This window comes from Ctenopharyngodon idella, chromosome 5, assembly GCF_019924925.1.
Source record: "Ctenopharyngodon idella isolate HZGC_01 chromosome 5, HZGC01, whole genome shotgun sequence".
In the NCBI taxonomy this organism is placed as follows: domain Eukaryota; kingdom Metazoa; phylum Chordata; class Actinopteri; order Cypriniformes; family Xenocyprididae; genus Ctenopharyngodon; species Ctenopharyngodon idella.
Genome location: NC_067224.1, coordinates 19,459,002 through 20,002,458, shown reverse-complemented (window position 1 = coordinate 20,002,458; position 543,457 = coordinate 19,459,002). Strand labels below are relative to the sequence as shown.

Genomic DNA, 543,457 nt, shown 5'->3' with positions numbered 1-543,457 from the left:
TGCAAAAAATGTTGGAGATCATTTTGATAGTTCTTTCAAATAATGTTAATGCTGAAAACAAACTACAGCTAGTCAGATGCTTTAGGGGATGTGGTTTCATGTTAAGATGTTTCAACCTCAAGAATGGGGAAGGGCAACTTCGATAGTGACGAGGGCCAACATTTTTTCTCCTTCATACCAAGGGGGCCAGATTACTAATCTACACTCACACCTTTTTTTTTTTTTTTTTTACACTGTTTTACTCAATTTACTTTTTATTAAGGGAAATCAATGTACAATTAATGTAATTTTTTTTAAACATTTTATGAACTGTTAAACTTGTGCAATTTTGCAAACACAAATGGGAAACTTTGTTTTCAGTTGACAAGCAATATTACCCCAACAAGCAAATGTAAACATCTCAATTGCATTATCTGTAAATTTGCAACAAACAAATGTACAGATTGAAGTCCTATTTTTGATTACAAGCCTAGATAACATTTTCAACTCAGCCTCGTTAAAAAGTGCTTATTTAAAAAAATAGTTGTTCCATATGGCATTACCATAATCCACATCCAGGTTACCATGAAAAATACTATTTTTTTTAACGTATAAGAACATAATAAGTGCAAATTTCTGTCATTCATTTGGCAAAAAAATGGTTTTGTTGACCATGCATTTTACCTTAAATCTAAGCAGGGGCGCAGGAGACATTTTCAAAGTGGGGGGGGGGCAAACAGCGTTCCGGGGGGAGGGGGGGTTGTTCTCCCGCGGTAGAAATCGGGGGGAGAAATGGGAACGCAGGGGCACTGCGATGCGACCGCAAAGGGCACTTTCACTTTCGCGATCAAAGTGCACGCCACTGATAAGCATTGTAAATGCAGTATTACAGTATACAAATACCAATTAAACGCGCAGGTCTCCTCTCGTGCTTCCTCCCCACTGCGTCACTGGGCAAGGCAATAATCACTTTCGTTTCGCTCTCAGATATCTCTTTTATAGATACCATCAATACTTTTACCTTTCTAGATGTAATTACCGAAATCAAAACAGTCCATAAACTATATCCTCACGAAAACGCCAGTCAAGTCAGCTCGCGCGTCAACCTGAGAGATCAGCCTCCTTACTTTAAAGTGTAAAATTTCTCAGTTTCTGAAAGGACGGTTTGGCTTGATTGACAAACGCTAACGTTCAGGCATGATTTATATACCATCGACCTGTCCTAAAACGTTGGCACGCTTTGATCGATTGTTTGGAGATTGCGTGTTTCTCCGTTCCAGAGCGCATTTCCTGTTCACATCCGCGACAAAACAGGTGATTATTTACAAACGAAAGCTCACAGAAACGTGAAAATGGTCTGATTTGAAAGAAAATATCCTAATCTAAAAGATGATATAGTGTGACTGATTGAAGCAGCCCTTATCAAAAGTGCGGGGTCGATTTCTGTCTTTTCAAAACTGTAGGGGTCCTGACCCCCCTGTCCCCCGTGTCAATGGCACGCCTGAATCTAAGACAAGTGCAACTCTGGCGTCACATGTGCAGCCTATCTTTCATAGCTACTTCTCGTTAGCCACTTGTCCACCGTCGGGCCAAACCGTTCTCTTTGCTTTACTGTTCCATTCCGTGCCGATCTGATCCGAGCCGGCCGGTACGGATATGGTTTCGTTTTCCACTGTGGGGCTGATAACGGAGCTCTTCAGTTGTTGCCTTAGTAACGCAAGAGTTTACACACGATATGCGGTGTAAATAGTGGCCACGTTATGTAGGATGATCAGTTATTTCTTTTAATTGTATGATTAATTTGTGTTCATGTTGCTCAAATATTGGCTAATTCCGGGCGGAGAACGGTTTGTAATTGTGCCGTGCTGTACCGGGCTCAGTTGGAAATACAACTGGAATGTGCACATCCTAATGTGCACATCCTACGCTGTTATTAATACGGGGATCGGCTGGAAATAGCGACCTCTCCTGGATTGATTTAGTATTAACATTATGAACGCAATCTTTACACTTGCTTTTCAAATGTCCAAGACATTAAACGTTAGACGTTAAAGACATTGCGGGCCCTATGCACCAGTTGCCCATCCCTGCTCTAGAAGGTCCAAGAGATTCATACAGCTAAATAATAGTTTCTCACTTTTATAGTTTTAGTATGGTTATTTAAGTATTTCACCTCACCATGAAACTTTAGGTTACTTACGTAACCCCGGTTCTCTTTCAAACATTCGCTCAGTATCTCACAATGGGAAATGCCTCTGGGCGTGACAGATCCTGGAATCACCAATTACACCACGTCTGTCAGTTGACAGACCAATCACGACAGTGATGTGGGAGTCCCGCCTCCTTAATATATACCGCTGCCGGTGGTCCCTACTTCATTCTTAGCATATCTCTTCTCCGTGCACTGCAAGGAAGGAAGTGCAGTGAGATACTTCACTCATGTTATCAGAGAACCGGGGTTACGTAAGTAACCTAAAGTTCTCTTTCAAACATTCGCTCAGTATCTCACAATGGGATATAGACAACTCCCGTATTGCAGATATGCTGTCCGAAGCAGGCATGTCAACCAACTCAGTGATGTAGGCTATAACATAACACAACACCCGTAACTATTCACAAATAGAACAGGAATATATGTGAACAAAAATCAAAAAACACCTCAAACGAGTGTTTTTTTGTTTTTTTTATACACTTAGGACGGAATGAGCCAGCGATGGCTCAGTGACATACAGTCTGTAAAATCAGACAAATGTGTGAGGCGATGCCCAACTCGCTGCTGCACAAATGTCCTGAACTGAAATGCCCTTAAACAGTGCCCATGAGGTGGCCATACCTCTGGTAGAATGAGCCTTCAGCCCTTCCAGAGGACAGAGACCCATGCTATTATAACTTACTATAATAGCTTCCACTACCCAGTGGGACAGGCGCTGACGTGAAATAGGTTTACCCTTATGAGAATCAGTCCAAGAAACAAATAACTGATTACTGTTCCTTAGTGCTTTTGTTCTGTCCACATAGTGACGCAATGCACGGACAGGGCACAGGCAATGAAGCCACTCATCCTCTGACGAGGAAAAAGGCTGCGGATGGAAAGCCAGTAAATCCACCTGTTTACAACCAAGAGCTGACTTGCTCACCTTAGGCACAAACGCTGGATTAGTTTTCAGAGTTACTCTCGAGTAATCCATAGCGAACTGCATACAGGAGTTATGAACCGATAAAGCATGAAGTTCACTAACCCGCTTTGCGGTCGAAAGAGCCAATAATAAAGCAGCCTTTAGTGAAAGGAGCTTTAATTCAATACTCTCTATAGGCTCAAAAGGGGGCTGAGATAGTGCATTAAGGACCACAGACAGATCCTACGGCGGAATCAGTGGCTTTGAAACCCTGTGCTAATGCCGCGCAACTCTCATAAACCTGCATACAAGCGGGTGTTCACCTATAGTATTTCTGTCAATGCCCCACATGACACGCAGAAATTGCGGCAAGATAAACCTTAACGGTTGAAAAGGCTCTGTCCTTATCCAAAAGTTCCTGCAGAAAACATAACATATCCGCGACAGAACAGAGAAAAGGGACGATGTGTCTGCTAGCGCACCATTGCTCAAACACTCTCCACTTCCGATCATACACAGAGCACGTTGAAGCTGCTCGTGCATTCTGAATAGTCTCAATCACCCTCACAGGCAAACCCGTAACACTTAAGTTTAACCTCTCATGGGCCAGGGCCAAAGTGCCACTTTGTTTGGGGCTGGGTGAAAAATCTCTCCGAGCGCTTGAGAGAGGAGGTCCCTGCGCAACGGGAGCGGCCAGGGCTGGTCGCACAGGAGTTGAATTATCTCTGTCAGCCACAACTTCCCTGGCCAATTCGGGGCGATTAGTATAACTGAGTGACCGCATTCCCTTACTCTTTTTAATGTTGGTACAATCAGACTCAGTGGAGGAAACGCGTATAGTAGTGCGTTTGGCCATGGGTGTGCCAGAGCATCCACACCCATATGCGCACCGTCTCTCGCCGGAGAGAAGAATAGAGGGCAATGAGTGTTTTTGTGCGAGGCGAAGAGATCTATGGCAGCTTGGCCGAACCTCTCCCACTACTGGCTCACTACCTGAGGGTGGAGAGTCCATTCTCCATACAGCAGATTTCCTCTGGACAGGAGATCTGCTCCCACATTCATTATTCCCAGAACATGCATTGCCTGTAGTGAATAAAAATGCTTCACGCCCCACACGATCAGTTTCTGTGTCAGACTGTGAAGCTGAGGGGAGCGTGTGCCTCCCTGGTGATTTATGTATGCCACCGCTGTTGTGTTGTCTGATCTGATTAAAACGTGGTGGTTCTTTAGAAACTGCACAAAATGTTTCAATGCTAGAAATTCTCGGTGCGAGAGACAGACCAAACGGTACTGTCAAAAATTCGTATGCTGTGTCCCGATAGGCAAACCTGAGGAATTTTCTTTGTGCCGTATAGATGCTTATGTGAAAATATGCGTCCTTCAAATCGACTGATGTCAGCCAGTCTTTGGGACGAATAATTTTTGATAACACCTTTAAGGTAAACATTTTGAAATTGTATTTCCTGAGGTGTTTGTTGAGGTTCCGTAAATCCAGAATGGGACGGAGACCCCCTGCTTTTTTGGGAATGACGAAGTACCGTGAGTAAAAGCCGTGGTGGCTGTCCTCTGGTGGCACAACTCGAATTGCTCTTTTGTTCAATAAAGAGGTTATTTCCTCCTCTAAAATCTGAGCTGACTCCCCTTGTGCTGTTGACATTAACACATTGTTGAAAAGTGGAGGTTTTACAGCAAATTGCAGATGATAACCCCGGCTTATTGTGGAGAAAACCCAGGGGTGTACTGCGCATGCGCGCCAGCTCTCTGCGTGAACAGAGAGCAGGCCGAGCCCACTCTCGTTCACTAGTGATGCGGCGGCGCCATCTAGCGGCAGAGCTGGGGACTGCAGCTCTGATCTGAACAATTTTGTTTTTGTGTGTGTTTTTCTTTTCAAACGTTGCTGTGCCCTCGGCCCACTGCCTGGATGCACAGGGAATGTGTTTATTATTTTCACACCAAACATGTCTTTGTGAGAACAGCCCTCTGCCCTCTGTTGAAACCCCTGTGGGTGGAGGGAGGGGAAATTCTGTGTGGGGCACTGGGGGAACTGGTGGCAACTTCACAACTGAACTGGTCATTAGATAACTTTTTTCTGTGAACAATTCCCATGTCCGACGCCTTCTCTTGGCGGGAGGGGGAGAAATTGACCGCTTTCTTTGAGGGAGGACAACAACAGATACTCCGCGAGTGCTGTTGTTCATCCTTTTGTTCTGAATGTAATGAATGGTTAGGTCGCTCGCCGTTTCTTCCCTCCCTGAGGGTTTGCTGGCCGGTGTCTAGCTGCAGCTGCCGCAAAGGAAGGTTTTCCCCTCGGCTGAGCCGGTTTAGATTGTGGCGCACGTTCAGGTAATCAACCAATCAGTGCAAGAGGAAGCCGGTATATAAAGCCGTCTCTCACCTCTATCCCGCGACAGGTTTCACAGCATTTAGCCCCGCCCACTTGCTGTCATGTCTGAGTTAGAGCTCTTCCCTTCGGATGATGATTCATTCGTCACCGCTGAGTCTCCATCTCAACCCTGCCGTTCCAAGGAATGATCCTTCTCCAAACGTTAACATCATGGAGCCCCCGTCCTCAAATAGGGGACGCCAGGCTCACACGATCTACTCCACGCACGCCAAGACGCCGAGGACTCCCCTCGCCCCCGCCGGTGAGACAACCACCATCTTCCTCTGCGTCTACCTCCACGCCGGTCCATCCAAACATCCCTGCCATAGGGAAATGGACTGTTAAAGGGTTGAGACAAGCCCTGATGAATTCAGATGTAAACTTCTCACGAAGATTAAATAAAGCAGAACTATACAATCTGTATGTCTCTCTGCAATCTACTCACCCTTCTCCTACATCTGCTCAAGCGAGCAAGGCCTGCCGGGCCCCGACCTCGCGTCCAGCAGCTTCTCCACTTTCCTCCCACGCAGTGCCGGGTCCTCCCCCTGCTTCAGCGAGCCTGGGCCGTGCCCCAGAGCCCGTCGCGGACGGGCTCCAAACACTCCCTGCTCAACTCTTCCCCGCAGTTCCTCCTACCACCGCACCGCACGCTTCAACCACCTGCAATGCAAGCTACACAACTTCTCAAACCCATCTTTTTCCTCCTACCTCTTACCCTTTTCCCTATCAGTATTTTCCAGCACCAAGCGCTCACCCTGGCATGAGGATGCCTCCGCTAGCGGCACAAGCGCCGACGTCATTTCTTCCCCTTCCTGTCCCCACCTCTTCACCTTTTTCTTGCTCCTCCACCTGTCCTGGGAGCCGATTTTTGCGTGAGGATGCCTCCACAAACGGCCGCAGCCCCGGCCCCCCCTCCCCAATACTTCTCTGCATACTCGATCTCCCTTCTCTCTCTTCTCAGCAACTCCACAACCAGCTCCTCCAAACGCTGTCGCCTCAGAACCTGTGGCGAACAATATCAGAGCACAAATCCTTGCAGGTGCGGACGTGGATTTGGGCTCTTTATTATTATTTCCTCCAGCAGAGTCCAATCGCCAGGTGGACTGCGGCGTTATTTCTGTAACTTTAAAAAACAATACACAGACCTCATGCATACTGTCTTTGGCGGAATTTTGTATTGCTTTCAGTCGCTATACCGAAATAATATGCTCTGCTTTTCCCCATAGATGGCGCGAGCTGAATGATTATCTCTCCATCATAGCGGAGCTCGTGCTGTCCTATGGGGGTAGCCATTTCTATACATACCATAAACTCTTATTGGGGAGCGTTGGACACCGATCTCCATAACAGAGTTTTCCTCGGATGCCGAAACATCTCATGTGCAATTTGCAGATCCGTTAACCATGCCACCACGACATGCCCTCAAATTAATCCCTCAATTCCACCCTGCCCGGAACAGAACCAGATCAAATCTACTAGCTATGTTCCGCGACCCACTAGGGAGGATCACGCTTTCAATAACAGAGTCACAAACGTAGCAGCAAACAGGCAAGTATGTAATAACTTCAACGAAGGGAAATGCCCAAGACAACGCTGCCGCTATCTTCATATCTGCAACTACTGTGGCGGCGTTCACGCCCGCGTTGTATGTCCAGTACTGAAATCTGTAAATAAAAGTGCAAAAAACTATTTTCGACTCCTGTGAATATTTCTCGCCTAGCTGATGAATTATCTCATCACCCTGATGTTAATTTTACAAATTATCTGTTGTCTGGTCTCAAACATGGTTTTAAACCTGGGGTAGAATGTCAGCCTACTCAGAAAATCATCTGCGATAATCTTCAATCTGCTCTAGCAGAGCCTGAAGTAGTAGACGAACTAATCAAAAAGGAAATCGAATCAGGTTTCATGATCGATCCATTCGAAACGCCCCCGTTCGAGCACTTTGGTATCAGCCCCATTGGTGTGGCTACTAGGAAATTTTCAGGGAAAAAACGCATGATAATTGATCTCTCAGCGCCTCACAACTCCCCGTTTCCAAGCATCAATAGTCTTATCCCACTCGAGGAATTTTCTCTTCATTACCACGATATCGAACAAGCAATAACAATGATTAAAATCGTTGGCCGCGGCGCATGGTTGGCAAAAGTAGACATCACATCAGCTTTCAAAGTAATGCCAATTCACCCGGATTCATGGCATTTATTCTGCGTTTGCTGGCGCAATAAATTTTACTTTGCCGTGCGTTTAACCTTCGGTTGCAAAAGCAGCCCCAAAATTTTCGACACACTATCTAAAGCCATATGTTGGATTCTATCCAATAATTATGCAATTCCTTATCTCCTTCATTTGCTTGATGATTTCTTAATCATTTCACCTCATGACGCCATCCCTGCAGCGCATCTCCTCACGGTGCAAAATGTTTTCGCAGAGCTAGGGATTCCGATAGCTCAGGAGAAAACAATGGGTCCAACCACATCCATCGACTTTCTGGGCATCAATTTAGACTCCGTAAAATTCCAGGCTTCACTGTCTAAGGAAAAAAATCGATAGAATCATTTTGGTCACGTCCAATCTTCTAGACTGCACGAACTGTTCCAAACGCGAACTTCTCTCGCTGCTTGGCCACCTAAACTTCCGCAAGGTTGCCCCTTCATCGCGCATCTCCTCGCCCTCGCGTCTTCAGTTCACGCGCTGGAAGACCAAATTCTTTTATCCTGCGCGTGCAAAAACGAGTTAAGCTTATGGATAACTTTCCTTAACCAGTGGAATGGCTTAACTTTTTTCTATGACAACTGCATCTCTCTGCCCCTTGACATTAACCTGTTCACTGACGCAGCCCCCTCAATCGGTTTTGGGGGATTTTACCAAGGACGCTGGTTCGCGTCTCCCTGGCCCCCCCAGCTTCTAGACACACCTCAGACCTCAGCCTCCTCGGCCCTTTTCGAGCTGTATCCGATCATCGTCGCAGCTTCCCTATGGGGGAAAGAGTAGTCATCTAAAAGCATCCTGGTTCATTGGGACAGCGAAGCCACTGTACATTGCATTAACACAGGCCGTTCTCGCTCCCCCGCGTTAATGCCATTCATCAGACGCCTCATCTGGATTTCTGCCTGTGATCAGTTTATTATAATTGCCAAACACATTCCAGGCTCCAAAAATCAAATCGCTGACTCTCTTTCCCGTTTCTCTTTTCAGAAATTCAGGACGCTGGCGCCAGAAGCGGATCCACTTCCAACCCCAGTCCCTCATTATTCTCAGCTGATCTTCCCATAAATCACCCGTTAAAATCCCTTCTGGACACTTCTATTAATACCATCCTCCAAGCAGTTTCACATAGAACCCTCCAAACGTATTACACAGCATGGAAATCTTTCAAAACTTTTCACCTCTCGCACAACCTGCCGTTTCCCGATTTTTCTCTTCTATCCATTACGTCATTCATATCTCACCTTAACAGTGTAAAAGGCCTCCAAGCCGGGTCCATAAAAGGCTATCTAAGCGGCATTCAGTTTTTCCATAAAGCTTACGGTAAGCCCGCCTCCGCCATAAATAACTCTCAAACTTCCCTTCTCATCAAAGGAATTCAAAGAACCCATCCCACCCGCCCGGATACCAGACAGCCTATTACTATCGACATACTCACCAAATGCATTTCCACACTTCGCTCGGCTACCATTCCATCAACACTGCCCGCACGTTAGAAGCAGTGTTCGTCCTGGCTTTCTTCGGTTTTCTTCGCTGCTCCGAATTAACAGTCACGTCTAACTTCGACACTAATATCCACCCTTCAATTTCAGATTTACAGGTTGTAGATAACGAAACCATATCTTTTTTCATTAAACAAAGTAAAACTGATCGAGCAAAAAAGGGTCACTTCATTTACATTTTCAATCTGCCAACTCCCATTCAGCCGTACCATTCTCTCATAAATTACCTGGAGTACAGACGTTCCTTAATCAAATCCTCATTCGATCCACTCTTCGCCGACGACTCTAATCATCCAGCCACAAGATTTTGGTTCCAAAAGCATCTTAAAGCAGTTCTCATCCAGTCCGGTATCGCAGCAAATCATTTCTCAAGTCATTCTTTCCGTATCGGCGCAGCAACCACAGCCGCCCAAAAAGGTCTTTCACAACAACAAATTCAAACCCTGGGTCGTTGGTCATCAGAAGCTTTCAAAACCTACATCAGAACCAGCTGCTTCCACATCAGAAACGCGCAACAAGCCCTAACCAATTAAATTAATTCCCATCACCTGTACACCAGCCCGCATTTTCAAATCAATTATATTATCTTGCCGTATTCACGCCAGCTAAAACCAATCATCGTATTTCGTTTTAGACTTCGTTTATATATTTTACAACATTGCAGGCTCCCCCGTTCGCATGCAGTGTGGGCTCCCCGTTCGTGAGCCGGGCTCAGTCCCCTTCCAGAAGCACCGGTCGAGCCCTCCCGTTCGAATAGCAGTGAGAGCCTGCCTGATTCAGACGTCGTCGGACGCTCACGTTCGTGTTGCAGTGTGGGTTCCCCGTTCATGGGCGGCAAAGGGTCTATTCCCGTGTCCCAGCCCCTTCGAAGCGCTGGTCGAACTCTCCCAACCGAATGCAGTGGGCGCCCTCCGTTCGACTGCAGGCGGGGCCTACCCGTCCAATGCCGCGAGCATTTTCATCCAAAGCTCCCGTTGGACGCTGTGAGGGCCCTCCCAGTCGAACGGCCTAAACTCGATCCCGAATCATGCTCGTACAATCTCGTGCCGTAAGCAAGAGCTTACTGTTCAACTGCTGCCGGGGCTTACCCGTCCGATGTCGTTGAGCATTAGGGCTCGATTTTTGCAAATACCTTCTCGTGCCCTTCACTTTTTTGGGGGGTTAATTTCACTTCGTTTTAATCATTGCTGTCCTGCCCTTACTTGGCTTTTTTGGGGGAGTACTCTGGGTTCGGGCCAAATTCTGAGCTCGGAGCCCTCCCCCGGACAGCACGCCTAAATATGCATAAATTACTATACGAATTACTTTATTTTGATTTCATGTACGTGTAAACTCGTGAAATGAAGTTTTATTTAACAAAATTCGGGAGGCGCACGTTCCGGCAATCAACCAATCAGTGCAAGAGGAAGCCGGTATATATAAAGCCGTCTCTCACCTCTATCCCGCGACAAGTTTCACAGCATCCCTCCACCACCCCATCACCTCATTCTTGGCTGGTTTCTATCCCAGTTAAGGAGGGGGAGTACTCTGGGTTCGGGCCAAATTCCGAGCTTGGAGCCCTCCCCCGGACAGCACGCCAAATATGCATAAATTACTATACGAAGTACTTTATTTTGATTTCATGTACGTGTAAACTCGTGAATATCTAAGATAATTCGCCGTAACCTGTTAATTTTCTTAGTATACCCTGAAGCAAATAATCACCGCTATAGTGAAAAGACCCGCTAGCAAAAACAGCTGCGTTCGGTGACGTACCTTGACGGCTAGTCTCAGAACAGTTAAGCAACTATTTTAAAGACAGGTCCTGCTGAAGGATAGCTTCCAATTTGATCTTCACGGGGAAGAGATCGAGAATGAAGTAGGGACCAATGGCAGCGGTATATATTAGGGAGGAGGGACTCCCACATCACTGTCGTGATTGGTCTGTCAACTGACAGACGTGGTGTAATTGGTGCTTCCAGGATCTGTCACGCCCAGAGGCGTTCCCCCATTGTGAGATACTGAGCGAATGTTTGAAAGAGAACCACGAGCTGAGAATATAAAATATTTCAGAGGTCGCGAGAAGCGAATGACAACTGGAGAATAGCAGCATAATGTTACTGCAAATGAAGTATTTTCAAGAAATAGAATTGTAGCTGAAGATGACGTCCAATTAATTGGATAGGTGATGAATAAGAATTTCCTCCCTGTAAAGAATTGTTCAGCTCTTAGGTGCTAATTAATACCCGGTGGCAACCACCAAATATTGTCCGATCAGAACAATAACTTAAGTGTTGTCCGTTTAGGAGGAGCTAGATGCACACACCACTCATAGACCACTCTATGCAAACTTGAACAGTCTTTAATTAAGTGTGGTTCTAGAAAAGGAAACAACAATAAAGTATAAATATACACACTGATAAAACATCAATATGCAAATGAATAATATCTGCATTTGTTATAACATTAACACTGAAAATACGTCTGTACAGCGATCGTATAATAAGATTGGCTAGAGATTAGCTTACAGACACTTGCGCTCGGCAGACGCGATAAGCACGCCTTTAAAACAAATTGACAATCAAATGTAAACAGTATAATAAAGGAAACAAACTTACTCTTTGATGCACGCACACATACGATTACTCAATATCACGGCAGAACTGGCATTATCACCGTTAGGTTCGTCTCGCGCTAGTAATAATAATGATGACGATCATAACTGAATACTAAACTGCGTCAGCATCCGGGTCCTTTTACCTTCTGGGTCCTAACTATAGGCGAGTGACTGATGCCTGACTAAATAACAACAGCAAATTAACCATTATACAAACAAAGAATGAATGAACATATTAATCACTGGCCCTCAGTTTAGTACAGCCGCCCCCAAATGTGCTTGCAGATTTGTATCTTGGGCCAGAACTCACAGTCATTTAGGGAGTGAAGGGAGTTTAATCAGTCTAACAACAGGTCTGATGTAGGTTCTGTCTTTGACCTGGATTTCTGCAGCTCTTACTTTATTATCAGCTCCGGTCTGGACAGCTTTCACTGTCCTAATGGGCCAGAGTGCTCTGGGGAATTGTGGATCAGCAATCATAACCACTCTCCCTACTGTCAGGTTGTCTTTCTCTTGTTGCCACTTATGGTGAGACTGGAGTCCAGGCAGGTAGTTGCGCAGATAACAGCTCCAGAACTGATCTGCCAGTATCTGGCTGTGTCTCCAGCGCTTGCGGCTGAGCAGGTCAGATGCAGGGTAAATTACCTGAGGCAGCGCAGAGTCTGGTCGACCCATTAAGAGTGAATTAGGGGTTATTGGGTCCGGATCAGCTACATCCGAGGATACATATCCCAATGGCTTTGAATTTGAAATTCCCTCAATTTCAATAAGGACAGTCCTGAGCACTTCCTCTGTGACAGTTTGCACACCAATGATGGTGTATAATGCAGCTTTAACAGATTTGATTTCTCTTTCCCAGGATCCTCCGAAATGTGGGGAGTTTGGTGGACTGTACTGAAAGTCAATCTGTTGCTTTGCAAGTTCTCTTTGCAATTGAGGGTGAATGTTGTTGAAGGCTTCCTTAAGCTCACAATCTCCACCTTTGAAATTGGTACCCTGATCAGAGCACAACTCATGAGGCTTTCCCCTACGGGTGATGAATCGGCGTAGAGACATAAGGAAAGAGTCTGTGTCGGCTTGAGAGAGAAGGTCGATGTACACTGCCTTCGTGGTCAAACATTTATAAATGATACCCCAGCGTTTTTCATTCCGGCGCCCAATTTTGAAGGTAAATGGCCCGAAGCAGTCCATGCCTGTGGAGTAAAAGGCTGGCTGGAAGAGTATCAGACTAGAAGGGGACAAGTCTGCCATTCTAGGTATGTTGGGCTTGCCACACCACCTTTGACACTCAGTACAATGATGTTGAATTGATCGAATAGCTTGACGACCTCTCAAGATCCAGAAGCGTCTTCTGATTTCAGCAAAGACCCTTTCAGTACAAGGGTGATGGAGTTGTGCGTCGTACTGCCGAATTAGTAGCTTGGTCACTGGGTGGATTGGGTCTAGGACAATTGGGTGAAGAATGTCAGGGCTCAGGAAGTGACATCTTCGGAGTCGTCCACCCACTCTAATCAGGTGCGTGTCAGAATCAAATTACGGGAGCTAATGTCTTTAGACGACTGTTTGAGGAGATGGGTTTCCCTGCTTGAAGCTGAGCATATTAGTCAGGAAAACTATCCATCTGAGACTGTTGGATGATTCTGAGCTCGGCTTTCTTATATGTGTCAGCAGTGACAGTTTCTGTGGGAATGGCCGCCCCGTGAAGGGTTCTGGCTGTTGAGTCTACAAGCTGTTGAAAGTTGTCATATTGAGATGCATTGACTGAATGCTGGTCATCCTTGGTTATTAGAAGATGGAAAGATACTGGTTTACGCAGTTCCTTTGAAGTGTCGGCTGGCTCTAGGTTGGGCAGTTTGGGCCAAGACGATGGAGGTTTCTGCAGAAATTCTGGGCCATTCTTCCAGCGGGTAGGTTCGGCTAGCTGAGCCAGTGACATGCCACGAGTAATATCGTCATCAGGGTTGTCTTGTGAGTGCACGTAGGACCATGATCGTGCATCAGTTAGCTCTCGAATCTCTGCAACTCTAGTTCCTACAAACACTTTAAAGTGGCATGAGTCTGATTGAAGCCAGTTGAGAACGGTTGTAGAATCAGTCCAGTATCTGAAACTGCTGATGTCCAGTGAGAGCTCTCTTTGCAGAACTGCTGCCAATTGTGCTCCAGTTAGAGCAGTGCATAGCTCAAGTCGGAGAATTGTTTGCTGCTTCTTTGGAGCTACTCGTGATCTAGCTGCCAAGAATGACACCTCTATTTGTCCTTTGCTATCTTCAGTGCGGAGATAGGCTACAGCACCGTACGCTCGCTCTGAGGTATCACAGAATGTGTGCACACTTCTTGAGCTGATCAAGGGATCTACCTTTGTAGTGTAGCATCTGGGCAGTGTGACACAGGAAAGTTGTGGAAGCTCATCTTCCCATGTGAGCCATGCATTCTTGAGGTCTGTGGGCAGTTCAGGGTCATCCCATTCTCTTTTTTTGTCCCAGAGCCTCTGGACTATGATCTTAGCTCTAGTGGTAAATGGGGTGATGAATCCCAATGGATCGTACTGACTGGAAAGGATGCTATATATGTGTGTCGCATAGTGGGCTCAGTTTTTACGACATGGCCATGTTTATAACCAAGGGTGTCAGATCTACACTGCCACCTAAGTCCTAGTGTGCGCTCCTGGGGGTCGGCTCTGTCTGAACTAAACCAAAGCTCATGGTTCTCTGACCTGATTTGCTGCGGCAGGTGTTGTAGCAGTTGGGGTGTGTTACTAGCCCATTGGCGCAGTTCAAAACCACCCTCGGCCAGCAGATGTCGCATGTCATCCACTAATTGTCTGGCAGTCTCAAGAGAGGGAACACTTTGCAACCAGTTGTCCACATAGAAACAACGATCTATTGATGCTCGTACCTCACTGTCTGGTTGGCTGTGATCAGCAACATGTTTCCGAAGAGCAAAGGTTGCACAGCACGGGCTGCACGTGGTGCCAAATGGTAACACTGACCACTGGTAGACATCAGGTGCACTGGTTGGTTTCAGATCTCGCCACAGGAATCGCAAGAATCCTTGGTCTTCTGGCAGGATACGCACCTGATGAAACATCCCCTTTATGTCGCCGCTAATGGCTACTGCATACTCTCGGAAACGGAGAAGTACTCTTAGCAAGGTCGCACCCAGAGTTGGCCCAGGAAGTAGATATTCATTCAAGCTCAGCCCTTGGAAGTTGAAAGAACAATTGAATACAATCCTGTGCTTTCCGTTGTGGTGGACCATGTGGTGGCAATGTAAAGGATGATGCGCTACTGTCCACTGCAGAGGCTGATGTGCAGCTCTGCAATCAAAACCCGTACATATTCAAGAAATGGCTTTTCAAATAGCTGTCCACTGTAGTGACCTCTGTGTGTGAAAGGGTTAAATGTTGGTGCTTTCAGTTGAACAGTTGAAGCCGTCTGATGGCATTGGGCAGCCTGCATATATTTTGTGCAATTGTACACTTATCTGAATTGTTTTTAAAAATATTTCCTTTTCCATATGTGGCCATCATGGTTCCAAATGCCATTCCATCATCCCATGGTCCAGAGATGTTCACATCTAAAATCTAACATGGATGATACTGTGCCTCTATCAATAGGCCTAGTAGAGGCCAAACATGTAATGATATCTGCTGCTTACTGCCCCCTTTTTCAACAGCACTAACACTTAAGTCCATCAACCTATTGTTGTGTTCATGGGTGTTGTGACATTCACAAAATGAATTAAGTGTCACACTGATGTTTTCATGGAAACCACCACCAGAGGTCATAATCACCACAATTTTGAGCAACTAATTCTGGTCTACAGCACAATGAACATAAATGTTGCAATGAAAGATGTCTTGTCAAATTCATTTAAAGCATTCTACAGAAAATAAATTTATACATTTATTTTTTTTGAGCAAAAAAATGTATATAATACATATTTTAAATATAATAAGTATTTAAAGTAATTCAAAATTGACAACCTCAAATCTGACAAAGGAAGATTTATGCAGACTATCAAGATACCTTTTAAATATTAATTTGAAATATTTAAACATTAAATCTTCTTGGAGAAACGTTGCCATATGGCAACGCTGTACCACAATGGAAAATACTCAAAATAGTAAGTTTTTCTATAAAATTATGATTTTCTTTTCTATTTAAATGAAAATTTATTTTAGAAATTGATAGATTTATATACTTGGAACTCATGCAAACCAAAAATAAGTAGATCCCTATCATTTAATCCCTATCATTGGCTAACTTATCCTCACTCTCATCATATGGAAGAGCTAACTGCACTCTTCCTATTGTCCTTTCCGTAAAATATTGCTGTATTAATTTTCTGAAAAGAAAAAATAATTTTGTTATTTATACATAAATACAACTATACTACAAAAAACTCTTCAAAATAAATAAATAACTGCAATCATATTGTTGATGCTACCATCTATAAAAAATCCCAAAGGGAAATACATTACTGCAATTCCACTGTGGTACAACGTTGTCATATGGCAACATACCTATTTTTCCATATGGTACAGCGTTGCCATATGGCAACATTGATATTTTCAATTTACAGTAAAACTATGTTAGACAAAGTTGATTTGTGAATAAAACTTTCTAATTTACTTATCAAAGATGCTGCAAAAAAATCCCCCTTGAGAAGAGATGTTTAGAAATTAGGTAAACAGAGCAATTTCTGGAGCACTTCAACATGTGTCTTCCATGTAAGGGTGACAGTGGGAAAGAGAGTTTTGAGGGACATTCAAATGGCATGTGACTTAAAAACAGCACATCATTGGCAACCTTAAGGCCTACCCTTTTAATTCCCATAGTGCAATATATTATATTTTTCTGAACAACAAGGAAATGAGTAGAAATTAATTGTTGCCATATGGCAACTCTGTGCCATAGAGCGATATACAAGAAAATACACAGATCAGGCATAACATTATGACCACCTTCCTAATACTGTGTTGGTCCCCCTTTTGCTGCCAAATCAGCCCTGACCTGTCGAGGAATGGACTCCACTTGATCCCTGAAGGTGTGCTGTGGTATCTGGCACCAAGATGTTAGCAGCAGATCCTTTAAGTCCTGTAAGTTGCGAGATGGGGCCTCTATGGATCGGACTTGTTTGTTCAGCATATCACACACATGCTCGATTGGATTGAGATCTGGGGAATTTGGAGGCCAAGTCAACACCTCAAACTCATTGTTGTGCTCCTCAAACCATTCCTGAACCATTTTTGTTTTGTGGCATGGCGCATTATCCTGCTGAAAGAGGATCTTTCTATCAGAAAGATCTTTCTATCAGCATTAACTTCTTGAGCAATTTGAGCTACAGTAGCTCGTCTGTTGGATCGGACCACATGGGCCAGCCTTCGCTCCCCACGTGCATCAATGAGCCTTGGCCAGCCATGACCCTGTCGCCGGTTCACCACTATTCCTTCCTTGGACCACTTGATAGATACTGACCACTGCAGACCGGGAAACACTCCACGCTTACGCTTGTCCATTTTTCCTGCTTCTAACACATCAACTTTGAAGACAAAATGTTCATTTGTTGCCTAATATATCCCACCCACTAACAGGTGCTGTGATGAAGAGATAATCAGTGTTATTCACTTCACCTGTCAGTGTTCATAATGTTATGCCTGATCGGTGCATGCTGTAATGTATAAGGTTTGAAATGAGAGGAGACAGGATCCAAATGCAGATGAATTTTTTTTATAAAGATATCCAAAACAAGCATAAAAGACAACATCAACAAAACTGCATATAAAACCAAGAACCAAGAAGTACAAGGGCTACTGTATATACTGTATATCTAGTAATGTGAAAAAGTTAGGACACCCTATTGAAGTCCATGGTTTTCTGTATCAGGGCATAATAAAAAAATCATCTGGTCCTTGGCAGGTCTTAAAATGTGTAAAATAAAACCTCAGATGAACAACAACACATGACATATCACACTGAGTCATTATTTGTTTAGCAAAAATAAAGCCAAAATGGAAAAGACATGGGTGACAAAGTTAGGACACCCTTACTGTTAACATAGGAATTTTAGAGGGTAAGTAACAGTCAGACACTGCTAATCAAATGTCTTTGATTAACTGATCACCAGCGAGTGTGATCACCTCTATAAAAGCTGAAGTTCTGGCAGTTTTAGTATCAGGAGCCTTCAGATGTTTGTTAACAGAATACCAAGGAGGAAAGACATCAGCAATGATCTTAGAGGAGTAATTGTTGCTGCCATCAATCGAGGAACAGGCCATTTCAATACAATTTGAAGTCCATCATTTACAGTGAGGAAGATTATTCACAAGTGGAAAACATTCAAAACAGACACCAATCTTCCCATGAGTGGATGTCCCAGCAAATTCACCCCAAGATCAGACCGTGAAATTGCAGATAGCCCTAGAGCTACGCCTCAGACTGTTTGGCCATAATGCACAGCGCCAAGTTTGGTGGAAACCAAAAGAGCATATCAGCACAAACACCTCATACCAAAAGTCAAGCATGCTGGTGTAGGGCTGATGATTTTAGGCTTGTTTTGTAGCCATGGGCTCTGGGCACCTCACAGTCACTGCGTCGACCATGAACTCCTCTGTATACCAACGTATTCTAGAGTCAAATGTGAGACCATTCGTCCAACAGCTAAAGCTTGGACAAAACTGGGATATGCAACTGGACAATGATCCGAAGATTACCAGTAAATCTAAAGAAGAATGGCTGAAAAACAAAAGAATCAATGTGTTGCAATGGCCCAGAGAAGTCCAGACCTCAACCCGACTGAAAAGCTGTGGCGAGAGATGTGCATAAACAAATGTCCACAAACCTCAATAAACTGGAGCAACATTGTAAAGAAGAATGGGCCAAAATTCCTCCAGAATGATGTGAGAGACTGATAAAGTCATACAGAAAATGATTACTTCAAGTTATTGCTGCTAAAAGTGGATCTACAGGCAACTGAATCATAGGGTGTCCTAACTTTGTCACCCATGTCTTTTCCATCTTGGCTTTATTTTTGCTAAATAAATAATGACATGGTATGATATGTCATGTGTTGTTGTTCATCTGAGGTTTTATTTTCCAAATTTTAAGACCTGCCAAGCACTAGATTATTTTTTATTATGTCCTGATATGGAAAACCATGGAATTCAATAGGGTGTCCTAACTTTTTCACATGACTGTATATACTGTATAAAGGGGGTAACAAACTAACAAGACACAGGTGCAAACAATTCTGGGAATGATGATGGGAAACAGGAAATGAGCAAAATACAAACTAAAAGTCGATACAGGTACAGAATGACACTTGCTTCTACTGCATCTGTGGTTGTGTCTATTTGTGATTTAGGTCAAGTAACTCAGTTGCATCTCAAACGCTACATCCTACAGCCACAGCAAAGAGCCTCTGCTCAATGCAGCTGAGCCAACAATAATACATTCAAAAAGAGATCTCAGACAATAGAGATAAACAAGAGAGATAAACATGATTCAAACTTTATCTTCATCTACTACCTGTTAGAAGTGATGAAAATGAACTCTCAGCCTTTCTGAGCACTTGCACAGTCAAATTTTTCCATATGCTTTTACAATCTGTATATAAAAATGTAATTTGATGCAATGGCTTTGCATGAGCTAACTTTAATTGTGCTTTCCCAGTGCAACCTGACTCCATTTGTTTCACCCCTTTAGATCAAGTTGTTGCAATATTAAACAGAAATGAAGTGAAAAAGCTGGAAGACAGAAAAAAAATTGCTTCGACTTTCTCTCAAAGCTTTCATTTTGATAATTCTGAATTCTAATTCTTTTAATGTCTTCTCTTGACCGTGGAGTATAAGACAGTATCTGAAATGACATGAACCGAGTCTTCAGTGGAGCCATCAATGTTGTTATGCACAAGAACTAAAGAGACAGAAAGTATGTAAGATGGTATGTCACATTAAGTAAAGGGTCACACATATATTGCCATCATTTTACAAAACTACCATTGCTGTAATGGGAGTTGTGACCTATAAATAATTGATGCATAGGTTACTTCTTCAACAGCTTGACCTGAAAGAGAAGAAGAATACTTTTGAATAATAACAGCAATATTTAAAATCATTCACGTAATTACTCAGTTTAAAAATGTATACAATTATTTTAAATTGCTTATTTAATCATGCACTCTGAACTGCACAATCATTTTCCAAAAGAAAACGTGAAGCATGTTCTGTGCCTCAACACCAATTCAAGGTTCTTATGTAGTTAATGTGGTAATATATTGCTTCTTTTTTATAAACACAGAACAGAAGTTCATCAGATGTTGAATGTCTTACTGTGCACATTCTTTGTAACTTAAACTTTCCACTCACTCTGTAGTATTAGTTTAATTATTACTATATTAATTTAATAAATAAAACATAAATAACATCTGCTCTTTTCTTGACCTGCAACATCAAACCACTAGTTTAATACTTGAAAATACAGAGTAGGCTGACTCTGATATACTCCAGTAAGCTAAAAAAAGAAAAGAAAAAAACATCATTAAGCATAAAGAAATAAGTGAGCTTGAAATTGACCCATTGATCCTGTGCTATGACATAAATCAGTTATTTCCCTATAAAACTCCCAATAAAGCTGACTTTACAATTAAATCCTTATACTGTGTATTAAATGAACAAGAAACTTTAACTTTGAAGCTGATCACTTGAAGAAGCATTTAATAAGACATTTAATAAGACTGCTGAATGCTAATACTTACGTTTAAAAAGATTAATTGCGATTATGATGAGCACAAGTAGCACTGCTCCTCCGCCTGCTGCTCCAGCTGTGATCATCCAAGGCCACCGAGAACTCACTGAGACAACTGTTAATTGCATTACATGTATTATATTGGTTTAAGGCATAAGCCTAGTCCCAGGCTAAAATGTATTTTTGAGCTATTTTTACTGAAAGCAACTTGCACTGACATATCTTAAAATATGTCACTGCCATTGTTTTGTCTCAAGATGCACACCAGTAATGTTTTTTTATTTTCTAAGACACATTTCTAATAGCTATACTTAAATCTCTCATTGAACTAAGGCCTAATCCATGGCTTAATCTAAGCCCTGTCTATGAATCCAGGCCTACAGGTGCTGGTAATATAATTAGAATATCATCAAAAAGTTGATTTATTTCACTAATTCCATTCAAAAAGTGAAACTTGTATATTATATTCATTCATTACATACAGACTGATATATTTCAAATGTTTATTTCTTTTAATTTTGATGATTATAACTGACAACTAAGGAAAATCCCAAATTCAGTATCTCAGAAAATTAGAATATTACTTAAGACCAATACAAAGAAAGGATTTTTAGAAATCTTGGCCAACTGAAAAGTATGAACATGAAAAGTATGAGCATGTACAGCACTCAATACTTAGTTAGGGCTGCTTTTGCCTGAATTACTGCAGCAATGCGGCGTGGCATGGAGTCGATCAGTCTGTGGCACTGCTCAGGTGTTACAAGAGCCCAGGTTGCTCTGATAGTGGCCTTCAGCTCTTCTGCATTGTTGGGTCTGGCATATCGCATCTTCCTCTTCACAATACCCCATAGATTTTCTATGGGGTTAAGGTCAGGCGAGTTTGCTGGCCAATTAAGAACAGGGGATACCATGGTCCTTAAACCAGGTACTGGTAGCTTTGGCACTGTGTGCAGGTGCCAAGTCCTGTTGGAAAATGAAATCTGCATCTCCATAAAGTTGGTCAGCAGCAGGAAGCATGAAGTGCTCTAAAACTTCCTGGTATACGGCTGCCGTTGACCTTGGACCTCAGAAAACACAGTGGACCAACACCAGCAGATGACATGGCACCCCAAACCATCACTGACTGTGGAAACTTTACACTGGACCTCAAGCAACGTGGATTGTGTGCCTCTCCTCTCTTCCTCCAGACTCTGGGACCCTGATTTCCAAAGGAAATGCAAAATTTACTTTCATCAGAGAACATAACTTTGGACCACTCAGCAGCAGTCCAGTCCTTTTTGTCTTTAGCCCCGGCGAGACGCTTCTGACGCTGTCTGTTGTTCAAGAGTGGCTTGACACAAGGAATGCGACAGCTGAAACCCATGTCTTGCATACGTCTGTGCGTAGTGGTTCTTGAAGCACTGACTCCAGCTGTAGTCCACTCTTTGTGAATCTCCTCCACATTTTTGAATGGGTTTTGTTTCACAATCCTCTCCAGGGTGCGGTTATCCCGATTGCTTGTACACTTTTTTCTACCACATTTTTTCCTTCCCTTTGCCTCTCTATTAATGTGTTTGGACACAGAGCTCTGTGAACAGCCAGCCTCTTTTGCAATGACCTTTTGTGTCTTGCCCTCCTTGTGCAAGGTATCAATGGTCGTCTTTTGGACAACTCTCAAGTCAGCAGTCTTCGCCATGATTGTGTAGCCTACAGAACTAGACTGAGATACCATTTAAAGGCCTTTGCAGGTGTTTTGAGTTAATTAGCTGATTAGAGTGTGGCACCAGGTGTCTTCAATATTGAACCTTTTCACAATATTCTAATTTTCTGAGATACTGAATTTGGGATTTTCCTTAGTTGTCAGTTATAATCATCAAAATAAAAAGAAATAAACATTTGAAATATATCAGTCTGTGTGTAATGAATGAATATAATATACAAGTTTCACTTTTTGAATGGAATTAGTGAAATAAATCAACTTTTTGATGATATTCTAATTATATGACCAGCACCTGTATACATACCCTTACGAAAAAGAAGTATATTCAAGTGTGCTATTAGTATACTTCTTTTAAACTAAAAATAAGAAAGTATACTTTCAGTCTGCTTTTTATGTACTTCTCAGAAATACACACACAAAAAAATTGCATTTAAGAATACTTGACTTATACTGACAGAAAAGTCTATATTTAGCCTATATACTTGTTCTCAATCTTTTGATCAAGATGAACATGTACATGTTTTGATCACTGTCCTAAATCCGATCCAGATGTAGTCTTTGACAAAAATGCAATTTTCTCAGCTTTTTTGTTTAAAATGTTGCTTTTTAAAATGAAAATTACTCGCATTCAAGTGTTAATAAAAAAGGATGCATGAAGCTAGAATAAGATGTTTTTTTTAAAAAAAAGGATAGAGTTAAAGTACAGTTAAAGGTATATTTCAAAAAAAATCCTAAATAGGAACATAGTAGTTTAAGTAGCACTTAAAGTGCAAAAATAATATATAAATATTAAAATATAATGATATGTTTACTTAAAGAAAACTTACAAGTATATTTGCTGTATAAAACTACTAAAGAAGTAGTTTACTTCAAATTGTACTTTGATGAACTAAAAAATGTGCTACAAGTATTTGACTAGTAAACTATCAGTATACCTATAAGTTCACTTGTAGTATAGTTGCAGTACAAATGAAAAACTTGTAAACTAGCTGTGTACTCAAATTTACTACTGTTAAAGTACTGTTAAAGCCCATAAATTTATACACTAAAATATGGGCCAATTTAGTCCCAAGTCTATATAGTACCATATTGCCACAAAGTGGTCTTGCATCAAGAAATAAACCTTGAGAAAGAAAGAATACATACACTGTCTCTTGTACACAAGGGCTATTTATACTGACATTAGCTGTAATGATTTGTCTTATTTGACAATTACGATAAACTTTTTAAAGGCAGTGTTTCAAGTAGTAGCAGCACATTAAGATTTAACCAGCAATACTGACATTTACCTTTGTGTAGTTTTTGTAGTTCAATTATCTTATAGGCGAGGAAACAGTTGGTCTCTCTGAACAGTTTGCAGTGGTAGACACCTAAATCAGACTGCTGCACATTACGGATACGGATGGAGAAGTCCAACAATTCAGATTCTGGTAATTTTGGGAATGTCTCAATTCGTCCACGTTGGTTATTCCAGAATTTTGCCTCACCATCCAGACTGATCTCTACAAAATCTGCTGTATTGAGGTGAGTCCACACCACACAAGATTCATGCGTCCGGTTTGATTTCAAGAGGTCTGATTCAAAGGAACAGGGAAGCAGGACTTCAGATTGAAGCTCAGTGGATAAACTGACTTTTGTGATTAGATCTCCCCGACATACATTCAAACCTGTGAAAACCACAACATACCTCAGTACCATCAATGTAAAAAAAAGTTCAAAAAGTTAATCTTTTTGAAAAATCAAGAAGTTACAATACATTGCAGTGCTCAAAAATGTGTACATTTAATTATTTTATTATCGTTTGGATCAATATTAAGGAACTAATCAAATGTATTGAGAAATCCAATGATACCGGACATAAACGTATCATTCGTCTTACCATATGTACATGTAACATCAAGAATAAGCATCCTTATTATCCAGAACATAAGGTCACTTGTCACGCATGCCATTTTTCAGAAGCGCAGCAGCAGTATGAGCTGTGGTTTTTGCAACAGCACTCTAAGAAATAAATATTTTTGGGAGGTACATTTTACTTCCGTTTAAGCTCAGACTGTAATTGCTACAACTTGCAAGATGTGAAAAGGTAGCCTACTAAAAATATTTTTTTATTCACTCATGATCTGTCACATTGATCATAATTCTTATGATGTAATGTAGTAATGTGTCCCAAGGGTCAAATGTATAGATTTCTGAAATTTCAGAAACAGACTTATTGAAAAGGGCAGTTTTACACTGACATTGGATAGTTAAGGTTAAGCCACGTGTTTGAAAGTGCTAGACCTTCGTTACACACAATTATTTACAATCAGAATAATGTAAAAATCAAAGGAAAGTACTATAAATTTATATAAAGGGGCAAAGCAAATAAGATCATGTTGATGCACAGAACTGCAAAAAATGTTGGAGATCATTTTGATAGTTCTTTCAAACAATGTTAATGCTGAAAACAAACTACAGCTAGTCAGATGCTTTAGGGGATGTGGTTTCGTGATAAGATGTTTCAACTTCTAGAATGGGGATGGGCAACTTCGATAGTGACGAGGGCCAACATTTTTTCTCCTTCATACCAGGGGGCCAGATTACTAATCTACACTCACACCTTTTACACAGTCTTACTCAATTTACTTTTTATTAAGGGAAATCAATGAACAATTAATGTAATTTTTTAAAAACATTTTATGAACTGTTAAACTTGTGCAATTTTGCTAATACAAATGGGAAACTTTGTTTTCAGTTGACAAGCAATATTACCCCAACAAGCAAATGTAAACATCTCAATAGTTGTTCCATATGGCATTACCATAATCCACATCCACATGTTACCATGAAAAATACTTTTTTTTTTTTTTAAACGTATCAGAATAAGTGCACATTTCTGTCATTCAGTTGGCAAAAAATGGTTTTGTTGACTATGCATTTTACCTTAAATCTAAGACAAGTGCAACTCTGGCGTCACATGTGCAGCCTATCTTTCATAGCTACTTCTCGTTAGCCGCTTTTCCACCGTCGGGCCAAACCGTTCTCTTTGCTTTACTGTTCCATTCCGTGCCGATCTGATCCGAGCCGGCCGGTACGGATATGGTTTCGTTTTCCACTGTGGGGCTGATAACGGAGCTCTTCAGTCATTGCCTTAGTAACGCAAGAGTTTACACACGATATGCGGTGTAAATAGTGGCCGCGTTATGTAGGATGATCAGTTATTTCTTTTAATTGTATGATTAATTTGTGTTAATGTTGCTCAAATATCATGTTTAGCAAGCTACGGAGAAACCGGCAGCCAGGCCGATCCTGAGTGACGACGTCACTACTCGCATTCTAGCAGAACGGGTCGGCACGGTTGGCTAATTCCGGGCGGAGAACGGTTTGTAATCGTGCCTTGCCGTACCGGGCTCAGCTGGAAATACAACTGGAACCGTTCCTTACCATTCATCCGTTCGGCCCGACGGTGGAAAGCGGATTTTGTGAGCAGTGCAGTGGTGTAATGGCAATTTACAATAAAATCTTTCATTACAGATTTCGTTTCCAAACCAACCAAACACATGGGTGACCCCTTGAACTTGGTAAAAAGATAATCCGTTAACCATCCTGATTGGATGGTGAAAACACGATTTTTATTGTCAATTTTTCGTTTATTTTTGCTAATTTTAGTAAACTTTCACATTAATGTGCTCATCCTACGCTGTCATTAATACGGAGATCGGCTGGAAATAGCGACCTCTCTTGGATTGATTTAGTAGGCTATTAACATTATAATCTGAACGCAATCTTTACACTTGCTTTTCTTTTCAAATGTCCAGCGGGCCGTATGCACCAGTTGCCCATCCCTGCTCTAGAAGGTCAAAGAGATTCATACAGCTAAATAACAGATTCTCACTTTTATAGTTTTAGTATGGTTATTTAAGTATTTCACCTCACCATGAAACTGGATTTCTAGTCGACCCTACTGTGCTATTCAACCTGCATTTGTGTATGACAAATGATGAGGCTGGTTGAATATAACATCAGAAGTCACAACTGCCAGTTGAGAGGTTGGTTAGAGCCCTATCTTTCCATCAACAGAAAACAATGATTGCATGCAGACAGAAATCGTGCAGATCTTGCTAAGATTACATTCTCACACAAAGGCAAGCATCATTCTTACAAACATTTTTGGTTACTGAAAACATTATAATGTATATATTTAAAACAGGGTTCGTACAAGGTGCTTAAATTGTTAGAAGTACTTGAATTTGACATTGAAATTTAAGGCCTGGAAAACCTTGAAGGGGTCTGTAGTGAGTATACTGTGATTTTTTCCTTTTTTCCCTCCCAGCCTCATACTCCCGTCCCATAGCGACACCCCATAAGCACACCACACTAATGCATAGTATTGTGCTGTGTCGTCATTAGACGGTCACGTGACTGTTTTGATGGGATACACCTGTGGAGGAGCGCACAAAGGGACACTTTAAAAGTGGCGTGGAGGAGAAGGAACGGTGGCTTAGGCGGTGACTAGTGGGGTACGTTTGGTTGTCTCTCTGGGGCAATAGGCCCTCCGGAGATGAAGATAGGTAGTCAGTTAGCTGTTTTTAATATTAGAGAGTGGAGTTAGAAGGGGGATTGACTTAGTGTCACCTGCCTCAGCACACTGATTGCTGGCGCCACGTGTTGCCCAACTCAGATACGACTGATGAGAAGGATTTTTGCCCGGTTCTTGTAAACGCAGCATAAGGACGAGACTGCTGCGGAAAATGGATTGACTGTTTTATGAATGGACTTCTGACTCAAGCGCCGCCTCTTTTTTGTGAGGGGACGTTCCCTGGCGGACGACGCGAGTTGCCTGTGCTCTGCTTTACCCCCTATGGATGGGTCTCCTCGGCCTTGGGAGAGGGAAGTGTTTTTAACGTATTCGTTCATTTATGTATTTATGAATTGTTTGCTGTATGACGGGCAACGGGCAAGGGAGAGAAGTTGGGGGGTTAAATGAATGGAGAAACACGCCTTCTGTGTGTTCACGGTGTGCTGTGTAAGCGTGCTGTTGGAGTGCTAAATATCTGATGAATTGAGCGTGAAATTCACTGTGTGTAGCTTAAGTGAGGTGGTGAATTGCGGGTTGTTCCATGTTTATTTTCCCCCTTCGCCGTATCTACCCGTGCCTATGCCATAAGTTATATTTTTGTACATGTGAAATAAAGTGATTTCCCTGTGATTAAAATCAGTAGCCGTTGTATGAGAATTATTTTGACAGACGTGTTTGGGCTCTCAACGAGGTTTATTACAGTATGCATCTGATCTAAGCTACATGTAATTGAGAGCATTCTGAAACAATGCTTGTGTGTGTTATCAACATGTCAATTTATTATAAGCAACACAAGACTTTAACAGCCAATGACATTTACTGCTGGAGAGACTGGACTGATTTTCTACTATTTAGTGTCAATCACCATCTAACTCAGCCAGTTAAGATGTACATTTAGCCTTAGATATTATATGAATATGGTCCCTGGATCATAGGTTTTATCAGCTGGCAATTTTCAATGCACATTTAAGAGTGCAAGTTGCAACTATTATTAACAATAATGGAAAGATGAGGCTTATCAGTATGTCACAATATCACCCTTGGACTCTGTTTTGCACCATTTCCTGCCAGTCTCTCATCATTGTTATGCATTTCGATTCACAAGCTTGCAATTCGAGTCAATATCAGTTATTTTGGATATACTGTATATCAGGTAGGCTACAGTACATGGCAAATTTTCTCAAGAAAAAAAATCTCAACTAATGCTGTATAATGGGAATCAGTTGGTACTACATTAATATTGAAGGTTAAATTAACCAATTTGTTTACAAACTTAAATTACACTAAAGGAAATTTTTATAATAATAAAGTTATAATAGGCCTACTAACTTTAAAATTATTACTCTAATTCATTTTTTTTTTTTAAATATAAACATTTAAATGGTGGCTGTCAACTTTATGGATTTATTCAAACATAGGCTATTGAAGAACATTAAAAATTATAATTAATATGTTATATGGTGCATATATATTTAGCTAAATGCTCCTCTCTAGAGTTAATTTCTCTAGCTGACTAACGAGTTTATGTTCACTGAATATGTTTGTTTTGAGGTAAATGTGACGTTACGTTTGTTTGTTTACTAGCTTTTTTATTACAGTCTTTCCGCGGCTGAACACTGAGTAAGCGATTACACGAGACATGATATGGATTTTGGTAAGTTGTTCTGTATCTTTCAACATACCTTTAGGTGTTCATTTATGTTTATGTTGCGTTGTAACTGGTATTAAAGCGGAGGAGAGGATCAGTTCATGTGCGCGTCAGGCTGCCGCTTCTCTTGAACTGAGGCTACAGCGAGCTGTCACGACACATCAAAGAGCGCCAAATCCGTATCCTCGCGCTTTTTTAAGTGGATACACGCAAATCCTTGACCTTTCCTAGTGGGTATAAGGCATATACCTGCGTATCACGTAGACTACACCACTGATGGGATACCCCTACCCACACAGCAGGAGACTCCTAGGCGGATCCGCATTCAAGTCGCCAAACCCGCGTGACTGTCACATTCGTTTTGGCGCCGCCCAGAGGATCAGCTCCTCCTCCGGCGGCGCCGTAAATTTTACTGTCAATCAGCGGATCCTGAGCGGACCCATGTCGGATCCGCGGACGCGCACGCGCCTTTGCTGTAACGGTTGATCCACAGTACACCAAGAGCCGAGACGAGAGTCGTATCATTGGAGGCTTTCTTTGCTGGGACACGGTTGCGCTGAACCCTCTTGAGTAAGTTTATTGATATCATCATTTATATTAATCCCAGATAGCACACATACGTGTGGCCGACGTCGGCCCCAGAACGGAACGTCGGCCTCACATCTGTAACATCTAATAAGGATCGGCCAGGCATAGGCGCGTGTCTTCAGTCAGTGCTCTATTTCCAGCTCGTCGGCTTTGGGTCGGCTCACGACTGCAGGCCGATGCCGCACTTATCTGTTTGCGCGTGACCATTCATCTCTGCAACCCACGAGAGAAATGGCGACTCCGGCGACATCTGTGGTTTTCAGGTAAGTTTTCACTTTAAGTAAATTAGAAAAATCTTTTGTTAATTCTGTGACACTTAAAACTTACTAAGGCACTCGCTTTACTACAGGCAGTTTGTAATCACAATTTATCTGAATTTGTATCCAAATTATCTGAATATATCTCGTCCTCTGCAAAATAAACGGATCAGGTCATAAACTGGTAATGGTAGATGTTTATTTATGTAAATGCTGCGTAACTTTGACATGTTTTAGTGGGCGCGCGCTTTGAAAATTCAAACACTGGAGAAGTTACCATGGTAACGCGGCACGGCAGTAACGGACAAGCTGCAAAATCTCCGTCTCTCCCTGTTGTTTTTCTCTGCTTTCGGGTAAGTTTAGTCCCTAAAATCACATAAATAATATAAAACTGTTGTGAACAAATAATTCTACAACACCGGAGGGGGAAGAGCTGCTGACAGAGGAGTAACTTTAGGAAACTCGGGTGAACTGAGAAAGCTCATTAAATAACTTCATACGCATTTTCCCACAAAAGGGTAACACTTTAGTATGGGGGAACAATTCTCACTTTAAACTAGTTGCTTATTAGCTTGCATATTGGCTGTTTATTATTACTTATAAAGCAGATATTAATGCCTGACCTGCATGACCTTATTCTACAACATCCCTAAATCCTACCTGATACCTAAACTTAAACGCTACAACTACCTTACTGTCTGTTAATAAGCAATATATTAAGAGTTTGAGGCAAAAGTTAATAGTAAATATGTTTCCCATACCAAAGTGTTACCCCACAAAATATTTTACCTATATCACCATGCATGTTATTTTCTTTTGCGAAATTATTTTTTAATATTACAGTTTGTAAGGTTCTGACATCCAAACGTAAGTAACACAGAGCAATATAAAATGAAGTAAGCCTAAAACAAATTCTGTTAATAAATTTTTGTATATTCTACTTTATCTTACCTGCATTTCACCTCTGCTGTAGCTGGTTTGATTCTAATGAACCTGACAATATATAGGCTCTGTGATAAACTGTTTGTTATGTTCCTAGATTCTTCCATGCTGATGGCCTGCACTCCTGTCGAAGAAAATCTCAGGCTAAAAACCATATAACCACTACTGTTCAAAAGTTTGGGGTCTGTAAGATTTTTTTTATGTTTTTGAAAAAAAAAAAAAAACAGAAAAAAAAAAAAAACACATTTTAAAATCATTAAAGGGTTAGTAGTTCACCCAAAAATGAAAATTTATTCATTCAGTCATTTATTACTAACCCTCATGCCGTTCTACACCCATAAGACCTTCGTTAATCTTCAGAACGCAAATGGAGATATTTTTGTTGAAATCCGATGGCTCAGTGAGGCCTGCATAGCCAGCAATGACATTTCCTCTCTCAAGATCCATTAATGTACTAAAAACATATTTAAATCAGTTCATGTGAGTACAGTGGTTCAATATTAATATTATAAAGCAACGAGAATATTTTTGGTGCTCCAAAAAAACAAAATAACGACTTATATAGTGATGGCCGATTTCAAAACACTGCTTCAGTTATGAATCAGTGTATCGCCAAACTGCTGAAATCACGTGACTTTGGCACTCCGAACAGCTGATTCGACATGCTGATTCATTATGCTCCAAAGCATCCTGAAGCAGTGTTTTGAAATTGGCCGTCACTAAATTAGTGGTTATTTTGTTTTTGTTTTTTTGGCGCACCAAAATATTCTTGACGCTTTATAATAATATTGAACCACTGTACTCACATGAACTGATTTAAATATGTTTTTAGTACATTAATGGATCTTGACAGAGGAAATGTCATTGCTCCCTATGCAGGCCTCACTGAGCCATCGGATATAAACAAAAATATCTCAATTTGTGTTCCGAAGGTTAACGAAGGTCTTACAGGTGTGGAACGGCATGAGAGTGAGTAATAAATGACAGAATTTTCATTTTTGGGTGAACTAACCCTTTAACCCCTGGTTGTTTCAGTGAGAGTCTCTGTGAAAAGCCTTTACGGTAAAATAATCAGCGAAATGAGATGAGGTGACAAATAATGTTATATATTGTTTGTATTTATGATAAACTATTATGATAACAGGATGTTATGGTCATTAATATATTTTCTCTAGGTCTTTTTTGAGTTATTTATGTGTATGTATTTTTTACTGATACATTATTAAATACGTTTTACTAAATATTTGGTAACACTTTACAAGAAGTTTCATTAGTTAAACATTAGTTAATGTATTAACTAACATGAACTAACCATGAGCAATACATTTGTTGCTGTATTTACTAATCTTCGTTAACGTTAGTTAATGAAAATACAGTTGTTCATTATTTGTTCATGTTAGTTCACAGTGCATTAACTAGTGTTAACTAGATTTTAATAATGTATTAGTATCTAATGTTAACTAATGAACCTTATTGTAAAGTGTTACCAAATACTTAAATACTTTAAATGCTGACTGGTTCAGGGGGTCGACAACTTTAGGCATTTAAGTTATTTTTCACATAAATCTGGTCAGCTTACACACTGCTCATACTCTTAGCCTCTAAAATGTATGAATTGAATCACCAATACAATATCAGGGGGTAAAGATGTCATTAGAGATCTTACAATTATGGCTGTGCTCTTGTTACCAGATGAGATGTGATCCCCAGCGTTTGGCGCTGAGATTCTTCAGGACAAGGCCTTGATGCCATGAAGATGGTGAGTTTCCCCAATAGCTGCCACTACCCAGATCAAGAGATTGAACACAACTTCAATCTGTATTAGTCTAATTTGATAGGTATATATGTAGTGCTGGGCGGTATACCGGTATGTGTCGCTTAACCAACGTTCGGAACGCGGCGCAGCCTGTCACTAATAAATACATTAATAAATACACTGACAATTCAGAGAAGAATGGGCAAAAATTTAACTGCTTTATTCTTTCTGTGTTAAACTTACATGTGTCATTTGTTCATGTTGTCATTTGTTGTTATATAGGGTTAAGGGTTATAAATGCTTAAGGTGCCCTCAACTCTTTTTTTTCTATCTCCATGGTCATATTTTAATATTCATGTGTCTGTAATGAGTGTGTTGCAGGTCTGTGTTTTATTGGTTGTTGTCTCCCCACAGCATCATTTTGTGGGGCTTTGTAAACCTGTATTAACTCTAGTGTGGAATTTTTCTACAATATTCACTCATCATGACAGTAAAACAGGGCATTCTAGTCAATCTACTGCAGTTTTTCCTCTCTCAATCAGTAGAAAATGTGGTTAACGCCCGGTCATGCATAGGGGAAAAAAAATACCGTTATATACCGTGAAACTGATATAATTTTGAAAAATACCGGATCAGATCAGCACGGAATGGAACAGTAAAGCAAAGAGAACAGTTTGGCCCGACGGTGGAAAAGCGGCTAACGAGAAGTAGCTATGAAAGATAGGCTACACATGTGACGCCAGAGTTGCACTTGTCTTAGATTTAAGGTAAAATGCATAGTCAACAAAACCATTTTTTTGCCGTTTTGATTTTGCTTGTTGTCATTTGCACACCCGACACAAATTACAATATTACTGGTGCTGGAGCATCTACATCGTAAAAAAGACATCGTAGTTTGACAGTAAACCTTTAGAACTTTCAAATGATATAGCTTGTTATCTTTATTAATATTTTAGATAGTGTCTAAGATAGATAGATAGCTTTTTAGCCTGCTAACATGATCAATTCACGCTAGGTGGGCATGGTTTCAGCAACCAGGCACCTCAGTTCCAACCACATCCCGCCTCTTTGCCCATTTTCAGACGGCAATGGCCATTTTTTGGCTTCAAAAATGTTCTTCAGAAATCTACGGGTGACTTCACGGACACTACGTCTATATTTTTTTACAGTCTATGGTATATCCACAGTATTTATGAATGAACCGCTCATTTTAAAATCTTCTTAGTCGGTCTACTGAGATTTGTTGAGACATCTGTTTTAAACATTACAATGCTCATGATAACTGCATGAATAAAATAGCACATGCTTGGAATAATGAAAATAAATTCATATGTAATGTAATAAAAATATCCTATTCATTAACTTAATTATTAATCCTCCTGTTTAAAAATAGGAAGATAAATGTGCTATAGCTAAAATTTATAATCATTTTAAAAATGGGAAAATTAGCGGTATTATATGTTAATGCAGCATCTTTTTTACATGATGTAAGCATAAAACTGCTTGGTTTATATTTTTAATGCGTTTTTTCCGCTTGCAAATTCCACCACGTAAATAGCGAATCCGCGATAGCGCGAGTGTAACTGGCTTTTAAAGGGAATGTGAGATGAGTTTATTGCACGTTACGCCCAAAACAAACCCATTACTCATTAAGAGAATAGGGACAACACTTTTAGACCATGTGCCGGGCACGCCAACCATTTTTCCCATTGTTAAACTAGCAAAAGTGGACTAAGTGCATTTGCGCCGTGTGCTTTAGACCATGCGCTTAGATTGGTAAAATAGTTTCTCAAAACCAAGTACACCAACATTATAATATAAAATATTATTTATTGAAAAATAGCCATTCTAAGCTTTGTATTTAATATAAATAAGTTGTATTTTTAATTTGAGTTTTACAAATTCTTAAAAATAAATTTATTGCAAACAACTTTTTTAGAATTTGAAAGATAATGAAGATATTATTTGACAAGTGAGATCTCTAATGGTAATCCTTGAAAACCAAAAAAGTAGTGCTTGAAAAGTCCTTGAATTTCATTTTACAGTATCTGTACGGACCCTGTTAAAATGAATAATTTGGGATCTGTTGATTTCTATAATGATTCTGTAGAAAGTGCTGACCCTTGTGATATGTTTGTTTTGCAGCATTATTTAGAATAGTATTAACACCCAACGGAACCTGTCTAGCCTCATTTAGATTTCTGCTTCTCTTTCACTAAACAGTCAAGTTTAAACTTTGTGGTGATAAGCACGTATTATGGCTTTGCTTAATGTCCTCACTGGGAAAGTAATCAACACAAATAGACTGCAGCTGAAACTGCTATTTCAGTGACCATGATAGTTGTTTTTAAAGTCTATGTGGCTAGACTGAATGTGTTTAAAGACAAAAGTTTGTTCTATGCTGTCCCAGTTATCTACAGAAAGCCAAAGTTTGCTCATATCGTTTGCTTGGTTTATGATAAGTAAATATTGATTGAGCAGACTGCGTGTAATACAAAAAGTACAGCACACACACACCCCAGACATGCAAAAATAACAAACATTTGTTTTGACGCAAGACGGTTTGCTGTGAGGAACATTATAATTCTTTGTTCATTATGACATAGTAAGACAGTAGGATTACATGCTTGCTTAAAAATTTTGTATTGTATAACTTCCAGCACTTATCTTTTGATGCAAGTTTTGATTATTAATTTTGCTAATACTAATATTTATTACATTTTTACACAAGCATTATATTTTTTACTTTTTCTTAAAATTTTGTTTCTGACCATAGTTTTTATTGAAGGACTGTAAATAACTATAGTTATGTCAGTATCAGTAGGTTTAGTACAAAGTTCTGTTGCATGTCAGTGAACATTTACATGCAAAAGATTCTGCACATACTCAAACACAAATTCCTTTCACATGCCTAGAATTATTGACATTGTTGGACTCCACCTTTTAATAAATTTCTGTCTTTGTATTCGTAAGTTATTTTCTGAGAAACCCTTAATCGTTACATAAACACACTGTGTCTCATGTTTAGGTGACGTGACGTAAATCAATCAAAATTTCAAATCAATCAAAGTTTTATTTATATAGCACAATAAGAACAACAGTAGTTGGCCATTGTGCTGTACATGATGATTAATATCTAATTTAAATGTTAATGTAAATACAGATACATAGAGAGATATACATATAGTGCAATGAATCAATTTACAAATGACCTTTACTTCACTGTACACACATTAGTCATATCAAGGTTTTAAACTCAATGTAATGTATGTCCAAATGATGCATTAGTAGTCATCTATAAATGTATTCTCAACCAGACTGTGATCATGTGATCATTTTTAATAAAAAGATTTAAAAAATTCATGCAATACCTGCTTGATAAAAATTATTCCTGAAAATGCTGAGATTAATGACCTCTTGACCACTGTAAAGTGTTACTTAATCAAAGTTTAAGTCAAACTTTATTTCATTGTCCTGTGGCTATATTGCTGCTAACTCATAAAAACACCAATGAGGCTGAATAGCCGTCAGTGTCACAACTGAGAGATAACAGAAGACCGGACAGACACTGAAGGACGAACAGCATGAGTTCCACGGACCCCTTTAAAGAACCTGTGGATGGTCTTAGGCGTGTACTCACCACCAATCCACCTGCATCCACACCAGCCCTTACTTCCGTCACCGCCGCAGTCACTCCTTCACCACCGGTGTACGCCAGTCCCATGGCCAAACCAGCGCCCTTCTGGCTCGGCGGAGGTTTGCTACGGCTTCCTCCTGCAGTGTTCGCTGGTCCTGGAGATGCAGCCGCACCTGTACCCTGACAATCGCTCCAAGGTAGCTTTCATAATCTCTCAGTTGAACGGACGAGCACTCCAATGGGCAGAAACAATTTGGTCACAAGATGGACCCGTTATTCAGTCTCTGACCAGCTTCATTACCCACTTCAAGGAGGTTTTCGGCAGACCAGCGAGTGATTCATCTGCGGGTGAGCAACTCTATCATTTGAAACAAGGTTCAAAGTCTGTTAATGATTATGCCCTCAAGTTCAGGACTCTCGCGGCTGCTTGCAGATGGAATGAGCAATCGTTAATCACCACCTATCGTCAGGGTTTGGATCCCAGGGTACGGCTGCATCTTGCTGCATACGAGGATACCATCGGCCTCGAACGATTCATCCAGCTCTCCATCAGAGTCGCCACTCGTATGCAGTCGTGTCTAGAAGAACACCAGGGTCAGCCGCTATACTTACCATCCCTCCGCCAGCCAGAATCCATCAGCCCTCCAGAACCAGGCCACGAACCTATGCAACTGGAGAATAATAGATTGACACTCGCTGAGCGGCAGAGGCTGCTGTCCCGGGGCTTGTGTTTGTACTGTGGTGCTACTGGGCATGTCATCTCAACATGCCCCATTCGTCCTCCTCGTCCCATGGTGAGTGCCATTCTTCCCTCCATTAAGAGAATGAAGCCACTCTCAACCATTGTAATGCTTACTGCTGTCGATGTTTCCATTCCAGTCAATGCTCTCCTCGGCTCCGGGTCAGCCGGCAACTTCATCTCTGGTGCCCTCTGCCACCAGCTCAAACTCAAGACCACAACTAGCCGTCCATCTACTAGATCCATTCCGTGACTGGCAAACCACTCAGCCGTGTCCAGTTGTGTGCTGGTCCAGTCAAGCTCCAAGTAGGATTACTGCATGTAGAACATCAACATCTCCTGGTTCTGGAGGACTCCACCGCTGATGTGATACTAGGGCGCCCTTGGTTGGAGCAGCACAATCCCATCATCTCTTGGACCACCAGCGAAATCCTGAAGTGGGGCGACACCTGTTTCCCAGACTGTTTCCCTCACATCCCTCAGCCTCCTGCTCCTCGTTCTGTGACGCTTTCCGTCTGCTCTATCTCCATAGAGAGCCCAGTGGATAAACAGTCTATGGATATCCCTCCTTGTTACGCCCCCTTCAGTGATGTTTTCTGCCCGAAGAGAGCTTCCAAGCTGCCTCCGCACCGGCCATGGACTGTGCCATCGATCTGCTTCCGGGTGAGTCAGTGCCCCGTGGGAAGATTTACCCGCTATCCATCCCTGAGCAGAAGGCCATGGAGGAGTACATCGAGGAAGCATTACATCAGGGCTACATCCGTCCTTCCACTTCCCCTGCTGCTTCGAGCTTCTTCTTCGTGGCCAAAAAGGACGGAGGCTTGCGGCCTTGTATCGATTACTGGGCTCTTAACAGAATCACTGTGAAGTTCCGCTATCCTCTTCCTCTCGTCCCAGCGGCTCTGGAACATCTACGCGGTGCCACTGTCTTCACCAAGTTGGACCTCCGCAGCGCGTACAACAATACGTGAGGGGGACGAGTGGAAGACAGATTTTGTGACCCCTACTAGACACTATGAATATTGCGTCATGCCGTATGGCCTGGTCAACGCCCCCTCCGTATTCCAGGATTTCATCCATGAGGTGCTCCGGGAGTTCCTCCACAAGTTTGTCCTGGTCTACATCGATGATATACTGATATACTCCCGGAGCATGGCCGAACATCACCACCACGCTGCGGAGGTCCTGAAACGCCTGAGAGAGTTCCAATTATTCCTCAAAGCCGAGAAGTGCTCCTTCCATCAACCCTCAGTGCAATTCCTTGGATACAACATCAGCAGCAGTGGCATCCAAATGGACGAGGGGAAGGTAGGAGCCATAAAGAACTGGCCCACTCCATCCACCATCAAAGAGCTCCAAAGATTCCTCGGGTTTGCAAACTTCTACAGAAGATTCATCCAGAATTACAGCTTCATCGCATACCCTCTAAAAAAGCTCCGTTACAAGCCCAAGTCTCTGTCCTGGTCACCAGCGTCTAACGAAGCCTTCAACACCCTGAAAGAAGCATTCACCAGCGCACCGCTCCTCGTTCACCCTGACCCAGAGAAGCCCTTCGTCATTGAGGTACACGCCTCTACCACAGGGGTAGGAGCAGTGCTCTCGCAGCAGCAGGGGAATCCAGCCAGACTCCATCCATGTGCCTTCTTCTCCCGCAAACTCAGCCCGTCGGAGAGGAACTACGACATCGGCAACAGGGAACTCCTAGCCATCAAACTGGCTCTGGAAGAGTGGAGGCATTGGTTGGAGGGTGCCAAGCACCCATTTACGGTACTCATTGACCATAAAAACTTGGAGTACTTAAGAGATGCTAAGAGATTAAACCCTTGCCAAGCTCGTTGGGCGTTGTTCTTCACACGTTTCCACTTCAGTATCTCCTATCGTCCTGGTCCCAAGAATGTGATATACACCTCATATACACCTCATATACACCTCAGAGAAAACCAATGGTGAACCGGAGCCTATTCTCCCTGAGAACATTATCGTGAGTCCCATTCACTGGTCTGAAACTTCCGTGCCCTCCTCCAATGCCTCTACCAACGTAGCCCCAGGTTTGCAATATGTCAGCAGGACTCAGCGCACTCCACTCATCCATTCATTCCACATATCTCTGGGCACTGGCCACCCAGGGGCCAATGAACCTCTCTCGCTGCTAAAGGAGTGCTTCTGGTGGCCAAACATGGCTAGGGATGTAAGAAGGTACGTACAGGGATGTCAGGAATGCACCATCTCCAAGAGCCCTCGCCATCTTCCATCTGGCAAGCTACATCCTCTGCCCGTTCCCAACAGACCCTGGTCACACCTAGGGGTGGATTTCATCACCGACCTGCCTGCCTCCGACAACAATACCTGTATCCTGGTGGTTATTGACAGGTTCTCCAAGTCCTGTCGGCTGATTCCCCTCAAGGGACTACCTTCTGCCATGGCCACCAGAACTCTTGGAACCAGCTACAACGAGCTCTTAGCAGATGCAGAATGACAGCCGACCTGAGACGCTCCACTGCTCCAGTCTATCAACCAGGTAAGAAGGTCTGGCTGTCGACCCGGGACATCAGAATGCGTCTGCCCTGCAAGAAGCTCAGTCCCAGGTTCATTGGTCCCTTCACCATCAGCAAGCAGATCAACCCGGTCACTTATCAGCTCCAGCTACCACCACAGTACAGAATTCACCCGACTTTCCATATTTCACTCCTCAAACCTCACCACCCTTCTGTTTCTGTTCCCACAGAGCCACAGAGCTGAACCCCCCCCTTCTCTCATCCTGGAGGATGGAGCGGCGTATCAAGTTAACGAGATCTTGGACTCCCGGCGACGTAGTGGTCTACTGCAATAACTGGTGGACTGGGAGGGCTACGGTCCCAAGGAGCGCTCATGGGTACCTAGAAACGACATCCTTGACCACTCTCTGCTCGACACCTTCCACGCTACTCATCCAGATCGACCTGCACCCCGTGGAAGAGGACGAGCACCACAACGTCGGGGTCCTCGGCCCTCTAGAGCGGGCCGTGGAGGGGGGGGTGCTGTCACAGACACGCCAGGCTCCACCATCAGCCAATCACAGCGCACTCCCTCACCAGAGTACTAAATACACACACCTGTTCCCCATCGGCACCTCATCACAGCAGACGTAAAAGCACACCACTGACCTCAGTCAGTTGTCCGGTCTCGTTCTAACGAAGGACTCTTCATGTTGATCTCCAAGACTTCTGAAGTACTTACCTGTTCTACTCCAGCGTGTTTTCCCAGTCTCCATGCTTCATTGTCTGTGTGAGAGTGTACCCACCTTTATCTTGTGTTCATCCTGTCACCAGCCATCCACCCAGCCACGATCTTCAAACCTGTAAGACAAAGGACTGTATCAGTGTTCCGTTATCACTCCATTAAGAATCCATCTTCTACCTACTTACCTGCATTACTGTGTTTACCGTGCTGTTCTCCAATAAAACTACCATCTGCTTCCATATCTGTGTCTCCTGCCCTTGTGTCCGTAACAGTCAGTGGGCAAACATGCATTTTGCCATCATAATGTGTACAGCACAGGAGAAAAAAAAGAGTGAAAATAAATAACTTTTAAAAAACACTAAATGTGTTTAATTAAGCACTTTCCACTTAGTCATTATGGTCGATGTAAATTTCTACAAAACAATCTGTCATGTTTGATTTCACTTGAAACATGTGGTTATGCTAGCAAAACACTGCTTGTATTAATTGTACGAACAGACTGTATGACACACAAACTGTATAATTACAGTTAAATAAAGAATAAATAGTCATAAACTAAACACAGAGGCTTCTGTAATAAAATATGAAGCAGCTGTGGCATTTGAAAATCAGTCCAGTGGCCAGTTGCATAAACTGCTTAGACTATTCATAAAAGTTAGTCATCTAAGTTTTTTCTTCAAGACTGGTCCTTTTGTAAAAAGGTAGAATGCTCTAATCTGAATCTGAAAACACCGGATGAGAAGCTCAGTGCCGGGCCGCGCCACCACGCCTTTAAAATTCGAACGCATTGTGGCGCCCAGCTACGACTCACAAAGTTATTCAAAATCCTGCCGCACCACAGAGCGCCATTTACATAGTTTTATATTAGGCTACATTTATATTATATTTCTCTCAAATCGTCGTTAAAGGTGCAATATGTAAGATTTTTGCAGTAAAATATCCAAAAACCAGGCCAGTGTTATATATTTTGTTCACTTGAGTACTTACAATATCCCAAATGTTTCCAACTATTTGTAAATCGTGAGAAAATTGTAATTTTAACCAAGGCTCCGGGACGTGTGAGGAGTCGCCTGTCAATTGCATCATACCCGCGTTATCCTTGGTCTGCCTCGGTTTCCGGTTTTATTTTGTAGAAACCATGGAAACACCAAAGACGCTTTAGTATATTACACGTTTTAAATCTGTTTTTAAAAATGTTTAAATCTAATTTTCTTGATTTTTTGTGAGTACCATGCCTCAGAGAAAAACACTATTTTGTCAAGTAGCTAACATAGCATAATCAGATGCAGCTTTATTTTTAGTAACAATAATACAGAATTTTCTCCATCATACAGTACGTTTTAAAATGAATTGCATGCCATTTATCAACACAAACCATCCAGCATTTAATATGATATTCTAAAATTGATCTATCTTACTGCAGTGTGTCTCAAACAAGTGTCTCACAGTAGCCACAGAGCGAACGCACAGAGTAATGTTATAACATCATTTTCAACACTCTCAAATGTATCTAATATGATAAACAGAGCTGTGTTACCTCATACTCATGACCGGAGAAGCGGAAGCGGCGACTGTGGCATAATAAAAGTTCCGCTGCTCGTGAGGCGTGTGTTGCGCAATCGCTCCAGCGGCCTCGTTCAGCTCCCACAACACTCGGTCCTGCTCTGCTTCATACTACAATAACGTTAATAATCGCATCCATGAACATGATCTCTTCCTGAGACCTATCCCTATTCTTTTCCACCGGCCGTTGAGGTGAAGACCACATGTCCCAAGATTCCGCACTCAAACTTGGCGTCATCAAGCTACGCCTTTGTTTTGAATAGGCCTCTAGCGACCTCTAGCGGACAGAAATCCTACATGCTGCACCTTTAATGTACATACTGACTTCACCCTGTGCTGCATGATAAACTAAGAATGTAAAACTAATGTAACAGCTCTAAACAAAGTCTAAACATATGGAAATCTATATTAAAACTATATTAAAGTTACCCTTTCTAATCTTTCATTTTGCCCTGTTGTGCCATTTTTCCATTATCACTAATCTGAGAGCAAAAGCCACGGCGGGTCAGGAGTGTCGGCCAGCCACGGCGGGTCAGGAGTGTCTGGCAGCCACGGCGGGTCAGGAGTGTCTGGCAGCCACGGCGGGTCAGGAGTGTCTGGCAGCCACGGCGGGTCAGGTGGCTCGGGCAGCCACGGCAGGTCAGGTGGCTCGGGCAGCCACGACGGGACAGAGTCCGTAGATGACCACGAGGTGTCGCATTTCTCCGCGACACCCACAGTAAATAAAGAGCCAACAGACAACAAAGCATAATCCATAAAGCTACTAAGTGATGAACGCGGTCCTTCAGTGCACAGTCAGGCCAGTCTGAATAATATGCAATGTCCAAATATTCCGCAACATATTCCTCCAGTGATCGTGAGCCCTGCTTGAGCCCTAATAACAATAATGCAATGTTCCTACCAGACCAGTGTTCACCAGAAAAGCTGCTGGATCGTTGTTGTGGCGAAGTCGGGACTCAGGCAGAGATCCATTTGCAAGCTTTATTAAATATGAGCGTGGTCGTACAGGCAGGGTCAAAGCAGGGGCAAACAGGAACAGCAAGGGGTAGGCAGAATCGAGGTCAGGATACAGGCAATGATCAGGACAGGCAGATATCACTCACAGGTCACGATACAATAAACAGTCCAAAGGCAGGCGGCAGAGAATCATAAACGGGTAACAGACAGGCAGACAGGATATAAACGCTCAGAATTGCAACACAGGTTAAACAATACTTCGCAATGAGGTAGTGTGTGAGTGAGTCTTAAATAGTCCAGATAATAGGCTACAGGTGTATGTGGCAAATGATGATTGGTGTGGAGTGTGCATGTGACAGGCAGGGAGGATTATGGGAAGTGTAGTCCAGGAACTGACAGGAATCGTGACGATAACATACAGTATGACTTAGTTATCTTAATTTCATAATGTCCTTACAATATTGCTGACCATAGTGAATGTGCGCGTCCGGTGTGTGATACCTGTGAGTTGTCCGAGACACGGCGTGGCACAAGCTTCTCACCTGGTGTGCGATCCCAAGACCTCGTCTAACTGCTAGTTTTTCAAACTAGATCTTAAAGGTCATAAAATTCTGTCATTAATTACTCTCATGTTGTTCCAAACATGTAAGACTTTCATTAATTTTCGAACACAAATGAAGATATTGTTAATGAAACCTGAAAGCTTTCTGTCCGTCCGTTGACAGCATCGAGACCGGTGGTAAAATTTTTGTTTATTGCACTTTTTGTCGTAACTTAAATTCACTAATGGCTTGTTTCCACTGAGCGGTACGGTTCAGTACGGTACGCAATTTTTTGCCGTTTCCATTGTTAAAAGTTGTGAATGGTACCCTAATTCCGAACCGTACCGTACCACTTTTTTGGGACCCTTCCGTTGGGGTACCAAGCACAATAGTACCAATAGTACCAGTACCAAAAGGATGGAGCTACACTCACTTAAGAACGTTGATTGGTTGACAGAGAATCATCACTTGCACGTGCTACAAGGGGAATGACAACGCAAGAGGTATTTAAAAAAAAAAAAAAGACAACACAAGAGGCGCCACACAAATGTGTTCCAGGCAATGCGTACACTGATTATCTTTACTTCATGTAGGCTATATAACAAAACGAAATATAAAACACAACCCTGCCTCTTTTCGTTTTCATTTAAAAAAAAATATGAAACCTATTAATGTGTGGTTCAGGCAATATGTGAATATGTACTCTGATTATCTTCACTGTATATGTAGCCTATAATAAAATGATATAAGACAAAACAACCCTGTCTCTTTTTGTTAAAAGTCAGTTTTAATTATCAATAATAGCCATTATAAAAGTAAAAGTATAAAAAGCTATACATTAAGAAATAAAGACAAGCAAACAATTCAGTCAAACGTACAAAGTCAGCGCTCTAGTACAACAGTAAAGTTAAATAAATATATAAAGTTATGAAACTTCACGTTGCCCTCAGCCAAAACGATTTGCCCAGGAAGATTGCCCGTTAGATACACAAGACGAATGACATCTCATATTTAACCACTACAGAGACATCAGAGCCAGTGGCAAATGTCAGAAGGACTACTCTCGAGGTACAGCTGTTCTCGACTGAGTACATTAGCACTGAGTGCCCGGTGATCACCTGGGCCCAGTTTTTCAAAAAATGTACTCTGGATCAAATTTATCCGGATTTGGAAATCCCATGTTTTGCTATCCAGGATCACCTGATCCATCTTACGTTTATGCCAGTTTTTTAAAGGAACGCTGGATTGAATCACTGTGATCCAAATACCAAATTTCAGGATTACCAAATCCTGTTTACCAGAGCCTTAAATGGAACCAACAGTGTAGCCTACTGGCTTAGCAAAGAACAACAGGTAGGCAAAATACCGGTGGCCACAAATAGCCATTGTTTGTTTTAACTGTAAGAAACAGAAACAATGTAATAAACAGAAACATTTTACATTCCTTATTTTGTTATAATGTTAAATAACAAAACAAAAACAATACTATCCAATAGTCAAAAATCATTTACAGGACAGATACAAGCTCTTTCCATCTCTGCCTTTAGGAGAGGTATCTCCATCTGCACTTTTTACTGCTGCAGTTGGGTAAGCAAGATTTGTTCTTTACCCAGTTCAATTTGTACTTCTGCTCTTTCGGTTTCAGAAGCAACTCATAGCTGTCACCATCCTGGTTTGTAGCTGAGGAACATTTGTGTTTTCTCGTAGGAACGTCTTGGACTGTCTTCATTACATCCACTAGGGATCTATCTTCCTCCTCAATCACTGTAGTTAAGTCCAGGACACACATTTCCTCTGCAGGAGAATTTTGCTCGCATTCTTCTGAAGTCCTAGTCTCTGTAATTGTGGCCTCTCCATCTGCTTCTATGCCTTCAATGCCATGCAGAGCCTCTGATTTTTCTCCTGCTATGATATCAAGGACCATATCAGTGAAATCACCCCTCTTATATGGCTTGTTACCTGTTTGGGGGTTCTTGGCTTCAATTAGGTCTTTCGTTGCCTTGGCCCTAAGGTTCTTCCATCGCAACATAACTTGTTTTACAGTCCTCTTTTGGCAGGACCCCATGGCATTGACATGATTGGTTATGTCCTCCCAAATGTTGTGTTTTCCTTTTTTGGTCACTTCTCCACCCTTTGCTGAGCTGAAACCTCCTACTATCGAGGCAAAATTGGCCCGAACACCCTCCAGCAGTGCACAGGTTTCTGCCACAGTGAAATCAGGCCCTTTTGAGTCCATGGTTTGGTGTAGCCAACACTGATCTTAAAAGCCTTGAGCATCATTGCGTTCGCTTGTGCTCAATTAGGCTTACACAAATCAGCTCATTGCTGGTTAATGGGTCACACCATTTCAACACATCATGTCTTTGCACCCATTTCTCTTAGCCTACAGAGGCATCCACATGGCGGGTATTGTTCATTGTTACCGTAGGAGAAGGTACCGTCAAAGGGTGCATGCTGAGCGTGCCAAACCACTCAAGCAATACACATCAGAAGAACTGTATGCACGTTTTCGCTTTGGGAGAGATGACATTAAGTACATTGCAGATCTTGTCAGGCTAACACTCCAACACCAAACCCAAAGGAGTCATGCTTTATCTGTGGAGGAACAGTGCTTAATCGCTCTGCGCTTTTACGCATGTGGGACTTTCTACCAAGTAATTGGTGACAATATGGGAGTGAGAAAAGCAACCGTGAGTAATGTGGTGAAGGCTAAGTCAGTAGCACTGGGCAGTCTGATCAATCAATTTGTTTCCTTTCCCAAGGATGACTAGACAGCTCAGACTAAGCACAAGTTTTTTCAAATGGGGAACATGCCTAGCACTATTGGTGCTACTGATTGTACTCATGTGCATATCTAAGCACCTTGTGAAAGGGAGTGGGAGTATGTCAATCGAAAGGGGAGGCACAGCATCAACATCCAACTTGTGGGCAACGCCGACCTCATAATAACCAACTGTGTTGTGAAATGGCCAGGGTCTGTTCATGATGCACGTATTCTAAGAGAAAGTGCACTATACAGAGAGCTTCAATCCCACCGACCAAATAGTATTGGGAGACAGCGCGTATCCACTCCTACCATGGCTAATGACCCCTTTTTCAGTTGCAAACACACCTGAGCAGGCACGCTTCAACTCCTCACATTGCAAAACAAGATGTGTCATTGAACACTTAAATGGAGTCCTGAAGAGACGGTTTGCGTGTCTTAATTACTTGTGAGTACAACCCAAGGTGGCATGCAACATAATCCTTGCCTGTATTGTTTTGCATAACATCGCCACCAGGCATCATGTCCCTCTTGATGACAATTTTGATGGACCTGAGCCTGATGTAGAACCAGAACAGCCGCCAATGTTCTTACCTAATGAAGGACACACTGGACATGCAGTTAGAGATGCAATTGTGAGAAATTACTTTTAACTAGGCTACTGAATATATTTGTTGTTGTCATTGCCATTAATATACTGTGGAATTATAGAGCTGTGAGCAACAGTGACATTTATTTGACAGCTGATAGCTTTGAGATTTTTTTTTTGTTTGTTTGTTTTTGTTGTTTACCATATCTCATTAGATGTGACATGGTTCATATATGCTTCAAATATGAAGAATTTTTTTATTTTTTATTTATATAGCACAATTTAATACAACGTTGGTTGTCCAAAGTTGGTTTCACAATCCCAAAAAAACAAACTAAAGAAAAGAAATAATAAAACGATATAAACAAACATATAACCTTAAAGAAAATATACACACATCCATCATACAACTATATACAACTCCATCATTAAAACTTACAGTCAGAGTTGAGCAAATGTGATTTTAACATGGCTTTGAACACAGGTAAAGATTTGGCAGATCTAATAGCGACAGAGAGATCGTTCCACAGTTTAGGACCGGCTCGAGAAAAGGCTTGATCACCTTTATGTTTGTATTTTGTCTTAGTAATGCAAAGAATTTATTTTCGGATCTCAAGGATCTGGGGGGAGTGTAAATTGTCACCATCCTAGACAGGTAAACAGGGGCTAAATTGTGAATGGCCTTAAAAACATGTACGAGAATCTTATAAATGATTCTATAACGTACTGGCAGCCACTTTAGTGAAATTAATAACGGAGTAACAGAGTCATGTTTTTTTGCAGACTTGATCATTCGCGCTGCTGCATTTTGGATTTTCTGTAGACGCATTAGCGCTCTACCATCAACTCCATAATAAAGGGAGTTGCAATAATCCATTCGAGAAAAAAACATAGCTGAAATTGCCTTCTCAAAATCTGATAAAGATAGAAATCGTTTAGTCTTTGGTAACAGACTTAGATTGAAAAAAACATTATCTAACAACTGTGTTTATTTGACTATCCATCTTTAACTCACTATCCAAAACAAACCCCAGGTTTTTCACCTTGGTTTTAGTAGAGTCAGATAAGGTAGTAGAATTTAAGTACTAAACCACTTTGTGCTTTCTAGGGCCAAACACAATAGCCTCGGTTTTATTTTCATTAAGCTTCAAAAAATTTACAGCCATCCAGTCCTTGACCTCCTGTAAGCATGCCAATAGAACATCAAATGAGCTTGAATGTAACTCTCTCACGGACAAATAGATCTGTGCATCATCAGCATAGCAATGAAATGATACTTTATGTTTTCTAAAAATAGCCCCCAAGGGTAACATATAAAGGGAGAAAAGTATTGGAGCGAGAATCGACCCTTGTGGAATTCCCCAGGGAAGATGTACTCTTAATGAATGGCAGTTCCAACTGAGAAAGATCTGTCCGTGAGATAAGATTCAAACCATTTCAGCACATTGCCTTTTAGGCCGACCCAGTGTTCCAGACGTTTATTTAAAATCTCGTGATCCACCATATCGAACGCCGCACTAAGATCAAGCAAAATTAGAATAACATTTTCGCCATTGTCCAGTGACAGCAAAATGTCATCTAACACTTTAACAAGCACTGTCTCAGTACTATGGTGAGACTTAAAGCCAGATTGAAAAGGCTCATCTATTGCATTCAGAGTAATGTGGGCTTGTAACTGTTTAAAAACTACTTTTTCTAAAAACCTTTGCTAAAAAAGGTAAGTTTGAATCGGGTCTAAAATTATTATTATCACCTCCCATGGGCACCGAGCTCTCTGCCACCCCTGGCCTGTTTCAGTTTTACAATGATACCTCCATGCTTTCCTCGCTTCCTACAGCGTTTTCTTCGATGAACGCCGAGCGAGGAGCAGCACAGGTACATAGGAACATTTTCCAGCGGGTGTGGAGGAATAAAACCAGATGCTTTAAAACATTTTTAAAAGCAGCCTCCACTGTCGCTTGAATCTTTAGGAGTTGAGTCCGATCGTAAATGAACATCGAGGACACGTTGTGTGAGACAGGTTATCAACAGCAGTGACAAAACAAAGACAAACAGAGCAGGTAGACCGCATGCCATGTACACCGGCGCCATCACAATCTGTAAAGAAATGTATATATCATCAGTAAACATTGATTTTGTGATCATTCACCTAAAAAAAACTCTCTGGTTTTATTTGGTTCGAAAAATCACAACTGAGTCCACCCTTCTGATGGAATCAGGATAATCCTGTTTTTTTTTTTTGATCAAATAGATTCCAAACCGAGTTCACGGTTTTGAAAAACCCAAAGGGCAGGTTTGATCCAGATCAAATGTAAAATCGGATTACATGCTCTGATCTTAGTTCGGAATCCCTCTTTTTCTTTTGAAAAACCCATTTCCAAGATTTGATCCAATCCGTGATCCGAAATCCCACTGGATTACTTTTGAAAAACTGGGCCCAGGATCTCACAACAGGATCTGTTTCAAATAGGCGCTAACTTCATAAATAAACCACATATTTGAGCTTTAAACAACTGCATTCTTGCCTGAAAAAGTTTTAAAACTACATTTCATGACAGAAAGTAGTTTTTAAATTACGCAGGTTTTCTCCACCGCTTGCTGGTAGGTGCGAACTACCAAGGACGCAAGTCTGAACTTTGCATAGCCTACTTGGTATTGTGAAACTACGGAGCCCCGGACATGACATGCAGGAAAAAAATAGTAGGCTAAATCGTGCGCACGATTTACTAATTCGTTCCCTCGATTTACTAAAACATGCGCACGATTTATGATTTATAAATCGAGGGAAAGAAATAGTAAATCGTGTGCATGATTTAGTAAATCGAGGGAACGAATTAGTAGGCTAAATCGTGCACACGATTTAATTTTTTTTCTTGCATGTCATGTGCAGGGCTCCGTATGAAACGCCTAATGTCGGCGCACAGCAAACAAAGCTTGTCTTCTTCTTGTAACAGACAGCCACATGCCGAGAAGCAAGAACAAGATCTGCGGTATTCATTGTTGTTTACTGTGTTGCTTTCTTCTTCGCGCAAGAATGACTTCGATCGCTACTTTCCGGCTTCCACCTACAAGGGTACTGTTGGTGGTGGAAACGCAAGCCTGGTCAGGGTGTACCGTTCCGAATCATACCGAACTGTACTGAACTGAACCGAACTGTACCACTCAGTGGAAACGAGCCATAAGTAGGCTATCAATTTAAAGTTGTAGCAAATAGTAAAATAGCAATTTACTTAATCTGTTTGCACTGGGATTACAATATCAGGGTTTTTCCTAGCTCAAAATGAGGCGGCGGTGGTAAAATCCTGATCACGGCAGAAAAAAACACTTTTACATGCTCCCCCGGAAGAAAATATCGTTTGTCTATTTGCATGTGTTTTGGACTTTTGCAGCGCGTTTGTCTATTTGCATGTGTTGTGGACTTTTGCAGCACATGTGTTGTCAAACTGACGATGTTTTCTTTATTTGCTGGTGTTTTTTCTATTTGCATGTGTTTTCTTCATTTGCAACGCGTTGAGCTCTCTCGGCCACTGTATTTATCTCTCATCCACCCGCGACCCACCCGCAATTGGAATGTTATTTTTGTATTACTCGGTCGGCCCAACCCGCGGATTATCTGATGCGGATATAACCGCGATCCCGCATCACTTTCATGCGCTCTCGCAGAATGTCCTGAGCGGCTCCGTTCGTGGCAAGCAAGTTGTAGGGCGGGAGTGAAAGCGATCTTTTTGGCACGGAACCCCATTTTCTGCAGTGGGGATGGGCGGAACGGTTCGAGAATGGACACAGGCTGGGAAGGAACCGTGGTAAAGGGGTATCTGAGCATGTGACTGCCTGTCTGAGTTTTGTCAACACTCGACAGCCGGAGCAGGCACGAAATTTGACGGAGGCGGCCGCCTCGTAATTCTCTATGCAGGAAAAACTCTGAATATATATATATTTTTAGTTCATTGGATAGTAATGTTGATATTAGGTGTTATTTTACATTTTTGCAAGTTGAGACTTTTCTCTCCGATTCTGGGGGTATTCCAAAAAGCAGTATGCGACTAAGTTTACTCAGCAAGTAAGTAGATAACCTCAATTTTTGGTTTCAAAACTAGAGGTAACTTTCAGGGTAAGTGGCCACTGAAACGTTCTCCCTGGACATAATTTGCTCCAAAGTAGGTTGTGTTCCAGGGTTATTTTACTTCAGGCTAAGTCTTCTATCTGCTTCAGAAGTATTTGGCATATGCATACCCTTTCGAGGAGGATCCAGTGGGCAGCAGAATTGGTGACGCTTTAAAATGGGTGACACTAAAATGTCAAGAGTGCAAAATAGACACAGGACAGATTTCTGAGGACCTCAGAAAAAAGGTTGTTGTTGCTCATCAGACTGGAAAAGGTTATTAAACCATCACTAAATGGTTTAGACTCCACAAATCCACAGTCAGACAGATTGTGTACAAATGGAGGAAATTCAAGACAATTGCTAACCTCCCCAGGAGTGGTCGACCAACAAAGTTCACTCCAAAGGTAGACATGTAATAGTCTGTGAGGTCACAAAGGATTCCAAGGGTAACTTCTCTCACTCTCACTTCTCTCAAAGGCCTCTCTCACATTGGCTGATGTTAATGTTCATGAGTCCACCATCAGGAGATCACTGAACAACCATGGTGTGCATGGCAGAGTTGCAAGGAGAAAGCCACTGCTTTCCAAAAAGAACAGCCTATCTGCATTTTGCTAAATGATATGGACATTCCAGCATAAGAACCTCATCCCCTCTGTGAAACATGGCTGTGGTAGTATTGTGGTTTGGGCCTGTTTTGCTGCATTTGGGCAGGATGAATTGCCATCATTGATGGAACAATGAATTGTGAATTATATCAGCAAATTCTAAAGGAAAATGTCAGGACAACTGAAGCTCAAGAGAAAGTTGGTCATGCACCAAGACAACGACCCAAGCACACCACTCGTTCTAACAAAAAATGGTTTAAGAAGAACAAAGTTAATGTTTTAGAATGGCCAATACAAAGTCCAGACTTTAATCCAATTGAAATGTTGTGGAAAGACTTGAAGCAAGCAGTTCATGTGAGGAAATCCACCAACATCCCAGTTGAAGTTGAAGCTGTTCTGTACTGAGGAATGGACTAAAATTCCTTCAAGCCTTTGTGCAGGACTGATAAGCAGTTACTGGAAATGTTTAGTTGCCATTATTGCTGCAAAAGGGGGTCACACCAGAGACTGAACGCAAGAGTTTATATTCTTTTGCCACTCACAGATATGTAATACTGGATTTTTCTCAATAAATAATTGACAAAGTATATTCTTTTTTGTCTCATTTGTTTGATTGGGTTCTCTTTGTCTACTTTTAGGACTTTTGTCATCTGATGATGTTTTGGGTCATATTTTTGCACAAATATAGACAATTCTAAAGGGTTCACGAACATTCAAGCAGCACTGTATATGGTTTTCTTTTTAGGCTGCAGAATATTATGGCATAGACTGCACAAAGTTGTAAGGTTGAGGTTGTAATGAAAATTCATTGGTTAGTGTGAGAGTTGAGCAGCATCTGAAATATTGACTGTTGAAAAATGGTGGACGCTTTGACATGTCTGGAGCAGTTGAATGGAGTATATACATATAGATATCTCTATAAAATATTAATATGCCAATTTTAGAAGCTGACATACGGTTGGCTTAACCTATATTTCTGTTAATGATTTTTGGCACTTACAATAACAGACAAAGGAAATGACACAGCTAAATGAAATCAACATAATGCACATGCAAGGATTTAATAGGAATGTTAATTATTGAGGCATTTGAAGGAATACATCAATTTCAAACAGAGCAATTTAACCCAAGATTAATTACAGACTGATTTGTGGACAGGACAAGTTGACATCTATGAATATGTAGTCATTTAAGAAAAGAAGCTCACTTAAACATCCATTTTAAACACCAAGTCTCATTTTACGTAATGTGATATTAAGTAATGACAAAAACTGTTATATGTTATATGTCAATATATTAACTGTGACATCCACAACAGAAATGTATTTATTTGGTAATTTTCGTTTTCACTGGGATGCAATCAATTTGAGAAAAAATCTTCATCCTGTTGGGAATAAAAGACAGGAAAGGTGTTAGCATTAATGTTACATCCATTAAACAAATATTTTGAGTCATAGCCATGACTTACAGCAGTTAGCGAGTTTCTTCCACTCGGGAGACACATCAGCCTTTACCAGTGCACAGGAGGACACATAATTATTGAAGGCTCTGCAGAAAGCATTTTGACTTCCATCATTGAGACACATTTGGAAAAGGCAGTCAGCAGCGAATCGCCTCTTTGATATTATGTCATGGCACTGGGCAAATGGACCCGTCACATTCTCTAACAAGCCACAGTAGCTTTGTCCGCTATATAGTAACTTCTTATCATCTGAGCAAGGGGGAAAGTGCCAGCAGTTGCTATTGCTTTCAGGGACACTCCAAGACCTTGCCCATTCTGTGATGTCTGTCATGCTGTTACCACTCGGTGTAACATAATCATCCTGTAGGTCATTACTGTAGGTTCCACACATTCCCACTATGTTATTATAGTAGCTACTGGACAGTGTCACCATGAGGGTATTTGCCCAATTAAACATGACCTCCAAGCCAAAATCTGTCTGCAGAACCCCTGTAGTGCCTGACTTCGTTATGTTGATCCCCTCAGAGTTCAAATTCACAGGAAGGTTTGAAACTGTGCCATCAATCTGGATAGGATAAAATGAGAGCAAGCAACAGACACATCAAATAGAGAATTTCCAAAGGGTAGTCAACCCTGCTCCTGAAGATTTCAACTCCAACCCTAATTAAACACATCTGAACCAGCTAATTAAGGTATTCAGGATTGCTTGAAAATAGCAGGAGAAAGGTTGGAACTGAAGTCTAGGAAGGTAGCCCTCTGGGTGCAAGGGTGGCTTCCCCTGATATACAATATTACCTTAGAGGGACACTGAGAGGTTTTAACATTGACTTGATGGTACTGACTTACTGTCACATGATTGCGGTTGCCTTGGATGAAAGTGATGTCATGTCCTCTGACTGTAACGGTGGCTGACTTGACGTAAGAACCACGCCCACCTTTCTGCATCTCGTTCTTGTTGACGATGCTGAAAGGTGTTAGTGTTTGGTCTTTGCCTGTAGTTTTAACTAAAGTATAGGAGCAAGTACCCTGGAAGGAGAAGTGGTTTCCATCAAAGGTTTTGTAATGAGGATCTCCTTTGGCAATGCAAGAGGCCTTTGACTTCGCGACGCACAGTGCATTATTGTCCTTCACAGTGCAGTACTCTTGTTCACGGCACTTATAGTTACTGCAAAGATCTGGAACAGAGTATTATGGTTTCATTAAAACCAACTTGGGAAATGCTTTACAATGTTCATTATAGATATACTTACCTTTCTTGTAGCACCCAGTGACACCTTCTTTTATGTCACAGATCTGATCTGCATCACAATTCAAGGGTTCACAGGAGAACACTCCTGCTTTGCAGAGGCATTTCTCTTTACACTCTCCTTGGATGACCGTCTCACCTGACTGCAGAAAAATTAGACACAACAAGTTGCAGTTTTTTCCTGTGACCAGTGTGATGTTTGACTACTGCAAGAAAGAAACTGGAATGGGTTCTTACCTTGTAAAACTTTCCATCTACATTACAACCACAGTCCTGCAAAGTCTTACATTCTCCTCCATCAAACAAGAAGCCATCATCACACTGACATCCTTCCTGACATGGTGGACAATTCTGCGAGTTAGTCAGGCTGGCGCAGGTTGAAGAACAGGTGTCAGCACAAAGCTCATAGTGACTGTTGGCTGAACACTCGAGTGCTGGAAGAATACAAGATTGTTTTTAGAGACTTTCTCAGGAATCAGTTTTTAGAGAGAATATTTAATTTACACAGTATCTTCCTCGACCTAAGGCCAGGTAAAAAGAAGGCCAACAAGAGGATAAGCAAAAAGAAGGTTATTTTGGAACATGCAGCCACTTACGACAGAAGGTGTTACTCCTCCAGATGTTGACTGACATCCCAATCTCTTGACAGCTGGCAACATACCTCTGTATGTGGCGACAGTGAACTGTTTTGTCATTTGGTTGAGCTGCCACATCTTTGACACATTCATCAAAGAATTTCTGAGGTGGAATTTTTTCGTAACAACCTAGAAAATGGTCCCTTCTCTGCGATTAGCATACTGCAAGATGTTTCTGCCTCTGTCTGTTTGTCTTTGTCTGGATTTAAGCATTTGGAGCCACAAATTGTTTGGCACATCATTTTATCTGATGGTGAAACCCAGGCCTCAGCAAAATATTCCACGGAAGATGTCTGAATACCATCTGGCAAGACAAAATCATCTGCACTGTTTCCATTGTAGTTACCACAGAGACCTTTGACTGCATTTTTAAAAGTGGATGGGATCTCGATTTTGGCCATGGAGACTGTATCATACGTCAGTTTCAGTCCAAAGTCTGTTTCCACAACAATGTTAACACCGCTCTGATAGACTTGTGCCAGTCCTTCATCCACAGTCACAGGGAGATTGGTTTTAACATTGTCCACCTGTAAAGAAAACACCACCATAAAATGTAAACATTTTAGGCAACAGTATTTGAACTCTTAAAACTATTGTTAGTGTTTCAGTAACCAGTACATTACCTGAACCTCCCAGATGTGGCCAGGCAGCAGAGTAATCGTGGATTGCTTTATTTTTATCTCCACTCTTCGAGTAAGGACTATCTCAGAGGAGGACTGCTGTTTCACTAACACACTGAAGGAGCTCATGTCCTTATCCTTGTCCTGAGCTGTCTCTGCCAATCTATACTCACAGTCTCCTTTAACAGTGAAGGACTTCCCATCAAATGACTGATAAAGCCCAAAGCCTGACACTGAACAAACTGCTTTGCTCTCCGGGAAACAGCCCTGAACTCCATTCAGGACCTGGCACTTCTCGTTTGGCTTGCAGGTGAATCCATCATTACACTGAACTCTTCCATTCTCTTTGCACTCACATCTCTGCTGGCACTTGTCTTGAGGGAAGAACTCCTGACCCAGTTGATAGTAACGGCCCTCGTAAGAACAGCCACACTGCTGTGCAGCCACACACTCACCATCGCTCAGGACAAAGCCTTTGTCACATGTGCAGCCTTCAACACAGGGAGTGCCCTCACAGGCTTTGGGCTCAGTGAGGCCACGGCAGGTCTGCGGGCATCCTGTTGCACAAACCTCATAGTGGCTGTGTGCCTTACAGGTTGTAGCTGTGGACAGATCATATTAAGTACTAATGTCAAACTAGAGTAATGAGTAATTAATTATATTTGAAATAATGCAATACTAACGGCAGAAACTGTTGGTTCTCCAGGATTCCACTTTGCCAAGCGCATCTTGGCAAGCAGCTGTGTATGCAGTAAGAGCACTGCAGAGGGCTGACGAATGGCCACCGTACATACACATATCATACACGCAGTCCTCATAAAACTGATTTGGATTCACTTTAGTATGGCAGCCTTTAAATGGCCCCAGTTTGTCGGTGATTGTGCTACAAGGCTTTGTAAAAGCGTCTTTGTTTCTCTCCATGACATCACATTTAGGACACACTTTTCCTTGACATCCATCTGAGCATCCAGGGTCATCCCTGACTTTCCAGCTGGTTCCAAAAATTGTTGAGGTTGAAGCAAGGGTGTTGTTAGGAGTAAGAAAATCATCATTGACATTGTTGTTCCAGTTGCCACAAAGCCCCCCCACTACACTGTAGTAAGTGCTGGGGAGAGTCAGTGATACGTGGCTTTCCCAGTTGAATTTCAAAGTCAGGCCAAAGTCAGTTTTTATCACGCCAAAGTACCCACTGTAAAATATTGAAAGTCGACCATCTTCTAGTTCAAATGGCAAATTCACATAGAGATTGTTGACCTTTAAGACAAATTCATCCGGGTCAATTAATATCCAAAACCATGTGTTATTTTGTAGGTGAGTGTACAGTAACATTCAACTTGTTTATGCATGCAGTTATTCATATTAATGGTATAAGAGTCTTTTTGATGAACTGACCTTCACTTTGCGTGGGCTTTCCTTACTCAAGACAATCGTGTATCCATAGACTGTTAATGATACACTCTTGGTATAAGCAACCGCCATGTTTCTTCCTCGGTTCTCATTCTTGACCAGTACCTCAAAAGGTACCAATGATGGGTCAGCTGTATTGAGTACCTTGGATAAATAATAGGTACAAGTTCCTTGGAAATCAAAGGTTTTACCATCAAATGTGCGGTAGTGTGGATCCCCTGCACCCTGGCAGGTACTATAGGACAATGGGTAACAATCTTTCACTCCATTACGTGTGTCACACACTTGGGACTTCTTACACTTTGTTGGTGTGCATTCCACATTTCCAGTTTGAGAGTTGCACACGCATTTCTCTGTGCATTGATTCTCGCTCCAAAATGTCTGCTCTGCTAGATAATATCTGCCTTTGTAAGTGCAGCCACACTTTTTCACAGGTATGCATTCATCTCCACTGCGGACAAAACCATCATTGCACTGGCAGCCTTCCACACATGGCAGTGTGCACTTGTCTGGGGCATCCCGATCAGCACAAGAGGCAGCACAGGCTGTGCCGCAGGCATCATAATGCATGTTGACTGGACAGTAAGTTTCTTGAAGAATTAAACAGAGAAAAGAGAGAAAAATGAATAACGTGGCAGATAAACAAATATTTTGCTTTTATGGTACACTGATTATAAATATAAATACCTTTGTTGTAGCACCCAAGGGCACCATCTTTTTTGCCACAGATCTGATCTTTATTACATTCCAAGGGTTCACAGGAGAACACTCCAGCTTTGCAGAGGCACTTTCCTTCACACTTTCCCAAAATGACTGTCTCACCCGACTGCAGAATATATTAATGAAATTATTATTTTGGTGGGAAAGATAAAATCTCACTGTTTTTTTTTCTGTGGTTGGTGTCACTGGTGTCATGTTTGAGTGCTATTAGCAATAAATAAATAAAAATAAAATCTAAGGAACAGACCGGATAGATTCTCACCTTGTAAAACTTTCCATCTGCGTAACAACCACAACTATCCAAAGTCTTACATTCACCTCCATCAAACAAGAAGCCATCATCACACTGACATCCTTCCTGACACATTGGGCATTTCTGTGATTTTGTCAGGCTTGCACAGGTTGAAGAACAGGTGTCAGCACAGAGTTCATAGTGACTGTTTTTGAAACATGTGAGTGCTGGAAGAAAACAGCAATTTTAAAGAAATACTTAGGGTTCAGTATATTAAGGAACATTTAAGTAGATAGGCTAGAGGAGAGTTATTTTTCAACCTAAAGTATGCAGCCACTTACGACAGAAGGTGTTATTCCTCCAGATGTTGACTGATGTCCCAATTTCTTGACAGCTGGCAACATACCTCTGTATGTGGCGACAGTGAACTGTTTTGTCGTTTGGTTGTGCTGCCACATCTTTGACACATTCATCAAAGAATTTCTGAGGTGGAATTTTTTCATAACAACTAGAAAATGGTCCCTTCTCTGCAATTAGCATACTGCAAGATGTTTCTGCCTCTGTCTGTTTCTCTTTGTCTGGATTTAAGCATTTGGAGCCACAAACTGTTTGGCACATCATTTTATCTGATGGCGAAACCCAGGCCTCAGCAAAATCTACCACGGAAGATGTCTGAATACCGCCTGGTAGGAGAAAATCATCTGCACTGTTTCCATTGTAGTTACCACAGAGACCTTTGACTGCATTTTTAAAAGTGGATGGGATCTCGATTTTGGCCATTGAGACTGTATCATACGTCAGTTTCAGTCCAAAGTCTGTTTCCACAACAATGTTAACACCGCTCTGATAGACTTGTGCCAGTCCTTCATCCACAGTCACAGGGAGATTGGTTTTAACATTGTCCACCTGTAAAGAAAACACCACCATAAAATGTAAACATTTTAGGCAACAGTATTTGATCTCTTAAAATATTGTTAGTGTTTCAGTAACCGGTACATTACCTGAACCTCCCAGATGTGGCCAGGCAGCAAAGTAATCGTGGATTGCTTTATTTTTATCTCCACTCTTCGAGTAAGGACTATCTCAGAGGAGGACTGCTGTTTCACTAACACACTGAAGGAGCTCATGTCCTTATCCTTGTCCTGAGCTGACTCTGCCAGTCTATACTCACAGTCTCCTTCAACAGTGAAGGACTTCCCATCAAATGACTGATAAAGCCCAAAGCCTGACACTGAACAAACTGCTTTGCTCTCCGGGAAACAGCCCTGAACTCCATTCAGGACCTGGCACTTCTCGTTTGGTTTGCAGGTGAATCCATCATTACACTGAACTCTTCCATTCTCTTTGCACTCACATCTCTGCTGGCACTTGTCTTGAGGGAAGAACTCCTGACCCAGTTGATAGTAACGGCCCTCGTAAGAACAGCCACACTGCTGTGCAGCCACACACTCACCATCGCTCAGGACAAAGCCTTTGTCACATGTGCAGCCTTCAACACAGGGAGTGCCCTCACAGGCTTTGGGCTCAGTGAGGCCACGGCAGGTCTGCGGGCATCCTGTTGCACAAACCTCATAGTGGCTGTGTGCCTTACAGGTTGTAGCTGTGGACAGATCATATTAAGAACTAATGTCAAACTAGAGTAATGAGTAATTAATTATATTTGAAATAATGCAATACTAACGGCAGAAACTGTTGGTTCTCCAGGATTCCACTTTGCCAAGTGCATCTTGGCAAGCAGCTGTGTATGCAGTAAGAGCACTGCAGAGGGCTGACGAATGGCCACCGTACATACACATATCATACACGCAGTCCTCATAAAACTGATTTGGATTCACTTTAGTATGGCAGCCTTTAAATGGCCCCTGTTTGTCAGTGATCATGCTGCAAGGCTTTGTAAAAGTGACTTGGTTTCTCTCTGCGGCGTCACATTTAGGACACGCTTTGCCTTGACATCCATCTGAGCATCCAGGGTCATCCTTGACTTTCCAGCTGGTTCCAAAAATTGTTGAGGTTGAAGCAAGGGTGTTGTTAGGAGTAAGAAAATCATCATTGACATTGTTGTTCCAGTTGCCACAAAGCCCCCCCACTTCACTGTAGTAAGTGCTGGGGAGAGTCAGTGATACGTGGCTTTCCCAGTTGAATTTCAAAGTCAGACCAAAGTCAGTTTTTATCACGCCAAAGTACCCACTGTAGAATATTGAAAGTCGACCATCTTCTAGTTCAAATGGCAAATTCACATAGAGATTGTTGACCTTTAAGACAAATTCATCCAGGTCAATTAATATCCAAAACCATGTGTTATTTTGTAGGTGAGTGTACAGTAACATTCAACTTGTTTATGCATGCAGTTATTCATATTAATGGTATAAGAGTCTTTTTGATGAACTGACCTTCACTTTGCGTGGGCTTTCCTTACTCAAGACAATCGTGTATCCATAGACTGTTAATGATACACTCTTGGTATAAGCAACCGCCATGTTTCTTCCACGGTTCTCATTCTTGACCAGTACCTCAAAAGGTACCAATGATGGGTCAGCTGTATTAAGTACCTTAGATAAATAATAGGTACAGGTACCTTGGAAATCAAAGGTTTTACCATCAAATGTGCGGTAGTGTGGATCCCCTGCACCCTGGCAGGTACTATAGGACAATGGGTAACAATCTTTCACTCCATTCCGTGTGCCACACACTAGGGGATTCTTACACTTTGTTGGTGTGCATTCCACATTTCCAGTTTGAGAGTTGCACACGCATTTCTCTGTGCATTGTTTCTCACCCCAAAATGTCTGATCTGCTAGATAATATCTGCCTTTGTAAGTGCAGCCACACTTTTTCACAGGTATGCATTCATCTCCACTGCGGACAAAACCTGCATTGCACAGGCAGCCTTCCACACATGGCAGTGTGCACTCATCTGGACCATTTCGATCTGCACAAGAGGGAGCACAGGCTGTGCCGCAGGCATCATAATGCATGTTGACTGGACAGTAAGTTTCTTGAAGGATTAAACAGAGAAAAGATAGAAAATGTAAAAACCTTGCAGACAAACAAATATTTTGCTTTTATGGTACACGGATTATAAATATAAATACCTTTGTTGTAGCACCCAAGGGCACCATCTTTTTTGCCACAGATCTGATTTTCATTACATTCCAAGGGTTCACAGGAGAACACTCCAGCTTTGCAGAGGCACTTTTCTTCACACTCTCCCAGAATGACTGTCTCACCAGACTGCAGAATATATTAATGAAATTATTAATTTTTTTGCTGGGAAAGATAAAATCTCACTGTTTTTTTTTTTCTTCTGTGGTTGGTGTCATTGGTGTCATGTTTGAGTGCTATTAACAATAAATAAATAAAAATAAAATCAAAGGAACAGACCGGATAGATTCTCACCTTGTAAAACTTTCCATCTGCGTGACAACCACAACTATCCAAAGTCTTACATTCACCTCCATCAAACAAGAAGCCATCATCACACTGACATCCTTCCTGACACATTGGGCATTTCTGTGATTTTGTCAGGCTTGCACAGGTTGAAGAACAGGTGTCAGCACAGAGTTCATAGTGACTGTTTTTGAAACATGTGAGTGCTGGAAGAAAACAGCAATTTTAAAGAAATACTTAGGGTTCAGTGCATTAAGAAGCATTTAAGTAGATAGGCTAGAGGAGAGTTATTTTTCAACCTAAACTATGCAGCCACTTACGACAGAACGTTTTATTCCTCCAGCTGTTGATTGATGTCCCAATCTCTTGACAGCTGGCAACATACCTCTGTATGTGGCGACAGTGAACTGTCTTGTCATTTGGTTGTGCTGCCACATCTTTGACACATTCATCAAAGAATTTCTGAGGTGGAATTTTTTCATAACAACTAGAAAATGGTCCCTTCTCTGCGATTAGCATACTGCAAGATGTTTCTGCCTCTGTCTGTTTGTCTTTGTCTGGATTTAAACATTTGGAGCCACAAATTGTTTGGCACATCATTTTGTCTGATGGCGAAACCCAGGCCTCAGCAAAATCTACCACGGAAGATGTCTGAATACCGCCTGGTAGGAGAAAATCATCTGCACTGTTTCCATTGTAGTTACCACAGAGACCTTTGACTGCATTTTTAAAAGTGGATGGGATCTCGATTTTGGCCATTGAGACTGTATCATACGTCAGTTTCAGTCCAAAGTCTGTTTCCACAACAATGTTAACACCGCTCTGATAGACTTGTGCCAGTCCTTCATCCACAGTCACAGGGAGATTGGTTTTAACATTGTCCACCTGTAAAGAAAACACCACCATAAAATGTAAACATTTTAGGCAACAGTATTTGATCTCTTAAAAATATTGTTAGTATTTCAGTAACCGGTACATTACCTGAACCTCCCAGATGTGGCCAGGCAGCAAAGTAATCGTGGATTGTTCTATTTGTATTTCCACTCTTCGAGTAAGGACTATCTCAGAGGAGGACTGCTGTTTCACTAACACACTGAAGTAGCTCATGTCCTTATCCTTGTCCTGAGCTGACTCTGCCAGTCTATACTCACAGTCTCCTTCAACAGTGAAGGACTTCCCATCAAATGACTGATAAAGCCCAAAGCCTGACACTGAACAAACTGCTTTGCTCTCCGGGAAACAGCCCTGAACTCCATTCAGGACCTGGCACTTCTCGTTTGGTTTGCAGGTGAATGCATCATTACACTGAACTCTTCCATTCTCTTTGCACTCACATCTCTGCTGGCACTTGTCTTGAAGGAAGAACTCCTGACCCAGTTGATAGTAGCGGCCCTCGTAAGAACAGCCACACTGTTCCATAGCCACACACTCACCATCGCTCAGGACAAAGCCCTCATCACATATACAGCTTTCAATGCAGGGAGTGCCCTCACAGGCTTTGGGCTCAGTTAGGCCATGGCATGTCTGGGAACATCCTGTTGCACAAACCTCATAGTGGCTGTTGTCCATACAGGATGCAGCTGTGGACAAACGATATTGAGGACTATTTACACAATATTTTTGCATCATCTTTGAGTTACACGTATTTAAAAATCTTAAAGAGAATAAATAATGTTGGAATGAATACTAACGGCAGAAACTGTTGGTTCTCCAGGATTCCACTTTGCCAAGCGCATCTTGGCAAGCAGCTGTGTATGCAGTAAGAGCACTGCAGAGGGCTGACGAATGGCCACCGTACATACACATATCATACACGCAGTCCTCATAAAACTGATTTGGATTCACTTTAGTATGGCAGCCTTTAAATGGCCCCAGTTTGTCGGTGATTGTGCTACAAGGCTTTGTAAAAGCGTCTTTGTTTCTCTCCTATGACATCACATTTAGGACACACTTTTCCTTGACATCCATCTGAGCATCCAGGGTCATCCCTGACTTTCCAACTGGTTCCAAAAATTGATGAGGTTGAAGCAAGGGTGTTGTTAGGAGTAAGAAAATCATCGTTGACATTGTTGTTCCAGTTGCCACAAAGCCCCCCCACTTCACTGTAGTAAGTGCTGGGGAGAGTCAGTGATACGTGGCTTTCCCAGTTGAATTTCAAAGTCAGATCAAAGTCAGTTTTTATCACGCCAAAGTACCCACTACGGAATATGGAGAATCGACCATCTTGTTCAAATGGCAAATTCACATACAGATTGTTGACCTATAGGACACAAGTTACCAACTAATTAACAAACATTTTGGTTAAAAGTATTGTGGGGTTTTGTAGGTTAGCATATAATGACATTTGTTCATGCAGTTATTCATATTAATGTGTATAAGAGTTTTAAATGTACTGACCTTCACTTTGCCTGGGTCATCCTTACTCAAGACAATCGTGTATCCATAAACTAATAACGACACAGTCTTGGTATAAGCAACTGCCATGTTTCTTCCTCTGTTCTCATTCTTGACCAGTACCTCAAAAGGTATCAATGAGGGGTCAGCTGATTTGAGTAGTTTGGACAAATAATAGGTACAGGTTCCTTGGAAGTCGAAGGCTTTACCATCAAATGTGCGGTAGTGTGGATCCCCTGCACCCTGGCAGGTACTATAGGACAATGGGTAACAATCTTTCACTCCATTCCGTGTGTCACACACTTGGGACTTCTTACATTTTGTCATTGTACAATCAACTTTTCCAGTTTGAGAGTTGCACACGCATTTCTCCGTGCATTTTTTGTCACTCCAAAATGTCTGATCTGCTAGATAATATCGGCCGTTGTAAGTGCAGCCACACTTTTTCACAGGTATGCATTCATCTCCACTGCGGACAAAACCTGCATTGCACTGGCAGCCTTCCACACATGGAAGTGTGCACTTGTCTGGGGCATCCCGATCAGCACAAGAGGCAGCACAGGCTGTGCCACAGGCATCATAATGCATGTTGACTGGACAATCCAGAGCTTGGAGGAGAAGAGGAAAACAAAAATATAAATATTCTGATATATGTCACATTAATTGTCTGTCAGAATCCTAACATAACTGTACAAACAGCACCAGTGTTCCATTCACATTCATAAATCTAAATATTGAATGAATTTAAACCTCTTAGGCCTAAATATACACTTACGGCAGTTGGAAAGTGTCCTCCACTTTCCAGTGATTTTGATTCCAGCTGACATGCAAGCATCAACGTAGCTTTGAATGTTGTTGCAGAGGAAGTTTCTGATACCATTGTTAATACAGACATCATAGACACAGTTATCTACATACATGTGGGGATCCACAGTGTTGTGGCAATTAGCAAATGGCCCATCAGTTTTAGCCATGACACCACAGTTTGTGTCTTTTTTGTACTCCTCTTGAAGACTTAAAGAGCAACTTGGGCATTGTCCATTACAGTCATCATTGCAAAACAAATCATTATCTGGAACCTTCCAGGTCTTGGCAAACTCAATGACACTGGAGAGCACCTTGCCTTTGGGATCAATATATTCATCTCTTCGGTCGCCATTATAGTTTCCACAAAGACCACCTACAGTCTGGAAATAGCTGCTTGGAGCTGTGATATACAACATCATATTCCAGTCATATTTCACCTCTAAGCCAAAATCTGTTGATATAATAACATTCCATCCCCTCTGATCCACTTTTATTTTGCCACCATCTATAGTCAAAGGCAGGTAAGTGTTTTCACCATCAAACTAGAATGAAAAACAAGAACACAAAGACCAAAGAAAGCGATTTACTTATTGTTCAATGTGGTTTAAATACACCAAAAAGCATTATAAAGTGCTTTTCACTTCTACCTCTACTACTCCTCTTTGACTGCCAGCAACCACTGTGTGATTGTACACAAGGACAGAAACCGTCCTTACATATGCCACCCTTTTGCTTCCCCTGTGATTATTCTTTGCCAAGATGGTAAAGGGTACGAGGCCTTTTTGAGGCTTTGTAGTGTTTGCCATGACGTAGGTACAAGTTCCCTGAAAGTCAAATAATTTCCCATCAAATGTTTTGTAATGGGGATCGCCAACTGCCTGACACGTGGCAATGGAAGTGGGGACGCAGACACCCTTTCTGCACTCCTCCTGCTGACGGCACTTAACGGTCTCACAAGGGTCTGGTGGAGGCGTTGTTGACGTAAAAACTTAGGGAACACAAGAAAGATGTTTTTGTAATTTCAATCAGTTACAATTCATCTGCAATTTCTGACTGATTGCACAAAACAAGGAAAACATTCTTCAGTCATGATTTCTTACCTGTGTTACACACTCCTGTTGTGGCATATCCGTGCCTTAGTTTCCCACCAAAAACATAAGCAGCCATCAGCGAATCACCTGATATGGTGATGGGACCTTTCTGCGAACCAATTGACTTAGTAGCCCATACATATTTCTCATTAGCAGGGAATGTTTTCCACTTCAGTGAACCGCTGATAGTGGAGGCTGATGCTGCTTCAGCAACAACAACAACAGTGTTATCATAGCCATCTTGAGAGTGAATGGTCCATGATTTTGACATCTCAGTGGTTGGTATGACATTGGTTAGAAACTCATCATTGGGAAAATTGCTACTGAAATACATCACCATGATGTTTTTGCTACTTTGGATGAGCTTAGCATTTATGCTCAAATCAACAGCTAAAACTTCTCCAGAATTAAGCTTTCTTTTTTTGGGATACCTTTGGCTACTGAAAACGGACACAACAGTGTTGTCCTCTGGGGCAACCACATAGGCTGTGTCCTTGCTGAAGGACTGATGCATCGCAGGGACCAGGTATTCGTTGGAAAGAGACTCAATTGGCACCAGCTGCTCAAAGACATGCTCACAGGTGCCTATGATCATGGAGCACTCGTGTCCGGCCAGGACAGCTACTGGAGACGTGGATGAGATTTTTGTTCCAGACAAATTTTCTTGACTGCGAAGTTGATAAACTTCGAAAGGAGATAAAGTGATAGTTTTGGTCTTTGTGGTTTTCCAAATAAGAAATCCTGAAAGGGAGACAATATCAACTGTGTTCACATAATTGCCATTGATTATGGCTACCAGCTTTTTATATGGACTTGGACCCGTGTTTGGAGTAAAAACTACATAACTCCTGCCAAGTTGATTTATCGGGAAGATCACACTGCTGTCTCCGGTGTATTCCTTTAAGTTGGATGACACGACTGAGATATCGGCAGTAGAAGAGATGTAAACGGTTTTGCGGAAGACTCCATCGCCTTCAATCTCAGTGTTTGCTGGGAGGACAATCCGTTTGGTCTCACCTCGTTCTATGTTCACTTTTTCATTGTAACTCAGTGCCTTTATCTCAATTTTCACAATGGCTGGGGAATTCTGTGCTGTTATGGAGAGAGTGAGACTAGCTTTTCCATATTGGTAATTTGTCATAAAAGCGGTTATGAATTCACGCCCTATTGGACATCCGCTGACTGCTGTAGTAAAACAGAAACACAATAGATTTTTTTAATTTAGTTTTTACATATTTATAGTTAGTGATATATAGTTTATTTAAAGCAAACATCATTAGCAGTAATAATACTTAAATATAATAGTATAGCATTGCCAAAGTACTTGGAGAAAATGTTAGTTGCCATCAAATCTTGATTAAGGGTTAGAAACCACATTACAATACAATATAATTTGTCTTACCAGTAACTGTTAAAACTGCCACGCAGAAAAGAAAAGACTGTGTCTCCATGACTGTAAAACAGGAAAAATGCATTCACCACTCCTAATGATTTTAGTTTTAAATCTAGTTTTACAAGGATGAACATAAGTAATTCCAAAGAGTGAGCAATACTTACCTGGAGGCTAGGTCTCTTGTGAACAAAATATTTTTGAAAAAAGGAGGGTTAATATAGTATTTCTGAACAAAAAAAAAAAAAAATCCGGAAACAGGAACTCATTTTTAAGGTACATAAAAATGTGTGTAAATCAAATAATAAACATAATACTGTAAACAATGTTCTGCATCACAGCTATAGCAAACATGAAACTGCCAACAGAGAGACAGAAATCATGTTATTAAAAGCAATATTTGTGAGTTTATAAACCAAGTATACTTAAAGGAGGGAAGGATTCAGACAGTTTAAAGTGTGTGCGTTTGGATTTAAATGAACACACCACTGTGTACATTTCCTCCCTGTACAAACCAAACAAACCAAACTATATGTCACTAAATACATTGAACATTCATGAAGCATATGCACATGCTTTAGCAGAGGTTGCTTCAGCCAAACATTTCCCGCAAGTTGCGCTTATCTGAGTGTTCACAGTTTATCAATCAATTTTGGGTGATTATGCTGTAAACATCTGTAATGTTTACTCGTGTATAAATGCATCTGGTATGCAATGTGGGTTTAGCATTTAATTTCTACAATCTTTTTCAGTGACTGTGTGTGCAATGACACACTGTTCACACAGAAATAATGCAGATGACTTAGGGTAGAAGATGTTTGCCTAGCTTTCCTGTTGAAATCGATTGTTTGACCATTTTGACAAGACAAACAGAAACTGATGTGTTTTAATTTTTTGTTTGCCTGACATGTTTGCCTAGATAGTGTGTAATGAAACCAGCTAATCCTCCACTTGAAGAACTACTTCTGTTATTTCCCTAATTCATACCTTAGCCAACAGAAAAGTTAATGAGTTTATGTCACTTGTCATCAGAAGATATTCTCTTGCACTTTAATTTACTTCTAGGCAAAAAAATTTAAGTTTTTTTTTTTTTTTTTTTTTTTTTTTGGCGAATCAACTTGGCAGTGTTGTTGCCTCTAGCACAGGGTGCCTTTAATCTGTCCATGGCATGATGAAATCACCAAGACATTTTGGAGGGCAGCATCAAAAAGCTGTCTCTCTGTCAAAGGTCATGGGTCTTCCAGCAGGACAATGACCCTAAACACTTCTGGTGTTTACTAACTGGTAAGTGGTAAGTTACAGTCTACTATCTGGTAAGTTAACTGAGTGCTCTAACACTTCTTGCTTTAAAGTGTCTCTAAACTTTAATGTGATGTTTTCGCATTTATCTGAAAATATTAGTTTACTAGTTTATTAGATTACTACTTAACCAAATGGTTTAAATCAATGTCAAGTACAAAGTTTGCTGTTTTTACAACATAACCCAGTATAGGCTAAACTTAGAAAGCACATAAACTAAAAAGCATATAAATTTTGTACATTCATTTATATACATTATTTATTTCATACATTCATTTGTTTACTTATTATCCAATATATGTATTCATCAGAGACCCCCTTTTATTTGAAACATTTAAAAAACATTTATATAACAATAAGCTAAATGAAATGGGAAAGAAATTAGAGACTAGAAATACTTCAAACACATATTAAAAACTATATAAACAAGAGAATCTGCCGATTCAGTTCTGTAGCAACTCATTCATTTAACCTCCATTAACATGATATCAAATCAAATAAAAAATCAGACCCAAATTTACGTTTTATTTGACCTGATTATTATTATTTTGTGTTCTGTAAATCCTTTATATTTATACATACAGACAGACTTCTACTCTTGCCTCTGGAGGGTGGTGCCCATGCATGTATAGTGATTTCACCCTTGTAGTTCATTTCTAATTGGTGAAACTGGTGGTGTTACAACACTACCTAGTTTCTCCTACATAAAAAGCACTGAAAATCACTTAAATGTACTGTACTCCAACAGGACATAGTCAAACTAGTCATCTGTCTCTAACATCAAACTTTGTGTGATAGAATTGAACTAGCTTATATGCTCTGGGTGATACCAGCTGCCTTGAGAAGATGAAACTACAGGCAGAACATATCCTTTCCACTGCTGCCAACTAATTTTCATGGGAATTTGCTATGAAGTCGATTTGTTGCTAAATGACGTTTGATGTCATTACGTGATGATGTAATTGTGTATAAAAAATATGATTTGAAATATGTTAATTTAGATTTGTTGTTTAAAAATAATATAAACATAAATTTTATATTTGTAAAAGTAATATAAACAACACATCTTTATGATCAGATATTTTTATTTTTTTAAACCAACACTGAATTATTGAACAGTTACACATTTTTGAACTATCACATTTTATATATTTTCTTATTATTAACTTGCAAAACTACACATTCTGAACAATTCTAGTTTTAAGCAGTGTATTGGCAGTTAGTTAGTGTGCTACACTGCAAGTCTGTAAAAATATGGCACAATGTACTGTGTCAATATGAAGGTATTATCCGTATTGGTTTTTCGCAAGTGTTTTACCTGTGTTTTAAATTATGCATTGCATTTTGTGTTTTAGGGTTACAGGAATACAGCTTAAAGGATAATGTCCTGGCACACAATGACCAGTAGCTTTTCCGATTTTCTACATACTTTTTTTTTTTTTACAGTAACTGAACAACAATTATAGACAAGAGCTAATAACATGCTGTATAGTAAATGAACAATTATTATTGAGCAATTGCAACTAGCAACTTAAATTCACATTTAATGTGTGTACTGTTAGGCATCTTTCTCTAGCTGATTAAATGGGCAGTAACACATCTGATGGATAATTTTGGTAATTGGTTGTACTATGGGGATTTTTGTGATAAATTTAACTTTCAGTGCCCATTTAGAGAATATAATAGAGTGATAAAGGCCATCCCAGCACCCAGCTGAAAACAGCATGAAAACAATGATTCAGCAATCTGTAATGCACTCTAACATATCAGAAAATGACATTTAAATAGCAAACAGTTCACAAAGAAGTTTATCAGAAATGTGTTATCTAAACAGAGTATTATTCTAGTGAATTTAAAAGAAAATATGTCTTCAAGATTTCACTGATAAAGAGGCTAATTTAATAAGGAAGCGATACTTATCTTTCTTTCCTAAGGCCAAAGAAATGACGTTTAGAATTCTGAATGACGTTTACCCATTTAATTACTTTTTACATCAGCGATTTAATTGGAAGAACAACTCATGTGGTTTTTGTGAAAAAGAAATTGATTATTTTCTTTCAATGTGAATTTGAACATTCATTTTGGCTTTCATTTCAAAGTTGGATACAATCTAAAGATATAACATTAAACCCTTTAAATGTGATCTGAATTAAAGTTGGAGTGTTTTTGAATGATAAAAAGATAAACCACCTGATTGTTGTAAACACTTTATTCACAGATGTAAATATTTAAAGGTGAAACCCTATTTAAGCGAATGGAAGAATGATTTAAAGCTATTTGTAAAATCTCTTCTATACATGACGGATAGAAATGCCCTGAAACTTCTTTCTGTTTTGGACTTCTTTCATTACTAGAATGAGACCCTCACCTTTCCCTCTTTTTATTGATTGATTGATTTATCTATTTTTTTTAATGGCTGTCTAGCTGTTCAATGGTTTCAGAAGGTCGTGACGTGACTATAGATATGCCATGATGTTATGCGTGATCAGAAAGACATTATCGCCCTCTAGGGGGAAGGGAAAATTAGTAGGAAACCAAGTTTAGTGGGATGTACAGGCAGGGTTGGGAAGGTTAAAATGTATTTCAGTACAGATTACAAAATACATGCTTTAAAAAGTCATTTGTAACGTATTTCTTTATATTACACAAGTTTTGTAACTTAATCTAAATACTTTAGAATACTTTGGAATGCTAATAAGGTAACACAAAGGGTCCACCAAACATAGGACTTGGTTTACCTCTGTATATTATTTTTTAACAACATCAGTTTTCAATAGTATTTCTTGAGGGAAAAAATGCAGAAAACCTTTAAAAAACAAAAACAAAAAAAAAAACGGATGCAACACAATGCATTAAGTGCTGGGGTGTGTAAACTTTTTGAATTGCATGAACAGGGTAAATTGAAATTATTTTTTCTTCTGGGAAACATGGAAGTATTAGCTTCTGAAGGGCAGTACTAAATGAAAAAATAAGATCTTTAAACAAAATATTAAACAAAATGTACACATCATCCTGTTCAAAGTTTACACCCCCTGCTCTGAATGCATTGTTTCCTTCTTGAGCATCAGTCAATGTTTCACACACTCAATTGTCCTCAGTGTGAAAAGATGGATCTCAAAATTATGCAGTCACTGCTGTAAAGGGTTCCAATATGCAGAAGATGCTGGAAAACCTGAGAATGTGCAGGACGTGGAGGATTTTTCTGAAGAACAGAGCTCAGTTTAATTGCTCAGTAGGTCAAACACCAGCAAACAGTAACAAGAAGGCAAGGCAAAAGAGTAATCCAAAACACAGGCACAGATCAAGGCAGGCAGCAAACGATCAACAAACAAGGAAACAGTCCACGGTCAAAACACAGGCTAGGCAAGACAAGGCAGGACAAGGAACAAATGGAATGCAAACTGTTGATATCAGCCACACCCTGCTTCATTAGGGAATGCAACTTTTCTATGCTACTTGTACCTCTTCTGTTTATAAAAAATAAGAATGACAACACAACTGAGATTTAAGAAGAAAAAACATTTATTGAGAAGTGATTTATAAGAGTAACAATAATGACAACACAACTGTGATTTGAAGATAAAGAAAAAACAGATGTTTGATTTATAGTGAAAAAGAGTTATGCGAGATAACTGTTTATTAAAAACAACTGTAAAAGAGACATCTTGGAGGAAAAGACATGTTTGATAACTTGTTTGTGTGTAAACAGTGAAGAAATTTATAATTTGTATATGATAACTGTTTGAGGAAAAGGAGACAAATGGGTTTTTATAAAGTGTTTAATAAGATAAATTGCTTAAGAAAAACAAGACAACTGTTTTTGTAAAAGTACTTTAATAAGAATATATAAAGAAAAGAGACAAAACACTTTATTGTTGTAAAGCTTTATTAAGAATATGTTTATAAAGGAAGACACTACAACTGTTGTTTTAAGATTTTAACAAAGCATGCTAGTAGAATAGTAAGGACATAACACGTATTAGTAAGAAAGGCAGTTATTACCGTTGACGGATGTCTTGAAGACAAAGCGCAGGACACAGCAGAGGAGAAGAGTCCGAGAACAAAGAGACAAGCCTTTATATATAGACTCAGATGAGGGGAATTCCAAAGATGACCTCAAGAGGTCAGATAGTCTATAAAAGGCTGGAACGAGAAGAGAACAGGAGGGGCTGCTTCGCACCTGAGGCTGCTTCTCCGACACCAGAACCAACGCTGATGATGCCTACATCGCTGATATTGCCTTGACTGAAGAACTTTTTGATATTTATACTTTATTTAATTACTTGTATAGAATGTTTGTAGAATATATGTAATGCTAGAAATACTAATGTAATAAATAAATGAACTTATAACTTTATAACTAAACTCGACCTCGTGTGGCATTAATTTAAGTCATTGAGCCTGAACAGACCACGGAGAAGTCTTCTGTCTGATTGTAAGTATTTTAAAATGCTTATAAATTAGATCAGATTTGACTTACTTACCTAACCTGAGAATAATAAAAAATAAGGTAACGGTGCTTAGAGACACACCATAAAACAAAACCAATAGTTAAACAATACTCAGCAATGGGTGTGTGTGTCTGAGTGCAGTTTATAAAGAGTCATTGATGGGAAACAGGTGTGAGTGTGTGATTGGTTCATAGATGGGCAATAGTGGGAAATGGAGTCCATAAAATAAAGTTGATGAACACAGACCAGACAGGGCACATGTAACAATATCACAAAACATGAAAACAGTTGTGGATCATTCAGGTATAATGACAGACAGTTAAGATTCAATGTAAATTTTTGAACTGGGCAATTTTTATAAATTCAGTTATTTTGTCTTATGGAGTGTGTGTAAACATCTGTTATGTGAAATAGCTCATTCAGGACAGTACTAAATAAAAATAACATGCATTTTTTATGATCCCTCTTATTTTGTTAACATTATTAAAATGTTGCATATTCTGCAAGGGGTATGAATATGAAAAGAACTGTAGCTTAGGATGCTTTTGCAGTGTCAGAGTCAGAGAATCACCAATTGCTGCTTACATTAATTGCCTGTTACAGTTTACATTAATGTTTAAATGAAATAAATATTTAAGTTACATGTATTCTGTTACTCCCCAACCCTGTGTACAGGTACCATATAATGTATCTAGTCTTATAGACAGACCCTAGGCCCATATTTTATATGTTTCTAATTTAAATGCTGGGTCTGTGCATATCAAAACATGATTTAGCTTCAGAAATTAACAAGTACCATAGATAGAGTATCAAAATCTCCAAAACTAATGTGTAAAACAAACATATAATATTGCAGGAGACTACAAAACAAAACAAAACAAATCCAAATCTTGGATTAGTTGAAAAGCTCTGTAAAAATCAAGAGAACCAATATGAGTGTCAGAGACTACATAATATTCCATAGCATGCTGTGCTGGTGCGAATCTTAATAGCAGTATCTGGGACTTTATCCACCAACAACAGTTAGATTATTAAGTTAAGTTTTGGTTGGTAAGGTTTAAACTTAAAAAAAAAATAAAATAAAAAATTGAGCCTGATATGAACTAAAGTATTAATATTTATAGTGCCATTGTTGTCCAATTTTTATGAGCAATTTGATAATTCCAATGTTGGCTTTCAAGTTAAATGACTTGCTTTTAAAAGATTTTGTAGGTGGAGATTCATCATTTGAAATAGCAGGGCATCCAGGTTTTACTAGTGATATCAAGATGGAGATAAAACAGAGAATCCTGTGTGGCTTATTAAAGTCAAGCTAAATACTGTTAAAAATAAAAATAAAAAATAAGAGAGTGACCTGCTAATTTTTCTAGGGCACCTGTTTGAACTGGACCTTTGATGTTTTGAACAAGCAGGTGAGGCTAAATTTCTGGCTATGTCTTACAGATTTGTAAAGTGTAAGCCACAGCAGTCACAACAAACTTGCATAACCACATTTCTGTCAGCAATGCACAACTCAACCTCAGAACCAACCCACAGAGGATACTTGATTCTATCTCCAGTGTTGACTTATAGACTTGGGTCTCGGCAGTCTTATTAAGCAAACATTATACTTTCTCTACATTTATCTTTCCCCCAGACAAGGTTTCCTACTATACTTGTTTATCTCCCTTTCTAATTATAAGAGTTTAGCTGTTGGACCAATTTCCTTATGAAAAATTGTCATTTTCAGACTGGCACCATTCTGTTAGAGATGAAAAAGAGAACAAAACTGTATAAAATCTGCTTTAGTAAAAATTTGTTTGAATAATCTTTGATCTGGCTAATTCACCAAACTGAATCATTTTTAGTATGATTATTTTACAGTGCTCTGTTGTTACATTTGCACTTTTGTCTCTGCACATACATAGCAGAATATCTCAGGGCTTTATCATCTTTATTCTATAACAATAACAGTAGCAAACACATTCGATTTCCAGGTTTATTTCCATGTGCCTACTGACATTAATGTTTTACCAACCATGTTATTTTCATTCCTTCTCTCTTGATATGTTTGTGAGTGTTGTGACATTCACATAACAATTCAGTCACACCATGTTTAGCAGTTCACAAGATAGCCAACAGAGGTCGTAATCACCACAATTCTGCACAAAGGGTTTCCCAAATAGGAGTTCATGAGTCGATGAAAAGACATAAAAAAAGAGACAGTATGTTTACAGTTTGTGAATAGACAACTGTCAAAACAGTGATGGAACACTTGTGGACCGTTTTAATAGACAGTTTTGCTGTAGATAAAAGTTGCACATTAAACACATTGCAGAATTCTAGTTCATTTTCATGTTTTTCTGACTTTTTTCTTGACAGGAGTAAAAGAAAGAACCAACATGATGAGAAACATTTTCATACTAGACCAGTGCCGGTGTTGTGCCGAATTCTGTGTAGGCATTATATTGAGCTAATCCGGCCTACTCCTAATCCCACTCATATCATAACCCTATACCATCACTACAGAGCCTATAAGGTCACAGAAATCGGCACTACACTGGTCCTCCCTACGCGCAAACTACGCAAGGTGTTGTGGGCCCCCCAAACCACCAGGGCCGCCTTTGCTATCAAAGATTCAAAGATTATTTAAGTAGCAAATCATTATATAATATAGGGTCATTCCATGAATTCGGTGCCTTTTCAACTTAAAAAAAAAAAAAAAATCTATCTATGAAATGAAGACAACTTAAAATCACAAGAAACTGTATTGTGCCACCTCAGGCTATGTAATTGTTTATTTTATAACTATTTTTCTTCCTCATGTTTTGATATTTTTGTCATCCCGGTTACAGACAAAATCATTACTATATACTACAGTTTTAATTAGAACTATATAATAGTTTTCACATATATGAGCAGTATTTTTGTCCCTTTTTTTACTGGGGTTGTTTCAAATTTGGTATTTTTAAAAAATATCTTATATTTGTAATTCAGATGACCAAGAACATCCTAATTTTGAAGGCTGATCACCTGTTAATTAAGAAAAATATATATATTTACAAGAGAGATATTAAAAGAAGGGCTTTGTCTAAAACAAAATATAATTAATGTTACAACTGAAAAACTTTCAAATGTTATTTTTAAATTTTTTATGAAATTAATGACAGTAACAGGATTGACATAATGGTTACAGGACTGACCAGAGTAACAGGGATGACAGGACACACATTCTTCAGCATACACTCTACATATTTGTTTACATAAAACTGTAAAGTTTCTAACTTTTTAATTTACATTATATTGTTTTGCATTCACTTTGCATAGCTGTATTAGTGAAACATTCAATTTCTAAGAGATCAAGGGCCTCATTCATAAAATGTTGCGTAGAAACCGTCCTAAATTTGATCTTACGATCATTTCTCAGATGTGCGTATGTGTGATTCATCGAATGAACGTACACACAGAAAACGAGAGTACGACTCTCTTTTAGATGTGAAATCTATAAATCGCAAATGATCTTGAACTTGCACGCAGCTGAATGGTTTCAGCTCTCCGTGTTATAAACAACACCTAATTAATATCATTTACATATAAAAGATCGCCAGTCATTGTCCAAATCCTTTAACTCAGAATGGTGAGCTGCAAGAATAGCTTAGATTTCCAAAAACCTGCAGTAATCTGACAAGGAAAACTGTGTACGTCTGCTCAGACCCTGACATGGCACTAAGCACTTTTTCACGTCAAAGAATGTTTTTATAAATATGATTTCAAACTAATTTGCTATTTGCTAGCTAACAGACCAGACCACAAAAGCACGTTGTACAATTTGAAGGGATGTTACTTGTAGATAATGATTATATTACATTAAATAAATAAGTGTTTAAATGTATACTTTAAAAATGGTAACAGGTTTGACATTGCATTGAGTCAAACCTCATAAATCATCAAAAATAGAACATTATAGAAGAGACAGAGAAACTTTCTTGTGTTTTAACTGTTGGCATCCTGGTTGAGAGATGATGTAACTTCCTGGAAGTGACGTCACTGGAATGTACCATTATTTTACAAGAGTTTTTTGGTGAGGGTAACAGGGCTGACATGAAATCGGGGACACCAATAAAATGATTCATATTTTATAAAAAAAATAAAAAAAATAATGTATACTTATGCTAAATCATTGCTTGACATTAAGACTAAACTTAGAACAATATGCAAATGTGATTTTTGTATCATTTGCATTCAATTTGCAAATTAAAAGTCCTGCTGAAAAAGAACAATCATAGCAAGGGACAGGCCAAAAACCTTACCCTTATCAGAAAAAAAAAAGCAATTTTAATTATTTAAAATAATATTTAATTGTCTTTACTTTGGTGTAATATTGATAAACCAATACACAGTATTGATATGTTTTTAAATCACAAATTTATTTGTTGTTATAGTACTTCTATGTCTGATTATTTCTTAGGGACGCAAAAGGCACCAATTTCATGGAATGACCCTGTAAACAATTTTTTATATAACATGCAAATATGAATGCAGATTTGAGAGGAGTCATGTGGAAATTTCATTTTTCTAATACTTAAAGATTTATATTTATTTAATAAATGTTTTGGACTCGGACATCATGCAGTGCGACAGATACTGACATGCGTCTTGACATATGGCAATGACTTCCAAATGAAGCTATCTGTTTGGAGTAGAAAGAGAAAATGCACCAAGAACGAAGTAGGTATGTATTTTAAAATTTTATTTAGTCTTGACAAACAAAAAAAAACAAAAACAAAAAAAACTATTAAAATCTGAACAGATTTTAATAAACTAGGCATCATACACTTGCTAATTTGTAAATGGTTACAGAGAAAAACTGGGCATCATACACTAAGCAACTGAGGATCATACACTACCAGACTTTCAAATTGTTCCGAACACAACAAACTCGCACAGAAACGCGCCTTAGTGCTAAGAGACGCACTACAGATTTGCAGAGGATGACTGTAACATTAGTAGTTGAAAAACGATGAGCTAAGTGCATTTGGATTCGGTCTTGGGTGGGTAGACACGGTCAGTATGGACTCCACAGATTACAACAGGAGAGTCAGAGGTGAATGGCATAGCCAGTTGTTTTATCTACCTTGTTAATGTCAATATATTATTCCATTATCAGTCACCGTTTACATTTAATGTAATCAATCATTCACAGCTATTGACATTTAGGCTATTTATCTACTTATCCCATACAAGCCTTGTCGAGTCCTGGATAATGATCAATATTAGCATTAAAGTGAATGAATCAAGATTTACCTCAGAAAGTGGTTTGCTAACTATCTCAAGACGAAGCTAACAGTACAGTAACTTTACTTGGTTGGTTTTAGCTCTGATGCGATTGCCACCATTCTCCATTTCTTCTCGAGCTTTGTGACTTCGCGCCCTTGAATTTCATTGGCTTGTCAGCGTATAGACCTTATGTAGCTCCGCCCCTTTTCAGCGCTGCGCTCGTTGTCTTTTGACTTCCGGCTTGTATTTCCACAGCGAACTTATGTATTTATGAAAGAACTGCTCATTTTAAAATCTTTCCGGTCTACAGACATTTGTTAAGACATCTGCTTTAAACATAACAATGCTCATGATAACTTTCATTAACTCTACAACAGGTAAATCCACTTCACCAGCTAATTATTCTTTGACGCCATAGAAATATACAGAGCTACCGCAAAAACGGAAGTTCAAAGACAATATTTTAAAGATGGCGGCGCGCTTGTTTCTCTGGTAAATAAGGTCTATATGAATACTGTAATGTAGCCTACTGTATTTAGTAGCAACACTTCATACACAATATGTGTTCTAAACGGCTTAAAATTCCTAATAGGCTTAAAATATCAAACATGTTTTGATATCCTCTGACTGGATAGAATCATCAGTCAGAAGTGATTCAGAAGCTCGCTGAATCTGCAGACTTTTGGCAACTATTGTCGACTCGTCCAGACTGCAAATTGGGGCAAAAATCTGAGCAAAAGTCGTGTAGTGCATTCCAGCCTACTTAACATGACACACAACAAAAACTGTGGCTTTTTTTTTTTGAAGAAGAAGAAGTTCATGGAAATTAAAATTTCCACTCTGGTTTCTTGTAAGCATCGTGACCTTCAGTATTTTTGTACATCCCACATTGTGTAATCTGTAAAACAATTCATTACCAGGATGACAGTTATGGCTCCTGCACTGTCTTGTTTATCCTGCTCTGCTGTTGCATCTGTGGTCCTGTCTGTTTGTATGCAAAGAATTTCAGTGGTTTAGGCAATGAAGTAGCTCAGTTCAGTTTCACACCCTTCCTCCTCAGACCTCAGCACAGTCACAATTCACAGCCTCACGCAGCCAAGAGTATGACTTTCAAATTGATAGAAAATATAAAAACAAAGCAGATTTACCCGATGGACAAACATTAGACTAGTTCCACAGATGGAGGTAGTTATTGACATGCTTGTATTTCCCATAAATTAATATTTGTTTGATCTTGATTTTTTTTTTTTTAAATGGATAATATTATTTACTTTTGTTTCCCTGGTGCTGTAGAAAAGGTCCAAATGATGTTACTTCTAGGGTCTTCTACATATTACATTTTGGTTATTTAAATTAGTTAAATATAGTTAAAAATATGATTTGCATCTCTAGTACTTTTAAAACCATCACAATACAAATGTATTTGTGTTAACATTAACATGACAATACATAAATTCCCACTTAAGAACAGATCAGAAGTTAGACTGTACAAGCTCTGGTGGATTGGTGCCATCACTGGTCAGCTTCTCACAGTACTCAGGATGCAAAGAAAAACCTACAGATTTGAATAAAAATAGGGGTTATCTAAAAAAAAATTCTCTTTCATTTGGATGTTTTGCTGCTCACTTGTCTCTTTTCTTGACAGAAGCGTAAAGGACGGTCTCTGAGCTGACATGTTCTGATGCAGAGTCATTTATGGGCTTGTTATTCACAAGAACTGATGAGGAAGTAGATAAACAAAGAACCTTGAGAAAATGTCTTATGAAACCGAGATATCTCACGTTTTGATAAGAAAAACATTTCAATTTCAGTAATACAACATTATTGACATATTATAATTACCTTTACTCTCATGGCAGTTGTGTGGCTTATGAGAAACTGATGCATAGGTTATTTCATTAACTGTTTCTCCTAAAAGAACAGGGAAAACAGTTATTAATATTGTAAGTTACAATTATTCTATTCAATGTAGTAATTATATTCAAGTATCGGCCATGGTCTCGAGATTACTTCATCATATCATAAAATATCCAGAGTCATTCTAGACCACAGCAGGCATTAGATTATATAACAATACACAGTATATACTGAGAAGCAAAATGTACCTTTACTGTCAAGGCAGTTGTGTGGCTTATGCGTAACTGATGCATAGGTTATTTCATCACCTGTTTCTCCTAAAAGAATAGGGGGAAAAAAACAGTTATTAATAATGTAAGTTATAATTATATTATGTTATGTAATAATATTCAAGTATCAGCCATGGTCTTGAGATTACTCCATTACTTCATAAAATATTCAGAGCCATTCTATATATAATTATCATTATCTATATCATTCTATATATAATATACTGAATAGCATGATTTACCATAGCTATCATGGCAATTGTGTGATCCGTGCTCAATTGTTGAATCGACTGTTTGTCCTGATAACAGAGAAAATATTTTTATATGACGTAAACTTGAATATACGATCACCAAAACTGTAACAATTAAGCCACACTAAAATGTCATCACATCAAATACAAAACTTCAAACCATGTGACATCTGCAAACAAATGATGCAAAATCTTTTTAACTGTAAAAAAAACAATATGATCAATAAGTCACGACAATGTTTTTTTACATTAACTCATCAAAATAATTAAGCAATATAAACTTTTTTATACAAGTTATATGAGATTCAACTCAAGTTTTTAAAGTTAGTTTAATGTAATTTAAGTTGAAATGACTTTAAATGCCAAATTGATTATACTTAAAAAATTGAGGCAGCAACTGAACCTAAGTTAAGTTAAAATGGTTGGAATTTTTTTTTACAGTATTCTCAGAACTAACTTTTCAGTTTTGTAATTAACAAACTGGTGTAAAGGTGATTTTTGGTGGATGTTTGAAGTCAGTTTTCTTCAAGTTTACACAGGTGTCCAGAATAACCAAAGATAGTTCATCACATTAACTAAGGATATGTACTGAATCCCTGACTATACCAAGATGCCTTCATCTGCTCAGTACGGTTCAACAGTTAGTTGAGTGAATAAAAACGGTATCTGAAAGAATTCATTTATAAATTCTTCATTTTTTTATGTGCTGTCTTTTTAAATGCCACTTGTTTTAAAAGGCTTCTCAAATGACCATTTCAGAAAGACTTGATATTGATCATAGCCTACTTATAATTATTTTATCCAGCATTTATAACTAGTTTATTTATTTACATTTATACTGTTTGCTTTTCTAACACTTATTTTCGCTTTGCATGTATAAAGCATATGAAGCATTGAATAAAAAGTTTCACCAGGTCTCATAGCACAGTGATCAGACTCACGTTTCGTCCATGTGTAGTAAACACACACAGTGATCAGACAGAGAAGCAGAAATCCTCCTCCTCCTGCTGCAACTATGAGCTGCCAGTTATTGAGCAGTGAAATCTCAACAAGAGTGAGATCTGATCAAGATCAAAAAGATGTAAACTATCAGAAATTCATACACTTCATGACACTTTTAATATCATGTTTATATACACTGATAGTCTTTGTAAAGAGTTATAAATCAGATACTCACTGATCTCTCTATAGCCCAGAGAACAGTTACTCTCTCTGAACAGTTCACAGCGGTAGAGGCCAAGATCAGAGCGCTGCACATTACTGATCAGGATGGAGAAGGTTCCAGAGCCAGAGCGATCACGAAATGTTTGAATTCTACCATTTCTGTGATTCCAGAATCTTTCCTGTTGATTTACTGGGATCTCTACAATGCCATTAACTGTTGTACTAATCTGATCCCAGACAGCACTCATGGTCAGGTCTGATCCAAAGAGAGCTGCTTCAAACAGGCAAGGCAGCAGGATTTCAGACTGTAGTTCTGTGAATAAATTGACTCTTGAAATTAACTTCCGTTGACACACATTATGACCTGTGTGAAAAGATTGGACATGGAGAAGAGTTGGATATAGTATAAAAAAAATAATAAAAAAAGCTAACAAGAAGTGCAATAAAGGCAAATGTATAAAGTAATAGTACAGATAATAAAAATAAAAACAAGTGTATAAATGACGTCATTCTTACTGCAGCATTCAGAGAATTTACTGACCTTTAACATACACTAGAAAGCAGCACAACATCCACACAGCAGAGAAACACAGTTCAAACAGCTTCATGTCTCATCTGATCACTGAAGATGCAGCTGAATAACACCGGGTTCATGTACAGCGAGGTGAGAATTTGTTAAGCATGTCACTTCCTGAAAATGCTGAAAAAAATGCTGCATGAACAAAACGTAAGTAGCTACTCTATAATGATGATTCTAAATGAAAAACTGGTTTATGGAAAAAAATTTTCAAGGCATTTTTAATCTGCTTTTAATTAATTGGAAAACAAAACAAACAACAACAAGACTGAAGTGCTGTACAAGAAGTTTATGTAAAAATGTTTTAACATAGTATGTAGTCAGATTTAACAGTGCATTGTTGTAGCATATAGAATCCAGATTAGATGCCTATTTCTTTCCTTTTCAGTTTTAACTTTCATTTTATAAAAACACTTATTATCAGCAGTTAAACGCTGATGCTTTTCTGCTTCAGGATCTGGATGCCTTGCTATCATTAAAGGAACTATAAATCTGATCTGTATGAGTTCTCCAGGAGAATGTAAAGCTATCGGTCGTTGGACTGAAGTTGAAGCACAGATGGGTCATGCAGCAAGACAAGGATCTGAAACAAATAGATCTGCCTTAGAATAGATTGAGACAGTTTTGGAAACCCCACTGAAATATTGTGGCTAGCCTGAAACATACAATTCATGCTCAAAAGCCTACATCTGCCACTGAGCTGGAGTGAGCCACAGCAGAGTGAAACATAAATAACTACAGGAAGTGTTCGTTTGAAGCTATGTGCCTAATCTAAAGGAAGAAACCACACTGGAACACTAGGTGTTATATAACTTTGTTTAATAAACACATGAAAGATGCATCAGTTTTATTTGTTCACACGGCAATTTTATGCATCCATTGGTTTTGGTTGGAAAATATATATTTTTCTTTTTTTTTTAGATCAAACGTTCTACACAATATGATTCTGTTTTCTAATATCTGGGTTAGGCTGTGGGTAACATAAGTGTGGACCAAGTCTGTTTAATAATAATGATAAAAAAAAAAAAGTATAAAAATTCTTTTGGTTCAAATTTTATTTGGTTCATAAATGTAATATAAAAATAAATGAAAATGGTTTTTAAAAATGTTTCGTATTAGTACAAACACAAGAAGGTAGAGAAAGGGTTGAATTGATTGTAAAAAATATATTGTGGATCCAGATCAGAGGCATTTGGAAGTTTTGATCATTTTAAAGGGTCCAGTTCACCCAAAAATGAAAATTCTGTCATTAATTACTCACCCTCATGTCGTTCTACATCTGTAAGACCTTCATTCGTCTTCGGAACACAAATTAAGATATTTTTGATGAAATCCGATGGCTCAGTGAGGCCTGCATTGCCAGCAAGATAATTTACACTTTCAGATGCCCAGAAGGCTACTAAAGACATATTTAAAACAGTTCATGTGACTACAGTGGTTCAACCTTAATGTTATGAAGCGACGAGAATACTTTTTGTGCGGCAAAAAAACAACAAAATAATGACTTTTCAACAATATCTAGTGATGGGTGATTTCAAAACACTGCTTCATGAAGCTTCGAAGCTTACGAATCTTTTGTTTCAAATAAGTGGTTCGGAGCATGTATCAAACTATTGAACTATTGAAATTTCTAAACACTTATGACATAACGAAGCCTCATTTACTGAAATCACGTGACTTTTATGCTCCGAACCACTGATTCAAAACAAAAGATTCATAAAGCTTCGAAGCTTCATGAAGCAGTGTTTTGAAATTGGCCATCACTAGATTTTGTTGAAAAGTCGTTATTTTGTTTTTTTGGTGCACAAAAAGTATTCTTGTCACTTCATAATATTAAGGTTGAACCACTGTAGTCACATGAACTGTTTTAAATATGTTTTTAGTAGCTTTTTGGACATCTGAAAGTGTTCAGTATCTTGCTGGCAATGCAGGCCTCACTGAGCCATCGGATTTTATCAAAAATATCTTAATTTGTGTTCTGAAGATGAACGAAGGTCTTACAGGTGTAAACCGATATGAGGGTGAGGAATTAATGACAGAATTTTCATTTTTGGGTGAACTAACCCTTTAAGCACCACTTTTCTTTAGTTAATGTAATAAATTAATAACTTTAGGTTGATGCCAAATTAAATTTTATTACTCCAATCCTTCACAATGTTATTTTCATTTACGAAAATTTAAATACGGTGTCTGCTCTGACAAGGGTTGTTTTTGCGTGTGGTGACATACACTAACACAATTTTCTTTCCAATGTGTTTAGAAAAAGGAGCTTGACCAGGTGCAGAAGGCAACATTCACCATCATTGCTATTGAGGAGGAAGAGGGAACTTTTTACCTTTTAACTCACTGGATATTTTGAGGTCTTTGAAGATGAGGTGATGTCTGCCAAGTCTTGGGTCAGTGCACTGCCTTTGGAGTACACTTAGTTCATACAGAAAGTGCTGTTGAATCTTAACTTTTTATACTTATCCACTCTGTTTCTGGTGGTGTTAGTACATAGTTATTTTATATTATTATTTTAATTTTACAAACTTTTACAATTTTAAAATTGAAATTTTTAAACGAACATATTTTATTGTTTGTGCGGTCTTACTTGGGGAAAACAGTCTAAGACTGTTTTAAAGTTATATTTTTGACTTAACCCACTGATATTGTTTTATGCTTGAACATTTTGTGAAGTAAATGTTGTTTTTCAATAAACACTTAAGAATACCCTCTTGTTCTGTCATCATTTTGTGCCAATGTTAGGTTTTGCTTAGTCTTATGTAACTTTATTACTTTGAGTTTGATTAACTTAAACCATTTACCGCAATTGGTTTCCTAAAACCATTTAAGTAACGATACAGTTGTTAAGACTTAGTTAGATTTGTTACCCGAATTCAAACTGAATGAATAAAATAAACTCTTTAAGTTTATTCTTATGATTGACTAAACCAGCTCTAAAATATAAGTGAATTTAACTCAATGTATATGAGTTTAGAGTACTTATACATATTAGTTTTAAAACTTAAATGGATTGCGGAAATCGGTTTCCTCAAATGGTTCGAGTTAGCGCAACTTATCAACTTATAGGGTGAGTAATTAATGGAAAAATTTAATTTTTGGGTGAACTAACCCTTTAACCACTATTGTTGCATTTGAATAGCTGGTGAAAACTGAGCACATCACACTAAGATATATAACACTTCAGGTGTCATATCACCACAGACAGCATTCTGTCTGTCTCTTCTGCCACAAAACCATTTTACTGACAACCATCAAAAGCATAAAAATGACACTTAAGACATAGTTCACATTGCTGTACAGAACACATGAAGTAATCAGAAGTTAGCAAACTTTATTTGTCTTTGTCTGATACATTTCTGTATTTCAAAGTTACTGATTATGATGAGCCACACCACACAACAATTTACCCATTTATTAAAAAATAAAACATTTTATAGCCTATCTATGGACAAAATCTGTATTCATTGCTGTTCACTCAAATTATGAAATAAAGAAAAAAATAATCTGAGAACAGTAAAATTAAAACCATATAAATTTCTTTTAGACTATGTTGTATATTCCAAACTCGTATCCTAAGTATTAAACACACACACGCACACAAAGATTTCAAAAGATAATTAGAGATGATATGTGAAGAAATGGACACTTGATTTCATCTACTCCTGTTATTCTAGAATCTCCACCAGGTTTCTACTGGTTGAGTCTGTCAGCTGCATCACCTCAGGTTGCATATTGCAACTTGATGGTTGAGGTGATGCTACTGACTCACACCTACACCTTGCAAGACAAACATCTGTGAGCCGTGTGCCAACACTGTGAACTCAATAGTATTAAAAATGATTTCTATCTTTCTGAGCTCATACAAACTGGGTTACAAAGATGGTATTGACTCACTAAAGTTTGATGCCGTTTCCTTGAGTTCAAGGTAGAAAGGACCCTGATATTCTGATCTTTAAAGAATCTTTAAAAAGAAAATTGTTTTTGCCATATTGAGAAGATCATACCTGTGATGGAATGTTTAACTTTTTTAGTTTGATAAATTTACTTTATCAGTAATCTAAATTACTTGACTATTCAAATATATGATCTTACACACGTTTTTTTTCTCGTCTAGAGTAGAAAGAAAAGTAAAAAAATATTTTGAAACCTCATGTATTTAACTACTACATGACAAAAACTGACTTTCTGAAGCGGCTGATATTTTAATTTCCACCCTGGTTTTGCTGTTATCATCTCAGCTTTAATTAATTATTTAGACAAATAAGGGTGGAAATTAAAAAATGTATTGTCAAATGTAACCCACACATCCATTTCTATTATAAAAGTATTAAAATAGTCACTGAGGGTATATGTAATCCCAACAATCCCTTATACAAACAGTATACTGTATAGATGACAGGCTACTTTATATATGTCTTTGATTATGAAATAACAGTTCCATTGCTTGCATGGCAGTGCTTTATAGACAACTGTTGTATATGTCATCTCAACAACTGTTGGACCTGAAAGAAAATGTTAAGAGAAAATGTTAATGATATGAAGCTTTGTTCAATATGTTCTCCAGATTCAAAAGCATCTCTGAGACCCATTCTAGAGCAGCGGAGTTAGAATTGTATTGCAAACTATTTCAAAGGGTCTTGAATTATATCAGCCTGGCTCAGAATTAGTTTTAGTCATCACACATTGCTGGTCTTTGTTCCAGTTAGTCTCTAACTTTTACCTCTTAAACTGTACTGCAGTAGCATAGGTGTTGTATTAATTGTCTTTCAGGTTTGTCATATAATATTAATAAAATTAGCTCACCAGGTCTCATAGCACAGTGATCAGACTCACGTATCGTCCATGTGTAGTAAACACACACAGTGATCAGACAGAGAAGCAGAAATCCTCCTCCTCCTGCTGCAACTATGAGCTGCCAGTTATTGAGCAGTGAAATCTCAACAAGAGTGAGATCTGATCAAGATCAAAAAGATGTAAACTATCAGAAATTCATCCACTTCATGACACTTTTAATATCATGTTTATACACACTGGTAGTCTTTGTAAGGAGTTATAAATCAGATACTCACTGATCTCTCTATAGGCCAGAGAACAGTTACTCTCTCTGAACAGTTCACAGCGGTAGAGGCCAAGATCAGAGCGCTGCACATTACTGATCAGGATGGAGAAGTTTCCAGAGCCAGAGCGATCACGAAATGTTTGAATTCTACCATCTCTGTGATTCCAGAATCTTTCCTGTTGATTTACTGGGATCTCTACAATGCCATTAATTGTTGTACTAATCTGATCCCAGACAGCACTCATGGTCAGGTCTGATCCAAAGAGAGCTGCTTCAAACAGGCAAGGCAGCAGGATTTCAGACTGTAGTTCTGTGAATAAATTGACTCTTGAAATTAACTTCCGTTGACACACATTATGACCTGTGTGAAAAGATTGGACATGGAGAAGAGTTGGATATAGTATAAAAAAAAAATAAAAAAAGCTAACAAGAAGTGCAATAAAGGCAAATGTATAAAGTAATAGTACAGATAATAAAAATAAAAACAAGTGTATAAATGACGTCATTCTTACTGCAGCATTCAGAGAATTTACTGACCTTTAACATACACTAGAAAGCAGCACAACATCCACACAGCAGAGAAACACAGTTCAAACAGCTTCATGTCTCATCTGATCACTGAAGATGCAGCTGAATAACACCGGGTTCATGTGCAGCGAGGTGAGAATTTGTCAAGTGTGTCACTGCCCGAAAACGCACTTCCTGAATTGCACTAATCTGAGCCCAGACAACACTTAAACTTGGTCAGGTTTGATCCAAAGAGAGTTGGGGCCTATACCATGAAGCCAGTTTAAGTGGATAGCAGGTATGTTTCAGTTTAGTTTGTGCCAACCCTGGGTTTTAGGCACCATGAAAGTGGCTCAGCTTTTAGCAGTGTTTATCACCATAGTAACTTAGAAGCAACTGAGGCTTTTGTGTTCAACCAATCAGATTTTACTATTGGCATATACACCCATATAAGCAACAGCTCTATATCTACAACATTATTACTCATTTACCTCAGAAGAGTCAATAATTACCCTTACAACAGCTAATAATCATACACATATTTTATCTGACATTTTTCTAAACAGGATTAAAAATCAAATCCTGAATAAATACATCTTGTGTAAGTTTCTGTTATTAGCAACATGGCATGAATGTCAAATTCAATTGTAATTATTCTAAAACTTTGTTATTTTGTTCCCTTTTTATTTTTTGGATGTAAAGCACTTTGTGACGTTTGCTCTAGAAAGGGGCTATATAAATAAAACATACTAAAATAAAATTACTTTGCATGTAAGCCACTAAAAAGTGGCTTACAGTACATTTCATTCAAAGTATGTTTTCATTCAGTTTTTGCATTCCCTGAGAATGAACCCTATAACACTGGCATTGCCAACACTGTGATCTACTGTTTGAACTACAAGAACGCTCACCTGAATGACTCAATCTAAGGGACCCTGAAAGAAAATTGTATATTAATGAGAGAGGCTGAGATTTAAGACAGTGTATAGAGCGACAAATTAGATATAAATGAAGATGTTTCCACACAATCAGTGAAGACAGAAGCATGTGCAAGTGCACACGTAGGAGAAAAAACCCAGGCCACTAAACAGCACCATCAGCTAGTCTCTCTCTCTCTCTATATATATCACGCATTTATACAAATTAAGGAAGCCAATTGTCTTGTTTTAGTTGTCACAACTTTTTCACTTCTGCTGTAAGATGAATGTAGCTGATGCAGGAGAACTAATAGTTCAACCAAAATTGAAATAATGTCATCATTTATTCACCCTCATTTCATTTCAAACCAGTATGACTTTCCTCCTGCTGTGGAATCCCCTTTCAAAAATATCTTTGACTTCCAATATTTTTTTGGCAGTTAATTGGAAAAGAAAAGCAGCAGAGACAGAAGATACAGCGCTGTATGTTTCAGAGAAGTGGAGCTCTGTTCTACTTTATTGATTGGTCTGCACATTTCTCATCCACTACTGAGGAGACAGAGTGATACAAACATTGGATTTCAAAATCAGGGGACAAGTTATTTTTTTTCAAGTCTTGATTCTGAACGGACCAGAAAAAAAAGAAAGTCACCCTTGCAAAGCTAAACTGGAAAATAGACTGACGTGATGAGCAATTTTAATTGTCTTTAAGATTCAAGTTTCACCATTTTTGTCAACGCCATTGTAAACACTTGACATCCCGTTAAATCAGGATGAATATAACATTGATGCTGAAAATCATAGAAAAAGAAAGAATGTGGAAAAAATCCTAACATGAGCTCAACATTGTTTTTTAAACTTCTGAAGAAAACGAAACCATTATATTAAAATAACGATCAGACTGGTGGTGTTATTTGAACAAAGCAGAAGCACATAAAGTGGAAAAAAGCAGGATCAAGAGATGCCTTCAGATATCAGGGACCTCCATTAGCTTTCATCACATTCAACTATTTCTGCACTAAAATTGAGCTTATTCACTTTCAGACACAGAGATACTTAGATCTCTGAACGAGTGCAGCAGCTGAGATAAATGGTACCGATTTTATATGCTTAATCCAAAAAAAAAAAAAAAAATCAAATTTCCAAGAGTTGAAGATGCAGATGGAGTAAGTGACTAAAACATGAACATATCTGAAAGCGTTGCAGACGTCTGCATGACACTGAATAACTTAGATTAAAGGTAGTATGATTTTAACCTTCTCAAAATTACTAAAGAAAAAAAGTGCAACAATGGTGCAAAGATGTACCAAGTTTGGTACTTCATCTTTTTGTATTTGTTTTGTGGTCTAGGGGAAGAAAAAAAAAATTTCACACATTTTGACAGAATACACACGTTATATGTGCTCCTTTATGACTAGTAATAGAGGATTTTCCTCCAGAAACATATTTTTCTTCAAAAACGAAAAGGACCTTGTACAACCTTTATGAAAAGCCCCGCAAGAACGGTTAGCAAATTAAAGATGACGAGTCATGTCAAACTGTCAGACATTCAACTGTAGGGCCAAACACTCTGAACAGATCTGCAACAGGCCACTGCTGAAGATTAGAACCAAGCCGAAAAGAAAAGCGAGAGAAAAACAGAAGAAACATTCATCTCATGTCTGAAGTTTCACGGTGAACAAGACTCCTACAACAGAAAAGGCTGATGGCGTCTTTCATTTAGTCCTGTCCTCCTTTAACAGTTAATGAATGATTGTGACTTCCTCCCTGAAGTAACAGGGCAGAACACATCTCAACAGTGCTGCATAGACAGGGTCCACATCTGATGGAGCAAATGTAACAAAGTCCTATTTGCGTTTCGTTGTGAGTCGTTTTGATTAGACCATTAACTTTCAGATGTGGGAAGCTCAATGCTGTTCACCCGACTGACCACAAAAATTTCCACGGTGTCTTGTTCCATCCATTCATCCAACTGGGATAAATTTAAAAAGCAATGTTAAAATGCAGAAAAAAATAGTTAAATGAAAAACACTGCAAAAGGTTACTATTTACATACATTGAGTTTTTTTCTTTTTTTTAAAGACAAAAAAAATCTTTACAGAAACAAATTTTCAGCAAACAGTCTCTTTACAAGTTCTTCATCCATTTGACTTTCCACATTCTCTTCGATTTTTTTCCACGACTTTGTCTAGTTCTTATCCCCAAACAAGCCAAAAATCAAAGCATCAGTTCAATCCTGAAAATGAGTGGCTCTCTGCAATGCTCTCTCTGACCACCAGTGGGCACAAAAGTAGCACCAGACGTACGACCTCCTCCCCAGCAGAATCTCACTCTTGAGTGGCAGTGAGTGGGATTCATAAAGACAGCGAAAGAAGGGCGAAGGTGAACAGGAGTGGGGCGTGGACGCTTGAATAGGAGAGGGAGGCGGGTCACCTGCCTCAGTCGTCGCTGTCCGAGAGGGTCTCGTACTGCTCTGACAACAGCGGCGGCTCTCTCTCCCATGCGCGCGTCGGTGCCACAGGGCCGGAGGCACCACCCTGTGGCTGCTGCTGGGACTGCATGGAGGGAGATGGGCAGGCCATGGAGGTGGGAGGGGTACTACTGAGCATGCGCATGGTCAGGGGGTTATAGGGGAACTGCATGGAACCTGGGCAGGAGGAAAGAGAGAAACAAACAATCATTTAATTCAACTACTGTTGCTCTACCAAAACAATTTCATCTAACAATCAAGAATCAAGTAGGTCACCTGTGGACGACGGTCTGTCTTCCCAAGCCCAGGTGGGAGCCTGTCTGTGGTAATCACCCTCCGAATGAACGGAGGACACAGAAGAGGGCCTCTCTCCGGCAGAGTATGCCTGGCCTGGGTTCGGAGACTTTGATTTCCTGCTGCTAGCTTTGCTCTGAAGCTTCTGCTTTCCTGCTGTGGAGGCAGAAATATTGACAAGGACGTCACAAGTTTGGTTTTGAATGATATGTTCAAGATTCAGACTAGGGGTCTTGCAATATACTGGTATTGATGATAACTGTGATGCTTAAAAAATGAAATATCGGTATCATGTTGATACTACAAATATGATAATATAAATAATCCAAAGCCAGTAACTTATGTGGTTCACGTGTTAAGTAGGCATTGGAACTACAACTTTAACATTGGTTGCCACCCATCATAACAAAGAAAAGACGACAATGCAGTGTGTAGCTACTACTGCCACACAAGATCACGACGGAGGAAATAACAGACAAAAGCGAGACACTCCACCTGCGCTCGAAAAACATCTGGCTTGCCAGCGTGGGAGTTTTTTGAAATGTAAAAAAAAAAAAAAAAAGGTGTTAGACAGTCTGGAGGAAGTGCCAAAATGATGGTTTTATAGTTTGTACTGCCTCCCTTCATGGGTATTTTGAGAAAACACAAAATACATTTAAATATGAATTTGACTGATAGCATTTTTTTTTATTGTTAATTTCTAAAGATAGTGTGATAATTTCAGTGTCATGAATTCATTTGGCCATGATAATTATGTGGTGAAAAACTGATCATGACGGCCCTAATTCAGAGTGATTCTTCCATGACAACCAGTATTAGCTTTGTATTTTTATCATACAATGATCACATACAAATAGACCAATACATGGTTTTTCGTGGTAATAAGCTAGGCCACAAAGCACTGCACAATCTTCTGTTTAAGATAAAGTTTGTGTTCATTGAAGTGTATTTACAGTATGAACCTGTGTTAGGGGACGGGCTGGCCTCCTGACGGCTCTCTGAAATACTGCTCATGCTTCCTGAGGTGTTTCCTGTCCCCAGCTGCTGCTGCTGGTCCTCCTGCTTCTCCTCCATGTTCCCCATCAGAGCCTTCCTGATGATGTCCTCCAGACCCAGATTACTGGCTGGATCGCTAAACGAGTGGTTTCTAGGGTTTACACTGCCTGTTCAGGATAACACACACACACATATTGGACAAATTGAGAATAATTTAAGAAGCATTTAAAACTCGGAAAACTATGAAAAACATTAAATGCAAGTGGCATGTCAGTTACGTTCTTTATGGTGAAATTAATCATACTGATAGTTGTGAAACTCACTTGATGACGTTACTGCTGGGAGATTGAAGATCTCTGTGCCTGGCTGAGCGTTACCTGTTCAGATAAAGAGCAAATGGGAGGTAGAATTAGGTGCTAATTAGGTGGCAACTGTCTGAATAAAAGACGTCAGTGTATCAGTGCAGTGAAGTAAATATCCTGAGCTTGAATGTCATTAGGTCTCTGACAAAATGGGTTTGCATTGTCACTCACCGACTTCTGCTTTGCGGAAGATCTCCTGCTTTTTGGACATAACCATAGGAGACGTGCTCTCCAGTTTGGTGAAGAAAGAGGGCAGGTAACTGCCACTGCCTGGGGAGCGCGAGTCATTCCTGACAAAAGAAAGGTCAAAGATCACATAGTGAAGAATAGGTTTGGAAATTATTCATTTTTGATTGTTTTTTTTCTCCCTAAACAGAAGTCTGAAAAAATACATGTAATTTAAAAAAAGAATAAATAAATGCTCATACACATAGCAGTACAGAGAGACAATGAGTTACTACCTCTGTTCGGGGAGCTCCTGCTCTCGTCTCTGACTCTGCAGCATGCTGGCCTCCTGTTTATCCATCCCAGAATAACCCTGAGGAGGAGAGATGGGCTCATAGCTGCCCTCGACCAGCCCTCGACCTCGATCGGGAGACCTGCCTGGCCTGAGAAAGACAGACCATATCTGAATTTCAGCTCTGGAGGTATCCTCAGCAATTGATACACAGTGATTTGTATGATGGCGTCAGTTTTTCTGTTTCAATTCCAGCATGAGTCCTCATCCTTTTGAAGTGCATGCAAAGTGGCTTTGCAGTGCTGAGAAGTGTCTTTTCGACATGTCAACAACACAAACCAAACTCTTCCAGGCCTCAGCTACAACTAGAGGGCAGGTTAAATTAGACGTCGTTCGCAGGCAGCCAATAAAGACATAGGCTGGCATTATGCAAATTTGTTACATTGTCACTTTACACAGCCTATAGCTATCACAGAGACAGATGTATAATAACACCCAGTTCAGTAAAATATGTCAGGACAGAAGAATATTTTGCCATTCCATTAAACAACGTTACAGCAGCTTTAAGTACTTTGTGTTCTCAGTGTTGGTTGGGTGTGGACATACACAAATATGCACATACACTATTGTTTTAAGTTAAGTTTTTTTGTAATTTTTTGAAAGAGTCTCTTATGCTCACCAAGGCTGCATTCATTTTATTGAAAAAAAAAAAAAACAATAAAATTGTGACATATTATTACTATTTAAAATGTTATGTGTTAATATATTTTAAGATGTAATTTACTCCTGTGATGGCAAAGCTGAATTTTCAGTGTCACATGATCCTTCAGAAATCATTCGAATATGCTGATTTGCTGCACAAGGAACATTTCTTATTATTATCATCAATATCAAAAACAGTTGTGCTGCTAATATTTTTGTGGAAACTGTGCTACATTTTTTCAGGATTCAGAACATTAAAAGAACATTAAAAAGAACAGCATTTATTTGAAATAGTAATCTTGTATAATATTATAAATGTCTTTATTATCACTTTTGATCAAGTCCTTACTGATTAAAAGTATTATTTTCTTTAAAAAAAAAAATCCAAACTGTACAACCAATCCCAAACGTTTGAACAGCAGTGTATGTGCATGCATTCTGGTGCAACTTCTGTGTGTTTCTGTACAAATGACTCGCTTAAGGAAAATTTTGGCTTTCAAATACAGTGTGTTTTTGTGTCCATAAGTACCTGGCTCTTGGTTTATCAGAAGAGTTCTCGGGAGATACTCTGCTTGGTGGTCTCTGGTGATGTGTTGTTGGAGCTGGGTTTTCTGGGCTATAGCGGTTAGGGGGTTTAACTCGACCTACAACACCTCCCACGCCAGAGCTCTGGAATGTGGAGGATGAAGAGGAAGGCAGCGAACTGGATGATGGGGGAGGATCCTGGCTCTTGGCAAAGTCTTGTGTAATGATATGCTGCGAGAGAGAGAGAGTGTGTGTGAGGGCAATGAAGGAGGGGTGATTTGTGACATAAGCATCAGGAGTATGAATGTGACATACCGAAATGTGGTCAGCTAGGGTCATGATGCGGTGTGTTTTCGGGACTGGCCCATAACTGTCTGCTTGTGAGGAGGGGGGCTGCTGGGGTGCAGAAGGTCCTGAATCTCCTGATGGCCTGTACCGGCTAATGTCAAACCTCATTCCTACACAACACAAGATCAGGTCAAAGAACGGACAGAAATGACACTAGGGTAAACCTCACAAAAATAATTTTTCAAATATTATTCTTTTTATTTTTTTATTTTTAATTCCAATTATTATTAATTGTGATAGTCATTACTGTAAGAGCATTTGTTGATTGGCCATTGTGTTGATGCGCTAATCAGATATGTCTGTGATTGGCTTCAATGATCAACGCTTCAAAAAAGTTGTAAATAGTCATCAATGACGCTCTTAACAGATACACATGGAAGCGTTTGACAGAAGGTGTGTTTCGCGGACCAGTCTGCTGATAGAAGCCTGATTTTAAATGCTCCCGCTCACACTTTCAAATTCAAACACTTCCGTGTGCTTTCAAACGCCCCTGCGCATTGATCATTGTAGCTATAGGCATATTTGATGAGTGCGTCAGAGTGCGCTAATGTTTACGAATCTGCTCAACAGCATTCAAAGCATCACATTTTTACAATTTCAGTACCGACTGGTACCGAAGTCGGTACTTTTGACTATATAACAGAGTAAAAAAAGTCATGATTTTAAATTAAAAGCAGTATACAAGAAATAAAACCACAATGAATGAAAGTTCCTCAATATCCTTAATAATATTTTTTACACATTACAGTAATATGAATGAGATTTTCTTTGCATTAATGAGAAGTTGGGTGTAAGATGTATTTATTTGTCATGAAAATAAAGTTAAACGCAAAAAAAATCTTTAAAAAAAAAAAAATTATATATGTATATATTCATATTCATTTTTTGGTGGTGTAATATAACCTGGGTATGTTTCTAAAAGATTTCATGAGATTCACCCCATCTTGATAAAAAAGATGCTCAGTTTCCTGGCTTGTGGAGGCATCAGGGGTTTGAGGTCTCACCTGAGGGTGGCTGAGAGCTCTTTTCTGATGGGAAAGGTCCTTCGTTCTTTTCTTCTCTCAGGGCTGGAGAGTTAGCTGGGCTGATCACCTCTATTCCACCCTGAGCCTCATAACGACTGGATGACACTGAAGGACATGCAGAAATGCTGTTATAGCCTTGTAAGTAAATAAAGCTGGTTTGTTTTGAGAGAGGGTGTGCCATATACACCTACTATTTCAACCTACTTCCTAATACCCCCCGCGATAGCTAATACTGCGGCGATAGCTTCCTGTTTACTCTGCAGTATGTACATTACTTTTAAACATTCAAAAGTTTGCGGTCAGTAAAAATGTTTTTGAAAGAAATCAATACTTTTATTATTCAGCAAGGATACATTAAATTGATTAAAAAAAAGACTGTAAATGCATGTATAATGTTACAAAATATGTTTATGTTCTTTTGAACTTTCTATTAATCAAAGAATCCTGAAAAATGATCTGAAGGATCATGTGACACTGAAGACCGGAGTAATAATGCTGAAATTTCAGCTTTGTCACCACAGTAATAAATTATATTTAAAAAAAAAAAAAGAAAAAGAAAAGGTTAATCTTATCGATCCCAAACTTCTGAACGTTAGTGTAAATGTGAGTTATGAACTGTATAGTGTTACGTGAATACTGGTCATTATTACACAAAATTAATATCTGATGACACTCACTGCTACTGGAGGAGTCAGAGCTCTGTGAGCCTCTCTCACGGGAGTCCTTATCTGGGGCAATCTGGCGCGTGATGATGACATCAATGAAGTTTGCAGCAGTTATGGTGGTCTTCCCATGCGTGCGCAGCTCCTCCTCCATGCGTGACTTTGTGGGTGGGGCTTTCTCTTTGCTCCCTGAAGCTCCTCCACCCTCTGCATACACAGGATGGGAAGGTTTCCCACCAGGAAGTGACACGTCCCCATATGGTGATTGCATGGAACGGCGCTCCACCTCCTGTGACTCCTGTGCTGCTCGCCGTGATGACATCATGTCATCATCCCGGGAGCTACCGTTATTATGCTTGCTCTCCTTGACTTTCACAACATCCATCTGCGGGGCAGAGGCCGCAGCGTCCACCAGGGCGGCGAGGGCGTCAGCTGCATTGCTGTATCGGGAGTTGGCTTGAGCTGCAGCTGCTTGTGAGGGCATTTGCCTGGACAAGCAAAACAGAGTTGGACATTTATTAGAAGAAGAAAAAAAAAAAAAACAATTTCAAAATCTACAAATCAACCACAAAAATTATTAAAAATGTAATAATAAAAACAAAACATTTTTTTTTTCCCCCCACAGAACCCTGTGGTACCTCAATGGGGAATGGGTGCTGATGATGAAAATGCACCAAGCTTTACTGAAAATTATCTGTTCTCTAGATTAGAAATAAACTCCTTTAAAACAGACCCATGCATCCCAACCAAATGTGATAAGTGTTTTATAAGAATCACATGGTCTACTGCACTCAAGTCCAGTAAAATAAGGGCTGCAGAGTTACTTGGATCTCCGATTATGCGAAGTTCATTTACGACTTTTAAAGGTGCAGTGTTTAAATTTTAGCAGCATCTAGCAGTGAGGTTGCGAATTGCTCAGTCCACTGCTCACCCCTCCCTTTCGACGCACATAGAGAAGCTACGGTGGCCATCGTCATCTGAGACAGCAGAGAGTAGCTAGTCAAGCAATGAAGTTTCTTCTTACTTCTAACAAAGAACGGTCTCTGCTTCTAATAAACCAAACAACTACTAGGCCTGTCACGATAACTACTTTTTGTTGTGCGATATATTGCCCCAGAAATAATTGCGGTATGCGATATTATTGTCATTTTAAGACCATTTTACGCCACTGAATAAATAATCATACTATAACAGCATAATAATGCAAGTAGGAGTACACACTTTTAAATGACAATGAACCTAACTCTTAAGAACATTTAGATACTGGAATTGAAGCGTCAAAAAAATAATAATGTTGAATAAATAATAAATAAACCTTTGCTAACAAAAACTGCAAAATAACAAGTAGAAAAAAAACACTTGAAAATGCACAAAAGGCACTTGGAGATTTTCCATCTACAGGTTTTTCCCTGACCATATTTTCTTAGTTAAGTAAGGGTGCACACTATTGTCAGATGTCCATATGAACAAAGAAAGACACAGATTTAGCAGTCAGATATGGCCTGTTGAGGTATCTGTTTTTCTAGAGGCGTGTTTGAAAAACGTATTTTATCTTGAGCGCCGTGTCACGCACGAGATGCAGCGAAAGATGCGAGTGCAACAGTCAAACAAACACGTTTCCATGGAAAAATGGCGCAGTGGAATGCAAAAACACGTTCTCTATGAAAATGAACTAGACATTTGTGACTGCCGTGTCCTGTGTGAAACTAGCTGTGAGTGTGCACCATTTCGCGCTATCATGTTTATATTTGCACCAGTAGATTGCGGAAACTGAGTGCATTTGCACTTATTCTTCCAAACTGTCTGTAGTTGTCAGGAAAACACTATAACGACTTGAATGGCGCATTTTTCCGCCTGTCGATGTCAGCTCTGTGTATGAAGGAGCTGCCTGAGCCCCGCTTTCGCCTTGGAGAGCAGACGAGATGACAGAGGCAGCACGATCGGCAAAATGTTGGTGACATTTATTTTTGTGTAAACATAATGGGCAATATATCGCGTCATCAAAAATTATCGAGGTTATGTCCATAAATTGTGTGATAAGTCGATATATCGACTATCGCGACAGGCCTAACAACTACTACTACTACTACTACTACTACTTCTTCGTGCGTATTCAATGTAGTGACGATGCAAGCTGCCTCTAAAAACAATGAAGAACAACAACAACATAGTGACGAAACACGCTCTGTAGAGCAGTTTAACTGTTTAGGGTTACTGTAGAAACATGCCGGTGCAAAATGGCGACTTAATATGTAAGGGGACCCGCGGTGTATGTAGATAGAAATGGCTCATTCTAAGGTAATAAAAACATAACGGTTCATTATGTAAGGTCTTTATACACCACTGAAAACATAGTTATGTATATTATATTGCATTTCTGTCAATAGATCCTCCTAAAATTTACATATTGCACCTTTAAAAACCCCCCACAGATTTCTGTGCTGTAACCCGCCCTAAAACCTGATCAAAATTCATCTTTAACCTCATTCTTCCCTAAAAACGACATTAACTGCGCAAGAATCTATCTTTTCTAAAAATTTTTAAATGCAAGGTAGCTTTGAAATAAGTCGATAGTTCTTGAATTCTACAATAAAAGTTAATATAATACAAAAAGTTAATGTGTGCATACTAAATTTTAGTAATGAACTAATTTATTAGGCTGATGTCATGAATAGCGTATTGCTTACATGAGTGGGGTAATGACGCTCTTAGAGTTGGTGCCCTGGAAGATGCTCGGCCGCTGCTGGAGGACACCCTCCTGTGATCGCACAGAGGGTGAGGTGGAACGCAGGAAACTACGGCTGCCTGGTCGGCCAGGCTGCTCAGGACCTGCAACATAAAAAGTGATAAGTCCTGGAAACACAGGCAGAATAGCTTAGTTTGTTATAGATGGAGAAGAATGGATCATTATTGGTGCTATAATTTCCTTTTGTGTGTCGATTAGTTTTACCTCCACGTATATATTCTACAGCAGCACGTTCCCGTTCTCTCTGATCTCTCTCTCTTTCTCGATCCCGCTCCCTCTCACGTTCCTTCTCTCTCTGATTCTCTCTCTCCCTCTCTCTCTCCACAATGGCTGCAGTGGCACTATGATGGGCAGGATGTCCTGTAGGGAGTGAAGAACAGGCAACACACAAAAACAAACAGTGGGGTTACAATAAAAAGTGCCTTTTACATTTGCTGTAGTTGGATGGGGCCAGCTGGGTTACTGTTAGGAATAGCAGAAAGATTTCAATGATGCGAAATGATTGTGAGGATAAATAAATGTATATGAATGACTCTGGCATTATCTATTCCAGTGGTTCCCAAACTTTTTAGAGTGAACTAAAGTACCCTTTGAGGCATTTAACATCCTTCTGCGTACCCCCTCTCTTCCACTTACACTGCAGTCACACCTTTTCCATTAAGGGACAATATTTGCCCCCTTAAAGTGATTTTCAAGTGCGTTTTTTCCCTTCATAAAGGCAAAGTTTTTCTAACCCTATTAAATGTGTTTGTCGAATTATGAAATTCCCTTAATTTAGTTATTAATATAATAAAGCAATAAAGTATCAATCAAAACAATTTCAATAAAAATGAATTCAGTATCAACAAAAGCCATCTTTGCACTGCATCTAGATGTATTTACACACTGTTTAATCCTGTTCAGAGGTGGCCTGACTACAATTACAATGGCATAAATAATGTTATGAGATAATGTTAATAAAAAAAAAAAAGTTCAATAGAAAAAAAACAAAAAACGAAGCGATACTTTTAAATATTAAACTAAAACCGCCAGTAGGTGGCGGCAAGTTACCGTCTTAATGAGTGATTCATTCATTCATTCATTCACGAAGCAAGTGACTGTATTTATGAATGGGTCATTGAATAATTGACTCTCGATTTGTTCAAAGTCATAGCTTTGTTCACTAACGAAACACCGCTGTGTTGGGGAGACACAACAATTCTGCAGTGGATTTCATTAGAACTATTTTGTTGCAAAATAGAGTAAACAATACTGAAAATACTGTGTTTACAACGTATGTCTCTTAATATTATCTTTTTGTTTGTAACTGTGTTATATTCAGGAAAAAAATGCATTCTTGCTTGTATAATATATGATCAACATTAAAAACAAGAGAACTCACGCAGGGTGTTTCTTTATTGAAGAGAGTTTGCTTAAAATCAATCTCTATGCACAGTCTGTGTCTATATTTCTTCCTTCTGCTAGTAAGTGCTAAATCCCCACTTTTACAAAAGGTACATTGTAAAGATTGGCAATAATGTAGCGCTAAGGCTAAGACAGCATTTTCTGCATGTAATATATCATATGCACTCTGCTTGTGTAGATGCAGTCAGTATTGACCGCAAAAGATGAGGTAATTTGATTGGATGTCATGTATTTGACCTTTTATGGCACTTCCATTTTCCTGTTTTTACACTAGATGAGGCATTTTGCCTGTTAGAAATACATGCTCAGTTTTAATGTTATTTTAAGGTGGAGTAATATTGAATGAATGGCAAAACTCAGTATTTTGTTTGAGTACCCTTCTGTCACCTCATGTACCCCAGTTTGGGAACCACTGATCTATTCAATACACTTCTTTGACCCATTTAAAACACATAAGCAAGTATTTTATTCCTTTTCCACTGAAATGGTGCTGGTTCCTGTGGGTGGGGGGAACGGCAACAAGAAAAACAATGACATAACTAACAATATAACTACAAAACCTGCTCACAAACAAACATGCTTCATCATTATCTTTGTTTAAAAGTCTTACAAGAATAAAGCTGCCTTTTTCTGTGTTGGAAGTGCCAGCAAAAGCAGTATGGGTACCAGCACCTTGACTGTTAAAAAAAGGGGTATTCGTGGAGAAGAAAAAAAAAAAAAAAAAAAAAAAAAAACACTCAAGCTTCATTTATTTTTAAAAGAAAAACAGGTATTTGTATGTACTGTATGCACTCCTGTACAAGATTCAAACTGTATGTAAAGACAGTACACAGAATGATGCTAAAAGATCAGCAGTTAATGGTGTTGTAGCACAACACTGAGACAGACAGGAGCCATGAAACAGTTCTAAAAGCATATTCACAAAGAGAGCAAATATGTCTAGCAATTACTTTTTGTTATTATGTTCTCTGTGTAAATAGACATTTAGATTGTTAAGGTCTACTCACCTCAAGACCACCTGCATTCCCAAGACAAGCTTTAAACATGACACTACTGAGCCGAGGCCGACATTTGCCTACACTGCATGCACAGGCGGATCTCAGGGGAGATGGACGTAGGGAAGTACTTGCAACAATTGGGAGTTTGGTACTTTCATTGCCTTATTAATTCCAACTAACATCCTGCATATTTCTTCATGCATCTTTAGATACAATCTATTCTAGAACATTTCATGCAGACAGACAATGATACCAGCAGTTCTCTTCGTTCTTTGTTAAATAAGCTCAACCTAATCCCTCAAAATGGTACAGAATGTGTGTCAGCACCTACAGAATTCAGCAGGAAGCCTGCTAAATTCATTAAACTGATCTGAAACCCAAGGTCCAACCCAAGCGGGTATGGGTCCAAAACAAGTGCCTCAGACATGGGTCGGGTATGATATTAATAGCCTCTGATCCTGTGTGATTTTGAATAAATGTGCTCATAGTGAATGGACCTGAGAAGACCTAAATGTTTTTAAAGTATGCCAGCTTCTCATTATTCAAAAGAAAGGACCTTTTCATTTGACATGCAACATAAAGCTGAGCAGGTTTTTTTTTACTTAGAATTGATCGCCTAAGTGAAAAAAACTGTACTGTTGCCAGTTATCGATTACAGAAAATCATCTAAATGCAGCTGATGCCAACAACAAAAATTAAATAAACTATAACTGTATATCCATTAAAAACATTCTCCCACATTTTTGACAAAGTATAAGCTACATTATCTGGCAACATGGGTTAAAACCTTAGCTAATGTAAACATTACAAAGGAGGATGAATTTCAGGAAGGAGGGCAAACCTTTACATCTACACCTGCCGTGGCATTTCTTACTTACATTTTGGTCTGTTATACCCAGCTGAAAAATTAACCACTCGCCACTGGCATGCAGGGCTGCAGGCTGTACAGATGTCACTACTTTTAACATTCAGGTCCAGATGGGTTAAAAAAAAATTGGAATTGGGTCAGCTGGACTCTGGACTAATTTTATCGGGTCTGTCTGGGGCTGAGTTTTTCTTTTTTTTTTAATTATGCACTTCAGGTTCAGGTAAGAAGTGATTCGGGATCAGGTACAGATTTTAAGACTTGTTCTGTTTTTGGTATTATTACATAGTCATCACAATCAATTCAGGCTAACTCACAAATCAGGCGAAATGTACTTCCTTTTGCCATGACTGTAGATTTAGTAGTAGCGCACTGCCACCATAGCAGCGTAGAAAATGGCTTTAGTTAGTTGTAATTGGAAGAAAGCTCTTGATTAAAACAGCAAAACTGATCTCAGAGCAGCAGCGAAGGGCGAGTTTCTAAAGCACCACCACCACCAGGACTGGAAGGGGAAGTTCAGGTGTTGGATAGGAGAGGAGGGGTGGGATCCTCACCTGGAGATATGGAGGCAGGGTTGAATGCCCTAGGAGGGAAAGGGGTCTGAGGTCCAGGGATGTAGGTGATGCGGTCCAGGGAGGGGGAACCTGTCCCCCCAGGGTGAGGTAACAGGATGGTAGGTGGCATCTGGGCTAGATCAATTATTCCTTTTACAGACAGAAGCAAAGGGCCAGAGGGTGAGCATCCACAACCAATCAGCTTCAACTTTACTTAAAGAGCCAACACCCTCTACTGATCTTCTAGGGACATCTAATGACTAAAACACTAGAAGAATTTAAAAATTTGAATGAGCTCATTAACGATGTATCAAAGGATTTCAATTACAAAAAAAATAACAGGATAGGTCAGGGCTGAAAGCTGGTTTCCACAAGCTTTTCAATCTAAGCAAATCAAAATCAGAACTAGCAACATGAAGCAATGTATTTTGGAAATTTAGACAGCTGTACGTGCTAGGGGTCTGAGGGTTAAACTCCTTCAGCTTGAATCCGCTCTATTATTATGAAACTTCCCATCATTTTATGCAAAATAATGTCACATCGGACCCAGGTCAACTTTTAACAGGTAACCTTGTTCCTGGAGATGTTACAATAGAATGCAGAGTGAACATATGTAACTAGAAAAAAAGTGGGCCTCCTAATAGGAGGGTCATCTAAGGAACAGCCCCAGCCCTGGATTTAACAATCGAATTGAACTCAATGAATTGACAGCGTGCAAATAGAATTTGTTTAAGGGTCATTTGCTTCTGACGGTCTGGAAAAGGTTGCCACTAGTTCACACAAACACAAAATCTACAGACTACATTCTTCCTTTGATCCCTTCATTCACTGTCACAAACACACACAAACACACTTAGACAATCATGCCCCTTACCTCTAGCTGGTGGGTATGGGATGGCAATGGACGGTTCACGTGGTGACAGTCCCCTCGCAACATCAGGGCGCGGTATGACCTGCATCTGCTGCGAGGTGATGTAATCATTCAGAATGGTTTGCCGAGTATTCTCCATGGTGTACAGCTGGTAAGTGTTGGGGTAACCGGTCGGTGATGGTTGCCGTGGGAACATGTACGCTGCTGAGATATACAGAGGAAAACAAGGCCGAGAGGTGAAAAGACAGCTGTTCTTGTCTTGACGTCAATGGTGCGGATTTGCAACAGTAGAGTCGAGCAGGAAATGCTATTACCTAATGCATAAGAGCAGGTTGAAAAACCAAAACACGATGTTTACCAATGAGATGGGAGTAGTGCTTTTAAGAGAGAGCCATTACTTAGAACAATCAATTAATTTTGTGTGTGACGCATGAACTGTTTTTCCTGCAGACCTGTTTGTAAGAAGCATGGTTTCAGAACAGAACTAATTCATAATTCATTAATTTTCCAGACTTAGGCAAAGCATAGCCACTTCTTATGCGTTCTGAGTCTGATTAAGTAATGCATTTCAGAATGGGTTACATCTTAGTCCAGGGATCAGATTTACAAAACAACTATGGTTGTACAATGTTTTGTATTATGTAAAATACATTTTAAAAGTGGCATTACATTAATTTTTTTGACATCCTAAATGAAATATATATGATATATATATTCATTTTTTTTTTTTTTGACATCGCAATTTTTAATTAAAATATCATAACTGGATCATCTAATGAAGACGACAGACTTCTCTCTGGTGACCTATGCCGGACTTCTTGAATCTAATTTGTTTTCATGACTCTGGCCCCTGGAAAGATCCCATTTTGCCTTAAATTACCTGGGTCCAGGACTCTGTGGTGAAAGGCGAGGCTGTGGTCCAGGTGTGGTGGCAGGTGAGTCCGGTACATCTCTCCAGGTCTGTGGTGGGGGTCAAAGGGGCTGTGAGAGCCAAGAGGGTCAGCCCCGGACACAGGCGACTTGGCGGGAATACTGTCCCTCTGGGTTGGGGTCAGTGCGCTCTTCCTCTCGTGAGAAGCCGGTTTACCTGTTGTTATACTTCCTATTTGAGAAAAATGACCAGTACAATGACCTGTGAAACTGACTGCTGGACATAAGTTATAGGAGCAATAAAACATTTTGGGACAAAATGAGAGATGAGGCATTCATACCCTCTTGCCCTCGCAGTAGGGGTGATCCTCTGGATATGGAGGTGCTGGTGTATGTAGGGGTTCTGCGTGCATTGCTGTCATCATACATGCCTGGACTGAGCTGAGCTTTTCCCGCCTCTGTGTGTGTGGAGCGCAGAACAGACGTAGAGTTTACAACAGAAGTGTGCCGGACACGCTCGGACGCCTTTACATCTTCGTACTTGGCCCTCTCGCGCTCGGGTGCCTCGATGGCAGAGTGTGAGATCTTCACTGGACTTGTGATCAGAGATTTAACATTGTGCTTGATGGCCGACGGGTTCACAGTACTGCTCTCATACTTCAGAGGAATACCCTACATAGACGGGGGGAAAAAACGATGCATGGTGAAAAAATTAGAGGGAGATGAAGAGAAATTGTTCTTATAAGACATTCAAAGCCATCTTCCTTTTGACTGCTCTGGATGTGATTTGAATGTTCTTCATAAATACATTTAAGTATGTGAAACAATAACAACTTCAAATCTTGTACCTGAGTAATGGATCCTTCCAGAACAGGAGTTTTGCGACTATCTTGGGTCTCCTTACGTGGGATCTCATGAATTGAGCGGCCCATCTCCTTTATGGTGTTCACTCCCTCGTATGGTTTACCTTTCGTGATGCCTCCCTCGAAAGAGCGTATGGGTGGGCTTTCCCTCTTGATCTGTTTACCGTATTTGGAGGCCTCATCATAGACTTCAGCAGAGGCTCTTGGAGTTCCTGAAACACAGGGAGAGAACATGTAGAAATTTCCTTAAATCTTGTATATATATAAAAAAAAAGGAAAAGAATTTGAAAATGAAATGAAAAGTTTTCTCCTGTATGTGGTTCTTTTAGCTGTCCAAAATATTTAGCATTTAAAGCAAAAGCCTAAGTAGAACCTGCATTATTATTTGAAATGATTTGCAATCCTTTATATTAAAACAACTAGTCTTTAACTATAAATATTTTTTATAAAATAATTAGATATTTTCAGGATTGACGGAAGTGTGGTGGGTCCGCATTACCTTGCATGATGGATCCCGCGAGTATGGATCGATCCTTAGACTCGTGCGGACTTTCTCTGGGCAATGCTCTGCTGATCAAACCTGGCAGAGAAAAACATCTTTAAAAACCTTCTCCACTGGCAAGCATGCTCACTTCTTCAACTCTTTTGTGCTTCACCCTTCTCAGAGAAAGCACATTAAAAAAACATGACTAACCTTCATAAGGTGCTGTCTCACGTGCTGGGTGTCCACGGGACCCCTCCATGATGTCATATGTGCGCTTGAGATCGTGCCCCATCCGTGGGCTTCTAGTGCCCTCTCTAGGGTTCTTAATAGCTATGGAAACAAAGAGAGATGGATATATTAATTATAATAAAATTAACTAAAAATATCAATAAGACCATGTCAAAAAAGAGTCCTGAAAAGCTCTGGCTGTGGCACACCATAAAAATAGAAACTCTTGTTGCACAGTTAGCAAACATGTCATTTAGCCCTTGAAATGAAGCACTTCACCATCTGACTCGACTTGTGCTGCGGTATGACTAAGGGCCAGGAATAATAACATAAAAACGATCACTTTATAACTATAACTTTAGCTTTTGACAATATTCGAAATAACAGAAAACAAAAAAAAGAATATAAAAATCATTCGTCATCACAAATATAATGCGAATATTAAATATCACACAGTCCTACTGGGAAGCAGATTTGGCTCTGACCGTCAAAAGAGAGGATGTGTCCTTTTGGGCCTTCGTAGATGACGTGAGCTTTAGAATAAGCTTCAGCTCGGCTCTTCTCTGGGCCGCTCAGGTCCTCTGTGGCCAGTTTAGCAATAGTGCCTTTCAAGAGATCCGCTGCTACATTGGACTGAGTCAGGGCAGGAGTGCCCTGGAAAGAGCAACAGTGAGAAATACTACACAACTATAAATGAACATTAAACAAATACTCCACAAAGGCCTATAATAAAAGGTACCTGCGTAATTGAGCCACCTCTAAACGTCACGCCCTCTGGGCCTTTTCCGGGTGGCCCTCTCATGTCCTGAATCTGTATGGGTCCTCCTGAGAGCAGAGGAGAGAAAGAAGAACACTGGTTAGCGTTTGGGTCTGTAGTCAAATGTTCTGGAGCTGCTTCTCTTTCACATTCATGACGGGGTGGGGGAAAAACACTCTCAAATGGTAAGATTATTTACTTTTGAGGAGTAACTCTCGATTTTAGTAATTTTATTGTAGATTTTAAGTGAACTCACCTCTGACCACTCCCTCATACTGAGCTCTGGATAAGAGACCCTCTGCCTGAGCGCTCTGTCCACGTGGAGAACACTCCTCCTGCTTAATATATGACACTGAACACACACACAAACACAATCAGGTGTTTAGGGTACATATTTCATAGGCCGCATGAGGTTTTCATAACGAAACTCGACCACAGAAAGTACGACTTGAAAGACTAGTTAAGCTGAGCTTGACTGCAGTATAAAAGTGTATTTATACTCTCTGAATCTCTCATTTGCCTCTCACCAGGTTTGGCAGGGTCTTGCTGTCTTGGCAAGCCGAGTGAGATTGATCCTCCTGTGGTCTTGACTACCTCCGGTACGTACACAGCGTGCGTTTGAGAAGGAAGGTATGTTCCTGGCGTTCCCTGAAGGGCATGGGCAGAAGAAGACACAAGTCAGAGTGGAATACCAAGAATCCATCCTGATCCTCTGCCTTGATCCCATTATAAGTTGGAAGCATTTAAACTTAGCAGAAGCACCACAAGTCCTAAATAACAACCAACAGCCTGTAGGAGCTGAATAAACATAAGGAAGCACTATCATATATTTGTTACCGAGAAAAAAACAACAACAAAAGCTCTTACCTGTGAAATGGAGCCCCCCTGAATGAAGGAGGGCTTGTCTGTAGGTTTGGAGGTGGGAATGAGGGGCGGAGGAGACGGAATGTTGGGCGGCCTGTGGCGGGGGAACGTCATGCGGACATCTGAAAGATTCTGAACTGCCTGGTTTGGTGCCGGCTGAAGAACTGTGGGAATAAAAGGGTAATAGAATGGTATGAAAAGAGGCGTGCAAAAGAGGATCGCTCTTTATCTTCACATAGTTGACAAAAATCGTTCACTCTAAAGCCAAAAGTTTACTTCAGTTTTTACATGTGCGCTACGGTGTGTGTACAGTGTGTGTGATCAATTTAATCACTATCACAGTATGCACATACCGTAACTGCACATTTTTCATAACCACGTATACTCTGTAGGCTTAGCTTGCACAAGCACCTTGAATTTCTTTTTACTAACTAGTCTGTCCACAAGATGGCAAAACTGCCCCGGCCCGTTGATTCACAGTCGAAAAAGAAATAGACGAGACAACAACAAACTACTGGAGATCCCAATAAAGACACGATAGCACTGAGCGAATCATATGTGCGAGTCGGCGCAGACCACAGAGCGTATTCGGAATTCAGAATTTTAGAGCGATATGGAGATCAAATATCATGAATGGTTAGACATCCTCTGCGTTATAAACAGCAATGGCGAGTCGAAAAGATAAGCCATGCATGCACCAACATAAATGACATGCTTTTCAAATGACACATTATCAGCTTTACTAAAAATTATGAAAAAAAAAAATGTTTTGCTGTAGTAACATTAAATCTAAAGGGGAATTAATACAAATTTTTAATACAACTACGGCTGTAACAAGCGTTCAAATGCGGCTTTTCCAAGCTGTGACGTAAACTAAATGTCCTGCTCGATATGTCCCCCCCGACTACCTGTTTCAGTGGAAATTACGTAAAAACATTGAACAACGCTGTTTCAAGGCACTTAAGTGGGACTTTAGGGCTTATTATACTAATAAATAGTTCCGTTCCTGGTTTTTGATTGGTTAATACAGTGTTAAAGTCAAGCTAAAGTCACAGTAACAGCTATGACATCAAACACCTGTTCATCGTATCACTGCAGAGCTCTCATAGCATATTGTTATTTCTGTTGCATAGCAACATTCTGTTAGGTCAGTGATCTGGAAGGACGCCACTTAATGAATTTGCTTAATAGATATATATTACATAATATACATAATACATAGTATAAAATCAATAAGTCACTTAAGGTTGTGCAGTGTTTTGAACTGCGCTGAGCGTCGTGCCTAACAACGACCTTTAGTCGTGACTATTGACAATAAGCACGGCCCCTCTTACTTTATTGCTTAAATGCAGACTCAAGATCTAGCAGGTCAGATTTACTGCTCAAAATTTCTGAGCTACTACACACAACGTACCAAACTTCTGCAGGACCTGCACAAGACCTTTTCACAAAACTGTCCAGCTTAATATGTGTCTAAAAAAAAAAAAAAAAAACACTCAAAAATTTGCCATAAGTGCAAAATAAAGAGCTGCTTAAAAGAAAGCTGACCCAAATGCAGAGAGCCTCAAACTAAACCCTGAATAAAGCCTGACAAAGAAACACAGCCCAGAGTCAAATCTGAAGCTCTTAGCACAGGAGGAATGAAGTCTCCCTTTACCGCTGCTCATTCGTGACTCACAGTGCTACTAAAAGCACTTCTTTCCTTTTCACTTCCCAGACAACCCAGCCTCTCACTCATCTCTTTTGAAATATTGAGTCGTGAACCCTCCCGTCTCCTGCGGTGTAAAAAGCATGAGTCTGTTAACCAGAGCTGAGATGGTCTTTGCGGTTCTTTAGTGCAGGGTGTGATGTTCTCATGCTGTAATAGCTTATCTGTTGCAATTGTATGTTTCAGGATGATTCTTATGCACAAATAAGAACACTTCAGGTCTAACATTACAGAAGCTTAGATCTTTACATGGTTCATCCTCTCATCCAGAGCTGTTTTAATCCATGTATCAGGCAGAAAAGTGAAAGATAGATCAAAAGTGACAGACTCTTACATTGTCAAAATTTTTTGTTTTAAATAAACGCTGTTCTTTTGAACTTGCATCAAAAGAATCCTGAAAAAAATCTTTCACACAAAAATATTAAAGCAGCACAACTGTTTTCAACATTGATAATAACAAGAAATGTTGACCACCAAATCAGCTGATTTCAGAAGGATCACGGCACCGAATACATTTTAAAAATGTATTGAAATAGAATACGATTATTTTACATTGTAATAATATTTCGCAATTTTACTGTATTTTTGATTAAATAAGTGAGCATAAGAGAATTCTTTCATATTTTTTAATTCTTTATATTTATTTGTTAAATAAAATAATACTTTTAATATAATATATTTTTAAGTTGTTTGCTATTCTTGGAGACTAAAGTAAGCACCAGTATGTGTGATATGCCTAGTTTGTTCAGTCAATCGCAGTTGCATCACCAGTAGTGGTCATGTTATTGATGTAGCATGCATGTAGGACACCGAGAGAAAGTTTTGTTTACCAGGTCAATAATGCAAACATCAATCATTCCGCTCAATCTAGGTCCTCAAAGCAGAGGTCACTGAAGACAGAAGTCTCGTGCCAAAGTTCATCATGAAACCTTATCATTGTTTCCACACATCATCACCAATCATATAAACCTGCAGGAGTGACAGTCCTACCAGAACATTCTGTTTGCTTGACGTACACTGTATTTTTTCTCTCCCCAATAGAAATATCCAGTGTGTTCTATAAGTGTTTGTCTCTATGAGAACGGTTTCCAGGTTGTAAGGGTAGGGCTGATAAGGGAATCAGTCACATGGGCTGAGCCTCGTGAGAGCTTCAAGGTTTCCTTCAGGAAGAAACTCGCTGACCTGACTAATAAAAGCCATGTATCTTACAAACAAATGTGAGTTCCTCTAAGGAAAAGCAGAGTCTGGTTCTTTATCAGTCTGCTAGCGACACACTGTCAGATTACAAGCTCCAGACAAGGGTGCTAATGACTGAAATTCCAACTTGTGTACCTGTCTATATGCATGTCTAAAACACTGAAGCAAAAATACTTCACATAGCATGAACATGTATGACTTAATGAAAGTGACAGATGCTTTTAACTGCAAAGCCAAAATCTTTAGGTCCAAACAAGACCTAAGGATTCAAAAGAGCTCTCAACAATTAGCCCAAAGGCCATCAATCAAGTCCACATCTACAATGACCCCCCCCACATTTTTAATACTATTACATTGATTTATTTAGAAGGCTTTTTAACCCAAGCGACATCCAAATGAGGAACACTGCAAGCAAGTTCAACAATATTTCAAATACACATTACAATGCCAAGTTTCAATATGATGGCAATATGCCTGTGTAATGTAACGTTCAAAAGTTTGGGGTCAGTAAGATTTTTTTTTTTTTTTTTTTGAAGGAAATGAATACTTTCATTCAGTAAACTGATAAAACACAGTAAACTGATAAAATGTGACCGTAAAGATTTATAATTGTTAAAAAAGATTTCTATTTCAAATAAATGCTGTTCTTTTAAACTTTCTATTCATCAAAGAATCTTGGAAAAAAAATGTAATGGGTGCTAAAAAATTCAGTTTTGCCATCACATGAATAAATTTCATTTTAAAATATATTGAAATAGAACACCGTAATTTAAAATTGTAATAATATTTCACAATATGACCATTTTTATTTACTGTATTTTTGATCAGCCTTGGTGAGAATAAGAGACAAAGACTGAGATAAACACTCGTAGATGACGTTTTCTTAATAGACCATTTGTATGCCTTCGATTTATATCGCTCTTGATGCTTACATCAATGAGGGTCAGACTATCGTTCTTACACTCCATTTATACTATCAATTGGTGAGTGTTAATTTTGGTGACCATATCTGCCTTAAAAACAAGATGCAGGTTTCTAAAAAATTGTGCCTGGATAGAGGGTGCAAGGACCGCTTACCTGGAGGTACACTGTACCGGGTGGCGTTACTGCCGTCGGGCTGGGGTGAGGCTTTGCTAGGCTCCCGAGGAGAGAGTCTGTATGGAGAGCCCGGTCTGCCCACTCCACCATGAGATTCCTGCTCCATCAGCTTCAGATCATATGGCATGTAAGCGAACGTCTTACCTGGGGACAGGACATAGAGGAAAGGCTATCAGATACTCACAGACATCAAGCAGACAGGCAAAGACACAAAACAGAATGACAAGTGCACATTCTAATAGCAGTCCTCTCTATTAGTGATCATGAAAACATCTTATTCAAACCATACTCAAAGTCCACCATACATTAGTCACAGGTATAGATATAGAAAGGCTAATTTAGTGCTATCACTGTAAATGCTCTGGCAAGTGAAATGTCAATGCAGGTTTTTAGAGCTACAGTCTGCCAGTCTGTGAGAAAGAGGTTGAGGAAAACTTGGTGTTTCTAATGGATATCACTACAAGAGAGTGACCTAATGTTCCTTTTGGTTGGCTGCTTCTGTCTGGCTCTATCAAAAACAGCACTGTTTCTTAGCTGAGAAGAGCAAAGTCCACTGTCTCTCTCCCGCGCATTCGACACCCTTCAAAAATCTGTTTTGGAGACCTATTATAAAGCAGGAGATGAGGAGGAGGAGGAAAAACAGGAAAAAAAACGTCTGTCTTTGCTGTTACTGTCTTTGCTCAAACTTCTTGGCATGTAAAAACCGAGCGAGAGTGCATGGGAGGATAAAACAGAGGCACTATAGGCACATCACAATCTTTTTGTTATGCAGCGGTCCATCTGCTTGTCTTTCTGTCTGTTTGTCTCAGGGGTGTTTCTGTAACCTCAATTTTGTATTGTTCATTGCTCTCTTCCCCTCAGAGACAGCTTTTTTGGTCAGGAGTTTTCCTAAACAAAAAGTGACAAATGTTCTTGGATGGGATTAGTTCTATATTTGGTAGGATGGGCAATGTCAAAATTACCAAAGCCATGCCAGTAAGTTTTCTGAACATTAAGATTATACTGTCTTTTACCTTCTATAAAACGAAGAAATAATCAGAGGCAAAAGCAATCATGAGCAAATTTACGTTTGTTAGAGTTCCAAAAAATGAAGAAAAAAAGAAAAGAAAAAAAAGCACGTTTTAATTTTAACGTTTTGACCGTGTAACTAACCAAAATGTCACAACTGGATTTTAATGAAAATAAATAAAAATGACAGACTTTACTCTAGTGATTTTGTTTGCTTAAACCCTGCCCACACTCACAATAACAACAACATTTTGTGCTTTTGTAAAATAAAGAGAAAAACTGGGTGTGCTTTCTGTTGTCTCGGTCTCCGTGAACTTCTTTCTGGAGTGCGTCACAAAAATGAACCAAAACTCCGCATATACTTGCCACACAGACATGAGAAACATTTATATAAAAAGCTTGAAATGTCTACTTTTAAATGAGCTCATTATCTGTGATGTGGTCACACACACGCACAAGCTATTCATACGTTAACTGTCCATGTGAGCCACGCGAACCTGCAAACGCCCCCCATTGCACCTCGATACAACAAAGCATCAAGCTTCATCAGGTACTTATATTTTTCATTGTTTTGAAGAACTAAGTCTTGAATTTACCTCAGAAGAATGTGATGTGATGCATGGCTTGATCCAGAGGATATCATTTCTGACAAGTCGTTCATTTTTTTCTTACTTACATTAATGATGTTATTTTTACATTAAACGTGTACACATTTACTAGTTGGGCTTTTCCCAAACTATATTGCCAGACTAAAAAGTGTGAAATCAAGTGAAACATGTCGATATATGAAATATATAAGCAGATAAGCAACGTTTCATTGCATCTAGACTTGGTATGACGCGAGGATGTTTTTATGCTCTATAATATAAAAAAAAAAAAAAATAGTGATATAAAAGTAATAGTGTTTACACGTGTTTAACATGATGAACGTTACAGTCTAAGAATGTTTAGACCAGTGTTTACTGTGAAATACTGTGTTTGCGAATACCTGCTCAAACTTGGATGTTTATAACGTGCAAAACAATAAAAATATAAAATGTTTTGTGCATCACTAACTATAAAAAGCATGCTTTTGTTATGATTGGGCAATATTATACTACTAGTGATTGATTGCTAATGTAAAATTTGTATTTTTTACAGTGACCAGATACCAAAAGTCTCTTCAAATTGTTTTTGGACGTAAAACTTTCTGCTTCAAATGCAATCAATAATTTACTTTTAATCTGATTTCTTTTGTTAATGTTGTTCCGAGTCAGTAATTAATGGGGGATTGTCCAAAATGTCTCCAAAATTAATACAAATGGCCACAAAATTCATGATCACAAAAAAGTACTTGTATGAGATTGTGTGTTTTTTTATTATAACATATTTAAGCAATATAACGATTTCAAACTTGATATTGATTTTATACATACGTTTAATAAACATGTTTTTTTTTTTTTTTTTTAGTTTATTTGTTAGTTTATTTAAACATTTATCTCAACATTATTAAGGCAGTTGTAATTGTACCAATTCAGATGTACCTTTTGTGCCACCTCTGCAGTGAAAAGATAAATTTTGTTGTTAAGGATGTTATATGGTAACAGCTCTATATAGCATCTTATTATTCTAATTGTATGTATTGATTAAATATCAGACACAGGCAGTAAATGTGGATCTTTTAGATTTTTAAGGAAAGCTGGTCTGGTTTTCTTGACTCAGTCTCGCCCTGCCTTGGTCTCAACCCCTCAAAGTCTTGGTCTTGTCTTGGTCTCAACACAATCTGGTCTTGGTCTTGACTTGGTCTCGGTTAAGGTGGCCTTGACTACAACACTACAAGCTGTTGGCCTATGAATCTACTCTGTCCAAATATCTCAAGTGGATACTGATCAAAGAGCAAAGGCAAAATGAAAAGACTTTTCAGAGGGAACGATTGCTGTTGGATTTATGGGGTTTTCTCAATTTACCACATTTGAGCGATTTTTGTGTATTCTCTCTCTCACTCCTCCTGTGTCTGACTCACCTTCTCGGTCCAGTACAGTGGGGCTGTGGGTGGTGACTCGTGGTCTGCGATCAGACTCGTTCTGGTCCAGTCTCTGCTTGTCCTCCTGCACGGACTCATGCACAGCTTTAATTTGGTGCTGGAACATTGCAAAGCCGCTCAATGCACCTCCGGGAACACCACTGTGACCAAATGGAGCTGAAACCTAAACAAACCATTCCGTAAGAGAGAGGATTCAAATGTGGCCAAAATGCTGGATTGATGTACACCAAAAATGCTCCATTAAATTAAATATTTAAATTTGTCATTTAAAGGTGAATGACTTAATGACTTAATTCCATTAATAAGTAATAGCTGCTATTTGCTTTGCAACAAGATGCTACAAGTTTATCATGTAAATGTTGTGAATGGCCAATCAGGGCCTCAGTTAGATTAAATTCATTTCACAGCCACACCAAATCGCCACAACAGACAGCCTTCAATCTGATTGATCAGCCTAGAGCAACCAAACATATTCTCACTCATCATGATTTCACAGTGTGGAAAATCAATTGGCATTTGCTGATTTGTTTGCTGATTGCCGCAGAAGCGAATCACAGTGCTTGATCTGCGGAAGTGGAGATGGAGGCAGGACTCACGTGGCGGGGTGGCTGGGCCCTGTCTCTGTCCAGAGGGGCATATCTGAATGCTAAGTGGGGGTAGAGGCTATGGGGACTGACCATAGGGGGGATGGTGGCGGCCCGCTCCTGTAGCTGATGCATGTTGAGGGGTTTGGCTGAGGACACAACCACTGAGCCTGAAGTGCCCAGCAATGATGGCTTCTCCAAAGAGAAAAGTCTGCCACAGTAAGGAAGGAACAAGAGAATAAAATGTATTAACTACTGATACTCTACTGTAAGTGACGACAAAATGGCAAAGCAGCCGGAAGTAATTTTTCATTCATTCACAGTCTATCCCCCTACTTTTGTACAATATAAATTTTTACAACCTTTGCACAACTAAATAATCACTTGGGTAAGTAAATTAAAATAAAAATATTCAAATAAAACTTGTAAAACTATGTATAACTAAGTAAAAAATGTATTACACATCATGGCTCAACATATATTGGCAGGCAGAATTAGTTTTCGTCGCGCCAGTAGTTCAGATTTGGTCGGCGAACATTTTTTTTTTACTGAATTCAACTCAAAATGTATTGTATTTTTACTGTATTCAACACAATGCATTCTCAGGGAATCGAACCGATGATCTCACAGGCAACAGAAACGGAGCTACGGAAATTTTAATTTATTTTATATTTGAATTTATAATTGAAATGTACAATTTTATAAATAAATTCACACAAATGAATTATTTTTTAAATGAAAGCACCACCTTATCCATGATACTAGAAACCAATAGCACTTTCTGTACAAACGCCCCATAATAAAACAGGACCAGCATTTTCTCACCTTTGTCGGTCAGGTTCAGCCTCCACATCCTCATCCGCACTGCAGGTGGCGCTAGAGTCATTATCGGAGTGGTGCTGCTCCCCTTGTTTCTCCTCTTTGTCCTTGACCTCTGGCTCAATCTTCACTTGCACCTGTGCTCTTTCACTGCTGGGTATGGTCATCTCCATATCCTGTGGCTCGCTCTTAGGATGGATCTGCATTTCATATGCAGAGTGTGTCCGTTCATCTTGAGGAAGCCCGTCTCCAACTCCTCCCTCTGGACTCTTCTCTACTTTCACCCGCAGCTCGCTGTACAGAGGATCCGGGCCCTTGGCATCTGCCACCGGGCCCTTGGCTGCAGTGACATCCAGGTCTGATGTGCCGTCCAGAGCTGAGCTGGGATGAGTTAGAGAGTCTGAGGTTTTGGTGGGGTCGGTTTGAGATGGAGAGGGTGCACTCTCTGTGTCCGAACTGTTATCGGGACCTGAGGAAAGGAGATGAAAGAGCGTATGATTGAGCCATCACATCCTCTTTAAATTCTTCATTCATCTGTGCAAAGAGGGCACAGAATATCAAATCCAATCTATTTCAATCTCTGCTACAGAAACACAAAGGGAGAGAAGCAGAAAACCCAAACAACCCTGCCGTGACAGAGCAGAGTTGGCATTTGAGGTCACCATCGCTGCACGCGGCATCATGCAATCAAGCTAATGCACTTCTGGACCGCAAACATCCTTTGGCTAATCACTACCTTGACACTCCTACCACGTGAAACATCCACCAGGGCCACAGGAAGTGCTACATATAAAATACATGTAACTTTGCATACACACTACCATTTGATTGCTCCTGTGATTAATGCATATTGAAAGTCTTTTATGCTTACCAAATTGTTTGATTGAAAATACAGTAAAAACAGTAATATTGTAATATAAACAGTAATAATAAAATTTCAAATAACTTTCTATTATATTTTAAAATGTAATTTATTCCTGTGATGGCAAAGCTGAATTTTCAGCATCATTACTCCTGTCTTCAGTGTCACATGATCCTTTAGAAATCATTCTAATATGCTGATTTACTGCTCAAGAAACATTTCTTATTATTATCAATGTTGTAAACAGTTGTGCTGCTTAATATTTTTGTTGAAACAGTGGTGCGTTTTTTTTTTTTTTTTTTTTATTATTTTTAACAGGACTCTTATGTGTAGAAAAGTTCAAAAGATCACTGACATTATAAATGTCTTCACTGTCACTTTTGATCAATTTATTGAATCTTGTTATATATAACCACCAGGCAAAAGTTCACTAACTTACATCTCCACAGGAACAGGCATAACACATATAAACACACAGATGTATTCCACCTGCCTGCAGGTTGCAAAGAGCCAAGTTGTCCTCAAGAAAGCCAAAGAAGCAGCACACAACCAACAACTAGAAAGCAACTATCCTTCTCTCCCTCCTCCATTCCCTGTCTGAAAATGACTCCTCTCCATCATCTATAATTCCTTCCTCCTCTTGCTGTGCGGAGGCTCTCTGCCACTCTCACAGTCTATCTGGTTCTCTGTGTCTCTCTCAGAAAGCGATGGAGAGTGATGAAGGCTAACCTGCTTGGCTCCAGGAGTATGTCAGCAGAAAGAAAAAAAGCAGAAAGAGCGAGGTTTGAGGGAAGGAGAGGAGGGAGAACAGAAGACAGCAGAATCTAGCACATGTAGCTTTCCAAGTAACCAAGGAAAGCAGACCAGGGAAGCAGCCTTGCAGCTTTCGGTTTTTGCAAAGAGAATCTATGGAATCTGGAATTACGCAAATCAAAAAGGAAAGGGAATACCATTAAAAAGTTTAGGGTCAGTAAGTTAAAAAAAATTAATATGGCAGGGATTTATTTAAATTAATCATAACTGACAGTAAATATTTTTACATTATTTAAGAAAAAAAGCCATTTCAAATAAAAGCTCTTCTCTTGAACTTTCTAACTATCAAGAATCCTGAAAAAAAATGTATCACATTTTTCACAAAATTATTAAGCAGCACAACTGTTTTCAACATTAATAATAATAAATGTTTTTTGAGCATGAAATCAACATATTAGAATGATTTTTGAAGGATCATGTGACACTGAAGACTGGAGCAATGATGCTGAAAGTTCAGCTTTCAGCTTTTCCATCACAGGAATAAATTACCCTACACAGTAGTCTAAGATGGGGTAGAGAAAAAACAGACAATCACTAGGAGAAAGAGGGAAATGAGACAGAGCTAATAATTGTTATTGTTCTTTAATTTGATTGTACAAGTGTAATTTCAAAAGTGCTGATATGAAATGTTGCACTGTTTTTGCAGTGTTTCAGACAGACATTGCTAGGCCTGAACTGGCTGATTTTCTATTTGTTTAAAATTCATGTTACTCAATATGAATTTCTTGTTTATAGAATATCCCAAGGAATATCTCAGCTTAGTTTCTCCCAAGGTTTTTTTTTTATGTCACCAGACTTTGGGTTCTTTGCTACTGTCACCTTTTGGTTTGCTTAGATGGGGACACTAAATATTCTGCAATATTATTACCATTAACCAGATAATAACATTATTTTATCGTTCTGCTTAAGATTTTAATTTGCAAACAAGCAGAGATGGTCTCCAAAACGTGTGCAGCACTTCATTCACGATTGAGGCAGGTGGAGCTACTGTATGAGGTTTTGCCGACAGTTTGAGGATCCACTCGAGTTACGAGGTTTATTCACAAGCTCGTAGTATAAAGATTAATTCAAGCTCTGGTATGAAGTATAGGCTAAAAAAATAAAAAATAAATTAAAAAACGTTATTAACAAGTATTTTTTTCCAATCAAACCATTTTCGGAACAATAATGTTCCAGAAGGAAAGCAGAACAGAAATATTAAAATACTGATACTGCTCAGAGTGAACGGTTTGAATTTTTTTCATTTTTAAGCCCTGTTAATGACTTGAATGCACTGTCACTATTGGATGAGAACCAAACTAAGCTGGATGATAACATCACTGTTTTCTCCAGAGTTGCTTTATAGATGAATTGAAACCATTCCATAACTGACAAACTTTACATAGTTATTGAACTGAACTGAATCAACGCAAATGATTTCAACTGAATAATGACTGTTTACTAACTTTTTAGAGCTGCTCTACAGCAGAATTGAATTCTGTTTGCATCACTGAACTATTTTCCTGTTTATCACGGTAAAGCTGCTTTAAAAACAATCTGTATTGAATAAAGCGCTATATAAATAAGACTTGACTATCACTCACAACAGTACCTGAATAACAGCACACTCAGCAGAAGCACTCTGATTCCTTTAAGCACACTTTTTTGAGGCTTTAACCAGGGAACGCTTTCACAAGAGTGAGAATGGCAGGCAGAATTAGTACAGATCTTTTATCCCTTCTGCACATTCCCTCTATTTTAACTCTCTTTTCTTTGTGTTTCTGTCTAATTCACTCATTTTCTTTCCCTTTCATCCTTCTCCCCCACCCGACTGGTTCTCTTTTTTTCCCCTGATTCTCACTCATTAAGCGTACAGACACAAGTAGAGGGAGGATGTTGACCTCTGTGGCAGTGCAGCGCGGTCTGGGGTTTTGCTGTCAAATCTAATCAAACGCACTGCAGTCAGACAGGTCAGCACACTGCACTACTGCTCTCTCACTCTCATCCCTCTCTTTCTGTGTCAGTCTGTTTCTGCTCTCTTTACATTACAGCCCCACTGCTTCTCTTCCTCTCTGCTTGATCGGACTCTGGGCTCATGGGTCACAGAGAAACAGACTGACAGTGATGGGTTTTAAGGGTGTTTGTTTAAGCATTAGAGCTTATGTTGGAAGCAGCGGCTGTAAAAGAGTTCAAACCACAAAGAGAGATCCTACCGTCACTCTCCTCGTCCTCATCAGGCGCAGGATCGCTCTGTGATGAGTCTCGATTTCCACGGAGCCGGGAACCCTGCACACAACAACATGAGGAATAGTTTACAACAGTTTATACCACAATCATGTGTATTCATAAAGACATTTCACAGTTTTTTTGTTTTCCTAAGACACACTTTCTGTGTAACTACTTTCTTACACTTTTTCAGCATTATGCATAAAAACAGCCAAAGCAACTGTGACTAGTAAGAAAAAGTTACTTTTGAACTAGTTTTTCAGTAACTAGGAGAGATATTAGATAAACACTATCATTCAAAAGTTTGGGGTCAGGAAGGTTTTTTTTTTTTTTTTTTTTTTTTTGAAAAATTAATTTTATTTAGCAAGGATGAGTTAAATTCAAAAGTAAAGTAAACAGTAAAGACATTTATTATGTTACAAAAGTTGTTTATAATGCTTTTCTTCTGAACATTTCTATTCATCAAATAATCCTGAAAAAAAATTATTACTGTTTCCACAAATATCTTAGGCAGCACAACTGTGCTCAACATTGATAATAATAAGAAATGTTTCTTGAAAACCAAATTAGCATATTAGAATGATTTCTGAAGGATCATGTGACACTGAAGACTGGAGTAAAGATGCTGAAAATTCAGCTTTGCCATCACAAGAATAAATTACATTTTAAAACATTAAAACAGAAAACGGTTATTTTAAATTGCAATAATATTTTATAATATTACTGTTTTTACTGTATTGTTAAATAAATGCACAACTTCTTTCAAAAAGACCCCAACCTTTTGAAAGGTAGTGTAAATATTTAGATGTAGAGTCGTGATTGTGATCATTTTTAGTATTTTAAAATATATAAGATATCAACAAATTACTAAAATATAAATAAGTATTATCTATAGTAAAATATCAGTTATCCAATGTGAACATTTCAATGAAGCAGAAACTGATCCACAGAAGTGTCTTCAGAAACACTTAAATACATATAAATATGTTGGCCAATAAAGGAGATAAATCACTGTTCAGATATTTCAACCATTAATGGGAGTGTTTGGATGTAGCAGATTTATTCAATGAATGCTAAATCTGTACTTGTACCTTGTGTTGCCGTAGAAGATTGTCTAGGTTGTATCGTCTCTTGTTGTTGAAGTAAAAGTTCTTACATTGAGCTTCACTCTTAGTGCCTACCATCTTAGCAATGGCTGACCAGTTCCTACCATGTTCAACTAGCCCTGTGCACAAGAGAAAGAGAGAAAGATTATGAATGAAGAGAGAAAAGTCACCTTCCACCAACTGCAACAAAACCCTTAGTGTTTAAAATGTTTAAAAGCATTACTGATAGTTATCTGACTGGCTGGATGGTGCCTGTTATTAACCACAAGAACATTCAATAAAGGTCCCATGATAACATGAAGACCATCTTTCCTCCAGAGGCACTAAACACATCTAAACATGAAATATGGCTGGGTTTCAGTAAAAATGACTGTGCCACTCTAGCTGAACACCTGATGAGCAGAATCAGCCTGATTTTTGAGCATCCAACAGGAAGAAACAGTGATGATTACTTCAGGTTGCACTAATAACAAATTAATTATCAATATTAGGTCAAGAAATCAGAAAGGATTGTTATCCATGGGTACCTTAACAACAGTTGCATTTACTCTCTGTTGGTCAGTGTGGCTAATTCATGTGACCAGATCCACTTGAATCTGATGTGAAATCTGCATGTGGAAAGCTGTCACTTTCAAGCTAAATTCCTAATTTTGAAATTTGAAATGACTCAATTTCAAACTCTTAACTCTAAACTGCTTGACAACAGTATATAGACGACATATCTACTGGAACAGTAAAAGAGGTTTCTTCTGCCATTTTTCAGGTTCTTAAAATGTCCCAATTTGCTGGCAAATTAAAATGAAAAAATTGTGTTGTGTAAACTGACTTTACCCTGTAAATGTGTGTAATTTGTATTTGTCCATTCAAGGTGTGTCATAGTATGCATTCATGTGTGCCAGCAGCAGTTGTCAGTTTTAGTGAAAAAAAAAAAGAAAAAAAAAAAAAAAGATTCACATTGAATAAACACATTGTGCTATAAACACTGTGTTCATATTTTATGTGTCATACTTTAAATGATCCCCAGAAAGTAATCGAGCTACACAATCAGCACAGAAACCAAATTAAGTCTGTGATACTGTGTGCCTTTGCACTTACAAGGAAAGTTTGGACCAGATCAGAGCAGTTCACATGTCACTGATCACTGCCATGATCACGAAAGCCCACACCACCAACTGCCAACCGAGATATTCCAACTAGCTAGATGTTCTCAGACACCATGAGGACGGTAAACAGTGCCAAATACTCAAGAGGCTGTGACGCTCACATGCACTAATTCCCAATGATATTTATCATCAGTACATTACAGCAATTGTTCAAAGAAAACAAATACCCTAAAGACTTGTTATGCAACTAAGCAATTCTAACAGAAATCCAAGCCCGAAATGAAGTTATCAACATTGTATTTGAACTAATGCTCAACAAGCCAGGATGGAAGAACTAGATGTCTTGAAATGACACAGGTTTAAATAGTTTGTCATTTGTCAAGTCCCTGCATAAAAGTGACACTGCACTTGAGTGAATCTGTAATCACTTGTCCAAGAAGTTAGCCACAGTGTGCTGGAAAGGAGACCACAACTAGCACCTAGACTCATAATGAAACTGTGTGTGGTGTACTGAATGAGTACTGAATGAATCACTGCAAACATCAACCATCTTGAGCCGCAGTGGTTTATGGCACAAGCTGACCTTGATTCGGCTCTACATAAAGCTTCTCTCTGTTATCTCGCTCCACTGACATTGTGCGACAGAGTAAAACCTGTTTAATACAAACAAGCAAGAATGTGCATGATTTAATAAATCATCAAACTAAAGAACTTCCGAACTTTAATGCCGCCTGTTTCAGAAAACAGTACAGAGCCTCTCATGTCTGCACAGCAGCTACAGTGATTCATGTCAGAATATAAAACACCACTCAGTTCCTCCAAACAAATATTGAAACTCAGTGTGCAGTTCTCCTAGTCCTGAGCCAATCATGTTAGACTGTCCTCCAATTAAACTGAACTGTGCAGTGACACTGAAGGCTCACCAGAGGTCTGTGCGAAAGATACAGGGAGAAACACACACACACCTTCATGTTTGTTCCTCAGTGGACTGAACTTCCCCTCTACTAAAGAGAAGATGAAAAAGAGCACAAAGAAAGAGGAAGCAAAAGGAATGCACTCAGATGACCGCAGTCTGACCTGAAAACACTTCTCCAAGCTCTGATGCTTTAAAAAGCTCCGGCGGTAGTTTGTTTGTTAATGTGTCTGAGAGTGAATTTAATTTTTTAGTAATGCAAACACTCACTGCACTTAAATTTGTTTATCTGTTAATATACTGTATGTGTGTGTGTAAATTTGCTTAATGCAAAAAACATAAGTGTGCCTTCAATATCTTATAGTATATGATTAGTATATGTTAGAGGTCTCAGAAGGGCTGATCAACAAATTTACAAACAATGCTTCACAAAAGTTTTTGTGATAAGGTAAATAAAAAGAATTTTAAAAAGAAGTTTTTTTAGACAACCTCTATTTTTCACTGTCCTCCTTTCCAGGACATTAATGCAATCAGTCAAAAACAAATACCAACCAGAAAATAAATTCCACTGTTTGATTCAGTGCAAAAAGAGGAAGCCTCTTTTTCTTGGTCCATTTCTGCTGTCACACTGACAACAACTTTGGAAACTGAAGTGTGCAGCTGAACCTAGGCCTGTTCAAGAGAATCTTGTGAAAGCTCAAGATCAAGATCAAGTCCAAGCAATATTTCACCAATAATTAAAAAAAAGTTATATTTTTCTTGAAGAAAATGAAGCACATTTTAGGACCATTTAGATTTAGCACATTTCTCTTCCGCATTCTCATTCCTAATAAAACTAATAACAATAATAAATCTCATTACTGCAATGTAAGGAAATTATGCTATATATCTGATCTGCAAACTATTTACACACCATGATAATACAGTCAAACCAAAATTTATTCAGACACCTTGACCATTTCATTAATTAATACAGTTTATTCACTATAGTAAAAAAAAGAAAAAAAGAAAAAAAAAAGGTAATAAAATATGACAAGATCTCAGAGTTAAACTGTGTGAGAAAAAAAAAATATCTTAATTATGTCAGATAACACTTAAGCAAAACATGGTCAGGTCAAAGTGTCTGAATAATTTTTGGTTCCAAATTTATCAATTTTACTGGTAGTCCACTGTATGAAGAATTGTTGGGTATAATATGTACAGTTTACTTTATTTTGCTATCCTCACTTATATAAATGAACTATAGTGTCCTGCACCCACTAGTAGAAATATATCAAAAATATAAAAAAATGTCTGAATAATTTGGTTTGACTGTATCTGTTGTACTGCCTGTAACTATACTGATAAAAAGAAGATATTGTAATAGAAATGTTTTATGTTTAATATCTTAATATAAAAGAGATTCCTTGTTGAGAATAATGGTCATACTGGTAATTTAGTTGCATTTCATGTTTTGACGACAAATATCAAATATACAAATATCTGTAATGCTGGAAATGCACGTGTAAGACATGCAGATGAACATGGCTGACCAAGGAAGCGCACAACTCGTCTGTGCTGGATAAACAATGCAATGCCTTTAAAAATTGGAAATTGAAAATTTGAATGAGTAACATACAGACATAAATGGGTAACTTAAAATAGTAAATTTATTATTTATTAATTAATTAACTCTATTTAAATATACACTGCCATTCAAATATTTGGGGTCTGTAAGTCTCTTATGCTCACCAAGAATGTATTTATTTGATCAGAAATAAAGTAAAAACAGTAATATTGTGAATTACTACTACAATTAAAAATAACCATTTCAATATATTTTAAAATGCATTTTATGGCAAAGCTGAATTTTTTTAGCAGCCATTAATCCAGTCTTCAGACACATTTCTTATGATTATAAATCTTGAAAAAAGTTAACAGCTGCTTAATATGTTTTTTTTAAACCGATATCCAGGATTCTTTGATGAATAGAAAGTTCAAAAGTACAGCATTTATTTGAAATAAAAATCTTTTGTAACATTATTAATTTCTTTACTGTCACTTTATCAATTTAATGTATCCTTACTTTTAAATATGTAGTGTATATTTATATACGATATAAATTTGCATTGCATTAATGAGAACAATAATTTTTTTGCCTTACAGTAATAAGAATTTTGTGGAAAATGTGATAAACTGTCATGAAATAATACCATAATCGTCCAAAAACAAGGCTTCAGTTTCTTCCCGTTTAATTACGAGGTGACATGTGACCTGGACATGTTTTCTGTGAGATCCAAAAAGCTTTCATTAAACTTTAAACTCAGAGCAAAACATTTGCCCTCTGGACTACTCCTGTCATTCTTTCACTGTGTTTAGAGGTGAATGGTCGTCTTGTAAAGTTTCTAGTGTGTCAAACAGTCACAGTTACTTCAGTTTCTGATCTGAATAATCACTACAAAGAGGATGCTCACAAATGCAACCCCAACCAACTTCCCCAACACAGGAAAATATGCAAAACCACAAAGACATAAAATAAGTAGAGCACAAGCGAGATGAAATGTTTGTGCATGTGTGAAGATTGAGCCAACTGAGAACCAGAGAAGGAGTGGGGGAGGGAGATGAAGTAAAAGTCAAGCAGTACCTTTTTTGGCGATCTCCATCTCATCCTCTGTCCAGCGAGACGTCTCTCCAGCTTCAACCGCGCCTGTAGCGACACACACCGTCAGCGTCAGTGAGGGAAAACTCGGGCAGCGCTACACGACACGGCTCATCTCGCACCCTCCCTCTCTATCTGTTTATACTTGGGGGCTGCAGAGACCTCCACCCTCCTCAAGAACTTCCCTCCCTCCCTCGGTCTCTCTCTCTCTCTCTCTCTCTGTCCTCAACCGTTTTCTGTCCTTTGCCCCGTTTATTGCTTTCCCTTCTTGGCGCTCACTAGATTCAACTAGGCAGTCTCACCTCTCTCTTACTCCTGTCTCTCTCTTTCTCGGTGTCTGTCGGAGAGTCCAGTCAGCTGATCTCAAGCAGACAGTGGAGGAGTGCAGAAGCACCACCCTTCTGGGTCTAAGACCAACACACACACTCACTCACTCACCCATATCATTAGGCAGTCTGTCTCATAACAGTAGCCAAGCTGAAGCGAACAGTGCAACAACCCCTCCCTGCGTAATTTCCACTCAAACTACAGTGAGAGAGAGAGAGAGAGAGAGAGAGAGAGAGAGAGAGAGAGAGAGAGAGAGAGAGAGAGAGAGAGAGAGAGAGAGAGAGAGAGAGAGAGAGAGAGAGAGAGAGAGAGAGAGAGAGAGAGAGAGAGAGAGAGAGAGAGAGAGAGAGAGAGAGACTGTGCTCTCCTCTCCCGCCCGCTCTGAGGGTCTCCTTGAAATTGACTAAACACTAAGACAGATTTAGCACAGTGTGAACCTCTGACATTTATGCGAGAGCGTGTCCCCACAGTGTTTGGATGACTAGTGTGGCGAGTATCCGCTAAAACTCTTCAAATAAACGTCTCTTTGGTGACCCACTAGACGCTGTTTACGTTACCCGTTGACCCCTGACAGTGTGTGCTTTACGTTCATAAGCTTGAACTCTGCTGCTTTGTCATGTTGATGGCGGTTTAGACGTGGAATTGGTGCATTATGGCTCTTGAGTGCCTGTTTAAAACTTTAAACCCACTTTAAAGACGGAGAATGACAGAAAACTTCATCAGGCAAGATGGGTAAACCCCTTTAAGCCCATGAGGGCTTGAGGTTTAATAGCTCTACTGAGCAGAGGCCAAACTGGAGACTCAATCACGAAACAGCGGGAATGACAAAACACAATTGGTGACCCTTCTTTAAGGTACGGAACACTAATTAGCCACATATTCTGACGTGGGCGCCGACCGCATTCAGCAGCAAATGTAATGAACACTAATTACTGAGAACTGAGGTCTCTTAATTCATTTTAAAGTGGCACCAAAAGCCAAATGAAACAATCAGGTCGGTCTTTCATTCCCCTTTTCACTCTAATCAAACTCCTCCTGAGACTCGCCGCGTTTACCTGCCTCTCATTATTGTCTCCATGGCGATCCCTCCACCCGCTGTCACCACGGCAACACAAACTCAGAGACCTTGAGTCTGGCATTGGGTGGCAGGAAGAAGAGAGCGATTCGGAGATAGGAAAGAATGGACAAACAGTCTCACTGAGAGAGCGAGAGAGAGACAGCAAAAGAGCTACAGAAAAAAAAAAAAAAAAAAACACGAAAGAAGGGAACAAAACAGCGCAAAGGGAATAAACAGTAAAATGAAGAAAAACTCTCTAGATGTCAGTGAAAGAACAGAAGTGAAATAATGCTACTGATTTGTGAGCCTCAAGGATCAAACCCACAGTGTTTCTGTCTGATAGGCCTTCTATCACAACAGCATTTGAAGCAAACCCCCACAAGCACGCACATACACCTTGCTGCGGTCAGAGAAAGCAGCAAACTAGGTGACTTTCAGGCTTTGTAATGAGGTCGCCGAGGAACAGATCACACTCACACTTTTACAGACTGACCACACGATCAGCAGACAGACATCATAGCACCACACAGATGCACCTTTCTGAGAGGTGAGAGAGTAAAGAGAGTGAGTGTGTGGATGTGAAAATGAACAAAAAAAAAAAAAAAGGGCAAGTATGTGAGAAACATTGCGCTTACCTCTTGTGTCTGCGCTGACTGCGGGAGAGGGTTTCGCAGCCTCTCGAGCTGGTTTTGGCACCGGCTCAGGTTTAGAAGGGGGTGCTGGCTCTGGCAAAACTAAGCAACACACAGAATAAACCATCAGGACTTGGGCTCATTCGTGCTTATGTGTGTATGTGCCCTAGTATTGGGAAGTCCGATTCATTATAAGCAAATTAGTTTGTTTGGACAGTTCACTAGTCCTCAGGTGTTCCCACAATATTTCAGTTTTGTGTAATTCAGTTTTTAGTTAAGTGATTTATTTATTTATTTATTTTTTGCCTAACTTTTTGTAGTTTATTACAATATTGTCAACCTAGTTGACTAGCTGTCAACATGACAGTCACCTCCCAACTTCCAGACAATTTTACATTATTTAAAAAAACAGAAACTGACAGTTTGACCGAATCTAAAAGAGTTAAATCTCAACAATAATGTAAGATTTTAAAAATATTTTTACTACAATTTTTTTTTTTTTTGCTGGCCCAGTTAGGTCATTAGTTCAGATTTTTACTTTTCACAACATTTTGCTAGTCCCATGAAGAGGAAAAAAAAAAAAAAAAAAAAATATTTTTAGTGACTTATTTTATAGGCATACTAAAAATGCATGTATATTTTTCATTTAACAATTTTCTTTTATTAAAAAAAAGATTACTACATGAATTTAAGTTTGAGTTGAAAAATAGCTTGAATGAATTACACTACCTTTCAAAAAATAAAGAATTTAATAATTGAGGCATTATTTTGATCAAAAGTACATGTATATGATTACAAAAGATTTCTAATTGAAATAAACGCTTTTCTTTTGAAATTTCTAATCATTAAAGAATCCAGAAAAAAAATGTATCATGATTTTCTACAAAAATATTAAGCAGCATGACTTTTAAATTAAATACAATAATATTCAATGCATCACATCAAATCAAATGTTTATGTTTTTGCAAGGCATAAAAACATGCTTGAAAAATAAGATGTAGTGACAATGCAGCTCAAGTAAGTTCAAGTAACAGTTGTGCATGTTACCTTGTTCAGGTGGTGGTGGAGGTGGTTCTTCAGCCACCACAGACGCAGCCTCGTTATTGGCCATGGAGCGGGTGGTGATGCGGCCTTTGCGTCTGCCCTGGCTGTTGGCAGTCTTTCGGCCGCGTGGCGTGCTCTGCTCCTTACCCTCTTCCTCCTCTCCCTCACACTTCTCTTTATCTTTACTGATGTCCCTGCAGAGGCGAAGACGAGGAATAAAGGCTCTCCTCTGCACTGAACTCAACTCAATTACATCTATTCAGACAGTCAGAGCGAGCAGAGCTCAGAGTTGCAAATGCAGACACTGTGCAAGTTTCTCACCTGCTATGATATATTAGTCTTACAAAGTTCACTATAGAGTTTCCATAACAGAAGCATACCCAGACCACAAAACCACTGGGATTTTTTTAATATAGAATAGTCAAAAATCCCAGTTTTTCATGATGAATTCAACTTTTTGTTGAATTCTTGGTAGTGACATAACAGGTCCCGAGTAAATCACAGTCTCCTCCAAACCAATTGAGTTAATGAGGTTAATCTTAAGCTTATCTGTTACAATAAGGCTCACCGCACAGAAAACAGATCATCTCACCTACTTTACAGTACAGCACACTCATTGTGACAGCAAATGAAACAGAAACGTGTATCATTTTTATCATTAGGGTGGTTTGAGGGTAAAGGTTCTTTCTGATATAAAGAGCAAAATTTTCTCCAAACATTGCCATTTTAAGAACGTATCCTGCATTAACAGAACAATAACTGTGCTGTTGTCACTCCCAAACTTTCAGTGTGTATGTGGCCTTTCAGATTTCACAGTGGAGTTGGGGCAAAAGGGTGAATTGAGGCAAGTTCATCACAACTTAGAAAAAATGGGAACAAACCATGGTACTTACTTGGAGTCCTCTTTTTCATCTTTCTCCTCCTCTTCCTTCTTCTCCTCGTCCTCTTTCTTCTCTGATTTCTCCGATTTGTCCTCTTCGTTCTTGTCGTCTGTCTTGTCTTCCTGTGAAGGTCGCGTTATCTGCTTTAAAGGAAAAGAACCACAATAACAGAAGCATTTAGACAGCTGACCTTTGCAAGAGCACAGACCTGTGACCAGGTTCCCATCACAAGAAAAACTAGCAGTTTACCTTAAATTGTGTCAGCCAAGCTATGAAGTAAAGGAATGATTATGTATCAAACACCAAATGGGTAATATCATTACTTCCGCTACATGTAGGACTTCAATGAAATATGATTTAAGGCTAACAAATATTTCAAAGTGAATATTTTAGTTACATTTATTAAGTTCTCTGTTGCACATGCTTGCACTATCACTCAATAAAGTTTCTTAAAACTAATAGCAACTTGCTGTTAGAATAAATCTTTATGCAAAATAAACTGGAAATAAAGCAAGAATTAAAAAAAACTTTGCCAGGATTTTGGGAAGACCCAGGAGTTTTCTACATTTCTCTGTTTGCCATTGTAACAGAGACCACAAAACGGATGTCACATCAGTTTAAAGCCAGAAAGCAAACCAAAACGCATGCTCCAAATAATCCCTGTTCTGGACTGAATCAGACAAAATTCCTGTCTGGTTACTTCTGATCCATCTCTGTCTCTAATTTTTTCCCCTTAAAAAAAGCAACCAAAAAAAGCTTATCTTGAGCTTAGAATGTTTTTAGAAACATAACTTTGTGCTCAATGGTGCTCAATTTTTTGCCTTTTGAAAACTTCTAATGCATATGACACAAACACAGAATGTAGGTCAAAGGGTAAATATGCAGGATTTCTGGAAATGAATTTCAAAGGAGGCCACACATATAAATGTGCTAAGCATACAATGATGTTAACATATGAGATGAATAACAGGACATAGATGTCACAAAGAAAAAGAAAGGAGCAAGGAGAAGGGGGAAAATATGAACAGAGAAGAGGCAGATGATCAAGAGGGATAAAAGCTAAACAGAGCAAAGGCTGACCAATCAGATCCAAGAACTGTAGGTGGTGCTCAGATGAGAGACTGAGGAAACACCATCCACACATACAAAACACAATGACCCCAATGTTTTATTTTGTAAGTGTAAAGGGAGAGAGTTTAAAGAGCGTCTTTCTCACGAGTAAAATATTATTCCTCCCCCTCTTTTTCCATGAAAGCACATGGCCCAATGTTCATGAAAATCCATAAACATTCCACAGATCTGATTTTTCAGAACTGGATCCTTTGCATCTATAGTCATACATATGATACAATAAATGCGGGTTATTGACATACTACCACTGAAAAGTTTAGGATCGGTAAGATTGTTTTTTTTTTTTTTTTTTTAAAGAAGTCTGTTATGCTCACGATGTTAGGCCCGATTTTCACTCGCTGACAGATTTTGAGAAATCACCTGACAAATGCCTGAAATCGGAGGCAAATTGGTGATCGTTCATGCGAGTGACAATCACGCAGTGTGAATTATCAAAGACGCTATCTGAGAGAATCGACGATGCGTTGCCGACGTCCGTGACATATTTGTCACGCTAAATATCTGGACCTGTCTGCGACTCAAAATCCTGCTGTGTGAAATGTGTTCTGACTGAAAATTACATCGGCAATGACCTACAGCCAATGAGAGAGCAAGATACAGGACAGCGGGAAGTTCGGGGAGGAGTTATAGACCCGCGTCTCCCCAACCATTTCCTCCTCCATAATCCTTTTTTCTTTTTCTCCTTTTTTCACTGCAAATTAGCACAAAGACAATTTGGATTGCAAGCTTCTTGCGGGCTAACATTTTTAATAAAAATTCTAGTCTTGCACGAGAACTCCAGTCTCATGCGTGACCTTGCATTATTTCCTTATCACTTCTCGCGTGTGTTTGATTGTGAAACATAGTTTGCGGACCAGACAGACGTGTCGGCGATTCTTCCTATTGTAAAGTCATGCAATGTGAAACGCTGTCACCGATCCATCGTGCAGAGTTCACACAGCAGCAACTGAATGCTACAGATAGTCCTGCAGTATGAAAAGAACAGTGATCTGACAACTTTGAAAATCATGCAGTGTGAACTCGACATCAGAATGCATTTATTGATCAATACAACAGTAAAACAATAATATTGCGGAAATAACTTTTTTGTATTTTAATTAGGGATGCACCGATACAAAAATTTTGGCTGATACTGATAATTCTTTATATTTGAAAGCAGATAACCGATATATTGTCCAAAAAATCTAAATCTGAATCAAAATTGATACAATTATTTGAGAGCCTGATTACAAAAACAAAAAACTCACCATCAAAAGTCATGTCCCAAGACTTTAAACTTAAATCAAGCATATACTGTACAATACACTAGGCTAGTTTAAACCAGTGTAAGATTCCTTCACTATTAAAATTAATTTCACACTCCTATGGCAAACTTTCCTTATCCAAAAAAAACAAACAAAAAACTACTGCCTTGCAAAGAAACAAAATAATTCCTAAATAATGCAAACAAGTCATTGCACAACATTACTAACGTATCAACAACCAAAATGCATGTGCCATAAATAAAATAAAATATAGCCTCCACAGATAACAATAACATTAAAAATTAACATGTGTCGGCTGATACCGATATGGCGGCCGATATATTGTGCATCTTTCATTTTAATATAAATTAAAATGTCATTTATTCCTGTGATGGCAAAGCTGAATTGTCATTACTCCAGTCTTCAGTGTCACATGATCCTCCAGAAATCATTCTAATATGATGATTCGGTGCTCAAGAAACATCTTATTATTATCATCAATGTTGAAAACAGTTATGCTGCTTAATCTTTTTGTGGAAACCATGATATATTTCTTACAGGATTCTTTGATCAATAGAAAGTTCAAAAGAACAGCATTTAAAAGCACTGATTCTTTTAAAGATTTGTTGGGGAGTCACATCACATAACATTTAACTGTCCAGGTGTAAAGGTGCGGACCACATTACATAAATAAAAAAATAAAGTAATGTTTTTTGTTTTTTTTTTTCAATAGAGTATAAACCATCAATAAAGTTATAAAAAAATTAATACATGATTGTATAACATTTGTATGGCAGTGTTAGTACAGAAACAGATTTTAGGCTTATTTCATATTTCAGAGAAAGCAAACCTAATTTGAGATGTTTCACTTCTGTTTAAACTCTTAAAACAATCCAAGCTTTACAAGAAATCAAAATTAAGCAGTATTAGTAAATTAGGTTTGGAATTTGAGTTTACTTTGCAGCCTTCCAAACATGAGATCTTGTTATTAAGGTTATCGACATGTGCAAAGCAGGTGACGTTATGGTATTTGTAAACAGGCAGGGAGCCGGGTCAGTTTACACTGATTACAAAAGGTAACATATACATAAACACAAATGTAAACAAAGCCAAACTATCAAACCAACTAAATATTTAAGTCTCTAATGTGAACATAGCCATTGTCTAGTGCAGTGTTACATGTGTAGGCCAACAGTCTGGCGATATTAAATAAAAATGTAAGTGCGAGTAGACAAGGTCTCCTTTAGACTAACACTAGACTAAGTGCAGGGCTGCCGTCAGTAGAAAAGGTCTTTTTCCTTTGGTTTGGAGAGGGAGCCAGTGTGCTAATGGCCCAAGGTTCTTTATCATGGTTGCTGGCATGGACAGAGGGACCGGAGCCCCTCCTCCTCCTCCTCGGTCTGTTCCACGAAAGAGAAGCAAAGCACTGGAACAAGCAAAGCTCAGCCAACACAAACAAGCTGTGCAGCTGCCAGATGGGACCAAAAAAAATGTCAGAACCTCTGCCACAGAGACATGGAGAACAAATGGGGGGGGGGGGATTTTTGTTCCATTTTTCCAAATAAATAGATTGAGATTCACACAAGCAAATAAAATTCACAAATAAATAAAGTAAGATTTGATTTCGAAACAAGACAAATGTGTTTCGTCACAAACACAGCTCTGCCTGGCATTGATTTAAGAATCGCTTCCTGTGCATTTGTGGATCACCGCACACATCTATGGATTTTGAAACACTAGCATCAAGACATGCAGACAAATCCACAAATAGGCTGACTCCACCTACCGTTTACTCAAGCTAATCAGATATCTGCCACATTGCTCTGACCTATCGTAGCAGGTTCTCGCTACAACCACCACATTTTGCTTTACACTCTGATTTTGCACCCCGAATGGAACGGTGTTTTGTGGGCGTTCAAACTGTGCTGAAGTGCTGTGATTAAAACACCTTTTCTAAAAGATTACTGGAGTTTAAGGCTTCTTTATATTTCCATCAGGATCAGTGAATCAGGATAAACTCAGGATTATACACCAATTATAATCGTTCACAGATCCTGAGCATCATGATCAGTAACACCCTCTCTTCACCGGATGCAAGTGGTGCGACAGCGCGTCAAAAGCAAATAATACCCATTATATAATCAGTGATACAGTTTACGCTGGATGCAACGCGTTCTGCTTCTGAAGTACTACACATACTTGCGCAATTTACACGACGGACAAATGATTAGTGCATTCGCTTTGATGCATCCAGTGTAGACAGCCTCGCACTGGCTAGACACGATGTAACATGTACGAGCCTTAGCATCACTGCAGCATGTAGTTGGGGTTTTGTGAGTGGATAATGCAAATAAATATCTTGCAATGTTGAAAAATACGTCTTTGCATTTATTTTGGATGCTGTAAGTAACTTTTACAATCAAAAACTATGAAGTCTAATTCAAAATCCAATTTTTAAACATTTTACTATACCAATTTTATTGGCCTTATACTTCCTATTTGAGACAATGCAGAAGAACAAGATAAGTTTTTTCAAGGCAAACGTGCCCTGCAAAACAAGCAAAACGTGACTGGTTGGAGAGAGAGCGTGATACGATTGGCTAGTGCAATATGGCTGTTATCTGATTGGCTTAAGTAGATGGTGGGTTGAGTCCACTTATTTGTGGATTTGTGTGTGTCGTGACACTAGAAATGTTTCAAAATCCACAAATGCGTGCTGTGATCCAGAAAAAAACAGAGGAAGGCATCCACAAATGTACAAAAAGCGATTCACAAATGAATGCCAGTGACAGTGAAAACATATTTGTGGACATTTTTTTATTCGCAAATTTCATTTTTATTTATTTGTGAATCTAATTCATTTTTGTCAAACTCCTGCATATATTTGTGGATCTAATTCTATTTATTTGTGAATTTAATTTTTGTGATTCTCTATATTTATTTGTGCATCAAAATCTATTTATCTGGAAATATGCAACAATTCTAACCCCATAGAGAAAGGGTCCAATACATGAAAAACATATAGCAAGCACAAAGCGGACAGGATCGATCATTCATGTTGTGGGATGAAAAGGTCTAAAGACAATTTACATGGAAATCTCTCCTTTTTTTAGAGAGAGAGAGAGAGATAAGTCTGTTTTTTTAACTTATATGGTTTACTTCATTATAAACCATGCCCCTTTCACCAACCTCTATGCACATGACATTTCAAATGCTTTAACAGATATGCTGGTGTCTATAAAGCAGTGCTATTAACATTAACAAATAAACTAAAAAAAATATTAAAATAATAAAATAAATATTGGATGAAAATTAGAAATGTTTTGGCAACTAAATGCTTTTTTTGAAGTACTAAAATTACTACAACTCCTAAAATAAAAAATTTAATAAAATAGAAATATTAAAAACAATAAAAACAACAAAATACACAACAAAAACACTCAGCCTCAAACTAAAATTAAAACCTGAAAATAGGGCTGCACAACAATTAATCGTGTCCAAAATAAAAGTCTGTTTATGTAATGTGTGTTCTGTGTATATATATGTAAAATTTATATTATCTCTAAATATAATATAAATATAAATATAATATAATCACGATTAATCATTGTGCAGCCCTACCTTAAAATAGAAAAATAAAAAATAATTCAAAATATAAATGCATACTATAACAGTATATGAATAATACTAAAATAACACTGCTACAAAGAAGCTTCTGTTCATGTCCTACTTCAAGATTCAAACCCTGATGTAAAGACAAGATTTTACTCATTCCTGTGCTGACTGTATAATCATGGGTATTAACAGGTTTGCACAAAGCAGATGAAGAGGTTTTTCTCTTTGAATAATTTTACTTTAACCTTCAGAGTTACTTTGACCCTGAAGCAAAAACTCAAAAGCTCTTTAAAGCTATCAAATAATACCCGTGTTTTAATGAATGTTGGTAAAAACTACACAACAGCAACTCACAATCAAAAATTGTGGCTGGAACATTTACAACTACAATCCCCAAGCGTGCCACAAGAAGTCACACAACATGGTCAGTGTATTCGGTAATCATTGATAACTGTTTGAGATCAAATATTGAAAATATATTCTAAATGATTGCTGATATAGCCTAATGAAACTTTCGAATGTGTAAGAGCTCTGAAATAAACAAATTGGTGTTTCAGCCTTCTAGTGTAGTGGAAAAGATTCTTTAAACTTAAAAATACCTCTATGCATTTTCAGGTAATATACAGGTTGTCAGTGAAGTGTAGTAATAACCTGTAATATCCTGCGAAAAAAAAAAAAAACCAGCAACAACAAAACACCCTTTTAGACTGTCTGGGGGCTGATGAAGGTTGGGGGCAGGGACGTGTTAACAGTATTTTCATTTTCAAACATCAACTTCTTGTGGGCTGACTAGCTGACTGATCAGTCTTAAAAATCGTCATGAAACCGAAGCTGTGAAAGCCTTTTCTTCCCTATTGTGTGTGACACATCTAAGTGAAACGGTTTTTCGAACAAAAAAAAAAAAAAAAAAAAAAAAAAAAAAAATGTAGTGCAGGAATTGATTTGTCCAACGGGAAATGATTGAACTGTTGTGGTTTGCTATTGCTGTGATCTCATGTTGACACTTTGCTCCGCCCCCTTGCCGAAAAACACATCAGAAAGATGTCATTGCAAGAGACCTTTTTTTTTTTTCTTTTTTTTTTTTATAAATTATGTGCACGGATAAATCATTTAGAATAAACATCAAAATATTTCATTAAAAAAAAAAAAAGATTTTCACAAGACACAGTGTTCAAAAACAGCTGGAGCACAATGGAAAAGAACAGAATGCAGGATGTCCTGGATGTGTAGGAACATGCACCATGGTTTTTATAATCGGTTACTAAGAACACTAAGTGCAAGTCTTGCACACTTACCACATAGAATGGCCAAATAAAGGTTGTAAGTTCGAAACATTTTAATAAATATTCATTGTTTTTACAAACTATGTTAATAGGCAGTATTTTTCTTTTCAGGAAGATATAGAAAATATATCAATGACATCAATATTTGGGTCTCAGAGGGTTAAGTGCATAGAGGGAGAGGAAGCAAGAATTAAATATTAATCTACTGTCAATATTCTAATATGTTACCTTATCTTTTAGTGGAAACCTCAGCTTTACAGTCAACCTTTGGACACACTTCATTCTGTATCTGTGACATTCTGTGACAGAGGTGAAGCAGCGATTAACATAACCCCCACTACAAATAAGTACTGAAGAGTTCTCCATTTGTTTCATATCACAAAACATCAAAACTATTAACTATTTGAAAGTTTTTCAATTCCCAACAAAACAAAATTGACTTGATATATAATGACAAACGCAATAGGAATAGTAACTCAGTGGCTGATTATCACTCTGAAAAAACATGTTATGAAAGATGCAACTTTAGCACATGGAAAGCTCAGTAAAAATAGTATCATTGTTTTCAAAGCCAAGTGAACAAACAGGAAAGACAATAAGCTACCACAAAAACTCAAATAATCCAATCAAGAAAATGAGGGAGAGAAGACTAGGCCAAGAAAAAACAGCATAACATGGAAACAAAATTGAGCGTCAACAATGTAAAAAAAATTATTATTATTTTTTTTTTAATCTATGCCTTTGTTTTGTCTTCAGGAGATATATGAACAATTTCGCTAAAATTTGTTAGCAGCACACCTCCCGTCCTGTAGGTGTCACCAAGGCAATAGCACATCCAAGCTAACCACAGCCGCACACAACTATTATACGTGCAATCTGTAGATCTTGGTATAATGACAGTAAGTGATAATAATTTAAAATAATACATTTAAAAAAATAATATAAATGATATAAAATACTAAATATAAAACATTATTATTATTATTATAACAACACAAAATATACATAAATGTCCTTTTACATATTATGAATAAATGAATAACTTCAACCATAGCTTACACCACTAAGCAAAAGCAATCTCCACAAACAATCACAACAGCCTCCAAAACCACACAAAAACTACTCCACAAACAGCCATTTCCTTCACTCATTCATAAGGTACCTTCATCTACGTTTATCTACTCCTCATGAATGTCCTTTTCATCCCATTATATATCCCAGAATGCTGTGCAGCCAAGGCCAGAGTTAGTGACAGGAACAGGCTGAGCAGGAGAGCGCGCCTCGGGCAGCCTGACAGCGCCGTTGCGCTGGATCAGATCCTCAGCTGCGGGACCCAGCTCGACAGATCAATGGCGCATATTCCGAGAAAGCGTGCCACGGGGTTGTTTGAGCCTGCTAAAGCAGCAGTGGCATCTCCAACTCACGCACACACAAAAATGTGTGCGAGCGCTAGCTAATCTGGGTGCTAGGGTCAGCCCAGGTAATCCCTGCGGGGTGGAGGGGAGAGGAGCATGACCGATCTTAACCCAGCCCCGTCAGATTTTGATTGGCACAGCAAGCTGCTCCACAACTTTCTCACTGGTGTCAGAGCAAACGGCACATACCACTGCGCAGCTCAGGAGGGGTGTCTCGCGTACACACACACATTCTCCAACCCTCCCTCTTTCTCCGAAAAAACTCTGGAGGGACGGAAGAGCGCACGGGCTGCCAGTTTAATGAAGAGAAAAAGAAATAAAAGTTGGTTCTTCCCGCTTGTGCATATTCTTCTGGCTTTTTCTCGCCCTTTCTTTCTCTAAAACATTCTCAGGGGACTCTGGGAACAGAAATCTTGAGAAGAAGTTTGTTTGGAACAGCGTTCAGAACTCCACGTAAGCCGAACTCAACTGACACAAACACTTTTATGGGTCTCTAAGGGTCATACACTCCACCCACACACAGACGAGCTCGGTTAACAGACCCTACTCCACACACAAGCACACAGAGCCCGCTTTAAAGATAAGATAAAAAATGAACCTGCTTGCCCTCTCTTTTTAATCAATATGTAAACGTAAGAATCACAACAGGTGGTAGAGGAAACTATGACTGCGCTGTATATATCCAGGTAGCCAAAGAGACACCAGGAAACACTTACGGCAGCATATGCCAACGAAAACAGCTGCGCATACGCCTTCTCACTGAAAGCACCTGGGGCTACTGGTGGCTGAAGGGTCAGGCAGTGTGAGTGGAAAAGATCAGATCATCTCCTCATTACTGCAGCTCAACTCCTGACTCAAAAACACATGCTCAGCTTGTGATCAGCACGGCAGCAGTGTTCACAGAAGTCCTCTGTTACACATGCTCTTGTCCAGCGCTGTCTGTGCTGTTTAGATGGGCTGAAATATAGCTGTAATTAATGCCGATTCCATACAGCAGCTGCTCACACACACAGGCGACAGAGGGCTAATCGAGTTAGACAGGACGTGTAGAGGCTCATCTCCTATCTATGATAATATTCAAGATATATCACTTGTACTTCAACAGAGATTGGGTTAACTTAGCATTCACCAAATGTTTAAAACATTTACGGATAATTCAAAACGCTTTGTTATAAAAAGATATGGCATTTGGTGTATTGAGTATCTTTAAAATATTATCACAGTTAAGGATGTTATCAGGTATTACAAGTAAAGAAAAAGAGAAAAAGTTTTACAGCACCCCCAGGAAAACAGACCAGGAGAGAGACGTGAGTAAGTATTCGGGGGAAGAATGATTTTTGAAATATTGTTCATTAAATTGGATGACCAGATTGCAATACCACAATACCAATGTCTCTACTCTATAGTATTTCACACACTCTGAAAGCAGAATAGTTCCCAGCATGCTTTGCAAGGGACTGCATTAGGAGAGGAAATTTAGGGATTAAAGTGTTATTTTATGTTTTTCAGTAAAGTGAAAGATGTTAGTTTATGTTAGTGTTTAATGTTCAGTTATGTTGGACATTTAGAGTAGTTTCTGTAATGTTTTTGAATTTTGTGGTTACCATTATGCAGAAGAGTGGCGCCTGTGTTTAGGATGTGAGCACTCATATACGCACGTATGTAGGATGGAATTCCTGCTCTCAATTCAATTGAGTTTGTACAATTAATTATTTTTTTTGAGTGCATTTTGTAGAGCAAATAGTTAATTTAATAAAGGTAAATTAATAAATGTGTTACGTAATTACCTTACGTAATAAACATAACATTAAGTAAACTGCACATATAAATATTATGTAACAGTGACAAATTCAAATGATTTGTATTTACTCAAAGAAATTTTGTCAGCTTTACTTGAATTTCTTTTGCTCATTCAACTAAATTGTTATTTGTAGAAATTACTCAATATAGTTGCGTGGAACCACTTGACACTGCTTTTTTAAGTAAATCCAACAATTCATTTTTTTGAGTGTGTATGGACAAAAAAAAAAAAAACACTAAGATATTCTCAAAATATCTCCTTTTATATTCCACAAAAGAAAGAAAGTCATAGGTTGAGAACAGCAAGGGCCAGTAAATCATGACAGAATTTTCATTTTTAGATGAACTGTCCCTTTAACTTTCACTGTAGTATGTATTTTGTCAAATCTAGGTAGTTATTTACCTAAATTCAAGTTCAAAGTAATTGTTCATTTTAATGATTGAAAATGTCAATACTGAATTGATCCAGATGAAATCTCATTAATGGAATGGCATACATTATTAACCATGCCCTAAAATTCATTATCCATGTTTTGCAGTTATCAAATCATCTTGCATCTTTCACAAATCACAGTTGAATGTGATGAAACAGGCTAAATATGCAGAACCAAATGTAAAACACAGGTAAAATGTCCAATTAAAGCTGCAAGCAGCAATGAAAGGGCCCTCTCACCCAGGCTTACCGCCACCCGGTGGCCTTAGGAAAACTGAACAGTGGGCGATATTCATTTAAGCGGATAAATACAGGAGAAATATGGCAAAGTCATTTTGACTGTAACTGAATATTGCATTGTAGATGTCTTCAGGTCAGGACTCTAATGAATCATGTGAAGTTTGGGGCAGATCGGACATTGTATGCCCAAGTTACAACAAGTTCCTGTTTCATGGCGAAACATTGAACTTTATCAGGCCGCCACGGACACACCCTTCACTGAAAAGTCAAGATCTTCGCAAATTAATGTCACAAAGGCCTTTAGATTAGACTGACCAAATATGACGTTGATCTGATTAAAGCTCTAAGAGGAGTTTGTTAAAGTACAATGTCTGGAAATGGCAAAAAATGCATAAAATTTGCAGAGAAAATTCAAAATATCTCACTTCCTGTTGGGTTTTCAGATTTTGCACCCAGGGACTTTTTCGTAGGTATTGGGCTGTTACATGTGTCTACCGAATTTCATACCTGTACGTGAAACATAGTGCGTATGGCGCTTAATTGAAATTTTGTAGGTGGCGCTATCGAGCCATTTTGCCACACCTAATTCTGAAACCCATATCAGACACAAAATTTTTGACTGGGACATGGAAGCTGAAGGTCAAGGTCTTCCTCAAAAGCATTGTGACACTGTTTCTCTTATTAAATTAGACTTAATCGTATTTAAATGACAACATTAACTACTGGCAAGATTTTGAGATTGGTTACTTTTACTTACAACAGTAGCTTAAAACAACGCCAAAATAGCTTGGGTAAATGTGATTAACCAATATCCTGTGCTGCTTGACATCAGGAGAAGGAAGGTTCTTTCACAGGAAGCACAATTGATTTTGATGAAAGATTGATTTCTTTAAAACCTGTACTGATGAATCAAATCAAATAAGACCTTGAACACAGATTAAGAAACTAAATGACGCAAGTTTCAATTTGATGTTTACTTGAAATATTTTGTCCATGTCCCAATGAGATAACCTGGTCTGGATGCCACGGTCAGATTTCACCCTCAATGAAACACGGTGTTTGGGTATATGCATGTGAAAGTGAGAGCTGCAGCTACTGCACTCAAACAGCTTTAAAGTTAGAGTCTGAAACTCTCATGTTCTTATCCTTTCCCTCTGTAGTCCCTGACAGCAGCATGGAGCCTCTTGGCTGTGCCAAACAGATAAAACAGATTCCTGGAAAGCTGTGCAGCCCTCCATAAATCAGAGAGAGCAAGAGAGAGACTCTAAAAGCACAGATGCATTTTTGCCTGATAACCTGCGCGCGCACACAGTCCAAGTTCTTATGAGAGACAGCATCAACAGCGTACAAAAACAACCACAAAACACACCCTCTCATAAAAAAGAAAACGCACAACCTCACATTAAGCATGATTCAAACACACCCCCTTCTTATATAATAATTAAAAAAAAACAAACAAAAAAAAACATTCAAAACAGAGCCATTTGAAAACACACACAGGCTTCCTCAGACTGAGACGAAGATGTTGTAACAGTGCATACTGAACACTAGGGGTCTTCTTGTGTACTAAAACGGCGTCTCAAAACAGACCTTGTTTGCGAGAATGAATGGATGAACAAAAATGAGTGCAAAGTCAACGAATCCCTACATAATAGCTTGCAATTTTGCATTATTTCTGGCATTTTCTCACAAGAAAAAAAAAAAAAAAAAAAAAAAAAAACTTGAGGGTGCGAAGAACAATATTACCTACTCAAAATGCTGTATTTCAGTGAATGCCATTGTGAAGTGAGCATCAAAATCAAAGCCTACTTACTCTTAACGACAAAACACTTGTCAGCTATAGATTCATGTATATAACTTAATATTGACAACATTTGCATTTAGTAATGTCACTTAGTAATGCATACTTGGTTAATACACAACCGTTCAAAGTTTGGGCTGGTAAGATTTTAAATGTTTCTCTTTTATTCTCATCAAGGCTGTGTTTATTTATTTATCAAGAATACAGTAAAAACAGTTAAATATTATTACAATTTAAAACAATTTTTCTATTTAATATATTTTAAAGTTTTATTTGTTCCTGTGATGGCAAAGCTGGATTTTCAGTGTCATGTGATCCTTCAGGAATAATTCTAATATGCTGATTTGCTGCTTAATGAACATTTCTTATTATTATCAATGTTGTGTTACTTAATATTATTGCTGATACTGTGATTCATTTTTTCCAGGAATTTTACTGACCCTAAACTTTTGAACAGCAGTGTATGTATTTAAAAAATTTTATTCACTGCACAACACCACAAAACACTACGCAAGCACTATGAAAAGTTGATGCAAATGCAGTTATTTTGAACCACAATAATCAAAAATCCACAATAATCCTGGTGGGCTGCTAAAAAAAACAAAACAAAGGCTATATTCAGAAAAGCATACTACCACACTAATCTTACTATTGCTGCAGTTTACAGAATGCATTCTGTGCGCTTTATGATAATTTTCTATATTCAGAGAATACCTGCATTGCAAAATGTGCAACAGAGCTTCTTGTGTGAAAATACTGCATCTAGGGCTGGAACAAACAATTATTTTTCAATCAATTAATCACAACCGCACTCTAACCATAGCGGTCACCATAGCGACAGTGTCAACCATGGCGGTGTCCATAAAACGTGAAGTTTTACCATGATTGACAGCGCGTAATTAAATTTAGATTCCAATCGAGGTGCAAGTTCATCCGTTAGATATTTTAAATAACCAACAACAGTGTTAAATGCTCATAAAAAGCAGAATGCTGTGTGAACACAGCCATAAGAAGCACAAAATATCAGACTGAAAACCGTATTCTAGTGCTGTGTAAAATTTCACTGTAATAGTCCAAATACTTATGCTGTCATCTTGTCGTTTTGAGGTAAGAGAGCCCCAGGATGTTATCTTTCTTTTCAGATGCTCCTGCATAGAAGTTGTGCTGCTGTGGTTTGCCATTTCGCTTTTACAGAGCGCGCAGAGCACCATTTTATTAGGTCTCCATTTTAAAAATTTCTACACTTAAGCTTTCGGGCTCGAAATTTTTGTAATAACGGCTAATTTCCACCATCATTAGGGAACATAAATAGCATGACGAATCAACGTAATCCACACAAATCGACTAATTTACGTAATCGATTACACCAACGCTTCGTTCCAGCCCTAACTGCATCCCAATGCAAAGAGCTCAACTTCTGTTACCAGTGTGATGATGACCGGAAGTAACATCAGATGTGATTTTTAATGTAACATGTCCATACATATCCATGCTTAGAATGAGAGAAAAGTGCACAAATGAAAGAAGTTTTTTTTTTGTTTTTTTTTTTTTAAATACCTGATTCCTTCGTCGACGATTTCCAAAATTTCTTCTGACAAGAGTTTTATAGTTTTGACTCTTCTTAGTCAAATAATAGTACAGCACACAATCAGACACACACTGCGCACAGGGAAAGAGAAAATATAAATACAGCTGCATCACTTGGGCTTGAATTTGAAAAGAAGACTATTAATGTGACAAAAAAAACGCTGTCTGTAGGTGGGGAGGTGTGATCGGAGTCAGTAAAGCTGTTATACAGTGCTTCAGTTCCAACATCCACTGGTGAACATCCAGTTCTGGGTGTGACAGCACAGCAGTCCACCATACTAAACTGAATCACAAAAAAAGAAAACCCACCTTTCTTTCCAAAAATGAAGCGATCAGCCCGAAGTTCTTTGGATGCTGCACAAACCTGCACCACAGAAGAGACAAAGTTGAGAAAATGAAGCACACTCTCACTCAACACATCAAAACAAGCCACATTTACTCACTTTTCCTTGAAGATCTCCTTCTCGTGTTCGGTCCAGACATTCATGAACTGGCGGGATTTGTAGACCTTCATTGGGTCATCCATCAGACCGTTCATGTTGATAAACTTCACTCTCCTCTGTTCAGAATCGTACATCATGGGAGGAATGACGGACAACTGCCTCATCTGCTTCTCATTGTTCTGAGAGAGACAAAAAGGTGTTGAGATCCAGAACGGGTCTGCAGCACTTGTTTACATTACTCTAGACTCAGCCTCCATCGGCACACCCACGGGTCACCCTCAGTTCATTCACTAATGATCTGATGCATGCTGCACACAAAACTTGTTACTTGCGAATAATCACAAGCTCCAATCAGTTTATCCGATTGCAACACAACTTCCGGAAGTAGGAATTTTCATCAAGTGTACACTCCACTATGTTTTCTTAAATTTGTCAGTGAAATAACCAGTAGGCTTACTTTTTTTTTGACCAATAGAAATTATGATCACTCAAGTCTACACACATTACTGCTAATTTCTTTGCCGCTTTTTGTACATTGGACCAACACCAACTGTTTGAATGAGTCTCTTTTAGTGTCTCTTTTAAATAAACCCGCCCTTAAAGCTAGGATCTACAGTTTTGTAGAGGGTAGCAATAGCAAACTAGCTTTGAAAGCATAAAAGGGGAAAAGATTCCACCCTCTTTCAGAGCTCTCTCCAAAGTCATGCACATAACATTACAATAATAATGAATGTAAACAACTTATTTACAGTTATTGTTAGAAATTAAAGTGGTTTTGTAAAAGTGCGTTCAACAGCATGTCGAAATGACCATAATTACGAGAATTGTCTGACAGCTCTGACTTATACCACCTGACTGCTGCAGATTCATTGTGGCATTAATAGTGTTGACATTGAAACGCATAATTCCTAGTCCGAGGACGTGAACAGCTCCGAGTAGAACGTCACGGTTTGTCATCTCGTAATTATGACATGGTGTGAATGCAGCATAAACTCATTGTTTTGGTTCAGGAGGAACTGTAAAAGGTGGCTGCTGTTTGTTTGCAGCGCTCGATGACTCAATGATTGGACAAACGTCTTTTGGTCCTAAGACTTCCACAGAAGAAATATACAATTTTTTTAATATTTAGACTTTACTTATTGATTGCTATCAGGACGTGAAGAGACTTTCAACCAGTGTAACAAAAAATGCATGAAAAATATTGCCTACCCTAGCTTTAAACAGTACATAAAACAAAATAAATTGTGGTTGGTCAAGCGGGAAGATCTTATCCAAAATAAGGTGCAAAGTGAGCCAAATTTTATGCTGCATAGATTGGCTATGTGGTAATTCAGTGGCTCACAGGAAATAATTAAGTCTGATGTATGGGAAAAGGCTGGGGAGTACGTTTACCTGCTACTCATCTGGGTGAAGCTCTAAAACTCTGGCTAACACACTTTCTGTACTTGGGGTAAAGCCCCGGTCATCTTTTTTTCTGTTATGGATCAGAGTTTATTTCAGGTTACACATCAGGTAGTAAAACGAGTAGTTTACCTCCTGCTCCGAGAGGCCGTCAATGATCTCGGATATCTCGTGTTCACTTCTTGCGATGGTGGCAGACAGGCCTGTCCCCCTCTGGCCTACCCTTAAGACGGGAAGGATGAAGCATGGTTAGAGAAAGCGTTTCGCTGTCCCTGGCTTTGTTGTCTCTGTAACAGCGCTTTCCCATGCAAGCTACCAGACCAGAGTCCCACCCTGTTTCTTCTCCCACAAAAAGCCTTTGAAGCAGCGGTTACAGCTATTGGCAAGATTCCTCTGGGTCTATTCATGAGCTCTGGAGTTCTGAAGTTCTTCGGTTTAGAGACTGTTCCAGCAACAATAGCTACATACTCTGGCTTGTCTAAACAATCAAGACAGGCAAACAGCATTCAGTAAAGTTGGATGGCTTGATCTGAATGAACGGAACTAAAGACATAAGTCCTGCAACCTTTATGAGGGGTGATAAAAATAATTTAGGGGAAAGCACAAATTGCCAGAACTATATTGCCTCTAACTTGCAGAGGGTTGAGAAGCAAGATTCATATTCAGTGAATCTATTTTTTAATGGCTATAGCCAAATGATTTATGACATTCACTTCCACTAATGATTCTCAAATGTGCACTTTTTTTTTGAAGAATAGGAGTGCTTAAAGTAGGTCTGCATGATATTGGAAAAAACTGATATTGCGATATTTTGGTTTTCTGCTATATATATTGCGATATGAAATAAATTCACCAGATTACTTGAATAGCTCTATTTGAAAAGAATTAATAATTATAAAATGATTGGGGTGATTTAAATGAAATAAAGAGTGCTTTATATTTTTTCAGGTAAGTATTCAGGTACACATAATACATATTCAAATGTAAAATAACACTGTATAGTCTTCATTGTATAAATTGAAAATAATTCTGTCTTAAAGCTGCAAAAGTGATTTTCTCTTTGTATTTTTTTTGTTTGATAACATTCATGACACAGAAAGCAGCTAGAATAGCCTGCTGTCACTTCAAGACCTGTGCTGACCTTTAAGAAATGAGTTGATTCAATATAATGATACACATCAGTTTTCTTTGCTTGTGTTATTTAAGCCATAAGCAACTGTGTTTACAAGGATACTCTCAGAGATGGACATTTTGACATAATTTGCACCTTCCGTATTCTACTTACGAAGAAAGTCTAAAACTCTCGCAGTTCAAAAAGCTTACGCTACGTCCTACGCCTTTCCTATTCAACTTACGGAAAAAGCTTAACTGACGCAATGCCAGTTCCGTTTTTCTCGTAATTTGAATACGGAAGGCGGTATGGCGGAAGCTAGATATTTTACTTCATAACTTGTTAAATATGGATTTTTTTTTTTTTTTTTTGACACAAATGCATCGCTTCAGAAGGCCTTTATTAACCCCCCGGAGCCATATGTGTATGATGGATGGAAGCACTTTCTTCAGCTCATACTCGTTGATTCCGGTCACTGCCATTTTAAAGCGCGGATGCGTCAGGATATTTATTAATATATCTCTGATTGTCTTTATCAGAAAGAAGAAAGTCATATACACCTAGTATGGCTTGAGGGTGAGTAAAGCCTGGGGTAATTTTCATTTGAAAGTGAACTAATCCTTTAAATAGTACGATTTTAAGCTTTAGCTGAAATAAAAAGTGTACATAAATCAAACTAATTATACAAAAAGACCCAAAAATTCTTAAACTTGTGAGTTATTAGTTTGAATTAGTCTAATGACTCACTCACTGACTGAATCAGTCAGAGCAGTTGTGGGCATACTTACTAAACCACATGACATTACCCTCATTATTGACTTTTTAGCCATATATATCAATGTGTAGTAAAGAATTGTTAACTGCAAAATCAGTCCAATCTCATCTCTAGTCTTGTTTTAGTAAACAGGTCTAAGTAAGTAATCAATACTGCCAAAGAGTCTTATGCAATATTAAACTGGAATATCTATACTCTGGCTACTTTACTCTATAAGTTTTCGTTCTATCAGCAAAAACAACAGAGCCTGTGTTTTTGGTCAGTCAAGGTCAATGGTATACAAATAATCTTCAGTTCTGCTTTAGTGGTGTTCCAGAAAGAGTACCCTCTAATTCAGGGAAGCCCTGCAACCTCTGTACGAGGAACTATCACAGCCTGACCTCTGACCCTAGCACCCATAGGATCCTCAATGCTGATTGGCCAACTGCTGAGTCAGGACAGAGCACAAGTGTGTCAGGGAAAAGCAATACCGGTGAATGTGTGTGAATGACAGAGCGTTCATTGGGTCATCACGGAAGCTGGGGGGCCTGGCTGACCTCTGGAAACGTTCCTGTTGCTCGCGCTGTTTGCGGATCTCAGGAAACTGCCTCTCGTAGTATTCACGTGTACGGCTCTCTTTGGCTTTACGCCGTGGGTTATTCTCCATCCGCTCAACTTTTTTCTCCCACTCAGTCATCAGCTCATCATACCGCTGGCAAATTTTCTGCTCCTAAGAAAAAAAAAAAAAAAAAACATTTTAGAAAAATAAAACAAAATCCTATATTTTAATAATTTGATGTTAAATTGGTCAATCTATCTGATCAACTTATCATTAAAAACAGAAAAGAGGGAACTTTTTAAATATGTAAGTGCAATAACTGAAATAACTGAATTAAGTCACTCAGAATAACTGATCAAACTGATTCCTACTTCTACAACATAAGGCTGACACCTATTACTTATCAATTATATAGCTAATAAGCTAATTATTATGGTAATCAAGCAATTATTGATTCATTACAATATAAAATAACATTAAATAATATTTTTCAAGATAAAATAAAATTTTTCCGAATTTAATTCTTATAGTGTGTACAACCTTCCCAATGCTCTCCTTCAAATAATGCGCATGCATCCTGTGTGCACATACTATTAAAATGTAAATGCATGATATACAAAAGTCTCTTTCCATTTCTGCTTCTTGACTAACTGATGCAGCCCTAAAGCTTTTCTTTTATAAAACAACAACACACAACACACAACCAAACACCCTGCTCTTTGATATAAATCAAATTCTTCTGTTCTTCTAAAGAACAGAACTGTATGCACTGGCTCTAGATCAGCACGTTGACTGAGAATACTGTGGTAAGCAGAAAATAAACTGCACTGTTAATTCCATCCTATTAACTTTGTATTCTCTGTAATGTTCTTGGCCTGCAGTGTCACAGATAAACCTGAAAGGAAGGACAGAAAGAGACAAAGGAAGATACAGTGAGCCAAAGACAAGGAAAGGAGTGAGCAAGAACAAAGATGTTCAACAAGAGGAGTCGCGATCAAGACCTGTGGAGAGAGACAAGTGCACTTGTGTCTATACTACAGTACATAGAACAAAAAATGTTTTTTTTTTTTTCTCCATCTGAACAGTTAAACCTTCCTCTTGGCTTTGGGCCATGTCACAATTCTGACTGTTCTTGGTCCAGCAGGCCTGACCGACCCAGTCTACTAACAAGCGATTACACTGAACTACTGTACCTTCCTGAGAACAAACCTACTTTTTATATAATATATATATATATATATATATATATATATATATTATATATATATATATATATATATATATAAAAAAAAATAAAAACAGCAATCAAAATGCTTCCTTGCAGCTAGAGCAGCTTTTTTGGAACAGGATTTAATGAAAACATCACCATTCAACAGTCCTGGACTACAAAAGACAAAGAAAGAGAGGCAGAACAATACAATACAACAATTTCCCAGTGACAAGACATTTTTTTCTGTCCACAGAAAAAAAAAACATGAAATTGTGATTGGACACAATCAAAGCCAGTCAGAAGATATGCAGTTATGTAGAGCAGAATTTAAAACAAATAAGATTTGAGCTGGGCTACCCAGCACAAAGCCACACAAAAAGAAACTATGTTAAAATGTCATGTTCCCCTAAGAGTTTTTAAATCTTGTTGCCGTATTGTGTCACATGTGGTAAAGGACACAGAGTTAGAGGCATCACAAAAGCTTTGAAGAGACATGTAATAACCTCTAACCTAAATTCAGACACACAAGACAAACTATAAATCATAAGTAAAAGTTGACTGATATGCACATGTGGGCATGTCCAATAAGGTATAGAGATCAACATGCAATTACTTTATGCAAATAAAACAACTCTGATCATTATTCCCACAACACATCATTATTATCTGTTATTTATTTGTCATTTTAATTCGGTCAACTAAACTATCATCTCTGTTTAGCTCTATAAACATTTGCCCCACACATCCAAGCAAAAACTAAACGCATGATTGCTAAGCACAGTGCAATTTCTACCACACATGAAAGCAGATTGTGTTTGTATGTGCAAACAAATGCCATATATAAAGCATAGTCTGTAAAGACATAAAATTGTGTGAAAATGGACATGCAGGATTGTGTGGTTAATCCATTCTTGATTTACCACAAAATATTCTAGTTTCTCTGTAACTTCGGTCACCTCTCCTGACGGAGGAGCACTTACACTCTCTCAAACACATTCATTCTCTGCTACTGCACAAAAGAGAGACACTTACCCTCTGTTTGCGTGCATGGTTTCTCCTCTTGAAAAACAGAATCAGCTTCTTCCTCATCATCTGATTCCTGCAGCAAAAAAAAAAAAAATAGTGTTTACATTCCCTTTCATGAAAGGAGCGAACACTGCACGCTGAACAAGATCTCTCTGCTGATACACAACCTGCCTACAGACAAACATCACGGCCTTTCTTATGAGTCCTCCAACTTCATCAGAACAGCTGAATCCCTCTCTAATTTCAAAAAAAGCCTCAAGACACAATTTTTCCATGAGCACTTGACTTACAACTGTTAGTGCGCTTACTTTCTTACTCTTTAAAAAACCATCTCTAATCTCTTCCTTTTGTCTCATCTCCATCTCTGTACAGGCTCATACTATGGCACCTTTCTGTGGCACTTTTCCTGTTACTGTCTCTCTAGGATGACTTGCTTTTGTTGTTTTAAATAAAAGCACCTGAAAAATAAATAAATGTTAATGACTTTTACTCCTAGTTTAATAATATATAATAACATCCAAATTAATTTAACAGCATAAACATGTGTATTTGTTCACATTTATCTGCATTACTGTGCAGTCAGTAAGCTCTCGGTAAGATCTCACCAAAGCAGCATTTATTTGAATAAAAATAAAGAAATGTCAAAAATGTCAATTTAATATATCTGTTTTCTATGTTTATATATTTTAAAAATGTAATTTATTTCTGTGAGGGCAAAGCTGAATTTTCAGCATCATTAACTCCAGTCTTCAGAGTCACATGATCCTTCAGAAATTCTTATGTGCTGATTTGGTGCACTGCATTTCTTATTATTATCATAGCTGAAATCAGTTGTGCTGCTTTTGGAAACTTTTTCCAGTATTTTTCTGTCCCTTTTGATCAATGTAATGCACACTTGCCAAATAAAAAGTATTACATATTTGTTAAAAAAAAATACCTTACTGACCCCAAACTTTTGAATGGTATGAAACTATTGTTTTCTGCTGATTCATACTAATAGAGAACTTCACTCCTCACATACCCACCCTCCCCCATTACTTGTCTGTGTGGAGGACTGTCTGAGTCAACTGTACACAACACACAGACAGACCAACCGACTGACCGACCTTGACCTGTCTACATACACGCAGCAGTTTCAATTTAACTTCAACACAGACAGACTTTTCATCAGTGATAACCACACAAGCAGATACACACACCGACACACACAGGCAAGCATCAGACTGATTCTTCTGTGTGTATGTGTGTGTGTGCTGTAGTGAAATCAGGAGAGACCATTATTGTGTCCATATTAAGGTTTGCATGACTATTCATGTTTACTAATCAACAAGTCAATTAGTTGGCGAGACATTGTTTACCTCATGTAAGTTGCTAGGGCTGTCAAAATGGCTGAAAAACTAAATTAGAATCTTTTACTTAAAAGCAATGAAAAAGCAATGAAATAACATGTCTGTAAAAAAAAAAAAAAAAAAAATTGCATAACGTTTAAACTAATGTTTATAAATCAAATATAATTTTGTAAATTGCATAAACAATTATGAACAAAACAGCATCATGTATTTATACAGATTAATACAAAGAGCCGGAGCACCGATCACCCAGAATACTTTTGCTTTTAAAAACATAGGAGTGGGATACAGTGGAATGGGAGGAAAAAAACAAAACAAAAAAAACAGCAAGTGCAACGGTCAAAGATGTTCGTCTAGCGCACAACGGATAAGCAGTACAGAAAATGCATTCTGTGTGAACGACTTGGTTACGGAGAATACAAATTTTTATTTGACAGCCCTACAAGTGACTGAGCACACTATGCTGCATCAACTGTCTGTTGGCTGCTTGAAAGTGTTTCTCAGCTGAGATGATGTGGGTAAGAAACGAAAAAGCTGACATATACATACTGCAAGATTCAAGCTGCTTGCTGAAAAAAATACTTGTCTCAACCACATAATTTGTTTTAGCCTCTAATGACACTTAAAATAATTCTGGCTTGTGTTCAAAAATTCAAGGGAAACTACAAAGATAGCGACGTGCATATATACTGGGACTAGGGGTGCTGCAATATACCGGTATTGACGATAGCCATCATATTTTAAAAATTAAATACTGATAATATCGTGTTAATATTACACACATATAATATCAAATTATCCAGCAAGAAACAGGTGTATAACCAGTAGCAAGTAATCAGTAATTCACCAGTAACTATCTCGTATTTTGAGTGTAATTTATTGGCCAAAAAAAAGAGAAAACACTAAAAGACAGTAAATAGGGCTACACCTATCTCCCGATTTGATACCATCACGATACTTGGGTGCCGATACAATATGTATTGCAATTTTTAAGAATTGTGATTCTACAAGTACTGCGATTCGATATGGCGACGTATGTTTGCTTTTTTCTAGACCATGGGGAAAAGTTGAATGATACACTTATACATAACGGTGCAGGTCATATATCCGTAGATGTCTCTCTGTCTGCCATTTTTCACTTTCTCGTGTCAAAGTAAGAGATATGATATCATGTAATACTCACTGATACAACACATATCGCTCTCTCAGTGCTCAATGCTAGAGATTTTTCCCAAAAGGTTTGATTAAAAGATTAAAGATTTGGCCCAGATGGGCCAGTGGTTCAAATTTTTACTTGCCCTTTCAAAATTTTCAAAGGTTGTGACAACAAAAACTACTAGCCTAACTCATATAAATTTCAAATACTGTTAAAGACAAGTAAACTGTCAGTAATAAAATAAGAACAAATATTGAAATTACGAGCAATAGCATAAATACAATAGAACAAACAAATATAATAAACACTGCTTTTCATGTTTTTCAGGTAAGAAAATGAATGATCAAATGTAAAACAGGACTGCCAAGTCTTCACTGTATAAATTAAATATAGATTAATCCTTATTAAAGATACAAAAGTCATTCACTCAAGAGCAGTAAGTGATTTTCTTTCTTTGTCCTTTGTTGTTTGATTAACATTAAAACAAAGACAGCAGCAGGTTTATTAGGCTGCTGTCACTTTAAGAGCTGCACGGATCCAATATACTGTTACACATGCGTTTTATTTCTCAACTGTTTATGTTCATTTAAAATAAAACAAATTATGTTAACTAGGATACTCGCTGAGACCGGCCTTTTTTGACATCATTTTGTGTGAATACGTCCGTTCAATCACAAGACAACGTGATAGAGAGTTTAATTCAGCATTCACACACTGTCTGAGAAGCGCCATTCTGGGCGCATGCTTTGGATATGCGCACACAAAACTTCTCATACTATTGAATTGAGGTTTCTTTCGCGTGTTCTTGCACTTGAATATTTAAATAGGCAAGGCTTAAAAAAACATGTGCAAATCATAAACTTTCATGATGCAGCACTGGCCTGATTGGGCAAGTGACAGTTGCATCAACCCAGATAGCAAGCACATCTGGGCCAATTCAAGCTGAAATGCGGCTCAATGTCGGCATCGGTGAAAAGATAACGGGCCAGGGCCATGCCGACTGTACACAACACTTCTATAAGATTATAATTTTTTGACCATGATATTTGCATAGCGAACCTCTAATATTGTGAGAGCCCTAAATGGGACCCGGAACAAGTAGATATACACAATACTACATTTCTGAGCGATAATGATGAACCAATAAATAGTTTTTGGCCTATAACCAATTTAAAAATTACTATTTTGTCTAAATTAATTAAAAATAAAGATTACATTTAATCAAATTATCAAATTATTAAATTATTACATTTAATCAAATTATTGTGTTTTTAGGCATTAACTTAAATAATGCAGGGAAAAAAACACTTCTAATACTGGCTAATAATCAAACATGGTACCAATATATTATGCATCCCTAGAGGAGAAAAAAAAAAAAAAAAAAAAAAATCAAGGACAACTGATGACGAACTAATCATCTAGTATGTGCAATCCCTTTCCCACACATCGGACTGGTCATGTCAAAGTAACCATCAGCATTATTTACTGTGAGCTTAAAGAGAGCGGATACTCACGTTTTAATGTTGTCATGGTAGACTTTAGTATCAGAGGGCTGGTTGTACAGAGGCTGTAAAGAAACAGGAAATGGATGCAAATGAGTTAGATGAACACACACACACAGTCTATTGCATCAGAAAAACTGCATTAATTTCACCAGCTCACCAGCTCCACTTTTGGCCCGAGCCCTTCCAGTATCTTATGGGCTTCTTCAGCCTTTTTCTGTGACACAACAGAGAGAGAATGTTGGTAAAAGAGACAGATGTATGTCTCTGTGGTTAGATAGTCTGCCTGCTGACACACCACACTAAACGAACAAACTGTGCTCTCATTTGTTGACTGCCAGTTTTGATAGACACAGAATTGTGTGAAACTGTGTCTTTCAACAGCAGAAACAAGCACACAAACAATTTAAGCACACAAACAATTTATCACTCGTTTCTCCTCCAGGGTGCAAGGGAGTAAAAATAAACATGCCAAAAAAAAAAAAAAAATCATTTCCTGAGCTGCAATGTTCTGTCTGGGAAACGCCTCCATTACACAATCCCACAATTCTTTACAACCAAATCTACAATCTGTTTTTGTAACAGTTGCAAGCATTTACTAAGCATATGTGTTGTCTGTGTGTGTAACTGCCTCTTGATGGAAGCAGGAAGTTCAGAGATGTTCCCAAACCAGATGGAGTACTGTAGTTTTGCCTCACTTCCTTTATCTGTATTTCTTTCTCTCTCACCCTCTACACCTCCAAGTTTCAACTCATCTGTTCTCTCTCAGTTACAGTGCTCAGCTACCTTTCCTTCCAAAACAAGCAAACAAAAACCACCATATGCACATAACCGCTAAATTTAGGCGTTCAGAGTGCAAATGCAGACACATAGATACAATTTAAAATTTAGAGGGAGCAAAGTGAAATTACAAATCACAAGACATCACTGTGGCCAGTTGCATAAACATAGCGACTAAGTTTTTCTTACTTTTCGGATTCAAATTAGATCAATCTACCTTTTTGTGTAACTGACTGTCTTGAAGAAAAAAATTAGATGACTAACTTGTAAGACTAGTCTAAGCAGTTTATGGCATCGGCCACAGGTCTTGGCCGATCAGATGTCAATAAACAGGCAGAAACACAAAAAGCTTTTAGCATATCAGAAGTGACATCTTACAAGACCATATACAAGTTTAATGAAGATTATGCAAGACCTTCATAGTTCATGCTTTGTGTTTTATTATTTAGAGCCATATGTTCTTAGTCACATCACACTGTCAACAACAAAATGTAAAGAAAAAAAAAAAAGAAAAAAACTCTCAGGAAAGTAATTGCTCACTGTTTAAGCACACTCTAACAACACTTAAACATATGATCTATAAAGAGCACAATCCTCTAGGCTTCTTTGTGTGTGAGAGAGAGAGAGCGGGAGAGAGAGAGAGAGAGAGAGAGAGAGAGAGAGAGAGAGAGAGAGAGAGAGTGGGCAAAAGACACCATGTATAAATGTTCATACCCGGTTCTCATCATAAATGATCTGGACGATGCTGCGATGTTTGTGTTCCACAGGGGGCGGAGTCACTGGCTTTTCTGGCTCTACTGGCTTTGCTGCCTCCTCCTCCAGTTGTTGCTAAGAGACAACAAACATGACAATATATCTTAAACCCGAAGCCTAAAACAAGCATATAAACATACACACACACAATATAACTCACTCCAAAGTGTTAATGTCTCCATTCCCTGGCTTGACTTCTTTAAAGCAAGACTTATAGAGTACCTCAGGGATGATATGTTTTTGTAGGCCAACCCAGAAGTTAGCGGTGCACGGGTTCCCTCGATCGAAAGCCAATACATTTTTCCCATAGACTTTTAGAAAATCGCAAAAAATAAGCTCTGTGTTATGACACTTACATGTTTTGTCTATCAAGATAATCTTTACAAGTTAACACAACATATATACATCATTTAAGCCTAAATAAAGTCGTCAGATATAAAAAGCTAACAGTAGGCTATAAACAGACTACAGCACACCATGGTCGCGGATCAACGTCACCACCACCAAGCTTCCTCAAACTTTATTTAGAAAGCAACTTTATTTAAAAACATGCTCGCTAATTATGATCTGCGCTGCGTATGAATACTTATCCACTTTTTCATGAGCAATGCTGTCCCAATACTTCCCGCCAAAGGAAGTAGTCCCTTTTAGCAATTTGTTAGCAACCGCCGTTTTTAAGACACAATAAAGGTTTAAAAAATAATCACAAGTGGGTTATAACTGGTGTGTTTTATGTCATAGATCAAAACGTGAAAATATTTAGAGGCTTTGTTAACCTCAGACCTTATTTCAGGCGATTTAGCAAAAACCCATTCAAAAATGGGGCGATGGAACCGGAAGTCCTAAAATGCTAACTCGCTTCCAGGTTTTGCCTACAAAAACACGTCATCCCTGAGGTACTCTATTGCTTAGAAAAACACATCTCTATGTTTAAGTAGAAAAATTGAAGCGTCATTCATGTCCATAGCACAAATAGTGTGGGACAAGTTTACACTGCAAAGTTAAATACTTGGGTATGCGCAACAATAATAGTGATACTTGCCTCAGCAAGCACCACTAACCAGAGAGATGCATGACTACACCAGACACAATAAATCTTTCTCAAAGATGTGCAGAGGTGTAATATTGCATTCATACACATCCTCAACATATTTCCCCTGTGACATTCCTTCTGAAACTGCATTGCATAATTGAACTGCTGCTGAAGTGAGACTTATTTCATCTCCTAAACATGAGCGATCAAACAAAAACTGAAGATCAAGTGGTTGATAAGCAAGAAAAAGAAAAATTTGGTGGAAGAAAAAAAAAAAAAAAAAAAAAAAATATTTTAGTCGGACTGAGACTTTGACTTCCAGTCTTAATAAGGAAATGAGTAACAGTTTATTGGTTTTTCTGTTTTTCGTCATCATGCCAGAACAGAAGGGAAAGTACCTTTAAACAACCAGCATCCTAGTATCTCTACAATCAGATATTTTAGAAAACAGAGTGAGGAATGAATGTGTACACTTGCTGCTTCTGGGATTATCATGATGCAATCCTGAAGGATTTGGCATTGCCATCAAATAGAAAGAATAGTTGGCACAGACAAAGGAGTTGTGACAAGCCTCTCTCAGAAGGGCAACATTTCCCACAAGGCTTATGGATGAAGACTTAACAAAAAAAAAAAAAAAAAAAACAATCTGCAGTTAGTAGTGAGCACCAGTGTAAGGAAACTTTCCAATAACATGAAGCTCAACTCTGGGACGTGCAGGGAGAGAGTGAAAAGGTCAGCAGTTTTGGTTGGGATTTAAAAAAACAAATCTTGTCATCACATAAATAATGCCTGAAATAGTCATAAGCTCTTTATTTACAAAATGAACAATAGCATAGAGCTGAAAGCAAATAGTTCTTGAGCTGTAGCTGCATTAAAGTCTCTCTCTCATCTGTGTTTAGTGAGGCTACACACCTGTTTCTTTTTCAGTTTGAAAATCTGCTGCTCGACCTTGGCAATCTCACGGTCAACACGGTCCATGCTCTGAATCAACTCCTCTTTAGAGAGTTTGGAGGGCGACGTGTCCGCATCTTCGCCCACCTGTGGAACTCCACCTGGGGACGAGGCCTCCACCTTCACATTAAACGGTGTTTCCTGTCCCAGAAAACAAAAGGGAAAAGGAGAGGGAGCACAAGCATAAATAAAAGCCTTCAAACAACCATAACAGCCAATCTGGCCACAATAGTGCAGCTACAAATGAAATAAAAACTGAAACCTGTTTGTTTTATGGAATAGGGAAATGTTTAAATCTCTCACACTGGTATTCTTCTGGTATGTATGTACATTAATCACCTTCTTGACCTCTCCAGAGGCCCTGATGGTGTCCTGTATGGCATGTGGAGGGGCCAGTACGATGCCGGTGGGCTGAGCTCTTGTAAAGTGTGTTTCAGATACATTTTCGATGCGGGGACGCTTGGCCTCGAGAGTTTCCTGATCCTGCTGAGCTTGTACGGCATGAAACTGCTGCTCATAACCATGTCTGCGCTCCGGCGGCCTGCAGGAGACAAGATAGATGCTTCTAATTACAATTATTATGCTTCAAAAACCTCAGCACCAAACAGTATTACTGGAAACAACACAAAACAGTTAAATATCCACAATATTAGCTTTATCACAATTATTTGATATAAAAACAATTATTTGTGCACTTTATATTCCAAACACATATAGACAAAAAAAAAAAAAAAAAAAAAAAACTCCATTTCTCTGACATTTGGAATTAGGAGCATATTAAACAAAAGTTTCAGCTATACACAGAAACTCAAAAGGCTTAAGGGTTTAACAGAAGAAATTAGGACAGTAATACACTGTTATTGTACAGTAATATTCTTGTTACTAATGCTCAATTTTATACAAAATGCAAAACATTTGAAATATTACATATGTCATTCTACCTTGTGCAATATTTATTAATATGAATATTTTATATATGCAATATTTAGGCTAGGAAAGGAAATAATACATTTGTCAATGAAAATAAATGAGTGATGTCTCCAACTAAATAGCTAAATGCAATTATTTAATTAATTATCAACTGAAACGTGATAATGCTGCCAGCTCTGCATAATATTTCAAAGTTGTTTCCAAAAAAAAAAAAATATATATATATATATATATATATTAAGAAGGAGATCATGTATGGTGGGACAGATTTTATCCATATTTATTGGAGTGGGAGATTGTAAAATCTGTTGATATGATTGATTAATATCTTTACTCTGCTCACACATTCATCATGCTATCTTTAAATAAGGTAGAAATAAAATGAGGAACATAGCATTATAACTCAAGATGGGAAAAGGGGGTAGGGGCGGTTTTATCACCTCTCTGTCCCAGGGTGGAATTCAGACAGTAGTGAAAGTCTGCGGCGCTGCTGGTCCTGCAGGGGGGTACGGTAGTCGGGAACCGTGAACTCCTAAACAAATACAGACACACACATCAGATAGGAAACACAGGGCAAAACAAAAATCCATGGATGAGGGCTCAGAATCCTTCAAGACATGTGGGCAGAAAGACAAAGAGTGTGTACGAATGTGAGAGAAAGAAAGGGATAAAGAGATCAAGAACACACCAGAACACACTCATCTCCACTGAAACACACACACACACACACACACACACACACACACACACACACACAGATGCACATCTCTGTTCCTTCACAAATGTTCATTCAGTGTATGTTCTAGTAAAACATGCCATTATAAAACACACACATAAATCTGTCTTTAACACATTCAGTGCTATAGATGAGATGATCATATTCACTCTCAATTCATCATTAGGGCTGGGGTCTATTTTAGAACCGTTTCCAATTTTCCAAGAACCAAGGATTCAATAAGACATGCACATTTCGATTCTGCTTATCGATTCCTGTGTGCTCATTTTAATGTGTTTATACACCATTCAAACGCAAGATGATGCAAAAGAGAACTTAATTTGGGACTTGCACGCCATTTTCTCTGCTGCACACACATCTAAAGCGTGCACACAAAAAGCCACCTCATATAGTTCGCGAATACTGAACTGAGTTCTCTTTGGCGCCTTCTTGCGCTTGAATGGACAAATACACAATTATATCAAAATATCCTCGTAAATCAAGTTGGTTTTTTTCTTAAGTTGGTTTTCAATAAAAGCTGAGAAAACAAATGCATGTGTAATAGAACATTAGATCCATGCATTCGGTCTTAAAGTGACAGCAGCCTTAAATACCTGCGGTCATCTGTGAGTTTAAGGATTAATCTATATTTTATTTATAAAAAGAAAACAATGCAGTGTTATTTTAAAATTGATTCATTAGATTTAATTTCAACTTCTGTACATGAACTTTGTTCAGCTGTATTTATGATATTGCTAATTTCTTTATTTGTTCTTATTTTTTTAATGACTGATTACTTGTTGAAATAGGTTCAAATTTACATGTGTCTAGTTGTTTTTGCTGTGGTATTTTTGTTAAAATCACAGGCAAAAGTTCCTTGTAAGTGTTCCTTGGGCTGCTGATTTTTGTACATGGTATTCAGCTGCAACAGAATATTTTGCAAACCCCCCCTCCCCCCCAAAAAAAACAGAATAAATAAATGTTTGATATCTAAAAGTTTAATTATTATTTTTATTTGTTTTTTACCTTATTGGAATCGAAACTGGGAATTAATAAGAATCAGAATCAATAAGCAGAATCAGAATTGCTAAAATTTAAACAATACCCAACCTTATTCATCATACCACTAGAAAACCACAGACACTAGCAGAGCAGGACTGAGAGGAACTCAGCAACCGAAGCTGCCATGTGTGAGTCATTTCTTGAAGCTAGTTTAATGACTAAAGTTCAGTTAAAAAGAACCGGGCAAAATCAGGGCAAAAGACATTCTTTAACAACATCAAGTTAAAGAATTAATTCTATTAAAGTGGCAGTAAGTGTAATAGCGCTCCTGCATCACAATTATTCAGTGCAATACTACATACAAAACTAACCAGTCATGGGTTCTCTGAAAGACTAGTTGGTCTTATGGAATCCGTGACTGGCTATGTTCTTGTCAGACTCATTTCTTAGCATTTGTATTTTTGAAACTCTCAGTTTCAGAGAGCTCCCATTAGGATGTTGTCAGAATAAATGAAAAACATGCCCACAGTTCAATGTTAAAAATGAATACTGATATAATCAGACACAGTTTTTTATGGCTAAATGGTGACAATGCAATCACAGTTGTCTGTATTGGCTGTGGTACAACAGGATTACTGCAAGATCTGCTGGTATGAGGTCACCTCACTGAAATAGACAGACATCAGATTTCCTCAAGAAGACACTCACACTTTGTGACCATCTGTCCAAGAGATGCATCTAAACTGCTAACAACCTCAGAACAAACATGGTCATGTCCATGTCTGCAAACAGGAAATGTGTAAATAATTGAGTAATGTGAATAAAAAAAATAAATAAAAAAAAAAGAGAAAAAGTGCCAAAAACGAGAGAGAGAACAGCTGGGGTCTGTTTATTTCTGCTTCTCTAGCTCTGAGGAATGTACTACAGTGATACCCAAATTGATTTGTAACGTTGAGGCCCAGCCATTTCTGGCCTCCTTTCATCTGAGACAGAGGGGGATTGTTGGGGAAATAGAGAAACTAAGCTTACAAGCAATTTGCAGAGTAAAAACTAGAAGTCATTCAATTTCAATGAGAGTTGGTGATTTCCAGAGACATGAGCAGTAGAAACAATTGGCAATGAATTTACTTTTTATGCAAATTAGCAGACTTGCTTTACTTTTATGCCAATTTGACACGATGCGTCTACTACCAATAGGAGTGAAGATATTGAAGCAAAATTGATCAGTATCTCCTGAGAGATACTGTTGTTGAGTATAAGAAAGATGAAGGAGAAGTTAATGTAAAATCAATGTTCCACTGTTTACTGGTCCATCCATTAAAGGTAGGGTAGGCAATTTGTTTTATAAACACTTTTTGTCATACTGGTTTAAACTCTCTTCACATCCTGATAGCAATCAATAACAGAAGTGGTCTTAATATTAAAATATGTACACATATCTTCTGTGAAAAATCTCAGGACCAAAAAATTTTCATTTGGAGCGAATGCAATGACAGGATGTCCTACCTGCTTGTCAACATGTATTTCCATACCTCTGTGCACCCTGCTCACACAGACGTCACACGTCACCAGCGGATTCCGTAAGGCTAGGAGTGGGCAAGATTAGCCAAGACAAGATTAACCAGTAGAAATTTGTCAACCGGTAGAGATTTTGGACTATCGTCTCTATCGTGGTTACGCTCACGTGACATTGCTGTGCTGCGCGGTCACGAAAGCTTATCGTTTGCATGCATTTTTAAGCATTGCAGTTTAAAAACAAGTGGTTGTAAATCATTGAAACGCAATTGGCAGCGAAAGACAACTAATTTTAGCATACGTGCGCGCTCTCTGAGAGACTGTTTCTCAGCACTGTCACAACATGAAGTCACTGCGCATACAGTGCGTGAGGACTGAACTGAGTGTTTTTTGCCATCTAATTAGGCTTGAACAGTTAAATACACAAAACTATGTGTCAAAGTGACCTTGCATTTGCAAGTAAACAGAGCTATTTATGTCTTAAGTGAAGGTACAGTTGAGATAGAGAAGACATGAGTATAATGGATCGGTGCAGTTAGTCTTAAAGGGACAGCATCCAAATTTACCTTCATTATTAATGCTAATCAAACAACAAAAAAGAGAGAAAATCTCTCGCTGCTTGCTTTCGTAACTTTAATAAGAATAAATGTATAGTTATTTTACACAGTAAAGACTATGCATTGTTTTTTTATACATTTGATTACTTTATACATTTTATATAGTATTTCTAGTGCTTGAAGATTTTCAGGTCTATTTCATTTGTGTCTTTGTTCTATTGTAGTTTGTTTTCTTTGCTCTTTTTTTATCACCGTTAACTTGTCTTCAGTAAGCTTGAGACAGTTTTTCTAGTATTCATTTTTTAAATATTGAAAATGGTGATAAGAATTACGAAATTTCAAATGGTATGAAAAATTGATATCAAAAAACAACTATATTGTTATACATATCATTATCTTGATATAAAATTACTCATATCGTGATATAAGATTTTGGTCATATCGCCCACCCCTACGTAAGGCTATGCAGAGTTGTAGACAGTCAACGAGTGCCAAAAACAAACTGCAGCCGCCTTTTACATTTCCTCCTGAGAAAAAACAACAAGCATATGCTGCGTTCACGCCATGTCACAACCGTAATTATGAGATGGCAACCCGTGACGTTCTACACGGAGCTGTTTACATCATCAGACTCAGATTTATGTGTTTCTATGTCAACAAGATCAATGCCGAAATGAATCTGCAGCAGTCAGGTGGTACAAGTAAGAGCTTTGTAAATTGTTTACGTTCATTATTATTGTAATGTTATGTGCTTTGAGACATGAGGTAATTTAACGCTGTCTCTCGTCTCGTGACGTTTTGCAAACTCTGTTGTGTGTGTTCATGTGTTCTGGAGAAGGCGTGGCTTTGGAGAGTGCTCTGAAGGGAGGGTGGGATCTCATGCTTTCAAAGCTAGCTTGCTATTGCTAACCTCTCCGGAATTGCCTACCCTACCTTTAAATCAAGTCTCCCCAAACAATTTCAGTGGCTGAAAGAACTCTTAATAGGTACTCTATTCAGTGCCTGATTAAAAATAAAACTCCACTGCATAAAATATGCAGACTGGCTCTGACTTTTGGCAACTAGTGTTGACTCCTCCAGATTGCAAGTCAGGGTATAGTGTATTCGAGCCTTTAGTTTTTACAAGCTAACCGCTAGCTTAGCAAATGTTTAATTACGTTACAATTTATACATAAAAACATTTTATAATATATTAAGCCATATGTGTTTATGTCTGATCAGACATTACAAACAGTTTCCAAAACAATTTCCAAGGCAGACTCTGCTTATCAGGTGGACTGAATTGTCCATGAACACCAGAAATGCAGATTTTCAAAAATTATGGGCAGTTATGCAGCCAATCAATAACGTGAGATCATCCAGCAGTAGAAACTCCCACTACAGCCAATAATACATCCACTCTTTAGCAATAAAACCGCTGTACGTGTGAACAACCCAAGACACAGCACTTGTTATACAGAGGTGAACAATTAGGTGGGTTAGGTCTGGCTGTTAGAAGAAAGGAGGTAAACAGTGGAAATTTAAATTGAAAAAGTAAAAATTTGAACAACTGTCCCGACCAGACCCGACCCAACTGGGCCAGTAGAAAAAAATCCTTAGCATTGAGCCCTGCAAATACATGTCTAACTAATGTGGGTTTAAAACACATGGGTTGCTGGTATTAACATCCTACTGGTATTGACATTAAGGGATAAACAGAGGACGTATAAACCCCATCACGCCTGCTTCCTGTTTATACATTTTACAAAACACCTTTCTCGTTAAACTAAGGACATGTAATAGCTGTTTGCAGCAGTATATTAGGCATGCTCTGAGAGAACTGGTGGTGCTATTAGTCTTGTGGTTAAGGATCTGCACTGTACACACAAAATTAAACAAGTTAAGTCCAAAGCAGAAGCGATTCAGGAATAGGAAAATTACTGTTACATTTCTACTTCAGCACCATTCTTGTTATGTAGTTTGTTGGCAGTGTAACGCGCAGTGTAGGCAAAGGTGTTTGTGGTACTGACCGTCGGGTGGCGTGTGGAGCTGAAGGGGTACTGCACTGAGTGTGGTGGGTAACGGCTCTGCTCGCTGCTGAAGGACCCCTGGCTGGGGGGAAAGCCCGAACTGGACATGCTGCGGCTGCCTGGTGGGGTGCCGGAGGCTCAGACGGGGCCTAGAGCGCTGCTACTCAATCACGGCCTCAGCGATGGCATGATTGTGCTGTCAAACCACCTGAGGAAGAGAGAGAAGGGGGAACATTGAATGAGCAAGTTTTTAAAGGTCTCAGATCACAATGTGCGACCTATTGACTAAACATACTTTGTTTTACAGGAAGGATTGCCATGCAAATGTTCTACTTGGTTTTCCAGAAAAAGCGCTGGCATCCTAAAACCAACAAAAAAATGTTTCAAATCTTATCAAGCCCATGAGATTTCTAATGATGTCAATGATGCCAAAACTGGTTACCAAAGTTCTTCACAATTTGAATATTTAAATTTAATTCACAGATATATTAGTTACTATTGAATATTGCTGTGCTATAGAGAATAATGAAATTTCACCGCTATTGGTCTTGACTACTGAAATTTTGGGATGGTGACAAACCGTCAAGATGGTGTACATAAATGGAGAGTGATCTTAGATTTACTCCACTGCAGGCTCCTTGAGTTGTGAAGAATGTGAAGGGTTGTTTAGCCTCAATGTTAAAAACAACTGCAGATAGGTAGAGCCATGGAGCATTGAGTCATTCTTGAAAGACAGATGCCACATGGTGCAGTCATTTTCGCTGATGTGCTTTGTGTCATCTTTGTGTCAACCTGTCTTATATTTGATGACGTTTGCATCATTAATTTTGTTACTTTCATGTTTGTTATTGTAGAGCTGCCTGGAAAAAAAATTCTATTGTTTAAAGCAGTGTAAAAATAAAGACTTGACTTGTTGCCTAAGCACTGGTATGCCAGATGTCATATGCATTAATGCATGTAAAAATGCACAGAAACTAAAGGATGGCTCATTTTTATGTTTTTCTTCTTCTGTTAAACAGAAAGGTAGAATAATACACAATGTAATCTAATGGTAACATGGACGTGTGCACAGCATTCGCTGACTCAGTGCTGTCTCTTGATGTAATGTCTTGTGAAAGCACACCTGTTGACCTTAGGCTCAATGCCGGTGCTATCTGTGCCTGGAAAGCATCCATCTCTCCTGACACCCGACACGTACCAGCAAAATGCAACAACAGAAGATGCAACCAAAGGCTTCAGTGGTTTCAGTCCACAATCTTTCCATTATCATAGACAAACTTTAAACCCAATAATAGTTGAGCTATTCCGGTGACCCCACAAACACTTCTATTTCTCCATTCAAATCAATGCATTACCATCAGAGCAAATGCTGGACTGTTCAATACAGGTGCAAGTATTACCATTTTACTTAAATATTAGTAAAGCAAGAACACATTTTTTGTATAACCCTGAAATAAATGTGTTCAGTTAAGATTTTTTTCATATCAGGTCAAAAGGTCAAGGGCATTTATTTGGCTTTCAGAGATCACAGGTCACACTTCTGTACACACTAATAAGCTCTGTCCCATGTACCAACACGAGAGTCTGTTTGCATACCCAAATCAGTCAGCATGAATCTCCATGACTGGAGCTGGCTGAGTGCTCCTCCGTTCAGAACGTTAGCAGATGGGATTTTCCATACACACTTCATAATGCTTATCTGTCAGAGCCTGAACAAGAGCACAGCCTAATCAGGAGGAGATACAGCAGACCTATTATTTGATATGTCGACACTTCACTTTTATACCTTTTGTCTCTCTTTCATCAGGTTTAACCTGCTCCACCATTTAATTGCATCCATTCATGCCATAAATTCGACCTAGGCCTGTCACGATTATGAAATTTGGCTGACGATTAATTTTCTGTTTTAGGGCTTTGACGATTATGACTATTAATGAGATATATGCGTTCATTTTGCCCCAATCCAGCACAAAGCCATTCTGTTTGATTTGTAATAAGACAGTTGGAGTTGTGAAGAGTGGAAATGTCAAACGCCACTATGAAACAAAACAGACATTTTAGTCGCTTTTCCACCGTCGGGCTGAACGGTTCTTAGAATAGTAAGGAATGGCTCCAGTTGTGTTACCACTTTAGCCTGGATGATTACAAAAACTCTTCTCGGCACGGTTGTCTAACCGTGCTGGTAGAATTCGTGAAGTGACGTCGCCACTCAGGATTGGTCACTTATATGTTGCCTGGCTACCAGTTTTTCTGTAGCTGACTGTGCTCTATTTGAGCGATGTAAACACAGTAAATTAATTGTTTTGCCACTTTTGCACTTGTTAATGTATTTTGAATGCAAAAGGCACTTTATTTTTTCAAAAAATTAGTTGATTTGTTATGCATGTTTATTAAAAACAAGTTTTGTAATAACTAGAGAGGCAGCGATGTATCGGCCAACAATAGGTATCGGCCGATAAAAGCTATTATTATCACCATCTTCCTTAGTTATCTATATATAAAAAAAAAACACTATAGAGGAGCTTAGGGTTAGTTCAGGGTTAGTTCATCCAAAAATGTCATTTATTACTTACCATCATGTCGTTCCACACCCGTAAGACCTTCGTTCATCTTTGGAACACAAATTAAGATATTTTTGATGAAATCCGAGAGGTATATGACTCCTCTATAGACAGCAATATAATAAACACTTTCAAGGTCCAGAAAGGTACTAAAGACATTGTTAAAACAGTCGACGTGACTGCAGTGGTTCAACCTTAATTTCATGAAGCAATGAGAATCCGTTTTGTATACCTTACAGGTGTGGAACGGCATGAGAGCGAGTAATTAATGACAGAGTTTTCATTTTTGGGTGAACTAACCCTTTAAAGCAACTGAGTCACAGTGCGCAGTGAGCATTGAAAAGTCACAAAACGAAGAATTGTCGAGCGCACAAATCCTAGTGTATATCTGTCCAACAGTTTATTGATAATTTGTTTCTTCACAGTTTTAAATTCCTTTATTGTGTGTTTGATGCTAATTCATAGTCCTTGTACTGTGTGACCCAACAAACACCCGGTTGCGAGTACGAAATAGTTTAGAATGTCAAAATCAGTGTTTAGAATGTCAAAATCGTCAAAAAAAGTCATTTTATGCAAATCCACATCCCATTATCATGGGAATATATCATATTGGACAGAGTTTTACCGTGCTGACTGTCATAACCGGACGAGGCGCGCTGTTTGAATGCTGAACGGAGAATGATTGACAGCTGCAGCTGAGCTGAGGGAAGGCGAGTTTCCTTGAACTTTAATTTAACGATGTAAATATTCTTCTGTCCCTCACATTAAGCTTCATTTGACTTTGAATATATTGCACGAAGACTTAATGCTTGTCTATTTCTTTTGGTCCACCCTTCCCCCCCTTGTGCCATAGGCCTATAAAAGAGTGCAATAATCAAATAACTACGATCAGACGGTTATTTTATTATCGCGACAGGCCTAATTCGACCTTGTGTCATCACTTACCCCCTATATCGTCTCAGGCTATATCAAAAGAAATCCACAAACAGAATAATACTAAACAGGCACAGAGGCAGCATTCACAAAACATATTAAACACTGATACCTCATTTACAAATTAAACCTGACACTGAAACACTGTAAAAGCTAAATATTCAGCACAAGAGAGCAGACAGAGAGCATGACACTCCCACATCCTGCAAAATCCAGGATTTGTCAGAAACATCTGCCACACTGATGTCATTTGGCCCCATCAACACCACTATAGAGATAAATTAATATATAAAGAATAACTAAATCACCACTCTGGACATGGTTTGATTTGTCAAGGTCATGGAAATATTCAAAAATCTTTAAAAATAATACTGAAAGCTATACATCCATTTGTGCTGGGGAAGATTATTAAATCTTAACATTAACAATGATCTGAGAACAGTTCTGATGGTCAAGATTACTTTTGGGAAGAGGAGGATCAACCTAGATCAGCATGAAATGGCAACCTCTCCCAGAGGGAGTTTCTCTGCTGGCCAATCTTAAAGGGACAGTTCACCCAAAAAATTAAATTGAAATCATCTCACCCTCATGTTGTTACTAACATGACTTTCAGTTGGATCTATGTTGTTTGGACTCCAAAGATCTTATAAATATCTTTTGTGTTCCACAAAAGAAAGTCATAGAGATTTAGAACAAATATCCCTTTAACCCTATTAAAGCGGCTGTGTCGTCGCCGACACATCAAACCAAGCTGTATTCGTGTTATCATAACTCTTCAACCAATTGCACTATCAAAATAATTCAAATTGTTCCTGACAGCAGACAACATGCGCTTTTCGGCAATATATGGCTTATTACGGTAATTTCTTGTTTTCCGTCCGCAAATGATGGCAGCTTTTCAGGAGAGCAGGAAGAAAGAATTTGAACGGAGAGATACGGTGCACGGCAGGTTAGAGAGTTTTGGATTGCATAAAATAATAAAGAAAATGAACAAAAACATAGTGAAGAAGTAGTAAACAACACAAGAGGCGATTGGGATGATTTTTTATGAGACTTGGGAGGACTGATTAACTGTAAAGAAACAGTAAGAATTTTGAATCAATTAAACCAGTGGTTCTTAAAGTGTGGACATCTGCATAAAAAAAAAGAAAACAGCGTTCGCAACAGCGTTCAAGTGTGTGAATAGCGGTTGGCGCTAGTTGCCTTTATAAAGCGGCACCGAACGCCAATTCCACTTAACTGTTCTTCTACAGACCATTGACTTGTCACCATCTGAACAAGCCCGACAAAGAAGTTCCTTGCCATAGAAAAGCATCTCTACAGCGGACGGCATCACAAGCTGCTATTGCATCAAAAAGGCATACAAGAAGCTGAGCTCGTCACGCGCTGTTGAAAGAGCTCACTGAAGCCACTGATTATATGTTGTTCATCCAAAGCTTCACTAAAATATTTACATTTTTTGTTTATTTAAATTAAAAGCTATGTTTTGATTAGGGCTGCAACAAACGATTATTTTGATAATCGATTAATCTAACGATTACTGGACTGATTAATCGACTAATCATCGATTATTACACTGATTAAATCAGTATGCTTTGTTTGATTATTCAACTAGCAATTAGGTAAAATATTGAGTTATACTTTAACTAATAAATAAAACAATGAAATCTCTCCAGCTTTTGAAAGTGTATTTTTTATGAATTTGTTAAAAAAAAAAACTCTGTTAAAATGACTGGTAATGTTTTATTAAGTCTGGGAACTTTTTTAATAAGTACAAATATGCAATATGTAATATTGTGCATATTCTTTTGAAAATGCTCGTCTCTAGATTTTTTTTTCTTCTTTTTTTATAACTATCGAGGTTATGGTCATTGAATGGCTTTCCTGAGGTAAATGTAACATTTTGTGACATATTTGTTTTCAATGTTTGTTTTAATTTGTTTTAATGACATCTTTGTGCGGTAGAAACTCTGATTAAGTGATTACATTAGAGATGGATTCATTTCAGTAAGTTGTACTGTATCTTTCAACATACTTTTTGAAGTTCATTCATGTTTATTTCGTGCTGTAATAGCAGAAAAGAGGAGATAATAGGTTTACGTGCCGCTTGACCCGAGGCGCTACAGCGATCTGTCACTACACATTAAAGAGCGTCAAAACCACATGTATTGTTTGAATCCCGTAAAATTGTCTGTGTCCTCTTTGCTCTGCTATGTACCTTTCACTGCGTGAGAAAATGGACGTGCGGCGTGAGAACAGTGTGTTTGAATGAGAGTTGGTAGCCCTGCATGACAACATTTTTTGTAGTTATGCTAAACTTTATGTTTGTTATGTTTAATGCTATGTTAAACTTCCACATTTTATGAGTTCGACTTCGTTTGCACTATGCACTCCAAAGCACCGTGTCTTCTTCTATTGGATTCGATCCGGGAGAGCTGCATTACAGTATTGCGCTACAGCGCCCCACTGGTCAAACTATTAAATAGGTCATTCGAGATGAAAAGACTATTCGACAACAAAAATATTTGTCGACAATTTTTTAATCGTTTCAGCCCTAGTTCTGATCTATTATTGATCTATTATCTATTATTGACAAAGTCACGTATAAGCCGCATTTTATTATTACATACAGAAATAATGTAAAATATAATTAAATAAAACTAAATATATGCTATATACTATTTTAGTTGCCCAAACTCCACAACAAATCCTTTCAATTTAACGGTATTCAAAATAGAACAAGAATGAAAAATAAAATCAGCCTAGCTATATAAACCTCAAGCCAAAATGAAGTTAAAGCAAAACTGAAACAAACTGCCGTTGAGCTCACGTAGCCAACCTCTCTCATTCGGCACAAATCCAAATTGTTCCATATTCTTGATGTATTTGAACGAAAGGTCAAAATAATAAAAATAATAAACAAAATTATAAATGGAGCAATTCCAAGAGGGTCCTCACACCTTCGGTGATCAGACCCTAAAAAGAAAAAAAAATAAACATAACTAGTGATGCACCAAAATTAAATTTCTGGGCCAAAACCATAGGGGAAATTTCGGTGCATCCCTAATAATAACATATACATGCATGGATGAATTATTCACAATAAGATCATTAAAATGCATTTAGAAAACAGATTTCCATTTCATGGGAACTTTAACTCCTTGGTAGGCTTGCTACGGAAGTCGGTGTTACCGGTGTTCAGTCACAACAACGGTTTCATCACTTGCCCACCGTGGCACCAAGGCAAATTTTTTCAGTTCAACGCCTTAAAAATATTTAATGCAATTAATGCGGTAACCATTTTTCTGTATATGTTCAAGCTCTTATTCATGCAAATGCTTTCAAACCATTCAAGTGCGACAAAAGAGAACGTGCTGTCTGTGAATGTTCTGCCTATGTGACACACACAACGTGCGCCAGTATCGAGTTCTGTTCCACGCTTGACCGAACCATAACACACAAATTATGCCAAAATGTCAGTTTTGTCAAGTATCCTCATCAGAGCTGTCTTAAATTAGTTAAATTAAGCCTTAAATGAACGCAAAGATTTGTGAAATGGGACGCATGTCAGATCCGCGTCGTGTGCAGCAGCAGATCTTAAAGTGTCATTAATGTTAATCAAAGAGAGAGAGAATTACTCACTGCTCTTGACTAAAGAACTTAAACGTCCTGTTCCTTATTTTTTTGGTTCCACGGTTTGATTTTCAGTTTTATATATAAACGTTGTGTAAGTTAGCGTATTTGTTATTTTATATTAGGCCTAGCATGGTGTATTCTTATTCGTTTTGTTAATAAACATTCTATGTTTAAACATAAGCGAGTTTGTCGTTGTACTGTTTTGTGTTTTTCAGTAAGAATAATAACCCACCATTCAAGAAATTGCCGCTAATTTGAAACTGAAAGTAAAATGCACACGGCTGCACAAGGCCACAAAGGCATTCATAAGCGATTTAAAACAAAAAGAGGTGGAGGCCCCACCCCCTGGTGACACCGGTATGACCGGTGTTGTCACATGACGATTCATTTTCTCACCGTCACATCCCTACTCCTTGGTATCTACGCACCTCATACAGATCTGCAGTCCTTGAACATCTCTACAAACAATGCCTTAAACCACAACGGCCTTCACAGACACTGCTCTGCAACAAAACAAATCACCAAGTGTTGACCCATCATATGATAATCAGTTAACTGATAATAACATTGTTAAAATTAAATCAACAATTTTATCAAGAGGGAATAGTGAAAGAATATTTAAATGATACAATGGGAACAAAACCCCTCCAAAACTCAGTCAACGTGGCAGCTTGCCTCTGAGTATTTTCCGGTGCTTGCTCGCTCACTAGCATTACCGTGCCACGCTTGGCCACAGACACGGCAGCACAACAGTTACACGTCCTGTGTTCCACTCCACTGTCCCTCAGCCAGCACATTAGGCAACAGCAATGAGAAATGGGGGGGGGGGGGAATCTGGCCTGGCATTCTTTACAGGCACATTGTATCTCTCCTGATGGCAAGCCTAATTAAGCTGCAAGTGGTGCCGCAAACAGAGCTGCGTTCTGCTGCAGGATCGAGAGAGAGAGAGAGAGAGAGAGAGAGAGAGAGAGAGAGAGAGAGAGAGCGCACCAAAGAGGTGTGCTGGATCCACCTGAATTGCATAGGAAGTCATCTTTAGATTTAGATTTCAAAACAGCATGATTTTTCACTGCACTAAAGCCAAATCAACCTACGTCTGTCACCTTGAACAGAAAAGTACAAGGTATGGGCTGTAAGTGTGAATGACAACTACTTTTCTTACCTTCTGCGGTTATAAACACTGTGAACTTCTGCTTTTATGCCAGTGTATGTACTCTGCAGTCTGCACCCTAATTAACAGATCTGAAAAATATTTTCTGAAAACGTATTCGCAGGGTTTCTGGGTGCTAATCGACATTTAGACATGCTAAAAGTTGACACTCACCAACAACAAAATATTGGAAAGCGACTAAAACATGTTGCACTCAATCTCATCAGAGTACCTTTAAACACTCTACTAACCAGTCATGAGAGGTTAGTGGTTGGAAGTAGTATTTTAAAAAGTGTGTTGGAAGGTACTTCCCCTTCAATATACGAGTCTTATTATGAACCTGTGATTGCAAACAAATTCGATTTTATGCACATAAAATGTACAGGGGTGTGTACATTTGTGACCCTGGACCACAAAACCAGTCATAAGTTGCAAGGGTATATTTGTAGCAAAAGCCAACAATACATTGTATGGGTCAAAATTATCGATTTTTCTTTTATGCCAACAATCATTAGGATATTAAGTAAAGATCATGTTCGATGTAAGATATGTAAATTTCCTACCGTAAATATATCAAATATATTTTTGTAAGTAATATGCGTTGCTAAAGACTTCATTTGGACAACTTTAAAGGCGATTTTCTTAATATTTAGATTTTTTTGTGCTGCCAAATCGATTAATCGCACCCAACATAAAAGATTATATATTATTATATTTGCATATATTATATATGTGTGTTTGTATATAAATACACACACACACACACACATATGTATAAATATGTGTTTATAAATATATTATGTAAACACAAACTTGTGTTAGATAACGCAATATTTATAAGCAAGTCTGAATATCTCTGGTAAAAATCACAGTATATATCTTTAAACAGACTGTTGCAAAGATCTGTCATCATCAGTTGTGAAACGTATATAGGTGCGTAAGTCCAAACTTTATGTAATTTCCAAGCAGCAAAATTGACACATACTGAATACAGCAGGTTTCACATTCAGCACTTGTGTTATTCTCATGATTTTAGAGACTACTCTGGCTTTTTACATGCAAGAGAAGTATAAAACGTTTTGGGAAACCCACAAGTATGAGAAGTCTCAGCTCATGTTTATATATTACAAAGCAGACTTTAATAATGATTTTTAGCAGTGAACTAGTGGCTGTGGTATAAACTCACACCAATGGCGTTAGCCAGCAAGCTACTATTAGTTAATCCGAGGAACACTATTTACCCGGAAAACACAAACAAAATCTAAATATCTCGGATATATAGAGATGTAAATCAACGGCATAAGATCACCTAAATCAATATATAGAGCAAAATGAGCCGGGAGAGAGTCTAAGAGAAATAGCCGTTAGCTGAATGTTGCACCTTTGCGTCGCCATCTTGAACATACGCGCTCAGTTCTCACGAGCCTGCGTATAATTCACCACAAAGCACTCAAAATATTCGCATTCAATGATACACTCACCTCATGTCCTTAAAGACACTCCAATAAGCGCTGAAATGTGAGTCTGTGCGGTTCAAACGTGCGGTAATGTAATTCGTCGGCAGTGAGACTGCGCGAGCACTCACACTCACACACACACACACACACTTCAAACACAGGCTTGTTATTTGTCCTCAATGAGTCGTAGATATATATTCGAGTCGCTTTCTTTATGATTCTGCGCCAGAAATTAATATACGTCACAAGTGTTCCGGTTTCTTCTTGTTGAATGCCCAGTGGCTTGCATTTTGTGCAGCTCTTGTGCACCTGAGGAGACGGAGTGAAAGAGTTTTTCTCAAGCAAACAGGATGAAACGGTGTGACGTTCAAACTCTCCCCACAGGCTGCCTTCACCCCACCCAAGCCTCAATCTCCGTATATTGCTGTACACCAGAAATACAGGGAAAGAGGTGTTTTATTAAAAATCATCTTTTAGAAACGAATTGATTCCCGTATTAGTAATTGTTTTATATATGCTTCCGCCTTTTAAATTATTCCAGCTAAGACAACTATAATTTAATCAATTCTGACTTGCAGTTGTGCTTTTTTTCGGACTTCAAAATTAGATTAGGTATATAGGTTGGAAACAGAAATAATATTATAGTTTCCTACAATAACCCAGTCTATTTATTTAAACAATCCTATCTGCACGTCTATAGGAACCATTAGTCAGGAAACGATGTTCTACACGGACTCTTTCATGGCGCGGTCGAGATGTTTGTTTTCGTTTCCATCTTATTTGTCTTTGTGGCTTACACTGTTTCTATAAAGTTGGTGTATTACAGATTTAGTCAGTTATGGCCACACTTACGAAATAAAATATCCAGCCCTTTATGCACCACTGGAAACGCACATTTTTGTCCAACACAAGAGAGGTCCGGCGCGCTCTTACGGAACTCAGAGGATGACAAGCCCCGCGTGACAGCCAACGAGACTCGAGCTCTGTTAGTCACTGCACATCCAGATGACGAATGCATGTTCTTTGCACCTACAATCTTAAAACTTGTTGAATCACAAGCATCCGTTTATTTGTTATGTTTGTCAACAGGTAGGTTTACTATTCCGTAAATAAAACCATAACCTGAATATTTTTTCAATTCTAATGAAAACTCTTGGTTATTTATAAAAACCAGAACCTTTTTAACTTTTGCCTTGCAAATGCATGCCGTTTAATAATGCAATTTTCAACAACTCTGTGTTGAAATGATTAAATAAAGAAATCTGAACTCATGCTGAAGTATTTGCTATGCTTGTATAATGTAAAAGAGACATAAAATATTTCTGCAATGCTCAGGCAATTACAACAATCAAGGACTCCAACGCAAAAGAGAACTGCTTGACAGCTGTGCAGTTCTGGGAATTCCATCCAACCATGTCACCGTCATAGATGACAAGTAAGGCCCGCACAAATGACACAAAAAGTAATTGTTCACTCCAAAATGTAAAAGTCTGTCATCATGCTGATCTAAACCTGTATGACGTGCGTTCATAATATATTATAGAGGTTATATAATTTATTGCAATTTATTCCTGTGATGGAAAAGATTTTTTAGCAGAAAACATTCTAATATGCTAATTTGGTGCTCAAAAAAATGTTTCTTATCATCATCAATGTTGAGAATTGTAGAACAATATAAAAACATAAGATATCTCTCCATAATTACTGCTAAGTTGATTAATTATTTGACCTGAGCACAGTTGCATTTACATGAATGATGCAAAGCCATTATATGGCAGATTAACCGATTTTCTTGCACTATGCAGTTGCTTCTGATGAATGAACATGATAAAAACCTCACTGGATGAGTAAGATGCACAGACCTGCCAACCCTGATCTTCAGCATAACTCCATTAAGATAATAAAGATCGTGTCAATCCATCAGCTCCCAACACTGACAATAAGCCCTATTCCACTCTTGGTGGGGGTGTTTCATTAATGCTCTGAAAATAAACATTTAGGTCCAGTGTGGCCATCCCCCCCGAGGCTGCAGTTGCAGCGAGGACACCCATTAAGGGTGTACCATGCTGAGTCTGGCCCCTCCTTTTCTCCCCTGGCTGCCCTGTGAGCAAACATTGGCCAGGCTACAAATGAAACCCCTCCATTCTTGTCACAACAGAAGCACAGACAGCTCAAGCTGATGTATGGGAGCTCGCTCTGTCACCCTTAGGACATAAATGACCAGGCAGGGAGACTAAAAGAGGGCAGTCCTCCACCCCTCTGAGAACTCTATGATGACACGGCCTGAAAAAAAAAAAAAAGTACATTTTCTAAAATAGTCATTGTAATCCCACAATTACCAACATCAGTTTGATAATGTTGTGAGCTCCTCACATCTGTGTGGTGTTTTCTTAGTCACGGTTGAATTTTCAGCGTTTTCATGAATCATCAGCTGTTTTTTGCATTCACTCTATAAATCTTAACTATATTCCAGATTTCCGAAATACAGGCTGGCCAAATAAGTTTTCTTCCTACCCACATATTCCGTCATTGCTTAGCTGTGCCACAGTCTGGCTGAAGCACATGTATAAAACAGCAGGAGACACGAATCAGTAATATTTACACTATACTATTGAAAAGTTTGCGGTTAGTATTATTAATACTTGCTATTTTTTTGTTATACTTTTATTCTTACACTATACTTTTATTTAGCAAGTACACATTAAATTGATCAAAAGACACAGTAAAGACATTTATAATGTGACAAAAGATTTCTATTTCAAATAAATGCTGTTCTTTTGTATTTTATTCTTCAAAGAATCCTGTAAAAAAAAAAAAATTAACATGGTTTGCACAAAAATACTAAGCAGCAAAACTGATTTCAGCATTGATAATACTAAGAAATGTTTCTGTGAGCAGCAAATCAGCATAATAATATAATACCCCTTAAAGATCATGTGACACTAAAGACTGGAGTAATGGCTGCTGAAAATTCATCTTTGCCATCACAGGAATATAGAACATTTTTAAAAGTTATTACGATGGAAAATAGTTATTTTAGATTGTCATACTATTTCACAATTTTACTGTTTTTACTGTATTTTTCAATCAAATAAATGCAGCCTTGGTGAGCATAATAGACTTCTTTCTAAAACATTAAAAAATCTTACCGGCACCAGATTTTTTAACTAGCGTGAGTGCTTTTACCCAAAGCTACCTACAGTTTACTTATTGTAAGAACAAGCTGAAGTTAAATGCCTTGCTGAAAGCTACAATGTTAATAGACTCGGATGAAAACAGTAGGCTTAGAGGAAAAACTGCGATGGTAAAATATGTTAAACGGAGCTGTGAGTAAATTTTTCATCCAAATATTTAGTAAACACAATGTGTAGAGCTTAAATAACAGACATTCCAATTCTTCTGAAATCTGCAATGATTTCTGTAGACGTCTTCACATCCAGATTCTGATAGGGCCTGCCGATGCCTCGTTCGGTGACCAGCCCTGACCTTTAACTACTACACCACCACCGCAGCTTTATATGTCTGTATTTTCTGTAACTGGTATTAGCCATCATTGGGTGTTTTTTGTATAAGACTCAGATGTTGAAATATCACCTGAAGTTCTGCCAGGCAATGTGCTGTCGTTGCATTTATGCAAACCAGCTGTGTGTGTGCGTGTGTGGGAGAGATCATTTATACATGATTATAAAATGTTGTCTCTTCAGAGCGTACTTCTATTGCTAACACCTTTTTTCAGAAGAAGCATAAGGATTTTTAAGGTTTGAAGCACAGTCTTTTATTTTTTGGTATTTTTGCCTTTTATTGAGATAGTATAGAGAACTGACAGGAAGTCATCATGTAGCACTGAGATTTTAGCAGAAATACAATACACGTCCCCTTGCATAGACAAACGGAAAACCAGTTTTGTTTTCTTACTGCATTTTAATGAACCTGACTGAGCATTTTTGGAATTCTTCGAAAACAACACTTGATCTTTTGTTTCTGAAATAAATGTATTTTTTAGGCATTTTACTGAAAACAAGACAACAATACCAAGTTAAAATAGATTTTTTGCAGTGTGTGCCCTTGTTCCATCCATCTTCGCCACGGTAATGGTTCTTCTCAGTCAAAATGTCATGTTGAAGATGGGTATTTGCTTTTTGTTAAAAAGAATCAAAATGTGTGGCAGGCAGTAATGCCAGTGAAATTCAGATAACTTGTGCTCTGTATAGTATTTAGCTAGTCCAGTTTCTCTGAAAATAATTGCAATCCTCTTGCTGAAAAATCATATGAAGGCATTTTAGATGAAAAAAAACAATCTTTTTCAAAAACTTTGCTTCAATGGAATTTTGTTAAATAAAATAAACTAGATTTTTCCTGTCCACCCAGAGAATGGCAAGCAAAAAATATGATGCATGTGTCACAAACTCAAGTTCTCCCAAAAGAATTTGCATAGTCATGGTAATATGTTTTCCAGGCTGTTTTCCAAGTGCTGTGACCCACCCTGCCTGCAGTTCTTCCCTGCATGAATCTGTTCCTTTAGTAAAGTGCGCTCTAAACTTCCTTCTTGGCATTGGTGTTTTCGTGCTTAAACTCTGCAGAGCCCCAGAGGTCCAAAACACCATCGCATGGCTGAAACTTCTCCACATTTAGAGTTTGTTGGTTTCTTGGAAGAATGGAAAAACTAAAGCATAATGGACCCTCTAGCTGTCCCAAATGAATATGAATATTTGCACGATCAGATACGCCCTTGTTTTGACTGCTTTGGACAGAGCTGTCACATTTACCTCAATTTGGATCGTTTAGATCACTGTCTGTGTGTGTGTGTGTGTGTAGTACAAACCCTTTGCGTAAGTGGGGTCAGTTAGCAGGCGTCTTGTTTTAGACCGCTCTAGTGGCGGTACGTGGAATCGGGGTGTGTTCTGAGAAGCATGGGAGTTTTTGTGTGTGTTGACTAGGTCATAAGTATCATGTAAACTCAGACACCCACCTGGAACTTTCATAATCAGCTGGCACAACGCCCAGTTTGCATGTGTCTCTCACTATTGCTCGCCCTATCTTTATTTTTTAACATAATGTACACACAGAATAAACTTTGATCCATTTTCCTCGTTCACCTTATCTACCGTATCTCAGTCTTTAACCAGGAGCTGACCCTGTAATCTTTATGATTCTTTCCTCTGTAGTCATTCACAAGCACGTACACAAACACCCTGCATAGCCAAAAACCCAGATAGCAAGTGACTTAAATACTCTAATCAAGGTCATCCTGATCTGTTTTTATTATTTTATCTAAAGTATGTTACAGATTTTGTTGGAGCATAGTTAACTGATGACTGCTGTGAACTGATAACACATAGATCTGGAAGATGAGCTTCTGGGTCTTTTGTTTGCCTAGCATGACCTTAGCAAACTGTGATAATCTCTAGCTTTCATGTGCACGTTTAAGCTTTTGTGTGTGTGTGTCAGCGTCCTGGCAGGGTCATCTGGGCTCTGAGCTGGTTCAGGAAAGGTCGCTGGGCAGTGATCAGTGATTGGTGTGCATGCAATGATCCTATTCATTCCCTGCAGTCAGCAGCACCGACCGCTGTTGTACGCAGAGTTCTGAACGCACACACACTCAACTGAGTGGACAAAGGTTACGTGAGTGCACATAGTTAGAGTGACAAAGTCTTGCGGACTTTAGTCTCAGTCTCAGACGTCCACAGACCACTCACTCACTCACGCACATTGCATGCAGAACTGGTAAGAACTGGTTCAAGTCAGCAATTGCTATCTGGCTGGCTGGCGGCTAGCCTGCTACATAATATTCTGGCATCAGGGTCCACGGGTTTTTATCAGTCAACTAGGAAACAAAGTTGTTTTTTTACAAGGTGCTTGTCTAGTCGTTGGAAGTTTTGTGAGGAATCAAAATTGTTTTTGAAATTGTATTATTTCCCCTTCAATTTACCTGCCTTTACTTAAACTACAGGGATGTACAATATATCTGGACTATATATACTAAATACTTTCTATTTTAAGTAAATGCTGTTCTTTTGAACTTTCTACATCAAAGAATCCTGAAAAAAAAAAATGTATCAGGGTTTCCACAAAACTATTAAGCAGCACAACTGTTTTCAACATTGATAATAATAAGAAATGTTTCTTGAGCACCAAATCAGCATATCAGAATGATTTCTGAAGGATCATGTGACACTGAAGACTGGAGTAATGATGCTGAGAATTCAGCTTTGCATCACAGGAATAAATTACATTTTAAAACATTAAAATAGAAAACAGCTATTTTAAATTGTAATAATATTTCATTGTTTTTGCTGTATTTTTGGATCAAACATTTAAATTTTTTTAACTGTAGTGTATTATATATATATATATATAATCAGTGGGTACGGAAAGTATTCAGACCCCCTTAAATTTTTCACTCTTTGTTATATTGCAGCCATTTGCTAAAATCATTTAAGTTCATTTTTTTTCCTCATTAATGTACACACAGCACCCCATATTGACAGAAAAACACAGAATTGTTGACATATTTCAGTTTTTCTTTTTTAATAAATCTGCAAAAATCACATGGTCCTAAGTATTCAGACCCTTTGCTCAGTATTTATTAGAAGCACCCTTTTGATCTAATACAGCCATGAGTCTTTTTGGGAAAGATGCAACAAGTTTTTCACACCTGGATTTGGGGATCCTCTGCCATTCCTCCTTGCAGATCCTCTCCAGTTCTGTCAGGTTGGATGGTAAACGTTGGTGGACAGCCATTTTTAGGTCTCTCCAGAGATGCTCAATTGGGTTTAAGTCAGGGCTCTGACTGGGCCATTCAAGAACAGTCACGGAGTTGTTGTGAAGCCACTCCTTCGTTATTTTAACTGTGTGCTTAGGGTCATTGTCTTGTTGGAAGGTAAACCTTCGGCCCAGTCTGAGGTCCTGAGCACTCTAGAGAAGGTTTTCGTCCAGGATATCCCTGTACTTGGCCGCATTCATCTTTCCCTCGATTGCAACCAGTCGTCCTGTCCCTGCAGCTGAAAAACACCCCCACAGCATGATGCTGCCACCACCATGCTTCACTGTTGGGACTGTATTGGACAGGTGATGAGCAGTGCCTGGTTTTCTCCACACATACCGCTTAGAATTAAGGCCAAAAAGTTCTATCTTGGTCTCATCAGACCAGAGAATCTTATTTCTCACCATCTTAGCAAACTCCATGCGGGCTTTCATGTGTCTTGCACTGAGGAGAGGCTTCCGTCGGGCCACTCTGCCATAAAGCCCCGACTGGTGGAGGGCTGCAGTGATGGTTGACTTTCTACAACTTTCTCCCATCTCCCGACTGCATCTCTGGAGCTCAGCCACAGTGATCTTTGGGTTCTTCTTTACCTCTCTCACCAAGGCTCTTCTCCCCCGATAGCTCAGTTTAGCCGGACGGCCAGCTGTAGGAAGGGTTCTGGTCGTCCCAAACGTCTTCCATTTAAGGATTATGGAGGCCACTGTGCTCTTAGGAACCTTAAGTGCAGCAGAATTTTTTTTGTAACCTTGGCCAGATCTGTGCCTTGCCACAATTCTGTCTCTGAGCTCTTCAGGCAGTTCCTTTGACCTCATGATTCTCATTTGCTCTGACATGCACTGTGAGCTGTAAGGTCTTATATAGACAGGTGTGTGGCTTTCCTAATCAAGTCCAATCAGTATAATCAAACACAGCTGGACTCAAATGAAGGTGTAGAACCATCTCAAGGATGATCAGAAGAAATGGACAGCACCTGAGTTAAATATATGAGTGTCACAGCAAAGGGTCTGAATACTTAGGACCATGTGATATTTCAGTTTTTCTTTTTTAATAAATCTGCAAAAATGTCAACAATTCTGTGTTTTTCTGTCAGTATGGGGTGCTGTGTGTACATTAATGAGGAAAAAAATGAACTTAAATGATTTTAGCAAATGGCTGCAATATAACAAAGAGTGAAAAATTTAAGGGGGTCTGAATACTTTCCGTACCCACTGTATATATATATATATATATTGGTTTCTGTCAATATAGGTATTTATCTGCATTATTAATATTATTATAATATGAATTATTTGTTCTTGCTTGATTCTGCCTATGTTACTTTAAACCATCATCTAGTGCTAACTTAACAGGTACATTTTTGTTTCATTCATCTCAAAATTAATTTATCCATTTTTGATGCTGTACATTATAAAGTTGATTGATATTGATTTGACATTGACAAAAAAATGTAGATTTAAGTTTTAGTGGATTATTTTATTCAAAATAGTAGTGATTTTTAGTATCAGCTTATCGATATCAGCTAGAATTGTAATTGGTGCATTCCTACCCTAAAACTGTACATGTTGTTCAGATAGCCTCTTCCTGTTTAAGTTGGTGGTCTGCAGATTTATCTGCAGAGTAGATCAGACTTTATATCAGCTCTCAAATGTCTGACTATGTGGGACTGTAGACCTCATGTACTTGTGGTTATCATCATCTCTAATTATATTATCTGCGTAGGCTCATTTGCTGGCAATTAAAAGTTGTCTTTCTGATTCATTGAATTGTTATGACATGCATTGCACAGTGAGTGTGCATGATATCCATTTTATTGTACACTGACTATAAAGTTCTGTTGTATCTTACTTTGTTGTATCTTGTTGTATCTTACTGTCTCAGAGTGTGTGTCCTTATGGGCTCTGAATGAGTCGTGTGACCCTCTTCTCAGAGTTGCTTTGCTCTCTCCGGCACACAGCTGCATTGACCGCCTACACTCTGACCGAGGCAATGCATCATGGGAGTGCTTTTGTGATAAGAGCACATCTGACACGCTTCACTGAACTTGTACTTAGTCAACCCCCGTGCTCTTTTTCTCTCTCTTTTTCTGTATTATTCATTGAGGCAGACAGATGTACTCCCTGTCTGTCTGAACACAGACCACACAGACCACCTGCCTGGCAGGGTAACATCAGGTTGAGTGCCTGTCCTCTGTTTACTTCCTCTGACAGGTCTCTCTCTGTGTCTCTGTCATGTGTTGAGAGCTTACAGTGGGTGTTAGGTTAGTTTTTGTATGTTTATCCTTCATGTTTTCTGTGAATGGGGTAGATATACACACAGTTTCTCAGAAAAAGAGCTCTTGCATTTCCACAGAGGCTGTCTGAGAATTTATAAAGGAAGCTATAATCTTAAAGGGTTAGTTCACCCAAAAATGAAATTTCTGTCATTAATTACTCACTCTCATGTCGGTCCAAACCCGTAAGACCTTCGTTCATCTTCAGAACAAAAATTAAGATATTTTTGATGAAATCCAAGAGGTTTCTGCTCACTTGGACAGAGTCAGCCAATACTGAGCGGTGTTCTGACATAGAACACGGAAGCGCTGCACTGTGTCAACAATGTATACAGCATAGGAGAATGACAGGGAAGAGAAGAAATTGTTGAATAAAGTCGTTATTTTTGTTTTGTTTTTGTGCAGAAAAAGTATTCTCGTCGCTTGTTGAACCACTGTTGTCACATGGACTATTTTAACAATGTCTTTACTACCTTTCTGGGCCTTGAAATTTGTTATGACATTGTTGCCTCAATTCAAATTATGTCAGGAATAATTGTAAAACTCTCAGCAGTGTTCGGCAGCAGCATCTCTACTAATAACAAAGATATAAGTTTAACTGCTTCAAAAACAGAAACGTTACCACCTCGCTACTGAGAAATATCATGTAGCTTTTAAGTTATGAAACTATTTTATCGAAAAAGTCATTCGCCAGGCGTGCACATGTTTCCGTCTGTGTGCGAGTGTGTCTGCACAGAATATGTGTGTGTGTACAGCGAAAGAAAGAACGGGGGAAAGAAAGTTGGCTTTCCATAGATTGGGGTGTCCAAAGTCGGTCCTGGAGGGCTACTCTCCTGCAGAGTTTAGCTCCAACTTGCCTCAACACACCTGCCTGTAAGTTTCTAGTATGCCTAGTGAGACCTTGATTAGCTGTTCAGGTGTGTTTAAGGAGCTAAACTTTGCAGGACAGTGGCCCTCCAGGAGCAGGATTCAACACCCCTGCCATAGATAATAAAAGGTCATTTAGTGAGAAAAACATAAAGATTGTCATTTTTATTTTATTGTTTGTCATATTTGCTTGGTCAATGTCTTTGTGGGTTTTCATTCATTTGCTGTTGTAGGCTGTAAGGACCTTTGAAATAACTTAAATAATTTGGCGAAGTGATATGGAGCTGTAATGCGGTCAAGATCTGTGACCTATTTCACAATTATGACCTTTTATCTTAGTTATGACTTATGTCATAATAATGAATTAATGAATGAGGTCATTAATATCTCATTATTTTGACTTACTGTCAATTTCGACATATGTCATAATTATTACTTTGTCAATTTTGATTTTTTTGTCATAATTATGACTTTTTAAGTACAATTTTTGACCTTTTACTTCATAATTATGACTTAGTATATCATAGTTTTGACTATTAATGTCTTAATTATGACTTTAATAATTATGATTTACATAAGCATGATTTGTTTATCTTATGCGGCGGGAATGGGCTTCCATAATATAGCCATAAATCAACCAATGTTTGCCAAAAATTATATTTGAATAATATGAAAATGTATAATTGCATTGGACAATAGCAACAAAAGGAAAAAGCAATAGCATTCGTCACCCTCCATATTTAATTATAAATTGATTTGGCAAGAAAAACTAAACCCTGTGTGATGTATAGGCTGCAGGAAGAGGACAGAAAGTTGGGTCAGGTGGGTGTTGGGGCTGATGGCAGGTCAAGACCCTCAGAGAGATGAGCTCTTTTAACACGATTACCAGACAGCACTGAAAATGCACTCCCTGCCAAGAGCTTGTCATGATTAGAAAAAACTCTTTCCTTCTTTAGGAACATTTGGGGTTTTCTCTTCTGAGGCAGAAACGCTCAGCTGATGTGTTCTCTACCATTTTTCTTGATTTGCTCCCCTTCTTCTTTTCATCATAAAGCAATGTTCTCTGTATTATATCTTGAAAGCTGCAAGGCTTTTTTTGTGCCAAGTATTTGAGAGTGTAATTTTATTTTAGTAGGTGTTCTAAATTTGGCTGAAAAAAAGCTGTTAGGCTGCTCCTAAACATCTAAATGAATGAAGAATGTAGCTTGAGCTTTCCAGTTTTCTGCAGTGCAGAGCTACTGACTAATAAAAGTGCTTCTTAAACTTCATAAATCTGCACAAACATGACTGCAAACCTGAACCCATTTCAGTCAGATATTTTCCATGCTGGAAGGGTTAACTGTCGTTCAGCAGTCAGCTTTTCCCAGCATTCACCGGGGCCTTGTAACGGAAAGGCAGCCCTGGCCCCATGTGACCAGACAAAACAAACGCTGCCAGTCCCCCCCCACCCTCTCTGCTCACACACACACACACACCGCCTCCTCAGTAGGCTAAAGTTCATCTGCTGCATTCAGATGCCTGCAAGCAATTACACAAGCGGGTGAGCGAGTGAGCGAGAGAGAGAAGGAAGGGAGGGACCAGAGAGGTTACTATGGGGCATTTGACACTGTTGCTATAGTGAGGCCAACAGTCTGCCTTGATCCATTCTGAAAAAGGTCAGGTAGATCATGTGTGTTTTTCTCTTGCTTTCTTTATTTCATTATCATTCTCTCTTTCTGTTCCATTTTTTCTTGTTCTTGGTTCTGGAAGATTAAAGGTGTAAGCTTTGAAACATTCTTCCCTTAAAAAGGCCTGAACACTCAGAGTTGTTGTTGACTTTGGAAAGAATGTTTGCGTATGTGCTAAAATTATTAAAGCAACAGTTCACCCACAATTCTGTCATCATTTACTCATCCTCACGCCATACCGAGGCTGCAATAATTTTTTCCATTAGACGGTGAAGTTTTGAAGAGTATTCTGGCTTTACTATAATAAAAAAGTGGAAGGGTTGGGGGGGAGGTTGTCAAGCTCAAAAATGCCGAAACACCATAAAAATATCGTAAAAGTGGCCCATGTGCTGTATTCTATGTCTTTTGAGGTTATACGATAGCTTTGTTTTAAAAGAAGACCAAACTTAGACGTGTGAGAGTCAAAGCAGTTTGTCATCATTGACAATGATGTGATATTTTTGTTGTTCAAGAGACTTCTGTGGTCCATTCAGAGCTTCTGCGGAGAAGAAAATGATCAAATTATCAAGACTGGTTTATTTTTCACACATAGCAATTGTGTGACTTCAGAAGACTTCTAAAGTAATTGACCACTTTATAGTAATTATGTTTTTCTGTCATTTTGAAGCTTGACATACCCAGTCCTCATTCACTTTCATTATATGTAAAAGAGCAGCCAAGATATTATCCTTCTCAGTCGCTGAGAGGTTGATAAACTCTTTTGTCTTTTCACGTGTTGACTATTGTAATGGTTTTCTAGCTGGAGTATCTAAATCCTCAATTAACAAAAAAAATATTTACAAAATTCGGCTGCTAGAGTTCTGTCTGGGGTCAGGGCTGGTGAGCATATTACCCCTGTTTTGGAGTCTTTGCACTGGCTCCCTGTCAGGTACCTCTCCCGGCTGACATAAGGGAAGCAAATACATTAGTGACTTTTCTAAATCTCTTTTCAAAACATTCTATTTTAGGATTGCTTTTACTTGATTATTCATTTCATTGTTTTGCATTTTTTTGTTGTATATCTTTTGTATTTAAAATGTGTTGTTTTCTCTGTTATGTTTGATTGTAAAACGCTTTGAGAAAGCAACTTTTAAAGGCGCTATATAAAATAAATGTATTATTATTATTATTATATTTTTCAGAAATTCACCATTAGTGTTATACATGAGAGAGAAAGTCATATGGGTTTGTAACTGTATCACTGTCTGTTACATATTTTGCTGAACATTCTATCAGTGAAAGTCAATGGGGGTTTCTAAACTTCAAAATTCTACACTTTAACATTTCTTCAAATAATTGAATTAAATGTGAATTTTATTTGTAGAAACAAACGTAAAACGTAATGTGTTTATGTACAGCTTCGAAAAATCATTATAGTGTGCTGAAGGGGTTTAAGAACAAACCCTAACCAGCATGTTTGATGAATATCAAAACTGTGCTGCAGAATAAATCATAAGACATTGATTCATAATATTTGGATAAAATCTTTTCTTTTTTTTGTGGTATGTAGAAAGATGTCTTGGAATTCATATCTCTTTTTTTCTAAAGTCAAGTCCCATCTCTTACATTATCTTGTGAGTACCTACTCAGTGTCTTTGTACATCAGATCTCTCCATCCTCTCTTTCATTTTATCCTAACTGCTACTGCTACTGCCCAATTTCCTAGTCACCCCATTTTCTACATTTCACCTCGCACCCACCCCGCCTCTGATAGGGTATCCTCCAGAGCCGACCTTGTGACCCTGACCAGCATTTGATTTGTGTGCAGATCCATCACAAAAGAACAGAAACAACTGTCAAGCTCCATTGTCAAGAGAGGGAGGTAGCCTCAATTCAACTCGCTCTGTTTCTCTCTCTCTTTATCTGTCTCTCCCTCACTCTGACTTTCACTCCCCTCTTCTCGTCTTACCCCCTGACCTTGAGCTAGGATTTAGCTGCCGGCTGTCTTTAACACATTCAGTGCCAACTGGTATGTGCTGCCAGCCTGATCCTCTCCGCCAATCACAGTCCACTTTGCCCTGCCATATCCAATATCTGGCTATTGAATTAGTGTAGATACAGAGTCCTCCAGCGATTTTGTTTGCCATCCTGCCTGTTAGAATTCATGTATAAACTTTTGCAACTCTGAAAATGTTTCTCTGGCTTTGTTAAACTATTGACAATATTTACTACCATTCAAAAGTTTAGGGTCAGTAAGACTTAAATTGTTACAAAAGATTTTTATTTCAAATAAATGCTGTTCTTTTAAACTTTCTATTCATCAAAGAATGTATCACAGTTTCTAAAATAACCAGTACAACTTGAGCACCAAATTGGCATATTAGAATGATTTCTGAATGATTACGTGACACTGAGAACTGGAGTAATGATACTGAAAAGACAGCTTTGCTATCACAGGAATAATATATTTTAAACATTTTAAAATATATTAAAATAGAAAACTACTTTATTTTAAATTCTAATAATATTTCACATTATTAGAACACTAAACAATCTTACCAACCCCAAACTAAATATGTGACCCTGGACCACAAAATTATCGATTTTTCTTTTATGCCAAAAATCATTAGGATATTAAGTAAAGATCATGTTCCATGAAGATATTTTGTAAATTTCCTACCATAAGTATATCAAAATTTTCTTTTTGTGAGTGGATATACATTGCTAAGGACTTCATTTGGACAACTTTAAAGGTGATTTTCTCAATATTTTGATTTTTTTGCACCCTCAGATTCCAGATTTTCAAATAGTTGTCCTATCCTAGGACAGACAGACCTTTTGGAACAGCCTTCACATCTCAAGCAAACCTACGATAACTTAAAATACTGTCTAGGTAGGCAGCTCACTATGTTTTGGAGCATCTGTCTCTCGATGCTGACCCTACACTCTTCTTACTCAGTTGTTCTCTTTATCTTTCTTTTTGCTGTTCTAATGTTTGATGTTTGATAAAGGTGTCTAGGAGTAAAACGTAGCAAGAGTGATTGCTGGAAGAAGTGATTGTCCACAGTGGGCGGAGCTTCTTCTGACCCCAATACATTACACAACAGCTATGTGGAGTGTTCAAGTGAAAGTTGTGTGTGTGAGAAAGAGAACAAAAAGAAAGAGAGAGATTGATGCATGGCCCTTGTTTTCCCTGAGCTGTAGTTACAGATGAATGAGAGGGAAAAGCCCGGGTGACCTTTGATCCCAGACTTCAGAGAGGACTGTGGGATGCATTCAAGCTGAGCGGTAGTGAGACTGTGGCAGTAAATCAGATAGAGAGACTCTCGCTCAACACTGTAGCCCTCGGGCCAGAACCTGCCCTTCCAGGACCTCGCTGTTTTGTTGCAGCTGTGTGTGTGTTGGCACATAGAGGCTTTTTGCTCAGTCCAAATCAAACTTACACATAGAACATAGAGAGTACAGTATATACAAACCTCTTCCATCATTTGTGTCTTTACTATTGTATATAATGCCACTCATTAGTTGTGCTTGCTAAGTCAAGAGATACTCAGACTTAAACTTTGGTTTGTAAGTTGTCCTTTATCAGTATGGATGATACCCTTATAATGATGTGGAATGTTGGAAATAGGTGTTAAATTGCTTATCTAATCACCCTAACATAAAGTTTTCTCCTAGATGATAAAATTGGTGGCAAAAAAAACACATTGATTTGACATTAGGACCTATGAAAGCCTGTTTCTGAGTAAAAAATAAAAAGGTAATTGTGACTTCGTCCTAATATGACTTTACTTTGATGCAGTGCAACTTTATATCTCACAATTGCAAATGTGACTTTATTATTTACTCTCACACAATTTTTTATTTTATTTTTTACTTTGTGGCAGAAATGGGCTTCCATAGGGCACCGAGCCATAACTAGAGACCAAAATATCACAGACATGTGCGGGTAGGCTCTGTTGATTTGGCCCAGGAAATCCTCACCCACCAATGACCTAGCAACCACATTGAACCACTCTGAACAGCTTAACAACCATACAGCAACGCACATGCAACCACTCACAAGCATTAAAGGGTTAGTTCACCCAAAAATGAAATTTCTGTCATTAAGTATTCACCCTCATGTCATCCCAAACCCATAAGACCTTCGTTTGTCTTCGGAACACAAATTAAGATATTTTTGATGAAATCCGAGGGTATCTGATCCACACATAGGCAGCAACGTCATTGCACCTTTTGAGGTCCAGAAAGGTATTAAAGACATCGATAAAATAGTCAATGTGACTACAGTGGTTCAACCTTAATGTTTCGAAGCAACGAGGATACTTTTTGTGCACAAAAACAAAACAAAAATAATGACTTTATTCAACAAATTTGTCTGTCCCCTGTTATACTTCTACGCTATTTTCGATGCAGAGCCTTTACGTCCGAACGCGGGCTCAGTATTTCATCAAAAATATCTTAATTTGTGTTCCGAAGACAAACCAGGGTCTTACGGATTTTTGACAACATGAGGGTGAGTACTTAATGACAGAAATTTTTAGGTGAACTAACCCTTTAAGACACAAAATTTTACACACAACTTTGTAAAAATCTAGTTGCCTACATGCTGTCTCATTTTCTTTCTTTTTATCTGTAATAAAAGTGTGTGAAATCACCATATGACACTTTTATGTTTTTCTCCTCTTCTCTTGCTCATGCAGAGAGCTTCCAGATGACCCAGCGGTCCAGTGGAGCACTGCACTGGTCTCTTCTCTGATCCTCAAACACATCCAAAACTACGGCATCAGTCTGGTAGGAAACGTCTAGTATATTTATATCTATTCATGACCACCTCATCCAAAAGACTGGAGTTTATTTGTATGACCTAAACCTTCAGAAATTTCTTTAGAGCACCTCGACAGGTTTGGAGAGCAGTTTGACATGACAGTGGTACAGTCGTGAAGGCCTTTTAAATCTATGAAAGAGTTGAGTGCACTAAAAAAACAGGAAAACAAGTGTGTGCTTTTTTGCAGAATGTTCCCAAAGGATATCTAATGTTTGTTTTGGTCATTATTAATAATGTATTGAGAACGAACCAGATGCAAAAGAGACTGATGATAAGGGAACACAAGGTTGCAGATGAACTAGGACAAAACAAAAGATAAATATATGATAAATAAACATACAATAATCAGCAGGAGAGATGGGAAGTTAGTATTCCACTGGCTCTGACAGCATCTGTCATATTTTTAGACCTCTCTAAATAGAGTTGTCAAAAGTACCGACTTTAGTACCTATTGGTACTGAAATTTTAAAAATGTGACGCTTTGAGCGCTGTTGAGCAGATTCGTACACACCTCTGATTGGCCATTGTGTTCACGCGCTCATCAGATATGTCTGTGATTGGCCTCAATGATCAATGCACGGGAGCATTTGAAAGCACACGGAAGTGTTTGAATTTGAAAGCATTTTGAAAGCGGGAGCATTTGAAGGCAAGCGTCTATCGCGGACCAGTCTGCTGATAGACGCTTGCTTTCAAATGCTCCCATGTGTATCTGTGTAAGCGCTTGGTGAAGAGCTTCATTGATGACTATTTACAACGTTTTTACAGCGTTTATGATTGAAGCCAATCACAGACATATCCGATGAGCTGTGAAAACAATAGCCAGTCAGAGGTGTTTACGACTCCGCTCAACAGCGCTCAAAGCGTCACATTTTTAAAATTTCATTACCGACTAGGTACCGAAGTCGGTACTTTTGACAACTCTATCTCTAAATAATAGCGTTGAAATAAGTTTTTTACTACAGCATAAAACACTGATCCTAGACCGAATTGAGGCTTTAAATGGTCATGTGACAATCAGATCCCAAAAATAGTCCATCTAAGTCATTGGGCTGGGACACTCTAGGGGGCCTCAGCTATCTTTCAGGGGGACTGTGTTGGATATATAATTGTGTTGGACAATGGGAGGCCTTTGAGTCAAAGAGACTGAGAACCACTGATCTAAGTTTATACTGCAGAGATTTACAGAGATTCAAGCTTTTTAATGTGCTTATCTGATTGCTTGAGTCTTTCTCATGAGAGAGACCATATCAGCAAGATTAATTCACTCAGACGAGCTTTTCATTGGCCCCCTGGATTTAGCCCTAATTACACATGCTGTAATATCCGATAATACCACTGAACTCGGCCGAAGCAGACACATGTGGTTCCCCAGGGTCACTGCTGGCAAGCCAATGCAGATATCTATCAGTCTGCACTAAGGACTTCCAGAAAAGATCCCCCAAAAATATTTAAATCAAGATTAGAACAAACATTTTTCCCTCTTTCACCTCCTCTCTTTTTCTCACGTGTACTGTTTAATGTTTTCTTTGTCCTTAACTCTCCCTCTTTCTCAGCCCACATGCCATGAAATTCCCAAAGAAAACCAAGCATGGAGGACTTGCATAAACAAGCCAGAAAACAAAACAATGTTCTTGCAACATGACTTAGTTTACCTCCATCGCTCATCATCCATAAGTGTACTTGCAATCATCAGCCGGTATCCTTCCTAGCAGACTGCCAGCTATACCAACACTCCAGTCTGGCTTTAAACCGCACACTCACTCACTAATACAGGCTGCTGAATCCAGTGGATCTGTACACGGTTCCGCTGCACCCTTAATTTCATGTTTGATTTAAGTCGAAAAGGCTGTGGGAATGGAAATACTGATGTTAAACTATAACATTACACTCCAATTTGATTTTGGCTTTCAAATGTGTGGGAAAAGAGTGGTGGCCATCTTGTGCACTTTACCACTCTCTTGCAAGGAGCAGAGGATTGTGGGTAGGGCACTATTACACAAATAGACTCCTCTGGTTTAAACAGATGTGCATTACTGCTGTGCGTACCAGGCTGTGACTTTAAGAGATTCAAGAGTGGTCTTTGACTCCTTATGCTTTACATATGTGTGTGCAGACATGTTTATCTTTTGTTCTTCTAGCAGACAAATATCAGTGTGTCTGCATGCACTTTAAAGTTCAATTTTTTTTATTTTTTTTTAAAAAGCATGTTGCATGACCAGCATGTTGCATAACTGCAACTGGCCTCACTGTTGTGCACATGCTCTGAGAGACGTACAGTAGATGACATGCAATAGATGTTTAATACTTAGAAAATTAAATTTCACATTGTGTCATGTACACTGTGGACAGGCAATTTGAAAAATTTTAGCTCGACTATAACCGTGCATGTAAACATTTTTATTCTGTCTTTCTGCTGATCACAGTATTTAGAGTTTCTCCTCTGTCTCACTCATGCCGATAGTCTTTTCTGAAAGCTGACTCACTCGCCTCATTGTGTTTGGCAACATTCTGCATACCTGCCACAATCTATTATTTTGTCAACCATATTTTCCTCCACCCTTGGCACTCGAGCTCGAGCTATGTGCAGCAGCCACTTGGAAAGCACCCATTCCCAAAGACAATCCCTCGTCTGGTGACACAGCAGACGAAGCACAGATAGAAGCATTTCCACACAGTTCTGGCAACAACTCCCACCAAGTCCACTGCTGAGTCTTCAAATTGCTGCTTTTCTTTGGCTTGTGTTTCATCTTATTTTCGAGTTCTTTTCTTTTGCTTGTTTTTTCATTTTGTGTTCACCTTTTCACCCTGTTCTTCAGTGGGAAGAAAGAATGCAGATGGAAAAAAGCATGTTTAAGTTCTTGCATACTCTGTTCTGTGGGATGCAACGGAAAAGTTTCACCTGATCTTTTCTCCAAATTGTAGAACGTGCACGGGGGTCGCAAAAATTATATTACTGATCTTGAAATATTAAAACTGTATGGTTGGTTTTTAAAAGAAGTCTCTTTTGCTCACCACGGCTGCATTTATTTAATCAAATATGTAGTGAAAATAGTAATAATGTGAAATATTATTACAATTTAAAATAACTGTTTTCTATCTGTATATATATTTTAAAATGTAATTTATTCCTGTGATGGCAAAGCTGAATTTTCAGAATCATTGCTCCAGTCTTCAGTCACATGATCCCTTAGAAATCATTCTAATATGCTGATTTGGTGCTTAAGAAACATTTCTTATTATTATCAATGTTGAAAACAGTTGTGCTGCCTATGATTTTTGTGAGTAGAAAGTTCAAAAGAACAGCATTTATTTGAAATAGAAAACATTAGTAACATTACAAATGTCACTTTTGATCAATTTAATGCATCCTTGTTGAATTTAAAAAAAAACACGAACGGTACTGTAGGTTAAAGTATTGTTCGTTGTTAGTTCACGATAGCTTAATCTAGTGTATTAACAAATGTAAGCAAATTGAACCTTATTGTAAAGTTATTATTTAAAATACATTTAAGCTACTGAATTCAAGCATATGCGTAATGGCTATAATTTTGATATCATTATATCTTAATGATTTTTATTATGACTTGTAAATGTTCTTTCACAGCCAGTATTAAGCAGAATTTATTTATCACTTCTTGTTTAAAGACCTCTTGTGGTGTGCCTAACAGTGCATTTATCTTTCTCTGATTTATGGTGTGTTTCTGCAGGTGCTGACGTTTGATGGCAGAGGTGTGAGCGGACATGCCAATCATATTGCCATCTACAAGACCCTCAGGTACCTTTGTGCTGATTTCATAATGCAAGATTTAATTCCACAACAACTGGATGTTAGCAGTTACTCAAAGTAGATTTGCATTTCTGACTCATTTCTGAAAATAATGACTCTTTCCCCCACGTAAAGTTACAATAGCTTAGACAAAAATAGACGTTTTGAAGTTAGGCCAGCTGTTTGATGTGTCTTGTTACAATTTCGAAAAGGAAACAGCCTAATTCTGCTTATTTAAACATTACCTGAATTATTCTTAGTGGGTCCAGATGAAATAGGAAAGAGCTTCATTCATGCTTAATTGATGCACAGTTTACAGTAGATCTGATATTGCCCATATACCCTGCTGAAAGAAATGAATACTTTTATTCAGCAAGGATGCATTAAATTGATCAAAAGTGACAGTAAAAACTTTTATAATGTTAAAAAGGATTTCTGTTCTTTTGAACTTTCTATTAATTAAAGAATCCTGAAAATAATGTTATCACGGTTGACACAAAAATATTAAGCAGCACAACTGTTTTCAACATTGATAATAATAAGAAATATTTCTTGAGCACCAAATCGGCATATTAGAATGATTTCTAAAGGATTATGTGACACTGAAGACTGGAGTAATGGCTGCTGAAAATTCAGCTTTACCTTCACAAGAATTAACATTGACATTTTAAAATACATTCAAATAGTTTTTTTAATTGTAATAATATTTTACAATATTGTATTACTGTATAATATCCACTCACCTGTGTCTAGATACATTACTAAACAAATAATTGCTCACATTACACACATTTCAGCAGAGCAGCAAAACACTGAATCAGTTCAGAAGGAGAGGAAAACCAGATCTTTGGTCTCAGACCAGACAGCTTGTTGTTCAAGTTGCAACAATTAACTGCAGGACTTTGTCTGATACCCTCAAACACTGTATGAATCCTAATCCTGTCTTCTACAGAAGGGCATCAAAGCTTAAATCATTAATAGTGGTGATTTAGGCTTTAAAACAACAGGAGATAAAGTTTTCTGCTGAGGTGAGGCAATGACTTACATGAAGGCTTGCAGTAAAACAGTCAGAAAGAACAGCGTTTAGGTATTGAGCAATGTTTGGCTATAAGAAACAGAGCCAATCTTCTCGGACATCTGTCTCTTCTATGCTGTTGTAGATGAGTTTATTTGTGTGTATGTGTGTTTGAGAGAGAAAGAGGAAACAGTGGTGAAGTTGGCGCTGGGACTGGGTCGTCTCAGGCTGAGCTCCAGGGCCAACACAGGTGCTGTGACTGGGAGAGCCAGGACATGCCAGACAGTTCCAAGAACTGCATATGGATTTAGAGCTCACTCTAATCTGAGAAAAACCCAGACCTCAGGAAGTGTGTGTGTCCTTAAGAGAAACACACACACACACACACACACACACACACAGTGTAATAGGAGAGAAAGAGACAGACACTTCCGAAGACTGCAGACAAATAAATCTGAAAATCAGTATCAGTATTTTGGTTTATTGACCAAGGGTCTGCGCACATACGCATTCAAACGCACATACCTATAGACTCAACAAGTAAATGAACGGCAAAAACGCATTAAAAGTCTTCTGTTTTTAGTTAAAAAGGTGTAATTTAAGCAGCCCCTAAGTTAATAATTAACAGTTTTTACAACGGAAGTGATTCAATCAAAAACTTACTTTAGTTCGATAATAACTTTTTCCTAGAGCTGCTGTAAAGCCAAAATAATCTTTGTCCATTAATTTTTCTATTATCACTGTGAAGCTGCTTTGAAACAATCTGTATTGTAAAAAGCGCTATACAAATGAAGATGAGTGAGTGAGTGAGTGAGTGAGTGAGTGTGTGTTACACTTATATAGAAAATGTGATCTACCATATAGGTGTGCTGAGTGAAGAGTGTACTTGTAATGGCAGAACAAACAAAAATATATGAAAATAAATGTATTCTGGTTAACTTATTCTGTGCATAATACAAATTACCATGAAGTTTGTCTGGGGACACTCCCAAAAAATTTGATTATTACCAAATTATTTTCATTTCATTTTAGAATAATACTTATTGTGAAAAGTACTTTATAAGTAAATTGGTGGTTCTTAATTGCTATTGTTATATGTAAATATTTGTTTTATTATCTGGATACACTAAACAAAAATTATATTCTTAATGAGCATCTTATAAAAAAAAAAAAATAAAAAAAAACTAAGAAACTGACTATAAAACCCCAGAGAACAAAAAATAAAATGCTTAAAATTCTAAGTATAGAAAAGTGTATAGACAAGATACACATTTATTCAAGATGCATTTTCTGAAAATAAGTATTTCTGCTTATTTAAGTATGTGTGCTTATCAGGTTAATTTATGTTTTAAGGAAACGAAAATGCTCATTAAGGATATGGAGTGTGTTTTTGAGTTTGGTGTGTTACATTGATCATATTTTGTTTTTCTCTTTCATGTCTTTGGCAACAGTCATCTAGCTTCTGCTGGACGACTACCTGAAGGTAAGTCTCATTACATTATGTTCAATAATATATCATTATTCATCATCTATACAGTAAGATTTGACAGTTTAAATCATGACCTCATTGGGAGTGCTGCTAATGTTTTCTAGGCAAAGTACACCACCCACTGGTGCACTCTATTAAGTGCACTCTGGAAAACTTTCAGTATACTTGCATAAACAGTTTCCCAGAAGCCACCACTGAGCTAGACCAACCCTTTCTTACACCCAAGAGGAGAAATTACTGAGATCATAGTTCTGCTGTGTCTGCATTGTGTCAGAAAGCAAAGAACAATGAGGATGAAAGACGTCTGATCGATTAGTGCAAAACTGATGCAAATGAAATGGTCAGTTCACTTCATGACTCAGACCACTAGGGGTCGATATGCTATCTATCACATGAAGAAGTCTCTGGCCTCAGTAGGCTAGTGATTAAAAGGATTAGTTCACTTTTAAATGAAAATTACTCCAAGCTTTACTCACCCTCAAGCCATCCTAGGTGTATATGACTTTATTCTTTCCGATAAACACAATCGGAGACATATTAATAAATATCCTGACGCATCCGAGCTTTATAATGGCAGTGAGCGGGATCAACGAGAATGAGCTGAAGAAACTGCCCCTATCCACATCCATACATCATAAACATACTCCATACGGCTCTGGGGGGGTAATAAAGGCCTTCTGAAGCGAAGCATTTATGTAAAAAAAAATATCCATATTTAACAAGTTATGAAGTGAAATATCTAGCGTCCGCCAGACCACCTTCCGTATTCTACTCCTGCAGTTCAAAATGCTTATGCTACGTCCTACGACTTCCCCATTTAACTTACGGAAAAAGCTTAACTGGTGCGACGCCACTTCCGTTCCGTTTTGTTTTTTGTTTTTTTTAGGAAATTGAATACGAAAGGCGGCCTGGCGGAAGCTAGATATTTTACCTGCCTGCATCTATATTGTAATCACGTACACAGACATTGCAGTGCTTCTTCATCATGAAAGTTTATTATTTCCATGCGTTTTAAAGCTATATCAGTTTAAACTTCTAATTTATGTTTTTGTGAGCGTACACATCTAAAGCACATGCACAGAGAGCTGGCTGTCACACGGCATGTCACAAAAGCATTAAACAAAGTTCTCTTTCACGTATTTTTGTTGTGCCTTAACTGTCAAATACACACAAGTTTATGTCAAAAACACACAAAGTTCACAAACAAATTCAGTTATGTCTTTGACCGTAAACAGCAAGGACAGAAATCGCTTGTGTATATTAGATCTGTGGCACATTCCCTTCAAAAATAAAACTAATCCACTGTGTCTTCAGCGGCTCAGATGTCAGTAAATGAAGACTGTTATGTTCACTATTACATTCAACAACAAAACACCTCAATTGCTTACAGCTGCTCCAGCATAGAGACAATGGCGGATAGTGTACAACTCGCTCAGGGCGGAAACTATGCTAATACGGCAGAGTCCGTCAGCAGTCGTGGACGGGCCTGAGCAATGTGACGTCACATTGCTCAGAAAATGAAAACAGCTTGTTCTATGAGACTATTGAGGTTTTATGGGGATTTTTTTTTTAAAAAGAGTGGGTGGATTTTTATCATTGTAGGGTGGTTGTGTACACACACTGCTGACACATTTATGTTTAAACACCATGTAAAAGTGAATTTTGCATTATATAGGGCCCCTTTAAAATATTTTTAAAGGGATACATCAGTGACCAGGTTTCATTTTGACTGCTTTATAAACTTCACACATGTGCTTTATTATATTCAACTTAAATTTACAGCTGAATTTCTTTCTCCGCGTCTGTCCACTCATACCGAGGACAGGTTAGTCCTGTTAATCCGGTGTTTCCCATCTGTTTCTAGATAATCTTATTTTACATAACAGATCTTCAGTGAATCGCTAGGCCCCAGTGTTTCTTTAATCAGCCAGATCTTCTTTCTGACAACCCTGTCATTAACCCTCAGTATTAGGAGGTTTCTTTGTGTCCGCATCAAGAAGCTTGTCCATGCCTTTTATACACTACCTTTCAAAAGTTTAGGGTTTGTAAGATTGATTTTTTTTTTTTTTTTTTTTTTACTTTTATTAACTTTCTTGTGTTCAAAGCATTTGTTTGATCAAAATGCAGTAAAACAGTAATATTTTAAGAGTAATTTTAAATAACTTTTTTCTATTTTAACATATTTTAAAATGAAATTTATTCCTGTAATGGCAAAGCTGAATTTTCAGCATCATTACTCCAGTCTTCAGTGTCACATGATCTTTCAGAAATCATTCTGATATGAACATTTGGTGCTCAAGAAACATTTATTATTATTATCAATGTTGAAATAGTTGTGCTGCTTTTACTTTTTTTCTAAATTCCAGAAAGTTCAGAAGAGCAGCATTTTTTGGAAATAAAAACCGTTTTATTTTATTTTTTATTTATTTTTTTTATTGAAAGAGCGAAAGGTGATATAACATAACAAGAAGCCAATAGGCGAAACAAAAACAAAAAAGAGAAAAGATAACAGAACAAACATACAGAGATACATAAAGAAGTAAAGATACACACATACCTATACGTAAATAGAAATGTCATATCATGTACTAAAATGCAAAGAAATAAACGTTTTTAACATTTAAATCACTTTTGATACATTTAATGAATCCTTTGTGAATAAAAGTATTAAGTATTAATTTCTTCATAAAACAAAAATTTTACTGACCCCAAACTTTTGAACAGTATTGTACAGGTGCTGGTCATATAATTAGAATATCGTGAAAAAGTTCATTTTTTTATTGTAAATTATTTTAAAAAATGAAACTTTCATATATTCTAGATTCCCTACATGTAAAGTAAAACATTTCAAAAGTTTTTTTTTTTAAATTTGTTGATTAGAGCGTACAGCTAATGAAAGTCCAAAATCCAGTATCTCAAAATATTAGAATATTTACATTTGAGTTTCATTAAATGACCATCCCTACAGTATAAATTCCGGGTATCTTTTGTTGTTTGAAACCACACTAATGGGGAAGACTGCTGACTTGGCAATGGTCCAGGAGACAATCATTGACACCCTCCACAAAGAGAGTAAGTCACAGAAGGTCATTACTGAATGGGGTGGCTGTTTACAGAGTGTATATCAAAGCATATTAAATGCAAAGTTGACTGGAAGGAAGAAATTGGGTAGGCAAAGGTGCACAAGCAACAGGGATGACCGCAAGCTTGAGAATACTGTCAAGTAAAGCCAATTCAAACACTTGGGAGAGCTTCACAATGAGTCAGCGCATCAAGAGTCACCACACTCAGACATCTTCAGGAAAAGGACTACCAAGCCACTTCTGAACCAGAGACAACGTCAGAAGCATCTTACCTGGGCTAAGGAGAAAAAGAACTGGACAGTGAACAGTGGTCGAAAGTCCTCTTTTCAGATAAAAGTAAATTTTGCATTTCATGTTGAAATCATGGTCCCAGAGTCTGAAGGAAGACTGGAGAGGCACAGAATCCAAGCTGCTTGAAGTCTAGTGTGAAGTTTCTGAAGTCAATAATGATTTGGGGGGGCCGTGACGTCTGCTGGTGTTGGTCCATTGTGTTTTATCAAGTGCAAAGTCAATGCAGCCATCTTCCAGGAGATTTTGGAGCACTTTATGCTTCCATCTGCTGACAAGCTTTATGGAGATGCTGATTTCCTTTTCCAGCAGGACTTTAGCACCTGCCCACAGTGCAAAAACCACTTCCAAGTGGTTTGCTGACCATGATATTACTGTGCTTTATTGGCCAGCCAACATGCCTGACCTGAATCTATGGGATATTTTCAAGAGAAAGATGAGAAACAGTCGATCCAACAATATACAGATGATCTGAAGGCTCAATAGTGCCTCAGCAGTGCCACAGGCTGATCACTTCCATGCCACACTTCACTGATGCAGTAATTTGTGCTAGGAGCAAGTCATTTGCTGTAATATGTCCTGCCGATCAAGTATTGAGTGCACAAAAGAACATACTTTAAAGAACTTGAACTTTTCTGTTTTGCAAATCCATTTTTTGATTGATCTTAGGAAATATTCTAATATTTTGAAATACTGGATTTTGGACTTTCATGAGCTGTACGCTCTAATCATCAATTTTTAAAAAAAAAACTTTTGAAATGTTTTACTTTACATGTAGGGAATCTAGAATATATGAAAGTTTCATTTTTAAAAATAATTTATAATAAAAAAATGAACTTTTTGATGATATTCTAATTATATGACCAGCACCTGTATATAGGTGAGTCCTTACCAAATCTGTTATGGATACACCATTTTTCTCCTAATCTATTACAGTATCCCCTGGTTTCAGTCCTTGACTATAATGCATGTTTGAGCTGTTTTAACTGAAAGCCACGTGCACTAGCATTAAAATTTGTCAAAATATATCAGTGCCATTGTTTTGTCTCAAGATGCACACCAGTAATGTTTTTTTTTTCTAAGGCATGTTTAAAAAAGCTTAAAGGGTTAGTTCACCCAAAAATGAAAATTACTCACCCTCATGTCGTTCTACACCCGTAAGACCTTCGATCATCTTCAGAACACAAATTAAGATATTGTTGATGAAATCCGATGGCTCAGTGAGGCCTCTATTGAGAGCAAAGCCATTCAAACTCTCAAGGTCCATAAAGGTACTAAAAACATATTTGAAACAGTTCATGTGAGTTCAGTGGTTCTACCTTAATATTATAAAGCAACAACAATACTTTGATAGGAGATTCAGATCTCCTATCAAACAGCTAAACTGCTGAAATCACGTGACTTTGGCGCTCCGATTCACTGATTCGATTCGTAAAGCTCTGAAGCAGTGTTTTGAAATCGGCCCATATAGATATTGTTGAAAAGTCTTTATTTTGTTTTTTTGGCGTACAAAAAGTATTCATCTTGACCTTTATGGACCTTGAGAGTTTGAATGGCTTTGCTCTCAATAGAGGCCTCACTGAGCCATCGGATTTCATCAACAATATCTTAATTTGTGTTCGGAAGATGAACGAAGGTCTCACGGCTGTAGAACGACAAGAGGATGAGTAATAAATTACATTATTTTCATTTTTGGGTGAACCAACCCTTTAATCTAAGCCCTGTCTGTGAAACCAGGTCATTATGTATTCAGTTGTATTTGATAAAATTAATCAGTAGTATGTAGACAAAACCATAAACACAACATTGAAATGGCTTATTGTGACTACAATCTCTATGAAATGATTAATTCTTCATCCCATAATAATAATCGACTGTAAAAGCCTTGGAAAAGTCCAAAAGGTGTGAAAATCCAGTACTAAGCTTAACTTTTTCTTATCCGTCTGTTCCTACAGGTTGTCAGATCTTCTCTCTTCACTCCATTAGCATCCTCAGAAAGTACCTATCGGTCTTAGAGCTGCCGGTCAGCTGGCTCCTCCCCTCTGATTTCTGCTGTGTCATTGGACTGGAGGAGTATAAACGTGCCAAGGTGTGTCATGAGTTGGGTGTTTAAACAAAAAGCTTAAGCTCTGATTAGACCTGATGATCTGTTAACTAAAACTAGACACACCCTGGATCAATTATGATCTTAAATATTATGTGTCTCATGTGTTTCTCAGCTTTTATAGCACAGCTGTTTTCACATGTATTCCCAGACCTAAGACTTAACGGCAGACTGTTAATACGGAACATTCATAGCTGAAAAAGCTCCTTCTCAAAACAAAGGCTGTGTTCCTGATTAACACATTAGTACTTTGAACCTTTACTGTAAACATTAACTAATCCTGTCGAAAGGTCTCTGAATGACGCAGTTCCTCTGTCTGACCTGCCAAAGCCTGAACTGGCACTACCAGGCTGTCTCCTTACAGTAGCATGTTAAGCCCTCGTGTGCCCGTTTGTGCTTTTGGGGTCAGGTCATCTACCTGATTCATTATAAGGGTGGCATTATAAAAAAGAAAAAAATCTGCACTCAGCAACTCAACAAAATGTTGCTGTCTGTTTATTTCTCTCTCCTCTTCCTTCCTCAGAAAGCCATGTTCTGTCATCGCTCTCAGCTGCTCTGGTTCCGCCGGCTCTACATACTGTTCTCACGCTACATGTTTGTAAACACATTCCAGGCCATCATTGTGGAAACAAAGAATGTGAAAATTTATTAGATTATATTGTCTTAGACACTGTTTCTGTCCATATAGGACTAAAGTTATGCACTAAAATTTTTAGGTAACGTTTACTTCATGTTTCTCATTTCTTTATATAACCCCGTTCCAAATATGCTGTCATTAAATTACTATATAGTGACAGCATAATAAAAGGTTCAGCCAACATATTCATATTGAACCTATACACACTGTATCCTAAACCATCCAATATTCTGAAAGCCAGTTTTCTGGAGAGGTTTAGCCTAGTTAAGTACATTAATAGAGTAGCTGAATCCAAAGAACAGATTGTGCCTTTGAGTATGCAGCGAATGGAGAAAAAAATTTGATTCTGTATATTGTTTACATTTGCTGTTACTGTTGTTATTGGACTTATTAATGTAGAGTTGAAGCACTGTTCCAAACGGATCAATAAGTACTGTACCAAACTTTCTGATTCAGTATAGTTTCACAACTGACATGTATTTTTGAATTCTTTCTAAGCGAATCTGTTATTCTATAATGTTCTCTGTTTTGACTTTGAGTTATAAATATACTGTATGCATGTAACAATGTGGAATAAGACAACATTATTTAAAAAATAATAAAGAGAAAAGACACCATTAAATTGTTTGATGAATGTAGTTCTCTTACCTGTTGATTTTCTTTTTGAAAATAAATGTTTTAGTGGTTTTTCTTACATGACATAACATCCTCAATACAAAGTTCGAAGACAATACAAATATAATTCCTCCTTTGATATGACAATCTTAATAAATTTCTCCTAAATGTCTATACAAGTATGATTTCCCTTCAGTTTTGCTAACATACAGTGCCACTTGAAAGTTTGTGAACCCCTTGCAGAATCTGTGAAAATGTGAAAAATTAACAAAATAAAAAATAATAAAATTTGCATGTTTTTTTTTTTATTTAGTACTGTCCTGATTAAGATATTTTACATAAAAGATGTTTACATATAATTCACAAGACAAAAAATAGCTGAATTTATTAAAATGACCCCGTTCAAAAGTTTGTGAACCATTGATTCTTAATACTGTGTGTGGTTACCTGGATGATCTACGACTGTTTTTTTGTTTTTGTTTTGTGATGGTTGTTCATGAGTCCCTTGTTTGTTCTGAGCAGTTAAACTGAGCTCTGTTCTTCAGAAAAATCTTCCTGGTCCTGCAGATTCTTCAGATTTCCAGCATTTTTTGCATATTTGAACCCTTTACAGCAGTGACTATGATTTTGAGATCCATCTTTTCACACTGAGGACAACTGAGGGACTCAAACACAATCAATCAATTTTCTTCATTTAGTACTGCCCTTTGGAAGCAATAGAAGATATCTACATGTTTTCCGGAAGCAAATTAAGTACAATTTACCTTGATCTTCAAATTCAAAAATGTTTCACCCCCTGACTCTTAATGCATCGTGTTTCCTTCTGAAGCATCAGTGAATGTTTGAACCTTTTTTAATAGTTGTGTTTGAGTCCATCAATTGTCCTCAGTGTGAAAAGATCTCAAAATCATACAGTCACTGCTGGAAAGGGTTCAAATATGCAAAAAATCCTCGAAAACTGAAGAATCTGCAGGGCCTGGGGGATTTTCTGAAGAATGCTGGGCAATTTAACTGCTTAGAACAAACAAGGGACTCATGAACAACCGTCACAAAACAAAAAAACAGTCGTAGATCATCCAGGTAACCACACACAGTATTAGGAATCAATGGTTCACAAACTTTTGAATGGGGTCATTTTAATAAATTCAGCTATTTTTTTGTCTTGTGAATTATATGTAAACATCTTTTATGTAAAATATCTTAATCAGGACAGTACTAAATAAAAAATAACATGCATTTTGTATTATCTCTTTTATTTTGTTAAAATTGTTCACATTTTCACAGATTCTGCAAGGGGTTCACAAACTTTCAAGTGGCACTGTATGTTCATATGATGTTCTCTGTTGATACATTTCTTAATGAAACAGGAAGTTGGGTACAACATACTAAAGAGATCATCCCTTCATCATCATAAAATCCCTACAGATTACCCCTAGAATACAGGGGGAGGTTTAGACAGTACGTTATTTAAAAAAAAAAAAAAAAAAAAACAATATTTTGGGTCCATTTTTTTTTTAAGAGAAATGTTTATTGTAAATTTGTATGTCTGTAAAGGTGAATTTTGTCAACAATTAGGAGTACACTAGCATGTGTAGGAGGCCTCAAAGATAATACACAAAACCCCAAGTTTGAGTTCATGGTTCTCTAGTACATTGATAAAAATGAAGCAGGAGAGTACAATATAAGGGTACGTTTACACGACAACAATGTACTAAAAACTGAAATGTTTCGCGTACAGACAATGTTGTCAAAACAATCCCCGTTCACACAGATCCGTGAAAATGACAAAAAAATCTGTATTATGCATGCCAGGCCAGTAGTTGCTGGTCACTTTGTTGTTTTGGTTGTCAAGTACTCGCACATTCCTATAGACTGAACACGTAATATGTATGCGCATGTTTTCACGCAGAGACGATAACGGTATAATTTTTAAAAAACTTGCACTTTGAAACCTGTTTTAAAAGTTCGCATTTTCAGGCCCCCAAAACGCCACTGTAGTGTAAATGAACAGCCAAAATGCATTAAAAAAAATTACTTTTTTAGTCGAAAACAGTGTTGTGTAAACTGCGTCTTCTGGCTAAAGCTACAGTCGGAAAGTCAAACTATTCAAATAGCCATAGGAAACCATGAATTATGTGTCCGTTGTTGGTTTTGACATACTTCTAATAGTCTGATGCTTCTGCATACTTTCTTCCCAGGTTTCCCCACAGAAATCCTCCACAGTCACACTTCTCACTGTTCCAGGGTCCAAACAATGAGGTGCCACACCTGTAAAGTCATATCAAAATACATGTAAAAACACCCAAATAAGAGAGCAAACTTTTTCTTCACATCAAAACGCAAATGCTCCATAATTTAATACAAAGCAAGGTAATGTTTGTCTGTAAACAATATCAGTCTTTCCATGCGCTAAAAATAGTCTGTAAAAACCTCCCAATAATGGTCTGCTTTCTATTCAACTCACCATATCCATCAGGGTTGGAACGTGGAGTGTAGAAACTCTGGACTCCGCAAGTTTTGCAGAATGTGTGCTTGGCCATGTGTGTGTTAAATGTGTACGTGGTAATGTTGTCTGAGCCCTATGAAACATGATAATTGTATAATTAAACATTATATGCATTCTGCTCAACCAGATCCTGTGTACATGCTTCGAAACACATACCTGCAGCAAGGTGAACTGGGATTTTGGCACAATGAAGTGACGATTCTGTTTCTTTGTGCAAATACTGCAACTGAGACCAAAAGCAATCGAAACCATCAGTAGGTGGGTTACCCCACGAAAATCTCTCAAGTGAAAACAATGACTATAACAATGAAAAGCTGACACCATCTTTTTAGCATTTTTCTCAAGCTAGCATTTTGTATTTGCTCTCTCAATTTCTCTCTCTGTATATTTATATATTTATATATGTGTGAAAATGATTCTTCATGCTCCCTCCCAACAATTCTTTCACAATTTGAGCCTGATGAATCTTGACATTATCATCCTGGAATATGTATATGATACATCTTAATACATGGTTGTTTAAGAAATGAAAAGCTACACACTCCATCTTTTAGGGTTAAAAGGACCGTTGCCAAACATATAACATGCTAGAAAAATAATAATCACTGTAATAATAATCCATCCATAGACTCTTAAGTATTTGCCTATTAAAATCCAAACAGCAACATTTTTTTTTTTTGGCCAGACAAGTTACCATGATGCCCCCCAACATGGTGGTTTTTCAAGTATACATTGGTTTCTTCAAGTATACATTGGTTTAGATACATCAGTTTGATCAAGTATATATTGGTTTGTTCAAGTACACACTGGTTTTTCAAGTATACATTGCTTTCTTCAAGCATGCATTGGTTTAGGCACTGGTTTGATGAAGTATATGTTGGCTTGTATATACTGCTTTGATCAAGTATACATGGGTTTGTTCAAGTGTACATATTTTTTTCAAATATACATTGGTTTCTCCAAGTTTACATTGTTTTAGATACATTGGTTTGTTCATGTATACATCGGTTTGTCGAAATACATTTCGTTTTGATCATTTCGAAACAGTTTGTTCAAATATATATTAGTAAGGATACACTGGTTTGCTGATGAGTTGATGGGGTTATGTCACAATTGTTTTCTAGATGTCAAATTATTCTTTTAAGTTAAAACAATGAGTACAACTAAAAGTGCACATGATATCAATGCAAATATAAATAAATTAATATACACTCCTTAAAATAATCATTCATGCAAATAGTATTTCATACAGTGATTTCTTTATTACTCATCTTAAATTTGTGGGGGTATTCATAGACTGAGTTAACTGTACATTGTAATAAATTAACACTAACAGACATAAGAAGTAGTGTTTTAATAAAATCAGGCCATTTTTATCAGGGCTGTTGAATTTCCATTATATTTAAAGCATCTGTATATTGGGACAGCTTCTTTGTAAAGATATGCACACCGTTTGCTGGTTTTACAATTATGCATTCATGACAAAAACAAATATGACAATAATTAAATTATTTCTGTTAAACATTTCTTGGGAGGATATTTTCTGACTATTTGGAATGTTACTTCCTACTTTCAAAACAGAAATCTCTGGGCATTGGAGGAAGAATGCATAACTTGATAATGGATTAATTTTTTTTAGTCTAGGATGTAATTTCATAAATAAAAACTAGAATCATAACGACATCGTCATAATATTCATCACTTTGTCTTTTTTTTTTGTACGTAAAATAGTTTCTAGAATCTTTGTAGACAAAGACCTGACAAAACGATTTAAGTCTTTTCAATGTGTAAAATACATCCATTTCGTAGAATGACCCACATGACTTGGCAAGGAATTCAACCGCTAAATGAATCACGGCTGCCTGAATGACTGTTCGGTTCAGAAAGCAATCCACGTGAGCACACAACCACACGATTAGACCATTGTACTGCGACTGTGTTAATGGCTGAAAATGCTCCTTACTTGCAATTGAACACGTGTAAATCTGGAGCACTCCACACCTCAAAACGCACCGCGCCGCAGTGGCAACCTCCGGTGTGTTTCACAAGACCATCACGCTCCCTGGAAACAACAGCACATTTACATCAGGAGACAATCTGTGCCTCACTGGCTCATGTATTTACCAATGTATGAAATCAACGGTCTTCAGTGACATTTTTTAAGGGCAGCAAGATAAACACCCGTTATGTGTGTCAGTGTTCTTTTTGTTTTGATCCACAACACTGTGAATGTCCGCATTACGCAGCGAAAGTGAAGGTTACATAGCCTACCTTTCGTCTTTAGTTACGCACGCCATTCCTTTAACTTTATATTTGTGAAAGGTGGGGTTGTTTGTCGTCTACAACCTAACCGGTTTAAACTGATAAGTCACGCTTTCCTGTAGAACATTCATACTGTTTGATAACCATCACCCTGCTTGCAAAACACACACTGTTGACTGGCTGGGTCACATGCTTCAGCCAGCTCATTTTGCCCTCGGCGTCATCTTGTTCCACCCGTTCAGCTGTTGCAAGAGCCCAGACCAAGTCCAGGATAATATCAGAGCAGAAAGAAAAACATTTCTTCGAAATAGACTGAACTGTAGAGTAGTATAAATATAAACAAATAATGTATAGCCTCATACAGATATCCTATGTCACATGACACTTTTGGGGACAGTGTGTTGTTAAATAAAACAGAAAGTAAAACTTGTTTTTATTGAATTTCAAAATGAGACCAAACGTGTTTTGACATAGTAAGATGTTTTACATAAAACTTTATCTCGACTTTGTTTAATTGTGACTGCATAATTTTTCCATCATTGACAGAGATATTCAAACATGGTTAAACATTTAAACAGGCAAAATTTTATCATAACAGCTTACTTCTTAACATCTGTATAGGCTATTTATAATGTTTGATGTTGATAACAGATTAAGTTACAGTAAGATGTTATCGATTTCAAGTGGTACACACACGCACAAACACACTCTCCTGAAAGTTCAAGGTACACGTGTTCTCGAACTTCCTCAACAAAAACTCTTTGAGTTCAGTCTGGTGATGTGGCAGCTCATAAGTGGGTCGGCCAACAATAACAAGGAAATTTCTAGTAAAATTTATGTCATAAATTTCCCATAATTGTCTTAGAAACAATTTCCTTGTTCTATAGAAAATATATCTTTGCTGTTAACAACTGAAAGCAAAAACACTACAAATTACATTTTCACTTTAGGAGAGCAGTGGGCTAAAATAAGAATCTCTAATTCATACATGAACATAAATGCTGAGCAGTCCGTGATATTATTAGAGCACTTTCAAATGCCAAGTAGTAGGTTAACATAGAGACCCAACAGCAGACAAGGCCATATCTATAAGCCTAAAAACAAACTGATGATTACACCATCTTACTATCGTGTCCTGGTTGCCCTCTAAAACTCTCATAAGGTGATTATTTTACCATGTACTTATTTTTACATTTCAGTATATGATCAGGAGTGAAATAAGTATAAATGTAACACCTCCCCCACCACTCAGCTTTCAAGAAAACTGGCTCATGTGGGTGATCTATATAATCTTTTAGCAGCTGTTCAAGCTCATGGAAGAGGGACCTGATTCCACAATGATACTAGTCCACTAAGTGGGTGACTGTCCTGATAAACAAGGTTCAAAGAGCAGTTTCACAATTCACAATCTCTTTTTAAAGAGCAACCCAATTAATGTTTACCTATCTTGGGTAACTATGATATTTATTTTAATAGCATGCCCACAGCACTGTATGTGCTGATGAAAGAAACTAGCTGTTTACTACAGGCGTTAACCATAAACCTCAGAGCAAGCTTGGAGCTGGTCCGTCTTGTTTGTAGTTTTGTTCATGCGTGCTTGTTTTCTACCATAGCAACACAAAGTCACATTGGAACTGGGAACAGAAAGTTTCTTGTCCACCACATAGAAGACAGATTTAAGCCCTGAAACTTATAACTTTAGCATTACACCTTTCTTTAATAACAGAGGATAGTACAAAAACTCCAACAAGGTAAAACTTCAACAAAATCCCATCATGTTTTCTTCGCAAGTCAGGCCCAGCTTTGTAGCAGTATGAACGGCTGTGTTACTGTCTGTCTCTCCCAGAGAAAATGACCTACATTGCTGCAACAGATACTGCGGGCAGCATGTCTGAGGTCAACATGTTTCAAAGCAGTGCCATCTGTGTCACAAGTTGTGTTCTATATTAAGTGCACTGTTTGACACAACTCTGCATAAAGCCAAGGCTAAAACACAAATAATGTACTTCATGGAAACAGTTTTTTGTAAAGATTTTTTGATCAAACACTCTTTTTGGAATAACAGCCTGTCATTTCTGTGTTATATTTATGGGTTTATTTTAAAAGCACACAGAACTGGTCCCAGGTTGTAGTTTTTGACACAATTATTAGCAAGACTGGTTTAAGAATATAAAATATTCTAGATTATTCTAGTTTTTCTATCACTGTATGAGAGCCTTCTTTGCCTGGCCCAGATTCCAACAGTCTGATTCACCAATAGCAAAGAGAACAAACAACCCAACCAGCCAATCACGGCCTCAAGGGTGTACCAAGAGAACAGCGCATTCTCGCATGTTCTGGAGACTTCCTTTTTTGATATTGTATAATAATAATTACACACTTAAAATACGAATACAAAACATGCAGTTTCTAAAAACATTATCATAAATCTTTAGTTTAAAGCATATTTAAATGTTTTAACAAATAAAGGTTTTGACTGCGGAAGGATCTGGTCATGTGACGTGCCGTAAACGTCACGCCCCTGGGTTTGTATAAATACAGTTTCATTCGCATTCAACGACAGATTTTCTTTGAAGCAGAGGACGTGTATATTTTCAGAAGCAATTTCAGTTTCACGATCAACAAGCTTGTTAAAAGGTAAGAATCAACATTTAGTTGTTTTTATATCATTGTTAAAGACTTTAATAATACATTCTTATTGTTTTGTTATTCTTGTGGGTATTGTATTGATTCTCGGCGGTCGTTTTCTGGATATCTAAACGTATTGACTGACCTGCATTATATTGTTAAAAATGCGTTCGTCTAAGTAATGAGCGCAACAGCTTACGTTACTGAAATTGATGTTTTATTCTTAATTGTGAAGTTCTTGTATTTTGCTTTCGATATGGTTAGTTTTTGTTCTAGCCTATGTGTTTTTGCTGAATCATAATGTTCTGTGAACAAAGAACCCGGATGTTTCTGTACAGCCGCCATGTTAGTGAAGAGGATGTTAGGTGTTGCGCAGTATAGGTTTTAAATAAAAGATCTCTAGTAGTCTTGACGTCGTGCTAGTTTGTTTACTCACTTTGATAAATTTGATAAATACTTAAATACAAAAATTTGACATACGTAAGAATTTAGCACGTACTTCGTATGCATCTTGCCCTTCATGTTTTTTCAGAAAATTGGTTTCATAGAAAACTAAATTGTGCGTACTTGAAAATATTGAACGAATTGAAAATACTTTCTCGTGTTTTTTTTTTTTTTTTTTTTTTTTTTTCTTCTTCCCCCAAAGTCCTTTGAAGGAGACATCCCATTGAAATAAAATGGTTTTGGATAAAGGGATAGTGAAACTTGAAATGATGAGAATTATTATTTATTTATTTTATTATTTTATAAATTATCCCAGGATTTACTCACCCTCAAGCCATCCTAGGTGTATGACATCATCTTTCAGACGAACACAATTATAGTTTTATTAAAAATATTTTATAATATTCCAAGCTTTATAATGATTATTATAAAGACTTTAAAGCCAAAAAAAAGTGCATTTAAAACTCGAAAATGAGAATTATTAAAGATTCCGATATAAGAGAAGGGGAGCTTGAGTTTGCTGCCCAGCCCTATTTGTTTGATCCGCAAGAGGCATCTATTTGCTTGCGCTACTCCTACATCCTATGTCATACTTTGGGTCAGAGGTTTATAAAGTTTTAAATATGGATATTTTTCTGATTTTTAAAAAAAAAAAATTAATTTGGGAAATCACTTATTTTTAAGTGAGGAAAAATACAATTAATACTCTAAGTAAACCATGCTTATAGTGTACTGAACTGTAAACCGTGGAGAATTTAAATGTACTGTAATGTGACTAACTGTCATGTATGATGCAGCTGTTCTGTGGCAGAAAACTGTTAGCCCTGCCCTGAATTCATGCAATTGGTTGAGGTTGACAGAACTGCCTCCATAATTTTTTGATTGACTAATACTTTACATGTTAGAGCATATTGACATTTTATGTGGTGTTCCAAATAATTTTAAGCATTCATGAAAGAGCGCTGCCTTTATTTTGTTGTAACTGAATGTGTACCAGTAGTTTTAAATTTATGTATTGTTGCTAATCTTTTTTTTTTTTTTTTTTTTTTTTTTCTTAATGTTTACAGATGCAGATCTTTGTCAAGACCCTAACTGGTAAGACCATCACCCTTGAGGTCGAGCCAAGCGACACCATTGAAAATGTGAAGGCCAAGATCCAGGACAAAGAAGGCATTCCCCCTGACCAGCAGAGATTGATCTTTGCTGGCAAACAGCTGGAAGATGGTCGTACCCTGTCTGACTACAACATCCAGAAAGAGTCTACCTTGCATCTGGTGCTGCGTCTCAGGGGAGGCATGCAGATCTTCGTCAAGACCTTGACGGGCAAGACCATCACCCTTGAGGTCGAGCCAAGTGACACCATTGAGAATGTGAAGGCAAAGATCCAGGACAAAGAAGGCATTCCCCCTGACCAGCAGAGGTTGATCTTTGCTGGCAAACAGCTGGAAGATGGTCGCACACTGTCCGACTACAACATCCAGAAAGAGTCTACCTTGCATCTGGTGCTGCGTCTCAGGGGAGGCATGCAGATTTTCGTCAAGACCTTGACAGGCAAGACCATCACGCTCGAGGTAGAGCCAAGCGACACCATTGAGAACGTCAAGGCAAAGATCCAGGACAAAGAAGGCATTCCCCCTGACCAGCAGAGGTTGATCTTTGCTGGCAAACAGCTGGAAGATGGTCGCACACTGTCCGACTACAACATCCAGAAAGAGTCTACCTTGCATCTGGTTTTGCGTCTCAGGGGAGGCATGCAGATCTTCGTCAAGACCTTGACGGGCAAGACCATCACCCTTGAGGTCGAGCCAAGTGACACCATTGAGAATGTGAAGGCAAAGATCCAGGACAAAGAAGGCATTCCCCCTGACCAGCAGAGGTTGATCTTTGCCGGCAAACAGCTGGAAGATGGTCGCACACTGTCCGACTACAACATCCAGAAAGAGTCTACCTTGCATCTGGTTCTGCGTCTCAGGGGAGGCATGCAGATCTTTGTCAAGACCTTGACAGGCAAGACCATCACGCTCGAGGTAGAGCCAAGCGACACCATTGAGAACGTCAAGGCAAAGATCCAGGACAAAGAAGGCATTCCCCCTGACCAGCAGAGGTTGATCTTTGCCGGCAAACAGCTGGAAGATGGTCGCACACTGTCCGACTACAACATCCAGAAAGAGTCTACCTTGCATCTGGTTTTGCGTCTCAGGGGAGGCATGCAGATCTTCGTCAAGACCTTGACGGGCAAGACCATCACCCTTGAGGTCGAGCCAAGTGACACCATTGAGAATGTGAAGGCAAAGATCCAGGACAAAGAAGGCATTCCCCCTGACCAGCAGAGGTTGATCTTTGCTGGCAAACAGCTGGAAGATGGTCGCACACTGTCCGACTACAACATCCAGAAAGAGTCTACCTTGCATCTGGTGCTGCGTCTCAGGGGAGGCATGCAGATCTTCGTCAAGACCTTGACAGGCAAGACCATCACGCTCGAGGTAGAGCCAAGCGACACCATTGAGAACGTCAAGGCAAAGATCCAGGACAAAGAAGGCATTCCCCCTGACCAGCAGAGGTTGATCTTTGCTGGCAAACAGCTGGAAGATGGTCGCACACTGTCCGACTACAACATCCAGAAAGAGTCTACCTTGCATCTGGTTCTGCGTCTCAGGGGAGGCATGCAGATCTTCGTCAAGACCTTGACGGGCAAGACCATCACCCTTGAGGTCGAGCCAAGTGACACCATTGAGAATGTGAAGGCAAAGATCCAGGACAAAGAAGGCATTCCCCCTGACCAGCAGAGGTTGATCTTTGCCGGCAAACAGCTGGAAGATGGTCGCACACTGTCCGACTACAACATCCAGAAAGAGTCTACCTTGCATCTGGTGCTGCGTCTCAGAGGAGGTTCAGATGTTTAAACTGACAGTCTCAAGGATGAACATTTAATTCTTTCAGTAATCCCCATGCACTCACCACTTTTCTCCTATTCTCTCCATACTTTAACTGAATCCTATTACATTTATTAGTTTTTTATTTTTTATTTTTTTCCACCTGTTTTTTATTTTTATTTTTTTATCTTGAGATGACAAAATAAAAGCATTGAAATGTAAGATTGTGGATTTATTTTCCTTGTGTTTGTGCATGACTAGTAATTAATGATCTAATAAAAGTTAAAATGAGTGAAACAACTTGTTTTCAAAAAATAAATAAATGCTCAGGATAATACAAAAGCAACCCTGCAAGTATTTAGAATATCGAGGGGCTTTGTCTTTGTAGGCTTGTAAAAATATAAGTTCCTGGAGCCAAGCACTAGGATTTCTATAGATAATGGGTAGAAGTTGGGGTGAAGTTTCTTGCTTTTATAGATTTGATTTTAAAAGCTGTATGGCAGATACCTAATTTGGTTATACTCCACATTTGGTTAATAATAACCTATGGTGAAAATCTAGTTCAGTGACACCTGTTATGGTCTTGTTCTAACAGCTGCTGCTACAAATATCAAAAATGGTAAGATGGTGCCACCAAGTGTCTGTTCAGATAAGCCAGCTGAAATTCTAACTTTAAACAAATCTCTAAGAAATTGCATACCTGCTTTCCTGGAGCTGCTTATATGTGTTTATTTGTCATTGGCTGGCAATTATATTACTAACCCAAGTAATTAGTTCTAAAATATTTAACCTGCTACTGCAAAATTTTTACTGGCCCCACAATAAAAAAAAAAAAGCATAATGTAAAAGAAAATGGGCCTATGAAATAAGACTAGTTATTTTTTATTGTTTTTGATTGATGTAACCTTAATAAGGTTATGACACTAAAAGCTAGATTAACTCCCTTAAATTTTAAATATTGTTAGACATGTAAAGATAATTAATACAACAGGAACAAATAATCAAATTACAAGTAATAGCACAAATAAATACAACAGAATAAACAAATGAATTAAATGGTGCTTTTCAGGTTTTTATGTAGGCTTAAACAGGAGATTTTCAGGTACAGACATTGTAGTCTAATGTATAACTATATAACTAGATTAAATCAGTCAAGAGTAGTTACAGATGCATAAATAAAGTTTTGAAATGTTGAAAATATAAAACATTAAATAATGTTATTTGAAATTATTTAAAAAATGAAAAGACACTTTAAATGTGAAATTAAACCCGCCAGTAGGTGGCAGCGAATCCCTGTTAATGAGCGAGTCATTGAGATTCAACCGATTCATTCAAATGGTTGATTCATTCAGAAAGTGTTGCTCAGAGACGAAAAACAATGCGGTGGACTTTGTTTGGAACTATTTTCGTTGGCGAAATAGAGCGAAACAGGCGATTTGGTGTCTAAAATGTAAGTCAATTAATATAAACTGCTTGTTTATTAAACTGTAGCTACGTTGTATAAAATAAGTATCATATTTGTAATCATGCTGATATTTGGAGAAAAATGGCGCTCTTCATGTAATATTATAATAAATATATTATCGTGTAATATAATATATTAACTATATTAAATTATATACATATAAAATACATACACTCTAAATATGGCACCTACTACGTCACGTAGTGTATGCCTGCATGGCGTGCACTCAATGTGTGTGGTTTTTTTGTTTTGTTTTTTTTGTAAAGTGGGGAACATACTCGATTATGTCAGATTGTTAAATCAACAATTACGATATCATAGACTATATATAACGCACACCCCTACAACAGTGGCCCGATCGGGCAAGTGATAGTTCTGTCAACTCTCCCGAGCATCGTTCACACTGGCCCCGGGCCATCGGGCAGTCCTTATTGTCGAGCCCAGTAGTGTTTTTGTAAATATATTTTGAGTAGAGTAAAATGTTCGCAAACCAGCTTGAAGCAATTAGTTTTTTTTATTGTCTTATTCGAGACATTTGATTTGTACACTATAAATCGTTAAAATCTATTATTCCAAATTGTTATTTCACATATGGATATCGCAATAGGCCTATATAGAATTATTTCTAAAAATAAAACCTTATTTATATATAGTAACGACTGGAAAGGTCATGGAAATTATTAGGCGCGTCAAAACACACAGCATCCTTGTACATAAGACTACGAGAGCTAATGAAAAATCATCACTTTACAAAAAGGTTAAATTCCATAACATTACTTAATAAAATTATTTTCCATATTATGCATTTATTCACTGCATTTATTAATCTAGGTTAATTTATTATTCATTAATCATTTATAATTAATTTATATTCCTTATTCATGATAGGCCTAATAGCATAATGTTAATTTGTACAACTTAAAATGTTGAAATGTAATGGTATAAATTGAATGAACACAATGAATATATACCTAGATGAATATGCTGTAAAAGTATATAATCCTTATAATTTATACCTGTAACAAATAATGTTGACGACAGTTGCCACCATTAAAACTATTATGGATATCCGCTGAGTAAGTTAGTTGTAGTCATAAAGCTCCTTTGAGACGTCCTTAAAAACAGCGTAACCCCTTATTTACTGCTCGTATCAGTTAAATCAATGATAGGAATGTTGACAAAATAAAGAAAAATTTCCGGAACACAAGGAAGAGAATAGAAATCAAAAGTTTTTGACGAAATATTTAGGGGGAAGAACTGGTTGCACCGCCGTAAGCGCAGAGCAGTTGACAGCTGCTTCGAGCCTGTCAATGACACAAGAACATGGCTCAGACGTGGGGTAGCTTTTTCTTCTCTCTACTCGATTACAAGACTGAGAAATTTGTCATCGCTAAAAACAAAAAGGTCGGAGTTCTGTTCAGACTCTTTCAGCTGGGAGTGATTGGATATCTGATCGGGTAGGTGTCTTGTGCTTCTCTAGACGTTGAGGTGAACGAGCGGGCTCTGCCAGTTTTTAGAAGATTTAATCTTTAAAAGTACATGTTTTAAAAAGGTCGTTAAGTGCTTGTTTATGCTCACAATGGTTTCTATATGAATCTCATGAAACCGAATCGTTCATAAATTTCATTTAATCGTAATCGGACAGTTAAAGCTCGTCTTGGATGTTATTTATATCAATGGAAAGACTGAAACCATTGCAGTGTCACTGTTCGACCTGCTGGTGCTCGTTTTGTAAGTAGGCCTATTAAATGTAACGAAAAAGACTTTTGTTTTGATTTAGATTAATAATCACCATTTAGTCTATGGATTTATTAGAACCAGACAAAAGTTTCTTTACTTCTGCTTCCCAATTCTTAGACGTTTTTTGGGCACCATGGAGCTGCAGCAAAAGGTGCTTAATGTAAGATGACCTGGATCACGTGTGCTGTGCAACACACAAAAGCACCAGCCCGCCTAATGCCATTTAAAGCTACTTTATTCTTGTCCTTTACAAAAAAAAAAAAAAAAAAAAAAAAATGTTATTATAATGTCCTTCAGGGTGTGTTAGCCATACATGTGGCTTATAGCATTACTCTCTTTCACACAGACCCTAAATAGCCATTAAAATGACTTTTATATATGTTTTTTACAATGTAAATTGTTGTTTTTCTCACTGTTGTTTATTTTCTTTTGTTGATGTGTCCTCTTAAAGCTGGGTTTTTATTTGGAAGAAAGGATATCAGGAGACTGAGGAAGCCATCCAGAGTTCTGTGATCACCAAACTCAAGGGTATAGATTTCACCAACAGCTCTCAGTTTGGTCTGCAGCTATGGGGTGCAGAGGACTATGTCATCCCTCCACAAGTAAATACACTTCTTTGCTGTATATTTGAAAGATTTTGAAAGAAATTTATAATATTTGTAAACCATATGTACTCTGTTAATACACTTTCTCAGAAACTATCTCCATTTTATCTGTTAGATTATGTCGATAACTGACATGCCATACACATCTTTTGCTAAGAACTTAAACAATACACATGTATTGTGTTTATTATGTTACATAATGGAATATCTACTTTCATCTACATGTCCTCTAAATGAATAGCTGTTTTTTGGACATAATTTTGCTTAAATCCATGCAGAACAGTTGGATCTTACAGCTGAGAGACTGATAGAGGGGTATTTATGTATAGTCTTTAATATTTATTTATTTATTTGTCATTTTCAACATTTATATTTTAGATTTGATTTGATCAAACCAAAGCCTTCTATTCCCTGCAGTGCCCTAATGCTTTTGCAAAACTATTTGCAGAAAAGTGTTACGCCCAGTGTTGGGGAAGCTACTCTGAAACTGTAGTTTGACAAGCTACAAGCTACTCATAAATTAAAACAGTCAAGATACCCTTCTGAAAAAGTAGTTAGCTACACTACAAGTTACTAACGAAAAGTAGCTAGCTACATTGAAACTACTTAGATTTTTTTTTTAAATGACATAGCCTATTACAAATAACTGAATAACTGTTTCAGTAAAATGTTTGGGGTTTAAAACAACGCAATGCACTACAATTATGATTTCAAAGCGTACTGTGTTATTTTGTTATGTATATCAAAAGATACATTATTCAAATGTAGCCTATATCTCAAACCTGACTGTCAAAGTGCAAAACTGCTACAAATGTCACACCAATGCAGGCCCCGTTCTACGCACCTTAGAACCCTCAAACGGAACCCTTTATATAATACATTCAGAATTTTAATAAAAGTTTTTTTTTCATGCTATAAAAGGACCGATGACCAATTGCACTCTGCAGTTTCAGAAGTGATATCTACATATAAATGCAGGATTCACGCTCAGAATTGCTATCATAACACGGGACAAAAATATGCAATAATAATAAGCAATGTAAATGCAGAAAAAATATTTTAATTTTTGTATTTTTGAAATTCTTGAAAAGTAATGACTTAAAAAAATCTTAAATGTCTCAATTGTTATGGTGGAGCCATTGCTTACACATTACAGCTGCATTTTACTACAGCCAAAGACTATAGAATAACACAAGACATGTCACTCCTATTGTTTTGAATGGGAGAAAGTGCAACGCACAATATGGCGGAATAAGTCCCGCCTTCTAAATAAGAGCCAATCGGCGATTGGTAAAGTCATCGCGTCACTGCAGTGGCCGTTAGAAGCTCCGGTTTCTATAGAAACAGTCAGACGCTCGCCTCCGAAATAAGGCACAAGAGACGTGCATTTAAAACTGCGAATGCGCATTAGCTTGGTCCAGCCTGAAAAAATACCGTTTTTTTGTCATGATTTGAGCGTTTAGAAACAAAATTTATGAGACAGTTGTTGTAAGATTTCATTGGTGATTTCAAATATGAAATTTAATCGAAAGCTTGGCAAACAGCTTTGGAGAATTTTATGTTTCCCCATTCAAAGAGATAGGAGCTGCACTTGGATGCCCGAGAGGTGTTTCAAAGATGGCCGCCGAGTGAAATGGCTTGTCTTAAAGGGACTTTGCTACAGCATCCTGACTAATTTCAGGAGCACCCTCAGTGATTTGATTCTGGAACCGGACCTGCACCTGCATCCATGCAAGAACAAAATATATGCAACTTAAATTGGATACACAGAAAAATGCAGGTTAAACTCACAGCACATGCAGTGATAAAGCTTTGAGACGCGAATCGTGCGCTTCTTGCGTGAACATTCTGAAACCCGAGCAACCTATTTCATTAGATCAGCCTTTGCCATGTGATAAGCGCACTAAGCTATATCTCGATTTTTGTTTTCTGTTCAGTTGACGGATGCTTTGCCAATGCAATGACGCAAAACGCTGCGTTAGTGATCTTAGGTTCATTATAAAACTGTGGCGGGACAGATTAAACTATGGTGGGTTACCACTGTAATAAAATAGTTTGCATACATTTGATATAGACTGCAATAAAGCAGGACAATCAATTTAAAAAGGCTATTATTCACCTGTATGTGCTTGAAGTATTCAACTCAGACAGCGTTTAATCATGTTTATAAATTAAGCGTAACCTTTACTAATCGATTCATGTGAAGTGTAAACCCACTCCTGTCCTTTACGTAATCATCAGACGATCTCTTCTCGATGAACTGTAAAGCCGCAAGATGTGTGATATACAGGCTTGGGAGGGTTACTTTAAAAATGTATTCCGTTACAGTTACAAATTACTTCATAAAAAAAGTATTCAGTAATGTAATCCAAGTACCACAATATAAAAGTAATGTAATCTGATTACTTTTGGATTACTTCAAGGTCACATAGGCCTATATAAAGAAAGAAAGAACTAGATAAATTGCATTTTTAAATTTAATTTTAATTATTTCTTCTCAATTTCTGCAAGTTTTTAAACGTCACATGTTCCATAGTTTTGAATGGATCTCAACAATAAAAATATTTTAAAAATCTGATAAATTATCTATTGCAATATTATTATCGTTGTTGTTGTTTAGAGCTTAAAAATATAAAAGTGACATCAGATCATAACCAAACTGAACAAGCTCAGATCAAACATTTCTGTTCATATTTGTTCTGCTTTAATTTTAATGTTTAGCATTTTGGTTACTTTTAAAACCTATTAAAACTAAGCAATCATGTCTTATTTCCACAACTTGGGAATACACAGCCCTGAAAATATATATATATATAAAGGGCTATACAGACATCTAGTGGCTACATTATGGTATTACAGATTATTTTTTAGTCCTTTGATAAAGAAAGTGTTTTCGTAGCTGGAAGGCAGAGTTTGCACTGTACAACCATGTTGTTTGCATTTTCTTATTTGAAAACAAAAAAGCAGCGAAATTTCCATGAATTGAAAGCGTTTATCCCCGCGGGAAGCATCGTTTACACTAGAAGCAGCAATTATCCGCGTCTGAGATCGTAGACGTGCGTTATTTGCGCATGCACCAGCGGGTGTCTCACGTGAGTCATCACTGGCAACAGAACCAGGAAATACTGTATAATCAAGCAGCGCTTAATATAGTGTTATTATGGCAAAATAATGATTTATTTACTTTTAAATGAAAACATTGTAATCCTGAAAGTATTCCCCCTTTTTTCAAAATGTAACTGTAATCTGATTACTACGTTTTTTGACGTAACTGTAACGAATTTTTGTATCCTGATTACGTAACGCCGTTACATGTATTCCGTTACTCCCCAACCCTGGTGATATAACAATAGATGGCAGTAATGCACGAATTTAGTTTGTGATCTAGTAAGACGCTGTGCTGCTTCAATGCATTGCAGGCTCGTCAGAACGCAAAACGGAATGTAGCTTGTAGCTTTTGGTCGCGCTAGACCGCTACTTGCTGGAAAAAGTAGTTAACTAAAAAAGCTACACTGTTTTAAAAAGCTACACTGTTTTAAAAGTAGCTGAACTACTGACAAGCTACTGAAAAAATGTAGTTAAACTAGTATCGTCGCTACATGTAGTTAACTATGAACACGGTTACGCCTTCATAGTGTTCATTAATGGCATTGACCACAAAAGATGCTGTGTAAGATGAGCTGGATCAAATGTGCCACAGGCAGCTTTTATGAAGTCTAGTTTTTATTTTAGGCTTTTTTTGGCTTGGAAGCTTATTTTCTTGGGCTTTTGTTAGATGCAAGGCTTTTTTCTCCATTTATCAGATAAAGACTAAAAAATGAATTTACTAAAACCTTAAATTGTCAAGCCTGTTGGTTCTATGTAGAAAAGTTGAAGTGAGAGTATCACATTAGACACAAAATGTAAGTGTCCTGATCTATTAATTTTCTTTTGAAAATGTATTATGTAAGAATATATCGTCAATTCTTTTTAACAGGGGGACAGGGTCTTCTTTATTGTGACAAATTACCTAGTGACACCAAACCAAAGACTGGGTTTCTGCCCTGAGGTAAGAGACAGGTTGTTGTTTTATTTTATTTTTATTCCCAACACAAATGATGCAACCAAAGACATAAGGCATTCATATAAGAGTAATGTCTCTTAATTAGCTGTATTCATTTAGAAGTTTATGGAGTTTTTGATCTCTGTACATTTTAAAGTTTGTTGTATGTGTTCACTTTATTCTACTTATTTCAGAGTCCTAAAGTGCCAGATGGTTTTTGTACTAATGACAATGAATGTGTGAAAGGGGAAACTGTTATAGCAGGCCATGGTAAGCACAACACCTGTTACATTGTTGTTACATTGTTATGACCCACTGGTATGTTTTCTGATTCCTGAGCCTTAAAGGGACTACATTTTACTGTTGTTTATTCAGGAGTGAAGACAGGCCTCTGTCTAAACGACACAGGAACCTGTGAGATTCATGGCTGGTGCCCTGTTGAGCATGGCCATACACCATCGTAAGAGAACAGTGTTGTGTGCCAGTATTATTCCCTATTCATGCCTGTATAAAACTATTAAAAAAAAACATATTAGTGTTGTACCTGTAATGTGCCAAATGTTGCAACAGGGAGCCCATGCTGGCAAAGGCAGAAAACTTCACAGTCTATGTAAAGAACTTCATCAAGTTTCCAAAATTTGCCTTCTCCAAGTAAGTGAAGCCTGGATGCATCATGTCAGTGTTTATTTTTACATTAAAGCCTAATAAATGTTCTCACTTTTCTGAAATGAAATAAGTGTGCTCAGACAGACATGCCACTCATTGCAAATGCATTTAGTGACCTAACAAGTGATTGGAACTTGTAATGCGTTCATTGCTTATGCTCTTGTGTGCATGCCACGGATGCTGTTGACAGAACTGAACTAACCTCTAATAGTCTTTTTGAAGCTTTTCAACTAGGTTTTCTACAGCCTAATGTTTTGCATGTTATTTTCTTTGCAAAGCACCATCAGAGTTTTATGTGGAGCAACAGTAACATAAAATCTCTTCCCTCCCACAGGATACTTCTGCTAAAGCCTTTTCTCATAAAATCTGTAGATCATATCTAGCAATTCTATCTTGTGCATTATGGACACCAGCTGAGTAATATGAACCTAGTATCGTAACCTTTCCCCCCTTGTTTGGACTCTTTTCATGCTTTGTCAGCACAGCATGTTCAGTTGTCATTTCAAACTCCTGCTGAATAAGAAAGTTCATAGTTCACTCATGAGCGCAGGATCATTTCTGTGGCTCATAAACAGAGTGTTGTCTGGCAAGCAGTTATTTAAAGAGCCCATACAATCCTGAACACAATAATTAATCCAAACTGAACACTACCATATTGCAATTCCACCTTGCTTTTTTTCTTTTTATCAGAAATAAAGTGATTCTTCACTGAGTCGTTACAAAGCCACATACTAAAAAAACTGAGAAATCAACAAAACAAATGCCTTATAAATAGTTTGTAGCGGTGTGAAAGCGCAGACCTACTTGTCTTGCACACAGTAAAGTGTTATGTTTGGATACTGATGGCACAGCTCGACACAGCACAAGCTGCTCTGAATATCTGACTCTTACTCATCTCTATTTATACCAACACAGCCTGTGGTATATACACTGAGACTTACTGTCTTGATATCCTGTGCTCTGCCCATTTAAGTGACAGGCTGACAGTTGTTCATCTGTCCTTATGTCATGATGCTGCATGATCTCCACAATGTCATCACATAGTATATCAAGTAAATACAAAGTTCCTCCCGCTTTTCCTTTTCTCACTTGAAGATCCAACGTCCTGCCTACCACCAACAGCACATATCTCAAAACATGCAGATATGACAAAGAACATCATCCCTATTGTCCCATCTTTCTTGTGGGAGATGTGATTAACCGCACTGGATACAATTTCCAGGACATGGCAACGAAGGCAAGTGGTTTAAACAACATGACAACTTAAAACAAGCAAGTCTGCACCATTGTAAACACACTGGTAGTTGATATTCAAGCAGCAGCTCAGTGTATAAGCAGATTGTCCACATTGAGGCAGTGATCTTTTTTAGTGTATGATTTTGGGATTTTTTCGGATTTTTTAAATAATATCAAAATGTTGATCCAGGCACCCCAAAAAGTATTTGGACACTTAAGCCACACAAATATGTTTGAACATCTTCCCCCGGTTTCACAGACAAGGCTTAAAGGGTTAGTTCACCCAAAAAAGTCATTAATTACTCATCCTCATGTCGTTCCACACCCATAAGATCTTCGTTCATCTTCGGAGCACAAATTAAGATATTTTTTATGAAATCCGTGAGCTCTCTGACTCCTCCATATACTGCAATTTAACTACCGCTTTCAAGGTCCAGAAAGGTACTAAAGACATTGGTAAAATAGTCCATGTGACTGCAGTGGTTCAACCTTAATGTTATGAAGCAACGGGAATACTTTTTGTGTGCATAAACAAAACAAAAATAATGACTTTATTCAACAATCTCTTCAATGTCAGTCTCCTACGCCGTTGACGTAGTAAGTACAGTGCAGCGCTTCTGTGTTTATGTCAGTATTGGCCGACGCTGTTCATGTGAGCAGCACGACGCATGCGTGTGATGCTGACGCAGGAGCCGGCCAATAATGAGCCGCCGTTCTGACGTAGAACACGGAAGCACTGAACGTATACAGCTTAGGAGATTGACACAGAAAAGAAGATACAGTGGGGCAAAAAAAGTATTTAGTCAGCCACCAATTGTGCAAGTTCTCCCACTTAAAAAGATGAGAGAGGCCTGTAATTTTCATCATAGGTACATTAACTATGAGAGACAAAAAAAAAAAAAAAAAAAAAAAAAAATCACATTGTCTGATTTTTAAAGAATTTATTTGCAAATTATGGTGGAAAATAAGTATTTGGTCAATAACAAAAGTTCATCTCAATACTTTGTTATATACCCTTTGTTGGCAATGACAGAGGTCAAACGTTTTCTGTAAGTCTCCACAAGGTTTTTACACACTGTTGCTGGTAGTTTGGCCCATTCCTCCATGCAGATCTCCTCTAGAGCAGTGATGTTTTGGGGCTGTCGCTGGGCGACACGGATTTTCAACTCCCTCCAAAGATTTTCTATGGGGTTGAGATCTGGAGACTGGCTAGGCCACTCCAAGACCTTGAAATGCTTCTTACGAAGCCACTCCTTCGTTGCCCGGGCGGTGTGTTTGGGATCATTGTCATGCTGAAAGACCCAGCCACGTTTCATCTTCAATGCCCTTGCTGATGGAAGGAGGTTTTCACTCAAAATCTCACGATACATGGCCCCATTCATTCTTTCCTTTACACAGAACAGTCGTCCTGGTCCCTTTGCAGAAAAACAGCCCCAAAGCATGATGTTTTCACCCCCATGCTTCACAGTAGGTATAGTGTTCTTTGGATGCAACTCAGCATTCTTTCTCCTCCAAACAAGACGAGTTGAGTTTTTACCAAAAAGTTCTATTTTGGTTTCATCTGACCATATGACATTCTCCCAGTCCTCTTCTGGATCATCCAAATGCTCTCTAGCAAACTTCAGACGGGCCTGGACATGTACTGGCTTAAGCAGGGGGACACGTCTGGCACTGCAGGATTTGAGTCCCTGGCGGCGTAGTGTTACTGATGGTAGCCTTTGTTACTTTGGTCCCAGCTCTCTGCAGGTCATTCACTAGGTCCCCCCGTGTGGTTCTAGGATTTTTGCTCACTGTTCTTGTGATCATTTTGACCCCACGGGGTGAGATCTTGCGTGGAGCCCCAGATCGAGGGAGATTATCAGTGGTCTTGTATGTCTTCCATTTTCTAATAATTGCTCCCACAGTTGATTTCTTCACACCAAGCTGCTTACCTATTGCAGATTCAGTCTTCCCAGCCTGGTGCAGGTCTACAATTTTGTTTCTGGTGTCCTTTGACAGCTCTTTGGTCTTGGCCATAGTGGAGTATGGAGTCTGACTGTTTGAGGTTGTGGACAGGTGTCTTTTATACTGATAACGAGTTCAAACAGGTGCCATTAATACAGGTAACGAGTGGAGGACAGAGGAGCCTCTTAAAGAAGAAGTTACAGGTCTGTGACAGCCAGAAATCTTGCTTTTTTGTAGGTGACCAAATACTTATTTTACAGAGGAATTTACCAATTAATTCATTAAAAATCCTACAATGTAATTTCCTGGATTCTTTCCCCCATTCTGTCTCTCATAGTTGAAGTGTACCTATGATGAAAATTACAGGCCTCTCTCATCTTTTAAAGTGGGAGAACTTGCACAATTGGTGGCTGACTAAATACTTTTTTGCACCACTGTATTGCTGAATAAAGTCATTATTTTTATTTTGTTTTTGCACAAAAAAGGTATTCCCGTCGCTTCATAAAATTAAGGTTGAACCACTGTAGTCACGTTGACTGTTCTAAAGATGCCTTTAGTACCTTTCTGTACCTTGAAAGTTGTGGTTAAATTGCTGTCTATTGAGGAGTCAGAGAGCTCTCTGATTTCATCAAAAAATATCTTAATATGTTTTTTAAAGATGAAGGAAGGTCTTACGGGTGTGGAACGACATGAGGTTGAGTATTTAATGACAGAATTTTCATTTTTGGGTGAACTAACCCTTTAAGCCTAGTCCCAGACTAAAATGCATGTTTGAGCTGTTTCAACTGAAAGCAACTTGCACTGACATATCTTAAAATGTCAGTGCCATTGTTTTGTCTCAAGATGCACACCAGTAACTGTGTTTAATATTATTGGTGTTATTAATCTCTCTTAGCTCTATTTCTATGTGTACAGCCCTTTGGTCAGCCTGTGGCCGTTTTTAAATGTGCTTTATAAATAAACTGAACTGAACTAATGTTTTTTTACTAAGGCACATTTATAAAAGCTACTTAAATGTCCTAATTGAACTAAGGCCTAATCCTGGTTTAATCTAAGCCCTGTCTGTGAAACCGGGTCTTTATGTGTCTGCTATATAATTAAAATATGCAGAATAAGCAAAACAGTGACCCATGACAGTATTAGAAGCATCATTTAGAATGGGTTGAAAATTATAAACAATTTGGTCTGTATGCCATCCTTTTCCAGCAAAAGTGTCATCTGGCACTCTATGGATTAAGCATATTCAATTTCTATATGCAAAATAAATAAATAAAACTTTGACTGGAACAGTTAAGTCCCCAAACTGCAAAAGAATACCATGATGCACCATATTTTAATAAGATTCTAATTTTATGTTTACTTTTCTTTCATATACACACACAGGGTGGTTCAATTGCAGTAGGAATCGAGTGGAATTGTGATTTGGATAAAGATGAATCTCAGTGTAACCCTGAATATAGTTTCACACGCTTGGATTCCTCTGAAAATCCACAGCGCTCTGTCACCTCTGGTTACAACTTCAGGTATTGCTCTGATTTATTGATTTTCACTCATATAACAAGGTTCTATAAGTGATTTCAGCAATTTTGCTAACCACATGACCTTTCACCAAAACTCCACCTTCTAAAACATGTCAGCAAACCTGACCATACAAAATGATTCATTGACAGAGAGCATTTTTAAATGGCTAGTTTTCTATATAATATAATATATAATAACAGTTTTCACCACTTTTACTTTTCTTTCAAAGCATTTTGTTTTGGAACTGTAGCATTACACTGGCTGACATGTTTCTCTCATTTTCAAGATTTGCTCGATACTACAATGATGCAGCAGGTCAAACCTATCGGAATCTATTTAAAGTGTATGGCATTCGCTTTGATATATTAGTGAGTGGAAAGGTAAGAGATAATCAAAATTATTATATATTCCTGTCATTGATGTCATGGTGAAATAGTAAAAATATGATATTTACTTTGTCAGCTTATTTGTTTTCTAGGCTGGTAAATTCAGTATCATTCCTACAGTGATCAATATTGGTTCTGGACTTGCTTTAATGGGTGCTGTGAGTATATAAGCTAGTTCCCAGCAGTGTCACTAATGGTTGATAAAAGATGTTTCTCAGACTCTGATATGATCGGTGCTCATCTCATTCCACAGGGGGTTTTTGCCTGTGACATGATTCTGCTCTATATGATGAGCAAAAGCTCCTTCTACAGAGAGACAAAATTTGAGGCAATCACAAAGTAAGATTCTACTTGTGATTTTATATGATGTACTATTGTGTGATTTTTAAACAGTTTAACTGCAGTGGATTCATTATTATTTGCATATGGTTTTCATTCATACTATTTACACCTCTAGGAAACAACCTAAGCACAGAGAGAGAAAGCATGCAAGACACCACAGTCATCATCACCAAGATGGGCGACACAAGAGGGAGGAGAAACAGGCAATAGAGATGCAGCCATTGACATCAGTGTCATCTCAGCCCAATAACAACCCAGAGAAACAGATCCAGCCCACAGGCTCAGCGCTCAAAACCCACAGTCCTGAGAGAAAGCCACAGGGTACAGTGACATTCAGGACTCAGCATGCTATGGAAAAACAGACCATTTCTCCTGTTTCAACCTTGAGAACACCACGCAACCAGTAGAGGATTTTTCTGACACTGAATCCCATTGGATTTACTGTGGATGTATGAAGGGAGTTGTTATAGCGGGTCTATGCTCAGTCATACCAAAGAGGAATAGTGCCAGTGTTGTTTATGCTCTCCTACACTCTTAAGAAATGTTTCTCAAAAGTACCAAATTTGGGTTCTTCAGACAGAACAGAGCTGGTCGTTTTGTTAAACTACAAAGAGAAAAAGCCATGATTGGTAGGAAACCAGTTCCAAATTGAGAGTTAAAATTTATAGACATTTTAAGAAAGAAATCATGCGTAATTGAATGGCTGAGCTTCAGAAAACCAGTAAGATGGCTTCGACAGTTACAGATTTGAAAAACAAAAAGGCGTGAATAAAGAACCCTAAACTCTAACACAAAGAACCATTTCAGCAAATAAGGGGATCTTCAGGACAATACGGTTCTAAACAGAACTGTTACTACGTGTAAAGAACCTTCAAAGATCCATCTTTTTTTAGAGTTTAGTGTTTAAATGCCAATGGATGTTTTTGTTACAAAGGATTTATAATAAGCTAAAATATTTATTGTAAATCTGACCTGACACCAAAAAACTGTCAAACCAACATTGAATAAATGTTGAACTATTTGTTTTCATCTTGAATAAATGTAAAAACAGTACAACCTTAAAAATGTGTTGTTTTTAAAAAAAATATCTACACTACTTTTTTTTTTTAAAGAAATTAATAGTTTTTGCATTAAACTGATCAAAAGTGTCAGTAAAGACAATTTATAATGTTACAGAAGATTCTATTTGAATTAAATACTCTTCTTTCGAAGGAACCCTGAAAAAATGCATCACGGTTTCCACAAAAATATTAGGCAGCACAACTTTGATAATTATTTCACGAGCAGCAAATCAGTATATTAGAATGATTTCTGAAGGATCACGTGACACTGAAAATTCAGATTTGTCATAGCAGGAATAAATTAAATTTTAAAATACATGGATAAAGAAAACTTATTTTTAATTGTATAATTTCACAATATAACTTTTTGATGTATTTTTGATTAAATAAATGTAGCCTCAAGCATTAGAGACTTCTTTCAAAAACACAAAGGCCTGGTTTCACAGACAGGGCTTAGATTAAGCCAGGATTAGGCCTTAGTTCAATTAAAGTATTTTAAGTAGCTTTTATAAACATACCCTAGAAAAAAACATTCTTGGTGTGCATCTCGAGACAAAAAAAAAAAAAAAAATGGCACTGACTTATTTTAAGGTATGTCAGTGCAAGTTGCTTTCAGTTAAAACAACTCAAACATGCATTTTATTTTAGCCTGGGACTAGGCTTAAGCCTCATCTGTGAAACCAGGGAAAAAAATGTTATCAATCCTAAACTTTTACAAGGTAGTGTGGATATCTATATTAGGATGAGTGCAATAATTTATATAAATGGTCTACATATGGATTATTTACAAAACTTGTAGTTTTCACTACTGCAACTGGCACAAAAAGTATTTTAAACGTCAAGTTTAAAAGGACAGCCAGAAATATGACTGTAAAAATTAGAAACCACACAATTCAATACATGAGGTTAATAATTTATTTTCCTCAAAATATCTGAAATAAAATTATGTGATTTATACAGTTTAAAGTTTGTATTGTGTTTTTTACATGGTTCCAATTGATGCCTGGAGTTCACAGAGTTTTGCACATCATACAAAGAAAGCAAGCTGAAAACAAATCAGTCTCCCTGTTGGACAACACTAGATCCAATCCCAGCCCTGAAACAAGTGTTAGGAAAATATTAAATTACAAGAGGAAAGAAAGAAAACACACAATTTTTAAATATCTAAAGTTCAGTGCAATTAGTACTGAGAAAATATTTTAAATGTTAATGGCTAAACGGAAGTAAGGTCACGGACAAGATCTGTGGTACATCAATCAGCACTCTCTACCCTGAGGCATCTCTATCATGTTACTGTTCTACATCTACACGGCTGCTGTACTGTCCGAGTCCCTTCAGTACACATGCACCATTCCGTAGAGGAAAGTCCAGAACAGCACGTAAGTAAAGAGGCCGCCCACGAGGCCTCCGGTAAAGAGCAGACGTCGAGATTTGAAGCACTTGTTCCATCGGCGACCGGCTTTGAGAATCAGGAGTAAAGACAGCAGGAAAGAAGCAAGGAAGTAAAAGACAAAGCCGTAGAGTCCCGTTAGCCCAAGGATGCCCGCTGTCGCTCCGGACAGAGCAGACACGGACGTGCGGCAGTAGTCGAGCACAGCGTTGTTTCCTCTGACGGCCACCTCACTGATGAACTGCGGTCCCTCGCGCTTGGCTGCTACTGTGGCCATGTTGTGATGTTAAAAACACGCTGAGAGACGAGACAGGAGAAAAACGCATGATCACATAAAGCCGGCTGGGATATCATACATTCACGTTAAATCCCCTCCTCCACTTACCGTTAGGGTCAAGATATTAATAAACACAAATGAAGCGTCAGCCTCCACGATTCAAGAAAGCATAATTTACAATAAACACTCGAACATCATAAGCTATTTGTTTAAGACTATAATTAAACTATATATTCAGGAAAATTTGGCAAATTCTGGATAAAACACAGCGTGTGTCATTCTCGGTCGGCCATTTTCTCGCTAAGCACCATGGGACATTTAATGTAAAATCTAGTTCTAATTTTATTTAATCTTCATGCCCAACTTGTACTTAATTTCAAACAATAATATTTATAATAATACACGTTTGTGTTTATAACTCAAAACAACATTACAATTTAAATATCTGCTTAGTTTATTTACCTTTCACCCACTCTACGGGATCCGTGAAGGCTCAAAAATGGTGATGTAAGAATCATTTGAGAGAATCGGTTCTTTCGAACTGATCGATAAAAACAACTTGTTTTTGCGTCAGGACGTTACATCATTGCATGTTCCCTGACATCCCGGTGTTGTACCATATAGCTTATAAAAATAATGAAAAATTAATTAAAAATTAATGATTTGGGCGGTTACATTAATAAAATGAATGTAACCGCCCAAATATAAACTTTTTGTTTGGTTGTTTGTTTGTTTATTATTATTGTTTATATATATATATATATATTTTTTTTTTTTTTTCCTCGATAAACTTATTAATAACTTAAGGGTATTTATCAAGACGACAAATTCAAAAGAGACTGTTCTCGTTCTGAGCTGTTCGCGAACTGAACAAATTATTCAGTCCGATTCTTAAATGATTCATCCAGAACAGTTTTGTGAACCGGTTCAACATATTCATTCAAAAGATTCGAAACAAGAGCGATTCGTTCATCAGCACATCGCTAGATCTTGTCGTGGACAACTAGAGAGCAGTTTATTTTCGTGTGCAATGACATATACTGCACATTTTGCTCTGACTGCACAAAAGTAGTGATTTCTTTAGAGGTAATGGCGACATCACTCAGTTGTTCTGCCGACTTTGTTCTCGGCATGGATCTGGGCACCACATCAGTTAAAGTCGTGCTGCTGGAGGCGCAGTCCAACACGGTGACAGACAGTAGGAGTTTCCCTACAAACTCTGATATCAGCTGCACCACAGACACGCGTGTAGGTAACAGCTATGATTAAAGCTATGGCAGTCAAAAGGCACAGTTAGACTATACAGAGAAATTAACCTCAAGAAGTATTGTCAGAAAACACATGGCACAGTGTACCTTTAATGTGCTTTTTGAAACAAACGTTTTATTTACTGTTGTTGTAATAGGCCAAAGAGCAGGATCCTGCACTAATAATTGCAGCTCTGGACAAATGCATGGACGCTTTACCCAAAGACAAGCTGAAAAAAGTCAAGTGCATTGGAGTATGTGGACAAATGCATGGCATTGTGTTGTGGAAATCTAAATCAGGTTAACATTAACAACACATTGAACAACTACTAAAAGCATGTTTAAATTTATCTGGCATTGTGGTGTGGTACTGTAGTGAAGGCACTCATGTTAAAACATTAAAAGATCATAAATTAGATGGTATCAATACTTATACTGTCATCCATCTCCATTAGGCTGTGAATGGCTAAGTAAAGATGAAATCATTAGATTCATTCCCAAAGACGTCAGTCAGCTGATCACCTGGCAGGATGGACGCTGCAGCGCTGACTTCCTGTCTTCCTTACCTAAACCAGATTCACACCTGAGTGTGGCTACTGGCTTTGGTTGTGCCACCATTTTCTGGTATATGAAACACAGGTAGAATCACACTCAAGATTTCAGACAAAATTATTTAAGCAAAAATCCAATTGTTCCACACTGAATTTTTTAAAATTATATGTCATTGATTCAGGCCAGAGTTCCTGTCAGGCTTCAGTGATGCAGGCACCATCCAAGACTACGTGGTTTCCATGCTGGGAGGCCTTGACAGGTGTGTCATGACTGGACAAAATGCTGCCAGCTGGGGCTACTTCAACACAACCGCCAACCAATGGAACTCACAAATGTGAGTCAAGTCAGATATTATATACTCTCGACATGGAAACTCTTGAAGCGGCCTTTGCAATTCAGAGGCCCATTTCAAAGAAACAGTTGGAGGCCCATCAGTGAGAAAAATAGACAGACTGTTATATTTAACAAAGTTATCTCATATTTCACTCTTAATAGTCTGTTTCTAAATGCATTTTATATAGCACTATCCTATCCACTATGTCTTTGATGAGAACTATTACAATCACGACCGAAAACAAAAACGGCATTCAGTCTTGGCCAATCTCTCAGCCACTCAGATTGAACTATGGAGAGTGTAATGACCAGGCATTGAAAGCAAAGAAATAAAAATTGGAGAACAAGGTTTAGGGCCTAGACAAGGGATTTAATAGGAATTAGTAATACAATATGAATATGAATAAGCTACATCAAGAGGAAATATTTTACACTTACTCCGGTTGTGATGTTTAGAACTTGGCTTTCTGATATTGGAGTGCTGCAAAAGCTCTGACAAGTTATAAGGATATCCAGCGATCTCACAGCGTTGTTTTCAAATGATAAGGCTGATTGATTCAGGGGCCCTGTCCCAAATGGCACACTTCATATGCACTTTCGGTCTTGTCTTACAGTGGCTGCCGGGTGCGTGTGTCCGTTACGTTCATGAGACCGCAGCGTGTCTCATTTGTCATTTTAGGGCGCATATCCACTGCAAAGGTGCGCACTTTTGCTGAGCCTGCACTGGTGCGAGCTCCACACCAGACTTCTTCCCGACAGTCAAAGCGGCGTGACAAAACACGCTCTGTAGAGCAGTTTGTCCATTTAGGGCTGCTGTTGAAACATGCCGGCGCATAATGGCGATTAGACATGGAGGGGGACCCGCGGTGCATGTAGATAGAAATGGCTGATTCTAAGGTAATAAAAACATAACTGTTCATTATGTAAGGTCTTTATGTACCACTGAAAAGTTATGTATGTTATATTGCATTTCTGTCAATAGATAGATTTTAAATAAATTTTACACATTGCACATTCAAAGGGTTAGTTCACCCAAAAATGAAAATAATGTCATTTATTACTCACCCTCATGTCGTTCTACACCCATAAGGCCTTCATTCATCTTTAGAACACAAATTAAGATATTTTTGATTAAATCCGATGGTTCAGTGAGGCCTGCAATCAAAGCAATGACATTTCCTCTCTCAAGATCCATAAAGGTACTAAAAACATATTTAAAACAGTTCATGTGAGTACAGTGGTTCTACCTTAATATTATAAAGTGATGAGAATACTTTTTGTGCACCAAAAAAACAAAATAACGACTTTTCAACAATATAGTGATGGGCCGATTTCAAAACACTGCTTCGGAGCTTTACGAATTGAATCAGTGACTCGGATCTCCTATCAAACGGCTAAACTGCTGAAATCACGTGACTTTGGTGCTCCAAGTCACTGATTCGTTTCGCAAAGCTCAGAAGCAGTGTTTTGAAATCGGCCCATCACTATATTGTTGAAAAGTATTCAACAAAAATATTCTTGTCGCTTTATAATATTAAGGTAGAACTATTGAACTTGCATGAACTGTTTTAAGTATGTTTTTAGTACCTTTATGGATCTTGAGAGAGGAAATGTCATTGTTTTGAATGCAGGCCTCACTGAGCCATTGGATTTAATCAAAAATTTGTGATTCCGAAGATGAATGAAGGTCTTATGGGTGTGGAACGACATGAGGGTGAGTAATAAATTACATTATTTTTATTTTGGGGGGAACTTACCCTTTAACTTCTCGTTTCCCCCATATGTTGAATTTTCGAGGCCTTCTGTTTTTTTTTCAAAATTAATTTTGGTGACATTTTTGCCCTGAGCCCCCATTAAATTTCCGTGGGGGGCGGGGCTTTTTTTGAGCACAAGCAGAAACCCCTTCTGTTGCGAGTCCCGATTCAAGTGAAACTGACTCTAACTGATTTATGATGTTTAATATTACTTTTTGTTGAACTGAATGACTGTTTGGATGGGTCTCTGCAACAGCATGAACTGACTGTGTGTTGTTTATACATTCTCCAGTCTGAAGGATGCGGGTTTCCCTGTGCACCTCTTGCCTGTCGTGGTGGAGTCAGGAGCTGTGGCTGGTTACACTTCCTCTGAGTGGTACGGCATCCCTGCTCACACACCGGTCGGGGCAGCGCTGGGAGACTTCCAGTGTAGTGTGTACTCCTGCATGACTGACAAAGGAGATGCAGGTACAGTGTGGATCAGATGCCTCTTTTTTTTTAGTTGTGCATATTGCATTTTATGTTTTTTAAAACTATTGACTAGGTCTGTAAATGACCTACAGTCATGACCTACAGACTACTGTAGTTCAGTATAACCAGCTACATACAGTATATGCTCAATCTGAGGTCAGTTTATGTGTTTACTAGTTCAGCCAGTGGCGCCTACAGCCGTACAACTGTACGCACTGTGCGTATCATGAGAGGACTCTAATTAATGCTGTTTTCATTTTTTGCATAATTTTTAAATTGATTATTAATCTGTGTACACTCATGACATAATGAGAAAGTAAGAGAGAATGAGAATAAATAAAGGTGTGCGTTTGTGTGTTGTAAAGTAAAATGTGTTTATGTGCTTGCATGGGTGGGGGATGGGTAAAAAGAAATCTGATTGGGTAGTTTAGTTTTGTTTAACTAGCACTTTTTCCTCATGAAAAATGACATTACAGATAGTTTAAAACCAGTCTAAAAACAAGTAAACACTCTCTAAAACAGCTAAACTTGATAGAAACATTTACAAAAAGACCTAAAATTATTGAGTATGGAATGGATGGAAAAATGGGAAAAATTAGGGCAAAATATTTGAAGCATCAAGAGTGTCAAAAACAGTGCCATCTTGTGGCAGGTCAAATTTAAAGCAGCCACATTTACAGTGCAGCTCCGTCGTTTTATCTAATAAAGGGTTATTTCACCCAAAAATGAAATTTCTGTCATTAATTACTCACCCTCATGTCGTTCCAAACCTGTAAGACCTTCATTCATCTTCAGAACACAAATTAAGATATTTTTGATGAAATCCGAGAGGTATCTGATTCTGAACCACACATAGGCAGCAACGTCAATGCATTTTTCAAGGCCCAGAAAGGTATTAAAGACATTGTTAAAGCACATCAGCACATCAGAGTGCTCGGTTACATGCATCAGATTTTCAAGTGTGTGTACAGGAAATGGACAGTTGATTTGTACAGCATTAGATCGTTCCCAGCAATACACAATAGACCACAACAAGTATGGTATCAGCAATAATTGAAATAAAATGCTATTCACAGGCAGAAAAATGTATCTTGTAAAGGGGGGGTGTTCTGTGCGTACCGAGATAAAATCCTGCAGGCGCCCCTGAGTTCAGCCACCAAGTGGAGATGTTACGCGATTGCGATGAGCACTTATAAACATGGCAGATTTTGTACTCAGATTTCAGCGTCCTCTCTCAAGGGCATGGGAATGAGAGATATTATCTGTTTTATGGGTTCTTGTAAATGAGATATTTTTGCACAGCAGCTCAAGCTTATGCTAACAAAAGGACTGTAGTATTTTAATTATTTAAACCTGATTTTGTTTACTTAGCTTCTTGATTTTGTCTGTGTTCGGCCATAAATATGTTAACCCATTTTTGTTAAAACTAAAAAAATGTGCTAAAGATTTTATCTACCTGTCATAGATGGTTTTGATTTAATATGTCACATGATAGAAAGGGTGACATTTATTGGGCAATGGGGAAATTATGCTGAATGTGCTGTACATGATATTAGCAACACAATTGCTTTTACCTACTAAAGCATTTTTTTCAAAAATGATTTTGTAAAAACTGTAGCAGCTAAACCAGCATGTGTGTAGGCTTGAATACTTCATGCTGCATCCACATAAGTGTTGTGGACTGTAACATTTTTACTTATACACTACCGTTCAAAAATATGGGGTTATTAAGAATTTTTTGGAAAGAAATTAATGGTTTTATTCCACAAGGATGAATTAAATTGATCCAAAGTGACAGTACTTAGATATGGATATCGTCCCATTTTATATTAGGTGTCTTTAACTATACTATGTATTAACATTTAAATGAATCATTTGATAAAACACACTTATTGTATATATACATGTTTTTACATTGTACTAATATTTTAAAAAATACTTGCATGTAATTACATCTGGAATTCATTTCTGTAATTACATTTATAATTACACTGTTGACCCATCCCTTAGACCTTAACCCATCCTTAAAGGAACACTCCACTTTTTTTGAAAATGGGCTCATTTTCCAACTCCCCTAGAGTTAAACAGTTGAGTTTTACTGTTTTCGAATCCATTCAGCCGATCTCCTGGTCTGGCGGTACCACTTTTAGCATAGCTTAGCATAGTTCATTGAATCTGATTAGACCGTTAGCATCTCGCTCAAAAATGACCAAAGAGTTTCGATATTTTTCCTATTTAAAACTTGACTCTTCTGTAGTTACATCGTGTACTAAGACCGACGGAAAATGAAGGAGTTGTGATTTTCTAGGCTGATATGCTAGGAACTATACTCTCATTCCAGCGTAATAATCAAGGAACTTTGCTGCCGTACCATGGGAGCAACAGGCGCAATGATGTTACGCAGCGCCTGTGACTCCCTGCTTGCACAGGGAGCGTGCCTTGCAACCATGGAGACATTTGTGAGAGACACTGTGTAATATCATTGCGCCTGCTGCACACATGGTACGGCAGCAAAGTTCCTTGATTATTACGCCGGAACGAGAGTATAGTTCCTAGTCATATCACCTTAGAAAATCGCAACTTTTCATTTTCCGTCGGTCTTAGTACACGATGTAATTACAGAAGAGTCAAGTTTTAAATAGGAAAAATATCGAAACTCTTTGGTCATTTTTGAGCGAGATGCTAACAGATTCAATGAACTATGCTAAGCTATGCTAAAAGTGGTACCGCCAGACCTGGAGATCGGCTGAATGGATTCGAAAACGGTAAAACTCAACTGTTTAACTCTAGGGGAGTTGGAAAATGAGCCTATTTTCAAAAAAAGTGGAGTGTTCCTTTAAACCTACCCATACCACCAAACCTGTCCCTAACTTTACCCGTATCCCACCTCAATAGCAGCAAATGTGTTTTGCAATACAATATAAACACAATAAGTACATTGTACTTATTTTTTGATGTAAGTACATAGTAGTTACAATATAAACCCAATATAAAGACATTTATAATGGTATCAATAATTTCTATTTAAAATAAATGCTGTTCTTTTGAACCTTTTATTCATTAAAGAATCCTGAAAAAAAAAAAAAAAAAACTGAAGAAAAAAATATATCACAGAGACTTTCAAAAACATTAAAAAATCTTAGACCCCAAATTTTTGAACTGCTGTGCACATAAGGCAGATACACACACTTATTAATTGTGAATTATGTTAAATCACTAGTGCTGAATATGAGCACTTCAGCCCAGCTGACGTTCGGCATGCCTGCAGAGTTCAGCCCTCCCAGTTCTCCAGACGCCCTCTCCCCTGTTGCTTATTTCCCATACTTGCACGGCTCCTATCTGGCAGTGGCCGCATCACTTAATGGAGGCAATGTCATGGCCACCTTTGTCAGAATGCTGGACTCATGGATCAAAGAATTTGGTAAATCACCAATTGTTAACTGTTTTGACCTTTGACCAATTGACCTTTTTATATTGTAGTTTAATCATTTATTCTTTTAAATAGAGGCAACACTCTTTTACAAATAAAGGTTCTAAAAGGGGGGTTTCACAGCAATGCCATAGAAGAACCTTTCAGTGATCAGTTTTTAAAAGAACCATTTTGTCTTAGTTTGAAGAACATTTCAATAATCTAAAGAAGCTTTTTCCACTATAAAGAATCTTTTGTGTAATTGAAAGTTTCCATGGATGATGCCAATAAAGAACCTTTATTTTTGAGAGTGTTGTATTCTTGTTGCATGTGTTTGGTTCTCAGGTGTATTATTCATTATTTTATCTCATAGGATTGGAAGTAAACGAGTCCAGAATCTACTCCCAGCTGATCCAGTCTGCCCTGGCACAGCCCAATACTGACCTAACCGTGACTTCAACGCTACTAGGAGAGCGGCATGACCCCACCACCAGTGCCAGTGTCTCACATATCTCGCCCTCTAACCTCTCTCTGGGTCACGTGACTCGGGCTGTGTGCAGGGGCATTATTGAAAACATGGCCACTATGATGCCCCCTCAGAGCTTGCAGGCTGCAGGGGTGAGGTGTATTATTGGCAGTGGCAGCGCTCTGTCTTGTAACCCCGTTCTGCAACAGGAAGTGGAGAGAGTGTTTCCATTTCCTGTAGTCTACGGAAAAGATGTGGACTCAGCAGTTGGAGTTGCCATGGTGTTTAAAGATCAGCTTATGACGTTTGTTTCTGAGACACCTGACCTACTTTAATGCTCTCTGGTAGGGCTGTTTTTTCTGTATAGTTAAATTTATAAATAATAACATTTTGTAATTAAGTGTATTTAATTTAAAATGTTTTAGTACATCCATCAATTTATAATTGTATTCTATATCATTAATTTAACTTATTGATTCATTTTTTGACTGTCAAGGGCAAGGCTTCTATTAGGCTATCTATTATTTAATGTTTTATCCATTAATTTACACTCATTATACAACTATTGTTGTGTGCAATACAAAATCATTTGTATTTTTAAAGAATATTTCTGAATTCCATTAAATGACTAAACAGAGCCTTGAAATCACAAAATATTCTGTTTACAATGTTCAGTGGCATTTCAGATGTTAATAAACAGTTGGATTCTGATGCATCAAAGTTTTTATTCCAGTTCTTTTGTTATAATTGAGTTTATGCAGTATCTTACATGTACTGCATATGGCTATAGCTGAAGTTTCTGTTTGTTTCTTCAAATAACATAAAGAAGAGCAGCAAATTCTTTATCACGTGTATTAAGAATCATCAGCATGCTAAGGTTTTTATTTTGTTCACGTGATGTATGCGACTATGCATGTTACTGTGCCATAGTCATCCAGTGTCATACAGGAAACCATACACATTAAGAAAATGAAATTGCTTAAGAGAAATGTCTCCGCAGTCAAGTGCAGATGACTTGAGTGTTGCTCCTAACCAAACATGTGCTGCTCAGAGAGGTATTTTCTTTGATAATATGAACAATTTATCATTTGGATAGTTAAGATATATAGTAGAATATAGTGTTGCTAGATGCAAGTGAAGCATTTTAAGTAGGAGCTTGATAGTTTTTAGTATGTTTTGTGGTATATAAGCCACAAGGCGTGGACATAGCAAAACATACGTAACAACACACTCTAAAAATCAATACAACACGCCTTTCTGTAAGGCTCTCAGCAACATCAAAACATCTTGCCCTCTTCCTTTCTGAAACTAAGAGAACAAGCCATCACTATCATAGTCATTGTGTTCAAGGAATCATACCTCTAACCAGCTCAGTTTAACATAGTGGAGTATCAGGACGGCATACTTCATCTAACAGACTAGAAAACCAAAATTTATTGGTGAGTACCAATGTTTGATACTTTATTCTTGCATTTTAATGGTTTGCCATAATAGAATGCAGTATTTAGATTTATCTAATGTAGTAAAATATTAAAATAACTTTTAAAGTTGATTTTCACTGCCAAATGTCTTGAGTTTTTTAGTAAGTCCTTGTGAGATCTACTTTGGTACATATTTCTGCAGATCAGTTTTAATGGTTGTCTTTTTAAATTTGCATATTTTAAATCTGCATATCATGCTTGACTGTGTTTTTGCTCAGCTCAAATCATGCTGAATCTTGTAATGTTATATGTGAGATAATCTAAAGATGGTGTCTGTCTTATGTACTGTTTCCGCTGTAATGTTATCTGAATCAATTTACAGAGAGGCCATGTCATAATATTCTAGTAAGTAAGACTATCCAGCATCCTGCAAATGCATATTAGGTCCTCATCTAGCGTAAAACAACATTAAGTGATATAATTTGTCCATCAAATATCTGTTAGACGCTGTAACAATCTGTGCTGCCTCACCCATAGAGCAGTCCACTAGCACATGCAGACTGAAAATGATCAATTCGGTTCATGATTTAAATAATATTTAGCATCATTGACACCCATTCTTTATTGTGATATGCACATTAAACAAACTCTTTTTTTTTTTTTTGTCAAATCTAAAGAATATTTCTTTATATGAAAATCTCAGATGTCTATTTTATGGTTATCTATTGTGTTTATAGTTTAAATGCCCTAAATGTGGAGCAGTGATTGGATACTCTAATGAATTTCATCTCCCTAATTATTTTAAGAATTTGAGTTCTTGTTTAATGTGCAAGTGAGATACAAGTATGCTCAGATCATTTATATGACTAGTGAAACTAATTTTGCATTTCCTTCGATACGGTAACTTCCTGTCACAGAGTTTCTGTCCCCTTGAATTGTTTTTGTCCCCTTCCTCTTTTAACTGGTGCTTAGTTGATCTATTCGATGATCTATGATCTACTCTCAAAGCGCTAGCTGTTAATAGAATAATTTTATAAATGAATTGTAATTTAATTGGTCTCCTAAGAAAGAACAATCATTGAAATAGCATCCAAGTGTAATTGCTGATATTAATGCTGATATTAGAATGTCACATTGGTTTATAAAAGCAAAATCTGTGGTCTTATCTTTAAAGAAATTGATTCATGTAAAAATGAACTGTCTTTTAAATACAAAACCAGCTTTGTGAGAGATGTGTGGTAAAATGTCACAAGATAGATCACATGTATGCTCAGGAACTCGGTCAAAACAGAGATGATAGTAACTTGTTTCTAAGGACATTTTTTCCTTAAAAAATCAAGGACTTTTGAACTTTTGCTACATGATTACCCTAAGCTAGTGTAATGGAGTTTCTTAATGCAGGATTATATTTCCTCATGCTGTTATTTAGAGAATGTAATGCTATATGAAGCCATTTACAGAGAGGCTAAGTGGTAATATTATAAAACGCAAAATATCCAATGCATTAGACACTGCATTCTGTCAGAAATGCATTTCTATGTAATCTCTGGGAACATTTTCCATGATGAGGCAATCATGGCCCATTCCCTGGATGGGATCATATAGCATGTAACAGTATGAAGAGATATCAATAATTCAAAGGTCTATTAGAAATCTCCACTTGCACATATAAACTGAACCTGCTTACTTTTGTATCTTTGAAAATCTCTTTTTGACCTGAAAATCAATCCACATTTTTATTTTGAAGAATGTATTTGTTGTGTACCCAAGATAACCACAGATCCAGATGGGTTATATGAGCATATAGCCTAGGCATGTATTTAGATGCCCTTATGATCATGGCTGCATTATAATCACACATCCACATTTATTTTGTCTGTTTTTTTTATTTTTATGAAGAGTTCTTATTTAATTTCTTATCTGGACTTTCTGACCCCAAATGGCGTTTGCTGAAATTAAAAAAAATGTTTCCTTGATCCAAATGGCATGAGATGTTGTAACGCTGTCAACACTTTCTAGATCTACCAAAAAAAAAAAAAAAAAAAAAAAATGGAATGATATCTGGTTTTATGTTAGTGTGAAAAAAGTCACATTTAGGCTGCTTAGAAAATGGATAAAATTCCTCCTCAAATTCAGAAACAACGCAGAACACACATAGACAGAAATGAAGTGACAACACTTTAAAACGTCCACAATGCAAAATGATCATGCTCTCTCTCACTCACACTGAGTAATAAATTAGTGAGACTATAAAATTGCTATAATATAATTTGTCAAATAAAATCAGCCAAAATGCACAATCAACACAAAAATAAAGTGGTGACACCACGATACATCCAAGATGGAGAACAATGCACACACACTCACACACACACACAAAGCGAGAGAGAGAGAAAGAAGACAGAATGAGACAATTCAATTTACTTCAATTTACAAACTTCAGTACAAAACTGTCTTTAGTACAAAAATGCTAAACTTGGACAAAAAGTTATTTTTATTGTTATAATTGTGATTTCATAATATGTAGATATGAGTCCAATAAATCTTATGAAAAGATGTCTTTCAGTTAGTCAAATAGCATATCAAATAGCAATAGCAAATAGTGGAGCTTTGCAACCATCTACTAGTTAAAGTGATCATTTTTACTTTTAAAACTGTATTTTCCAACGGATGGCAAAAATCTTAACAATAAACCATGGCAAATTGTCCATGTTATCTTCATGAATGGAAGTTAGAAATGTGGGTCTTTTTTTAAAGTGAATTTTACATAAATTGTTATAAAAAAAATTGTTATTTTGAAAAAAATATTTATTAGTGTATTTATATAAATTTAAAACATGCCATAAATTCCCCCACAGCTGCACAAATGTAGAGTAAAAACATAATAAAATAAGTAAAATTACATTTGTTCAAAACAAAAAACATTATTTTGTCAATTAAAATCATATTTTATTGTCTGGGGTCTCTGGACAGAGTGTACATCCCAAACGAATAGCTTACATGGGTTAATGTAGCAACGAGAGGCACAAACTCGAGCCATATATAACAGCAGCTGTAGTTCTGTATTTCCTTTGACTTCCCTTCACAGAGTTTCCATTTGGATCATTTGTGACTCCTTCCTCTTTTAATGGTTCTTATAACAAGAAGATGCACTGAGATCTATTATGACACTCAAGTAGCTTCTATACTCTTACAGAAGCAACTCACATTATATCAAAAATCATTATAGTAATTTGATTGGTAACAAAAGAAGCAACATTTCGTGAACTACCAACATCACCAGTCATGGCTCACATTTCCTAGGTCTTATTTGTATGAAATTGGAACCTAATGTCCTGTGTCTGCAAATGATATCACTTTTATCCAGTTTACAGCTTCTGCTGTGACACTAAGAAGGCATCACTATGAGTAAATCAAAAGACAGCAGCACCTCATCTTTCACTCTTGAGACGGATGACCAGACAGAGGAGGAAAGGTCAAAGGCCAAACAAATGAAGAAAGGAGCCGCAAAAGACAAGAGGCCCATGGATTCTAACTACCTGGATGACACAGAGGAACCTACATGCAAAATTAAATTTAACCTACACTTTGACAGGTAAGTGGAGCTCATTATATTAAACCACATTGGACTGTATGACAAATATAATATGAGAAATCGTAACTTTAACAGATACATTCTGCATACAGGGGGATCAGAAATGTAAAAGAGGAACCAGCTCAGCATGACAATGAGAGGTTTACCATCAAGAAGCTGTTTGAGGCCGTGTCCAGTGGCGAGGTGTCAAAACTGCAGGGTTTACATCAGTACCTGCACAAAAACATGAAACGCCTCACCGACTCTCAATGTAATTGTTTTCAAGAAAAAATACACTACTGTTGAAAAGTTTGTGGTCGGTAAGATTTTTGAAAAAAGTGTTCACCAAGGCTGCATTTATTATTAGCCATTACTCCAGTCTTCAGTGTCACATGATCCTTCAGAATTTTAATATACTGAATATACTGAATTGGTGCTTAAAGGGATAGTTCACCCAAAAAATCTTCTTTCAGATGAACACAATCAGAGATATATTTAAAAATATCCTTAGTCCTCCAAGGTTTATAATGGTTGTGAATAAGGGGCCATGTTTTAAAATAAACAAAAAAAATGCATCCATTCATAATCAAAGTAATCCATACGGCTCCAGTGGGAGCCTTTTGAAGGGATGCGTTTTTGTAAGAAAAATATCCATATTTAAAACTTTATAAATTCAAATAACTAGCTTCCGGCAGACGACCGGATGGCTTGAAGGTAAGTAAATCATAGGATAATTTTCATTTTTGGGTGAACTATCCCTTTAAGAAACATTTCTTCTTATAATCAATATTGAAAACCGCTGTGCTGCTTAATATTTTCATGGAAACTGTGTTACATTTTCTTCTGGATTCTTTGATGAATAGAACGTTCGGAAAATGCCTTTATTGTCACTTTGGATCAGTTTAATCTATCCTTGTTGAATAAACATCAATTTCTTTACAAAAAGAGAAGAAAAAAATCTTACTGATCCCAAACATTTGAATATTAGTGTACAAAGAATACACAGAAGAGTAATATGAATTCTTGACTGATAACTGATGATTTTAATAAATAATTTTTTCTGCTCTTCAGTTAAGTCCGATGGAAAGACAGCCCTGCTGAAAGCGCTTTTAAATTTGCGGCAAGGCGAGAATGACACTATTGAACATCTGCTGGACATTGCAGACAAACTGGGAGATTTAAAAAGTCTCATCAACGCTGCTTACACAGACAGTAACTACAAAGGTCAGGGTTATAGCTTAATTTTACATAATGTTATTATAGCATAATTATTATTATATCTGGTTTTATATTAGATAAATTGTTGCTACATTTTTTATAAATCAACAGAATGATGATCTTATGTAACCCATCCATTTTGCAATGTTATCGACTGATCTCTTTGGCAGGTCAGACAGCACTCCATGTTGCAATTGAAAGGAGGAGTGCAAAATTTGTACAGATGCTGGTTAAGAAAGGGGCCGATGTCCATGCTAAGGCCTGTGGGAAATTCTTTCAACCCAATCAAGAAATGTGCTTCTATTTCGGTAGGTTGAACTTTTGCAGGACTGATATAATTCTGACAACAATTTATACAGTAGAAATGCTAAAATATCAATTTTCAACTTCTACATAATGTTCCCAATGTTACTGACCCATTTTGTCAGTACCTGGGCTTACCTGTATCTTTTACACCTTTTGTGAACAGGTGAGTTGCCCTTGTCGCTGGCCGCTTGCACTAATCAGCCAGACATTGTGGACTTCCTTATGGACAACCCCTACCAGGCGGTGGATGTCAGGGAGAGGGACTCTCATGGAAATACGGTGCTTCACGCACTAGTATCCATAGCTGATAATAGTCCTGAAAACACAGAGTTTGTCAATGCCATATATGACCACATCTTAATCAAAGCTGACCAACTTCTCCCCAAGATCAAACTGGAGGAAATCGAAAATAACGAGGGACTCACACCAATCCAACTAGCCGCCAAAACAGGAAAATTAGGGGTAACTTACTAACTTGAACATAACTTGAATGTCATAGAATATGAAATATTTCAAAATAGCAGGATTTATTTGAAGCAGTGATTGTTTTGAAGTAGTGTGTGCCCAGTAAGTGTTAGTTCTGTTTTCGGATGTTCCTGTTTTAGTAAAGATGACTGGTCCTCATGTGATTTGAGATGAGACATTATTTCCCTTCAGCATTGGGCATTAAATCAGACAGCAGACTGATTCACAGTCATGCAGTCTACAGTGACAGTCAGTTATTGCCTTTCTTCTGTATTTTAGCTGATGTTGCTGCTGGCATGGCAGATTACTAAAATTAGTGCATTGCTAAAAGACTAAAAAGTGACTAAATAAAACAAGTTTGAAAATATATGTAATTAGTATAGGTTTAAAAGAGCCTGTTTGATTAAATCATTCAGATGTAATCTTTCATTTGTTATCTAGCTGTTTAAGCACATCGTGCAGCGGGAGTTTAAGGGGTGCAGGCATCTGTCACGGAAGATCACGGAGTGGGCCTACGGACCAGTGTGCTCGTCTCTGTATGACCTCGCTTCCCTCGACACCTACGAGAAGAACTCCGCAGTGGAGATAGTCGTTTATGGCAGTGAGATTCCCGTGAGCTTACATGCTGTTCATTTGATACTGAATCTAAAATGCATAATTAGATTTTACTTTACTTTACTGAAGCAAAATCCCAGCTAATAGGAAATGTTCTCAGAATGTTGGCTAACTTTCTGGCAAGGTTTTCTCATAGTTAGAAAAAGTAACATTAATAAAATGCTTGTTCAAAGTTGTCTGGTCTTTAATAACGTTTTTTAAAAAACAATTAAAAAACTGGACGTTTTGAACGACAAGAAAACATTCCAAAATAACATTTTTATACTTAAAGGGGATAGTTCACCCAAAACTGAAAATTCTGTTATCATTTACTCACCTTCAAGGTTTCATCAGGTTTGAAACAACTTGACGGTGAGTAGCCTAAATGATGACAGAATTTTCAGTTTTGGTGAACTATCCCTTTAATGAGAACATTATCAAAACATTCTTAGAACATTGTTAACTAGGATGTTTTTGGTGTATGTATTCCGATAAATGCTGTTGGTAGCAACATGTTTATTTAATTTCATTTCAGAATCGCCTCGAGATGCTCCAAATTGAGCCTGTTAACAGACTAATTGAAGAGAAGTGGGAAAGATTTGCAAAACGGATGTTCATGTTCAACTTTATCGTTTACATTATCTACCTTTTCATCTTCACTGCTGTAGCTTATAACCGCGAAGAAGGGAAGGAGAAGAACAACAGTGACAACCAAGTAAGTACACATTACAGCAGTAGCGTGCACAGGGTGGGGGGCCGGGGGGGCTTGAGCCCCTGCCCCTTTGATCGCGAAAGTGAAAGTGCCCTTTGCGGTCGCATCGCGGTGCCCCCGCGTTCCCATTCCTGCCCCCCGGAACTCGATTTCTGAGTTCAGAGTCAGAGTTTTGGAGTTCCTGCTGCGCTTCACGCCCGTGGCATGACATTTAGTACACTCTCACAGAAAATAAAACATTTTTTTTCTTTCTGGAAAATATGCACACTGACTGACCTGAATCAGACGCTTAACTTTTCCAGTTCAGTGTCTTAATCAAACTACTGTTTTAATGCGTCATTGTGCATGCTAACTGTAAATGTTTCACTATTTAATGCCATGTCTCATCCCCACTCTTTTCTTTCAGTCATTAAAGCCTCCATTTCATTATAAAAACAATAGAGAAGGCTACCTGCTTCAGACAGGACAAGTCATAACTCTCATTGGAGCGGCTGTACTTCTTTATTAGAGGAGTATGTATCTGTTGTATGTATGCTGTTGGTTTAAAACAAATTCATGTATAACTTTATTTATTTATTTTACAGAAATTTCCTTGTCTTTTAAGTTAACAGATATGATAAGGAAGCGTCCGAGATTTCAGTCACTGGTCATAGATGGATATACCGATCAGCTTTTGTGAGTCCCTTCACTCTCTTGTTTTATTTCAGTATTAATCATTTCCCAATACAGATCAGTATGCTCGAAATTACATACTTATCACAGCATGGTTAAGTTTTTGAAATCACTGTTTATATACTCTATATGCACATAACACAGCTGCACTAAACCAATTTTTACTACAGAATCTGCAATCATTTAAGTGCATACAGTGTTTACTCCTGCTAAAAGGCTTTTTGTCACATTAGTTTTCTGCAGGCCTTGCTCTTCTTGCTGAGTGCTGTACTCTACTGTTTTGGTCAGGATGAATATCTGGCCTTTCTAGTGCTGAGTCTTGCCTTGAGCTGGGTAAACCTACTCTACTTCTCCAGAGGGTCCAAAAATATGGGAATCTACAGTATCATGATACAAAAGGTGAGGGATATTTGTGTCTCTTATCCATCATCCTTCACTCTGTCCTTCAGAGTAGGTATTAGTAAAGTATGGTTTTTGTAGTGCTAGAAAGATGCTATGCAACACATTTAAAGCCTTCTTGTAGTGTGGACTAGTCCTTAACACACTCGTACACTCTTTAATTATTGTCAGATGATTCTTGGAGAAATTCGTCGGTTCCTTGTTGTGTACATGGTCTTCCTCATTGGCTTCTCTGCAGGTATCTTCCTATTTCACAAACATTCATGAATGCACATGATTCTTTTATAACAATTAATTTAATATTTATCACAACACAACAAACTTGCAGCATTTCTCAATTACATTAGCGTTCAAAAGTTTGGCATCTGTATGAATTTTTTTTTTATTATTACTTTTATTTAGCATGGATGCATTAAATTGCTCAAAAGTGACAGTAAAGACTCTTACATTGTTACAAAAAATAAAGGTTGTTCGCCTGAACTTTCTATTCATCAAAGAATCCTGAAAAAAGTATCACGATTTCCAGAAAAATATTAAGCAGCACAACTGTTTTCAATATTGATAATAATAAGAAATTAACATATCAGAATCATTTCTGATGGATCATGTGACACTGAAGACTGGAGTAGTAATGCTAAAAATTAAGCCTTGCCATCACTGAAATGAATACATTTTTAAAATTATATAAAAAATAGAAAACAGGTATTTAAAACTGTAATAATATTTCACAATATTTTTACTGTATTTTGATCAAATAAATGAAGCCTTGGTTAGAGCCTTCTTTCAAAAACTTTAAGAAATCTTACTGACCCCAAACCTTTGAACGGTAGTGTGCGTTAATGATTTGTTTCTTACTCGACAGCCTTGGTAACTCTCCTTGATGAGGAATCTATCGAAACCGAAATCCAAAAACAAAAGGGTAAAAATCTTTTAGCTTCTGATAGTGGAAATGAAATCTGCAAGAAGCCCACATACAAGAACATCTACTTCACCACTCTGGAGTTGTTCAAGTTTACGATTGGCATGGGAGATCTGGAGTTCACCGATCATTATAAATATAAGGAGGTCTTCTATGTGCTGCTGATTCTGTATATAGTGATGACATATATTCTGATGCTGAACATGCTGATCGCTCTGATGAATCAAAGTGTGGAGGAGATGTCCATAGAAAGCACTAGCATCTGGAAACTACAGGTAAAATCAAAAGCAAAATTAAAATGGTCTACCCATTTCTACACTGTATTTCGACACACATACACTGTAAACACTGGGAAACATGGCTGTTTTCATAAGTTATGTAATGATTTGCCATTTTAGTTGTTCAGTTAGGCAGTAAATATTATTGTTATTCACAGCGTGCAATCACCACCTTGGACATGGAGTGGATTCTTCCCCATTGTCTGAAGACAAAGCTGCGCTCAGGGGAAGAGAAGGACCTAGGCAAAGGGCAAGAGCCTGATCGACGCTGGTGCTTCAGGTGACCCTGGTGGCTTCCACAAGATCTGAAAATGGATGATACATTATAAAAAAAAAGATGATATTAGCATGCAACATTGTAATGCACACTTGATACCCTTTGTGTTTACAAATGAATACATAAACAATGAACAATCTTTTTTTCAGTGTTGAGGAAGTCAACTGGAACCAATGGAACAGAAACATGGGTATAATTAACGAGGATCCTGGGAAATGCACGAGTTTACCTTGCCCAACTAAATCTCAGAGAGGTAGTCGATGTTAAACAAATATGTGTGTATGTGTGTGTTATTTTAATCCTACATAATATCATGTGTATTTGTTACAGAGCCCAGTCAGCGTGGACTCCTGCAAACGTTCAGTAAGCGCTGGACACAGAGACCACAGCGCAGAGATGTACAGGAGCTGAGTCCTCTAGCTGAGGCCTCTAGCTCAGTCTGATGCTTTTATAATCAGTATCTATTGCAATCTGTTTTGCAATTCTCTTTTATTACAAGTGGTAAAGGAATAATTATATTTTATGATAAAACTTGACTGTGGTTCATTTAGAGAATTTATTCACCTCAAGGGTCATTCCTGTAAGTGTGTGTGTGTGTGTGTGTGTGTGTGTTTTAATGAATATGCATGTGCTGTAATTTAAGGAAGCATTTTTATAAAAGTATATATATAGTTTTAGTTTTATCAAAACAGTGCTGTTTCCCAAAAGCATCGCAAGCCCAAGTTGATCATGGAGACCATTGCCACCATGTAATATTCAACCCAATGTTCACTTAATTGTGATGAAATAAAACTAATACTATTTCCATATTTAAAATATTAGAAATATATACATAACATTAACTTTTAAAAGTGTAGAAGCACCCCAAATAGCTACCTAATTTTCAAAAATACTCAAAAATAACATTTCATATCTTTCCAGTTTTAAAATGTGTCTATATATGCAAGAGTTGGGGCACATAATGGTGACATGATAATCTGCATAATTAGAATGACCTAATATATGCAAAACTGTATTTCAGAACATTTAAGTGCATCGATATTATGTTATATAGTTGCATATACCGTTCATTTTTGACAGGTAATTAATGAAAATATTAAAAACACGATGTTGCAGGTTAAGCTAAATTGATGTGAAAAACTGTTTGTGTATATCGCCATCTTGTGGTGTCTGCTGGTGACTGATGTGGCACAACAACTGAGAAGCATCACAGGATAATGGATAGTGCAAATAAGGTCCATGATGCTCATTACTTATTGCCACTATAATTTAAAGCGTCCACAAGTGTCCATTAGCCTACTTGTTTTACTGACCAATAGAGCACCGTTCATTAAAGTTCAGTGATGGAGGCTCATGTAATCTGGCCATTATTTCACTGCAGAGCTGAAACGCTGTGCTCTGTCATGTAACTAAAATTTACATCCGAACGACTTAAATCTGCAACGACCTGCACGGTGCGCGTCACTTCCGGCACTGTATTCCTTTGATATAAAACAAGCTGTAATCATACATAACTGAGACAGCCAAGGGAAAAGTGGCCTCACCCGGAGTGGGAGCAGTTTTTCTTCTAAATGTTGACTTTTCAGTACTGAATAAGAACTCTTTCTCTTAAATTGGGATAAGAGGTTCTCTGGGCATCATCACGACATTTTAACAGAATGATTCCTTTGAATTGTTCACACACATCCTGTAAAGTATTCTCAAAAACTAATAAATGTAGTTTTACTTAATATAGTAACTGTTACTCAATACAGTAACTGTTGAATGAATGTATACGCTTTGTAAAGATGTTAACGATTTGTATTGTGAACAGTAATATACAAATAAAATCTGAATATAATTCAGTTGACTACGCAAATCTGTAAGTTTGAAGTTTGTCGTTTTAGTTTAAGAGACTGAGTAATCAGAATTTAGAGTCACAGATATGCTAACCATTTAAAAAAATGTTTAGCAATATATTGTCTGTGTAACATAATTAGCAGACCTTTGTTACCAGAACTAACTTAGGCCTGCAACAGTCTACATAATTTGCGAGGATCGGTTTAGAAGTTACAGCAGCAAATGCTCAATTGGTTTACCTGTACCTGCAAGAGTAAACAGTACTGCTCAATAACCACTACCAATAAGATTCACTCTTTCATCTCCAACGCAATGTGATTTTGTGACAAGATCAGCAAATTCATTTTGTTCACTTTCATGTTTATAGTTTGGGATGGTTTGGCAATTCCTGCAATAGCCAAATGAAGTCAGATCATCATTTATAAAACCCTGATGGGCAGACACTGCTTGAGAAGACAGTTTCTTAAAACATAGTCATTATCAAAAAGTCTTTGAGGACTGGATGAGGGTATACACACATGAAAGTTTATGACCAGTTCAAGGTTGAAGATATATAGAAGTAGAAAAACAGTTTTTAGGCAATTAAATAGAGTCATATGAAAGCATAAATTAGAACTTTATTTTATTATTACAATATTACAAAAAAAGAGTAGCACAACTCTCACACTCTTCAGATTCTTCCCACGCATTCAATCGACAGCCACAGAGTGACAGATACGAGAAAGGCTTCTAGAAGCTTCCTCCATTTCACAGCAATTGCAAAAAAAAAAAAAAAATGTAAATAATGAGAAAATAATCTAGTTCAGAATTATAAATAGCACAAATTGCAAAACTGAAGCTTTGAAACATGGAATAAAAAGATTTTGTTACAGCCCAGAACTACACACAGCTATAAAACATAATGACGATAAAATATTCTTTATTTCTTCGTTTACATTATAAAGTAATTCTAAAGAATTGCTTTTCTATTCAACAAAAGCTCAAGTTAATAAAAATAAACAAGGAAAAATGCTGTTCCTTTATAGTCTATTTTTCAAAATCAGAATTCATTATACCTTTATTATAATCATGCTTGTTGTCAAAGGAAAGTCCAAGGACCAAATACTTAAGGCTTCATGAGGGCTGTTAAGGGGAGGCAAACCAACAGTGAGTCAAGACAAAGTGACCCACCAGCACACACACCCCATTCACCATCACACACATGCGCTCATCACATGCACACCAAGTCAGTGAACCCATATCCATATGCAGCCGCATTCATACACAGTTATTACACTTCTTTAAGGATACAGCAGTACAGTAGATAAGCCAGTGTACAATAAAATAAGCAATTCACCTGCTGTTTCACCTTTTTGACTTTTTTTCTTTTAAAAAGTCCTCCTTAATTTAACCACAAATGATCTTGCAAGTGATCAATTTGGTCAATTCAAGCACACTTCACAAAAGAATCAGTAGCAATTCCTACTTTATGTTATTATAAAGGATGAATTAGAAAAAGCAGGATCATAAACCCTTGATTTGGTACATAGTTTCTACATCATAATATTAGTAACAAGCCTACAGACACCACCTTCAGTAGTATGTTTAGTCCTGCAAACCCACTTACAGCTATACCACATATGACCCACCTGAAACTGCACAACTCATCTATACAATTCAAGTAGTAGTTTCTCATATGTTAAGAAATAAAGGGAGTATAATGATTAGGTAAAACGAAAATGGCACAGCTTTAACATTAACATCTGTAGCTCTTCTCTTTTGGCCTTTACAGCTTTACGGAGAAAAGACAGAAGCTTTCACAATCATTATACAAAACTTCACTCACATTAGTGACTCAGAATGCAAATGACACCTGATTTGTTGCATCACTAAAAGAGGCGTGATACATGAATGCGGTTCCTGTCTTTTAAGTTTCCTGTCGGTCACAATGTGTCCAGCAAAACGAGGTGATGTTTCAACCTTTCACAAGCTTAAAGCAGTTCCCATTTCACACATAAATCCATAAAGCCCATAACAAATCCATTTTATTTCTAAAAATAAAGAAACACGGGTGCCTGGTGTAAAGGAGCACATGACAAGAGCTTTCACCTAGGAACAGTCTGAAGGGACCAGTGATTGGCATTTTCCTACATAGTTCAGACACTGAAAAAAGAAAGAAAGGACAAAGAATGTGTCATGCTGAAGAGGGAAGTGCTCTGAGCCTGTCAGCCATCTTGATGTTATAAGACAGGCTTGAAACGTAGATCTCTCAAATGAAAGCAAGTTGGTTGTCCAATGCACAGAAGGCCTGGTGCTCTCAGCTTAGAAGTGATCTATTTCACAAGACACTTTTAATAAAGTAAGCACTAACACAAGAAAGATGTTCATAAATAACCCAGGAGCACTTGAGATCCGGGTACTAGGAGATAGACAGGACTGAAGTGGGGAAAAAAACTAAATTAAATTCCCTTTAGTGCCTCAAAAAGCACTTGTTAAAAAGCAAAAAAAAAAAATTGATCACTTGCAAGATTAGTAACACAAAACACTGCTCTTCATTAGACATGTTTATATTCTTATTTTTTTCTTTGTTTTCATCGACAATCATCCTTGAGATTTTGAGCTCATTTAGTTCCTCTCGTAATGTAATTTTATTAAGACTAACAGAAGATGTCGAGGACACGCACATGTGTGGCTGACTTCACTGAGGAGAGACTGTGTCTGAGGCTTGTGGGCTGAAGCTTATCTGTACCCTGGGTGCTGGCCTTGCGTCTGGGAGGGGGGGACCACTACCCGGCCCATAGGGGGTGGCCTGTGCATCTTCCCCATCAGGATGAGATTCTGATCTCGGAAGCAGGGTGTCTGGAAGTCCCCTCCCATGCAATCTGCAGTTTGCATCAGATTAGTCTGCCCTATTAAGGCACCCCCTACTAATCGATAATGGGCCGCTCCTCCCACGGGGTCCATCCCTGGGGTGGGGTTGGTATTGCCCGTGCCAGTGCCATGGAAGGGCACCGGGAGGTCCTGTGAGCCAGAGCTGTCACTGTTGGGTGTGGGAAGAATACTACCCCATACCGGCGGCTGGTGGTAGTACTGCCCATTGGTGTAGTGCGTTACCGCGCCTGGGGGCATTGCATTGCTGCTGTGGTTGTTGGCAAGTGGCGGCGAGGGGCTGGAGGGTTTCATGGCATAAGGCTGCCCCATGCCCATTTCTGGGGGATAGGTAATGCCCTTGCAGGGGAGGCCAGGGTCAAGACTCTGCGGTTTGCAGGGGTGTCCGCCCCCTTCCGAAATGTGCTGAAGGTGAGCAAGCTGATGCTGAGTCCAGGACCTCATCTGTGGGTGCTGGGGATTTCGCTGAGATTGATGGCTTTGATGCTGTAGGTGCTGTTGTTTCATATCGCTGTGATACATGTGGTTCATTGCTGCCATGTTATGTGGAGGCATTGCACTCACCGGCGCAGAAGCAGTTACTTTATCAGGAGGTCCAATAGCACAGGATGGGTGCATAAGACCAGGAGCGAGTGCACTAGGGTTTCCCGCATGCACTGACACTCGAGAACTGGCGTTGATGAGTAGATTTCGGTTAATGGGACTAGGGTTGGCAATCTGCCCTTCACACATCGATGTGGCACCAGCGCCCTGAGCCCTAGCCTGGCAGAACTGGCTTATCTGATGCACTATGCTGTTTAAGTCCGCCTGACGGTCCTGGTGGATCCCTCCGGCCATGGACAATGGAATGGTTGAGGTAGAAACAGTCACGTTAGGAGGGGCGTCTGCAACCGGTAACTTCCGAGCACCCACCTGCAGGCTTGCAGAGGGATTTTGTAGGTGCTGCTGAGGAAGCAGGATGGCTGAAGGTGGGTGGGCGCCAGGGTGGCCTAAAGAAGCTGCGTGGGACAGATTCTGAGGCCTCGGAAGGCCCTGGAGTTGCTGTGGCATGGAGGAAGAAGGTCTGTGTCCGAGTCCTTGGTGTGGAGGCCCAGGCTGTTGCTGCAAAGTCTGGAGATTCTGAGGGTGTTGAGGAAGTCCCTGTGGATTCTGGGACGCTCTGGGAGGACCCTGCGACAGGTGGTGCAGGTTTAAAGTGCTGGCCGAGGTGGCTGCATAAGGGCCGCCGGCGGCATTCATAATCACCTCTGGGTGCAGACGTGCCCGTGTGCCGTCAAAGTCCTTGATGATGCCCTTGACGAGGGGCACTTTGACGATGGCAAGGAGACCAGTCTTGGCAGTGGTCTGAGAGGAAGGGTAGGGACTGTATCTGGGGCCAGCGGTGTCAAGTCCGTTGACTGTACGTCGAATGTGGTTTCGCTGAGGGACCTTGACGCTGTTGGGGAAGATCTTGATGGTGAGTGGATTGTTGGCAACCTTTTTAGCATAAGCATCCAATTCCGCAGGGGTTGGATACTGAGCAGATCTCATCCTTTGTGGAGTGTCCCCTATATGGAAAAGGGACAAAAAGGAAGAACAACAAAACATTATGCATTGAAAAATGGGAATATGAGTCTTTATGACCTGTCCATCTTGTACACAAAGCTGGGCAGGTGAGAGAATGGAGACTAAGAAGAGGATTAGAGATATTCTCACTTCACAAATCTGAGCTTCATCATAAATTCTGTGGGAAAAATGGGAGAAAGAGGCCATAGTACCCTTAGAAACTACATTGGTACAGCTTAATTTTACACATACTTTCCATTTCAAATAAATGCTGTTCTTTTGAAATGTACAGAATCTTGAACAAAATGTATCACATTTTCCACAAAAATAAAGCATCACAACTGTTTTGAAGATTGATAATAATAAGAAATGTTTCTTGAGCACCAAATCATCATATTAGAATGATTTATGAAGGATCACGTGACACTGAAGACTGGAGTAATGATGCTGAAAATTCAGCATTGCCGTCACAAGGAATAAATTACATTTTAAAATATATATTAAAAAAAGAATATTATTATAATATATAATAATTAAAATAAGATTAGTTAGTTAATATAATATTATTAGTAATAATATTTACAACTTTTGAACTGTAGTGTACATTACCAGTAAAAATTCTGGACACATTTAACTATCTCAAGATCTTGATTGCTGCAATTCATTTAAAACCTTGTGTGAGTGTTTGGTGTTAAGTCACATGCCAGAAAGATGTAGGTGAATGTTCGTATCTCACTTCCTCTCCATCATCACTACCAAACATAACATGCTTCCTGTATGCTATGGTGAGAATGCCACACATACACACACACACGCACACTTTGAAGACGCAGACACCAGACAACACCAATAACTGTTAAGTACTGTACCTCTGTTATATTTAACAACACCGCTGTGATGTGTCTGTGCTTGATTCTCTTACAGTTTCAGTCTTAGAGTGTGAATAAGAAATTAAAACCTGTCTCGCCCTGCCCCCAAAAACATAGCAACCATGTATGTCTGCGTGTAGTGTGGTAAGCATCTTAGCCTCATACGCTCTGCGCTCTAAATAAACTGTCTAATTGGTGAGCTTTTCTATCTGTCTTTCACAAACATCTGTTCTTCTCTTCAGGATCACGGTAATGCTTTTAAAGGTGAGCATAAAAGGAAAAAAAAAAACATTAATGAGCTGAATTATTTATTGGTTTTACATTCAGAAGTCTGCAGGTCTTCGCTCACAATACAAGCTCTTTCCCTGACACAATGCTGCTTTTCCAGAGAGTGACATCCTCACCTGCCGGGACATCTCTGATTCGATGGGTTGAGAATAGAGCAGAGCGGGTGAGAGACAGATAGAAAAAACAAAGGAAGCGAGGGATAGAGAGAAGAAACTGAGGATGATAAGTGCTCTCTGTGAGGCTGCTGAAAGGGGGTCTTTGTATAAAACAAGCTTTCATCACTTGAGGGGAGAAAAGAAAAGAGAGACAGACAGAGAGAGATAGAGAGAGACTTCTGATGTGCACCCACCTGCACTTCCCTTGCTCACACTGACACACACACACACACACACACACACACACACACACACAAAGTATTAGCATGCATTTCTATGCGTTCCTGGCCCCCTCATCCCCAGTGAGAGGATGAACAGCCTGTGCACTGTGACTGAGCTCTTTCATCCAGCCTGAGCTGATTCAGTCACTGCTCACAGCTCACGCTGCCCCGACAAACACCCCAAACATGGAACAAACCCCTACACTTCCTACCACTTTATAAAAAATACCATTCAACATTCATATGTAGAAGAACTACAACTCTCAAAAAATTTAGAAAAAAAAAATATTTAAGGCATGTTTTCCACACGTCTAAGGAAGGATGATATTTAAGAATTTATATGTTCTAATATACAATAACAATACACAGTAAGATATACAGTACCGTTTAAAAGTTTGGTGTCAGTACGAAATAAATTAATACTTTTATTCAGCAAGGATGCATTAAATTGATCAAAGGCGACAATGAAGACCTTAAAATAAATGCTGTTCTTTTGAACTTTCTATTCATCAAAGAATCCTGAAAACATGACCAGTTTCTTCAAAAATATTAAGCAGGAAAACTGTCCTCTATACTGATAATAAGAATTGAAATCTTTTTTTTTTTTTGAGCACCAAATTATCATATTAAAATGATTTCTGAAGGATCATGTGACACTGAAGACTGGAGTAATGATGCTAAAAATTCAGCTTTGCCATCAAAGGAATAAATTACATTTTAAAATATATTAAAATAGAAAAGTTATTTTAAATTCTAATAGTATTTCACAATATTACTGTTCTTACTGTATTTTTGGAAAAAATGCAGCCTTGGTGAACATAACAGACTCTTTCAAAAACAATTTTAAAAATCTGAACAATGGCAGTCAGGGGTAACATTGACATTGTTTTGCCAGACATTACTGTTTTGAAAACAGCCAGTATTTTGTACAGTTTCAATTTGGTGTCACTAATGGCTTAAAAAAAAGCAGAGAGTGATACACACTTATCCATAGCTTAAAGCATCATCAAATACTGAATAAGTGAACATGCAAGGGGAAGGAGATGTGTATGTGTTTGTAAATGTAAGGCTTTTAAATTCTTAAGAAATTCTGTGGGCATAGAGTCTATGCAAGCATGCTAATAAGCAGCTAGCTTAATATATGCTAACTTATCCTAATTAGCAAGCACAAACCTCAACAGACACACATATACACAACCTGTTCTTGTTAATGACATTCAGCTTCTTGTGAAATACTTTTATTTTGCGCAGAGTAGGAATTACAATCCTCTGACACCTCACACAACATTTAGAAGCCCTGCCATTCACTCATCTCATCTGTCTTTCTTTTTTTCCCTCTCCCTCTCCCTCTATGTGGGCTGTTGACTAAACAAAATGGCCCCTGACATTTCTTAGCTAAATAGCTTTCCTGCCAATCTCAGGCCGTGTCAGCTGCCTTCACCGGCTGCCCACATTTGCTCACCTCCTAAAGGGAGAGAAGAGAGAATGAGGAAAATCAGAGGAAGAGGAGGAAGAAGAAGAGCCATGCTGGGCTCAATAAATGAACCACCGCAGGACTAGATCAAGGAGCGAGAAAGAGGACAGTCATTATGCTAATAACTCATGAGGGAGCGCTCTCTCTGTTTCCACTGCATCTCTGTCTGTCTTTGCCATTTTCCCCTGTTGAGTGACATCCCCGGGGAGGCCGGCCGGTGATAATGAGGAGTCAATCTTGTTAGTATTAGACAACAACATACAGGTCGGCAGTCATGCAATCCATTCAGAGTAAAGGAGGGCAGAGGAAAGCGATCAGATGACATTTAAACATTCACTGAGCATCTATGTAAATGTCTCAAGGGACTTTAACATCTCTAGAGCTCAGTGCCATTTCTGCCTCACTTCTCTTCAGGGTTTGTAATTAAAAGGATGATCAATTTAAAAATTAATGTTCTGTCATGATATACCTGTTCCAAACCTTTTTTATGTGGAACACAAAAGGAAATATCAAGCAGAATGCTCAAGCTGCTCTTTTCCCTTCAAGTGAATAATGACCACAGCTGTCACTGGTCCCCGCATCTACTTTGTGTTTATGTACTTCAGAAGTTCCGTTTCAGTCGGACAAATTAAGTAATTAAGATAAATTACTTTTAAGTCATATAAATGCTTTAGTTCAACTGAAATCGTAGCGGTCCATATTGAGTAAAGTCAGACTAACAGACCTAGATATAATGCAACTAGCTCAGCTTCATCCAGTATATAAACATTGTAGTCAGACTACAATTTTTCTCAACAAGGTACACGTGATCTCGAGAGAGTTGATGCTCAATAAGTGTTTAATGCTTCAAATATTTTTTTTTATACTTTTGCATGTACACTGACCCCAAACTAAACAGCAACTTGGACATTCTGCTTAACATCTGCTTTTTTTTCTTCCATTTCATTTTTAGACAATCCCTTTAAAACAGTGTTTTGCACTTTCCTCCCTTCCTCTCTCCCTCCCTCTCTCTCATCAGCAGTGATTTGAGGATCACAGTAATCAGCCAAACCCCAGGAGCACCATTACAGTCACACAGGGTTGTTACACAGCTATTGTCAGCCTTTTCTGTCTAAGAACACCATACACACCTCCCAACTGCCTTTTTCCCCTCCGCACAGACATCTCACACACACACACACACACACACACACACACACATGCTTTTAAACTCTCTTTAATCTGTGAGACTGCTGATCTGAGTGGGTGTTCTTATATTGTCTTATATAGGGTTATTCCTCATGGAGAAGCAAAGCCTCCTCCTTCTATTCATCTCTTTCTTCTTATCTAAAACCATCTCTTCCTTCCCCGCTCATCTCACCTTCTTTTCAGCTCCCTTTGAAAGACTTCAGAGAGAGAAAAGCAAAAGAAACCATGCTCTATTTAGACAAAAGACTGTCTTTTTTTGCCCCAATGTATTTTCATGGCTTGCATTCCTGCATTCCAAGGTATATTCTGGCTTTTACTGTGTCTCCCGAGTTCCCTGAGGGAAACTATGCCAGTGCCAGATGTGCTCCAGTAACATCTGGACCACAACAGGGAGCACATGAATTTGAAAGGGCAGTTAATGACATGCCATGGGACGTTTAAACCAGCATATGCATCATTACATTACATGATTTCGATGGCTTTAAACAGCTGAGGCTTTTCTGAATCTTTTGGAAGTGAAAAACAAAACCCCAATTGTAATATTTCAGATAAAAATTGAGATTTCAAATGTAACTTTAATCAGGGCTCCAGGTTTGCTGTGCTTATTTGTAGGGTTATTATTATTACTATTATTAGATAAAATATTAAACAAAAAAAAGATTTACAACTGTAAATTTGCAATACTAATATTTGTCTTAAACCATCAAGCTTTTATTTTAGTGGAAAAACACAGGGAGTTTTAAAACACCTCCTCTGTTGGCAACAAGTTTATAAACACTTGCAAATCTGATGAAATGGGTATCACACGTCGTGTTTCCAAATGCATGTTAGCGACCCAATCACAGATGAGATGCCGAGATGGAGTTCATGGGGAGCAGAATTTACTGCAAACTGAGCCCGAGACACAGATAACACTTATCATACGAGAACATTTGATAATCATACTATACGCCATTTTGGCAATCTCGATTATTCGGTTTCGATTTTGATTATTCATTCAGCTCAATTTTGAGGTAAATGTTTCTATCATTTACCTTTTATTTTCATGGAAGATTAAATTTGAATATCTAAAATTGACAATAAATGCCATATTTTGATCAGAGTATTATATTTAAATTTATAGAAGAGCAGTACAAGCTTTTCAAACACAAAATTGTGTTATTTAAGCCCTAATATATTGGAAAACAGCAATAAATTAATTGTTCAGAAGATTCTGCACATTTTTTGGTTAACACATGGCTATGCGCTATTAAACAAATTGGAATTATCAGAGAAATGAAAACAAATATATTATACAATGAAAAAATATTTTTTTTGACCACTATGTCCATCAAATTGATTGAGGGACTGGATGTGGACCGTCAAAGCTTGATTTTCATTTATGTTTTCATCCAGTTTATAGGCATTTCTGTGAAGTTCTTAATCTATAAGACAACATCAGTAACATCACAGCAAAGGATGTGGCAAATGAATTAATCTTCATAGACAAACACTCTGGGCCTGTAGTTACACATCTAAATTCATTGAGCAATGAATGAATAATAAAAAAAAATCTGCTTTCCATTATCTGTCTGAAAGAAGCATGGGCATCAGAGATATGCCTTCATTTCCTCTTTCCTACCTGTTCTCCCCCTGTAGTTAGTAATATGACTCCATCTCTTTCTGTATTCCCACTAGTTAGAAATACAACTTCCGTCTTTCTGTGATTTCTGCTCTCTCCTGCAGTTAAAGATATGTCTCCAGCCTCTCAGTAATTGCCGCCTGATGAGGGTCTTCCTGAGGCGATGTGAGACTCATCAGTCTCCGGGCCATCGGCACTCCCCCGGCCGTGTGTCTCCATAGCATAATTTGTCATCCTGATGGAGAGCTAATCTGACAGGATGTCTGCCCACAGACGGAGAAGGCGAGATATTCTGTCTGTACGTATCCTTTTTTCCCTCTGCACTGACTCAGTTTCTCTGTTTGTCTGACTCTCATTTTCTCTGTATGCCACTTATCTGCCTCAATCTATCTTTCTGTGAGCGGTGTGGTTCAGCAGGTGTCTGTCCTTGTAAACCGCCCTAATAAAAAATCCTGGGATTTGACAATCTGTCTCTGGAAATATGCTTTTGCTCACAAACTGCTCTCTTTTTTCCTCCTCATTCCATTTCCTTTCTTTCTCAGTTCTGTTTAGTCTCCCGTCAGACATTTATCTGCTTTTATAGATCTGTTTTCATCTTGTCATTTCTTCAAAGCACTTAAATGTCATTTTTGACAACGTCTGTATGAATTTGTGGTATTAAAAGAGACACACAACATGCACAGCGTGAAAGAATATTAGTGTCTGGTTCATTTGAGACTGCTGAGAGGAAGGTAAACACAAGCATAAAAGGAATATTCACTCAAAAAAATGAAAATTCTGTCATTCACCTTCATGTTGTTTCAAAACTGTTTGACTTTCTTTCTTCTGTTAAATCCAGAAGGATGCACTTTTCCATAACATTAAAGCAAAAGATGACAAAAAGCATCATAAAAGTGGTAATTATGAGTGATGTGCTTTTGTAGTTTACATAGAAAAACATTATTTATTATTTAGTTCATTTCACTTCATTTTTTTCCCAGCTTGTTTTTGGTAAGATTTCTGCTCATTTGTGAAAGATCACATCATGCCCAGCTTTCAACTGTTTCAAATGTTTTATTTGTTTTCCACACTTGTATGTCTTATCATAAGGGATATTGTTAAATTAATCTACTACATCTGTTAGCTAAATCTATAAATAAATGTAAAAATAGGGAGATCAACCATTGTTTTTCATTATATGGAAAAGAACAGAATCAACATTCTGCTTCTTTTATTTATTATTTTCTTTTATCCGCATAAGACAGAAATGGTTTGGAAAAACATGAGGGTTAGTAAATGATGACAGAACATTTGAACTGTGTTTTTTCTGTGTCTGTACTTACATTTCTGAAGTCCAGTGTTCATCTGCGAGTGGGGGTGGAGCTGAAGGGAGAGATCACCTGGCCCTGGCAGACAGGCCAGCATCTCATACACACACTCACACACACACGCACACACTCACACACACACCCACACACACACACACACTCACTCACTCACTCCTAGAGCAACATGGGCCAAATACTCCTCCTCACACTATAGAGAAAAAAAAAAAACAAGAAAAAAAGTGTAATTAGATGTTACTGTAAGCACCTCACTACCAAGTTCTACTGGGTAGCCCTGCCTACAGTGAACTCTCATTGGTCCAAAATCATGCTTCACATTAGGGCTGGGCGATTAACCATAATTTATTTTTGAATTCAGTTTTGGCTTCAAACAATTATGAAAACACAATAACTGAGATAAACTGTGGCACATTCAGTTCCTTTCCATTCCATTCTGGCCCTCCTTAAAGTGCCCCATTATGCTACTTTAAAATTGCTAATTTTGTTTTTGAGGTCTCTTACAATAGGTTTACATCCATCAAAGATCAAAATCACTTTAATTTTCTCATAATACGCATTGCACATCACCACATTTTTCAAAGATTCTCAAATGACTTGTCCGAAGATGTAGTCTCTCTAAACCCCTCCTTTCTGAGAGCCTACTCTGCTCCGATTGGTCAGATGGCCCAGTCTGTTGTGATTGGTCTACCACTTACAGTGCGTGTTGAAAACAAAACGCCCATTACCATAAATGAATTTGCCCTATTGTTTGTAATTTTATTTGTTTTAATTGTGTTATTGACTGTTTACTTTTCTTCAATAATCTTCCGCAGATTTTTAAACTTAACGCTATTTAGCTTATAAGCTTCTGCTGTTGTATTGAAATTGGCATCAAGAATTGTAAAATTTCCCAGGTATCTAAATTTTCATGTGAAAAAAAAAAAAAAAAAAAAAATCACTCATCCACTAATTGTGTTAAATAATCATGATTATAATATCGACCAAAATAATTGTGATTATGATTTTTGGCATAATCAAGCAGCACATAACTGAACACCAGATGTGTTCTGATTAGCTCTTATTGAGTGGTGTTGTGCAGCATTTCTGCATTCAATAATTGTTTAGTATTGTTATTGTTAACTAAAACTATGAAAAATTGTCTTTGTTAATTGAAATAAAGCTGAATAAAACAAGTTTATGTTGAAGTACTAAAATCACCAAAATTAAAAATTTGATAATAAAAAGTTAAACTCTGAAGTTAATTCAAAATCTGAATAAATACTTCAAAAGTATGTAATGAATCTAAATCAAAACAGTGTTTGTATAAAAAAAAAAAAAAAAAAAAAAAAAAATCAGATTTACATGATTTACAAGCTTTCACAGTACAGAACACAGTCCAAAATACAGAAAGAAGACAAAAACAATCCATTGATACATGTAACATAATGCTATACACTATATAATTCAAATGTATAAACATAAATAAATGTAAAACGTCTATGAAATGTTTGAGGTTTGTGAACTAAAGGATACATTATGGTTAATAAAAATACAAAAAGATCTTAATTAACAAACATTTGTCAGTAATTTTGTTACTAGCTTATTTTTAAAACAAACAAATTAAAAAATGTGTATTTTGCCCTCAGAAAGACATTATTTAAAAGGGATGGTGTGCATTAAAAAGCTTGTTGTAAGGAAAGGTGCAAAGCTAAATGACTCACAATCATGTTTTGGATCATTTTTCAACATAACAGGAGCAATGAGACAATTACCATCTGTCAGTTTGACACACACATTTTCACTGAATTCATTAAAACTCAGCAAGTCTTCTAATCAAGTGTGCCATGAGGAATGCATCCAAACATTAATTCAAATGTGCGTTTGAGTGCAATTTCACACATATTTATGTGAAACTTGTATGGCAGAGTTTCAGTTGCAATTACAAAAAGAACTCAGCTATGATCGCTACAAAGCCTTGCTTACACATCAATTAATCAACCAACCAATCAATCAAATGAAGGTTATGATATCAGGATTTCAAAATATCCTTCTTCAATCATCTTTTTTTTTTGTCAACCGTGTGTGTTCAGAGCAGCAAAAACCCCTCACGTACCTACCGCTTCCAAGCCACTCTTACTAACCGTACAGCAGCAGGCAAAACACACCTAATATCAAATCTGAACTTCAATTTAACATCAAACATACCAGCCAGAGTGCTCTGACCGTGCCCCAGGCGCTTCATCTCTCTCTCCTAACCTCCACATCCTGCACCCATCTTGTAGTGTGAGCGCTGTGATCTAAGGTGACCTTTGCTAAATTCCAAACTTTCACATTTTAATCTTTCATTTGAGCCGGGCGAGAATCAGACCACTGAGAACCTTCCCCGACACCTCAACCATCGGTGATTAAACAAAATGAGTTGGTGTGACTGTGCAAACGTACGTGTGTGTATAGGCACAAATTCAAAGGCACAAAATGGGAGGAATTGTCCTAACCAGCTATCACTGCAACAGGATGTTCTGTCAATCGCTTGGTTTTTTAATTTATGTGGCAACGTACTAGGTAGCCCTGTCCACCGTGAAATGTGATTGATTAAAAAAATCTTAATTTTTATAGAGCGCAACAGTGCTGTACACTTTTTTTAACAGCCGTGGTTCCGGAAATATATTTTCCCAATAGGGATTAAAAAAAAAAAAAAAGAAGTCTTTATTTAAAGGGTTAGTTCACCCAAAAATGAAGTTTCTGTCATTAATTACTCACCATCATGTCGTCCCAAACCTGACCTTCGTTTGTCTTCGGAACACAAATTAAGATATTTTTGATGAAATCCGAGGGTATTTGAAGTCCAGAAAGGTACTGACGTGACTACAGTGGTCCAAACTCAATATTATGAAGTGACGAGAATACTTTTTGTTTGCAAAAACAAAACAAAAATAACGACTTTATTCAACAAATTCGGCTGTCCCCTGTCATACTGCTACACTATTTTCATTGCAGAGCTTCAGTGTTTACGTCCGAACGGCGGTTCAGTATTGGCCAATACTGAGCCCGCGTTCAGACATAAACACTGAAGCTCTTACAGGTTTGGGACGACATGAGGGTGAGTACTTAATGACAGAAATTTCATTTTTGGGTGAACTAACCCTATAAGATTTGTAAGCCATTGACCAAACAAACCAGCTATGAGGTGAACAACATTTTAAACTTTGATTTAAAGAAAAAAAATATTTGAAAATTGGACAAAAAACAAAAAGTTACAAGATGCACTTAATTTTAATGATTCCATGAAGTATTGCAAATGAGTTAGAAATGATTAAGAAACAAAACTATTTTTTTTTAAAAAAAGATGTTGATTGTGTATATAAACACTTTATTTTATGTTTATTGCAATATACACTTACTGGCCACTTTATTAGGTACAGCTGTTCAACTGCTAGATACGCAAATATCTAATCAGCCAATCACATGTTAGCAACTCAATGCAATGTAGACATGGTCAAGACGCTCTGCTGAAGTTCAAACTGAGCATCAGAATAGGGAAGAGAGGTAATGTGACTTTAAACATGGCATGGTTCTTGAGTTTGAGTATGTGGTATTTCAGAAACTGCTGATCTAGTGGGATTTTCACGCACAACCATCGCTAGGTTTTACAGAGATGGTCCGAAAAAGAGAAAATATCAAGTAAGCAGCATTTCTGTGGGTGAAAAATGCCTTGTTGATGCCAGAGATTAGAGGAGAACGGCCAGACTGGTTTGAGCTGATAGAAAGGCGACAGTAACTCAAATAACCACTCGTTACAACAGAGGTATGCAGAAGATCATCTCTGAATGCACAACACATCAAACATGAAGCAGATGAGCTACAGCAGCAGAAGACCACACAGGGTGCCACTCCTGTCAGCTAGGAACAGGAAACTGATGCTAAAATTCGCACAGGCTCACTAAAATTGGACAATAGAAGATTGTAAAAATGTTGCCTGGTCTGATGAGTCTCGATTTTTTTGTTGAACATTTTTGGCATCCGTCCTGCCTTGTGTCAAAAGTTCAGGCTGCTGGTGGTGGTGTAATGGTGTGGGGGATATTTTCTTGGCACACTTTGGGGTCTTTAGTACCACTTGAGCATCGTTTAAATGCCACAGCCTACCTGAACATTGTTACTGACCATATCCATCCCTTTATGACTACAGGTGTACACATCTTCTGATGGCAGCAGGGTACCGCAGCATGTCTCCAAGGTCAAATCATCTCAAACTGGTTTCTTGAACATGACAATGACTTTACTATACTCAAATGGCCCCCACAGTCAACAAATCTCAATCCAATAGAGCACCTTTGCAATGTGGTGGAACGAGAGATTCGCATCAAAGATGTGCAGCTGACAACCCGGCAGCAACTGCGTGATGCTATCATGTCAATATGGACCAAAATCTCTGAGCAATGTTTCCAGCACCTTGTTGAATCCATGCCATAAAGGCAAAAGTGGGTCCAACCTGGTACTAGCAAAGGTGTACCTAAGTGTAATGTAGTGGAATTCAAAAACAAATTCAGAAAAAAAGTTTTCTTAAAAACCATCTCCTCTATATGAAGACAATTAATGGGATTTTTACTTCTCAAACCCAACTGTTGCACTCTATACCAGTATTTACAGTACATTGAATGCCAAATATCCTCTGATGGGCTGTGATTGGGTTAAGTTGTGAAGCATTTTGGCATGGTGAGGACACCCATATTGTTGTATTACGCCAGGTCTCAATGTGTTGCATGTGGCAGCTTGAGTCATTCCACCTCTGATTCAGCAACAGCGATGGATAGCGCCAATGATTTGTTGTGAGAAACCATGCATCCAACCATGTACTGCATCCTCTCACTACACACTGACACCAGACAAAAACATTGTATTAAAACATGTATAAGCAGACAAACAGTTCAGACAAGAAGCAATTATGAACCAAACAACTCTGACAGGGTGGTACAAGGCCAGCCAGACAAAGAGAGAGAGCAAGAAATAAAGAGTTAGTATGTAGTGAAAGGTCATGATGGCAGCTCATTAAAATCCTGGCAGTGCACTAACAACGCAGCAGGGCGCGATTCATATATAGTCGTTCTCTATCAGATATACCGGAGCTCTTATCTGAAGCCTAGTGAGCTGCCTCACTGTCTTCTGTCTAACTAGGCTGCTGTCTTCTGAGGGATGTTTATAAGTGACTGATTAGCAACTCAAATAGCATTCCACATGTGACTTCAAACAAACACTATAGATAGAAAGACAGTTTACTCCTATTACTTGGGAATGGGAGAAACTGCAAGAGCCTGCTAGAAACTGCTAGAGTTCGGAAAGCAGTTTTTAAAATTTCAGGATCCCCCCATTCAGATAAATAGGACGGTCTTGCTGCCCGGAGGCATTGCAAATATGGCCGCCAAATGAACAGACTTTCCTTGAAAAGGACATCACTTCAACAGAGTCTGTTGTTAGCATGTTGCTAAGCTAACGGCATACTTTAATAAGTACAAAAGTAAAAAGTACACATAAATATTGGGTAAAATAATTAGCTTTAATTACACTGAACTCTTTATCAATACTGAATGAAACAAGTTCACAAATGATCAATATTTTTCTCTCCTTGTTTTCTTTCTTCAATTGATTTTTTTTCCACTGATGATGGGTCATACATCTGTTCCTTTCAGCCTGAATCTTTGATTTCTCCTCTGTACTCACACAGTGCTTGTATACGTGCTCTCATACACCGAGGCATAGCAGTGTCTATATTGGCCAATAAAGTATTTTTAATTTTCATTGCCCTTATTTTTACATTTATATTACCTTTGCTGTCATCTTACGCCTACTCAAAGTTTAACTTAAAAAAAAAAAAAAAAAAACCTTATTTAGTCACACTATTAAAATGTAATCTTTAACAAATCTTAAAATTATACAATTAAAAATGATACAATTAAAAAATACAATTATTTATACTCTTAACTCATTGATGTGAAAATTTGCTTGTAGCATATAAATATTACATAAAAATAATTATCGGTTGCAATTTTAGGTGCATCCCTATAAATTCATCTCATATAACAGTCAAAACACACATAAATTCACCTCTGTCATATCAGAGCTGGTGGAAAAATTCTATCTGGAGAGGGAGAGAAAGACAGGAAGAGAGAAAGTGAGTCTGGATTCTCAATAGCTGGGGATGTTTGGGTCAGACCGCATCTGATAAAAGACTTTTCTCCACTGCTTTTTCTCTTTCTTTGTGTGCATGGGAGGGTGAATGTGGGAGAAGAAAGGATAGAGGGAGGAAAGTGGAGTGGAAGTGAGCTATTTAGAAAATGACTACGGTAAGCTGTAATCAGGCTCTGGTGGGGCTGAGCTCTGGAGCTCAGACAATCTGCCTACACTGGCCTTTACGCTCAGGAAAAACACAGGCTAATTACACTAAAATATACACATACAATAGAGAGAGCGAGAAATCCAATGTACGCTTGCATGTATAGTTTCCCAGGAACACAAAAAGCTATTGAGTGAAATGACTTTTCAGGGGAAGAGTGGAGAGGAGAGATTGTGAATGTGATTATCATTTATGAGGACTATGGAGGAGGACTTCGGGTGGGCGGGGAGGGGTGGTGGTGGTGAGGGGGAGGTTAGAGCTTACATTTTGATTTTTTCAAAAGAGACAAGCTTTACCCTTGAATACGAGAACGGCTCAATAGGAGGGAGCGAGAGTAAGCAACATTGCTTGTAAATAAACGTTCACATTAGCGTAGGCCCATTTAGAGCATCAATTTATAGCAGCCTGAATAGATTGTGCTGTAGTTGCGTGTTGAGGACGCGCAGGCATGTTGCTGTCAGCGTGTTACTGATGACTTAAGCACATCCCCTGAACGATATGCTCTCGCATGCTTTTTTTCTGTAAAATATTTTGAGTTTTTTTGGGCTAACAGTGTCATTTTTAAGCAAATGAGAGAGTGTGTGTGACACGCACTTTGAGAGATAATTGCAGTCAGAGAGATTGCAGCTAATAGCCTGTGAAAGAAAGAAAGAAAGAAAGAAAGAAAGAAAGAAAGAAAGAAAGAAAGAAAGAAAAATGATGAGGAAAAGAGATGTGGAATTGAGTAATTGGAAGAGAAAAATGTATGAAGCCACTATTTAAGAAAAAAAAAAAAAAGAACTAATGAAGCATTGACACTTCTCTAATTAAAGGTGAACAGAAATTAAAGATTAATAGAAGAGGTGAAAAGTATTACATTTTTAAAACAGAGACATAATGGCTGTCTGAACACTTCAGAGTAGAGATTCACACATTGAGATATACATTGTGTGCTGGTATTCAGTAATATGTCATTTTGCTGTAATGAACATGCATCCATTGCTATTGTGCACACTTCAAATTACCATGAATAATTCTAGATACCTTAAGCACAAAGTTTACTTCGGGTTTTATGTGAACGTTTAACGTATGCATTCAGCGGAATGCGTATACTCAAGTGGAATATACTTTCAAAGTATACTCCATTTGAGAGTATGCGTGGACACACGCGCTGGATGCACTTGCACAAGAAATCTCTTTATCCTTGCCAAAGACTGTCTTTATGAGTGAGTCAGTAGCGAAGATTTTTATATTGAAAAGACTGAATTGTTGTGAGTGCTGTCAGTCATGGGAAAACCCCTTAACTGTTAAAAGGACAAGATAATACATAGGATAATACATTTAAATAGATTTTTTATTATGGACATTGACTGACCTGAAGGAAAATGCTAAATCTGAATGTAGGTAATAAACTCGCTCAATCGATCTCTTTCTCATAATACTCTTCTACATAATACAGTAAGCTTCAATGAACAATATCAATTGAGAACATACAGTTTACATTGCTAAGAGTGGTTGCTAAGGGTGTTGTGTAGTGATACACAGAACCGTTGGGTGAAATGTCCATAGACATATTTTATCATGAATAAAACACAGCTATTGACCAATCAGAATCAAGGACAGGAACTAACCGTTATATACACTATATATATTATATATATATTATACTTAAACACAACAATGACCACTGACATTATGTAAACATTATGCAAATGAGCAGGCACTTCTAATGAGAGTACAGACAGAGATCAGTCTGAGTGTTAGAGTATAAACGCCTACAAGAAACCAACAGCACAGCGACATGGTGACCTCCGGCAATTTAATCATGGCAGTGTGAGTGACTGAGAAAGCCTCTGACATTTCTACTCATGATCATTCAGCCACTGAACATAAGTTGCGAGTACAGTAGGAACCGTAGAGTGATCTGAGGGTGTGTGGGAGTGTGAATAAACGTGTGAAAAGATCAGATTAGTAAATGTGATTAAGCGTGACAGTGTTTATATGCATGAAAGAGAAAATGCGAAGGATAGAGCCAGCTTTAGGGCAAGAAATAAAATTATGTGCATCCAATTCATTATATACCCTCACTTCTATTCTAACATATAAAAGAAACCACCATGAAAAGCAACATGTAGGATGTGTGTGTGCGTGTGTGTGTGTGTGTGTGTGTGTGTGTGTGTTGACCACTTACAGTGAGGTGATGTGTGAACAATGAACCACAGTCCAAATGAAAAGGTGTTGATGCTCTCTCCATTTTTATTTATATCTGGACCTGCCTGAGCAAGGCTGTGCGCCCAACAGATGTGACAAATACAAGAATAACGTTGAGAAAAAGGCAGCAGACCTGAAGAGAGACAGAATAGAACTGCACCTCACGCCTCGTCACAATGTAATTGCAAAAACGATGCATCTCAATTTTTCAGCAGTATATGGGTGAACATCTTTAGCGTGTTGCCAAATTCAGTGTAAGGATTACGCATTAAAAGCCATACTAAAAGTAGAAGGGGAAAAACGGAGATTGATCGCTTATGAGAGGAAGAGCCCCTCACTAGATATTGTAGTTTATCTGGGCACTGTAAATCATTGGACTTACCCTGCAGACACAGCCATTAACTGCTTCATACACTAGCAACTGGAATCACAACTGAACAATTCTGCTTTCAATGCCTTCTTGTGCATGTTTGTTATGGTAGTGGTGCAGAAATTACATTGTTAATGTATCTGTTAATGTAACTCAATTTTGAATTGTATGTGACAAAAATAATTACTTTTAGTTCTCAGTTTGACGAGGGAGACATTCCCGTTTACACCTGGTATTTTAATCCGTTTTGTTCACCTTCAACCACTTCTGTCCTGGGCAGGTAAATGTATGGGCTTTTTCTGATCTTTCGATCTAATGGATGAAAAAAGCTCACACAATTTGCACATTAACGCGCATGCAGGCGACGGAAAAACATACGGAGAGCATTCTTTCATTTAGCTTCCATTTCTGCTCTGATAACCGCAAGACCATGGCGAACGAAGTGAGTGCATGTTAGAAATCAGGAATGGTGAGAGAACATTGTGCTTAGTACGTTTCTCATCTTCAAATCAAACTTGGGTCTTCAGCCAAATAAGTTTAAATCCCATCTGGCTAGCACACTTCCCATTATGTGTTTGGTCAGTAGGCGGAGAGTAGGCGTCTTTTGTGGCTGTTCGAATGCATTCGACCATAAGTGTTTACACTACGAAAGCAATCCGCTCAAATGTGTTTTCGATTACCTCTGGAAGTGGTCGAAAGTGGACAAGCTCAAAATGTTTTACACCAGACCTGTATTTAGAATCATCCACCTGTGATCCGATCGACCAAAATGGTATATGAGAGGTATATGACTCGTCCATAGACAGCAATTTAAACAACACTTTCAAGGTTCAGAAAGGTATAAGACATTGTTAACCTGCTAACTGTCACTGGCCCACCCGTAGGCCCACAGCCATTATATATTTAAACAGTAATATCCTGTACTAAACCAAAAATAATCTTGACAAATTATATATCATTTGAAAGCTTACAATCTCTACTTTTTATATTTGATTTTCAAAATAAATTACAGAGGAGCAGTAATTCATCAATTTGCAACAAGAATTTTTTTAGATCTTTATTTTGAAATAGCGATGAACATGAAAAATCATGACAGATTGGTTGAAACATGTTTGTTTTCATGCCAAGAGTTCAAAGGATAACATCCATTCAATTTTTTGAGAAAAAAAGGTCTGAAAATGTTTTTAATAGAAAAAAAAAATACATTTATGATTGTGGCGGTGAGCTATAACCCACATACATGTTGTTTTTATGTTTATTAGAGGTTGAATTCATATCAAATTCTGCCAAACATCCCATACTACTTCTATATAGTATGTCTACTTCATAAATTGTATGAAAATAATGGAAATATATGGTTCAGATCACTCAAACCATAAATGGAAATGGAGGCGCCTTATATGGCCAGTAATGGAGCTTGGTTGTCATCTAGTGAAAAAGTTTGGTACTGCGCCCAAACAAAATCTTACTGAAAGCGCGTTTTTTGAGATATCAACCTGATATTTGGAACACAACTTGTTCAGATTTTTGGATTTGATTTTCTTGCAGTTTTAGAGTAAAACTTGTTTTGTAAAATATATATTTTATATACAATATAAAATATTATATTTTTACATTTTCATAAACTTAAACTTCTATAACTTTTTTTCCTCTTTCTCTTATTTCACTTCTACTATAATCTGCCAAATTTCATCTTTAAAACAAGACCAGCCTTATGTCTATATTCCAAATTTAAGTTTGCATTTCCATTTAAGTTTGGATAGTGCATTTTCATGTCCAAAAAAAAGTGGGGGTGACAGTTAAGAAATTAAAACAGTCGTTATTTTTGTTTTGTTTTTGCGCACAAAAAGCATCCTCGTCACTATAAAATTAAGGTTGAACCACTGTAGTCACGTGGACTATTTTAATGGTGTCTTAAGTACCTTTCTGGACATTGAAAGCTGTCTATTGACGAGTCATATACCTCTCGGATTTCATCAAAAATACCTTAATTTGTGTTCCAAAGATTAACGAAGGTCTTACGGTTGTGGAACGACATGAGGGTGAGTAATTAATGACAGAATTTTCATTTATGGGTGAACTAACCCTTTAACGGTGAAGTCTGATGTAGAGTTTCTCATGTATACTGGAAACAGCAGAGAGAAAAAAAAAAAAATCAAATCAGATATGTTTCAACAACTATCAGCTTTTCTTTATGCAATAGGAAACAGTTATCAAAACACCTCATATCCATCCCACCATCACCAAAATAATCTGCAAGAGCAGCAAGACCATATAAAGTAAAAAACTGAAGTTTTTACAACCACACGATGACATACCCACACTGATGTAAAACCACTAGGGAGTGAGAGAGTGTCCCCTCACACGCATTCTTCATATACCAGACGTCTGTGCTAGTTCACAATAACACAAGGATAAAAAGGCTCACAAAACAGGATGAAGAAATGACAGAGTGAGACAATTTCATTTATAAAAAGATTCATCCATTTACTGCTCATCCGTTTGCCCAAGACGCCTGCAGCTCATCCGAAATTGGACACCCTGGTGATAAATTGCAGCAAAAGGAAAAAAAGAAGGAAGAAAAGGATGATTTCTGAAAGAGCCTCTGGTGAGTGGGAGGGCCACTCTCTCTGGGATTCAGACAGCTGCCATCGCATCCCAGAGTGCATTAGGAGAACACAGCCATCCCAACTGCTGTCCCTGTGCACACAAATGCCCTTCAACCAACACTGGACACCAAAGATGCAACCCAAAGTTTAACATTGAAAGGAGCCGAATCAGCCTAGAGTGCAGCTTGACTCTTCATCATGATTTGTCACGTTTACGCCTCCTTACAACGATCTATGGCCAGCCACCTCCAGCCATACCCTTCCCTCATCCATCATAATGTGGGCGGCCCAATTGCTCCAGCACCTCTAAACCGCAGCATCCACACAAACAATTTACAGGAACTAGTTTGGGGCAGGCTCTCATCCTAGGAGCAGGTTGGTCTTTGTGTATAGAGCTCTAAGACAAAGCAAAGGTTGATCAACAGACTCTGAAGATATATAACACACAGAGAAAGAGCTGAAGGTGTTTGATCCTTATATGACAACAGTAGTATATACAAGCAGTTATTATTGAGTAACTTGCATTTCACAACCCTCTACAATTTGAGTAAATCACTCACATATGCAACCAAATTTCAAGGCTAGGTGACTAAAAACTTTAATTAGCCAATGGCTAGTAAATTGTATGATTTCACTTGCTTGTGATTGGGTTAGAGACAAAAAATAAGTTTAGCGCAAATATAATTTCATTGGCTGCTGAGTTAAGTTAAGGTGCAGTCGCACTAGTCTTTGATTGGTAACAGGATATGATGTCACACTCTAGGGCAGTAATTTTCAACCTTTTTTACTCTAAGGCCCCCCATTGGCCACAACAATATTCAAAGGCCCAATGACTTTTTCTTTCTTTCTATTTTTTTATTCTTTTTTTTTTTGTGATTTACTAGATAAGGAATAAGGATACGAATTTAAAAACAATTCACTGACAATTTCTACCTGATAAAATTTTGAAAAGCTTGGCACAACTAGAAAAATGTATAGACCTATTCATAATTAAAATGCTCATGGAGTTATGTGATTTTATTAGTTTACATGAAATGTCCAGGGGCCGTATTCACAAAGCATCTTAAGGCTAAAAGTAGCTCCTAAATTGCCAATTTAGGAGAAACTCTTAAAAATAATGGGAGTGTCAGTCCTAAGAGTATTTCACAGAGCATTTTAGCGCTAAACCTGTGAAAAGTTAGGAGAAGTCAAGAGGACTTTAAGTCACAAAGACCAAATCACAAACAGTCCTAATCCACCCAAAGACACTGTACACCATTGAGGCAACAGCGATAGAGCCTTAGGTGCTGAACTTTTTCTTCATAAATGCAATACATTTTGATTTATAGATCTGAATCTACAATGAGATGGCAAAAATAAATCTTTAACAAATAAATAAATATTGTCCGATTACCTGTGGCAGTGGTTTTCATGAGTTCACACTTACAAATGATTGAATAGAGTAAAAAAATATATAATATTTGGTGTGCTGTCCAAGGGAATCGAGGGCTCCGAGCTTGGAATTTAGCCGAAACCCAAAGTTCTCCCCATATCCCCAGCCGAGAGTGAGCAGCGGGGTGGCAGAGGGATGCAGAAAACTGTCGAAGTAACTATAGGCGAGTCGGCTCTCATCTGTGTATATATTCCTCCTCTCGAGCCGATTAGAAAGACTGTTTGAATGTGTTCCTCCCAAAATCTGTTTATAAAACATAATTTGTCGCTTGAATTCTGCATTCTCTTGAGACGCAGACATCCAAGAGGCAGACAATTAACTGTAGCTATATACTAGTTTAATTAGTGACACTTAGCCTACATTTTAAAACCTTTATTTGAATATGGCAACATTTTTATTAAAAAATATTTGTTAGAATAGGGCAACATCTGTGTTTTAAAACCATTATATACATTATATAACATTATATTTAAAACCAATATGGAAACATGACACCTCATTCTACAATATTTCTATGATTAAATCGTTGACTCCTCCCCCATCAGCCAATCACTGTGTGCATACTTCGTAGCAACAATGTCAACCCTGCCCTTACTCTTAGCTTAAGACTTCAGTCTATTCCTTAGTAAAAGTTGGTCTCAGCAGATTTGTGAATAGGTTATAAGAGAAAACTCTTAGCTAAGAACTTTTACTGCTATTTAAAAGAACTCTTAGTGGTAAGATAAATTGTTTTGTGAATACGGCCCCAGGTCTAGAAATCATACTTTTAAAATTTGGCTACCTCATATAACCATATTTTTCCGAGACAACACTGTTGTTGAGGGGGTGTATAATACAAACAGTTGTTTGTATTATTTCTATGGAGCCAAGAAGTCAATAAATCAAACATCTATTCGCTATTTGAATTTGCAGGTCAGAAATCACAACATGAACTTTGGTATAGATGAGTTTCTGCCCTCTCATTTTCATACAGTATGAACTTGAAATATGTGTGTGGAACTGAAAGGAGTTTTTAGTTTGTATATTTAATCTCTGCCAATGAAAATAGTTCCAAAAGAACAGCAATTTCCCATTCCTGCTCAAAGCGTTCTGTCCTCTGCTTCAGCTCCACTTCACTCCAGTTTTTAGATTTACACATAGTCAGCTCCCCATCACAGAGAGACATGAAAGCAACACATCAATATGTCATCACACACACATGGGACGAAAGAGAGAGACACAACTACCATTGAGGAAAGAATAAATAAAATGCCAACTTTCTCTCTTCTACTGTCGTTCTTTGATGTACTCTACACTCTTCTGACAGGTCCACAATCCTCTGCTGTTGTCCTGTGGGCTGTGCTGTACAGTAGAGATGGTCAAACAGACAGACAGCTTGGATTTCTGACCACAAACATTTCACAAGGGCATGTGACCATGGGAACAGACACATCAAACACAAGCAAATCGCCACAACTGAGCTGAACTTTCCAGATTCCAGGAAATAGATAAAGTCTTGCCATGGAAGAGAAGTCGCTGAGAATCTGCTTTAACTCTGGATTACGATAAAACTGTCAGATGTTGTCTTACCAGCTTGTGTACACAAACGCTTGCTGTCAGGAAAGGTGACGTTTTGTATGTATTCAATTCAGGGTTCCCACATCCCCTGAACAATACATTTCCATGACTTCTCATGTTTTCAGTCCAGATAAGGATTTTAAAAATCATTTTATAGAGCTTACACTCAAAAAGAACAATTTATAGTCGATTTCTAAACAAAGATATTCTATTCTATCCTTTTCTATTAATATTTATTCTATTAATATTTTAATATTTAATATTATATGCACTAAAAGAATTCTAATGTCTACAAATATTTACAAGTTTTCCATAACATTGGGAACCTTGTTGGGTGATAAAAGTGAATCGCCAATTAAAACATGAAAAAAACAACAACAAAAAAAGTTGATTTGCTGGTCTAACACTATAACATTCTTTAGCATTCAGTCTTTGTGCCTGACATTTATCGGAGACACGCAGATATGCCCTTCATCAGTACATCAGTTCCTCATCACAAACACTCATTTTGTTCCCGTCTCGACGTCCTACAATTGTGTGTTCAGAAGTGTGTGTGTGTGTGTGTGAGCAGAGAGCTGATTGAGCCCGCATCAGACTTTCAAGTTCGGCCCACCCCTTGTTCTCTCTCACTCTCTCTCAATAAGCTCTCAAACATCAATCACTTCAGATATGGTGCTGTTGACACAAAGACCGTAGAAAGAAAGAGGGTACTGCAAATTCCAGAAGTAACAAAGCTTATGAAGGGAGTCTGACGGGGTCGATAAGCTTTTTACAGGCCAGTAAGTTGCTGTGAAACTGCAGGAGTGACCCAAGCATTTGAGAGGTGTCAGGGAGGTGAGCGTTTTTTTAATCTTTACAAGAGAACAGCTTGTGCGAGCTTTAACACTGACTCGCATGAAACTGGGCACTGATGCATAAGCAGAATCGTCGCTAACAATGTGTGAGCAGGAGTGAACGAAGCCTTTTGGCCGCCACTAATCAATTTCATCAGCACTCTGCAGCTCAACAGCGGCTCACCACAAAGGTCAAAATCTGCCCTGTAAGTCCCTTTAGGGATGTCAACAGTACAGCTATTTCAGTTTAAAAAAATTAATTAATAAGAATAAACAAATAATGAATAAATCAATTCAGTACTCGCATGCTGTCTGCCTACGAGAGCATTGTGCCCCGTAATAATGCAGCTACATGTGTGAATGGTCAAATTCAGAAATTTTGATAAGTGATGAATTCCTATGAGTTCAAAAGAACAACATTTATTTAAAATTTAAATCTTTTGTAACAACTGTGGCAAGCAGGGCAGGGCCGAGAGCCGCGGGAACGGAGCGAGGCCGGTTACGCGAGTGCTAATGAGAGTCACCTGTGTGCCACACCAGCCTCGGGTCTCACAGAGAAGATTCGGAGGGATAAAAGAAGGAGTGACAACAGTGAAGGATGAGAGAGGACCAAGCCTAGACTTTATGTTGTGTTTTTATTATGTTTTTATGCGGCATTCGTCTGTGAGGGGCTGCCGCTTTACTTTCATTTTGTTAATACTTAATATTTATACTATGTATTTACATGACATTTTAATTATATTAATATTTAAAATTAAGCAAAAGAACACATTTTCAAAGAATCATTAAATTTGACTGGCATTGGTATTGACTTCTGAAATGTTGGTACCGTGACAACCCAAGTTCACTTTATTGGCTTAATTCGATATATATGACATCCAGGAACTAATCTTAGCACAGCTATTTAAAAGTAAGATGATGTTTTTTACAGCCTGATTTTTTACAGATTCAATCTAATTATCCAGAGGGAATTCTGCACCCGGGGCTCATGAATCATGTGAGCCATGAATCTTTCGCCTCATACAGAGACGTCTTTGATAAATACGGCCTCAGTGATTGTGAAGTGCTCTGTAGTGGTTCAAAGTAATCAGATAGAGCCAGTGATTCATCCTCATTTCCACTCAGCTCCATGATCACTTTAGGCCCTCAAATGCACTGATCTGACTTATTATGTATTTGTGTGTATTCGTTCCATTTGTTAAATTACTATGCTGTGTTCCTTGTGTGTCATATGAAATACTGTGTGATATGCAATATGATTCAGGGCAATGCTTCAGTGCACTCTGATAAAACCAATGCTGCCCATTAATAAGAAAGTCATGGTACAATGTGAAGTGTACAGAAACACATTTGCTCTGCTATGACCACAAACACAGATCTCAGTGTCTACCCTGAGACCCATTAGCCATAATTTACACTTAACCAAGGGGTCAAAGTTCAGCTGATTAGATACACCATCTGCCTGCCAAAAGCATCTCAATTGACTGTCATTTAAAAGTAACCATATATTCTGATGGAATAATGTTTTTGCAAAAATGGAAATGCTTCATTACATTATAGTAAACATTTTACTAGTGACTGATTGTTAATTTTTCAGGGTTCTTAAAAATGTAAAATGGACTTTTCACCGTTTGATGGCTTTTATTACTCCATATGTCAGTCACATGATCCTTCAGAAATCATTCTAATATGCGGATTTGCTGCTCAAGAAACAGATTTTTGAGAGGTAGTGTATTTAATCACAAAAATCTGGGGGGTCCTGCACCAGCTGAGCAACTGCCATAGAGATGAACAGATAGCTTTCTCAAAGTATTATAGACCTCCTTCAACTTAACTCGCATGCCATCAAATGTCTCTAGGGGTTATGACCCATGCCAAGGCGATACTCTGACCTGGAAGTGTAACATTCCTCGTGCTCCTACACCATAAGCCCACCCAGCGACTAATGCGGCTGCCTCCAGATGCCATAACTCTCGGTATGTGATGGGAGTGATATAGTGGTGAGCAAGGCATGCAGAAAACAGCAGCGTATCTGATAGAAACACCACCAGCAGTGGGCAAGTTTCCTCCCCCAGTCAGATTGCATTTCATAAGTCGGGTCAGTTTCACTCTGATCGCACAGTAACAGGGTTGGACGTGCTCAGCAGGAGTGCTGATCCTAGATGACTGTGATTTCTCAGAAGAACAGACTACAGGTCCAAAATCAGATCAAGAGGGGTTTAATGCGGAGGCAGAGGCCACTGGCTTGTGTGGGTCTGTTATTGTGAAGAGTGGTGGTAACAAAGGCATGTGGGTTGGTGAATCATCCAACAAAAGAAGTGATTTTGAGATACTCATGCATGTGTGAGCGCACTTGTTCTGAGTAATTGCGGCTGCAAAATTTTCTGTGGAGGCCAGGTATAACTAAACAGTAATCTTCTAAAATCCAAACTGTTGTTTGTGTATGAAAAGCAGAGCAGCGAGTGAACCGAATACAAATGGTGCTTCCGTGATGAATCAAATTGAAATGTCTCTTTATGGAACAAGCTGAGAAGAGCATCACACCGGAGGAACGAATCCAGCCGTACAGGCTTTAGTGTGGATTAGACTCTGGTGATGGCGGTTGGGTTCACTGGGTTCAAGCCTGTGGTTCTCACAGTTAAGCATAATCTCTGCATATCCACCATGTTTTAAGTGCCAGCTCTTGCATGATTAACCAAAACCTTTAAAACCAATTAATTCACTGAACTCTTTCTCTGATTACACAAGTCAGCAAAAATGTGATTAATAACATCAGTACAACCATGATGGTGTAATTCAGTGTTGTTTTGGAAAGTGAAAAATATAGTCTGCATTTTCTTCCCTACCGTGATGTATATCCAAGTGAAACGGCTATTTAAACAAGAAAAAGAGAAGGGCGGGACTCGATTTTGTCCATCAGAAACTGACTGGATTCCCCGGGGCCAGCGTGAAAGACGCTCGGGACAGTTGAGGGAATTGTCACTTGCCTGATCGGGCCAGTGCTGCGTCATCACGAAAGATTATTGTGTTTTAAAGTCTTGTCAATTTAAACATTCAAGCGATGTTTTACCATTCAGATTCAAGTGAAAGAAGACACAAAAGAGAACTCAATTCAGTACTCACACGCTGTTTTGTGAGCATGCACAGAAAACCGCTCACGAGTACTGAATTGAGTTCTCTTTTGTGGTTTGCTATTGCTGTGATCTCATGTGAGTGACAGGCTGTCCCGCCCTCACACCGGTGAACGTCATCAGAGAAGAGAAGTTGCTCTTTAAGAACTAACTAGTGGTTCAACGGATCACAAAACTCATGGTTCGGATCATATCATGGTTATTAAGTCACGGATCGGATCATTTTTCGAATCAGCACAAAAAAAAAAAAAAAATTAGGGGGTAACTTTGCATTTATTACTTAGCCCACTTTAACTACTCTGATACCACAGCAGAAACTACGAGCCTAACTAATACATTATTAAAGGCAAGTGAACAGACTGTAAAAAGAACAAATACTGTACACCAATTACAAGAATAGATAAATACAACATAAAGTTACAAATAAATATAAGGTCTAACTGTAGTATTCATTTTTGTGTACAGAAATGTAATAATTAAATGTAAAATGACACTGTTCACTGTATACATTTAATATAAATTAATCTTTGTTAAAGCTGTGTTTTGTGGTTTGATTTACATGACAGACAACAGCAGGTATTTATAGGTTGCTGTCACTTTAAGAGTAAGACCCCATGCACTCACACATCCGATAGATACACATCCGAATTCTCACCTCGTTCACTTAAGACATAACCGAATGTGTTTACGAGAATCCTTGCCGAGAGGGGTATTTTTACTGACATAATGCGTGTATGTGTCCGTCCGAGTGCATTGAGGACGCGAAAGAGAAATCAATTTGGAGTTCGCAAGCTATCTGAAGCACGCCTCTCTCTCTCTCTCTCTCTCTCTCTCTCTCTCTCTCTGTGTGTGTGTGTGTGTGTGTGTGTGTGTGTGTGTGTGTGTGTGTGTGTGTGTGTGTGTGTGTGTGTGTGTGTGTGTGTGTGTGTGTGTGCGCAGAGAGCCTTTGTATGTATGTGCGTCTGTGCGCACCGATAACAGCGTGGCGTGCGATAGCCTACCGAATTAAATCCTCTTTTGCCACTTCTAGCGCTGGAATGGTTTTATATCTATTTAATGTATAAACTAGCAAGACAAAACACGTGCAAATGATAACCTTTCACTCTATTGTAGTTAAACTTGCAATTGATCCGCGAATCACATGCGTGCCGAACCGTGGGGCTTGGTCCGTACGGATCACGGATCAACAACGATCCATTTAACCACTAGAACTAACACGAACAAACAATGAACAGCTGTATTTTTACTAACTAACATTAACAAAGATTAATAAATACTGTAACAAATGTATTGCTCATTGTTAGCTCATGTTAGTTAATACATTAACTAATGTTAACAAATGACACCTTATTGTAAAGTGTTAACCTTAAATATTTTGTTTATTAGCAAATGGTAACACTTAAAACAATATAACTCTATACATTAACATTAGTTAATGCATTAGGTATCATGAACTAAGAACAAACAACAATTCTACAGCATTTATTAATGTTACCCAGAAAACTCTAGACATACTGCCATGTTTTTTCTGCCACCCTCTAACAGAGAACAACTTTTTCCTATAGGCATCGCCTGGGTGGTTTGACGCATCTTCCATTTCCTCAGTAATTGAAACAACAGCACCCACTGAGAAATACTAACTCTTGATATTTTGCTTTGTACTCGTTTATACATATTTATGTTATCCATAACTTCTCTGAAAGGCTCTTTAGTCTTTATTTTCACAGCTGTCCTTCAGATTCAAAGACTGAATAATTCTTTAACTGTGTGATTATTACACAAAGAATGTTTTTAATTTAATAATTCACAAGTAGAGGCCAATTAAGACAAACTAATACAAAAGTGTCCTTGATAGAGCGATTCTTTTTTATCTAGATGAACTCATATCTTCTGTTGATACTGTTTGCATGACAATATTTCCTAACAAAAAGAATGTTACATTAAATTTGTACTGAAAATATAAGTCAGATGAGAGAACTGGTTCAATTTTGAGAGTATCTAACTGGATCTGACAGACTGGCAGCTGCTGTAGCCAGTATACAAAGGTCACTTCATTTTTATTTCTCCAGAGAAAGGCTGTGGATGTTGAGTCTCAGCAACACCTTAAGTGTGAAGTGCATGCATATGCCCCAGCACATTTATGTGTATGTGTATGTGTGTGTGTGTGTGTGTGTGTGTGTGTGTGTGTGTGTGTGTGTAATATGCTCTCTTTCTCCATAGCCTCCAGGGCACAGGGAGGGAAATTGAGGCACGCTCCCAAGGGTGGAGAGACGGTTGCCAGAAAGATTAACCCGCCTTCCTTTTATAGCCCTTGACAAGAGGTTAAATCACACGTTACAGTTCCGCACACTAACCTCTCCCTGAATAATTAGATCATGAATATTACAGTGGCTGGCTCTGACAGGCCACGGCTGATCAGTCCTGGCTAGAGAGGCTGAGGTCACCACAGGTTTTAAAAGCTGCTCTCATCACATCAGGAAACATTTGGGTGAAACCATCAAAGACTAAGGTGAAACACAATAGATGTCTGATGTTGTCCTCTATACCAACGAACTCCAACAAACAATAACAATAGGCAATTTGAACTGCAGTTAAATCAAGCCCACAGATTTCATGAAATTGAATGGCTACCAAATCGAAAGGGCAGGAATGAAATATGGAGTGAATTATGGAGAAATACAATGGAGAAAAATCACAATGTTCTTTTGTAGCCAAAAGAGAAGAGTCTATCTCTGGATCCAAATAAACCCTGTATAGTGGGTGAAAAACAATACATAAAGAGTAGTATGTCTGAATTCATAAAACAATAGGCAAAAAAAGCCTATATGACCTACTACTACTGCCACCAAGATGAAGCAATGTAACTGACACCCGTCACATGACAAACGTTAACATGGTGAATGTAGAAAATCTGGATTTTATTCATACTACAGGCATTCGTACTACATGGAACATACTTTTTTTAATGGTCGCAAAGTAAATTATTATTCAAATATTGTACATACTCAGTATGCCATTTTAGATGCTGTGTATGACAGTTAACATTAGTTTAAATAGCTAAACAATACACTAAAGCAGAAGAAAAATAGCTTAAATCATAAGGAATTGTAAATGTAGTGATTCCAGTTCTTGGTTGGTTCCATTAACAGTTGTTTTAGTGCTTCTGAGAAAAACTTTGATAAAAATAAATGCACTTCAGTTCAGTTATGACAAAAGTTATAGCATGTAGTTCAATAAGCCCAATTATTTCACTACTAAACACGTAGTGTAGATTCACTAAAAAGAACCGGCTCATCAAAATCATTTGTTCTGGAATCAGACCCTATTAGTTGAACTATCAGGAAAAAAAAGAAAGAAAAAAAAAACAAAAAAAAAACAACAGCTCTCAAGATTCATGAGGTTCAAAATCTCCACAAGTTTTTCTGAAGATTTCTGATTTATTACAAAGAACTGGCTCATAAGAGTCATTTGTTCTCGAATCAAACTACATCGATTGCACTGTAGATTCAGTAGCACTATATAGTGCACTACCATGTTGCTATGCATTTGTTGCATCTTAATTCTGGCTGCTCAGGTGTCTTTATGTAGTGTTCTGAGCAAAAAAGCCTCCAAGTGTCTATAATATTCTAGCTACTAGATATGACACCACTTAGCAAGCACCACTAAAAGCGTTCTTCTCTGTTGTCACTAAACTAAAGTTGATTTGTGGATGGAGGCCGAGTGTGTTCATTGATATGGGAGGACGAATATTTGTCGGGTCAAAGAGATAACGCTACTCCACTTCACAGAAACACCTGCTCTCGGATGACTACGGGCAGAAGCCCCTATTAATTACAGGAAGCCGCCACAGAGGGACAGTCAGCATGCAATGAGACCCTGGGACATCATCTACAGGAAGACAAATGGCCCAACCGTGACTGAATGCAGACACACACACATTCTCAAACACACACACTCAGCTCCCTCTCATCCTCTTCAATCAAGCTCTGTAATGCTGCCCGTGTAGGTCTTACTCATTGCCAGCCAGGCTATGCCGCATTTCAGAAACTAGGTCACATGGATGGCTTTTCATCACACGACTCTACATTATATGCACCAAGCTGACTTCAAAACACTATAGGCTACTTCAAATACGCTTTCGTATGCACGCTAGCACAAAACAAACAGAGCTAGCATTAAGAAACTTGCACAAAAGAGCTTCTAGTAATGGACGGTTTCTTCAAGTAACCCTGCATTCCGGTCTGTGGCACAAAAGAGGGAAATGGCTGAAGGTGTACCCGTCATTGATCGCTGAGAGATGCCTGACAAAAGGTCTCCACTAGCCCCCGTAGCTAAGCACTACACTTCTGAGACAAGTCCTTTGTGTAGCTCGTGTAGCTTTTGTATCCCTTGTACACACATTAATAGCACACTAGAGTTATAAAGCTCACCGGATCAGCTTGTTTTTGCAAGATTTCAAGGAGGACGACAGAAGCCTAGAAGGCACCTTTGTCTTTTGACAGGATATTAAGCCGCCCTCATGTCTGTCAGCGCACCTCTCTGCACCTGCTTCTGCAAACAACTCTCTCTTTCTCTTCCCCACAAACAGGAGCAGGGCTCGACAATAACGACTGCCTGATGTCCCGGGGCCAGTGTGAAAGACGCTCGGGACAGTTGACGGAATTGTCACTTGCCCGATCGTGCTGCGTCATCACGAAAGTTTATTGTGTTTTAAAGTCTTGTCAATTTAAACATTCAAGTGATTTTTTACCATTCAGATTCAGATTCAAGTGCAAGAAGACACAAAAGAGAACTCAATTCAGTACTCGCACGCTGTTTGCACTTTAATGGAAAAATACACAAAGTATGTCTAAATGCCTGTCTTGGCAAGTATTCATGTAAACACTTGGTTATGTCTTAACTGAACATAAACAAATGAGAAAGAAAACTGATATACTCACGGTGAAGTTCTTTTTCATTCTTCACTTAGGGGTAAAAAGAAGTTTAAAATACGTGACCACCAATATACTGCTAGTGTTAGAGAACATCCCAACAACATTCACACTGCTGAGAGCGGGGTTTAGATGAATATGTAAATATGTGCTGGGTGCTTTCCTCTCAATAACAAAATAATCACACAGCAAAAATGAGAAAACAGCAAGCATTTTTTTTTAAGAAAAGCTTCTAATCACAGCAACATGGATTTGTTTGCATGAGCTCTGCAATTTGGCACTCCAGTAAAGTCATATTACGTTTTTTTTATATAGCACTTTATACAATAGATTGCTTAAAAGCAAGCAGCTTTACAGTATTAAACATGAAAAACAGTGTCAGTGTCTCATTTAATCAAAAGTACAACTTCATTTTCTACTATAAAGCGGCTCTCCAGTGTGTTCATGTTTTTACTCACGGATGTCTGACCTCTACAGACCGAACAAAAGAAATGAACTAGAGAAGACTTCCATGTGAAAGAAGGCAGAGCCTCAGTGCACACCTACCTATTATGTCATAGCCACGGACCAATGGCAGATCGAAGGTGTTTTCCTGAAAGAAAACCTCCCAAACGAACTTTGTTTTGGTTCGAAATAATATCACATCGGTTCGTACTTCGATTTCGCTTGAAGTATATTGGGGGATATTTATTAATGGATCTTTGCATTTGGTCTTAAAAGTGACAGCAGCCAAACATAACTGCTGCTGTCTGTGCCATTATTGTATTTTATTTTAACTTTATATTAGTTAGGCTAGCAGTTTTTGCTTTGGCGTCAAAATTGGAATCAATCGAGAATTGTGAAATTTCACCGGTATCTAAAATTTTGGTGGCTTATTTATTAGAATACAATGTTACATGGGTCAAAACAGCAACAACAACAGTTTTATTTATTTATTTATATTTTGGTTAGGCAAGTTACAATTAGTTTCATGTAAAAGCCACTGGCCGAACTGGGGCAGTAGAAAAAAATCCTTATAGTGTTGAGGAGCCAACCGTGCTCAGAGCCAGGCCTGTGACTGATCCTGCATGAGATTGATAACCACTGAGCTGCTCTGATAAATCAGCAGGAGGCACGAAAGACTACAGAAGGTCTCAAGTCACGTACCTTCAGAAAACACACCAGATTTATTGGCTTGCCGTGTTGACGTCCATCTTAAAGTGAACATTTCTCTGAACTTGCTAGTGAAGGACTTGCTCCTAGACAACTTTTTAACAAGCTATGAGATTCTCAGACACTTTAAATACTCAAGATCTTTTTAAATCTCCAACAATACAGGTTCTGCAGTGGACATTCACTTTAAGTAATATGGATTAATCTCTAATCATTTCATAACACTGGTAAATGTAATCTTAAGCCAATAATACCAAAATGAATATCCATACTTTACAGTACTAAACTGTACATCATAATATTGTGAAGTCTAATTGAGGAATTTAAAAGTAAAACTAAAAAAAAAAAAAAAAACAAGGTTAAAACTATTAAAAATCTGAAATAAAATAAAATTCTAACATGTAAACCTTTTATTGTGGTTTGTTGTTTTTGCTAAAGTACTAAAACTTTTTTTTTTTAAATTAAAGCATGCATAACAAAATTGCTAAAATTAAAATTATTGTTTATTTATTTTTTAATGAATTTAGTATAAAAAGAAATTAATATCAGCCATTTAACGGTTGTCAGCCACAACATGAAAACATAGTATAAAATATAAATTAGTGTCTAATCGGTATTGGCCAGAATTTTAATATTGGCGCATCCTTTGTCAAAACATCTTTAAAACCTTAATTTTATCATACCTTGTCTGTAACGGTTGAGCTGTATAATCCAACAGACGATGCGTAATGCAGAAAGAACGTTCAGGAATAACTTCAATAATAAAATCATTAACTGAACAGGGAACAGGTAAGAACTAATTACAAACCATAACAACTAATAATGAACTACACCTCAAGCAAATGGTGACAGAAAACTAAACAGAACATGACTGTGACATTATCATGTTTCTGGGAATGTTGATGTGGTTTTTGCAATACTAACACTTCTAATGGCAACTAATACAGGTGTAAATATTTGCTCTGACCACAGTTTGATTACTATTGCTTACTAACAATGTAATGCATCATGAAATTTAAATGTGGTATTGTGTTTACAATTTCATTCAGTTTAGTATGATTGATAATTATGTATCACAAATGTAATTGGAGGGTAAAATCGAATGCATTTACACAAAGTGAATTGAGGCTAATCCTTACAAACACTAGCATTAAGCTTTAAACCCACACAAGTACTGTCCAATTCACATCTGCAGTCTAATTCAGTAAATGTTAGTTTTTGTAGCCCATTAAGCTGCAGGAGGATTCAGCTGTAGCAATAACATTATTTGTGGAGTAAATTCAATTTACAAACTGTTCTATTTACACTTGAACCAACATTAGGAGGAGCAGTTAGCCCTACTTATTCTGCCCTTCCCTCAGGCTATATGTTTTGTTTAAGAGAACATCCCTGATAAACATCACCACTGATCCTGAACAAACTGTCACCAGCATTTGATTCAGCCAAAGGCAGCAAGTCCTGCATAACACCACCCTGATTCTTGACCCGGCTGTCCACTTGCACACTCCTCAACTCTGACCTGTCATTACAGGGCAATGGGATCCCTTCAGCTGAGTTCATCCAGCATGGGGACACATTCCTGGATTAGGTAGCTGAGAAAGTGAGACCATGTGCTGTGGACAGGCTAGTAAACAGAGACGTTAGCTAGCCTGCAGCTTGTTTTTAATAAACCCTCATTCTAGATAACAGATCTCGATGTGGCCTGACAGTTGTCACAACGGTTGATCTTTTTGAAGGAACTTTATGTGGGTCTGAAAACCCAAAGACGTGCCTCGGGGATGAATAACTTGTTAAAGGAAATGCAGGCAAGCTGAATTCAAGGCAGAGAGATGGAATGGGATGGGTTAGGTTGGTAGACTAGTGGGTTAGTGAATTTCTCTTTTTTGTTTTAGCTTTAAAAGGGATTAAATAAAAGTCCTGTCATTCACCTACTTTTGATTATTAAAATCCAAAGTGTCATGAATTGTTAAAGGTGCACTCAAAAAATATTAAAAAAATAATACTAATAGATTTGTAATTAAAAATGAACTTTAAAAGTTTGAGGTTGGTAAGATTTTTTAATGTTTTTGAAAAAAGTCAATTCATTCAAGTGATGGCAAAGCTGAATCTTCAGCATCTTTACTCTAGTCTTCAGTGTCACATGGTCCTTCAGAAATCATTCTAATATGCTGATTTGCTGCTCAAGAATCATCTTATTATTATCAATGTTGAAAACAGTTGTGCTGCTTAACATCACCGTTGTCTGCAGAGCTGCTTCATAGCTGAATTTAACTCATTTCATAATTGATGTACTACTTTGTACACAGTTATTGAACTGAACTGAATCAACACTGAACTGATTTGAACTGAATAATGATTGTTTACTATTGTCTTTCTAGAGCTGCTTTACCATAGAACTGATTTTGTTTGTCATTATTTTCCTGTTTTAAATGTAAAGCTGCTTAGAAACAATCTGTATTGTATAAAGTGCTATATAAATAAAGATGACTTGACAATATTTTTGTGGAATTTTTTTCAAGATTTTTATTTTAAATAGAATTTTGCAACATTATAAGTCACTTTTAAAAGTATTAATTTCTTTTCGAACAGTAGCGAAAGTATATATTTGCGTGTGCGAGATCTCTGTGGTAAATGTAATAACTGTACATTTTTAAATTTGACTGTAATGCACAAAATATGCTTGGTAGTCATACACTAAACAACATCTGCTCATAACAGAACAGACCAAGAAAGAACGGTAATATGTCAGGCTGAACCCCTGCCTCTCTCACACTGAATCCAATCTCACAAACACATGAAAGGGAGATGAACTTGCCTCAAATGTCCAAAGGTGCTGAGGTTAATCTAGCGTGGCAGAAGTCACTCTCAAAATGAATACGCAGCACATGCTGGCTTCAGCTCTGAACACAAACGTCCATTCAGGATGACTTCTTTCCCTCAGGACCAGTGAAGGTCAACGCTTACCCTTCACCTTCTCTCTTAGCATTACATACAAGCCCTGTTATTCATCTCTGCTCTTGCTGCTACTTTAATTAAATAAAAAAATAAATATTGTGGTTAAAGCAATCCCTTCCGCTGCACTCTTTCTAACACAGAAATAATGTCATCTGTCCATTTCGCCCCTGTGCAGAGATAGCATTCAACTTTCATTCAGTATTCAGCATTCTCAACAATGGGTCTTAACAGGAGCACTGATTCACAGGCCACATAAAGGGCCCCTATTCTCCGCTCTGGATCCCTCGCACTGAAATAACACACACGCTCTGAAATTTGCACACACATACACGCTAAACAAACACACACATACACACTCGCATAATGGTGGGACTCTTGTACCGCTGCACAATGAAAGGGTTTTTACAGGATATCCAGGTCAATACTCTTTTGACTTTTACATTCACCTTTTAATGTGAAATAAACACACACACACAAAACATGGCTAGAGAGAAAGTATTTAGTCAGAAGAGGTCTGGCTGACCAGACTAGAAAACTAGGCTGAGAGTGAAACTGAGAGATAGTGACAGAAACAAACAGCGCTAATCCTCAGACATGCTTTTTAATAGGCTCAGTGCTAACAGATGTGTGGCAAATAGGGTTGAATCAATACTAAACTTTTGGTATCTGGCACTTTGCTTTCAATGCTAAATCATAAGCAAAAAATAAACAATTTTTAATCAGTATACCATGCAACCCTAGTGGCCAACACAAGAAAACTTAGGCAAGCGAGTCTACATTTCCCTCTCTTATCATGAAGAAATAGAAAAAGACAAAAGATCCAAAAAATTATTTTGAATATATTTATTTTATAAATATATGTGACCCTGGACCACAAAACCAGTCATAAGTCGCACGGGTATGTTTGTAGCAATAGCCAACAATACATTGTATGGGTCAAAATGATCGACTTTTCTTTTATGTCAAAAATCATTAGAATATTAAGTAAAGATCATGTACCATGAAGATATTTTGTAAATTTCCTAACATAAATATATCAAAAATGTATTTTTGTGAGAGGATATGCATTGCTAAGGACTTCATTTGGACAACTTTAAAGGGGATTTAAATGTTTACATTTTTTGCACCCTCAGATTCCAGATTTTCAAATTGTTGTATCTCGACCAAATATTGTCACATCCTAACAAACCATACATCAATGGAAAGCTTATGTATTTATTCAGCTTTCATGTTTTTTTTTTCCAAATCTTATGACTGGTTTTGTGGTCCAGGGTCACATATATACTAGGTCTGAAACAATTAGTCGACATTATCGACAACGTCGAAAATAAAAAATTGTCGACAAATATTTTTGTTGTCGAATAGTCTTTTGATCTCATATGATCTATTTGAAGGGCCTGCAATAACGCGGTTTGACCAGTGGGGCGCTGTAGCGCAATACTGTAATGCAGCCCTCCCGGATCGAATCTAATAGAAGAAGATACGCTGCTTCGGAGTGCATAGTGCAAACGAAGTCGAACCCGTAAAATGTGGGAGTTTAACATAGCATAAAACATAACGTTTAGCATAACTACAAAAAATGCTGTCATGCAGGGCCACCAACTCTCATTCAAACACACTGTTTGCCACACGTCCATTTTCTCACGCAGTGAAAGATGCATAGCAGAGCATAGAGGACACAGACAGCGCGCCGACAGATAAGACAGATCAGGTTACTTTTAAAATAAAACAAAGTCTTAACTTTTAAATTCTGTCAAATTTACTACGGGATTCAAACAATACATGTGGTTTTGGCGCTCTTTAATGTGGAGTGACAGATCGCTGTAGCGTCTCAGGTCAAGCGGCACGTGAACCTATTATCTCTTCCTCTTTTCTGCTATTAAAGCACGAACAAAATATGAATGAAGTATGTTGAAAGATACAGTACAATTTACTGAAATGAATCCAGCTCTAATGTAATCACATAATCAGAGTTTCAACCGCAGAAAGACCGCAATAAAACAGCTTGCAAACAAATGTCACAAAATGTTACATTTACTTCAGGAAAACCATTCAATGACCATAAACTCGATCTAGAGAGGAGCATTTTTCAGACATTTTTGCACAATATTACATATTCATATTTTTACTCTTATTAAAAAGTTATTACAATTCCCAGACATAATAAAAACACAGTACGTCATTTTAACAGTATTTTTAACAAATTCATTAAAAATACACTTTCAAAAGCTGAAATGATTTCCTTTTTTTTAATTATTAGTTAAAGTATAACTCAGTATTTTAACTAATTGCTAGTGGAATAATTGAACAAAGCATACTGATTAACCAGTATAATAATCGATGATTGGTCGATTAATAATCGGTAGATTAATCAATTATCAAAATAATTGTTTGTTGCAGCCCTAATATATACAGGCATCCAAACCCATAGATTTAAGCTCTCTTTTCCTGAAACTTTTGAAATAATTTATGTGAAAAGAAGTTGGCTTGACTGGTGTGACAGCCTTGAGTTTGACCTGAGGGGGCTGTAGATCTTTAACAGCCAATGGGGCTGGCCTCTGATAAAAAGCAACCAATGGCAAGGGCTGACAGTAAGTGCTCGCCTGTGGCAAAGAACATTCATCAAAGAGCTTTTATGAGCGGCAGAGCAGAGGCTGGCATGATAAAATTTAACAGACATGCCAAATATCTACAACACACCCCCTCCCCAGCCGCCTCTGTATCTCTTTGATTGCCAGCTGACTCAACCTGCTCCATGTAACCTGACATTAACCTTTTGATGTTTTGCAATATTGTTCTCTGATCCAGAAGGAATCAACTATCACATCGCCCTGTCATCTCAATGTAGCTTTATTATTTATTGTCCTTGTCTCAATAACACATACAAAAAAAAAAAAAAAACAACACAGATGAAGCACACACACACACACACCATGCACAAAAGTCCATATAGCATCTGTAAACTGCTTCAGACATTAAACTGGAAAACTGACAAAAAAAAACAAAAAAACATAAATTATACCTCCTGTCCAAAACAACAGCAAAAATATGCCAGATTTGTGTCAATCCGTCTGTCTCTCATTAAAGGAGTGCGGCTATCTGCGTGCATGCAAATCAGAATGATTGGCAAAGGCGGGATGAAGGATGAAGATGAGCAAGCATGTTAAAATGACTGTCAAGTCAACAAAACATTCAAATGCCTCAAATTTATGAAAACCCATAGGACTTGAAAAATGTGGCATTCAACATCTTTCTATAAAAGATGAAGCTAAATCTGTCTCTTTGTGAAACAATGCAAGCAAGATGAAATGTTTTTTAATTATATACAACCAAATGACTATTAAAATAAGGGCTGGGTTAAAAATATCGATTTCTCAATTTTAATCGATTCTCATTTTGATGAACCGATATTCTTGAATCCCAAGAATCGATCTTTCAGTCTACACTGTTTTTTGTTGATGAATGAACAAAACATTACAGTGCTCCTCCCATCCAATAAATTGCAATAAGCTTTGCGCTTTGTTACTTTTGATCTGAAACAAAGTCTCAGCTTTAAAATTCTGTCAATTTTATTCGGAAATTCAAACAATAAATACAATTTTGGTGCTCTTTAATATGGCTTAACAGATCGCTGTAGCGCCTCAGATCAAACGAAGACGCAGCATGGAGTGCATGTGAACTGAATCTCTTCTGCTTGACTACTAGTTAGAGCATGAAATAAACATGAATGAACATCAGAAAGTATGTTAAAAGATACAGTACAACTTACTGAAATCTATATCATGTCTCATGTAATCGCTCAATAGGGCTTTTCACACGGCACTTAAACTCCAGGTTACCGTTCTAAAAATCGCTTTTAACCCCGGGTAAAGGAACGTTTCACACTTGTAATTTAGTTAGCACCACTTTATACCCGGTGTTATGAAACCCTTCTCTGGAGCAGGGTTACCACTGCCTTTGCGATGTTAACACCGCAATGTGGTGCCAAACTTGTACAGTGTGAAACGATGTGTGTTAGAATGTTACGACTATATGCTTAGCAACCGACAAACAATAGCGTGCCTCATATATACGTACATGCTTTGGACAGTCACAGAAAAACAGCACGTTGTAAACAGTAGTTTCAGCGTTTGAATGAAAAACTGTCAGATAGTGACTGAAAACGTGACATTTGGAGTGAAGAGACCATTGTTTCATCCTTCACTTCAAAGTCTACAAAGTCTATTTAGCGTTTGTCTAATCAGTGACACTGACACTGCAAATATGCAAATAAGGATGATGTTAACCCAGAGTTTAGGAATGTACAGTATGAAATGGCAGCATATGAATACCCAGGACTGATTTTTAACACTGGGTAAATTATAAGCAATATGAAACGTGAAGCAAGATAACACAGGATTCTGTTTACCCTGGGTTTAAAATAACATGATAAAATAACACAATAACAAAAATCCTCAAACTTCCCAATCTTTTTTTCGAGTATGGGCCTTTGTAACGTCATAAAGGTCGGAATTCCTTGTACGGGCACTTCTTCCGGAAGAGCGCGCGCGCACACGTCGACCAGAGCGAGAGAGCAAGAGCACGCCCATCAATGCGTGTTTGGCTTTACGGCAGTCATCGGCAGCACTGCACAGGTCACAGGACTTCACAAAATCAACAATGTCACCAAAAAAGTGTGTTTTTGGTTGTGAGGGAAAGATAACCTTGCTTCCCAAAGAACCCAGCGTTAAGTGGAGCTGAGAGATTTGTGCTCAAGCATTACATTGATGCGCTTTCGATATTTGTCATTAAAATAACCATAGAAACTGATAGTTGCAATCACTTTTTTATTGGTTAAAATGAATGGAGAATATCTCATGTTTTCCCATGGCTGGTCGAACCCTCAGGATCGGCGCTTATGGTTTTATAAACACTGAATTCTACACTGGATTTACAGATTGTTTGAAACTGAAAGATGGAGCGTTTACAGCGATAATGATCCCGGTCATGAGTCGGAACCGCAGGTGGTGAGTAAAACTGCTTCAAATGTCTGTTTTGTTGACAATAGGCGTCTAAGTGCATATAATGTAAACAACACGAATGTAGTGAATTCATAAGTTCATTATTCATCATTCATACGCTATATTCATTATAGTGATTCAAAAGTTATCCAGGGATAATGCGATGGTGTATTGTGTGTGTTTAAATACATTTGTTTAGCTGACCATTGATAGCTTGCAGACGATCGCTACGCAAAAGCTGCGCATGCTCATGACTCTTTAGCTCCGCTCACACGGCACGCCTCAAGGCACTCAGCTGTTTTCGGAAAGACTTGGTACAGCGCATGTATCTTTTATAAATATGATAAAACTAAAGACTTTTCGGAGATATATGAGGGATGCACTACTACTCTATAGGTACTCAAGATTAACATGAGATTGGCAGAAACTGTGTGTGATACCCCCCCTTGTTTGAATAAATCCGTCATTTTTTATGACAGCCATCATTTAAATGCTTATATTAAAAAAGAAAAAACAAAAGCAGAAACATAATTATGTAATTAAAAAGTTACTATTATTATAAAAACTTCCTTATGCGTACTTTAAATGTAGACTGCCTATACAAATCAGATAATTTTAAGAGATCATTTTGAGAGATTTTTTTCCTTGAGAAAATTTGCCATGTACAGTACCTGACACATACGGCAATTAATTGATATTGAATGGAATTGAATCGAAATCTGAACTGAACCAAATAGTAAGCTTGTGAATAAAAAAATTGAATCGTCAAATTTGTCAATACCCAGCCATAATTGAAATTGTTTATATTTTTATTATTACATTGCAATTTTTATTTATCATTAATCTATTATATTAATATTATTTTTTACATTACATTATTTTTTATTTTACATTGATATTTTATACCATTAAATATTAAAGCTTAACTTAGGTGTCAATAATAATAATAATAATAATAATAATAATAATAATAATAATAATAATGATGATGATGATGGATGAATATAGGGCCCTACAGAGAGATGGGGGAAAAAAATCATATACAGTTTATGCATCAACAGTAATTGTATGATATAGGGCAAGCTAACAACTGTTCAGTATAACCAACCACAGACACATTTTGCTGTGAGGTGAAAGGAAAAAACAAACACGAGCACTTTTTGAGGCACTTCTGAGTTCAAAATTGACTTCTCCATCACATGATTCTGCCCTATAGCCCTTCCAGTTGGAGGCAGATCACACTTTCTTCTCTTCACGACTACAGCTCAGTGTTGCATGACCTCAGAGGTGCCAACACGCAGCAAGCTGCCCTGGCACCCGAGCAAGAGATGAGAGCGCTGCCGTGCTAATGGCATCTTTTCAGATTACACTGGACAGATATGCAATTTGCCAAGCAAACCCTCATTATGCAGCAGGGCAGAGACAGAAGGGAGGGTCAGATATCCCGTTCCAGAGGTCTTATCTAGAGCCGTAAACAGATAAGAGCAGATGACTGCTGCCCTACTGCTCAACTTACAGACAGATGCACAGACAGAGGGGATAAACATGTTCCTCTTCTACAGCATGAGACACACACACCCTCCTAAAATACAGATCTAATCCCTGCTGTAGTAGAACATTATACTGGCCATATTACTCAGGCACATGCACGCACATACTTCCCTTTTACAGGTACCATACTAACTCTGCTTCCACACTAAAAGAGTTGTTTTGTTTGTTGTTTCTCAATATAGATGACAGATATAAATATTTCACTGGTTGACATTTAAGAATTTCCCATTGTCATAGTGTAACATTATATATTCTATAAAAATATAGAAAGCAAAAGACAAATATCACATACTCGTATTGATCTACTTGATCTGCTGATGAAGCTTGTGTATTAATTATTTTGGTTTTCTAGTTGTTTGTTTTATGTGACATGGAACAACACCACTGAAAAAATCTTGTGGGATAAGTAGATTTTCAAAAACGCTGTTGGACATTGTTGATATCTGAAATCAACCCAAACAAACCCACACCTCTCTTCTCTAGCAATTGTCAGTGCGCAGTGGTTTACCTGCACAACTCTCACTATCTGGCCACTGTTACACACGCGATGCAAGCGTTGATGTCTTTTTATCACAACTGATGCACAGCAAAATGCTTCATGAAAAATAAAGCGCAGTTAATGAACGAACGACAAGGAAGCACAAAAAATGAACGCAGAGTACACAGGAGTAAACACAAAGTGTTCGTTGTTAGTCGCAAACAGCACAGCAGCTCCAGACAATCAAAACCCAGTGTTACCCACATGTGAAGCGGAATCAAAGCAGCCTCCGCGTCTGTTTTCAGGCCTTCCCGCTTAGCTCTCTCCAGCGCTAGAATGCTTATCTAATATAAACGCAGGTCCTAAAGTGCTTGCCCAGTCATGAACCTTCATTCCAGTGATATTCTTTTGAGCTCTTTTGTATTGTCTCATCTCTCTTCCTACAGTTTTTCTTCAAATCTTCCACTTGCTCGTTCTGTCTCCTCGACCGTCATACGCCCCCTAATGCTGATTAGTTACATGTTTGTTGTTGGTGTCGGCCCGACTAACTTCCAAACAGTGTTTTTAAAAATGTACTTACTCCACCTTTAAACATCAATTAGACTAATTCAAAGAAAAATATTTTTGACTGATGATAATAATTCATAGCTTGTTAGTGTCAAGTCAGAAATTTAAGAACTACAAAAGAAAGAATTTTGAATTGCCGACAGCTGATTTGACTAAACTTTTTGAATAAGCTATTGTTGCAAAATCCCTTAAATATGGGATTAATGTAAAAATACTGAGTTGATAACTGACTAAGAAATGATGAATGCAAATACTGTTATTTGTGTAGTTATTAATCTTAAAAAAAAAAATTCTAGATGTATTATGGAAGAATTTATCATGCTGTGTGTCATCAAATACTCCTTACATTAAATTATATATCATTCTGTTTCATTAGACAATTAGTTTTAATGCAGTTATAGGTTTCAGCGCCTAAAATCAGAAACCGTGCCTGCAGTAGGCTATACCTACTGCCACATGACAACGTTTTTAATCTAACAATGACAAAAACATTACGGCTCTGCATTTTTGTTTGAATAGTGTCACACCTCATGACTTTCTCATGCCCTTAACAGTTAACAGATGTTATCTGATCTTCCTTATTCTGCATGAGGGCAGGACAACCTGTCATCCACATGAGATCACAGCAATAGCAAACCACAACAATCCAATGATTCAATCAATTCCCCATGGACAAACTCAGGTCCCATCCTACATTTTTTCTTGTTTGAGAAGCCGATTCACCCGAATATACATCACAATAGGGAAGAAAAGACTAATCGCAACTTCCTCTTAATGCTGACTTTAAATAAATGACACCATAACAGTTACCATATAAAAATGTCATGTGGTTTGTAAATGGATGGTTCACAGCTATTAGTCCCAGCATGGGTAAAACTTCAGTCATTGCATTTCCTGGCATGACTGCAGTCATTTTAGTGCTGAACTGAGAGACAAGCCATTTTTCCACATATTGATTAGTCTTTTGAAAAGTAGACAATAAGTGATTTCCTTCTCCAGATTGATATTCTCCTGTCTTCTGGTCTGATTCATAAAAATGTTAAAGAGCTTATAGTACAGCTAGCTTGGCATGATACACAAACACTAGCACACATACCATTAACAGTTCAATAAACCCCTGTACAAATCTCTTTCACACACATTCCCATTCTTTATCTACCTACAACAAACAGAGTTCAACCATAAACAAAACAGAAAACCGGTAGACATACCAATCACTGAAGCCCTGTAAGACCACCCAGACCTGTCCAGTAAAAGCATTTGGCCCAGTTGGCCTCAATGACATCAGGCTCCTCACGCTCATCTAACAGGCTTATCTCAGTCTCTTTCTCAGCTGATCTCTTCAGACCTACAGTTTACCCTCATACAAAGGGATTTTATGAGTCAGGCCACAGCTACTTGCTTTAGGGTGCAGGAAAAGAGAGATCTGGTCTGTTTGAAGCGATATAAAGAGCAGGCATGGGAGAGAGACGGCAGAGAGGCTTTATGGCCCTAGTGTAACTAAAGATGTTGAGAACTGAAAAAAAGTGTGTGTGTGTGTGTGTGTGTGTGTGGCCTGGATTAACAGCTGGGTGTTTAACTCTCACTCTCAATAGGTGGGGAAAGAGAGAAGACACAGACCTGCGTACATGCATTTTTCTCCAGCTGACGTGCAGTGGAAAACAGCTGTGCAAATGTGCATGCACACCACAAACACACGCAGTCTGGATGATGTGCAAGCTTTGAGCGACAAGCTTGTTCAGGCTTTCTTGCAATCCAAATAAAAGATGTTTTATATAATCCAAATGGGCAGAGAGTCATTAAGAACAAGGCTTGAGAGCCATATTTAAATTGGCTTTTATCTCGAAACAATTTTTGCAGTCATTTAGATGTTTTTAAAAAAGGTTAAACAATTTAAATGACCAATAGGACTTTTCATAGACAAAAAACAATTATGATCAAATTAAAACTGAGGAAACAGAAACTTTCTACATGTTTGAAAATTTTCTGTAATAAAATGTGCATAATAATAGCACCAGATCAATGTGTTAAAAAGAACTCACAAATCAGCACATTCAGATTGAGATGAACACACAGCCCATAAATTCTCATCACCTCCATCATCTTCACTATCGGCACTTGGGTTCCTCTCCATCACTTACGCTGTGATTTGTCATCTGTTGACTCACAAGCTGTGAGAGCTCGTCCTTCAGCTGAGAAATCTGTCCACTTGGACCTCATTCAACTGATCTTCAAAATCACAAGATTGTCTGTGTCTCTCTCAGAATTCCCACTTCTCAGTATTTCCAACATGACACTAAGCCTCACAGGCAAAGGACAAGAACCAACAGCCAGAATATGAACTCACATGAATGCAAATTGTTGGCACTTTCCTCATTGCTTAAATTTTTACATACAACGAACTTACTGATCACATACACCACAAAGTTATTTAATAAAACATATTATCAGTGATAATTACATGGTCAAAACCATTGATTATCCCTCTCCAGCTGTACAAAAGCAGTAAGGCATGTCTCCTTCTGGAATGAGATACATTTATGGTATTCATAAAAAACAGGCTACCACGTCTGGCATTTCCTCTATAATGACCGATTCTTTTAAATGGCAAACATTAAAGACAAACAATCTCTATTTACCTCTTGGTTAGCACAGGCAAGCCAATTAAACATAAACCACTTAAAGAGAAGAATGCAGCCATAAGCCCTCCATGCACACTCATAGAGGAATGTGTTAATTATCAAATGCATTAGCAGGTTGCCATGAGTTGTACAACTAAGCACCTGGAGATATTTTAACATTGTGACCACACTGTTATTCCATTAGCAGAGGTTACTTACTTACTACACAGTTGATATTGACATTTAAGCAATATCACTTGAGCGATGTAATTCACTGTAAAAAAAACAAACACTACATTTGTCCCAGTTTACGGGACCTTTTAAGTCATGAATATAAAGAATTGTGTAAAGAATTGTGGATGAAACTACATAAAATTCCACGTTAGACCAACAGAATTCACCTAATGTAGTCAAACACAGTTATCTAAACAAAGAATTGAACAATATTGCTGAAAAATGTTAAGGGTTTGCTGACTTTTTCACGTTTGTTTGCATGTCACCAAACAATAATATATACACAGTATAATTGTTTATTAAAAATGAACAGCCTACCAATTAAAGCAAACCTAAACCCAGCAAATGGAAACTAGTTACTCTTATAAAAAGTTGTGGATTTTGTGACTGCAGAAAAGACATAATGCACGAGTGAAAATATATTTATGTATGAGTAGGCATGCATATTTGAAAGCACTGCCCCCGTGATCCATTCAAAAAGCCAAATCACATAATGGCTCCTGATAGAAGAAGAGAAACGTTACACCCAGATGTCAAAATGATCCTTCACCACGCTCGATAATTGTACTGAGAATAGGAGACCGTGTTTCTCTGGAAATATGAGTCTGAAATTTAATTATCCAGCCTTTGGAAAATGTAGGGCAGACAGAAGACAGCGCAATGATATAAAACTGCACTCAGTGGGTAACTAATGTCAAGCTCAGGGTTTAACTGAGTGAGCACAAGATACCGGAGCCGTAAATCAAATAAACACTCTCTAGCCTTAGGTAATTGCGCTTTTAAGAATGGTTAGAAAGAGTCCATGGCACAAAAACAAACAAACAAAAAAAAAACATAGAACATACAAATTAACAGTAAACGTTTCAGAATAAGATCAACCAGTGATGCTCTTCACGCTGAATTTATTGTTTCACAACGGTCATCCTCAAAATATGTTGAAGCTAAACTTTTGCATACAATAACAATCTACCGAGCAATGCAGGAAATGCCAGTGAATCAGGTTGTTTGCCAGTTACACAGATGGGAAAAGCTCAGTGCTGCCAAGAGTCTGCTGACTGCATTAAATCCTCTGATGAAAACACGCAACACGGTCGGAGATCACAACATATGGTCAAGAATAAAATACGGCAACACATAAGCTTAAATCTTACCCCTGGATCCAGTTATTTACGGATGACATTCGACGAAATCATTTAGCACCAATCCACAAGACCGAAATGCATGGTTAAAGATCCTCTGGACCGCGACAGAAAGTGGCCAATTCAACACGGGCAGCCGCGGAGACACCTACACCAGATTGAGCAGTAGCGTCTATCGCACTGGTTTCTCCGCCAACTAGCCCCGCCCACTCTTTTACATCAACACGGAAGCCTTCTTCCGATTGGCTCTCGGTTAGACAAGGACGCGTCTAGCAGAGCGCTCGACCAATCATGAAATAAAAGGGGAGGGACTTGGAGTTGGAAGTCATGCGGGCGGATGCGATGCATGACGTCAACCCTTTGTTACCTTGCCGACCCCTTTCATCTGAAACAGCACTTATCTACGAGCCTAAAACATAGCGTATTAATTCAAAAACATCTTGGTGCAGACTGTGCACTTTAAGAAGCTTGTTACAGGGGGTTTTAATTTACTGAAAGCCCTGTTCAAGGCAAACACAATGAGTATTATAATGAAGCAGGTGCATTCAGTAAAACACTTTGGATATGGATTTTAATTTTAATGAAGCAAAGACTATACTTGCTGCATGGGTGGCCTGTGTTGTTACATGAAACCATGTCATTCTTGTGATTTCTTTACACGCAAAAGCTTTATAATGACTCCGTCTGGCTAGACTACAGCTGAGATTTATTGCAGAGCAACTGTACATTGCTATCCAAATGGCCAAGCGTCGTTCACAAAAATCGTGCATGTATGTGGATCGCAGTCAATTCTCCACGAACAATAATAAACCCTCTAATGATATGCGACTTTATAACTTTCCACCCACCAGCCAATCTGCTGTCGGCTGTCAAAACCCCCAGCTTCAAATACCGCACTGCTTCTCGGCGGAGAAATCCCCGGTGACATTTCGAGACAACGCCTTTGATATTCAGCAAAGGTCACGGCCATAAATTTATATATATATATTTTTTTCGAGAGGATCAAATGCGAAGTCTACAGTCTGCCTTCTAAAGGCCCTGTAACAACACCAACTATCCCTAAAATGCAGCCTATATGCTTTAGAAATAAATATTTGCTGAAAAAACAAGAACATTGCGAGCAATTTGTGGGGAAATACAATACAAAATACATTTATAAGAACTGCAGCTAAATGTCCATTCATTCATGGGAATTCAGGATACAGTAGCCCTAAATTGAAATAAATGCAACTCACATAAGCGGATTTTCGGCGTATTTAACTATTGTTTTTTAAGCACTGACGTCAATCCCGTGTTTTGGCCTACAGTAGAAGGCCAAGTGCTAATTAGCCATCTCTTCCACACTAAATGAAATAGAGAGCCGACTCCTTTGTTGCTTCATAAGCTTGATGGAATAGATGGATAGTAAGCAATAGTGCACAAAACCAGTACAGTAGTATCATTCAAATGTTATACTTACTCTCCGTGGATCACAGCATTATGCATTGTTCAGAACATCGTATTGGATTAGTATTATTTGGATTCTGTGTTTTGATTTTTTTTTCTAGTGTTGTTGCTCTGCGTTGCCGAATCAGTGTTGCTGTCTGCGGCAGCAACTTCCGGCGCATGCGCCACAGCGCTCGCGTCACAGACAATGGCTGTGGTCCAAACATTCTATATTTACATGTACAAAATTCAATGCAATTTAAAAGAACACAGGGGCGAAACCAAGTACATTCGCACACAAATGTAAATATTACTTTTACAAAATTTCTACAGTCAGCATTAGTCCAAATTTTTGCAAAAGGCAGTTCTTGAAAACGTTTTTGTCTCTAACACATCTCACACACATCTTTCCTGAATTTGATTGACATATTTATTCTGAGTATTGTTGCATCGTGTCTTTCTTGATTACTTGCAATTTATCACGACAACCTTATCTAATGTCTTCCCCTTTTCTTCTCATTTCATGTTGCTGTGACTGCAAAGATAACCATGGTTTATCATTCTCTAACCATGATTCTCCTCTATTTAATTCACTCTAGGAGACAGAAAAGTGACAAATTATATTTTAGGAATTGTATTAGTTTATCAATGAATTCATATAATCTTTAGCTCTATCAGATATAATAGCTTGAAAAACACAATTTTAATATCACAAGACAGCGATCATATAAGGATAAACACATTTCATTAACGAAAAGATTTATCTGAATGGCTATCAATGATCTGTAAAGGAAGTAAAGAAATTTCCTGGTAGAATAACAACCACACACTCAGTTCATGCTTTGCTAGAAGCATAAAACACAAACACTTTTTCTTAACAGTTTTTATTCTTGCACATTCTCACTCACTAAGTAAGTTTAGCCCTATGGTACAATCCTTGAAACTATAGTAACATCTGCTTACTTGCCAATTTGTTTCTACATGTAAAGAGGAAAAACAAATCGCTGTCAAAAATACAATGTATACATTATAGCAAAACAATATACATGTTATAAAATAAATAGTTTCACGTAATAATACACTTGGAAGGCTTTTGGTAGATGGTTTTTACAATCTATGGGTGGGACAAACTGAATTTCCCCATTAGAAAATAAACACAAAATAAAAAAAATTATAAACTATAACAGAACAAATTCTTCTTATACACTAATGGAATGCATCCAGACAGATTTAAACCAGTCAGATTTGTTATTTGTTCGCAAAATTAATTACGCATTTAAAATACCACGATAATGTCATAATAATTGCAAAGCATAGTCTCTGAGTCAAACGACCCAGAGACTACGCTTGGTCATTCAATAAATATCGATGTGTTATTTTATAGTGTGAGGCATCGCTATCCAAGTTTGACAGTTGTACTGGAAACCACATCATACCCGGACTCGACAGATATGATGACCAAATAGCCCACGATATTTCAATTAATTTCGATCTGGGAAAAACACGTCGAGGCGTCGAACGGAAACGAATATGCTGTTTAAATGCTTAAACTTTCCATAGGTGAGAAAATAGCAGTGAGAAATAAATAAAATTTGACATTTACTAGAACTCAACACGAGAATCACGCTCCGTTCGCCATTTTGCCGGAAGCCTTCTTCTTCTTTTGTTGATTTGTGGTAAAACACAAGCAGAGTATGTATATCGTCACCTACCGGTCTAATATGCAATCTGAGTATACAACCTATTAGGTGGAAAATATAAAATTTGTGTGTTAAATACCCAACGTTAGAGGACAAGAAAAAACAATTTAAACTGTATTTTGACAGCCTAAACTTGAAACACAGCAACCTGATCCTCACTAATCTCTTTTCCCTACATCTCCCCTAAGCACATACACTCCTGACCTTACCCCATTAAAATGCAGTAAATTACACTCTTTCTTCGTAAGTGTCCGCTTGATATAGATAGATAGATAGACTTTGTATATTTAAGCTCCATAAATACCCAATTCCTATGGAGCATGCCAGTGAAGCATCTGAGGGATGTGTATCTACATACAGTAATTTCCATGCTAATACCGTTAGAGAATACTGAAAAACTTTGTGAGATTTAGAGTGTGTGCATATCATGAATAATTTGAACAGACTCTGAAACTGCTTCCAAAATAGTTTTGATCTCAATGGATCTACTCAGAAGCATTGCAGCTATATTTATCATATTGATAACAGAGGGCCAAGAAATTTTCTGTATTCACCACTAACAATTGCCCTGTTACAGAAGATGGATGGCACTGGAGCCTCCATCCCACACAAGCCCTGTCAAAATATTTCTCCCGTCATTTCTGTTCCCGCATGCCCACAATGCCTCCACACATCAAACTTTCTGCTTGCCGTATATTTTTGTAAGTCCTATATGCTTTCAATTGTACTTGACATCCTCCATACACGCTGCACTATAGAAAGCAGCTCAATTACAACAGTGGAGCCCATCAGTCACTTGACATTTATAATGCTCTCCCCATCATATTTTTCACATCTCATTTTCCATCTGCACACTCCTGCTACATGTCCTGTATGCTGACACCTAAAACAGCTTAGTATTGGAGGAATGATATTATACCTTGTCGGGAAGTCATCCCTCAGACTGAATTAAAACACTCAGTCTATCTTCAGTAATTCCTTCCTTGAAGCTAAACAGATTCATTGCTTCCCATTTTACTTCTTTTAAGGTTTCCACCAACGTCTTTAGCTGTAATATTATTTCATGTTCATACAAGTTTTTTTAGGGATGCACAATATATGTATCATATCAGTCATCAGCCAATATTTTTACGTTTTTTTTAAGTGCCCTATTATGCTGTTTTAAATGTTTCTAATTTTTGTTTCTAATAATGTCTCCTACAATAGGTTTGCATGCATCCAAGGTCAAAAAACACTTTAATTTTCTCATAATATACATTGCACATTACCTCTTTTCTCACAGTGTCTGAAACAGTTTGATAAAGGATTGGGTCTCTCTAAACCCCTACTTTCCGAGAGTCTACTTTGCTCTGATTGGTCAGACAGACCAGTCTCTTGTGATTGGTCTACTGCTTACAGTGTGTCGGAAATGAAATGCCTATTATTTGAATTTTGGCTCCAGAGAATTCCTCAGAGCTTGATACACAGTGATGTGAATGATGGTGTCGGTTATTCCGTATCAATTCCAGTGCAAGTCCTCATCCTTTTGAAGCGCATGCAAAGTGGATTCACATTGCTGAAAACATGACATTTACATTTAGTCGTTTAGCAGACGCTTTTCTCCGAAGCAATCAAATCAACATGAGTACAACAGTATGTAAGTGCCGTATCAAGTCACAGTTTCATTTTTTTTTTTTTTTTTTAAATATATACACAAATAGATGGAGAAAGAGAATAGAAAATCGAACAAAGAAAAGTAAAATATAAATAAAAAGTGCTAATATTACTGGGTCAAGTGTTGACGAAAAAGATATGTCTTTAGCAGTTTTTTGAAAATGGCTAAAGACTCAGCTGCTTGGATAGAGCGTGGTAGGTCATTCCACCAACCAGGAACAGACCAAGAGAAGGTCCGTGAGAGAGATTTTGTGCCCCTTTGGGATGGCACCACAAGACGCCGTTCACTTGCAGAACGCAAGCTTCTGGAGGGCGCATAAGTCTGAAGTAGTGAGTTTAGGTATAGGTATATACCAATACAAACCAAACTTGTCCAGGCCTCAACTACATCTACAGTGTTTGAGGGCGGGTCAAAGTGGACGTTGTTCGTGGGCAGCCAATGAAGACCATAAGCTGGCATTACGCAAATTTGTTACCAGTGTTGGGGAAAGTTACTTTTAAAAGTAATGCATTACAATATTGCATTACTCCCTAAAAAAAGTAACTATGCGTTAGTTACTTCTTATGGAAAGTAATGCGTTAGATTACTTTAGCATTACTTTTTCTCACCTGAGCTGGGATTGCTTATTTGTTTTTTTAAAACAACAAAATCGTTCTATTTTTGGCAAATGTAACCCTTTCACATCAAAAGTGAAATGAATAAGCTTCAGACTGATCACAAATGTGATGTTTATCTAGTCATTTTTGCTTATTAGTATGGTTGAATTGGATTATCGAAGGTCAGAAGCAAAGACACTGGTTAAAGTGAGATTAAATACATAAAGTATTATACATAATACATAAAGTATTGTTTAATTTAATATATTTAATTGTAATATTCTGAGATTGTATTTCACTGTTTTTTTTTTTTTTTCATTTTGAGGAATACTGAATCTGTTTTTGTGCAAGTGAGATGAGTAAATTTTCACATTTAGTCTAGAACTACAATAACCGTCATGTTTACGCACAGCGCTTACTCTCGATTTCTCACACCATGGTGATAGAGGTTTCAGTCAATAAATGGAAAAACAAAGTAACTTGCGTCACTTGAAGAAGTAACTGTTGTAAATTTAAAAGTAATGCGTTACTTTACTAGTTACTTGAAAAAAAGTAATCTGATTACATAACTCAAGTTACTTTTAATGCGCTATCCCCAACACTGTTTGTTACATTGCTTGTAACATGAAGGAACTGAATTTCCCTTCTTCCCTACTTTTCTGGTTTCACTTGCTGAAAGTCATATATTTTGAACACTCTTCAAGCAGTCTCAACACCATCAGACAACATTTGTAGGACCACTTCAGTTTTAAAACAGCATTTGATAGAATGAATAATGATATATGCTTTTAAACTGGTATTTCACTCATTTCAGAAACTCGTCATCATTACCTAGGCACTGTGTGATTCACAGTAGGCAGAACTGTGTGGTGATCAAGACCATTTATTCTCAACTTTGCCATTTAGAAATAAGAAAACACTGGTTCAGACTAGACCATTCAACATGTTCGGAAATCATATCAGGGTCACAAGGCTCTCTCAAAAGAAAAGGCCATTATGTGCACAGGAATAATGAAATATAGAAATCTTTAATGTGCAGTTTCAGATTTTCCCCCCTGGTATTATTAAGGTTATGATGGCTGATCCTAGACCAGTACGAAAGTAATTTTGCACCCACAGAGCCTCAGGCAGCTGAGGGGAAGTGCTCAGCAGTGTGCTTCATCACACAATAATACAACGTTAATGACGCAGAATGGTGTCTTTCTTTGGCCCTGAAAGACGTCAAGGCAGGATGTTTAAAGAACGGTGGTCCTAATTATGCTTTTTATGCCCAACTCTGACTTGATTGACTGTTTCAAAGGAGATGCATTATTGATCCACTTCACAGACAAGTTGTATTGATTGCGAAATCCTGATAGAGTATGACTTTTCTCCCTCCTCTTACTTTCTCTGTCTTTCTCTCTCTCGCTCCAATCAGAGAGCGAACTTAGAATCAGGGCTGGAAAATATGACCTCTGGGTGCTTTTTAAAATGATCCTCCCAAAAGCGTTTTGATGAGGATGTGACAGAGGATGCCCCAGCTGCGTGGCTTTGTGTGCTGTGCTGCAATCATGTGTAATGGCTGAGCAAGTCAGAGCTGCGTCTCTGCCTGAGTAGCAGCTACCCAGCACGGCTCAGCCAGCTCCTGTCATACGCCTGTCGTCGTATACTCAACATCTCTGCAGCTTTGTTATTCCTCCTTGCCTGCAGAAAGGTCGCAGTGCTGTGCTGTAACTGCAGGACATTTTTATCTTTGCGTGTGTCTGTGTGTGTGTGTATGTGTATCTGTCTCCACTGCAAAAGACGAGGAGAGAACTACTGAAATATTTGACATGACAGCAGTTATTCAGCACCCACAGCTCCTAAACAATAATGGCACAAGCAGCATAAACAACACTGGGACGAGGCTGTCATTTTATGCTGATCTGGGATTCCTTATTATAACTTCTAACCCTGACCTTTGTAAATTAGAACATATATGTGAACACAGATCGGCACAAGAACTGACAGAACTATTTTTTGTTATAGCCAGCCTCTCTTATTTGTTTAATTTGGAGAAATTATTTAAAATGATCCAAGATGACTAAAATTATTCAAGTCATTTAAAATCATCCAAGATGAAAATTTACAAATCTTACAAATGAGATTTTTTATTTGCGACATTTTAATTATGACACTCAAATGCATTATTTTAATGTGACATTATGTTTAACGTATTCAGCCCTTGTTCCTCAGAGGCTCTATTTTTTTTTTTTAGATGGTCATAAGACTGATGTGAAAATGAAGAAGACTAAGAGTTTAGGGGTAAATTACCAGGATTCAGTTTCCAGGAAGAGGAAGATACATAAAATCCCACAGACAGTGGCCAGTAAAGGTCATCTCACAAAGCTCATGCAAACAAGGAGATTTATGAGAGAAGAGAACAAAGAGACCATATACATTATATAAACTATGTAGTGTATGTGTCCATAGTTACGGTATACATAACAGCTAGGCTGTAATGGGTGGTTTAAAGAAGTTATTACTCAAAAAGTTCCACGTGGAAGCATGTCTATAGAGTGTGCTAATAGTGACCTAGTTGTGAAGTGGAAAAAATGTTGTGGTTGCATGAGACTTCAAAATTACAGATGATGTGTGTGTTGTGAATGTAACGCTCCCCACATCTCAAAAAACCTACAGTGAAGTATGATGGGGGGACTGCATTTCTTCAGAAAGGACTGGAAATCTTGTTAAAATAGACAGAATTGCAGTGAAATACTGCCATATGTTTCCATGTGCTAAAAGAAAAGTTTGAGAGAAAGTTCAAATAACATTCATGGTTGTGGCGCAAGAACAAAGGTGGTACATCCCAGTTATCCTATCTCATAGCAATTCGTCACTAGTTTACGTTTTGGCAAATTGGTGGCTAATCCATAAGAATTAGTATGATTTTGTATGCTATGCTTATGCCCCAGTGATGGTTTTGTTTAAGAATGGGGTTAGGGATGGACTTTCATGCATTCGTACATTTTAAATCATATGAATTTTAAATGAAATCACCACCTTGTAAAAGAATTACGTTTTTCCGTGAGATTGGGTTGCACTATTTCGTACTGAAATAATAATAGTAGGCACCAAAGATTTTTAAAAGTCCTGCAAAATGTGTCACTATGACATTCATTTGTAATTAATGATACCTAAGTAGTGCTTTAAAATACAAATATCACAGAATAAATGTCGGATTAGCAATTATCTATAGCCTACCATAAATTCTGCTCACATTTAGGCTGGCTCTACAAAGGCCCATATTCGCAAATGATCTGTAAAGGAGAGAATGTGCCATTTCTCCTGGACTTCAGGGTAAAATAAAGGCAGACCAGCCCCATGTGAGCAGAGGTATTGTTTAGGTGAATGGTCCATGTGTTTGTATGTGATTGTGTCTGATATATATTTGTGTCTGTTCATTGATTTAACATGTTTTTGTCTACTTCAGTCAAAATCCTCATTTTCCTTGTATCCTGAATGTGTTGGGTTTTCTCTGAGCTGATATACTGACAGATTGTGAACCACCTGATAACATTTCTTCTCCCCAGTGGAAGCATTTTCCGCTCTGCGCTACTCCTGGTGGACTAGCTTTTGATGGGAGATGGAAAAACACATCTGTTCTCTCTGATTTTACCTGAGCGGATGAAAACAAGATCAGCGGCTCTAATTAGGGATCATATTCTCAGCTTTCTGGTCCTAATAGGCTCCTTTTATCACAAACCTGACAACAGTAACTTTGATTCAGCAGTCCTGTCTGTTTCATACTAGAATAGTGATTCCCAACCTGGAATTCCAAGCTGTTTGTCAAAGTAAATATTCAAAGGCACGCTATAGTATTTCCTCTTGTACTAGCTGAAATGATCACACATGTTTTTGCTTTTTATTAATAGACGCTGTGGCGGTCTATATATTAAAACATTAATAATTAATTAATTGAGACAAGACTTGCAGTCGCTCGTTCGTCTCGGCGCCTGAACAGCAGATGGCAGTAGTGTGTAATATATATACATTTATCACTCCAGTTCACGCGATGGAAGCAACATGTCAGCGCCCTGAACACATGTGTAAATAAAAATGGAGAGTAGAATAACCTTGCGTAAGGGTTAACTTAAGCAAAACGTTTTGAAATTATCCACTTGTGCAGTGGAAACGGATTTCAGCAATGACCTTACGGCTTTGCAAGACGTTTTTACGCAGATCTCTGCGATTTTCAACGATCCGCAAACTGACAGCAGCTCCAGAACAAGCGCCACTGTATCTGCGTATATCAGGTGATTTATAGATCATACACAGTGTGTTTACTGTACTTGTATCTAGTATCGACGTGCTGATGTTTGAAAAATATGCTAGATGTCAAACCGGTTGTTTTTAGTTTTATTCGACACCAGAAATAAAACCAAACTCATAGAAAAACAACAACGTCACCCATGTAATAGATTTCATTTTACCTGTCGCTTGTCCTTTATTTGTTCACTTCACAGGTTGCTCAGTTTTTCGTCCACAGACCATACGGAAATGTCTCTTTCACTGTACTCCGGCCAGTTTGGTGTCTTCAGATGCTTTTTTGGACAGATTGCAGAAGGGAAGAGCGGTTGTGTCCGATGAGGGTCTCTTTCATCACAGTGTCTCTGTTCCATCAGACAGCGGTAAGAATGTCTACAACCTCTCAAAGCTTCAAGACTGCTGTTTTAGAGATAACGTTGGAAAACAAAGTTCTTTGAATCTTATCCTAATGGATACTTATGATGTTATAGCCTTGTCGTTAAACTAATTTTGTGTCTTCTCTCAGGTCATCTGTTTTCCTTATTGCTAAAAGAACCTGATCAACCTGAAAATGCCAAATCTCTTAAAGTGGCAATAGTGGGCTCACCGAATGCAGGGAAATCCACACTGACCAATCAGCTGCTGGGCCGAAAGGTGATATTATACTATTATATGGAATAAACACTAATATTACGTTAATGTTACATTAATACGTGTAAATATGTTTGTTTGTTTTTTTCCCACAGAGATACTATATTTCTGTTATTTACTATATGTTGTTCCAAATGGATGATTCAATAAGGGCAAAATTATATTTATTTTATTTTATATTTATTTTAGCCTTAACTGTCAGTACACAATTTTCTTACAGTTGTTTGCGGTTTCTGAGAAAGTGCACACAACAAGAGCAAGTGCTGCTGGTGTCCTGACAGAGGATGACACACAAATCGTAAGTACCTCTTCTAGCCCATGCTAAATATCCATATAAAAGTCTAGTCTGTTTAGGGAATATCATATGTTTGATTAGCATCTTCTGACCTTCTTTTTATCAGATTTTGTTGGATACCCCTGGTCTCACCACACCAATAAAGGCTAAAAGGTGAGCATGTAATAGTAATAACATTATGTGAAGTGTATTGTTGGCATGTTAAAAAATACTCTCTCCTGTCCCAGTTTAATATGTAGACATCTACTTGTTATAAATGTTTAACAGACACCAGCTGGAGAAATCGCTTCTAGTGGATCCTTTTGAGTCACTACAAGAAGCTGATCTAGGTAGCAAAACCTTATTTTTTTTGTTTATTTCTTAGTCTGTTAAAAAAAAAGAGGATACAAAGCCATTATCCATCTTTGTGTGATGGTAGCATCATGTTATTATGACAGTGATTCTCAATCAATGGTACGGGGCCCTCTAGGTGGCATCAGTAAACCCCTGGGGGGGCCCAATAAATCTTAAAATTTTGTCATTTTAAAGGGTTAGTTCACCCCAAAATGAAAACAATCCCACAATTTACTCACCCCCAAGCCATACTAGGTGTATATGACTTTCTTCTTTCAGTCAAACACAATCAGAGTTCTATTAAAAAAATATTAGCTCTTCCAAGCTTTATAATGGGAATGAATAGTAACTGTGATTTTGAAGCCCAAAAAAGCACATCCATCCATCATTAAAAGTAATCCATACGTCTCCAGGGGGTTAAAGGATTAGTTCACTTTGAAATGAAAATTACCCCAAGATTTACTCACCCTCAAGCCATCCTAGGTGTATTTGACTTTCTTCTTTCTGATGAACACAATCAGAGTTATTTTAATAAATATCCTGACGCATCCGAGCTTTATAATAGCAGTGAACGGAACCAACGAGTATGAAGCTCAAGAAAGTGTATCCATCCATCATAAATGTACTCCACACGGCTCCGGGGGGTTAATAAAGGCCTTCTGAAGTGAAGCAATGCGTTTGTGTAAGAAAAATATCCGTATTTAACAAGTTTTAAAGTAAAATATTCATTTTAAAGCGAACTAATCTTTTAATAAAGGCCTTCTGAAGTAAAGCGATGCGTTTTTGTAACAAAATATCCATATTTATAACTTGATAGACTATAATCACTAGCTTTCCGTAATGTCCACGTTCACGAGAGAGTCGAGTTCCGACGTAGGATGTAGGAGTAGCATATTAGCTTAGGTGAGAGTAGACGCCTCTCACGGTTCAAACAAATAGGGCTGGACAACAAACTCAAGCGCCTCCGACGTTTCTCTTTAAAAATTCTCATTTTAGACTTCTAATTCATCACTGGTTTATTGTTTTGCTCTATCCTCTGTGCTATTTTTGTAAGAAAAAGATATTTTTCTTACAAAAATGCATCGCTTTACTTCAGAAGGCCTTTATTAACCCCTGGAGCAGTATCCATTACTTTTATGATGGATGGATGTGCTTTTTTGGGCTTCAAAATCACAGTTACTATTTATATAAGCTTGGAAGAGCCAGATTATTTTTTAATATAACTCAGATTGTGATTGACTGAAAGAAGAAAGTCATATATACCTAGGATGGTTTGAGGGTGAGAAAATTATCAGATAATTTTTTATTTTTGGGTGAACTAACCCTTTAACATATTAGTTAAAATTTCAGCTTAGATAGGAGGGCCTTCAAATGTAGTCTTGGACAAAGGGGGTCCTTAGAGGAAAAAAGTTTGAAAACCACTGGATCATGACTCATGTACTGCATCTTTTTATTCTCCATTTCTCCTATATACTTGCAGTGGTGGTGTTAGTTGACGTGTCTGATAAATGGACCCGCAGCAAGCTGGACTATGAGGTACTGAAGTGTCTGGCCCTGAATTCTGAAGTTCCTGCCATCCTTGTCCTCAATAAGGTACTAGCCGTGTCATTTTGTATTGATCTCTTCCAGTCTTGGCCATAGGATTAGTTTGTAGAGGAAATTACCTTCTCTTTTCTCTGGATGTCCCATCTCTCATCTGACACAGAGAGGGAGGTTGTATTGCTGCAATTGCTATCACAAAAATGAATGTCACCATCAAACTCAATAAATGATTTACATCTGTTACTCTTAGAGGGGCTTTAAAAGAGATTATAAAGCAAAGCATCGACTCTTAATGCACAGGTGGACCTTCTGAAGAACAAAACACTGCTGCTAGACATCACTGCAGAGCTGACAGAGGGTGTGGTGAATGGAAAGAAGATTAAGATCCGTGGCGCGGTGAAACAATGTCAGAAATTAGCAGCTGCACCCCACAGCAGATGCGATGAAAAACCACTTTCTGAGAGCAAGGAGGACAGGGTGTCTCAGGAGGGTCAGAACAAAGACAGACTGAGCCAAGAGGCGCTGAAGGCCCTGAGGAACCGCAGGGGGTGGCCACATTTTAAGGATGTATTCATGTTAAATTCTCTTGACGGAGAAGATGTGGAAACATTAAAGGTTAGAGAACACATTTGAGACTTCAAGAAAATGACATTTGCTTTAAAACCAAAAACTGATGTTGTAATCTCAAGCATTGTGCTTCTCATCCTTCATTTGCCTGTGTTTGAACATATGTGCAACAGAGGTACCTGTTTAAAGATGCAAAGCCTCGCCAGTGGCAGTACCACAGTGAAGTACTGACCGATCAGGGTCCAGAGGAGGTGTGCATCAACACGATCAGAGAGAAACTACTACAGTATCTCCCTAAGGAGGTGCCATACACTATGACGCAGGTGATTTGTGGTATATACATTGCTGTTCAAAAGTTTGGTGTCGTTTGGAGTTCATGTCTCTTATGCTCACCGAGGCTGCATTTATTTAATCAAAAATACAGTAAAAACAGTAATATTGTGAAATGTGCAAGTTGAAATATAGTTGAAATATATAAAATATATAAAATACACTACCATTTAGTAATTAAATAATTAATTTTTTTCCCCTCTTATTCAGCAAGGATACATTAAATAGTAAAGACTTTTACATTGTTACAAAATATTTCTATTTCAAATAAATGGTGTTCTTTTGAATCTGTTGTATTAATCTTACAATTATGAAAAAATGTTAAGCAGCATTACAAACAGCAATACATTGATAATAATAAGAAATGTAATATGAAATGAGCACCAAATAAGCATATTAGAATGATTTCTGAAGGATCATGTGACACTGAAGACTGGAGTATTGATGCTGAAAATTCAGCTGTCATCACAGGAATAAATTACATTTTAAAATATAGTAAAATGCAGTCTCATTCGCTCATTTCCGATATTCTCATTTTCTTGTTCTGGTCCATTTTTCATCATTAATTTGTTGTTCTCCTGTTAGAAAACACTCTTCTGAGAGCATAAATACTCAGGAGAAAATTCCAAATCATTGAAACTGGATCAGTATCTATTTTATTTCCAATATGATTCTCATTATTTATAAATTCGGAATTTCTTCACAAAACTTAAGTCATATATTCATCTGTCCATTCGTCCATCCATCTTTCATAATCTTTTCCATTACTCAAAATATGAATTGACCTTTTTGTATTATTTCATGTTTGCTGGAATATTATTAGTTTTCTTTTTTTCCCTTATTATTTTGGTCTTTTTACAGCAAATAGAAATCTGGAAGGAGTCTGAGGATGGGGTACTCGACATATCCATCAAACTATACGTGAAGAAAGACACTCATATGGTGAGCTCTCTGATTCCTCCTATGTTTTCTGAAAACATAAAACAAAACAAAACAAAAAAAAATGTAATTTTTGTTTAGGAAGGCTAGTTTCCCATGCTGCTGTTGTTACCATCATGGTACCTTATGGTAGACATTTTGTGGAATTGTTTTAAAAAAGAAAGCAGTTTCTCACTTGCTGAAGAAACAGTAACATTATTATACTGCACTATAAAGTGAAACCTTTTAATCTTTCTTTCTTGCAGAAAATGGTTATTGGTCCTGGAGGTCAGATGATAACCAGAATAACCCAGGAAGCTGAAAATGACCTAATGAAGATTTTCTTGCGTAACGTGCGTTTAAAAATCTCTGCAAAGCTGCGGAAGTGAGGTCCACGGTTCAGATGACGAAGGTCAGGGCCTGATGCATACAGAGGGATACAGAAGCATGAAAAGAGTTATTTAAGAGAGAAGAAATGGACTTGAACTCTGCTGTGTTTTGGGTTATAATGTGAAGTTGATCTCAACAGACCCCCCTCATTTCTGTAAACTGAAATTCAAGTTGATCAAAGCCACATTACATGGTTTTCTGTATCATTTCAGTTACAAGGCTATGGTCGATTTTAAAAGCAATATTGTAGTATCACAGCTGCCTCTGCCTGTGCCAGTTGCATATCTTTCTGCTTTTGAAAATTGAAAAATGTCTGTATATTCATAAATGTCAAAAGTACAGAATCACATAGTTCTGCTTTGAGGGTGAGGACAAGTTCACTTTCTTTTACTGAAAGCAAGGGCTGACCTTGTTTTTTTTTTTATTCATTGTCTTCAGTGTGATCAGGCTGTGGTGGAGGCTTGCTGTTTAACTGTCTTACTTAATACCATTACACTGACCTGAAATCGCTCAACTGCAGGCCTGGCTTCTGCTCTAACATATAAGGTGGGCCATAGGACTGTGGGCTGGACCGTTGGGGTGGTTTTCAGGGTGGAGCTGGGGCTGCTCAGCTGTGACCGTATATGCTGCTTACTGGAACTGTTTAAAATTATTTGTAGCTATGTATGTAATATTAACTTTTTCATCAGTTGAGTAAATTCATGCATCAATTTTAGTTCGTGGTAAATGTTTTGAGTATAATGAAGAATAGGCAGACAAAATTCATGGACAACAACTCAGACAAATTTTGCTGGACTACAGACAGCAGAAGTCAATGCACATATACTCAAAGATATGATGAACTACACATAAGGAATTAAAAGAATAAACTCATTCATTCACTGAACACATTTAATTGAGTATATCTCATTTGTTTTATTATGATGATACACTGCCATCCAGAGGTTTGATAATTTTTATGTTTTCGAAAGTCTTTTATGCTTATCAAGGCATTTTTGTTTTATCAAAATACAGTTAAACAGTAATATTGTGAAATCTTGTTACAATTTAAAATATCTATTTTCTATTTGAATATAGTTTAAAATGTAATTTCTTGTGATGGCAAAGCTGAATTTTCAGCATCATTCTTCAGTGTCAAATGATCCTTCAGAAATCATTCTAATATGCTGATTTGACACTAAAGAAAAATTTCTTATTATAATGTTGAAAACAGTTGTGCTGTTTAATATTTTTATGGAAACGATGGTACATTTTTGTAGGATTCTTTGATGAAAGTTCAAAAGAACAGCATTTTCTGAAATAGAAATCTTTTGTAAAATTATAAATGTCTTTACTGTCACTTTTGATCAATTTAATGCATCATTGCTGAATAGAATTATAAAAAACATACTGATCCAAAACAGTAGTGTATTTTATTTTTCTTCTTCATTATTTTATTTATTTATTTATTTATTTATTTTTTGCAGTGATGCAATAGAAGAACCATTTTGGGTTTCCCAAAGAACTTTTCAGTGAATAGTTCTTAAAATAACCATTTTTACCTTAGTCTGAAAAGTATTTTTTTAATCTAGAGAGACTTTTCCAGTATAAAGTGCAATGGAAAGTTTCCATGGATGTTCTTCATGGAACCATAGATGCCAATAAAGAAACTTTTTTTTATTTCTTTTTAAAGTGTGAGCATTTTACCAACCACATATTCCACCTTTACAGACTCTCTGTGTAAAAGTTATAGCCAAGAGTAGATTATGAAGGGTTTTTTTTTTAAAACACAGTTGACATTAATAAAAACAAAACAAGCAGAACATTTAATTCATTGTTCAGTGATATTTATTGAAATTACACACGACAGTCTCATGTAACACATTATAGGCTATATAGTTGTATAGATTAAAAATGATCAGAATTGCATTGTTAGTTGATTTAATCCATTTAATGTTTGTTGTTCTGGTCTTTTTATCCATCCTTTCACTTTTGACTGCATCATCCATTGCTTTGAAGTTCTCTTCCTCACTTGACATGTGCTTTGTCCTCTCATATCCAGATGATTTTTGAGAGAAGGCAACAGAACCCTTACCATTACTAAACTCAGTAATGGTAACGGTTTTATCGCCACTCTCTGTCACAGTGTTTGTGGGTCCAGGAAACTTTTAGAAGCTCATTGACCCCCCTGGGTAGTACATCATCTATACTGTAGTGTCTCAATAATGAACTTACAGTATACGATGATATCCTGTCTAGAGGGCATGACTGATGAAACACTTTCACTTTGGAAATCAACTGAAACATTCACATCTACTATTTCTGACATTTTCAATGATCTATTGTTTGGTTTATCTAAAGATTAAACATTCTTTTCAGAAACATTGTCAGCATATTTTTAGAGAACTAAAATTACATATCCCAAAACAATTTACAGAAACTGATAAAAAAAAAGAAAAAGTTTTCCATATCTGTTTCTTTATCTACATTATCAACTTCAGATGTTCAAAATTGTTCGATTTATTTGTGTATCTGAAAGATTCTCCTGCAGAAATTCTTTCCAAATCTTGAAAGATTATCACACCTGTGGAAGGTCCACCACATGGGTCTATTCATCTGAAAGGAAGAGCAGCTGCCATCCTGTAGTTCATAGTCACCGGTCGACACACTCACCTTTAGGTCTGCGTCCTCAGTACTCCAGCAGGAAGTGTTGAAAAACTGTTTAATTGCCTTCATCTGTCACCTTTACCCGTCTTTTCACAAGTCTGTTGTCTCCATGCTGTTAAGCGATCATAAACGCTGCCCCCTGAGTTTTAATGCTCGCTGCTCATTTGCATATGATGACACAAAGGCTGTTCCATCCTTATCATGTCTCTGCCCTTCACTCTGCTGACCAATCAGATTCATTCCCTATATCAGACCCTGAACAGTTACTTAGCACAAGGACTCGCTCTCACGCAAAGTGTGTGAACCCACACCCAAACTCCCCCACCCCTGGAATAAATTTAAAATTGCACCAGAAAAACATATTTTAAGCATATTATATTGGTTTCTTAAGCTGTTATCTAGCCAAAAGTGTATATTACAATAAAAATAATGTAATAAAACTACATTACATGATAACCTTAAAACATATTATATCTTATACTAAAAAAATAGTTAATACCACTTGAGATGTAAATTGTGACTGTATGAGGGGTTTACCAAAACATTTACTAATGGACAATGTTTTATTCAATTTATCTCCAATATTTAAATCATTAAGATGGATCTCATGATGTTACAATAGTGCAATAGATGCCAGATTCATGGATTACAGTTGCCAATTGTTGATTGACTACCAAAAAATCACCTCTGGGCGTCTGTCCTCATACTCATGTGTGAGCTGTGACAAATTAACCTGATTCTACATCCGTAGTTGTCCTGCAGCATCTAGATGTTAAAGGGCTATTGGCTAACATGGGAGTGGCCCCCCACGGTTACTGTGGAGACAGACTCCCGGTTAGGGTGGGGTTGGGGGGTGTTTGTGACTGCTTTGGCCATGTTAGCTGATAAAAACAAGATTGTGGCCTATCTGAGTTGCACCAGCACGTAGCAAGCTTATCTGCAGCTCAAATAAATGGACATTTCTGTTAATTTGCCATGAGTTCACTGAATTTCACAGTTAGACATTAAGGGAGCTGGAAACTGCCTTTTATGAAACAGTATTCACCTGATCTAGCTGATTTGGGATCATTTAAACTTAATGGTTGTTGAGTGCTGGCATAATGTGTGTAGATTCAATTCTGGGAGACCAATCCTGCTATATCAGCATCTTTTTTAGCAAAACACTTAACAAGATGATTAGTAATGACTTACTGTAAACTACCTTGAATGAAAAACACTAAATGAGAGAAAGTTTAGGGCAGATACTAGATCAAGCCAAGGGCTCCTTGGTGGATAGACAGACTGTGTGACCCCTGTTATATTAAAATTAGTGTTACACATCAAGTCTGACATATAATATATGTATACCATTTAATGTACTTACATACTTCATTATAATGCTTGCATTGCACATCCATTAAAATAAATTAAAATCCATAAAAGCATTTTCTTCTCTGTATTCTCTTCTCTAGCTTGCTTCCTAATCTAGTTGTCTAATAAGCCTGGCATTATATATTACGAATATTGTTGGCTCTTTGACGAATTGCTTTTTTAAGTCACTTTGGATAAAAGCGTCTTCTTAATGCATCAATTTAGATGTAAAACATAAAATAATTTGTAATTTGCTTTTATTTTTCATTTATATTGATGTACAGAGACATACAGCATATGTGTACATTAAATCTTACTTTAATTTTCTTGTATTTAAACAAACAAATATTACAGGAGGAACAATGAAACTTTAGCTTGATTAACTCAGCTTTTTTTTAATTATTATTATTGTTTTATTTTTTTCAAAATTGGTTTGAGCTCAAACAATGGACCCACTGTTGAAGACCCTTCATTTTAATAGGAATTCATGCGATTGGGAATTTCGATGAAAAAAAAAAAAAAAGATGAAAGATTTTCCCATGCAGAGTTTTCAATGGTTTCATGCCGGTCATGCGGAATTGCTGCGCTGACCAACAGAAAGCTACTTTGTTTGAAAATGACTTATATGTGAGTTATGCTTTACACATATGACAATATACACTCTTGGGCAAAAAAGATGGGCCAAGCCCAAAATGGCTAAACACTAAGCTTTTAATAGTCTTAACCACAAATTATTGGTCAGGAAATTAGGAAGTTTTTGGCAGAACATATGGGAAGTTGCGTGGTGATGCTCCAGAGCGGTGTCTTCAAAAATCTGCTGAGAAATATAATCATAAATGCGTCTCTACCACAGTGAAGCATGGAGGAAGAGCTGTCTTTGTGGGGGCCTTTTTAGCTGCTGGTATTGGTGAGCTACTTCACTGTGAAAAGTCATTTAATGCTTTGGAGTACAGGAGAATATTGCAGAATGGCTTGTTTCCCACAATTGAGAAGTTATCTAAAGAGGAATGATCAGATGTTATTTTTCAACAAAACAATGCTCCTTCCCAAATTGCAAAGACAACCAAGAAGTGGCTTGAGAAGTCCATCAGGCTCATGTTTTGGCCTGGTCAGAGTCCAGATTTAGACCATAAAGTGAATATTTGGTCTCACATTAAACTCAAACGAACTGGGAGACATTTTTCAACTACTCATGAACTGTTTGATCAACACTGAGTAGAACAACACTGACTCTTCTTCTTGTGAAAAGCTGTCTGTAAGTTTACTCATGGCTTAAACATTTAAAAAAAAACAAAGGGGAAGGTGATTCCATGCTAAGTTACTTTATCTACAGTATTTGTGCAATTCTTGCTAATTTCCTGACTGTGATTTGTGATTAAAATGGTTAAGACCATTAAAATACCACTATATGTATACAGTCAAACCAAAAATTATTCAGACATTGTTGATATTTTTGATATATTTTTACTAGTGGGTACAGGACACTATAATTAATTTATGTAAGTGAGGATAGCAAAATAAAGTAAACTGTGACATATTATACCCAAAAATTATTCATACAGTGGACTACCGGTGAAACTGAAAAAAATTTGGGACGAAAAATTATTCATACACTTTGACCAGACCATGTTTTTCTTAAGTGTTATCTGACATAATTAAGATTAATTTTTCTGACACAGTATACCTTTGAGATCTTATCATATTTTATTACCATTTTTTAAACTATAGTGAATAAACTGTATTAATGAATGAAATGTTCAAGGTGTCTGAAAAAATTTTGGTTTGACTGTATATAAAGTTCGCTAGTGTCCACATGTTAAGAGTATAGTCTTAAGGCCTTTACTACTTGCAAATAAACTTGGAGGTGTTTACCAAGAACTGCCTAAACACATTCAAAACCAGTATAAATATGCACTTAGGTTGTCATACAGATACATACTGCTGTCCAGGATTATTCTGTCAGGCAGGCCTCAGGCCCTTAGCATGACCTGAAACTATATTTAATGCATTATTTTAATATTCAAGATTGGAAATTATCCACTAAATGCTGAACTTTGACAGTTCTACCAAGAGCCAATAAATAGTAAAGACTTCCTGCAGTAATGAGGGGACAAACTGCTGGGGTGATTAACACCAATATGTGTGAGTCTGTGTTTTGAAGGAAGTGTTAGGGAACCCTTGGCCTCCAAAGTAAGATGCACCCCCCTTTCCCCCAGATCCAGAGAATGTTGGTTCTACACACCTTTGTAGGCAGGCTGGAGCACAAACTTGGGAACTGAGAGAGACAAAGAGACAGATCAAAGACGAGACTGATGTTTTGACAGAAGTGCACATACACACCTCTGTCCTCTTTGAAGTAATGGAAAGGTAGCAAACTAAGAAAAGTCCTAGCAGGTCATTGGCTTTGGAAGCTACAAACCTCTGGACAAATCTCTTTAGTTTGTTGCTCCGGTCTCATGGTCATGTATCTCCCAGAGGAACGGCCTATGCTGGACTTACCTTACCAAATGAATCATTTGGCTAATAACTATGGATATTATCCACAAGGTAAGACTGTCTTTACATTACTCACATTTTGAGAATTTCAAATTCAATTTCAGATTCATTTTAAATGTATTATGAGTTTTTCAAAAAGACTTTAAAGAGGGAGAACCCTCAAAATGACTAAATGGAGTGTTCTAATAGCAAGCAAATGTCATGCTGGAGAACTAATGTTGTAAATAGGTTTTACATTGTGGTGAATGAAAATGTGAAATGATTATATTATTGATTAGACTGTAAGGAACCCATCTGCCGAACTCAGCACAGCACCAATGGCAGGATGAGCAGTGCTGAAGCTGAACTGACCTCACTGCCAGTTCATGTATCACTGCAAGATCGTGAGCTTTGGGACAAATTCAGCAGTATCGGCACAGAGATGCTGATTACTAAATCTGGCAGGTATGCACTTATGCGGTGTTGGTACTTTTATGCCTGGTTTCACATAAAGCCGTCCCAGAATAAAATGCATGTTTGAGCTGTTTTAACTGAAAGAAACTTGTACTGACATATCTTAAAATACGTCAGTGCCATTGTTTTGTCTCAAGATGCACACCAGTAATGTTTGTTTTTTTCTAAGCATGTTTATAAAAGCTACTTAAATGTCCTAATTTAACTAAGGCCTAATCCTAATCTAAGCCCTGTCTGTGAAACCAGGCCATCATGTATTATAATATGTAGTGATATAACAAATGTATAATGAAATTGTGTTGGGATTTACACTTATTTAGTGTAAGAAATCTTAAATATTTTTCAATGTATCTAAAGTCATGTTTCAAAGTGAAAAGGAGGTGTTCTTAAAGGGATAGTTCACCCAAAAATGAAAATTATGTCATCATTCACTCGCCCTCAAGTTGTTCTAAACCTGTATTCATTTCTTTGTTCTGTTGAACATGAAGGAAGATATTTTGAAGGAAGTTTGTAACCAGGCCGCTTTGGGGCACCATTGACTTCCATAGTAGGGAAAAAAAATACTATGAAAGTCAATGGTGCCCCAGAATTTTCCCACATTCTTCAAAATATCTTCCTTTCTGTTCAACAGAACAAAGAAATTTATACAAGTTTGGAACAACCTGAGGGTAGTAAATGATGACAGAATTTTCATTTTTGGGTGAACTATCCCTTTAAGTGCATTCAGTGAACCATTTATGTATTTGAATAGTTCCTAAGCACATGAATTTTAAAAGAATTACCAATCAAAATGCACTTTATGGAGGGCGTCTTGTAAAATGTGATGACTAATTGTTATGGTGTGTTTCCGGTGTACATTTAATTCAGGCGGATGTTTCCCAGCTGCAAAGTAACAGTGACAGGACTGAATCCTAAAGTCAAGTATGTGGTGATAATGGACATGGTGCCGTTTGATAACCGCAAGTACAAGGTACCTCCCATTCACCCCTCCCTAATGGCACATACACACATACTCATTTCAACCCCCTACATTCTCCCTCACAAACACACATACACTACCATTCAAAAGTTTATGATCAGTAAGATTGTTTTAAAATAAATTAATACTTTTATTCATGGTACAAAAGATTTCAAATAAATGTTGCTCTTTTGAACTTTCTATTAATCAAAGATTTCTGAAAAACATGTATATCAGTTTCCACAGAAATATTAAGCAGCACAACTGTTTTCAACATTGTTAATAATAAGAAATGTTTCTTGAGCACCAAATCAGCATATCAGAATGATTTCTGAAGGATCATGTGACACTGAAAATTCAGCTTTGTCATCACAGGAATAAATTGCAATAGAAAACAGTTCTTTTAAATTGTAATAATATTTCCCAATATTACTGTTTTTACTGTATTTTGGCCAAATAAGTGTAGCCTTGGTGAGCATACGAAAGTTTCAAAAACATTTTGAACAGTACTGGACTACAACACTAGTTTACTATTAAACTATATTATGTCTCTCTGTTCTATTCCTTATAATAGTGCTGCAAACCTGATGTTTGAATTTTTTGGACGTTATGAACAAGACCTAAAAATAAATGTATGAATGAATGAGCATCGATAGATTAATGATTGTTAATTGTGTTCTTAACATATATCCATATGCTCTTGTATTGTTACAGTGGAATAAGGATCGTTGGGAAGTGAATGGTTCAACCGATCCACACCTGCCCAATCGGTTCTTCATCCATCCAGACTCTCCTGCACCAGGAGAGAAATGGATGCAGTATCCAATCTCCTTCCACAAGCTCAAACTGACCAACAACACGCTCAACTCCAACGGCCTGGTGAGCTTTTAGAAATTGGGAAAATTTATTGGTTGAAAGATTCAAAAAGAAGGCTTATTCATAGAAAGTATTTCATATTTTCTGTTTTCAGGTTTGCATTTGACCATTTCTACTTCTGTTTCTCTCCTCCATTAGGTGGTTCTCCACTCCATGCACAAATACCAGCCTCGTCTACACATAGTCCAGTCTCCAGACCCCTGTAACCCTCACAACCCTGGCGGTTACCTGCGCTTCACCTTCCCTGAAGCTGCTTTTATAGCCGTCACGGCCTACCAGAACCAGGAGGTGAGGACAGACATTTCACATGTCATGAATACTGTATTTTAAAATAGGAAATTTAGAGCTGGCCTTCAAAGATGTTTTTTTTTCTTTTCTTTTTTTCTTGGAGTTGCACTGCCATCTAGTGGCTCAAATTCATGAGGCTAAAGATCCTTCTCCTTCTTCTTATTGGCGGTTGGCAAACAACTTACTGGTGCATTTCCGCCACCAACTGGTATGGAGTGTGGACCAGAAAATATAATATACATACAGCCTATATTGTAAAAAACAAAACAAAAAAACAACCCTATATTCTCTTACTTAAATTAGTTTCTCTAAGATATTGAAACAATAGATTATAACACATATCTTTGGACTCTTTTCGCAGAATATCTTTTAAAACAAAGCGTTTTCATCTCTCCTAATTTCCAAATTAAATTTCTTCTTTCTGTTTCATATTTCTGACAATATAACATAACATGTTCTACTGTCTCTTTCTGCCCACAGAAATCACATTTCCCTGTTTACCTATGTTGAATAGTTTCATGAATAGGTAAACATTTCCCTGTTTACCTATGTTGAATAGTTTTCCGTTTAGTCAAGTGTGTCCAAACCTAAGCTTCGATATTATTATTTCTTCCCTCCTATTATTTCTTCCCTCCCTGTATACCTCATTTTTCCCACTTTCTTTTGAATTCCGTGAAACCATAGCCCTTTTCTTGTTTCTTCCCATTGCCTTTGCAATCTTTCCTTCAATTTCTTTTTAATAATACTTTTGATTTCTGCCCTGCTGATGCTTACTGTAAAATCAACGTGATTACTTTTAGTAACTTCCTTTGCTAATTTATCTGCCATTTCATTTCCTTTAACTCCGTTATGTGCTGGTATCCACAAAAATACCACCATAAGCCCCATCATTTTAATTATGTATAGTGTTTTTCTCATCTCTATTAAAATAGAGGTCTGCTGTTTGAATTATTGTACTGTAAACTGGTTACCGATGAGCTCGATTCTGAACAGATGATTGCTCTTAGTGGCCACTGTAATGCTAACAATAATGCAAGCATTTCACCCATATATACTGACAGTCCTTCATTGATCCTCCTCCCCACTCTGATATTAAATTCTGGAACAATAAATGATACTCCGATTCTATTATCTGAATTCTTTGATGCATCAGTATATAGATGAATATAACCATAGTAATTATTATCAATATATTCTTGTGTGATACGTGAGTTGAACACAAACTCGGCTAAAGATCCAGTGTAGCCTATCTATGTAATTAGTACAGTAATAGAATCTAGTATTAAAGTATAAGTGATGCTTCTATCTTGCATTTTTCTAGTTTAAAACAATTTTTATCTCAAATTATCAGCAAATCAATTTAAGTGGAAGTTGAAAATTGAACATTTGTGCCTGAACACAAAGTGTCAGATTTTTCTCCATTGATTCATTATTATTTTCTATGAATCCATTTTTGTATGATTTATAAGTGTTAACTGGCATGTCTGTGGGTTTTGCTGATGGTAATCTTTATTTTTCTTTCTCAACACAGATTACAAAACTCAAGATTGACAACAACCCCTTTGCCAAAGGCTTTCGTGACAATGGACTGAACAGGAAAAGGTGAGAGACAATTTAGTAGAGATGATGAATTAGGTCAGGTTAATTAGAGATCATTACTAGGTCAGGTCACCTCAAAAAGTGATGGAGAGCTATCATCATTTCTTTCTTTAATTCAGGAAAATTCACCTACAAATGTCTCCTTTAGAGATTATGTATAATTCTTTTCAACCATGTAAGTAAATGAGCTAGATTTTCATCATCCAAAGGGCAAATCAAATGTACATAGTGTATTTAATAGAATTTACATATTATTTCCTGTCCTGACCTTCACTCTGATAGGTAATTAGATATTTTAAGTCAATATAACTTTTAGAATTTCTCTTCATTAGGTTTAGAGACAAGGAGACCCAAGAGACCCAGGATTCAGATGGACAGGTCAAACAAGATTTGACACCAAATGAGCATGGTATGACTTCCTTTTTTTTCATTGTTGATTTATGTCATATGCATCTGTGTTGCTTCTTTTGTGATGGCCTGTTGCCCAGCAGGTGGCAGTAGAGGGGATTCTTAACCTTAATCGTGAGGATCGTATTCATGTGCCCTACATTTTACTTACTACTTGATTAGCTGTTTTTCTTTGGACAGACTGTTTAAAAAATAAACTGTGTACATTTAGTTTCAGTATTTCTGCTTATTTTTTGTCCCAATAGCAGTGGGACAGTCACAGAAAGACGAGGATGTGGATGTGACCGTGTCCAGCTCTGTTGACAGCAGCAGTACCCTACATTTTTCAGAAGTGGCTTCATCTGTCACCCCAAACCCTTTCATATCAGCCTTCATAAACCTCAGCACGGTTGGAGCACCTTCACCCCAGCAGACCCACACCATTCTCAGCCTCAGTAACAGACACCTGAACAGGTGAGTCTGGCTTTGCGTGATGAAGTGAATGTCGCATTATAATCATGCTATAATATTTTGCTGCAATTGTACTGTAAAATACTAATTCTTGCTCTAAACTTATGTAGGCTATTGCATCTTATCTTAGAGATTCAGAAGTGAAAAAGGTGACAAAGATGAAAACCCCCTAGGGAAGAAATTTCCTAAATATCGGCTAAGATGTAAAATGTGAATTTTCAGTCAATTTTAGCATAGAGATAAAGGGTTAAAACTTAGTCTACACCCTATATAGATTTAAAAATATATATATATTTCTTCAGTTCAGTTGTCTCAGGCCACACTGTTGAGTTTTTTACACCCATTCAATTCAACATGACAATACAATACTAATACTACTGCTTATAATAATAATAGTAATAGTAATAATAATAATAATAATAATGAACATGCAGACTTGTAAAAAGCTTGAATTTCAAGTGTTTTTGACAATTATTACTTGAATATTACTTTTTTCCCCACATACTAATAAATACACAAATCAATAAAGAAATATATTACTATAGTAATAATACTATTGTACTGTAAAACAAAAAATCATATCTAATAATAATAATAGTAACAATAATAATAATGAGTAGAATTACAAGTAAAATTCTTAATTTCTTTGTTTTCAAACATTAAACCGGTGAACATAATTTCATCAAGTAGTTACAAAATGTTCCTGGTTCAACATCTTTGCTGTTCCTGGAACATTCCAATCAACCAATCAGATTTGAGGGACAAGTTTACAGTTTATGTCAAGTTTAGGCTCACAACCAGGGTTAGGTGCATCTACATCAGTGTTATTCACCTATCATTTCCCTCTGATTTTAGGGATGTTATGGGTAGGGTTTGGTTTAGAGGTAGGGATAGGGTCAGGAATGTTGTTCCAGGATCAACAAAACATGTCTTAATTGGCAAAATCACAACTTTTATTTTGAAGAAAGGCTATTTTGAATGCAAAACAGTGATTATTCCCCTTTAATTTACTCCTTTCTGGACAAGTACTACATGCAGAAGTGTCAGCGGTCAAAATAACTGTCAAAACTTTTTTTCCAGTCCCAGAGAAGCCAGACCCTCCAGCCTCCATAATCTTTGTGCATCTCTGCCCATGGCCCAGAGCTCCTGTGTCCAGTCCTCCACAGCAGACACCAACCTCAGCCGACTGCCATCTCAGATCAGCAGCCCTCTAAACCCTCAGCAGCACCATCACCACCACAGCAGCCCAGCCTCTCAAACCCCTGGCAGATCCATAATCCAGCTCCAGCCTTATTTTCTTACCCCTCCCCATCCCTCAAGGCAATGTCCTGACGTGGAGCTGCCCCTTCCTCTGCCTCCTAAACTAAGTCGGATGCAACTTCCTGAAAGTGCTCTGAGGAACCTGGAGATGACCCCAGTCTCCGACTATGTTAATCCAAGACCCCTCACTGACATCCTCAACAGGATCCATTTTCGACCGTTAGCCTCTGGACCATCAGGGAAAGGCCTGCAAAATCCCCCCCACCCTGAGCAGTACCTCCGTGGGTCAGAACGAGAGCTGCTCCCGCAGATTTATCCAGCTGTTCAGGAATACATTGATCAACAATTCACATTAAACAGCATGCTGAACAACCAGACTGAACACAGATCACAGATGGACTATGTCAGTGCCAGACCATTAACTGAATACTATAGTGAACAGCAGACTGGGAAATGAAGTTTATCTGTCATCATCTAATTATGCCTCATTTTGTCCAGCAGAGACTGCACTGCTCCAATCTGTTCCCCTCTGCATCACTAGTTTACGAAACAGATGTTGAACACTAATGGCTTCCCAACAGAAGAATGTAAATATTATTTTCAGTGCGATATGAGGTTGTTTGCTGTAGCTGATGTCCATATTTATGTTTTGCAATTACTTGAGCCGTTTGTTACTAAACTTTAAAGTGAACATGAAACCAAAGTTCACTGTATTTACTTTCTTAATCAATGTTTCTGGTGTATATTATATTCTTATTATTTGTTTTATCATCTCTGTAATCTTTAATCTGAATGAAATGATTTTCCGTTTCTGTTAACATCATTTAGGCTGCACAGGCTATTGAATAACACCAACTAGTAGCAAAACTGGCATCCGGCCCCACTCCATCTGGTATGCGACACACACTTTAATCCAAACAATTCCCATCAAACTTTTTTCCCTTTGATTATCCAGTTTCACTTTGAAATATGTCACATTACAAAGCAAGATGAAGTGTGGACTGAAATTCATGATGTTGAAAGAAATCTAGACCATAATCACACTTTTGCTGTCTCCATCATGTCTGATCTTCTATGCGTTGCCTTTTTTTACAATAAACCTAAATACTGTGTTCTGCATTAAGTTTTCATTTTTAAGTCATTACAAACAACTTTTCTTAGCACTGTAAAGTTGCCTTTTGCAAAGCCCTAGATATCGGCCTAGTCTAAAATGGAAAAAATTTCACACACAAAAAAGAAATAAATCAAGACAAATTTATTGACTAATCAGACAGATTTCTAAATAGATACATTGTATACTACATATTCATTTGTCAACAATATATAGGCATTAACTATATGCATCGTATATATATAGCACATTCTCAATATGTGATTGTTAGTGTACAAACTCTAGAACAAACGCTCAGCTCAGAAACAACAGCATTCATAGATTGGATTAAGCATAGAAAAGTTTAAGCCTGAAGTTGAGTTTAAATGTGTGCAACATCTTATAAAGAATAGCTACATTTTCAGAGCACAATTCCCTTTTTCCCAGTCAAAACAGATATTGACATCAAAATAAACAAACACACTTCATTTTGAAGAATGAAAATTGAACATCAATTTTAATGAAGTTGTTTCTGACAAACATTTTTCCCCTCCAAAAAATACTTTTGCCAGTGTACTGTAAAAAAAACCTCATTATATTTGGCATCTGATTACCTATGAGAAAAATACCCAATCATTTATGATTTAGCAGCAAAGTAAAATAAAAGATGATATGCTGTTTGACCTACTGATGTTTGGCAAAATGATTTGTATTCTCATGACAGAATGGCAAGCTGAAAATCAGAAGAAAAAACACTAAAACACTTTTTAATAGAAAAAAGTTAAATTCACATATATTTGACAGAGCTCTCACATTATCTGGATGTTGATAACTAGTACTTAAGAAACAAAAAATGCATATGATATTATCTGAAATATTGTGGTTAAAAAATTAAATAAAAAAGAGAAAGTAATGTCATAATCATGCTGCATCATTTAATTGAAGATGGATTCAATATGGAGAAAAAAAAAAACTCTGTAAGGCATAGAATAAAGAAACTATGGAGATGGTAGATGCTCAACTTTTGGTAGATGCTCTCCAAACTTCTAGATTTAACAGTAGACAAAAGAGTGCACTAGTTCTGCACTGTCAGTTTGGCTGAAGACAAAGTTCATAATATCTTGCTTGCAGCTAATGGAAGAGGACCAAAGCTTTATCATATGCATAAACATTGAGTGAGGTAACTTTTCTGTGGTTTTCTGCCATGAAAAAATAAAGATACCTTCCTAAATCCTGCTGATTCAGCATGTTTTGGCCTATGCTTGGCATTTTAGTAAAAAAAATGCACTTGGACCACTTTTTAACATCCAAAAATAGGCAAAACATTCTCAAAGAATATCCATGCAGAAATGATTATGAATCACACGGAGTAGTTCCACATGAAGGACTACATGGTGAATGTGTGATCTGACTGACAACCCTAAAAGCAAAATTTTAAAAAGCGACAGAACGGTCGTTCATGTCCCACTATAAAAAAAATCTTAAATTACTAGAGCGCTTCATGTTTGAACTGTACAAAAAGATGTTTACAAATGGATGTAACGTCTAAATGTGTTAGTTAGATAAAATAAAATAAAAGTCACACCTTCTCAATCACTATTTGACCTGAACAGCAAAGTCTTCACAATGACAAACAATTTCAAAGGCCCAGTTGATCAATCCACTAAACATGCTCTAACACTTCTATATATCCCCATAAACTACATAAATGTATCTGTGATTACAATCTTAGCCACCCATCAAAATGGGAACACATCCTTACTTTCTAAATCACTACTTACACATAGAGCTACAGCTGCCCACTAGGGAATTTTATGAAATAGTCCTGTGATTAACAAAATAATCATATTTGAGGTACATTGTTAAAAAAAAAAAAGCCAAATAAACAGACAAAAAAAGATATGAGTGATAACACAAGCACGTGCAGAGAATCTGGTCCTGCAGAGGTAAGGCACCAGGGGTAAAAAAAAATCAATTCCTCATTTCCACAAAAAGAAAACAGCTTTCAAGTGTTTCTTTTCAAGGCAATCAATGTGGGAGTGTTGGAAAGGCAGCAAAGTGGAAGAAGTGTGTTCAAGCTTGAGGGCTGATCATTTTCTGCAGCAATGGGATCTGTAGAGAAACACATTTATATTTATACTGACAAAACATAATACATTTTACTTATTCATTTACTCATCCTGTTCCGTCTCTGAAAAATACAAATGTCAATGGAGTGTCTTCAAAAAGTAATCAGGCTTGAGCTCTTTTTAAATCTTTTTCCCTGATCCGTGGCCTAGCAGTTATTGCACAAGCTACAGACATATAAGACAAAATATGATGCTCAAAACTTGGGATGAGTAAAAAAAAAGACTTTTACATTGTTACAAAAAAATCTATTTCAAATAAATGCATTCTTTTAATCTTTCAATTCAACAAAGAATCCTGTAAAAATGCATTACGGTTTCTACAATAATATTAAGCAGGTTTCAACACTGATAATAATAAGAAATGTTTCTTGAGCTCCAAATCAGCATATTAGAATGATTTCTGAAGGATCATGTGACACTGAAGACTGGAGTAATGATGCTGAAAATTCAGCTTTGCCATCAAAGGAATAAATTACATTTTAAAATGTATTAAAATAGAAAACAGTTATTTCAAATTGCAATGATATTTTACAATATTACTTTTTTACTGTATTTCTGATTAAATAAATGCAGCCTTCATTTGAAAAAAAAAAAAAAAACTATAATTTTTTTTTATTTTTTTTAAAGACCCCAAAATTTTGAACAGTAGTGTCCATGAAATATTTGTATTCACCTTGGACAGATCCACCCCTGTGAGGGCGTTGACAGAAACAGGTAGTTCAGCCAACAGACGATTCACTTCCCCGGTGACGCGGCCACCGTCACCGCTCAGGATCACAATCTCATTGGTACGGCTCAAGGGTGCTGCCACCTTTGCAGCAATCTGTGATGGAACAAAATCAGCCACTGACATGTTAACACAACAAAAACATAGTCAGGTTTAATCTTCAGAGAATCATCTTTAAAAAAAAAAAAAAAAAAAAAAAAAAGACTTAAAAATAGTATTTTAACTATTAGTAGTATCGGACATGTCTGAAAAAGCAAGCATAAAAAGCTGGAAAATATTGCATCTGTAATTACTGTAATCTAATCCCACATATTTCTTTAGTCTGACTTCCACACACCTTTGGCAGAGCCTCCAGGACGAGGGCGGTCTTTGCAGCGTCCCCGTAATGCTGATAGGCCTCAGCTTTGAGCCTCATCTTCTCTGCTTCAGCTTTACCCACAGCCTCAATGGAACCGGCCTCTGCTTCTCCAATACGCTTGATCTTCTCCGCTTCAGCCTGTGCCGTCAACACCTTCTTCATCCTGACAGAAAGAAGCAGAAGTCAGATTGTCTTCCTGAAGCCTCTGTTCTTCCCTTTCTTATCTGATTTACATAGATAGAGACTCCCTTAAGGCCCTGATATACATCAAGTCGAATCGTAGAATGAACTGGTATGACGTCATTTCAAACAAACTCAAGCTGAAACAAAGTTTCAAAGTTCGAAACAGCTGGCCAAAGCGAACTTTCCAGAAAAGTTAGCTTCAGCTGGTAAACACATTTAGCATTGGTCCGTGGCAATTTCGTAATAGGTAGGTTTGACTCTGGAATTTAATTTTGGAGGTCAGACTCGAGTTAAAACTTAAATACACTGGAGAGCTGCTTTATAGTAGAAATTGAAGTTCTAAATGAATGAGTAATTCTAAACGAGTAATTCTAAATGAAAGAGACTGACACTTTTTTCCATGATGAATACGGTAGAGCTGCTTGCTTTAAAGGATTAGTTTACTTCAGAATTACAATTTCCTGATAATTTATTCAGCCCCATGTCAGCGAAATGATAGGTCATTTTCTAAAAAAATAAAAAATTGTATACTTTTTAACCACAAATGCTCATCTTGCACTAGCTCTGCGATGTGCCACGCATTACGTAGATGGAAGTACTGTGGTAGGGAGAAAAACTCTCATTTTCTTCTCCAACTTCAAAATCGTCCGACATTGTTGTTTTACCTTTTTTTGTAAAGGGCATTTGACTCAGTCTTTGCACGTTGCTTTGTAAAGACTTGCTACGTATTTCCACGTGACCTTTCCAACATGATTACGTCATGCGCGGCGCATCGCAGAGCTAGTGCAAGACGAGCATTTGTGGCATTTGTAATTTTAATGTTTTTTTTTAGAAAATGACCGATCGTTTTGCTAGATAAGACCCTTATTCCTCGTCTGGGATTGTGTAGAGCCCTATGAAGCTGCACTGAAACTGCAATTGGGACCTTCAACCCGTTGGTAACTGTTGAAGTCCACTATATGGGAAAATCCTGGAATGTTTTCCTCAAAAACCTTAATTTCTTTTCGACTGAAGAAAGAAAGACATAAACATCTTGGATGAAATGTGGGTGAGTAAATTATCAGGAAATTTTAATTCTGAAGTGAACCCATCCTTTAAAGAAATCTATTGTATAAAGTGCTGTATAAATAAACTTGTGACTTTTTGGAGTGCTGAACTGCAGATTGTACAAACATATCCACATCGCTATGATCAGATGCTTTCTTAACAGCTTTTTTCTCACCACTGTCATTTTTGCTATGTGTTTATTTTGTTAGTGAGAGGAAAGCGCACAGCACATATTTACATATTCATCTAAACGAATATGCAGCAGTGTGGGCGGCATCAGGATGTTCGCTAACAGCATATCGCTGCTCAGGTATTTCAAAGTTCTTTTTACAACTAAGCAAAAAATGAAAAAGAACTTTGCTGCGAGAGTCTAAGGGCCTTAACACTTAATATAAATTTCCCCATCTTTTAATGAGGACATCCACATCTTTCTCAGCTTTAAAGGCTGATTTATACTTCTGCGTCGGACCTATGCCCGAGCCTCTGTGCCGTAGGCTATGTATATGTTTTCATTTATAGTTCTGCGTCATTGTCCGTGTTGACGTGCTTGCAGACCACTAGTAGGCAGTGTCTCACAGTGTATCAAGGGAAAAGCCAAAGAAGCAGCAGCTTGTCATGTATATTGTCAGAGAAGCTTCAGCAGTGATGGCGGCAAATAGGCAACAAGTTTTGTTGCAGCTAGACAGCGTGTGTCATTCCTATGGAAGTTAAAAACACTCGCTCTTCTCCGCACCAGTTTTTTGACCTGGGGGAGGGGTTCTAGCAGACCAATCATAGCGCTTGCGGTTGGCATAGAATCGACGCATTGTTACATGCTAAACACAGCCTACGCCGTAGCTATGGCATACATTCGGCGCAAAAGTATAAATCAGCCTCTTTTTCTTTTCCTGCAACTCACTAATTCCCACTCATTCGTTTTACTCACTTCCTTGCCTCTGCGAGCTGCTCCATCTTGTAGGCTTCAGCCTCAGCTGGTCTCCTCACGGTGGCGATCAGCTCTTTATCTGTCCTGAGGATCTCCTTTTCCTCAATGGAGATTTGCTTTTTCCTCTGAACCACCTCAATCTCAATCTCCTCCAGTCGGATCTTCTGCTGCTCCTTGGCTGCCTGAAGCTCATAGGCCAATTGCGCCTCAGCTTTCTAAAAATAATAATTATAAATGTTGGGTGTCCACAAACTTTTGGCCATTTAATGTACATCACATAATTGATTGACCAATGCCTTTGCAGTTTACATCTTAAAATTACCAGAAGAATATCTTAGCTTTACCTTTGTGTTCACTTCTTGATTGAAGGCAGCCTTCTGCATCTCCAGCTCTCTCTTTGAGTCGGCCATTCTTGTATCTGCTTGGAATTTCACATCCATCATCTCCTTCTTACATTCTGCTTCCTGTACAAGAGAATAAGAGACGTGAGAAAACAAAAAATTGCACTCCACTTACTCTTTCACATTTCCCACTTACACAAATATTCTGTCCTGCCACTATCTAAGGGTGTACTCACACTAGGCATGGTTGCCTTGAACCGAGCCCGAGCGCGATTGTCCCCCTTCCCCACTCCCTCGCTGGCCTGCACTCACACTTGCACTAACGTTCCAGGCCAAAGCACGCTTACGTCATATACGATGCAACTTTTTGAATGGAAGAAAACAGGAAGAAATGCACTTTCGCTAAGATACTGCCTAATATAGACTATTGATAATTTATGCCACGCAGCGATTTTCACTTGCACGTATCAGAGGATTATTACGAAGGCAGCTGACGTTAATGGAGGAATTTGCAGCTTTACTCGCAAACTGCAATTCCTGTTCATCAATAAGGTGAGAATCAGACCCAAATACACTCAAATTAATTACATGAATTGATAAGTGTACTATCAAAGTAGTAATAAAGATGTTTGTCGTCATAATAATGACAGCAGCGCATACAAAAGTAGTAACTGTTCCGTGCTCTGGCACGGTTAGCGCTCACACTGCATGCGAACCGCGCTCGAGCCCAACCGAACCGCGCTCTGGCCCACCTCTTCCAAGCGAGCCAGGGTCGGCTAAACGAACCGCGCCCGGGCACGGAACGGAGCGATCACACTTGTCAGACAAACCGGGATTTGGGGGTCATATGTGCTCGGGCATGGTTCAGAGCGCCTAGTGTGAGTACAACCCTAAGAATAGGACACAATTTGATGCCCCATTAAAATTTTTGACAATCTGTTGAATTGATATTTTATCAACTGTAGTAAAAACTATTGTTAATTATTAATTAATCATAAATACAATAAATACATAAATAAAAATAAAAATTTGCTGTATTCATTCATCAAAAACTAACTTCAAACCAACCAGCCCTCTACTGTTTGAAATCTTAAATTTGGCTATAATTGCAACCCATTCTGCAGTACTTTTGTTTTTCTAAATTTTGTCATATAATTTGGAAGTTTTTGAATGTTTACCACACATAAAAAAACATTATATAATAGCAAAAATAATCATTATATAATATTTAAAATAACTGTTTTCTATTTTTAATATATTTAAAAATGGCAAAGCTGAATTTTCATCAGTCATTATGTTAGACTTCAGTGTCACATGACCCTTCAAAAATCATTATAATATGCTGATCTGGTGCTCAAGAAACATTTCTTATTATTACCAATGTTTGACATCCCGAGTATCAATATTTTTCCCCGACCATTTATTTTTATTAAGAATTTCGGGCCCTTTTTTGTCATAAGTGACTCTTCAGCTCACCCTGATTCCAGCATCTCTCTCTGCTTCAGCCACACCAATGTCAGCATCTCTCTGAACAGCAGCAGTCTGGGATTTCCCCAAAGAGCTCAAATAGTCCACCTTATCATAGACATCCTAACAGAAGAAAACAGATAAGATTATCACACTGACAACTGCAAGAGGTTTGGAAGGAAATGACTGATTGTTAAAAACCATATAAAATTTAAAAGCAAAGTAAAACAAAAACTATATTCATATTAAAGTAAGAGCACCTTTATAGTAAAGCTTAGGATCTCAATACCCATCCTGCCCACATCAGGTGCCGCCACCTCCCTCACCAGCCTGGCAAACTGATCCCTGTCCTGGTAGATCTGCTCCACCGTCAGAGTCCCTGTAAACGCAAGCAAATAAGGTCAGTGAGAATTTTAAAGATGTCATGCATCCTTGTTTCCTTACTGCTCCATCCTCCAGGAAATTGATCGAAGGCTGCAATTATGAAGGATGCATCAATTTTCTAAATGCACTGCGAGGACACAAGGAAAAAGGAAGCTTTGAGACTACGACTACATAATGTCCTAATGATCTGTTGAAAGATTCATACTGCTTATCTGGAAAGAAATGGATCTACCACTAACGGTGCACGCTGTCTGAACTCTTAACAGTGAGGATAAGAGTGCACTCCATTGAAGATAGACACAAGTGTCCAGCGTCACTCACCCAGAATAGAGCGCAGGTGACCTTCCAGCGTCTGCAGAATGACACTTTTTATCTCCGCCACTGTCTTGCCCAGGAACTGTTCACAGGCATAACCCAGCAGCTCTTTGTCAGTCATGACCTTCACCTGATAGCGGAACACATACAGTTATAGTCCAACACTTACATACACGGGACCACAGCATACCACTGACACCTAGAGCTTGATAAAATGTGTGTGTGTCAGGATAACAAGACATAGAAGTCAGCTGATCTGTTACTGTATTAATATTTTAGAGACAGACTATTCTAGAATATTTTAGCATCCAAATTGTCATATTATACATAATATTTGATCAACAGTTTGACATTTCTAAAAAAGCTGTTTTCCAGGTATGAGGGCCAGACATTAAGCAATAAACACAACCAAATCTGCTGAATGTTGTAGTGTATAAGTGGTTAGTCATGGGACATGCTTCAATCAGTATTCATGCCACTCTGAATTTACATGTAAATCAGTATGTAAAAGAATCATGTGTTCATACTGTTAATAAAGAATAAAATAACATGCTTAAAGAGTACAAATATCTCATTACATTCAAGCAGCATGAAGGGCTATGCAATATATTGAGCATTTACAATATATTTGTAATTAATCAGTTACATAAAAGTAAAATTAATAAAAGTAATATTGTGCTTATTGCTATGACTTTTTATTTGGTCATTAAGTTTTCTAAAGAGAGGGTGATTAAATGTTTTTCTATCCTTCCTTGCAAAACCTAAATTAACTTTCAAATTAGTAAAAATATACGTAGATAGTTTTGTTTATAGTTATGCATATGCATGAAAATGAAATATTCCTTCTTGTGTTGACATTGTAATATTGAAATATTGTAAAACAGACCTTGACTAAGCCATCTTATGGTATGTATGCATGTATATATATATATATATATATATAAAATATAAATAATATTATACAGAATATTATCAAAAAGGCTATGAATATAGATATATATTTTTATCTATAGCCCGACCATAGTGTGAATTAATAGAACTTATATCCAGTGTACAGGGTAGTAAAACCAAACTTGATGGTATAAAATGTTTTTGGGGTAACACTCAAAAAATGCCCTAAAATGTTTGTCTGCATGCAAAAAAAAAAAAAAAAAAAAAAAATGTATTGCAAGACATTTCCAATGCAACAATTGTGCACTCATACAGCCCACTAAGTTGTGTAAACACAAGGCCTGAATTTGCCACCCCTTCACCTAAAATTGTGAGTTATAGGTCTAGGAGAGACACTTTCAAACAATCTCTCTCCACAGCTGTGAAAAGAAAAGGAGAATTAACTGCAGAAAGAGAGGGGGAGTTGTTGTGGGTTTAATGTTTCGGGTAGAAGCCGTTCCTCTGTACTGAACTACAACCAGCTTCCCATGTAAACATCAAAACCTTTTTCAGAGCTGAAAAAAATTCTGCATGTGGCCTGGTTATTGCAGTAGTACATGATTATGAAGAAAGCTGATTTCAGTGCAGTGTCAAAGGTGAACTTCAAACACTGGCAGGAGGGTGTTTGTGCATCCTCCCCATAGTCGAGCAGTCATCAAACAGATGGTATATTACAAGCAGTGCAATACAGGGCAGCATGCAGCCACAAATGTGGGTGGGGGAAAACATTAGTCACAGACTGAATCTCAAATGACTCCATATTACAGGAGTAATGCCCTGTGAATGGCATCAGGTAATGGCTGGTCTAGTATCTCTGATGTTCTAGATAAATGTTCCACTGAAATGCTGTGATCCGGTGTTGTGCCTAATTCTGACCCCCGTCAGATTATTACTCCCCTAGTTTTGGTAGGTTTAGGATTAGGTGTGGGAGAGGGGTTAGGATTAGGCAATCAAAAAAATTGGGCACAACACTGGAACCATATTTCCACATACATTGCATTTTTAGAGTAATCAGACTAAACTTCTGTTCACACAACAAACATTTTTAATGAAAAGCTGTTAATGTGTCTTTTCACATGCTGTCAATGTGACATTATTGTTTATATATTTTTACAGAGGTGTTCTAATCTCTTATTCCATTGCACTTCCGAGGAAAAGAGTCCAACTAATTAGATTTGTGCTTTTGGTCACATGTTCAGACACAGAGATGCTGCTGTTTTATAAAACCATGACATGATGGTGCTCACGAACAGAGGATTTTGCAAAGCAACAGTAAATAGAGGAAAAAAACGGAACGGTCTCTCATTTCTGTACTCTTGTATTTGGTGGTAATTAACACCATAGCAAATACAAAAACCTGAACAGTTGTTTGAAAACATGTAAATAATGTTTTACTTCCTTTCTTCTCTATTACAAGTGTGTCACAAACAAAACGTTATGTAGTGCTTTGTGTCCTGGAGTAACCAGGGTATTTCTGCTTTTCTATAAGTGCCACCTACTGTCAGTGAGTGAATATGCATATTCATTCAGCCTGTCTGCTGTTTTTTTAAAGGAGTCATGAACTGCAATTTGTTTTTGTTTTTTTTAAATTTTGTAATGTTGTCTGATGTCCACTTATAACATTATCAAGATTTTTACATAAAAAACATCCTAATTTAGAAGTAATAAACTATTTTCTATTCTGTTTTTGACCCTCTCTTTTAAACATTTTGTTTTGACGGGCGTGCCACATTAAAGACTTGGTAAACGCCAACTGCTATGATTGGGTAACAGTTTTGCATAATAAAATAATTTGACGTCCCCACCATTAAACGTGTAATTGTTTTAAAAACCTTTGATGTTAAAAAATATCTTATATAATTGAAACATTTGCCAACAATGTGAAACATTTATGCATATTAGATATGCTTTATAAGTCTTGTAAGTTTAAGTACTGAGTTACCACAGTTCTAGTTGACAGGATATCTTTGTTTTGTGTCAACAGAATTATGAATGAATGTACCATCGTTTGTCATTTTTATAGGATATTCAACGTTCATCCTTTTAGATAAAGTGAAATCGTATACAATTGTCATTTGCTGTGTCGTGTTTTAAATTAAATGAAATGTGTTGTAATGTCTTACTGATGACAAAACAGAAGATATCGCTTACTGAAGATTTTATTCAGGATTACAGCAAATGGCTTAGATCAAAACAATAACAAAAGCAGCGTTCGCTACAGAATTCGGAGAGGCGCTACAGTATAAATGCTCAGTACATATCAAATGATTTGTAACAGACAAAGCAATAGTGACACGTGGTAAAATCCGCAGTAAAATGAAACAAACAAACGATCAGTCTTACCGACATGATCGGGAACTTCGTTAAAAATAAAGTTCATGCTTTCTTAATGTTATGATCACAAAGAAAGCAATGCAAAGACTGTTTTTCCACAACTTGGTACTTCAAAATGTCTTGTAATAATCAGAGGCATCGCTATTGTTTTGTTGCTGGAGTAATCTTCTGGTTGTGTCTCTCTCTTGTATTTACTATTACATGACAAGCGCAAATACGTGGGCGGGGCTAAAGACGCAACGATGTAGAAGTAGGCATTGATTTTCTTCAGCAGAGGCGGTCTTTCATCTAACTATTACGTCATAATGTGACAAAATCTAAAAATAGTCGTTTCAGCAACATGGTTTCAATAAAAACTGTTTTTGGACTAACAAGGACGTTCTGAATTCTGAAACTTACAGGACATTTTTATAGTATAATGACCTCTTGTATTTCAAAAGATCAAGGAAAATTTGTTTTCTCAATTCATGACCCCTTTAATGCAAATTGACAAATTGCATGCAAAAACCAAACCAGATTTTCATGCCAAACATTTATGTTGGTGTGAACAGGCCTCGATATGCCATTGGAAAAGGTCAATATTATGGAGTTTAGACAATATTGGAGTCTAAGTGGAGTTATTTCAGAATCAGCAGTCATTCAGGACAGACATGTAAATAATAACTGTCAATAACAATGGAGAGTTGTAGCATTCGCAGTCAACAGGGGGAGCTGTGCTGTAACAAGCATTCAAATGTAGGCTGCGTGCATTGATGATCACTAAAACAAACAGAACAACTCATGGTGTGCTCATGGGAAACCACAGCATAAACTCAAAGGGAGGAAATCATGCAGCACAGTGAAAATGAAAGTAGGGCAAGACTGAAAATGTGTTCTTGGATTAAAGAAGACTTTCTATTCTTTCCAGATGTGTTTTTCTTGTTAAGGAAACAAACTTATCTTGAATTTGAGAAAAAGAAAAAACCCACCACAGATCTAGCATTATCTGGGTCTATTCATGCCTGATGGTTAACATGTATGGGAACTGATTTACTATAGAAACAAACAGGAGGATATGGATATTGCAGAGAACTGGGAGGTCAACAGATAAGTGGGTCCATTAATTCAACAGCTGCAAGGCCTCTATTTACAAGACAGTTTAAAATTAGAGGGGATATAACTAGCATGGCTAACCATTGTATTACAGACTAATTTTTATTAAATAACCTTCACCGTTATGTTAAAAGGGAAAATGTAATCATACAGTCTTTCTATGGAGAGATCCTTGAGCTCAAGTCTCTATGGAGACTGAATTGTGGAATGTCTTGTTTAAGTTCCTCATCCAATCACATGTGACTACCAGAGATAAATGCTCTATGATGGCTAGACTGCCTCTTTGTGTTACAATGCTCTCATTGTTCACAGCAACACCAGACTAAGTAATCACAGAGAGAAAATAACAGCTGAAGAAAGAGAATTAGGCTTTGAAAACTGATTTAAAGATTCTGCAGTACAGTTACTGCCACATGCTCAGTTGTAACCATAGTGGAAATTAGTATTTCCTCTCTGAAGTTGGGTTTTCAAAAGAACAGAGAAATGTTCACGAGGATAAACATGTGACTTCAGTTCAACACTGCAAGTTTTGGCACACTGACAACTGTCAAATTAAAAAAAAAAAAAAATAAATAAAAGAACAAAACAAATCAGCATTCCTTTTGTCTGTTTGAGAAAAGCTTTTAGATGCTTTAAAAAAGAAAACAATTCCAAACATGAAGGTCACAGAATGTGGCAACATACCGGCTCTGTTCTAAAACCTTGTGGGCTGCCTACACCGATGGCATTTTAAGACATCAGATGCGTTCCCGACATGAAGGTTTCAAAATATAAGAAGATTAGACACCTATTTGGCCAAATTCTTTATCTTTTGTAAAGAAAGAAGTCAAAAAAAAAAAAAAAGAAAAAAGGGGCCAAGACATGGATTTAAAAAAAAATTATTTTAATATGTTCCTTGAGGTAATGTTAATAAAGTTTTTTTGTTGTTGCTGTTGTCAGGAAATTGAACGGCATCTGTATACTATCCAGTGTAGACCGTGCCAGTGATTATAATGGGTTCTGTTTGTTTTTGACGCTCGCGACCGGTATAGAGGGTATGCACGTGACGTCGCCGTCGGCCACAGTGACTGTGGTTACTCCAATTGAGTGGCAAAAAGACTAGGCGGCAGCATTGCTTTTCAGCATGAATGCTGCGAAAAACAAACAAAACACATCCAAAACAGCAAAGAGCTTTGCGATTGACTGTACAATTAGATTTTACAAGAAATCTGAGGTATATATTTACAGACTGCAGAAAGCTACAGAAAAGAGAAGCAAATGGATCACAGAAACAACCGGACACCAGGCAGAGAAACGTGGATTTGCAGTTATCATTGTATCAAATGTCAATATGTTGCATTTTGGGTCATGCAGCAGGCTCTTTTGCAACTCATTCCTGCTGAGGGGGCGTGTTCTGGAGGGAAAGTGACGTCAATGCATGACTTTAAGCGAGTGAATGCCAGTGGGCAGGGCTTATGGTGTGATGATGTATTTGTCGATGTCTTGCTCTAGAGGCAGGTCAAATGCAAATTTATTGGCCCATGTGACGTCTCAGATCCCACAATATCCAAATGAACCATTTTTGGAGCTTGGTTTGATAAATGCTTTGTTTATAATTAGGAGGACATGTTAAGCTATGATATAAAGACCTATTATATGATAAAAGATCAAAGAGAATGTGAAAAATGCAGAGTAGAACCATAATTACGGTAATTACAACATGAGCAAGTATCACATGAGCAAGTATCACATGCCAACTCTATTGAAATCAATTGTGAGTCAAGTTTCCCATGCACTGTAAAGTAGAGGCACTATTTGTATGAGCTTCTGCTTATGTAGATCACTTCAAATCAGTCAATTACTGTACGAGGTTGCATTTCAGTTAGCAACCTTTAGCAGCCTTTATTCGGCCTATGAAAGCAGCATACAGAAAGATATCTCAACGGGTTTTGAAAAAGAGCCATTGATTTTTCTACTAAACAGATAAAATTAATTCACGTTTTTAGTCTTTGATTGACCAAACAACAGTTCACCATGTCAAGCACAAATCAGTGACCTTCAGTCTGATGAGAGATTGACTAAGATTGGCACTATTCATCCCTGGGGGGGGGGACAAAATCAGGGACCAGAAAAGGCAGCAATGGAATGAAAGGAAATGATGATAAAGGGGTCTTGGCTCTGAAACCAGTCTGGCAAACCTGAAAGAGGCATTTGGAGCTGAGGTTAGGTGAGGTAAGGTGGTTTACCTGTGCCACACCTGTGACAGTAATAGCTACCCCCTCCGCTGTCTCTACATCCTCACACTTGGGTTGCAGGGTCATAATCTCAAGGGTTATCCTGTGGAAAACGCAAAAAAGGGAAACAAAACAAAAAAGTTGGCTATGAACTACGGGAAAAATGTCAAGCGGCGTGAAAACAGGAAGAAGGTGGGATTAAAGGAAGACGTGAAGGTAAACAACACAAAATGAATCTGTAGGGTGAAAAAACGAAGACAACCACTTGGTCAGCACAAATCAGGTGTTTTGACCATGGGGTGTAATGGAATTGTCTGGATTTAGACTCCCAGAACCTCAAAGATTATTTCCTGACCCACAATATTCCCAAAAAGCCCATCTAATCCATCCATCAATATCCATTACAGACCCAACAGTCAAAACGCTGACGTGAGCCATTTGTTACATGAGCCATGAGCGCGCTGCGTAGCCAAACATCAGACAAGGATAGTGAGAGATGACTGGCTCTCCTTCACTGCAGAGGAAGACCAACACAAGAGTGTGTAAGAGAGCATGAGAGCATGTGTATGTGTGTAACGCAGGAAATGGAACCAGGCCACTGCCCTTCATACCCTCCCTGAGAGCCTAAAATTGTTCTCATTGTCTCATTTGGTTGGCTTGTTTCATTCAGTGTGATTACCTGAGCGACCCCTGTCACATCCAAGGGGACACCCTCCGAAGTTTCGATATTCTCACAGCGACAGAGGATGGTCATTATCTCCAGAGAGAGTCTATGTGGGAAGATGGGGGGAGGGGAGGGGAGGAGGAAGGGGAGGCAGGACAGCACAATATTATCAGTGTGTTAACATATGTGAAAGGAGGGGGACAGAGGTCAGGGTTCAAGGTTAGGGAGGATGATTCCTGGTGTTGATTGCAGCTGAATCCAGACCATCAGGGAGCCACTGTCTGCTGCAGATGGAGAGATCTTCTGTATCATGTCATTTATCTTTGAAATCTCATCATTGACTCTGAATGGATGTTTTATTCAGTATATCCAATATGATTAGCCTTTGCACTACCTGTTCGCGCCCTAGTCCACTCCTTTAAACATCTACGACAAAACAATTTATATTTCTGTAAGGTGTTCATGCTAAAAGTGGATTTGGAAAAAAGGCTGCATGATAAAATGCACTTCAAAAAATTCTCTTAACATTATAATTGCAATTAATTTTGTTGCTTTTTTTAAAATAGGTTTTGATTTTAATATTTTAACCAAATTCACAATAAAATACTAAACTTTTGTGTAGGTCAACTTCATTTCATATTCTTCATATAGGCTATGATAACAAGATAATTGAAGGTAACAAGCGCTGGACAGGACTTTTTTTTTTTTCTTCTTGTATTTCTTGTTTTGTGTCTTTTGGAATTATTTTTTTTGTGAAACTGTGTGTGCTGCCATTTTGGCCAGGATTCATATCTCAGTGGGATTACTCCTGGTAAAATAAACTAGAACTATTATATTATATTATATATATTATATATATATATATATATATATATACATACATACATACACACACACATACATATTATGTAAATTAAATTAAATTAAGTAAATTAATTATCCACAATTAATTTTGTGATTCCTTAAGTTTCAAAAGGTTTATGTTCTTCAATACAGTAACAATACAGCAGATATTGAGGAAAATAAAGAAATATGATTTCAGTTTACATCTTGATTCTGTTTTTTTTTTTGTACATTTTAAGTTAGATTGTTTTAATATGTTAACAATAATATATTCATTTAAATAATTTTACATCATTTAATGAAAATTGGACTGATTTGTTGCTTTTTTACAGCCATAGGCTGCACAATGCTGTGGCATTTTCAATGAAAATTTGTTAGTGTAAATGATTAACAGCGTCATGTTAACCATTCCAAGATGGCAGATACGTCAACGTGTCTGGAGCGGTGGGATGTGGATTCTACAGATTATATATATATATATATATATATATGGTTCCGAACACTACAAACTCAAACGTGTTCTAAAACTGGCTCAAAATAACAAACATGTTTGATATCCTTCGATTCAAATCAGAGTCTAAAGCTAAAACAAATTGTACTGTGCCCATAATAAATAACACAAATTTCTGTAAAATCTGTCAACTGCCCAAATTCAGCAGACTGGATCTGACTTCCTCCAGACTATAATCGTGGCAAAATAATTACTATTACTATGAAAAAAAAAACCTTTGCTATAAAAATGTTGAAATGCCAATGTATACACAAAGTGTGTAACACGACATTGATCCAATTATAATCACTGAAGCTGCAGGTTCACAATGTTTCACATAACTAAGTCCTGCAGTTCAGCACAAGCTAACTGACTGGGATGGAAAAAGGGTCCCAGGTGACATACTATTCCAGTGGATTGTTGGGCTAATATAGCTCCCCCTAATATAGCCAAAACCCATATATCATGGGACAGTTCTCAGTGTAAGAGCCCATAGTCCAGGATTCAACAGTTAATGTACCAATATAGATCACAGTGCTCATGTGCAGCGAGTGTGGACCTCTCATCAATGGCCCTTTTCTGTATACTTCAAACTCATTTAAATCGGCTGTTTTTGTGTCTTTGAAAAAGTCTAGCTCTTTTTAATTGAAACAGGGTGTGTCTGAAGGGGTAACATGCACAGGGATATGTAGCAGGATCCCTCAACTGAATGTTTATTTCAGCCCTTTTGATGCTGCAAGCCCTACATCTTTCTCAATCATTTAAAATTTGATCAATGTAGCTTTTAGAGCTGCCAGCAAACTAGATTACTACGTTCTTTATCAGGAAAGGGGGAGGGCAAGAGATATCTCACCAAGCCTTGTTTTTTTTCTAAGCTGTGCACTCAACTGAACAACTGCTCACAGCAACCCTTTATACATTCACATTTTTACAGTTCTTTTTCAGACATTTCACCTTTTTGACAATTGTTTCATTACTATCAACTCTAATAATAAAAACAATGAAACATAAATCTTCACTTTAGCTGTAACATTTAAAAATCACAGCTGCATTTTCGCAATAGACGTTCTCCACACGTCTATGTGTCATCATATTCCACTTTTATAGATAACCAATTTCCTACTTGTGTTCCTGTCAAGGGTTCCCTTCAGTTTTGATAAATCAAATAAACTATGTTAGTGTACTTTACAATAAACCATTAAAAAGGTTTCTTTAGCTTGACATGGTACTTTACCATATATCATATTCCAATTTAATGAACGACAGAATCTAAAGTGGCAAATAGTGAGGTGATTCTCAGACAAATCTATTAAACTAGGATTGAATCCTTCTGCCGTGCAGACATGGAAATGTGATAAAAGTCTTCTGACTGTATTTCCACAGAGTTGATAAAGCATAATAATCTTATGATCCCCAGCAGTGAGATACCAGAAACAGGTCAGACACAGCGTGAGTCCAGCATGTAAAGGCAAGTTAGCTTGGCAAACACTTAAAAGAAATGAACAAGAGAGAAAAATCAGAGAATAGGCAGGCTGGTTATTACAGATTGCACATGCATAATCTCAAAGTCAATAACGATTAAAGGAGAAAACAAGAAATGGAAATAAACTGTACGTTCACAAATATAGTTTTCTCATTTTATAAATGATTGTGTTGTCCTCTTGCTAATGTTCTTATAGCTACAAGCAATGTGTACACTACACAATAAACAAAGCTCATACTGAATGACACTGTGCTTAACCCTGGGTTATCATCTTTATAAACAACTTTTAGGGAAAAATCAAAATGTCAAACAGTGACTGAAAAAAGTAAAAAAAATGTTTATTCTGGTCTAAAAATGTGGAAGTATATTCAGTAACAAGTCTGATGTGCAGGAGTGGGACAAGCTGTTATTTAAACAGTTCATCTAATCAGTGATATTGAAACCCTAAATATGCAAATAAGAAAGTTAACCCAGGGTTACGATTGTAAACCCCCAAAAACCAGGATTAATTCCTAACCTAGCGCAAAGAATAAACTGCATGAAACATAAAAAATGATAACCCAGGTTTGCTATAACCCGGGGTTGACAATGTTAACAAGTGTGAAAAACCCTATATGTTTTAGCACAACTGTAGTTCTACAGATTTTAGAAAGACTGCAGTACTATGTATTTATCAGCAGAGGCTGCACCACTAATGATCGTCTATTCGTAACCATTGAAGCTGAACTTCACTCTACGCTCTAGTATTGTTAACTCTGTTTATTTTTCCAAACACTGGCCCTGGATACTGAGGCCTTAATGAAGTGTGTTCATGTGAACGGAGGGGGTTGAGTTCTGATATATTAGACAATGTTTGTGTATAACGTTTGTATGCTGTCTAGGTTGACGACTATATCACTGAACACACATTTAAAAGGAAAAGTGATCAAAACCTGGTTAACAGGACTTGATATCACATTACAGACTCTTAATGTTCATCCATTCTTGTTATTTTACAATGCAGTGAGAACAGATATTTTCTTTCTGGCTAGGAAACTAGTTATTTTATGTAATATCAGTGATTTATACTGTAGGCCTTAAGCTGACAGTGTTAAATGTGTTGGGAAGCAAAACAACATGCACAGATGTGTGCACTCCTGAGTTTCTTTAAAGTAGACATATTATATTCACAAGAAGTTATAATAATCTATCCAGAGAAACGTGAGCATGCTGTGACATGTCTCTAAAATGGTCCTAATTCCCACTCAAAGGGAACTGAAAAGATACATAAATGGAGAATAGAGTCATTCAGTCAGCGGTAGAATGATTGTTTATACTGTGAGCCGATAAACACAACAGAAGGAGTGAATGTGATGAATGGACATTCTTACTTCTGTATGTCAGTGATAAGCCACCATGCCCAGGCCCAGCCGCCCACTGTATATGTCTTGTCATCAGAGCCACAGCAGGCACCTGAGAAAATAAACAGGCATATTTAGTACAAATGCACATTCCACATTTATCACACTTTCAAATGCATGTGTTTGACGCAGTCATTTGTGGCACTTTTGCATGGCAATCTAACACGAAAGTAAAGACTTTAATTTTAAATTGTATTAAAATCAAAACTAAATCTTTCAACCTATTACAAGCTGTCAGTCAACCACCATTTTCACCACCTACAAATGTTAAAAATCCCATACAAGCCTCACCAAACTGGTTTACAAACTGAACAACAACTTCATTAAAACCACAAAATGAGTATCTCTGGAAAGCCCCAACTCACAGTTAGTCTAACCAAACCACTATGGTGGTTAAATGTTTACAAAAATCAGCTAAAGTCAATTATCAACTAGACTAGCTGTACCAAACAAAACAGTTTACGCACAAGTGAATGTCTTACTGTTCAAGAGTTTTGGGTCAGTAAGATTTTTTTTTAAAGAAATTGCTACTTTTATTCCACAATGATGTATTAAAAGAAAGAGTATTTATGGTTATGGTCAAAATCATCATGGTTGTCATGAAAATATTAAGCAGCACAACACAAATTAGCAAACATTGATAATGATAAGAAATGTTTCTTGAGCACCAAATCAGCATATTAGAATGATTTCTGAAGGATCATGTGACACTGAAAACTAGAGTAATTATTAAAAATTGAATAATTTCACAATTTTACTGTTTTTACTGTACTTTTCATCAAATGCATGCAGCCATGGTGAGCATAAGAGACTTCTTTCAAAAACATAAAATCTTACCGACCTCGAACTGTTGAATGGTAGTGTATATGAATGAACACAGAATTACTACCTCTTAATAGGATGTGACTACCTCATTCAAAAGGTCTGTTATTGTTTGCAAGACAAACAAACAAAATACTCTTCACTCAAACAAGTATCATACTTTTACCGGATGAAACCATACATGGGGGAGAAAAAAATCATATGTACTATGACTTCTGGCCACATGCACATGCCTTTAATTTTCATTATAAAAAAATTCAGCCTGTTGCTCATGTTGTGATTTGGCTAACAAACTATGTCTTCTAAACATTAATGAGTAAGTTACTCTAAAAAAGTAATTCATTACTAGCTACTAATTACATCTTCAACAGTGTATTTAGATTACTGTACTAATTACTCTCTCTAAAAAATATTGCATTACTTATTAGTAATTACTTTCTAAATCCCATATAAACCTCGACAAATTGAACAATACAAAAACAAGACACGAAACTGCTCTTTTAATTCTTTCAAATAAATAATACAAAATTGCATAAATTATTCTTAAACTAACCAAAGTATTTAAAGGGAGAAGGTTACATTAAAAACATACATTTTAACATTAGATGTTAAATTTTGATGTTGGATCCACTATTGTTTTACAAAGAATTGTTCTATAGTCTATTCAGTATTTAGCTTTGTGTAGCTCGTGTTGCAACTTACAGCTTCACTGATTATAAAAGCGGTGATCTTTGCTTGCTTTCTGTATATAACAGATATTTCTCATGCTTCTAACTACACATTGCAAAGTTTTTGGATTGACAGCCATATTTAATGCTGCCTTCACGTGTTGTCGGAAATTTGATAATTTCCACTTCTGAAGTCTTGATTACGAGCTCATCGTGTTCAAGTTTCAAAATGGGAGGGCGTTCATGTGAAATTTTTACCTAGGAAACTTATATTTACGATAATTCCGTTAGCATGTGAAGGCAGCATAAATGCATGACTGAATCCGATTGACGGTGATAACCAGCAACGGACGATCTGATACTGTATGCCAAATGATCTGTGCATTAAGTCTTAAAAGGATAGTTCAACCAAAATTGAAAATTCTGTCATCATTTACTCACCCTCAAGTTGTTCCAAACCTGTAAAAATTTCTTTGTTCTGTTGAACACAAAGGAAGATATTTTGAAGAAAGTTTGTAACCAGGCCGCTTTGGGGCACCATTGACTTCCACAGTAGGAAAAAAAAAATACTATGGAAGTCAATGGTGCCCCAGAACTAATCAGTTTCCCACATTCTTTAAAACATCTTCCTTTGTGTTCAACATAACAAAAACATTTATACCAGTTTGGAACAACCTGAGGGTAATGACAGATGATGACAGAATTTTCATTTTTGGGTGAACTATCCCTTTAAGAGTGTAAATGCAAAATAATAGACCTGATACTTTTTCTATGTAATATGTTTCTTTGCTGTTCATTTTATTACTAGCTTTGCAAATCAGTCACTCAGTGACTTTTTTACATATAAACTTACAGAGTTTTAAATATAAAATAGTTCTAAGCACTTTGTTTTATGATCTGTCCTGACAGGGATTATTTTTTATTTCATTAATAAATAGTTTAAGTTAATATTACAAATTGTTTCTTTGCATTTCTTTTGGATTTATTGTCAGTACTGGGCTCGCAGTACACACGGGTAGAGTTCTTTGTATTTTGTGTGTGGATGACAATGTTCGCCCGCAACCATTGAAGACTGCTTTTGACCCAGGAAAAAGATAATCTAGGATCTATTACATTCAGCTGTCAATGCAACCAATCATGCGGCCTGAAGTTTAAGCATCAGTCTGGGCTCCTGATGTAGTGTTTAGCATGCGATATGTATACACAGTGGGGGCCTGTAACCATTAGGTATGTGAGATATGTGAGGAAATTCCTCACAAATCTATGTATACAGTAGGTCTGTTCCCTGGACTGGAAACTATTCCAGCAGATTCCCAGCTGGTCATCAGCTATTAGTGTGCAATCCTCAGCTGTTGCTAGAATTATTGCACAACTAAAAGTCTCTGTCATGTGACTTTATTTCACAAAACATGACCAATGCGGACATAATGCTCAGGCAAGTTAAGAAAAGAGGAAATGACTGTAGATTTCTGTAGATAGAGAAAACTGTAGTTGGCAGACAATTTCAAACCAATGATCTAACTAATTTTGTTATGACTATCAGATATGTTTTATAAACTATATAACATAAAAAGTGAAAGGTAGCTACAGCTTTAAATACCTGCATCCTACTACATCAAATTTTTGTGTGTGCGGTTTGATCTTGACTGTATCCAACAATTCAATTCATACAATAATTTCATAATTTTGAGATTCTAGATTTAGACTTAGTTCACATGAAACAGCTTAATTAAGTAAAAACTTTTTATTTTCCTAAATTATTATTTTGTCCCTGACAAACATTATTTTTTATTATTTTTGTGCACAGAACCCCATTACTGCTTGATTTCCCCCCAATTACTATTTTTAGAAACAGGAATAGGCTAAGGGATAATGTACAGTAAGCAGCACTTTTTCACAAAATACGTTTATTAGTTTAAATGACTTGACTGTCTTGATTGATACTATTTCTATCAAACATGGCCACTCACAGCGAGAAAACTTTATCATACAAACTAAGATAAAATAACACTCATCTAGGCTATCGACGTGGTGGCAGTATCAGATAAAATGGAAATAAAATGCACACAGCCAAAAAGCACAATTCGTAAGTCACGTGTGTTTAATCTAAACATCTATGCAATCAATCGATATATAAGGCCAAGAGGATTTCAAGAGAACACGGTGTTTCATCGCGCAAACATGTCGAAATCAAACTGAATAGAGCACGAGTGAGACACACAACACGTCGAGAATGCGATGGATTGTCTTTGTTATCATACAAAACAAACTATGCAACAGGCAAACACGAATATCTATAACTACTCGACTGACACTTGAGAAAATAAGCGTCCATTTTCTGATCATACATTTACGATCACCAAACACATTCTGCGTTAGATACAATTCAGATGAATACAATACAGTCAGATTATAAGAAAGTATAGCGGATGACTTTGAGAAAAACAGAAGGCAGTTGATAGGTTACCTGATACCACCAAGGCTTCGTTTGGTCCTACAGTATGGCAATTCCCCATATTTTTACTGCCCGTCGCCTTTAAAAAGCTGTTCAGAATGTAAAATTCCTTCTTTTTTATCGAGGATGACGGAAAAGTGCGATAAAAACAGTCAGATATGAAGGCACTCAATGTAGTCTTGTATACACCATATTAAGATTTCTGCTTGCATGCACCAGTAGTCACCGCCCTTTCAGAGATATGACGACAGTACTACGATCCACGGTAAATCTGGGTTATTCTTCAACCTTCCAGTAGAGGGCGCCGTAACATTTTAAATGAGCCTAAACTCCTCAGAAACATTTTATGCATCAAGGCCTTTCTGCAAAAACGTCCAATATTTATTATTATTTTTTTTTTTATTTAAAGAGATTGGGCTTTAAAATATTTTATATAATTTATAGAATTTAAAGTTTACCACTTTGTCCTTCAGCACCTTATAAAAATTTGGAAAAAAAGTTTGGAAACATTACAATTGTAATTGTACAATTGAAATATGTCTCTTCTGCTCACCAAGGCTGGATTTATTTAAATCAAAATATGCAGTAAAAACAGTAATATTGTGAAATAGTATTACAATTTAAAATAGCTGTTTTCTATGTTAATATATTGTAAAATGTACAATATATGTGGTCAAAGCTGAATTTTCCTTCAGAAATCATTCTAATATGTTAATTTGCTGCTCAAGAAACATTTCTGATTATTATCAATGTTGAAAACAGTTGTGCTGCTTCATATTTTTGTGGAAACCATGATACCATTCAAACATTTGTGGCAAGATTAAATGAGATTAAATGAGAGAAATTAATACTTTTATTCAAGGATGCATTTAATTTATCAAAAGTGACAATAAATGCAAATAAATGCTCATTGAACTTTCTATTTATCAAAAAATCCAGAACAATTAAATGTAGGCTATCATAATTTCCACAACAATTTGAAGCAACTGTTTTCAACACAGATAATAATCAGAAATGTTATACGTTGCACATTACATTTTAATATATATTACAATAGAAAACAGTTCTTTTGAATTATATTTCACAATATTACTGTTTTTACTGTAGTTTTTGATTAAATAAATGTGACCTTGGCGAGCATGAGACTTCTTTCCAAAACATTAAATGGTTGTCAATTAGCACTGCATTATTCATATACTTTATTGTCAATAAATACCTTGAGATGGCTTGAAAAACACATATAAACCATATCTTGTCGCAATCGTGTGTTTATTGTCACGTTTTATCAGTCAATACGTTTCTGCATTTTATTCAGAAAACGTTTTGGACATTCTGTTAGAGAGCGCCCTCCGGCGTTCAGTATGAATGAAACACACGAGAGTGAGAACTCCATGTCAAAGTCCCTTTAAGACAAGTGTCATTTCATGGGCATTCAAGTTGCAGCTCCTATCTCTTTGAATGGGGAAACAACAAATTCTCCAAAGCTGTTTGCCAAGCTTTTCAATGAAATCTGATAACAACTGTCTTATAAATTGTGTTTCTAAACGCTCGAATCATGACAAAAAACAGTATTATTCAGGCTGGATCAAGCTAATGCGCATGCGCAGTCCTAAATGCGCGTCTCTTGTACCTCATTTTGGAGGCGCGCGTCTGACGGTTTCTATGGCCCTGTCCCAAATGGCACACTTCTATGCACTTTCGGTCTTGTGGACTTACAATGGCTGCCGCGTGCGCGTGTCCGTTAAGTCCACGAGACCGTAGGGTGTCCCATTTGTCAATTTAAGGCTTCAGAAGGGTGCTCGCGAGCGCCCCCTTCGCGGCCGATATGCGCCCTCGATGCGCACTTTTGCTGAGCCCGCACTGGCGCGAGCTCCGCGGCAGACTTCTTCCCGACAGTCAAAGCGACGTTACGTCACGAAAGTGCGGAATCGTAGGAAGGCCGTGAGTGTTTAGGGTGCCGTTTGGGACAGGGCCTATAGGAACCGGAGCTTCTAACGGCCGCTGCAGTGAAGCGATGACTTTACCAATCGGCGATTGGCTTTTATTTAGAAGGTGGGATTTATTCCGCCATATTGTGCGTTGCACTTTCTCCCTTTCAGAACAATACGAGTGACGCGTATTGTGTTATTCTATAGTCTTTGATAATGTTTAGATTGCCTCATTTTTGCTATGAATAAAACGACAGGTCATGCATAGACTACCTCTTTGAATTTAAATCAAGATTTATTCACACTGGCCTCTATGTGAACACACTTGCAAGATAAAAATGTGTGGGGGACGAATTTACGTTTTATTAAAAAAGAAAAAAAAAAATAACTGAAAAAAGGACAAAATTACATACTAAAGCCAAAGAGAAAAGAGTTTTAAGGCAAGATTTGAACTCATATAAAGTGGGAGCCATTCTAATAAAATTAGGAAGATTGTTCCAAAGAGTAGGGCCAGCCACATCAAAAGCTCCATTACCCCTTGTCTTTAGGCAGGTTCTGGGGATCTTAAGGAGGAATTTGCCATCCAATCTTAGTCCTCTCACAGGAGTGTAGGGGTGAAGTAGGTTTGTCAGAGAAGAAGGTGCTAGATTATTTAAAGATTTATACACAAGTAGTAAGATTTTATACTCAATTCTGTAAAGGGTAGGTAACCAGTGTAGGGATCTCAGGAGGGCTGTAATGTGATCAAATTTTTTACGTCCCTTCAGAAATCTAGCTGGACTACTTGTAGTCGAGAAATTTGGGTCTTTGAGATGCCGTAATAGAGGGAGTTGCAATAGTCCAGCCGAGATGTAATGAAGGCATGGATTGCAACCTCTAAAGAGCCCTCTGAAAGGAAAGATTTGATTTTAGAGAGAGAACGAAGATAGAAGAAACTTCAAACTACAACAGTGATGATTTGTTTGTCAAATTTCAAGCAGTTGTCAATTATCACACCCAGATTCCACACGTGGGGAGAGATAAAAGAATTTAAAGACTCAAGATCAATTTGATTTTGTGTTCTGGAGTCAGAAGGGCTGAAGGCAATAATTTCCATTTTATTTTGTTCAAGAAAAGAACATTTTTGGAAAGCCATGATTTCATAACTTCCAGACACACTGTTGTATTAAATCAAGAAAATGCAATAACCCTGCCTCCTTGTTTAGATTTTGGAAGTCTGTTGCTACACATTTGGCCAATGTACTAAATATTAGGCATTGCTTACAATATTATTATTATTTATTTTTGTTTGTTTCTAAGAAATGTATTATACTGTATGGCCAGAGATGTACCGTTATTGTTGGATATGTGTGTGTGGTTCTATGTGTGTGTGCTCAAGGACACAGAGAACTGTGGTTCTACTCCTAGAACCTTATAAGGACATCAGCCATCTTGGCTGAGTTTACTGGAGTTCAAGGACACAAAAGCCAGACAGCTCGCACCTGCGAGGCCTTGAGAAGGATCTGGAAACTTTGGGAAAGTTACAACATACGTCAATCAAGAAGATAACCCAACGTCTGCGATAAACAGCAGGAGTATAAAAGACTGATGAGTTGATTGCCTCTTCGGATACTGATACGTCAGTACCCCCGACGCCTAGAAGCCCAGAGCTGAGGACAAGAAACCCCAAGCTGAAGATGGGAAGCCCAGAGCTGACTACACCTTTGACTCAAAAGAGTGATTATTGTATCTTATACCTTAATGATGAAGTTTTATTTGCCTTTACATTTTTGTTTATTATAAAAAGAAAAGTAACCAATTAAAAGAAATTTAATTGATTACAAAAGCTGCCTACCTTGGCTTGATTTATAGTGTTTTAAGACTTTGAACGAGAACGTACCACAGAGGAGTCTTCTGACCAAATTGTAATGCTTATAATTTAGGCCAGACTCGACTTACTTTACCTAACCTGAGAATAATAAATAATAAGGTTAAAGGTGTTAAGATCAAAATACACACCGAAAAACATGGCGCCCAACGTTGGGGCATTGATCCATCGACCCCTGGCCACGGTCGATCGAGCAATGCTTTCCCATTCGCTTCTGCACTTGTGCGCTTGAGTTTTAGATGTAAAAACTTGGGAAGCTAGTGAATCACCAGGTAACCTGTGAGACCCAAAATGTAAATAATCTAGAGGGATTATTTATAGACGGCCCAGAAAGGGTTGAACGCGCGTAGAACAGATAACATTACGAGCCAGGGAGCCGTAAAGGTTAAGAAAGCTGTAGGAGAGACAGAAAGTCTCACATGGCTAGCCTCAGAGAATGAGAGGCAGAGACGAGCTAAAGATAAGACCTGTTAGTGAAGGACGCTTCGCTTATGGCAGGGAGAGCCCAGCAAAAATCCAGCAATGTGTTTATGCTTATCCATGAGAAAGAAAAATTAGCCTTTCGAGCAGACACACCGGTTCTAGAAATGGAACGTGGCTCCTGTGACAGACCAAAATGGTCAAAACTTAAAGACTGAGGTAGGTCTAGCAGCTATACAAGAAGAAAAAGTGGAAATGGGGAAAATGTGTACCTGTGATAAAATTACAGTATAAGGCTCCTAGAAAAGGAAAATGTGATAGGTACTGTTGATACATAAAGCTAAAGAAAATGTTTTACATTCTTATAGGTGTGGTAGAGTGCCAAAAAGAATACTATTTAAACCACCAGACCTGGATAGAAAATATCAAATAGTTGTTAAAATAGTTATAAATAAATAGAAGATAAATATTCACCTAACATTGTCAGAAGACAGTTTTATGAAGTGGAAATAGGCAGGCTAAAAGTAGGACTTTTAATCTGTACCAATATGTGTTGGGAAAATAATCTTAAGTGACATGGTAATTTAAGAAAAAGTGAATTGAAAACATGATAATTGGTCCCGGCACAGTCGGGATGATTTCAGTGTAAAATAGGTGTAGAGGCTGTAGAGAGTCGGTGAGCACAGCTCAGACTCAAACGTGTAACAGCGGTGTGTGTAAGATTGTCTCTCACACTGCACTGTCTGAGTAGAGAGAAGAGCTCATAGTTCAGAACGCTAGAGGCTAAAAGACTGGAAAACAATAGTTGTGACAACTGATAACTTTTCTTTTAATAGAAAGTTAAAGAATAGTTAAAAAGGAGTAACAATATTGTAGTATTGAAAGAATATAATTTGAATTTCCAGACAATGAAGATAATGGAAGATAGACTGTTAACAATAAACTTATTATAAAAAAAAAAAAAAACCACCAACAATGCAAAGTAGTAGGATCTGAGAAATGATGTGCCAGGACCCTCTCAGCCATCCGCACTTCAGTATGAGAAGCCTGAAATAGGGAGAGATTTACAACAGAGTCAGGGTGAGACAGAGCCAGAGGAGTTAGAGCTTGTATTCAGAGCTTGAATTTGACTCTGATACCGCTGATAGTGAAAGCAGAGAATGTGATATATTATATTAAAACTACTGTATATAATAGTTGACGTAAAAGTAACACTTTAAATATTGAATGATTAGCCTGAGGTTAAAGAGGGAAAACAAATATTCTGATATAGTGAGTAAAGAGATACTTAAGAGATACTTAAAAAAAGAAGGGCAAAGAAAGTTGTGCCTAACAGAAATTTGACTTACGGACAGATAAAGTCAGGCCGGTGTTCACCCTTAACCATATTGCTCAAACCGAGGGTCTAAAATGGGAAACAGATTTTAATGCACTAGGAACTATAAGTGAAGAAGTAACTAAAGTTTTAGATCTATTGTCATTAAAAAAAAAAAAAAAAAAAAAAAAAAAAATGGATTCTGAAAAGAGAGTTATAGAAAGTAAGATGCGAGCAAGAATATCAAAAGCCAAGAGAGTATTAAAACTGGCAGAGAGAATTTTCAGAGCCCAGATAAAGAGTTGGAAAAAGACCAAAGTAACAGTGGGATTTTGATGATCCCAGTCTGGATTTTAACCCCCGGAGTTCAATGATGAACAGAATAGTGTACAAGAAAGAATATTGGAATTATAATTGTAAATATAACTGGGGTTAGTTATATTTTGTCAGTAAATCAGTAAGAGTTAAAGGGAAAGGACATTAAAACTTATGTGAACAGGGGTCGAAGATGAGTCGAAGATGCCCCTGCAAGACAGACCTGTATCAACTGAAGTTTAATTAAAATAATGGAATTAAAATAATAAATTAAACAGGTTATTATTGAGAAATATCAATGGATAAAGGAAAAGTGACATTGAGATAAGTAATAACTAAATTTTTAAATTACACTTGTAGACATATAGACTGGTTGTTGAAAAATACCAGAAAAACAAAGGGCAATAAATTGAAAGAAAGAAAAACTGAAGCTTAGCACGATCTCAGTTTATAACATGACAGTACAATCTAGAGAGAGTTAAAAAAAAGTTAAGAAAAAGATTTAAAAAACCAAATCAACAGAAGATTAAAAAAAATAAAAAAGTAAATTTGTTGGACAATGACAAAATTTCATGGGACAAAAGTGTCATAGTCTATACAGTGATGGGAGAAAAGGCTATAAAACACGCTGTATAGCCTAATATATTGCATATCTAAGGATACTTTAGTCCTGAATAAAAAAAGGAAATAATAACTACAGAGGGAAAAAATGCTAATACAATATAGTAACTTAAAACAGTGATTAGTAGTCCAATTAAGTTTAGGAAAAAAAATAAGATTGAGAGTAGAAAACAGAGGCTACTTGAGAAAGCCTAGAAAAGTTTAAAAAAGGGAGAGACTGAAATACCACAGGTTTTCTACAGAAAAACTTTGCTACCACAAGGTAAGAAAGAATATAATTTTTTATTTTGCTATTTAAGTAAAATATGGAATTACTGTTATTATGGGTTATAAAATTTATTAGCAGTAAGAAATTGTAAGAGATTTTGCGATTAAAATAAGTAGAGAAGAGAAAGAAAAAGTTATAATTGGCAAAAGTGCTAATTAAAACCATACAATCCAACTATACATGTGAAGTATGAATTTTTATACAGAAACTGTATTTTTAAAGTCAAAATTATATTGTAAAATTATTAAAGAGGTTAAGAAACCTGTTACTAATGGTTAAATTTAAAGAGAGTCATTTAGGGTAGCGACTAAGTCAAGTTTAATGCTTTGAGCTGAAGGAAAAATCCATGATAGAAAAACAGAATAAGAGATGGAAAACTGGTCTTAAAAAAATTTAGATAACAATGTTAGGTCTATACCTAAGACATTTAGGAAAAGGAAAATGCTTTTACTTTAAATAATAATAATTATTAATAGGAAAGCCAAGGAAACACTCAGGATGGATGGTAGTTGAAATGTGTATTTAATCATTTGATTTTGAAGTCTTTTATAAAGAATAAAATGTTTAAAAGCTGTAGAGGTTGTACTCAAATTGCTTAGGAAGTAAAGTTTGAGGATACACATAAAAACAATGATTAATGATTTAAAATGAAAAAATTATTAATGATTGATGTGGTTGAGTTTTTAGTATTTTGGAATTTGACAAATACACAGTTTATAAAATATTACAAAATATAATACTGAAGGTGCCTGATGATAAAAGAAGTTATAAATTATATAGTTTAATGGGTTACATTAAAATTAGGATATGTCGAATGGTGAAGCCTATTCACACTTAAAAGAGGATGATTAAACTAGACAGAATTAAGTAGAAGATGTGTTAGTGCAATTAAAGCAGATTTTCTAATGTATACATTAAACAATAGAACATTAGACAATAGATTTGAATATTGATACAATAGGATATCAATAATAGAAAAAGACATACCTGTTTGAAAAGAAACTGGCAATAAAGAAAATCCACTGTGCTTGATTGTTTTTGTTAATAAAATGTTAGCAGTTCTTTGTAAAAGAAATTCCAAGCTGAAAAGTTCGGACCGAGGTTAGAAGTAGATGCAGCTGTAAACAGCTCATATGATGAAGATTTAAAAAGTACCTCAAATACAAAAATGATAAAGGAAGAAAAATCAATAAATGATAATAAAAAGAAAATAGATATCTTATGTTGTAACAGCTGTTAGTGATGAAAAAGGAAAAGAAAGAAAAAGAAAAAAGATTTGTTTAAAAAGTACAATTGTTTGGAAAAAAAAAAAAAAAAGTGCACTGAAGATTTAATTGTGAAGCAGGAGAAATGAGCCGAGATAAGAGAGTCAGTTCCAGGCACAGCCCAGAACGCAGAGCTCACGGGAGTGTCAAGGGCACTCAGAAAAAGGAGGAATAATTTCACCAGACATCCCAGCAACAGACAATAAAAGGGTAAAAAGATTTTTAATGAAAAAAAAAAAGATTGTTATGCCAAAATGACAGGTAAATTTCTGATTTAGTTAAAATGTAGAAAAGTTGAGAGGACTTAACCTTTTTACCCAACCAGACAATTCTAAAGAAAAAACAGTAATATCTGTGGCAATAATAAAGCTCATAAGCTAGCTTGAATGAGAGAGGGGCAGTACTTGGAGAAACAGAATGTAATAATAATAATAATAATAATAATAATAATAATAAAAAAGATTTATGAACAAGTTTGACACCTAAGTGAAAATATGATCGAAGTTTGACAGATAACTGGATACATATTCCTAAATGAGGACAGACATATTGAGAAATAGGATTACAATATTAAAAGGTATATGTTAAAGATATAATTGAACTATAAAGGATGAGTAGGTGTATATATATGTGAGTATAATAACAACATATGACAGAGTGAATGAAAAATTAAATATGGAGGTTATAGATAACAAGGAAAAATGTACTTAAATCCTTAATTAATTGGGTTACATGGTTAATGGATTTTTAGATTGTCAGCCACTGGGATTGCATGAGTGCACTCTCAGTGCTGGATCACACCAGGAAGGCAATTCGTTGTAAAACCTGTGCCAAATAGATATGTGGATGATCCACTGAAGCAGCCGGAAGAAACAGAGAGAGAGAGAAAGAATAGATCGCCAGAATGAAATTTGAAAATTTACAAACACAAAAGCATTTGTCATTTTAAATTCAGTAGAAGAGATAGTGACTGCTTTTGTTTTGACCACGAAACAGTTGTAGTATATTTTAGGAAAATGAAGAAAAAGTTTGAATGTTGATTAACTGAAATAATTTTAATTCAAGTATTAAGATATGCACCAGAGTGATGGAAATGCTAAAATAGCTGTTCATACCCTCTGATAAAAGTTGCATGCAAGATGTGATTAATGAAATTAATGTTTTTAATTTTGTAGCTATTATTTAGCAAACTAAAAATTACTTAATGCAAAGTGAGGTACGAACTATCTGAATAAAGTTACAGATCTTAACCATTTTAAAATTTGAAAAGAATTATAGGAATTAAGTTTGGATAGTTGACAAAGAAACTGTTGGATTATTAGAACATTTCCTCTGATATAAAGGGAATTTGTTCTTTGCTATAGAAAAACAATGTGATAGAAGATATTTAACAATAAAATTATGAATAAGATAAAGACAAATTTTAAAGTTAGTAAAGATAATTAGTCAGAAAGATATTAGGACTAAGAATAATTTAATCATAAAATGAAATGCATACTGTCAACAAACATTGAACAGAAAATGTAGAGATAAGACAGGTAGGGTAATAAAACCTGTAAAACCAATTAACTAAATAAATAAGATGCACAAATGTGTTGGGAAGGTATTAGAATATACAGTATTTACTGTGATGATTCAGATAAAAGTACAACCAGGGTTCAGAGAGGAACTAAAGGTTAAACCACTGATAATGCCTAAAAACTGCTGAAAAGTTGAATATTTTAGAAGAAGCCATGGAGGTAAAAAAGAGCCTTGTGTGTGTCTGCCAGGAGTGTAGGATGAGTTATCCTCAAGGTAATAATGACCCAGAGACTAAGTGAGAACATGGATGCCTAGGACTGTCTATGGTCCGGGTTACAGTGGAATACAATGTGATGAATGTCTGGAAGATATTCATCAGAAGTAACTTGCTGGTATATGTGGTAGGCATAGAATTTGGGGCATGGACCTACGGTGATTTAACCAGTAAAGGCAAAATTGAAGGGACAAAGGTGTAGAATCAGAAACAGCTGGGTATTTCTAGCGTCGTATAACTTATTGACAAATATGAATGACATACAAAGCAAGGGGTTGCTGGTTTTGTCCCAGGAGACTTGGGAGAAATCTAGAGAGCCTGAAATCTTGCTTTAAAGATGGCAAAATGTTCCAACCAGAAAACTGGTTAATTGGAACAATTGCTAAAAGCTATTTAGAATATAGCAAAAGAATGCACAAATTGGTCTCCCAAGAAGGGGAGAATATGATGAAAAGTAGTATTATGCTTTATCAATTTTGACAAATTGGAAAAAATTAAGTATAAATAAAATAAATGTATAGCAGAGTTGAGTTTCCTGTGTGCCAGTGAACTTCTGGAAGGGGGAGAGGAGCTGTATCTCCTGGCAGGGAGCCACAGAAGGACAGGACAGAAGTTCTCTCAGCACAACAGGACAACTCACAGCAGGCTGCAGGGTTTAATAATAGCGAACAGGACCACCACCTCAGAACCTCAATTTCTTACCTGTGCCATGGGAAAGAGCTGGCACAAGATTAACAGAACAGTAAATTATTAAAAGGTTCTGATGTGGGTGGAGTAATTTTGAATTTACTTATCAGAAACAATGAAAGTAAATAAAGACCACAAAGAGCAAAAGCAAAATTTTGCCCAAAAAGAACAAAAATAATGCTGAAATGTAGAAACATCCAGCCAATAAGAACCAATTTTTGTGGGATAAATTATTAATTTTAAATAATTATAAATGTAGCAGGAATGTGGCTTTTAGTTGATTTTACTGTACAACTGATTGTACAATTGACCAAAGCTTTTGAAAGCAAAAGAATAAAAAAGTAGCAATAATAATTTCTGCTATAAAGAACAGATATATCTCTGTTGCATGTAAATACAACATTGGAAGAATCGAGCCAATGTGAGAAAAAATATAAGAATGTTACTGTAGGAAAATCTATAAGTTTGTATTACAGAAAAGTGGAAAAATATATTTAATATTACATAAAGGAAGATAATTTGGATTTGGCAGGAAATGCAAGTTATAAAACATATTGGCACTGAAGAAGAGCGTCACCAAATGTATTGAAATTAAATGAAATAAGGAATACCTAATTGGTTTAAAACAGGCAACAGTAAACATTGAGACATATTCCTAAGATAATTTTTTTAATTAAATATAAAATATTATATGATGAAACAGCTGAAAATTATGGGATAGTTATATATGTATACAATGGTATGAAGAATCCACTAGGTAAACTAGAGTCCACTGGAAGATAGATGAAGTAAATGTGGGGTAAATATTGTAAAAAGCCGAAAACCCTCAATGATATTAGTATTACAGACTAAAACAAGATGTTTTGGGGAGGATGTTCAGATAGAGATGTATGAGTAGAGGAAGGCAGTACTTATACACGTGATTATACACTGTAAAACAAAAAGGGACTTTATAAACCTAAAGAAACATTACTGGAAATTAAAATTTTGTAGCTAAGAAGGAAAAGTATATATATATATATATTTGTTTAAAAGCTGGAATAATTTTGGAAAAGGGAAAGAGAAGGTAAACACTATAGCAACATTGGTCAGACTTGCCAAAGTTTAAGAAGAACATTCATGACAAAATAAATATACTGAATTGTGTAAGAATGTAATTTTAGAAAATCTAACAGAGACAAATCCTAAAAATCATAATAAAGTTAAGATTATGATGCTTATGTGGTGATATTGAAACAAACATTTTGAAAACTATTAATTACTGTGAAGTAATCAAGTAGAAGAATATTCTAGCATAAGAAAATTGGTGATATAAAACAGAGTAAGGATACTGTAAGAATGCATGGACAGGATAAATATTACCTCGTGCTTGTAGTAAGTTAGAAATGAAAATGATTGTCTAAATAAAATAAACAACATAATAAAAATAATTGAATAAATATGCCAACACTTAAATATAGAATGTATGTTAATATTAGTGGAATACTTCATAGTTGAGAAGAAATATATGTTGACAGAAGTATATGGACAGTATTATTTGAGAAAACATTTTTGTGCACAGAATTTAAAAAGTGACAATATGCAGAAACCTAGAAAGAGTAATATTAATCAATGGATAAGTATGATGATAGTGTAATGAAGGGCTGACAGCGTGAGGATCCATTTGCAGTTTCTTTATTGTGACAACAAAGCACAAGGCAGGCAAGGGCAAGACAGTAGCAGAAACAGGGACAGGCTTGGGTCGAGGCAGGCGGCAGACAAACAGAAACTTACAACAGGCAAGGTTCAAGGCAGGCGGCAGAGGTTCACAAATGATAAACAGTCCAATCGATAGCAAGGTAACAGTCCACAAAAAAACCGCTCAGTAGTGATCACCGGGGCAAATCAAGACTTCGCAGTGTATGGATGCGTGTGTGCGTCTTAAATAGTGTGAGTGTGATGCAATGCAGGTGTGTGCAATCAGTCCCAGGAATGAGGGCCTATGGGTAACGTAGTCCACAAGGAAGTGACTCAGAATTCAGGTGATGGCTCCCTCCGGCGGCCGGGAGGAAGGTGGGAGAAATACGATAATTAGCAGGCAAGTCGAGTCGAAATGATACAGGAGTGATTTGTTTAAGAATTTGAAAAGGCCCTACAAACCTGGGACTGAGCTTGCGGCATGGAAGTCGGAGGCGAAGATCCCTGGTGGACAGCCAGACCCACTGTCCCACATAGTAGTGAGGATTGGGACGTCAATGTCGGTTTGCCTGAGTTTCCTGCCGCCTTACAGCGCGCTGGAGATGGTGGTGAGCCAGATCCCAGGTTTCCTCGCTACGACGCATCCACTCTGTGACTGAGGGCAGGTCAGAGGGTTGCCCTGACCAGGGGAAGAGAGGTGGCTGGAAGCCCAACACGCATTGGAAGGGTGTGATTCCGGTGGCAGGTTTCCGTAAGGAATTTTGAGCATACTCCGCCCACATTAAATATCGGCTCCAGTCAGCCTGGTTCTGATGGCAGTAAGTGCGGAGGAATCGTGTCAGCTCCTGATTTAAGCGTTCAGTCTGGCCGTTGGATTCGGGGTGGTACCCAGAGATGAGGCTGATATTAACGTTGAGCTGTTTGAAGGCGGTCCAGACACGAGAGGTGAACTGAGGACCCCTGTCCGACACTATGTCCTCCGGCAGGCCGTAGAAGTGAAAGACCGAGTTACACAGGAGTTCAGCGGTCTCCAGAGCTGTGGGTAGTTTGGGTAGTGGCAGTAAGCGGCATGCTTTGGAGAAGCGATCAACGACCGTGAGAATTGTGGTATGACCCTGGGATTCGGGGAGATCAGTGACAAAGTCGATCGCGATGTGGGACCAAGGACGTTGGGGAATGGGAAGAGGTTGAAGCAGGCCGGCAGGAACTTGGTGTGAGGTTTTAGTGGTTTGACAGGCGATGCAGTTGTTGGTGAATTTGGTGACATCCGCTAGCATGGACTCCCACCAGAACTGGTTTTGGAGAAGTTGCAATGTTGCCGTGATGCCTGGGTGGCCAGAACTCGGGAAATCATGGACTTGGTGGAGTAGTTTGTCCCTGAGCTGGATGGGGACGAAGGTGCGGTTTGGAGGGCATGCTACTGGAGGTGCGGTTTGCTCGTTGAGCTGTGAAATCTCCGTCATGACATCCCACTGTACCGGAGCGAGTAACAAGGTTTCAGGCAGAATGTTCTCAATACCCTCGCTGCGTCCTGTCTCCTCCACTTGCCTTGATAGTGCGTCCGCCTTGACATTCTTGGAGCCGGGTCTGTAAGTAACCGTGAAGTGGAAGCGCGTGAAGAACATTGCCCATCTTGCCTGTCGTGGATTTAAGCGCTTGGCTGAGCGCAGGTACTCCAAGTTTTTGTGGTCAGTGAGAATAGTGAACGGGTGTCTTGCCCCCTCCAGCCAATGGCGCCACTCCTCCAGCGCCGCCTTCATTGCGAGTAATTCTCGGTTGCCCACATCGTAGTTACGTTCTGCCGCTGACAGTTTGCGAGAGTAGAAGGCACAGGGGAACATCTTGGCTGGATTACCTTGCTTTTGGGAAAGGATTGCGCCAATGCCAGTACTGGAGGCGTCCACCTCCACGACGAAGGGAAGCTCGGGGTCTGGGTGACGTAGGATGGGTGCTGACGTGAAACGTCCCTTCAATTCCTGGAATGCAATTACTGCTTCAGGTGACCAGACGAGTCGAGAGGATTGGCGTTTCGTCATGGACGTTAGGGGAGCGGCAACCCCACTGAAGTTTCTGATGAACCGCCTGTAGAAATTGGCAAACCCCAGGAACCGCTGTAGCTCCTTCAGTGTGCGTGGTTGTGGCCATTCTAACACCGCCTTTACCTTGCTGTCGTCCATTGCCACTCCATCTCGACTGATGACGTAGCCCAAGAAGGATGTTGAGGTGCGGTGGAATTCACACTTTTCAGCCTTGGCATAAAGTTTGTGTTGTATCAGACGTTGCAGCACAGCTCGAACGTGTTGAATGTGTTCGTCGTAGGAGTTGGAATAAATGAGAATATCGTCTATGTACACGATGACCCAGCGGTTGAGCATATCTCGGAAGACATCGTTGATGAAGGATTGAAAGACTGAAGGACTGTTGGACAGGCCGAAGGGCATGACAAGGGTCTCGTAGTGGCCAGTGGCAGTGGAGAAAGCGGTCTTCCATTCATCACCCTCCCTGATGCGAATCAAGTTGTATGCGCAGCGTAGATCCAGCTTGGTGAAGTATTTGGCTTTACGTAGTTGTTCGAGGGCTGCAGGGACCAATGGTAGCGGAATTTTACGGTGATGTCATTCAGACCGCGATAGTCAATGCAGGGCCGTAGGCCGCCGTCTTTCTTCTTAACAAAGAAGAACCCGGATGAAGCTGGTGATGTTGATGGCCGAATGAATCCTTTAGCCAGCTCCTCCTCGATGTACGATCTCATGGCTGCATCCTCGGGCTGTGACAAAGGGAATATCCTGCCCTTGGGCGGAGTGGTACCGGGTAATAGTTCGATTGCACAATCACTGGGACGATGAGGTGGTAGTTCCGTGGATTTGGACTTACTGAAAGCGATGGTCAGATCCATGTATTCGGCTGGTATAGCAGGTTCGAGGTCGGTTGGGGTCTTGTCGACGGAGATGGTATGGAGGGGTAATGGCGTGACGGGACTCAGGCAGCGATGATGACAGGCGGGGTCCCACTGGACGATCTGACCCTCCTTCCACGATATATGCGGATTGTGCGTTCGAAGCCAAGGTAATCCGAGGATGATAGGATTGTTAGGTGAATGGATGACGTAAAACTGAATTTGTTCATGGTGCAGCGCCCCGACTTGCAGACCCAGCGCTGAGGTAATGTGCGCCACTCTTCCTCCTCCTATGGGTTTCCCATCTAGCGCCTCCACTGTTAACGAAGAGTTGCAGTTGGTTAGTTGTACGTTGTGTTGACGGATGAATGTGTCTGACATGAAATTGCCTGCTGCACCAGAGTCCAGAAGAGCATAGGTAGATATAGTTTGATTGTCACTGGTTAGTTGGATGGGGATCTTAAGGCAGTTGGGTAAATAGTCGACATGCTGGGCTGAACTCACCGCTTTGGGATTAGAAGCATTGGGTCGAATAGGGCAGTTGAGCTTGATGTGACCTGCCTGGCCACAGTATAGGCATAAGTGCAGCTGGCGCCTTCTCTCTCGTTCTTCTGGAAGAAGGGGAGTATATCCAAGTTGCATGGGCTCAGGAACGGTAGAGACTGGCGTGAGGTGGCGAACGGGTCGTCGGCCTCGGAGGAGGTTGTCGATGTGAATGGCCAGCTCAATGAATGCGTTCAGCGATCTCCCCTCGTCGCGGCAAGTGAGCTCGGCCTGAAGCTCCAGAGACAGGCCCTTGCGAAACAGCAATTTCAGTGTATCCTCTACCCAGTTAGTTTGTGCGGCCAATGTGCGAAATTGCAATGCAAATTCGGCGGCGGTAGATTTACCTTGGTTTAGGGAAAGCAGCTGATCGCCGACGCTCTTTCCGCCCTCTGGATGTTCGAACACCTCCTTGAAGCTTTGCAGGAAGGCCGTAAACGTGGGGAACACAGAGCTATCTTCTCTCCATACCGCTGTGGCCCAGTCAAGTGCTTTGCCCGTGAGTAGGGAGCATACAAACGATATCCGACTGGTATCGTTGGGATACAGCGAGGGCTGTTGGTTTATAAACAAGAAACATTGAAGGAGAAAGCCCCTGCATTTGGCTGGACTGCCGTCGAATTTCTTGGGTAGAGCGAGGCGTGGATTCACAGCGGGTGGAGAAGTAAACGCTTGACTCACATTGATAGCAGGAGGCGGTGTGATAGCTTCAGGAGAGGGAAGCCGCAGGCTTTGCAGGGTTTTCACCAGCTCTTCGGTGAGTGACGTAAGACGAGTCAGCTGGTGCTGGTGCGCGGCAAGCTGAGAGGCCTGTGCTGAGAGTTCGGTGGAGATTTGCAGGAGAACTGCTGGATCGTTTGATGGCGAAGTCTTCTGTAATGAAGGGCTGACAGCGTGAGGATCCATTTGCAGTTTCTTTATTGTGACAACAAAGCACAAGGCAGGCAAGGGCAAGACAGTAGCAGAAACAGGGACAGGCTTGGGTCGAGGCAGGCGGCAGACAAACAGAAACTTACAACAGGCAGAGTTCAGGGCAGGCAGCAGACAAACGTAATCCAGGAAACAGGCAAGGTTCAAGGCAGGCGGCAGAGGTTCACAAATGATAAACAGTCCAATCGATAGCAAGGTAACAGTCCACAAGAAAACGCTCAGTAGTGATCACCAGGGCAAATCAAGACTTCGCAGTGTATGGATGCGTGTGTGCGTCTTAAATAGTGTGAGTGTGATGCAATGCAGGTGTGTGCAATCAGTCCCAGGAATGAGGGCCTATGGGTAACGTAGTCCACAAGGAAGTGACTCAGAATTCAGGTGATGGCTCCCTCCGGCGGCCGGGAGGAGGAGCCGTATTCGTGACAGATAGCAAATAGAGCATATAGGCCAATAATATTTAGAGAGAGTCATTTAAAATAGATGATGGAAATTAAGGAAAATATATGCCTCACTATATATTTTATTAGATTGTAATATATTCTCATATGTAGAAAGAAGATAAAGAGAAGATTTGGACTATAACGACTGAAAAGAGAGAAACTGGACAAGGACGGTCAATAAACTGAGAAAGCAGCCAAAACTATAGTTAATTATGTATGTTATTATAGCATACAACATAATTAAATGAATAATTGAAAATCAGCTTATTATAAATAAGATGTGCTAGTAGACATATTGTAATATTTGAAATGACAAGTCATTTTGCTGTGATGGATGCAGGCTTATCATACCAGTGTATGAACACAGCAAGAGAACAGATGAGGAGGACAAACAAGCTCTCATTAGAAACCAAGAGCACTGAACGGCCTTGACTGAGTCTGGAACCCCTGAAAGAAGGGGCAGAAGTAGCATAAGGGGTCCTATATAGTGTGTATATGCTTCTTATTCAGTTATAAGAAGACTATGATAGCAAGCAATGACAGCACTGCTTCCAGCAGCACTGAGACCTTAGCTGGGGTCAGTGAAACACTTTAGGAAATCCTGGAACTCAGGAGAGCTTTAGGGGGAGGACTCTTGACAAGACGATTTAATTTCTGGGGTGTGTTTTGAGGATTACAAAAGTATAAGATGCCACCAGATACTGATGTACCAAAGGATGAACCTTATAATGGGGATTTATTTAAAGATCTATTATAAGAAATTACTTTATTAAAAGTATGGTTTATGCTTTAAATACTTGGAAGTCGTTGTGAATTAGAGACATGAATATATAGTATATTTTGAATATATAGTATAGGCAGCGGCTGTCAGCACTTGGTGTAATAGCAATTAGATTCTGTTTGCATGTGTGAAAATAGCATATTTCCTTAGTGTAAAGTCACTACATATAGTATATTAAGGAAGTTAAACTATGTGTTATGGTAACTGAAGATGAAACTCTATGATTGTAGTACAGGTTATAAGATAAATTTGTAAATTTTTGAATTTAAAATATGAAAGGCTTAAATTATGGTAAATTTTAAGCTTGGGAGACAAATTTTGTTTACAAAATTGACAATGGGAACCTTATAGAAACAAACTGATTCTTGATATAGAATGTATAATTTATGTTTGAATATAATTCAGAAAAATATCAGAAAGACTACTGTTGATACAAAGGTTTAATTACTGGATTGTTTTGAAAATAATGAATGTACTGAATGAATAATGAATGAACTAGAGAAACTCTTTTGTAATGTATTATTTGTAATGTGAATATTTACTATGTATTATATGTAAATGCTCAAGAAATGATTACTGAAATAAGTGCAACAATTTTGAATGGAATTAATTGTTTGAAAATATTTCACCCAGAGTTTGGCAATTAGATATTTACAAAGTGATGAATAAGGAACCTTTTGCACCTTTTGTTTGAATTGGTTAAATGTATGGGGTATTTTAATTTGTAGTTGGAGCAAGAAACATCACTCCAGATACTAATTTTGTGCCCAAAAGATCCGAGGGAATGCAGACGGCCCAAGTTTCCAAGGTACATGGCCTGGAAGCTCAGATCCCCTTTGGCTTCTGCAAACTGTCTGAGCCAGGGGAGGAGCCGCACCTTCCTTTGGGAGGACCTGAAGGGTGCTTGAAGTAACTAATGGATTCTTTGTAGGATCCAAATTTGGCTTATACTTGAAAATCAACCAGAGCACACAGTTTTGCCCTTAAATGATACTGTACAGAGAAATATAACTGATTATTAAAATTATGGGAAGCAGAAAACTGGGTGGAATGTTACATGAATGTGTTACTAACCAAGGAGTTTAAGAATTATGAACAAATGTACATGTTACTGTTAAAATTTGAAGTGAACAACGTTTGTGTGCCACAACTATGCTTGAGAATGTTGAATAACGAGTCAGGATAATTGCATGAAGGGGGTGTTGTATTAAATCAAGAAAATGCAATAACCCTGCCTCCTTGTTTAGATTTTGGAAGTCTGTTGCTACACATTTGGCCAATGTACTAAATATTAGGCATTGCTTACAATATTATTATTATTTATTTTTGTTTGTTTCTAAGAAATGTATTATACTGTATGGCCAGAGATGTACCGTTATTGTTGGATATGTGTGTGTGGTTCTATGTGTGTGTGCTCAAGGACACAGAGAACTGTGGTTCTACTCCTAGAACCTTATAAGGACATCAGCCATCTTGGCTGAGTTTACTGGAGTTCAAGGACACAAAAGCCAGACAGCTCGCACCTGCGAGGCCTTGAGAAGGATCTGGAAACTTTGGGAAAGTTACAACATACGTCAATCAAGAAGATAACCCAACGTCTGCGATAAACAGCAGGAGTATAAAAGACTGATGAGTTGATTGCCTCTTCGGATACTGATACGTCAGTACCCCCGACGCCTAGAAGCCCAGAGCTGAGGACAAGAAACCCCAAGCTGAAGATGGGAAGCCCAGAGCTGACTACACCTTTGACTCAAAAGAGTGATTATTGTATCTTATACCTTAATGATGAAGTTTTATTTGCCTTTACATTTTTGTTTATTATAAAAAGAAAAGTAACCAATTAAAAGAAATTTAATTGATTACAAAAGCTGCCTACCTTGGCTTGATTTATAGTGTTTTAAGACTTTGAACGAGAACGTACCACAGAGGAGTCTTCTGACCAAATTGTAATGCTTATAATTTAGGCCAGACTCGACTTACTTTACCTAACCTGAGAATAATAAATAATAAGGTTAAAGGTGTTAAGATCAAAATACACACCGAAAAACAACACTGATAGAATATTGAGAGCACACTTGTTTTTCCTAGTTTCAGGAAGGTAGATTTGCATATCATCGGCCTAACAATGGAAGGAAACACCATGTTTCCTAAAAAATGGAAGCCCAAGGAAGTAGATATATGAGAAAAGAGTGGGTGTTAAAATAGAAACCTGAGGTACACCACAAATTAGATTGCTTAAAGAGGAAGTGAAGTTTCCTACTTTAACAGAACCTTGATTTGTTAAAAAGGATTTAAACAAATTCCCCCCCAGACCTACACAAGATTCCAGACGAGAAATAAGAATCTCGTGATCAACAGTATCGAAGGCTGAGGACAAGTCAAGCATAACTAAGATGACAGAATCACCCGAATCAGTAGCTATTAAGATGTCACTAATGAGTGGACTCTAATGAGGGCAGTTTCAGTACTATGCAGTACAATGCACTTTTTTAATAGCAAAGCTGTTTACCTTCGTCATACTCAAGGATTATGTGAACATGCAAATACATGAATCTACTTTTGACACATTAAATATCTTGTTTATGAAAAAATTATTAACATGACGAGGCTGAGGAATCCAAATCATGGTTGTGTGGTTTTGGTGGTTCATATATTATTCAAACATCACATGTGCAGACTTGTCAACACTGGATAAAATGTAATCAGTCTGAAAGCTGCAGTGCATCCATTTATTTTTATGGATGTTTGTTGGCTTAATCATTACAATAACAAGGAGATGGGGGACACAATATCAGTTTCCATTTCCCAGCATGCGAGAAACCAAATAGGATGTTGCCCTCCATTGCTATGCCACATATGAGTCTAATGAGTCTCATAACATTAATATCAGATGAGAGGCATAGGCTCTATTGTCCAAAACCTTTTTACCATTACCCTAAACAAATCATTGTTTTATTACACCGGTAAAAACATAAAAAAAAATAAAAAAATAAACAATGTATAATATATAGTAGCTATATTTTTATTGCCTTGTTTGTTCAGTTGGTAGTTGCATTGTTCATCTTTGCTTTCCATTGTTTCCATTTAGAACTAAATACTGAGTTCTAAATGTAGACTTTTGATCGTTTTGACTTAATGTGCAACTTGAAATTAGGTTCAAAATGTAATGTTCACTTTTAGATTTAATAATTTAATATATTTCTTAAAAACAGGCTAATTACGTACAATGATTGTTTAATACTTATTTTTTTATTTCACATTTTATGCTCTATAGAATGATCATAAACATACTGTAATGTCACAAAAGCTTTATTTAGCAAAATATGACACTGTAATCATGTTTTTGCATTACTATTTTAAAATGCACACAGCAGTGATTAATGATCATGTTAATCAGCTAAAGATTTACATTAAGAAACATTAAACTGCATTAGGAATTCTAAAATATAGCATAAAAATAATATGGAAAAAGTTATATAAAAATTTTCAGTTTAATTCTTGCCATAAGGATGTTGGTTACTGATTGCATGGTGTTAATATCATGTGTTCTTCACTTCACTTCCATTCATATTTCAAGGTTCCTTCTGCAGGCTCCTGAAAAAAATCAGAAACAATCGATAGTAAGTCTTGTCTTATTGTGTAAAATGAGAAGTATTTCTTACTGTATTTCTCACTCTGCAAGTTTGAGGTGTTTTTGTCTTTTATAGGTTGTGGACAAAGTATAAACAAAATATGATATTGAAAAAGTATTAAATGGTTATAACCTCTTTTTAAAAGCCGTCATGATGTATTTTTGTGTGAATTTAGATTCTGGATTTAAGCATTTCTGCTCTGTACCATTTTTCAGAGTAACACTGCAAAAACACAAGACAATTTGCTGCATAATTACGTCAGTCAACATATTTAAACCGAGATTATAATATTGAGAGAATTGGGTTTGTAATTATTAAAATGTTCTTACACAATCTCCTGGTTTTCACAAGAGGGGCTTGGTGGTATGATTTCAACCTTCTCAATCAGTTTTGGAGGAACCATGTTTACACCTTTGTCAGCACAGAAACACCTGCCCTTTGGAGCTCTAGCCTGGCCTGAAAGAGAAAAATCAATGCATTTTACCATTAGCTACCATGCCATACAAAGATAGTTCCACAATATAAATGCACAATATTAAAAACTTGGATATATTTCTTCCATCAAAGTTCAAAGATAAAACTCACTTGTCACCTCGACAGCAAGCAGGCAGCCTAGAACAACCACAGCTGTAAAAGTTTTCATTGTATTGATCTTCTGTCTTCACCTCCAAAATGGCTTATTAATGAAGTTATGGATGATAGAGTTCAGCTGTTGTGTTTTTATGCTCTTAAAAGGGTTTTTCCCTCCTTGAGATTTTTTTCAGTTTTTGTTTCTATAGTCCAGCATCTGAACTGGTCTCATTTCTCAGAAACACTTTCTCTCAGTAAATCTGAAAGAGCTGACCTTTCCGAGAATGAGGAAGGAATTTGATAATTTCTTGTGTCGATATTAGACTATAATTAAAGCAATAAAAACCATTTATTTGTTTGCTTAGACAAGGAATAATTAATGTGCTCAGCAGCTGTTTTAGTTTACCACTATTGTAGTTTACTATAAATACTTATGAATACAATTGACATTACACATTAAGTATTTAACTATGAAATTGTTAGCAAGGGTAGGAACCAGGTATTTCTGCCTGACGCACCTCCGACGGTGCCATTTGGGTTGGCTGCAGAGTCATCAGCTGGGAGCCACCCATTGCTAATGTTTTGCTCCTTTATGTTTTGCTCCTTTGATCCTGGAAAATCTCCGGGTGATGGAGCAGAGGCAACCGATGTCTGGAGGTTAGGTCGAAAGGAGGTTACGGTGATCTAGCTGTGGGAATTTCAGCTGGCGGTCAAGATCAACTCTCAGCTCCCATTTGCCTCCAGGTATAATTGACATACACTTTACATATTTAATTATGAAATTACTTATAAAGATGTACTTAAGTCTTATGTAAGTGGATCAAAAAGCACTCCTAAATTCAACTAATTGCATTTAATATACATTTAAACTATTATACATTTTCATTAAATTGTAAATAAGATGCAATTAAGAGTTGCATTCAGTTCAAAATATTCTTTATTCTGGTAATAAGTAGGACACTCTTTTTAAAAGTATGCTAAAATGTAATTCTTTTTTTCATAAGGCTTGATGCAGGAGAATGTCAGAATGATTTGTCTGGCAGTTCGAAGCTTAAAAGGTTAGTTCACTCAAAAATTTCTGTCATTAATTACTCACCCTTATGTCGTTCCGCACCCGTAAGACCTTCGTTCATCTGCAGAACACAAATTAAGATATTTTTGATGAAATCCAAGAGGTATATGACTCGTCCATAGACAGCAATTTAACCACCACTTTCAAGGTTCAGAAAGGTACTAAAGACATCGTTAAAACTGTCGTTGTGACTGCAGTGGTTCAATCTTAATGTTATGAAGTGACGAGAATACTTTTTGTGTACAAAAACAAAACAAAAATACAGTAAGTACTTCATTCAACAATATCTTTTCTTCTGTGTCATTTTCATACGTTGTTTAAGTCCAGCGCTTTCAGGTTCTGTCAGAACGCCGACTAAGTCATGCTATGTCCTCACTGAAGGATGCCTCCGTGATGCTCCAGGAAATCAAACAGATCCTTGCAGTGTGAGGGGCGTTCCAAGACCATGATGTAGAAGCTGAGCTGGTCCTGTCACTCCAGCAGCTGAACTATCTGTGGAATGCTGGGGTCCTTGTTAGCAAGCATTGTTAGGGCAACCTCTAACGGAAGGACCGTAGGATGACCAGGCTATAAGAAGGCCAAAAGAAGGATTTACTCCAGTACTCCAGAACAATTTTTTTGTCAATGGCAGTTTAGTTTCCATCTATGATTTTTATTAATATAAGATGTTATAAATTGAAAACAATGAAAAACATAGAGATCGCACCCTACTTACAATGCTGATATATTCCGTGGTATCTGTCTTAAGGCAAATTTCAGTGACACCTGATCAACAAAAACAACAACAACAACAACAATAAAATGCTGACTTGTGCAGAGGTCATATCCTTACAGTTATTAACAAGTCAAGTGTCCTAAATAGTGAACATAATATACATTAAGATCAGACTAGAATGGATACAATGAGACAAAACAATTAGCTAACTACATATTTTAAGTAAAAAATTAAACCAATTAAAGGCCATCCTTCAAGTGAATCCTTTCGAAGACGACGCCAAATCTTCCTTCACCAAGCTTACTGCCAATTTCATAGCGGCTTAAAATGTTACCTATGAAAAGATAAATAATTAGAGTTAACATTATAAACATCACTTTTCATAATTATTAAACTTGTAATTTTAATTTAGGAATTAAAATTCCCCCCCATGAGTTTCTATTATTTATCAAACTAACTCAGTCACTTCCAGATGGCTTTGTGGACAATATGCTGACCTTTTGATGCAGTTGAGTATAAAGAATCCTAAGTTCGAGTCCAGGCTCGTGGAATTTTCCGGATCCCATCTGCATTTTCTTACCAATTTTGCTTCCTGTCAACATATTTAATGTCATTATGAATGGCAAAAAAGGCATCCACTTAAAAGGCATCCAATTAAAGTCCATCCACACACAGGATAGAATCAGCATCTTTTAAGTCACTGCATCAACATCTCTCATCATTTGGGCGGGGGGAACGGATTTCGACAGCTGTATATTTGCCGTCAAATTCTGTTCCACCCCCCCCATGACTTTTTAATATTTATCAAACTAACTTAGTCACTTCCAGATGGCTTTGTGGACAATATGCTGACCTTTTGATGCAGTTGAGTACAAAGAATCCTAAGTTTGAGTCCAGGCTCGTGGAATTTTCCGGATCCCATCAGAATTTTCTCACCAACATATTTAATATCATTATGAATGGCAAAAAAGGCAGAAAATGAACATTTAAACTGATGCTTGTTAAAGACAATCCACACACAGGATGGAATTAGCATCTTTTAAATCAGTGCATCAACATCTCTCATCATATGGGGGGGGGGGGGGGGATGAGATAACAGAATATCTCATCATATTCTGTTCCCCCACCCCCATGAGATTCTAATATTTATCAAACTGGCTCAGTCTTGCACTTCTGAATGGCTTTGTGGACAGTGTGCTGACCTCTGGTGCAGTTGTGTACAAAGAATCCTGAGTTTGAATCCAGGCTCGTGAATTTTGACTGCTGTATATTTTTTTTTATAATAAAAAAGAATCATTACACTTTTCAAAAAGAATCACTACTTTCCTCAAAAAGAATCGCTACATTTCCAAAAAGATTTGCTACATTTTCAAAAAGAATCGCTACTTTCCCCAAAAAGAATCGCTACTTTCCTAAAAAAGAATTGCTACTTTCCTAAAAAAGAATCGCTACTTTTCTAAAAAAGAATCACTACTTTCTTCAATAAGAATTGCTACTCCCCCCCCCCAAAAAAAAGCATCGCTACTTTTCCCAAAAATAATCGCTATTTTCCTAAAAAAGAATTGCTACATTCCTAAAAAAGAATTGCTACATTTTCAAAAAGAATCACTACATTTTCAAAAAGAATCATCAAGGCAAAAAATGAACATTTAAACTGATGCTGGTTGAACTAAATCCACACACACGATAGAATGAGCATCTTTTAAGTCACTGCATCAACATCTCTTATCATTTGGGGGTGGGGGAACGGATTTCGACATCTGTATATTTGCTGTGGAATTCTGCCGTTGCGTACAAAGAATCCTAGGTTCGAGTCCGGGCTTGTGGGGTTTTCCGGATCCCGTCTGCCTCCTCTCTCCAATTTTGCTTCCTAGAAACAGTGATGAAGAACGAGGATAGTGTGGGAGACGATGCCTCCATACTGAAGTCCATCAGCCAGTTCTCAGTCTCTATTTCCATCAGTATACCCTCGGCCACAGATGTCGTGGGCTCACACCCCTGGTCAGACTCCCTTGGGGGCTCCTCTAGTGGGGCGAGGGCCTGTAGTGAAACGCTGTGTTCTGAACTGGGGGTAAACACTCTCCAGACATTGGATGATAGCGTCCCTCCAGTTTAGTCTAGAGGTGTCTGGGAGGTCTACGGGGTGATAATAATTTGCCCCGATCCAGAACAATGACTTCAGGTTCTTGTCATCAAAGGTGATCAAATGGTGATAGGAAGATGACAGAAGTTTACTGTAAAACTCAAATATTCAGGGCTTTCCTGAAGCACCACAACGAACTGAGCCGTTAAATCCATATTATGGTCCGGTCTTCTGTCAGCAAGGTTCAGACAGACAAATGATGATCAGGAATAAGGTTCAGCAGTAGGGTTTAATAATAGATCCAACAGGTAATACAGAAGAAGATGCTAACGTAAACAAGACCAGACAAACAGTGAAGGTGAGGAACTAATATAGACTTGGTGATGAACTAAATAACGATCAGCTGTGATGATTTGTGTCCATGGGAACTGATGAGTGGCGGGAAAACTCAAACAAAGGAACACATGTGATGAATGTATAAACTAAAAATCCATGAAAACAAATCTAAGAACAAACAAAACTTAATATGTGAAGTGAATAACTGAATACAGCATGCTTAAAGAAATATTTAATATATAAAATATGTTTTGTTAAGGCCTCTAAATTTTAAAATGTATTAGGCCCACTGTTTTCAATCAAATTCAAATATCAAATTCATAATACAATATTTAAATACATTTTTATGATGTATTATAGGCTATTTTTTCCTCACATATAGGCCTGAGTGTGTATCAGTCATTCCCCTCTTTCTTTTCTGCAAATGTCTCCACTGCTTAAATGACATACTACCACAACAACAAAATTAACAATTCCTCTGACTCTCACACACTTTTCAAAACCTTTTCCTGTCTTCTTTGTCCTCCTCCTCCCCCTCCCTCATCAACTCTAACAGCTGATGACTTTGTCACATTCTTCATAAATAAAACAACAACAACCATCAGCGGCCAATTCTTCACACCACAAACTTACAAACACTTATTAACAGCAAGCACACACACTCTCCCTTCCTCTCTGCGCTCAGAGACAGAAGTCTCTAAACTCATCCTTTCTAATTACCCTACTACATGTCCGCTTGATCCTGTCCCCACTCATCTACTTCAAGCCATTTCTTCTTCAGTTGTACCTACACTCAGTCACATCATCAACACCTCTCTTCACACTGGTACCTTTCCCACAGCATTCAAGCAGGCTCAGACTGCTTAAGAAACCTGCTCTAAATCCAACACTTTTAGAAAACCACAGACGGTATCCCATCTTCCAATAACTGATAAGATATTTGAACAAGTCGTGCTCAACCAAGTCTTTACTTCTGCCACACAGAACAACTTTCTGGACAACAACCAGTCTGGCTTCAAAAGCAGCCACTCAACTGAGACTGCTCTGCTCTCGGTTACTGAAGCTCTGAGACAGGCAAGAGCAGCTTCCAAATCATCAGTACTCATCTTGCTGGATCTGTTTGCTGCTTTTGAAAACCACCAGATTCTTCTGTCAACCATGATGAAGGGCATCTCAGGAACCATACTCCAGTGATTCAAATCTTACCTCTCAGGTAGGTCCTTCAGGGTGTCTTGGAGGGGTGAGGTATCTAAGTCGCAACTAGCTACTGGGGTGCCTCAGGGCTCAGTGCTTGGACCACTTCACTTCTCCATCATGCCATTACTAGGATCTGTCATTCAGAAACATGGCTTTTTCCTATCACTGCAATGCTAATGAAACACACAACTCTACCTCTCATTCCAGCCAGATGACCCGATGGTAGCTGCTCGCATCTCAGCCTGCCTGGCAGACGTTTCTGACTGAATGAAAGACCATCAACTTCAACTCAACCTTGCAAAGACAGAACTGCTTGTGGTCTCGGCCAACCCAACACTTCATCACAACTTCTCCATTCAGCTAGGTTCGTCAACCATAACTCCTTCCAGGACAGCCAGGAACCTTGGAGTTGTGATTGATGATCAGTTAAACATCATGGACCACATTGATAGATCGGCCCGGTCCTGCCTTATACAACATTAGGAATAGCACGTCCTTCCTATTCGAGCATGCTACACAACTTCTTGTCCAAGCTCTTGTTCTATCCAGTCTGGACTATTGTAATGCTCTCTTGGCAGACCTTCCTGCATGTACTGTCAAACCTCTGCAACTGATATAGAATGTGGCAGCAAGAGTGGTCTTTAACAAGCCAAAGAACTGGTTGCACTGGTTGCGAATAGCCGCTCGCATCAAATTCAAGGCACTGATGTTTGCCTACAGAACAATCACTGGCTCTGAACCCTATACCTAAACTCACTACTTCAGACTTATGTGCCTTCCAGAAGCTTGTGTTCTTCAAGTGCATGGTGCCTTGTGGTGCCATCCCAAAGAGACACAAAATCACTTTCACAGACCTTTACCTTGACTGTTCCCTGCTGACTCAGCCCGAGCTGCTGGGTCTTTTGCCATTTTCAAGAATGGCTAAATGTGTATCATGTGATCCTGCCATGTGCTCCCTTGTCATGTGTCCCATGTTTTCATTGGTTCATTGGTTTAATCACTTTCAGGCATGTCTTGTTATGTCTTTAGCAAACCCTCGTGTTTGCCATGTGTCTTGGTCATGCATTGTTCCCTGTACCTCTGTTTGGTGAGTTTGTTCCTGTTCCTTGTTTGCTAAGTTCAAGTCAAAGCCAAGTCAAGTCTTTCTTTTATGTTTGGATTCTTGTATGATTTAGTTTGTTAAATAAAACTGCACTTGAGTTCTTAACGGCTTGCCTCCAGTGGATCTCCGTTACAGTTTATAATATCTTAATTTCTTTAAGTCTTATAATCTCATTTAACAGATTAGAGCTTGGTGATATAACATGTATGTTCTGTTTTATTGTCATTGAGTTTTAGTTTCCCCTGTCTGCCTGCATTATCTAAATTATTACATTTATTCATGTCAAACTATTATTTAAAATGGCTGAATAAATCTACATTAATTTGCACTGACAAAAGTCTTTCTAACAGCCAGATCAGACATAAAGCACCTTATAACTGAGACAGGAACATTGTCTAGTCAATTTAGTCTAAACTATTCAACTTAAATGTATTTGTGAAACACTGTTTAGAGTTGTAATAATCTTGAAGCTTTATTGAGTTTTGTGATGTTTTAGTGATGCCAGTGGAACTATTGCTTATCATAAATGGAGTATGATGTGCGTTTTTTCTCAGAATGAAAGAACTACTCTGAAAGAGGTCAGATGTAATTCATCAAAAAAGAGCTTTATTTGATTCTTCTTTGTGGACAATGAAAATAAAATCATACATCAAATTATAAAAAGACTGTACATATGACACATTGTTCAGTGGTCTTATGAAAATATGTTTGTGAGAAAAAGAAAAAAAAAAAAGGCTTTTTACAACCCAGCAATAATAATAATAATAATAATAATAATAATAATATTAATAATAATAATAATTTAATCATCTCCTATGCATTAGGAAATGTTTTAAATATTTTTAGATTTTTTTTTATTTATTTTTTTTTTTTTATTGAACTCCAACTATGAAGTCTATGAAGTCATTTGAAGGATGTTGGTGCTGATGACATTGATGTCAGGATGTTCTTCTGTGGCGCAGTGACAGTTGTACTGTGGTGCACAGACTGCTGGCTCCTGTAAAATCAGAAAAAGTTAATTGAATATAATTTTATTAGTTCATTTAATTAATTGCCATGTGTCTCTGTTTGCCAAAGGAGATTGTGTCTTTGTATTGAATATGTGAAGGATAAGTAAATAAACTTAAAGCAGATATTCTCACCTCTTCTCAAGAGCCTTTATGATATTTTGAGTGAATTTTGACTCTGGATTCATGCATTTCCATCCTGCACCATTCTTCAGAGTGACACTGTGAAACAACAAAAGCAGTGAGTTGAAACCTACTCAGGATAGTTTGTAGAGCTGATGAATATTTAAATAAATTAAAGTATACAAATGTAGGCTATGCTTACATAATCTCATGTTTGCGACAAGATGGACTTGGAGGGAAGATTTCAACCTTCTCAATGTTTTTCACTAAAACCATGTTTGCACCTTTGTCTGCACAGAAGCACCTGCCCTTCGAAGACTTTCCCTGCGCTGGAAAAGATATTTGATTATAGTCTATTAGCTGCAGAACATAATCATAAACAAAGATACAAGATATGCTGAATGATCTTGATCTATAACTAAATCAAACTCACCTTTCACTCCTACAGCGATCAGGCAGGCAAGAAGAACAAAAGCTGCAATAGTCTTCATCGTCTTCTTGTTCTTGATGAACTGTGCTTGTCTGTGTCAGTGAGATTATGACCGAAGGCCTTCAGAGCTCATTTAAATACTCTGGGATCAGGGGTTTCCCCTCAGTTTCACTACTCCAGCTTCTCCTTTTTCTCTTTTTATTGTGATTTCTCGGAAGCACCTCCTAAACCATCTTGAAGAGAAGCTTTGATTGAAGGCACTGTGAGCTGACATTTCCAGGAATGAGGAAGTAAATATTGCTTAATTAGACTGAAATATTAATGTAATTATGTTTTGGTGGGAGTACTATTAGGCATCAGGCCAAAACATTGAAAGTTAGGGCATGTGAAACATACGAATTGGTTGATTTTGATGGCTTTTGTTGGCTTTTGTTTTTCTAAGCACATCACAATCTCTTGTATATTTTGTGCACAAATTAATACATATAAACAGAAATTGCACAATTAACCTATTTATCAACACAATCTTTCGCAAAATACAGTAACATTTAATGAAGCAAAACACTATAATGAGCAAACTAATGACATTTTGCTTAAAAGAATAAAGGTAAAACACACAGTGGTAGGCACCCAAGAAGCACCCAACAATTTCTACGGATTAAATCTTGGTGATCTTGTAGTTTAGCTACACTTTGAAGTTGGGATTTGTTCCATGCAGACTGATTAGCAGTTAAAATGTTAATGAGGTCCTGCTCTTCAATGAAATCAGATTTCTTGATGATCAAGTAATAACTCTTAATCACCCACTCCCTATAACCACTAACACCACAACCAGCAGCAATAGTTTTTCCAAAGAGGTCTTCCAGAGTCCTAACCAGACTCAACCAGTGGCAGAGTATTAGCTGCTGGTCGTCATTAAAGGAAATGTTCAATGTAACCCCAAAATTATAGATTTTATTTAGACTGAGTCACTAACAACCTTAGAAAATATGAACATGCTTCTAAGCTTTCTAGATTTTACAAATATTTACAAATATTTACCCACGGACTCAGTACTGATGACAGTGCTGTCCTCTTACACTAATTTTTGGACTGTGAAATAAAAAAAATAATGATCACAAAGTGTGGTTGAGGTCCACTGGTTTTGCTGGTGTGCTTGTGGATGGTGTTTATGTTTTGCAAAGGCATTAAGAAACCACAAAGTAGGATGTTGGACAAAACGTGTTTTCTGTGGAAGATGGTCAAATAATTTCACAACCTCTTTCAGAGAAGTCCTCACTCTAAACAATATTTGTCACACATGACGGTGGAAATTTGAAGATGCTGACATAAATACTGACAATAAATGTGTAAGAGTTGTTTGTCTGGTGCAAGAGTGCCGAAGTTACAGCTGGCAAGCAAGATGTGAGCCTATTGAGGTGGGATGCAGAGGGTTTGCAGCCCAGTCTCTCCGCAGGGCCTATAACATGCTGGGCATCAAAGGGGCCAGTAGATGAAGAGGCATTAAGTCGGCCACAGAGGCAGTGGAAGTTGCTTCAAGGTGGTTATGGATCAGGCTATGGAGAGCTGTGGGAGGCGTAGTGTGACCTGGACACAAGCCGGGGCTCGATCAACCCCGGCTGGGTCGCCTGGGCGAGGGTGTCTGATTGTTAAAAGACCTGAAACACCCGATGACCCCAGGAAAACATCAGTGATGATGTGTCCAGGTGCATCACATGGTAATGTATGATAAAAGTGTCCAGTAAATGTTATTATTTATTTATTCTATAAGCAATCCTGGGTCGTGTTCTTCAAATGAGGCTTACTTGAGCCAAATGTTTCAGGATAACTTGGCATAAACCAAACCTTTACGATATAAGTTAAGTAAAAAAAAATGTCTGGGCTATGTCATATACAGTTTAAATACACAGCAAAATAAGTTTTGTTTGCAGATTTTGAATAATAAAAATGTTCTAATGATGAAATTCAGTGATTATATGTAGAAATACTAAATAGTTTGAGACAAACAAAATCAGGAATAAGACAAAACTTTTCATTTCACTGGAACATCAAGTGTTTTCACTACCTTTTTCTTTATATAGTATCTTAAACAGACATTGTGATGAAGTCATGCTGACGAATGTCAAAATCATGCTGATGAAAACGAAGGACAAACTGAAAGTCTTGTTGTGAAATCTGGAAATGCCACGTCAGCTGCTACTTATCTATGGGAAAATAGAGTGATTATGCATGCACAATATAATATACAGTTTCTTATTATAGAGACATTTTTGCACCATAGATACATTTAATGAACTGTATGCAGTTTCTCTTCATTAAACCATGATTTTAAGTAACCAGTTTTGATCCATATTTTGTTTGATATGGAGTTATTTCTCCTCAAACTCAATAGATTCACACTTGTTTTTCGTCTTTTAGAGTTGGAATTGTGGAGATATTGACTCCAGAAAACAATCAATATTTGACAGAAGACTCTCACACACGTTTTGGCTTAAAATTGACACTTGAAGTCGACTATTTCTGTTTTTAACAATGATTTATCTGTTTTTTAATAATGATTTATTAATTTACCTGTCGTTATTTTTTATTTTATATTATTTTCATAATCTTTAATCAAAATAACAGTAACACTTTAGAATACTGATCCTTCATTAATGAATAACTACACAGGAACAAATGAGTAATGCATTATTAACACTCTAGTAACTATTAACAAGAAACTCTGATTAATGAATTAATAAGTAATAGTGCTCAGTTAAATGTGGTAGTTCACTATTAGCTAATCAGTAACTACTATTTTTTTCATACCTCCCAGAGAACTACTAAGAACTACTATATACAGGTTCATAATTAATGTGAATAATGCATAATTAATTCTAAAGTAAAGATCATGGTAACCCACTAGTAATGACTGAAGTATTACCAAATCCTTCAGAAGGAATTACTAATTATTTGGATCAGTATTCTAAAGTGAGAAACATGATAACTCTCTAGTAACTACTGAAGCCATTGTAAACTTTTGAGGTTTTTGTAAAGTATTGGATAGTAATTACTCAAGTGTTACATCATTCTAAAGGAACTACTACTTATTTGGATCAGTATTCTGAAGTGAAGATCATGGTAACCCACTAATTACTTAGGTGTTACCAAATACATCAGAAGGAATTACTGTAATAAACTGTACAAAAATGTACAAAAACCTCAAAAGCTTACAATGACTCCAGTAGTTACTAGAGAGTTATCATGTTTCTCGCTTTAGAATACTGATCCAAATAATTAGTAATTCCTTCTGAAGGATTTGGTAATACTTCAGTCATTACTAGTGGGTTACCATGATCTTTACTTTAGAATTAATTATACATTATGCATCGTTCATGTTAATTATGCACCTCTATATACTGTAGTAGTTCTTAGTAGTTCACTGGGAGGTATGAAAAAACAGTACACTGTAAAAAATGTACTGTAGAATTTACAAGAATTTACTGGCAAAAAAGTTGCCAATAAAATCCTGTAAAATAGTTGTTAATTGCTGTAAAATGGATTACAGTATAATACTATTAAGCAATTTACAGTATATTGTTGTTTGTGGAATACAGTATTTTTTTGTTTTTACAGGATTATAAAATTGAACTTGTAGTATACATTACAGTATTTTTTTGTAATTGCACTAAATTACAGTATTTACCTGGCAACTAAAGTTGCCAATAAAATCCTGTAAATGCTCTAAAAGGCAAGATGTTGCCGTAATCGTTATACTTTGAAAATACTGTAAATACTTATTTTAACAGTAAACTGTACTCTATTATTTACCATTATATTGATGTAAATGCTTTAAAATAAACATTTAAAAAAAATAATCAAACCAAGCTGTTGTAAGAAAAATATTTATTAAAATTAACAGCATTAACAGTCCATTAGTCTTTTGAGAAGAGTACACACATGAGGGTTAACTATGTGGTTCCTCTTCTCTGAGGCCTTTCCACTTCTTTTGACTCCAACCTTTGTTGTGGCTGCCTTGGTACCAGTGGGTGGGTTGATTCCCACAAAACATCTGCACAAAAATCAGTCAGAAAAACACAAGCAGAAGCTTTAGGATCATGTGCAGACTCTAATGAAAACATACCACTTTACAATACAGGTGCATCTCAATAAATTAGAATGTCATGGAAAAGTTCATTTATTTCAGTAATTCAACTCAAATTGTGGAACTTGTGTATTAAATAAATTCAATGCACACAGACTGAAGTACTTTAAGTCTTTGGTTCTTTTAATTCTGATGATTTTGGCCCACGTTTAACAAAAACCCACCAATTCACTATCTTAATAAATTAGAATACTTCATAAGATCAATTAAAAAAAGGATATTTTAAACAGAAATGTCAGGCTTCTGGAAAGTATGTTCATTTCATATACAGTAAATGAACATACTTTCCAGAAGGCCAACAATTCACTAAAAAAGTTTTTTTTAATTGGTCTCATGAAGTATTCTAATTTATTAAGATAGTGAATTGGTGGGTAATTTACTCTCCCTCAAGTTGTTTCAAACCTGGATGAGTTTCTTTCTTGTGTTGAACATTAAAGAAGATATTGTGAAGAATGTATAACCAAACAGCTTTGGTTACCCACATTTTTCAAATTATCTTATTTTATGTTAAACAGAAGAAAGAAATTCATATGGGTTTGAAAAAAGTTTAAGATAAGTTAATGACATAATTTTTATTTTTGGATTAACTATTTCTTTAAGTAGTGTTAAAGGGTTAGTTCACCCAAAAATGTAATTACTTATTAATCTGTCATTAATTAACTACTGACCTTCATTCATTTTCGGAACACAAATTAAGATGTTTTTGATGAAATCCAAGAGGTTTCTGAACCACACATAGGAAGCAATGTCATTGCAGCTTTCAAGGCCCAGAAAGGTAGTAAAGACATTGTTAAAATAGTCCAAGTGACTACAGTGGTTCAAACTTAACGTTATGAAGTCTAGGAGAGTCTGGAAATGTAGATGTTTATTTCCACATCAGCTGCTGACACCTACAAGAAATTAAAAAAAATTGTAAATGTAATTAAAGGGATAGTTCACCCAAAAATGAAAATTTGATGTTTATTAAGGGTGCTTATTTGACTCGCCAGGGAGTAGGCTATTTTTAGAGCATTTGCAGTTTGGAAGACATGACATATTGACCGACGTGCTGGTGAGATAAAACTACATATTGTAATTACGTACGTGCAGTTAGCTTTGCTGACGAAATACATTAGAAAATATATTATATTAACACCGTTGGATGCTGCGATTGTCTCATTTATTTCACCAGTTTGGAGCATGAGCGTTCAATTTAGTTATGACGCAGGTTTTTATTAAACACTGATTTTAAAACATGCTCCAAACTGGTGAAATAAATGAGACAATCGCAGCATCCAACGATGTTAATATATTATATTTTCTGATGTATTTCGTCAGCAAAGCTAACTGCACGCTCGTATTTACAATAGGAATATGTAGTTTTGTCTCACCAGCACTTCGATCAATGTCATGTCTTCCAAACTGCAAATGCTCTAAAAATACTCTCTTGAGAGCAAATGTGAATAAAATTGTAACAAACTGCAGCATTCAACCATATTAGCATTACATTCACGGTGGTTTTACCGTAGTTCAGCTTCGTCTCTCCACTGTTATGGCGCGCCCCGCGATTCTCCACCTCGCCTGAAACAATACATTTAAAGTTAACGACACATTCCTTTACTAAATAAACATAACGTTTCGGCAAAAAAATAAATAAATATTGGAATCAGACACTTTTATATCCCACTAAATGTGCTGATAACACGCAGTTGTTAACTAAGTCGATACAATTCATTACATCTTACGTTATAAATTCTGATCAAAATATGAATCACTAAAATGCATTAAATGTAATACATTTGATTTGAATGTTTATGGATGTAAATTTAAGTGAACTTACCAAAAATTGATAGAATAATGCCTTTTATCTTCAACTGTTCATGCCCTGCTCCAGTCCACCAGTTTTCAAACGTATTCAGCCTGCGCAATCCCATAATGCAACATCACAGTAAGTTGATGTAAAAACGTATGAGCTACAGCGAAAACACCTCTTAACTGTAAAGTAATTTACAGTTGACAGGGAAAAATACTGTTAACAACTGTAATACTCTTTTTGGCCCATAATGCATTGCAAAATACAGTGTTAACTTGTAAAATGGTAAAACAGCAAGTTTCTGTAGAATTTTGCTGTAAAAACTACAGCAATTTGTTACAGTGTAGTTAATGATTAGCTAATAGTGAACTACCACCTTCAACTGAGCACTATTACTTACTAATTCATTCAGAATTAGAATACTGAATTTTTGTGTAGTCCAGTGTATATAGAAATTTATCAGTACTGCAAATCTACTTTACTCTTTCCCCGCCATTGAGGGAAATTTTCGGCAATCCATGTTGTCACTGTTATACGGTAAGGGGTCCTATTACACATCTTCTGAAAGAGTACAGAATCTCCGGATCAAAACACAGGTGAAGAAGAAGCAGAAACAGCATATAAATCAAAACTGCATAACGTTACAGAATGAAATGTCGAACCCATGAAGAGGTAACGACTATGAAGCTTTGAGGGTGTTGATGGACTCGATCTACTCCATCTTTTTGATCATCACTCTGAATCTGATCCGGATATAGTCTTTGACAAAAACACAATTTTCTCAGCTTTTTGTTCAAAATGTTGCTTTTTCTTAATGAAACTTACCCACATTCAAGTGTTGATTAAAAAAAAAAGAATGCATGAAGCTAGATTTTTTTTTAAAGCAGAGGCTCTCCTCTTTATTTTGATATATTGCATGTTCAGATATTCATGCAATAAAATATTCTGGGGACCATGAAAGTTTTGTGAAAATGATCAAAAATGCTGCCGCTGGCTGACAACTTTTTAAAAAAATGCTGGTGGGGAAAGAGTTGAAGTACAGTTAAAGGTATATTTCAAGTGTACAAATTAATACCTAAATAGCAACATAGTATTCACACCTAGAGTGCAAAAATAATATATATAGTAAACTGAAAGTATGATGTTAAGTTCACTAAAAGAAAACTTATAAGTATACTTTCAGTATAAAACTACTAGTTACTGAGAGTATATTAATACTTTCATAAACTGTAAGTTCCTATAAGTTCACTTATAGTATACATAGTTGCAGTACAAATGAAAAATGTAGCTGTGTACTCAAAGTGTATATATATATATATATATATATTAAAATGTGGGACAATTTAGTCTTAAGTCGTATTTTCAAATATACTACTACTACTACATTGATATTAGTATACTTACTAGTATACTTGAAATATACTTGAACTTAAGTATACTTAATAAAAAGAACTTGAAATATACTTCTTTTTTGTAAGGGTTAACAAGCAAATTGGGAAGTAAAGACTATCACAACTTATGTTTTATGTCGACTTTAAAGATTTAAAACTAAACTAGTTTGTCTAATGTGTGACAGATCGACAGTCTTTAGTGATTTGTCTGTCAATAATTCAACAACTATTCAACAGCATGATATTTAATTCCGTGTTGCTTCGTTTCAAACTATTTTTGTTAGCTGAGGAATAACAATGTTGTGTCAAAAATGTACGTCACTCAATAATAACTCATTGTTTATTGAATTATTGAACTACATTGTGCTGTTGGTCTGAACATCAGCTTGTGGCCTCGTGCTGATAACTGAATCGCAGTGTGGTGATGAATGCCACAAACCACACAGACCCAACGCTTCTTTAATAGAGGTTGCGGTCACGGTCTCATTACCCCTTTACTTTACATTGCATGTTTTATTTGAAAAGTCTCTGTACTGATAAAAACAGTGATTTATTGAAATTTGGAAATGCTAACATACACAAATTACATCAATGTGGGGAAAAAAAAGAAAAAAAAAACTGGTGTAAAACTGGTATAACTATAGTTTTTTCAGGCATATTAATACAGTAGGCTATATTTGTATTTTATAGGCAATGTTGTTATGGGGCCTCAATGCCCGCTGTAATGATACAATGAAATTAACAATGAACACATCTTTGTTGTTTATTTGTACAATACTCACGGTTCACTCTTTTTCATAACATTCTGCATGATGAAATGTGAACCGTCAGATAAAAGCTATCAAATGACTAATGATAATCAGTTCGCAGGATAGAGCAGAGAATGAATGACATCCTCCTCTCTCCCCTTTTCAAGAGAGACTCATTTCTAATTTTTTCTCCAATTAGTAAAGCGACTAACAACAGTCAGAGTAAGTTCCCATGTTTACAAGAGGAGATTTTACAGCTTCTTTTGATCACTGTTGGAAGTATGTGTAGATTTGTTTTAATTCAATGAATGAGATGGGAATGCGGCTTTTTTTTTTTTTAGTTGATTTATCAAGTCAAGTCAAATTTATTTATACAGTGCTTACAATACACATTATTTCAAATCAGCTTTACAGAAAATCATAATGTTAATGTTTATAATATCTTAATGTCTTCATATCTTATAATTGCATTTAGAGAGGGTCGAAAATATAGTTTACTTTTTGCGATGATACATGCAATCATGCAGCTGAGATATATCATCCTACGCGAGCATACTGTATGCAGATAAAGCTGAATATGCTTATATATCCAACTTTATATTAAGACAAATAAAAAAATAAGAAAAGAAAACAGCCAGTTGAGATTTTCTATATAGTATTTATATAGCTTTATGTACGTGTACTGTATGTTTGTGTATATGTGTGTGTGTGTGTGTGTGTGTGTGCCACAGTGTGTTTAAAAATGACCAAAGAGCAGAGAAGTTCAGGCAAGAATTTATTTGATATCAGGGACAAAACAAAAAATGTCTGTGTGCTTCGAGTAGAATTATCTAAATTTATTTATTCATGTGAAACTATAATTTAATATGACTGAATAAATCTACATTAGTTTGCACTGATAAAAGTCTTTCTACCAGCCAGATCAGACATAAAGCATCTTATAACTGAGACAGAAACATTTAGTCCAGTCAATTTAGTCTAAACTATTCACTTAAAATGTATTTGTGAAACACTGTTTAGAGTTGTAATAATCTTGAAGCTTTATTGAGTTTTGTGATGTTTTAGTGATGCCAGTGGAACTATTGCTTATCATAAATGGAGTATGATGTGCGTTTTTACTCAGAATCTCAGAATGAAAGAACTACTCTGAAAGAGGTCAGAAGATGTAATTCATAGATAAAAAGCTTTATTTAACACTTCTTTGTGGACAATGAAAATAAAATCATACATCAAATTATAAAAAGACTGTACATATGACACATTGTTCAGTGGTCTTACGGAGAAGAAAAAACACACCCAACGCTCAGATTAATAATAATAATAATAATAATAATAATAATAATAATAATAATTTAATCAGCTTATGCATTAGGAAATGTTTTAATTATTAGATTTATTTATTTGAAGTCTATGAAGTCATTTGAAGGATGTTGGTGCTGATGATGTTGATGTCAGGATGTTCTTCTGTGATCTGTAATTGTATTAATTCATTTAATTAATTGCCATGTGTCTCAGTTTGCCAGAGGAGTTTGTGTCTTTGTATTGAATATGTGAAGGATAAGTAAATAAACTTAAAGCAGATATTCTCACCTCTTCTCAAGAGCCTTTATGATATTTTGAGTGAATTTTGACTCTGGATTCATGCATTTCCGTCCTGCACCATTCTTCAGAGTGACACTGTGAAACAACAAAAGCAGTGAGTTGAAACTTACTTAAGATAGTTTGTAGAGCTGATGAATATTTAAATAAATTAAAGTATACAAATGTAGGCTATGCTTACATAATCTCATGTTTGCGACAAGATGGACTTGGAGGTAGGATTTCAACCTTCTCAATGTTCTTCACTAAAACCATGTTTGCACCTTTGTCTGCACAGAAGCACCTGCCCTTCGAAGACTTTCCCTGCGCTGGAAAAGATATTTGATTATAGCCTATTAGCTGCAGAACATAACCATAACCAAAGATACAAGATGTGATGAATGATCTTGATCTATAACTAAATCAAACTCACCTTTCACTCCTACAGCGATCAGGCAGGCAAGAAGAACAAAAGCTGCAATAGTCTTCATCGTCTTCTTGTTCTTGATGAACTGTGCTTGTCTGTGTCAGTGAGATTATGACCGAAGGCCTTCAGAGCTCATTTAAATACTCTAGGATCAGGGGATTCCCCTCAGTTTCACTACTCCAGCTTCTCCTTTTTCTCTTTTTATTGTGATTTCTCGGAAGCACCTCCTAAACCATCTTGAAGAGAAGCTTTGATTGAAGGCACTGTGAGTTGATCTTTCCAGGAATGAGGAAGTAAATATTGCTTAATTAGACTGAAATATTAATGTAATTATGTTTTGGTGGGAGTACTATTAGGCATCAGACCAAAACATTGAAAGTTAGGGCATGTGAAACATGGGAATTGGTTGATTTTGATGGCTTTTGTTGGCTTTTGTTTTTCTAAGCACATCACAATCTCTTATATTTTGTGCACAAATTAATACATATAAACAGAAATTGCACAATTAACCTATTTATCAACACAATCTTTTGCAAAATACAGTAACTTTTAATGAAGCAAAACACTATAATGAGCAAACTAATGACATTTTGTTTAAAAGAATAAAGGTAAAACACACAGTGGTAGGCACCCGAGAAGCACGCAACAATTTCTACGGATTAAATGGGCCCCACAAAGTAAGATGTTGGACAAAACGTGTTTTCTGTGGAAGATGGTCAAATAATTTTACAACCTCTTTCAGAGAAGTCCTCACTCTAAACAATATTTGTCACACATGACGGTGGAAATTTGAAGATGCTGACATAAATACTGACAATAAATGTGTAAGAGTTGTTTGTCTGGTGCAAGAGTGCCGAAGTTACAGCTGGCAAGCAAGATGTGAGCCTATTGAGGTGGGATGCAGAGGGTTTGCAGCCCAGTCTCTCCGCAGGGCCTATAACATGCTGGGCATCAAAGGGGCCAGTAGATGAAGGGGCATTAAGTCAGCCACAGAGGCAGTGGAAGTTGCTTCAAGGTGGTTATGGATCAGGCTATGGAGAGCTGTGGGAGGCGTAGTGCGACCTGGACACAAGCCGGGGCTTGATCAACCCCGGCTGGGTCGCCTGGGCGAGGGTGTCTGATTGTTAAAAGACCTGAAACACCCGATGACCCCAGGAAACATCAGTGATGATGTGTCCAGGTGCATCACATGGTAATGTATGATAAAAGTGTCCAGTAAATGTTATTATTAATTTATTCTATAAGCAATCCTGGGTCGTGTTCTTCAAATGAGACTTACTTGGTGAGCCAAATGTTTCAGGATAACTTTGCATAAACCAAACCTTTACGATATAAGTTTATTAAAAAAAAAATGTCTGGGCTTTGTCATATACAGTTTAAATACACAGCAAAATAAGTTTTGTTTGCAGATTTTTAAATATTTGAATAATAAAAATGTTCTAATGATGAAATTCAGTGATTGTATGTAGAAATACTAAATAGTTTGAGACAAACAAAATCAGTAATAAGACAAAACTTTTCATTTCACTGGAACATCAAGTGTTTTCACTACCTTTTTCTTTATATAGTATCTTAAACAGACATTGTGATGAAGTCATGCTGACGAATGTCAAAATCATGCTGATGAAAACGAAGGACAAACTGAAAGTCTTGTTGTGAAATCTGGAAATGCCACATCAACTGCTACTTATCTATGGGAAAATAGAGTGATTACGCATGCACAATATAATATACAGTTTCTTATTATAGAGACATTTTTGCACCATAGATGCATTTAATGAACTGTATGCAGTTTCTCTTCATTAAACCATGATTTTAAGTAACCAGTTGTGGTCCATATTTTGTTTGATATGGAGTTATATGGAGTTACACAATAGATTCACACTTGTTTTTTGTCTTTTAGAATTGGAATTGTGGAGATATTGACTCTTCAGAAAACAATCAATATTTGACAGAAGACTCTCACGCACGTTTTGGCTTAAATTTGACACGATGTCGACAATTTCTGTTTTTAATAATGATTTATTAATTTATCTGTCGTTATTTTTTATTTTATATTATTGACTGAAGTATTACCAAATCCTTCAGAAGGAATTACTAATTATTTGGATCAGTCTTCTGACACTGGTAGTGTATATAGAAATTTATCAATACTTCAAATCTACTTTACTCTTTCCCCGCCATTGAGGGAAATTTTCGGCAATCCATGTTGTCACTGTTATATGGTAAGGGGCCCTATTACACATCTTCTGAAAGAGTACAGAATCTCCGGATCAAAACACAGGTGAAGAAGAAGCGGAAACAGCATATGAATCAAAACTGCATAACGTTACAGAATGAAATGTCGAACCCATGAAGAGGTAACGACTATGAAGCTTTGAGGGTGTTGATGGACTCGATCTACTCCATCTTTTTGATCATCACTCTGAATCTGATCCGGATATAGTCTTTGACAAAAACCAAATTTTCTCAGCTTTTTGTTCAAAATGTTGCTTTTTCTTAATGAAACTTGCCCACATTCAAGTGTTGATTAAAAAAAAAAAAAAAGAATGCATGAAGCTAGATTTTTTTTTTTTTTTTTTTTTTTTAAAGCAGAGGCTCTTTTCTTGATTTTGATATATTGCATGTTCAGATATTCATACAATAAAATATTCTGGGGACCATGAAAATTTTGTGAAAATGATCAAAAATGCTGCCGCTGGCTGACAACTTTTTTTTTTTTTTTTTTTTTTTAAATGCCGGTGGGGAAAGAGTTGAAGTACAGTTAAAGGTATATTTCAAGTGTACAAATTAATACCTAAATAGCAACATAGTATTCATACCTAGAGTGCAAAAATAATATATATAGTAAACTGAAAGTATGATGTTAAGTTCACTAAAAGAAAACTTACAAGTATACTTTCAGTATAAAACTACTAGTTACTGTTACACACAGAAGGGGACAGAGACACTGATGGAATATAAACCAAGTTTTTTGAACAGACAGAGAGCGTGAGCAGAGTGCAGGTGAGTAGTAGCTGATGCAGTTCGTGGCAGATGTGACCGTAGAGCTGATTCTTGTCTTGTGATTTCCAGGGATCGTGGATGGCGGGCAGACGAGGAGCAGACCAGACACAGAGACACTCACGGGAGACGAGGAGAACACTGGGAGACGAGGAGAATGCTGGAGACAGGTGAGTATTCTTCAAAGGAGTCCTTAAGGTAAGCATAACAGGTGAGTATGCATTAACAAGACCGGACAGTGACTGTGTGTGCTGCTGTGTCTTTTGTAGTGTGCTGGTAATGGTGCTGATGCGTGGCAGGTGTGGGTGATTAGTAATCTGGTGAGGGAGTGCGCTGTGATTGGGTGACTGTGGAGCCTGGCGTGTCTGTGACAGTTACTGAGAGTATATTAATACTTTCATAAACTGTAAGTTCCTATAAGTTCACTTATAGTATACGTAGTTGCAGTACAAATGAAAAATGTAGCTGTGTACTCAAAGTGTACTACTGTTACACTTAAAGTATACTTAAAAGTATATATATATATATATATATATATATATATATATTAAAATGTGGGACAATTTAGTCTCAAGTCGTATTTTCAAATATACTACTACTACATTGATATTAGTATACTTAAAAATATACTTGAACTTTACTTAAGTATACTTAATAAAAAGAACTTGAAATATACTTCTTTTTTATTTATAGAACTACATTGTGCTGTTGGTCTGAACATCAGCTTGTGGCCTCGTGCTGATAACTGAATCGCAGTGTGGTGATGAATGCCACAAACCACACAGACCCAGCGCTTCTTTAATAGAGGTTGCGGTCACGGTCTCATTACCCCTTTACTTTACATTGCATGTTTCATTTGAAAAGTCTCTGTACTGATAAAAACAGTGATTTATTGAAATTTGGAAATGCTAACATACACAAATTACATCAATGTGGGGAAAAAAAAGAAAAAAAAACTGGTGTAAAACTGGTATAACTATAGTTTTTTCAGGCATATTAATACAGTAGGCTATATTTGTATTTTATAGGCAATGTTGTTATGGGGCCTCAATGCCCGGTGTAATGATACAATGAAATTAACAATGAACACTTGCTTTGTTGTTTATTTGTACAATACTCACGGTTCACTCTTTTTCATAACATTCTGCATGATGAAACGTGAACCGTAAGATAAAACTGTATGTATACAAATAAAGCTGAATATGCTTATATATCCAACTTTATATTAAGAGAAATAAAAAAATACGAAAAAAAAACAGCCAGTTGAGATTTGCTATATAGTATTTATATAGCTTTATGTACGTGTACTGTATGTTTGTGTATATGTGTGTGTGTGTGTGTGCCACAGTGTGTGTGTAAAAATGACCAAAGAGCAGAGAAGTTCAGGCAAGAATTTATTTGATATCAGGCACAAAACAAAAATATCAGGGACAAAACAAAAAATGTCTGTGTGCTTCGAGTAGAATTATCTAAATTTATTTATTCATGTGAAACTATAATTTAATATGACTGAATAAATCTACATTAGTTTGCACTGATAAAAGTCTTTCTACCAGCCAGATCAGACATAAAGCAGCTTATAACTGAGACAGAAACATTTTGTCCAGTCAATTTAGTCTAAACTATTCACTTAAAATGTATTTGTGAAACACTGTTTAGAGTTGTAATAATCTTGAAGCTTTATTGAGTTTTGTGATGTTTTAGTGATGCCAGTGGAACTATTGCTTATCATAAATGGAGTATGATGTGCGTTTTTACTCAGAATCTCAGAATGAAAGAACTACTCTGAAAGAGGTCAGAAGATGTAATTCATAGATAAAAAGCTTTATTTAACACTTCTTTGTGGACAATGAAAATAAAATCATACATCAAATTATAAAAAGACTGTACATATGACACATTGTTCAGTGGTCTTACGGAGAAGAAAAAACACACCCAACGCTCAGATTAATAATAATAATAATAATAATAATAATAATAATTTAATCAGCTTATGCATTAGGAAATGTTTTAATTATTAGATTTATTTATTTGAAGTCTATGAAGTCATTTGAAGGATGTTGGTGCTGATGACGTTGATGTCAGGATGTTCTTCTGTGGCGCAGTGACAGTTGTACTGTGGTGCACAGACTGCTGGCTCCTGTAAAATCAGAAAAAGTTAATTGAATATAATTGTATTAATTCATTTAATTAATTGCCATGTCTCAGTTTGCCAGAGAAGTTTGTGTCTTTGTATTGAATATGTGAAGGATAAGTAAATAAACTTAAAGCAGATATTCTCACCTCTTCTCAAGAGCCTTTATGATATTTTGAGTGAATTTTGACTCTGGATTCATGCATTTCCGTCCTGCACCATTCTTCAGAGTGACACTGTGAAACAACAAAAGCAGTGAGTTGAAACTTACTCAGGATAGTTTGTAGAGCTGATGAATATTTAAATAAATTAAAGTATACAAATGTAGGCTATGCTTACATAATCTCATGTTTGCGACAAGATGGACTTGGAGGGAGGATTTCAACCTTCTCAATGTTCTTCACTAAAACCATGTTTGCACCTTTGTCTGCACAGAAGCACCTGCCCTTCGAAGACTTTCCCTGCGCTGGAAAAGATATTTGATTATAGCCTATTAGCTGCAGAACATAACCATAACCAAAGATACAAGATATGCTGAATGATCTTGATCTATAACTAAATCAAACTCACCTTTCACTCCTACAGCGATCAGGCAGGCAAGAAGAACAAAAGCTGCAATAGTCTTCATTGTCTTCTTGTTCTTGATGAACTGTGCTTGTCTGTGTCAGTGAGATTATGACCGAAGGCCTTCAGAGCTCATTTAAATACTCTAGGATCAGGGGTTTCCCCTCAGTTTCACTACTCCAGCTTCTCCTTTTTCTTTTTTTATTGTGATTTCTCGGAAGCACCTCCTAAACCATCTTGAAGAGAAGCTTTGATTGAGGGCACTGTGAGCTGATCTTTCCAGGAATGAGGAAGTAAATATTGCTTAATTAGACTGAAATATTAATGTAATTATGTTTTGGTGGGAGTACTATTAGGCATCAGGCTAAAACATTGAAAGTTAGGGGATATGAAACATGGGAATTGGTTGATTTTTATGGCTTTTGTTGGCTTTTGTTTTTCTAAGCACATCACAATCTCTTGTATATTTTGTGCACAAATTAATACATATAAACAGAAATTGCACAATTAACCTATTTATCAACACAATCTTTTGCAAAATACAGTAACTTTTGATGAAGCAAAACACTATAATGAGCAAACTAATGACATTTTGTTTAAAAGAATAAAGGTAAAACACACAGTGGTAGGCACCCAAGAAGCACCCAACAATTTCTACGGATTAAATGGGCCCCACAAAGTAGGATGTTGGACAAAACGTGTTTTCTGTGGAAGATGGTCAAATAATTTCACAACCTCTTTCAGAGAAGTCCTCACTCTAAACAATATTTGTCACACATGACGGTGGAAATTTGAAGATGCTGACATAAATACTGACAATAAATGTGTAAGAGTTGTTTGTCTGGTGCAAGAGTGCCGAAGTTACAGCTGGCAAGCAATATGTGAGCCTAATGAGGTGGGATGCAGAGGGTTTGCAGCCCAGTCTCTCCGCAGGGCCTATAACATGCTGGGCATCAAAGGGGCCAGAAGACGAAGGGGCATTAAGTCGGCCACAGAGGCAGTGGAAGTTGCTTCAAGGTGGCTATGGATCAGGCTATGGAGAGCTGTGGGAGGCGTAGTGTGTCCTGGACACAAGCCAGAGCTTGATCAACCCCGGCTGGGTCGCCTGGGCGAGGGTGTCTGATTGTTGAAAGACCCGAAACACCCGATGACCCCAGAAAACATCAGTGATGATGTGTCCACGTGCATCACATGGTAATGTATGATAAAAGTGTCCAGTAAATGTTATTATTTATTTATTCTATAAGCAATCCTGGGTCGTGTTCTTCAAATGAGACTTACTTGGTGAGTCAAATGTTTCAGGATAACTTGGCATAAACCAAACCTTTACGATATAAGTTTATTAAAAAAAAAAATTCTGGGCTATGCCATATACAGTTTAAATATACAGCAAAATAAGTTTTGTTTGCAGATTTTTAAATATTTGATTAATAAAAATGTTCTAATGAGGAAATCGTCTCGGGTTACGGTTGTAACCCTGGTTCCCTGAATAGGGAACGAGACGCTGCGTTGAATCGCATTGGGATCACTTCTGCGTGATTACGTCTTGAAGCACTCGTGAAATCGAACCAATAGTGTGACGGGACGTCAGAGCGGGTGACGTCACGGACCAGGAAACTATAAAGCACTCCTGAGAACAAAGAACGCCAGCTTCTGATATGGATGAAGCAGACGCTCACAGGTGCGCAGGGAGTATGGCTAAGCAACGCAGCGTCTCGTTCCCTATTCAGGGAACCAGGGTTACAACCGTAACCCGAGACGTTCACTTTCATGGGAACATCAACGCTGCGTTGAATCGCATTGGGAACCCTATCCCAACTAGGCCATAGGACCAAGTGCCTGTCCGTTATCTTCGGGACGAGAGCACCGCGGACCCCGGAGTGGAGCCCAAGTCAAGGTTGTAAAACCTAATAAAGGTATGCTGAGATGACCACCCAGCTGCATCACAGATCTCGTTGATGGGAACTCCCGAGAACAAAGCTTTTGAAGCAGCCATACCCCTGGTGAAGTGTGCCCGGACAGCCAAAGGTGAAGGCTGCCCGGATGACTCATAGGCAAGAGAGATGGCCTCGACCACCCACTTGCTCATTCTCTGCTTAGACGCTGGGCCCCCTTTCTTAGGGGACCCGTAACAGACAAATAACTGATCAGTCTTACGCCACAGGGCAGCTCTGTGGACGTAGGTGTCTAAAGCCCTCACTGGGCACAGCAGATTTAGTTTCTCCTGATCCGGATTTGAGAAGGGTGGAGGACAAAAAGGCCTGCAGAACAATGGGCCCTGGGACATTGGTGGGGACCTTAGGTATGTAGCCAGGTCTATGATGCAGGAAAGCCTTGACCATTCCAGGTGCAAATTCCAGACATGAAGGAGCAACAGAGAGTGCTTGTAGATCTCCAATTCTTTTGAGAGATGATATAGCCAACAGAAATATGGTTTTCAAAGTGAGGAACTTTTCAGATACTTCCTCTAAAGGTTCAAAAGGGGCAGCAGCCAACCCTTCCAAAACAATGGCCAAGTCCCAGGACGGAGTTCTTGCACGCACAGCAGGCCTCAGCCTCTGGGTACCATGGAGAAAACGTATAACTAGGGGGTTCTTTCCCACAGAAACGTGGGAAACATGATAGGCGGAAATAGCTGCAATATAAACCTTCAATGTAGAAGGAGATAGGCCATCCGAGAATTTTTCTTGGATAAATTGCAGTACATGACTGATGGATGAGTGGAACGGGTCCACCTGAGATCGGCTACACCAAGTAGCAAACAGCTTCCACTTATATGCGTAAAGTTTTCTCGTGGAAGGAGCTCTGGAGTGGAGTATGGTCTCCACAACCTCAGTTGAGAGACCGGATTCTATGAGCTCGGCCCCCTCAGAGTCCAAGTCCACAGTTTCCACAACTCCGGGCGGGGGTGAATTATCATGCCGCCCGCTTGAGACAGGAGGTCCTGCCTGATTGGAATCTCCATGGGGGAGCCTTCTAATAGGGACACTAGATCTGAGAACCATATTCGGGTCGGCCAGAACGGGGCTATTAGTATGAGACGGACCCCATCCCGGCGAACCCTCTCCAGAACTCCTGGGAGCAGAGCAATCGGGGGAAATGCGTACAGACGCAGCCTCGGCCACGTCTGTACCATGGCATCCAACCCCAGCGGGGCTGGATGGGTCAGGGAATATCACAACAGGCAATGAGAGGTCTCTTTCGAGGCAAATAGATCGACTTCTGCGTGACCGAAATTCTTCCAAACGAGCTCCACCACCTCGGGGTGGAGTCTCCACTCCCCGGGCCTCGGCCCCTGTCTCGACAGGATGTCTGCCCCCACATTTTGATCCCCCGGGATATGAGCTGCTCTCAGAGAGAGGAGCTTCCCTTGGGACCACAGGAGGATCTGATGGGCTAACTTGCACAACTGGCGAGACCTCAGACCCCCCTGATGGTTGATGTAGGAAACCACCGACATGTTGTCTGTGCGAACTAACACATGGTGGCCCCACAGGTCTGGGAGGAAGTATTTGAGTGCTCGAAATACCGCCATCATTTCCAGCTGATTTATGTGCCAGGAACGATGATGGTCCTCCCAAAGACCCTGAGCCGAGCGACCACTCATGATCGCCCCCCAGCCTGTGAGAGACGTATCTGTCGTTAGCATTACGCGACGATAAGGAGCTCCCAGCACGGGTCCCTGGGACAGGAACCAAGGCTTCTTCCACATGACTAAAGCACGAAGGCATCGCCGCGGAAAGGATTTCCCCTCGGAGAAAACCCCTTGGTCCTGAGCCACCACTGTAAGGGTCTCATCTGCAGCAGACCAAAAGGTATCACATTGGACGCAGCTGCCATCAGACCCAACAGTCTGATGACTGAACGGAAGAACCTTGTATTGGTAAGCTTCGCCCCCGAAAGCAAACCTGAGGAACTTCCAATGCGAAGGATGGATTGACACATGAAAGTAAGCGTCTTTCAGATCTATTGTCACAAACCAGTCCTCGGACCTGATCTGTGTGGTGTTTGAGTGTAAGCATCTTGAACTTGAGCTTTTGCACTGAACGATTTAACATCTAGAATAGGATGCAACCCTCCATCCTTCTTCGGAACGATGAAGTAACGGCTGTAAAACCCTGACTGCTTGCTGGGAGGAGGAACCCTTTCTATAGCTCCTTTTTGCAAGAGTGTCATAACTTCTTGTTCCATAACCAGAGACTGCTCGGGGCCCACCACTGTAGGAAGGACCCCCTTGAACTGGAGCGGGCGAAACCCGAATTGTATTTTGTAACCCTTTTCTATCGTGAGCAGCACCCATCGAGAAATGTTGGGAAGACGTTTCCATTCTTCTAGAAATTCAACTAAGGGAACCAGCCTCTCGAGGCTGGCCTCTGGTGTTATTTGAACATCTGATTCGGCGCCCTGAAGCGGCGCACCGGCAGGGAACAGCCGAATCAAACGCTGGCCGGCCCTCCTCGGAGGGTCGGTGGGGACCGCTGCGCCCTGAAGCACACGAGGTGGCAGGGTTGGCAGAACGGCCCCCTGAGGGCACCGAAGAGGGGTTAATTTTATAGATTTTAATATAGGACCCTCTCCGGAGGGGGCTGCCCTCGGAAGGGTCCTGTATTCTTCGAAGCCTTCCTCGCGATAATGACAGTCTGCAGATCTGTCTTACCCTTGGTAGGCTTCGACTGTGTTGCCCGCCCCGGTCCCCAAGATCTTTGCGGGGGAGCACGGGTGGCGACACTTTGTTTTTGCTGCGTTCTATGTGCAGATGAGGAGCTGGTAGATGGCCGAGGCTGCTCCCGCTCAGCAGCCTCGGAGGGGAGAGAGCGGCGAGGGAGGAACTTTTGAAAGGCCGCTGACTGTTTTTTGGCCTCCTGGAACCTCTCGACGGCCGAGGTGACAGAATCGCCGAAGAGGCCCAGGGGAGACAATGGCGAATCTAGCAGCACACTTTTATCTCTTTCTCTGATGTCGGAGAGATTTAACCATAAGTGCCTCTCCGTGGCCACCAGGGCTGCCATAGAACGGCCGATTGTTTTTGCCGTCTCCTTGGTGGCCCGGAGAGCTAGATCGGTGGCTTTTCGCAGCTCTTGAATTGTCTCAAAACTGCTCACCGCTCTCATCGATCTCCCCCAGCAGGTCGGCCTGATAGGCTTGCAGGATTGACATTGTATGTAAACAGGCTGCAGCCTGACCTGCTGAGGCATATGCTTTGCCCACCAGGGCTGATGTTGTTCGTAACGGCCTGGTGGGCAGCGTCGGGGATTTAAGGGATGACGCAGACTCGGGCGAGAGATAGCCCGCAAGCGTCTCTTCGACCCGGGGCATCCCATAACCATGTTGTTTCAGCCCCACGATGTTAGAATATATAGATGTCTGGGGGCTGTAAACTCTATATTGAGCCGGCTTCTGCCACGATCTCCACACCTCGGTGTGGAGATCGGGGAAGAACGGCAATCCCCGACGCTGAGGCTGTGACCGGGCGGGCAGAAAGCGCTCATCTAACTTGCTTTTCTGCCGTGCTTCAGGTCTTTCGGCTGGCCAGTCGATATTTAATTTGGCCACCGCCCGAGTCACAACCTCCAACAGCTCCTCATATGCTGGAGATGAGGATGGCGAGACCTCTTCTCCAGCCTCGACGCTCATCACATCCAACTCCTCAGAGCTGGATAGATGAAGCGCCGGTGCCTCTCTCCTGGGGGAAGAAACCGCAGCGCGTGCTTCCACAACCAGAGGAGAGACACCGGGTCTGGCAGGTGAGGGCCGAGATAAGGCTGGGCCCGTCTCTAACCCCTCCACCAGATCCATTTGTGAACCCCAGGAATGAAGCCGTCGCTGTGCCTCAGCAGCAGCGGGACCCGATCCCTGGGGAACACTCGCCGCGGCACCTTCTTTCTCTTTGTCGAAGAACGCCCGGCGTGAACGGAGTGTACGGAGCGTTAGTTTTTCACAATGCACACAGACAGCTCCCTCGAGAGCTGCCTGGGCATGCTCCACTCCCAAGCAAGCAACGCACATCTCGTGTGTATCCCCGCCCGTGATGAAGCGAGGGCAGGGAGGAACACACTTGATAAACTACTGCTTGCTTGTCGCCATAATAAGTGTCTTATATCTATATATATATATGTGATATATGCTTGGTGACAACGAAAAATACTCTTGTCCTCGGACGAAGAGATATTTTTGTTTACTGTATGTATAGCGGACAGACAACACCAAATAAGACACACGAAAACACAGAGCGCTGCTGAAGACACAGAAGCTGGCGTTCCTTTTCATTTCACTGGAACATCAAGTGTTTTCACTACCTTTTTCTTTATATAGTATCTTAAACAGACATTGTGATAAAGTCATGCTGATGAATGTCAAAGTCATGCTGATGAAAACGAAGGACAAACTGAAAGTCTTGTTGTGAAATCTGGAAATGCCACGTCAACTGCTACTTATCTATGGGAAAATAGAGTGATTACGCATGCACAATATAATATACAGTTACTTATTATAGAGACATTTTTGCACCATAGATGCATTTAATGAACTGTATGCAGTTTCTATTCATTAAACCATGATTTTAAGTAACCAGTTGTGGTCCATATTTTGTTTGATATGGAGTTATTTCTCCTCAAACACAATAGATTCACACTTGTTTTTTGTCTTTTAGAGTTGGAATTGTGGAGATATTGACTCTTCAGAAAACAATCAGTATTTGACAGAAGACTCTCTTACACATTTTGGCTTACACATTTTTAGGAGCAGACCAGACACAGTGACACTCACGGGAGACGAGGAGAACACTGGGAGACGAGGAAAACGCTGGAGACAGGTGAGTATTCTTCAAAGGAGTCCTTAAGGTAAGCATAACAGGTGAGTATGCATTAACCGGACAGTGACTGTGTGTGCTGCTGTGTCTTTTGTAGTGAGCTGGTAATGGTGCTGATGCGTGGCAGGTGTGGGTGATTAGTATTCTGGTGAGGGAGTGCGCTGTGATTGGGTGACTGTGGAGCCTGGTGTGTCTGTGACATTACCCCCCTGAGGGCCGCGGACCCCGACGTCGTGGTGGTCGGCCTCTGCCACGTGGAGCTGGTCTGTTGGGATGGCTGGCATCGAACTCTTCTAGTAGACTTGGGTCGAGTATATCATTTCTGGGAACCCATGACCGTTCTTCGGGGCTGTACCCCTCCCAGTCCACCAAGTACTCCAGGTGACCACCACGGCTCCGGGAGTCCAAGATGTCTCGAACCAGGTATGCTGCTCCGTCGTCCACGATCAGAGGAAGGGGGGGTTCCTCGGGCTCGCCAGGCTCTGTGGGGAGAGGAACAGAGGGGTGATGAGTCTTTAACAGGGAAACATGGAACACAGGGTGAATCTTGTACTCTGGGGGAAGCTGTAGCTGGTAGGTGACGGGATTGATCTGACGGAGGATGGTGAAGGGGCCAATGAATCTAGGGCTCAGCTTGCTACCTGGCTGGTAGTTGGGTGCTTCAGAACGCCGAAGGTCAGCTGCCATTCTGCGCCTGCGTAGGGCTCGTTGGAGTTGGAGATCCCAGACCCTCTCGCTCTCCCGGAACCAGTAGTCCACCGCTGGCACGTCAGATGGTTCCCCGGTCCAGGGGAACAGTGGGGGTTGATAGCCGAGTACGCACTGGAAGGGAGTAAGTCCAGTGGTAGGTTGGTGGAGGGAGTTCTGGGCGTACTTGGCCCAACCCAGAAACTGGTTCCAGGAGTCCTGGTGACCGTGACAGAAGGTACGTAGGAAACGGCCGATCTCCTGTATCTTCCTCTCCGTCTGCCCGTTCGTTTGGGGATGGTAGCCGGAGGAGAGGCTTACGGTCACACCTAGGAGCTTGAAGAACGACTTCCAGACTCGGGAGGTGAACTGTGGTCCACGGTCAGATACAATATCTTCGGGAAGTCCATAGTATCTGAAAACACAGTTAAACATTATTTCCGCTGTTTCCATAGCTGTGGGAAGTCCTCACAGGGAAATCAGACGACATGACTTAGAAAATCGATCCACCACCACCATGACACAGGTGCATCCGTCGGAGACTGAAAGGTCCATGATGAAATCCACTCCTAGGTGTGACCAGGGGCGATTAGGAACGGGCAGAGGTTTAAATTTCCCGGAGGGAAGATGGCGTGGGCTTTTCGAGATGGCACATTCCCTGCACCCTTGCACGTACCTCCTGACGTCAGCTGCCATGTTCGGCCACCAGAAGCGTTGTTTTAACAGCGAGAGGGTTTCATTGACCCCTGGGTGGCCAGTGCCCAGTGACGTGTGTGATGCGTGGATGAGGGGAGTGCGCCGTGTCCGGGTGATGTACTGCAAACCTTGGGGGCAACCCGGCAGAGTGTTGGTGGAGGCATTGGACTCGGGCAGGGTCTCTTCTGACCAGACAATAGGGCTTACGAAGAGTTTCTCAGGGAGTATGGGCTCTGGATCTTCGGTGCTCTCATCAGGTCCATGAATGCGAGAAAGAGCATCAGCTTTTACGTTCTTTGATCCTGGTCGGTAGGAGATCGTAAAATTGAATCTGGTGAAGAAAAGAGCCCATCTCGCTTGACGTGGGTTTAACCTTTTGGCGTCCCGTAGGTACTCCAGGTTTTTATGGTCCGTCAGAACCACGAAAGGATGTTGGGCTCCTTCGAGCCAATGCCTCCACTCCTCCAGGGCGAGCTTGATGGCAAGAAGCTCCCTGTTTCCGATGTCGTAGTTTACCTCCGCCGGATTGAGTTTGCAGGAGAAGAAGGCACATGGGTGAAGTCTACTGGGGTTCCCCTGCTGCTGGGAGATGACCGCTCCCACTCCTGTGGTGGAAGCATCAACCTTGACGACGAAGGGTGTATCTGGGTCGGGATGGACCAGGAGTGGAGCGGAGGTGAATGCTTCCTTCAAGGTGTCGAAGGCTTGAGTGGCGGCTGGGGTCCAGGACAGAGACTTGGGCTTACTGCGCAGCAGGTTTGTGAGAGGAGCGGTGATGGTACTGTAGTTATGGATGAATCTTCTATAGAAATTAGCAAAACCTAGGAATCTTTGCAGCTCTTTGACAGATGTGGGGATGGGCCAGTCTTTGATCGCGGAGACCTTACTCTCGTCCATCCGGATGCCACTGCAATCGATGTTGTAGCCAAGGAACTGCACTGAGGGCTGGTGGAAGATACATTTCTCGGCCTTGAGGAACAGGTTGAAAGCCCTCAGGCGTTGCAGGACCTCCGCAACGTGGTGCCGATGGTCGGCCAGGCTCCGGGAGTAGATCAAGATGTCGTCGATGTAGACCAGAACTGACTTGTGCAGGAACTCCCGGAGCACCTCATGCATGAAGTCCTGAAATACGGAGGGGGCGTTGACGAGTCCATAGGGCATAACCAGGTACTTGTAGTGACCGGTAGGGGTCACAAAAGCTGTCTTCCATTCGTCCCCCTCACGTATTCGGATGAGGTTGTAGGCGCTGCGGAGGTCCAACTTGGTGAACACAGAGGCACCTCGGAGATGTTCCAGCGCTGATGGGACGAGAGGAAGTGGGTATCTGAATTTGACAGAGATTTTATTTAAAGCTCTATAATCAATGCAGGGCCTCAAGCCTCTGTCCTTCTTCGCCACAAAAAAGAAGCTGGAAGCAGCGGGGGAAGTAGACGGACGAATGTAGCCTTGGGATAGAGCTTCAGTGATGTAGTCCTCCATGGCCTTCTCCTCCGGGATGGAGAGGGAATAGATTTTCCCTCTGGGCACTGGCTCACCTGGAATCAGATCAATGGCACAGTCCCATGGCCAGTGTGGAGGCAGCGTGGAGGCCTTCTTGGGACAGAAGACGTCGCTGAAGTGGGAGTAACATTTAGGAATGTCTGTTGAACGATTTTCAAGGGGGCTTTCCACAGACGTAGTGCAGACTTGAACTTTCTCAGAACGTGGAGAACTCGGAACAGGGAACTCAGGAAAACAGACATTAAAACACTGGTGTGACGAGCAGGGCGGGCGAGAGCCGTGAGGGAACAGCACGAGGCCGGTGACGCGAGTGTTAATGAGCATCAGTTGCGTGTTGCACCGGTCTCGAGTCTCTCACGGAGGAGATCCAGAAGCATAAAAGGGGAGCGGCGACAGTGAAGGACGAGAGAGGACCAGGCCTGGACTTTAAGTTATGTTATTATGTTTGTGTGGCCGGCAGACGTCCGTGAGGGTCTGCCGGCATTACTTTCCTTTTGTTATTTGTTTATTTATTATTAAAGTTATGTTGGAACGTTCGCCGGTTCCCGCCTCCTTCTTCCCGTACATACGAACTGCGTTACAATTGGTTACCCCACTTCAGGATTTCTCCTGTCCTCCAGGAGATGATGGGGTTGTGCTGCTCCAACCAGGGGCGCCCTAAGATCACGTCAGCGGTTGAGTCCTCCAGAACCAGCAGGTGGATTTCCTCTACGTGAAGGATGCCGATCTGGAGTTGAATAGGACCGACACTGTAGCACACTTGACGTAGGGGTCTTCCTGTCACCGAGTGGATTTGGTAGACTTTCGGCGTGATCCTGGTTTTGACCTGAAGCTGGCGGCAGAGGCCGATGAAAGACGAGAATTTTCTATTTGCATGGGATCGTTGGCTGGTTCTGGGGAGCTGACGGATTCTGGACAACGGAGGATGGATAGGAAAAGTGGCTGGCCCTGGTGCTCTTCGAGACACGACTGCATACGAGTGGCGAATCTGATGGAGAGTTGGATAAATCGTTCGAGCCCGATGGAGTCCTCGTATACAGCGAGATGCAACCGCACGCGGGGGTCCAGACCTTGACGCTAAGTGGTGATCAAGGCTTGTTTGTTCCAACCACTTGATGCAGCAAGGGTTCTAAACTGGAGATCATAATCAGTCACAGACATGGAACCTTGTTTGAATTGATATAATCTCTCACCAACAGATCAATCCCAGGCAGGTCTTCCAAAAACTTCTTTGAAATGAGTTATAAAACTAGACAGAGACTGAACAATGGGGTTCTTCTGTGACCAGAGTGGCTCAGCCCAGCAAAGAGCTTTTCCGTCAAGTTGAGAGATTATAAACGCCACTTTTGAGCTTTCGGTGGGATACAAGTGCGGTTGCATCTCCAGGACCAGCGAACACTGCAGCAGGAATCCGTTGCAATCCTCCGCCGAACCAGAGAAGGACGCCGGTTTGGCCATGGGACTGGCGACCGCTGGTGGTGAAGGAGAAGTGGCGGGGAATGCGGAAGTGTGCGCTGGCGGTGTTGTCGTGGGAGTGCTGGAGAGTGTGTGGCGAAGTGCATCCACAAGATCTTGGAATGGATCCGGAGCGCTCATTCTGGCTGTTCAGACGGTTATGGTCCGGTCTTCTGTTACACACAGAAGGGGACGGAGACACTGATGGAATATAAACCAAGTTTACTGAACAGACAGAGAGCGTGAGCAGAGTGCAGATGAGTAGTGGCTAATGCAGTTCGTGGCAGATGTGACCGTAGAGCTGATTCTTGTCTTGTGATTTCCAGGGATCGTGGATGGCGGGCAGACGAGGAGCAGACCAGACACAGAGACACTCACGGGAGACGAGGAGAACACTGGGAGACGAAGAGAACGCTGGAGACAGGTGAGTATTCTTCAAAGGAGTCCTTAAGGTAAGCATAACAGGTGAGTACGCATTAACGAGACCGGACAGTGACTGTGTGTGCTGCTGTGTCTTTTGTAGTGTGCTGGTAATGGTGCTGATGCGTGGCAGGTGTGGGTGATTAGTAATCTGGTGAGGGAGTGCGCTGTGATTGGGTGACTGTGGAGCCTGGTGTGTCTGTGACAGTTACTGAGAGTATATTAATGCTTTCATAAACTGTAAGTTCCTATAAGTTCACTTATAGTATACGTAGTAGCAGTACAAATGAAAAATGTAGCTGTGTACTCAAAGTGTACTACTTTTACACTTAAAGTATACTTAAAAGTATATATAAATATATATATATATATATATATATATATATATGTATTAAAATGTGGGACAATTTAGTCTCAAGTCGTATTTTCAAATATACTACTACTACATTGATATTAGTATACATACTAGTATACTTAAAAATATACTTGAACTTTACTTAAGTATACTTAAAAGAACTTGAAATATGCTTCTTTTTTATTTATAGAACTACATTGTGCTGTTGTTCTGAACATCAGCTTGTGGCCTCGTGCTGATAACTGAATCGCAGTGTGGTGATGAATGCCACAAACCACACAGACCCAGCGCTTCTTTAATAGAGGTTGCGGTCACGGTCTCATTACCCCTTTACTTTACATTGGATGTTTTATTTGAAAAGTCTCTGTACTGATAAAAACAGTGATTTATTGAAATTTGGAAATGCTAACACACACAAATTACATCAATGTGGGGAAAAAAAAGAAAAAAAAACTGGTGTAAAACTGGTATAACTAGTTTTTTCAGGCATATTAATACAGTAGGCTATATTTGTATTTTATAGGCAATGTTGTTATGGGGCCTCAATGCCCGCTGTAATGATACAATGAAATTAACAATGAACACATCTTTGTTGTTTATTTGTACAATACTCACGGTTCACTCTTTTTCATAACATTCTGCATGATGAAACGTGAACCGTAAGATAAAAGCTATCAAATGACTAATGATAATCAGTTTGCAGGATAGAGCAGAGAATGAATGACATCCTCCTCTCTCTCCTTTTCAAGAGAGACTCATTTCTAATTTTTTCTCCAATTAGTAAAGCAACTAACAACAGTCAGAGTAAGTTCCCATGTTTACAAGAGGAGATTTTACAGCTTCTTTTGATCACTGTTGGAAGTATGTGTAGATTTGTTTTAATTCAATGAATGAGATGGGAATGCGGCTTTTTTTTTAGTTGATTTATCAAGTCAAGTCAAATTTATTTATACAGTGCTCACATTGTTTCAAATCAGCTTTACAGAAAATCATAATGTTAATGTTTATAATATCTTAATGTCTTCATATCTTATAATTGCATTTAGAGAGGGTCGAAAATATAGTTTACTTTTTGCGATGATACATCACCGCAATCATGCAGCTGAGATATATCATCCTACGCGAGCATACTGTATGCAGATAAAGCTGAATATGCTTATATATCCAACTTTATATTAAGACAAATAAAAAAATAAGAAAAAAAAACAGCCAGTTGAGATTTGCTATATAGTATTTATGTAGCTTTATGTACATGTACTGTATATTTGTGTATATGTGTGTGTGGCACAGTGTGTGTGTAAAAATGACCAAAGAGCAGAGAAGTTCAGGCAAGAATTTATTTGATATCAGGGACAAAACAAAAAATGTCTGTGTGCTTCGAGTAGAATTATCTAAATTTATTTATTCATGTGAAACTATAATTTAATATGACTGAATAAATCTACATTAGTTTGCACTGATAAAAGTCTTTCTACCAGCCAGATCAGACATAAAGCATCTTATAACTGAGACAGAAACATTTAGTCCAGTCAATTTAGTCTAAACTATTCACTTAAAATGTATTTGTGAAACACTGTTTAGAGTTGTAATAATCTTGAAGCTTTATTGAGTTTTGTGATGTTTTAGTGATGCCAGTGGAACTATTGCTTATCATAAATGGAGTATGATGTGCGTTTTTACTCAGAATCTCAGAATGAAAGAACTACTCTGAAAGAGGTCAGAAGATGTAATTCATAGATAAAAAGCTTTATTTAACACTTCTTTGTGGACAATGAAAATAAAATCATACATCAAATTATAAAAAGACTGTACATATGACACATTGTTCAGTGGTCTTATGGAGAAGAAAAAACACACCCAACGCTCAGATTAATAATAATAATAATAATAATAATAATAATTTAATCAGCTTATGCATTAGGAAATGTTTTAATTATTAGATTTATTAATTTGAAGTCTATGAAGTCATTTGAAGGATGTTGGTGCTGATGACGTTGATGTCAGGATGTTCTTCTGTGGCGCAGTGACAGTTGTACTGTGGTGCACAGACTGCTGGCTCCTGTAAAATCAGAAAAAGTTAATTGAATATAATTGTATTAATTCATTTAATTAATTGCCATGTGTCTCAGTTTGCCAGAGGATTTTGTGTCTTTGTATTGAATATGTGAAGGATAAGTAAATAAACTTAAAGCAGATATTCTCACCTCTTCTCAAGAGCCTTTATGATATTTTGAGTGAATTTTGACTCTGGATTCATGCATTTCCGTCCTGCACCATTCTTCAGAGTGACACTGTGAAACAACAAAAGCAGTGAGTTAAAACTTACTCCAGATAGTTTGTAGAGCTGATGAATATTTAAATAAATTAAAGTATACAAATGTAGGCCAAGCTTACATAATCTCATGTTTGCGACAAGATGGACTTGGAGGGAGGATTTCAACCTTCTCAATGTTCTTCACTAAAACCATGTTTGCACCTTTGTCTGCACAGAAGCACCTGCCCTTCGAAGACCTGCCCTGCGCTGGAAAAGATATTTGATTATAGCCTATTAGCTGCAGAACATAACCATAACCAAAGATACAAGATATGCTGAATGATCTTGATCTATAACTAAATCAAACTCACCTTTCACTCCTACAGCGATCAGGCAGGCAAGAAGAACAAAAGCTGCAATAGTCTTCATCGTCTTCTTGTTCTTGATGAACTGTGCTTGTCTGTGTCAGTGAGATTATGACCGAAGGCCTTCAGAGCTCATTTAAATACTCTAGGATCAGGGGTTTCCCCTCAGTTTCACTACTCCAGCTTCTCCTTTTTCTCTTTTTATTGTGATTTCTCGGAAGCACATTAAGGTAGCAATACATATAAACAGAAATTGCACAATTAACCTATTTATCAACGCAATCTTTTGCAAAATACAGTAACTTTTAATGAAGCAAAACACTATAATGAGCAAACTAATGACATTTTGTTTAAAAGAGTAAAGTTAAAACACACAGTGGTAGGCACCCAAGAAGCACCCAACAATTTCTACGGATTAAATCTTGGTGATCTTGTAGTTTAGCTACACTTTGAAGTTGGGATTTGTTCCATGCAGACTGATTAGCAGTTAAAATGTTAATGAGGTCCTGCTCTTCATTGAAATCAGATTTCTTGATGATCAAGTAATAACTCTTAATCACCCACTCCCTATAACCACTAACACCATAACCAGCAGCAATAGTTTTTCCAAAGAGGTCTTCCAGAGTCCTAACCAGACTCAACTAGCGGCAGAGTATTAGCTGCTGATTGCCTCAAAAGCTTACAATGACTCCAGTAGTTACTAGAGAGTTATCATGTTTCTCACTTTAAAATACTGATCCAAATAATTAGTAATTCCTTCTGAAGGATTTGGTAATACTTCAGTCATTACTACTGGGTTACCATGATCTTTACTTTAGAATTAATTATATATCGTTCATGTTAATTATGAACCTCTAGTAGTTCTTAGTAGTTAACTGGGAGGTATGAAAAAACAGTAGTTAATGATTAGCTAATAGTGAACTACCACCTTCAACTGAGCGCTATTACTTACTAATTCATTAATCAGAGTTTCTTGTTAATAGTTACTAGAGTGTTAATAATGCATTACTCATTTGTTCCTGTGTAGTTATTCATTAATGAAGGATCAGTATTCTAAAGTGTTACCAAAATAACTTCCCTTCTTCTTGCAGCATCATCTCTTCTCTATCAAACAATAAACAGTGCTAATATGCACTCATGATGTGATGTAATACTACCGAAAGATCATGATCCTAATGTTTATCTCCATACTGAAATCTCAGATGGCCAGACAGTTATTCATCTTTTATAAATAAAATAGTGATGCCTGGGATACCATGAGCCTGGAGACTACAGCTGTACACCATGAGTTTTTAAAGCTTTTTTAAATCTGTGATATGTTAAGATAATATTCTTAATGGAAACAATTAGAGGCTTGGACTCGGAAACAGTATTCTTTACATCGTGACTTCCCTTACAAAAAAGTTTATTCAAGTGTGCTATTTTTACAATACAGAAGGGTCGGAGACTGAAGATAACAGTTAATGATGTTTATTAGACACACAGCAGAGAATACAGAAGTGCAGGTGAGTACGTAGTTGATCTTAGAGTGAATGATGAGTGATAGATGAGTGATACTGTCCTTTGTGTTTGTAGTGGTGAAGATCCTGGGTGATGGTGGAGAAATGTGACACTGGAGACGGTAGACACTCACACACGGACTGGGAACACAGGAGGAGACTTGGAGACGCTGGAGACCGGTAAGTAGATCGACTGGAGTCCTTGAGGTAAGCATGAAGGTAAGTCTAGATACGAATGAGACCGGACAGTGACTGAAGGTGTATGAGTGTCTTTTATGTGGTGACTGATTGGCGTGCTGATTGAGTGCAGGTGCGTGTGATCAGTACTCTGGTGAGGGAGTGCGCTGTGATTGGACGGTGTTGGAGCCTGGCGTGTCTGTGACAGCTATTAGTATACTTACTATAAACTAAAAATAAGAAAGTATACTTTCAGTCTACTTTTTATGTACTTCTCAGAAATATAGGCTACATAAAATTACACTTACGTATACTTGACTTATACTGACAGAAATGTCTAGGTATATTTGGCCTATACTTGTATCTTTTGATTGAGTTATACTTAAAAGTATAATTCTTTTTCATATCCACTCTTTTGATTGAGTAGCCTATTAAATACTTTTTTCACATAGTTTTACTTATAAACTTACATTGTTTGAAAATATTGATTTATAAAGAAAGCAGATATGTTCCTAATTCTGAGTATGTGAATTTTTGTGTAGTCCACTGGTAGTGTATATAGAAATTTATCAATACTTCAAATCTACTTTACTCTTTCCCCGCCATTGAGAGAAATTTTCGGCAATCCATGTTGTCACTGTTATACGGTAAGGGGTCCTATTACACATCTTCTGAAAGAGTACAGAATCTCCGGATCAAAACACAGGTGAAGAAGAAGCAGAAACAGCATATAAATCAAAACTGCATAACGTTACAGAATGAAATGTCGAACCCATGAAGAGGTAACGACTATGAAGCTTTGAGGGTGTTGATGGACTCAATCTACTCCATCTTTTTGATCATCACTCTGAATCTGATCCGGATATAGTCTTTGACAAAAACACAATTTTCTCAGCTTTTTGTTCAAAATGTTGCTTTTTCTTAATGAAACTTACCCACATTCAAGTGTTGATTAAAAAAAAAAAGAATGCATGTGTTACAAATCATGTTTCTGTGCTTCCCCTGTGACCTAGTTTTCCCCATTCTGTTTCATTAGTTCATTTGATTCACCTGTGTCTAATTATCTCTTTAAGTTCCCTTTGTTTGCTACATGTATTTAAGCCCTGTGTTCATCCTCATTCCTGGTCCGTTCTTGTCCTTGTATGGTTGTGTTATTCCTACGTGTTATCATTAAAGCCTGTATTCACCTACTCTTCTTTGTTTCGCCTGGTGTTTGAGACCTACTGTGACAGAATGAAGCTAGATTTTTTTTTTTCTTTTCTGATTTTGATATTGTATGTTCAGATATTCATACAACAAAATATTCTGGGGACCATGAAAGTTTTGTGAAAATGATCAAAAATGCTGCCGCTGGCTGACAACTTTTTAAAAAAATGCCGGTGGGGAAAGAGTTGAAGTACAGTTAAAGGTATATTTCAAGTGTACAAATTAATACCTAAATAGCAACATAGTATTCATACCTAGAGTGCAAAAATAATATATATAGTAAACTGAAAGTATGATGTTAAGTTCACTAAAAGAAAACTTACAAGTATACTTTCAGTATAAAACTACTAGTTACTGAGAGTATATTAATACTTTCATAAACTGTAAGTTCCTATAAGTTCACTTATAGTATACGTAGTTGCAGTACAAATGAAAAATGTAGCTGTGTACTCAAAGTGTACTACTGTTACACTTAAAGTATACTTAAAAGTATATATATATATATATATATATATTAAAATGTGGGACAATTTAGTCTCAAGTCGCATTTTCAAATATACTACTACATTGATATTAGTATACTTACTAGTATACTTAAAAATATACTTGAACTTTACTTAAGTATACTTAATAAAAAGAACTTGAAATATACTTCTTTTTTATTTATAGAACTACATTGTGCTGTTGTTCTGAACATCAGCTTGTGGCCTCGTGCTGATAACTGAATCGCAGTGTGGTGATGAATGCCACAAACCACACAGACCCAGTGCTTCTTTAATAGAGGTTGTGGTCACGGTCTCATTACCCCTTTACTTTACATTGGATGTTTTATTTGAAAAGTCTCTGTACTGATAAAAACAGTGATTTATTGAAATTTGGAAATGCTAACATACACAAATTACATCAATGTGGGAAAAAAAAGAAAAAAAAAAACTGGTGTAAAACTGGTATAACTATAGTTTTTTCAGGCATATTAATACAGTAGGCTATATTTGTATTTTATAGGCAATGTTGTTATGGGGCCTCAATGCCCGGTGTAATGATACAATGAAATTAACAATGAACACTTGCTTTGTTGTTTATTTGTACAATACTCACGGTTCACTCTTTTTCATAACATTCTGCATGATGAAACGTGAACCGTAAGATAAAACTGTATGTATACAGATAAAGCTGAATATGCTTATATATCCAACTTTATATTAAGAGAAATAAAAAATAAAATAAAAAAAAAACAGCCAGTTGAGATTTGCTATATAGTATTTATGTAGCTTTATGTACGTGTACTGTATGTTTGTGTATGTGTGTGTGTGTGTGTGCCACAGTGTGTGTAAAAATGACCAAAGAGCAGAGAAGTTCAGGCAAGAATTTATTTGATATCAGGCACAAAACAAAAATATCAGGGACAAAACAAAAAATGTCTGTGTGCTTCGAGTAGAATTATCTAAATTTATTTATTCATGTCAAACTATAATTTAATATGACTGAATAAATCTACATTAGTTTGCACTGATAAAAGTCTTTCTACCAGCCAGATCAGACATAAAGCAGCTTATAACTGAGACAGAAACATTTTTGTCCAGTCAATTTAGTCTAAACTATTCACTTAAAATGTATTTGTGAAACACTGTTTAGAGTTGTAATAATCTTGAAGCTTTATTGAGTTTTGTGATGTTTTAGTGATGCCAGTGGAACTATTGCTTATCATAAATGGAGTATGATGTGCGTTTTTACTCAGAATCTCAGAATGAAAGAACTACTCTGAAAGAGGTCAGAAGATGTAATTCATAGATAAAAAGCTTTATTTAACACTTCTTTGTGGACAATGAAAATAAAATCATACATCAAATTATAAAAAGACTGTACATATGACACATTGTTCAGTGGTCTTATGGAGAAGAAAAAACACACCCAACGCTCAGATTAATAATAATAATTTAATCAGCTTATGCATTAGGAAATGTTTTAATTATTAGATTTATTTATTTGAAGTCTATGAAGTCATTTGAAGGATGTTGGTGCTGATGACGTTGATGTCAGGATGTTCTTCTGTGGCGCAGTGACAGTTGTACTGTGGTGCACAGACTGCTGGCTCCTGTAAAATCAGAAAAAGTTAATTGAATATAACTTTATTAGTTAATTTAATTAATTGCCATGTGTCTCAGTTTGCCAGAGGAGTTCGTGTCTTTGTATTGAATATGTGAAGGATAAGTAAATAAACTTAAAGCAGATATTCTCACCTCTTCTCAAGAGCCTTTATGATATTTTGAGTGAATTTTGACTCTGGATTCATGCATTTCCGTCCTGCACCATTCTTCAGAGTGACACTGTGAAACAACAAAAGCAGTGAGTTGAAACTTACTCAGGATAGTTTGTAGAGCTGATGAATATTTAAATAAATTAAAGTATACAAATGTAGGCTATGCTTACATAATCTCATGTTTGCGACAAGATGGACTTGGAGGGAGGATTTCAACCTTCTCAATGTTCTTCACTAAAACCATGTTTGCACCTTTGTCTGCACAGAAGCACCTGCCCTTCGAAGACCTGCCCTGCGCTGGAAAAGATATTTGATTATAGTCTATTAGCTGCAGAACATAACCATAACCAAAGATACAAGATATGATGAATGATCTTGATCTATAACTAAATCAAACTCACCTTTCACTCCTACAGCGATCAGGCAGGCAAGAAGAACAAAAGCTGCAATAGTCTTCATCGTCTTCTTGTTCTTGATGAACTGTGCTTGTCTGTGTCAGTGAGATTATGACCGAAGGCCTTCAGAGCTCATTTAAATACTCTAGGATCAGGGGTTTCCCCTCAGTTTCACAGTTTTTGTTCTTGTTTTTTTGTTTGTTTGTTTGTTTGTTTGTTTTTTGGTTTCACTACTCCAGCTTCCTCTCCTTTTTCTCTTTTTATTGTGATTTCTCGGAAGCACCTCCTAAACTATCTTGAAGAGAAGCTTTGATTTAAGGCACTGTGAGTTGACCTTTCCAGGAATGAGGAAGTACATATTGCTTAATAAAATACTGATGTTAATTATGTTTTGGTTTTTATTGGCTGTTTCTCTAAGCACATCACAATCTCTTGTATATTTTGTGCACAAATTAATACATATAAACAGAAATTGCACAATTAACCTATTTATCAACGCAATCTTTTGCAAAATACAGTAACTTTTAATGAAGCAAAACACTATAATGAGCAAACTAATGACATTTTGCTTAAAAGAATAAAGGTAAAACACACAGTGGTAGGCACCCAAGAAGCACCCAACAATTTCTACAGATTAAATCTTGGTGATCTTGTAGTTTAGCTACACTTTGAAGTTGGGATTTGTTCCATGCAGACTGATTAGCAGTTAAAATGTTAATGAGGTCCTGCTCTTCACTGAAATCAGATTTCTTGATGATCAAGTAATAACTCTTAATCACCCACTCCCTATAACCACTAACACCACAACCAGCAGCAATAGTTTTTCCAAAGAGGTCTTCCAGAGTCCTAACCAGACTCAACCAGCGGCAGAGTATTAGCTGCTGGTCGTCATTAAAGGACATTTTCAATGTAACCCCAAGATTATAGTTTTCAAGATTAGAGTCACTAACAACCTTAGAAAATATGAAAATGCTTCTAAGCTTTCAAAGTGAAATATACAAATATTTACCCACGGACTCAGTACTGATGACAATAATGATCAAAGAGTGTGGTTGAGGTCCACTGGTTTTGCTAATGTGCTTGTGGATGGTGTTTATGTTTTGCAAAGGCATTAAGAAACCACAAAGTAGGATGTTGGACAAAACGTGTTTTCTGTGGAAGATGGTCAAATAATTTCACAACCTCTTTCAGAAAAGTCCTCACTCTAAACAATATTTGTCACACATGACGGTGGAAATTTGAAGATGCTGACATAAATACTGACAATAAATGTGTAAGAGTTGTTTGTCTGGTGCAAGAGTGCCGAAGTTACAGCTGGCAAGCAAGATGTGAGCCTATTGAGGTGGGATGCAGAGGGTTTGCAGCCCAGTCTCTCCGCAGGGCCTATAACATGCTGGGCATCAAAGGGGCCAGTAGACGAAGGGGCATTAAGTCGGCCACAGAGGCAGTGGAAGTTGCTTCAAGGTGGCTATGGATCAGGCTATGGAGAGCTGTGGGAGGCGTAGTGTGACCTGGACACAAACCGGGGCTTGATCAACCCCAGCTGGGTCGCCTGGGCGAGGGTGTCTGATTGTTGAAAGACCCGAAACACCCGATGACCCCAGGAAACATCAGTGATGATGTGTCCAGGTGCATCACATGGTAATGTATGATAAAAATGTTATTATTTATTTATTCTATAAGCAATCCTGGGTCGTGTTCTTCAAATGAGGCTTACTTGGTGAGCCAAATGTTTCAGGATAACTTGGCATAAACCAAACCTTTACGATATAAGTTTAGTAAAAAAAAAAAATGTCTGGGCTATGCCATATACAGTTTAAATACACAGCAAAATAAGTTTTGTTTGCAGATTTTTAAATATTTGAATAATAAAAATTTTCTAATGATGAAATTCAGTGATTGTATGTAGAAATATTAAATAGTTTGAGTCAAACAAAATCAGGAATAAGACAAAACTTTTCATTTCACTGGAACATCAAGTGTTTTCACTACCTTTTTCTTTATATAGTATCTTAAACAGACATTGTGATGAAGTCATGCTGACGAATGTCAAAATCATGCTGATGAAAACGAAGGACAAACTGAAAGTCTTGTTGTGAAATCTGGAAATGCCACATCAACCGCTACTTATCTATGGGAAAATAGAGTGATTATGCATGCACAATATAATATACAGAGTTACTTTTTATTATAGAGACATTTGTTTCATTTTACAAGTTACTGTTTGCACCATACATTTAATGAACTGTATGCAGTTTCTATTCATTAAACCATGATTTTAAGTAGCCAGTTTTGATCCATATTTTGTATTGATATGGAGTTATTTCTCCTCAAACTCAATAGATTAACACTTGTTTTCATCTTTTACAGTTGGAATTGTGGAGATATTGACTCTTCAGAAAACAATCAATATTTGACAGAAGACTCTCACACACGTTTTGGCTTAAAATTAACAGATGAAATCGACAATTTCTGTTTTTAATAATGATTTATCTGTGCACATCATTATTTTTTATTTTATATTATTTTCATAATCTTTAATCAAAATAACTTCCCTTCTTCTTGCAGCATCATCTCTTCTCTGATGACGTGTTTACTGGCATGAGGGTGAGATCAATCTGTCACTCACATGAGATCACAGCAATAGCAAACTACAACCATCCAACCAATTCCCCATGGACAAAATCAAGTCCTGACCTACCTTTTTTTCCTTGTTCAAGAAGCTGTTTCACTCAGATATATGTCACAATCCGCTTGTTAAGTCTGAAGTCACGTCACCACAAACCACACAGATCCAGCACTTCTTTAATAGAGGTTGGTCACGGTCTCATTACCCATTTACTTTACTTTGCATGTTTTATTTGAAAAGTCTCTGTACTGATAAAAACTGTGATTTATTGAAATTTGGAAATGCTAACATACACAAATGAAAAGGTGTAAAACTGGTATAACTACATAGTTTTTTCAGGCATATTAATACAGTAGGCTATATTTGTATTTTATAGGCAATGTTGTTATGGGGCCTCAATGCCCGCTGTAATGATACAATGAAATTAACAATGAACACTTGCTTTGTTGTTTATTTGTACAATACTCACGGTTCACTCTTTTTCATAACATTCTGCATGATGAAACGTGAACCGTAAGATAAAAGCTATCAAATGACTAATCATGATCAGTTCGCAGGATAGAGCAGAGAATGAATGACATCCTCCTCTCCTCCCTTTTCAAGAGAGACTCATTGGTTAAATTTTTTTTCTCTAATTAGTGATGAGTATTTGCCACAAGCAACTAACAACAGTCAGAGTAAGTTCCCATGTTTACAAGAGGAGATTTTACAGCTTCTTTTGATCACTGTTGGAAGTAGTTTTATGTGTAGATTTGGTTTTAATTCTATGAGTGAGATGGAGAGCTGTGGAAGGGGTAGTGTGTGTGTGTGTGTCACAGTGTGTGTGTGTGTAAAAACGACCCAAGAGCATAGAAGTTCAGGCAAGAATTTATTTGATATCAGGGACAAAACAAAAATTTGGTGGGGCTGCCGACTCCCAGACCGTGTCCAGGACGATTAAATGGAGAATATGAGAGTGGTCAAAGTAGGCAAGAGGTCAGACAGTCAGACTGACTGAACATGTCTGTGTGCTTCGAGTAGAATTATCTAAATTTATTTATTCATGTCAAACTATAATTTAATATGACTGAATAAATCTACATTAGTTTGCACTGATAAAAGTCTTTCTACCAGCCAGATCAGACATAAAGCAGCTTATAACTGAGACAGAAACATTTAGTCCAGTCAATTTAGTCTAAACTATTCACTTAAAATGTATTTGTGAAACACTGTTTAGAGTTGTAATAATCTTGAAGCTTTATTGAGTTTTGTGATGTTTTAGTGATGCCAGTGGAACTATTGCTTATCATAAATGGAGTATGATGTGCGTTTTTACTCAGAATCTCAGAATGAAAGAACTACTCTGAAAGAGGTCAGAAGATGTAATTCATAGATAAAAAGCTTTATTTAACACTTCTTTGTGGACAATGGAAATAAAATCATACATCAAATTATAAAAAGACTGTACATATGACACATTGTTCAGTGGTCTTATGGAGAAGAAAAAACACACCCAACGCTCAGATTAATAATAATAATAATAATAATAATAATAATAATAATAATAATAATTTAATCAGCTTATGCATTAGGAAATGTTTTAATTATTAGATTTATTTATTTTAAGTCTATGAAGTCATTTGAAGGATGTTGGTGCTGATGACGTTGATGTCAGGATGTTCTTCTGTGGCGCAGTGACAGTTGTACTGTGGTGCACAGACTGCTGGCTCCTGTAAAATCAGAAAAAGTTAATTGAATATAATTGTATTAATTCATTTAATTAATTGCCATGTGTCTCAGTTTGCCAGAGGATTTTGTGTCTTTGTATTGAATATGTGAAGGATAAGTAAATAAACTTAAAGCAGATATTCTCACCTCTTCTCAAGAGCCTTTATGATATTTTGAGTGAATTTTGACTCTGGATTCATGCATTTCCGTCCTGCACCATTCTTCAGAGTGACACTGTGAAACAACAAAAGCAGTGAGTTAAAACTTACTCAAGATAGTTTGTAGAGTTGATGAATATTTAAATAAATTAAAGTATACAAATGTAGGCTATGCTTACATAATCTCATGTTTGCGACAAGATGGACTTGGAGGGATGATTTCAACCTTCTCAATGTTCTTCACTAAAACCATGTTTGCACCTTTGTCTGCACAGAAGCACCTGCCCTTCGAAGACTTGTCCTGCCCTGGAAAAGATATTTGATTATAGCCTATTAGCTGCAGAACATAACCATAACCAAAGATACAAGATATGCTGAATGATCTTGATCTATAACTAAATCAAACTCACCTTTCACTCCTACAGCGATCAGGCAGGCAAGAAGAACAAAAGCTGCAATAGTCTTCATCGTCTTCTTGTTCTTGATGAACTGTGCTTGTCTGTGTCAGTGAGATTATGACCGAAGGCCTTCAGAGCTCATTTAAATACTCTAGGATCAGGGGTTTCCCCTCAGTTTCACTACTCCAGCTTCTCTTTTTTCTCTTTTTATTGTGATTTCTCGGAAGCACCTCCTAAACCATCTTGAAGAGAAGCTTTGATTGAAGGCACCGTGAGTTGACATTTCCAGGAATGAGGAAGCAAATATTGCTTAATTAGGCTGAAATATTGATGTTATGTTTTGGTGCACTGTAAACCCAAATAAGTTGGCAAAACTCAAAAAATTTGAAGCAATCAGTTGCCTCAAAATTTTTAAGTTAAGAAATTCAAAGTTTAAGTATGCAGAACAGGCAGATTTTTATTTTGTACTCATACATTTTAATTGTTCTTAACTTAAAATATTTGAGTACACTAATTCATGCATTTAACTTTTCAGGTAGCCTCAATGTGAACATTTTTATTAGTGTAAACTTAGCTAGCTATAACAAGCTAATCCAGACAATGCTAATTTGCTAATTTGCTAACATGTTAACAATAGCATGGTATACAATATGCTGAATGAGTGCAGGAATATAAAGCATTTAACATACTTGCTCTCAAACCAAGTTGCATGCACCACTTGTCACCATGATGGTAGCCTCACGGCAGAAGGTCTGGACTCCATCGCAGCTTTCGTTGGCTAAGGACCACCCAAGAGGACATTTGACTGACATGTAAAACAACCAATCAGAGTTCGTTTTGTTCCACGTAATGTTTAGGGGCGTGAAAATGAAAGTCAATGTCCCTACAATAACAGACTGGCGTGCATCTATAAATTATTCATTCAAGAACGTTGTGCAAGTTTACTGCGACAATGGAGCCGCAAACTTCACATACTTTTGAAAATCCAGTGTTTATTTGATCCTGATAAGCGCTCATTGTCACAGTCGTAAACATGACGGCATTTTTCTATGAAGGGGTTTGGCGTCACGGCATTTGTTTCCAAGCAGACCATTAAAGAACGCAACACACACATCTCCTGGACATCCTGTAGAATTAAACCAACCAGATGACGACTTCGATACTGCTGAAGTGTTTCCAGATAAGTGTGCCATATGCATTAGACATTCAGCCAGCGGTCCGTGGGCATGATGTCTGAGGCTGAGACTACCATGATGGTAACTCTCCAGAAACTCTTCTAAATTTGCATAACAAAACATTAATCACTACTAAATCTCCCACTTAACAGTAATCTTGCACAAAAAAAAGAACAAAAAAAAAACAAACATTATATAACACTTAATTTTAGAATTTACTCTCTTTCTACACCCTTAAGACCTTCGTTCGTCTATGGAACACAAATTAAGATATTTTTGATAAAATCCGATGGCTCAGCGAGACCTCCGAACCATCTTAAATATCTTAATTTGTGTTCTGAAGATGAACAAAGGTCTTACGGGTGTGGAACAATATGAGGGTGAGTAATAAATTACATTATTTTCATTTTTGGGTGAACTAACCCTTTAAGAAACCACAAACTAGGATGTGGGACAAAATGTGTTTTCTGTGGAAGATGGTCAAACATTTTCACAACCTCTTTCAGAAAATTCCTCAGTCTGTCACATGATGGTGAAAAGTTGAAGATGCTGACATAAATATTGATGATAAATTTGTGAGTTGTTTGTCCAGTATAGGTTATTATATTCTATAAGCACTCCTGAATCGTGTTCTCCAAATGGCACTTAAGCCGGGTTCACACTATTTTAGCCAGTTTGAGACAAATGTTGAGAATCCTAAAAGATTCCTCTGATCCTAGACCAAAATCTGAAGTCTTTGACACATTCGTGGACAGCCGATTAATGACAGTTGTGATCACATTTTACTTCCAATTAAAAATTCTGCCAGTGTCAGAAGATTAGACACACAGTCTTGCAGTGTGGCTTCTCCTACGACAACCTGATGACGCAATTAGTGAGCATGTAAATGCAGCTCACAGTCACCGAACATGTCACGGATTGATTATGTAAAACTCCGGACGAGCCCTCTTGCTTGCACTTTTCATTTCACTGGAACATCATCAAGTGTTTTCACTACCTTTTTTTTTTTTTTAGGATCTTAAACAGACATTGTGATGAAGTCATGCTGATGAATTTTACAATCATGCTGATGAAAATAAAGGAGAATCTGAAAGTTGTGAAATCTGGTAATGCCACTTCAACTGCTACTTATTTTTGGGAAATTAGAGTGATTATGCATGCACAATATAATTTACAGAGTTACTTTTTATTATAGACATATATTTTTTTCATTCATTATATGAGTTACTGTTTGCACCGTAGAGACATTCAATGAACTGTATGCAGCTTCTATTAATTATACCATGATTTTAAGTAACCAAATGTGGTCCATCTTTGGTTATGGAGTTAGTTCCCTTTCAGTCGGTCAAGTTCAATGTCAAGTCACGTCAAGTGAACCGACAAATTGGGAATCTCGCTAGAGAGACCAATCTACTTTGAGTGTAACTAATTGAGCCAATCTACATTGACATGCGATTTTTGCATTTGACTGCCATGCTCTGCAGCGTGGGTATAAATAGGCAGCAGGTGCAATGCATATTCAGCTTTTGTCATGCTGAATCAGATTCAGAGTTGACAGCCAAGCTTTCCCAGGTTGCTGCACGCTCAGTCTCGTTCTAAGCTTTCGTGGCTGTTGTCTGGGGGCGCAATGCGACGCGTAAATCGAGCCATATTGTTGAAATATGGAACACCAAAAGTGCCAAAATCTGCATAAAAAGTTTTCTCCTCTCTCACTTCTCTCGATGGTGGGGCGGCAGTGCCGCTGGCAGGCTGTCTTTGTCCTACATATGAGGCCAAGGCACTCTTAATGCATGAGGGTAGTTCTGAGCCGGGGTTGAACTGCGCACGGTGACTGACCGTGATTAAAGTCACAGAGCTGGCCCTCGGCCAGATGATGTCCACCTTGGTGGTCCAGAAGTGCCCCTTTTCTAAACCTTGCAGAGGTTGTCATTAAAAGAATGCTCCCGTCGCCAAGGGTGTTGGTCCCCTGCGAAAAAAAAAGAAGCTTCGGCACAATCTGCTCGACTGTGACCACCGCAGAAAGACAACACCACCCATCTCAGCCGAACTGTGGAACCAGATAAGTGTTGCATCGAGTCCAAAATGCTCTATCAGATGCCAAAAGCAAACAATAAACGGTGCTAATATGCACTCATATTGTGATGTAATACTACCAAAAGATCATGATTCTAATGTTTGTCTCCATACTGAAATCTCAGATGGCCAGACAGTTCAGATGTATCTCTTTGGGATAATTTGATTTGATTTGTCTGTCAATTGTTAAACTAACTTTTCAAAATGCATACATTTTACATTAATGACACCTTTAAAAAAATCATTAAATATGATAACAAATAAATATTTCTTGCATATTCTATAAAAACTGACAGTTATGACAGAGGCTTCCACCCAAGAGGCTACTTGTCCCAGCCAGGTTCATCATATCCTAGTGGCGCAATATAGCCTCTTTTTATTTTCAAATTTGTGCTTTTAAAAACTACATTAGTGAATACTTTCTTTCCTTTGATAATATATTGGAAGATGCATCATTGTCCTGTATGCTAATATGCTAAATAAATTTACCCTATATTGACCTGCACAGTGGGAAATTCAGTTTTTGCCCTAAGAATTCACAAAGCCCATTAATTTAAGGGATACAAATTTATTTGATAACACAGTGAATACAGATGGACAATAAAATAATTAAACACCATTAGTGGATTGTAACAGCCCTGCACAAAAGTTTAACATAAAACAAGAATATACAAAAAATTTTATTTTAAAAGAGTCAATTGCATAAGTTAACAAGCAAATATTTACACTACTAAACAGTTTATACAGATGTTCTCTAGTCAAATGTGATAACTGTCATCTAGAGGTCATACAGCGTTTGATGGGTATCAGGATGTTCTTCAGTGGCGTAACACAGCAGCTAATCCAGATTCACACTGAGCATCTCCTACTGCTGGGCCCTGTAAAGTTCAGAAACAGTTTATCATATATTATTTTGGAAATGTTTATATTATTATTTTATATATATATATATATATATATATATATATATATATATATATATATACAATTTATTAATTTCAGAAATTTTCATATGGTTCTAATTTTTAGTTAAACAGCAAAACTACACAAGCACAAAAAAATGTTACACTAACATCTTTTCAAGAGCCCGCTTGATTAAATTCTGGGTGAATTTAGATTCTGGATTCAAGCATTTCCTCTCTGCACTCTTCAAAGTGACACTGGAAATAGAAACAAAAAGAAAGAAAAAGAAAAGAAAGGATGAGCTGAATGTGATAAAATGTGTTAAGATAGCAGTATGATCGTTAATGTGTGGCTAAATATAAACTGAAATATAAAATTATTGTTTTTGTACTTACATAATCTCTTGTTTTCCACAAGAAGGACTTTGAGGGATGATTTCAAACTTCTCAATGTTCTTCCGTAAAACCACATCCACTCCTTTGTCAGCACAGAAGCACCTGCCTTTGTGAATCTGGTTCTGCCCTGGAAGAGAGATTAGGATTTATTAGCTGCAGAATATGATATTAAACTAATATTTAGTAGAGATACAGTTTCAAAATACATACTAGGTGTAAGGTCTTAATAGGCAACACTCACCTTGTACATCTGTAGCAAGCAGACAGACTAGAAAAACAATAACTGCTGCAATCTTCATTGTGTTTAAGGTTTTGATGATTGTCTAAGGCTGTTATTACTGAAGACGATTAGCTGCTTATATAGCCATCAGAAGACCAGGGGTTTACAGCACGGACACAGTTCCCAATTTCACTTTCACAAGCACAGCAGTTTTGATTTCCCATTTCTTTGAAATGCCTTGCTCAAAGCTTTAGATTTGTGGCTTGGTCTTGTCATGGTTGTTCTTGCCAACGAGGAAGAGTTTGTTTTAAGAGTTCCAGTTTTGGAAGTTGATGTGAATTCTTTCAAACGCTCTTTCAGCCCAAAATAAATTTAGAGACCAAATGTAATACATTCCTGCACAGTACTAAACCACCAATAATACTGACATTCACCCATAATGTTATTTGTTCAAACAAATAAACAACAAACAATCAAATGTGCCACAAATGTGTTCAACTCCATGTGTACAAATTGTTAAAATGTTTAAATTGGATATGAAATGAATAATACTGTGATGATGAAAATCGGTGACATCACATCAAACTAGGACATGAACCATACTTCTGTTTTCAGAGGAAGAGAATCAATCATCAGTTTTCACTACCTCAGGAAGCTCACATTTATCTAAAAAAAAAAAACAACAAAACAATTTGCAATGTCATGCTGATTTTGAAGCCCTGCCACTGTAAACCCTAATGCTCAAAATACTTAATTAATTTGAGTAGTACAAACTTAAATTAGTTCAGTTAAATGAACTGTTATGCGTATTTAGAACTTTCTTTTTCTTTTGAGTTCACGGCACTGACATTTTTCATGTAAACTGAACTGTTTCATTGTTTTGAGTTGTATGAACTCATTTCTTTTAATTTAGGCTAACTTAAGTTTAACTAAAACTGGGCTGGGATTCGAAAGGGAGAGTAAATGATAAAATTAAGAGTTATATCATGTTTTTTTTTGTGCAAGATTAATTGTAAGGGAGATTTAGTAGCGATTAATGTTTTGTTATGCTAATTTAGAAGAGTTTCTGTTAATGTCTTGTTATTGGAGAGTTACCATCATGGTGACAAGTGGCACATGTTTGGTTTGAGAGCAGGTAAGTTACATGTTTTAAGTTGCTGTACACATTCAGTAAATGCTATACCATGCTATTGTTTACATGTTAGCAAATTAGCAAGTTGGCATTTTCTGAATTAGTTTATGTTTACTAGCAATTTATGTTGAAATAACCTGCTAATTTTAAGTTAAATGTATGAATTAAGTGTACTCAAATATTTCAAGTTAAGAAAAATAAAAATGTATGAGTACAAAATAAAAATCTTACTTAAACTTTGAGTTTCTTAACTTAAAAAATTCTCATTCAACTTTTTTGAGTTTTGACAACTTATTAGGGTTTACATTGAAGTAATTAACTCATTTGATTTGCAAGAACTCAAAATAAAAAAGTTAACTAAACCTTTTATGTTAATTGCTTTCGAAATATATGAGCTAGCTAACTCAGTTCTTGAAGTTAGGAGCAATTAACATGCATGAGTACTACAAACTCAAAACTTGATAGTTCTGCTTACATAAAATTGTGAACATCATAACTCAAAAAATTTGATGGAACTGATTACCTCAATTTTTTTGAGTTAGCCCAACTTATTTGGGTTTAAAGTGTAGATGAGAGGTTTACTAAGATCTTTTTGTCTTTACATTTTTAATGCAGGAGCAGAGGCCTGTTGCATGAAGCTAGTTGATCAAACTCTGAGTTTCAGAGTTGACAAAACCATACAAATCCAACCTGGTTTAGATCAGGTTCGGCGGGCTCACAACGTTTGGTATAAACATTCTCTGTCAACTCAAGGCAGGAATAAACACTGCTGCTGCAGAGAGAGTTTGAGAAGGTGGCTGAATGAAAACATCAGACTATTTAAATAATAATTCATATAAGGTCACAAAGAGTTTAAAAAATACACAAGCTTAATCTGTTTAAAAGCATATTAAATATATATTAATATTTATATACATTTAAATGCAAAGTTTAATATTAATTTTCAAATAATATGATACTTATATATATATATATATATATATATTATTTCAATATAAACTGCTTTAATTTGGATTTGGATATGCCACTTTGCTCACAGCTGATTGGTTCAGTTTTGGTTTGTGATCTCTAATCCAGAATAAAACCTGATCCGGACCAGAGGTGCATTTCCTGAAAGCATCGTTAGCCAATATGGTCGCAAGTTCCGTTGTTATCAGCATTGTTCAATGAGTCTGTGTTTCCTGAAACCATAGCTCCATTGAACATTTGCAAACAACATCGCAAAGTTGTGTGGTTGGAACCCTTGATTTGTTCTATGTAATATTTTTCCTTATATTGATATGTGGATTTTTCAGTTTTCTTTCATTCCTTTTCATTGTTCATTTTGTTTGTGTTTTGTTTGTATAGCAAACCTCAGTTTTATAATGATGTTAAATAAATACGACTTTTTATTGTACTTATACTCAGTGCCGGTCCTAGACTTCTGGCCCTAAGCAAAACTTTGTAATGGGGGCCCTCTCAGTGCGTTCATAAAAACCCCAAAATAACCCCCCACCCCTTAATCTGTTCTTTCAGAGTAGTTTCACTGTCAACAAACACCAGTGAGTTGAAACAGTCAGTAATACAATAAAAACGAACATTTTGACCTATTTTTGTGTCCATTTAAGAAAACGCCCGAAGCCCAAAATAGCCTATTGTACGTGTTTTGCTCGGATCCCGTGCACAGAAAGCCGCCTGGGGAACAGCGTCTCTTTCGCAGCTCAATACACTTTTAACTCTTTTTTAGTATCGAGCACTTCCGGCAGGAGACTGTGTATTACGACAGTCGTGTTACATTATTAGACTGATTTGAACGTTACGTAGGGAGGGAGACAGACCTCCACTTTAAAGGAAAGGAACGGAAAGCAGCATCATGTTTTCATAGTCCTTGGAAACCAAAGTCAAAAACAAAAACTAAAATTCAGTTAATAAATATGCATATAATGTAGTTATTTTAATACATTTTAAAATGTTATTTTGTCAATAAATTAATAAATCAAATCAAACTTCCTAATGCATTGGCTCAATCTAATTTGCGTAAGAAGTTGTCACATGACAAATCTGCATTTTGGTGGATAATAGCCTATGGTATATACTGATTGCCTGTAGTGTGGAGTGAATGGGTATTCAGCTAAAATGTATTTAAAAGTGTCACTGACCAAATCAGCTGGCTTGGTTTGGCCCCCCAAGCTCGAACATCAATCTACGCCTATGTCCATTCCCTTGTTCCATTCTGATTCATACAAAATGTTTTATTAAGCGCTTTTTTTTTTTTTTTAGTCATTTAAAATTCTTAATTCATAATATGAATAATATGTAAGGATTATTCAATGCAATTTGATGGAATTTTACTATTAATTGAAATGTGTAAATCTGGAAAAAATTCTTTAAAAATTTTTTTTTTTTTTTTTTTTTTTGCGTGCAGGAACCAATAACAAAGACCCTAAACTCAGGCAAAAATTATGAAACCTTGACAAGATTTTATTTGAAACTTTTCTCTGACAATAAAAATAGACATGAACAGAAGAACATATGATAACAGTTTTTTTTTTATAAAAAAAAAATACAATAAACTACTCATAACTTAAATAATATATAAAATATTTTATTGTAATACAAAAAATAATCAATACAGCTTTTTAATGACTGTTTAATGAATGTCCACATGGCCACAACCTTCACACTTGAAAATGCAGTTGAACCACTTCAGTTTTTACTGAGCACTCCTAAAAAGAATAAACATAAATAAACATTATTCTGTTATCCTTTCTTCATTTTTAACATAAGAAAGATATGAAGTTTCAGTATCAGTTGTAATGTCACTTATAAGACTCACTTGGTCTTATTTTCAATCCTCTCAATGATATTCTTGGTAAACAATGACTCTGGGTTTAAGCATCTTCGCCCTGCACCATTCTTCAGCGTGACACTGTTCAGACACAGCCAAGTTATTTTATAGGAATATAGACAGATCAATTATGATAAAACAAATTGCCTATATAGATCTTATGAATAGATAGATGAATAATCAGTGTACTCACACAACTTCCAGATGTCCACAAGATGGACTAACAGGGTGAATTTCCACCTTCTCTATCAGCTTTGGCCTCACCATTTTGGCACCAGCACCTCGACATAAACACCTTTGGTGTCCGAACCCAGGCTGCCCTAGAGGATGATAGAAATAAATGATGAAAATAATCAGTCTAAAACAACAAAGCAACAGATTGTATTGAGCAAATAAAATATTAAAAAAAGCAAAATAATATTACCTTCAATAACAGCAATGGCCAAACTGACAAAAACAAGTAGAGCAGCCACAGACTTCATTGTTCAATCTCTGCACCTTAAACCAGTCAGCTGACCAAATGTAAGTAAATGAACTGACTTGCTTCATTTTATACAAATCTAAGACAGTCTGGGATTCCCCTATTTGATGCTTCAGTGCATGGTAGTATCTGGTCCAGTTCCTATAATCTTTCTGGGAAATTAACAGTAACAACAGTGCAGATGAAATCTGAAAGTTTTCATCATGTTTTTTAAAGCGTTTTAAGTGTTGTGTCATCATGTTTACATATTTCACAGTACAGTGTTATCTAGGTTATCAGATATAAGATAATAACAACAGTAATGGAAGTAAATCAGTTTTCTGATTTACAAAGTCACTCATATACTCATATTGTGCATTATTGCTTTTTCTTCACTACACTCACTTCACTTCACTCAACTGCTCCACATTTTTTTATTTATATATTAACATCTGATATAAACGTGTCAGTGGTTTGGTCCTTATTCAATAGGCTACAACTTTTTTTCTCCCCAGTCTAAAATAACATACTGTGTGACTGCAGTGTCCTTTTGTGCTTCCACTTTCTGATAATAGGGTCTTTTCTCATAAACTGAAAACTTAGTGTGTGTGTGTGTGTGTGTGTGTGTGTGTGTGTGTGTGTGCAGCAGGACAAGATTTTCCAAGGTCTTTTCTGCAGAGACAGAATTGAATGGACTTCAGCCATTTAATGTGCTATTCAGCAGTCAAGTCATATTTATTTTTATAGCACTTTATAGAAATTGTTTCAAAGCAGCTTCACAATAAAAAACAGTAAATTAACAGAATTAATGATGCAAATTCAAATTCTGCTGTAAAGAAGCTGTAACAAGATAATTATTCAGCTCAATTCAGTTCAATTCAATAACCGTCTTCATCAATTATGAAACAAGTTCGGTAACACTATAGAATAATGATCCTTCATTAATGAATTACTACACAGGAACAAATGAGTAATGCATTATTAACACTCTAACTACTATTAACTAACAAGAAACTCTGATTAATGAATTACTAAGTAATAGTGCTCAGTTGAATGTGGTAGTTCACTATTAGCTAATCAGTAACTACTACTTTTTTTATACCTCCCAGAGAACTACTAAGAACTACTATATACAGGTTCATAATGAATATGAACGATGCATAATGTATAAAGGTCATGGTAACCCGCTAGTAATGACTGAAGTATTACCAAATCCTTCAGAAGGAATTACTAATTATTTGGATCAGTATTATAAAGTGAGAAACATGATAACTCTCTAGTAACTACTGGAGTCATTGTAAACTTTTGAGGTTTTTGTATGTTTTTGTACAGTAATTCCTTCTGATGTATTTGGTAACACTTAAATAATTACTAGTGGGTTACCATGATCTTCACTTTAGAATACTGATCCAAATAAGTAGTAGTTACTTTAGAGTTATGTAGTAACTCTTGAGTTATTACTATCCAATACTTTACAAAAACCTCAAAAGCTTACAATGACTTTAGTAGTTACTAGAGAGTTATTATGTTTCTCACTTTATAATACTGATCCAAATAATTAGTAATTCCTTCTGAAGGATTTGGTAATATTTCAGTCATTACTCGTGGGTTACCATGATCTTAACTTTAGAATTAATTAAACATTATGCATTATTCACATTAATTATGAACCTAGTAGTTCTTATTAGTTCACTGGGAGGTATGAAAAAAATAGTAGTTACTGATTAGCTAATAGTGAACTACCACCTTCAACTGAGCACCATTACTTACTAATTCATTAATCAGAGTTTCTTGTTAGTTAAAGGGATAGTTCACCCAAAAATGAAAATTCTGTCATCATTTACTCACCTTCAAGTTGTTCCAAATCCGTATAAATTTCTTTGTTCTGCTGAACACAAAGGAATATATTTTGAAGAAAGTTTGTAACCAGGCCGCTTTGGGGCACCATTGACTTCCATAGTAGGAAAAAAAAATACTATGGAAGTCAATGGTGCCTCAGAATTATTCAGTTTCCCACATTCTTCAAAATATCTTCCTTTGTGTTCAACATAACAAATACATTTATACAAGTTTGGAACAAGCTGAGGGTGAGGAAATGATGACAGAATTTTCATTTTTGGGTGAACTATTCCTTTAATAGTAGTAACTAGAGTGTTAATAATGCGTAACTCATTTGTTCCTGTATAGTTATTCATTAATGAAGGATCAGTATTCTAAAGTGTTACCACAAGTTCAATTCAGCTCTACTGAAGACAATAGAGTTGTTATCCAGCTCAATTCAGTTCAAGTTTTGTTCGCATCCGATACTGTCAGTGCAGTTAAATTAATGTTGCTAGATATTAAGTTTTCCCAACAAAGCAATCCAAAAGTGGCAGTGGCAAGGAAGCCAAACTCCACCAGGTGACAGAAATGGAGAAAAAAAAAACATTGGGAGACACCAGGCTCAGTTAAAGGGCCCTATTTTAAAGATCTAAGCACATGGTCTAAAGCACACAGTGAAAGTGCACTAAGGGCGTGTCCGAATCCACTTTTGCTAGTTTAATGACGAAGAAAATGCAGCGTGCCCGGCGCATGGTCTAAAAGGGTTGTAAGGGTTGAGTAATGGGTAGAATTATAATGTAGTTCAGATGTATCTTTTTGACTGGGATAATGCTATTTGATTTGTCTCTCAATTTTTCAACTAACTTGTCAAAATGCATAAATGTAGCATTTTATATAATGGCACTTAAAAAATGATTGAGTATGATAATAAATATATTGGTTATCATATTTAATGACAGGAGGCTAGGAGGCTTCCTCATAGGAAGCTTCTTGTCCCAATTTTTGCCTTAAGAATTAACAGAGACCATTAATTTAAAGAAAACATTTTTATTTGATAACACAGTGAACACAGATAATAAAATAATAACATTTTATAATTACTACACAGTCAGTTCCACAAATTAACAAGAAAATATTTACACTACTAAACAGTTTATACAGATGTTCTCTAGTCAAATGCGATAACTGTCATCTAGAGGTCATACAGCGTTTGATGGGTATCAGGATGTTCTTCAGTGGCGTAACACAGCAGCTAATCCAGATTCACACTGAGCATCTCCTACTGCTGGGTCCTGTAAAGTTCAGAAACAGTTCACCTTATTATATTAGAAATATTTAAATAACTTTATATTCAATTTATTAATTTCAGAAATTGGTTCTCATTTTTAGTTTAGAAAAACAAACAAAAAAGTACACTAACATCTTTTCAAGAGCCCTCCTGATTAAATTCTGGGTGAATTTAGACTCTGGATTCAAGCATTTCCGCTCTGCACTCTTCAAAGTGACACTGGAAATAAAAAAAAAGGAAAGATGAGCTGAATGTGTCCAAAAGTGTTAAGATAGCAGTATGACCATTAATATGTAAATATCCATTCAAAATCATTGTTTCTGTCCTTACATAATCTCCCGTTTTCCACAAAATGGACCTGGAGGGATGATTTCAAACTTCTCAATGTTCTTCTGTAAAACCACATCCACTCCTTTGTCAGCACAGACACACCTGCCTTTGTGAATCTGGTTCTGCCCTGGAAGAGAGATTAGGATTTATTAGCTGCAGAATATGATAACAAACTAATATTTAGTAGAGATACAGTTTCAAAATACATACTATGTATTATATTAGGTCTTAATAGGCAACACTCACCTTGCACATCTGTAGCAAGCAGACAGACTAGAAAAACAATAACTGCTGCAATCTTCATTGTGTTTAAGGTTTTGATGATTGTCTAAGGCTGTTATTACTGAAGACGATTAGCTGCTTATATAGCCATCAGAAGACCAGAGGTTTACAGCACGGGCACAGTTCTCAGTTTCACTTTCACAAGCACAGCAGTTTTGATTTCCCATTTCTTTGAAATGCCTTCAAAGCTTTAGATTGTAAGACCCTTGTAAGACTCATCTAAGCATTTTATGCAACCTAGACAAACTTCTTTGACCGCATCTCACGCATGAGCTCTGCATATTTAGGACACTGTGACATTGTTTTTTCCATTTCACTGCCCTTCATCTCGGGTTTTAAATGCAAAAATATGAACAGCCCTGCAGTTCCTGTAGAGCTTGTTACTACCAGTTTTTGACCTGTCTTCTGTGAGTGGTAGGTCATTTTTGCAGTTTCCCCATGAATAGTTCCCACAGACCCATTTACAGTGCTGCTATTGTCCTTCTAACTATGGCATTTGTTGTACCATTGTAACTTGAGCAGTTTGACATTTCTGTCTTCACCCTTGCTTTGTGCGCTGTAAAATTTCCTCTTACATTGATATGTGGACTTAGTTTCCTTTGTTCCATTTCATTGTTTATTTTGTTTGTCTTTTATTTGTGTTTGGTAAACCTCAGTTTAAGGATAATTATATGAATGCAATACTTTTTATTTATACTTACTATTACTACTTTTTTAAGACATCTAAATTCATAATTTTGTGGAAGTTACATAATGTTTCTAAATGTTAAAGTAAACAAGTATTTGCAAGCAGGGCCATCTCAAGCATGGGGTGGGGCCAAGTGCGAGTTAGAGGAAGCGAGGCCCCCTGGGTCCATTTGTGATTGCCTTCCGGAAGGAGAGGCAGGGGGAAGAATGTCCCCCTCTGTCCGTTTGCTGAGGTGGCCACACCAGTTGCACCACACTAGGGATGGCCTTGTTTCCAAATATTAAATGATATGAATTGGCTGCTGTTGTCCAGGCAATGACTCACCTGTGTTTTTTATGTGTCCTTTCCTGACCTCTTGTTTACATTTTGCCATTGAAGTCCAAACACACACACAAGCCTTGATTTTCCAAGACAAAAGCTGAGATCAAGCAGCCTGCAATAAAACAATAAAACACTCATCTGGAGAGAAGATCTCAATGAAAGGTTCTGTCTTCCTTTTTTGGGTGGTGTCTCTTCAAGATATCTGATAACCCTCTCCTCTCCCACAAAACCAGGTGTTGGTGTAAATACAATCCTTTTATTCTGGTCTGGGTATTTAAGGGAAGGTAGCAGAGCAGCCTTTTGGGAAATTCTGTAGCCAGAAACCCCCATGCAGTGCTGGGTGAGTGTCTTAAAAACACTCACACACCACTGTGTGTCCCATGGTCAGGCATGCATTTCTTACTCTTAGAGTCATCTTTGAGCAATTGATGTTAAGTATCTATTATTTCTGAATTGGCTTCTAATTGTCTAATTATGTAATTGGCATAATACATTTTTATCTGACAAGTAAAATGTTCTCTTTGATTAATTCTGTATTATTCTTAAATCATTATTTCTAGTAGAGTAAAGTGGAGTCTGCTGTAATACCGCAAATCTGTGTTCAGGATAGATCATACTGAGGGCTCAATGAATGGAGCATGGGGCTCATCATTTGAGACCTTCCGATTTCTGACTATCACTTCCTCAGTAAGTTTCAGTTTTCGTGACAAAACTGAAACTACTGAAAAACTGAAAATTACACTTTTTGTTATAAGCAAGCAGAGTGCGGCTGACTAAATATTCACCCTGCATACTCTGTCTAAGATCGGAATTGATGAGTTTGTATCCGTGAGACTACGACCGGCTGGCATAAGTTCTCTATGCGGCATTGGATCCCTAATGAATTAATAATTGAAAATATGGGATACCCAGAATAATCAAATATCTAAATTAATACATAAAAAAATAGTTTAGAATCACAAACTAAATGTAATAATCATTTGAAATCGGAGTCAGATTAAGTGCGCAGCTAAAGTAAAATTGAAACTAAATTTTAAAAATTAACTGAACTTGAGTGCTGAAAAGACATACGCACATTATACCTTTGCCCGGGCCGTTGGATTCCGTCGTTGGGCTGACGGGTGGACTCACACACACACACAAACACACACACACACACACACACACACACACACACACACACACACACACACACGTTTGTTTTGCTATCAAAGTGAGGACATTCCATAGGCGTAATGGTTTTTATACTGTACAAACTGTACATTTTATCACCCTACACTACCCCTAAACCTACCCATCACAGAAAACATTCTGCATTTTTACATTTTTAATAAAACATTGTTTAGTATGTTTTTAAAGCTATTTTAAATATGATGACTCATGAAATGTCCTCATATTTCATGTTTACTTCGTAATACCCATGTCATTATACAAATTTGTGTCCTCATAATTCACAAAAATGCACACACACACACACCTGTATAACATAACTATGTATTTACATAGCATAGCTAATATTTGTCCAGAAAATAATAACAAAGACCATTAACTCAGACAAAACCTTCACAAGATTTTATTTGAAACTTCCCTCTGACAATAAACAACATATACAAACAGAAGAACATATAACAACTTGTTTTTTTTTTTAAATAATAATAATAAATTAAAATTCTCATAAAACAATGTGACAATATAATTTATAAAATAATCTCTTGTAATAAATACATAAAATAATCAATCAAGCTTTTTAATAACAGAGTCCATACTGGCCACAACCTTCACACTTGAAAACACAGTTGAACCACTTCACACATTTTTTTGAGCACTCCTAAAAAGAATAAACATAAACATTATTATGTATTTTATCCTTATATAATACACACATACACATAAGAAAGATATGAAGTTTCAGTATCAGTTGTAATGTCACTTATAAGACTCACTTGGTCTTATTTTCAATCCTCTCAATGATATTCTTGGTAAACAATGACTCTGGGTTTAAGCATCTTCGCCCTGCACCATTCTTCAGCGTGACACTGTTCAGACACAGCCAAGTTATTTTAAGGGAATATAGACAGATCAATTATGATAAAACAAATTGCCTATATAGATCATATGAATAGATAATATCATAAATAAATAATCAATGTACTCACACAACTTCCAGATGTCCACAAGATGGACTAACAGGGTGAATTTCCACCTTCTCTATCAGCTTTGGCCTCACCATTTTGGCACCAGCACCTCGACATAAACATCTTTGGAGTCCAAACCCAGGCTGCCCTAGAGGATGATAGAAATAAATTATGAAAATGATCAGTCTAAAACAGGGTTGTCCAAACTCTGTCCTGGAGGGCCACTGTCCTGCAGAGTTTAGCTCCAACCCCAATTAAACACACCTGAACCAGCTAATCAAGGTCTAATTAGGCATACTAGAAACTTTCAGGTGAAACTTTTCAGGCAGGTGTGTTGAGGCAAGTTGGAGCTAAACTCTGCAGGACAGTGGCCCTCAAGGACCGAGCTTGGTCACCCCTGGTCTAAAACAATCTGAAGTGACAGATTGTTTTGAGTTAGTAAATTATTAAAATAAGCAAAAATAATATTACCTTCAGTAACAACGATAGCCAAACTGACAAAAACAAGTAGAGCAGCCACAGACTTCATTGTTCAATCTCTGCAACTTAAACCAGTCAGCTGACCAAATGTGAGTAAATGAGCTGTCTTGCTTCATTTTATACAAATCTAAGACAGTCTGGAATTCCCCTATTTGATGCTTTAGTACATAGTAGTATCTGGCTGAGTTCCAGTTACACTTCCTAAAATCTTATGTGATTTCTGGGAAATTAACAGTAACAACAGTGCAGATGAAATCTGAACGTTTAAGTGTTGTGTCATCATGTTTACATATTTCAAAAAAATGTACAATATATGTCATCATATATAATATATACAACAATAAAGGTAGTAAAACGGTTTTGTGATTTACATAGTCACTCTTTGATAAACTCATATTGTGCATTATAGCTTTGTTTTTACAATATATGACTGTTTATCTTATTATAAGTGGAATATTTATTTGCTTCTGGTTTAAGTGTAAACAACTGTCAAATAACTGTCTTACTTCTTTACTATTTTTATATCTTACATCTGTTATAAATTGTAAGACTGGTGCCAAGCTGTCTAGGACCCAAAGAGGGCTACTCTCTGAGAAAACAAAGGACTTTTCTGTAAAATGAACATTTGAAGTCTCTTGCAAAATTAGCATCCTCATCCGAGACGCAATCACACTGAGTAGATCACACCTCATTATTGTTTTATCTGCATTTCCTTTCCTTCACTCCCTCTTCTCCTATATCTTCTCTCCACACACTGAAATCACCCTGAAACTCACCCAAAAATATGGTTTAATGTGAACAAATACCATACAGTACAGCACTACGTTTGGTATCATTTGAAATGTCTCAGTGCGACTGGTACATGGTCTCATCCCCACAGAAGTAAACCAAAAGGTTATAAAGGTCTTAAGAGTTTAGAGATGGAGGGTGTGCCCTTTCCCATGGTCTTTCATGCAAATTACCTTCTGTCCCCAGTAAGGTGTAAACTGCTACTATTAATACAAAGCTGTAAGGTGGTTTCACAGTGGTTCAGGCTGCAGGATTGCTGAATGACGAAAGAAACGTTATTATTATGATGGTGTAAAACTGTACATTTCTTGTCTGTTACCACCCACTGCTACTTATACCAATTACGTAAATAAGCACAGATAGATTAGCAAAATATGTGGGAGAGCATTGCTATAGTGTGACTATTATATTGCATTAGGTAGCACTTCAAAGTTAACACCGAATCGAAACTAGTTAGTACATTATTTGTAATTGAAAGGGTTTAATGACAATATCTGGTTATGGTTACACTTGAAATAGTTAAAAATAGATAAAATCATACCATTAATTGTACGGAGCATATATGTAAAATGTTACCTCAGGGATAGAAAGAGAGAGAGAGAGACTGAGCAAGGGAGAAAGTGTAAAGAGTGAAGAATGTTTTCAAATATCTTTGTTCATTTTCAATCCTACAATATAAATTGTATAATAATTGTTTAAAATTATTTTATTTATACATTAACTATGCCATCGGTTCATTGGTCCTCATTCATTAGAACTTTTTTTCTCCTCAGTCTAAAATGACATACTCAGTGTCCTTTTGTGCTTCCACTTTCTGATAATAGTCTTTTCTCATAAACTGTACACTTCATGTGTGTGTGTGTACAGCAGGACAAGATTTTCCAGGGTATTTTCTGTGGAGGCAGAGTTGAATGTGCTTCAGCCATTAAATGTACTATTCAGCAGTCAAGTCATTTATTTTTTTATAGCGCTTTATACAATAGAAATTGTGAGCAGCTTCACAAGTAACACAAGTAAAAGTAGCAGATTTAATGATGAAAACTTTATCAAATAAGAGACCAATTCAAATTGTTCTGTAAAGCAGCTGGAGCAAGATTATAGTCATTATTCAGCTCAATTGACCCTTCGCAGGGAGTTTGATTGACAGGCGATCTAACCAATCATAACGCCGAATGCGCCATTATGTCTGACAAAGCAGTCAGGGGAGTTAGTAGATTACATCGGTGGACTTTTATTATTATTATTATTATTATTAATATTAAACATTTGCTTACAAAGTACAAAAGTGAGAAATAAGCCAAGAGAAAAGAGCCAGGGGTTCAGGGATGACCAAACATTACATCACATTGAAAATGAGAAAGGGAAAAATAAATAATAATAATAATAATAAAATAGATAGATAGATAGATAGATAGATAAGGAAATATCAATTAAACAGATCACATAAACATAATCCTCCCTACGTCGGTGGACTTGAACCCCTGAAAAATGGTGTGTACTGATATCTTTCCGCGGTTAAAACAACATTCTTTCATGTTTATTTGATGCTATAAATGAACTAGTTGGAAGAGATGATCGGTTCACGAGCCGCTTGAGCTGAGGCGCTACAGCGATCTGTCACGACACGTTAAAGAGCCACAAAACGGTATTTATTGTTTAAATTTCTTTTAAAAATTACAATATTTCAAATTTGAGAGTTTGTTTCATATCAAAAGTAACCTTCTCTGCCTTGTCTGTCGACGCGTTTTAGTGTCCTCTTTGCTCCACGATGGACCCTTTTCACTGCCTGAGAACATGATGTGTGGCGTGAAAAGCTGCATGGCTTGTCAGACATAGCAAACAAAGCAGAGCTCCCTAAGTGTGCGGTGGGTTTAGTGGGGGGTAATTGAGAATGAATGGGGGAAAGTCACGAGAGGGGAGGCAATGCCTCAATTGCGCTTTGATTGGATATGATCGGTTATGATTGGACATGGCTGGTTCGTGCGATAAATCCCGCCTCTTGTTTTCGGTCGCGTTCTCGTCGAATCGGCCTGAATGAAGACAGTGATGGCGTTAATGGGAAGACTAATTAAAAAGTAAGTAAACAATTGTCACTTAGATATCACCGCTTTGTGTCATGTCAAAATTAAACTCGAAATGGCCTGAAAACATGATGACTGTGGGGGGTTTTAGTGAGCAGTCAGCGTGGTGAAATTAAAGGTACATCTTTGATTAAAGGTACATTCATAAAGTTTTATCCTTTATTGTGTACATATATTGCACATGTTCCCATATAAATGAATGTATTGTACAAACATATATACACAGATTCATGGAATGAGTTACAATCAGTGGTTACAACAGGCATCTAGTTCCCAGCATGCTTTGCTTCTGACTGTTAAAGGAAAGTAAATGTTAAAATTAAGTGCTATTTCATGTGTTTTGCTCAATATTGATATAGGGGGAGATTTGTTAGTGTTTAAGGTTGTATTATTTTGGAATTTAAAAGGTTTTCTGGTATGTGTGAGTTTTTGAGGTTACCATTGTGCTGAAGAGTAGAGCCTGTGGTTAGGTTTATGATTAGCTGAACACCATTAAGATTGTAATAACTTTATTATTTAAAAAAAAAAAAAATGTCTGTGCACGCTATAGCACAGTGATAGTCTCTTTGGTAGAAACTTTAATATGTGCAGGTGTGCTTTTGTTAACTAACGTGAAAATATGAAACATTTAAAATGTAAATAATTATAAAATATAAGAAATGTGTTACATAATATGTTTTACCATATATGTGTTTATACTGCATGAGTAAATATATCTGCAATATATTATGCATGCAGTACCATATCTGATCACATATAAATCTATATATTATTAAGTATATTACTGAATATAAAATTAGATACATTATGATATATTAGTAAATATTATCACATATTTTTCAAGGTATGAAAAGCGGCAATTCCTTATGTATTATTCAATATATTGTAATATATTTACGCAATATATTTTTCTGAGTATTTTCAAATATACTGTTAAATCATGTAATATATTGATCATTCATATATAGGGAAATATATTTTCTTTCTATAAGGGTACTAAAGACAATAGTGTTGTAGCTCAGTTCAGTTCAAGTTTTGCTCTCAACCCTGTCAGTGCAGTTAAATTAGGAATGTTGCTGGATATTAAGGGTTCTCAACTAAGCAAGACAAAAGTGTATTGTTGTAATGATTTTTTCAGTTAATTGAAATCAGTATCAATAGCGATAGACACTTTATATTGTAGACAAATGTTTCATACTGTAGTAGTTACTTAAAATCTCAACAGTCAAAGTCCACTGTGATTCTTCCTTATGCCATCAAAACATATTAATTGTTTCATAGTAATACTCTTAAGTAAACAAAACACCAAATTATCCTTAGAATTTTTTTTTTATTTCATGGTTATATCACACAGATTTCCTCTGGATTAGAAAGGTTTGTATAAAAATGAAAAAAATAAAATAAAATAATTATCACCCTGTTTACAATTTTTGTTAATTTATCATTTGTTAATTTTGTTAAAATACAGTTTTAGATGAAGACTGCTCTCTGAGTTTGGTCAAACATGCAGCTACTCACAGGAATTAATGAAAACATGATACTCCTACTACATGAGCGATGTAGTACTGATGTTCTTTTTGATGTTCTAAAACTGATGTCGTCTTTCTGGTCTGTCTGCGGTCACAAGACACATAATGTGCTTTAAAAAAGTCTTGCCGTTTTTCTGGTACATTCTGTTATGTACTATTACACTTAGTTACAGCGTGTTACAGTTGTGAAAAAATATTGTCTCTGTACTCTAAACAAGACTTCAATAAAAAGTAACTTGATTAGTTATTTTAAGTGAAATCGTTTCAAGCACAAACAACCAGACTTACTTTTCGTGTCGATGCTTCACGCAAACCCACATCGAAGAGATGGATAATTGCACTACAAGAACTATCAATTTATTTTCTTTGTAACTGCGTCCTTTGAATTTCTGAAAATATCATAACTGTATAAAATATTCTCATTGAGTTGTGTGTTCACATAATTTCTACATAGGAAATGTTTGGCCTTTATCTGTAGGGGAAAAAGCAATGTCAGTAAGCTATATTCAATATCTGTTTATTTAAGTAAAAAAATAATAATCTAAAAAAATTGTTATAAACAGTTGAGACACACTTGTACACTGGTACAACTATTTAATGTCATGCTGGTTGCTAAAATCTGTATTCTGATCTAAAGCATTACTAAAACCTTCAATCATGGTGTGGACCCTTGATACTAACGAACAAATATTGTATAATACATGTTGAAAATGACCAAAACTTTTAAATAAGTCCTGTTCCAACACCACTGGGGAAAATAATTTTTGTCTAATAGTCTGTCAAAAAAAACAAAACAATGTGTTATCTGGTTTAGTTGTATTTAAAAACAAACAAACAAAAACATTTTTCTTAAAAACATTGTGTCAAAAGAATTTGGTAGCATGATTCTCTTGTTTCATCATGTATTAACTTCATATTTAACAGGCTGATAATGGTAACATGAACCTAGAAATAACAACCGCGAATTTTCATAAAGTTTTCATCCCCATTTGCAAAACAACTTTTTAAATTATAATTTATACTAAATGACGTTTTGAGAATATAAAAATGAAAAACATTTACTGCGATAGATGGGGACAGATTATACAGAAAAAGAAAAAAGTCTATGTAAACCCTGCATAAAACATGGAAACCCCCAACATGTCTGGACATGTCCACACAAGAAATCCCTTTTGCATTGCCATTGTTAAAATGAATATTCCTTTACTTATATGTCTACATTTTGGGTGTTTTATATTTCAAACTAAAAGCAATTGTTAACCCAATGGACATCATTGCTGGAGGAAAACTTTGTCCATGTTTTTATATTTTTATTTAACTATAATAATCAGTCTCATTAAATTTAGTAACTGTTTTTTATTATTCAGCGTGTTATAATCTTTTGGAGATGTGAATGTTTTTCACTTTTTTAGTGTGTGTGTGTGTGTGTGTGTGTATGTATGTGTATTCTATTTTATAAAATATATCATGTTTATTCTTTTGTTATTTTGATCCGGCTGTTTCTTCATTAAAATCTTATTTTTGTCACTTACACAGAGAGATGAGAGATGAGAGTGATGCTACCACACATTTGTTCAACACATGCGTGACCCCAAAAATTATCCCTCAGGACTTCCAATTTGTACAGTCAAAGTTCATCAATTACCCATTTGTTCCACCCTACAAATGACCCGCAGGTCAACAACATAGGTATTTCAAAAATGCCGGGAATCAATAGACGTATTCATAACCCATGTCAAAGGTCAACCTTGGGGGAGGGGAAATATCCCGAGGGCTAATATCATATTTCATAAGGTCATAAGGTCAGGTCGAAGGTCATCCATCAAATTTTGACAGGTGCTCTAGCATAATTACTACTCAGTAACAACAATGCAGATGAAATCTGAAAGTTTTCATCCTTTTTTAGTGTTTTAAGTGTTGTGTCATCATGTTTACATATTTCACAGTACAGTGTTATCTATGCTATAAGATATAAGATATAACAATATAGGAAGTAAAACAGTTTTCTGATTTACAAAGTCACTCATATACTCATATTGTGCATTGTTGCTTTTTCTTCACTACACTCAGGTCACTTCACTCAACTGCTCAACATTATTTTATTTATGTATTAACTTATATTACAACTGCTCCACATTTTTTTATTTATGTATTAACATCTGATATAAACGTGTCAGTGGTTTGGTCCTTATTCAATAGGCTACAACTTTTTTTTTCTCCCCAGTCTAAAATGAGATTTTCCAAAGTCTTTTTTTCTTGCAGAGACAGAATTGAATATACTTCAGCCATTTAATGTGCTATTCAGCAGTCAAGTCATGTTTATTTTTATAGCACTTTATAAAAAAATGTTTCAAAGCACCTTTACAGTAAAAAAAAACAAAAAAAAAAAAACAGTAAAGTAACAGAATTAATGATGCAAATTCAAATTCTGCTGTAAAGCTGTAACAAGATAATTATTCAGCTCAATTCAGTTCAATTCCGTCTTCATCAATTATGAAACAAGTTCAATTCAGCTATAAACAGCTCTACTGAAGACAATAGAGTTGTTATTCAGCTCAATTCAGTTCAAGTTTTGTTCGCATCCAATACTGTCAGTGCAGTTAAATTAATGTTGCTGGATATTAAGTGTTCCCAACAAAGCAATCCAAAAGCGACAGTGGCAAGGAAGCCAAACTCCATCAAGTCACAGAAATGGAGAAAAAAACATTTGGAGACACCAGGCTCAGTTAAAGGGCGCTATTTTAATGATCTAAGCACATGGTCTAAAGCACACAGCGCAAGTGCACTTAGGGCGTGTCCAAATCCACTTTTGCTAGTTTCACAACGAGAAAAATGGTCGGCACGCCCGCCGCATGGTCTAAAAGAGTTATAAGGGTTGAGTAATGGGTGTGTTTTGGGCGTAAAGTGCAACAAACCAATCAGAATCTGGCTGAAACTAGCAAAAAACACTTTCGTCGTGCCTGGCGTGGCATTGCGCCGGGTGTATGATAGGGCCCAAAGTGTTCAATTCACAATTTCTTTATTTTTCATAATAAAATTTGATTCATTATAGAACATTAGTGTAACAAAATTTGCACTGTATTGCTGTACTGAATTTTTCAGTTAACTGAAATCTGCATCAATAGATAGTGATAGACTAGATCGCAAAATAAGAACACTTTATATTGTAGACAAATGTTTCATACTGTGTTAGTTACTGAGTGTCACGAATGTGGCTCCCTTGGCCATCACCGGAATACTGATCAGTTCTCATTCGGACTACGTCTCCCATGGGCCCTCATTCCTGGGACTGATTGAACACACACCTGCACCACATCACACTCACACTATTTAAGACACACTCACACACACACACAAGTCTTGATTTGCCTTGGTGATCATTTCTGAGCGTTTACCTGTTACCTGTTACCTGTTACCGTTTGGACTGTTTATTCTCTGTGACCCTTTGCTGCCTGCCCTGATCTTTGCCTGTTTCCTGGACTGTGATTGTTTGCTGCCTGCCCTGATCCTTGCCTGTACACTGACTCTGTTTGTCTGCCGCCTGCCTCAACCATTGCCTGTCCCAGTTTATGCCTCTGCCTTTGCCCTGTCTGCTCTGTAAGTTCTCTTAATAAACAGCTGCAAATGGATCCACATTCTGTCAACTCATCATTACACTGAGAGACTCAACAGTCAAAGTTCATTGTTACTTATGCCATCAAAACATTAATTGTTTCATAGTAAAAACAAAACACCAAATTATCATTATAATTATTTTTATTTCATAGTTATATCACACACAGATTTCCTCTCGATTAGAAAGGTTTGTATTAAAATGAATTAATAAAAAGTTGAAGTTGAAGTGAATAGAGTTATAATTATGGAGCAAGCTTTCCAATACTTTATCCAAAACACTGTTGGTGGTCATGATTTCTTACAGATCAAATAATTTACTGCCATTAAAATTAACCTGTATCATTTTCTTCATAGAAATGTTTAAAATCACAAAACAAATCAAAATAAGAAAAACGTACATTTATGGCTAAATGGCTTTGAAAACTTTTGTTATTAAAAACGTGTGTTGTAACATGCTGGAGGAAATCATTTCACTAGTCATCCTTGACATCAGACTTTTTATTCCTTCCTTTCCTTCCTCTGTTCTTTTGCTTTTTGTTTTGAATCCTAGGAATGATGGCACAATGACATAGAATTTAATTCTTACATACATACATAAACATAAAACATAACATTATAATTGATTGTTATACACGCAGAAAGTGGTAGCGTAACAGTGGTGCATATCTTACCCTTTGCTCTTCAGTAATCTCCGTCCTTGCTTCTCATATGGATCCAGACACACCTTTAACCCCTTTCCCCTTCCTTTTCCCTTTCCTTTTCTATTGAGAGTCAGTCTGCAAGTCAGCAGGGGGAAAAAATCAAAACATTTTAGATGACATGCAATGTTCATTAATTATATTGCAAAAATTAATCTCTAGAAGAAATAGTGATTTATAAACATTATATCTTGTAACAGAAGTTAAAGGATGCATACTTACATAATCTCGGTCTTTGAGCAGGAGGCACTTGGTGGGAACAATTCAGCTGCATGAATGTATTTAGGCTTCATTGCTTTCCGCATTCTGCCTCTGCATAAACAGCGCTGTGAAATCCCTGCTCCATGCCCTATATTTAACAACAGTAATGATAAGTTCAAGGGCTAATGTACACACTGATGCAGAAAACAATTTCTAAGCTGGAAGTCACTGATTGGATTGATGCCACTCCCATACACACAAACATTAAGAGACATTTATCATGATGCAAATATGCTTATCAGAAACATTTTAGAATAACTGACTTTCATCAATAACATCAACAAATACGATTATGTTTTATTCTGTGGCTTTCAGTAATACTTCATTCTGATTGCACAATCACTGCATTCTGCGGTCAAATATTTCATATAATGACTGACAAACTGATCACTGCAGGGTTTATATTTCAATAAGGACAGACTGTAGATTATCCATTATAGTCCATTTAATGCTTAGAAATGACATACTTTTATTCATATATGGTCATATACTTTCATAAATGAAACATGAACTGATCTTTTAAGTTTTAATATTTTCTTGATGAGTTTTAACTGTCATATTGACCTCAAACTGAAATTTTGTTTCTAGATAACAATTACCTTTTTTAAAAGATTATTAAATATGAAGGGAAACTCTAAAGACTTTTTTTATTCTAAATAATTATTTTTACACTAACAATATAAAGGGTTAAGTAAAAGGCTTATTTGATGCAAGTAATAAAAGCCAATAGATATCAGCTTACCTGAAGAGTGTACAAGTGTACAAAACAGCAGAGCGCACAGCAGTATGAGAACAGCCTGATTCATGATTCACGTTACAGGCAGATGCAGAGAAATGTTTCTTTCTTGTACGGACTTTCCCTTGTAAAGCACAGACTTACTTTCATTCTCTAATCTTCCAATGAAATGCTCTCACCACACATCCTTCATCCTAAAGTTGCCTGGACAGAACAGAAATAGCCCCTTGTTTTGACATTTGAAGGTGCATAGTATCATGGTATTATTATTATTATTATTATTCGTTTTTGTTTCTTTTGGTTCAAACATAAGGAATAGACCTTTTTTTAATCATTCTATTTATTAGTGAGTGTATTAACAAGGTCTTTTTAAGTTGGCACTTTTTAGTTGGCACTAGTCAAACATTAACATTCAACACTCACATTCACAACCCTCAAATAAATGATATGAGCTTAGCATATGTTTGGTCACTTAGTTTGTAATGTTTGCCTTTTGGGAAGAGATTGTATTTCCTCAGGGAGTTCTTTTCACATACTTTCCATACAGGAAATAAAGAAACTGTGTTGAATTTAACTTGAATGTTTAAGTAGGATTGGCTCAAATACACTGAAGATTTAAGATGACAGTGATTTTTCTCTGTTTTGATTGTCATACAGTGGTGGTCAGAATTATTGGCACCCTTGGTAAATATGATCAAAGATGACTATAAAAATAAATCTGCATTGTTTATCCTTTAGATCTTTAATTCATAAAATTAGCAAAAATCTAACCTTTCATTGAAGGAAAAGAATTGAAAGTGGGGGGGAAATCACATTATGAAATAAATGTTTTTCTCCAAAACATGTTGGCCACAATTATTGGCACCCCTAGAATTTTTTATGAGTAAATATCTCTGAAGTATATTCCCATTCATATTTACATTTTTTTTTAGCACACCAGGGTGATCATGAACATGAAATTGTCCAGCCATGACTTCCTGTTCCACAGGAGTAAAAACATGAGGAAACACAAAAGCCAAATTCACTTAATCATTCATCAAAATGAGAAAAACCAAAGAATATAGTTCTGATGTGCAGCAAAAGATTGATGTGCTTCACAAAATAGAAAGTGGCTGTAAGAAAATAGCTAAAGCATTGAAAATCCCCATTTCCACTATCAGGGCAATAATTAAGAAGTTACAATCAACTAAAGATGTTACAAATCTGCTGGAAGAGGACCTGTGTCTAAATCATCCTAATGCTCAGTGAGGAGGAAAGTTTGAGTGGCCAAAGACTCTCCAAGGATCACAGCTGGAGAATTGCAGAGATTAGTTGAGTCTTGAGTCTCAGAAAGCCTAAAAAAATGATCAAACAGCACCTACATCCCCAGAAGTTGTTCAGGAGGGTTTCAAGAAAAATCCTCTGCTCTCATCTAGAAACAATCTTCATCATATTCAGCTGTCAGACAAGTCTGGAACTTCAAACGGGACCGGCTTCTATGGTCAGATGAAACTAAAAAAAGAGCTTTTTGGCAGCAAACCCACCAGATGGGTTTGGTGCACACATGGATAAAAATTACTCCATGCCCACGGTTAAATATACTGCTGGGTCTTTAATGGTGTGGGCCTATTTTTCTGCTAGAGGTCCTGGACATCTCGTTCAGATACATGGTATCATGGATTCTATCAAATACCAACAGATAAAAAATCTAAACCTGACCGCTTCTGCTAGAAATCTTATAATGGGCCGTGGTTGGATCTTCCATCAGGACAATGATCCAAAACAAACATCAAAACCAACACAAAAATGTGTCACTGAGCACAAAATGAAGCTTCTGCCATGCTGTCTCAGTCCCCTGACCTGAGACCTGGAGTGAACTGAAGAAGCACCAACATGAGGCTGGGAATCTGAAGGATCTGTAGAGATTCTGCATGAAGGAATGGTCTCTGATCTCTTGTCAGTTGTTCTCCAAACTCATCAGGCATTATAGGTGAAGACACAAAGCTGTTATCTTGGCAAAAGGAGGTTGCAATAAGTATTGAATAAAAGGGTGCAAATAATAATTTCAATTATTTTCCTTCAATGAAAGGTTAGGTTTTTGCTAATTTTATGAATTAAAGATCAAAAGGATAAACAATGCAGATTTATTTTTATAGTCATCTTTGATCATATTTACCAAGGGTGCCAATAATTCTAACCACCACTGTATGTACAAATGTTTTTAGTAAGATGTGATATTATTAGTGGTGATAATAATCAAATGATCAAAAATGATCAAATCATGTGGCATGTTTTGGAAAGATTTGATATAACTTTTCTAAGTGATCAGACTTTTCACCAGGTCGATAATAAAACTTTTGCAGCTGAAATTACTAGAAAAGGAATGTAAAAGATGTCCTTTCCTTTCACCTGATTCTTGTATGGCTATCATTTATTTATCATTATCATAATCAAGTTCAAGTTGAAAACTCTAAATTATAACTTTTCTTTGGTTGTATGTTTGAAATATCTTTATCAAAAGATGTTATTAATAAGAAACAGTGTGTATCTACTACTTCAGCCAGACTGTTATTACATCCAGAGATATTACATACTGTATGTGTGTCACAGATCCACAAGGCTCTCCCTCCATTCAGTCATACTCACCTCCCCATTCCTTTGACACATCTGGAGGACTCAAGCAACTCCCATTCAAGACTGTCATACTCACCATTCCTTCTCTGTTAAAGCCTCATCTGCTTGCCATAACTCTGCCATTGCATGTGTTTATTCGCATACAGTATACATACCCGTTTGTACTACTTTGTTACAGTCCACCACTTATTATTATTAGTATGGAAATTAAATATGCATTTATATGCTGCATAATGTACTGCACTCCCAAAAAGACTCATTACAACAAATTGTTCAGAAGTTTTTGCTTGTATGGTGATTAGCTACTTTGTGTGCATGTTCTGGTAAGAAATCAGCTTCGGAAAGGAACCCCACCCCCACTGCCTTGCCATAACTATCTAACTTACCACAGATATAAAATGTTTTATTCATTTATTTATTTATGTATTTACCCAAACACTGGGATGATGATGTTGAGTCATTTTTGGGTTATTTTTTCAGTGTTGGGTAGTTTTCATGTTGTTATTGACCAATATATATATATTTGAGTCAGAATTATGTGGGCTAATCTAAGAATCTAAGTAGGCTAATTCCTGCAGAATTATCTAATAATTCTTTATTAATTACTAATGGGTTCCCATATATTTTCACTTTGGAATACTATTTTAGGTTCTAAGTAATTCCTGCAGAATTATTTGATCATTCTTTATTAATTACCAATGGGTTCCCTGTATTTTCACTTTAGAATACTGTTTCAGGTTCTAAGTAATTCCTGCAGAATTATTTGATAATTCTTTATTAATTACTAATGGGTTCCCTGTATTTTCACCTTCCCTCAGTCATTGCCTTACACACTGGAATTTAGTCAATGGTACTGTGATATGCTGAGGAAAACAGACACACTTACAGTACTCTAAATGAAATATAAAAACTAATCTGAGGTAAGTTATGGCAAGGCATTTAGAGTGGAGGTTGGGTTCCTTTCCGAAGTTGATTTCTTACAGAACACGCTCACAAAACAATTATTTACCACACAGGCAAAAACCTCTATAAAATGTATTGTATTTATTAATATTGCATTTTCATAATACTACTACTGATAACATTAGTAAATAAGAAAGGGCCACAACTCAATGTAATTGTGTTTGACTGTTGATTAGTAGTTACTTCATAGTTATTTTTCTTGAACCTTAATTAGTAGATAATTAATAGTAGTTCTTCAGGAGGTATGACAGGATTCATTAGTTATTGATAAGCTAACTGTTACTTGACAAAATCAGAAAATTCTATTACATACTGATTAGTTACACATCTTCCTTAGTAGTTAACAGTAGTGACTTAAGTGTTAATGAAGAATTACCTATTAGTTCTTCAGTAATTCCTTATTAGTTATGCAGTAAGTAAGAAACAGTATTCTAAAGTGTTGCCAAAAATCCTAATCTCAGAAATGTGAGATTTGAGGAGGTTGAAAATCTCAAAAGAAGGTCACAGTCAAGATGTGCTGATGTTTCCTTTGTGGCCTCCTTGTTTTTGTTTCTGTTTCTGACTTCATGGTGAAGATAAGGGAAAATTCAGCTCAGTCCTGCCTGTGCCAAGGTTATTGAGGGGAGTGAGAGACTAAAAACTGAACTGGCACTGCTCAGAGCTGTTCTGAAATAACACTAGAAAGCTATTGAGTAAACTATGCAAACAAGTCAAGAAACATAACCCAGGAATTAAAGATAATGGAACAAAACATATGAGCATATATGATCACAGAACAGAAAAACTAGAAAAAAATCTAATTCAGTTTAAGAAGGGAAATGCACAACTGCAGTGTAGATAATCACAAGACATTCTGCATCAAATAACGCACAATACTTAATAACTAATAACAATGCATTTTATTTATAATGCACTTTTCTTACACCCAAAGCACTATTATATCAGCAAAACAGAAAAAGAAAAACAATACCAACACGGATTAAAGAGCAACACGGTAAGATAGTTAAAAACAACCTTAAATAAATGTATCTTAATCAACTTATTAAACCGTTTCAAAGTTGGAGCATTACTGATATAGTCCAGGTGATGGTGAAAATAATGTTCACTTTTTCATAAAAGCATGAAATTTGGTACACTAGTACAGTTTTGGACCCTGAATATTTTCAGAAATGGAGCCATCACAAAAATTCAGTGACGTGAGAAGGAAATCACAGTATCTGAGAGCCTAGCCTGGACTTTATAATATCATGTCTACTGCATGCATGTAGAGTTTCAAAAGCTTAATCCTTTTGTTCATTAACCCTGTCAATACAGTGACTGTAAAGAGTAGAATATTCAATATGACCTTGAATGTCAGACACAAAGATTTACTTCAAAAAATCTACACTGCTCAAAAAATAAATAAGGGAACACTTAAATGACACATTGGATCTCAATGAATGAAGTATTCAATTTGAAAATTTTTATTCATATACATTCTGTAATTTGTTAATAACAAAATTATGTGACAACAGTCAATGGAAACCAAAATCATCAACATACTGAGGGCTGGGTTCAAAAATCACACCAAAAATATAATGTAAAAACTTAGTTGCAGGCTGACCCAACTTGCATGAAGTTCATCACAGCAACTCATAATGTAAGTCAGTAGTGTGTATGGCTGAACAATGAATCAAATTTCTAATTGTGATTACAATTACGGATGCCACAATTACGTAATCGTTCAAAAGTGCAATTACAAAAAACAAACTAGAAACAAAAAAGTCCACATACAGTACATTATTGTGTGCATAAGTAGTGTGTGTGTGTTTTTTTTCTACAGGTTATTTTATTTATTTATTTTTTCATTTTTAATTTTGGTTTTGGCATAACACAACATCATATATTTTTACTTTTTTATTCAAAAAAAAAAAAAAGAAAAAAAAAAGAAACCAAACCAATGACATTTGATGCTTAATGTTATAGAAAAGTAATACAAGTTTTTCAAGGAGTGTTTTCAGCTTATTTTCATATAAAAATATGGCATGCAGTTGCTTCAAACAACTGTATAATGCTATTCAAAGCATTCAGTGTAAACTGTGATAATCGTAATTAATATTTACAATTACAATTTCAAGGGAATAATCAATGATTTTATGATTTTTGTCATAACCAAGAAGCCCTACTAGTGTGTTTGGCCCCCACGCCTGTGTGCACTCACGACAACATCTGGGCATGCTCCTGATTAGATGACGGATGGTGTCCTGGGGGATCTCTTCCCAGACTTGGATCAGACCTTTGGATGCTCCAATACATAATGCTCTAGAGGTTCTCAATTGGATTCAGGTCTGGGGAACGTGAGGGCCAGTCAATGGCATCAATACCTTCATCACCAAATGAGGCCGGGCATTATCATACACCAGGAGGAACCCAGGTCCCACTGCAGCAGCATAAGGTCTGACAATGTCTCTGAGGATTTCATCCCGGTACCAAACAGCAGAAATGGAACCATTGGCTAGCACATGGAGGTCTACATGGTGCTGAGCTGTGAGCACAGGTTGCAATAGAGGACGTTGGGCCCTCATGCAACCCCCATGAAGTCAGTTTCTGACAGTTTGGTTGAAAACATGGACACTAGTAGCCTGCCTAGGTCTTTTTGTAGGGCTCTGGCAGTGCTCCTCCTGTTCCTCTTCGCACAAAGGAGCAGATACCGGTCCTGCTGCTGGGTTGATGCCCTTCTACGTCCCTGTCCAGCTCTCCTGTAACAGCCTGTCTCCTGGTATCTCCTCCATGCTCCTAAAACTGTGAGACACACCAAACCTCTTTGCGATGGCACATATGGATGTGCCATTCTGGAGGAACTGGATTGCCTGTGCAACCTGATTGGGTTGCAGATACTGCCTCATGCTACAGACAGTGACAAGGACCCTAACAAAACCTAAAACTAAAGACAAATCAGTCAGGAAGAATAAGGAGAGAAAACTTGTCTGTGGCCACCACCTGCCAAATCATTTCCTTTTTGATGGTTGTCTTGCTGTTGCCTCTTCAGTGCACCTGTTGTCACTTTTATTTGCACCAAAGCAGGTGAAACTGATTCACAACCACTTATGCTTCCTAATTGGACAGATTGATATCCCTGAAGTTTATTTGACTTATAATTTGGTTATGGCAGAAAGTAAAATGGTCGCCATGGTGACCATGAGTCATTTTTGTGATGGCTCCATTCCTGAAAATATTCAGGGTCCAAAACTGTACAAGTGTACCAAATTTCATGCTTATGTGAAAAAGTGAGCATTTTACCTAAAATTTTGCACATACCTGGACTAATAGTGAAAGGAAGAGCATTCCTTAACTTGGGGGCTTTGAATGAAAAGGCTCTTTTCCGCCATGGTTTACATGAAGGCTGATGAAATGAACGAGTGTTAGCAGAATGGAGAGAACGTGACAGAGTATAATGAGATCACAAAGAAAAGCTGGTGCCATCTCATTTAATGATTTGTATGTTAAAACAAGAATTTTAAAATCAATTCTAGCTTGAATGGGAAGCCATAGTGCAACTGTGAGGGCAATGCGTTCACATGGAGTGGTATGGGTAAGCACACAAGCAGCAGACTTTTTAATATACTAAAGCCCATTTAAACTTACGTATGTGATATTGTATCTGAAGGCCTCTAGAATTAATGTATGTTGAAGGAATAACTGAAATAGCCTATGGAAATTCCCCCAAAAAGAATCTTCAAGACATCACAGATCTTAAATCTCTCTAAAACAGACTACCAGGCAACTCTTGTTTAAGCACTCTGTAGCAAATATTTACATCTATTTAGATCTAATTACTAGAAGACTTGAGCTAGTAACACACCGGACAATATAATCAAAACACTGCTGATGGCGCTCTCTAGTGGTGCGTCATTTGTAAACATGACCTATAAAGTCTACTTTGTAGTTCGTCCTTGTAATAATTATTTAAAAATGTTTTCCTCCCATTCATTCCCTACAACTTTTCTGCATGTCCAAGTTTGTGGAATTGCACACGCCAATAGTCATACTGAAAAATGAGACCCACACAGCATTTGATCACTGGATTTACAAAAATCATATCACTTTTAAAGGGATAGTTCCCCCAAAAATGAAAATTATCTCATAATTTACTCACCCTCAAGCCATCCGAGGTGTTAATATAACTCTGATTGTGTTTGGCTGAAAGAAGTCATATACACCTGGCTTGAGGGTGAGTAAATTATAGGGTAATTTTCATTTTTGGGTGAACTAACCCTTTAAAGGAACACTCCACTTTTTTTGAAAGTAGGCTCATTTTCCAACTCCCCTAGAGTTAAACAGTTGAGTTTTACCGTTTTCGAATCCATTCAGCCGATCTCCGGGTCTGGCGGTACCACTTTTAGCATAGCTTAGCATAGTTCATTGAATCTGATTAGACCGTTAGCATCTCGCTCAAAAATGACCAAAGAGTTTCAATATTTTTCCTATTTAAAACTTGACTCTTCTGTAGTTGCATCGTGTACTAAGACCGACGGAAAATGAAAAGTTGCAATTTTCTAGGCCGATATGGCTAGGAACTATACTCTCATTCCGGCGTAATAATCAAGGAACTTTGCTGCTGTACCGTGTGTGCAGCAGGCGCAATGATATTACGCTGTGCCTCTCACAAATGTCTCAATGGTTGCAAGGCACGCTCCCTGTGCAATCAGGGAGTCACAGGCGCTGCATAATATCATTGCGCCTGCTGCACCCATGGTACGGCAGCAAAGTTCCTTGATTATTACGCCGGAATGAGAGTATAGTTCCTAGCCATATCAGCTTAGAAAATCGCAACTTTTCATTTTCCGTCGGACTTAGTACACGATGTAACTACAGAAGAGTCAAGTTTTAAATAGGAAAAATATCGAAACTCTTTGGTCATTTTTGAGCGAGATGCTAACGGTCTAATCAGATTCAATGAACTATGCTAAGCTATGCTAAAAGTGGTACCACCAGACCCGGAGATCGGCTGAATGGATTCGAAAACGGTAAAACTCAACTGTTTAACTCTAGGGGAGTTGGAAAATGAGCCTATTTTCAAAAAAAGTGGAGTGTTCCTTTAAGAAGCATTTTCTCAACATTGCAACATTGCATATTAACTCCTGACAAACACAATTATTATTTGTCTTATTATTATTAGTCTTGTATTACTGTCTCTGGAAGGCTTTTGTCTTTGAAAAACATTGAAATGTACAAATTCACATCATTTCATATTTACATGCAATGCAGGGATTCCCCAACTTTTTTGTCAGCTGAACTTCTTTGCCCTACTGTATTTACTTGAAGTAAGCCCTTAGAGTTTAAGTTAATAATTTAGGTCAACAATAATATTTAGCCAATAATAATAATAATTTTGGAATCAGATTACGTAATCCAGATTGCATGTAATCAGTTACTACCCAGCACTGCACCTGCACACATACTTAGGCCTACAGTCAGGGGCGGATTAAGGTGGTCAGGGGCCCCTAGGCTGCTCTTTGTGTGAGGCCCCCCCACCTTAATCATTATGCTTTCTTGAAAAAATGTATTTAGTGCCATACATGGTCCACACGCAAATATTAAGGTTAACTGGCACACGCTCATCAAGACAGCCAATACTACAGTTTTTCTTCTATGTCCCTTCAACTGGTGGACCACCACAGTAAGACAATTACCACCACATTGCATAGGTAAAATGTGAAATTGAAAATCATAAACCATATAAACCAATATATAACATAGCATAGGCGGAGGGTGAACCAACTCTAGGGTAAGGCTAGATGCGATTCCTCCATGAAAACATAGAGTCTATGTCATGAAATAGTTACGTGTCGCCTATCAGCAACCTATACACATCCCGATATAAATGCAAAAAAAAAATGTGATCTTCAAATTCTGAATGAATTAGGCCTATTATGGAAGCCCGTTTCCACCATTAAATAAAAAATTAAAAACTGTAATTGCGACTTTTTATCTCAACATTGTGACTTTTTATCTTGCAATTCTGACTTTTTTTTCTCACAATTGCGAGTTATGAAGTCACAATTCTGAGATATAAACTCGCAATTGCAAGAAAAAAAAGTCGGAATTGTTACTATATTGCGAGTTTATATCTGGCAATTCTGACTTTATAACTCGCAATAGTGAGAAAAAAAAGTCAGAATTCTGAGATTAAGTCGCAATTACTGTTTTTTTTTTTTTTTATTAAGTGGCGAAAACGAGCTTCCATACTATAAAGCCTAGAAAGAGCATAAAAGCGCTCCCTTTATAACCACTAAGCCGTCACTCATCTTAATTCATTGCGATCTCACAAAGTTTTACTAATCGATTAAGCTGACTGAACAATGAATATCTTATTTGGCCTACATAATAACTATATTTTTTTGTTAAAAGGTGAATTATAACGAGAGGATTTGAGTGTGCAGATCTCAGCACTGGACAAAAACTCAAGCGTTCAAGAAATCATCAAGTAAGTTTGTGATTGGCTACATTGCTCAAAAATACGTTGTAAATAGAAAACCTGTTTATTAGTTTCGACGCTCTCAAGAGCACAATCACCAAATCTGTTTATGATGAGACTGAGAGCATTAGCGAGAGTGCACTCCGGCGTTTCAGCGATGACTAATCTGAACACCTCTGATTGGCCATTGCAGTTGTAAGCTCAACAGAATCGTGTGTGATTGGTTATAGGGCGCAAGATCTATATTAAATGCCGCAACCAACACTTTTCATTTAATTTTTATTTTCACTTTATTACTAGATTTAGTTTAAATGTGCAGACGCGTGCAGAAGTACGGTTCATGTTTGTTACGTGCTCAAGTTAACAGAGATGACAGAACGCGCATCCTGGTTGATTTCATTTCACAAAAGCACACCGTTTTCTGTTATTGTTTACAGAAATAAAAGTAGACCCTTTACAGTTTGTATTACTCTTATCTGTATGACCAAAATGACGGAGTATTTTAAGTTATCGCACCTGCGCCTCCATGTCACGCTCTCCACACAAACGGATATGCACCAAATAATAGTGCACATTTATCTAAGACTACCAGGCTAACATTAGCGGACTTGTAAAGTTGCTACTACTTACATGTTTCAAGTGATAAGCCGTATTTGAGGTCGATGAATGATAGGCGAATGTTTGTATTTCCTGCATTAACGATCTCTCCCTCACGAACTGCGTGACTTCGCCACGTCTTGATGTATCCAATGCCTTGAAGTATTATGTCAATTTAGGTATTTTTTCAGTATATCTTGTTCACGTTGTTGTTTTAACCTTTGTATTTTCCGATTTTTTGTGCTCCACTATCGTAATTTCTTTCGGACATTTTGCCGCTATGCCGCCTAGCAATAGCAGTGACGTAATGAAAATGATTGACATGATTTGATCAGCAGCTGATTGGACAGATGTGACCCAAATGTCACATCTATCCAATCACCTGATTTTTTAATGTTTCTTATGGGCCAATGAGGGTCTTTTTTTGTTCGCGCTGTAAATTAAAAAAAAAAAAAAAAATAGCCTGGCCAATCCGGGGCCCCTGCACACGTGGGGCCCCTAGGCTGCAGCCTAGGTAAGCCTGTGCGTTAATCCGCGCCTGCCTACAGTATACTGTGACGTGGTTGTGAAGTTGTTTGTCCTCCCGCTATTTTAAGGTCGTACTGATGCTGTCGCTGTTCCTTTAAATGCTCTCACTCTGCTGATCTTCTACGTCACACCTATGACCAACATTTTTTATTTCTTTATTTTTTGGCGGAGAATTTAGAAACAACACGGCTAAAAGGCGCCGAGTCGTAATGTATAACTATCCTAAAACAGTTTTGGATAAACATGAGTTTGCTTCACACGAGAGCTCAATGGGATGACGCATAGTGGTCACATGAATTTGAACTGAAGATGGCGGACCAGAGCTCAGAAGCATCGGAGCAGCACAACACTGAAGTTTCCGAAACTTTAGTGTCATCTAATGAATTTCTCAAACCCCACATGAAGGACAGCGATGGACATACAGTCAACAGTCCAGAGGAGTCGCTTTCTCCGGCCTCGGTGATTTACTTTAAGGAGGCGCTAACTTATAACTCAAGTATACAGTTTACCAAGACGAGCTCTTCTCTTCCTGCACCAGTGCGCTATGAATTCCAGATTGAGAAGACTAACAAGAAAACAAGAAGTGAGTATATCGTATGATCGTCTGCATTATGTGTTTATTTAATAGGATGTGATGGTGTCTGCTTCTCTTGAACATGTAGCAATATTTGACAACCTAAGCCTTGTGTTTCAATGTCAACAACAACACTGCACAATGACAGCCACTGCAGCGTTTATGCAAGCTTGCATTTTGCTGTTCAGTTTCAGACTCTTTTAGAATGGTCGTTTTTCTTGAATTTTTGACTTAGAATTCATCAGCAAAAAATAATACACCCATGGCACAAACTGTCATCAGCTCGCATTAAAATAACAGTATGGATGTAGATGAATATTCACAGCCTTAAAGGGACAGTTTACCCAAAATGAAAATTCTGTTATCATTTACTCACCCTCAGGTTGTTCCAAACCTATATGAATTTCTTTCTTCTGCTGAGCACAAAAGAAGATATTTTAAAGAAAATGGGTAACCCAACAGTTGATAGCCCCCATTGACTTCCATAGTATTTTTTTTTTTTTTTCATACTATGGAAGGCAATGGGGTCCATCAATGGTTTGGTTATCCATGTTCTTTAAAATATCTTTTGTGTTCAGCAGAAGAAAGAAATTAATACAGGTTTGGAACAACTTGAGGGTGAGTAAATGATGACAGAATTTTCATTTTTGGGTGAACTGTCCCTTTAATGTACAGTTCAGATAAACTCTTAATCTTTGAGGTCATGTTCATGATGAGGACTAATGCATTATGGCTTTAGTCTGGCGAGAGTGATTGTCAGAAGGTTGTTTATTAATTGCTAGTGAGCTTCCTACCTTGGCAGCATTTTTGGGTTTCACACTGGAAACGGTTGGAATGTGCATGTGATACCCAAAACTGCTGTCTGTGTAGGCTGTCACTTGGTTTTCTGTTTTTAAACATTATTTTGCAGTGTAACAGTGATAATTTTGTGAACCCTCTGATGTATGGTGTCCATTACACTGAACAGGTATTTTAAAGGCCATTTTTAATAATTCATGTTGTGATGTTACATCCAAGTCACCCATAATTCTGTCCTTTTTATGTCATTGCCCACATCCAAATAAGCATGCTGCAAAAAGTTTAGGTATTCGGTAGGAATCAGGATTAAGATATGTAGAATAAGGTCATGCAGAATAAGGTATAAATATGTGCTCTATAAGTACTAATAAACAGCCAATATCCTAGTAATATGCGTGCTAATAAGCAACTAGTTAATAGTGAGAATTGGACCCTGAACTAAAGTGTTTACACAGTTTGCTATCCTATAAATCCACAAGAGCTGAATAGCTGTCACATTTGAGAAGATGAAAAATAGAAAATGGGACAATTGAGAATGTCAGGGTTATGCTATGCAAATGTGCTATTTGTAAAAGTGAAAATATTCTATTTTGGATGCATTACAGTCACTTTGTTTTAATTTATGGCAACAAATAAAAAAAAATAAACTGGAAATTTCATCACTTTATTCAGTTGCAGTGGACTGAAGTGCAGCTTTCTCTAAATGCACACATTTGAAGAAATGAAGGATTGGAAATTATTATATTCTTGTTTTGTGGAAGAAGTGAAAATGAAAACAAAATATATATTTTCTTTCTTTTGTGATTGCATGCTTCAGAGGGTTAAATCAGACTAATATATCCCATTGTCTCTTTGTTGTTTATTGCGTTGTGAATTAGCAATCCAGTATTATGGTTCAATATCTGTAATGATATATCTCACTAAGAACGGTATTACTAAATTATGTGACATTGCTCTTGTGTTTAAATTAATTTTGTATTTTTTATTTACATGCCTAATTTTAGAGATACAACACTACCATAAAAATATTTGGGGTCAGTAAGATTATTTTTTTAAATAATTTTTTGAAAGAATTCTCTTATGCTCACCAGAGCTGCATTGATATGTTCAAAAACACAATAAAACTGTAATATTGTGTAATATTATTACAATTTAAAATCACTGATTTTTATTTGAATATATTTTAAAATGTAATTTATTCCTGTGATGGCAAAGCTGAATTTTCAGCATCATTACTCCAGTCTTCAGTGTCACATGATTCTTCAGAAATCATTCTAATATGATGATTTGGTGCTCAAAACATTTCTTATCATTACCAATGTAAAACAGTCACGCTGCTTAATATTTTTGTGGAAACCGTGAAACATTTTTTCAGAGGTCTTTTCATGAATAGAAAGTTAAAAAGAACAGTATTTATTCAAAATAGAATCTTCTGTAACATTATAAAAGTCTTTACTGTCACTTTTGATAATTTTTTTTGCATCCTTGCTGAATAAAAGTATTAATTTCTTCAAAATAATTAAAATAGTTAAAATTGAACGGTAGTGTATATCAGTACACAAAATGTGTTATAAATGTATCTTTTTATGCATGAGTGTTTTCTTTTGTAAATAATTAATGAGGTTTGAATAATAGATAACTTCTAATATTCAAACCCCATTTTACATGACTTTGCAAATGAGGTTCTTTTTTCAGAGGCATTGATTTAAAAAAAAAAAAAAAAAAAAAGCTACCTCATCATATTACTTATACTTTTACGACACCACCCCAAATGATCAGTAAAGATAGTCAAGCGTTGAGTATCTGTAGAACTTTATGATTGGTTCATACACAGTTTAATTTTACACTAAGTGCCATCTTGCTCCTCTTAAACATGCTGTCCAGTAAACAGCAGCTTTGTCAGCAATGTTCTGGTTCTCAATCAGTAGGGCTTCCATACTTCTCTTGTTTAGCATGTGGATCATTGGCAACAGCTCACCCCCCACATCTGACAGGCCTCTCGGGAACTGTGCCCCCTCCACCATCTGCTCACGTGACTCCCACAATCCTCCTCAGCATCACAGCAGCCATCTTGGTCAACACCCTCCCATTTGCAGCGCATGCAGCCAATCCTGTGAATGCAAGCAGCTGGGCTGTAAGGGAGGGAGGGAATGAGAGAGAGAGAGAGAGAGAGAGAGAGAGAGAAAGAGACATCTCTGATTGTAGCTCTGCTGAGGCTCATACAGCATCTCAATCCCCTGGCTTTGCTGAGCCAGAGAGCACTGAACCTTTATTCACACGGAGGATTTTAGCTGTCGTTGCTCATTCGCAAGACGAGGCCGTTGAGCCACAGAAGAATAGCATCCTTTCGGCCAAGTTTGGCGTGGACTGCTGGTTGATTTTTTTTTTTTTTTCTCTCTTCTTTGTTTTCTTTGTCTCTCTTGTTTTCCTTTCTCCTTTGTGCTGGAGAAGACTCTTACTTGGACTGGATTTTTAAAAATAAGTCATCATTTCTATTCCCTGCACCTGACTCTTTGCTGACGGCCGCCATTGTAAGTGTTGTTGTCGTCGCAGCAGCTATCAGCTGAGTCACCATGTCTGATCTGACGCCCCAGAGCGAGGCCCCCACCCCCACTACTGACAAGATCACACAGGCTGCCAGAGAGACCATCTACCTATGCAACTTCCGTGTGTCGGTGGATGGCGAATGGCTGTGCCTGCGTGAGCTCAACGATATCTCGCTCACGCCAGACCCCGAGCCGGCTCATGAAGGTAGGCGCGCACAGCATCACTAGGCCTCCGTTGCTCTTATCGTACTGGGCGGTGCTGGCCCAACCTTCCACCATCATGCTCTCAGCGTTCCCGCAGGCCTGCCTGGAAGTGTAGTTTTTATGGAGCACAAGTGGTTGTGAAGGTTTGTTTCCCACTGAATGATTTGAATGAAGCTATTCATATGCTGTTTTGTAGTTAAATTGTCAAATTAAATTGTCACGTTGAACAAATTAAGTTTGTGCATCACACAGTTGGGAAAATCCACCAGAATGAGAGTCCCTCCAATGAAATAATAAAAATAAATCAATTTTTGACAAACTGTAACTCTGTTTAGACTATTAGTGTCATTGATTGTAAGATATTTGGATTCTTGATCATATATATTTTTAAATGACTATAAAGGCCTGTTCACACCAAAAATGATGAATGTAAAAATAACTTTAAGGATAAATATATCAATGGATTGTAACATTCTTTTCTTAGAGCTTCTCAAGCTCTTAAAAGTCAGATTGATTCTGATTCTGTTAATGTTTTTTTATTGTTCATCAGTTGGAAAAGATATTTCTGAAAGTAATTCCAATGATATTGTTCCTCTGTGTGGTTATCGAGATATAGCTGTGTTATGGACTTCCCTATTCTCATAAAATCAGAATGATTATATCATCCTTGGTGTGAACAGGCCTTAACAAATGATTTAATATAGTTTGATATTTTTAATAAAAATAAAAGGCGTTTTACAAAATTGCTTACATTTTGTTTTTTATTTATTCACTTATGTAAAGAAAAAAATATAAGGCACTATATTGTTTTTTAGAATAGTGTTGACTTGTGGTCAGAGCTCACAATTGTTTTGCTAATCCACTGCATAACTGGAAAGTCACGGCTTACTGTGCCAAAGGTTGAAAGAGGACATCAGGAAACACAGTCATATAGACGCAATACTGTTGCCTTGGATACGGGCCTGAGATTCCTACTCAATCAAATGTCTTGAAGGGATGTGATCAATCGGCAGTAGAGAGATGCGACCAACCAGAATCCACATGTTAATAGCGACAGTTATCTCAGTGTTCTCTGTGCATTGGGTGAGGAGGAAGCAGGCATGTAGCAAAACAAGGAATAGAAAACATTGTCTGATAAGGTCTGTTTACACATTTGTCTAGTAGTTTGTTGGTTATACATTTCCAAGAATTGCATCATCTTTGCACAGTGTGACTTATTTATCTCCTCACTATCACGATGCAATAAACATTAGATTTTAATTTCACATCAGATTCCAGAGCCAAATGAAGTCAAGACAGTATGTTTTCTCAGAGATTTCTCCAGTATTTTCTTCATAGGTGTTTTATAGCAAATGTTCTCTTCAATTAATCCATTGCAAATCAGTCAGTATTGATTAGTTGCCTTTTTCTTTTGATCTGTTTCACTGCATGCAGATGTTCTTTGTAATGTAGTTGATGTGCGCTGCCTCATTAAGTGTCAATTATGGTTTGATTTCATTTTTGTTTCCCCCCCCCCACAGCTAAGCGACATAGAAGATCTTAAAGGGATAGTTCACCCAAAATGAAATTTCTGTCATCATTTACTCACCCTCATGTTGTTCTTAATCTGTATGACTTACTTTATTCTGTGGAATATAAAAGAAGATATTTTGAAGAATGTTAGTTACCAGTTAGTTTTGCTTACCACTAACTTGCGTTGTATAGAGAGAGAGAGAGAGAGAGAGAGCGAGAACACAAGACAATTTCTTAAAATATCTTGTATTACAGAAGAAAGAAAGTCACACAGGTTTGGAGTGACATGAAGGTGAATAAATTACTATACTAAAAACTATCCTTTTAAAGCTATAATGAATGAATGTTCTCAACAAAAAGGATATTATTTCTAGTGATGTGGATAAAGAGGAAATATTACATTCTTTCCTGAGGCCTTCTGTCAAACAAATCGGTTTAGATAAGATGTCTTCCAGGACAAGAAGAGTATTATTTGAGCTCCTTTGTCTAGTGTAGTCAAATGACTTCATAGTAACTGTCTTCTGATCTAGAATTGCTGACACATTATAGTGGCTCTTAATGACTATCAACTCTCCTGTTGCTATTATTAGTCTCTGTTATGGTGCTTCTGAATTTATTCACTAGGAAGATTTTTGCGCTAATGTATGACAGTGAGAAGAGAGTGAGCTTGGCTCTGTACATAAGAGTCTACACCCGAATATACATCCAACATGATGTGTCTTGTTGTTGCTTTGGTTTACTCCCATGATGTGCATGACCCAATCCTTTTCTGCTTTTTTTTTTCTTTTTTCCATTGCCTTTTGCAAAGACTCATGGGAGGATTTCACAGATTTGGTGGAGCAAATGCAAATGCTTGATGAGTTTAAAGGTGCGTATGGTGGCATCACTCTCCCTAGTCCACCTCATCCCCGCCTCGGGCACCATCCTAAAACCACAGCAGGCGCGGCCGCGCGGCCCTGTCTTTACTGAACCAGCCTCCCTGAACAGCACATTTGCACCACAGCTTCCAAAGCTTTACCTTCTTCATATTCTTTTGTTGTTTTCTTTATCTGTCTCTCTTTCAGTGTCTTATCTCCCTTCCTGTTTTTTTTTTTTTTTTTTTTTGGTTTGATGTTTCCGTCAATAGCTTTGTGTCTGTGACTTTTTTTTATTGCTAGCTATCTTTGTAGCTAGCAAAATATTTGGCTACCCATTTGGCTGGATTGCTCTTGTCTGGCCTGTTTTCTTTGGCTGCCTCACTGCCCCACCCCATTCTCTGGCTGATTTGACTTGTTTATCGCATGGTTTTACCAGCATTCATGCTATCAATTATCAATTGCTGGTTCTTCAGATTTAGAGCCTCTAAAAGACATTACATGTTTATGTTTCAGAGACTTCTTATATCGATTAAAACAATCTCTTTGTCCTTACAGAGACAGACTTTGTTTTTTGTAGTGTGTGTAACCTTTGGCTTGATATACTCTTTCCTGTGTGAATGTGTGAAGCTACACCAAGAAGGTCTTTCGTTCACACCTGTTGAAAGCTATCTGTTGGTTTCCGTGTTAATTTCATGGCCTTGGAACGTCTTCATTTTTGTCTTTGCATTAGTGATTCAATACAAAATTATCAAGGTCAGTTGACGTCTTAAAGGGATAGTTCGCCCAAAAATGAAAATTTTGTCATCATTTACTCACCCTCAAGTTGTTCCAAACCTGTATACATTTTTTTGTTCTGCTGAACACAAAGGAATGATATTTGGAAGAATGTTTTTAACCAAGCAGATATCGCCCCCCATTGACTACCATAGTATTTTTTTCCCTACTACCCTACTATGGTAGTCAGTGGGGGGTGAGATCTGCTAAAACGCAAAACCAGAAGAGTAATGAGACCCTTCCTTCCTTCCTTCTTTCCTTCTTTCTTTCTTTCCTTCCTTCTTTCCTTCCTTCCTTCTTTCCTTCCTTCCTTTCGCTATGTAAATACACTGAGATGATGAGAAATTTGACTAAATGCCAAATGAGCTCATCTCGGCCCATTTATAAAGTCAACTCAAGGAAAACTCATGTTGTTTTTTTGTTTGTTGTTGTTGTTTTAATCAGTCTTTCTCTTTCCCATCACTGTCCTTATAAAACCGCTATTGGCTAACAGACATAGATTAAGAGTCGTGATGATGAAATGATTGCACTACTGTGGGTGTGCTTTGGATCAGACAAGGGTGAGGCTTGAGAACTGAAACTCGAAATTGAATTTATCAAAAATTGATTTGCTGTAGTTTATGTAAGTTGTGATACATTGTAAGGTTGGATTGAGATTGTCCTGAAAACAACAGCAAACAAAAAAATTATCTATTCTGTCCCTTTTATCTGAAAATTTGATGATTGTAATGTTGGAATGAATTCAGTCCGCATCTGATGCATTTCAAATTGCATCAACCAGAATTTCTTTATTTTTTTTTTTTTTTTTTTTGCCAGATTTAGAGGAAACCATGTAGTTGCAGTCAATGGAAAGTTCTCTAATCCAAACACATATACTGCTCATATCAAGTTAAATACTGTGTGTAGGAGAAGTCACAGTGAGAGAATTGTATCATATCTAACATAAAGTTTGAATTTCTGTTTTACTTCAGATCCCAAGGACCCCATTGCCATCGAGAGGCTTAACCTGATGAACATGGCCAAGCTGAGCATCAAGGGCTTGATCGAGTCTGCACTGAACCTGGGCCGCACGCTGGACTCAGACTATGCCCCACTGCAGCAGTTTTTTGTCGTCATGGAGCACTGCCTGAAACACGGACTTAAAAGTAAGCGGAAAAAATCCCAACCATAATTCCACTTTCCACAGAGTAATCTCTGGTCATCATTTGTGTCTTTTACGTAATAATAACATGATCATCTGTTCATTAATTTTGACAATTACTGATTGCACAGTACTTTGGTGTGTTGTGTATACAATTTGTAATCCTGTAAGTACAGTATGTTTTGTTTTGTTTTGTAATGCTTAACCTTGACAGTTATTGTGCAACTTCACAATGGTTGGGACATTTAATGTATAGTACAGTGAAACCAGGTCTTTAGCAGGTTTATTTCTTTGTCTCAGTCTGTCTCCAGGTTTTTTTTTTTTTTTTTCTAAAGATCTCCTGTTTTTTTAGGTAAGAAGACGTTCCTTGGTCAAAATAAGTCTTTTTGGGGCCCTCTGGAGCTTGTTGAAAAGCTGACTCCAGAGGCTGGTGAGATCACAGCCAGTGTCAAAGACCTTCCTGGGCTCAAGTAAGGAAACATCTTCAACCTGAACGTGCTATTTATTTTATGCATGCTGTGTTTTGAAATATGAAGTTGTTCTTTTATCTCAGAACCCCGTTAGGAAGAGGCAGAGCATGGCTTCGTCTGGCCTTGATGCAGAAGAAGCTCTCAGATTACATGAAGACCATCATCAACCGAAAAGATTTGCTCAGGTACAGTTCCTGCTTTTGGCCTTTAATATAAAAGCTGTAATTGTGGTCTTGCAATCCAGTTTTGTAAACGTCTTATATTTGCTGTTGTTGTTTTCCTCAGTGAATTCTATGAGCCAAACGCTCTTATGATGGAAGAGGAAGGAGCTGTGATCGCTGGGCTTTTGGTGGGCCTGAATGTCATTGATGCTAACTTGTGTATGAAGGGAGAAGATTTAGACTCACAGGTTAGTTACTTTTGACTTGAGCAATGAGCAATGGAAGGCAACAGAAATGGAAGAGAGCATTATCTTTGTCCTTTTAATGTTATTCTTCAAAGTGTGCTTGCCAAAAAGTGAATTTATTTATTTTTTTGCAGGGTAATAAGATCTCATTTACTCTGTTTATAGGTTGGAGTCATAGATTTTTCCATGTATCTGAAAGATGGTGCGCACAGTAGCAAAAGCACAGAGGGGTAAGTCTATGTTTAACTTCTTCAATTGAAGCTAGTTGTTTTAGGCTGACAGCTTTTGCACTTCTTGTGAAAAGATCAGTGCTTCCTCTAAAGCTGCTCTTTGCTTGCAGCGATGGACAGATTACAGCTATTCTTGACCAGAAGAATTACGTGGAGGAACTGAACAGACATTTAAGGTGCAGTCACTTTACCCAACATAGATCTTGTGGGTTGTGTTTGTAAGAATTAGCAATCTCACATTGTCAATCTAAATTCCCCTTTCCCAGTGCGTCAGTGAATAACCTGCAAGCCAAAGTGGATGCGCTGGAAAAATCCAATACAAAACTTACAGAGGAGGTGGGTTTTAATTTATAACCTAATGGATTACTGAAGTTGTGGGAAATACATGACTGATAATAATTTAAATGAAACGGAACTGAATTCACACTACCGTTCAAAAGTTTCTTATGCTCACCAAGGCTGCATTTATTCGATCAAAAATATAGTAAAAACAGTAATATTCCTAAATTTAGTATTACGAAATATTAAATGACTGTTTTAAATATAATTTATTCCCATGATGGCAAAGCTGAATTTTTAGCATCATTACTTCAGTCTTCAGTGTCACATGATCCTTCAGAAATCATTCTGATATGATGATTTGCTGCTCAAGAATTTTTCTTCAGAACAATTTCTCATTATTATCAGTATTGAAAACAGTTGTGGTACGTAGTAGTTTTGTTGAATCTTTCAGGATTTTTTGATGAATAGAAAGTTCAAACAAACATTATTTATTTGAAATTGTTAGGTAACACTTTACAATAAGGTTCATTAGTTAAACATTAGTTAATGTATTAACTAACATGAACTAACCATGAGCAATACATTTGTTACTGTATTTACTAATCTTCGTTAACGTTAGTTAAAATAGTTGTTCACTGTTTGTTCATGTTAGTTCACAGTGCATTAACTAATGTTAACAAGATTTTAAAAATGTATTAATAAATGATGAAATTAACAATAACAAAGATTAATAAATGCTGTATAAGTGCAGTTCATTATTAGTTCATGTTAACTAATGTTAACTAAGGAACCTTATTGTAAAGTGTTACCGAAATGGAAATCTTTTGTGACAATATAAATGTTGTACCATCACTTTTGACCAATTGTCTTTTCTGAATAAATGTATTAATTTCTTTCCAAAAAATATAATAAAATAAAATGTTCTTGTTATTTAGCTTGCTGTCGCAAACAACAGGATTATCACTCTGCAGGAGGAACTGGAAAGAGTGAAGGAGGAAAGTTCTTACTTAGTAGAGTCTAGTCGCAAGGTAAACAACATTGTGTTGAACCCACAGCAATATCATTGAAGTACTGACTGTTAACAATCATTCAATCAAACAACAATGATTGACTGCATGTTACTCATTATTTAAAAGTAAACCACAAGCTTACTGTTTTGTTTGTGGCTTGCTCTGTGGTCTGATATTTGACCTCTGTTCCTCCTGAAGGCAACAAGGCCAGATGGTACTGCAAACGGTCAAGTGCTTGGAGAAACTCGCAAACAGCTCAAAGAGGAAACTCAGCTCAGACTGGTGAGTAAAACATTAATGCCTGTGTGTGTATTACTCTCTTCATCTTCATCTCTGATGTGGGGTCTTCAAAGAATCGAGTCAGAGTTCTTTCGAGGAGAAGTCTTAAGAACCTGTGTGTGTGTGTGTGTGTGTGTGTAGGATGTGGAGAAGGAGCTGGAGGTGCAAATAGGGATGAAGCAGGAAATGGAGTTGTCCATGAAGATGCTAGAGAAGGACATCTGTGAAAAACATGATGCTTTGGTGGAGCTCAGACACCAGTTAGATGACCTGCGTACACTCAACCATGAGCTCTCTGTTAAGTCGCAGGTATGAGAGACACATTTTTATTACAAAACAAGCTTCTCACAATTCACAGGTTTAACACAGGAGCTGCTTCTCAAGTCTCAGCAAAACATGCTCCCTTTTTTATTTTTTTATTTATTTATATAGACAGACATACAAAAGCAGTGTAAGCAGCACCTATTTATTTTCATTCCCATATTAAAGGGTAAGTTCACCCAAAAATGAAAATTCTGTCATTAATTACTCACCCTCATGTTGTTCCACACCCGTAAGACCTTCATTCATCTTCAGAACACAAATTAAGATATTTTTGATGAAATCTGAGAGGAATATGACTCGTCAATAGACAGCAATATAACCACCACTTTTATGGTCCAGAAAGGTAGACATTGTTAAAAAAAGTAGACATTTTTGTGTGCAAAAACAAAACAAAAATAACCACTTTATTTGACAATTTTTCCCTGTCAGTCTGTTACGCAGTTGGCACAGTGAACGCATTGACAGGGAAGAGGAAAAATTGTTGAATAAAGTCGTTATTTTTGTTTTGGTTTTGCGCACAAAAAGTATTCTTGTCAGTTCATAAAGTTAAGGTTGAACCACTGCAGTCACGTTGACTGTTTTAACAATATCTGTAGTACCTTTCTGGACCTTGAAAGAGTTGATTATATTCTGGTCTATAGACAAGTCATATACCTCTTGGATTTCATCAAAAATATCTTAATTTTTGTTCCGAAGATGAACGAAGGTCTTACGGGTGTGGAACGACATGAAGGTGAGTAATAAATTACAGAATTTTTGGGTGAACTAACCCTTTAACAGGTTACTCTATGGTGGAGTGACAACATTGTCACTTGATTTGTCACTGCCAATTTAAAGAAGAAAATAGACATATGGTTCAGAGTCACATAGTGTGCAGAAAACTTTTAAAAATGTACTACTGTAAACTAAATACTTTTTTTACAGACTTTTTATGAATCAACATAAAATAATGGGGTAAACTAACCATACATTGTTTAAAAATGCAGGACTTTATATTCATTTGTCTGAATCTGGCTGCTGCTTCAAGTGGCTTTTATGTGCGGAATTGTTAGTAAGATTATGAACATTACAACTGCGTTAGTACCAATTTCATCTAGTGTAGCAAAGCTACATTTATTTTGGATGCAGCATGTTATTGGTGTGTGTTTGTGTGTCTGGCCTGTAGAGCTCAGAGACCAGCGCAAAACAGAAGAGTGACATCATCAGCCGCTTGGAGGAGAAAACAAACCAGATGGGGAGCACTATTAAACAGCTGGAGAGCAGGTGAGAGAGTCTAAGTACATCAGCACAGCATTTACACCTGACATGGATACTATGAAACAAAGTCTGAGAGCACTAGTGAAAATGCCTCTTGTTGAAAATCTGATTTAAAGGGATAGTTCACCCAAAAATGAAAATTCTGTCATCATTTACTCACCCTCAAGTTGTTCCAAACCTGTATAAATTTCTTTGTTCTGCTGAACATGAAGATATATTGAAGAAAATTTGTAACCAGGCCGTTTTGGGGCACCAATGGCTACCATAGTAGGAAAAAAATAATATGGAAGTCAATGGTGCCCCAGAACTGTTCTGTTTCCCACATTCTTCAAAATATCTTCTTTTGTGTTCAGCAGAACAAAGAAATTTATACAAGCTTGGAACAACTTGAGGGTAAGTAAATGATGACAGAATTTTTATTTTTTGATGAACTATCCCTTTAATTTACCCTTTTTCATTACAAATTTTATTATTAGCATCATAATTCCAGTGCTAAGTTAAATTGCAAAGGAAGAACATCTGACTGTCTTTACAAAGTCAAATGATTAATGTCAATTTTTATTATTTGATCCGTAACCCAAAAGTAGTCTTGATTATTTTTTTATTTTTATTTTGAATCCCAGATGTTATGCAGATATGATAGAATACTGTGGTAATGCTTTAAAGTATGTAATACTAATACATTTTTTTATATATATTTTTAAATTTTTGGTAATATATTATGACTGAACATTAATTAAAGAACAATTTATGTATTTAATATTTATGTATTGTATATATTTATAAATTAACATTAACCCACATAATGCTTTAAAATGATTTATAGTTAATAATATTAATTTAAAGTTAACACATTGAACCTTATTGTAAAGCGTTACCAATTTTTATAGCAAATGAGAAACTAGATTTTGAATCATAGATTTTCAATGTGGACTTTTGGATCCCACTGTTTATAATAACAAATTTCCAAGGATGTATTGTTCAGGGTGGACAGATTTTCTCTGATCGGTGAACAAGAATGATCATGACAGAGAGAAAGTGTGAATCAAATATATAGAACACTAATAAGACAAGTCCACTCTTTTCTGTTTCAATTCTTAGAGAAACATTGCTACCTCCCAACAGTCTGTTTCTGCAATAACTTCTGCTTTCTGTCTTCTCTTAATCCCTTCTTTGCTTTTACCTTTTCATTTGACATGTGTTGCATGCTCATTCTCTTGTGTTTCTACTCATTTTTCCTGAGCAGTGAGAACGACATGGCTAAACAGGCACGAAGCTTGAACACAGCTGCTGGAAAACTCCTTCAGAGGCAGCAATAAAATGATCGCAAACACCGGATAGTTTCCAAAAAAAGCTTAAATTAAAGAAAAAAAAAATCAGATCTTCAGTTTGATTTCGCATAACATAGATGACTAGGGTATTTATTTTATTACTGGGTTTCAGATCCATTGCCGTTATTTTGTCTTGAAACCGGACTGAAAACTACAGTTCTTGCTTCTGTGTCACTCCTCATTTTTCAATATTGTACGCCTGATCCAGTGCTCCTGTCTCTAGTCTCCCTCTGTATGTTTTAACCGAAGTAAAATGCAGCTGTTTTGGCCAATCTTAGATCAAAGATGGCAAACATACATTTTAAGTAATGGATATGCATCTCTCTTATATCTCTACTTCTCAATACTGAAAAAAAAGGATAGCAGGATACTTCTCAAAGTTGGTGCATTATAAAAACCATAAAACACTTCAGTCCAGCACGGGGAAACATTCCTAACAAAAACGTACAATCGTTTTATACTCTATATGATAGTATGCAACATCATATTATTCGGTTAATTTCGGTTAATCTCTCAAAAATTCTTGGACCTGAATATTTTACCACCTTGTTTAAGTTTGATGATGTTGAGTGCTTTGATGGATACCCAAGCAAGACAAATGAACTGAATATGTTTTTCAGGCATATTCAGGAGGTTATGTTAGCTTTATTTTGCAAGAAATGATGTTGAGTGCAAGATTGCGTGCCTGAATTATTTTACAGCTTATTGTAAACTTAATTGAAATCTGAATTTGATGCAGTGGTAGTTGATGCCAAATGTCAAAGCTTTGGAAAGATGTTTGTGACACCAAGCTTTACAGATTCTGCAAAATGTCTGGATGATGAAATCCTCTAAATTGTGAACGGACTGAAGTGTATGTAGACATAATATAGATGTGAACTGTAGTACAAATATAGCTTAATAAAAAAATCAGACACTTTCCAGACTACTTGGCCTTCTTGAGTACTTACAGTTTCTGCTCTAGTCACCTTTCCTTCTGTCCTCTCTAGCTGTCTAAGTTCCTCCCTCAGTCCTTTTTTATGCTTTTATCATCTTCATTTTCCATGGCTTTTAGTTTAGTTAAGTTTTCATTTCACCTCATTAAGTTAATGTGGCCCAAATTCAGATGTAAGAAGGCAGAACGTGAGCGAGACCTGGCGGATGAGGCCAATCGACTCTTCAAGCAGGAGTTTGGGGACAAGATTGAGAGTCTGCAGCAAGAGGTGGAGCAGTTACGACGGCAGAGGTACTGAGATTTACTGTTGTGATGTTACATATATAGTGGTCAACCAAAATGTTTTGTTTCAGTGGCTAATATCTAGAAAGCAAAAGATCTGGTTTGTTATTAGTTGGTTCATTAAGCATCATGAACTAACATTGAATACTATTTTTACAGACCTTATCCATCCAGGTTAATGGTCATTTCTACATACACATTACTGTTTGGGGTTAGTCAGATTCAAAAATATTAAGCAGCACAACTGTTTTCAACATTGATAATAATAAGAAATGTTTGAGAACCAAATCAGCATATTATAATGATTTCTGAAGGATCATGTGACATTGAAGACTAGAGTAATGATGCTGAAAATTCAGCTTTGCATCACAGAAATAAATTACATTTTTAAAATATACAAAAATAGAAAACAGTTATTTTAATTTGTAATAATCTTTTACAATATTACTGTTTTTACTGTATTCCTGATCAAAAAAATGCAAAAAAATATTGTTAATTCAAATATAAATTTAATTACAAATATAAATAGAAATTTTATTGTTATCATTATTTCATGGTACCTGATGGATTAACTAATTGGTAACGAATTGATACATATCATACATTTAACAATTATAACAAATGAGATTAATATAAATTGATGGAAATAAATTTATATACAGTCTAAACTTAAAATTTGTCACTGATCTTATCATAGGGCTTTATCATTGCTTTCCTGAACCCTGTAGAAATATTACGATTCTATCAGATGATTGCACAGCCACGGATAAAGTGGATATTACAATCACTGTCTCACGAAAATGTGTTATATTATGTTGTGGAAATTCCGAATACTAATCTGACTTCACTACTGACAATTCGAACAACCTCCAGTTGTCGATATAAAATAATACAATACTACAGTACCAATACAGTACTACAGTACAGTACTACTACAGTACCTTCGGGGTAATTCCCATCCCGAATATAATTCAATACAATACTATAATACCAATACAGTACTATAGTACCTTCAGGGTAATTCCTGTCCTGAATATAGTACAATACTTCATTACCTCGAGGTAATTCCCTTCTTGAATACTTCTAATACATTTCCAATACTTTGAGGTAACTCCCCTCCTGAAGTAAGGTGACGGCGTCCCGTCAAGAAGCTATCACTACCTCAATCACACATGAGCACACAGGTCTTTAGCATCTGTACACTCTCACCGTCCTTCTCAGGTGTACGCTGGTCTGACACAGGATCATTAATACTAACTCAGAGTATTACAGCCTCACCCCGAGGGTGACTCTATAGTCTTCAAACACTATCACTGTCTCTGCTGTGGTCTTTTGAAGGTAGAATCTTTAGTACTTCTATTCCTCAGCTGCGCAGCATATACCTGACACAACTTTCAAGTTGCTCTTTGCAGAAATTCAGTTTTATTTACGTACGGAAGGCCACTGGTCACAACAACCGAGTGAGTCTTAATGAATAGAAAGATACATGCACATTTAAGTCTTACAGTTGAGTAAAAATCAATGTCTTCTTCACTGTGATTTGTTCTGGTGATTGGTTTGTAATGATCTGAGCTAATCATATGACTTTTTGGGTAAGTGTATGGTCTTTGACCTGAGCATCCTTAGTCTGCATTTTCTGTACATTTCATGTTAAAAATACCCTTTTGACCACTTCTGAGGCCATTGCATAAAATATTTCTATCACAATTAACAAGCCCTTATCTTTCTTGTGTGATAGATGGCTTTTGGAACAAGAGCTCAGGAAATGGAGAGAGCATCCTGGAGGCCACACTCCTGAAGCTCTCTTAGGAAAAACGCCTCCGCAGAGAGACATGAGGCAGCACGGGGAAGACATCAGAAAAGTGAGACCTGCTTTCTACCTATAGTGCCATTCAGTTGCTTTCTCTTTATGTAGAGTGTGCTGTTCCCTGAAATTCAGTCTTTTTGTTTTTATATAGGAGTTAGAGTCTGTCAAAAAAGAAAATTCTACATTGCATACTGCACTTGAGGATAAGTCAAGTCTAAGTTCCAGTTTGTAAGTCTATCTTAAATGCTGAACCAGTTGCGTAAAACTGTAATTATCTACTTCAATGTTATCAAAATTAAACTAAAACTGACTTTCTCTCAGGACACTTTCACAAGAAGATGAACAGGTACATTTGATCAGTAATTTTTCTATTACTTTTTTTTTTTTTTTTTTATCTGAGCTGTTCCCTTTAATAACTTATTTTTATATTCATGAATTTCTCTTATTTGATAGGACCAGCCTCTTTGTAAAGATGCTGACCTTTCTATCTGCCCGATGTGTGAAAATCAAGACTCCTTGACTACACCCAAGGTACCAAAGCAAAGCAATTCTGTCCTCATTAAGCAGATTGTTGCTTTTTAATAGCACTTCATTATTAAACTACACTACCATTCAAAAGTTTTTGGTCAGTACATTTTGTTTTAAAGAAATTCATACTTCTATTCAGCAAGGACACATTAAATTGATCAAAAGTGACAGAAAAGACATTTGTCATGCTACAAAAGATTTCTCTTTAAAATAAATGCTGTTCTTTTGAACTTATTAATCAAAGAATACTGAAAAAAAAAAAATCAGTTTACACAAAAATATTAAGAAGGGATTTCTGTGATGTAATGACTTCTGAAAATTCAGCTTTACCATCACAGGAATAACGTACAATTGAAAATATATTCAATAATAAAACGGTTATTTTAAATTCTAATAGTATTTCACAATATTAGTTTTACTCTATTTTTGATCAAATAAATAAACATACATTACATTACACATACTTATGACTGGTATTGTACTGTTTTTCCTCAGTGGCTAAAGCACAACATAATGCATATTAGGCACTGTTGCCATTACATTACTTGTAAGGAACATGATCGTCAGCATCAGAACTATGGAACAGAACTGTTTTACAAGTGCATTAGAGGTGTGTCTTTTTAACCCTTTCAGAGGCAATGCAAGAACTGCAGTGGCGTGTTCTGTGAAAACTGCATGGCTAATGAACTCCCTCTGCCCTCCTCCATCAACCCTGAACACGTGTGTGACGTTTGCTACTCACAGTTACTGCAGCAGTACGGGTCCTCCCCATCCTGAGGTCAAGCACATCTCTAAGCACAGACTGTCCTGTCAGTAGCTTTAACGGTTTATCAACGGAAATGGTGCTGTACAAAAATTGCATATCGCATCCTGGATCATCAATCAGTATCGGGCATCTCAATTATACAACTTATCTTTTTTTTTTTTTTTTTGCATACATTTGCCAAAAAGGGATGATTTTTACAAGCTCTTTGTGGGAAATGCTTTAAGAATGATTGTTTCATGATTTCATATAATTATTGGGGATGAGTGAAGCTGTCCACCAAGTGGATTTATGCAGTTATTGCATTTGAATTGTCTCCATTATTCAATATTGCAAGTAATAATACGATAACATAATATTGATATCTTAATAAAAATAAAAACTGACTTAGGAGATGATTGATTGTAGACAGGATAGTATTTTCAGCTTTTTGAAAACTACAGTACGCACTGAACAAGGCACATACATTAACATTTTAAACGCTTGAGTCAAACATTCATAAATTGTGCAAAAAAGATACAATTCAGACAAAACGGCATATTATGGAACTTGTCACAGAAGATTGTAATTACACTACATTAAAATGTTATTAAATAATGTAAAGAGATAAAAGGTAGTTTTTTGCCTGCCATATAATGTATTTTATTCTTATTAGCTAAACAATAAAATTGTATTATAATGTGGATTCTTCAGTCTAAATCTATTTTATACATGATCAATATATAAATGCATGAAAATACATTTATGGCAGAATTAAAAGTTGGTGGAATGTCTTGGTATGCCTGGGATAAACAGCATACTTATCTTTATTGGAAGTGCATGAAGGGTTTCACAGTCACAAGTACAGCAACAGAACAGGTACTTTTTTAAAAAAAAAAAAAAAAACATTGGACACTTCCAATACACATGATTAATCTGTGTTAACATTGCTTCGATCTGAAATGTCCAAAAAGAAACAGAACAGGCAATATCTGTAAAGTTCACTTTTAATGTAGTTCTGTGTATTCTTGTAATATACTCATACATGGAATAACTTAAATACACTGGGATGTATTTAAATACAGTTTACTTTCATCCTATTGTTCCTCCCTTGATGCTGATGAATTCAGGAACAACTCAATATATCGCTCCTCTGGATGACAGAAAAACATACAAATAAACAAAAAACAGTTTAGTCACTTCATGTTTATATTAAACATTTTGGGCCACATTTGGGTTATTTCAGAAGATCAGACATGTTCATTGCTTACTTATATACTCTCTGTCTTTGGACATGGCTAAAACAGCATCCTGATGTGTTTTGAAGTAGGCCTCTGCCTCACCGGTGGGTCGTCCGTTAGGACTGTACTCTACAAGAACCTTCACCAGTCTGATGGGAGCGAAAAACTGGAACACAAATTACACCTCAGTCATTTAATATAGATGATATAATGGACAAGATCAAATGAGGTTAATAATTACATATTAATTGCAGGTTTTAATAGTTATTACACTCCTCTTGATCACCTTATTGACAGTGAAGCACATGAAGAGCAAACAAAAATCATGCTATATCTTGAATAGTTTTGAATATATTCAAAATAACACTTTACCTTTACAATGTCCTCTCCCGTGGCTTCATATGGCAGACCTCTCATGTGAATGAGGTTTTGTGTTGCTGATATAGGGCTACCATTTGCTGTGCACAAAAATAAAGTCAGGGTATCTGCTGGGTTTTAAAATCAAATTTAAGTCTTTTTAAGACCTGCACAAATAAAATTGATACTGTATGTGCAGGGAAGGTCAATGTCTATGGTAACATACTAAACTGGAAAATGACTAAAATTCATGATTTAAACAACATTACAACTCAAACTCAGGTTTTATAAAATGAAAACCTCACATTTCAGCTTTTAAACCATTTAAGAAAAGTGATGAGTCAAAATTATAAATTTATATTTATATTCATTATACCATTACACATTACCATTATACATTCATTATACCATATATATATATATGTATATATATATATATATATATATATATATATATATACACACATGTGGTATACACAAACACTTTATTATCCTAATTGTTTATATTTTTAGAATCCACATTAGCTTCTATTTAGCATTTATGACACTGTGCATGCCGTTTAAAATTTTGACTTTCTTATTTGAACAAAAACAGCACACAGGCTGAATGATAATGCGAATTGATGAATGAAATTCATTCAAAATTTAAATGGCCTTAAATTAGATAAAACTAAATTTAAGATTTTTTAAGGACCCACAGGGTCCATGAAAGATTCATGGGAGTGCACACAGTATACAACATGTGTACTAATATTTAAAGCCTGGTTGTAAAGGGATACCGTAATAAACATCGTACCTGTTTTCATTTTGTGTGGCGTGTCCTCGGATCCTGGTGTGGAACCTGAAGTCTCGTTTCGCCGTCTTCCATACTGGACTTGGATATCACTTTTCCTGCTGGGGAAAATCTCAACATACCTGCAAATGAGGGGGAAAAAACCCTTTGTAAACATAGATCCAAAACATTTAAGTACATATTCAATCTAAAATATTTGGCATCAAACAGCTAAAAATTGGCTTTTAATACCAAAAGTGTCACCTGAAGATGATAACATACACAAAAAAACATCATACTTCACTTTAAAATTATACAAATAGTCTTGAGTGGGAAAATTTGGATGAGTGGGACTCATCCAAAGATAGCTGTGCAAGCATATTGAACTGTTTTAAAGGAAAAACACATAAATGTTCCTGAAAACAATATATTTTCATTCTTTTCAAGTATTACTTGATATACCAACCTGTTTCCAATGACTTCTCTGTCTCTCTTTAGAGCCTTTTCAGCTATTTCCTTTGTGGCAAACTGCACAAAAGCATCACCTGAGTTTCTTCCTTTCTTGTTCAGGACTATTGTAACTCCATCTTCAACAATATCCAACCCTGTTTTGAGAGAATCAAAACAGACAAATGAAGCATAAGGCTTTTACCAGTGCAATGATTTTCAAATGTCACATTTTACATTATCTCTCACCAGGGAAAAACTGGATGATGTCTTTCTCAGTACAGCTGTAGGGAAGCCCTTTGAGTAGCACCACTCCATCTGACTCCGTAATCGGCTGTGTAGTCTTTAATATGGCTTCAGCATCTTTGTTTGTTATCTCATACACTGAAACACATGACACCAGTGTTCACTATATATGCGCTCTATGTACAACTGGACAAATGATAAACACAAATTCTGCATACCCTCAACATAGCGCTGTCCCAGGTAATGTCTGTGCTGATCCAGTGCTTTGCAAACATCTTCCTCGTGCTCCAGCTCAATGAACGCCTGTCCTGTTGGCTTGCCATTCCTATTGTGAATTATATGGATTCCTTGAACTCCACCTCGAATCCTACAATCTTCACATGATGAGCAGATCATATCAGAACATCTTCAGGACCTCGACAACCATACATACTATTTCTGAATTATAATAATATTGATTGTTCATACTATTTAAGCAAGTAAAAGGCCTTTTAGTATGATTTTAATGACGTCGAAATCCAGGTTGTGGAACACGTGTCTTTTTGCTGTGAAATCTAATTATTTTTATAAAGTAAATGTAAGAATAACTATTATATTGCTATTAGTATTTTAAGCGAAATATATACCAGACAGAAGCATTTTGATTGTCCATACATAAAAATCACGTGAAAATGTAAGCATCAAATATGTTATAACAGACTTCTGAGTAATGTTTATTTGCATTGTACATCTCTCACTGTATCATGGGCCACAACATAAAACACATATGCAAACGTTTTAAAAGATTTTCTTTCTATATTTGTCTAAAGGTTCAATAAATGGTTTCATTTCAAATTAGATTTTTTTTCTTGGTAAGGCCTTTCAATGTTAACATATCTTGAATTGACTTAATCAAGTAGGGGAACAACAGCATGTCTCCAAAAAGATTTCTAAGACTGTGAAAGATCAAAACAAGTACCAGAAAAGAAGTCAATTAAGTCCTCTGCAGTACATGACCAGGGAATCCCTCTGACCTGGACGATGAACACTTCCTTTGCTTGGGGCTCTTCATTAGGGGTGTATTCGGGTAGAGGTGGGTAATCATCTTCTTTAGATGGTGTCTAAAAAATTAAAGGAATAGTGTCAGGGAGAAAAAAAAAAAGTTAAACAGTAAATTGTCTATGGAATAGTCTTGAATTGTTTGTACATAAATGGTTCAGGTACCTCAGTGGACAGGCTTCTTTGATATAATGTCCATGGATGATGCTTGGCTACACGGTCTGCTAAATATCTCGCTGAAAATGAATGAACATCTCGACCTCGTGCTGCTGTAGACTGCGCAGTTTTAATATGAGTCAGGGTCTCCAGGCATGGAAACTGCTGCTGTCTCCTGATACAACGAACAAGAGAAAACAAGAGTGCGCTCCTACTGAATGCAGACATGTTGTACTGTACAAAACTTCAATTTAAAACTTGCATGAAACCTACAGTAAATAGACTCAGTTAACACGGTGTGTTCAGCTCATTTGCCCCACAAATCACTTTAACCTACTGCGTATAAGGACAACATGACGTGATCAACACGCGCCCCTTAACTTGACAGTCCTTTCAAAATAATAGTTCTCTATAATTGTAGTTCAAAACAGCAAAATAGGCTTCTTGATTTAGATTTATTATTATTATTATTATTATTATTATTATTGTAATAAAACTAAAACAAATTATTAATATATTTTCTGGAAATTATTTATTTTTTATTAAGGTGTAGTTTATCTTTTGTCTAAACACATGTTGTTTGTAAAATTAAAGTTTTGCTTTTTTATTGTCAATGTACATAAATGTAAAACCAATTATTAGAACATTATCTCGAGAATATTTACTTTATAATAAGTTCAGAGTGTATCTTATTGTCTATGTCTACCTAATATTAGATACTAGGTACTTTCACTATACATGTAAAAAATCTTTTTACAGTCTATGGTATAACCTGAAGATAATAGGTTTCATTCAAAATTCAAAATTATTTGTACAGCCCTTTTTCACAATAAACAATAATCTATTTTTCTTCATATTTTTATGCTTAACGTGACTCTTATTTTTAAAAGATAGGAGATGCAGTGTGTCGTGATCTCGCGAGATCTTGGGGCTCTGGAGAGACTTTGGATGGGAAGGAGAACTTTTGCACGGGCAGGATCAGTGTTGTTGGAGTGTTAAAGACATTAAGGCTCAAATTCCTTGCTTTTCCACCTTTCAACAATCAAAATAACGGATTAGTGCCTGTTTCTCATCTACAGAGCATTTGCCTCAAGGAGAGATGAGCTTTTTATTGTAAGTATGAGTGGGATCTTTAAATGGGAACACTGATGGCTAGTTAGCAAGCGTAGAAATACTGCTTTTGTCCCGAAGCTGCCTGTACATTAGCAATCCTGACTCACAGCCGTCACTTATTAGAAATGAACAGTTATGACATATAAAAAACTGATAGAAGCGCAGTTTGATTGTATCTTAGCAGTTTAGTGCGTGACCGTCATAACACAAAACTGTAGTCTGGCTAATGAAGAATACTTAGCCAGTACATGAGGCCATCACAATGAAATTGGATTTGGTTACTCATCCTTTATGCCTATACTTGGATTTATACTACAATAATATGACTCTGAACAGAGCCTTATTTTCCAATATCATGCCATTTATGTAAAAGGGATATAGCAGTGTTTTGTGGATCGACACAAGTAGCTTTTTCCTTAAATGTGTCCCTCCAGCAAAACGCGAAAAAAAAGTTGTCACCAATAATTGCGACCTAATAAGTGTTCTGTCGCTTTCACGGTTCGTACCTTAATGATTTGTCATCAGAGTGCAACCTGAAATCCAGACATGATCAGTCTGGATTATCCCACTATAATCCCAGTATACCGTATACTGTACAGTAACCCAGTGTAGTAAGTCCCAATGCAGTTCATTTTCCTTTTAAATGTTGATTTGTGCTTATGTGCAGCCTGTGTTGATTTTCACATTTGTATTTATAAAGTATTCTTCAGTTTCTCCTAGGGCTGGGTGATACTGGCAAAAAAAAAAAAAATCATATCTTGTTTTTTTTTATTTTGGTTTTGTTTTGTTTTTTGAATGGCGATATACCATATATATATTTTATATATATATATATTTTTTTTTTCAATATTTGGATAAAAAAATCTGTATTTTATTTTATTAAAAAAAATTATTTCACATTCTGCCAAATGTCCTACAAACAGTGTTCATGAAAATGGCTTTATAAGGCTGGGTAAATTGGCTATGAAAACAAATACAGTGAATGTAACCAATGTAGGCTATGCTACGGTGTATATTATTTGCAAAAAAAAAAAAACTGAAGTCTATGAAGTTCACCAGAGTTAACCTTAAATTAACTCAAGTTGAAGTTAAGGCTCGTCCACTCCTAACAGCAAAATGGAAATATTTGCATGACCTTCTAACATTTACTAATGGAGAATATAGCTGTGAAATGTGGTGTTTAACTTACATTTCAAACACATTAAAAAGTTTCTGTCAGAGGACCTGAAAGGGCAAGCCACTTTAAACTATACATGGTAACTATATCTTATGAGTTATTTTGAAGCCCTTAATTTAAAGCATGTTTCATGTTTAGGACAAATTGGATTATGCGCTTTCCCGCAGCAGCTCACTCTGTCCCCTTCACTATTTTTCAGATGTGCTTGTAATATCAAACTACTGTCAATATAAACGGTATTGCCTCATCCTATATCGTTTATAAAAATATAGCGATATATATCGTACAAACTCGATATACCGCCCAGCGCTAGTTTCTTCCTAGATATCTATCTATATATTTTTCTAAGGAGAAACTACCTTACAATGGATTTAATTGTTGTGAGAGCTAAGTCATAGAAACAAGTATCATGAAGAACAAAAATAATTTGTCAACAATGTAAAGACTCGTGCATTTCTCTCTTCTTCTGCTTTACTTTGAAAATGGGAAGTACTTGTGCTGTAAATCAGGCTGTATGATTCAGCTGAGTGTAAAGACAAGAAAAGCCTTCCATTAGGCAGTTGTGGCCTAATGGTTAGAGAATTGGGCTTGTAACCAGAAGGTCGCGGGTTCAAGTCTCAGTACCGGCAGAAAAAGTAGGTGGCGTTAGTGAATGAATAGTGCTGTCTTCCACTCTCATTACCTACAACTGAGGTGTCCTTGAGCAAGGCATCTAACCCTCAATTGCTAACCCCCAAATCTAACCGCCGCAACAAAAATGGCTGCCCAGTGCTCCGGGTTCAACGCTCATTGCTGTGTGTGTGCGCACTTGGATAGGTGAAATAGGTGCTCGAATTCTGAGTATGGACACCATACTTGCCTACCTGTCACTTTCACTTAAACCTTCCACCAATTAGAAAAATTAGAATGAGAGACAAATGTATGTGCCCTCATAATCTTTAATCAAAATAACTTCCCCTTCATCTTGCAGTGACATCTCTTCTCTTCTCTGATAATGTGTTTTTCGGTGTGAGGGTGGGACAACCCGTCTCTCACATGAGATCACAGCAATAGCAAACCACAGTGATCCAATTAATTCCCAATGGGCAAAATCAAGTCCCACCCTACATTTTTTTCTTGTTCGAGAAGCTGCTTCATTCAGATATGTCACAACTTCCATTTTATGCAGACTTTAAATTGATATCTGCAAAGAGTGTCTTTCACTATTGTTTTGTTGCTAAAACAGCAATTATGCCCTCAAACAGTTGAGTGTGCTCTTGGTCTTTGCCACATGTTTTTTGCTTGGTGAAGACTGGAATTTCCCAACTGACTACTGCTTGATGCTCTGTTGCAGTCACCTGACTCAGGGAAATGTCATTAGGGGTAAAAGATAATGTAATTTGGGAGCGTCATGACCTGAAAATGGGACGCAGGTCTGTTCTGATCCTCTTTATTGTTGGCTTGACACATGCTGGTCATTCAAGTGAGTGTTTCAGAAGGTTTGTCTGATTTTGTATGTTGTGTTTTTAGAAGATTTGTATTTGTTGATCCCTTCCAGTTTCCTTTTGTTCTTTACTATGCAAACCTTGTCCTGTATGTGTCTAAACAGGTGGACACACTAAACAGAGCAGCTGTTGAATTGGTGAAGACAGGCTGGCTTTGAGGTGTTGATAGACCAGTAAAGGCACATATGCTTGTAGGGTCAACTCAGAGGAGGAGTGGCCCAGCTTAGATGTCATGCTAGAGAAGTTTTACCTGTATATGTATATGAAGTCTTCAGGAGGTGTTGAATACCTCCATATAGCTCTCTGCACTATCCTTGTGACTTGTCTAAAGGGCTATGAGTTAAATAAACACAGCTGACCTCATTAAAATTTTCTTTCAAGTCAAATGTAATTCCTCTTCTTTATGAGCTTGTCCTTGATAGTGAAATATGTATTAAGGTGTTTTTTTCCTGACCTTTTTCCAGTTGGGAATTGTTTTTTTTTTTTTTTTTTTTTTTTTTTTTTTTAAACTGTAATAAGTTTTTTGCTATTAATCAAATAATCCAAATAAAAGACTATTGAAAGAACGTTAAATATTATTAATAATGTGATTTTATATATAAATATATTTTTGTTAAATATGTACATGCATGTGTGTGTATTTATATATACATAATAAATATTCACAGTACACACACATATATTATGTAAACACACACTTTTACTTTGAATGCGATTAATCGTTTGACAGCACTATTTGTGACGGATCCGAGTGTAACGAATTATCGGTTCTATTGGTATTTGTTCTATGCATTGGCTATTCGGCCTCTAATTGAATTTTGAGATGTGGTCATTGCACTTAAAAGTGGACATAGATGAATGCAAGCTTGCAGGGGCGGGGTTTAAAGTAAATAATTGTAGAAGTCCTGCATACATAACCAGAGAGAAGCTTTGTTGTTTTCACCACAAGGTCTAGTTATAATATTTTGATTAAACATTACAATGTCAAAGACTTATTAAATTAAACGCATGCATGGATGAATTGTTTGCAATAAGACCTAAAACGTGCTTTTAGAAAATAGCTAGGGTGAATTTTTATTTCAAGCTGACTTTAAAGTAGAGCTGCATGAGTAAATTGAGAATCATGTTTTTTGTTTTGTTTTGCTTTGCTTTGCTTTGCTTTGTTTAAAATAGAGATCATGATATTACCAAGATTCTGAGTAGACAACTAAACAAAAAAAAAAACATGTAATTTACTAGAGGTTCTGACAAAATGTTAATCGCTGCAATCTTTTTTTTTTTTTTTAAATAATTTTAATTTACTTCTTATTTGAATTATTATTAAATCAATTTTTTTTTTTAAATCGGTTTTTAATAAATGATTCAATGACTCGCTCAAAAAGACCTCTCCTGTTTCATTGCTAGATGTATCAGCATTTTTGAACAAATCTCTTGAATGAATGATTCAATGACAAATACATTTTTTGACAGTCGCTTGTCGCCAGCTACTGGTGTAATAATGAAATTGATACAATCTTTATTTGAAGCGTTGTTACTTTCTAAAGGTGGTTTACTCCATTTTGATATTGCTTCCGTAGACATCAGTGTTTATATCCGAACTATAAACTTTTATCTAGTACTTCTGTGAAGTACTAACGATGCTTAGGCTCCAAAAAAAACTCCAAACAAGTGATTTTACTGAACATAAGAATTACATACTTCTGTAATTGCCACAATATAAGTATATAGAATAGTAAACAAGTAATAATATCCTGGGTGATGAGTGATGATCTTTCAGCGCTGTTTCAGTTGTGTGCTCCTATTCTGTGGCGCATGGTTAATCAAGAGCGATCTGAGCGATCAAACCAGTCCAAGTGTGCCTCAGCTGTAAAACAGTGTCCGATTGGTCTCTATTTACCGTCCCTTCCCACTATACCAAGATCCAGTTTTTATTGATCGAAGTTTCAAATGACGTTAGAAAGCACTGCGTCAAGATGGCGATGTAATCGGATCTCAGAAGTCCTATAGTCCTATTTTGCCAAGCAGCATGTCATGTCACTCCATGTCACCGCATGTCACATTGTCCCTACCCACTATACCCACCCACTCCACCTGAGATCCAGTTTCCATTGGTTGAACTTTCAAATGATGTTAGAAAACATGTTCGTGATGCGATCGGATCCCAGAAGTCCTATAACTTTAGCCAAGCAGCATGTCATGTCACTCTGTGATCTACTCATTGTCTTATGTTGTGTTTGGGCTCGTTCGAGACCACCTGCTCTAAAAGATATGGGATCTACTATGGTTTACTAATGTTTCGCAAAGTTACAAAGAAAAACTTGGCACAATAGCATCATGTGTATACGGTTTGCATGTGCATAAGTGGCACTTTTTCATACAAATACTTGGTATAGTTTGGTCTCAAACTGAAACAAATATGATTATTGTATTCTTCTAGTTGATACCTTTTCAACGTTATATGACACAAGTCTATCTGTTATGTACTATGGTTTTACAGATCACAGTTTCATGTAAAGCAGTTATTTTCTTCACACTATGAAAAGAGAACTTCCAGTATGTCAGCAAATTTAAAAGCACTTGTTAAGTGATGGTCATATTCCCTATATTCACTATAAATCCAAGCTTCAAAGCTTTAAAATGACATCTAAATGGATGTTAAGTAACATAATAACTTAGCGCCCTCTTCTTCACATTTAAGTGGTTAAGGTTAACGATTAATTGATAGTTAATTAAAACAACGATCGATTATGGGAATTTATGTAAATTGACATCCCTAATTGTGACACAGATATAGTGATACTGTGGTTGAAAAGACTGTTTGTGGAGCTGTTTTGTGTCTATGACAGCTGCTTTCTCTGGCTCAGCGGCAGCGTCAACGCTGATTTGAATGTCTGCTGTGATCATACTTGTAACACGTTTAATAGACATAGCCGAAATGCTGTCATTTAGGAATAAGATCGTGTGGGTGTTTGTATCGAGATTGCGATCTTTTAACAAATAATTGTGCAGCTCTACTTTTAAAGAATAGTATTCATGGCAGTATACCAGCATTAATTTGTCCCAGCAGCCAGGAAACATTTTTGAAGAATATTAACCCTCATCTTCGCTGGTATTTTGAGTGCTGCCAGATTTACGTGGCAGTTTGATTTAGGCATGTGGTGATAAAAATAAACTCCATCTCTACTATATAAATGACTTGTCCTAACCAATAGCTGTTGGACATTCTATCTTATCTTATTACATTACTGTTTAATCCCACACAAACAGGTTTAAAACTAAAAATAAACGGTATTTCATGTACAATATGATAAAATTTTGCTTGACCAAGCTGAGTATTTTTTGGTTCAGTGTAAGTGTGCAGCAAATCATTAAAGTATGAACATCCTGCATTCTTACTCTTCTGTTATTCCACAGTGGAAGCCGCTCGTCAAAGACGTTCAAACCGAAGAAGAACATTCCAGAGGGCTCACACCAGTACGAGCTACTGAAGCATGCTGAGGCCACGCTGGGCAGCGGGAACCTGCGCATGGCCGTCATGCTTCCCGATGGAGAGGACCTCAATGAATGGGTGGCAGTCAACAGTAAGCATGTGACTTTTATCTAGAAGAAAAAAACAATCTGTGTTTGTATCCTCAGTGTTTAAAAAAAAAAAAAAAAAGGGTTTCACTTTATTTTAATGTGTCCCTATTACTATGTAATTATGTAAGTACTGAATAAAATTATTAAGTACATGTACTTACTATAAGGTTAGGGTAGGATTAGGGTTTGGTTTAGGGTTAGTTGCATGTAATTATGTCTAATTTATGGTTATTACTATAGTAAATACATGTAACAAGGACACATTGAAATAAAGTGTTACCAAAAAAAGTGATTCTAAAAGTGTTTTATGTTTGTCCCCTATAGTTTTCAATTGTAAGTAGGTCCGTAGAATTAAAAATTAAATTAAAATATAATGTGAATAACCTAATGATGTAGACATGTCATCATGCATCATTTCTTCTAATCGCATCTCAGACTAAATGTGTCTGTCACATTCAGTGTTGTTGCTTCAAAGAAAATATTCTCTGTGCACACATGCTACCATCTCAGATTTCAAAACCCTTTAAAATGGGTACAGTCAAAATCAGTATTCTGTATTCATGCTGACGCTCACATTTAAATGCATCTTCCCAGTTAACGTACATTTTATAAGGCCTGTTTTTGTAGGTCAGTTTTGCAAGATTTCAGAGGCAGTTGCTTGGATAGCCTCTGGCCTTCTTCTATTTTTAACAATAGAGACAGAGTGGAGCTTTCTTAGAATGTTAGCCTCAAGGACAGAGGGCTGAATACAGACTCTGGCAGCGCTGATGTTGCTAGGGTTTAGGGTTTCATCTAATTGCTGCAGCTCATGAAATATTGGGTGTACCCAACTTCTGTTATATAATTACAGCAGGGTTTCCAAAACCCCTTGAGGGTTGTGATGGAACTGCATAGGGTAGATATTTGTTTTTGTTTAGAACAAAATAAGTTTTTACATGCTTAAAGATGCTGACATGAGTTTGTACTATAATGCTGTTTCATGTGCTCGTAGCTGTGGACTTCTTTAACCAGATCAACATGTTGTATGGGACCATCACAGACTTCTGCACTGAGGAAAGCTGCCCACTAATGTCTGCTGGACCCAAGTAAGTATTTCACATGTAAGTTTAAAATATTCTGGCTGTGCCCCCAGCATGAGTTTTTCAAGGTGACCGTTATTTAGAACGTATCGCGTTAGATGAGCTATATGCGCGATGGGTGCCGCCATGTTAGTTTGCGCCGCGCACGGAGAATGGGATCTTTTGGATTTACAACACACGGATTCATCCACTTCTCCCGAAATACATGAAAGTATAGAGTATAGAGTAAACCTTAAAGTTACTTACACAATGTGTATCTTACATGAATAAAACGTGTCGTATAATTATTATGAAAAGGATTGTTATTGCCGCTTCCATAGACATCAGTGTCTTACAAACTCTAAATATATTGTTTTGTTAGTACTTATGTGTATTTAAATGTCTGAAACCTAAAATAAACATTATGCGGTTGAAAACACTGCATATTTGTGAAAAGCGCTGCGCGCTGACCAACTCCTAATAACAAATATAGTTGTCTTTATAAAGAAATGCTCACTTATATCTAGCTTTGGAGCTGCTGCTGTGACTCTGTGCAAATGTTTCCAGTGTGAATACTCTCACATGTCTGTAGCTGCAGTGACGATGTAGTTACACTTAGGGTTGCAAAATTCTGGGAATTTTCAAAGCTGGAAACTTTCCATGGGAATTAACAGGAATATATGGGAATTAACGGAAGTATATGGGATTTAATGGGAATAAACAGGGAATTTGCAAAATTGCAGGTTAGCCTATAACGGGGTTCTTAAATGTATTTGAAAAAAAAAACATCTTACAGCATAATTTTGGTTAAAACAACCATATTTAATGCAATTTTAGTTGAATTTTTACCCTACACGTTCCTCAATCACATTCACACAGCACACTACTTACTGCAGGGCTATTGAGGCCACACCCCCTGCATGCACTGTGCATTCCCCCAGTCCATAACATGCACATTTGATCAAAATTACAGAAAAAACAGTAATATTGTGAAACATAACTACAATTTAAAATAATGGTTTTCTATTTTGATATACATAAAAATATAATTTATTTCTGTGATGCAAAGCTGAATTTTCAGCATAATTTCTCCAGTCTTCAGTGTCACATGATCCTTCAGAAATCATTCTAACATGCTAATTTGATTCTCAGTTATCAATGTTGGAAACAGTTGTGCTGCTTAATATTTTTTTTTTATAACCTGTGATACTTTTTTCAGGATTCTTTGATGAATAAAAATTTAAAGAACAGCATTTATTTAAAATAGAAACCTTTTGTAACAATATACATTACCGTTCAAAATGTGGGGGTCAGTAATGTTTTTTCTTTCTTTTTTTGAAAGAAATGAATACTTTTATTCAGCAAGGATGTGTGAAATTGATATTAAAGTGATATTGTTAGAAAAGATTTCTATTTTGAATAAATTCTGTTCTTTTTAACTTTTTATTAATCAGTGAATCCTGAAAATAGTATTACAGGTTCCAAAAAAATACTAAAAAAACATTTTTTAATCAAGTCTCTTATGTTTACCAAGACTTTGAGCATAAGAAAGTTCACCTTTGAACGGTAATGTGTACTTTAAAAGAGTGCTGCATGTGTAATGTAAATGGAAAAAAATATATTTCTTTTAATTAGCTTCTTGTGTGTTGTCTGCAGGTATGAATATCACTGGGCTGATGGGACCAACATAAAAAAACCAATAAAATGTTCCGCTCCAAAGTACATTGATTACCTGATGACTTGGGTCCAGGATCAGCTTGATGATGAGACACTTTTCCCATCAAAAATAGGTGTGCTTCTCCTTTAATTTATTGTGCATGATATTGAAATTTGGTATGCTTTTTTCTTTATATAGCTCACCGTGATCATGGAGGGAATTGACCACATGGTGGCGCTTTTAAAGCATCAACAAAACATGCTTCGAACAATTAAGTCTTCTCAAGGAAACTAGTTACATATATTCTGCTGGTCATTTTTCCCACCATTTCCTTTTGCTTTGATTCTAAAGCAGTTTTTAAAGTGCCCCTATTATGCTATTTTAAAGGTTCTTAATTTTGTTTTGGAGGCCTCCTACAAAAGGTTTACATGCATCCAAGGACATAAAAAACTTTAATTTTCTTATAATATACATTGCAGCATCACCACTTTTCTCACAGTATTTGAAACAGTTTAATAAAATGAAACAGCCATTACCATAATGGAATTTCAGCTTTGGGTTCACACAGTGATATGAACAGTAACAATGGCGTCAGTTTTACCGTATCAATTCAAGCCCAAGTCTTTATCTTTTGGAAGATGAATGCAAAATGGAATTGCTTTTGCAGCACAGAAAATGGTTACTTCTTGACAAGTGACAACACAAACCAAACATTCCCAGGCCTCAGCTGCAACTGCAGGGCGGGTCAAAGTAAACGTTCACAGGCAGCCAATGAAGAAAATAGGCTGGCATTATGTAAATTTGTTACAAATTGATGTAGGTTTGTGCTGGAATTACTGACAGATTGTTTCAGATAGTTAAGAATACAATACCTCCTATTGTTGTGCACTCTGATCTTTGAAACTTTGCAGACTTTTTACATTCACAAACAACTGTATTACACACTACGTGTGAGGTGATATCAGAAAAAGCATAATTGGATCATTTTAAAATTGTTTTTCTGTGTGACACTTATAGGGGTCCCTTTCCCGAAGAACTTCATGTCGGTGGCCAAGACCATTTTGAAGAGACTCTTCCGTGTTTACGCTCACATCTACCACCAGCACTTTGACTCTGTTATCCAGCTGCAGGAGGAGGCGCACCTCAACACCTCTTTCAAGCACTTTATCTTCTTCGTTCAGGTGTGTACTTGTGTCATTGAGGTGTGTGAGTTGGTGTTTTCATAAGTGATTTTGCTTATCATAAGAATATGAATATGATATTTTACAGGGCCATCTCAAATGAAAACATTTCTCTCTCTACTTTTTTTTTTTTTTTTTTTTTCCCAGGAGTTTAATTTGATTGATCGGAAAGAGCTAGCACCCCTTCAGGAGCTGATCGAGAAGCTCACGTCCAAGGACAGATAAATCTGCTCTTCCTATCTGCATCTTCTCTAATTTCTTTGTACAGGCAGCCTGGCTTTGTTCTCTCTGTGTTTGACAGGTGTGTGGGAATTTTTTTCCTTTGAGAAAAGGCTGACTCCAAAAAACAAACCCTTGATAAGCCACAGCTCAACTATAGGTCAAGGTTATAGTGGAATTATACTGCAGTCCTTTTGACGTCGTCTCAAACACGATCTAAGTGCCTGATACGTCCACTTTCAAAATTGCTAGCGTTTGTATAAAAAGCACTACCACTGCTATAAAACTTGCTTTTGACTTTTTTTTTTTTTTTTTTTTATAGAAGTACACTGATAGTAATTAGTGGTTTGTTAGCTTTTTTCTCTTAATGGATTTATTTAGAAGTTCATAGGTTTAAAAATACTGAATGAAGCATTCATTGATTTTTCATGGAGATAAAGATAAATATTTAAGTCTTGGCTTCTCTTAAGTACTCATTTTAACTGCTCCCTGTGTCTCATGACATATTTGGGATTTCCGTTATTAGTTTCCGTAGTAGTTGACTTGAGATTTTATCCAGCCCTCAATGAATCTTTCCTTATTGTAACACATTTCACTCATTACCGAAGAACACTGGGCCCACAGTTTGCCTGCCAATGCTTTTATACCACTACATTACTTTTGAATACATGAGCCAGTTTCTACAGATTCAGTCCCAGAGGTCAGGGGTTTGTCTGTTGGAAGCTGGGATGAATGAGCTGACTATGCAAGATCAGTATGAACTATTTAATCTTAATTTTCTTCATACCCTATGAAATACACCTTTTACATTCTTTTGCCGATTCTGTTCACGGATGTGGACACCATGGACACCTTTAAAAAAATGTATCTTTTTAATGTGAAAGACACATTCTTCTGTCTTAATTTAGCTCCTCCCAAGTCTGTATTAGTGTTTCAAAAATCCAGATAAAAAGATAAATTATGAGGTGGTTAATGCAAAAGTTGAATAAAATCTATGGAAGATTGATTCAAACTTGATGCTAGTTTAATAAGTTCTTTTTCAGCACACAATTATATTGCTGACAAAATAGTTGGTGGTCCTTACTATAATTTAAGCAGTGCATATGTTTGGTCTTTATGAAGTTTCAACTCATGAATGTTTATTTTTCTGAATGTTACAGAAAATGTGTTACTCTGAATAACACACAGCTAAAATGTTTTTCAGAGATTTTCACATCACTTCATTTCAGAACAGTTATGAGATTGATTATAGACAAATGTGATAAACATTTTTGATGGCAAGTTGTAAATACTGTAAACAGAAAAGGTATGCAATTGGAATAACATGAGATGTGTTACTTGCTGAACTTTTGTGGTACAATGCTGAATACTGTTTATAGGATAATAAACCTGTTTGAACAAAGTGTGTTTTTGTTTTGTTAATAGTATGAGCTTCAGTATGTATTTGCTTTTTCTTGAATGAATCATAAAAGCTATTACTAAACACAACAAGTTATTAAGAACTTTAAAAAAAGTCTTTACAACAATATATGCATGTATAATACTAATATTTTGTACCCACGTCATAAATAAGCAGGGGCTTGGTGAAATCCAGTTCTTCCAAGACAAAATGCTTCACATAAAGTGTACTCATTATTTTAATACTACTCTGGCCTTTCCCATAACCCCTCCTATAATCAAAAAAAATATTTTAAAAAGGAAGGAGAACATTGTCATGGTAGTCACATTTGGGTGTGACACAATCTGTAGTCTGGAAATTTTAACTTGTCAGTCATCTTAGTCATATGTGGCCATGATTTGGTTTATCCTTCAGGTCTGTGGTGTTGGTATTCATTTTCATGTCCTGAATGATGTTTGTTTAAATGAGACAAAAACACAATCATCAATCACAAACCTATGAGCTAGTATCAACCCATTACAATTAGAAAGTCACTTCAGGTGTGTTGCCGAGGATTTAAAGACATTAGGCAATCGTTTTCCCCCAAACATTCCAACAGTTTCTATTGAGTTATTTTGTCTTTTGTGTCAGTACTTCATTTCTAAAACCATGGGATATCAGCACTTAGATTCAGGGAAGTCAAGGTTGTTTTGAACTCCAGACAGTTGTTCTCTGCATTTGAAAGGCGTTTTTGGGATCTCCTGATCATGTTTTTCCTCCACTTAAATCCTCTTGAGCCTCATTCTATGGGCACTTGATCTTATCCAGCCTTCTCTGTTTAAACGGCATGACTGTGGTTAGAGCAGTGTGAATAAATGAACATAATATACTTCTAATAAGTCATAACAATGAACATGACATGTGACAGCAAATTCAGACCATAGTTATAGTCTCAGAAAACCATAACATCCGACCATTTTTGATAATTCTTGACCAAAATAACGCTATGAAAGTAAACCCTTGAATTCTAGATTTCGGACAAAACTTACAGATGCAGTTATAAAAGCTCGCAGAAGAGGGAGACAAAACATCTGTGATTGGAAACTGAACTATTGAACCGCATCTCCTGACTGGCCTCACGCTGACGCTGAATCCATACAAGGTTCAGTAAAATACAGAAGTAGCGATTAGATACCATCTAAAATCTTTCCCAGCGTTTCTTTTGTTTATAAAGGTCAGAGATTTCAATGGACCTGATTGTTAAAGGTTAGAGATTCAATAATAAGAATAATCTGATTCTTTCACTTGCTTAAAATTTAGCTTGAAAAGAATGGGTTAGTCTTAATACCAGTTGATGAGCTCTGTAATATCATCAAGAATTAATGTGATCATATGTTGTCCTGACATGTGACTTTTATTTTACTAATTATAGCCCAGAACTAGTTTTACTTGCAGCTGAACAACAAGAAAATCAAGACTGAATTTCCATTTAGTTCAGGCCCTCATCTCTATGTAACTGTATTGTGCAAATGTCCCCATTGCTAAATACTGTGATTTCTCAAATGTCCCTTGTCTGCAGTAGGCTATTACTGGAAGTTTTTAATCTATATTGCATAAGCTCTGTGTTGATTAGGCTTAAAGCCTATATGCACCTGACACCTGAGCTTTTGATTTCTTATTCACCTCAGAGCGACTTCTTGACAGCGTTCTTTATATTCAGTCTGTTTCTTTCATTTATATTCTGAAGGTTTGGTTCCATGCCATATTGCTGCTTTATTTAAAGGGATATTGCAGAGCCCTATAAAATATTTTATATAATCCCTGTTATGCCCAGCTGATGTATAGCTTGTTAAGGACGCCATTATTTAACCTGCAGGACTCCCATCGTTCACAGTATTTTAATGTAGCTTATTCAGTTTACTATAATAACAACTAAAAATATTTTGGTTTAACTACATATTTTCATCGAATATCACATGACTTCTGTATGTCTGTCTAACAAATTATCAAGAACAAGTGAATACAACAACAAACCTAAATCAAACCAACCAACAACAAACCTAAAATCTGGGAATGATTACTACAGTGTAGTCACATGGGCCTACTTTTCAAAACTTTGCAGTCAGTTATGTTTTTTAAAGAAGGTTGCATTTATTTGATTAAAAATACATCAAAACAGTAGGCTGATATTAATTTGTGATATATTACTTAAAATTATTTTAAAATGTAATTTATGTAACTTATTCCTGTGATGATAAAGCTGAATTTTCAGCATCATTACTTAAGTCTTAATTGTCACATGATCCTTTAGAATCATTCTGATATGCTGATTTGCTGCTCAAGAAACATTTCTTGTTATTATCAATATTCAAAACAGTTTTTTTTTTGTGAACTCCATGATACTTCATGATTCTTTGATAGATAGAAAGTTCAAAAGAACATAATTTATTTAAAATACAAATCTTTTGTAACATCATAAATGTCAATTTAATGTATCCTCACTTAAAATTATTATTAAAAAAACTATTTTCTTATTTTGAATTATTGTGGGCAGATGTTTTAGTTTAGCACACACAAGACATATAACACTTAGATTAGATGAATCTTTGGATCAGTCATACAGTATGAAAATAAATGCACAAAACAAGATCCTCCTTTTTGCCAGCAGCACAATGAATAGACTCTTAAATAAAGAAGTTCATTAGTCCCTGTTGGGCCTCAAATATAGCACTCAGTTGTTCTCAGTGAGTGATGAGAAATGATACAACTCTTGCCACATCCTTAAATGTGACAGCTAGATCTTCCACCCACTGGTAGTTGATCTGGGTTTGCTGACTTTCTCACAGGTGGAACTCTCTAATACCTCTGGTGTTTTCTTTGGAATCGAGCTTGACTGGAACGAACACGGTGCTACTTCAGGTGCAAACCCTGACAAACAAATGTGTCCTTCTTATCAACAAATCTCTGCTAATCAAAGATAACATGTTTTTGTTCTCTCTGTGATAATGAAAGCATGATAGTGGTTATTAAGGGATGGAAGAATGTTGAAGTGAGGTTCTTTGAGTGGCAAATGTTTAGCAGATTGAAGTTAATTGTAAATACACTCATACAAAATATATTTTGCCCTCCTCTTTTTAAAGAAGTTCTCATTTTTATTATGTCTGATGTATTCTAAACGTTAATAATCCATATTTAAAATAAACCTTCATCGACCAAAATAACACTAAAATCTGGCAAATAATCATATGAATGCACAACAGGTAGAGCACATAAATACTATGAGGTGATATGCATCAACAGATTGGCAATGCATTGGAATGAGACACATTTAAATGACTAGACGATGACTAGCCTATATCACATAAAAGCTTCAAAATGCTTCTGTAAACTAAAGTTGACGCATACATCAGTTTAACAATAGAACTTATTGAACGTATAGTTCATGTGTGGCAATCGTTCTGAATGTACAGGATGTAGTCAGTGAGGTTAGTGATGTCTTTTGAAATTTGACTTTGTGAGTAAGTATACATTTAGTTTCTGAGAAGGGTCAAACCCTTAACCCTTGTTTTAATGGATATACATTTGTCAGCTGCCACAGTGAGTGACACTGAACGTAAATCTAGAGTGTCATCACTCTGAAATGATTACACATACTGTGACTTGAACATTCTGTCTCACACAGTCATGATTTGTAATGGCTTGACATGATCGCTAAAGGGTTAGTTCACCCCAAAATGAAAATTCTGTTATTAATTACTCATTTTCATATCGTTCCAAACCTGTAAGACCTACGTTCATCTTTGGAACACAAGTTAAGATATTTTTGATGAAATCTGAGAGCTTTCTGATCCCCATAGAAAGCTCCAGAAAGGTAGAAAAGACATCGTTAAAATTGTATATACAGTGGTTCAACCTTAATTTAATAAAGCGAGAGAATAATTTCTGTGCGAAAAACTAAATAAAAATAATGACTTTATTTAACCATTTCTTCTCTTCTGTGTCAGTCTCTGATGCGGTTCACGATGTAAACACAGTGCAGCGCTTCCAGGTTCTACGTCAGAATGCCGACTCATTATTGGCCGGCTCCTGCGTCAGCATCACACGTATGCGTCATGCTGCTCACGTGAACAGTGTCGGAGACTGACACAGAAAAGAAGAAATTGTTGAAATTGTAGTCTTTTTTGTGCATAAAAAGTATTCTCATCACTTCATAAAATTAAGGTTGAACCACTGTAGTCACATTGACTAATTTAATAATGTCTTTACTACCTTTCTGGGCCTTAAAAAAAAGTCGTAATTGTGTTGCTGTCTATGGGGAATCAGAAAGCTCTCGGATTTCATCAAAAATATCTTAATTTGCGTTCCGAAGATGAACGAAGGTCTTACAGGTTTGGAACGAAATGAGGGTGAGTAATTAATGACAGATTTTTCATTTTTGGTTGAACTAACCCTTTAAGCAATAAGGATGTTAGAGTATTTACACTGTTTTCTGTTAGATTATACTGCATTAATACGCCTACAATTTATTGAAAATTGGTTAAATCTGAACTTTTCGGTCGAAAGGAGATACACCAGGCAAATACCTCATATCATTCCTTCTCTGTTATTGTTTGACTGCTGAATCTCCATGGTAATTCAACCAAGATGTTTTTGATTTTTTGCCCCTCTCTTCAATAGGGAAGTCAATAGGTGAAGACTTTTATGTCTCCTTTGTGTTTGAAATCCCCCACAAATCATTTCAGTTCCACAAAACAGCAATGAACAGACTTCTCTGAGCCTGCCAGAGGATAAAAGTATAAGCGGGATCAAAAAAAAAAAAAACTTATAGCAAGGATTGATCTTTGTGTGTATACTGCATGGGGCTTTCTTTTTTGTTATTGACTTTTTATTTCTTTTATCATCCCTGTAGCGTATTTTACACAGAGGCTCACTTTTAAGAGAACTAGCCTTTTTCACATTCTTTACAAATTCTTTCAAAAATGGCTGGCAAAGCAATATAAAATCATTTTCAACCTTTAATGCTGCAACATTGCCATCATGTCTATAATACACATGCTTACATGGCATTTCTTCATTGCAGAAATGAGCAGGAAAATCACTGAACGGATGCAGTGTTTAGTGAATTTTGGTGACCTGAGGCTGTGTGCAAGCACTCCTTCAATTTTAACGCCCAGCGTGAGCCTCAGTGCTGTATCTTAAGAGAGTCAGGGACAAGTTAACCCAAAAATATTTTGACCTGATTCTAGTTTTTTAACCACCAACTTTCTAATACAACACCATGTCCCCTCGGTATATTTTTAGAAGGACCACATATCAAATACTTTCATAATTGTGCCAACTTTCCCCACTTGACAAGATGATTATGTGGCGTATGAAGGTATCAAATGTACAAGCTTTACAAGTACAGGCTCATAGATGCCTCTGAGGGGAATGAAAGCCTAAAATAATAACGTTTGCAATGCTGAAATGTGAACTTGAAATACACATTCAATAAAAAATAACAACATGGAAATGAGTAAGAGCTCACAAGAAAACATTCCTGGCTTTATCTCAGTATGTTTAATAAACACACAGTCTGATGGTCTTTATCTTATTAATGAACACCTGATGGTCTGGATTTCTCATGGCCTTCAACAAATAAATGTTGTATAATCATTTCAGAAGAATTTTTTGATGCACACTACTTCCTAAGCCAAGGTAATACTCCTGAGCCGTAGAGCAACAACCTTTGTGATAACAAGAACTCAAAATGAAGAACCTCCAGCCTATTCACACTCTCCAAATCACATCTGCACATCATTATGTTAATTAGCTTGTGAGTCTGAAAACATGCTCAATTGTGGGTGTGCTGTGAACTGACATTATTATTGCATTATAATATTTATGCAGCTTTACCTTAATGAAGGCACAAAGAGTTCTGTAAGAGATGTGTAAAGAAATGAGTGTGAGAGCGATATTAACCTCCTCATTCCAAATGTTCACTCAGTATTTTCGTCTTATTGTAGTTAAAGTTGTCAGAACCTCTTCTGGGTGTTTCCACACAACTCATTGAATGTATGTGTGGAAAGATTTTTTGGTCAGCTTATAAATTCGAATTGGCAGCATGTAAGATTTTTTTTTTTTTTTAAAGTGATCCCATTTTCTTATCTGAAATATCTCTCAGAAATGTGAGAAAGCTCAATTTATTTGTGTCTATATTACAAATCTTGCAAAGTAAAATGCTTTATTAGTATTTTACTAGTTTTTTTTTTTTTTTTTTAGTATTTTCATTCTTCACTCACACTATAATGTAACCTAATTATGTATTAAATGTAATATAATGTTATACGTTACTAATTACCTTATATCTAATAAACCTTTATCATGTAAACCTAAGTGAATATCAGATTTTGTATATCAGATTTCAGATTCTGAACTCTAAAATCTGTGCTGGACTGGAAGTTTCCCACTACAGAAAAACAGCTTTTGTATTGTGAAATTTAATATGCAGCAGTTACCATTTTTTATGACTAAATATTGTTTGTAAAGTTTCCCTCTGGACTGAAGAGCTACATTAAAGAAATGAATAATGATTAGTATTATACTAATGAAAGATTTGCTTAAAGGGTTAGTTCACCTAAAAATAAAATACTCACCCTCATGTCGTTCCAAACCCGTAAGACCTTCGTTTGTCTTTGGAACACAAATTAAGATATTTTTGATGAAATCCGAGAGGTATATTGTCCATAATCAGCAATATAATCAACACTTTTAAGGTCCAGAAAGGTACATTTTAAAAAAAGTCGACGTGACTGCTGTGGTTCAATCTTAATTTTATGAAGCGATGAGAATACCTTTTGTGCGCAAAAACAAAATAAAAATAATGACTTTATTCATCAATATCTTCTGTGTCATTCTCATATGTTGTTTACGTCCAGCGCTTCCAGGTTCTACATCAGAACGCCAGCTCATTATTGGCCGGCTCCTGCGTCAGCATCACACGCATGCGTCGTGATCAGCTTTGGCCAATACTGAGCTGGCATTCGGACGTAAACACGGAAGCCTTCACTGTGCTTACTGCGTCAACTGTGTTGAATAAAGTCATTATTTTTGTTTTGTTTTTGCGCACAAAAAGTGTTCTCATCCCTTCACTGTTTTAATGATGTCTTTAGTACCTTTCTGGACCTTGAAAGTGTTGATTATATTGCGGTCTATAGACAAGTTATATACCTCTCGGATTTCATCAAAAATATCTTAATTTGTGTTCCGAAGATGAATGAAGGTCTTACGGGTTGACATGAGGGTGAGTAATTAATGACAAAAATGTCAAACACTTTTGGATTTCTTTTTTAATTCAATTTATTTTTTTTTTTAATTCAATTTTAATTGTCCTTTCCCACATAACCCTTCAGAGGACAATCTGTTTGAAGGATGGATTTATGGAAGTGTAAGAACCCTGCTGTTATGAATGAGTTTCTGTTCATGCCAGTCTATGTTCAAACATGCTTCTATAGTTTCTCTCTCCACATATCTGATCACTACATTTAGCCTCAGGTAACGTTTTTCTCTAAAGGGGGAGGGAGATTTCCCAGAAATCTTAACATCCTTTCAAATTGAAAAAAGCAATGAGTACGTTTAGTTTCGTTTTTCCTCCATCTCCCATTTGCACATTGATTCAATCTTGTTATTTTCGCTTTGATTTGGAAAACATTGTGCTGGCCTGTTGGTTCAGGTATGGTATCTTCTCTGAAAACATTACTTTTCCAGGAACACTTCATTCCATTCCATGTCTATCGGGACAGAACTTTGGAAGACTCTTTAGAACTTGGATGAGTTTCAGGTAGTAATATAGTTTATGTAATCTCTATTCTACAGTGAGCTGATCTCAGCTGTTATGTTAATTTTAAAATCTCTCAAAGTTGTATTCACAAAAGTATTATTTTACTTAATATTGTTAGATCTACATTAAGAAGGAGGAAAGGATAATCTTATGTATGGATGGTGCAGATCCATCCATGACAGTTCACACATACTCACCACCACATCTCCAGGCATCCAAGCATGCTGTTAGTGGGCAAACATTTTCCATTTGCACGCCCAAAAAAAAAAAAAAAAAAAAAAATTACAAAGTAGGGCATGGTGACTGCTTGGACAATCAAATTTGAGGGTCAGATCAAACTGTTATATAATATTAGATACATTTTCTAAATGTGGATCTTTTTGTATAGTGACCCAATTCCAGAGTATGGGTTTGATAACAAAGAATGATCATGGAAGAGGTAAGTGCAGAGGCATATAACAGCTCAGATATAATGAAGGACAACCAGGAAAACTGGTGGTTGAGAGTGTTATTTACTGGATGAGATGGGAAACCATTGTGAATTATCTGAGATAGGGATTATGAGAGCTGACATTACAGTATGGTATATATAAAAACTCTAGCTCCTTATCATTTTAAATAATATTGTAATCTAGCATTGTTTGTTTGGATAAGACAATGAAATGTAATTGTAATGAACAAGGTAGGAGGTAATGAGTGCGCATTGTTTGGGAAGCTACTTTAAAACTTTAGTATAGCTTGCCAAGATACAAGCAACTCAAAATGTAATGTAAAGGTAGTTAAGTATAGGTAGGCTATAGTTACAATAAGCTATACTAGCAAAAGGTAGCTGAAGAGGATTGTGTCACGTGTTGAGTTTGTCTGTTCATGTAGAGTTCGTTTGTAATCTGTTTTTCTGTTTGTGTCAGTTTCTAGATTAGTTTTGTGGTTTGTTAATTAGTTCTGTCATCCTCCATTCCCTGCCTGTTAGTATCCCTTTTAGTATTATATTCAAGTGTGTCTAATTGTTGTATTCCATTCACATGTGCCTTATCAATTAACTTGTTAATCCTTTTGTATTTAAGCCCTGCAGTTCAGTTCCATTCTTTGTTAAAATAAACTTAAAACTGCTTGTGCTTAGATCCTGCATTCTTGATTTGCAACCTACTGTGACATATTGTAGTTCTTTTTTTTTTTTTTTTTTGCTTTAAATAATTTTGTTGTTTTGTGATTGGCTTGGTTCATGGCTTATAACTCTTTAACCAAGATTAGACTGTTGCGCTCTATAAATGAATGGTGCTGTAGTGAGTGAGATGAATCATATGTGTCACAAGTCTGCGTCTGGATCAGATAGTAGACTCCAATAACAAAACAGCATTTAACCCTCTGGTGTCTTAGGGGGTTTTAGGGCCCTGGAGAATTTTTGACATGCCCTGACATTTGTGCTTTTTTCAGTTGCTTTTAACCCTGCAGTGTCACAAACACTGGTGATTATCTGGAAAGGTCTTTTTAAAGCATTATCCCTCACTTTCAACTCAGGAAGTCCTATGATATATGAGGAACACACAGGTTCAATCATGTGGCGAAAATAGTGGCCGTCTGGTTAGCACATGTTGCAGTGTCAGCAATTTTTAAAACCGCTTGTTTTTGTTACTAAAGGTGTTTCGACCCATGCAACAATTCTAATGTTTTAATAACATATTACACTTAACCTGATTTTAATACATTTCTTGAACAAATTGATATAAAACAAGTTATGAAAATATTGTGGTGACATATATGGCTGTTAACCTTAAAACAGTAGGTGGAATTTTGATGTGACGTATTTGTCACATTAAGAAAAATGGTAATGAGCTGCTCAATTAATTTAGCTGATTCAATTATTTTAGGGTTATATATTTTCATTTCAAAGCATATTTTAACAAATGTAAACAAAAATAATGTCAAATTAATTAGATTGTTAATTAAATGTATTTTAAAACTATTTTGCATTCCTGTAACTAAAACAAGATGTTTATATCATATGTTGGTCCTATTTTAAGGTTATTTGATCTTTTTTGTAGTGAGAATAACATAAATAACAGCTTGATGTTCAGAATGTACTGAAGTATATACAGGGCGATGACCGTGAGTATGAGGGATGTGACAGTGACTCGGATGAAGACACTGATGACCCTGATTACACTCCTAGCAAGAAAGACATTGAGGATGATGAATCAAGTGGGTCTGATTCAGACATTAGTAGATCAAGTGATTTAGATTTAGAATCTGCACAACCAAGCATAAATTCTGGGAAGCAAAATTCAACCAGCCAGGGTAACAAAACATTTTCTTAGAGAAAGAAACATTTTGAAACCCCTGAGAGCACACTCAAAGGGCTGAGTGTCACACTTCCAGACAATCTTCACACGCCCTGGAGTATTTCAGAAAGTTCATAACAGCAGAAATGCTTAAAGGGATAGTTCACATTAAAATGAAAATTCTGTCTTCATTTCCTCACCCTCAGGTTGTTCCAAACCTGTATAAATATCTTTGTTCTGTTGCACACAAAGGAAGATATTTTGAAGAATGTGGGAAACTGAACAGTTCTGGGGCACCGTTGACTTCCATAGTATTTCTTTTCCTACTATGGAAGTCAGTGGTGCCCCAAAGCAGCCTGGTTACAAGCTTTCTTCAAAATATCTTCTTTTGTGTTTAGCAAAAGAAAGAAATTAATACAGATTTGGAACAACTTGAGGGTGAGTAAATGATGACAGAATTTTCATTTTTGGGTGAATTATACCTTTAAGGTTACTAAAGGAACTAACAAATTTGTACAGTGTGCAAAAATCTGGAACTCAGAAGTTAACAGTGTTAACACCACTGTTAAAGAAATGAAAATGCTGATCTACTGGAAATACTGAAATACTGGAAATATCTATCTGTGCATGGGTCTGCACCAAATGCCAGGAAATCGTGCATACTGGGAAAATAACACAAGGTGTCCCATGGTGGCTGACAACATGTCACGCAACCATTTTCAGAGTCTACATTTCACTGACAACGATTTGTCAAATTGGCAAGCGATTTTGAAATATGTTATGGCACAGCAAATAAAATGCAAAACTGTATTACTTCTGAAAAAGGTTTTTGTTATATCTTCCCAGAAAAGTAATAATTTTGATGTATGTTGTGGAAAAGCAAATAAACAGAAAGAAAAATGTTTCTTTACAAAACATCTGACAAAATGTCTTTTTTTCAACTGAGAAAAAACGCCCAATGTAACATTAATGTATCATAAACGCCCAATGTCATGTATATGTAACATTACAGATCTTTCACAAGGAGGGGTTGTACACTGCTCAAAAAAATTAAAAGAACACTTTGAAAACACATCAGATCTCAATGGGGAAAAATATCATGCTGGATATCTATACTGATATGGACTGGGTAATGTGTTAGGAACAAAAGGATGCCACATAGTTTGATGGAAATGAAAATTATTAACCTACAGAGGACTGAATTCAAAGACACTCTGAAAATCAAAGTGAAAAAATGATGCAGCAGGCTAGTGCATTTTGCTGAAATTTCATAGCAGCAACTCAAAATGGTACTCAGTAGTTTGTATGGCCCCCACGTGCTTGTATGCATGCCTGACAACGTCGGGGCATGCTCCTAATGAGACGACGGATGGTGTCCTGGGGTATTTATTCCCATATCTAGACCAGGGCATCACGGAGCTCCTGGACAGTCTGTGGTGCAACCTGGCGGTGTCGGATGGACCGAAACATAATGTCCCAGAGGTGTTCTATTGGATTTAGGTCAGGCGATTGTGGGGGCCATTCATTGGTATCAATTCCTTCATCCTCCAGGAACTGCCTGCATACTTTCGCCACATGAGGCTGGGCATTGTCGTGCACCAGGAAAAATCCATTTTCAAGCATCACTATAGCAATATAGTTTGGGAAAAGCAATTATGGCATGTTTACTAATGTAAGTTATGTGTAGTAAATGAAACCGCATCTGCGCCATTTATCCACACAGAGACACAGAACATGCAGGATTCATATTTAAAGGTCTTTTTGCAGTTTAATATTCAGTCTATATCATGATTAGAATAAAGAATTTAAGAATATAGAACTTACCATTCACAATCCTCGGCTTGATCCTCAAAATGAAACTGAAACCAGTACTTTTTCTCTGAGGTAAATTCTTCCAGCATTATTCCTCACCACATCTCAAAACAATGAAAAGTACATGAACCTGACTAAACTTGATGCGTTTTTTTTGGGTTTTTTTCCCGAGTTGATGACAGCGGTTGATGACAGCGGTTGATGCAAAAAGCACTACTTTTTTTTATTGTGAGTGTACACAAATAAAAGAAGACATTTCACAGTTTTAAAAACCAAAGTGGTATCGCTGATGTGACCGCTGACCCCAGGGAGTTATATGTGTATATGGTGATAGAGTTAGTACTCAGGTGAGAGAGCCACAGAGGCCAAATTAGTGACACTTGGCATGACTTACATATTTTCTTGAAAGATGGGCGGCCATGATGGAACTGTTTGACAAGTTCAAACAACTTAGCCTCACGTTTGGATGTGTAGCTCTGGACCCTCTGTTCTTTCCCTCTAGCTGTTGCACCCTCTGTGAATTTTTGTCCATCTGCTGCTTCTCTTAGTTTTTGTAGTACCAGTACGTCGGCCTGGAGCTCATTTACTTTAGTCACATGTATTTTTCTTTTGTTTCAGTTGTCTCTCATTTTCAATACCTGCAGCCTCATTCAATTTCTCAATGAGCTCTTCATTTGTAATGGACTGATTTTCCAGATCAGCTTTTAAGTGGAATTTTATGTGATCACTTGTGAGTCCGGTACTGACAGATTGCAAGAACTTCTTTTGGATGTACTGTTCCTCAGCCTCTCCATCTCTGGAAGCAATTAGTAGCCTCACTTTCAATTTCATTTCTATGAACAAGAAGATTAGGGGTGATTCACAACTTGTGTGTCTTGTGTGATGTTCACCAGCTTGTGATACAAATCTGTGGGACTATCCTATTTAAAATGGCCCTTAAGGATGGTTTTTAATTGGAGAAGGGTCAGATGACTTTTAATTTCTAGCATATTCCAGAGGCTAAGACCTGGACTGATGGCCCTCACAACTGCATCCACAATTTCTGTCTCTGTATGGCCTTTCTGCACTCCACTTTCACAATTAGTGTAAGATACCCAATCTTTCTAACCTATTTGTCCCTAAATTTTGAAATCACGTCTGATGGTCACCTCTTGGCACTTGTGATGGCTGCAGCTAAGCATCCATGAATATAGCTGGAGATGCTCTGCTCTCTTTGATCCGTACTTGATCACTAAACGACATAATTTCACTCTCTAACGCTTTTGTAGAGTTCTGAAAACTAAGCTGGAGGTCTGCATATTGTTTTTTTCAACTGTTCCAGCTCATCTTCATCCTCCCTCAATCTCCTCACTGCCTCACAAGCACCCTGGCCTTTCATTTCTTTAATCAATTCCACCACACTGACAACAAACTGATGTGCTGCCTCCTTTTGTTACAATGTCCACACGTGTGTTTTATGAAGATATAAGGTCTGTTTTATTTCAAGAACACTTACAGATACAATCCATCGAACAACATCAACAACACATGCTCATCAACCTGTCCTGTGATTACTCTCTCATTCTTTTTCAACTTCGCGATTCTACAGATCTGTCTTCTACAAATCTCATCTGCCAAGCTTCAGCTTAAAAGTCACAGACACCAAACCAACCTCCAACCTGCATCCACCCATAGTAACAAACTGCTTACGATCTCAGAGGTAGGACTTAAACCAGTTTAGTGTAGTATTGGAAACATCAAAGACAGACTCTAAATGGGTGATTAAAAGAGAATGATCTACAGTGTCAAAAGCAGCACTGAGATCAAGAAGGATCAAAATTGAATGACAGCCAGAGTCTGAAGCAATTAACCAGTTATTAGTGACCTTGACTAACGCAGTGCTGTGAATTCTACGGAAGCCAGATTGAAGGGGCTCAAAGAGATTGTTTACAGAAAGATAAGAGTGTAATTGAGAAGCAACAATTTGCTCTAAAAATCTTTTGCAAGAAAGTGAAAATTGGAAAAGGGACAGAAATTGTAATGATTGTACATGTTATTTATTGGTTACATTATTGGTTACAGCAATAATTTTAAATGCTGCTGGCACAACACCAGTGCATAGGATGTGAAACAGGACACAAGGAAGTGAAACATGATGGAAACAGTGAAACTGGTATCAACTATGGAATTGAAAGCTTTCATCTGTGAAACCACATTACCAAGGGAATGAAGGTCTAGTGCAGAATAATTTGAGACAATTAGAGAGAAGTGCCAGAAAAATCTGAAAAATTAAGAGGAGAATCAGACTCTCACAGATGAAAGAGGAGTTATAAGAATGCATTTATGAGCAATATCAAACTTGGTGCTAAAGAAATCAAGAAACTTATTACAAAGGTAAGTTGAAGCAGGGACATACAAAAAAAAAAAAAAACCTTTAGCATTTTGTTAATAAAATGTGTCTAGGATTTCTTCGATTATTGACAATTATCTTTGAAAAATAATGAGACCTGGCTGATACAATTTCAGCCTTATATTCATGTAAGTAGTCTTTCTAGGCCTTGTCATGTACAGTCAAGCCAGTCAGACGTCAGTTTTGTTTTTAAACTCCCTGTTATGTTCAGTTCCTTGTCAGTTCTCGTATGTGTTCAGTGGTTTGTAATTTCTCTTATGTTTCCCTGGGTGTTTAAGGGTTAGTTCACCCAAAAATGAAAATTAAGACCTTCATTCATCTTCAGAACACAAATTAAGATATTTTTGATGACATCTGAGAGGTATATGACTCATCCATAGACAGCAATATAACCACCCCAGGTGAAAAAATGTACACTTCCATTATGTACTTAAAGTGCTCTATTTTTGCGCACTAATTTTGTTCTTAATATACTAAAAATTCTTCTTTAGTACTTCTTAAGGTAATCTTAAGAACATCTAAGTGTACTTAACTGTGCTATTTTGAGACACCATGAATTTGAACTAAAATGTGCTTTTAACATACAATCTCTGTATTGAAAAAATGTATTTAGTTACCACTTGTAGTACACAAACCCATAGTGTACTACAAGTGGTAACTAAATATATTATTTTTTAAATACAGAGACAGTCCTTCAAATATTGTCCCCAATTTTAAGTATCACAATGTAGGAAAACTAACACTTTTAATTTTATTTTAAAATTAAAAAGACCACTATAACCAGTAGATGGCTGCAGAGGAGCACTTATTGGCTCATTAGCCATTTCTACTCCTTAATAGTTTTTTCCACACATTTTATTTTTGAATTTATTTTTCAGACATTATCAAATCACCATTACAACATTTAAAAATCTATTTTTGTCTATTCTGTCTGAAGTATAAGTATAATTGTAGGAAAAGTCACAAAGTCGAAGTTTGTTGAAAAAACAAAAACTTTTCTTCAAATTGCTAATGAAATTACGCAGAAAGCGAGTAAAGAGCGCATCCTTTATAATCACTGAAGCTGTCAGTCAGTTCAAACTTTTTCATTTTAATTAATGAATCTGACTAAACTGCACAATGAATGTTTTATTTACATCGTGTCTCCATTTTGTTATAATGAGAGAATTTGTGCGCATGTAGAACTAAACTTGAGCTAAACAAACTTGGTGTTTTGAGAGATACTGAACTGAGAGGATTCTAACTACCGGTAAGTTTAACACCTCTGATTGGTCATTTTTTTAAACAGAACTCTGCGGTTAAAATTCTATTGTAAACAGATACATTTGCAGCGTCGTTGAACTCACATAACATGAATCTAACAACTAGATCGCTTTTATTTTTCTCTTTTATTAAACAATTGCACATTTTATGTTACACGTAGTAATATAACTCTGTTAATCCTGCAATAAAAATATATTACTTTGCATTGACCTGACCAGGCAGCCAAGGTATGGCAGCAGCCATACCCTGCCAAACCCATTGATGCCCCTGCTCTACTGTACTGTTGTTGATTATGCAACACAATGATACCCCCACCTCTGCTGGTTGTGGGAGATCAAATAGCATGTATCCTGTGGGAGTAAGCTAATTAAAAAGAAGACCATCAAACTGTTTGTGCCATGTTTCAGTTAAAAGGGACAGTTCACCCAAAAATGAAAATTCTGTCATCATTTACTCACCCTAAAGTTGTCCCAAACTTGTATGAATTTCTTTCTTCTGCTGAACACAATAGAACACATTTTGAAGAATATGGGTAACCAAACAGTTGATGGAGTAAATGATGGCAGAATTTTCACTTTTGTGTGAGCTATACCTTTAAGGACACAAGGTTAAGTTTTTCTTCTGTAACAGTGTCAGATAAAATTACTGCCTTGTTGTTAACAGAGCGTGCTTTGAAAAGTGCCGATTTCAACAGATGCGGGGGTGCAGAGGATAACGCTTTAGGCGATATTGCCGAGCAGTGTGCCGAGCAGTGTGCCTTAAAGCCATGCAGGAAGAATCCACACTAGAGACCTGCACTCCTGCGGGACCCAACGCAACAGAGTGCGGCACGGGACAAGATTTGATGGGCGTGTGCGGGCGCGGGCGATGAGACACTACTCGTGTGCGGGTTGCGGGAGAATCAAAAGATTCGCGGGACTCCCGCAAAATAGAAATATCTAAACATAAAATATCTAAAAACTAATAAATTGTTATTCATATATTGTAAAAAACAACAACAAGAATAATATAAAATAAAAACGATTTTTCAGTCGCAAGCATATGCGAGATTATATTTGTGTTTGCAGTGTTGAGCAATGAAGCCAATCACAGACATATCTGTTGATCTGTTGAGACGCAATGGAGAAAAGTTTATGAAAGTGTCACTCCAAAATACATATAAATAAATAGCAAAACATATAAATATGTATAGTATTTTTTATGTTACAGTAGTCACTTTACTTGGACCCATTGTGCGAGCTGTCTCTTTAATACCTATTGGTTTATATACATGTTGTTGCTGATTAGGCTGACATTTTTGACGCACCCGCCAAAACAACAGAAAACGTATCTCAAACCTGTTTCACACCATTTCCAGGAAACATGTCGTTCAACCCGGAAACCGTAGCAAAACGTTGTGCACCGGTTTGAGCTTGAACGTGCCCCAAGCGTTTATGTTAATGTTAGATTAAAATCTCAATCATAGGTAGAATAGCCTATATGTAATCTCAGTCATCAGTTTAGAAACAGGCGCCTCAACCCCTGTGATGTGTGGCGGCAGCAGCGCGAGATCTCGGGAGAATGACACAGATCAAGTGTGGTACAAAGCATTCTCAGATTTATTCAGGAAGAAGGGTCATATTTATAGACAGGTCAAACAACAATCTCCAGGATGGCTTGAGCATCCAATCATATGACTTAAGAATCAAACCTTACCATGTATGGCATTTCAAGAAATAATAATAACAAATAAGAAATGTATTTTCGTAAATGTGTGTGTGTCTTCAACTTCTGGTTGCGTGTAAGTGTGTCAGTAGTGTGTCCAAGGATTAGGCCACTAGGCCTACTTCTTGTTTTGTCTATAGGTAGGCTATGATGTGCACAATGGAAAAATCCCAAGACACAAAGAAAGTCAAAAAGTTAAGCCCAAGAAATAAGAAATTATTTAACAGTTAGAATCTAGAATAATGAACAATGTTTATTGTTCTCCCGCGGTAGAAATCGCGTTCCATGGGGGGATGGGGGTTGAGAAATGGGAAGGCGGGGGCACCGTGATGCGACCGCAAAGGGCACTTTCACTTTCGCGATCAAAGGGGCAGGGGCTCAAGCCCCCCCCCCCAGATATGAGATATTGAGATATTTCTGAGCTGCTAATCCAGAGGTGTCCAATCCTGCTCCTGGAGGGCCACTGTCCTGCAGAATAGGTTGTTTGCACATGACGTCATTGCTGCACGCGAAATACGGCTGGAGGGCAAGGAGTGATTTTTCTATAGGAATCCTATCACAAACTCAAAATTCCTATGTTTTGCGTCGTTTATGGTTGCTCAAATCTATCAAACGAGAAACCATAATGAGCTTTTATCGTTTACGTAATTTATATCGTTTTTTAACTTTACAAGTTGTCACCTTTTATAGCGTTTTGCGTCTGCCGATACTGAAATGAATATTGATAGCCTACCTGCTTACCTTTTTTGTTTTTGACTTGGTTAAATATTCACATTCTTCATGGTGTCGTTTGCAGGGAAGAGAATATATTTTATCCCATTAAATGATAATTTGGTGCTTTCACTTCAGTTTTGTAGAAATCCGTTCACAATGTTGATCTGGTTACCATGAGAACAGTGTCACGCGCTGCTGCTTCAGCCATCATATGATAGAAAATGTCCAAAAAAAAAAAAAAAAAAAAAAAAAAAGTGTTTAACAAGCTGACAGAAGTCGATCCATTTCTTTGTTGGAAGGATGTAAATGTAACTGTAGTTTTAATGTTTTTTTTTTTTTTTTTGTGTAAATATTCACTTTCCCATATGACCACGGAGGAGAATCGGATGGGCATTCAGCGGACAGACACCCTTTTTTACAGTCTATGACAGACACCGACACACTGTATTTTTATTTCTTTATTTCTTTCTTTCTTTCAACAAATGACAACCAAAATCAAACCCATAGAAGCTTGTGAACAGTTTTGAAGTGGCTGCGTGCAAGTTATAGGCTACTCATTCACAAGCCGAGTGAGAGTCATATCCTCGCAAATGTAATGTTAATTATTAAACCAAACAAAACAACACTTTCAAAAACACTCAGCTTTGTGATTATTTTATTAAGTGATAGGAAAGGGGTTCAATGAGTGACATTAGATTTGATATACGGCGTCTCCCCGTCACCTCCTCAACCTGCTTCCCTTTGTGTTTTTACACGTAGAAAAGGCGAAAATTGTATTACACCGTCCAGTTTTTCCCCTGAACGATTATGTGAGCTCCTGTTGCAATTCTCGATTTAGCATAAATGACCTACAATGGCGACATTTTTCACAATCACACCAGAAAATCAAAATACTGTCCTTAACGTCACTATTAGAAAGGCAGCGCGATATAAACAAACCCAGACCTGAACGCGGCGTGACAGCAGCTTCACATTCTTTATATCTACCTCCTCGATGGCAGTCAAGTCTTTCAATTCAGTAGAAAAATCGCTCCTCTTCATAACATAAGGTTCATGTCCAAAATATGTTGTAATTTTCTGTTTATACCTTTCTAAACCAGCACAGTACGGACTTTTCCCCATTCTAATTTTCACTGCTTGCCCTCCACATTAATTTCGCGTGTCACCAGAACCACGTGATTGCAAACAACCTATTCAGCTCCAACCTCAATTAAACACACCTGAACCACCTAATCAAGGTCGGTTTTATGAGGTGTCGTTTATCTATTTACCTTGCTAACTAAGCAATCAGTCGTGTCGATCGTCGCGTACCTTGCCGTGAGCAGAAGCCGTGACCAATGACGTGTGATAAGAAGCGTGACACTTCACAAGAAAAAAAAAAACATTTAATATTTTAGCACCTCAAAATCGCTGAATATTTTTCCATTCCTAATTTTGTTTAAATATGTTGACGAAAACATGACCTACACTATTAGCCAATCAATGAACTGATATTAAAAGATGTGCTATTGCTTAACTTGAAAATGCCTGGGCTTAATGTCCTAAAATGACAACCAGAGACAACTAATCAACACATTTCTCCTGTCATAAACACTACTGCTAAGATAATGACAGCATTATCCAAGTAAAACATATTGTTTCAGAGTTTTGTCTCCCATAGAAACCCTTTATAAGAAAAGTGCATGATGCATTAAAGACAGTTAAATTAAAAGACCAAATTCGAAATTAAAAGATTAATTAAGAGTGCAAGCAATGGCCTATTATCAAGTAAACACTTTAATCATGTAATATTTTAAAAGAAATTATAATATAGTAAGATATAGCCTATATAATACATGTAAAAAAGAAATGCATAACAAACGGTCATATTAGTTAATTTATATTAGAATAAATAAAAATAATTATTCATGGGATAAGCATTCCACATATGTCAATACAGTAAAACTATATTGTCAGAACATGGTTAAAGAAATTTAATGGTTATACATTCAAAAGTATGGAAACAGATAAACTTAAAAATAAGGAAAATAAGCTTAAATATCCCTTATCCTGTGGCTCCCTCTATTGGACAACATTTTCAGGTGAACCTCTTTCAGACGAAATGCTGATCGTTAAGAAATTGCTGTTAGCTTCCCGAGCATCAATAACTGTATTTGGTTTCGATGAGTCTGAGACTCCCGCCTGAGATTGTGTCCCAGACAGCAATAAATAATTCGTGAATATTTGTAAATATTCATGGCTTAAACAGCTGGAAAATTGACTGTACTGCAGTTCTGTGGATGTTTTTCCCAGGCAGGGTTATTATAGTTAACTAACAAAAACTAAAGCTATTAAAACATTTATGCTAATCGAAATAAACCTGAATATAAGAAAAAATAAATATTAGTTAAAAAACTAAACGAAAACTAGAAATGTTGCCTTGTCAGTGTCATTTCGTTTTCCCCCTGGCTTTCAACCGACGAGATCTTTATCTTTTCATTAACCGAGAAGGTAAAATAAAATTAGAATTAAACGAAATTGGATGTGTCTGTGACCCATTACTAAAATCCCAAGCTTTTAGTTTTAGCCTACATGAACAAATAGCAGAATAAACAACAGAACATGAGGATTCATCATCATCATCAGGCACCTGCAGTGCTTCTGAATGGAGAAAAACAGGATTAAATCCTATAAAAGGAATAAATAACCTATGCGCGAAATTTATTTCACCTAAATAATAAACATATTAACAAAATGAAAGGAACAAAATGCGACAAGTAATAGACTAAGCTATATCTATATGCTGAGTTTCGGTTCATTTTTGAGAAGTCCACAGAAAGGAAATTCTTTTTGTTTTCTTTATTTTACAGGCAATTTTCTTTTTATTGTGAGTGTACAAAAATAATAGGCCTATTTAACCCTTCACAGATTCGAAATGTGTTACATAAATGTGACCATAAATGTCTGAGTATTTTAATTTTTTCCGCTTTTATAAGAAAATATAAGTGATCGCGCCGGCGCCTTACACACACACACAACATAATTATTTTTTTTTATGCATTAGACAAATCGAATGCAAGCACATAAGAACAAATAAATAAGTCTAGGCCTATTAATAATAATTAATGCAACACATCTCAAACGAGCGTGTATAACCATGCAATATATTTGTTAATTTGTTTAGCTGCTTCAAGCCAAGCGCGCACTTGCAGTGTTACCATGGCCACTTATATGCATCTTTGGGCTTGTTATTTTTTTATTATTATTATTTTCCATATTAAGAGGTGAAGGCCTTAGATCAGCTGGAATGGCCCTTGTGCCGGTGTGTCCTTTAAACTTAGAAAAGTCAGCTGTTAATGCGGTGCTTGCGCAACAGAGGTGGCCGGAGGAATGGCCAAGCTTCAATCAGGGAGACGGATTTGTAATGCTTCCTCCAAGTAATGAACATTTACACCTTAAAGATTCCTTTGGGCAAAATAGGAATAAAGCTAAAATATTATTATCAATGTCATCCACACATACATTATCCAGACGTTTATCCACACATACATTATCCAGACGTTTATCCACACGTACGTTATCCAGACGCAAAGTAAAAAATATACTTTCTCAACTACGTCGCCGCCATCGCAACACGTGACCGTGACGTCTAACGTCTCATATCTTACGTCTGACGCCTGAATACTATGGGATTTTGGCCAGACGGCTGGCGTGCGTATACACGTTAGTTCTCCTCTCAGTTTGCTTAGCAATCATCAAATTTTGTAGAAATCACTCCTCATACGGTTTCAAGTCTTGTTTACACTGCACGCGTCACGACTCCGGCAAGGTTTTGTTCCGTCCTGTACGCGGTGACAACTCACACCAGAAGCATTTCAGAAGCAAAGCGGCTGGATTCGCGAGACCACGAGATTTGCCTGTCTGAGGTTTTTCCCTTGATTTTTTTTTCGTGTTTTTAATGGCTAAATGGTTATATTTTGTCCAGTTTAATTGTGTTCATTGCTATGCCATACTTTATTTTGCTGTAGCCTACAGACGAAGTTAATACACTTAAAAGTCCAGTTATGGACAACAAGAACAAAGAAATTTCAAGTTTTTTAACTTTGAATCTCTTGTCGTCAGTTTCTGGCCTCCTGTGGCCTGTTGCATGAAGCTAGTTGAACAAACTCTGAGTTTCAGAGTAGTTTTGCAGTTGACAAATCCAGATAAATCCAACCTGGTTTAGATAAGATTCAACTGTTGCACAACGCTCGGTATAAACTTTCTCTGTCAACTCAGGTTTAATCCAGAGTTTGCAAAGCGCGTGCACCTGCAATTCATGTCGCTTTCGAAGATTAAGAGATCGTTGTGAAAAATATGAAATAAAACGCATTTACAAAGCAGGAATAAACACTGCTGCTGCAGTGAAAGTTTGAGAAGGCAACTGAAAGAAAATATATGACTATATCAATGCATGTGAATCAAACAAATAGACCAAATAATTAATATAGTTTCACAAAAAACTCAAAATGTAAGCTTAATCTGTTTAAAAGCTTTAGGCCTATATATTATGCATGTATTTAATTTAATTTAAAAGCAAAGTTTAATATTGTCAATATAATCGGCCTATATGAATATGTCATGAATTATTCATAATTTTAATTTATTTAATATAAATATAATGATTAATTAATAGCAAATGTTGAGAATTTTTGTCTCTAAAATGTTTTCACTATAAACTGATTTAATTTGGAGCGAGAGATTAGCCTACATGTCACTTTACTCACAACTCATTGGTCGAGTTTGGGTTTGCGATCTCTAACCCAGAATAAAACCTGCTCCGGAGCAGGTTAGCCGTGTAGTGTCAGTTACCATAGCAACAAACCCCGCTAAAAACCAATCCACCTTCATAACTAAACCAATCCACCTTCATAACTTGCCCAACGCATTTACAAAGCAGGAATAAACACAGCTCAACAGCTCAAATACAAAATAAAGTCAAAATAATCGCCCTGTGTAAACTCCCGCTCATATTTCACATCACTAGGATGCCAGAAATTGACAAGAGATTCGGAGTTGAAAAACTTGGGTTTTTTTTTTGTTCTTGTTGTCCATAGCTGGTCTTTTAAGTGTATTAACTTCGTCTGTAAGCTACAGCAAAATAAAGTATGGCATAGCAATAAACACAATCAAACCGGACAAAATATAACCATTTAGCCATTAAAAACACGAAAAAAAATCAAGGAAAAAAAGTCAGACAGGCAAATCTCGTGGTCTCGCGAATCCAGCCGCTTCGCTTCTGAAATGCTTCTGGTGTGAGTTGACGCCACGCAGAGGACGGAACAAAACCTTACCGGAGCCGTAACGCGCCGCAGACGCGTGCAGTGTAAACGAGGCTTAAACGAGGCTTCACACCGCAAGCGCGTAAGCAGGAGCAGAGCAGAAGCAGCAGTGCCGCGATCGTTTCGGCGCTGGGTCTATTTTTGCTGCGCTGCTAACGCTCAATTAAAGTGAAAGTACACCTTTGATGGACAAAATAAATATGATTTCACACAAAAAAGTGCTGAAAATGCACAGAATAAGCATATCTAGTGTGTTTTAACAAGAACTGGAGTATGTCAGGAAAGAAAATTAACATTAAAAAAATTTACATTAGATTATTAATTTAAACTTGTTTTTAATTATTCAGTTTGGGTATGGTGCATTATAAAAAAATAAATAAAAAAAAAACTAAAGTAAACTAGCCAGAAAATATACATAAACATTATTTTAGTTATTACACAGACAGATAGGCTCTAGCATACCCAAATGAAACCCGAGTTTGCTGGCTTGTAAACGTGCACGCGGCAGATGATGTAAAACACAAAGCTTACCTCATTCGTGTGCAGCAATGAGTAACACAAGGCTTTTATTTATTTATTTTAAGTTTATATGCGAGTGTTGTACACCTCCCCATGTTAACAAACTTTCAAGACTATCAAGTTTAAATGACCAACTTATAAAACAGCCTGGTCTCATTGTTAATACGTAGGTATTATATACGTAACTTTCAAAGACACAAAACGTACATTTTTGTACGTTTAGAAGGTGCTAAAACGTACAATATTGACGTAATTATGGCACTAAAACGTAAAAATACTTACGTTTTTACAGCGAAAAAAAACGTAAAATATTTACGAATCTTTCATGTCATAAAGATATATGTATAATTTCCATTTTAGGGTCAATGACGTGACACTCATTTTTTTTGTGTGTCCATATAGTTTAATTAAATTTAAAAGGGTAAAAATTGCAAAATAAATTAGCAAATTACTTGCATACATTCTCTTTTTTGAGGACCAAGTCTAAAATTTCTGTTTTTAATCAATTTTGAGAGAATATTTGGGGATTGATTGCAAAAATGTCAATGTGGTGTAACCGTAAAAACTTAGTACCAAATAATTGATCTTGTTTAAAAAAAGGTGAAATTCTCAATAAAACACCATATCAGCTAGTTTGGCATAATCTTACATTAGAACAATTTAATAGTAAATAAACATTGTTCTGAATATTATAAATAATTTGGGGAATCATAGGAGTCAAGTCAAATTCCTGAAGTGTCAAGGTGGTGTAACCACCATTCAAGGAGCCATTTTGTTAATATTGTGCAAGAAAACCATGTGACAGGAAATTATATCACAGAGAAGGACCCCTGGTGACTAACTGCTGCATGCAAAGATTAGTAACTGTCTTTAAAATATGAGATAATTTGACATTTTTAGGGGATGGTCAGGTATTCTTAGGTATACATGTCAAATGGTATGACCCCATGAATACATTGATAATTCATCATTATTGTAAAAATGTGTATTAACTTTAAAAATTACATTTGAAATATTTCCACCAAGGCCATGTGCTTACATAGGTGTCCATGATAATACCTGTCAAATTTGATTTTAAATTGAAATGTCAAATGGTGTAACCGGTTACACCATTTGACTTCTATTACAAGTCTTTCTGTTAGGGGCAAATTTAGTCAATCAGTAGTTTATGTCGCTAAACTAACCTACTATTTGGAAATATTTTCAAATGTTCAATGTTTTTTTTTTTTTTTTTTTGAGAAAGTGGTGCTTTAACCACAACATTATTATTAAAGCTCTGTAAGTAAAATAAAATATAATTATGTTGCACAACATTAATGTTTAACATTGAAATGTTTAGCTTCAATGCATATTTCTATTCCATTCACTTAAAAATGTAAGCAATATAAAATCATGGAGTGATTGCTAATGAGAGACAAGCGCGACAAACGTATCGAGAGCAGCGGAGCTTTTATTATGCCGCAGTCGCTACTTCAAGTCAAGCGTATGTGAGGTAAAGCAGCGCTATTTTATCATATTAGACACATTTGTGTGTTGAAATTTGTTATAATGCTACACTGTGCGTTCACTCGGCAGCTGCTATGAGACACTTGTTGGACACTGCAGTCAACTAGATCCATATTAGGCATGGTAAAACGTACTCACAGTAAATCAAGAAAACAAGATTTAAACAATAAGACTAAACGTGTTTAAACATGATTAGTTTTCTGTCGATGAATGTATCCAAACAGTTGCTCACCTGTCTAATAAAACACATAATATATTAAAGCGTCTTTGGTGTTTCTATGGTTTCTACAAAATAAAACCAGAAACCAAGGTTAACGCTGGAATGATGTCATTGATAGACGACGCACGGACACGGCTCGTGTCCTGGTTATAATTTCATATTTCTCTAGGTTTAAACATTCTAGGAAACATCTGGCATAATATAAGTACACAAGTCAACAAAATATATAACATTGTTCAAGTGGTTTTTGGATATTTTAATCCAAAAGTCTTACATATTGTGTATTTAACCAAAGACTACAATTTACATCTATAAAATACAATTCATTAAATTTCTAATATTTTATAATTAAAACGACATAACAGAGCCCCTTTTCCCCCAATAGATAAATTGATATAGTTTCAAGCAAGGAAACAGTGGCTCATCACAGAGCACAAGTGAATTCTGATCCTGCTATCAGATATTTTTTCTTAATTGTAATTACAATGTGAGACATGAGTTCACTGTTCATCACTTTGATGTTTTCTTGTTATCAGATATTGTTCCTTAAAGGGTTAGTTCACCCAAAAATGAAATTTCTGTCATTTATTACTCACCCTCATTTCGTTCTAAACATGTGGACCTTCGTTCATCTTCAGAACACAAATTAAGATATTTTTGATGAAATCTGAGAGCTTTTTTTTTTTTTTTTTTTTAAATCTCCCATAGAAAGCAACGAAATGACCACATTCAAGGTCCAGAAAGGTTGTAGAGCCATTGTTAAAACAGTCGACATGACTGCAGTGGTTCAACCTTAATGTTATGAAGAGACGAGAATACTTTTTGTGCACAAAAACAAAACAAAAATAATGACTTTATTCAACAATCTCTTCTCTTCCCTGTCATTATCTTCAGGCAGGTGACGCAGTAAGCACAGTGAAGGCTTCCTTGTTTATGTCCGAATGCCGGCTCAGTATTGGCCAAAGCTGATCACGTGATCAGCACAGCGCATGCCTGTGATACTGACGCAGGACCCGGCCAATAATGAGCTGGTGTTCTGACGTAAAACCTGGAGTTGCTGCACTGTTTACCACGTCAACAGCATAGGAGAATGACAGGGAAGAGACAAAATAGTTTAAAAAAGTTGCTATTTTTGTTTTGTTTTTGCACACAAAAAGTATTCTCGTCTCTTCATAACATTAAGGTTGAACCATTGCAGTCACATCGACTGTTTTAACGATGTCTTTAGTACCTTTCTGGACCTTGAAAGAGGTAATTTCGCTGCTTTCTATGGGAGATAAAAATATCTTCATCTGTGTTCTGAAGATGAACGAAGGTCTTATGGGTGTGGAACGACATGAGGGTGAAATTTCATTTTTGGGTGAACTAACCCTTTAACTGTAAAATATACGAGACATGATTTCACTGTTCATTACTATGATTATTTCTTGTTGCCAGATGTTGTTTTTCAGCACTAAAACCACTTAACTTGCTGACTGTCATGCTTGATTTTCAGTGTCAATTTGTTCAACAAACAATGGCCTTTGGCTGTAGAAGCAACATGGTCAGGTGGTGTAACTGGTTTGTGTCAATTGGCATAACCAGTATTTTTCTTAAAAATATAATTATATACAGAAACATTAATGTGGAATAAAATGTAATCATCTAGTTTAGTGTAATAACATGGTTTTGAACAATTTTTACATAATTTGTCAAAGATTATTTAGAAAACAGATGTGTTTTCAGCATATGTCCCACCAAATATTGCAAAAACACATTAAAATTTACATTTAGAGATAACTCTAATAAAATTATTTTTCATTTGATATTTTAAATTGAAGTATATATTTCTATAAGTACACTTACATGCCATCTAGGTGGATAAAATATTTAATATTTCTCATTCTTTGGCGGTTACACCATTTGACATTTTCAGGTACATTCATTCTTAACTTTAGTAAAAAATTGTGCAAATGTCATTTTTATTATTTTTATTTAACATACAATCAACATAGATACACTATATACATTTTAACGTACCTGATGCATGCTTTTAAAACAGGTTTTTAAAAGATTTTTGAATTTCTCATCTTGCCGTACCATATTTGTCACTGACCCTTTATCGTTTTGTAGATAAATGTAAGATCCCTAATCCCCATCCCGAACTTAAACCTACCCATTTTATACAGAATGTTAAAAGAATGAAACATAAAGAACAGAAATGTGTAGGAAAATGACAATTTAATGAAAATATAACAGTAAAACTATATTTTGAGCCACTAATCCTACACCTACCCCTAAACCTACCCATAACCATTTCTTTAAACTACCTACTGTTATAAATGACAGACAAACAAGCGTAATCACAATAATTGATTTTTTGCGAAAATGTCAAAAGTGGTACCAAAAGTAGTTGTGATGATGAGTTCCAGTCACAGTCCTCTCTGGCGGTAATAGTTTTTTTATAGGGTACAGAGCAGAATTTAACTTATTAATCCATGAAAATATGATAAATCCGGCTACTCTCCGTGAAGGCGCGCGCTCATTTCAAATGTCAATCCACTGAAACACGGCATGTCGCAATCTGTGACGAAGTAGGTGAGAACCAATGAGCGTTTGATATCAGTGCCGTAAACCATGTCTTCTCGAGGGTGGCGCTATTTTCAAATTTGAATCATAACGAGCGCGAGCTTTGACTGTGACGGTCGCTGTTGCTGAGAATGAAGATGAAGATCGATGGATAAAGGGCTGAATTTGGATCTGTTCCTTACAAACATATGGATTCTGAAGATTTGGAGTACAGCGAACAAATAAAATGGATGTGATTTGTGAATTTATGTTGTGCTTTGGTGTATCTTTGGTTGTATTGTCAGTCGCTGCATAGGAGAAAACGCCTTCTGTGTCTCACAGCAAACAAACTAAATATTACAAAATGGTTAAAGAATTACAGAAATTTTATTCATAAGGTTTCAAATTGTAGTCTTGTTTAACATTATGTAATCCTCCGAAACGAGCAGCACAAGTCACGAACAGAAATGTTATTTCATATTAAGTAGATGAGTAAACTGCTTTCAATACATTCGACTAAAAACATCGTTAAATCATTAAAGCCACGATATTTAATATTAATACATGGGAATTCACATACATTCACACTTTACGTTACATGATTTACGTTTTTTTTTTTTTTTTTTTGCTGTTAATATGTAAGTATTTTTACGTTTTAGTGCTATAAATACGTCAATGTTGTACGTTTTTGTGTGTATGAAAACGTATGTAAATGTACGTATGGTAGAACCACAATTTACGTAAAAATACATACGTTTTCTCATGAGATCACGTTGTATAAAAACAAATTTATAGTTGTCTTTGCAAAGAAATGCTCAATATGCAGCTTGGAGCCGCTGCTGTGACGCTGTACAAACGCTTCCAGTGTGAATACTTGCGCGTCTCTGCAGGTGCAGTTCACGCTCACGCGCTGCTGGCACTTGCGGTGTGAACCCGGCCTTAGGCATAGGCATAGCCTACTGGAAACTTCCAGGCAGGTGTGTTCAGGCAGGTTGGAGCTAAATTCTGTAAGACAATGGCCCTCCAGGACCGAGTTTGGACACCCCTGTGCTAATCTTACTCTCTTAACCCCAACAATTTCTTAAAAATATATAATGTATAGGCCTAAATAAAAACATAACAGAAAATTAATTACATTTGTTTGTTTGTTTGTTTTTGTAATGTATTTTATGGTCATGGAGTCTCAGCATATTGAGAAAATTATTTTGTGTCTCGCAGCAAACAAAATAAATGTTACATTTAACCTATAATCATTTGAAACATGTTGGCACCAGAACAGAATGAGATGTTATAATTTCAAATTAATAACATTTTAGTCTACTGTGTTAAACAAATGTGAAAGCAAAATATCAGTGATCATAAATAAATACAATAGTATCAACCAGTTAATTAAATTCCATGTTACTGTATTGCAATGGAACAGTGAGAAAACAGAAACAGAAAACATAAAGTCAGATGTTGACAAAAATATCAGATACACCACTTCTAGGAATAGAGGTGTGGACTGGAACTAACCGACAAGACTTAGATTTCATAATTAATGACTTGTCAGAGGATGAGATCAGATGGGAGTACACCGACTTTTCAAGAAATAAAAAACTTGAATTTCAGGTTTAGTTGTTGGTGTCTCAAAATCCAGTTTTAGAGTGTAAACATGATTTATGTTTAGTTCCTTTAAAGGATTAGGTCACTTTCAAATGAAAATTACCCCCAAGCTTTATTCACCCTCAAGCCATCCTAGGTGCATTACGTTCTTCTTTCTGATAAATACAATTGGAGATATTTTAATAAATATCCTGCTGCATCTGAGCTTTATAATGGCAGTGAATAGGACCAACAAGTATAAGCTGAAGAAAATGCTTCCATCCACATCCATCCATCATAAACATATTTCACATGGCTCCGGGTGGTTAATAACGGCCTTCTGAAGCGAAGCTTACTTAACTTCAAAGTGAACTAATCCTTTAAAGCATGTTGTGTTCACTGACATTTTGTCTACAGTTTATATATATATATATATATATATATATATATATATATATATATATAATCAGTGGCGAGCGGTGACTTTTTTTAACCCGGTATGCTGGGTGGTACGTTATGTAAAAAATGTAGCCGATGCAGTTATGTTGAATGGGTTTACAGCTAATAAGCAAAACGCTGGCGTTCTCTCTAGACATTGTTAGTTTACTCATTTGCTTGCTCGTGGCAAATAACAACACAGCGAAAAGTATTTCTAATATGTTGGACCTTTTATTGAGAGAAGCCTACATTTACCTGAGACGTAGGCTACCTTCACAAGCAACCATAAGAGCTTTTGTGATGTTTGAGTCGACGGAGGCGCAACATGCGAAAGGTGCGTTTGCAAAATATGCTGTATTTTTGTAAGTCCGCTAGGTGCCGCTAGTGTCACAGAAACGACATGCTTCGTCTTTAAACGTATCAGTTTAGGACACGGATCTAAATCAGACACGACAAATAAAAACACCATTTCGTCAATTTAAATGTATGCCAGAAGTACTTTTTAAATTAATAATTAAAAATAAGTATAACATAATTAGTATTAGAAGCCTATTATAAATGAAAAATAAAATGTAATTATAATAAATATAAGTAGGCCATAATAAAAAAAATATCAGTATTCTTTAAAAAATAAGTTGAAATTATGAAAACTACTGACTTTAACAAACGCACAGAATATCGATTAACATCCTCTGATAGGCCTAGTTACAGCAAAGAACTTATACTTCTATACTCTTTGGTTACAGTAGGACTGTCTTAAACAATTTATAAGTTTTCATAAAAAATCCCTATGGAGAAAATTAAATACTATGAAAATAGTTTTAGTTATGTTAGTTAGTTAGTTTTATAGTATAGTTTTATTGTTAGTTTATATTTTCCCCCATTTGGTTAAGTCTAGTTAGTTTTGTATCAAATACAATGTGATTTTCGGTGATCGAGGTCTGGCAGCTCATTTTTCCTCTTGGGCAAGCTATCAGCTCACAGCTTATCCTGCTTATGAAATTCGGCATGGGCCAGCAAACCAATGAGAACGGGGGACAATGATGACGTTCCATGACAAAAGCGCGAAGGCGCAAAAGCTGCTGTAGATAAGCTTACCCGGAAGTCTCCGTAACTGGCAGATTTTAAAAAAATGACCGTCGTTTGGCAAAAAAATAAATTACGGACAGTTACATACGCATTGCCAATCATGTAGGCTTTATGGTACATCTCAAACAAGGGATTTAATAGTAGTTTATAATGTTAATATTAATTGCCGAGTCCACGAATGGCTTGGGTATGCAGAGCATTCGCAGTTTATATGGACCGCACGCCATATATATACAATTGCTTACACACCTCAGGTTGTGTCCTCAGATGAGAGTACGACTTTTCAAGAAAGAAAAACTTGAATTTCAGGTTTTGTTGTGGTGTTGTGGAATCCAGTTTTAGAGTGTAACATAACTGTCAATGATTATATATATATATATATATATATATATACACACACACACACACATACTATATTGCGAAAAGTATTCAAAATCATTGAATTCAGGTGTTCCAATCACTTCCATGGCCACAGGTGTATAAAATGAAGCACCTAGGCATGCAGACTGCTTCTACAAACGTTTGTGAAAGAATGGGTCGCTCTCTGGAGCTCAGTGAATTCAAGCGTGGTACAGTAATAGGTTGCCACCTGTGCAATAAGTCCATTCATGAAATTTCCTCCCTACTAAATATTCCATGATCAACTGTTAGTGGTATCATAACAAAGTGGAAGCAATTGGGAACAACAGCAACTCAGCCACGAAGTGGTAGGCCACGTAAAATCACAGAGCGGTGTCAGGGCATGCTGAGGCGCACGGTGTGCAGAAGTTGCCAACTTTCTGCAGAGTCAATAGCTACAGACCTCCAAACTTCGTGTGGCCTTCAGATTAGCTCAAGAACAGTGCATAGAGAGCTTCATGGAATGGCTTTCCATGGCCGAGCAGCTGCATCCAAGCCTTGCATCACCAAGTGCAATGCAAAGCGTCGGATGCAATGGTGTAAAGCACGCCGCCACTGGACTCTAGAGCAGTGGAGACGTGTTCTCTGGAGTGACGAATCACACTTCTCTGTCTGGCAATCCGATGGACGAGTCTGGGTTTGGCGGTTGCCAGGAGAACGGTACTTGCCTGACTGCATTGTGCCAAGTGTAAAGTTTGGTGGAGGGGGGATTATGGTGTGGGGTTGTTTTTCAAGGGTTGGGCTTGGACCCTTAGTTCCAGTGAAAGGAATTCTTAATGCATCAGCATACCAAGACATTTTGGACAATTTCATGCTCCCAACTTTGTGGGAACAGTTTGGGGATGGCCCCTTCCTGGTCCAACATGACTGCGCACCAGTGCACAAAGCAAGGCCCATAAAGACATGGATGAGCAAGTTTGGTATGGAGGAACTTGACTGGCCTGCACAGAGTCCTGACCTCAACCCGACAGAACACCTTTGGGATGAATTAGAGCGGAGACTGCGAGCCAGGCCTTCTCGCTAACATCACTGCCTGACCTCACAAATGCGCTTCTATAAGAATGGTCAAAAATTCCCATAAACACACTCCTAAACCTTACGGAAAGCCTTCCCAGAAGAGTTGAGGCTGTTATAGCTGTAAAGGGTGGGCCAAATCCATATTAAACCCTACGGATTAAGAATGGGATGTCATTAAAATTCTTGTGCACGTAAAGGCAGGCGTCCCAAAACTTTTGGCAATAGTGTATATACTGTATATATACAATTGCTTACACCCCTCTAGTTGTGTCCTCTCTGAAAAGTAAGAACACTTATTTTGATATGCAAGTCTTCTTATATCTTGATATTAACTAGGGCGAAACCATTAAAAGATGAGCTCTATTTCAAAAGAAGGTAATTAGTTAAGAGAGCAAACAAAGTTTGAAAGAAGGAAAGGAAAACAAGTTTAATGTATTATGTAAAGACAGAGAAATGTGTACAGTATTTCATCTCAGCTAATACTGTATTCAGGCATGCGTTTCACTGAGCGTGAAGTCATAGTATGTGTCTTTGCAGAAATCTATTGTTGTTCAGTGAGTTGTCAGGGACAACTGCTCTTCTGGACAACAGCCCAGACAGCAGTGCAAAACTTGTTGCAGCAGGAATTTGGATGAGGTAATTCCAGAGACAGGTTGAGGAGACTTAATTCTTATTTCCTCAGTATGTAAACAGTAGTCTCGGGTTGCATGTCAATATTGTAATCAGTTTGCAGTATTGTAAGTCTGAAAACTTCTGTGTAATAATTCTTCAAACAGAGAAGGTTGTTTAACATTAATCTAATGTGTGACATTGCTCAGTCTCTCTATATACAGTATCTCACAGAAGTGAGTACACCCCTCACATTTTTTTAAATATTTTATTATATCTTTTCATGTGACAGCACTGAAGAAATGACACTTTGCTACAATGTAAAGTAGTGAGTGTACAGCTTGTATAACAGTGTAAATTTGCTGTCCCCTCAAAATAACTCAACACACAGCCATTAATGTCTAAACTGCTGGCCACAAAAGTGAGTACATCCCTAAGTGAAAATGTCCAAATTGAGCCCAATTAGCCATTTTCTCTCCCAGGTGTCATGTGACTCGTTAGTGTTACAAGGTCTCAGGTGTGAATGGGGAGCAGGTGTGTTAAATTTGTTGTTATCGCTCTCACTCTCTCATACTGGTCACTGGAAGTTCAACATGGCACCTCATGGCAAAGAACTCTCTGAGGATCAGAAAAAAAGAATTGTTGCTCTACATAAAGATGGCGTAGGCTATAAGACCCTGAAACTGAGATGCAGCACAGTGGCCAAGACCATACAGCGGTTTAACAGGACAGGTTCCACTCAGAACAGGCCTCGCCATGGTTGACCAAAGAAGTTGAGTGCACGTGCTCAGCGTCATATCCAGAGGTTGTGTTTGGGAAATAGACGTATGAGTGCTGCCAGCATTGCTGCAGAGGTTGAAGGGGTGGGGGGTCAGCCTGTCAGTGCTCAGACCATACGCCGCACACTGCATCAAATTGGTCTGCATGGCTGTCGTCCCAGAAGGAAGCCTCTTCTAAAGATGATGCACAAGAAAGGCCGCAAACAGTTTCACACACCTCCAAGATTACCACTGCCTTGCTAAAGAAGCTGAGAATACCTAAACCCTATTGAGCATCTGTGGGGCATCCTCAAACGGAAGGTGGAGGAGCGCAAGGTCTCTAACATCCACCAGCTCTGTGATGTCGTCATGGAGGAGTGGAAGAGGACTCCAGTGGCAACCTGTGAAGCTCTGGTGAACTCCATGCCCAAGAGGGTTAAGGCAGTGCTGGAAAATAATGGTGGCCACACAAAATATTGACACTTTGGACCTAATTTGGACATTTTCACTTAGGGGTGTACTCACTTTTGTGGCCAGCGGTTTAGACATTAATGGCTGTGTGTTGAGTTAATTTGAGGGGACAGCAAATTTACACTGTTATACAAGCTGTACACTCACTACTTTACATTGTAGCAAAGTGTCATTTCTTCAGTGTTGTCACATGAAAAGATATAATAAAATATTTACAAAAATGTGAGGGGTGTACTCACTTCTGTGAGATACTGTAAGTTACATTTTCATCTAGTGATTTTCAAACTTTACAGACCCAGAGATGACCCATCTTGACTCTCAGCCAATGCGTTATAGATATGTATTTTTTTAAATAGTTTTTCAGAAAATATAGTTGTCTAAAAAACATTTCAAACAATTTTTCAGATTTGTTTTGGACAGAATTAGGAGATCTGAAATACAATTAATAATTAAGGCATCAATAACATCTAAAGTAAAAATATAATGTGTTTATAATGTAATGCATGTATTTAACAAAGGGTTTTTTTCTTCTTTTTTTTTTCTTAAATCAACAAGATACTGGCACTGAATGACTTTCCTGAGGTATATGTAATGCCAGTTTGTTCACAAGCTGATTTGACATATTTCTGCAGTTGAAGATTAGGTGTAAGTTGTTTCAGTAAGTTGTATCTTTCAACATACCTTCTGATGTTTATTTCATGTTATAACTAGTAGTAAAAAAGAAGTTATGACCTTTTTTTTTAAATAATGCAGCAATCTAGCCTGGTCTCATTATTTATACATAGGTGAAACAACACAGAACAGAATGAAATGTTTTAATTTTTAAAAGTAAATGAGCCAACTGTGTTTAATAGATGCGACTGAAAACAAAATCTGACTGGTGTCGTGGAAATTCTCAATACAAATCTGACTTCACCACTGACAATTTAAACAACTCCTAGTTGTTAATATAACACTACAGTATCTCGCGGTAATTCCCTGAATTCCTGAATACTTACAATACAATCCAATACTTCCCTGAAGTATGGTGACGGCCAGCTTCAAGTCTCACAAGGAGTTTGTAGGCCGCTCTGCGTACAATCACATTTCCACAACAATTATACTCTAACAGAGTCCACTAACTAGGTCATTACTTCAGGTTGAATGATTCTGATTGGTTAAGAAATAGATACATTTAGAAAATGTCCACACATGGACTGATAAGCAGAAGCACATCTCCATCGATTATACAGATGACACCAAGACCATGGTTTAGGCACGAAGTGACCTAGGTCACAGATATGCGTTTCTGGGCTTTAGTTTGTCGGGAAAAACAAGTCATTCCATCATCCAGAGTGCCCATTGTTCATCTTTCATCAATACTGACCTGTAGCACAGAATACTAGCGCACATTTACATATACAAAGGATGAAGTTTGTAAATGTTCAAGGTTGAAGTTGGTTGAACTTCCCCAAAACATACTAAGTTGTACTTTTCTCTCAGTGCGAGGTACAGACAATATTCATCATTATTATCGTGAAATAAATGTATTTTAAATACAATTAAGTATTTATTTTTCACTAGGGATGTGCGTTACCATGATGGTGTTTTGTATTTGAGTGTATGACACTGTATATACACCTTCTCAGTGTTGGGAAGATTTACTCTTACTTCAGCAATAAAACCAAAACAAAAAAAGAAACACAAATTTGATGTTTATCTAAAGTCATTTTTGCTTATTCGAATGGTTGAATTTGATCATCAAAGGTCAGCAGAAATAAAACAAAGTAACTTGAGTTACGTATTTGAAAAAGGAACTCAGATGTTTTGCTGTAAATTTAAAATCTGATTATGTAACTCGTATGTACTTATGTGTTACCCCCAACACTGTACCTTCTCTCTCTATATATATTAGTATTTACCTCAGCTTGTGAAAAAGCTACTTTGATAAACTTTGATTCGTAATGTGTCTTTCTCTTCCCTGTGTTACGGTGGTTGTCAGTATATGTTAAAGGTACAAAACATATTTTAGTAACAGCGTGGCCTCACTAATTCAGCAGCTGATTTTGTAAATTATAGATTTAATGTTTACATTTTTTAACTGTATTTTATAGAATTGTTCTAGCAACCACAGCTGCTAGTTCTGTAAAATGATGTTTTTTGTTTTTTTTATAATGTAGTTGATCCAGATCTTATTAATCACCTGATTTTTCATTCATATTTCAGTTGTGAATATGGATGTGCTCATTGTTTACTTTAAAGTCTGATGAATCATTCTATGTTGAAAGCCTATTTTTGGTAGCCTACAAAGTACCTTTTTTACAGTTGTGTTTTCACAGGATTTCACAATGTCCTGACAGAAACCCATCATATTGTATGATCTGTTAGTCAGAGACATGGTTTCACCTCCCAGTGGACTGTGGCAAGCCGTTTTGACTTTTATTCATTTTCACGATATGAATTCTTGATATCAACAATTCAATTCTTGATTTCAGGAATTACATTTAGTAACAATGGCAATTTTTGATATCAGGAATTACATTTCCACTAGTAACAATGTTCATTCTTGATATCAACAATTCAATTCTTGATATCAGGAATTGCATTTCCACTAGTAATAATGGCAATTTTTGATATCAGGAATTACATTTCCACTAGTAACAATGTTAATTCTTGATATCAGCAATTCAATTCTTGATATCAACAATTCAATTCTTGATATCAGGAATTACATTTCCACTAGTAAAAACTAGAATTCTTGATATCTGTAATTGTATTTTCACTAGTGAAATGTCACCATAGGCTGTCATTCAAATTTAATTGTTGAAACTCAGTTGAAATTCCAATTTCCCATATCAGAAATACAATTCTTACTAGTAAAAATCATAATTTTTGATATCAATAATTGCATTGTTACTAGTAAAAATGTGAATTTTTGATATCAAGGATTAATTTGGCACTAGTTGAAAAGTCACTTCTTGATATCAACAATTGAATTGCTAGTAAAAATGTTCATTTTTGATATCTGAAAATGTATTTCTGATATCAATATAATTTCAGATATCTAAAATAACTTTCTTAGTATATAAAAGTCAAAACGGCTTGCCATAGTGGACATCTATCAGTTTATCAGTAAATTCAGTTAATGAGAGCTCTCTGCAGGTTGACTGGTTTTGGCTGGTATTTACTGAACCACAGGAAACCATTTTCTTTAGAAGGCTGAAACATGATCTGAATTTATTTGACATTTTAACTTTTTGTGTAATTTCTTACACAAGGATCAGGATCATTTTAATAATTCATAATATTTTGACAACCCAGAGGGCTGCAGTCCACATTTCAAAGTGCAATGGGCCATTGAAGTACCATTAATGGGAAAAGTGTATTAGTACAGTATAGGTGCATTGGGGTGTATGGAATACACTAAAGTAATACAACTTCTGATCAAGTTCAAAATTCAAAATTCTGATCAAATTTCTTTTACCATTTCAAACTGACTATATCCTGTTTTCTTTATTTGTCATAATTACATATCTTTACTTTTGTAACTACTTTCTATATGTATGTAAAGCTGTTTCCATTCAAAATTGTGAATAGCACTATAGAAATTTGATTGAATTAAACAATACCTGAAATTCAAAGTGTGGTTAAATTATTGAAAAGGTAAAGGTCATAATTATAAAACTTACTTCATGATTATGAATTATTATTTTTTTGGGACTCAAAACAGTTTCAGTTTCACAACTGCAATTCAGTTAATGAGAGCTCTCTGCAGGTTGACTGGTTTTGGCTGGTGTTTACTGAACCACAGGAAACATTTTTCTTTAGACGGCTGAAACATGATCTGAAAAAATGATCTTTGGTAAATGTTCACAATATCCTGTGACCCATAACTCTTTATGTAATTTATGCAAAAAGCTACTAGCTGGTAAATTGATAAATATATGTTACTGTTCATGAGATTGGGGTCAGCAAGTTTTTTTATTTTATTTTATTTTATTTTATTTTATAAATTAATTATTTTATTCAGCAACTCTTTAGCATTTATAATGCTATAAAAGATTTCTATTTCAAATAAAATACGATTTGCTGTTTTTTTGTGCTTTCTATTCATCAAAGAATCTGGGAAAAAATGATCACAGATTCCATAGAAATATATTAAATTATAAGAACAATATTATTATCAATATATTAATAATAAGAAATGTTTCTTGATCATCAAATCAGCATATTAGAATGATTTCTGAAGAATCATGTGACACTGAAGACTGGAGTAATGACTGCTGAAAACTCAACTTAGAAATAAATAGCATATTAAAATGTATTAAAATAGAAAACAATCATTTAAAATTGTTATAATATTTCACAATATTACTGTTTTACTGTTCAAATTTTTGAACAGAAGAATGTGTCTATATATATAATTGTATTAATGTGGTATAACATAGCAGACTTGACAAAGCAGTCTCTTGAAAAGACAGTGGTGAATTTCTTTTTGAGGGGCTTGATGAGCCTCAGCTTCAGCTGCAACAATACTGTCATCTTTTAGCTTTGATCCTGTCATCAGCCATTTCCTTCTACTCCTCTTTAGAGAAGAATTTTGCTTTTCAAAACAGCCACACCTGTCGTGTCTGGATACACTGAAGTGTGTTAGCTTGTTCCATCCTGTCTCTGTCACAACCCTCCCTTTAGACAGTAAACAAACTGTCTCCCAAATTGCTCTAAAATGCAGTGATTGCTCTAATGTTCAAAATCTTAGAAGCACTATGCCCATGAGCAAGATCACAAAATGTCAGGTTGATATGTGGCTCATTATTCCACCCCAATTTCATAAGAAGCTCTTTAAACCGTGTAGTTTTGTTAGCAAGTGTTATTCTTATATCTTGGTCACATGACCAAGTTCTATAAATAAGTTATAAAAAGTTCTATTATACGGAACTTTGCATGTCAGTAATGCAAAAGATGTGAATACTGACAACATCAGCTTGTGAGACTGATTTTTGTTTTTTTTTTTACATAGTTTATCAGAAACTTGAGCAGCAATACATGTTCCACTACAGTTTCTCACACTCCATAAGCAGTGGCTTAAAGGCAGTCCTAATAGTGCCAGGTTATGCAATGGCTTTTACACAGGTGCATTGTGTCAGGGGGAAAACTTTAGTCATAGTGTTTTCATGCATTCATAGTCCTAGAGTTATTGGTTGGAAGTTTCCCACAGGATTCTGCACACGCTTGCATGGACTTGCAATATGTACCTGAATAGGGTTGCAGATCTTGCCTCCCTGTCATTCAATGATCATCAGTCACATATATTGTAGAAGGTACATATGCAAACACATTTTATTCATTTTACTCGAATCATAAACTACCCTTTTTGCTACACTCACCAGTTATCTCACAAGAAAACACTAACTGCTTATACTATTCAGTGAAAATAGCAGTAAAAGCCAATGTTGCTGTTCGAATTGGATGAAGGGGAAATGGAAGAGAAGAGAAAGACGAAAATGAACAATGTCAGATGAGATCAGGCAACTTTGTTTGATTACTGGATCTTATCCGCACTGTGTAGACCTTATCCGCAAGAGAAACAAGAACGCGGCCATATTAAGAATTTCTATGGTATCGCTGTCGAAGAGTAATTAGCTGGTGAAGTGGATTTACTTATTGTAGAGTTAATGAAAGTTATGAGCATTGTAATGTTTGAAGCGAATGTCATAACAAATGTCAGTCAGTAGAGCGGAAAGATTTTAAAATGAGCTGTTTATTCATAAACGTATAAGATCTTACCTTCATGCTGTGATAATACAAACCAGAAGACAGAACACAATGAGCATAGGACTGAAAAGGGACAGGACTATGTAAGGCTTACAGCTTGTCTAGGCCTTTAGCTTTGCCACCTTTTATGTTCCAGAAAGTCTTGAAACTGAAATTTCTTTAATTTTTTGGGAAGATGGTTTCTCTCACCACATTGACCACAGATACACTGACGCATTCAGACAAGATGATATCCTCTTTCATTAAAGTCATCAAAGCAATCCTGGACATTAAAATCTCATGCTATAGCTCAGAACCATTTTTGGGAAGCCAAATAAGTCAACAGGTCAGTATCAACGAGACCAGACAAATGTGGAATGGTAGAGTGGCTGCTTATAACTGGTGAGTTGATGAGCTGGTGCAGGTGTGTCTAATTAGAATTCAGGTGAGGCTGAACAAGTGGGTGGAGCTGAAGGGTCTGGTGTGGCAGATGGTGTAGCCTCCGTGACATGATACTTCAGAGCACTTGCGTTTGATATCTTTTTAAAAGGAACACTTCACAGATTATTGTAGAAGTAAAAAAAAAGTTTTTTAGTAAGTGTTATTCTTATATATATTGGTCACATGACCAAGTTCTATAAATAAGTTATAAAAGGTTCTATAATAGGGAACTTCACATGTCAGTAATGCAAAAGATGTGAATACTGACAACATCAGCTTGTGAAATTGAAAACCTCATGATTTTTTTATATTCAGCAGTATGCAGCAATACATGTTCTATTATTTGTTCTCACGCTCTATTTTTACCTTCACAAGGGTAGTTAAAAACCAACATAACAAAATATAACCAAAAAATTAAAAAAACATTTCTTTGTTGTATGTCAGAGCTCTTCAACTCTAGTCCTGAAGTGCCAGTGTCTTGCTGAGTTTAACAACTTTTTATTTTCAAAATGTGTGAAAATAAAAAGTTGTTTTTAGCTGTTAACTGTCTGTCCCACTTTTAAGCATAGACATGAAAATTACTTTTCCAACTTAAATTGTTAAAAAATATTGAATACTTCAGAGCACTTGCGTTTGATATCTTTTTAAAAGGAACACTTTATTGTAGAAGTAAAAAAAAAAAAGTTTTTTTTAGCAAGTGTTATTCTTATATATCTTGGTAACATGACCAGGTTCTATAAATAAGTTGTAAAAAGTTCTATAATAGGGAACTTTGCATGTCAGTAATGCAAAAGATGTGAATACTGACAACATCAGCTTGTGAGATTGAAAACCTGATTTTTTACATTCAGCAGTAGTTTCTCAGAAACTTGACCAGCAATACATGTTCCACTATTTGTTCTCACACTCTGTTTTTACTTTCACAAGGTTAGTTAAAAACCAACATAACAAAATGTAACCAAAAAAATAAAAAACATTTCTTTGTTGTATGTCTAGTCCTGAAGCGCCAGTGTCTTGGCTGAGTTTAACAACTTTTTATTTTCAAAATTTGTGAATATCTGTGCCAAATTTTAGGTTAATATCTCTAAAAAAAGAACTTTCAGAAAGATTTTTTGGGCACAGTACCAAACTTTTCCATGAAATCCAGGATCACATGAAATGCCTTGTGTATCTGATTGGAATCTTATCTAAAATGATGGACTGTCCACATTATGCATCGCAACTGTTCCGATCCGATTTGTGTGTCCATACCACTCTTTCGTTTTCCGGAATATCTGCATTGGTTTCTATGACATTGCGTTGGTAGGTAGGCTATATACCAAATGCTAAATCTGATATATGAAATCGGATATATGTACGAAAATTGGATTTGGACTGACAGTCTGAACATAGCCAATGTGGAGTCAATAATTTTAGATCAGATTTCAATCGGATACAAATACAGTGCCCTCCACAAATATTGGCTATAAGAAAAAAGCTAACGCATTGAAAATCTCCATTTCCACCATCAGGGAAATAATTAAGAAGTTCCAATCAACTAAAGATGTTACAAATCTGCCTGGAAGAGGACATAGCATCCTAATGAACAGTAAGGAGGAGAGTTTGAGTGGTCACAGACTCTCCAAGGATCACAGCTGGAGAATTGCAGAAATTAATTGAGTCTTGGGGTCAGAAAGCCTAAAAAAAACAAAATTACCAAACAGCACCTACATCACCAAAAGTTGTTTGGGAGGGTTTCAAGAAAAATCCTCCTCGTTCATCCAGAAACAAACTCCAGCATTTTCAGTTGTCAGACACGACTGGAACTTCAAAAGGGACCTGGTTCTGTGGTCAGATGAAACTAAAAAAAGAGCTTTTTGGCAGCAAACCCACCAGATGGGTTTGGTGCAAACAGGGATAAAAAGTACCCCATGCCCACGGTTAAATATACTGCTGGATCTTTAATGCTGTGGGCCTATTTTTCTGCTGGAGGTCCTGAACATCTTGTTCAGATACATGGCATCATGGATTCTATCAAATACTAACAGATAAAAATCAAAACCTGACTGCTTCTGCTAGATATCTTATAATGGGCCGTGGTTGGATCTTCCATCAGGACAATGATCCAAAACAAACATTAAAATCAACACAAAAATGTGTCACTGTGCACAAAATGAAGCTTCTGCCATGGCCATCCCAGTTCCCTGACCTGAACCCTATAATGCGTGGGGTGAACTGAAGAGAAAAAGCACCAATATGGAGCTGTGAATCTGAAGGGTCTGGAGAGATTCTGTATGAAGGAATGGTCTCTGATATCTTGTCAGGTGTTCTCCAAACTCATCAGGCATTTTAGAAGAAGACTTAGACCTGCTATCTTGGGAAAAGGACGTTGCAATAATTGGGTGCTAATAATTGTGACCAACGTGAACTAGAGAATAACATTTATTTCATAATGAGCTTTTTCCCCCATTTTCAGTTGTTTTACTTAAATGAAAGGTTAGAATTTTGTGAAATGTTTGAATGAAAGGTCAAAAGGATAAACAATCCAGATTTATTTTCACAGCCGCCTTTGCTTATATTTACTAAGGGAGCCAATATTTGTGGAGGGCACTGTATAATCGTATTTGGACTGACAGTGTGAACATAGCAAAAGATGCAAACATTGAGAGATTTGGAACAAATTTTACAAATGAGGTAAATTGTCACCTTGGTCCATAATCCATGGAGGTTCGGGCTTTAAATCTTTTGATTCAGATTTGTGCTTGTGCTGTGTGCCAGAGTCCTGCATGGGTTCTTCTGTTTGGCAGACCTGCACCCACAGAACTTAATATATAGAAAACACTTGTTATCCGACAGCAGCATTTAGCTATAAATGAATTCTGTACCCGACCCGTTTAACATAAAGACCGCAGTTCTAGCCTCATCCACATTAAATTAAATTTATAAAAACTGATCTCAGGGAGTATGGAAGGGCTCCTGTGAAACATGGTTACTATACGCGTCATAATTACAGAAAGAATTGCAATTACATAAATTTGAATGCATAAAAGGTGTAAATAAATGTAATATAACGAACATTATTTGACATCTAGAAAATAGCCTTGGCTATTTGATCCACAATCTGCACTGCAAATTACAATGAAAATATTCTCCCAACTGTTACATCAAATATTAGCAGTTCACCCTTCAGGACAGGTGGATTCAAGAGCTTTCTATTTGTGCACATCTTTTTCTGTTTTGATGTGCATCAGTGCTGTTTCCTGTTCAGTCAGGGAGGACATGCAATGCGGATGCCGGATGTGCTGGGGCAGGGTGTAGATATAAGATTTCATATATGTAGATTACATTTTTACTCATTTGTTTTTTTGTTTTTTTGTTTTCTTCTCAGCAGCTTTATTAAAATGCAAAACGAAGATATCCTCCTGGAACCCAGGAATAGACTTTTGTCCTCTGTAGTGGACATTATATTTTAGTGATTTTCTCTGACATCAAACATGTCACAGTTTTAAGTCTGGATGTCCTGTAAAGAGCACATTCAGGGCTTTGCAGAGATACCACATTTTTAGAGGTTTCGCCATGACAACAACAACTTCTTGGTCTTTCAATATGACTGAAAATGAAAATTAGCACTCTTATGGAAATATGATAATATTTTGTAATTATCATTTAAATCAGATTAATTTTCAAATTGTTTGTTATAAATCAACATCTCAGGAAAATGTTATGGGTAGGGGTGTAACTCATGATTCACTCATTTTCTCGATGCATCGATTACAAATCCTGACGATGCATATGCATCAATCTTGAAACATGTTTTTTGAATCGTGAATCGTTAATTTCAGTCGATAATCGATGTAAAATGCGAATTGGATTAATCGCGATTCTATAGCGATTCAGTGCTTCAAAATATATAAACATTAAATTACTACATGTGCAAATTGATGGAGACGTGCGCCATAATTCGCCCTCACAGCTCTCCTTCACAGACACGTGCTGCACTCTTTACCGCCTTTCACTGGATTGCGCTCACGCTCCGTCCACAGCTCTCATCAACAGTTTTGAGCAGCCCACGTTTGAGCTCTCCTCAGGACGGCCACTGCTATTCATATGAGCAGATGGCAGTCTATAGTCCTGAGTCAAACCGCTCAAGCCATTGATTAAGCTGCCAAGTCATTGCATGGTCTACTCTTGAAATAAAACGCTTTCATTGCGCGGAAATGTCACCGTTGTTTTATATGAGATAAAATACTGAAGTTTTACGGAAATTGGTCATACCATTGACATTACCTGAGCAGTTGAAGTAAAACCCCGCTTATTCAAGGGCACGCATTTAATGCATGGACGGACCAAACACATAATATAAGTGTCTAAATGCATACGCACAGTTCCAATGAATGATAAATGAAATTTAACTTAATGTTGTTAAACTGAATGTGCAAAGGAAACTGCTGAAATAACTAACAGTGCATGATATTCTAAGTTAGTCTCTCCATGTAAGCATTAGTATACCTGGAACACTTTAATAAGGTTATAGCCACTATCCTGCACTATAGTTAACATGAACTAACAATACTTTTAAAGTCTTTTAAAATTTTGGCTTATGCAAATTTCTACAAATGCCAATTTTTAGGCTATTAAAATAAAGTTATTTAGCATCATTATAACTAACATGATCCAACATTAACAATGAACAAAAGGTTGTTTTTTGCCCTTACTCTCTGACCTCCTGAAGGCCGCTGTGTAATTCGCACCCTGACTAAGACACACTGGGGAAAGCATTTCAATAACCCTAATGAATGCATATAAAAATGCAGAATTGAATCAAATAAATCGAATCGCATCGAATTTTAATGTGAATCGTCTCGAACTGAATCATTCTGAATTTGCAAAAATCGTTCTTGAATCGAATCGAACACCTATGAATCATGAATCGAATCGATTCGCTGTCTAACCAAAGATTCACAGAACTAGTTATGGGGTTTCAAATCAAAATATGACTTTCTGTTACGAAACAGGACATTGATTTCATACATGACCTCTGTAGAGGACACCAGGA

The 543,457-nt window shown here is 37.5% G+C and overlaps 18 protein-coding genes, 7 long non-coding RNA genes and 1 pseudogene across 118 annotated transcripts; 11 read left to right on the top strand and 15 right to left on the bottom strand.

The window, feature by feature from the left end:
- The first annotated feature begins 45,038 nt into the window (after nucleotides 1-45,038).
- On the top strand, nucleotides 45,039-46,304 carry LOC127512875 (putative nuclease HARBI1; annotated as a pseudogene).
- A 5,429-nt stretch (nucleotides 46,305-51,733) lies between these two features.
- On the bottom strand, nucleotides 51,734-66,564 carry si:dkey-65b12.6 (IgGFc-binding protein). 26 transcript variants are annotated; one of them, XM_051895544.1, is made up of 16 exons: nucleotides 62,103-62,439; nucleotides 61,393-61,991; nucleotides 60,732-61,296; nucleotides 60,421-60,617; nucleotides 60,117-60,255; nucleotides 59,415-60,019; nucleotides 58,706-59,276; nucleotides 58,026-58,624; nucleotides 57,366-57,930; nucleotides 57,055-57,251; nucleotides 56,760-56,898; nucleotides 56,058-56,662; nucleotides 55,349-55,919; nucleotides 54,669-55,267; nucleotides 54,007-54,572; nucleotides 53,761-53,844 (listed from the first exon to the last, which is right to left on the bottom strand). In XM_051895544.1, the coding sequence occupies exons 1-15, from the start codon at nucleotides 62,215-62,217 to the stop codon at nucleotides 54,138-54,140; spliced, it is 6,501 nt and encodes a 2,166-aa protein (XP_051751504.1). In that variant the 5' UTR covers nucleotides 62,218-62,439; the 3' UTR covers nucleotides 53,761-53,844; nucleotides 54,007-54,137. The 26 variants fall into 26 exon arrangements, with proteins under 26 accessions (XP_051751506.1, XP_051751505.1, XP_051751508.1 ...); XM_051895546.1 differs by lacking the exons at nucleotides 54,669-55,267; nucleotides 55,349-55,919; nucleotides 56,058-56,662; nucleotides 56,760-56,898; nucleotides 57,055-57,251 and adding exons at nucleotides 51,734-52,086; nucleotides 52,171-52,729; nucleotides 53,011-53,339; nucleotides 53,415-53,553 and having other exon boundaries at nucleotides 53,648-53,844; nucleotides 54,007-54,071; nucleotides 57,431-57,930; XM_051895545.1 differs by lacking the exons at nucleotides 54,669-55,267; nucleotides 55,349-55,919; nucleotides 56,058-56,662; nucleotides 56,760-56,898; nucleotides 57,055-57,251 and adding exons at nucleotides 51,734-52,086; nucleotides 52,171-52,729; nucleotides 53,011-53,339; nucleotides 53,415-53,553 and having other exon boundaries at nucleotides 53,648-53,844; nucleotides 54,007-54,174; nucleotides 57,534-57,930.
- Nucleotides 66,565-78,337: 11,773 nt separating this feature from the next.
- On the bottom strand, nucleotides 78,338-88,037 carry si:dkey-65b12.12 (uncharacterized). Of its 2 annotated transcripts, XR_007930450.1 has the most exons (7): nucleotides 81,182-81,289; nucleotides 80,654-81,004; nucleotides 80,418-80,537; nucleotides 79,468-79,524; nucleotides 79,205-79,273; nucleotides 78,942-79,010; nucleotides 78,338-78,816 (listed from the first exon to the last, which is right to left on the bottom strand). XR_007930450.1 is itself a non-coding variant. In XM_051895646.1 (6 exons), the coding sequence occupies exons 1-6, from the start codon at nucleotides 86,786-86,788 to the stop codon at nucleotides 78,722-78,724; spliced, it is 906 nt and encodes a 301-aa protein (XP_051751606.1). In that variant the 5' UTR covers nucleotides 86,789-88,037; the 3' UTR covers nucleotides 78,338-78,721. The 2 variants fall into 2 exon arrangements, 1 of the variants encoding a protein (XP_051751606.1); XM_051895646.1 differs by lacking the exons at nucleotides 80,654-81,004; nucleotides 81,182-81,289 and adding an exon at nucleotides 86,293-88,037.
- Nucleotides 88,038-88,190: 153 nt separating this feature from the next.
- ncor1 (nuclear receptor corepressor 1) lies at nucleotides 88,191-174,979 on the bottom strand. 16 transcript variants are annotated; one of them, XM_051895629.1, is made up of 48 exons: nucleotides 174,964-174,979; nucleotides 164,375-164,582; nucleotides 159,017-159,108; nucleotides 157,986-158,187; nucleotides 157,608-157,787; nucleotides 155,624-155,737; nucleotides 154,290-154,346; nucleotides 154,142-154,194; nucleotides 150,129-150,195; nucleotides 147,819-148,057; nucleotides 145,595-145,685; nucleotides 144,062-144,240; nucleotides 143,928-143,982; nucleotides 143,589-143,690; nucleotides 129,082-129,212; nucleotides 128,192-128,382; nucleotides 127,148-127,246; nucleotides 125,114-125,176; nucleotides 120,460-120,593; nucleotides 119,356-119,428; nucleotides 115,495-115,957; nucleotides 114,682-114,880; nucleotides 114,065-114,248; nucleotides 111,034-111,198; nucleotides 107,055-107,215; nucleotides 106,715-106,835; nucleotides 106,444-106,539; nucleotides 106,170-106,255; nucleotides 105,916-106,084; nucleotides 105,413-105,532; nucleotides 105,218-105,298; nucleotides 104,704-104,930; nucleotides 104,197-104,527; nucleotides 103,866-104,087; nucleotides 102,989-103,189; nucleotides 102,115-102,264; nucleotides 98,498-98,653; nucleotides 98,235-98,376; nucleotides 95,563-96,035; nucleotides 94,865-94,990; nucleotides 93,828-93,970; nucleotides 93,517-93,743; nucleotides 92,290-92,436; nucleotides 92,000-92,118; nucleotides 91,790-91,843; nucleotides 91,424-91,633; nucleotides 90,453-90,626; nucleotides 88,191-90,353 (listed from the first exon to the last, which is right to left on the bottom strand). In XM_051895629.1, exons 2-48 carry the CDS (start codon nucleotides 164,480-164,482, stop codon nucleotides 90,145-90,147), a joined length of 7,386 nt encoding a protein of 2,461 aa, XP_051751589.1. In that variant the 5' UTR covers nucleotides 164,483-164,582; nucleotides 174,964-174,979; the 3' UTR covers nucleotides 88,191-90,144. The 16 variants fall into 16 exon arrangements, with proteins under 16 accessions (XP_051751589.1, XP_051751590.1, XP_051751605.1 ...); XM_051895630.1 differs by lacking the exon at nucleotides 174,964-174,979 and adding an exon at nucleotides 174,136-174,477 and having other exon boundaries at nucleotides 102,989-103,186; XM_051895645.1 differs by lacking the exon at nucleotides 174,964-174,979 and adding an exon at nucleotides 174,136-174,477 and having other exon boundaries at nucleotides 102,989-103,186; nucleotides 114,763-114,880; nucleotides 147,885-148,057.
- Nucleotides 174,812-203,773, top strand: pigl (phosphatidylinositol glycan anchor biosynthesis, class L). The gene is made up of 7 exons (XM_051895647.1): nucleotides 174,812-175,200; nucleotides 175,447-175,546; nucleotides 190,360-190,450; nucleotides 194,192-194,259; nucleotides 196,717-196,748; nucleotides 202,081-202,214; nucleotides 202,753-203,773. Exons 1-7 carry the CDS (start codon nucleotides 174,867-174,869, stop codon nucleotides 202,879-202,881), a joined length of 888 nt encoding a protein of 295 aa, XP_051751607.1. The 5' UTR covers nucleotides 174,812-174,866; the 3' UTR covers nucleotides 202,882-203,773.
- Nucleotides 203,774-210,678: 6,905 nt separating this feature from the next.
- Nucleotides 210,679-214,416, top strand: ubb (ubiquitin B). Of its 34 annotated transcripts, none has more exons than XM_051895330.1 (4): nucleotides 210,679-210,886; nucleotides 212,389-212,664; nucleotides 213,349-213,425; nucleotides 213,654-214,416. In XM_051895330.1, exons 2-4 carry the CDS (start codon nucleotides 212,389-212,391, stop codon nucleotides 214,222-214,224), a joined length of 924 nt encoding a protein of 307 aa, XP_051751290.1. In that variant the 5' UTR covers nucleotides 210,679-210,886; the 3' UTR covers nucleotides 214,225-214,416. The 34 variants fall into 34 exon arrangements, with proteins under 34 accessions (XP_051751290.1, XP_051751292.1, XP_051751291.1 ...); XM_051895332.1 differs by lacking the exon at nucleotides 213,349-213,425 and adding an exon at nucleotides 213,577-213,653 and having other exon boundaries at nucleotides 212,389-212,892; nucleotides 213,882-214,416; XM_051895331.1 differs by lacking the exon at nucleotides 213,349-213,425 and adding an exon at nucleotides 213,121-213,197 and having other exon boundaries at nucleotides 212,389-212,892; nucleotides 213,882-214,416.
- Nucleotides 214,417-214,631: 215 nt separating this feature from the next.
- Nucleotides 214,632-229,162, top strand: p2rx5 (purinergic receptor P2X, ligand-gated ion channel, 5). Its single transcript, XM_051895346.1, has 12 exons — nucleotides 214,632-217,116; nucleotides 217,851-218,001; nucleotides 221,981-222,052; nucleotides 222,241-222,316; nucleotides 222,422-222,506; nucleotides 222,617-222,697; nucleotides 223,808-223,949; nucleotides 227,276-227,415; nucleotides 227,700-227,793; nucleotides 227,892-227,957; nucleotides 228,053-228,138; nucleotides 228,257-229,162. Exons 1-12 carry the CDS (start codon nucleotides 216,983-216,985, stop codon nucleotides 228,546-228,548), a joined length of 1,419 nt encoding a protein of 472 aa, XP_051751306.1. The 5' UTR covers nucleotides 214,632-216,982; the 3' UTR covers nucleotides 228,549-229,162.
- Nucleotides 229,163-230,099: 937 nt separating this feature from the next.
- Nucleotides 230,100-231,459, bottom strand: emc6 (ER membrane protein complex subunit 6). Of its 2 annotated transcripts, none has more exons than XM_051895348.1 (2): nucleotides 231,332-231,459; nucleotides 230,100-230,889 (listed from the first exon to the last, which is right to left on the bottom strand). In XM_051895348.1, the coding sequence occupies exon 2, from the start codon at nucleotides 230,867-230,869 to the stop codon at nucleotides 230,537-230,539; it is 333 nt and encodes a 110-aa protein (XP_051751308.1). In that variant the 5' UTR covers nucleotides 230,870-230,889; nucleotides 231,332-231,459; the 3' UTR covers nucleotides 230,100-230,536. The 2 variants fall into 2 exon arrangements, with proteins under 2 accessions (XP_051751308.1, XP_051751307.1); XM_051895347.1 differs by lacking the exon at nucleotides 231,332-231,459 and adding an exon at nucleotides 230,978-231,195.
- Nucleotides 231,460-231,803: 344 nt separating this feature from the next.
- Nucleotides 231,804-239,821, top strand: shpk (sedoheptulokinase). Of its 4 annotated transcripts, none has more exons than XM_051895343.1 (7): nucleotides 231,804-232,121; nucleotides 232,275-232,370; nucleotides 232,572-232,755; nucleotides 232,850-233,002; nucleotides 235,048-235,223; nucleotides 238,447-238,647; nucleotides 239,009-239,821. In XM_051895343.1, exons 1-7 carry the CDS (start codon nucleotides 231,959-231,961, stop codon nucleotides 239,434-239,436), a joined length of 1,401 nt encoding a protein of 466 aa, XP_051751303.1. In that variant the 5' UTR covers nucleotides 231,804-231,958; the 3' UTR covers nucleotides 239,437-239,821. The 4 variants fall into 4 exon arrangements, with proteins under 4 accessions (XP_051751303.1, XP_051751304.1, XP_051751302.1 ...); XM_051895342.1 differs by having other exon boundaries at nucleotides 231,806-232,117; nucleotides 232,275-232,416; XM_051895345.1 differs by having other exon boundaries at nucleotides 231,876-232,121; nucleotides 232,275-232,416.
- A 263-nt stretch (nucleotides 239,822-240,084) lies between these two features.
- trpv1 (transient receptor potential cation channel, subfamily V, member 1) lies at nucleotides 240,085-248,700 on the top strand. Of its 3 annotated transcripts, XM_051893092.1 has the most exons (12): nucleotides 240,085-240,540; nucleotides 243,890-244,117; nucleotides 244,210-244,367; nucleotides 245,168-245,320; nucleotides 245,485-245,622; nucleotides 245,784-246,082; nucleotides 246,527-246,697; nucleotides 247,215-247,394; nucleotides 247,798-247,903; nucleotides 247,996-248,066; nucleotides 248,352-248,462; nucleotides 248,634-248,700. In XM_051893092.1, the coding sequence occupies exons 2-9, from the start codon at nucleotides 243,927-243,929 to the stop codon at nucleotides 247,897-247,899; spliced, it is 1,392 nt and encodes a 463-aa protein (XP_051749052.1). In that variant the 5' UTR covers nucleotides 240,085-240,540; nucleotides 243,890-243,926; the 3' UTR covers nucleotides 247,900-247,903; nucleotides 247,996-248,066; nucleotides 248,352-248,462; nucleotides 248,634-248,700. The 3 variants fall into 3 exon arrangements, with proteins under 3 accessions (XP_051749052.1, XP_051749053.1, XP_051749051.1); XM_051893093.1 differs by lacking the exon at nucleotides 247,798-247,903 and having other exon boundaries at nucleotides 247,976-248,066; XM_051893091.1 differs by lacking the exon at nucleotides 248,634-248,700 and having other exon boundaries at nucleotides 248,297-248,460.
- Nucleotides 248,701-252,372: 3,672 nt separating this feature from the next.
- fam222ba (family with sequence similarity 222 member Ba) lies at nucleotides 252,373-312,501 on the bottom strand. 3 transcript variants are annotated; one of them, XM_051893089.1, is made up of 3 exons: nucleotides 312,273-312,501; nucleotides 263,327-263,519; nucleotides 252,373-256,190 (listed from the first exon to the last, which is right to left on the bottom strand). In XM_051893089.1, the coding sequence occupies exons 2-3, from the start codon at nucleotides 263,406-263,408 to the stop codon at nucleotides 254,494-254,496; spliced, it is 1,779 nt and encodes a 592-aa protein (XP_051749049.1). In that variant the 5' UTR covers nucleotides 263,409-263,519; nucleotides 312,273-312,501; the 3' UTR covers nucleotides 252,373-254,493. The 3 variants fall into 3 exon arrangements, with proteins under 3 accessions (XP_051749049.1, XP_051749048.1, XP_051749047.1); XM_051893088.1 differs by lacking the exon at nucleotides 312,273-312,501 and adding an exon at nucleotides 303,906-304,078; XM_051893087.1 differs by lacking the exon at nucleotides 312,273-312,501 and adding an exon at nucleotides 302,459-302,648.
- Nucleotides 311,835-318,003, top strand: eral1 (Era-like 12S mitochondrial rRNA chaperone 1). The gene is made up of 11 exons (XM_051893094.1): nucleotides 311,835-312,095; nucleotides 312,306-312,470; nucleotides 312,614-312,741; nucleotides 312,959-313,036; nucleotides 313,140-313,186; nucleotides 313,301-313,362; nucleotides 314,847-314,959; nucleotides 315,209-315,523; nucleotides 315,649-315,798; nucleotides 316,667-316,747; nucleotides 316,990-318,003. The coding sequence occupies exons 1-11, from the start codon at nucleotides 311,987-311,989 to the stop codon at nucleotides 317,110-317,112; spliced, it is 1,371 nt and encodes a 456-aa protein (XP_051749054.1). The 5' UTR covers nucleotides 311,835-311,986; the 3' UTR covers nucleotides 317,113-318,003.
- On the bottom strand, nucleotides 315,842-317,108 carry LOC127512311 (uncharacterized). The gene is made up of 2 exons (XR_007930191.1): nucleotides 316,967-317,108; nucleotides 315,842-316,775 (listed from the first exon to the last, which is right to left on the bottom strand). It is a non-coding gene; the product is annotated as an uncharacterized LOC127512311 (long non-coding RNA).
- Nucleotides 318,004-323,571: 5,568 nt separating the features above from the next.
- On the top strand, nucleotides 323,572-331,016 carry tbx16l (T-box transcription factor 16, like). 2 transcript variants are annotated; one of them, XM_051893635.1, is made up of 9 exons: nucleotides 323,572-323,656; nucleotides 323,884-324,049; nucleotides 324,926-325,028; nucleotides 325,731-325,895; nucleotides 326,031-326,180; nucleotides 327,712-327,782; nucleotides 328,112-328,188; nucleotides 328,433-328,640; nucleotides 329,718-331,016. In XM_051893635.1, exons 1-9 carry the CDS (start codon nucleotides 323,572-323,574, stop codon nucleotides 330,352-330,354), a joined length of 1,662 nt encoding a protein of 553 aa, XP_051749595.1. In that variant the 3' UTR covers nucleotides 330,355-331,016. The 2 variants fall into 2 exon arrangements, with proteins under 2 accessions (XP_051749595.1, XP_051749596.1); XM_051893636.1 differs by lacking the exons at nucleotides 323,572-323,656; nucleotides 323,884-324,049; nucleotides 324,926-325,028 and adding an exon at nucleotides 325,128-325,648.
- Nucleotides 331,017-331,137: 121 nt separating this feature from the next.
- On the bottom strand, nucleotides 331,138-354,504 carry flot2a (flotillin 2a). Of its 3 annotated transcripts, none has more exons than XM_051893638.1 (11): nucleotides 354,270-354,504; nucleotides 350,283-350,364; nucleotides 346,112-346,202; nucleotides 338,870-338,993; nucleotides 338,425-338,543; nucleotides 338,174-338,287; nucleotides 336,701-336,820; nucleotides 336,357-336,571; nucleotides 334,181-334,364; nucleotides 333,790-333,939; nucleotides 331,138-333,099 (listed from the first exon to the last, which is right to left on the bottom strand). In XM_051893638.1, exons 1-11 carry the CDS (start codon nucleotides 354,316-354,318, stop codon nucleotides 333,061-333,063), a joined length of 1,287 nt encoding a protein of 428 aa, XP_051749598.1. In that variant the 5' UTR covers nucleotides 354,319-354,504; the 3' UTR covers nucleotides 331,138-333,060. The 3 variants fall into 3 exon arrangements, with proteins under 3 accessions (XP_051749598.1, XP_051749597.1, XP_051749599.1); XM_051893637.1 differs by lacking the exon at nucleotides 346,112-346,202 and adding an exon at nucleotides 345,445-345,535; XM_051893639.1 differs by lacking the exons at nucleotides 346,112-346,202; nucleotides 354,270-354,504 and having other exon boundaries at nucleotides 350,283-350,308.
- Nucleotides 354,505-357,093: 2,589 nt separating this feature from the next.
- Nucleotides 357,094-366,142, bottom strand: LOC127512804 (uncharacterized). The gene is made up of 3 exons (XR_007930267.1): nucleotides 361,979-366,142; nucleotides 359,822-359,877; nucleotides 357,094-359,519 (listed from the first exon to the last, which is right to left on the bottom strand). It is a non-coding gene; the product is annotated as an uncharacterized LOC127512804 (long non-coding RNA).
- A 9,090-nt stretch (nucleotides 366,143-375,232) lies between these two features.
- On the bottom strand, nucleotides 375,233-376,789 carry LOC127512803 (uncharacterized). The gene is made up of 3 exons (XR_007930266.1): nucleotides 376,223-376,789; nucleotides 375,967-376,093; nucleotides 375,233-375,599 (listed from the first exon to the last, which is right to left on the bottom strand). It is a non-coding gene; the product is annotated as an uncharacterized LOC127512803 (long non-coding RNA).
- Nucleotides 376,790-377,302: 513 nt separating this feature from the next.
- Nucleotides 377,303-383,611, bottom strand: LOC127512805 (uncharacterized). Its single transcript, XR_007930268.1, has 5 exons — nucleotides 382,471-383,611; nucleotides 378,492-378,586; nucleotides 377,995-378,044; nucleotides 377,592-377,846; nucleotides 377,303-377,340 (listed from the first exon to the last, which is right to left on the bottom strand). It is a non-coding gene; the product is annotated as an uncharacterized LOC127512805 (long non-coding RNA).
- Nucleotides 379,072-383,582, top strand: LOC127512806 (uncharacterized). The gene is made up of 2 exons (XR_007930269.1): nucleotides 379,072-381,626; nucleotides 381,818-383,582. It is a non-coding gene; the product is annotated as an uncharacterized LOC127512806 (long non-coding RNA).
- Nucleotides 383,612-383,673: 62 nt separating the features above from the next.
- On the bottom strand, nucleotides 383,674-400,234 carry LOC127512802 (uncharacterized). 2 transcript variants are annotated; one of them, XR_007930265.1, is made up of 4 exons: nucleotides 394,360-394,507; nucleotides 384,045-384,171; nucleotides 383,855-383,941; nucleotides 383,674-383,709 (listed from the first exon to the last, which is right to left on the bottom strand). It is a non-coding gene; the product is annotated as an uncharacterized LOC127512802 (long non-coding RNA). The 2 variants fall into 2 exon arrangements; XR_007930264.1 differs by lacking the exon at nucleotides 394,360-394,507 and adding an exon at nucleotides 400,061-400,234 and having other exon boundaries at nucleotides 383,675-383,709.
- Nucleotides 400,235-413,998: 13,764 nt separating this feature from the next.
- On the bottom strand, nucleotides 413,999-425,203 carry LOC127512801 (uncharacterized). Of its 3 annotated transcripts, none has more exons than XR_007930262.1 (4): nucleotides 425,036-425,203; nucleotides 419,907-420,033; nucleotides 419,717-419,803; nucleotides 413,999-414,034 (listed from the first exon to the last, which is right to left on the bottom strand). It is a non-coding gene; the product is annotated as an uncharacterized LOC127512801 (long non-coding RNA). The 3 variants fall into 3 exon arrangements; XR_007930263.1 differs by lacking the exon at nucleotides 419,717-419,803 and adding an exon at nucleotides 414,180-414,266; XR_007930261.1 differs by lacking the exon at nucleotides 413,999-414,034 and adding an exon at nucleotides 419,536-419,571.
- Nucleotides 425,204-433,484: 8,281 nt separating this feature from the next.
- On the bottom strand, nucleotides 433,485-434,331 carry LOC127513508 (C-X-C motif chemokine 11-1). The gene is made up of 4 exons (XM_051895351.1): nucleotides 434,173-434,331; nucleotides 433,942-434,068; nucleotides 433,737-433,829; nucleotides 433,485-433,626 (listed from the first exon to the last, which is right to left on the bottom strand). Exons 1-4 carry the CDS (start codon nucleotides 434,228-434,230, stop codon nucleotides 433,614-433,616), a joined length of 291 nt encoding a protein of 96 aa, XP_051751311.1. The 5' UTR covers nucleotides 434,231-434,331; the 3' UTR covers nucleotides 433,485-433,613.
- Nucleotides 433,485-441,687, bottom strand: LOC127513507 (C-X-C motif chemokine 11-1). 2 transcript variants are annotated; one of them, XM_051895350.1, is made up of 4 exons: nucleotides 441,545-441,687; nucleotides 441,095-441,221; nucleotides 440,882-440,974; nucleotides 433,485-433,626 (listed from the first exon to the last, which is right to left on the bottom strand). In XM_051895350.1, exons 1-4 carry the CDS (start codon nucleotides 441,600-441,602, stop codon nucleotides 433,614-433,616), a joined length of 291 nt encoding a protein of 96 aa, XP_051751310.1. In that variant the 5' UTR covers nucleotides 441,603-441,687; the 3' UTR covers nucleotides 433,485-433,613. The 2 variants fall into 2 exon arrangements, with proteins under 2 accessions (XP_051751310.1, XP_051751309.1); XM_051895349.1 differs by lacking the exon at nucleotides 433,485-433,626 and adding an exon at nucleotides 440,489-440,766.
- Nucleotides 441,688-462,508: 20,821 nt separating this feature from the next.
- On the top strand, nucleotides 462,509-481,414 carry rufy3 (RUN and FYVE domain containing 3). 5 transcript variants are annotated; one of them, XM_051894391.1, is made up of 19 exons: nucleotides 465,765-466,543; nucleotides 468,863-468,922; nucleotides 470,657-470,830; nucleotides 471,179-471,296; nucleotides 471,380-471,481; nucleotides 471,582-471,705; nucleotides 471,868-471,932; nucleotides 472,043-472,108; nucleotides 472,199-472,268; nucleotides 473,150-473,242; nucleotides 473,423-473,506; nucleotides 473,645-473,812; nucleotides 474,993-475,090; nucleotides 477,521-477,640; nucleotides 479,370-479,493; nucleotides 479,590-479,666; nucleotides 479,760-479,784; nucleotides 479,892-479,969; nucleotides 480,600-481,414. In XM_051894391.1, exons 1-19 carry the CDS (start codon nucleotides 466,366-466,368, stop codon nucleotides 480,741-480,743), a joined length of 1,968 nt encoding a protein of 655 aa, XP_051750351.1. In that variant the 5' UTR covers nucleotides 465,765-466,365; the 3' UTR covers nucleotides 480,744-481,414. The 5 variants fall into 5 exon arrangements, with proteins under 5 accessions (XP_051750350.1, XP_051750351.1, XP_051750352.1 ...); XM_051894390.1 differs by lacking the exons at nucleotides 465,765-466,543; nucleotides 468,863-468,922 and adding an exon at nucleotides 462,509-463,003; XM_051894392.1 differs by lacking the exon at nucleotides 468,863-468,922 and having other exon boundaries at nucleotides 465,770-466,543.
- A 285-nt stretch (nucleotides 481,415-481,699) lies between these two features.
- Nucleotides 481,700-485,324, bottom strand: grsf1 (G-rich RNA sequence binding factor 1). The gene is made up of 9 exons (XM_051894396.1): nucleotides 484,975-485,324; nucleotides 484,730-484,871; nucleotides 483,990-484,145; nucleotides 483,775-483,909; nucleotides 483,545-483,683; nucleotides 483,103-483,221; nucleotides 482,322-482,407; nucleotides 481,980-482,115; nucleotides 481,700-481,861 (listed from the first exon to the last, which is right to left on the bottom strand). Exons 1-9 carry the CDS (start codon nucleotides 485,191-485,193, stop codon nucleotides 481,806-481,808), a joined length of 1,188 nt encoding a protein of 395 aa, XP_051750356.1. The 5' UTR covers nucleotides 485,194-485,324; the 3' UTR covers nucleotides 481,700-481,805.
- Nucleotides 485,325-485,888: 564 nt separating this feature from the next.
- Nucleotides 485,889-497,835, top strand: mob1ba (MOB kinase activator 1Ba). The gene is made up of 6 exons (XM_051894997.1): nucleotides 485,889-486,078; nucleotides 492,154-492,320; nucleotides 493,310-493,403; nucleotides 495,033-495,166; nucleotides 496,051-496,214; nucleotides 496,362-497,835. Exons 1-6 carry the CDS (start codon nucleotides 486,065-486,067, stop codon nucleotides 496,437-496,439), a joined length of 651 nt encoding a protein of 216 aa, XP_051750957.1. The 5' UTR covers nucleotides 485,889-486,064; the 3' UTR covers nucleotides 496,440-497,835.
- Nucleotides 497,836-543,457: the final 45,622 nt, after the last annotated feature.

Bases quoted from the DNA above. Each gene is read 5' to 3' on its own strand.
- si:dkey-65b12.6 (XM_051895544.1), bottom strand. From the start codon at position 62,217: ATGTGTATGTACGGTGGCCATTCGTCAGCCCTCTGCAGTGCTCTTACT. The intron at 61,992-62,102 runs GTTAGTATTCAT...GTTTGTCCACAG, and splicing joins GAGAACCAACAGTTTCTGCC to CTGCATCCTGTATGGACAAC. The intron at 54,573-54,668 runs GTAATGTACTGG...TTTTCTTTACAG, and splicing joins GCCACATCTGGGAGGTTCAG to GTGGACAATGTTAAAACCAA.
- tbx16l (XM_051893635.1), top strand. From the start codon at position 323,572: ATGTATCTCCCAGAGGAACGGCCTATGCTGGACTTACCTTACCAAATG. The intron at 325,029-325,730 runs GTACCTCCCATT...GTATTGTTACAG, and splicing joins TTGATAACCGCAAGTACAAG to TGGAATAAGGATCGTTGGGA. The intron at 328,189-328,432 runs GTATGACTTCCT...TTGTCCCAATAG, and splicing joins TTTGACACCAAATGAGCATG to CAGTGGGACAGTCACAGAAA.
- grsf1 (XM_051894396.1), bottom strand. From the start codon at position 485,193: ATGTCTGCATTCAGTAGGAGCGCACTCTTGTTTTCTCTTGTTCGTTGT. The intron at 483,910-483,989 runs GTATGCAGAATT...CATGTGTTTCAG, and splicing joins GGGACAGCGCTATGTTGAGG to TGTATGAGATAACAAACAAA. The intron at 483,684-483,774 runs GTGAGAGATAAT...CTCTCAAAACAG, and splicing joins CATCATCCAGTTTTTCCCTG to GGTTGGATATTGTTGAAGAT.
- ncor1 (XM_051895629.1), bottom strand. From the start codon at position 164,482: ATGTCCAGTTCGGGCTTTCCCCCCAGCCAGGGGTCCTTCAGCAGCGAG. The intron at 91,634-91,789 runs GTGAGTTTCACA...TATCCTGAACAG, and splicing joins CCCAGCAGTAACGTCATCAA to GCAGTGTAAACCCTAGAAAC. The intron at 90,627-91,423 runs GTAAATACACTT...CTGCCTCCACAG, and splicing joins CCCTAACACAGGTTCATACT to CAGGAAAGCAGAAGCTTCAG.
- rufy3 (XM_051894390.1), top strand. From the start codon at position 462,730: ATGGCGGACCAGAGCTCAGAAGCATCGGAGCAGCACAACACTGAAGTT. The intron at 471,933-472,042 runs GTAAGTCTATGT...CTTTGCTTGCAG, and splicing joins AGTAGCAAAAGCACAGAGGG to CGATGGACAGATTACAGCTA. The intron at 472,269-473,149 runs GTGGGTTTTAAT...CTTGTTATTTAG, and splicing joins ATACAAAACTTACAGAGGAG to CTTGCTGTCGCAAACAACAG.
- pigl (XM_051895647.1), top strand. From the start codon at position 174,867: ATGTTTGTTTTCGTTTCCATCTTATTTGTCTTTGTGGCTTACACTGTT. The intron at 175,201-175,446 runs GTAGGTTTACTA...TGCAATGCTCAG, and splicing joins TTTGTTATGTTTGTCAACAG to GCAATTACAACAATCAAGGA. The intron at 175,547-190,359 runs GTAAGGCCCGCA...TTGCTCATGCAG, and splicing joins GTCACCGTCATAGATGACAA to AGAGCTTCCAGATGACCCAG.
- emc6 (XM_051895348.1), bottom strand. From the start codon at position 230,869: ATGGCCACAGTAGCAGCCAAGCGCGAGGGACCGCAGTTCATCAGTGAG.
- si:dkey-65b12.12 (XM_051895646.1), bottom strand. From the start codon at position 86,788: ATGACGTCATTTATACACTTGTTTTTATTTTTATTATCTGTACTATTA. The intron at 79,274-79,467 runs GTAAATCATGCT...CTATTCTTTTAG, and splicing joins CAATTGCCATGATAGCTATG to GAGAAACAGGTGATGAAATA. The intron at 78,817-78,941 runs GTAATTATAATA...CTTCCTCATCAG, and splicing joins CAACTGCCATGAGAGTAAAG to TTCTTGTGAATAACAAGCCC.
- ubb (XM_051895304.1), top strand. From the start codon at position 212,389: ATGCAGATCTTTGTCAAGACCCTAACTGGTAAGACCATCACCCTTGAG.
- LOC127513507 (XM_051895349.1), bottom strand. From the start codon at position 441,602: ATGAAGTCTGTGGCTGCTCTACTTGTTTTTGTCAGTTTGGCTATCGTT. The intron at 441,222-441,544 runs GTAATATTATTT...ATCATCCTCTAG, and splicing joins GGCTATCGTTGTTACTGAAG to GGCAGCCTGGGTTTGGACTC. The intron at 440,975-441,094 runs GTGAGTACATTG...GTGTCTGAACAG, and splicing joins TGTGGACATCTGGAAGTTGT to TGTCACGCTGAAGAATGGTG.
- mob1ba (XM_051894997.1), top strand. The intron at 492,321-493,309 runs GTAAGCATGTGA...ATGTGCTCGTAG, and splicing joins TGAATGGGTGGCAGTCAACA to CTGTGGACTTCTTTAACCAG. The intron at 495,167-496,050 runs GTGTGCTTCTCC...TGACACTTATAG, and splicing joins ACTTTTCCCATCAAAAATAG to GGGTCCCTTTCCCGAAGAAC.
- eral1 (XM_051893094.1), top strand. From the start codon at position 311,987: ATGACCTTACGGCTTTGCAAGACGTTTTTACGCAGATCTCTGCGATTT. The intron at 312,742-312,958 runs GTGATATTATAC...ATTTTCTTACAG, and splicing joins ATCAGCTGCTGGGCCGAAAG to TTGTTTGCGGTTTCTGAGAA. The intron at 313,363-314,846 runs GTAGCAAAACCT...ATATACTTGCAG, and splicing joins ACTACAAGAAGCTGATCTAG to TGGTGGTGTTAGTTGACGTG.
- fam222ba (XM_051893089.1), bottom strand. From the start codon at position 263,408: ATGCTGGCCTGTCTGCCAGGGCCAGGTGATCTCTCCCTTCAGCTCCAC. The intron at 256,191-263,326 runs GTAAGTACAGAC...TTTTCCATATAG, and splicing joins GAACACTGGACTTCAGAAAT to GGGACACTCCACAAAGGATG.
- flot2a (XM_051893638.1), bottom strand. From the start codon at position 354,318: ATGGGGAATTGCCATACTGTAGGACCAAACGAAGCCTTGGTGGTATCA. The intron at 338,994-346,111 runs GTAATCACACTG...TTCCGCTATCAG, and splicing joins ATGTGACAGGGGTCGCTCAG to GTGAAGGTCATGACTGACAA. The intron at 336,821-338,173 runs GTGAGCTGAAGA...TCTCTTGTACAG, and splicing joins AGAGAGATGCTGGAATCAGG to GAAGCAGAATGTAAGAAGGA.
- LOC127513508 (XM_051895351.1), bottom strand. From the start codon at position 434,230: ATGAAGTCTGTGGCTGCTCTACTTGTTTTTGTCAGTTTGGCCATTGCT. The intron at 434,069-434,172 runs GTAATATTATTT...ATCATCCTCTAG, and splicing joins GGCCATTGCTGTTATTGAAG to GGCAGCCTGGGTTCGGACAC. The intron at 433,830-433,941 runs GTGAGTACACTG...GTGTCTGAACAG, and splicing joins TGTGGACATCTGGAAGTTGT to TGTCACGCTGAAGAATGGTG.
- p2rx5 (XM_051895346.1), top strand. From the start codon at position 216,983: ATGGCTCAGACGTGGGGTAGCTTTTTCTTCTCTCTACTCGATTACAAG. The intron at 217,117-217,850 runs GTAGGTGTCTTG...GTCCTCTTAAAG, and splicing joins GTGATTGGATATCTGATCGG to CTGGGTTTTTATTTGGAAGA. The intron at 222,053-222,240 runs GTAAGAGACAGG...TACTTATTTCAG, and splicing joins GACTGGGTTTCTGCCCTGAG to AGTCCTAAAGTGCCAGATGG.
- trpv1 (XM_051893092.1), top strand. From the start codon at position 243,927: ATGAGTAAATCAAAAGACAGCAGCACCTCATCTTTCACTCTTGAGACG. The intron at 244,118-244,209 runs GTAAGTGGAGCT...TTCTGCATACAG, and splicing joins TTTAACCTACACTTTGACAG to GGGGATCAGAAATGTAAAAG. The intron at 246,083-246,526 runs GTAACTTACTAA...TTTGTTATCTAG, and splicing joins CCAAAACAGGAAAATTAGGG to CTGTTTAAGCACATCGTGCA.
- shpk (XM_051895342.1), top strand. From the start codon at position 231,959: ATGGCGACATCACTCAGTTGTTCTGCCGACTTTGTTCTCGGCATGGAT. The intron at 232,417-232,571 runs GTTAACATTAAC...CATCTCCATTAG, and splicing joins GTTGTGGAAATCTAAATCAG to GCTGTGAATGGCTAAGTAAA. The intron at 235,224-238,446 runs GTACAGTGTGGA...TTAAATCACTAG, and splicing joins GACTGACAAAGGAGATGCAG to TGCTGAATATGAGCACTTCA.